This window comes from Nyctereutes procyonoides, unplaced genomic scaffold (genome assembly GCF_905146905.1).
Source record: "Nyctereutes procyonoides isolate TBG_1078 unplaced genomic scaffold, NYPRO_anot_genome, whole genome shotgun sequence".
Classification (NCBI taxonomy): domain Eukaryota; kingdom Metazoa; phylum Chordata; class Mammalia; order Carnivora; family Canidae; genus Nyctereutes; species Nyctereutes procyonoides.
Genome location: NW_026575048.1, coordinates 6,141,872 through 6,718,587, shown reverse-complemented (window position 1 = coordinate 6,718,587; position 576,716 = coordinate 6,141,872). Strand labels below are relative to the sequence as shown.

Below are 576,716 nucleotides of genomic sequence, written 5' to 3'. Positions count from 1 at the left end.
CAGAACCCTGAATCCAGAGGCAGAAGACTTCACATTTAACACTGGCCTCTGCTTACTGAAATCACCTGACCTCTTGGAGTTTCTGATTCCACTCGGGGTTGTAGTAAGGATTAACTCTGACTATGTGAATATGCTCTGTAACTGTAAAGTGTTGTACAAACGTAGGCCACATCTGATTCCCCTATGAGGCTGAGGCTCAGTCACCCCAGACTATCTACCAGCGGTGACACTCAACAAATGGATATTTTAAATTTATTTTATTTTATTTTTTAAAGATTTTAATTTATTTATTCATGAGAGACACAGAGAGAGGCAGAGACACAGGCAGAGGGAGAAGCAGACTCCATCCAAGGAGCCTGATGAGGGACTTGATTCCAGAACCCCAGGATCACCCTCTGAGCCAAAGGCAAACGCTCAACCACTGAGCCACCCAGGCATCCCAACAAATTGTTATTGATTTAAATCTTCCTGCAGGAAGACTTTTTTTTTTTTCAAAAAAATAGAGCAAAAATCTCTTTGTATCCTGAAATGTTAATAGTAGCCTGGGATTTGATAAAGGTCTGTGCTCCAGAGAGCCCATGATTTTTATCGAGATTTGATTTTCCTTTGCTGTTCCCAGGAATTGTGGCATTAATAAGCCACTTAGCACTGGGTCAGCAATCAGTGGGCTCTGGCACAGCCCTGCGGGGTGCTCTTCAGTGTTATTAGAGATAGAAAACTATAGGCTGGAGCAACACTTAGCCTGAAGATGGCTCTGCAGCCCTGGGCAAAAATCTATTCCTTGTCAATTTATCTAAAAAAGATGGCCTAGAACAGAATCAGCCTGTGGGTTGGCCCAGCCATGGCCTTTATCAACTGGACAGACTTCCAGAGAGACAGAGGGGTAACCACCTGAGTTGTCCAGTCCAGCCTCCCGTTCCTTGGAGGGTTCTTAAAGCCCCTAGAGAGGAGGTAGCTTGCCAAGAGCACATGCTAGTTAGTAATAACTAGTTAGGACTGGAACTAGAGCTTACATGTGTGTTATTTGGGTCAGCTGAGATTGCTCTAAGGAAGCGGAATTCCCACTCTACCCCATACCCTTCCATACCAAGCGGGGCCTGGCCATAGCTGGTCCTCTGTGAGTATTTGTGAACACAGCTGTGCATGACAGAGCGTGTCTCTTTCCTTGAGATGCAACTACTGCCTGCCCTCAGAAAAGATTCTTTCCAGACTAAGAAAGATTGAGCCACCTGTCCAAGACCAGAGCTCCCTATGCTTTGGAGTGATGTAAACATCAGTTACCATGGTTCTATTACAGGTAGAAGCAACCATGGAAATTACAATGATGAGGACCAAGCAAAGCAGACACACCACAGAAGGAAAACCTGCTAAACAGAGATAAGAAGGCTCCAGTTTTGCCAGAGCTTCCAGATTTCTTTGGAAAAACACAAATCAGAAATTCTCACTTTTAAAGAAGTCCCTGGATTTTAAAATGCTGGCTTAAGATGTTTTAAGACAATCTGAGGCCAAACAAAAGAAGTTTGCCTACGTGTGTCGCTACTTTCAGGATGGAAATTCGTCCTGCCAATGGCCAAGGAGTCTTGGCTCCCAAGCCCTCTGTGGTTGGAGGGAAGGATCCTTGGGAGTCAAACACTACTGGCTAAGTGTCTAATTCATCTGTGTAAGCCTTCAGGTCCTGATGATAGAAAAACCATGAATACCTACCTTGTGGAGTTGTTGAGAGAATTAAGTAAGATCATGCAGGAAAAAGTCCTTTGTAAACAATAAAGCAACATACCAAGAGTGAATACATGAATAATAGTAATATGTAATATAATCTCCTTAAGCACCAAGATTAGGTGGTTCTGAGTTTAAGACACATAATTGCAGTAATTACCTCTTTGACCTGCATTGAAGACCCTAACTGTGACTACTACCGAGAGGTAAGCATAGGTGTGCTCAGGATGAGTACATCCAGGTCATAATCTGCACCTATTAGTATATTCATCCCAATGGCAAGGTGTGGGAGGTGTAGAATTGCAAACCAGAATTCCACCCCAGTGTCGCGACCAGAGCCATGTGTCCCCTGGGTAAGTTCTTCCTTCACTCTGGGCCTCAGTTTCTTGATCAACAAGGTGAACATACTGGACCAGCCTCCTTCCAGCTCCAGAGCTCTTAGATTTTAACATTTCCATCAGTCATTTTTAAAAGTAAACAGGATTAAAAACTAATGATAGGGATCCCTGAGTGGCGCAGCGGTTTAGCGCCTGCCTTTGGCCCAGGGCGCGATCCTGGAGACCCGGGATCGAATCCCATATCGGGCTCCCGGTGCGTGGAGCCTGCTTCTCCCTCTGCCTGTGTCTCTGCCTCTCTCTCTCTCTCTCTGTGACTATCATAAAAATAAATAAATTTAAAAAAAAAACTAATGATAAAAACATAAAAGTAAACAGGACTGAGGGAATAGATGCCAATGAGCTCTTTTCATGTGCCATTCTGATATTTCTGAGAGGGAAGGGAAGAACCCTGACTCATGCCAGCTCAACCTTCTGGTGCTCCAATCCGTACCCTGCTGTGGGGGACCTGCCTCTGCTGACCTGCCTATATGACCTGGTGCTTATCATCTGCTGTCGCCAGATGTCAAGCAGGCCCTTGAGACTCACAAGGACAATATTCTAGACACTTCTAAAAGTCTCTAATTCACAAATACAACTTCTACTAACAATGAATGCCAAAAACACTAGAACTGAAAACATTCACAGGACCCGCTGGCCCCTTGGTGAGGACAGCTTTGCTGCAGAAGCTGAGGAGTCCCACAGCCATGCAGGGGTCATGACTGGTTTGGGCACCTGTCCCCAGCTCTGTGCCTGGCCACCCCATACTGTGTTGGGAACACAACACATCACCATGTATGGCAGCTTCCAGGAGAGCTCATGTGAAACAGAGACACTGAAAGCAAGACACCTCCAGGGACACTTTGGGTCCTTAAGAGCTAACATGCATATTCCCTGCAACCAGGAAGCCCTTTTCAAGATTTCTTTTTTTTAAAAAAAAACAAAGATTTATTTATTTATTTATTTATTTATTTATTTATTTATTTATGACAGAGAGGCAGAGACACAGGAGGAAGGAGAAGCAGGCTCCATGCAGGGAGCCCGACGTGGGACTCGATCCAGGGTCTCCAGGATCCCGCCCTGGACCAAAGGCATGCGCCAAACCGCTGAGCCACCCAGGGATCCCCTCCTTTTCAAGATTTCTCACAGTATTTCTGTCAATTTCCACATCTTTGTGTGTGTGTGTGTGTGTGTTTTTAAGATTTTGTTTATTTATTTGAGAGAGAAAGATAAAGCAGGTGAGTGGGAGGGAGAGCGAGAGAGAATCTGAAGCAGACTCCATGCTGAGCGCAGAGCCCTAACACGGGGCTCCATCTCATTACCTTGAGATCACGACCTGAGTGGAAACAAGAATGGGGTGGGCGCTTAACCAACTGAACCACCAGGCATCCCATATCAATTTCCACATCTTTGAACTCTTCCCTGGAAAATGCTGCACGACAAAACAACAAAACCAAAAAAACACAAAACCATTTTTGGGGTGTTTCACCACTGCCATGAAAATTGGGGGGCCCAAAAGTGAGTTCTTTTTCACCGTACTCAGAACTGAGAGAATGGAATAACATAGGAAAAGATGCAGTGTGCACGACACCCTGTCTTTTTTGGGGGGGCGTGTCTCCATCCTGGCAGAAGAGGGAGATGCTATGAGACAAAACCAAATGTGAGGTCTGGCTCTGTCACTACTCAGTTCCTTTCAGTCTGACAAATATTTATCAACAGCTTCTGTCTGCAGGACTCTGTGCAAAGTACCTGGGGGAGCCACCCCAGCGAACCTCTAGGAGGAAAAGCAGCTGGAATTACCGAGTACCTGCTGGGTTCCCAGTTACGCCAGATGATTTTCACAGCGATTGTTTTACTTCATCACTGCGCAACCTTATGAAGCTGCTTACAATCATTTATGCTTTTCAGAATGAGAAAACTAACACTGGACAAGAGGAAGCAGCTTGCCTCCAAATAACACCTATAATAAAATGGGTAATCCAGAATTTTAATGCATTCCTACGTGTCTCTAAAGCCTGAGAATGAGTGAAAAGGAAAGGGTCATTTTCTGTAAGCATAGCGAAAACACGAGAAGGAAACACTAAAATGGCAACGATGCTTCTTTCTGAGTGGTAGGGCCACAGGAATTTCTTGTGCATCCTTGTGCTATTCCATCTCCCATCCTTTCTCTTTTCTTGGACTTCAGGTGTAGAGGATGGTATTAATCCACTCCTCCGTCCGTGGTAGACAGTCATCATTGGTCTTTAAAAACCCCTCCATCCTAAATGGAGCCAGAGAGTATTACACTAAGCAAAATAAGTCAGTCAGAGGAAGACAAATACCATATGATTTTACTTATGTGGGATTTAAGGAACAAAATAAATGGGGAAAAAGTGAGAGAGAAAGAGTCAAATAAACAAACAGACTCTTAACTATAGAGAACAAAATGGTGGTCACCAGAGGGGATGGGGATGGGATAAACAGAAGATGGGGATGAAGGAGGGCACTTGTGATGAGCATCAGTTGTTGTATGGAAGTGCTGAATCACTAAATTGTGCACCAAAACTATTATTACACTGTATGTTAACTGAAATTTAAATAAAAACTCAAAAAAAAAGAGAAAAAACGCAATTCCCTTTATCTTCATTCCCTACTCTCACACATTAGATGCTATCACTTTGTGCTCTTGTAAAGTGTATGCTGTTCTGTGTATAGATACTTCACTTACCTAAATGGGATCAGCTAAAAATAAGTCTCATTTTGCTTATTATGTTTAAAAACATTCACCACAAGGGGTGCTTGGGTGGCTTAGTCGATTAATCATCTGACTCTTAGTTTTGGCTCAGGTCGTTGATCTCAGGGTTGTGAGATCGAGCCCTGAGTCAGCTTGCTCTCTCTCTCCCTTTCTTAAGAAAGAAAGAAAGAAAGAAAGAAAGAAAGAAAGAAAGAAAGAAAGAAAGAAAGAAAGAAATACTCTCACACAAAATTATTTTAACTACAGAAATTTTCAGCTGTTTAAGAGTAGAGAGAATAATATAGCCCCAGACATATCCATTACCCAGCATCAGAGATTGCTGGTCTGTGGCCAATCCTGTCTATATGTACCTCCTCCTCTTAACCCTCTGGTTTATTTTGAACCAAATCAAAGACCTACTCTTTCATCCCAGACATGCCCCAGACATAATATTTCATCCAGTAGTTCTTAAAAGTGACTTAAAAGTGATCCATTGTGATTATTTGCTATATTTTTTCAGTCTCTGCCAATCTGTTGACGTCTCCTCTATTTTATTTTCCTTATAATTTTTTTGTTGAAGAAACCAGATAGTCAAATTTCCCACACTCTGGATTCTGCTAATTGCATCCTGTGGTATTGGTTAACATGTCCCCTGATTCTTGTAGTTTCTGTAAATTACTGGTTAGATTTAAAAGTTTTTCAGGCTCGGGGTTGTTTTGCTTGGTTTCGCTGTTTTTGTTAGCTTGGAGAAGACCGCCACCTGAGTGGGACCATTAGGAGGTACCTATGTCTGGTTCTCTCTCTTTTGTGTTGTTATCAGCCATGATGATCATTGCCCAGATCCGTTCATTCATAAAGAGTTGTGAAATGCTGTGTGTATTCATTAGTCTTCTCGGGCTGCCATAATGGAATACCACAAATTGGTGGCGCCTGGGTGGCTCAGTTGGTTAAACGTCCCACTCTTAATTTCGGCTCAGGTCGTGATCTTAGGGTTGTGGGATGGAGTCCCACGTCAGGCTCCCGCTCAGCACAGAGTCTGCTTCTCCCTCTCCCTCTGCTCCTCCCCTGGCTCATGCTCATGTGCTTTTTCTCTTTCTTTCTCAAATAAATAAATAAAATCTTAAAAAAAAAAAAAAGAAAGAATATCACAAACTGGGTGGCTTAAACAACAAAGTGTATTTTCTCAGCCCTGGAAATCCAAGATCCATGTCCTGGCAAGGTTGATTTCCGGTGAGATGTCTCTCCCTGGTTTACAGATGGTGACTTCTCACCTCATGCTCATGCGGCTGACCTTCCCTCTGTGAGCATGATAGACCTCTGGTGTCTCTTCTTCTCCTCATAAGGATATTAGCCCTATTAGATTGGGGCCCCACCTTAATGCTCTCATCTAACCTTAATTACCTCCACAAGGGCCCTATCTCCACACGGGAGGGTTAGAGCTCCAATACGTGAATTTGGAGAGAAGGGGGGCAAAATCCAAGCCATAAGAGTGATATTTTAATTTCCTTCATTCTTTGTTAGTTTATTAGTTGGAATATGTAAATAAAGAGAAACATTTCTTTGTCACCAATTTGGTTTAACTCTGAGGTACAATTCAGATCAGAAAAGCAGAAAAAATACTTAATTTTTTCCCCTTATTTAGCCACTTTCAAAATAATGAAGCAGTTTCCTAGTGTTGTCTAAAGGGTAATCAATATGTTTTTGCTTGTTTGTTCTTTCGCTATCATTATAAACTCATGAACATAAGCACGTTTGATCGTCTTCATCCGTTTCAATGATCAACCCTATTAACGCTCAGATTGTCTTATCTTTGGGCCTGTAGGACTTTCTTCAGGTTTGATGCTGTCCTTTAACGACTGATCTCTTCAACTGCTTCCTTCTGAATCTGTTCTGACCTACCTCGACCTGGAATCAATCATGACCTTCCCCAGGGATGGGACCACAATGAAGGCCACAAAGAACACCCTTGTCCCGTAGAGGCGTGGCATCACAGGGTCCTCTACTGGATTAACCTTATTTAGAATTAGGTTAAGGAATTCGATTACAAATTTCCAGATCACTCCAGAGGATGGCTGCACAAATTCACAATCTCACCACCCAGTGTAAGAAGCATTTACCCACTTCCTGCCTCTCCCCAGTGCTTGGTTTATTCAGCCCTTTGGTGTGGGAAACTGTTTTGTTGTTCTGGTTTCCTTTTCTCTGATTACTGATGAATTTGGCAGAGCATGCTTGCTTGCCTTTCATGTTTCTTTCTTGTAATATGTCAGTGTATCTTTGGAATAGATTATATGATGTTAGGTAAGGAACTAGTTTTTTTTTTCTTTATATGTAGGGAACCAATTTTCCCAACAGCATTTACCTAGATGTGTGTGTATATATATATAATCTTTTCCCTATTGATAGTGATGCCAGACTCTTATACTAGGTTGCCAAATATTCTTGGGTCTGTCTGGTATCTCTTCCTCTCCTTATAAGGACACTAGTCCTATTAGATTAAGGCCCCCCATGGGTCTGAGTGCTCCATTCTCTTGCCTCGGTCTGTTGGTCTGTTTTAGTGCTATTTTCCTTAAAATGGCTTTGTAGTACATCTTAATTTCCGGCAAGGTCAATCCTCTTTCTACCCGGTTTTAAAACCTGACTTACCTATCCAAGGATCTTTTATACCTCTAACATAAATGTTAGGGTAAATTCACAAAGCTTCTGTAAAACATCTCATTCTTTTAATCTGGAAAAGTTTCACAGCCAGTCTCTCTTTGTCTTTTGTGACACCTACATATTTGAAGAATACAAACCTGTTATTTTGAGAAGGTCTCTCAATTTGCATTTGTTGGATTGTTTCCTCAAGATCTGACTCAGATTGTGTTATTTTGGCAGGAATGCTACCTGACTGACATCGTGTCCTTCTCCATCCATTACACCAGGAGGCATGTGACGTCAGACTATCCTGTTATGTTCATATTTACTCTGAGTACTTGGCGAAGGTGGTACCCTCCAGATTTCTCCATGGCAAAGATACTGTTCTTTTCTATTATTTATTTATTTAGGAGAGAGCACAGGCAGTGGTGGGGGAGCAGAGAGAGAGGGAGAAACAGACTCTACACGGAGCATGGAGCCTGATGCGGGACTCGATCCCATGACCTTGAGTTCATGACCTGAGTAGGAATCATGAGTCAGACACTTAACTGACCCACACAGGCGCCCCTTTTTCTCTTTATAATTACTAAGTGATCTCCAGGGAGATGATCTGAGGCTATAAATATCTAGTTACCCAACACACTCAATGGTTTTAGAATTCTCGTTTGAAGCAGGGATTCAACAAAGGTTGTGAAATGTTTTTCAAGCTCTCATTTTCTACATTGGTTGTCTTTCTGCTATAAAGAAAAGCTTTCCTGTCTCCCCCAATTTACTTGTATGTTTGTTTCATTGTTTCATTTTTAGAATCAGCACGGACTCCTGCATTCTTGTTGATCCAGTATTAGAGTTCATTGCTATCATCATCCTTCTCGATGCTTCTAGTATCAATGTATTTACCCATTTACTCAGTCTTACAATACACAGAAATTGTTTCAGAATTGTTCTATCTCTCCCAACCACAAAATTATTAAGTAAATTTATGATTTTCTTTTTTCCAGTTCTTTTTTTTTTTAAGATTTATTTATTTGAGAGAGAGAAAGAGAAGGCAGTGGGGAGGAGCAGAGAGAGTGAGAGAATCCCCAGCAGACTCCCCACTCAGTGCAGAGCCTGATGTGGGGCTCAATCTCACAACCCTGAGATCATGACCTGAGCCAAAATCAAGTCAACGCTCAACTGGCTGAGCCACCCAGGTGACCCTCCTGTTCTTTTTGTGTTTAGACTGAGGGTATAAAGTACTGTGTTCAAAGTTATTTGAATCAGTTCTTTTTCTTGTGTGGTTATGTTATCTATTTGTTATAGAGTTTTGTTGTTTTGGCTTTTTCAATTTTAGAGGTGACCTCCCCATTCATACTGATTTAATTTTATTTACTGAATGTGTTACACATTAGCAAGGATCCAAAGTTTGCCAAAACTACGCTAAAAAGACGCAGTCAGAGAAATATCATTCTCCTTTCCCCTCCACTCCATTCTGACCCACCCTGTTATTTGCTTAATTAGTTTCTAGTTTACCCTTCCCATGTTTCTTTTTTGCAAAAACATGCAGATTTATATGTATATGTTCTTATTTCTCTTTCTTACGGAAAAGATAGCATATCACACATACACTTTATTTTTTTCTACTTAATAGATCTTATAAATCGTTCCATGGCAGTTTTTAGAACTCTCTCTCTCTCTCTTTTTACAGCTGCCTAGTACTCCATTTTGTGGGCCTACCACATTTAATTCATGCTGTCTCAGATTATGGCATTGAGGCAGTTTCCAAGAATTTGCGGTTATATATAATGTTGCAATGAATATCCACGTGCCTATGTTTGTTCACGTTGTTGGAAACCTATCTTCAGGATAAATTCCTAGAAAGGGGTTGCTAGGGCATAAATACATATCTAGTTTTGTTCAGTATTGTCAAATCATTTCCAAAAGGCTTTACTATTTTGATTTCCACTAGCAATGTATGAGAATGCCAACTTTTCTATGGCCTCTCCAACACAGTGTGTTCACAGGCTTTTGAATTTTTGCCAATCTGATAGGTGAAGATGCCATTTTAGTGTAGTTACAATTTTTTAAAAGATTTTACTTATTTATTCATGAGAGACAGAGAGAGAGACAGAAACACAGGCAGAGGGAAAGCTCCTCTCAGGGAGTCGATGTGGGATTCAATCCCAGACCCCAGGATCATGCCCTGGGCCGAATGTAGACACTCAACCATTGAGCCACCCAGGCATCCCTAGGGTTTGTTATGATGTATGTTTCTCTAATGATGAGTGAAGTTGAACATCTTCTCATATGTTTCAGAGACATTTTATTTCATGTTCATGGTTTTTTTATGTAGTTCGCTATTGGAATTTGGGTCTTCCTTTCAAATTTTAAACTTTTTTTTCTTTTTTTTTTTTTAAGTAGGTTCCATGCTGGGTATGGAGCCCAATGCAGGGCTTGAACTCACAATGGTGAGATCAAGACATCAGCTGAGGATAGGAGTCAGATGCCTAACCAACTGAGCCACTCAGTTGCTCCTCTTTCAAATTTTGTGTTCTTTTTTTTTTTTTTTAAAGATTTTATTTACTTATTCCCGAGAGACACACAGAGAGAGGCAGAGACACAGGCAAGGGGGAAGCAGGCTCCCTGCGGGGAGCCCGATGTGGGACTCCATCCCAGGACCCCGGGGTCACGACCTGAGCCAAAGGCAGACGCTCAAGCGCTGGGCCACCCAGGTGCCCCTTACCCTGGTTCTTAAGGCCTGTCTCTCTGGGATCTCATCCGCAGACCTAGGAATATTCTCTGAGCAACACTGGGGCATGTGAAATGACAAGAACAAGGCATCACGACGGCTGGGGAACTGTGATTTAAAACTAAGACCTTTCTTCCAAATCCGGGCTGGGGCCCATCAGGGTCGGGAACTGTCCGCAAGACACGCTTTCTCCCCGCAGGCTCTCCCAGGGCTCCCTCGCTTTGAGGGCCCTTTCCCCGTCACTGGGCTCACTGAGCCCGGCACCCTGAAGGCCCCCGGGATGCCCCTCAGCGCCCCAGCCCCGCCCCCAGGCTCCTGGAGGACTGGGGGGGGGGGTGTCCCGACGGTCCTGCGGGAGGGGTGCGGGCGCCACCTCGTGGCAGCACGCCGTCATCTCACCAAAGGCCGACCCTTGATCTACGGATCTGAGGATCCCGAAGTTTGGGGACCCTGGACCCAAAAACTCACTCTGCCAGCCTGCCTGTCCTGACACCCCAGCCCTGCTGGGACAGGCCACCGGGGTGCGCAGGGCCTCCTTCCAGGGAAAAACGGCATTAGCCCTTGGCAGGGGAAGGTCTCATTGGTCCTGTTCCTACAGGTCCTGATGCCTCTCCCTCCTTGTCCCCTTCCCCCTCCTCCCCAGACCTGCGCAGGGTTTTACCAACTCTGAGACCACCAGGTAGGGTGCAGTGTGGGCGGGAGATGAGGGTGCGCTTGGGAGGCAGGGAGGCCTGGGGTGATCAGCTCTGCCATCTTTTGGGGTCTTGGGTTTTCATTAGAGCACCTGGGTGGCTCAGTGGTTGAGCGTCTGCCCTCGGCTCAGGTTGTGATCCGGCGGGGGTCCTGGGATCCAGTCCCGCATCCGGTTCCCTGCAGAGAGCCTGCTTCTCCCTCTGCCTGTGTCTCTGCTTCTCTGTGTTTCTCATGAATGAATAAATGGTCTTTTTTTAAAAAGAAGATAATTATTTATACCCTGAAGTTTCCCTAAGAATTGGAGTCAGGGATGTAAACTCTTGGCACCTAATAGGTGCTAAACATGGCAGCTGTTAACATTATGAACTTCACTGGCAGCCGTTGCTTCTTCTCCAGGAGCCCGGTCCCTGCTGTCTGGAGGCGTCTCCCTTCAGGGGCCCCGGGTGCCCTCGTTGGGACACACACCTGTGCTGTGCGGCTGCCCGCTTGTGGCCACCCCACCCGGCCTGGGAAGTGGTCAGTGGCAGGTACAGGATCATCTTCCACAGCACCAGGCACCTGTCTCGGGTCAGAGGCGAGCCCTGACACGGAAGCTGTTAGGCCAGCACATAATGGATGAGAACTTTGCCCGTAGGTCTCCTAAGACACGGTCAGTGAGTGAAGAAGTGGGGTGGCCTGTACTCCCCAAGTTTCTCTCAGGAGAACCTAAGTGTTGAGACTCTGACCAAGAGATCAGAGCATTGCACCAGGGGATACAAGCAGAGGTGCCCGCCCCCCCACTGGAAGACAGCTACAGAAAATGCACCTGCACCCCTGCTGCTCACCAGCCAGAGGCCATGAGGATTGGCCGGCAGTGCTCCTGGGTCTGGGTGGGATCCAGGAAAAACTGAACTGGATTATTTCCAGAGCTGTCTGGGAAAAAAAGGACTCCTACTCCCAGCCTCCTCTCCTCATCTTTCCAAACAGCCTTCCACCTCCATGTGGAAGAGAAGGCAATGTAGGGCCAGTGCTGGGGGCGCTGGTCTCAGAATGCCTTTGAGTCTCCATCAGGATGGGGTGGGAAAGGCCCTGGGCCCCGCAGTCTCTCGGTCCCGGGTTCCCAGGCACCGCTCTTGCTGATGCCTGGAGTGCTCCCACTCAGACCTCACTGGAGTCATTCCTAAAGGAGAAATCACCTTCCTGTCTCCTTCCACCTAGCTTGATTCACCTCCACAAATATTTTCCAATCACCTACTCCACGCTAGGCCTTGTGCTGAGTTACAGTGATGATGGAGAACACAGACAGGTAAACAGATCCTATCAATGAAGCCACCCCTCCTTAGCTTGGCTGGAACCCCACTTCCTGGAGAAAGCCTCCCCTGAGCACTCATGTGTAGTTGGTTGACTTGAGAACAGGCAGGCACTCAGCACCCAGTGGCACCTATGGCTGGTATGGACATCCTGCCGCCCCCATGGGCAGGGCACACAAGAAACTTCTCTGGGGTCTGGTCTGAAGGCCCCTCCACTCGTTTCAGTCCTGGTGGCTGAGGCAGACAGAGGGCCCTGGGAGTCTGGCCGGCACCTTCTCTGAGCTGTTGGGCCACAAGATCCTTGTGGCCTCACTGCCAGGCACCTGAGGGCAAAGCCTGAGCTGCCATCCTTCCTCCAGGACCTTAATCTGGAAGCATATGGGGCCTTGCCACCCTGAGGCCCAGCTCCCCTCAGGTGGTGGCCCAGGGCTGGATTCTGCTGATGGAATCTAACAGCGGGACAGGAACTGCAAACATTAACAGTGACACAAGAGAGCATCTGCCAGGAACAGGCCAGGCACAAATGAGATACAAATGGAGCTCTGAATAGCGAAGTAGCGAAATGACTTGTCCACGGTCACACAGCCTGTGCAGGCAGATGCCTGGTTTAGTAATAAGTCTCCTGCTCCCTCTGGCCAACCTCAGGGATTCCCACACATTCTTGAAGACAGGGGGTCTGTTCATTTCCTAGGGCTGCTGTAATAAGGTTCCACAGACCAGGAGGCTTAAAACAACAGAAATGTAGTCCCTCGCAGTTCTGGAGGCCAGAAGACACCACAATCAAGGTGTCGGGCCGCCACGCGTCCTCGGAGACTCTGGGCAGAATCCTTCCTGGCCTCTTGCCAGCTTCTGGCCCTCAATCCTTGTCATCCCGTGGCCTACAGCTGTCACTCTGGTCTCTGCCACATGGCTCTCTCCCTGTTTCTGACTTCACATGGAATGTGCTCTTACAAGGACACCAGTCATGCTGGATTTAGAGGCCACTTTCGCAGCCTTACCTTAAACCGGACTACATCTGCAAAAACCCTATTCCAAGTAAAGTCACACTCACAGGATATATCTTTGGGGAGCGGGGGCACAGTCCAACCCATACCAGGGAAGAATCTGAGCTGCGGTGAGATCAGACACGGAGGTTGGAGCTAGGAGCTCCTTATTTGAAGTTTCTTTGAAGCCTCAGTTTTTATCCTTAAAATTCCTATCTTTTTAATGCCATTCTCCATTATAAATTCATGTTGGTTTGAATATGAAATCGTATCTCCTCCGATCTTTGACGCTTTGGCAAAGCGACATGTTTATCCTATAGCTTCATGAGCCTTCAGTACGTTTCTGAACTTTTTCAAGTGAACTCATGGCCCAGTTGGAAAAGTATAAGCCAACATCAATTCACTTAGTTCCCATAAAAACCCAGAGAGGCGGGTCTATTTAACTCAAGAGGAAACTGTGGTTCACAGTGGTTAATGAGCTACTAAAGTCACATCCTACTAGATCAGGGGCCAGGACCAGAATTCAGAGCTCTGGCTGCCTCATCAGCTTGTCTGCTATTCACATATGACCAGGGGGAGATGAGGGAAGGGGGAAAAACCCCATACGTCCTCCCAACATTGCCACACCTGGGGAGAGGAGCTTTTGGTACTTGTTGAGAACATCAATGACGTGAATTCCGAAACAGAAACACTGTCCTAAATAAATAAATAAGTAGATAGATAAATAAATAGAAAGAAGAAAGAAAGAAAGAAAGAAAGACAGACAGACACAGTTCTCCGCATGGCAAAACCCATACCATTTTCATTAAGATAGAAACAACAGGGATCCCTGGGTGGCACAGCAGTTTAGCGCCTGCCTTTGGCCCAGGGCGCGATCCTGGAGACCCGGGATCGAATCCCACATCGGGCTCCCGGTGCATGGAGCCTGCTTCTCCCTCTGCCTATGTCTCTGCCTCTTTCTCTCTCTCTCTCTCTCTCTCTCTCTCTCTCTGTGACTATCATAAATAAATAAAAATTAAAAAAAAAGATAGAAACAACAACAACAACAAAACCAAAACCCCACTCACACCACATTCGAATATCATATTCCTAAATACTCATGTTAGAAATGCCCTTCAAAGTTTCTATGTGAAAAGGAGGGAGCGCACCGTTATTAGTCCGGCTCGTTATTTGGAGGTTGCTTCAAAGATCATTAAGTGCGCTCTTTTTTAGAGAAACGTTTCTGGTCACTACCGTGAGCGTCTCTAAGTGAGGTTCCTCGCTGGAGCGGCACCACCACTACCTGAACCCACCCCTCCGTCCACGCAGCAAGCCTCCCCAGGCACCTAGAGCTGCACCAGGAGGTTCACCCCTGAATGACATGTATCCCTGCCCGGGTAGGAAGCCCAGACACAGTGAAATAAGGGTCGGTGTACCCTAAAGAGTAGCAAACGTTGATCCACACGTGGGCAGAGGGGCGTTGTGTGCTGTGCTGTCAGCGTGTGGGCGAGGCTGGGTGTGCTTCCCCCCCCCATTAACCAGGAAACTGCCTGTCTACTCGGTTTCGCCTGTCACCCCAGGCCCCTCCTATAATCTACTAATTTAGGGCGGATGAAGCCAGGACACCTGCTGCAGACGTGAGCACCTGCCAGGTTGCCCTGTGCCTTTCCCAAGCCAACCCCCAGGGGAATCCAGGCTGGGACACCTGGACACCCCCTCCCTTCCCCCAGGGGTGTTGAGCAGCCTAGTCCCCCTCTTCCTCCGTGTTTCCAGGCTGGCCCCAGGCAACCTGTTGTCCCTTTGTGCTCCCAGGAGCCAGTGACCTTTCCTCTGGGGGGTTTGTAAGCCCCTGGTTTTCACTCACAGATCCCAAGGGTTCTCCAGGCAGGATTTGCTAGAGGAGGGAGGTCTTTAAGGCGGCACCCATTCTGGGTGGGTCAGGGTGAGCCTATGGCCTGTGTGGGAGGCTTTTGTCTCTTAGTTATACCATCTCATTGGGTGAGGGAACGTCAACCACTATTTCTGAGTATCTGTGCAAGGCCCGGTGCTCGCCCACTGCACTCTTGCTAATCCACTCGACAGGAATTACTTGTTTCTTTTTTTCAGAGAGGTTGACTAACTGGCTCATTGTCTCCCATCCAGGAAGTGGCGGAGCAGGGCTGCCTGCTCTATGCTGTGGCCTCTTGGCGATTTCAGCTCCTTGGTGCTGCCCTGGGAGAACAGCCACCAGCCGGTCACTAGCCAAGGGCAACCCTGGGGACTGAGCGAGCGCCCACCAAGTGGCTTCTGGAGCTCTTGGCCAAGCTGCAGGGTTGAGCCACGAGAAGCTTAAGCAGCAGATGCCCAGGAGGCGCACCCAGAAGGACTCCAAGGGCCCCAGGGCATCTGGGTGGAATGGGGGGAGTGTCCACTGCAGGCAGCAAAACTGAGGAAGGGGGCAAGGGCCAGCCAGGTTCTTCCTCGGACCTCTGCGGGCCCCCACTCTGACTTTATCCCCACTGCCCTCCCAGCCCATCTCGAAGCCTCGGCCTCTTGGGCTCAGTTTTCTCCAGAGGCTCTTTCGGGGGATTCCCATGGAAGGGAGTCTCCTGGCTACATGGTGGGGGAACACCTGGGGGTCATTTCCCTGAATGAAGACTTCCCCTCCATTCCCCTCTTTTCGATGCCAGGCTTCTTCTTTTTTTTTTTTAAGATTTATTTTTCATTTATTTATTCATGAGAGAGAGAGAGAGAGAGAGAGAGAGAGAGGCAGAGACACAGGCAGAGGGAGAAGCAGGCTCCATGCCGGGAGCTCGACGTGGGACTTGATCCTGGGACTCCAGGATCGCACCCTTGTCCAAAAGCAGGCGCTAAACCGCTGAGCCACCCAGGGATCCCCTCGATGCCAGGCTTCTGTGCTTCCATCCACCTCACATGCTGCAAGAGTCATCAATGGTTCTGCAGGGCACACTTGACCTTATCACTGCTGTCTTGCTCTGTGGGCCCTTGTGTGAAATTTTGGTGCTGCTCAATTGGTCACTTTGCCTCCCTTTGCTTCCAAACAGCCTGTGAACTCTCACTATTGTCTTTGTGCCCTCATCATCCTCTGGGGGCTGGGGGAACTGTGGGTGACACGCACAGGGCCCAATCTGTTGCTGTGCAGGGAATCGGGCCCTGACTGTTCTCCCATAGGCTGCACTGGGACCGGTGCCCATCCCGGGGTCAAAGGCAGAACCAGGCTTGGGGTTTGGAGCCAAGGTTCTGACTTGAGCAGAGACAGGATGTGAGCCAGAAGTTAGGGTGGAGGGCTGAGGCCCCACGTGACCGCCAGGCCAGCCCGAGGTGGGTGTGACAGGCTGGCCAGGAGAGGGCACACAAGCTGGGGCTTTGACTGGGGCAGGGTGACCGGGCGGGGCCACCCTCAGAGGCCAGGCCTCAGGTTGTAGGGTCAGGACACATCTCAGAGGAGTGGGCCTGAGGAAGCTGGTCAGAGGTGGTGGGTAGGGATCCCTGGGTGGCGCAGCGGTTTGGCGCCTGCCTTTGGCCCGGGCGCGATCCTGGAGACCCGGGATCGAATCCCACGTCGTCGGGCTCCCGGTGCATGGAGCCTGCTTCTCCCTCTGCCTGTGCTCTGCCTTTCTCTCTCTCTCTCTGTGACTATCATAAATAAATAAAAATTAAAAAAAAAAAGAGGTGGTGGGTAGTGGAGCTCCAAGCACCGCAGGAGCAGAACAACGGAGTTAGAGACAGGAGAGATGGAGGTGTGGGAGGGGCTGGATAGGCCTGGCAGGCCCTGTCCCTGCGCTGAGGCAGCAGAAGCAGTGCCTCCTGTGGTCGGGCCTGGAGGTCAGCTCTGGTTTGGAGCAGAAGCTGTTTGTCCACAGCCCTCCATGACGGCTCCTGGTCCAGGTGGGCCATTGGCACCACAGCTCGAGGGGAGGCTAAACAAAGGCGGTGGGTTGGGGAGAAGAGGCCAGTGGGCACAGGTCACATAACAGGAAAAAAATGAGATTGTGTAAGGGCTCGAGGGAGTGTCACTCTGGAGGAAGCCACCCAGTGGTAAGTGAGTAAAGAACATGGGAGACTTTCCTTGGGGAAGCCTAGAGACCAGGGGGCTCCACCCCTTGGGGGAGACTCTCAGAGGAGAGGTGATTTATTCAGAGTTCCACTAAGATTCATCTTTGGCTGCACCATGGTGGTGACAGGCAGCGTGTGTGGCACAGGCCACACCGGGACCTTCTACAAAGCCCGTCCTTAAGCTCTTCCTATGGTGTGAAGGAACGTAGAACTAACAGCCAGTGCAGGCAGGTCAGGGAGGGACAGTGTGCAGCGGAAACAGACGGGCTTGCTCTCTCCCAGAAAGGCTGCTGCAGGGCCTGGTCCTCCCAGCCTTAAAGGACTTACCCACCAGGCCTCTGGGTACCACCAGTCCTGCAGGCTCAGAACCAGATTTGTCAACTGGCCAAAATGGATCCTTCTCTCACAGAAGGAGTCGTACTGACCCAGTTCCTGTGACTCATGTATAAAAAGTCAACATATCCTTTTCTATTGAGAAATGAATGTCCTACAGACCAACTTTTTGCACAGACGTGATTAGTGCATTTTTGTTTCTAGGAAGCCAAAGTCCACTTGATGAAAATGGAGTTGGAATATGGGAGTTGGAGCACTTGGATACTTAATGGCCTTAGACTGTTCCAGCCGATGTAGTCAGCTCCTCTGTGGGGGTGGCTTCGCCAGCGGACCAGATAGTCCCAAGTTGTGTTAACTAAGCTCCTTGGACTGTTTGAGGGATGTTGCCAGCAGTTATCCCCGTTGTTTCTTTTCTCCTGTCTCCATGATTGAACAAGCTCTTAGCCTTAGCGATTAGCACTTTTTTAAGAAATAGCATTTAAAAAAAAAATTCAATCAAGGGGCGCCTGGGTGGCTCAGGTCATGATCTCTGGTTCCTGGGACCGAGTCCCACACCAGGCTCCCTGCTCAGCAAGGAGTCTGCTTCTCCCTCTCCCTCCGCCTGCTACTCCCCCTGCTCGTGCTCTCTCTCTGTCTCTGTCAAATAAATACAATCTTAAAAAAAAAAAAATCAGAAGAGAAAAACCTTTCATTCTGTCTTATCAGGGTTTTTTGACTGCAAGAGGTGAAACTTTGGTTAATGTAAGCAAATGTTAATTTATCAGAAGGATACGTGAGAGACTGTATCTGGGTTCTGCAGAGAAACAGACGAGGCTGGGAGAGAGGGAGAGAGAGAGAGAGAGAGAGAGGCAGAGACAGAGAGGTGTATTTGAAGCAATTGTGTCACATGGCTGTGGGGGTTGGCAAGTCCGCATTTTGCAGGCTGGCAGCCTGGAAACTCAGGCAGGATGTCCCTGGGGCGACCTTGAGGAGAATCCTTTCAGCCTACCTCGTTCTTCTCACATTTCAGTTCTGGAGGCCAGAAGCCCAGGGTCCAGGTGTCCGCAGCGCTGGTTCCTTCGGAGGGCTTTGGGGAAGAGTGTGCTCGGGGGCGCCCCTCCTTGGCTCATAGATGGGGTCTTCATGGTCACAGTGTGCGCTCCCAGTATGTGTCCAAATGTCCCTTTTTCTAAAGATACCAGTCACGTTGGATGAGGGTCCCACCCTGCTCTAGAACCTCATCTCAACTCAGTCTATCTGCCGCCACCCCATTTCCAAATAAGGTCCCATTCTGACGTCCTGGGGGTTAGGACTTCAATATTCTAATTTGGGCGAACACAATTCAACTGGTAACAGAGACAAATTCAGAGGAGAGGAGAGGACCAGGGCTTGGGCATGGCCAGTAGCCAAGGCGGTTCTAGAGGCTTCTGAGCAGGACACAGGACTGACGCGGAGTCTACACAGTCAGGCCGGCCGCTGCCTCTTCGCTTCCCAAGAGGACTGGCCCACGATGTCCACTAGCTCTGGGCCTCATTCAGAATTCAAACTCTAGGAGGGAGCAGGTGGCTGGCTCCTGTGGTGCCACCAGGACGTGTCCCATGTGCATGTGGGGGTCATTCTCGTCTTGCACAGGGGGAGCTGTTAAGAAGAGGGGATGGAGGCAGGTAGCAAATACGTCAGTCCTGGCTCCCTTAAGAGGCCGTCACCCTGTGTGTCCATGGCCTGGTTCTCAGAGGTTTCACATTTGTGGACTCTGAGGCTCGGAGGCCTTGGAGCGGCCTGTGGTTGGAGCGGCCAGAGGTCTGGCTGGGAGCCAGGAGGCCCGGGGTACCCATGTCCTCTGGTTAAGCCCTGGGCCGGTGCCAGGGGACTTTGCAGCAGAGGTTAGGCAGAGACGCCGCCACCCAGCCCTGGGCATGCCCTGCCCCTCCCCCAGCCCTGGGTATGCCCTGCCCCTCCCCCAGCCCTGGGCAAGCCCTGCCCCTCCCCCTAGCCCTGGGCATGCCCTGCCCCTCCCCCCAGCCCTGGGCAAGCCCTGCCCCTCCCCCTAGCCCTGGGCATGCCCTGCCCCTCCCCCCAGCCCTGGGCAAGCCCTGCCCCTCCCCCTAGCCCTGGGCATGCCCTGCCCCTCCCCCCAGCCCTGGGCAAGCCCTGCCCCTCCCCCTAGCCCTGGGCATGCCCTGCCCCTCCCCCCCAGCCCTGGGTATGGCCCTGCCCCTCCCCCCAGCCTTGGGCATGCCCTGTCCCTTCCCCCCAGCCCTGGGCATGCCCTGCCCCTCCCCCCCAGCCCTGGGCACACCCTGCCCCTCCTCCCAGCCCCCCTCATGGTCCTGCACCCCCCAGCCCTACAGCCAAGCCTTTGGTCAGAGGGGACCCTGCCTGTGGCCAGCCTGCCGGGCAGCCCCTGAAGCCCAGTGTCTGAGGGGCCACAGCGCCTGGGATGCGTCAGAGGAATCAAAGATGCCTGAGCTGCAAGGAGCCTTCGAGGCTCAGAGAACGGTGGGCACTTGGACAACTGGCGGCAAACCAGACGCAGGGCTAGTCCCCAGGCCCTGACTCCTCTCCCTGAATGTTTCTCAAGCGGGGTCTTCCCGGGTCCTTTTGGGAGCCCAGGAATTTTTTGCAAAGAATTTTATTTGGGTGTTTGTAATCCAAGAAAAATCTAAACAGTACCATCTGCACGTCCTGGCCCATCGGGCAAAGCTCTTATAAAGGGGATGGGGGGGCGGCTGCCATGGCCCGTCGGGCCCCCACCTGCTCGGGGGCACTAAGCCCGGCGGGCTGTTGGGACTCAGCAGAGCTGAGGAGAACTGGGAGAAGCCGGATGATGTCGCGGCCCGGAGGGAGGCCACGGGGAGGGCAGGGGCCGCGGCTCTGCGGCTGGAGGCCTGTGGCTCCGGACAGCCTCTGGCAGCTCCCGGGCATGCCGCCTCCCTGACACAGCCCTATGATTCGTGCCTCAACCTGGCTCAGCTACTGGGGCCCCGAGCCAGGGGCAGAGTTTTCTAGGCCGCGGCAACAAGATCAGCCATCCCGGGAGCATTGGCTGCGCCGAGGGGGGGGGATGCAGCAGCAACGGGGAGGCTCTGAGTCACCCCGGGGCAGCGGGAGGGCCGGGGGCCTCTCTCTCTGGGAGAGACACAAAGTAAAACAAGCCCCAGACACAAACTGCACCCTCTGCCCCAGGTTCTTAGATCTTCTGCGTCCCCAAATGCCTCTGTTGGCTGCTACCTACTCTCTATTCACGGAGAGGAGTGTTAGAAGGAGGAGCTCTTCCTTCATGCCTGAGGACAGCCCCAGGGAGTTGGGAGGCTGAGCCAGGCACACACCAGGAAGCCCATGGCAGCCATTTGTGCCCTGTGAGGGAGCCCCCTCCCTCCCCTCCCCCATCTCAGGGGACTCCCCTCCCTCCCCTCCCCCATCTCAGGGGACTCCCCTCCCTCCCCTCTCCCATCTCAGGGGACTCCCCTCCCTCCCCTCCCCCACCTCAGGGGACTCCCCATCCTCTCCTCCCCCACCTCAGGGGACTCCCTCTCCCCTCCCCCACCTCTCCTCCCCCAGCAGGTTGGGTCCCTGTGACGTTGGTCACGGATTCTGTTGGGGCCTCTGAGAAGTTTGCCCTGCCCCGGAGGTGTTGACAGATTGGCCTGGAAATCTGGGTCAGCAACGGGCAAGTCCCTGCAGGCGGCCCCAGTGCCCGGAGACCAAGACGGAGACAGGCCTGGCTCTAAGAGCGGTGAGCTCAGCCGCCGACCTAGAACCGGCTGCTATGACACATCTCATTTCCGTGCGCGCCCAGAAACCCTTTCTGCGGAGGCAGCACAGCATCAGGAGAGGACAGGAGCTTAGGAGTCACCCAGTCTCTGGATCCGGCTCAGAGGTTTGACTGTGGGTTGTCACATCATCCCCCGTTCCCTGGGGAGCATGCAGGGTCCCCTCTGGCCGACCCTTTGGCCAATGACTTCCTCTGAAGCTGGCCAGCTGGTCCTGCAGCAGAACAAGAAACCCTCACAGGTCTCAAAATCCTTCCCCCCAGTCTCCCCAGGACAGCGGCCACCACCAAGGACAAAGGTCCGCGAGGGACAAAGGCCCCAAGGAGACAAGGAGCCTCGAAGGGGGACAGGCCCTCGATTGACTTCAGTTGAAGCCGAGCTCGGAGGAGCCTAAGAAGGCCCTAGGGTTCTGCAGGCAGTGGGTACGGAAGTCCCTTTGATACAAATGCTCTGAACAATTCATGAATTTTTCTCACTGACACCTTTATCCATCCACTTGTTCCTCCGGCTCATCTGTTCGGGAACAGAGCAGACCGGTTGTGTCCTTGTGTCCTCGTGTCCTCGTGTCCTTGAGGCTGGAGGAGGAGTGGCCCTCCTGGTTCAGCAGGCCTGGAGACTTCTGGCACCAGGGGTGGGGCAGGAGGCGCCAAGGTGACAAGTCCCCAGCGGGCAGAAATGCACGTGATTTTCCCATTTCACAGATGAGAAAACTAAGAGAGGAAAGTGTCTGACCAAAGTCGCAGACTTTGGGAGGTGGAGATTGAGCCAGGAACCTGGGGAGGCAAGAGAGGAGGGGAAGGAGGGGAGGAAGGAGGGAGGAGGGAAGGGGGGAGGCCCCAGAGCTCATGCTGGAGTCAGCGGGGAAGTGCAGAGAGGCTCCCCGCCCCAGCCGGCCGGACCCTGGGGTCTGAGGCACCCCTCCCGCCCCACGGAGGCCCGGCTCCGCCAGCGCTCCAGCTGCTGTGTGCCCCTGCCCTCTGGTGGCAAGATCTGGAAACGTCACCGCTGCCCAGAAGCGCGTCTAATGGAAAGTGGATGCAGGTCGGTCCAGCGGCTTCTGTGTGCCAGGACCTGAGCTGGGGATCCAAGAAAGAGGAGAATGGCCTTGTGTCTGAGAATGCACCTTTTAGGGGAGAAGCTAGAGGAGGAACAGACCCTGACAATACCATGAGGGAGGGTCATGGCTGGGGGGAGCTTGGGGTGCCACAGAATAGGACTGTTTTAAAACAATGCAGCCCCAAATCTATCAGTAGGAGCCTTTCCCAGCTGAAGGCCCCACCAGACCCAGGAGAAGTTCGCCAGTCCCTGCTCTGGAGGCCCTAGGCTGCCCCTCAGGGTGGGGTTCCAGAGGGTGCATCTGAGAGAGGTTTTCAGCTGTGTCTGCAAAGGAGCCTCAGGGTTTGTGGGGTGAGTGGGATGGGCCCCATGCCTTTTCACTGGCCTACCAGTGGGGCACAGGGACGTGGAGCCTTCCTCCATCTCAGCACTCACTCGCCACTGCAGCAGTGACTGTAGGGAGGCCCATCTGACAGTAGAAGCCACCAGGCCCTGACCTTGGCCAACACCCCCTAGAATTTCCAGGTCCTGGAACCCGTGCTGCCCGGGGAAGACACGTGCATCACTCTGCAGTTCACCTGAGCCCAGGGGCTCGAGACACTCTCACTCCTCCATCTTCCACACTGGAGAGGCCAAGTTAACAAGTTGGTTAAGTGCTTGCTTGGGCCTTATGGCATCCTGTGACCTTTAGACATTCTCTTGGGACTTTAGTGTCCCCATCAGTGAGATGCTGATAAGAAGACTAGTGCCCACTCCGAGGGATGTGGATGGCGCCATAAGGATGAAAGGTATTGGCACACGTAGAACAAGCACGTAGAACAGTGTTTGGCAGCTGGTGAGTGCTGTTTACACCGGCCCTTCTTTCTTTTGTCAGTGTTTGCTCTGTCACTGTCACGGCAGATGGTACCTATGAGGACAGAGGCCCAGGAGAAGGAGGTGTCTCGCCTGAGGACACCATGCAAGCCAGGGCCATGCTGAGTGTGGAGCCTGAGAGTAGGGCTCCATCCTGTGTGCTCCTGAGACCATGCCACAGCCTGGAATTGGTACAGCCCCTCGTGTGAGAGTCCCTGAGCAGCTCTCTTCACTGAGGACTTAGCTCAGGAATCTCCTGTGGGACCTGCAGGGCAGCTGCCATCTGGTTTCAGAGCCACGTCACCCACAGTTTACACTGGCTAAGGGCAATATATCTCCCGAGCTTGTCTTTCTGGAAGCTGATGAGCTCTCAAGCCTCATTACTCGGAGTGTGATTCTTGAACTAGCGGCATTGATATCACCTGGGAGCTGGTGGGAAATGCAGAATGCCAGGCCCTGCCCCAGACCCACAGAGTCAGAATCTGCATTTTAACAAGAGCCTGAGTGATCGGTGTGCATGTTACGATTGGAGGAATGAATGTCTCAAGCACCTGGGCTCAGGTGGGCCATGAACTGCAGGGTGATACTTGTGCCTTCACCTGGGCAGCATCTATGCCAGGATCTGGAGATTCTAGGGGTGATGGCCAAGGTCAGGGCCTCATGGCTCCTCCTGACAGCCAGGCCTCCCCACAGTCACTGAAGTACTGCAGCACTGGCGAAGGAGTGCTGAGCTAGAGGAAGGTTCCAAGTCCCTGTGAGCCTCCATCTGCCCCGGGGGAGTCAGGAATCTGAGCTGGCACTTGAGGGGAAAATTGGAATTGGCCAGGCAGACCCATGGGGGAGGGTGCTTCAGCGAAGGAAGCTGCCTGTACCAATTCCCAAGCTGGTGTTTTCAGAGGATGGGGTTGGCAGACCTTACTCGAACACCGTCAGGGCCCAGGCCCATGCGTTCAATGTCTACACATTCAAAAGTTATAAATCAAGTTCATAAACAATTAAACTATGTTCCAGCCTCTTACCTTGACAAATAAGCTTCATAGGGACCTAGAAGTCCAGGATCAAATTTAGAATTTTTGGCTTTCTTGGACTTATATGCCCAAACAGGATGGTGTGGAGTGAGCCAGCCCCTGCCCACCCTCTTCCTGCTCTGCACCCCCACTGCACCCCACCTGGAGGACATGTGCAGGCAGGCACACAGCCTACCCATCACGCACCCCATCCTACACACAGATCTCTCCCCGGTGTATGCAAAGGGCTGGGTAGGCCCCAGGGTAATAGATGGGGTGGGGAACCCAAGGAGTCCCTGGAAATGAGGGGGGGTGGGGAGGGCCTGGGAAGACTCATCATAACCCCATGAGGAAGGCTCCAGCTGGAGAGGCCCTGTGACAATTAGACAGCAACACACCCTCACTTATAAGATACACGGATTTCAGGGATATTAAAATGTGGAAAAAAAACATGCATCTCCTATTCAACATCCAGTTGCCTTCTGATTCTCTGCCCATGACAGTTTGTTTAAACTGAACATTGCGTTGCATCTGTAGGTCAATTTGCCCAGCACCAACAATATTAACAATTTTAAATCTTAACAATATTAAGTCTTCCAATCCATGAAAATGGGCTGTCTTTTCATTTATTTAAGTCATTTAAAGATGTTTTGCAGTTTTCCAAGTAAAAGTCTTGCACTTTTTATTTATTTATTTTTTAGATTTCATTTATTTATTCATGAGAGACACAGAGAGAGGCAGAGACACAGGCAGAGGGAAAAGCAGGCTCCCTGCAGGGAGCCCCATACAGGACTCGATCCCAGGACTCCAGGATCATGACCTGAGCTGAAGGCAGATGCTCAACCACTGAACTACCCAGGTACCCCCTTACTCTTCTTTATAAAGTGTTCTTATATTCATTTCCTCTTCGGAGCCTTGCAAACCCTCTGTGAAGTAAGTAGCTTGGTGGTCATTATTAATCCATTTTGTAGATTAAAGAAGCCTCAACCAGTTAGTGGCAGAGCTGGGATTTGAACCTGTGTCCCCAGTCCTGCAGCAGAGCTAGGCCTTGGATTTGCTCTGGTGGTGGCAACTTATTCCAGCTCCTCCCTGCACAGGGGCAGGACATCTCTCCTCCATCCTCCGTGGGAGGAGCTGACTGGCCAGGTGGCAATCTCCTCTTCCCCACTGACTTGGAGGGAGGAACAGCAGGGCTGGAGCCAGATGCTTAGGGTCAGGGAAGGACGTCCAGAGGAAGGTTCTCCACACAGGCCACAGGCAGGGAGGGAACCTCCTTTGTTTAGTGTCCTCTGCCCTTGGCTGCAGTAAAAATCATGAGTGCTTTAAAAATTCCCAATGTCCAGGCTCCTCGTCAGACCATTTCAAGCTGAAGTCCAGGGAGCAGGGCCCAGAACTTGTGATTTTGAAGTGTTTAGGTGAGGTTGCCGCCAGGGTGGGAACCACTAGGTTAGATGTTGAAGTTAGAAGTCAGTCCTGAGCCATGGCTCTGCCAGGGCACACACGGAGTGAGACAGGTGGGTGGCAGGGCAGAGAGTGCAGACTTTAGATCCACGCAGACCAGGCTACCATCCCGGGCATGAAGCTTGGTTCTGTAACTCTGCACACTTCACCTCTCTGAGCCTCGATCTACTAATCCGTAGGAAGGAGACAAGTACACCTACCTTGACAGGTGTGGTCATTCTCTCCTCTCCTTGAGCCTGGCCTAGCCTGGGACTGCTTTGACCAGGAGGGTACAGCAGAAGGGACACTGCACCAGCTCTGAGCCTAAACTTCTCCCTCAGCCTCTTCCCTGACTTTTCTGGTAAGGAGAATAAGACTGGGAGGCAACTTGCCCAAGTGGAAGGAACAGCATGCAACCCTTCCTCTTGAGCAACAGACTTGGCCAGGCTTTCCAAGTGTGAGTCCTAGTTCGGCCTCTCCCCAGCTGTGTAACCTTGGGCTGGTTCATTAACCTCTCTGTGCAGATGCCTCCTCTTTTGTTAAGTGCTGATAAAATGGGCTGTTGTAGGGTTTAAGTGGGAATGGCACCAGCCCTGTACGCCCTGCCCTGTGTTAGCGGTTAGGCTCCCAGTGGCTCCTACAGGCACCAGGGGGCAGCGAGGTCTTCCCCGGGTGGGGGCCCCTTGGCTCTGTCCTGATGCAGTGGCTGCAGGTTATTTTTAACCAGGAAGCTCTGCCAGCCCTGGCGGAGAGGTTATTTGGGGCCCAGCCGCAGCTGTGCAGGTCTGTGGGCTTGTTTTTGAGGAGGAAGGGCAGAAGGGCCTGGGAAAACCCCCTGTTTCCCACTGGTCCCCTCTTTTCCCCTCTGGAAACAACAGACCATGCAGGGGGTGTCAGGGTGGGGCAGGATTTCCCCTCTTGGGGAGGCCCTCACTTCCCCCCAGAGCTCATATATCCGAAATCAGCTTAAAGCCTCCGACGGGCCTGTGGGGCCTCGGAGGTTCCATCCTCTTTGCCAAACCAAGGGCACCGGGACCCCACTTCCTGGAGGCCTGGGCACATCCTCCAGGTTCTCATGTGCTGCCCACGTCTGACCAATTCCCAAGAGCCTTGGGGCTCCTGCACCTCCAAGGAGTCTGTTCTCTGAGCTTCTCCCTGGTGAGAAGGCTTCTGAGAAGCTCAGACAGCTTCTTTTCTTTTTTAAGATTTTATTTATTTATGAGAGAGGCAGAGGGAGAAGCAGGCTCCACTCAGGGAGCCCGATGCGATGCGGGACTCGATCCCGGGTCTCCAGGATCACGCCCTGGGCTGAAGACAGCGCTAAACCGCTGAGCCACCTGGACAGCTTCTTTGAGGAGGCCTTTCTCTCATCATTAGAGCCCTTCCACCTTTGCAGCTTCTGTGTCTCCTTTGGTCACCCCTCCCCCACCTCAGTGGGCTCCCCCCTCCCCTCCCCCATCTCAGTGGGCTCCCCCTCCCCTCCCCACCTCAAAGGGCTCCCCCTCTCCCCTCCTCCACCTCAGGGAGCTCACTTCTCCCTTCTCCCCTTTGTAGAACTAAAATATCAAATCTCCCTTTTGTCCTACTTAGAACAACTTCCACCCTCCTGGAAGGCCCTGGGGGTCACTTAAGGTCCCCCCCCCCACCCAACAAAGACAGTCCTTCCCCTTCCACCAAGAGGCATTATGATACCAGTTGATAAACTTTCAGGGCACCTGGGTGGCTCAGAGGTTGAGCGTCTGCCTTCACCTCAGGGCGTGATCCCGGGGTTCTGGGATCCAGTCCCACATCTGGCTCTCTGTGGGGAGCCTGCTTCTCCCTCCGCCTGTGTCTCTGCCTCTCTCTCTGCGTCTCTCACGAATAAATGAAAAAATCTTTTTAAAAAATCCTTTTCACTTCATTATGTAATATTTGAGTTTAAGCTTTGTATGTATTTACTCCTTTGACTTGTATCCTATTTGGAAGACTAGAGACAACAAAAAACAGAAGGGCTACTCCTAGTTTTTAGCAAAAACATCCCGCTTCTCTCTCTCCCCGCCAATTTTTCCACCATGGGTTGCGGTGCTCACCAGGTGCCCAGGACTTTGGCAGGGCCTTCCTCACCACAGAATACCCACATCGCGAAGTGCTCAGCAGGAGGGGGCGCCTCCAGGAGGATGGAGAAGGAGCTCAGCAGAGCAGACAGGGCAGGGGGCATGACTCAGCCCACAGGGTGCTGAATCTGGTGCTGTAGGGGCCTGAGAGTTGATCTGACAGCAACTGACCGGATCTTTTTTTTTATGATTTTATTTATTTACGTATTTGACAGAGAGAGAGAGAGATTGAAAGAGAGCGAGCGAGCACACAGGCAGGCCGAATGGTGGACAGAGGCAGAGAGAGAAGCAGGCGCTGAGCAGGGAGCCTGACTTGGGACTCAATCCCAGGACCCCAGGGTCACAACCTGAGCTGAAGGCGGACGCTCAACCGCGGAACCACACAGGCGCCCCGATCAGATCTTTTATTGTGGTAAAATGTAAATTGGTTTTCCCATTGTAACCATCTTTAAGTGTACTGTTCAGTGGTGATTGGCTTTTCTAGCTAAGGTAACATTTGTTCAAATGAAATCTTAAGCAGAAGCCTGATATGAGACCGTTGGTGCACGGAAAGGAGGGCCAAGGCTGCCCCCCCATCAGACATCTGACCCCCTCATCCACTGCCCTCTGGGCCTGCTCCCATCCTCGAGCCCCATATCCACATGGGGATCCCTGGCCACAGGTAAAGGCAGTTTAGACAGTGGCTCATGGCGGGTTTGGGTGGTGGACAGGAAGGTGCTAGGCCTGAGCCTGCCAGAGAGGAAACAGGACCACGAGATGCTGCTGAAGCATCGAGAGCAGCCCAGTCAGTGAGAAAAGGGCCTGCTGCCTGGTGGAGCTGCCTCAGAGGTACACTGCTGAGACAACCAGGCGTCTGGGGGCTGGGCAGTGAGCTCAAGGTGCAGGCCCATGGGGGAAGGCACCTGGCCATGGGTCACCCCTGTCCCTGCTGGGGAGTCTCGTCCAGGAATGTTTGGCCTGAACAGGGCCAACTGGCTCCATTGAACATTTGTGAAATATTAAGACTTTGCCCACTTGGATGAATTTCTCCTGACTTCTGGGTGGAAAGCAGGTCGTGAGTGAATCCCATGGGTGAGGTCCTTCGGTCCTCTGCCCCTGCCCTGAGGAGGTAGCAGACATGAATGAGGGAAGGGCCTGCAGGGAGGGAGAAGGAAGCCCCATGACCTTGGCAGGCAGGCTGGGTGGGCTGCCAGCTGCAGAAGGAAGCTCGAAGTCAGGAGAAGGCGCCTCAGGAAGGGATGTGGTACATTTGTCATCTCTGCAGCGCACACATCACACACCCCAACGTGCTCTCCGGCAGCACAGGGGTCTCTGTGTGGCCTCGCTTTGGTCCCTAGGTTTCCTGGAGGGCCAGCTGGGGCCAGAGGTGGCTCAGCTGTAGCAGCCCTGTCCACCACCCTCATACACTAGACAGACACATAGTGCATGTTCTGTTTGGGCAGTGACCAGGGCAAGGACAGAGGGCCTTGTCTTGTAGTGCCTGGCCTCCCCTCCCCTAGCCCACCAGGGGTCTGTCCTGGTTTGGGGACACTTGTCTGGGTCAGAGTTCTGGAACATTCCTCAGGGTTCCTTGTGGTCAGTTGTGGCAGACAGGGACACAGCAAACATGGGCAGGGCTGCGGTGCTCTTTGGAGCCAAGGAGGGCCTGATGTCAGCCCCCCAAATCCCCTCCCACTGATCCTGGAGCTGCTGTGCTGTGCTCTCCTGGTTGTTCGAAAACTTGAGACAGAGCCCAAGACTCGGGGTTTTCCTGGGAGCTTCTGGTATGCGGCGCTGTGATTGATTTTATAGTAAAAGAGCCAACATACTTTAAGGAGGGAAAGGAGCCAGCCAAGAGGTCTTCTGACCGAGTTGAAAGCTGTGGTGAAGTCAAGGGGGATGCCGAGTCCCCAGCCTGCAGCAGGCCCCTGAAGCCACATACTGTGTGTTTGGCAGCACTTCACAAAGATGCCAACAGACCCACCTCTTCACTCGACGCAGGCAAACTTCTTGAAAAAGAACAGAAAAGTGAGCCCCTGAGCCTCTGTTCCAGGGACTGATGCCAGCTGCCTTCACACATGGATGATGCATTGAAATCCCTCCCACCCCAAGTGCCTGATGCCAGAAGCATCTGAAAAGCTTCTCAGAAGAATTTAGAACAACTTCAGGGGCAAATATTGGAGGTTTGGATGAAAACAGTCATTTTGAGGAAAGCCACAGGACGGCAGGAGAAGGTTCTGGAAGAGAAGGCAGAGAGCTGCAGGTGACATGGGGACATAGGATCTCTGAGGGGACGCAGGCTGAGGACACCTTTTCCACTCACTCTGTAGAACGTCGCACGGATGCCGTTAACCTGGAACCAGACAGAGTGAATTGGGAAAAGGAGACCAGAACTACCAGACCAGAACTCATGGATGCTGTCAGCTTGGCCGCTTCCTCCCAAAGGCTTGAAGGAGGAAAGTGAGGAGCGTAGGGAAAGGTCTCGGGACAGACTGCTGACAGCTCGGCAAAAAGCCTCCAAACTTTGAATGAGCGTGTTTGCAGTTGGAAATCCCACAGCCGAAATTTCTAAGCCTGACTGACCTTCGTGGGAGCGAATGTCAACAGCTCTCAGAAAGTGGGCCTCCGACAGGAAGAGGGCCTAGGACCCGGAGTGAGACCGGGAAAGAGCCACCTCCTTCTATTACAACCTGCTGTCGTCTCAAAGGAGGAGAAAGTTCCAGAAAGGTGGTGGGCCGCCCTTCCCAGCGCAACGGGTAAGAAAGGGAGCTGGTCACACAGACACAAGTTGGTGGAGGTAGATTTAGGATCAGCTTTCCCCTGGTGGCCTCTCACCCCGACTTAGCCCAGGATAGAGGCCGAGGTTGGGGTGGGCAAGGGTTCTGGGGGCGCCTCAGGCCCCCAGGGGAGGAGGCCGGGTGAGCCACCAGGGCTCAGGGACCCGGGCCACACGCAGGAGGCCCCGCACGTCCACACAGCAGAACGTTAGCCCCCTTTCTCTCTCAAAAGTAATTTTGCAAAAAAAAAAAAAGTAATTTTGCATCTGTATTTATAGTTTAGTTGCAGCTACTTGATGCTACACTTGCTTTTACTGAAATCCAATAGAATTATATTTCCTAAGATAGCGTTTTTCAAATATAGACAATTTTAATGTGATTATTATGAATGTGTTATTTGTACTTCGTCGGACCTTCTAGAATTAGATGGGATAAGGACTGTATTTTGATTGAAACCGCAGGTCTGGCAGACAGTCTCTCCTCTGCTGTCCTGCCCGCGGCTCCCTTGCGGTGTATTCAATAAACTTCTCTCTCCTTAAAAAAAAAAAAAAAAAACAGAAAGAAACAAAAGGCCCACTATTACTTAAACCATAATGGAACTTGGACGTGCCCAGATGGAGACGCATAAAACAACAAACACTGTTTCGATTTGCTATGAGCTGTTAGGAGAAATATGCAGGAGTCCCGCAACTGGCACCTCTGCGGATCCTGATTAGTTTTATTTTATTATTTTTTTTTCCTGACTAGTTTTAAAAGCAATGCAACTGCCCCCAAACCCAAACAACGACCCCCCCCCCGCCCCCCAGCTAAACCTGTCCTTGGTTTTCACGATTTAGCCGTAAATTCACAGACTAAGTGAAGGGAGTTAACATTCTACTATCATCAGGTTCTGGTGTTTGATTTTCTTTCAACCTTCCTTATTCTATTTAGGGTTTTCTTTGCTGCTTAAGTGCTTCTACGTTTTATGTAGTCAGAATGAAAGTTTGTTTTTTTCCCTTGGAGGGGGGAGATGGATGAAAGTCAGCCTCACGCCCACAGCACCTTCCAAGGGGCGCCCTGAAACCCTGAGGACTTAGGGATCCACCTGACCTCTCGCGTGGCAGGTGCGGAGCCCGAGGGGCGGCGATAGCAGAACCACATGTGTGGCCGCGCAGAGAGGAGCGGCAGGTGTGCTCGCTTCCAGCCAGCTTCCAGCGGAGGAGGAGAAGGCTTCTCGGCTCCCAGCCGTGATGCTAAGAAAATTTAATCAGGGGCGCCTGGGTGGCTCAGTGGGTTAAGCATCTGGCTTCAGCTCAGGTCACGATCTCAGGGTCCTGAGATCCAGCCCCACGTCAGGCTCCCCGTCGAGTGGGGAGTCTGCTTCTCCCCTTCCCTCTGCTGTTTCTCCCCCACTCATTCTCTCTCTAATAAATAAAATCTTGTGTGTGTGTGTGTGTGTGTGTGTGTGTGTGTGAGCAAAGTGATGGAAGTTTATTAAGCAGAGACATGGAGAAAGCTCTCAGAAGTGAGAGGGGTCCCGACAGGGTTGCCCTCTAATAAATAAAATCTTAAAAAAAAAATTAATTGGGATCCCTGGGTGGCGCAGCGGTTTAGCGCCTGCCTTTGGCCCAGGGCGCGATCCTGGAGACCCGGGATCGAGTCCCACGTCGGGCTCTCGGTGCATGGAGCCTGCATCTCCCTCTGCCTATGTCTCTGCTTCTCTCTCTCTCTCTCTCTCTCTCTCTCTCTCTCTGTGTGTGTGTGTGACTATCATAAATAAATAAAAATTAAAAAATAAGATAAAATAAAAAAAATCAATCAGCTTTCTGGTGATTTCCAAGGTAAGAAGAGCCAGCTGTTCCTACCTGTTTGTAGCCTGGCTGATGTTACCTTGGCGACAACTGTCAACAGGAACATTGTCTCCCCTGGGCCCGCGCATCCTTCCCACCAGAAGGGCTGAGCCTGCGTATCAGGCAAAGCGGTGTGGGCCTCCCAGCCCCGGTGTGCGGGCTCTCTTCCGCTGAGGTCTGCTTATTTATAACCCAAAGGAAATTTGCCCGAGAAACAGGATTTCCATGCTCGCCTGACTAATTTTCTTTTTATATTCTGTAAGGACTTAATGGGGAAATTTTCACCATTTGAAGAAATTGCTTATTTTTAACAGCAGTACTAGATGGAGGGCCCAAAAATGGGATGGTCACAGATCCAGAAGGAAAACCTGCTTCACCTCGGTGCACGGATGAGGACACTAAAGCCCAACAGGAGAGCTGATTTGCCCACAGTGCACATAAATTACTGGCAGCGTAGGACTCGAACTGGCTGCCTTTTATGGGGTTGCTATTCCTGCAGGTCTGGCTTGCTGACAGCACCGTGTGGGAACTGTCACCCCATCGATGGGCACAGGCTTGTTCATGGGCTTTATTAGCCGCGGAGATACGGTCTGGGGCTGCCTGAGACATCCTCCCTATTCTCCTGGCTCCCATCCTCCCCTTCCCGTGCCCGCTGACCGTCCACCAGCTGCTGGAAACCTGGAGTCTGCAGAGTTCGGTCAGAGGATAGAACTGAGGGAAATGTGCCGCATGGGGCTGGCCGGCTGGTTTCTCCGGCCTGCCCGTCCCTGCTTGGCCTGAACGAGATCTGAGCCTGGAGGACACGCGCTCTGTTCCCTCCTGGCTCAGTCCCTCCTGATCCTGAGGCCCCTCCTGGACTTTTGCAGGTGCCACACGCAGCCCCTGTGCCTGGGCTGTGCCCTTGCGGGGGCCAGATTTTCCCTCTCCCCTCTTAGGTTTTGACCAGGGCCTGAAAATTACATTGACCTAGAAGGATTAACAGAACAGCATACAGATCTTTGTGGGTACCTGGGAGCCCCATAGGAAAAGGAAGCCCCAGTGAGGTGGCCAAACGTACTTACCTGTTGAGCAAAAGCAAGGCAAGTATGGAAAAGGAGCCGGTGTGTATGCAGAGGCTGTAGGCAGGTGGCCGTCCTCCCAGGGTCTGCTGCACAGAGCTCTCTCTCGGCCTCGACTCCCTGTCTCTGACTCCCGGAACAGGGAGCTGTACCAAGTCCCCCACACCATCCCATTCTGATCTGCAGGCAGCAGGGACACCTCCGTGGGTGGGGGGCAGGCCACAGAAGGTACCCCCTCCTGGGAGACACATTGAAATCAGAGGTGAAGTAGATCTCCCAACTGTCCTCTCCACAGGAAAGCTGTGGCCCCTGCCGTGGCCCAGGGGTGGGAGCTGCTGCTGGTCACCCCATCTGCCGCCAAGGCCCCTTGAACTGGCTCCCTCACCGCCAACCCCCACCCTATGGCCACCAGATGCCTGGGGGACTCTTTCGTACCTTTAAAGATGAAATTCAGGGCAGCCTGGGTGGCTCAGCAGTTTAGTGCCTGCCTTCAGCCCAGGACCTGATCCTGGAAACCCAGGATCGAGTCCCACGTTGGGCTCCCTGCATGGAGCCTGCTGCTCCCTCTGCCTGTGTCTGTGCCTCTCTCTCTCTCTCTGTCTGTCATGAATAAATAAATAAAATCTTTAAAAAAATAAAGATGTAGTTCAGACATGGTGTCCCCTGTGGGTGGCCCTGCTCTGAGTTAAGAGGTGAGCTTCCAGAGGCTGGGGTGGGCCCTTCAGAGCCACAGTTCAGATCCCAACTAGCCCCCTCCCTTGGACCATCCAGAGGGGCTCACTCCTACCACTTAACAAGGACTGTCAGAGTACCTTTCCCCCTACTTTTCCTGGAAAGATTCTACGCATTCTTCCTGAACTGAGGAGGCATTTCTCCAAAAAATGTTCCACCAAATCGAGTCAGGGTCCAGCATGAGACAGATGCCTTTCCATCACCCCTCCTCATGCACAGCAGCAGTCCCCAGCACCTGCCTGCCCCCCACTAGGGGTGCAGGAAGGTAGAAGTCGCCGTCTCCTGTGTCTAGCTGCTGGGGGCCCTGCAGTGTGGCCCAGACTCCACTGCAGCCATCCGTGGTGGTGGTGACCATGCTGGGACCCGGGAGAGGAGACCAGCCTGTGACAGCAGCAGGGCCCGGCCCAGCTGCGGCTGCCTCTGGCTCACGTCCCTGGGACTCCCCATTTCTGCCTCTGTCTGTGAGCTTCCTGTCTATTCTGTGAGTCCTCTGCAGTCCTGAGTGGCAGGAGCAACAACAATAAAGCCAAAAACCAAAACAAAATTCCTCATTTGCTGCACACAGCTGGAATTGGCTCCTGGTGTTGCAGCCAAGAGCCCTGAAGGATGGAGAATCCTGCCTGAGCTCTGGAGAGTCTGTACTCAGGCCTCCTCTGATGTGGTCCAGACGCTGTGATGCTTCTCCCAGAAACAATGGCCGTGACCCCTGGAGCTGAGAACTGGGACCTTGACAGATGTTCTCACATCCATCCCCCAGGGTCTAAGATCTAGAGTGAAGTCCATGGGCTTGGAAGGAGCAAGTGAAAATGCAACAGAATCCCTGGAGGACTCTTCAACACAATAGCATGTAGTGAAGTGCCGCCGACCTGCCCAGACCCTCCGAGCCTGCCTCCCAGGGTAGACGTACAGCGGCCACAGCCGCCGAGAGGTCAAGTCCTGCTCCCGGGGCAGCCCGCATCTGTGGTGCATTAGTGACAGACACACATTCTTTGACATTCTTTCCATTGAGGAGTGAGGCCTGTGTCCCCTGCCCTGGAGCCTGGGCATGCTCCAGGACTGCTTTGCCAATGGAACACGGCAGAAGGAAAGCAGGTCCGGGGTCTGGCGTGGCCTGGAAAGGCCAGCAGTTTCCATTTCCTCCCTCCTGGTCACTCTCCCCGGGAGCCCTGAGCCGCCCCACGAGAAAATGCCGTGGGTGTAGTCTACACCAAACAGTAAGTACCTACCAGGCTGTGTGCTCAGTGTTCGTTTCTGATCCCCAAAGTGTGTCTGGGGACGTAGGAGCCACAGGACAGGGCAAGCTGGAGGTCACGAGGGCCTCAGCAGCTGAGCTCAGGCTTGTGGACTTATCCTCTTGACAAGAATGGGTCTGCCAAGGTTTCGGAGCAGGAGGGGCAGTCCCTGGGGCTGTGAGTGGGAAGGCCACCGGATGGCAGGCGGCATGGACCAGACGGTGCATGAGGCTGACAGCCCAGAAGCCAGGACACTACCACGGACTTCCAGGCATCAGAGCGCTGGCTGGGGAGACATCTGTGGGGAGGAGGCAGGGACAGATGCACCTCTTCCCTGAGCCCGGACGTGCACAGATATTCTCTTACCCCAAACATCTTTGTCCAAGGGATCCCTGAAACCTCGGATTCGGTGATTCCAAGGATTCACGATGCTGGGATCCGGTGACGTGAAATGCCCGTGTCTCTAGAGCTCTGTGATTTGGAGGACCTCTCAGTGATGCCCACACTCTCTGATTCACGCTGTGCTGGATCAGCCCATTGGGTTCCTGCCAACCCCTGGCCTGTGACTTCTCCTAGGAATCGAGGGAAGGCCTGGTTTGTGGTTTTCCTGTCTATTCAGTCTAACGGATGTCACCTCCCTGCAAGGCTGCTGAGATGGGACCAGCGCGCGTAGGGAAGGTCCAGGAGTCAGGCGGAAGAATGAGGAGCCTGCGCCCCAGAGCCCAGGCAAGAGCAGGGCCCCACCTTGGGGCAGCACTTGCTGCCTGACCCCCGGGACTTCATCCACTCCATCCACACCTACGGCCTGCGTGGGTGCTCCTGCTAGAGAATAGCATGTGGGGTGGGGGCTGGGTTGTGCCTCATCTCAAGTCACAAGCAGGAGTCACTCATTGACGTCTGTTATCACCACGGTTGGCAACAGGCCTTAGGACACAGGACACACGCGGGGAGGCCTGTGATTTAGATAAGAGAAGATGTAGGGAAATGAGCCCGTTGCCCTCCCGACTCCCTGTACCACTTCAGGCCAGTCGTCTCCCTCGCTAGGCCTCCATTTCTCCGTGTAGGGACAAGAAGCAGGGATCAGAGGACTCTGAAAGGCCCTGCTGGCTCCAATGGCCCAGGAGCCCATGCATTGGTCTTTGTTCCTCTCCCCTCAGCCCACCTCTCAGCATCACGTTCTGGGGATGAGGCCCCCCCTGACAGGTTGTCCTGAGGCCCGGTCAGGGAAGCAGGAAAAGCCGCACAATGACTGGCACTCTTGCTATCTGCTGCTAGTGGCTCTTTCCAGGGCTGTGTGTTGCCCTTTCTGCCCTACCAGGTGGCCCTGGCTCTCCGTAGGTACAAGAGTCTTCATGCAGGTGGGGCTGCTCTGAGATGGTAATGAGAGAAGGAGGCAGTGTGGAAGGACAGCAAAGCCCACCTCTACTCCAGGGGTCCCTCCTGGCCTCTCCTGAGCCAGTGTCAGGGCTTCAAAAGGAGAAGGAGATGAAATGAGATACAACTAAGGTCACTGTTGGTTATGAAATGTGGGGGTAACATGATCTAACATCCATTTATCCATCCATTCATCCGTTTATCCATCTACCCATCATCCTTCCATCCATCATCCATGCATTCATCATCCATTTATCTATCTACCCATCATCCATCCATCACTCGTTCATCCTTCCTTTCTTCCATCCTTCCTTCCATCTGTCCATGCTTCCATCCATCCTTCCATCTACTCATACTTCCATCCATCCCTCCAACCATCCATCCATCCATCCATCCATCCATCCATCCACTTATCATCCAGTCAGCCAGCATTTTATTAAGTCCCCACTGTGTCTAAAAGAGTGCACACTACCCCCATGAACAACATTCTATGCTCCTACCCTGCTCTCTTATTATTTATGCCTTTGTCCATTTGTTCACTTTCTCCCCCAGTAGAATGTTAATTCCAGGAAGACTTTGTCTTATTCACCACTGCATCTTAAATGTCTAAAATCAAGCCTGGCACTTAATAGGTGCTCCAAAGCATTTCAGCATATCAACTTAGTCCCCCCCTCCCCCAACAACCAGTAGAATAAGTATCATTATCCTTAATCTATAGATAAGGAAACAGTCCCAGGGAGACCAAGTGACTTGCTCACAGTTTCACTGTTAGTCTTACTTGATGACATGAGAAGTGAAGTCAGGTTTCCACAGCTGGGTCTCACTCTTCCTACAGCTCTGGGCTTCATCCAGGAAGAGGGAGGCACAACTACTTCCACCTGGACAGTCAAGGCAGGCTTCCTGGAGCAGGGGGCCATGGGCAGGCTGGAAGGTAGGGTAGGACTTCCCCAGGCAGCGGAGTAGGTAAGGAGAACCAGTTGAGGGGACGTCTTTGGCCAAGGCCTGGGGGACAGGATGGTGTGGCTGGCCTCTAGGGTAAGGAAGGAGGACTCCTGTAAGATCCACCCAAAACCCTGCTTGACTTCTTGGGGAGGTAGAAGCAATCCTCAATCCCCAGTGGCGTGTCTCATTAGGAACTTGGTGTCGCATCATCTGGCCTGTCTTTGTCAAAGCAACTGTCAGCAAGATATGTCTCCAAACATGTTGAAAGTACTTTTCTCCCTGGATGTGAACTCAAGGGCATGTCTGCTGCCCAAAGCAGGCTCCCCCAGCCCAGAGGAAGGGTCATTTAGCCAGGCCTGGGTGGACGGGTGGTCTGGGAGCCCCTGCTGTGCTCCCTCTATATGCTGGCCAAGCTCTCTGGACCTCAGAGTCCTCATTTCTAATCAAAATGGTTTCTGCAGCCCTTTGTCCTCATGCTACACTGGGGGCCTCACCCAAAGCTGACACTTGTGTGCATTGCGCTAGAGTAAAGGCACCTTTTCACATCAGACACCATTGATTACCCCCAGTAACCCCAGGAAAGAGGCTGCCTGGGCAGGATTAGTTACCTCCATTTGCCCAGATTAGGGAACCAAGATTGGAGAAAGTTGTTGCCCAGAGTCAGTAAGTTTGGAATCCGAGCTCTCCCTCTGCCCACCTGAGGGCTGGTACTACAGGCAGAATGTGACTGAATTTGCTCAGGGTGTCCATCTCTGAGCTCTCCTGTCATGCCACCGCACTCCCCAGGGCAAAAGCAAAGGGGCACCCTCTAAATGCGTTAGAAAAGACTTCCTTCTTCCTCTTATCTAAACCCCACGTTTCCATTTGGGGCAGTATGCAATGTGTCTATATGGAAGCACCCTGTTGGTGACCAGCCGTGGGGTCCCACACTGCCATCTGTCCCAGGGAGGAAAACTCAGGCTAACTGATGATCTGACCTCATTTTCAAGGGAGATTTTTTTTAACCCAGAGTAGCTAAATATAGCATGGAGGCATTTTTATTTGGGGAAGCCAGTTATTGAGGCCAGGTTGATGGCCTCAGCAGTGGCTTTTCAAGGTAGAGATAGGGGTGACCGCACCCTGCCCCCCTCACTGGCAAATGACCACTAAGTTCTCATGGAGGCCAAAGCATTTGCTCCAGAAACCTAGGCACACACTTCCCTTTGCTAGGCTTCTTTATTTAGAAAGTGGGGTAACAACCCTCCCCAGGGCTGTTCAGGTCCAAGTGAACATGAATAAAGGAGGCCCAGAGAGCGCGGGAAGGGTAAGGAGTTCAGGTGGGCACATTGGCCTCCATTTCTGCCCTGGGTCTGCCACTTACTAGCTCACTGTCCTCATCCAAGTTACCTAAAGATACTGTTTACTTCTGAGGGTTATTTGGGGGTGTGGGTGTGGGTTAATTTGATAGAAAATGATTTAAGACTGGGATCCCTGGGTGCCTCAGCGGTTGAGTGCCTGCCTTCAGCTCAGGGCGTGATCCTGGGGTCCCGGATCGAGTCCTGCGTTGGGCTCCCTGCATGGAGCCTGCTTCTCCCTCTGCCTGTGTCTCTGCCTCTCTCTCTCTGTCTCTCATGAATAAATACATAAAATCTTAAAAAAAAAAAAAAGAAAGAAAGAAAGAAAGTGATTTAAGACTGCAGAGCTCCCCCTGGGGTTTGCTGCGTTTGGGGTTACTGTTACCCACAGACCCTAGCAGCCAAATCTGCGAACAAGTAGAGGAAGGAAAGCCAAAGGCTTCGGGCTTGAGGACATTCTGCAGGAGAGATGCGGGTGCTAAGCACAGGCTCTGGGGTGGACGTGGTGCGTGTGGGTGTGACCTGGCTTGGGGCCATCACCTTGAGCTGTGGGTGCCCTCTGGTCAGCTCCAGGGAGGGGTCCAGGACATGGAAGTTCCCATGAGCACGCAGGGAAAGTGCACGGCAGGAGCTGGGAGCCTCAGGGAGGTGGTTCGGAGGCCTCTCCTTGGCTGACTTCCCCCCGAAAAGACACTGGTCCCTTCCCAATCTCAGGCTTTGTAAGATGGTGAAGGAGCCGCTGGGGGCTGAGGTTGGGGGAGAGGAGGGCCCCTGCCCAGGGGAGATTTAGGGAGCTGGTCCAGATGGGAAGCCACGGGATCACCCCCCAGCGGAGGATGCCAGGCTGTCCCTCAAGCAGTGCTGTTTCCCTCTTGTGCTTCTGGGCCCTTTTGCTTCCCTGACTTTTCCCTAAGGCCTGTCGCCAAGGACAAACATTCCTGTAGGCCTCGAGCCTTCTGCGTGTCAGGTGTGGGCAGAGACAGGACCACTGCGGACACAGACCTGAAGAACTCTCTCGGTAACTCTGGGAGGAGGGTGTCATGACCCCCAGGGTGCCCACAGGGAAGGGGGGCTGGTGGCCGTGGAGGGACAGCAGGTACTGATCGTCACCTCTGCGCTGTGCCCGGGGCCTTGGGCCTCTTGCCCGGCTCTCCTGAGGCTTCTATCCTCTCACAAAGCCATTCCTGGGACAGGGGGACCCACCAAAGCCAAGGGAGGGAGGACGCTCGATGTGACGGCCACTCGCCACTTCTCCAGCCAGAGGCCTGGGGCTCAGGGACTGTCCAGGGGGTGGGGGTGGCGCTGCTGCCACAAAACCTTTCAAAGATCTCTTGCTCCAGCTCCTGCTCCCACAGGCTACTTTAAAAAGAAAACTGGAATCAAAAAAGAAGAAAGTTTCTATTTTTGGTGAGGCACCAATGAAATGGGGGCTTTTAAATTATTAAAATCCAGAAATAAATTATTTATTCAGGTCAGATATAAAGCCTCCTTTTATTTCCTGAACATCAACCCCGCCAGCTCATGGCCATTAATATGCTGTGCGCTCTGGCAGGTCTGGGCCTCAGTGTTCTCATCTGTAGGATGGGTGGGACCAGGCAGGGGGCTGGGCTGGATGGTCTCCAGGGCTCCCAGGCACTGGCGAGCTTCCTGGGGCCCCTCAGTCTCCGTTCTCTCCACCCTATCTCTCTTCAACCTGCACGCTTTGCCCTCAGGATCAGATTTTCCCTCCTGCTCACACCTCCCCTGAGCAGCTCAGGTGGCAGGAAGGAGACAAGTGGTTATTTATAAGAACATCACATAGGTGCCAGGCCCTGCGCAGGGGTTGACGCAGTCCGACTTACCCTCCCACAATCCCGAACGGTGGGTAATGCTATGATCTCCCTTTTACACGCGGGGAAATTGGGTGCCCAGTAGCCAAGCAGCCTTGCCCAAGGTCACCCAGGGTGGGAGTGACACAGCTGGAGTTCAAGTCCGGGCAGCCTGGCCTCCAAGCCGACCTGTGCACCACAGGGGCCTCAGACCCGTCTGCCTCCGGAGGCGACTTCCTGAAGCTGTCCTGCCCCTTCTCCTCTCTGCCTCCACACTTGCTGTTCCCTCTGCCTGCAGGGCTCTCCCCGGCCAGACCAGCAAAATGGTCACCTCCTCCAGGAAGTCTTCCTACTCTCTGCCTGTGCTGACACACCATTGTCCCACTTCCCTGTGAAAGTCTTGACTCTCTGAATCCTCATCATTTACACACCTGTCTTTTCACCAGACTGTGACCTTGGTGAATTCCCACAGCCCCAGGACCTATCCTAGTGCCTGGTGTAGCCCAATGAGGGGTTGTTGAGCGAAGGAGCGTTTGAAGGGATGCAGAGGGCAGGTTTATTGGTTGCTCTGGGGCCTGTGCCCGGGAAGCCCCCTAAAGGTACCCACTGCTGGCGTCTCTGAGATTATTCTCTCCCCAGGGACTTAGCTTGGCAAAGAAGACATCTGGTTGCCATGGCAACAGATTTTTTTCTGTCGGAGCAAACACTGGCTCGGAAACCCTGCTGGGTGACTGCCAGCCGGTGCCCCCTCCTCCCCCAGCGCGCCCACCTTCCCCCTTGCCTCGGAGCGCAGAGCCAGCCCTTCCCTGGCTTCCCCAAAGCCACCCTATTCAAAGCTGAGTCAAGCCAGCTTCACCTCACACTCTCCCTGCACCCCAGCGCCAGGCTCTCAGCACTGGGGAGCCAAGCCCCCAGCCCTCAGACAGGAAAGGTTGGCCCAGAGAGGGGAAGCAGCAGGGCTCCCAATTCCCCACCCCCTACCCCCCACCTCACCCCCTTCTCGTCCAGGCTGGCTTCACTCGACCACCTGCCAGTCCCACCTCACCTCAGACACGGGAGCCTGTGCTTCCCCTTCCTTTTCCCTCATCCCCCAGGACCCACACAGGCCCCAGTCAACAGAAGCTAGGGAGGAGCACCTGACAAAGGGCAAGGTCTCAGGCCAGGGAGGGGCAGGGGGGAAAAGGCATCTGCCGGTAGGAGCTCAGAGAGGGCCAGGGCTTTCCTAAGGACACACAGCTAAGGAGTGGCAGAGGCAGGATCTGAACCCTGGTCCCTCTGGTGACAAGGCCCAGCCTCTATGCACTTGCCTGGCAGGCTGGACATCATCCCCTGCACAGAGACGAGAGGCAGGTGGCCCCCTCAGGAAGTGCACAGAGCTCCTGATTGTGCAAGTGGGACGCTAATGGTCAAGGGTGCAGCCCATGGTGCCCTGCACTTCCCACACGTGGATGAAGGACTTGTCGACCCTCTTGACTATCAGACCATCAAAGAGGTGAAGCGACTTTGCCCAAGCTCACAAGTGGTGGCCCAGGAAGCAGGTATTGGATCTGCCAGGCTCCGTGAGCACTTGCCATCTGTCCACATCCCTGGACTCAAGGCGCCCACGTCCTTGAGGAGGAGGGAATGGGGCAGGTGGAGGTGGGTGGATGGTCGGGGCAAGCGCCCAGGCCAGGCCAGGCCAGGAGAGCCCCTCACGCAGGCCGAGGCCCCAGATGGCTAGGCAGGCTCCCTCCTGGAGGTGCCGGGACCGTGGGGACAGGAGAAGAAGAGGTTGAGCAAAGATGGGCCTGCCAGAGGGGAGTCAAATCCCAGCCACTCCCTCACCAGGGGTGGGTTCGAGTTTGAGATGGTCATTCACTTGGGACAGCTACTTCTTGCCTGTGAACCTCAGTTGTTCTCACCTGTAAAATGGGGTTGATGCTAACTAACAGCCGCTCGGCTTGTTATAACAAGTCAGGATGTATTCGAGGGATGCTCAGCAGACTATCATTGTTTTTCTCTGTGTCTTGTGTCACACGGAGCACCAGCTTCTGCTGCTGCACCTGCCTGTTTGTGTCTCCTACATGTGGCACTTAGTAGGTGCTCGTGTGAGCTGCTTACCTAGGCTGAGATCGGAGTTCATTTAAGCCGCCTCCTGTTTCTTCCGTGCTGTTCTCTCACCTACTCTTCTCTGCTTCCTCCGTGGAGCCCTCCACCATGCTGGCACATGGTCGGTATTCAGTGCCTGCCTGGTTGAATGTATTGAGGACCGACCACAGGCTCTGCTCAGAGCCACTTGATGGTCCCTGCAACTCGAGTTAGGGAGCTCAGGTTCTTCATCTCATCTTACAGCTGTGAAGACTAAGGCTCAGAAGCGCTGGGTAGGTTGTTTACTCTCAGAGTTGGTTGGCAGCAACTGTATCCTGATTTATTATCTGACTCCTGATCCTGTGTGATTTCTATTCCACCGGCCTGCAGGAGGGAAGGCGAGAGAGAGGCCGGGGAGCCAGCCAGACCCTCACCACGTTGCTGTTTTCCCAAAGCTGGTTACTACCTCGTCTTTCCAAGCCCCCACTCTGCCCTCGCTGAGGGCTTCACCCTGGCGCTGGGCTCAGCCATGAGGGAATAGGGTCAGGGGTGTCCTGGCACTGGTGGGTACAGACAGAGGCCCCATCACTGGTGGGTATAGACAGAGGCCCCAGACTGTGGCTTTGTGCAGCCAGCCAGAGACCAGCTAACAAGCTCATTGCCTCATGCCCAGCCTGCAAGTCAGGCAGCTGGTCCTGCCATCCTGGAGCACCTCAGCCCCCGCCAACCTGACCCCACAACCCCACCTCCCCGCCCAGAACCTCCGATGCTCGCCCTCCCTCCCCATGATCTGTGGATCCGTGGTGTTCGGCCGCCCACACAGAGCCTGCCTCCCAGGCTGCATCTCTGGCTCTCATCTCCATGGCAACACTCCCCGCCCCCGCGCAGGACAGCTGTGCTCAGCTAACCTGAGGCCTGTGCCCTCCTCTCTGGCTGCCCATTTGGGTTGAGGGGACACCCACGCACCTGCTCAGGGCAAGGCTCAGTGCTCACTTGTGCACCTGCTCCGTCCCCCTCAGGCCAGAGTGATTGTGTGTGTGTGTGTGTGTGTGTGTGTGTGTGTGTGTCTGGGCAGGGCTGTGCACAGGTGTACATGCATTTCAGGTGCACGTGTTAAAAGCACCTACATGTCATCCAACTCTGGTCTGTGGGGCCTGGGAGCCCCCCCGGATGCCTAATTGTGTGTGTGTCCTCTGTGTGGGTTTGTATCTGTCAATGAGCCCACACCCTGGGGTTTGGGTGTTGTCTGTGTGTCCGTGTCTCTGGCAGAGGTTGGTGAGGGTCGGGTCTGGCTACCTCTATGTGCCAGAGGCTCAGGGATCACAGCTCCTCTCACTGCACTTCCCCACCAGCAGGAGAAGGACCCCAGCGCCAGCCCACCCTGTTAGGGGGCTCGGGGCCCAGCAGCGGCCAGCAGGGGCACCCACTGGCCAGCTTGCTGCACTCTCCACCAGGGTCAGCAGTTAGCCCACGGACACAGCATGCTGGTCTTTGACCCTTAGAATCCACATCATCTTCTCCTGAGCCACCCCCCAATTCCATTTCCTCGTGCAAAGAATAGAAGCCGTGGAAAGGGCCATGGTTGTGCGTCAGGAGAGAAGGGACGTGCAGTCTTGGTTCTGTTCACAACTGGCCATGTGACCTTGCACAGGACACAGTGTCTCTGGGCCTCCGTCTCCCCGTCTGTTAACGATTTCTATGGACCATCTAGTTCTGACTACCCAGAATTCCATCAAATGACAATTGCTTAAATGCTCAGTTCTCTTGACATGAGTGTTTCTTCTCCTCCCCTGGCCAGTGGATAAGGAAGAAATGGGAGCACAAAGGAATGAAGTCACCCGGGTGGCTTCGGAGGCCAGGGGTCAGCCTCATCAGCCTGACCCCACGCCTTTGCGCTTTCTCCCACCTGCTCCCGGCAGCGCTCTGCCCACAGGCTCCAGGGCCAGAAGGGCCACCCATTCGGCAGATGCTAGGGCGGGAGTGACAAAGGGCACCAGCCAGCTCTGCTGGGAGGCCCCTGCTCACCCGTGCTGCCGACAGAGCCATAAATCAAAGAGAGAGATGTCAGAAGGAAAGGAAAAGAGGCAGAGCGGTCATGCTCCCCCAGGCTGGTGAGTAATAACGCATGGAGTTGCCAGATCAAGGACTTCACTGGGGGGACAGGCAAGGCTCAGACCCAGGGCAGTGTGGGAAGCAGATGCCTCGGAGCTGGATCAGGAGGTGGGATGGGGTAGGGGCGAGGCCTGGGGCTGCCGGGTGCTGGGTCAGGTCAGGGGAACAAGGAGCCTGGGCTCTGAGCAGGGTGGTCGGGCGGCGCTGCTCAGACTTCCCCGCACACCCCGGTCACGGGCTCTTGTTTAAATGCACATCCTGGGACACCTGGGTGGCTCAGTGGTTGAGCGTCTGCCTTCAACCCAGGGCATGATCCTGGGGTCCCAGGATCAAGTCCCACATCGGGCTCCTTCCGTGGAGCCTGCTTCTCCCTCTGCCTATGTCTCTCTCTGTGTGTCTCTCATGAATAAATAAAATCTTTAAAAAAAATAAAATAAAATGCTGGACTGAACATGTGCTTTTTGCTGAGGATAATGGGTTGCTGTTGAGTTTTGAGCGGGGAGTGACCTGCCCAAAGTCTTGTTTAAAAGACTTTCTCTGGGTAGTGTTGGGAAACGAGTGGGAGGCAGAGGGCAAGCCCAGGACAGAGCTGAGTCAGGCCTGTTACGTGAGGGCTGGGGGGGTGGGGGGGGGTGAGAGAGGAAGCAGTGAGCCTGGAGGAGCCGCAGGATGCAAGGAGACGGGGCGGGAAGGACATTTCTGAGCAGATCTCACTAGAGTTGGCCCAAAGTCCTGGAGTCATTGCAGCTGCGCCCCAGATGAGGAAGCTTCTGGGCCCAGCTGGGGGCTCCCACCCTGCTGGGCTGTCATGATGAGCTCCAACCCCAGACACCCCAGCTCACCACTCGCCCTCCTCAGCCACAGATTCTCAGGCCCACCTGCAGGGTGGATTTGGATCAGCCCACCTGCAGGGACTCCTGCTCCGCTTCCCTGGAGGGGCGTGGGTCAGAGGGTTTGTACGCCCGTGAGGGTGTGCGTGGAACCCATGGGGGGTGGTACCCATATGAGTGCGCCCGCCTGGGTGCCTGTGGTTTGGAAGAGGAGGAAAGGAGACAAGGCCGCTGCATTGCTCCGGTGAAGAATGGAAGGAAAGAATTAGGAACACCAATTCTGTCTGTAAGCGGATTTAATGAATGAGCTTATTCTTTAAAAATTTCCCACGTGCTTACTATGTGCTTCGTTCACGTGCCAATGAAGCTTTGACCTTGCCCTCCCAGGTCCCACAGAAGAATGAGGAGGAGACTGCGCACACGCGTGTGCACACACACGCACACATAACAAAGTGCCACAGAACATGGATCCTCAGACCTCTCTGGACCTACGAATCCCCTGGGATCTTGTTACAATGCAGATTCTGGTTCAGCTGAGAGTCTGCATTTCAAATGGGCTCCAGGAAGATGCCCCTGCTATTGAGGGTTCAGGGGAGGCTTAATTTCTAGAAGATTCCTTCTCCTTCCACCCATGTGGACTCTGAGCCAAGGGAACCCAGTTCATGAAGCAAGCTCATATGGAAAACAGCACGCCATCCTTATTTGGAGGGGGGCATTCGTACTCACCCTGAGAGGACCTGGTCATATGTCCACCTCCCTCAGGTCCCCACCAAGGAGGGGACAGTCACAGAGACCTGTGCACTCTGCTCCCACCTGTGGGAGAGGAGAGCCACCAGGCACGTGGCTTCAGAAGATGCCTCCTTTGCTGCTTCAGTTGGGGTGAGGGACCCCACTCCCTCAGATCTCCCCAGTTTCTGAAATAACTTTGTAAATGAGGGATGGTTTGCAAAGGAAGAGCCCAAGACAAACATTTTATTCCAGAGATTTCTTTCTTTTCTTTTCTTTTTTTTTTTTAAGTAGTTTCCACACCTGGTGAGGAACCCAACACAGGGCTTGAACTCACAACCCTGAGTTGGAGATCTGAACTGAAATCAAGAGTCAGTCAGTTAACTGACTGACCCCCCAGGCACTTCCCCAGGGATTTCTTGCCCATCTGTTAGCAGGTCACTTCTGGGTCTAGAAACTGTGGGGAAGACCCTACAGTCTCTCACCAACCCCAGAATCGTGGGGCTGGCAGGACATGTCCAACTACCCCTGTTCAGCATGCCCCCGCTCAGCGCGTCCCTCATCGCTGGCATTTCTCTGCTAAGTAAACCATTTGATAATTATTAATCATACTACAGAGCACTGCTCAGTGGGATATTATACAGTTACGCTGTACAAATGACAGGTGTGGAAATCATGTGGCATTATGGAAAATGCTTAGCATATGTCAGGCGAGAAGAGCGATATGCAAAATGAAGTCATTGTGTAAACACGCATATGGAGAAAACAAGAGGAGAGTTAAAGGGTAGCGTTGGCTCTATTTGGGTGGCACGGCAGGCAGGACTCTGGAAGAGGGCCACCCATCGTTGCTTTCAGCCGGTCTGGACACCATGACCTTGATTCCAGCAAGCAGGAAAACCAGCCCTTGAAGAGATCTTTCTGGAACAATCCCTTGCAGGGGCTTCACAGGGAATAACTGAACCCCAGACTCCAGGAGATGTAAGTGGAGTTTACACACCAGTTAACTTGGGTAACTGGATATATATGAATATTTGAATACATACAACACAACAAGAATTTATAAGACAGCTAATTTTGTTATTAATTCCTGCTTTTCCCTTTGGGACAATCAATGACAACCGTGGCCAGCGTGGTGAAGCAGGTAACCTCTGTTCTATCTGCAGTCTGTTCATCCCCGTTTTCCTGGTCATTTCTGTGGGTTTCATTTCCCTTATGTCACGGCCCCAGGTAGCCCATAGGATCCTTTTGTGTGAATGAGGGAGGGACGGCCCCATGGGGTGTAGTGTGGTGAGTGGGAGGCAGGCTGGATTCTAGCTCCCCCCTTGCCAACACCTTGCAAGCCAGCGTGGGGCCTGGGACTGTTGCGGGGGGTGGGGTGGGGACACTTTATCCTTTTCTCCACACTTTCTGTAATGCTGTCCTGCTCTTATAACATGAATTCGTATTGACTAGATCAAACCAAGTAATAAAGAAACACCTCTTTGGGGTAGGCTTGTTCAACCAGAAAGAAATCTACCGAACTATACTGATGTGCAGGGCCAGACTCCCTAAAGAGCAAATCCCAGCTCTGCCCACTTATTAGCAGTAATCTCGGCGGGGGTGGGGGGGATGTTATTTAACCTCCGGTGCTTCAGATCCCTCATCAGGATGATAACAGTAACTACTTCAGAGGGCTGTTGTAAGGACTAAAGGAATTAATATACGCAAAGCTCTTGAAAGAGCTCCCAGAACATGGCAAATGCTATGGACACATTGGCTCTTGCTACTGTTGACCAGACCAAGAGAAACTTGGTCAAATGCCCTGTTTGCATCCAGATTTCCTCCTCCCTTCAGTCTTCCCTAGTTTCTGTACTCAGAAGCAATTCCTGTGTCTTAGGGATTTCTCATTTTTCTCATTTTTTCTGGTGTCTGTCTCACAACTCCTGGGACAGTGTGCCTCCCTCTGTGGCTCCGTCTGTGAGGCCTGTCTATCTGCCCCAGTAGGAGAACACCTGAGGGGCAGGAGCCACATCATCCATCTTTGTACCAGCGCGATAGCTGGGACGTAGCCGTGCTCGGTCCAGGACTGCTGTTGTCAGTGATGGCACGACCAACTGCATTCCTTTCCTGTCCCCACTACCCCTCCACTCCCACCTGGCACCAGTAGTCCTTCAACATTTTTATTTGAATTGGACTGGATATATTCTGGAAGTTCATGGCTGGACATCCTTGCTGATTTTGCGTTGTGAGACCCCTGACAGCTATGGGCTTTTTCCCCAATGGGTGCAGTAAATTCCTGAAGGAATTGATCCTGCCCTCCCAGATCCTCTGAATGCCTGGAGCATCCAGGGGTGCTCCACCCAGCCCGAGATGGTCCCAAGTAGCTGGCAGAGATGTTTCATGTTCGGATTACAATGCTGCCGAGATGCCTGCTGCCACCTTTCTGGAAACATCTCGAGTTTCTCTCTGATGCATTGTTCTCCTGCATGATAATTGTTGAAACTGGTTCTTTCATCTTTGCCAATAATGACCCAATTCCCAGGACTCCAGATGGAAAATAACAGCTTTAATTTCCAGACCACTGGGGTGGGGGGAAGCCAGACAGCATCATCCCAGCTGTGGAGGTTCTGCGTATGCCAGACCGAATACATCAAGCCCCAGTGACTACGTGGGGCTTTATTAGAATTCAGGTTGCCCCATCATCACCACAGCCTCTGAGCTGGGAGGCCGTGAAACAATGAGGCAGATTGTGCCTTGTTTGCAGGAGCTGGACCTGGAAGCTGCCGAGCTTAATTACAGCGGCGAGTCCGACGCCTGGGAGCCCCCAGGAAGCGCTGTCTGGGGGGAAGCACAAACCCGGCTCCCCAAAAGGAACTAAAGATGCGCTCCATTCCACCGTGCAAACACAATGAATGCAGCTTACCAAAGGTCTTTCTGGGCAAGATAAAGTTGGATTTCTATTAGCCACCGAGGGCCACTTGCCTGGATGCAAATGGCCTGACCGAGCCGGACGATTTTAGTGCAACATCTGTCTGGAGGTTTGGGGGAGCAGATGGCGCAGGGCGGTATATATAATAAGCATTAGGTCTTTCTCCGGTGGCTCTGAGGCTCAGCTCATTATCCAAGGAACAAATGGAACACGAAGTCTGCATCAGTGCTGCCAGAGCCCATTAAGAAATGTATCATGAAACAAAGTCGGGGCCTCGTTCCGACGGGCAGAGAAGCCTGGCCGCCTTTCCATCCCCGGCACCTGCTCCAGGGCTCGCCCTGCCACTTCCTGGCCGCCCACACTCACGCCTCTTCCCATCACCCGGGGCTCAGCCTGAAAACAGAGCACCTCGCGCACAGAATTTCCAGAGGGCTCCCCCTGAGCTCCGTGGCTCAGAATCACTCCCACCGAGAAGCAAGAGATTCATGGCCTTTTCTCTAACTCCTGAGCAAAGCAAGCGTTTTCCCCACCTCGACTCCTGAGACAGCGAACAGGAGCCAGCTGACATCTTCCTTTCTTAATTCACATGCCTCAGGCTCCATCAGTACTTCTCTTATGACCTCCTTGTCTGTGCCGACTCTGCCGAACCTTCTCTCCCTCCTGTGTTCTCCATCCTGGCTGCACACAAGGGTCCCCGGGGGCCTTTTGAGAATCACCCCTGCCTCCTGCAGCACCCCAGACCAACTAACGCAGGAGGCCTGGGCCTCGGAACCCCTTAGAGGGATCGTCTCCTTCTCCTCACTCACCCTCCCCGGAGCCAGACTGTGTAGATCTCACCTGCTCGGCTTTTCTCGGCTCTATGTCCCTCCCTTTCCCACCCCTGCCACCTCCTTCAGACCACTTGCACTTGTCACCCTAACCAGGCCCAGCCCAGCCCGACCCTCTGCTGGCTTCCCTCCATTTGCGGCCAGGATGAGTTCTCTCAAAGGGCTTGCAGGTCTCATCACTGCCTTTCTTTCCCTCCCTCCCTTCCTCTCCCTGGTTCTTAAACATCCACGATGACCAGGCACTGTTCTAGGGCTGGAGATTTGTAGGTCTAGAGCGTTACTCTCGGCCCTCATGGAGATTATATCCATATTTGTGCGGAGGAGATATTAGCTATCAAACTATGCCAGTGATTGTTTAATAACAATATTTACCTGGAGGAAGTAAAAGGTAACATGAGAATGTTTCCCTGCTGAAAAAAATCCCAGTGGTTCGAGGAGTCCCAGGATTCCTGGCTGGGGGTTAAAGTTCAATTGTCCCCACGGTCACTGTTCTCCTTCAGAGCCATCTCACCAAATAAGTCCTTTGAGTACACAGTGCTCTCAAGCCTCCAGCCTCACTCTGCTGCCTGGACTTTTCCCCTTTCCTTCACCTACCTCTCTCAGACGTCATCCCCTCCAGGAAGCCCTCCCTGATATGCCCAAACCTGGATTAGGTGTCTCTATTCTGTGCTCCCAGACTTTCCATTATCAGCACACTTTTGCTATCAGAGTGTAGATGGCCATTGACCACCACCACCCCTACCCCCCACTGGACTAGGAGTGCCCCAGACCAGGACAGTCTTTTTATTGTAAATGAATGAATGCAAAATAAAGCTAACAGAATCTGGTTAGCTGGAATACTGAGGAAATTCTGGGAAAAGGAAAAAAAAACTTATTTATCTTTGAGACTTTACTATAAAGTTCTAGAGATTGACAGAATGAGTCTCCTGGCTCTTGCCTCCAACTGGAAAGCTGTATAGAGTTGAACCCTGACAAGCTCCTCGCCAGGATATGCAGGAGTTAACGCAGCAGAAGGGAGTAAAATTTATCATCTAATATTTGTGACTGATCTCATATTCCTACAAGTTGTATGTATGAAAAATAAATAGGGTTATTAAAAAATCACATCCAATCCAGACATACTGGAGGTCTTGCTCCCTGGTTTTAGAGACTTGTAGGTGTAAAGAAAGCCCTAGAACAAGAGTCGGGCGGTCCTTCTAGACTCACAGCCCTAACACGGAGGTGACTACTGTCATTGCGGAAGCACTTTGTAAACTGTCGGTGCTAAACAAATGCTTCATGTCATTTATGGAATTCCACCCTACAGCCAATAAGGGAGCACACTTCTTTGCAAAGTACTGGTGTTTAAGCAGAGGCGTTGCTCACAGCCAGGACCACCAGCTGCCGTAACCGCCGGCGGCTTAGTCACCCAACCCCTGGCTTTGGGGCTTGCAGCACATCTGAGATGCTCTGGGCAAAATGAGTCTTTCCTAAGAACCGCGGGTGGAGGTCTGTCCTGCCAAAGGAGCTGAAGGCAGCTGGGAGCTCAACGGTGGATAGTCCGGTCCATCTCGGTGACCAGGGAGGCTGGAGGGAGGGGACTACAGTGGCCAGAGACTTAGCAGCCAGCCCACCCCTCTGCTCCCACGGGAATCCCAGACCCCCCCGGGACCTGCCGCACCAGGCAGCTCCACCCAGACTCCATGAGCACCGGGTATCAGAGGACAATTTCTGCGCGTTGATGAGACAATGGATAACCCGGCGTATTTTAAACCTAGGATGTTGTGGGTTTTTAAATTTTATTCATTCGTTTTAGATAGAGAGAGTGTACAGGGTAGAGGGACAGAGGGAGACGGAGAGGGAAGATCTCAAGGAGACTCTGTGCTGGGCAGGGAGCCCGACTCGGGGCTCGATCTCATGACTCTGAGATCATGACCTGAGCCGAAATAGACGCTTAACTGACTGAGCCACCCCGACGTCCCAAACCTAGGCTGTTGCCTGTAGCTGTGAGTCGGCTTCTGGTGCTCACCCTGCTTTACGCTGCCAGGAGCAGAGAGGAGAAAGCCAGCCAGAAGGCTTCAAGTCCCTGCCTCGTGTGTACCCGTCTGGGCTCCTGTACAAATCCTGTCCCTCCCACCCCACAGCCCCTTCCTCTGCAGTCCAGGGGGCCTCACGCCAGCCCTGACATCAAAGAGCTCCAGGGAGGGCCTAAAGACACAACGTTGGCAGGTGGTAAACCAAAGATTATTTAAGCAAATTAGCATCTATCTACAGGTCAAAAGGGATGGGAGCCAAGTGCCCACCTGAGATCACAGAGGCTGCGGGAAGGGACACAGGATATCCACACAGCCATGGTGTGCAGGACCGTAGGCCTCGGCCTGGTCTGGCTGAAGAAGGGAAAATGGGGTCACAGCAGAAGAGGCACAGTTGGGGGAGCAGGCAAAGTGAGCGTGAGCCCTGGCTCCAACCCTCTGCAAGGACCTGTTCTGTGGCCCTGGGCATACAGCCTGGGCCTCAGTTTCTTCATCTGTGATATGGGGAGAAACAACATTGCCTACTTCCTGGGGCCACTTCCAAGTGACGGGACGGGATGGGTGTGGAATGCCTGCCTCGTGGGGAGCACGCACATCACCCCATCTTTCTGTCCCGGAGCCAGTGGGCAGCCTGAGGCTGAGGTGGGTGGTTGAATCACAAAATTCATAGTTATCACAATCTTGGAGCTCAGGCTGCCCTCCTGGGTCGCCTCCCCTAATCCGGGCCTCGGGTCTTGGAAGGATGGGCTTTAGGAATGGCTCTTTACACCGTGTCCCGGGGGGGACACAGGATGAGGGGAGGCAGGGCTGGGACCTGGGGAAGCATACCGAGAGGGTGGGGGGCTGGAAGAACTCTGGGACCCCAGGGAACACCTCTCATGCCCCCCCCACCCCCCGTCCCGTCTCCCTTCTCCTTCCAGCAGGGCCAGATATCGAAACCCTCCCCGGTGCACACAGACCTCAATAAATTAGTGGCAGACCACGAAGCGGGGAGGGAGGGAAGCAATGAGAGTGCAAATTGGGTGGCCAGGCCACGTGGGAGGCGGAGGCGCAGCAGCTGAGCGATGGCCAAGGCCAGGGGAAGCCCCATGGAGGACCATGTCCAGTCCCTGAAGTGGCCCCTGGGGGGGGGGGGCTGCCTTTCTTCCTCACCTACTGACTGCTTGATGTGTGTTATCTCCTTCAACCTGAGGCCTTACTAAAACCCGCTTCGCAGATGGGAAAACTGAAACCCAGACAGAGAAGCAACTTTCTCAAGGTCACCCAGCTAGGACAGAGGAGAGGTGAAGACAGGAGTGAAAACCGCTTCTGTTTGAGGCTATCAAGGAGAGCTTCCTGGAGGAAGAGGTGCATGGGGCAGTCCTTGAAGTCTGTGTGGGATTTCAGCCGCTCGAGATATAGATTCCAAGAGTGGACAAATGTGTGTAGCTGAGAAAGGCGCAGAGCGGAGCAGTGAACACACTCATTTTACAGGAATGACATGAGGGAACAGTGGACACTGGGCTGGGAAGGGGGTGGGAGAGCCTGGGGAGGGCTGGGGAGGCGCCGACGGAGCAGGCCTGCGGTTGCTCTTCATCTGAGCACTCCTGCCTGAGAGTTGGCATGTCTAGGACCAGGGGCAGCTCTCAGATTTCCCTACCGAAGGTTGTGCCTATATCCACGCCACCCTTCGGCACCGTCACTGTCCTGGGAAGTGTTCTGGGCCCAGACCCACCAACAGAGCCAGAGCGGGTCTTAAACCAGATGAGCTCCCCAGAACTTTGGGGGCTCTGAGCAGAGGCCAGGTGCCTGTTGCCATGGGAACCCTCAAGGCAGAGGTCAGTACCCACCACACATGAGCTAGGGGAGGGCAGTGACCTTGGCCTGAGGGTCCCCACCCACAGGAGACCCTTGCACCCTTGAAGATATTAATTCATAAATCCCACCAGGGCCCAGGCAAGTGCCACGTCCCCTCATTTTTCTCTCAGCCCCCCTTGCTTCCATCTTTTCCTTTTCCTCCCTCCTTCCCCTTTGCCTGTGTTGTGGCAGATGCTCAGAGTTAACCCCCTTCACAGGTCACGGCCCCGGGGGCATCTCAGAGGTTCCTGGGACCCGTGAGGCAGCAGGGTCACAGAGGCGCTGGGCTCCCCTTGAGCTGGGGTCCCCTCAGCTGAACCCCCTCCCCACTCCAGGAGCGAGGACATGTGGGAGCGCACGTGTGGTGGAGGAGGACAGGTCACTGGCTATTTGGCCTGAGGAGCCTGCCTCCACGGTAGGGAGCAGGCTTGGGCCTGGTGGGAGGGGTGGGCTTGACCTTGACCGGGATGGAGGAGGGCTGGGGAAGAGGAGCAGGCACTGGTGAGGAGGGATCACAGAGCTGAGTACAGACTGGGTGCCCTCCCCTTTCTCCCAGGACAGGGATTCCTGAAGGGGCCACAGCGTGAGGGAGCCTGGGACCGTGGCGTCATGGATGTGAGCTCCGGGGTGGGAGTCTGGGTTCAGAGTATGGAGACTGCATGAGCCCCAGGCTGACAGCCCATATCCGGATCCCCCCCGCAGGGGGTGAGCCTGGGGTGAGAAGGGCTGGTGTGGGAAGCGCTGGCATACCACCGGGGCCCTAGCAGGGCATGGAGAGCAGCCCACAAGGCCACAGGGAGGCATTCTCAGACCCAGACTGCCCTGCAGGTGCTGGCACCCAACAGCCAAGGTGCTCAAACACACACCCGGGTACCCACCCAGGAGGGAGGGGTACCCAGGGTACCCTGGGCTGGGGCCCCAAGTACTCAAAGCGTGGTGCCCGGGCCAGCAGCATAGGCATGGACATCCCTTGGTTGCCTCGTGGCGTCTGGGCCCCACGCAGGCCTTCTGCATCACCATCTTGGCGTCAGCAAGACCCCAGGTGATCTGCAGGCCCACTGAAGGTCAAGGAGCCTTGGCTCAGATCGCTCTGAGGCGCTTGTGTCCCTCCAGGGGATGCCTCTGCTCCTGGCTCTGCCTGCAGGGGGCAGGCCTGGCAGAGATGGTGCTTCCCAGCCACTGGTCCCAGGAGCAGGGAGGCTCACCCCATCCGGGCTCTTCTCCCACAGCTTCCCGGAGGCCTGCGCTCTGTCCTCTCCTCCACCCTCTCTCCCAGTTGGGAGCTGGGTGTGAACAGGTGTATAGTTGGACAGGTGACAGCGAAGGTACAGAATGGAAGGCAGCTGTGGATGGCCAAGCTGCAAACTAACAGGAAGCTTCAAAGCTTTGGCATCTGGGGCTTCGGGGGAACTGCTGAGGGCTGGATGAGGCCTGGGTCGGGGTTTCCTGCAGGTGGAGTTTCAGGGAGGCAGCATGGTCTGGGGCAGGTAACTCAGCAGGGAGCGACAAGGCTCCCTGAGCCTGGGCAGCATGAGAGAGGCAGTGGTTAAGAGCAGGGAGTGATGCGGAGGAGGGCCCGGGAGCTCATCTCCAAGACTTCGGCCCGGGCACCAGAACTTTGAGCTACCATAGGCAGAAACCCCGTCACTTCCGTGAGCTGGTAACAGAGCAGTACTTCATCCCCGTAGTGGGTGGGTCTCCCCACTGTAACAGGGTGCACCCCACTGGGCGTGCGGCCTCCAACCACAGAAGCCCGTGGTCTCAGGCTGATGTCCACAGAATGCCGTCCTCACTTCCACGCAGCGCTCTCCCGGAGCGCACGTCTCTGTCCAAACATCCTGTTCTCACAAGGACGCCAGTCAGATTGGAAGAGGGCCCAGCCTAATGACCTCATCTTGACGAATTATAGCGATAAGGACCCTGTCTCCAAATAAGGCTGCACCGTGAGGAGCTGGTGGTTAGGACTTGGAATCACTTTGCCTGGGCTCATAACCAAATTCCATGGGCGGGGCCCTGCCTAAATGACACTTGTGTCCTCTCACAGTTCTGAGGACTGGCATTCCCAGATCAAGGTGTTGGCAGGTTTGGTTTCTCCTGAGGCCTCTCCCCCGCGTTGGGCACGTGGCCGTCTTCTCCGGTGTCTTCCCGTGGTCTCTCCTTGGTACACACCTCCCCGATGAGTCCCTGTGTGTGTCCTGATCGCCTCTTCTTAGAAGGGCACTAGTCAGGGCACCTGAGTGGTTCAGTGGTTGAGCATCTGCCTTGGGCTCAGGGTATGATCCCGGGGTCCTGGAATCAAGTCCCACTTTGGGCTCCCTGCAGGGAGCCTGCTTCTCCCTCTGCCTGTGTCTCTGCCTCTCTCTCTCTCTCTCTCTGTCATGAATAAATAAATAAAATCTTAAAAAAAAAAAAAAAAGAAAGGATACTGGTTACTTTGGGTGAGGACCCACCCTAAAGGCTTTACTCTAACCTAATCACCACGTCAAAGACTCCATCTCCAAACAGTCACCTGCGATCCTGGGCATTAAGGCTTCAACATGTACATTTGGGGACACAATTCAACTCATAACAGACTTGAGCATATCTTTTGGGGGTGAGGGAGGACACAGTTCAACCCATAACACATACCGGATAGTGTAGTTTATTTTTTCCTTCAGGCCTCAACATTTTCTCAGCTCCCACTCTGTGCCAGGTGCCACGCCAGATGCTGAGCATGCAGAGAAGTCAACGACCAAAGCACTGTCCTTGCGGGAGCCCCCGGGCTACAAGGGAGGCAGATAGGCCCTGATAACTATCAAACTAAAGGCCCAAGTATAAGGGGATTCAAGAGCTAAGAAGGGGCCAAACTAGCTCTGCCTGGGGAGGGGAGAAGGCTGGAGTGGGGTGTGTTTCAGACCGGGGCTGTACCTATAGATGCTCACAAGCACCAGGGAGCCTGGGACATTCTGGAACCCACAGGCGGTGAGGCCACTAGAGTGCAGGAGTGTGGGAAGGTGTGTTCTAGGCAGGGTCCAGTTGTTGGGGTTTAAAAGGTAAATGTGGGGAGTTGGTAGGACGGTGGACATGGGAGTGAGTGGGTCAGATGTGATAGGTGATTGATGAGTGCAGGAAGGAAGGAAGGAAGGAAGGAAGGAAGGAAGGAAGGAAGGAAGAAGCAGATCCATTACTCAGCCTCGAGTGCTGTGCTAGATATTATAGATCATTCAGAACAAGTAAAAAGCAGCATCCAGTCCCCCAGAGGCCAGAAAGGTGAAACACTGGTCAAAAGCCACCCTGCTAGGAAGTGGCAGGACCAAACTATGAAACCAGATCTCTGGGACCCTAGAGCCAGGACTCTACACGATGCCCCCTATGCCGCCTTGTTTTCCACCCTGATTCATTCAAGAAGGGCAGTTCCAGAGATGAAGGCTTTGTCCTGGAATCCCAACGGCTTCCCCGTGCACACAGGTAGGGGCGGCGGTGGGGGGAGCCGGGAAGGGAGTGCGAGGCTCCCCTCCCGAAGCAGCCCCACCCTGTGCATTTCCTGTGTCAAAGGCCTTTCTCTGCCTTTCCAGGCTCTTGCTGCATCATCCATCATCAGCGTCCCCGCCTCCCTGCAGCCCTCCTTGGCTGGCTGCCCCTCCCGCCATCCTCAGGGATGCCCAGCAGAGGGGCCTGGCTGAGTGACAGCTGCTGCTTCCCGGGGTGGGGGGCTCCCTCGGCCCCCACCGTGTCTCTGATGGGTTCTTCCCCACAAAGGCATCTCTTCTGGCTCAGAGGCTTGCTTCTTTCCCTTCAGGACCCGGTCCTCATCTCCTGTCCCCATGACTGTCTTTCGCTGAGCAGAGTGCATGGCATGACCAAACACCCCCCACCTGCTCCCGGCCCCCGGCCCCCCCCTGCGCTGGCCGTGCTTCCTTCTTCCCCTGACTGGTTCTTCCATCCTGCGCCCCAGAGCCTCCTCTCTGCCCGCCCCTTCTTCTTTCATCCTCCGGGTGTAGCTGGCATCTGGCAAAGGAAGGGGGTGAGTATTTGTGATAATCATCTGCACACTGAGCTGTGCCCTAGAGCTTCTCACATGGCAGTCCTTTCAGATTCGGGGGGGCAACATACTTTCTGGGCGTGTGTGCCTGTGTGTGTGCCCTCGAGGGGTGAAGAGTTGATGTTTATCGAGCACCTACTGTGTGGCCCTTGGCCCCATGCATGTGTGTATGTGGCAGTACTTGCTTTGGCCAAAAGGGTTACACCTGCTATGCTCAGAGCAAGCCTCAGGGACTTAGAGGGGTGGCTCCAACAAGCAGCCCTCTTACAGAGGGATTGAGGAGGCCCCTGGATCCTGAGGGAAAGTGCAACCAGGCGGGCAGGCATGGCCTGAAACAGTACAGCCGTTCAGCATGTCCTCCATGCTGGGCTTTGTGGGCTCAGGTCTGAATCCCCAGGAGCTAGTGACCATGAGGAAGACCCAAATGTGCCATGGTCACTAACAGCCGTGTGGGGCCCAAGCCAAGATTGCTTGGGTCCCCAGTAGAACACCAGAAGAGCAGCAGGCACAGAGGCCACAGCACATCTCCCACTTGCCCTAGACAGTGTCGGCGGGGGGATGGGGCCTAGCAGGGGAGGGTCCGAATCTGAGCCTCAGGGACAGGGACCAGGCCCCCCCCACACACACCTTGGACACAAAGGAAGGCCTCCTGGCAGCAGACATCACCGTGCACAGCCCAAGTGAGGGCAGCAGGGCTCCTTGGAGAGGCCTGGAAGACAAGGGTGAGGGCCCTCTTAGGAGAGTCAGACAGGTGTGGGTTAGTCAGAGGAGCAGCTGGCCCAGCTGCCTGTGGGTTCATTTCCACAGTGGACCCAGGAAATAGGCACTTCCCCTTTTGCCAAGGCCAGGAGAGGTCAGGTCCCCTGTGTGGGATCCCTGGCCTGGTAGGTGGCCACACTGGGATTTGAACAATCTGGGGGCCATATAGAGGGCAGGGAGGAGAGAGGCCCACCTCCCGGGGTCTGGAGTATGAACCAGGATGCCCTTAAAAAACAATGTCCCCCTCCTTCCTCAAGTGTGGCCTACAGAGTGACTTCCTTCGACAGGCACAGTATGGACAGAGAAGGGGGTCAGTCTGTACCTGGATTCACTCAGCGGGAGATTAGGCAGTGTGCCCCATGCCTACACGGCCAAGTCCCAACCCCCAGCACCTGTGAGGGAACCTTATTTGGAAACGGTCTTCGCTGATATAACTAAGGATCTCGAGATGAAGTCATCCTGGATTTAGGGTGACTAGGGTCCCTCTAAGAGAAAGAAAATGAAAAAATAAATAAATAAATTAATTAATTAATTAAAAAAAAAGAGATAGAGAAGGAAGATGCAGAGACAAAGAGGACAAAGGCCACGGGATGACGGGGCCGAGATTGGAGTGACGCCGCCATGAGCCCTGGAGCCCCAGAGCCACCCGGAGCTGGAAGAGATGGAAGGATCCTCCCCCAGAGGTTTGGGAGGGAGCTCAGTCCTGGATTCCAGACTCCTGGCCGTCGAAGCAGTAGAAGAACATAATTTCTGTTGTTTCGAGCAACCGGGTCTGTGGTATTTTTGTTACCACAGCCACAGGAAACTCAAACTACACAAGACATGGGTCCTTGCCCTAAGCCTGCCTTGTTTCCTGGGGGCCTCCTCTGCTCCCCGGGACCTCAGGAGCAGCCCCCTGGAGCTGAGAGGTCCTCTGGGGGCTCCAGCCCTGCCGAGTGGAGGTTAGGGCCTCCCAGGCCTCCCATCCGTGCCAAGCAGCGGCCGGGAGCGGGGGCCACCGTGGCCAGCAGACCACACCCCAGATTCCACATCACTGTCACTCCGTGTGGCTGGGCCTAGACCAACCAGGACATCTAAGGGGGGGTCCGCTGAGGCGCGGCTCTTAGCCCCATCCACGGGGACAGATGTGATTTTGCTTTGTCTCTTTTCGCCCTTTCCCCCTTGTTCCCGCTCCATGAACCGCTCATCCTCCAAGGGAACCTCAAAACCATTTCCTTTGTGAAACCTTATCTGACATCCTTCCCCTGGCCCAGGCAGAGTGAGCCCCCACTTTCCACCTGCTTCCTCGGCACCGCCCGGTGTCTGCTCCACGTGCAACCTCCTGTGTCGCTGGCACAGGTGCCGCAGTTCTGGGATGGTGCACGGGCCCCCAGCCCGGGGGGCGGTGCTCCCGAAGGCAGATCAGATCTCGTGCCTCCGGGGCACAGCCCCTCTCTCTACTGCATTTGCTCAACAGAAGGAGAAATGCATGAACAGACACAGTGAAAAGCCAGTTCTGGGTTCAGATGTGCAGGAATTGTGTCCACTAATCAGCATGGACTAAACAACTACGTACCAGATGCTACCCCCTTTTTGTGTGGGTTTGTTTTTTTCGCTGTAATGTCTGCTCTTCATTGCCTCCGAAAAGCTTTCTCACACTCTGTATTAAGGTATAACTGACGTTCAATAAACTGCACATGTGCATGTGCCCATGGGTCCATCACCACTGTCAGCAGTTAGTCGGACGGTCAGGGAGTCAGGGCCAGGGTCCCCAGCAAGAAAATACGGAGTCAGGACAGCTAAAATAAAACAGCGCTAACATCCCCGTCTTCAGCTTAGATGGGACCGCACTGACATTCTGCTTTGCAGCCCTTGCAGAAATGACTTCTGCAAAACGTCCTAAAATAAGACAAATGACCACAACACGCTTATCAATATCACGGGCAAGGGGCAGTGAAGACCTAAGCCCCCAGATGTCAGCAAAAAAAAAAACAAAAACAAAAAAAAAAAAACCAACAAAAAAAACCAAACCACATTGTCACAGAGACATTAACCTAATAGACAGACACATGACCAAAGCCCTGCTTGGCACCACTCAGCACACCCCGGTTGCTTAAGAGAGTTCCACAAAAGAGCTCATAAAAACCATTGAACTGGGGATCCCTGGGTGGCTCAGCGGTTGAGTGCCTGCCTTCAGCCCAGGGCCTGATCCTGGAGACCCAGGATCGAGTCCCACGTCGGGCTCCCTGCATGGAGCCTGCTTCTCCCTCTGCCGGGTCTCTGCCTCTCTCGTTCTGTGTGTGTGTGTGTGTGTGTGTGTGTGTGTGTGTGTGTGTCTCATGAATAAATAAATAAAATATTAAAAAAAAACACTGAACTCAAAATTCCGAGGGTAACCCTCTCAGGCCACCCCCCTCTCTCTGGGAGCTTTATATGATGGCTCAATAAACTTTGCTTTGCTGCCCCCCACTCTTCGTCTGGTCTACCTCTTTTTCATTCTTCGAAGCTGCATGACCAAGAACCGGGGCACCAAGGGGACACAAATCCTGTAGTACCACCCACATTTCCTTGTGACTCCCGGCCCCCACACCCCTGCAGGCCCCTCCAACTTTCTGTCACTATAAATGAGTTTACATTTTCTAGAATTTTGCATAAGTGGAATCATGCAGCTTGTCCTCTTCCTTTGGGGATGTTTAGGCAATGTTTCGCTTTTTAAGAAACCGCCAAACTGTTTTCCACGGTGGTGGCACCATCTTCCATTCCTGCCAGCGGAGAGTGAGGTTTCAGGTGGCTCCACGTCCTCGTCAGCATTTGATGTGGTCAGTCTTTTTAAGCTTCAGCCAGCCCAGTATCTCATCGTACGTGATTTGCGTTTCCCTGGTGACTCAGGAGTGTTGAGTGAAGGCTTCACTTTTATTGTCTGGTCTGGTTCCCACAGCTTCCCTGTGAGGTAGGTGGGTTAGTCCCGTTTCGCAAAGAGGAACTTGGATCAGAGCCCTTGAGTAGCTTGCCTGAGGTCACCCAGCTGGTGAGTAGCAGAACCAGAGCTGTCTCTCTTGCTCAAGCTCTTGTTTCCTGAGCTGGCAAATCCTCTGGGACCCCGGTAACTCTGAGCCCCTGCTGGGCCTCCATGGGGCGAGAGCACATGAGCTTCTGGAAAGGGATGTGTGTCTGAGGTGGTGGAAAGTCAGCCAGGGCCTTCCACAGCTCCATCCCAGGCACCGTCTTCAGGGCAGCGCGCACACACACGCACACGTCAGCACTCAGCATGGCACCTGGCCGCTCTCCTTCCGTCGGACCCACCTCGGGCCACTCCCTGTGGGAGCTGCCTCCACCTGGGGTTTTCCCTCGTCTCTGCAGAGGAAATGCTCCCCCGGTGCTCCCGGGTTCCTCAGAATCGCCCTCCCCACCCCTGAGGCAGGTTTCCTGGAGCTCGGGCTGCTGGCTGCTTCTAGCTGTGGAGACTCTCCCGAGGCTGTGGGCAAAGGGCCTGTCAACCCCTCAGGGTCTCCTGAGGTGGGGGTGGACGGCCCAGGTCCAGCTTTGTCCACCTCAGACACACCTTGGGTTCAGCTGGTGGACAAATCTCCTCTGAGTCGAGGGGAGGCTGTCTGTGGAGTGGTGAAAGAAGAGAGCAGCCCCCGTGGTCGCTTGGACACCCCCCTCCTCAGCACTTGGGTGCGGGCACGTACACACACACACACACACACACACACACACACGAGTAGTCTTCTCAGAGCACAGTTTTCTCTGGGCTAAGCTGTCCCCCCAAGAGTCATGGGGCTCAAAACCTAATGTAAGGAGTTCCTCTTCCTCCCTGCCTGTCCTTGACTCACCCCACCCTGCCCCACCCTGGCCCAGGGCCAAGACGACCTGAGAATAGGTCTCCTCCCCTCCCTGGCAGGAGAGCCCTGGAGTGTGTGCCCTTAGGGCCTAGAACACAGCTGGCGCTCAGTAAATGCTGACGAGGGTGGGGTCCTGGAGCTTTGGCCTTATGCTTAGAGTTTCCTTTCCGGTTAAGAGCTCCATAAGGGTACAGTGGCCATTTTGCACCTTTGGCTCATCCAGGTCCAAGGACCAGGCCTGAGAGGAGCTCTCAGGAACCCCTCCCATCCCCTTGCCTCCTTGCCCGAGTGATCTCTTCTCACATCTCTCCAGGTCTTAGCTCTCGTCTCACTGGGTTGAGGAGGGAGGAGCTTGGGAGTCAGCTGGGCCTGGGTTCTGGGTTTGAACCCTGTTCCCCTGCGTAATCCTGGCCAGTTACCTAAATCTATGACTCAGTTTGTCTGGATAACAGGCTTAGCAAAGCCTGCCTGAAAATCTGGCTTGATGAATAAATCACAAGAGCAATGGTCTATTACGAGCCTATCCTGAGCCCACAGGAAGAAGTTATCTACAGATTTTGTCTCCCTTCCTTATGTCCCGCCCTTGCCCCATGGAGTTATGGAAAAGTCCTTCCCAGCAGAGGCAGTGCCCTGAGCTAACGAGGGGGCTGAAGGCAGGGATCAAGGAAGGTGTGCCTGGGTTGAGCTCCAAATAGTGGGGGTGGGGGCTCCAATGCCGTGCCAGGGGTCCGAACCTCGGCTGCCAAAGCTAGAATAAACGGGCAGAGAAGAGTCCCAAGGGTTCTGGGTCCCATCCCTCCTCTACTCCAGTCTGAAGGGTTGGGGGGTGGAGCCAACTGCCGCTTGACAGTCATAAATCAGAGAAGGATTCAGGCAAGTTTCCAGATGTTGAAACAGCTGACCTGCTCTAGGAATTTTGTAGTTGCTTTGACCAGAAGCAGGGTCAGATCACGGTCCCCACCGCACCCCAGAGCAAGGCATTGAGCCCACGTCCAGTGACAATATCAGGAACCCAAGCTCGCCCTCAACCACACAGCCCTACCACCCTGCCCTGCCCTGCTCAGTTCTTTGAAGGGCAGGGGGCAGGATGTGGTCAGAACCTCGAGTGATAGGGAGGGGCTGGGGTTGGGGAGGGCACACCAAGCAGAATGGATCGCAAGGGACCAAGAGCATAGACCCTGCACATGCTAGGACAGAGATACAGCTTGTGACAGAGAGCGAGACAGACAGGCAGACAGACAGAATGCACACAGATGGGGAGGTCAGCTAACGAGAGTCCAGCCCTCCAGCAGCAAAGCCTCAGGAAGAACAAAAGCCAGGCCAGTGGGTGTCAGAGGAGGAGTGGTGAGCTGGGCCCAAGACCCCCCGCAAGTCTGCATAAGGAGCAAGCAGAGACAGGTGGGCAAAGGAGGGAGAGGATGCCCTCTGCCTCCTACCAGCTCAGGGGCTCAAGACAGGCACAAGTGGTCCCTCATTGTAAATCAAATTTGGGACTGGACACTTTAAAATCCTGGATGGGGAGAGTTTTACGAATGAAGCACAACCAGAAAGCTTATAGGGCTGCCTGAGACCTCAGTGGGTACCCTGCTGGCTAAATCCAGAAAGATGGAGGGAGAAGCTTTCCTGTGACTTCATCCCCCACTCCCGCTTCTCAGTATGTTGGTCACCCCGGGTCTGAATGCACAACACCAAGGCTGGAGAGCCCTGGACAGATGGGCCTGTGCTCACCCTGGGAGACCAGCCCCGCTGGTATGCAGTAGGCAGGGCCTGGACAGGTGGGCCTGGGATCACACCTGGGAGACCAGCCCCACTGGTATGCAGTAGGCGGGGCCTAGACAGGTGGGCCTGGGCTCACACCTGGGAGGCCAGCCCCGCTGGTGGTATGCAGTAGGCAGGACCTGACCCAGATCTGCGGGACTCAACGCTCCTGCTGTGTGCTGCCTCAGAGGGAAGTTCTCTGTCCAGGCAGAGGCGAAAGACACCCATGCTGCCATGGGAAAAATAAAGCAGAATCCAGTAAGCGCCACAGCAAATGCCGAAGCTGGATACCACCCAAGGATGGAGGAGGAAGCCACGGCTGAGGGGGTGGAGAAGGATGGAAACCAGGAGGTTCCCCTGAGGAGGTGGCATTTACAATGGGCCTTGAAGGGAGAATTTCAATAAGCAAAGCAAGGGAAGAATTTTTCATGAGTTTTTAATGTACTCCTGCCAGTAACACCCTCCCTGCCCTCCCTGAACACTCAAGTGGACTCTATGAGGAAGTAACCAGAACAAAACCATCCTGTTTCTTATCTAGATGTTTCCATTTCACATACAAAACAAAACAAAACACCTCTGATTTTCCTCCTTGGAACTTTCTTTCTCTTCCTTCTAAAACACTCATCCACCCAACATCTATTTATCAAGCACCAGCTACGTACAGGCGTCAGTGGCATGCGTAGCCCATTTCACTCACTGAGTCTCCAGGGTTCTTGCTGGGGAGCAGCGTTCTCTCCCACTCTACAGACAGTAGTTGGGTAAGTTGCCCGGGGTCTCCTGGAAGCTGGGCCTTTACCTTCCATTACCCTTTCTTTTCTAGAACGTTCAGTGCGATTGGCCATTTGGGAAGGAGGAAGTAAACGTGCCCACTGCTAGTTTTATTGTCTGCTATAAACGGGTGCAATACTTCCCCACGTCTGAGCCAGGCCATCCTGTGCAACCACAATTGGCCTCGTGGCTCCAGCTGGTGGCCAGAGCCTCTGCTCCCACGGCTTATGGGCTCAACGGTCGGAGAAGAAATAACACCATACAGGAGGCACGTGGCAGGTCTCCTTGGCACCGGGGCCAGGCTGCTAATGTGGGCTCCAGGGAGGCCTCTGCCGCAGGCTGCCTGGCCCCCACGGAGGGACCTGTGGGACTTGAGGGTCAAATGAATGGAGACACCCCCTGGCCACCCTATCAGTCACAGGCTGGTCATCCCAGTTTCCTGTGGTTTCTCCCTCAACCCATGCCTCACCGGGTCCCCCCGGACCCCAAGTACAGACCTCCAGTATCTGCGCCCCTGCACGCTGGCTGGCCTTCTGTCCCCACCTCATTGCCTACTGCCAGTCCTCAGCCTTTTTCATTTGAGCAGTGGCAGTCACCTCCTCGCCAGCTTTCCTGTCCCCAGTCCTGCTACCACATAAATCCTCCACCACTTCCCAATCCATTTCTTCAAGTGAAACTCCTATTGTAGCGCTTCCCCTCCTCTAGAACCTTTCGTGGCTCCCCACTAACCTACTGGGACAAGTGTAAACCATGCGGCCTGGCCATGGGGCTTGTACCCTTCCATCCTGGGCCACCAGCCTTCTTTCTCTGGCCCCCTTCACCTCCCTGACCCATCCAGCCAGGCCTCCTCACTGCCTCCAGTCCCGAAGCTCAGCACCCCAACTTCCTTTCTATCCCCAAGTATGAATCTGTCGCCACCCGGCTCCAGACTTCTCGGACTACCCTAGAGGACAGTCACTTGCTTTGAATTTCTGAGGCTCCTTTTGTCGATGACAATAATAACTGCCTTGTCGGATGCCCAAACAGCCGTGAGTCACATCCAAGGTCACCCTGGTAGTGAAAACACCCAAGGTCACCTGGCACAAGGTCAGTGAGAACAGTATTGCTTTGGGGTCAAGCCCTATCTCCGTTGTTTGCAAACAGGATTATCTGGAGTCAGTCTCTTAATGGCCCTAAGCCTCAGTTTCCTCAGATGTTAAATGGGGATAAAGCCCACCTTCCAGACTTGCTAGGAGGATTAAATGGGGAGGTGCATGTAAACGCTCAGCAAAGGTCCCCTCCTTCCCTTAGTGCCCAGGTGTCAGCTCGCTGACCTGCCTGAAGTTGAGCCAAAGCAGCCCTAGGACAAAGCCGGAGGAGACGGCCAGAGGAGATGAGTTCTCCCACTGTGCTTTCACTTTTACATAAAGCATCTCATAGGGGTTTTTTCCCAGTAAAATTAGATCCTACCACACATTCCGGGAACTCTCTCCAGCTATGTCTCCAAGAACAGAGAGTTAAGGGGGGACCCACCTCCAGCCCATCAAGCCCCTGACGCTGAGTCACCAGCCTGGCCCAGCAAACAACAACAACTCCATTTGGTAAATTAGTGGGGCTGAGAGCACAAGCCCAAGCCTGTCCATGTTGGCGGTGGAGGTGTAAGGTCCGCGTTTGCCCGTGGAGCCGTGACACGGAGGGGATGGTGCACACACGTCTCAGCACCCTCGGCCTTTCTGTGCCACACACCCCTCACGTAGTCTGGTGACTGCCAATGATAGTTTTGAATGAATAAAATACAGTGAGTGCATAGGCTTCCCCAGGAAACCAGTGACACTGAGGGACAGCTGGCAGACCATAAAAATGTGCGTATAGTAGTACAGGAGCGTCTCTGTGGATGTGTCAGATCCCAGACCGGAAGCAACCCTGATATTGGCATTTGTTGGATTATGTAAACAACGAACTGCATGAGATTTTGAGATGTGATGGGACTGTCAAGTGATTTGATCCTATCTGTGACCCACATGGGTGATAAAGACACTAGTCACACACCATGAGCTCCTTTGGTTTGTCGCCTACGTTTATAATAGAAAGAGATGCCATATTTCGGTTTGAGGTTAGAGAAGACACAGTCATTTCTTCTCATCCAGGGCCCAGGCCGCTGATGGGCTTTCATCTCTCACTTCTCAGATGGGAGAGCTTCCTTTTGGGGCAGGGGTCATGGCTCTCTGCTCCCCTGCTGAGCCCCCAGCACCAAACACAGCACTTGGCACAGGAAAGTGCTTCACAGATGTTTGTTGGGTGAATGCGAAGGCCATACACTTGGCACCTGAATGAGGACTGCAACTCGGGTGTCCTGGCTCCCTGTCACCTCTAATTTTTATGGAAAATCTTATATGAGGAGGAGGACTTTCATATTCCACACAAGCTGATTTTACCCTAATTTAACCACATCTAAAGGACTCCAGGAAGAAGGGCCCCTGCAGCTTATTTGGGGACACACACACACACACACACACACACACACAAACCCAAAGAGCCTATTGGAAAAGAACGCACTTAAAGGAAGAGAGAAATGAAATTAGGTAGGAAGTCAGATTGTCCTTAAGCCTGATGCTGGTATTTATGTCTGAAATGGGGATTTTTGTCTGAGTCATAGAACGAGAGGCTGTATTTAAAGCTAAACAGGAATTAACAAGTGGTGGGGCTCCTGGGTGGCTCAATCGGCCCAGCATCCAACTCTTGGTTTTGACTCCAGTCACGACTCAGGGTCCTCAGGGTCACGAGACCAAGCCCTGTGTCCAGCTCTGCCCTCAGCGAGGAGTGTGCTTGAGATTCTCTCCCTCTGCCCCACCTCCTGCTTGTGCTCATGTTCTCTTTCTCTTTCATTCTCTTTCTCTCTAAAATAGATAAATAGATCTTAAAAAAAAAAAGAATTGGGATCCCTGGGTGGCGCAGCGGTTTGGCGCCTGCCTTTGGCCCAGGGCGCGATCCTGGAGACCCGGGATCGAATCCCACGTCGGGCTCCCAGTGCATGGAGCCTGCTTCTCCCTCTGCCTGTGTCTCTGCCTCTCTCTCTCTCTCTCTCTCTCGCTCTCTGTGTGACTATCATAAATAAATAAAAATTAAAAAAAAATTAAAAAAAAAAAAGAATTAACAAGTGATTTCATAAAAGTCTGAGACCCTAGGATGGGAGGTAGCCCAGCCCTATGGCCCACACAGCAGTGAGTGTACTGGGGAAGGTGGGGAGAGTGCCCCTGCAGATACTTTGACCCACTGGCAGCATCTTCACGATGGATGGGTGCATCAGCAGCCTTGGCTGATGACAGATGTCACAAGACATCACAAGACAAGCACTCAGACCATGAAACAGAGATGTGAATCTACTATAACACACTTCTACCAGTGACAGGCCTGCCCCATGGGTCCTGCACACTGTGGATAGTCGCGCTGAACCCCATGCTTCCAAGAGTCTTGCACTTGGGTTAAATTTTGCTGTTGCTACCTTGAAATTCTTAATAAACTTTTGAACAGGGGGCTCCAAATTTCATTTGGTGGGCCCTCAAATTATTTATCCTGGTCCTGATGGCATGACAGGAGTTTTGCCCCATGGGTCACACGAGGAATGCTCTGCCTTCTGGAATCCCTGGGCTGATGGGGGCAGGGGAGGTAAGCATGAGGATGGGTAACTAACTGGCCAAACCTCCCAGATTATGAGTGCACAAACGCACTGAAGGACAGCTGTCTGGATTTATTTGGCACTGCCCAAGGGAGAGGCTGGTCAGCTCGGGAGCAGATGGCTCCCCCACATCCTTGGATAGACAAGCGCCCAGAGTGTAGGATAATTTCCCCAGGCTGCCACAGACTGAGAGAAATGTCACTTAAGACTGTTCAGCCCCAACAGCCATGTGAAAAAATGCTCAACATCACTCAGTACCAGGGAAATACAAATCAAAACCACAATGAGATACCGGCTCACATCTGTCAGAATGGCTAAAATGAACAACTCAGAAAACAACTGATAATGGTGAGGATGTGGAGAAAAGGGAACCCTCTTACACTGTTGATGGGAATGCAAACTGGTATGGTCACTCTGGAAAACAGTATGGAAATTCTTTGAAAAGTTCAAAATAGAGCTACCCTATGGCCCAGCAATCACACTTCTAGGTATTTATCCAGAGATACAAACACAGTGATTCCAAAGGGCACATATGGGGATCCCTGGGTGGCGCAGCGGTTTAGCACCTGCCTTTGGCCCAGGGCGTGATCCTGGAGACCCGGGATCGAATCCCACATCAGGCTCCCGGTGCATGGAGCCTGCTTCTCCCTCTGCCTATGTCTCTGCCTCTCTCTCTCTCTCTCTCTCTGTGTGTGACTATCATAAATAAATAAAAATTAAAAAAAAAACAAAAGGGCACATATACCCCAAAGTTTATAGTAGCAACATCCACTGTAGCTAAAATATGGAAAGAGCCCATATGTCCATCAACTGATGAATAGATAAGGAAAATGTATATATACAATGGAATATGACTCAGCCATCAAAAAGAATGAAATCTTGCCATTTGTAACAGTGTGGTTGGAACTAGAGGGTATTATGCAAAGTGAAATAAGTCAATCAGAGAAAGACAATTATAATATGATCTCACTCATATGTGGAATTTAAGAAACAAAACATGAACACGGGGAAGGGGAGGAAAAATGAAAGAAGATAAAAACAGAAACAAAATGAGGGTCGCTGGAGGGGAGATGGATGGGGGGATGGGGTTACTGGGTAATGGGCATGAAGGGAGGCACATGATGTGATGAGCACTGGGTGTTGTTATATGCAACTGAAAACCACTACATTCTACCCCTGAAACCAGTAATGCACTAAATGTTAACTGACTAGAATTTATTTTATTTTAAAGATTTTATTTATTTATTCATGAGAGAGAGAGACAGAGATACAGGCAGAGGGAGAAACAGGCTCCCTGCGGGGAACCCGATACAGGACTCATTCCCAAGACCCCGGGATCACGACCTGAGCCAAAGGCAGATGCTCAACCACTGAGCCACACAGGTGCCCCAACAAACTTGAATTTAAATAAAATCTTAAAAAAGAAAGAATGCCCAGCTCCTCAGCTTGGATTCTATGCTTCTAACCAGTGTGCAGCAGGGCCAGGGGTACAGGGATACCTTGCACCCCTAAATAGACCAGGTTTGGCTACTCACTGCTGACAAAACCCAAAGGCAGAGAAATAAGAGATGTTAAAGCAAGAGAGGAATTGGCTTCACTGAGGCCAACACTGGGAAGACAGCAGACTAACGTCTCAAAGATGGTCTCCAAAATGCCAAAAACACTTCCAGGTTTAGAAAAGAAAATGTGGGGCAAATGGGGGGGGGGGTACGTGCAGGTAGCAGTGAAGGTTAAATCCATCATTGTCTTGGAGTCCATCACGGTTGGGGTCATGCTGGCTCAGGGCAGTCCTTGCTGCTTGAGGGGGTAGTTTTGGTTCCCATCAGGGGAGGCTTTGCCTTCAGAGTCTTCCACCTGAGCCAGGAGCTGAGCTGGAAAGAAGAACCCAGCTAGAAAGTGTGAGGTCAAGATGGTGGCAGACGAAGTCCTCTTCATGTTCAACAGCCATGGGAGCCCGCATCCGGGATGGCACCCAATGGTTGTGCCTCCTAAAGTAACTCTCCTCTCCTTGAGGGTGGACTGGATGTAGTGAAGCCAGCAGAAGGGATGATCTATCACTTCCGAGGTTAGGTCATAACATTATAAAAGACACTGCAGCTTCCATTTTGGTCGTGCTCCCTCTCTCCCTCTCACTGTCTCCCTCTGTCTCTCAGATGACTCGTTCTGAGGGAGCCTGTTGCCCCACAGAGACCCAGGCAGAGAGTCTGGAGGTGTCCAGGGAGTAATCTGGAGGCCCTTAGCCAACAGCCAGTGAAGAACCGGGGACTCCAACCACTAGCCATGAGGGTGAGCTCTCTTGGAAGCAAGTCCTCCGGCCCTTTCAAGGTTTCCATGATGCACATGTGGCCAACAGCTGGCCCGTAACCTCAGGAGAGGCTCTGAGCCAGAGCTGCCCAGCTACGCCACTCTCAGACTCCTGACCCTCAGAAACTGTGGGAGAGAAGAAATGTTTATTGTTTCAAGCTCCTAGTTTGGGGGGTACTTGGTAGAGATCAATAGATAATACACCAGCTTCCAATTTCTCACTGCCCACCCACCCAGCAGCCTGGAGCAGCCAGGAGGGCCCAGGCCTCCCCTGTCTGCGCCCCAGCACATCCAGGCACACCAGACATCTGTAAGGACTTCTGGAAGTCGTTGAGGACAGGTGTCCTTGAAGGACGCCAGGGCCCCCAGATGAATACAATTTGCTCCAGTAATGCTGACTGTGATCATCTTCTCCTTCAGGTGCTCTGGCCAGGGAAAATACGAATTTCACATCTGCTAAGTGCACTTCTCAGTGTCAATCCTCCCCGTGGTAAATATTATAAACTTTTAACATGATCCAGGCTTATCTAATATTTACGAAGCACTTACTAAGTACCACGTACCTAATCCTGATAAAAGCCCAGTGAGCTGGATGTATTAATCTCATTTTCAGATGAAACGGTGTGAGACGTAAAGAAATTTGCCCAAAGTCTCAAAGCCAGTGACAGGCAGAAAAGGAAATGAAGCCCAATGTCTTGTGATTCTAGGTTCTTTTTTAATATATATATATTACAAAATTCCATAGTTTGTACTATGTTCACAGTCATGCGACCATCACAATATATTAGAAAATTTTCATCATTCCAAAAAGATAATCTAGAATTACAAGCCTGAAGTTCTTTATCATAAGTTAAAAATTTGAATACAATAATACAAAAACGAGCTACTATTTGCTAAATACTTACTCTAACCTAGATATTAGATATATTTCTAACCTATTGTCTTTACTTTTTTGTGTGATTCTAAGTTCTTTTTTTTTATATAAGATTTTATTTATTTACTCATGAGAGACACACAGAGAGAGGCAGAGACACAGGCAGAGGGAGAAGCAGGCTCCCCTGTGGGGGAGCCCGATGTGGCCTCTATCCCGGGACCCCAGGGTCACGACCTGAGCCAAAGGCAGACGCTCAACCACAGAGCCACCCAGGTGTCCCATGTGTGATTCTAAGTTCTAGTGTCTTTTCCACTGTGCCCTGCTGCTTCCCCCAGGGTAGGAGGGGACAGAAAGAGGGTAGGGAGGCAGGAGGGGGAGGTTTTCTGGAATCATGAAGATATCTGTTAGCTTTATCTTGATTGAGTCTTTTCTTCTCCCTGGTCCCTGGGGGGGGGGGGGTGCTAAGGGAGTAACCCTGAGGATCACAGCAGAGAGAAGGATGGAACCCAGGAGGGAGGGTGGGGTCCTCAGGTATAGGGACAGGAGGCAGAGTCAGACTCCTCGTGACTTCAGGCTTTCCTGCAGCCGGAGCTGACAGCCAGCTGAGCGAGCAGATCCCTTGGAGGAGGGGGCTCCTGGGCTGTGTGGCCTCCCTTTACGGGGTCACGGAGGACATCACCCTCCAAAAAGACAGGCTCCTCACATTTTGAGTATACTCTCGCCACATTTTACACTGTTTTACAACAAAGCCCCACATGACAGCAGGTTTGCTTTAAGCATCCGTCAACTGAGAAAATTGTACAAGGATGACACGTCAATATAATTTAGTAATGCCTCTACAAGGACATAGCTTATTAAACACGACAGCTTCTACAGATGCGTTTAAATAATCATCAGTGCAGAGCAAGGCTCAGACCAGTGCCAGCCCCTTGGTGGGGCTGAGAGCCTGGTGGCAAACACCCGCCCCCGCCACCAGTGGCCATGGGACTAGAAGCCAACTGTGTCCCCGCCGAAGGCCTGCAGGGATCCTAGGTGGGTCCAGACAGGCTCTAGTTCCTCTCCTGGTTCTGGAGGGTCTCTCCACGAGGCAGTTAATCCCATAGAAGGTTTAAGGCTCCCATGCAGCCCCCAACTCACTCGGGCCCCTGTGAATACCCCCCACTCAGCCTGCCTGGCTGGGAAGAAGCCCACAGCCAGTGGGACCTGCCACCCCCGGCCCCGGCCCTGACTCCCTGAGCCCTGCTGGCCTCTTTAGATGCTCACTGGTGACTTCCCAGAGGCCCCGGACCACTAACCTCTCCTGAGGTCTGGAGCTCAGAAGCAAGTGAACAAGGCCCACGGGTAGAGGGATGACTTAACTGACCCTGGAAAGATTTAAGGAATGCTGGAAAGACAGAGCCTCTTCTTAAAAATAATGCCCCCCCCCCCCGCTTCACTGTGGCATGATGCCAGAGACCACTTGTGGAGGCCGAGAAAAATTAAGGCCATCCCACCTAAAGTTTAGCATTAGCACAAGTACAGCCATCTTAGGCCCCTGTGAATAAGAGCTGAAATTTATGGGAAAAACTGCAGAATGTCCTCAATGTCCTCGGCAGGTAATCCCATATCAGAAAGACAACAGAGCTCAGAATTGCCCTCAGCAGAGAATCCCATACCAGAAAGACAACAGAGCCCACGCCCATGGTAGAAAGTCTCATATTAGAACGAGAACAGAGCTCAATGCCCTTGAAAGCCCCACATCAGAATGTAAATAGAACTTGGAGAAATTCTTCCACCCCTTCTGAAAATCCCCTAGACCAGCCTATAAAAAACCCAGCTGTAACCCACTTCGAGGTCCAAGTCCCTGCTCCGCTGTGTCGGGCACACTTGGACCCAAGCTCGAGCTTGCTAATAAACCCTTGTGCTCTTGCATCGGGGTCGGCTCCTTGGTGGTTTCTCGGATTCGCAATCTTGGGCACAACACACTATTCCTTTGTCCACACATGTGTGTTCCTTCTGTGGAGACCCCAGCTCAAGCACAAACAGAAGCCCATGGGGGAGTTAGGACCTTAAACACCCATTGGTTTTGGAGGGTCTGGGGTGGGCGTGAACACACGTGAACTGTCACTGCATTCCCCTGCCCGCCCCACAGCAGGGCCTCCATTAGCTTTGCTGAATGGATGAAGGGATGGGTGGATGGGTGTCCAAGAGGGAAAAATACACAAGTAGAGGGAAGAGGAAAGTCGAGGTCTGTGTCCCTGCCCATTTCCAGGAAGGGGGCACTTTGCTCCTGACCCGCCACCACGTTTGTCCCTGGGCAGTGGGTCCTTTCTCAATGATGCCTGACCCCAGAGCTCGGACCAGAAGTCGGGAGGGAACATCCGGCTGCCTCAGCTTCCCAAACACACACCTCCCAGGTGCTCCCAGGTGGCACTCGCGTGGCCTACACAGGGCAGAGTTCACGACTCTGAGCACAGGGGAGGGAGAGGCAGTAGGAGGACAGACCTGGGGTGCCAGGTCACCACTTCCCTGGCCCTGGAGGGAGAGTGGGCCTCCGCTCTCAGGAGGACGGGCCATCCAGGTCAGTGAGGGGGCTGATTCCTTCTGGGGGCTCAGAAAATCAAAGGTGCTGGCATTCCTTTTTTTTTTTTAAATATTTAATTTATTTATTCATGAGAGACAGAGAGAGAGAGGCAGAGACACAGGCAGAGGGAGAAGCAGGCTCCCTGCGGGGAGCCCAATGTGGGACTTGATCCCAGGACCCTGGGATGGTGCCCTGGGCCCAAGGCAGATGCTCAACCACAGAACCACCAGGCGTCCCTGGTGCTGGCATTCCTAAGGAGAAACAGAGGCAGAGGAGGCCAGGTCCGTGGGACCCACCTCCCTGCGGGGACATTCTGGATTGGGCCCCAGTGCCCCAGTGCAGAATTAGTTCTGATCAACAGAAATGAGAGAAAACCCCGGTCCTGAGAAGCTGCCTTCCTGACCTCAGCCCCCCAGAGAGGGAGGCCAGAGAGCCGTCCTCCCCGCCGCTCCTCTGGGGGCCTCCCCCTGCCTCACAGGGAGAGGAAGCCCTGTGTGCAGGTGCCGTCACCCCAAAGGGACTGTGAGAGCCACCTGACAGGACTGTGAACCTTCCCAGCGCAATCAGCCCGAGATGGGCAGAGAGGCTTTAATTTCCAGACTTGCCAGGCTGCCCGAGGATGTGCTGAGGATGCAGACCTGTCAGTCACTAGCACCTGACCTTGGCCAAGCAACCGGCTCCCTTTGTCTTCATTTTCTTATTTATGGACCAGTATTAGCCTTCCTCTGCCCTGTAAGGTTCCGGTGAGAACCAGAAATCACGTGGGTGCAGCAGGCCCACAACCCTCTGGCTGCGCTTCCCTGCCGACAAACCAGAAGCTGGTTTTATTCGGGTTCTCAGGCAGCCCTATGCTTCAGGAGAAACAGGGACCCTTCCCAGGCCCCCCCCCCCCCCAGAGTGGGTCTTGATTGGTCTAAGCCAGTTATGGTGACCCCATTCTTCTCAGTTTACAAACAGGTGTGTTCGTAACTTCATTCTGGCTAAGGGGACATAAGGGGGAAGTCTTGGGGAGGGAAGGGGAATTGGGGGATTCCCTCATCTTAAAAAGAAGCATAAGGAAGGGACGTTCTTTTACTGGCCTTTGGGTATTGCTGGATGACAATGTGATACTTGGAGCTGCTGCAGCCGTGTTGTAACATCGAGGGATAATACTGAACACAAAAGCCCAGAGGCTAAGGACTGGCAGAGTGTAAAGATGAAAAGAGCCCCAATCCTTGGTGACGAAGTTGAGCTATTGAAGTAACTGCCCTTGACATGCCTCGCCTTGAGACATCTTGTTAAATGAGAGAATCCTAATCTCTGCTGAAATACATCGTCCAGTGGCAGTCCAGAGCAAAGACTGGAGCTGGGTTAGCCGATCCAGGTTCCATCACTTACGCCTTTTGGCATGTTCACTACACATCTCTCTTCTTAGTGTCCTCATCTCTAAAGTGGGCATGGAGATAACACAGATGTCTACTTTATGAGGTCTTTGCTGGGGTTAAAAGTGTTGATGAGAGACAAGTATTCCAAAGAGCCTCTGGCACACATTGGAGTGGTAGCTGTTATTACACTATTTTGAGCCCTTTCTGGTTTTCAGAGCTGAAAGCACCCTGATTACAGCAGGCTCTGAGCGTGTAGCAGGTGCTCATCCAGCAGCAGCCATGTCCACTGCTTATCAGACTGAAGGAGTGTGTGCGTGTGTGCTTGTGAGTGTGTGTGTGGGGGGGTAGAAGTGGCATAAATGATCACATGAGCTCCTCAAGGGGACAGTGGCCTGACACCTGAAAATCTTTTTTTTTTTAACCTGAAAATCTTTAATAAAAAAAATAGTAAAGCTATGATTAACCCTGAAAAGAGAACCTAAAATTTCTCTAAATCCTTTCTTTCTGGCATTAGAAAGACTCAAACCAAGATTCAAACCCAGACTTGAAACCAAGTGCAGTGAGTTTAGGAAACACTCTAACTTCATTGGGAAGACCATCCTGATGGAAGCGAATGCCCAGCAACGCCTCTTATAGGCTGAAAATCACCCAATGACAGTCAGAAAATTTCAGAGATCCTAGAATTTTAGGACCACACTGTTCCCCTGAGTCATTTATTTGAATACCTTCGCCTGCCATGTGGGCCAAGGGAGAAGGGAAGTTTCTCCGTGAACCCGAGTCATTCAGGGGCATCTAGCCCCACCCTCTCATTTTACAGCCAAGGAAACTGAGGCTCAGTAAATTAAAAGATTGGCCTCCAGCTGCTAGGCAGCCTGCATGAGTATGACCCAGTCTCCAAAGCTCATTCCCTTTCTTTTTCTTTTGTGTACAACCCCAAAATAACCCACCTTCCCCTATCTTTGGACAGCCAACCCACAAATGCCTGTGTCGCCTTCTCCATCATATCCAGACGGTATTCCAGACTGTCACAACCTAGCATAACAACCCCCTTGGTTCCCAGAGTGAACTTTTCCATGTTTTCAAAACTCCTATTGATGTGATGGTTTCACAACATCAGAATTATATGTTTTCAAGAGCAGCTCTTGTAAAACATGCAATTTTGAAAAGAACATTGGTCATGAGCTTTAACAATTATTCCCCATCCAATTAGGAAAGCAGAGTTTGGCTCCAAAGTCAAGATTTTTAAACCTTCGTGACAGATCTGCATAAACACTCTCATTTAAAAATGAAAAAGAAAGCTCAGGCTTCAGACAATATAGGCTGTTTTAACACAAACTTCACTGAGTTTCAGCTCTAATTTTAATTGTTTTCTCTTTCAAAACACAGGTTTTTGAGGTCCTTCGGGCTGTACCTACTTCTTGTAGAGATAAGGAGGCAGATTTTTTTGAGAGGTGGCTCATGACCAGCCACAAATCTTGGATTCAGTCTTAGACTTGCACCAGCCCTCCTGTGGGCGCCTGGAGCCAACCGGGTCAGTGGATTCCGGGCAAGGGAGGACGAGCCCACAGAGGACTTACCCAGAGCTGCCCGGGGTGAGATGGGGGACATGGTGACCAAGCATGAAGTGACTGATGGTTTGAGCTTATCCAGGAATGAGCTGAACCGAGTTGACAAAAGATAAGAGACAACACACTCTTTGTGTTTATGCAGATCTAGGCTCAAATGACTGGCCCATGACCCTGGACAAGTCACTTATCCTCCCTGAGACCTCATATAGCTTCATCTGCTCAATGGTATCCACAGTGTACACTATAGGCATGTTATAATAAAGAAGTTATAGACACTTTGGCACTGAGGGGAGGGGACAGCATGATTGGGGCAAAGTGGAGTGGCTAAAACTCTTAAAGACAGGAAATCAGTGACTTCTGCAGTGGTGACACCAGAATGCTAAACCTGCTCATTACTTGACCTGAATTCTGCTCTAAATGTATCTGAGCATGATGTATTCCCTGCTGGGCTTGGCATCGCTTTGCTGTGGACCAGATAGAAGGCTCTTTTCAAAGGGCCTGGGGATGGGGCAGGGTATAGGATTAGGAAGAGCTCTGAATGTGGCTGTGAGATCCACTCTGGTCTTTATAACTGTGTCACGACAGCTCAGACATTTCCCATCTCTGGGGCTCATTCCCATCACTCTGGCTAGAATCGTGGTTCTCAACCCTGGCTGCATTTTAGAGTCACCTGGGGACCTTTAAAAGACTATTGGTGCCCAGGTCTTCCCCAGAAATTCTGATTGATCCGGTCTGGGGTGGAGCCCACACATGGGTATCCCTCTGTGTGATTCTCACGGGCAGCAAGCTAGAGAACCAAAGACTGAACGGCCTTCAAGGGCTATCCCTTCCATGAGTCACCTTCTCTGATGCACAGGAAAGGTATGACACAGAGCACAGGGGAGCAGACCCACCTGGGAGTCAGGAGGCTTCAATTCCCTTGTCTTGCTGTGTGGCCTTGGAGAAAACATCCTCCCTTTCTGAGCACCAGCAGCAAAGGGACAAAGGGGGAAGACTGGGTGGGTGCTGATAGCAAATTTTATGAGTCTATAGGACCCAGCCACCCTCTGCTAAGCAGATCCACCAGAAAAAAACTGACCTCACAAGTTTCCAGCTGAATTTTCCTGGAAACCCAGGCAAAAATCGTTAGACCATAACAATTGTTCTGGGGCTTGCAGAGTGGGCTTGAGTAAGAATTCCTGTTGTTTTTCCTCTTGAGTCCGAGAGGACACTACCTGGGTCTCCCATGCTGGGATCTTGCATAAGTAATTTAAGCCATACACTTCCCTGTATTTGCCTGCATTTTTAAAAAGATTTTATTTATTTATTTATTTATTTATTTATTTATTTATTTATTTATTTATTTATTTATTTAGAGAGTGAGAGCAAAGGGAGGAACAGAGGGAGAGAGAGAATCTCAAGCAGACTCCCCACTGAGCACAGAGCCTGAGGTAGGGCTTGATCTCCTGCCCCAAGATCATGACTCTGAGCCAAAACCAAGAGTCAGACACTTAACCCACCGAGCGCCCCTAGCCCCGGCTCCCCTAATGTGCTCACGTGTGATAGGATGGGAAGCTGGCTCATTTCCCCACCCGGGGGCAGCACACCTTACTGCCATCTGGATAACAATCCTTTTCTTTCCTTGGTTCCTCCAACCACCACCCTTTCCGTTCTGTTCTTCTAACCCTTCTGACACCTTTGTATCCAATTCCATATATTGAACCCCCTCTGAAGTGCGCACAGTGGTTGCTGTTTCCTGGACACTGGTCTGGACACTGACCCTCTTAGCTCAGCTGCTGTAACAAACCCCACAGACTGGGGGCTCAAGCAACAGACATTCACTTCTCATGGTACTGCAGTCTGCACGTCTGAGCTCGGTTTGCCAGCCTGGTCGGGTCCTGTTGAGGCCCCCTCCCTGGCGTGCAGATGGCCACCTCCTCACCGTGCCCTCCCTTGGCAAAGAGCTAGTGAGCTCTAGTCTCTGTCTCCTCTTGTCAGGCACTAATCCCATCCTGAGGGCTCCACCCTCACGACCTCATCTAAACCCTATTACCTCTCAAAGACCTCACCTCCAAACTCCATTGCCTTACAGATGAAGGTTCAACATGTGAAGTGTAGAGGGACACAGCATTCAGTCCACAGCACTGACCGAATCACTTATCACGACCTAAAGGTTCGTCATGTCTTCCCCCCAACTTCACCTACTGCCTCTCTCCTTCTCACGCGTTAACTCCAGTCATACGGGTCTCCTTTTCCTTCCTTGAAAATGCACATTTTTTCCTGCTTTAGTGCCTTTGCACATGCAATTCCTGCTTCTAGGGTGTGCTCGCCCCTGTTCTTTGCACAGATGACTCATCGTAAGCCTCCAGGACCTTTGGCTTAAACGTCACGTCCTTTGAGAGAGGCCTGCCCTCACCATACTATCTAGGTAGGTGGATCCCACAGACACACTAAGCTCTTACTCAACACCCTGTGTGTTTCCTTCACTACACTGGTCACAATTTGTAATTTTTTTATTTCCTCGGCTACCCATGATGCTGTGCTGAACTAGAAGGTCCTTTTTTCTTTAAGGATTTTATTTATTTATTCAGTTTATTATTCACACAGAGAGAGGCACAGACACAGGCAGAGGGAGAAACAGCCTCCCTGCAGGGGCCGTGGGATCATGACCTGAGCCAAAGGTAGACTGTGCCATCCAGGTGCCTGAACTAGAAAGTACTTGAAGAAGATGTCTGCCTGCCTCATCACTGAAAGCCTAGGGCCTAGAAAGTTCCTGACACAGAGCAGGTGCTAGGCCATCAGGGATGGCTAGAGGAAATGCTAGAGAGGGTGAGTATATGCTGAGATCATGGGGGTGTAGTCCTCTCTGAACACCACAGATGATTTTGATGTTGCTTTTATTGTGATTATTGTTGGCCTTGGATTATTTCTTTCAACTCTTGCTGTGGTGTCCTGGGCCACCAATGACTGCTCTAAAGATTGGTGAAATTGGTTGTCCCCCCCAGGGACTTAATTTTCAAACAAGCACAGCCCTCAGCCCTGAGCTGGAGCAGGAGGTGGCTGCACAGGGGTTGCCATGGTGACAGCTTGATGGTGGGGCGGGTAATTTTACACACACACACACACAGTGGCCAGGGTGACCAACCTCAGGTCTGTGACAGTGGGAAGGGCAGCTCTGGGCTAATGGGGCCTTGTTCATGGACTTCGGGGTGGGATGGCAAGGGGGCTACGAGCTCCCCAGGGGAGGGAGACCCAGGCCTGTGGTCTCCACAGCTGTGTGTGCTGGTTTCTGAGAAACAAGAACAAAACACCTGTGCTTGGCAATCAGTGAGTGATGAGCAAACAGAAGCTGGAGACCTAGGATCAATCACTTGAGGGGCACCCAGGTACCACCAGAAAGGTGAGAGTCTGCAAACTCCCCCGGACAAAACTCTCCCCGGCCTGTTTCTTTTGTTAAAGATTTTTATTTATTTATTCATCAGAGACACAGAGAAAGAGGTAGAGACTTAGGCAGAGAGAGAAGCAGGCTCCCTGCAGGGAGCCCAATGTGGGACTTGATCCCAGGACCCCCGGGTCATGCCCTGAGCCGAAGGCAGGTGCTCAACCTCTGAGCCACCCAGGGCCCCTGCCTTCTACCTTTTTTAATTAGAGGAATAATTACACTTTCACCCTCATCCTCCCTCCCAGGTGTCTTAATCTGTTCTGGTTGCTACACCAAAATGCCAGAGACTGGGCAACTTATAAACAACAGAAATGTATGCCTCATGGTTCTGGAGGCTGGGGGTCCAAGATCAGGTCACCAGCAGATCTGATGTCTGGTGAGAACCCATGTCTTGGTTCATATACTGTTGGTCTCTTGTAGAAGAGCACTCATCTCATTCATGAGGGATCTGCCTTCATGACTTGTCCCAAGGGCCCCACCTTCTGATCCCATCACCTTGAAGCGTAGGATTTCAGCAGGGGGAGAACCAAGCATTCAATTGATGGTGCCGGAGCTAGCAAACATTGCACGGGACATACTTGTACCGAAAAACTACTTGTTGCTGAGGCACCTGGGTGGCTCAGTCGGTTAAGTGTCTGACTTTGGCTCAGGTCATGATCTCAGGCTCCTGGGATCGAGCATCAGGCTCCCTTCTGGGATCTCCGCATCAGGCTCCCTTCTCAGTGGGGAGTCTGCTTCTTCCTCTCCCTCTGCCCCCTCCCACTGTTCACACACACTCTTTCTCTCTCATGCACTTTCTCAAATAAATGGATGGAATCTTAAAACAAGAACAAACATGTTATTTGTCTGAAACTCAAATTTTACTAAATGTCCTACATTTTATCTGGCCACCCTATTAATAATAAATGCTCCAGTTCACACAACCAATGACTAGAAAGGCCATCTTTTCACCCAGAGCTTAAAACCCTTGCTTAAAAATATCATCGTGAGCACGAGCAGGCTGTGGAAAAGCCCCTGGCTTAGAAAGCAGGACTAGAACTCCAGTCCACTACCAGCAAGCTGTGACTAAGGGCGGGTCATCTGCCACCAAAGAGAGCATTCACAAACTTTTATATGTTTTATGTATTTTACATTTTCATGCAGATAAAGTCCAAAAATAAAGATAAGGAAAAAAGAAATGTAAAAATCATCCATAATCTCACCACCTAGAGATGAACCATGTAAAACACTTGTGCCCACCCCACTGGAATTGGGGGGGGGTGTTCTCTTCCAGTCACCAGATCAGATTAAATAGATTTTTATTTTATTTTATTTTATTTTATTATTTATTTATTTAGATTAAACAGATTTTATTTTTTTATTTTTTATAAATTAATTTTTATTGGTGTTCAATTTACCAACATACAGAATAACACCCAGTGCTCATCCCGTCAAGTGTCCCCCTCCGTGCCCGTCACCCATTCACCCCCACCCCCCGCCCTCCTCCCCTTCCACCCGCCCTCCTCCCCTTCCACCACCCCTAGTTCATTTCCCAGAGTTAGGAGTCTTTATGTTCTGTGTCCCTTTCTGATATCTCCCACACATTTCTTCTCCCTTCCCTTATATTCCCCTTCACTATTATTCATATTCCCCAAATGAATGAGAACATACACTGTTTGTCCTTCTCCGATTGACTTACTTCACTCAGCATAATACCCTCCAGTTCCATCCACGTTGAAGCAAATGGTGGGTATTTGTCGTTTCTAATGGCTGAGTAATATTCCATTGTATACATAAACCACATCTTCTTTATCCATTCATCTTTCGATGGGCACCGAGGCTCCTTCCACAGTTTGGCTATTGTGGACATGGCTGCTAGAAACATCGGGGTGCAGGTGTCCCGGCGTAGATTAAACAGATTTTAAAAGGCAAATACAAAATGGGACAAAACTCACTCTACCACACATGCTGGTTATTAGCTTTTTTTTTTTTATTATTAGCTTTAATCATACAGTGGTGTTTGTCTTTCCCGTAAGTTTTCCCCCAACTGTTTTTTCTTTTTAAATCATAACCTTACTGGTTTGCACACTTGAAGTTTCCTGGTCTTTCATCTAATTTGCAGCCCACAGATAAAAATATGAAATAAAATCTGCATATGAAGAAAGTCTTAATGACTTATGAAAGCTTTTCATATATATTTTTTCTTTTTCCAAGATAGAAAGAGAGAGAGCGAGCAGAGGATGGGCAGAGGGAGAGGGAGGATTTCAAGCAGACTCCCCGCTGAGCATGGAGCCTGATGCAGGGCTCAATCCCAGGACCCTGAGATCATGAGCTGAGCTGAAATTAAGAGTTGGACACTCAATTGACTGAACCACCCAGGAACCCCCAAATATATTCTTTCTTGATACAACATGCTAGTGAAGTAACCTGGAAGGAGACTATTTATCCCCATTTTATGTGACTACCGAGGCTCCGGGGAGAGAAATGTCACACAAAGTTCCCAAAGGGATGGAAACCACACTTAAACCCAGATATTCAGGCTCCCAAGTCCAGAATATTCTTCAAGCCCACAATGGCTCATGGCCCGTGTACGGAGCAGGAAGTCAGACACTCTGCCTTTAGAACCCGGGTGGGTTAGTTCTTCAGCCCTGGAGTCTCAGTTTCATCTGCATATCACTGCAGCATTAGCAGTAAAAGGACCATGTGGGTATCAGGGATTGATGACATGTGTCACTGCATTGGGCACGGTGTGCTCCTGGCAGCGCTGGCATTGGCAGGGCGGAGAATTGCTGTCCTTGAACTGCTGTGGCTACATCCCTGGCAATCGGCTTCCCAGAGCTCCCCCATTGATGCTCGTGCCCACGGCCCTCTCCACAGGGACAGTACTGGCCTCTTCACCAGGTCCCTGCACTTTCAATCACCGTGGGTCTGTTGGCAAGTGGCTGAGCCTTTGTTCATCCATCAGAACATTACTGAACTTTCCCTGTGCCAAGTATTGTGCAGGCTGCTGGACACAAAGACCAGGACAATGGTGAGATTCCTGCTCTTTGGAAGCCTTCTGCCCCGCGAAAGACACTCGTGAGCAGGATCCCAGGAGACGTCCTGAGAGAAGCACAGAGAAGGCGGCAGTGGGGGAGGCTCAGCTCCACGGAGGTGACATTGGGCCCGGGCATTGCAGTGCCAGTAGGAGGTGGCCAGAGAGAGGTGGGGGAAAGGCTGGAAAGAACAGCACAGCCACAGGGACGGGGTTCAGGATGATGGCGAGAAGTCCATCAGCCTGTGTATGAGAGTGGGGTGCCCAGGTCGTGAAGAGCTTTGGGAGTGGGCTGGGAAGCTGGTTTTACCCTGTCCTCCTGGTCACGCGAGCAGGGTTGGCAGGTCACACGTGCCGAAGCCCCTAACTCTGGGCACACCCAACAGAAAGGAGAGGAGGAGCCGACTCCCAGAATCCTTGCATGGGACCAGCATTCATGAAGAGTCCTCCCTCAGTGCTTGGGGGGCTCCGCAGGCATGGCCATGCCCAGCCCAAGCCACCCAACTAGGTGGCTGACTTCTGTTTCTCTGGGCCTTCAAGGTCATGGGCAGAAGATGCTCACTGCACAAGCTGGAGGGCTTCCCCTGTGGGTTGGGAAAGCATCTCCTCTGCGTTGGGGTTGTACTTTTCTTGCTATCTTGTCATTTTATTACAAGTCATATAAAGCACTTTTCTGCCCTTGTTCAGGCTCTCACCTGGCTTTCAGACCACAGCAGGCAGTGTTCCGCATTCATGCTCATCCTGTTGTGCCCCTGCTGAATGACCTCAACAACAATGACAGTAACAGTAATAGTAACAGCTATACTGTACCAAGGGTGGCCGATATGCCCAACACCCCACATTGGGTGAAGGCCCATTCACCTTGGCTCTTGCCTGTTAAGCTCCCCGCTTGTCCATTCCCTTCTCCCATGGCCTCCCTCCATGCTGGGATGGCTTCACAATGATGTGGCTTGTGAGGCCCTTTAAAATCAGAGTCGGGGGACACCTGGGTGGCTCAGTGGTTGAGTGTCTGCCTTTGGCTCCAGTCGTGATCCCAGGGTCCTGGGATTGAGTCCCACATCGGGGTCCCCGCGGGAGCCTGCTTCTCCCTGTGCCTGTGTCTCTGCCTCTCTCTGTGTGTCTCTCATGAATAAATAAATAAAATCTTTAAAAAAAAGAAAAAAAGCAAAATGTTGCCAACTAAGCCTAAATTCAAGTCTGAATTGGCTGGGCGATTGGGGTTGGTTTTGCAAGTGCAGTGGCGCTCAAAGTAGCAGTGATTTAAACAGGAAGTAAGTCTTTCCCTCCCAGGCGGCAGTCCCAGCAGGCCTGCGGCTCTGCTCCGCTCTGCGAAGCCGTCGGGGGTCCAGGCCTCTGTTCTACTGCTCTGCTCTCCCTAAGGTGTCACTTGCTTCACAGGATCTGTGACAGACTTCCCATTAAGGACACAGTGTAGACGTCCCTCAGACCACCTGCATTCAGATCCTAGAGGCCGGATCCTGGCATGAGGCTAGCATGCCAGCTAGTTAGTGTGGAAAGCTCGAACTGATGCTGGGGTTCAACCAGCAGGCATATTTTTTAGCTGTGTGCATTCATTCCAGTCCTCCGAACAGCAGACGCCATGCAAGATTAGGCACGAAGCCCCCTACGTTGGATATCTGAGGCGCACGTGCGTGGCCCCTACACTGCCTAACTTTGGGCAAGCTGCTTACTCCTTAAATCCCTGTATCCCCAACTATAAAATCCCAGAGTTCAGGGATCCTAACTCTAACTGGGATGGGCGTGAGGACCAGAAGTCATGTGTGTAAGAGGCTCATCCCTGTGCCCAGCACATGGGAGGCTCCCAAGGGCTGGCCGCTTTTGTTGTTGTCCGTGATGATGTCCTTGTAATGATTTATCACAGGCTTCCAGGCAGCAGGCGGACGTCGTTAGACAGTTTCAGGCAACACCGAACGTTGCTGCACATGGTCCCTGCAGGCCACTGGGAATGTCGGGAGGTGCTTTTAAAAACACATCCCTGTCCTCTTTCTGAAAGGATCGATTGGGATGACAGGACATATAGGGCCCATGCGGCAAGATGCTCAGAACAGACCTGGATGGAAACCGGAGCCATGGGGCAGGGAAGAGGCGCAGAGGAAGCTGGGAGCAGGGGCTCTAGGCAGTCAGGTGGCCACGTCCCCATGACTCCAGGGATCCATGTGCTCTGTGTGGTCTGTGGCCCTGTGGCCCCCTGGCTCCATGATCCTGAGCAGCAGCCTGGCCTCCCACGGGCTGCCCCCTGACCCTCGGGAGGGTCACATGTTTCTGCAGGACTGTTTCTCTTTCCAAAGCTGCTGACTAACAAGAAGCCTATTTCTCAAATATTCAACTACACGTATGAAGCATTTGCAATTGTCCCTGGACTTTGCCCCGGGGAATCAGGGTGAGCAAAATAGAGCCCTGCCCTGGAGGGGCCCCCAGGCACAATAAGGGGCAGTGACGAACACCCAGCAGCAGTGCCTGATGATGAGTCTGAGGGGCAGGGACTACAGGGGTGGGTGAGTCCCATGCCGGGGGTCCCAGAGCTGGTGGGCGGTACCGACAAAGCCAACAGGGCCCTGCCGGAGGGTGTGGGGCCAAGAGGAGGCTGAGGGAGGGGGTGCTCCGGAGAGCACCAGGCCCTGAGGTCAGCAGGGACCAAGGCCCTGAGGTCAGCAAGGGGTTCACAGCGAGGCACAAAGGGGCTACTCAGAATACAAAGCAGGGTGATGGGGTCAGATGTGCATTCCAGAACTATTGTACCAGGAGCAGGGTGGCCTGGGCGGGAGGCACTTTCCTCATCTCACTCCCCTACCGAACCTCAAGCCCTAAAGGCAAGACATGCCTTTCCTGGTTCCCCACTGCTGGGTGATGCCCAAGCGGGGAGCAGGTGATGGAGAAGTGTTAGCTGAACGCATGCGTGCCTAGATGTGTGACGTACACGCTTAGACACGCATTTTCAAAAATATATTCCCAAGCCAAAATATTATCAGGTGATCAATTTCTCAAAGGAGAGACAAGAATGCCGGTTATTTACTTGCTACTGCTCTGGGGCCAGGTCCTCACGTACGTGATCTTGTCCATTCAACACTTACCACAACGCTCCCCTTCCCACTAGATCAACCCCAAAACTGCGGCTCTCAGTTGACTGTCTCGTACGCTTGTACTGGCAGAGACATAACCCGAAATTAGATATTTTTGTATTAAGTCTAATGTTCTTTCCACCATTGGGCATGCACCTGCGGGTAAATGAGCACATATTCAGGCTTTCAAGAAGAGCCTATTCTGCATCTTCAGTGTGTGTGTGTGTGTGTGTGTGTGTGTGTGTGTGTGTGTGTGCGCGCACACGCCAGCCATCTCCTGAGATTTTCCCCTGAACCCTTGTGGAAATGGAGTCAGCTGCTCAGGAGCAGCCCTGCTAGGCTCATGGGAAACCGCGTGAGGTGCCAGCAGAGCTTTCTGGGGACTCCCCGGCCGTCTGGGCAGCTGGGGGGGGGGCTGCGCGGCGGGGAGAATGGATGCCCCGACGGTTGTTTACAACTGCTTTTCGGCTCGAGTGTTTATATATGAAACGATTTGCCTTCTAAACCCGCGTCTCTCCAGTTAATCTCCCTTCCCAGCAGAACGAGTCATCTCCAGGGGATGATGACAAATCACAGCGAAATCCAAGGGGAAGGGGTGCTCTGGGCCCTCCAGGCCACTCTGGCGCTGTCATGTCAGGGGGGCAGGAGGCCCGGGCTCTGGTGAGGCCCCTGGTTCGGGTCAGGGCTGCGGTGACAGGATGAGGGCCCGAGCGGCCTCTGCGACAGGGAAGGAGCCTTTCTCTCGGAGGGAGACGAAGCTCCTGGGGAGCCTGGGACAGGTTTGCAGCCTTGCTTGCCATCTGCCCCCGGTTCTCAGAGCACTTGCCAAAGAGCACCCCCGCCCCGTAGTGATGCTGTCGGGGCCCGGCTAGCCCCAGAGCAGCCTCCGGCGCCCCATATTCTTGCCCCGAAATGGCTACTGCCGTTCCCTTCACACAGGAGGAAACTGTAACGCAGCACGATTTGATTTTTTGCCCAGCGTCCTGCGAGCACAAAGCGGCAGAGCCAAGATTTGAACCAGGTTTATCTGGACCCAAAACCATGGCTTCTGGAAGCTGAATTAGAGGGTTAGGTCTGTGAGATCCAGTGCTGAGTTGATCTGCAGGATAATCACACTTTGTGGACGTGTGTGGTGTGTGTGTGTACGTGGTATGTGGTTTATGTGCGGCGCGTGTGGTTTGAGGTATGGATGTGTTATGTGGAGTGTGCGAAGGTATGTGTGGTGCATAGCGTGGTATGTGTGTGGTAGATGGCGTGTAATGCAGTGCGTCGAGTGCTGTGGTATATGTGTCATATGTGGTGTGAAGTGTGTGTGTGAGGCATAGCGTGGGAGGTGTGTGCTGCATGGTGTGCACTGGAGGGTGTCCTATGTGGTGTGTGTGCGAGTGGTGTGGCGCGTGTGGTGGGTGGTGCGTGTGGCGCGTGTGGTGTGGCGCGTGTGGTGGGTGCGTGTGGCGCGTGTGGTGTGGCGCGTGTGGTGTGGCGCGTGTGGTGCGTGTGGTGTGGAGTGTGTGGTGGGTGCGTGTGGCGCGTGTGGTGTGGAGTGTGTGGTGGGTGCGTGTGGCGCGTGTGGTGTGGCGCGTGTGGTGTGGCGCGTGTGGTGGGTGCGTGTGGCGCGTGTGGTGTGGCGCGTGTGGTGCGTGTGGTGTGGAGTGTGTGGTGGGTGCGTGTGGCGCGTGTGGTGTGGCGCGTGTGGTGGGTGCGTGTGGCGCGTGTGGTGTGGCGCGTGTGGTGGGTGCGTGTGGCGCGTGTGGTGGTGTGGCGCGTGTGGTGTGGCGCGTGTGGTGGGTGCGTGTGGCGCGTGTGGTGGTGTGGCGCGTGTGGTGGGCGCGGTGGCGCATGCGTCCTAGGGACAGTCTTCAACCTCCTACCCGCCTGGAAAGCCCAAGCCGCAGGGGCTTCTGGGAAGCGCTTGGCTTCGAACCGGGCAAAGGTCGTGGAGCCGCCCTGCCGCGGCCCAGCGCTGCCACGGCCGTGACAGGTAAGCGACCTGCTGGGAGTCTGCGCCTCCTGCGTCAAACAGGGTGAAGGAAGGTCCGCTGAGCGCCTGGCGGTCGCCGGCCCGTGTCCCTGCCGTCGGCTCCCCGGGGGCCGCACCGCCGCCGCCTCGGCTCACCCGGACTACACGCCCTACCTGGCCTCGGGGCTGCCCAGCGCGTGGGCCGGAGCGAGCCGCAGCCGACGCGGCAGGTGCCCCCCGCCAGCCCCTGCACCGGGACTCCAGAGGCGCTGCGTCGCCGGCCCCGCCGCATCCCCTGCCTTGTCCTCGGGGACAGTCGCTGCCGACCTCCGCCTGCCCCTCGGCCGGAGCACTCGGTTCCCTTCAGCCTTTGGTCTTCGAGCAGATGCCGTTTTCTCCGTGACGGCTTCTGGAACACGCCTCGTGGATTGAGGCCGTGGCCGCAGGCTCTCCTCACCCCCGGTTCCTCACCAGGACCCCCCCCCCATGGCCGCCTGACGTTCGGGCGCCCTGCTCACCCCCGGGCTCTCCGTGGAGTACTAGGCCCGCAGAGCCACGACCCCCCTTTGGCCCCCTGCTGTACCTCGAGAACCTAGAAACCTGCCGGCACCTGGCAGGCGCGCGAGGCGAGCCGCAATTGCTGAATGACGGCGGGTCTCGTCATTAGGTGAAGCGTGTGGGAGGAGTCCAGGTGGAAGGCGCTTGGTTTTCCGAAATCCCGGAGGAGCAGGCTGGCCCTAGAAGGGAACGTGAGGGGCACCCGCCTGGGTCTCCGCTGACCACGTGATCACTGGCACTCGGATCCACGGCCTCCAAGCGGAGGCCACCAGACAGCCAGCGTCCTCAGCCCTGCACACTCTTCCTGTCCTCCTCCCCTGAGCACGTCCCCGGCCTCCCACCGCCCCAAATCCTACCAGCTTCTCATCACTCCCCACCCCACCCCCAGTTCCCCGTCTCCTATGCCTGAAGGAAGCTCCCACTTCGGAGCCCCTCCCCCACCCCCAGCACAGGCAAGCAAGGTGTTCCCAGGGTCAAGGGTGCTAGTAAAATCCGCAAAAGCAAGCTGTTTTGGCCTCAGTGGGCCAAGGCCACTGCCTCTTTCCACTCTGGCTTGCCCTGGGTAGGGGCAGAAGAGCGTCTGTGTTAGTCAAGGTGGATAGGATATCTGTGGAAATACTAGAAGAGGAGCTTCAGTATAGGGATCTGCTCGTGCAGTCATGGAGGCTCAGAAGTCTCACGATCTGTCATCTGTGGGCTGGAAACCCCCAGAAAGCTGGTGGTGTCATTCAATCGTGGCCAAGGCCTGAGAGCAGGGGAGTTGGTACCCCAAGTCCTGTTCAGAGACTGAAACCAGAGAACTGGGAGCCCCGCTATCAAAGGGCAGGAGAAGAGAGTGAATTCACTCTTCCTCTGCCTTTTTGTTCTTTTTTTTTTTTTAAGATTTTATTTATTCATGAGAGAGAGAGAGAGAGAGGCAGAGACACAGGCAGAGGGAGAAGCAGGCTCCATGCAGGGAGCCCGATGTGGGTGGGACTCGATCCGGGGTCTCCAGGATCACGCCCTGAGCCAAAGACAGGCGCTAAACCACTGAACCCCCCCCCCCCCCCGGGCGTCGCTGCCTTTTTGTTCTATTCAAACCCTCAGTGGATTGGATGATGTCCGCTCACATTGGAGAGAGCATCTTCTTTGCGCAGTCTATTTGATTCAAATGCGCATCTCTTCCAGAAACACGCTCATAGACATACCCAGAAATAATATTTTATGAGACAGCTGGGCATCCCTTAGCTCTGTGAAGTTGACACATAAAATTAAGCATCCCAGTGTCCCCTTCTCCCTCCAAATTTCCTGTTCTTCCTAGAACTTCAGAATATGACCTTATTTGGAAATAGAGTCTTTGCAGACGTAACTAGCTAAGGTAAGGTAAGGTCATACAGGAGTAGGCGGACCCTTAATTCAGTATGACTGGTGTCCTCATAAGAAGAGGAGAGCAGACACAGAGGCACAGGAGAGATTACTACGACAGAAGCAGAGATGGCAGGGATGGGTGTACAAGCCCAGCAACACAGGGATTGCCAGCAACACCGGGGGTTAGGAGAAGCAAAGTGGGATCCTCCCCTAGAGCGTTCAGGAAGCAAGCATGGCCCTGCCAACGCGCGGATTCCAGACTTTTAGCCTCCAGGCCCGTGAGAAAATAAGTGTTTGCTGTTGGAAGCCCCCTAGCTCGCGGTAACCTGTTACAGCAGCCCCAACATCGGTCGCATTAGAATGGCCACATGGGAACCAGCAAAGAGGAAGTGGAGTGGGGGACACTTTTAGGTTAGATTCAGTGGGACACCTTGACGTGATTCATAGTTGCTTCCTATAAAGTTTGGTCACCGCAGACCACAAGGGCTGGGAATAACAACCCATTGTACAAACTCACCCGGCTTGCACCATGGAAGTGCGGGACAAGAGGTCGTATCCTAGTGTTAGCAAGATTGCTGGATACTGGAAGCCAGTGGTGGTGGAAGTAAAACAATACTGGAAATAGGGCAGGAAGAGAAGCCGTCCGATGATCCAACATGTAAATTGCCTAAATAGGAAGCTCTGTGCTCATGAACACCTAGTCGAAACAGAAATTCTCCGCCATCCACAACACAGTCAGGAATGCACCATTCACAAGTATATAAACACGCCATAATTTTTTCTCTCTTTTGGTGGGAACTGTACAAAATAACATTTATCCAAATTTCTGCCTTTGTAGAGCACAGATCTGTAGTGGTTCTAAAAATAGTGGGTATAGCTTTGTGTGAGGTCACATGATTAATGCAAACCACTTATGGATCATCGTCTCTACAGAAAATAATACAAAATCACTGTCCTGTGCAGAGGCATTCAAAGAGCACACGGCTTAAAGGTGTTGGGGAAAAAGTATTATGGAAATGTGTTGGGCAAGGGATTAATAGAAATACGTTATTTTTTAGATCTCTGTGTTATTTGTGATATTTATCAGCTTTTAAAAATTTGTGACTTTATTACTTTCATGCTCAATTTTGTTTTCATGTTTTGTTCTTGTCTTCATAAAGGGTTTCCAAATTGTACATGCTTCGGGCGTCACAAGCCTGGACCCACCACGGCCTGTCTACCTCCTTTCGGAAACACAATCTCTGAATTCAGCACCAACACTGAACACCAGGTGAGTTTGGACACTGTGTCCATCTGTATCTGAGCGGCTGTGAAATCACTTAATGGCAATGAATTGAGTCAAAAGATCCCTATTATTGTTACAGCTCCCCCTCTGTGTGACAAGTCAGTTAACTTCACTGAGCCTCAATCTCTGCCCCTGAAAATGGGAATATTGGTGCAAATCCTGCTCTACTTCTTCAAACCAGAGATTTGAAACTAAATGAATCGTATATACGTCACAGTGGGGAGAGTGCTTAGAAAACTGGGCAAAGTTGGGGGGATGTTTTCTTGTTTAGCCTAGAAAAATGGAGGAAAGGTGGAGGGAAAACCCATCCATAATTCTAACACCTAATGAAACCAATATTAACATGTTAATATATTCCCCTTGAGTTTTTTCTATGTTATCTTTCTTTATACGGATCACACTGGTTACACAATTTCACATCCCACTTTTACCTCTGAACACGGCATCGTAATCATCTTCCCATTCCACTGGAAATGCTTTGGAACCCATAAGTATCGCTGTGACAATTAATTTCTGGATGCCTTAGTTCCTCCATCTAAATGGACACCATGTGCAGCTAAGCCAAGTGAGTGCGGTGCCCTGTCCTGTCTTCAGTCCTTGGGTGGAAGGCCTTATGGGGGTTCAGAGTAACCTCGGCACTGGGGAAGTCATTGAGGTCTCAATTTCATGGACAGTAATGCTGGAATGGGAGAGGAGGACCCAAGGGTCTTGTTCTGGGTGTTTCTGGCAGGTGATGGACGGAGAGGCCACACCCATTTAACCCAGCTCCTTGAAGGCAGAGATTGGGCCCATTCTTCTTTGTAGACCCACAGCAGGGCCCAGTGATGGAAGGACCAACAGACAGAGGGATGGCCAACCCCTGATGGCAGACTTGATGGGAGTTGGCAGGGCAAGCCACCCAAGCAAGGCTCTCCTGTGGGCCGAAGGCAAGGCTCTAATCTCCCATGAAAGCCCTGCAAAGTGGGACTGGCTCTGGGCCGAGAAAGGCTTCCCCCCAAGACACCACTGGCTCTGCATGGGGCTCAAAACAAGGGGCTGGAGACAAAGGAGACCCTCAGGAGAAAAAAAGACCCCCGCCCCCAAGTCTGATGGAAGACTCAGGGGACCCACCAGCCTGAGGAAGGGGGGATCCCATGATGGACAGAGGAGCCCTCACGCCTTCCTGACAAGAAAGAAGGGCACCGCTGTGATCCTGCAGCCCTCCTCCACCATCCTCTCTGAAGGCGACGTGTCCTCACAGGCTACAGCCCACCAGCTGAAGGTCAGCCAGGGCCAAGGCCACCGCGGGGGGTTCTGGGAACAGCACAGCCAGCTCCCCGCTCGCCTGCTACCCCAGGCAGTGTGAGACTCACTGTCCTCCCACACAGCAGCCATGAGGGCCAGATACTACAGGGTGCCCAAACTTCAAGAAGAGTTTGCTTCTGCTCAGGCAGGAAGACAGGAAAAGTGGGGAGACACTACCAGTCGGTGGGTGCCAAGGGATCACAGCCCGAGTGTGTGTGAGCCTCCTTAGTCCTCAGGGGTTTTATTGCCCATTTCACAGATGAGGAGACTCTGGGGAGGGGAGCTTAGGGACCTGGCACTTGCCCCATGGGCGGAGGAGACAGAGTCCAGGCCAGGGCCGAGGTGGTGACAGCCAGAGGGCGTCCCTCCAGGTGTGCGGGTTAACCCTGCCTTTATGTGGGGGGGTGTGCTCAGCACCCCCCTAAACCCGGAGCTCAGCAAGGGGAGAGTCACGTCTCATCCGGGCGCCTTGTAAATGTTCCACGAGTGAATGAGGACTCAGTTGTGGAGGCAGGAAAGGTTTGACGTAGCCAGATCTACAAGTGGGTCAGGGAAATGCATGGAAATGTCTCCACAGAGACAGACCCTGAGGACTGGGTAGCTGTCGGGAGTGGGGCCGAGAGCCCCCACCGAGGCACGACCCCCAGAGCCTTGCCTGGCTTCTGCCCCTGGCATCAGTGCCTCCACCCTCCACTGTGAAATGGGGATAATTAAGGAATTCCACGGCCATTCTGTGTGGATGAAGTGAATTAACGCCCATGAGGCTCTGAGAGGAAGGCCTGACCCAGAGCAAGCGTGCTGTATGGGTTTGCTGCTCTCGTTTGTGTACCCGCCAGCCAGGCGTTGGGTCCGGCTTTGGGGAGACGGTGAGAAATCAAACAGAACTCACACAGTCGGTGGGAGGAGATACACCATCCAACCTGGAATCACAGACCGCAGGCCTTCATCCTGGGCTCCTGAGGCCAGGGCTCCTCAGTGACTGCCTGTGGGCCTGGGTGACAGCGCCCAGCTCGGCATTCAAGGCTTCTGCCCACCGCTCTGCTGCCCTCCCTGTGCACCCCTGCACTGGAGGCTGGGGCGCTCACTCACCTGCCTTCCCAACATCCGCTCTTGCTTTTCTGGCTTCGATCACTCTGTTCCCTCCTTTGCTTCTTATCCACCTGGTGAGCTCCTACTCGTCACTCTGGACCCAGTTCAAGTGTCTGCTCACTGCCACTCTTTCTGTCCTGTGGTCAGCCCATGGCTGCATGTCCATCTGCTCCAGTCCATGTCCCACAGTGCGGTGACTGGCTGTTTCCTCCTGGGTCCCCGACACAGCCTCCTTCGTCCCCTGGCCACTGAGCACAGGCTCAGCCAGCCTCCACTGAACAACTGGGAAGAAAGGTGACATGGACTTGGGATTGGGACTGGGAAAGGGGAGACCAGTGGAGGATTTGTTCCGAAGACTGGGAGTCCCTCTCCTTCCCGTCATGGAAGGGAACGAACCCCCTAAGGCTCCTCCCTCATCAGGCTCCTCCTGGGGCCTGTGTCCTCTCCTGCCGCACACCTTCTCTCTCCTCTCCCTCCTCCAGCCTCTGGACCCTTCTGTCCTATAACCAACCCGGGGCTGTGGAGGTGGCCTGAGGACCCATATTTTCATCCTAACCACCACTTACCAACAGGGTAAGTGCGTAACATCCTGGTCCCTGCACATGCTCAGTAATGGTCAGTTCATTCCTCATCTCCTCCCTCCTCACCCCTCTTTGCCTCCCCAGGAGCAGAGCACGCCCCCAGGAGAAGGACGTGGTAGCTGCACCCCCTTAAAGCCCTTCCTCTGCCTGCCTTTGCCCACCTCACTCCTACAGCTAGAGAAGCAGGAAGGCAGCCAGTCTGGTTGGAGCTGGGGCCGTGAAGGGCAGGGGCAAAGGCACCTTGACACCCTCTTGGTCCCCCATCCCTCCAACATATATCCACATTCTCTCATATCCACGTGCACACACACGCACACACACACACACACACACACACATACCTACGCACACTGCTCCTCAGTGAGCACCCGAGGACTGACCCAGCCCCCTTCCAGACCGGGAGCTCCTCAAGGGCAGGGACACATCTCATTTCCCATTTTCTCCCTGTCCAGCCTCCAACGGGCACCAACAAATGACGAATAAATGACTAAGTGCAAGGGACACAGATCTTGCCGGATGTGGTTGTATTTGACATGTTCTGTGAGATCAAGGTACATTACAACTTTCGGGAAAGCTCTGAAACATGGAAAGGTAGGTCTCTACATCCCATGGCCTTTGGGGTGTCATCATAGGATGAGGCTTTAGGTTTCCAGAGATGGAAATAAGACTTTGTCTCCCTGCATCACTGCCTTCATGCACCTCCCACTCAGAAGAGCCAGGTGGCAGGAGCCAGGTTTCACGGAGCCAGACTTCGGAGGGCTGCGTCCCAGGCCCCAGAAGACTGTCCTCCAGCCCTTCGTTTCCCCAGGAGCCTGCACTCCTGAGTCAGCTGGGGGAGGGGCAGGGAAGGGTCGAGGGCCAGCAGGGTATCACAGGACAGTGGGGTCTGGACCCTGCTTGAAGACAATCGCCCTTAGGAAGGCACATCTGGGGGGGGCTGGGCTCAGGGTCCAGGGCCTCTGATTACCCGGGACCCCCAGCCCCAGGAGCGGGGCCTCAGGCTGGGCTGTGCCGCTGGAACCAGTGTAGACACACACAAGCAGGGGTAGAGGTGAGGACCTATGAATAACTGCCAGCACATTTTCCCCAGCGTGGCGGGCCAGGGGTTCATTAGGTTTAGGAACACACAAGGCCATCCACGCACAGGAGCCATGCACAAGTCACACACACGAAACATATTGGAGCCCAGGGTGAGGCAGGGGGCCTGGCCCTGACAACAGCTAGCGGGGAGCAAGGCTGTGTCTCTCCTTCCCACTTTCCAGCCACTGTCTTCCCTGGCAGCAGGGCAGCTCACAGGCCCCGGTGTGATTCTGCCCAAACTTCAGAAGGTTCCCTAGAAATGTCACCAAACTCCCTATTGAAACCACTGGTCTCCCGGGCCCCCCGCTCCCATCTCCACGAGCCCAGGGGATTCCAGGAGGATGTTGCCAATCTTCACTTGCTCCTGGAGCCCAGGAGGCAGCAGGTGGCAGGAGATTACACTCAGAAGAGCCTCTCCACTTGCCCAAGGCCACAGAGGCAGCTGGCAGTGGGTCAAGACTCAGACCCAGGTCTCTGGGCTGCCAGGCCTGGCCCCTTCTGCAGCTCCGGCCTTGACTGTGGGCAGCTGTGGTTGCCCCAGGAAGTCCAGTGAGCTGGACCCAGTGTGGGTGGGGAGACTGGGGGGCACCAGCTCTGGGTATGAACTGCTATTTATACCTCCTGCCTGGTCTTCCCATTCAGGCAGGCAGCCTGTGGTCTATGTCCCCAGTGGGAGACAGCTCCAGATGACACAGGGGGCAGGAAGGGGAGTTTGGAGACCCTGATGCATGAGCTGCCTGTGGCTCAATGCCAAGAGACATGGGCAGGGAGCCCCTAGGAACCAGAGGTACTGCCCTCTGGCCACACAGCACCCCCACTCAGGATACAAAAACTAGCATGCATGTGACTCTGGCAGAAAGGGCCGCCGAAAGCCTCTGAGCCGGGCGTGGTGGGTGTTGGCAGCCGAGCGGTGGGAGTGGTGGTGACGGGATGCCTCGTTTCCCTGGCAACATAGTGGCAACTGTTCCACAAATACCAACCAGTGGGTGCCAAGGCGGGACAGCCAGGAGTACTGAGGTCTGGGTCTGCCCAGCGACTACTGCCAGAAGCTATGTCCTCAGAGCGCCCCCGGCCTGGCCCCTTCCTCGGGGGATGCCCTGGCAGCTTGCTTCTGAGCGGATGTAGCCTTTCATCCAGCAAATCCCTTGCATCCCTGCACACACCCCTGCATTTCTCTGTACTCTCTCCGCCAGGAGTGTCCTTTCTCCTCTGGCCAGTGAGCTCCCCCAACCTTCATGTCTGCTCCAGACAGCCCCTTGCGTGGTCGCATGACTGCCCTGAAATCAACTCAGAGCAATCGGTGGAAAAGATAAGCTTTATCCAAAAGGCTTTGAGGAGGGCCATCTGGGTGGTTCAGTGGTTAAGTGTCTGCCTTTGGCTCAGGTCATGATCCTGAGGTCTTGGGATCAAGCTCCTTGGGCTCCCCATAAGGAACCTTCTTCTCCCTCTGCCTATGTCTCTGCCTGTCCCTTGTGAATTAAAAAAAAAAAAAAAAAGGCTTTGAGAAACCCTAGACAAGCAAATCAAGACAGAGGGAGTGGGTTAGGTCAAGGATGGAACTTCCAGGGTGAATAAACCATCATTTTCCAACAGCCATTGTTAGAAGCATCACAGAAAGAGCAATGTCTTTCACTGACTGGCCTGGAACAAGCTCATTTACCTCTTTGAGCCCCAGCATCCCCTTCCTTAAAATGGGGACATTGAAGGAGATGTTTTGTAAGGCCCTCCCAGTCTGAAAACTTCATAACTGTGATTCTGGGGTCCCCTCTTGCCCCTCTTTGAGGGTTGTCTATTTTCCCAGGGAGCTTACAACCTACGTGTCCAAGTCCTGCCTGGCCTTGTCCCATTGGACTCAGCCTAAGGCAGAGCGTACTCTACTTGGTTTTCTAGCATGGGCTCCCCAGGCTGGGGGCTCCCTGGAGAATCCCACAAGTGTCCCCAATCCATCTGGGGCTCTCTGCCACTCCCATATGCACCCTGCCAAGATTTTCTCAAGGACCTACAACAGCACTTCACTTGTTTTCTTCTCAGATTCTCTCCAAACACTTCCCCCCAGCCTGAAAAAGTTCTCACCACCTCTGTGGTAGGAAAAACACTTTATGTTGATGATGTGAAGTCCATGCTCAGAGGCCTCTGGACTTTGCTCATAACATTTAAACCAGGCTTCCGGGGAATATGGCAGATTGAACATCTAATTTCAATCCCTTGCAAAACCCTACTAGAACTATAGTAAAGAGGTTCATATATGTGCATATGTACACACACACACCCCAAAATAGACCATAATGATGTTTTTAGAAGCTGGAAAGCAGATGGAAGAGGAGTAACTGACTTAGCAGACCCAAGAAAGGAAGATCTCAATCCCACAATGAAGGAAAGTGAGAACTAACTAGATGTACACCTCGGAATTCTCAAGGAACCAGGAGTGTCAGGAACTTCTGGAACTCAAGATAAAGGGGTGGCTGAAATAAGGAGGATTCATTTAAAGTAGTCAAAGAAGAAGTTGGGTCTCTTGGTCCCTTCTACTTTCCCCTAATGGGCATCTGTCCTTTCCCATCCCAGGAAAAGACTGGAGATTTATATCCTGGAAAAGGTAAAGAGTGGCTCTTTGGGTTGCAGGATGCCAAGCACAGCTGAGGTCATACATTCTCACCACAAACAGCAGGACTAAGTGCATGTGTGACTTCTGAATGCCAAGACAGCTGCCCCCACACCTGCGTGAAACCTAAAAGCTAAGTCTTTGCTTGCCCCTCTGGAGGAGACCTCTAGAGAAATGAGACCTAGTGTGTGTCTGTATTCATCCCATACATTCATGTGCAGGCTCATCACTGTGGTATTTCAGAATACCGTGGACCAAGAGGAGATCCTATAAGCTTCCAGAGACAGGAGACAAGTCACATTCAAAGAGCTAGGCATGGAGGCACCTGGGTGGCTCAGTCAGTTAATCATCTGACTCTTGATCTCAGCTGAGGTCTTGATTTCAGAGTTGTGAGTTCAAGACCCATGTTGGGCTCCATACTGGGTGCAGAGCCTACTTATATATAATATATATATAAGTTATATATATATATATATATATATATATATATATATATATATATTCTGCGACCCAACACAGAAGAGCAGCAGAAGGTCCCCAAATGAGGCTAGCACAGATGCCGGGTGACAACTGAGCCCCAGACCCAGAGTGGTAGGTTCAGAAGGTAAGAAGGAGCCAGAGAATGGACTTCAGGAAGATAAAACCAAAAGATCCCCTGATGCTTCTGCATCTCTTCAGAAAACATTTAGACAAGTGAAAGCCCAGAGTGGGAATTGGTGATAAATACACAGAAAAATCAGACTATGAAACGAGACGATGATTAACTTCAGGAATAACAAAAATCGGGGATCCCTGGGTGGCTCAGCGGTTTGGCGCCTGCCTTTGGCCCAGGGCACGATCCTGGAGCCCCGGGATCGAGTCCTGCATTGGGCTCCCGGCATGGAGCCTGCTTCTCCCTCCCTCTGCCTCTCTCTCTCTCTCTCTCTCTATGTCTATAATAAATAAATAAATCTTTAAAAAAAAAAGGAATAACAAAAATCTGTAGAGCAGGAAAAGGATTCATAATTCACCACATTCTTTTAACTATAGAACGTGTTTCCATGGCTTCATATCATAGATTTACTTGATCTAGCCAAAGTCGCCTCCTAATTCAATAGGGAGGGAAGATGGTCCTCGTGTCTGGGAAGAGCAGGGGTAGAAAATGTGCTCGATTTCCATCTTCATACTGGAAAGTCAATAGATAGCGTCTACACCCAAAAACTAGAAAGTGATCATGCAAGCATGTTACCTAGAGATGTAGAGGCCAGCCCAGATCATCGGGGAGAAGGGGGGGGCTGAGTGAGAGTGACTACTTCAGGGAAGGAAACATGGGTAGGAGGGGCAGGGGAGTCCCGTTGTGTTTTCCCACAGACCTTCTGGAACTCTTTGATTCCTTAATAGATCCTAGTCCATAAAACTAAAAGCAAAGGAGAAAAAGAAGTGGCATGGCTTACTCCTATCTTTGTTCTAGCAAGTAGTGGCGTTCCCATGGGTAAAAGTGGGACACCATTGAGGGACACGGGTAGGTTGACCAGAGTCTTTTCTGTTTTTTTAATTTAAATTTTAGGTAGTTAACATACAGTGTGATATTGGTTTCTGGAGTAGTGTTCAGTGATTCATCACTTACATACGACACCCAGTGCTCATCACAAGTGCCCTCCTCAATCCCCATCCCCGTCTAGCCCATCTCTCCCCCACCTCCCTCCAGCAAATCTGTTTGTTCTCTGTCATTAAGAGTCTCTAATGGCTTGTTTTCCTCTCTCTTTTATTTCTTTACCCCCTTGCGATAGGTTCTGTTTTCTTTCTTAAATTCCACATTTGAGTGAGATCATATGGTATTTGTCTTTCTCTAATTGACTTACTTCACTTAGCATAATATACCCTAGCTCCATCCATGTTGTTGCAAATAGCAAGATTTCATTCTTTTTATGGCTGAGTAATATTCCATTTTGTGTGTGGGTATGTGGGTGTCACATCTTCTTTATTCATTCATCAATTGATGGACATTTGGAGTCTCCCATAGTTTCACTATTGTAGATAATGCTGCTATAAACATTAGGGTGCATGTGTCCCTTTGAATCACTTTTTTTATATCCTTTGGGTAAATACCTAGTAGTGCAATTGCTGGATTGTAGGGTACTGTTAACATTTTTTAAAAAGATTGATTGATTGATTTGAGAGTTAAAGAGAGAGAAAGCACAAGCAGGAGGGGCAGAGGGAGAAAGAAAGAATCTTAAGGAGACTCTGCACTGAACATGGAGCCTGGGCTCGATCTCACCACCCTGACTGAGCCAAAACCAAGAGTCAGATGCTTAACTGACTGAGCCACTCAGGTGTCCCTATTTTTAACCGTTTGAGGACCTTCCATACTGTTCTCCAGAGTAGCTGCACCAGTTTGCATTCCTACCAAGAGTGTAAGAGTGTTCCCCTTTCTCTGCATCCTTGTCAACACTTGTTGTTTCTTGTGTTGTTAATTTTAGCCATTCTGACAGGTATGAGGTATGAGGTGATATCTCATTGTGGTTTTGATTTGTATTTCCCTGATGACGAAGTGATGTTGAGCATCTTCTCATGGGTCTGTTAGCCATCTAGAGGTCTTTTTTGGAAAAATGTCTATTCACGTCTTCTGTCCATTTCTTAACTGGGTTGTTTGTGGGGTGTTGAGTTTGCTAAGTTCTTTGTAGATTTTGGATATTAGCCCTTTATCTGATATGTCATTTGCAAATGTCTTCTCCCATTCCATAGGCCACCTTTTAGTTTTGTTGATTATTTCCTTCGCTGTGAGGAAGATTTTATCTTGATGACAATACTTCATTTTTGCCTTCGTTTCCCTTGCCTTTAGAGAGATGTCTAGCAAGAAGTTGCTGCGGCTGAGGTCACAGACGTTGTTGCCTGTGTTCTCCTCTATGATTTTGATGGAGTCCTGTCTCTCATTGAGGTCTTTCATCCATTTTGAATTTATTTTTGTGTATGGTGTTAAGAAATGGTCCACTTTCATTCTTCTGCATGTGGCTGTCCAATTTTCCCAGCACCATTTGTTAAAAAGACTGTCTTTTTTCCATTGGATAGTCTTTCCTGGTTTGTTGAAGATGAGTTGACCATATAGTTGTGGGCCCATTTCTGGGGTCTCTATTGTGTTCATTGATCTATGTGTCTGTTTTTGTGCCAGTACCATAGTACCTGGATGACCACTGCCTTGAATATAGCTTGAAATCCGGAATTGTGATGCCTCTAGTTTTGCTTTTCCTTTTTGGAATTGCTTTGGCTATTCAGGGTCTTTTGGGGTTCCATACAAATTTTAGGATTGTTGTTCTAGCTCTGTGAAAAAAAGCTGGTGGCATTTTGGTGGGGATTGCATTATATGTGTCAATTGCTTTGGGTAGTACAGAGTCTACTTTTGGAACCCGAGCTTCCCAGAGACAGCCAACTGCACAGAGGCCCAGAGCCAGTGAGAAGCCATAAGCCTCTTGAGTCAGCCCTGGAACATCCAGCCCTTGACCGTGATGAACATGTAAGGTGAACATTCTGCCTCAGTGCTGAGCAATGGCAGAAGGCGGTCACCACACCGTCTGACGCAGCTCTGCCTTCCACCCCTTTCAAAGCCTGACACCCAGTGGGTGCTTGGACGCTTGTGGAATTCTTGTCATGGACAAAACGAGCTAAATTTGAACTCCAGTCTGGTGCGGGTGTGCGCTCAAGTCTTTTTAAGACTGTCTTCGGGCTATAAAAAACAAAATAAATGCATACATATATATATATATTATATATATATATTATATATATATATATATATTATGCTCTCACAGACTTACCTCTTCTGATTCTCACATCCTCCAGGGATGAATAAGGGAGGCATTTTGATTTTTCTCTTTGTGCAAAAGACAAAATGGAGAGTCTGGGAGGTCAAACCAGGTGCCCAAGGTTGAGGGGTTCCTTGAGTTGATTGCTGACTCTCCCCTGTGGATGGAGCATCCCATTACCTTTTATTCTACCTTTTATCTTCTGCTTCCAGCCAGCCTCACAGAATGCATCAGCAAAGAGGGGAGCAGAAGGTAGGAGGCCTGGAGCTCGTCACTCCATGGCCCTGACAGGAGTCTGGGATGAGATGTTCAGACAGACCCCAGTGGAGCCCATTTGCCAGCCGGCCCATGAGCACCTCCTTCCCCTCATGGTCTATTAATGACTATCTCAGGAAGCAATTTAGGGAAGAGCTTTCTTTATACAGCCTGGGTCAGATTTAGAGGGGGAGCTGGAGCAGCAGGGCACAGGGTCTGAGCCACCATGGGCCAGAGCCTTCCCTGGGATACCAAGCAGAGAAGAGGGGTCAGGGGAGGTAGGAACAGACACAGTCTGGGTTAGGCAATCTCCTTGAACTCTCACAATAACATTGTACCTGAGAATAATTATCCTCAATTTCCAGATGAGGAGACTGAGGCTCAGAGGCTCCTGACGTGCCAAATTCACCGGCTGGGAAAAGTGACAGTGGGGGTGGGCTCCTCCCTGCTGACCACACTGACGAAGCAGGTGGGGTTGCTGGGAATGCACGTTGCCAAGTGTGGCTCGTCCCAGGCCCTCATGTGTGGCACACCTAAAACTGAAAAATGAATTGATTCAAGGCAGGGCGTTAGCCGGGTGTCGGGCCTGCGGGAGCTCGGTATTTTTAGTCATTGTGTCATTCAGACCAGGATGGAAAGATGAGAAACCACAGGGGCTGGCAGAGGCCTCAGGATGAACTCATGAGCCCTACATAGGTGGAGCCAGGCCCTGAGATGCCTGTCAAGGGACCTCAGAGCTGACAAGCCACAGCAACGCTGGCTTATTTCTCGCTTTCCTCTGCAGCCCCAGATCTTGTTCAGAGGGTATTAAGTCAAAGGATGTCTGAGCTAGCAGGAACCTTAAAGATTAAAGGGTCTAATCTCTCTCCGTGTTAGTGGGGGTACTGAGGCCCAGAGTAAGTGGTGTGTGAGTGAGTGGCAGGGCCGTGACCCAGCCAGGTCCCTTGGCCATATCCTTTCCCCCACGCCCAGCTGCCTTGCCCGCCAGCCTCCTGGTCTGGTTGCCATCCTGTCTCAGGGTGCGGGATGAGGTGGGGCCAGGGGACCAGAGCCCCACATGGGGAGCTAGAAAGCACTGTGCTCTGATTCAGCCCATCACTTACAAGCTTGGTGACCACAGAGCTGCTGCTTTACTTTTTTTTCGGGTGTCCATTTCTCAAATCAGGATGTTACGGCTTCTATTTATTTTATTTTACTTTATTTATTTATTTGAGAGAGAGAGAGCATGAGCAGGGGGAGGGGCAGAGGGAGTGGGGGAAGCAGGCTCCCTGCTGAGTGGGGACCCTGACCTAGGGCTGGATCCCAGGACCCTGGGATCATGACCTGAGCCGAAGGCAGACCCTTCACCGACTGAACCACCCAGGTGCCCCAGGATGTTACAGCTTTTTGCAAGAATCCAAGGAGACAACTTAGAGATGTGATTTCCTGCTCCACCAACTTAAGGGAATTTCTGAGAGGAAGGAGGTGCATGGCTGGTGCAGGAGACCCTGTTGGCAGCTTCCTGGCAGCCAGTCCCTCCTTCCTCCCTCCTAGCAGAGGCACACTGGGTCTGGTACCCACTCTCTGGCCAAGTGTCTCAGGGATGGGGACAGCCCCCAGGTCCAGGGCACCAGGATGATTGTAGTAGCCTCGTTCTCCTGGCTACTAACTGTTCAGCGCAGGCTTGTGACACAGGTCTGGACAATAAAAGATGAAATGAAGTCTGCTGGGGGCTTCCAGGGAATATTTCTCCCTGATTAAAAGGGAGGGGAAAAAGTACACATGAAGGAATAGTCCCTGGACTCTGTCATGAAAATGTAACAAGTGGATCTGTTAGAGCTTTACCATGAAGAGGGCTTTACCTGAGGGCAAAGGACAGCAGAGCAGGACAAAAAGACCTGGGTCCTCGATGAGGGGCCTGCCCTCTGACTGCTTGCTCCATGAGCTCACAGATTCGTTTCCCCTGGAGGCTCTTCATATTTGAAGCCCAGATCATTCCAGCTGCCATGGATGAGTCCCATCAGAAGTACATGGTAATTTCACTTTTAATGCCAAGGCTGACTCAGGACTTGACTCTCCTTGAGGCCCTTTCAAAAGGCGTGCAATCTCATTAATTCAATAAATTCTCCCTCTTTTATGTGAACTTCCTGACACAGCCTTTTAGCTCCTCACCTGCTCCCAGGGCCTGTGTGTCCTGTTCAAGGTGGCTCACACTGAGATCATGAGGCCAGGGGTCACCACGATGCCAGAAGGCACAGTGAATGCTTGTGTGACTGGCTGCTAACCCGGCACGGCTGTTAATCCTCGATGGTGCCTGGCACCAGACATCCCAGGGCGACTCACAAGGTGGGGGAGATGTCTTCTGGGTTCCTGCCTGTGCAGTCCCCTCCCCTGACAGCTCCCCTTCTACCCTGTGGGTCCAACATCCTCCCCATCCTCTCTCCATTCCTCACCTAGAACCTGCCCTCAGACAGTGAGCAGTGTCAAACTATGGGTGGGCATTGCCAGAAATTTCCTCGGGGAAGGCCAAGTCTCCAACGTGATCCTGTTTCCTCCCCTAAACAAAGGTTCAGTTATCTCAAGTCCTGCTTCAACCAGAACAGCTCTGCTGCTGTCTAGCTGTGCCTCCTAGTTAGATCTTGTTTCTGCTCAAAAAGTTTCAAATCCACTGGCCAAAATCACCTTCAAAGGTCCTTCCAGATCTAATGTCCTTTCCTACCCCTGTGAACCCACTGGGAACTAGTCACTCGGGCATGATTTGCAAAACACAAAGATCTAGGAGCAGGACAGGTGATGGGAACAAGGGAAGGGACCCAGTGGAGGCAGTAGGGACTGGTGTGGACTATGGCCAAGAGGGATGTGCCCATACCTTCAAAAGGACCTGCTGTGTTTTAGTTATTGCTTCAAAGGAATTCCTTTCTCAGGGCTCTCGGAGTTTCTGATTTTTTAAGAGAAGTCAGAAGTCTGTTAATCTATTGGAAATATTTGGATACAAGCCAAACAAAGCAAATCCGGTTTGTGGGCCGTCAATCTGCAATCCCCCTTCTGAGTGACTCCCGTACAGAAGGAGGGGCTGGGGAGGGAAGCGGGAGGAATGAATCAAAGTATAACTGGAGTGACTAGTCAGCGTCTCATAAGCACCGGGCCCTGTACCATGAGCTTCACGGCTCCATCCCAATTATTCCCACCACGTCCCTGGGACCTTTGGAGGACATTGCCAATCTGCATCCTAGCCTCCCCCCCCTTCCCCGCGCCCATCCCGCCCTCCCTCAAGGACCTGCAGTCTGTCAGTCCCTCCCCCAGAGCTGGCCAGCCCTGTGCTTGCCCCTCAAACCGCCTCCCCTGCCCTCTGCCCTTGCAAACTGAACCAGGAAGCCTAAGTTGGGAGATTGCAGGAGGGAGGCCCATGGAGAGGGTGTGTGGCCAAGGGGTGTGAGGCCGTGCTGGCAGGGAGGGAGAGAGCGGCAACAAGACTGTCAACTCCTGCTAGCCTGGACTCGGTCCTCTGCCCTGAAGGCCCAGGTGAGTAGTGTAGTTTGAAGACACGAAACCAGGAAGGGAACAACCACCATGTCTTGGGCCCTGTCTTTCATGCGTGTTATTTCACTTAGTCCTCCTGACTGAATGAGGCTGATGCCCCCATTCTACAGACTGAGCCCAGAAGGTGGAAAGCATGACCCCTAGGCCAGAAGTCTGATCCGTTTAGCTCCAAAGCCTGTACTTGTGACAGCATCCGTGCCTCTTCGATATCACCTCAAGGACGGGCAGCACACTTAGCGGGGCTGCCTAACAACAGCTCCTGCGTGAGCCAGGTCGGACTGCACTTGGCTTTTCAGAAAAAATAAATGTGCTTCTTCCATATGTCTGCCCCCGAGGAATAGCGAGGCTGCCGGCTCCAGCCAAGAGCCCCTGCTTTTCTGGACATGCTGGGAAAGTGGGTTTCCTTCCCCCGCTCCTGGCTGGCAGTGGCCCCCGCCCGAGCCCGCATGCCCATTCCTGGCTGGTCCCCCACCATCAAGCCAGCAACACAGGTGGCAAGAGCAGCAGCCTATGTGCTCACGTGGACATAGGCAACCCTGGACGTGTGTCTGTCTGTCTGCCTGTAGGTAAGACCCGACTGGGTGGGAGGTGAAACTAAATCCTAAGTGTGTGTGTATTTATGTGGTTAAGCCTGGAGCGGGAGTGTGCGTGTGCGTGCACCTGTCTGTGTGCGGGTTTGAAACCCGTTTCTTTGTGTCCGTGTTTCTGTCTGTGTGTGGGATCGAGGCGAGGCTCCAGCCAGGCCCCCGGAGTGGGAGCAGCCGGCTCCTTCGAGCCGATACCGAGAAGCTGGCAGCCCCACCGGATTCCGGGTAGGAAAGTGCCAGGATTGGCTGCGAAGCTACACCGCTTTCCTCCCAGATGGGTCTGGACAGGTCTGGATGAATCACAAATTCTGAATCCCCCGTGGGCCGCCTTTCCTTCTTAAAATTCCTTCCCGTCTGCTGGAACGAGCTGAGTGAAATCAGATGGAGGCTGTGTTGGTAGGAGCCTCCTGAAATGAAGTGACCTGAGGTCACCTCGGAGCCTGGGGTGCTCCCAGGGCATCAGGGCCTCCGGGACTCACCCACGCTCTTCCTGCAAAGTGGCCTGATCCCCGCGTCCTCACACTCCTCTCTCCTGGGGCCCCCGCTGGAAAGTCACCTCCAAACAAGTGCTCTAAAGGCACCGAGGGGCACCCACAGCCACTCTACTCTGTCTTCCTATTCTCTCTCCCAGTTGTCTTTGCTAGGGGACTCTGGAGCTGGGGCCTCCCCTCCTCTTGCCTTCCCTCTTATTTTTATTTATTTTGCCTTTCCTTTTAAAGATCCCCCCCCAAGCTCTCTCTACCTGTCACTGGCCCCCCTCCTCAGTAGATTTCCAGCCCACCCTCTCCGCCCCCTCACCAGGAACCCCCACACCTCTCCTCAGGCCTGGTAAAGCACCCTGGCGTGGAGAGGGGGTACTCCCTTGATGTTGGGCCCCTGACCTGGAGTCCGGCCTCAGCCCCTCACCAGCCAGTCCTGAGCCAGCCAATCAGCTTCAGGAGCCTTCATTCTTCATTTGGAAGCCCAGTGAAGGGTCCCTCCTGTCTCAGTTGAGATCAGCTATGGGAACCGAGCTCCCGGGGCGTGTCAGCTATCCGTGTAAGAACTTTAACCCAGACAAACTCTCTCTGTCGGGAATGTGGAACATCTTTTTCTTCTTTTGTCTGTGCAAATTTTCTCTGGGTTAATATTCACAAAATATATATTTTCCCATTATTTACTTTCCACATTCCTAAATCTTTATGTTTTAGATATAAATAGCATAAAGTGAGATTTTTGTTTCTTATTCGGTCTTACAATTTTTATCTTTAACAAGATTATTTAGGGGTAAAAAAAAAAAAAAAGACTATTTAGGGCTGCCCGGGTAGCTCAGTCAGTTGAGTGTCTGCCTTCGGCTCAGATCATGATCTCAGGGTCCTGGAATTGAGCCCCATGTTGGGCTCCCTGCTCAGTGGGGAGTCTGCTTCTCCCTCTCCCTCTGCCCCTTCCCACCCCTGTTCGTGCTCTTGCTCTCTCTCGCTCACTCTCTCGCTCTATTGTGCACACTCTCTCCCAAATAAATAAATAAAAACTTAAAAAAAAAACTAATCCATTTATGTGTAACATAATTTCTAATATAAGAATGGAATTGTGGGATCCCTGGGTGGCGCAGCGGTTTGGCGCCTGCCTTTGGCTCAGGGCGCGATCCTGGAGACCCGGGATCGAATCCCACATCGGGCTCCCGGTGCATGGAGCCTGCTTCTCCCTCTGCCTATGTCTCTGCCTCTCTCTCTCTCTCTGTGTGACTATCATAAATAAATAAATTTAAAAAAAATTAAAAAAAAGAATGGAATTGTGCTGCTATATTTTTTATGTCCTTATCTGATAAAGACACATACTAAGATATGTATGAATAAAATGAGGTGATGTCAGGATGCCTGAGCGGCTCAGTTGGTTAAGTGTCTGCCTTCCACTCAGGTCATGATCCCAGAGTCCCCAGTTGAGTCCCACTTCCGGCTCCCTGCTCAGCGGGTAGTCTGCTTTCCCCTCAGCCCCTCCTCCAGCTCATGCACGCTCTCTCTCTCTCAAAAAATGGATAAAAACTTTTAAAAATAATGATGTGATGTTTAAGATTTGTTTTAAATTACTCTAGGGGGCACCTGGGTGGCTCAGTGATTGAGTGTCTGCCTTCAGCTCAGGTCGTGATCCTGGGGTCCTGGGATCAAGTACTGCATCGGGCTCCCCATGGGGAGCCTGCTTCTCCTTCTGCCTGTGTCTCTGCCTCTCTCTGTGTCTCTCATGAATAAATAAATAAAATCTTTAAAAAAATTTACTCTAGGAAGAAAAAATGAGAGAGGGAAATGTTGTTCCAGTATTAAGTGTTAGGATGATGGGGGTGTGAGGTCTATTTTACCATTCTGTTCAATTTTGTACATTATTTAAATTTTCTATAATAAAAAAGTTACAAAAATCTGCCATCTTATTTTCTACTTTCTAATTGTCCTGCCCATTTTGGTTTTTTTCTCTCATATCTTGTCTTCCTTTAACTGATTATTTTTTACCATTCTACTTTTCCCCCCTCTCTTCATTTGAGAGAATGTATTCTCTCAATACAGTTTGAATGTATTCAGAGTTTACCTTTAAATTACAACATGCATTTTTAGCTTAACCAAGTCTAACATCAACAAATATTATCTCTTTTAACCTATTGACTCCATTTTCACCTATTTTACTTTATTTTATAAAGTTGATTCATTTTTTTTTTAGTAATCTCTACACCCCACATGGGGCTTGAACTCAGGACCCTGAGATCAAGAGCCTCCTGTTCTTCCCACAAAGGCAGCCAGGCACTTCAACTGTCATCTGTTTTAATTCTATTTCTCAAATCCTATGGGACATTATTAACATTGCCTAATATAGCCCATGTTCATTTAAATGTATCCATACATTTCCCAGTTTATTTGTTCCTCATTTCTTCTTGTACCTCAGTCTTTCTAACTGGGGTTCTTTCTTCTACATGAAGTACCTCCTTTAGACTTTCCTTTAGTAGAAGGCTTTGTGTGACAGATTCTCTTAACTATGTGAAACTGTCTTTATCTTGACTTTGTTCTTGGAAGATGTTTGAGTGTAGGACTCAAAGTTGCAATTATTTTCAGTATATGGAATTCTATTGTCTACTGGGTTCTATCGCTGTTTTGAGAAGTCAGCTCATATTGTTGCTCATAAGATTTTTTCCTCTGGCTGCTTTTAGGATGATCACTTTTGGTGGGTTTTGTGAAGCTTCCTAGCAATATATCTCAGGGTAGATCTAGCATGGGATTTACTGTGATACTAAAATTTGTGGCACGGTATCTTTTATTTGTTCCAGAAAATTCTCGACCCTTATCTCTTCAAATATCACCTCTCCTACATTATCTTACTCTTCTCTCTCCAGGATTCAAATTATATCTATTATATAGATCTATACGCACACTAGACTTTTTTTACTCTTCGCCTCTTATCCTTCCAACCTGAATTTTCCATTTTTGTCCTTCCATATTGTGTTCTGGAAGATTTCTTCTAATTTATCTTACAACTCACAAATACTCTCTTCAGCTATATGCCGTCTGTGGAACCCCTACTTTTAGTTTTTTTTTTTTTCCTTTTTTTAATTCCAGTATAGTTAACGTACATGTTACATTAGCTTCAGGTGTGCAATATAGTGATTCAAGGATTGTAAAAATCACTCAGTGCTCCTCACGATAAGTGTGCTTTCAATTCTCTTCATCTATTTTACCCAACCCCCCACCTCCCCACCAGTGACCACCAGTTTTTTCTCTATAGTTAAGAGTCTGTTTTTTGTTTCTTTTTTCTTTGTTTGTTTGTTTTGTTTCTTCAATTCCACATATGAGTGAAATCATATGGCATTTGTCTTTCTCTGGCTGACATTTCATTTAACACTGTACCCTCCAGATGCATCCATGTTGCTGCAAATGGCAAGATTTCATTCTTTTTATGGCTGAGTAATATTCCATTGTGTACATATAGCACATCTTCTTTACCCATTCATCTATCAATGCACATTTGGGATGCTTCCCAGGTTGATTATTGTAAATAATGCTACAATAAACATAAGGGTACCTATATCTTTTAAATTCATGTTTTTGTATTCTTTGGATATCCTTTTAGTTTTTATTTCAATTATTGAATATTTTTATTTCTACAAGCTCATTGAGGTTCTTTTAAAAATTGGCTGTAAGACTCTTGATAGATTTCTATTCTCTGAGGATATTTTCAAGCCTGTCTTTATTTTGTTAAACACAGCATAGTTCTCTTATAGTCTGGTTCTTGTTCATGGATCCCAGTTTCCTTGAGAGTCTATCTACAACTGTTCTGATCATTGTATTTTAAAAACCACTTCTGGGATTAATTTGCTACCCATGTTAAAGATACCTTCCTCAGAGAGGATTTCCATTTGTTTTTCCAGACACCTGGGAACATTACCAAGTTCAAAGCTTGAGAGTTTCTGACTCAGGGGATTTTCCACTTCCTGGTTTTAATTCTGTATCTCTCACCCTGAGAATCTGTCAAAATGTGGGTTCTAATTTTCTGGGTTTAGCAAATACTTCGGAGCAAAAATTTCTTCTCTTCAGGCTTACCTCTCTGAATGAGTGTGCCCTTCAGTTTGGGTGTGGTAGTTTCTTGCTGTCTTGAAATCTTTTTAATGCTTTAATGAAGATACATCTTACCCATACTTTAGTTTCTCCCAGTAGTAGAATTAGTCCAAATAATTTACCAACCATACTGGAAATTCTATTTTGTCTAATTGAATTTTAGACTCTAAATTCTAAAATGCTTATCCTAGAGCAAGGCTTCACCAACTTTAATGTGCATGCAAATTACTGGGGAATCTTCTTAAAATGTGTATTTTAACTTTGTAGCCTAGGTGGGGATCATGAATTTGCATCTTTAACAAACCACAGAAGATGCTGAAGCTGCTCTACTGAGCCATGGACGACTGCTCTGAGTAGCAAGGCTATAGAAAACATTTTCCCAGAAAACACTGGTAATCTATCCATTCCTAAATCAGGGCTTCTGAGTTTACTAAATGGGTGTTGTAAAATCGAGGGACAAAAATGAGAAGACAAAAAAAAAAAAAAGTCTTTACTCTCTTTTCCTTTCATTCAGAGTCTGTTGACTCAAACTTATACTTAAATTTAACAAACCTATTAATCTGGTTTCCCAGGACAGGAAAAATCAGAAGTGTGTTTATGTGTGTTGGATGTTGAGGAGGGTCTGCCCGACATGGCACATAGATCATTTGCACAATGGATCTTTAATTCTTGAATGAGCTTGAGCTGCCTGTTTTGGCCAAAATAGGGTCAAGTATGACAACTAGCCTTCAGGTCTAAGACCTCATTATTTATAGCAGTGATCTTCAAATGTTTTAGTCTCAGGACATCTTAACATTTTTAAAAATTATCAAAGAACCCAGGTTGCCTGGGTGGCTCATTCAGTTGAGCATCTAACTCTTGGTTTCAGCTCAGTTAGTGATTTCAGGGTTGTGAACTTGAGCACCGTGTCAGGCTCTGTGCTGAGGCAAAGTCTGCTAAAATTCTCTGTCCCTCTGCCCCTCCCTGCCTCACTCTCTCTCAAATAAATATATAAATCTTTAAAAAAAATTATCAGGGACACCTGGGTGGCTCAGTGGTCGAGCATCTGCCTTCAGCTCAGGGCGTGATCCCAGGGTCCTGGGATCAAGCTCCACCCACATCAGGCTTCCCAAGGGAGCCTGCTTCTCCCTCTGCCTGTATCTCTGCCTCTCTGTGTGTCTCTCATGAATAAATGAATAAAATCGTTTAAAAAAAAGTTATCAAAGAACCCAAAAAGCTTAAAACTTTGTGGATATATTTATCAATATGTACTATACTGGAAATTAAAACTGATTAAGTTTTAAAATATTTATTAATGAATTTAAAATAATTACCCGGGCAGCCCGGGTGGCTCAATGGCTTAGCGCTGCCTTCAGTCCAGGTCATGATCCTGGAGACCTGGGATGGAGTCCCATGTCAGGCTCCCTGCATGGAGCCTGCTTCTCCCTCTGCCTGTGTCTCTGTCTCTCTCTCTCCCTCTCTCTGTCTCTCATGAATAAACAAATAAAGTCTTTAAAAATAAATAAATAAATAAATAAATAAATAAATAAATAAATAAATAAATAAAAATAATTACCCATTACATGTAAAAATAAATAATATATGTCTGTGAAAAAATAATTGTATTTTTTAAACACATAAAAAAGACTTAGAGAGTGACACTGTTCCACATTCAAGATGGATTTCTACACCACATGCTTTCAATCCATTGCAATATATTGGTTCAAAGAACCAATGAATTCAAAGAATTGATGAATTCAAAGAATAGCTGGACTTACAAGTAGTTTAATAGCCTTTTTCAGATCATTGTAAATATTCTTCTTCAACATTACTTAAATCCTCAGTAGTTTCTTAAAGATAGTTGCAATGTGGAATCTGAATCCGTATCAATACACTTTTTATACTGTGGTACATTCAAATCCATTGTTCTATCTTGTACTTTGAATGGATCTTTTATCCATGCATGATTTTGTAACATAATGCATTTGTTGTTTGGAAAATATTGGTTCACTGAGTTATACAGAGCTTCCAAATGTTGACACATTTCATCATACAATATTAAAGAGACCACACTCATTAATCTTTAACCACATCTTGTCAGTCTTTAAGTTCTGGGAGGCTATCAAGCATAAGGTGGCAGACAGTTTTCCAAATTCCAACTTTTCACTTGAAAACTTAAATCTCCTCATTGGCAACAAACACTGTCAATTGTTTTCCTTGAAGAGACAGTTCACTTTGTTCATTTTGTGGAAATGTTTGCCAAACATCAAGTCAGAATAACCATCCTCTGCCTGTGAGTTGTTCTTTTCAACTAAAAACAATATTATATGAAAAATGCAGCTAGTTCTGCTTGCAAGCCGAGCTCACAGTGTTTTTCTTTACCTACCATATTTCGGTATGTATAAAAGCACTTTATGATTATTTCTCCATTCCTGATGCAGAATGTTGAAAAGCCATGTATTTAAAGTATGAGATTTAATTTTTTTTTTTTTATGATAGTTACAGAGAGAGAGAGGGAGAGAGAGAGAGGCAGAGACACAGGCAGAGGGAGAAGCAGGCTCCATGCACCGGGAGCCCGACGTGGGATTCGATCCGGGGTCTCCAGGATCGTGCCCTGGGCCAAAGGCAGGCGCCAAACCGCTGCGCCACCCAGGGATCCCTAAAGTATGAGATTTAATAAAATTAGTAATTTCTATTGCTTCATCAAAGACATTCCCAAGTGAAACTGGATTTTTTTTTCCCATTGTGGAGTGTGGGACGGTGAAGAAAGTGGTGACCACTAGAGCAGTGTGGGGGTCTCTGCCCTGCTTCCTGCTGAGGTGCCAACACTTGACCCACCGTTGTTCTTGAACCACCAGGAGGACTGTCAGCACAGCGGAAAAAGCAGATCTTTTTTTTTTTTTTTTTTTTTTGAAAAAGCAGATCTTAGCATTGGTACGAAAATAGTTTTCATTTCAAGGACTCCCTGGAGGATTTTGGGTTTCCTGAGGGGTTTGAGGACTGAGGACCATGGTAATTTGAGAAGGCTTCATTTAACATTTTTTTAAGTCATGGTTAATCCTACTATCAAGGGGCCCCTGGGTGATGGAGTTGACTATGCATCCGGCTCTTGGTTTCTGCTCAGGTCCTGATTTCAGGGTTGTGATCTCAGGATCATGGGACTGAGCCCCTAGTCGGGCTCCCCGCTCAGCGGGCAGTCTGCTTCTCCCTCTCCTCTGCACCCCCGCCCCCCGCTCATGTTCTCTCTCTCTCTCTCTGAAATAAATAAATCTTTAAAAAAAATCCTACCATCAACTATGCCGTAACCATGAGAAACAATGAAATACAACCCTAGATTTTCATATGGATTTTTTTTTTAAATTCTTATTTATTTATGATAGTTGCAGAGAGAGAGAGAGAGGCAGAGACGCAGGCAGAGGGAGAAGCAGGCTCCATGCACCGGGAGCCCGACGTGGGATTCGATCCCGGGTCTCCAGGATCGTGCCCCGGGCCAAAGGCAGGCGCCAAAACGCTGCGCCACCCAGGGATCCCTGGAATTTTTTTTTCTGAATCCGATTAAATGTGCAAAAATTTTTAAAAAGCCATGGAGCAGTAGCATTTTGTTTTGTGTACTATGCCATCATCACATTTATGTTCATACATGTATGTGGATGATATGTATGTGATATATATTGTACTGTTAATGATCTCTTCTGAAGAGCTTCAGGTTTTATTACAATGTTTGTATTTGAATCTATTATAATAATATTCTCGGGCAGCCCAGGTGGCTCAGGGGTTTAGTGCCACCTTCGGCCCGTGGCGTGATCCTGGAGACCTAGGATCGAGTCCTGCGTCCGGCTCCCTGCATGGGGCCTGCTCCTCCCTCTGCCTGTGTCTCTGCCTCTTTCTCTCTCTCCTCTCTGTGTTGCTCATGAATAAATAGAATCTTTAAAAAATTATTTTTAAAAAATAATATTCTCATATGTTGTTTCATTCCATGACTAAACAATTTTTAAAGATGTCATAAGAGGAGAAGAAAAAGCCCATTATCTCAACTTAATGCCTCCCTTCCTGGGTCCTTGAGTCCCTGGCGGGCTGTATGGGGAACGTTAACCAGATTCCTTCCCAGGAAATGTGACTGCATGTGTTCCTTGGGGAGGAACAAGGAGGCCTGGGGTAGGACAAGGGGTACAGAGCTGGTCTCCTGGTAGTGCCATGTGGAAAGGAGGATCTTTAATTGGCCAGGGGGACACAGTACATCCTGCTTTCAAGGATTACGACTAGCCTGGCTTTTCTCATTGGGGGGGGGGGGAGGGGAGAACTGGATGCTTTCCCCCTTGTTGTTTAGAACATTTGTAAGACCTGTGGGGATAGAGGCAAAAAAAAGAAAAGAAAAGAAAAAGAAAAGAAAGGAAAGGAAAGGAAAGGAAAGGAAAGGAAAGGAAAGGAAAGGAAAGGAAGAAGGAAAGAGAAAAAAGAAAAGGAAGAAAAGAAAAGAAAAAAGAAAAGAAAAGAAAAGAGAAAAAAGAAAGAAAAGAAAAGAAAAGAAAAGAAAAGAAAAGAAAAGAAAAAAAAGAAAAGAAAAGAGAACCCCCTTGTGTATCAGGATGGCTGTGGGTGGCTCTGGCTGAGCTGGGAAAGGCCATACTGACTCCCTGCTTCTCTCTGGGGGCTACGCCCCCGGGGGTCAGGCCCACAGCAGGCCCTGGGAGGGAAATTGCATTCAGCAGGTGGAGTGTGACGCCTGAGGGGCCTCAAGGACTCCAGGTGCAGAGGCAGACGGTTGGAGTCCTGACCTCACTCCTCCAGGATTGCGAAATTTCAGACACCTGACGTAACCTCCCTGACTTTCCACTTCCTGCTTTGTAACCCCTCTCAGAACTCTGCTGGTGAATAATAAAGGAGATAATATGTGTAGAGCACCAAGCAGAGTCTAGCACATGGCAAACACTCATTAAATAGTAGTTTAATCGTACAAAGAAAAAAAATAAAAATAATTTTAAAGTTCAAAGAATAAAAATCGTACAAATAATATGCACTAGCCAGGTAAAATGTGGGAGGGGTGTCCCACTAGTCCCTCGTCCCTTCAGGGAAAATCTGGGCCGCAGGCTGGCAGGCAGGATCAGGGAGGGCGATGCTGGCTGGTGCCAGGGGCTCCAGGCAAAAGTCCAGCCCAGAACCACGGCAGCTGTGGGCATGAAGAGGAGGGTCTGAGCGAGCCAGAGCAGGAGGCAGGTGGTGAGGAAAGAGCCCAGGCCCAGGAGACAAGGAGAACTCAGCGGGCGCCTTGGCCGGACCCACGTAAGCACCCACGGCCTGTACCCCCACCATGGCATTGCCACTGTTGAGCTGAAGGCCGGAATGTAGCAAGCGGCTCTCAGCCCAGGGCCCACAAGGAATTCGAGAAGGAGGTGTGAGCGAAGGACCACCTCATGCCCGCCCCGCCCCAGCCCCACCCCAGGCTGAGGCCCGGGCTCTGGGTGCAGCTCCTCCGATTCTCCCCGCCTCGGGCCCAGAGAGGCCCTCCCGGGCTGGCCTTCTCCCTCCTGCTCAGCTCCTCCCTGTGTGTGCAGGAAGGAGCCCGAGCTGGTGCCCCCCAGGGCTCGGCATTCAGGGCGCTGAGGCGAGAGGGCCGGGCCTCGCCGAGCGAGCAGTGTCTGAGCAAAACGTAAGCACTTGGCATCAGTGCACTGGGTGCTGTGGGGCGACAGAGAAGTATCAATTCCAGGTCTAGCTTTCAATGCAGGTGAGGAGGTAGTGTGACACATGAACAAAAAAAAAATAATATGAGCATATAAATTCTAAATGTGGTACAGGAAGTGCTCTGGGCGTTTGTTTATTCTTTCATTTACTTACTTCTGTGTAATAAGCACACATTCCCAGAAGCCCCGAGAACATCGATAACGTTAACTACTGATATAAGACTCTCGTGAGACAAAAAAAAAAAAAAAAAAAAAAAACAAGAACGGAAGAAAGAGGAAAGAAAGAAAAGTAAACAACAGACTGAAGAAGAATTCTATGTATATACATGAAAACAGATCAATGTCCTTAAAATATAAAGGACTTCTACTAATCAATATGAAAGTGAGAAAAAAACAAATATGACGATGAACAAAGAACATCGTAATGACACAGTTCATCAAAGAGAAGCAGAAATGGTTAAAGTACCCCAAAACGCAACGTCCCTCATCAATAAAACAGTGCAGGTCAGAACAGTGAATTACATTTTTCAGACTGGTAAAAATTACAGTTTAATCAGACATCACGATGGTTAGGATTTTGAGAAAAAGCCAATCATGCTCCCCGTACGTGGGAATTTAATTAGCTGCCATATTTCTGGAGAGCATTTGAGAGATTCCAAAGGCCTTTTTTAATGTCTTCGCAGTTTGTTCTCTAGAAATTTATCCTATTGCTATCCCTGAGCAAGAGCAGAAAAATACATATAAGAAAGGGAGAGCATCCTCACGGTATTGTTTTATACGTGAAGGGAAAAAAAGCAACTTACATATTCGTGGATACAAGATCACGCAAATACATTTTTCCACTCTTACATTCAGGTATAGGATGCTGTCTACAGAGAGAACGAGGTTGATCTACGCATACTGACACGGGAAGTTATCTAAGATGCACTGATAAAGAGCAAAAAGTGAAATATGGAACCGCGTGTGTCTCATGACCTGCGGTGTGCATATTTGCTCACGTGCTGTGCTTATTCACATAGCAAACATCCAGAAATGCCTCTGGGGAGTGGGGCTGAGACAGGACAGGAACATGGGTTATTTTATTATTTATTACTTATATCTAGACCCTTCTGCAATATTGGAATTTCTTTTTAAACCAGTTTGAGGGATCTCTGGGTGGCGCAGCGGTTTGGCGCCTGCCTTTGGCCCAGGGCGTGATCCTGGAGACCCGAGGTCAAATCCCACATCGGGCTCCCAGTGCATGGAGCCTGCTTCTCCCTCTGCCTATGTCTCTGCCTCTCTCTCTCTATCTCTGTGACTATCATAAAAAAAAAAAAAAAAAAAAGTTAAAAAAAACGAAAAACAAACAAAAAAAAAAACAGTTTGAAATAGATGCTGAGCTCCGTTCTCTACCTAGCATGTTGTCGGGCCCTGTGAGAACAGAGAGAGGTCATACATGCTGACCTTGAGCATGACCCCACAGTTAAGACAGGAATATAAACACACAGGTTGGGTACAACATTTTGAGAGTGACAGAGTGGACATGGCTTTTAGGGAGGAAGGGGAGGGGTAGGAGGAGGAGAGGCCTATCTTTTGGAGAAGTCCACGTGTGAGTGAGATCTGAAGTCTTGGTGAAGGCAGGTGATGGATCCTAGGCTAGAAAGAAGGACATTCACCAGGGCAGAGAGGGTGCAAACAGGGTGCTTGGAGGGTATGGCAGCTTGCGATGGCAGGTCGCCACAAGCACGTGGGGGGGAGGCACGGCTATAGAAGGGGGCCAGAGCACGTGGGCCTGGGACCTCCTGCAGAGGGTGGGCATCTGCTCACTCCCTTCACTGGGTGCTCTGAGTAAAGCATCATCTGGGACAGCAGCAAAAGTGAAGGCCTCTTGGAGGAAGAAACTTCTGGCAGCTTCTAGGATTGAATGAGATCCTAAACACCATCCCCTTCGTGGTTGGTTTTTCAAAATCTGTGATGGGGAGTGTGTGAAAGGCTGAGGTGAGGTGAGCCAGAAGCTGGGATAAGGTCATCTGAATGACTCCTTTGTAGAGGATGTGTTTCCCCAGCGGACTCTATGCTGCTGGAAGTGAAAATTGCAGGGAGAGTTTGCTCATAGGTGTGCGAGTAACAGCTCCCCCAGGGTCCTGGCTGTGAAGGCTGATGAGGTCCTTCTTCACAGCTGTCCAGGAAGTCCAGGGCTGTGTGGCTTCCTGAGGCCAGCCCTGTGACCTCTCAGCCACGGAGGAAGGATGACAGAAGAAGAGCAGGTGACGAGTTTGCAAATGTGTAATTCCTTTTTGCTCATCTCTCTGCCTGGGTTTATACTCAGGCTCTCTCAGGGAATAAATCGTGGATGACGTCAGCAAGCCCGGGGAGTCTGACTCCTGAGTCATCCTCCAGGGAATGGGGTATCTGGTTAATTGAATTCTGTGGCTCCAATTGAGTTATCAGAGTGACAAAGGACGATGGATGTGCCAGGGCTGAGAGCATGAGGACATTAAATGAGTGAATTCAACACTCGTGCTCCACAATGGGGACTCGGTCTTTCCGTGGGAGTTCAAGCAACCCCAGCAGCTGTCAAGGCCTGCCTCGTTGTAGTGGCCATCGGTTTTCATTGCCCAGGACTCTAGACCTAAGGGGTTCCGGAGTTTGGATTGAATCAACAGTTTCGTGCATGTTTTGGCTCAAAACCCTTCACTGGATCCCCAGTTAGGATTGCCAGATTTAGCAGACAAAAACGCAGAATGCCTGGTTAAATTTGAATTTCAGATACTGAACGAATAATTTTTTAGTGAGATTATGTCCGTGCAAATATTAGTTGCTGTTTATCTGAAACTCGAATTTAACCAGGCATCCTGTATTTTATCTGGAAACCCGATATCCTCAATGGCTATACACTGAAGCCCAAATTCTGGAATCCAATTCTCCAGGATTTAGCCCCTTCCTAACTTTGCAACCTCATTTCCCACACACTGTTCCCTTTCTGGCCTCCAGTCTAGTTTCTAGACAAAGTTAACTATCTCCTATGTGTTGCTCTGGCTTTCACTTTCCTGCCCCTCTGCCTTTGCCAACACTTCTCCCTTTCTTTTCCATCTTTGAGGCCATGTCTAGTATGCCATCCCTAATCCTCAGTGGGGCAGAACCTCTCTCCTCTTTAAACATCCTTGGTGTCTTTAAATATATATATTTATTTATTTATTTATTTAAGAGCGAGGGGGGAGGGGCAGACGGAGCAGGGGTGGGGGAGGGGCAGAGGGAGAGACAGAAGCAGGCTCCCTCCTGAGCAGGAAGCCTGCTCCATCCCAGGACCCAGGGATCATGACCTGAGCTGAAGGCAGACACTTAACCGAGTGAGCCACCCAAGTGCCCCACCTTAGTGTCTTTTTGAAGGAGCATCTATAATTGTATAGAACACTTACTGCTTTGTTTGCCTGGTACCTCTTCCTTCTTCTGGAGAAACACTCTGCTTTTGAACTGTTCCTCTCTGACCCCAACCACTGATTCTGGCAGGAGCTTCCATATACCCTCATTGACTCTGCCCTCTGGTCACACATGATTGGCCCAAAAGTGGAAACCTGATCCAAGACAGGCCAATGAGATCCTTCCCTAGGTGTTTTTTTTTTTTTTTTTTTATAACTCATCTTGTCTGGCATTCAGCCCAGGTCACACTCCAACATCTGTCCTGAGTCATGAGCCAAGATCATCATTGACATCAAGGACGTAATCAACTTACCTATAGCCATCTATAGTCCTTACTGCCCTGTCACCTAAAGACACTTCCCCCATGTGATCCTGGCAGCAGAAGAGGCCATGGTATAATGGAATAGGCACTGCTCTGGGAGTCCAGAGAGAGACCTGGACTTGAGTCAGACCATGGCTACTAACTCCCTGCAAGACCCATCATTACAACAGATGGTACACTCTTTGAGGGCAAGAAAGACCTCATCTTATTCTTCATTATAGCATCAGATACATATGCTTGGTAGATGTTAGCTAAATGGTAGATGATGGTGGTGATAATTGTGATGGCGCATGACATAGCAAGCCCCAGACTCTCTTTGGGGGTCAGCTTTCTTTACTATAAAATTGGGGGATTAGATCTAATGATCTTTAAGAGCACCTCCAGTTCAAATAGTCTATTACCAACAATGACAATCCTAGAAGATTCTGATGACTGCCTCACAACACTAACAGAACATCAAGCCACAATTGTCATTGCTGTGAAAGACAGAGCCATTTTATCTGTTAGGGTCCACATCAACTGAAATAAATAATCCGCTGGTGGGGGATGTTGATAATGAGGGAGTCTATGCATGGGGGCAGGGATATATGGAAAGTCTCTCTACTTTCCTCTCAATTTTGCTGTGCAACAAATACTGTTCTAAAAAATAAAGTATACACACACACGCATATACAAATACACATACATACACATATAAAAAAATTACTAAATGTGGGATATGATATGGGGTGAAGCTACAACACTCTTGAATTAACAAAAGTGAAGTCCAAGAGAAAAACTCTGGGTAGTAGCATTTTGCACCTTCCTCTTTACTAAATCTGTACCATGTCAAACTTCCAATAATGCAACGGTCACACTGTTTATTCAACTGAAGTGGGCATAATGATTTTAGGTGGTACACGGGTGAAACATTTTTTATTCTCATATTTTCACGTTTATCAGAATAAATTTAGGTTGCATGTATAGGGTTTTTAAAGAAGAATTTTATGTATTTATTTATTCGAGAGAGAGTGCGAGGAGGAGCAGGGGAGAGGGACAAGCAGTCTCTGCACTGAGCACGACCCTGAGATCATGACCTGAGCTGAAATCTAGAGTCAGATGTTCCACCAACTGTGCCCTCCCCCGCAGGCACCCTGCTTTGCATGCATAGTATTGATAGAAAGTTTCCTTTTGAAATAAAGGATTTGGCAAATGAAAAACAGGACCAGTGACACTGAGATAGCCTGACACACAAATATGTCCTCCTCCTCAAAATAAAGGCCCAGCCAGGAGGTCTTAAGGCCCAATAATCAGGTCTTAAGAAAAAGAATGACTTCTGTGAACCTGCTGTGTCATCCTCACCTGGTTATAGAGCAGGGCCTTTGGGATCAGCCCCAAGCCTCTCTCACCTGTCCTCCACGAAGGCCTTCTTGTGCTTAGCAGGCCGACATGCACCATGCAGGCGTCCCTCACTGTATAAAATCAGCACATTTCAGCAAAGTTGCACTTCAATTGAACTTTTGCTAAGCAAAAATGTGTAGTAATGTTTATTTATTCACCGGACTGCAGTAATGGCATATAGTCCTTTAAAAAAAAAATGACAGGGCCTGTGAGAAATCCATCAGCCACTTTGTGTCATAGTCAGAGAATAACTAATGGCTTCGTCCCTGTGGCTATGGCTGCCCAGAAGGGTATTACGAGGGATTAAAGGGTATCAAGGGAGTAATTCTAATTTGAGACTTCCAGGGCCTTAAATCTGTCATGATGAGAAAATGAAAGAGCTTATTCGTCTGTGTGCTGACAAGAGGGCTTTGAGAGACATTCTCAGGAAGAGTCAGAAATTCAAAGTCAGGGACCCGAAGCTGAGGGAGCCAGGGTGAGGCTGGGGGGCTGCCTGTAGGAAAGGGTGCTACCCACAGCAGGTGGGGCAGAGACCCAGAAGTCCAGGCAGCTTGGGCAGAGGAGGCTCCGAAGCATAAGCAGGGGCTCCAAATGTCTTTCTTTCATTCACTCATTTATTCATTCATTTACTTGTTCATCTGTTCATGAGCCTCATGGTTCGTTCTATAAAATAAGAGTATTCAACTGGAGAGTCTTCCAGACCATTCCAAGAGTCTGAAGTGTTCTGTTGGTAGTCAGATGCCTAAAAGTGTTTACTTTTTAAGTAGAGTAATTATCTACTTTTTACTCATGAGTAAACAAAAGCTTAGAGAGAGAGAGGTGGAGGCAGCAGGGTGCCATGAGTATAAACTTGCTGGCTATGGCATCAAATCTACACATCCTAAGTGGAGAGCCATCTCCAGGTGGCCATCTCATCCTCAGGCTCAAGGCATCAGGACCCAGAGACAGTCCAGCCAGGTGCTGCCTCAGCATCTCCATCCAAGCCCCAGGTCCTGCAAACAGCCCCCAAGAAGGACCTGCCAGTCAGCCAACCAAATGCTCCAACAGGGCCTGGCCCCAGCCCAAGGAAAGCAAATGCATGCCAGGCATGAGCAAGCGCAAGACATCGCCCATTCCAACAGATTTCACCCTTCCCAGGCTCCCCTCTAGAAAGGGAAGCAGCAGCCACAACATGTTTCCACTCAAACACTTCCTACAGAGGTTCTCGTACTTTGTACTTTGAGATCTGAAAGGTTAGCTGCAGAAAGTCGCACCCATGCTACTGAACGAACTGTGCAGGTGCATCTCTTTACACATGTGTGTCTCTGATCACTCAGACTCAGGAACATCCACAGAAAATTGAAAGGTCATGCCTTTGCCTCATTGCATCCGAGACAACAAGATGGGTCACCAGAGGCTTTACCGGAGCCTGTGTTTAATCCGTTCAGCCCCACAAGACCATGATGATGGTACAGTATCTGTTGGTGTCAATGTATTCTGCAGAGAGGTCTCCATTCTTTCTGTCTGCCAAGTTTTGTCTCAACGGCACAAGCTTTTTCCGCTGTCCTCCTGCCTGGATCTTTCCATTTGTATCTGCAGGATCTGTGGGAAGCTGAAATGGGGATGGATGCTCTCTCCAGGCACTTTCTTCCAGTGAGAACAATTCTGAAAATCTCCCTCTAGGAACGTCTGTCACAGCTACAAGGGGTGGGGGCTGTTTCATAGACCTCCTCGTCTTTAAGCAAGAAGACACATTCTAGAGCTGAATGGAAGACTTCCCTCACCCATGACTCCTTCTCATGTTCCTTTGCTACTTGGTCCTTTAGAGGGAACCCTCACCATTCTAGTCCCTCCTTCCCAGGGCTTTGCAGTGCAGCTGATTCACACCTGGATCATCTGGGGTATCCTCCTGGTGCTGGCCCACTGTAGTCCCTATAAAACTGAAGATCCCGAGTTAAATTTCCCTGTGGAAGTCTCTTCCAGACCCCAAAACCTACCATGGCCTATTTGGAATCCCTTAGAGAGAGAAAGAGAGACGGAGAGAAGGTAGGAAGGGGCAGAGGAAGAGGGACAGAGAGAATCTTAAGCAGGCTCCATGCCCAGTGCAGAACTCAATGCAGTTCATAATCTCTGTGACCCTGAGATTATGACCTGAGCCAAAATCAAGAGTTGGACACTTAACTAGCTGAGCCACCCAAAGGAGTCCATTCTTTTTCACTCAGATGAACCATTTCTACCAAAGAAAATAGTTCCTAAGAAGTTATACATAAGTAAAATTTGTATAATTTGAAATTTTAACAGCAACCCTGCAAATAATTTATTATCTTGGATTTAGTGTACTTTGTTGTATAATTTCTTTATCCCTCTGTATTTCAGGTTTTGTGAATTATGTCTTTCCAAGAGTGTATGGTTTTAAAGAAGAAACTGTCTCTGGAGACAAGGTCTCATTAAACAGTAATCAAGATAGAAAGGGCTGGGGTACCTGGGTGGCTCAGTTGGCCTGTCCATGGCCTGAGGGGCCCAATCCTCAGCCTGGGGCCTGTCCTGTACCCCAGGAATGTACCCTGGCCAAATTTCCTTGGATGGTTCTTTGGTCTTGAATTAACATATTTTCTTATGTCATCCATGAATTCCATTGATTGGGTTATGATCAAGTCATGAAATCATACTCCCCCTTGGTCCTTTCCTGAGAGCTGTTCTGTCTTTTGACGTGATTTTATCTTTCACACACTGCTTTAACTAGCTTGACTTTTGGGTTCTGACAAGCTTCCCTGTCACAAATAGGCCACCTCCACTGTACAGACTCCATTGTGCCAACTCAACGAAGCAGGCTTGGCTAACTGTCCAGTGAGAGGGCCATGGGAGGACAGAAGGAGGAGGATCACCGAGATGCTCCAAAGAACGTCATGGAAGGGATGGGATTGACAGAGGGCTTGGGGAAATGTTGGAATTTTAATAAGCAGAAAGAAGAGGGGATATGTTAGGTGAGCAGAGACTTGGAAAAAAGCAAGCAAAAACACTCAGTGGTATTGCTAAGGAGACAGTTATAAAGGAGAATCTGAGGAGATGCAGGTACATGAGGGTAAAGCCCGAGGAGTCCATTCTAAGCCAAGAAGAAGTCATTGAAGATTTTTATGCAGGACTGTGACACGATCCAAGTTGAACTTTAAGGAAACTAAGACAGCAGTGGGAGAGGAAGAGCCTGATTGAGGGCCAAGTAAAGGATTCCTGAAATAGAATTATAGACTTTTCACAAGTACAAAGACTTTTGCCCTGAGGGAGGTTAGAGTTTGTTACAAACGGAATCAAAAAAATGGGTAATAGAGTAATATTGAACTTCTATATCCAAAAATAGCCTTTGGCAGCAGAAAATTGTTTTGCAAGTCAGACTGTTATCTAAAGAAGAGATTTTCCAAATTCCTTTATTCCTTTGGCGTATCAGCTTGGAGGGCTCCCAGGTGGTATATAGCGTTCCCATGAGGTTTGTAGGAGAGATCCAGTTCATTGTTAAAGCTTAGCTAGAGGGTCGATGGAGAAAGACACGATGCAGGGTAAGCCCACCCTTTCCCTGGCTTCATGGATGGAAGACAGAAAGGGAAGAGAATTAGAAGAAAAAGCAGAAGTCATGGGACTCCCAACATCCACTGTTCAAGCTCAGACATGGACAGGGAAACAGAGCACCCAATCAGTTCAAGGTGATAGCAAGGGCAGATGGCCGTATCTAAGGAGCTTGTCATGACAGGAGGAGGAGAACCACGGCACAACTTGGGGACGACAGCTGAGCAGGAGGGCAGGATGCAGGACAGGGCAGACACATGGGGATCGGCAGCCAGGGTGCCCTGCTGAATCCGCACCACGTAGGCAGAAGCCAGGTAACAAGTTCCATCGGCCTCCGACTTCAGCAAACAGGAAGAATCCAGGTGAACCAAACCCATAAGTCAGGGGACAGTGGGGAGAGGACACCATCACTGGGCACCCCAAGTCTCCATTATTGCTGTAAACAAAGTATGCTCTTCTCCATAAACCCAGACACCTCTCAGAGTCAGAGATGGAAAGGGAGAAGGGCCTGAGAGATTGAGCAACTTTATCCAAACAAAACTTTCCTAACGGAGCCAGTTAAATGAACAGATCAGACAGCGTTTAAACAGGATTAGATAGTGAATTAATTGCTACCATTAATCCATGAGTGGAGGGTGGAGGATAGAGGACCCCAGGAGGAAAACCATATTCACTATGGACAAACTAAAAATTGCACTCACTTTTTTCTGTCCACCCACATGAGTGATAGTGAGTTATATCCCGTGCTGCCAAATTACAGACAAAACAGAAGAAGTGGCCACTGTGGGGTTGAACGGGGTCTTTGAGACAGAGGCAGAGAGTTTACATACAGCCCCTAGAATACGGAAGGCCACACCTTGGAAATGCCCTCAGATTGTATCTAGCAAACCCTATCCTCTTGCAGAGCTTGGTGATCTTGTACATATATTTGTTTCTCCTAAAGCCACTGTCAATTGAAACATCTGCTGTCCATCTTATATGAAGTGGGGATCCATGTAGCAAATACATAACAGTGACTAGCACTTGGCAATCATCAGATCACTGCCACGAGGGCTCGCGCTACATACGTGTTGTGCGCCTACACTGTCAAAGAACCACCCAATAGGCCGGAGGCAGGTCAGCCCTTCACAACCTATATTATTGTGAAGTTCTTGTATCAAAAGGGCACATCCATTTGTCCCCTGTCAAAGTCAAGTGCGTTGGCTGGTAGGATAAGAGGCAGGAAGGGTGGCAAGTCATGATCTCAGGAGAAACAGGAGCGGGCAGCTGGAAACAAGCTTATCTGCAGCTGGGAGTACGGCTTTCTCCTCCGAACCTGAGGCCTGTTCATGTGAATGTGGTCAGGGGTCCGGCACCGGACAAGGAAACTCATGCTATGAAAACGGGCAGAACAAGGGAGAAGGAGTCCTTCTGGCAGCAAAGAAATATTACTCTGGGTTTACGGACAGGCCAATTGCTAGTGTCTTGGGAATCCACTTTTCTGGAAGGAAAACTTTTCTGGAAGAATCAGCATTTGCTCCTCCCACTTTGCAACCTGATCGTTCATTCTGAGCATACCACAGGATGCTCTTCAAGTTTCGGCTACTGTTAACATCATCCTCCCAAAGAGTTCCTATTTTGCCTTTAAATATGTATCTTAGAATCCTTGCTGCATTTCTTCAAAGCAAAAGTGTTTATAAATAAAAATCATCTCTCTGTGTCTCTCATGAATACATTAATAAATAAAATTTTAAAAAAAAAATAAAAATCACCCATAATCCTAATCCCAAATAGCTCTTTTCTACTTTGCACGGCAGCATCCATGCACGTACCTGTCTTATGTGCTTATGATCGAGCATATCTACAGCTTAGCATTCTCCTTTACTTTTCATTAACGTGTATCAAAAGCATTTTCCCGCATTTTCGGAAAAACTGTTAGGAATAGCTACAAACTATTTCATCATGGGGCAAATCATCATTTACATGATTTCTGTTTTAGGGAAGGAATTATCTAGGTCTTACCTGTCATCTGCTGACATGACACTCAGCCACAGTAGTTCTTCAACAAATATTCATCAGGAAGTCTCGGTCGACAATCAATAGTATAACAATATCAATCTTAATTTTGGCCTTCATCAGCCTCCCACCCCATCCCACTGCTGCTCCTGCTTGTTGATCTCCTCCCTCAGTGTTTCCCATCATGGGTGTGGAAGATCCCAGTGGCCCACAGACCCGGCTTCCCACAGGCAGGCACAGACGGTGACTGGGCCCCTCAGAGGCCCACCTAGACGCTGGCAAAAAGCACAAGCTACAAAGGAGCAGAGCCCACCGAGAACCATCTGGTATCAGGAGGTGCCAGCTGCTCCAGGGCCACAGACTGTTCATTCCAGAGCAAGCTGTGTTGTCCTGTGCTCACCAGTGGCCATGCCAGTGTCCCAGGCACATAGCATGGTCTTGGCCATGACTGTGGTCATTGCCCAGAGCTCCTCCCTCCCGATCACCAAACACACCTGGCTCACATCCTCCTGGCAGGTCTGAAAGCTACTCGATATACTGTCGACAAGCATCTTATCTGCTTCTTTTAGCCTGAGTCTGTTTCTGTTGTTTGTAACTAAGCACCCTGTCTGGTTCCATCCCCATTTTTTATTCCTATCAAAACTTGTCCAAGAAAAAATTGAAAATCTATTTCCACTAAGACATAAAAATATCCCTTTTCATTCAGATAAGGCTATTGACAATATTCTTTTTTCATGATGCACTCTCATTTGATTTGTTAAGTCAAAGCATTCTAACATATAGTTTTATTATGTCCAACTTAAAGCCAAGAAAAATCAAGCCCATAGTGGTTCGGTGACTGCCCCAGGGTCGCACAGTGAGTCATCAGATCCTCTAACTCAAAATTCCACTAGTGAGCTACCTTCCACCTTAACATGTTCCATTTCAGGTATTTTGGATGGCAGGGGGTCGGGGGTGGATAATTGGGGATAATGAGCAGAATAAGAAGGGGGAAGGCTTTTCAGAAGGAGAAACTATACCGAGTAGGCAGTGATCTGTGCCACCTAAGAGGAAAGAGGCCTTGTGTGCAGATGCACGCACGCATGCACACACACACACACACACACATATACACACATGCACTTGCCCAGTCAACGTCCTCCCCCTCTGCTTTTCCATTACAGGGTGCTAAGCCTCGCATGAATTGGTTAGCAGCCATCCAGCTGAGCAAAGCACACCTTTGATGAGCTTCTATTTTTGTGATACCAAGTGTTCTATCCATGAGGACTTCACAACACACATACTCCTGGCAGAAATGACTCACACATGGAGGCTCTGGTGAGGTGAGAGGAACCAAATGCGGCTCCTTTGAGAGCTACCTGCAAGGGGAGCCAGACACGTCTCCTCCCGTTAAACGAATAGCATGCTACCTGCAGACAGAGGGTGTCTATCAGCTGTGGAAGAGCTTAGCTATAGGTGCAGGGGGAGTGACTCCAGAATGGTTACAAGGAAAGATTAGAGGAAGGCTCTTGAGGCTTCCAGGTAGATCCCTGATATTCCAAGGTGCACATACGAGCAGGTCCCCCTCCTACATGCCGCCAGAGACAGGGTGGTGCAACAGAAAGCACACAGCACCATCTAAGAAGCCAAACTGTCAAAAAGAAAAAGAAAAGGAGTCTAAATCTGGCCAAACCCCCAGAACCACAGAGGAAGGGCTTGAGACAAGGATTTGGGTGCAGATAGTTTCTTTGGGAGGTGGTCTCAGGAAGAAATGAGGGAATAAGGAAAGGAAAACAGACAATGAAGCGAGTAGTCATCCTTTATTACTAAATTAATAACAAGGCTAGTGTTGGTTACCCCGGATGACCAGACTCGGTCCTGCTGGGGACCCCTCTGCAGAACCATCTAGAGAGATGCCCACGAAGCTGGGAGAAGCTGGGGGACTTATCTGTCATTTTTAAACATTCCTAGGAGTTAGTCCTCCCTGTTCCAATGTGGGACCACAATTTTTTTCATTTAAGCTACTCTGAAACTAGGCAGGCCTTTGCCACAAAGCACAGTCCAGGGCAAACATCTGCCGTCTTGGGATGGAGGATGTGCCAGATGTCACCATGCAGGTGCAATTGGCCAAATCCAAACCATAGGAAATATCTGCAAGACCAATGGCCTGGCTCCTTCTAAAAAAAAAAAAAAATAGCATTTAAAAAAAAAGAGATGAAAACAGGTATAGAGACATACCAATCTAATACCACATGTACCCTTTTAAGGGTCCTAATCTGCACAAAATAACTGTAAAAAGAACTGTAAAAAATAATATTTTCAGACAGTTGAGGAAAACTGAGTCTGGCCCAAGTATTAAGATGATGTTAAGAAATTATTGTTAAGTATGATTATTGTTAGGTATGAAGATGGCTTATAATTGAGTTTTTTTTTTTAAAGTCCTGTCCTTGGGGCAACCTGGGTGGCTCAGCAGTTTAGCACTGCAGATCAAGCCCGGGCGTGATCCTGGAGACCCGGGATTGAGTCCCACATCGGGCTCCCTGCATGGAGCCTCCTTCTCCCTCTGCCTGTGTCTCTGCCTCTCTCTTTCTCTCTCTGTGTGTCTCTCATGAGTAAATAAATAAAATCTTAAAAAAAAAAAAGAGTCTTGTCCTACAGATGCCTGGGTGGCTCAGTGGGTTAGGCATTTACCTTCAGCTCAGGTCCTGATCCTGGGGTTCCCTGCTCAGTGGGGAGTCTGCTTCTCCCTCCCCTCTGACCCTTCCCCTGCTCGTGTTCTCTTTTGTGCTCTCTCTCTCAGATTAATAAATAAATAAATAAATAAATAAATAAATAAATAAATAAATAAAATCTTTTTTTAAAAAAAGCCCTATTAGAAATGTATACTGAAGGCTTTATGGTTGAAATTACATGATGAATGAGATTTGCTTTAAACTACCCCAGAAAAAATTTTTTTTTGGCAGGAGTGTAGATGAAACAAGAATAGCACAATGATCATTGTTGAGATGGTATGACAGATCTATGGTGGTCCATATGCAATTCTCTCTGCTTCTATGTAGAAAAAATGTTTATAAACAAAAGTAAAGTAAATTTGGAAAGAAAGCCAGAACGCCATAATAGGCTCGGGGAAGCACTGATCCCTCCACGCTGCTCATTTACTGCGCGGCTCTTCTGTCCAAAAATAACTGAAATAATCTCTTCCCTGTGTGAGTTTAAGAAAGCAAAGTACTCAAGAGTCGCCTGGGTGGCTCAGTTTGTTAAGCATCCAACTCTGAGTTTCCGCTTAGGTCATGATCTCAGCCCACATCGGGCTCCACGCTCAGTGGGGAGTCTGCTTGAGATCCTGTCTCTCCCTCTGCCCTTCCACCCACTCATGCTCACTCTCTCTCTCTCTAAAATAAAAATAAATACATCTTTAAAAACAAAATAAGTAATCAAAATATTCTAACATTGCATGGGCATTTAGTAATTAAGTGACAATACCAGACAATGATATGAAGTCACTTCACATTTGTGATTCATTAACTTCTCTATGAATAACTGTGAAACTAATAAATATTGGCCTCTGTCCCCAGTCCCTGACACAAAGCTCCCAAATCCCTTGGAATTTTTTGCACAATGGGAGCATCTTTATTCTAATGAGATGACTCTTGGTAGGCTGCTGGATTACTTCAGGAGGGTCTGGTCACCAGAAAGAGCCATGCCATGATGAGAAGCATGAAACTTTTTGCCCCATCCCCACCCCCATTTCTTCAGGGAGGGGTAGGGGACTAGGGCTGAGTTAATAATGGATCATTCCTACATGATGAAGCATCCATAAAAATCTCTAAATTAGGGGCTCCTGAGTGGCTCAGTGATTCAGCGTTCTCCTTCATCTCAGGTCATGATCTTAGGGTCCTGGGATCCAGTCCCGCATTGGGCTCCCCTCTCAGTGGAGAGCCTACTTCTCCCCCTGCCTATGTCTCTGCCTCTCTCTGTGTGTCTCTCATAAGTAAATAAAATCTTTTTTAAAAATCCCTAAATTAGGGACACCTGGGTGGCTCAGTAGTTGAGCACCTGCCGTCGGCCCAGAGTGTGATCCTGGTCTGGGGATCAAGTCCTGCATCCCCTGCAGGGAGCCTGTTTCTCCCTCTGCCTATGTCTCTGCCTCTCTCTGTATGTCTCTTATGAATGATTGAATGAATGAAGTTTTTTTTAAATCCCCATATTATGCAGGTCAGAGAGCTTCTAGTTTGGTACACACAACCATGTGCTAGGAGGATGGAACACACCAACTCCATAGGGACAGAAGCTCCTGTACTTGGAACCCTTCCGGACCTTGCCCTATGTACCTCTTCCCATAACAAACTGGCAAATGTGTAAGTAAGATAACCCTGAGTTCTGTGAGCCATTAGAATGAACGATCAAACCTGAGGAAGGGCATGGGAACCCTCACTTTGTGGCAATATTAGACAAAAGGGTAGAGTAACCTAGGGACCCACTCCTTGCTGTGTTGGCATCTGAAGTGGGGGTAGTCTTGTGGTATTGAGCCCTTAACCTATGAGGTCTGCACTAACTGCAGGGAGTCACTGTCTAAACTGAATTAATTGTAGGACACCCAGCTGATGTCCAGAGAGTTGGAGAATTAGTTGGTATATGGAGAAAATCCACACCTTTTGTGTCAGAAGTGTGGGTGTGGTTGTGAGTGTCAATAAAGGAAACAAGGGTTTTCTTTTCTATTTTTTTTAAGATTTTTTACTTGTTTATTTATGAGAGACACACAGAGAGAGGCAGAGACACAGGCAGAAGGAGAAGCAGGCTCCATGCAGGGAGCCTAACGTGGGACTCGATCCCAGGACTCCAGGATCACACTCTGGGCTGAAGGTGGGTGCTAAACCACTGAGCCACCCAGGGATCCCCAAACAAGGGTTTTCTTGTAGTAGTGCCGATAGTGTTTGAGCCAGGTCGGATGGATCTTGAGCCAGAAAAAGAGAGAAAAACTGAGGGACTTCACTTTTGCCTTCCCCCAGTCAGGACATGTGACTTAATTGCCCATATTAGAAGCTTCCTTCTAATGCACGTTTGAAAAAAATCCAAATGATTTCTGATTTTTAAGAGACCTGTACATTGTGTTAACTGATATACTCAAGTGGTATGAGTATTTTAATGTTTTTAAACTTCTTGGGAAAAGCAGCACTGGTTGGTTAGGCGTTGAGAAGAGAGGTGGGAGATAAAGCAGATAGGATGTGAAGGCACTGGAAGTGGGAATCTTAGAATTCCACACGGCTCAGGATTGGGCGACACCTACTAGGAAGGAGAGACCAGTCTTGCAAGTTGGGATGGGAATCCTGTTAGTCTGTGCCCAGCTTTGGGTGGAGTCACATGGAGCTCCAAGCCCAGGACCCAGGATACTGAGAGGGCCCCTGGCGAGCACTGTTCCAGCCAAGGCGACTGGGAACGGTGATGACACAGAGCTTCTCCCACCAAAGACATCCAGGTGCCTCTCTCTCTGTAGCATCCAGACTGCAAAGGGAAGTCAACAGCATAACAGTATTCAACATTTTCGAGCCCTGCTGTGTGTTGGGCCACATACCATCTCTGGGGACACAAAGATGAAGAGGGTACCATCTTGGATTGGGCTTTTTGATTGTAAGCGACCAAAGGGTGCCTCTAGCTGTGGGGTTCCTCACGACGCTGACAGAAAGGCTGAAGATCCAGGCTTCTGAGGGGAGGGACCCTGAGGAGCCAAAGGACAGGTTCTTCCCAACCTGGCTCCAGACATTTCTGTCTTTTCGTCACCCACTCGAGTCCAAGTACCAAGGAGGGTCAAGGCCCTTTGATCACAGCTCCAGCAAACAAAACCCAGAGGCCATCCCAGAAGAGGGAACGAAGGCAGAACCAGCAGACAGCAATGTCTGTCTTACAGCCTCAAATATGGGGCCTGCCTTCAAGGACCCTGACCCAGTGGGGGAGCTGGACCTCGCTAGTGTGTGAAGAGTGACAGCAAGGAGCCCATGGTCTAGCACAAAGGAAAGGTGGTCAGCAGGGTGCTGGGTGGCAGATGTGTTTACACCCCAATAAAGTGTTTGGGAAAGGGAAACGTGCTGAGGACCCCTTGGCTGCATCTCTGGGTTCTGGCTGAGGAGGGGGAGGCACTGAGCATGGGCTGAGGGAGGGAGAGGGTCGGGGAGAGAGGCAGAGGCCATGCAGGGGTGAGCCCTGCTTTGCCTCGCTCATCTCATCCCTGAAGGAGGCTGTGGTTACTGTTTACAGTCAACTGTAGGTGAACTAGGGTCGGCCTGTGGTTCTCACTTCAAAGTCTGAGATAATCTGTAAATGGTTTTCTCCCTGGTTTCCTTTCCCAGCAGAAGTAGTTCACCAAAAAAAGTTTGTTTTTGCAAGAAAAGTGGCTCAGAACTTGATCATTGATTTTGCTTCTTCTTGAAGGTTTCTGAAGGATTTCTAGAATCATGCAGCAGATCCCACACCACCGGGAGGGTTGCAGCCCGTGGAAGCGGGGAGGCAGGAAGCACTGGGGAATCCCGGAGGGAAGTGGGCAGAGGAGGGAGGAGGGGAGAAAAAATAGATCTGCCCTACGATCCAGCAGTTGCACTGCTGGGGATTTACTCCAAAGATACAGATGCAGTGAAACGCCGGGACACCTGCACCCCGATGTTCACACCAGCAATGTCCACAAGAGCCAAACTGTGGAAGGAGCCTCGGTGTCCATCGAAAGATGAATGGATAAAGAAGATGTGGTTTATGTATACAATGGAATATTCCTCAGCCATTAGAAATTACAAATACCCACCATTTGCTTCAATGTGGATGGAACTGGAGGGTATTATGCTGAGTGAAGTAAGTCAATCGGAGAAGGACAAACATTTTATGGTCTCATTCATTTGGGGAATATAAAAAATAGTGAAAGGGATTAAAGGGGAAAGGAGAAAAAATGAGTGGGAAATATCAGGGAGGGAGACAGAACATGGGACCCCTAACTCTGGGAAACGAACTAGGGGTAGTGGAAGGGGAGGTGGGCAGGGGGTGGGGGTGACTGGGTGACAGGCACTGAGGGGGCACTTGATGGGATGAGCACTGGGTGTTATTCTATATGTTGGCAAATTGAACACCTATAAAAAATAAATTTATAAAAAAAAAAGAAAGAAAGAAAGTAAAGAGGAGAGAAATTGACCAAGGCTTCAGGTTGGGTGGCTTCAGCTCTAGCTGCAGCAGCCCTGCCTGCCTCCCTAAGCTCACCCCTCCGCTGGGCTGGGTTGTCCTGGGCCCATCCCCAGGTCCCCACTGCGCACCCACTTGCTGCTATTTTAGAAGGCTGGCTCTTGATGAAATCCTCAGCTTCTAGCTGAAGCTGCCCGGGAATCGGCCCCGGGAAGAGGGCAGCCAGCAGAGATGACTAGGGGAGATTGAAGCTCTGCACAGCATCTCCTACTTGGAGCTGGTGCCCCAGGACTCTCTGCAAGCTGCTGGCCCAATGCAGTCGTTGGCCGCTATGGCTCCAGCAGGAGGACCCGCTTCAGAACTCAGCCCCAGACTTCCACACCTCATCCTGGGGCCAAGGGAGAACAGAGACAAGAAGATGAATGGAGCAAGGACCAGACACATTTTAATTAACAAAGCACTTTTGTATTCATCCTTTGGTCAGCTCGTTGGGACTTCTATATTCCCCATTTCACATATGACAACCGGAGGCTCAGAGAGATTTGCTCAGGGTCCATCCACAGGGAGCATCATAGACCACATGCTCTACGGGCCAAAGCCCAGGCCATATCTCCCATAATTCCTCTCCCCAGCCCAGTGAGACAGACGCTACTGTCCTTACTTCAGCAGAGAATGAGGTTGAGTGACCCAGGGTCTCACAACTAGTGAGTGACCGACTGAGGACTCACCACCAACTCTGTGTCCACTTGATCTATGTGGGAGGTTTCCTCCCATCCAGATAGAACACCCTACTTATATCACAATACAAATAATCTGCATGAAAAGTCTGTTCTGTTCTGCTCTTGTGCTAACTCCCTAGTTTGTAGAAGTCCGGAAAACAAAGCATTTCACAGATACTCAATACAAGCAATGAAAACATCCCCATTGTCTTTTCAGTGATGTGCTCCTAAGAGGAAAACTGATGTGCCAACAAAGACTGGCCCCAAGCACAAGAATCTATATGAAAGAACAAATGCTTTAAAAAAAAAAAAAAAAAAAAAAAAAGCTTTGTAAGCAGAATGCAAAATGGTATGCTCGCTGTGTGATTACCACTGAGTACAAAAAGTGCACGCATACGGACAAAGGCTGGAAAGGAAATGCACAAAATTGAATCTGCTCTATGGCAAAGAGATGGTTTGTTTTTCTTTCTTTCAAAAATATAAAGTTTTCAGCCTATTCGTGTAAGAGCAAAAAGACTCTGATATCGTGCGTAGTGGAGCTTCATAATGTGAAATACAAAAGATCTTCATGCCGCGCTCTAAATCCACGATGCAGCCGATGATGCAGCCACTGGAGTCCCCGGGAGGATTGCTGCTAGGTTGACCACGTTTGACCTTGACCAGTCCTGGTGATGGTCACCATAGCGATAGACAGGAAGGGAGAGGGGAGGGAGCTGCCTTCCCACCCAGCAGTTTTGCTGGTTGCTTGTTAGTTGTACCATTTTGAATGCAGACTGTTCCCCGTATATGCATTTTTGTGGAGCCTCATGGTCAGGCCGGAATCAATGAAATGTTCTCAAGTTCACTGGGCACCTACTCCTCTCTGTGCTGAGCTCCAGGACCTCTGCCTTCTGAGAGTTCACACCCAGTTCAATTCTTGGCGGGTTTTGGAGCCTGTGGAGGGTGAAGCCATATGGTCTTCGTATACCCCTTCTTCCCACAGCCTGTCTCTCCCTTGCCCCCAAGCAGAAGTCCCCCAGAGTTAGAGGCTCTCTCTCTGCATCTCATCCATTGTGTCTAACACTCAAGCGATGTGAAGCACATGGTACGTATATATTTATCAAACAAATCTCACCGCTACCTCGCAGCTGATACCTGCTCACTGGATGCATGACCTAGGCAAATCTCCTGAACTCCCTGTTGTGCATCATTCTCAGTACAGTTAAGTTATGAAGCCACCAGGGTTGGCTAGTGTCTTATCCATGCACAGCCAAGCCTGGCATGGTAGATTGCTATTTGGGGGGCTCAGCCAAGGCCTACTGAGTTGACTCAACTTGACTCAACCTGGGCTTGAGTGAACTTCAAGTGGGCTTCTGTGAACCTGTGCCACCTCCTCAGCCCCTTACGGATTACCCAGGAACTGCCAAAGAAGCCACTGCAAGGGCTTCACCATGAATCTAAAATGCTTCTGGCTTGCCTCCCTTTCCCTGATCCAATGTTTGATCTCAGATCTTGCCTCCCTCTTGGGTGGACCAGAGAATGAGGAGAGGTCTGGCTCAGGGGCCCAAGGAAGAGCCATCCTCCCAGGACGTAGTAGGTGGCAACTGGCCACCAGGAAGCCTCTTTCAGAAGGAGACATTGATTATTTAATCTGGTCTCTCTCTTTCTGTCTCTTAGAAGACAAACAGAATATTTTAGAGCCAAACTACTTCAAAATTTAAAAATAACAGAGCCCAGAATGTACCTCCTAATTCGTCTCCAAATTGTGCTGAGTAATTCTCCAGGTTTTTCTTTTGTTTTGCCACTAGATGCAGAGAATTATCAGAAAATGGAGTGTGTATATTTTAGTCGTATGCATGGACTGTAACACCAGCTTCTGGAGAATAAGGACTGTGTATTATTTGCTGCATTCTTATCATAAGACTTAGAGCCAGCCATAGACAGCACCATAGTAGGTGCTTAGTGTCTGCTAAGGTACTGAGCATCCACAATGAACTCTGCACTGTGTAGAGAGGAAGAGTACATGGGTGGGTGGGTGGGTGGGTGGATGGATGGTAGGTGAACAGGTGCATGGATGGATGAATAGATGGATGGATGATGAGCGGATGGGTGGCTGGGTGGATGGAATTGTGGGTGGATGGATGGGTGGATGGGTTGGTAGGTGGATGGATGGTGGGTGGACGGGTACATGGATGGATAAATGGATGGATGATGGGAGGGTGGATGGTGGATAGGTGAATGGCTAGTAAGGAACTGTGTCAAGAAACATGCACAAATTGGGAAACTAGAGGAGAATTTAATCAAGAGCTATTTACAAAGAAGTAGACAAGGGTTTAAGGAAATCAACAAGATATGGATACAGTTTCAGGGCAAAGGGAAAGAGTAATTACCAGAACCCTGAAAGGGTAGCCGACAGGAGAGGAAGCTGTGGCTTCCAGTAGAGGAAAGCAGTGAAACTAGAGAGCAGGCAAGAGACCTTGATTTCAGCTCCTCCTGGGGTATCACAAGTTGAATTATTCCCCTAAAGGATATGTTGAAATCCCAACTCCAGTACCTCAGAACATGACCTTCTTTGGAAATAGAGTCATTGCAGATATAATTAATTCAAGTGGGGTCATCCTGGAGTAAGACAGACCCTTAATCCAATGTGACTGCAGTCCCCATGAGAAAGGAGAAAGCCATGTGAAGACAAAGGCACCCAGGGAGAAGACGGCCATGTCATGACAGAGGCAGAGATTGAAATGACACATTTGCAAGCCAACGAGCATCTAGTGGCAAAACAAAACAAAACAAATACCACCTAAAGAATTACTCAGCACCAGAGGCCTGGCCATTTTAGAGACAAAGTTTAGGTTTGGAAAGGGCAGCTGTTTCAAGTCACCCAGGAAGTAGGTGGCAGAGCCAAAGCTAGAAGATCTACAGTCTACACCCCATTGCTCCCCTAGCATGGGACCCAGGGGCCCAGGCCAGGTGTGGGATGGTAGCATGCTCTCTCTGAGGCATGCCACAGAAGCCAGGTGTGGGGTGAGGCCATGTGCAGCACCTGCCTGGACTGCTATATGTCAGGTGTCCCCATGAGTGTAATGGGTTGGAAGGAGGGCCTTTCACAAAGGCCTCCCTGGTCCGGTTCCCTACATCCTGGGCCTTATCCCGTAGTGTCCCCAGTTGGAGCTGGCAGGGGAGGAAACCTCATGTGTATTTTACACTTACAGCAAGCACACCTCAGGGCTAGCCACATCTCAAGTGTTGAGTGTCCACATGTGGTTAGTGGTTACCATATCAGACAGGCTGGTCTACACCTGTTTCAAAAATAAAGGCCCAAAAAAGGCAGGTAACCTTTCAAAGTCACACAGGTAGTAGAGTTGAGATATGCATTTTGTCTGCCTGACACCAAACCAGGGCATTGCCCGCTACCCCACACAACCAGGACATTAGGGTTCACACCCACCACTGGTCCGAAGCATCCCACATCGGCTGGGCAGAGGTGCTCCCCACTGCCTGCCAGCTCAGGAGATGGCCCCTGAGATGGGGTGGGGGTACAGAGGAGTGAATCAGGGGCAGAAGTTGCAGTCACAATCCTGGGCCGGAGGGAGGACTTGTATTGAAGCATCCCAGGAGAATCTAACAAATGAAGCTGTTGGCTGGAGGCCACTCACCCAGGCAAGGTCTCCACATGTCCTCTGCCCAAGCACCAGCCACTGTCTGTCCCTCACTTCTATCTCTACAAACCCCACTTAGTTGCAGGGCCCAGTACCTTCCAGAGAAGCCAGGAGCACACGGCTTCTAATCTCCCAGTATTTGCTGTCTCTGCAAACCAACAAGCCTGCTGCCAACAAAGAATGTTGATGGGAAGCCTGGCATCTGAGGGTGATGTTGGGAAAGAACTGGCATGGGCCTGAAAGCACGCTAGCTGGTCATGAAGACATTGGGAGACCTGGGGGAGGATTAACACCCTGTGGGTGGATCTCACGCAAAGCGGCAGCACTTGAGCCACCAACAGGCCAACCTCCAAAGTGGGCTTCTAAGGAGTCTGGAAGGAGGCCTCAGTGCTTACAAGCACGTGGTTTTTCAAATTCACATTGATGCTTATGGAATGGACGTCTGCTCAACAAGTCATGGGTTTCAGGGATTTTCTCAACTTCAGAATGTCTGAACTTCTTTGCCCTGCATATCATTTCATAGCCCATTTCAATCCTAAATAAATAAGAAGCAGTTTCAGCTCTGAGGGGCTTGCTTTGCACACCAACTACAAGGCACTGGGACCCCACGCTGGGATGTTTGAGGATCTGGAGACTAGTCTTGGTTCTGCCACTAAGCAACTGGGAGCTCTCAGATGTCACATTAACTAGTTGGAGTTCAATTTCCATCTGTAAAATGGGTCTAGACTCTGTGGTGTCTCAGGTGTCCCCAGGAGTTAGCAACAGGCGAAAATGAGGACTGATGAGAAGGTCCGAAGACAAACAACTTGCATACAGAAAGAGCTCAATAAGTGATAATGAATGGAATGAATGTAGCATGTAACTGAAGATCTCTCTGCAAATCTCTTTACAACCTGTCTGGCTCTCACCCCTGCCTGTCTTCAGCCCTACCCCTCATCTCCCTGCCCTGCACTTGAAGTTCCCAACATGACCGTTCGCACTTTCCCAAGCACTCTTTGTTTCCCACATTCGATTCTGTGACTTTGCATATTCTGTTCCCCCTGCCTGGAATTGTCTTCCACCCGCACTGGCCCGGCTGACACTTATTCATTCTTTAAAACCCGAGTTAGATGTCATTTCCCCTGGGAAGTCCTCTTTATCCCCTCCCTCCACATCACATGGGAGTTTCCTTTCCCCTGTGGGCATTCATCTCTTCCTCTTTCTCGGGGCTACTGGGCATCTGGGGCAAATTCTTTCCTACTGTACATCCTGTATTGGACTGTCTTGGGGTTTACCCTGTCCCCACAGACCCGGGAGCTCCTCAAAGGCAGGGCGTCCTTGTTCCTCTCTGTGGCCCAGCCTGGGACAGAGCTCAGGAAAGTGGGTGCAGTTCTGACAGGCCCTCCAGTGCCTATTTCTCTGGGGAGGCCTGATGATGCACCAGACACCCTTTCTGGGGGGGTCCTTTCCTTGTCCCTTAAACTCTGAGGCGTCAGGGTGCCTGGATGGCTCGGCGGTTGAACGTCTGCCTTCAGCTCAGGTCGAGATCCCAGGGTACCAGGATCGAGTCCCATGTTGGGGTCCCCACAGGGAGCCCGCTTCTCCCTATGCCTATGTCTCTGCCTCTTCCTGTGTGTCTCTCATGAATATACAAATAAAATCTTAAAAAAACACAGACACAGCCTCCGAGACAGGTCCCCTGAAGGATCTGTGCTTTCCTGTGTCCAGGAGACCCCTGTGCCCAAACACACCCCCTGAGAAGTGGGCCTGTTGTGTACTCCCTGCCCCCAGACACTGCCGAGGCTGTGGGGCTGGGCAGATGGAAGCCAGGTGAGGAGCCCTCCAGGCAGCCAGGAGGCCCCCGAGCCTACCCTCCAGTCTCCCGCTGTGCCTACCCACCTCTCTTCTTCCTCCGTGGCTGCCACTGGCCGTCAGAGGAGCACAGCGCCCAGGGCACCAGGAGACTCGGGTTATAGACAGGGCCCCTCCATCCACCCCTTTCTCTGTCCCTGTACTTCTCTTTCTCTTGGAAGCAAACATTTGTGAACAAATTGCCATGTGGTCTGGTCACTCAGCCAGGCACTTGGGGACATGATAGGCCCTGTCTTTGGAAAGTTCACCAGGAGGAAACCATGATGGCAACAGGGGATGAGAAATGCAGTGCCAAGGGCTGCCAGGGCCCAGGGGTGCAGTCAGGGGTGATCCACAGGGCAGCTGTCCTGCCAGGTCGAGGCTGGGGAGGTGGGGGCACCCACAGACCACCTGCATGATGGGTGGGGGGCTGGCTGCCTCGGCAGAGCCTCTTCACGGGGAGCAGGAGGACGCCATGTGAGGGCCAAGGGGGTCGTGATGGGGGGTAAGAACCCCAGGAGTGGGGGCTTGGAGCCACACCTGGAGGTTTGGATGTATCCTGTGTGTGATGGAGAGCCATCAGAGAGGTTCACACCAGGAGTGGCATCATCCTGTCCTCTCTCGGGTCCCTCTCTCTCTAATCATTTCTGCCTCACCTGGTCAGCTACCTGCAGGTAGTGCCATCACTTCCCATGGACACCACTCAAGCGCCAGCATGTGAGTCTTCAACCTTCTGCTACCATGTCATGAAGGGCTAGTCCCCTGCAGCACCTGACTTCCCTCTTCCAAAGTGCTCCTCGGTGGGACTCCCTGGTGCATCGGCTGCAAGCCCACTGCCCAGCAGTGACAGCCAAAATATCTAACCCCCCAACATGGCTGCACAGCTGGACTCCCTACCTCACCCCCAGGGCTGCAGCAGCCACTGAGCCTTTTGTTGCTAGAAAGGAGTGTGGAGAGTCTAAGGGGTCTCAGAAAGGAGCAGGAGCAATGGGGTGGCATTCGTGAGACTCGGAAGCAGCCACCGCTTACTCACAAGAGCAGACCATTCCAATATGTTAATATTGGTGCATATCATTGTCCTGGGGTGCATACAAGTCCGGCAGGGGCCCCCAAGGGCTTGTGACCTCACAGTTCCACGGAATAGAAGCTCACTAAAATTTCTTCCCACAACAAATAGTACAGACCCTGGTGTAAGGGAAGCATAGTTCAAGTTAGACTCAACAAGGACAAAACCGGAAGGAACATTTGTCTGTCAGAAATATTCTTCTTGGCTAACCAATACAACAGCTCTTTGTCCTCAAAATTCTGGGTAATGATGAAATTCCATGTAAAAGAATTCTAGGGGGTGTAGTGCTTTTCCTGCCTGCATTTCTTTTTTTTTTTTAACATGTATTTATTCTGTTAGTGTCTTTTTATTAAGTTCATTTATTCATTTTAGTAATCTCTACACCCAACGTGGGGCTTGGACTCACAACCCCAAGATCAAGAGTCGCAGGCTCTTCAAACTGAGCCAGCCAGGAGCCCCTGAACTTCTCCATAGAAGCTGTCAGGGGACTAGAATCTTACCCCAGGAAATATAGATAAACACTTGCTATCATCAGAAACCAGGAAAATGGTCACAAAGTGAGAAGTGTGTGTGAAAAGAGACACATCATGTTTCTGGGAAAGTGTTCCTGCTGAACACACAATCTCAACCACCAGCTGGCTGCAGGGTAACCAAAAAGGACACCAGTGGGTGTGCTTATTCTCAGGCAGCCTTGAACTGGGTCTCACCTGCCTGAATCAAGGAATCAGATGTGCCCATAACTAAGAAGTTTCTGAGTTCAATTGTCTGGAAATGAATCATTTTTGCTGTAAAAGATTCCTGACGTTAATATTAATCGAGTAGCTGCTATGTGCTGGGGCGGGGGCGGGGGGGCGGACACAGTCCCTGCCCTCAGGTTGGGGAAATACCTCGGCACATAGTAAACAGTAAATCGCTCATCAAAGACACTGAAAAATGTTTGACATGAAGAGTAAACTGCGTGGAGTGATAGAGACCCTCAAGCCGCACACTCAAAGTACCTTCAGCATCTATGATGTTTGACTTCAATGAGCAATTCTGTAAAAGAAACTTAAAGCTTTTTTCATCAACAAATATTGGATTCTCTAACCTGGCAATGAGATACCTGCCCAGTCCTGTGGATTTTGTCTACGAAGCCTGCGATTTAAAACTATATGCCACGAAGAAGCAGAATGCATGCGTTCTCCCCCAGGCGGACAGAGCCTAGTCCTGTGGGAACAGACAAGGCTTGCAGCATTTCCTATTGGCATGAGTTTCTGAGATGCCTCCAACCCTGTCCCATCCCCAGCACCTGCCAGTCTCTTCTTAATCAGCAGAGTTCACAATGACCCACAACTTGCGGTGCCCCCCCTGCATCTACTCACACACCACCAGCCCACTTGGAGCTCAGGGTGTCAATGCATGGAAAGCCCCATTATTTTAGTTTTTAGGTGAAATCCTGTGCTCCGAACACACCTTTCAGAAGGGCACCGGCAGGGGAGCTCCAAGTGGTGGGGAAGGTAGAGAGAGAGGCAGGTGGAGCCTCTATTGGATGGGGAGCCGGCTGTGAGGAGGGGCTCATCCTCCACCTCTTGGGCTCCCAGACCCAGCAGGAGAGGCGGGCATCGTGGAAGCAGGAAAAGACAGGTCTCAGCTGCTAAGGGACACAGGGTGGTTTGGGACCAGAGCAAGTTGGGAGAAGAAATGGAGGGGGGGGGAGAAACGAGGCAGGCAGAAGTGTCATGTGCAACACTTTTTTTCTTAGAAAGCTAAGGCCGAGTCTTCAGGGAGAGGATGACTCCTTTCTTTTTCAGAACAACAAGGAATGGGTGAGTCCATCTCCCTCTCAGGAAAGATGCACAGCTCAGGGCTTCAGCACTGAAGGAGCCCTTCGGGGTGTTGGTGGTGACCATCATCATCATCATCATCATGACCGCATAGCAAGACAGCCCAAATTGTGCCCTTACTGCGGGTCAGACACTCTTCTCGTGCTTTTTCCAAATCAGCTCATTTATACAACAACAATTTTACTGAAGGAGATTCAGAAATGCAGAGAGGGTAAGTAACTTGTCCAGGGCCACACAGCTGAGAAGTGGACAGAACTGGGCTGGAACCCAGGTTTTCTGAGACCCTACCATCAGCTGGCTTTTGAACATAAGCCTCAGCTAATTTTCCTAGCAGGGAAAATGTTCTGAGTTGCCATCACACATTTAATGGCCACAAACTACTCTTGTGAATTATTTCTCTTTTGTAAAATTGGCCAAAGTGTGCAATGATCCCATCTGTCCCAAAGTCATCTTGTACACCCTACAGTAATGATGTGGGGATGAACTTCATTCATCCACATAGGCTGTAATTTTGAAATATTTATGACCCAATACAGCCTGAGGATTATTTAAAAATCAATTTTATAGCATCATCAATCTCCTTTCCTCACACAAGAAGGCATGCGGGGGTCAACAGAGAGAAAATAAAGTAGAAGAAGATACCTTGGAGTAGTCTTGGATGGCTCTCCACTCCTACATCTAATCACTATCCCTGAAAGATCTCTTGCCCCTTCCACTCCCATCCGCCACCCTGCACATTGCCATGATTCCTCTTCCTTAGCTTTTCCAGAGTTCTCTGCAATGGCTTCCTGCCTCAAGGCTGCTAACTCATCCTTTTCATCATAGCCAGAGGAATCCTTCTAGAAAATCCCATCAGGTCATTCTCTTGCTTAAAAGGATCTGATGACAGAGACAGAAAGCAGGTGGTGGTTGCCAGAGCTGGGTGGAAAGGCAAGGGAGGCAGAGTTGTTTCATGGGCACAGAGTTCCAGTTTGGGAAGGCGAAACATTTCTGGAGCCGGATGGTGGCAATCGGTGTGCCATGATGTGAACGTACTTACTGTCACCAAAAGATACACCTAAAGATGGTTAAAATGGTCAATCTTACTTTATATATATTTTACCACAATAAAAAAAAATAAAAATAGGAACGCCTGGCTGGCTCAGTTGGTAGAGCACATTACTCTTGATCTTAGGGTCATGAGTTTAAGTCCCATGTTGGGCATAGAGCTAAATGAATGAATGAATTAATTAATTAATTAATTAATTAAAGTGTATCTGGTGATTCCTAGTGGTCTCAGGATACAACACCCATTCCTCAGAAAGACAAACAAGGCTCCTCAGAATGTGGTCCCAGTCTTCATTAGCAACCCTATGTCCCACTTCCTTGCAGGGGCCACATGCTCACAGCATGTCCCACTCATTCTGCTGCCCAGACACAGCATGCCTTCTCACGATACCTTGTCTCTGTCTATACTGTTCCTTCTCTCTAGAATGTACTTTTCCCCCTGCCCCCTCAATGGCCAAGAACAGCTTAATCTGTAAGACTCATTTAAACCAGGTCACCTCCTCTGGGAAGCCTTCCCACCTCGACACACCTGGCACAGATATACCCTCTTTCTCTAAGGCACAGGCCCTGCCTTTGTCCCCATCAGGCTCCCCAAGGCCTAGCAGACACTCAATAAATGTTTGTTAACTGTTTAATGAATAAGATTTTTGTCTCCATCCTGGGGGAGATTTTGAGACATACATAAATGAAGTGATTCATTTCTTAAAAGTATGATGCAATCTAGAGGTGGAATAGCATCTTCTGAGAGAGAGAGAGAGGGAGGAGAGAGAGAGTGATCTTTGTGGATCTGGGAGGAGGTCAAGTTTGAGTGAGGACAAGCCTTCTGGACAGAGGTGTCAATGACAGCAAAACCCCCCTGTCTTTCTTCCAGGAAGAGAAAGATGAGATCCAGGCTAAGGCTTTTTCCAGATTCCAACTTTCATGCCCCCCACCCCCACCCCAGACTTTTGTGTTTCTCCATACAGATCAGAAGCCCAAGTGTAACTAAGGGATGTGGGCTGTTTTCAGGCTGTCCGGCATCTGAAACCCCTTCTGTTGTTTGAGGAATTCCTCACTTTATGAGTTTTAGTGGAGGCAGAGCCTGCTTTCCTCCCTGGAAGGTATATGTTCCTGATACCTGCTTCCCCGGCCTGTCTTACAGTGAGGTGTGGTGCGAGTGACTCAGGCTTGGCCAGACGCCCCACCCAGGATTTTGATTCTAGAAAGAATGACCCAAAGAAAAGGGATGGTAGAGAGTCCCTTCTAGGGGCAGCAGCTAGGCTGCCTTGGGTTTCAATGAGGATGGAGCCAATGCAGGATCGAGGGCCAGTGTCTTGCACCCACATGAAGTGCAGAGGGGACTGGTGTCAGGGCTCCAGAGGCTGAAACAACAGGGATCTTTCTGAGCAAGGTGATTTTGTCTGCAATGTGATTTTGGCTGTGGTTCTGGCTAGATGCCCGCCCTAGTCCCCACCCATTTAAAGGCCCGATTTGCCAGCCTCCCTCATGATCAGTAAGAAGTAATGGTCTCATATTTAAGTCCACTGGAGTTGTTTCTGCTACTTGCAGCTAAGGGCTCTAGTGCAATAATTAACCTTGTCCAAGCTGGGTCCCGGGGCTCCAGGAAGGGGAAGGGAAACCTGCATTTTCTGAGCACCTAAGAGGTAACACAGCAAAACATGCTTTTCTCATTGAGGCTCTGAGAGTCCCGAGGGCCCCGTGAGGCTCTCCTCTAGGCCGGCCAGATGCCTGTGGATGCATGTCCAGCCTGAGCTTCAGCAGCCAGCCTCCCCATCCCCAGGCCTTCAGGGGCTGCCTGTGTGGCCACAACCTGTCAAAGCCCCAAGACTGCCTGCTGCCCGCTGCTGAGCAAATTCTCATTTCACCAACTTCCTGGAGGTTGTGGGTTTTTTAAATCTCTCTTACTGGGTCTCGTGTTCTATATCCATTGGTTCAAGAAACAAGTTGCTGCCTTTTCCCCTTTATTTCCGGAAGCTGTGGGACAGCTGTAGCAGGGCTGCTGGGTTCCGTTTGAACACACTGGGGCTGGCTGGCAGCTGTCCGAGTTGCAGAGCCAGGAGCAGGGCCAGGGATCCTCCATCCATTAGCGTTGATTAGAACAATCTCCGTCTCCAGGCACCTCAAGGTACATTAATAGCAGAGCAGGGTGGCATCAGCTCCCCTCTTCCAGGGGCTGCTTTTGATAGAACAAGCTCTTAAGGGTTTTGCTTAGATGTGTGACACCCCCAAATTTCTCACCTGGGCTTATCCTGGCTTACAGGAAATCCAGAAAAGAAATTGTCCAAATTAGGGAGTTTTTGTATTCAAAAGCGTTCCTTCCTCTGCAATAGGTTGCTTCCCTGGATTCTCTTCGTTACTGGGACTGATGCAGTTGGGAGTTTGTTTACAGAGCCTGAGAGGACTGAGAGGAAGGAGGGCCACAGGGGGCTGCCTGGAGCTTCTAGCCCCTCCCAGCTAGAGTCGTGGGTGCCTCCAGCTGGGGGCTGGACCCAGGCCAGCCCCAAGCCTTCCTGTCCTGCGGCCACTGTGCGCCTGCCCGTGACACCTCCCTCTGTCCATCTTTTTGTTCATTTGTCCATTGGTCATCCATTTCTTGGCACCCAGTGTATCCCCCAGGCACCTTGCTAGGCACTGGGGCTCCCCAGGCAAATCCCGGAGGCATAATCCTGCCTTCCTGGTGCCTCAGCCTGTTGGGGAATCAAACCCAGGAGAAGTGATGTCATGTGCTTCATGTCAGGGAGCTCGCCCAGCTGGGAGAGGAGAGGAGTGTCATTTCTGCTGAGATTCTGGAAATGAGAAGATAAAGATGTAAGGAAAGAGTGAAAGAGCAGGAGCAAAGCTCAGAAGGGGCTGAGGCCCAAGAGAAAGAGGAGAAGCCAAGGCATAAGGAGAAAGACTCCAGTGGAGATCACTGGGGGCTCGTGAGTCCCCTGAAGGATTCTGAGTTGATTCTGTTTATCTCATGAGCACGTACATAGCACTGTTCAAAGCGCTTTATCCATCTTAACTCATCAAATCCTCATAATGACCCTCTGAAGAGGTATTATTATCATTATCCCCATGTCACAAATGGGGAAACCGAGGCACGGACTAGTTAGGTAACCTGCCCAAGATCACATATCTAGTGAGGAGTAGAGCCAGGATTCAAACTCAGGCCATCTGGCTTCTTCTGAGTCCAACCAGGAGCTGCAGCTAAGCGCTGCTGAGGATTTTTAAGCAGGAAAGTAATGTAAGGGTCAGACTTGCATGTTTTACAAGATCCTCCCCAAGAAGGGGACAGGAGGTTAGCGTAACCAGTCTCCCCAGCGTGGCCTGCACTTGTTAAGCTGCCTATGTGGCTGAGCTGGTTACGGCAGAAGGAGGTGAAGAGGCAGAAAAGATTGCTCCTCTGGACACCAAGCTCTCCCTGGGTGGGCTGCATTCCAACATGCTGTCCAGAGCTCTTTTCTTGGGGTCGGGCCCATCCAAGGCTGACTCCCACACAAGGAGAAGCAAGTGTAGCCCTTCTGTCCTCCCAGAGGCATCCCCTGGGGCAGCGGACCAGCGGAGGGAAATGCAGACCTTCCTCCTCCTCTCAGTGGCTCTTCTCTTTTCCTCTGGTGACTCCTTTTCTCCCGAAGCTTTCTGGTGCCCGACATCTGCTGCAATCTCTCCAGCCCACACTCGTGTCTCCCTTCTCTCGACGTGCATAGCACTTACTGTGAGAGCCACACAATCGATTCCTGTGTGCATTGTTCTCTAACTGTTCTGTGTTCATTCACGTTCAACTGTCCTGAATTGTCTGGAGATGAGTCATAATTTGGGAGATGTTGAAGATTTGTTGCTTTTATGTACCCGAACTTAAATATATATATATAAGTATATCACTGACTTCTTCAACAACAACAGAGTGAGAACATCATGAACATTTTTTTTGTGATGATTAAGGCTCATTGCTGTATGCCTCTGCCTTGTCTGGGAGAGATTTGTTGGGAGCCCTTCCCCTGATTGGCGCCAACCTCTAGAACTTTTTCATGTGCTTTTTATGGGTTTGATGTCTCTGCCCTGACAACTGATTGCCTTGCATAGAGGGGATCCCGACACAGCCCCTGGGGACAGGCCTTCTAAAGCCTCGGCTCTTATTCTGCCCTGAATCATCAGATGAGAAAGGTAGAGTGTATTCGGAAGGACTCCCAGGTGTAATTCTACTCCTGCCTTCTATGCAACCACCTCTAGACCCACCACAGGCTTGGAAACCAGGTAGGTGAGCACCCAAGAACCAAAAAGAGAAGGACACCCTCCCAGCTCCTCGTGAGCTCGGGGTTTGGCACCCCACCTCTGGGATCTCTGCCAACGTCCTTAAAGGTACAGGCTGTGTCGTAATCATTTTTGGAATCCCAGCCTCTAGGATAGTGTCTGAACATGGTAGACCTTCAATACTTTGTGACCTGGCAAGAAATGGATTGAGCGTGAGTTAGGGCTTGGGAGTGCTCCTCTGAGCGTGGTGTGTGTGTGCACTCATGCGGGAAGTTGAGGAAGGACTTCTCAGGGGACCTGCCACACTAACTTCAAGGCTCTTCGTGTGCTCTTCATAGCAGATGCAATCCCGTGTTTATGGCATTTGTGAATTTACTACCGTTCTAGTGATTTCATATATGGTTGGGTGCATGGTAAGCATTCAGTGCAAAGAGTTGCTATGAGTGGGGCAGCCTGGGTGGCTTAGCGGTTTAGTGCCTGCCTTTGGCCCAGGGCGTGATCCTGGAGACCCAGGATCGAGTCCCATGTCAGGCTCCCTGCATTGGAGCCTGCTTCTCCCTCTGCCTGTGTCTCTGCCTCTCTCTCTCTCTCTCTCTCTCTCTCTCTCTGTTTCTCTCTTTCTCTGTCTCTCTCTCTCTGTCTCTCATGAATAAATAAATAAAATCTTAAAAAAAAGAAGAAGTAGAGTTGCTATGAGTGGAAATGCCCCCCTTGATCACCTGGATTCACTCACAAAACAAAACTTTGCTAAATGCCTTCTATGGGTCAGTCAGAGACACCAGGGATGCAGAAGGCAGATGAAGGTCTGCCTACTGGAAGGTCTCAGGTTAACTGGAGAAATGGGCATGTAATTAATTAAAGGGAACAGACAACGAATGAGAAGGTGCCCTCTCCCTGCAGATGTGTTGAGTGTAAAAACAGAGATTTCCATATGAAAATAAAATCAGCCACCGACTCACTGGCAGATGTATACTCAGCCACCCACCAGCCTCAAATAACTAAACATTATTCCTGGGCTGGCAAACATGGGAGTTTCTGTCTTCCATCTCGGGTAGCACAGTCTTATTTATTGTAGTAGAAGAAGATTGAACTCAGACAGGCTTGTTTTTTAATCTTAACTCTATCATTTACCAATTTGGACATGTAATGTAGCCTCCCTGAGAGTCAGTTTATTCAACCACACAGTGGGATTATAATACCTGTCTTTTGTTGAAAGGGTACTAGCGATACAGGATCAGTAAAGAAAACTCTTGGGGTGCCGAGCTGGCTCAACTGGTAGAGCATATGGCTCTTGATCTCAGGGTCCTGAGTTGGGGCAGGGCACCTGGGTGGTTCAGTTGGTTGAGCAGCCGACTCTGGACTTTACCTCAGGTCATGATCTCAGGGTCCTGGAACTGAGCCATGCTTTGGGCTCTGCTTTCATCAGGGAGTCTGCTTCATGATTCTCTCTCTCCCTCTCCCTCTGCCCTTCCCTTGTTTGTGCTGTCTCTCGAATAAAGAAGTAAATCTTTAAAAAAGAAAGAAAGAAAGAAAATAAAGGAAGAGAAAAGAAAGAAAAGAAAAGAAAAGAAAAAAAGAAAAGAAAAGAAAAGAAAAGAAAAGAAAAAGAAAAGAAAAGAAAAGAAAAAAGAAAAAAAATTCTTACCACCAGGAAGCTCACAGTCTGGCTGAGAGAGATTGATATATCATAGACATATGCTTAAAGCTACTTAAAAATATCATGTCATTTGTTGAGTGAAAAAAGAAAGTTACTATTGTATTAGTTGAGATTCTCCAGGGAAAGAAAGCCAATAGGATGTGTGTACATACAGAAAGATTTTTATTACAAATAATTAGCAAATCCAAAATCTGCAGGGTGGACCTATAGGCTAGGGACCCAGGAAAACCAATGTTTCTGTTTGAGCCTGAAGGCTCCCTGACTAAAGAAGAGCTGATGTTTCAGTTGAAGTCCAAAGGCTATCTGCTGGAGAAGTCTCTCTTGCTCAAGGGAAACTACTCTTTTGTTGTTTCCAGGTCTTCAACTGACTGGATGTGGCCCACCCACAGTATGGAGCACAATCTGCTTACTCAAAAAAAAAAAACAAAAACAAAAACTGCTTACTCAAGATCCACCAATTTAAATGTTAATCTCTCCACAAAACACACTCACAGAGTAATGTTTGATCAAATACCTGGGCACCCTTTGGCTCAGCCAAGTTGACACATTAAATTAACCATCATACGGAGCAGAGTGAAGAATGTAATCTCATAAATGTGAAACCACAATCATATGTCCAAACAAAAAGAGAGAGATCTAGAAGGCAATCACCAAAACGCTAACAGTGGTCACCTCTCAGAGTCAGGCTCTCAAGGTCTTTTTAATCTCCCTTGTACTTTTATGTATTGTTTCATTTTTTTTGTAGAATGAGTGCTATTATATTTTCGGTTAACATTATCATCATCACTATCATCATTACAGAAGCAATCAAGCATTTTAAAAAATACTCTATTGCCTGGCACACAGGAAATGCTGGGGAAATGGAAGGATGCTGGAACCCTTCACCAAGAGGCCGGTTGTCCAAAAGCCAGTTCAGAATGCCTGACATTCTACCAGTGAAGTTTTATTCTTCAAATGGAAGAGCTTTCTTTCCTCTTAAAATACAAGTTGTGAAAAAAAAATACAAGTTGTGGCTGAAGAAACACCACTTGAAGACTTATATGTTTGTTTGGAAGTAGGCTCTTTATTTATTCATGAGACACAGAGAGAAGGAGGCAGAGACACAGGTAGAGGGAGAAGCAGGCTCCATGCAGGGAGCCCAACATGGGACTTGATTCCGGGTCCCCAGGACCACACCCTGGGCTAAAGGCGGTGCTAAACCACTGAGCCACCCAGGCTGTCCAACCTACATGTTTTTTAATGAAGGGATGACTTGATTTTTTTTTTTTCCCTTAAAGCACATACACTGAGGGTTAGAAAACAGTTACACAGCCAAGGGGTGTCCAGGAGACTCCAGAAATGGGGCAACCATGGGCACATAGGGATGCCTGCACACGGCAAGAGTAAACTTCACCCACTGCAGGCCTGATGGAAAACTGAGTTCTACAGGCGTGACCCAGCCGTAAGCCAGGGAATGTCTGGAAGACTTCCCTGACCAAGCTCCCTTGATTTTCCCATCTGTCTGGGCTCTATGGGACTCTCATTTAGCACCTCCAGGTGGAGTGAACAGTGGGGTAACTCTTCAACTATCCACTAAAAAGAAATATCAACAAGGATCATCCAGGGATTTGAATGAAGAGTCCCACTCAAATGTTTTGCGTGTCAGTAAAATATCTGCCATATGGCAAGAGAGGAAGAAGTTCCTCTGAAATGACCCACTGCTCTGTGCAAATAAACCACCAAAATAATTTATGAGTAAACTCAACTGGGAAGACTCATTCATTCTGCAAAGTACACCGACTGTGGCTATTCCGCAGGCCATTAACTCCACTAATTACAGCAGTGATTCAAGAGAGAAGGCTCCTTGCTGTGGATGGGGACAGGCATCTCCCTCCCTCCTCTGTGCCCCATCCCCAAACACAGGGAAAGGAGGGGAAAAAAACAAACAAACCCTAGCATTCACCGAACATGTGCGATAAACCCAGTATCTATCTTCCTATGGGGTAGCTCTGCAACAACCCTTGAGGTAGGGATGATTTTCACAGGTTCGGGAGATGAAGTGGGGGGTGGTGGGCCGGGGTCATGGGTACCCAAGGTCAGGCTGGAATTTCGGATCTTCAGGCTTGGAATTCAGCGTGCTCCCTCTTGTTCCAGCAGCTTCTTCCCACCAAGTAATTTAGCAAAACTCACAAGATATGTAACAACTTCTCAGTACTTTCTTTGTGAGCGGTCTGCTCCCTCTGGTGCTTCCCAGCATGTTGGGCGTGGATGTTTAACGCATTTTATCTTCACAGGGTGAAACCCCTGGAGGAGAGAGGCTGGTCTGAGCTTTCCCAGGCGCCCGACAGCACCCAGCAGAGTTCTGGCACAGTGCAAGCAGAGATGCACCTGAGTGCCCAGACTGGTGCCCAGGTCCGCATCCAGGTTCTCCCGCTCACCAGCTAGGGGTTCTGGTGTAATTCTTAACTTCTCTGTGCTTTAGATTCCTGATCTCTGGGCCGCCTGGTGGCTCAGCGGTTGAGCGTCTGCCTTCGGCCCAGGTCGTGACCCCTGGGTCCTGGGATCGAGTCCCATGTCGGGCTCCCTGCATTGGGGCCTGCTTCTCCCTCTGCCTGTATCTCTGCCTCTCTCTGCGTCTCCCATGAATAACTAAATAAGGGGATCCCTGGGTGGCTCAGTGGTTTGGCGCCTGCCTTCGGCCCCAGGTGTGATCCTGGAGTTCCAGGATCGAGTCCCGGGATTGAGTCCCAGGATCGAGTCCCGGGATTGAGTCCAGGATCGAGTCCCGGGATTGAGTCCCTGCATGGAGCCTGCTTCTCCCTGTGCCTGCTTCTCCCTCTGCCTGTGTCTCTGCCTCTCTGTGTCTCTCATGAATAAATAAATAAAATCTTTAAAAAAAAAGAATAAATAAAATCTTAAAAAAAAAAAGAGATTCCTGACCTCTGAGACAGATGTGATGGTCATAGTAGTACCTACGTCACAATGGCAGTAAGCAGATTAAATGAGTGAATACGAAAGACTTAAAATAGCATCTGACACATGCATTTCACTCGATAAATGTTAGCTTTTTATGTGTCGGGGAACTGCAAGTTCCCAGGGCTTTAATTTTCTCTCCCAGAGTTCGGTCAAGTGCAGAGGTTCAGATACGCACTTGTCCCTCTAGACCCTTGTAAAATACTTTGTGATTTCATAGCGTGCCATTATTTCCAAGCAGTTTTTCACCCATGATTGCAGATGATCGTAATGATAGGAGTTGGTGCTCAATGAGTGTTTGATGATTGAATGAAAGCAGAAATGTTAGAGGCTAAGTTACAGAGTGCAGCAAAAACTTGCCCAAGGTCACCCAGGGAGATGGCAGGACAACCCAGACTTTCTGACAAAGAATTAGTGTGCTTGCCTGTTCCCTCCCTGCCTCCCACAGAGGTTCAGTCCCCTGACAGTCGCGTTCAAGGGTCTCTGTCCCACCCCCACTCCGGTCAACCTCCACCAGTATGTCCCCTTGCTTGGGCTGTCTCTAATTTCTAAGCTTGAAACTCACTGGTCATACAGAAAGCATTTTATCTGACCTTCCACATGCAAATTCTTTCCATTGGGATTTCTTGGTGTCCGGCTCCACCCCAGCCCACATGGCCATAAACACTTGTGTGTCTGCAGCTTGGCCCCAGGGATTCCAGAAATAACAGCAGGGCCCTACATTAGAACGCTAGGACATAGTAAGGCATTTTTGCATCCACACAGGCCCTTCCCAACCCAGGCCTCTCCTGTCCGTCAAAGCACAAAGCAACCTTTACAAGTCAGGACAGGGAGGGGCACGTAGGAGGGAGTTTAGGTTTCTGGAAAGTCTGTACCTTCTCCTGCCATCTGTGTGAACTCTCAGATCTTCCATTCTAGAGATTCTCCAGATCTGCTCCAGCCCCCATTTGGATTTAAAATTCCTTCTCAGCTGTGGCATTCTTTGGCTTTGAAACATCCACTCCCTTAGACGTGCTAGAACTGGAATCGTAGCAGTGTGAGTCCAGATGGCAATTTTCATCTTAGGATGGCACAGAGGCCTCTTCCCAGACACCCAGGACGGGCCACCTTATGTGCCAGGCACTGGCAAAGTGCCAGGAGAGAAGGGAGTGGCTGGAGGGGTGTGCCTAGTTTTAAAGAGAAAAGAAAGTGCTAGAGATGACCCTGAACACAAAGCATGTGGGGCAAACTTTCTCACTTCTCAAGAGTGTGAACAGCAGAAAGTCCAGGAGAAAGTCAAAAGTGAACATCGAGGGAGACAAGTTTAGGTTTTCACGGGTCCTCTGAAAAATAATACTAGAAAACAAAACCCATATACACATAAAACGAGATAGAAGAAACACGTATTTAGATGCATAACCTGCAAAGACGATAACAACAGCTGCTTTGGGCGGGGAGGGGTGTTGAAGGTGTGTTTTTCTCCAAAACATCCTGTCAGAATAAAATTAGAATATCTGGCCATTGCCCGAGAGACCTGCCTGGACTTTCTTGGGGGTTTTACAAGAGAATTTTAGGTTTTGGGTGCCCGTCTGAAAACTCGAGTTGATCACGAAGACACATTCTTAAGCGACTTTCTCCAGGAACAAATTCCTCTTTAACGGGGATGGGATTGTTTCTAATTCGCAGCTCCAATCGCAACGTCATTAAGGGCTGCGTCCGGCGTCTGGAGCTCCAAACCTTTGTCACGAATGGGAAGGTGGAGGAAAGAAAGGGGCTCGTGCAACCAAAGAGCCGCTTATGTCAGCCTCGCGGGGCCGAGTGGAGCCGCAGCTGCATTAGCCCGCTAGGTGCAACGCACTAGGTGCAATGCACGATCTGCAGCGCTGCTGCAGCAGGAGACGCTGCTACGGCGGCAGAGGTGGTGCGAACCTCCCGCTCCCGTGCCGCACCCACAAGCGCTGGGGGTGGCGGGGAGGCTGAGGGGAGTTGGTAACAGCATCGCCATGGCAACAGTGACGTCCTTTTACCCTGGATCTAATTGGAGGAAACCCCGTGGCCGAAGCCGCAGCCTGCCGGCCAACCGAACTTGCCCAAGCCGACCCACCCTCCTAGCCTCCGCTTCCCCTCCCGCCCCGCCCTCTTTGCCCCCTTCCGCGCGCTCAGTCTTCATTGGCCAGCCGCGGAGCCGGAGGCGGGACTCCCGGGAGCAGCTCGGCGCGTCATTGGGCGACAGGAGCGAGGGCAGCGGCGCGGCGGCCCGCCCCTCGGCTCCGGGGTAGGCTGAGACGGGAGGGTCCTCGGCTAAAGCCCAAAGCGGATCAAAGTGGTGGGACTCGCGCCGCGGCCGCGGAGACGTGAAGGTGAGCGCCGCGGTCGCCCCGGGTCGTCCCCGGTGGCCGGGCCCGAGGGCAGGGCGGGAGGCCGGCCCCGCCGAGAGTGGGCGGCCTGGACGCCGCGCTCCTCGGGGACGGCTCTGGCGGCAAGGTGTGGGCCAACGGCCGCTTCCATCTTGGGCGGGCGGGCGCGGGCGGGCGCGGCGCGGCGCGCCCTGCCTCCCCCCACCCCCGAGCCGCGCGGGCCGCCTCCGCGGGGGGCGCCCCTCGGCCTCCCGGGCGCCGGCGGGGAGCGTGGGCGGGGGAGGGAAGTTCAACTGGGCGGCGCGTGCGGGGACGGACAAAAGGGGCGGCGGGGCGGGCGGCGCGGGGCGGGCGGGCGGGGCGGGGCGGCGGGCGCATTGTCTGAGGGCGCCGCCCCCGCCTCTCCGCCCGCAGGCCGTCCGCACGCCTCCTCGCGATCCGGGTCGGTGCTCGCCCTCGCTCTCCTCTCCGCGTCCCCATGGAGAAGACGGAGCTGATCCAGAAGGCGAAGCTGGCCGAGCAGGCCGAGCGCTACGACGACATGGCCACCTGCATGAAGGCCGTGACGGAGCAGGGCGCCGAGCTGTCCAACGAGGAGCGCAACCTGCTCTCGGTGGCCTACAAGAACGTGGTCGGGGGCCGCAGGTCCGCCTGGCGGGTCATCTCGAGCATCGAGCAGAAAACCGACACCTCGGACAAGAAGTTGCAGCTGATTAAGGACTATCGGGAGAAAGTGGAGTCCGAGCTGAGGTCCATCTGCACCACGGTGCTGGTGAGTCCGCGCTCGTGCGCGCTCGTCGGAGCTGCGCAGGGGGGAAGGGGTGGCGGGAGCCGGTCCTTTTGTGTGTGTGAAAGCCTTTCGTTGAGAATTTCACGGGGACGGGGAAAGAAACGTGGGCCGGGGCTTGCCTGATTGTCTGCGGACGCGTGGACGGTTGGAGATGTGGTTGTTTGGCTTCGTGAGACTCAAAGAGCTGCTTTTCCAGGGTGGGTGGTGGTGGCGGTGGCGGTGGCGGCGGCGGCGGCGGCGGCGGTGGCGGTGGCGGTGGGGAAGCCGATCTCTGCCCAGGTGCGGGGCTGCTCTCGACCCGTGCAACTTTGAAACATCCAAGTAGGTCTGTGCGAGACTGAACATCGTTTTCGTCCGCGGGCTGAGATCTGGGAAGCCTTGAAATGTGCGGCATCAGCTCGCAGGCTCCAGCCTTTTCGAACGAACGTGCAGGCACCTTTTCGATAGAGACACTTCTGCGTGGAGTAGGTTTTCCTCGCAAAGCTTGTAACGGGAATTTGTACTTCAGAAATCTGAACAGATAGCTCATCTTTCAAGCAAGAGTATCCGTTGAGCTTTTCCGTGCTAAAAAAAAAAAAAAAAAAAAAAAAAAAGCAGCGGAGGGGGTGGCGAGAGTTCTAGTTCTGTAGCTGAAAAAGGTACAGATAAATCTAAAGGACAGAGTGTCCTGATAAATTTCAGTATCTGGTAACATTTTCTTGCTATTACTTAGTTACACTTAAACGCTAATGTATCAAATCAAATTCGTTTCTGGAGCAGGCAAGAAAGCTTTCCAGGTTTCAAACTGTCCAGTCTTAGCAAGGGTGGCTATTGGGTGGAGTAGGTAACTGCTCTGATTCACTCTTATTAGTGAGAACATTTTTAGCTTTGTCATGGCATTGGATCTTTTGATCGGTAACAAGTTTTTAAATTTTAAATGCCATCATCCTCCCGGAGTGTTATTCTTAAGTACCACTTTTACAAAAGGCCTACTGAATTTTGATGTTTAGGAGGGCTTGAAAGGCAAGCATGCTAGATTGGTGATTATTCAGGAAGGAATAGAAGAGAAAATTCCTCTTTCCTTCCCGACTTTCCTTTCCCTGCCCCATCAGATAGGTGCGGCAGGAAATTTTTTTCTTTTTTTTAGTTCTTGAAGGTAGTTTTGTAATACAAAGAATGAGTGATCTGGTTTGAATCATGGCTAACGGAGATAGGAGGTAAAGCGGCAATGCGGAGAGTGTACTTCATGTTGTATTTATAGGTTTCTTTAGCTTCCACTCCCTGCCTGGCATTGAGGAGGCACTTTGAAAGCTTTTTGAACTGAATTGCTGCCACTTGGCTTCAAGAAATTTCCCAACTTGAAAGTGATGGCAGACTTAAATAGCATATGGTAATGGTTATTGACAACATAGACTTTATTACCAAGGGAAGACTCGTACAAATTCCATATGTTAAGGAGAAGTTTTTTTGTGTGTATATGTAGTAGTTTGGTGGCTCTCACGGCATGTTTCATCCTCTTTCTGTTCAGTTATTACTTTGCATTTTGTTACTTACCTTGTAGCAATTCAGAATTACCACAGAGCTTTTCCTGTTTTCTAAAAGCAAGCGAACTCTGGGTCAAAGGAATATTTGTTTTATTTTATGGTTCTTAGAAATTTAGTTTTTATGATGGCATGAGGAGAAAAGTTTTGCTTTGTTGACAAGTGACTTGAAAGAGACTAAGTATTCTAGACTTTCATACAGATCATTTCAATAGGAGAGAACCCCTGAAATGAGGACAATTTTTTTTTTATATACCAAGTGAAATAAAGTTTAGTTTGATTAGTTGGAGACACCAGGGTGTAAGTAAAGTTTTTTTTTTTTTTTTAAACAAAATTGCTTAAGTAACTAATTTAGATTTGATGGCCAGGCTATAAAGAAATCCTAGGAAAGCCCATCTTCAAGTTGGCAACTGTATTTGAGAGCTTTGGTATGTGCATGGCACTTTGCTAAGCAGTATGGGGAGGAACAAGACTAAGAACCATAGATTTTCTTCCTCTAATCATTTGTAATAAGGAGTGCATGTGAGAAATACCCAAATGTATAATTTCCGTAAGTTGGTTATGAACAAAATGCTGCGTGGTTCAAAGGAAACTGAAACCTCAGGAAAGGCTTTACAAAAGCGTGGTTTTTGGAATGAGCTCTGATGGAGGAGAATCAAGAAAGCGAGGTAGAAACCATTTAAGAGAATGTCAGAGTGAAATTTCTTCATTTGGTTGACCAGGGAGGCATCAAAGGTTTTTGAATGGTGTACATGTGGCAGCATCTAGAATTCATGATTTGAGTGCTAATTACCAGCTTGTAATCTGAACTGACAGATGAGGAGGAAGTGATAAACTAGTGAGCAAGAGTCTGATGATTGATAAGTTAGTAATTTAATGCAGAGTCTACCAAAATAATGAGGAAAAAAGAGTGAAACATGAGATTTCTGAACGTGGGTGCTAAAATGAAATTTCCTCTTTTTTCCTTTGGTGAACAAGAAGGTGAATTTGGTGTGGAGAAATTAAGTGAAACTGACTTGTTATAGAAGGACTAGTAAAAGAGTAACCTGAAGGGTAGACAAAACTTTAGTTCTAAATAGAGATTCTTAAGCTCTTGGCTCCTTTATAGAGTAGCAGGTTGGGGTGAAACTATTTGGACTATTTACTCAAAATGACCATGATGGACAGCGCTTAACTCTTGATAATCACTCTATTGAGAGAGGACACTGAACTGGGGAGGCAGGAAAAAAAATTTAAATCCAAATGAGTAATTGTAAGAGCAAAGGAGAGTAAGAGGGCCCAAATGGCCAAGACCAAACTCTTCATAGTATCTTAAAGAGGTTAGAGATTTCACCTGTTACTGGTGTCTCAGTGTTATTTGTGAAACCAGAGGGTTGGGCTACGTTTTTGAGTCTCTTTTCGTTCTCATTTTTGGGGACCAGAAAGTTCTCCTAGCCATTCAACCTCTGTTCTGACATTCTCCCAACTCTAAAGTCCAGGTTGAAGAACGTGTCATTGACAGTGTATGAAACGTTGGAAAACTAACAGCAGTACAGAGATGATGCATGAGTTGTTGGTTTATTGGGAGTAGCAAAGTTTAATCAAGAAAGATTAGTAAGTTACATGACAACCAGGCAATGTAAATAGCATATTTAGGGTATATGGGAGTCATTAAAAACTTAGATGTGAGGTAAGGCAAATCAAAGAAACCAAAAGGTTCACTAGAGCCTTCTGAGACTTGGGAACAAAATCTGTCATTTGCGAAGTCAGTGACCTTGGAGTAAGAACAAGACACTTAGAGAATGTATACATGATAACTTCTGTCACAGGCAACCCCATGTTATCCTTCGGTGTTGATGGTCTTTTAGTAGACTAATCTTAATAATCTGCTTCGGTATAAAATATAAATGTCTAAAACTAAGGTGTATATAAATAAGAATCACTTGAAACGGGATATAGAAACAAAGTTGTCTGTGTCCATGTGCAAAAGCAAGTGACTTTAATTCAGTAATATTGTTGAATTTAGTTAAAGAGTTCTAAATTAATCTTTTACTGAAAATGTGTCTTGTGTTATTATTTTGAAGTAAGACTGATATGTTACTCTTGATACTTAATGTAGTTTTATTTACATAATGGAAAAATTATGGACTCTGGAATCATAGGTACTGTTTTTTGAATAATTGCACCATAGCATTACAGTTTTGTGACCATGGACAAGTTTCTTAAATCTCTTGACCTGTTTCTTCATCTATAAATTGGTGATGATGGTGCCTGCCTTAATAGGCTTGTAGTTAAAATAATATCAAATAACTGATATTTATTGGGCATTTACTATACACTAAGCACTGTTTTAAGCATTTTATACTCCCTTTGTTCCTGTAAAGTTAAGTTGATCGTATTATTTCTGTTTTAAAGTTGAGAGCACTGAGGCATAAGGAAGTTAAAGAACTTGGTCAGTATCACAAAAGTAGTAAATGGTAGAGCAGGGACTTGAACCCAAGTGGTAGGACTCCAGATGAGATTAAATAAAACCTGTTTAGTGCTAAATACAGGGTAGCTGATTGAAGATTACAGTGTGAATCTCTGTTTTGAGGGATTTGTACAGTTTAGTATAAGCCACTATGTCTGTACGTTGTGAAGGAAGAAAGATAGGTCTGTAGTGGACAAAACTCCAGTCTATAATTTTGAAGCCCTCCTCTTACACAGGATATTGCAATAAAATTCTAAAACTTCTTGACCCTTGCCTTTAAATTGTTAACTCCTTGAAGCCAAGAGTTGTTTTTGAAGAGTGAGATGGATTAGAATGTTGTGTATTCAGACATACAAGTGTAAAGTTAAATCAGTGGTTCTCAACCAGGGTGAATTTACACACACACACACACCCCTTCTCAGGGACATTTAGCAAATTCTGGAGACAGTTTTTGCTTGTCAAGAATGGGAAGGGAGGGGTGCTACTAACATACGGTGAGTTAGAGGCCTGAATGCTGCTAAGCATCATATCATGCACAGGAAGATCCACAACAACAAAGAAATTCCCAGCCCAAAGTGTCAGTAATGCCAGCGTTGAGAAACTGGGCTGGAACATGAATAAAGTGAACAATATTAAGTTGTACTGGATTGTATAAAGCCTCTCTTTGGGTTTTTATTAACATTGGCATCTTGTCAGAACCCTTTGTCTAGACTTCAGTCCATTTTTTTTTCCCTTGTTACTATCATGTGTGTACTATTTTGACTCTATAGTTCACTTTTCTGGAACTTAATCATTGAGTCCTGTATTTTCAAGGATGCACATCATGGTTGCCTCCAAAGCTCTAAGCTTTGCTCTTTGAAAAACTTGGCATAGAGAAAAAAGATGCAACTGAAATTATAGTGAAATTTATTAGGAATAGGTGATTAAAATTGATGAACAGCAAATATTCCTCTCTCATTCATAACTGCCATATATGCTAGTGTATATGTATATATACAGTTATGCATATGTGCATATGCATATGTGGTTCCAGGCTTTTAAATCCTTGGTGTGTGTTTATTTGAATGCTGCATAATTATACTAATGCCCTATTGAACATTTAGGTTGTAAACAGTTTTTCTCTATTACAGGCAACACTGGGAAGGACATCTTTGCTGGATGCTAAATGCTAGGATTTATTTAGGTTAAGTTCTTGGAAGTGAAATTTCCAAATCAAAAGATGGGCTTATCTTTTTTCCACATAGCCCTCAGAAAAGATTGTATGCATTTACGCTGTCACCAGCAATTGTTGAGAATGGCCATTTCCCCTTATACTCTCCAAGACAGATAGGTTTTTGAGGATAACCAAAATCTAGTGACTGGAAGAGTTCAAATTTTACCTCCTTGTTCAGTTTTGAAGGTAATGAGGACTGCCTTTGTTCTCAGAAAGGGCTAGTTACCAGACTGTTTTTTTTTTAAGTCTCATGTACAGTTTCACTTCTAAAATGGTACCATAGCATGGGATTAGTTAATTTAGGATGCTTAACAGCTGGGTGATCGGCTTGATCATATTGATGTTCTTAGGTGATATTTCTCAATACCAGGTTTTGTGTTTAAGTTCTTTCAGAGGAAGAACAGAATATATCTTTGTCCTGTTGACTCTAGGTAATAAGGAGGGGTGGTAGAGAAGACATCATTTAAAAGATAGGAAGAGGGCAGCCTCGGTGGCACAGCGGTTTAGCACCGCCTGCAGCTCAGGGTGTGATCCTGGAGACCCTGGATGAGTCCCACGTCAGGCTCTCTGCATGGAGCCTGCTTCTCCCTCTGCCTGTGTCTCTGCCCCCCCCTCCCTCCCCTCTGTCTCTATGAATAAATAAATAAAATCTTTAAAAAATAAATAAAAATAAAAGATAGGAAGAGAAGAAAAATTAAAGTTCATCCATTGCTACTTAAACTCTTAATCCATAGGTAAAGCAATGATGAAGGTTCTTAAATCCTTCATGATAAATAATATGACCAAATTTGAAAACATTTTTTACATATTGAAGTATTTCAAAACAAAATGATGGTGATGGTATCTAGGACTTCAAAATGAGTGAAGACATAAATGAAACAGGAGAGTTCATGAATCAATATAGGTGCAGCTGGCTTTAATGGGAATCCATTATACTATTTTCTCTGTTGTGTATGTTTGAAATTTTCCGTAATTAAAAAGGGTTTTTTCCTCCTAGAAATTCCACTCCTAGGTATTTACACAAGAAGAATGAAAATGTAAGTCCAGAAAAAGACCTAAAAAAGAATGTTTATATAACAGCTCTAAGAGCAAAAAACTGGCAAGAGTCCATTAATGGTAAAGTGGGTAAACTGTGGTGTACTCATAGGAATACTACGTAGCATTAAAAATGAATGGACTGTTGCTATACACTACAAGATAATTTCAAAAAACATGCTAAGTTGGGATCCCTGGGTGGCGCGTGCCTGCCTTTGGCCCAGGGTGTGATCCTGGAGACCCGGGATCGAGTCCCACGTCGGGCTCCCGGTGCAGGGAGCCTGCTTCTCCCTCTGCCTATGTCTCTGCCCCCCTCTCTGTGTGCGTGACTATCATAAAAAAAAAAAACAAACAAAAAAACATGCTTAAGTAAAGGAAGATTCACCAAAAAGTACATCATGTAATCCCATTTATATGAAATTCTAGAACAAGCAGTAGTAGTCTGTGGGTGAAAAGTCAGAATAGTGGCCTCTGTGGGGATGGAGGCAGAGATGGACTTGACTGGAGGGAACTTTCTGTGGTGATTGTAACGTTCTTTATGTCGGTATGGGTTTGAGTTCCACAGGTATATGCATTTGTGAAAACTCACCAAATGTACACCTAACATTTATGCATTTCATCGTACGTAAATTTTGTTTCAAAAGTAAAGAAAACGAGTGATGCACATACTGGTGTCTTCAGTTTACGTAGAAACTGTCCATTAATAGAAATGGATGGGTATGTGATAAAGCAAATATGGCAAAAGGTTAATGGTAAAATCTGGGTAGTGGGTATAGGGATGTTCACTGTAGTTGGTAGTTGTTGTGAACTAGGGGTATGATATTTTACACTGCTGTGGTTGAATGGGACACCTGGGTGGCTCAGTGGTTGAGTGTCTGTCTTCAGCTCACAGCATGATCCCAGCATCCTGGGATCAAGTCCCACATCAGGCTTGCTGCAGGGAGCCTGCTCCTTCCTCTGCCTATTATCTCTGCCTCTCTCTGTGTGTCTCTCATGAATAAATAAATACAATTTAAAAAAAATAAAAATAAAACCTATGGCAAGAAAAACTGTAACCTAGGTCTTACTGCTGTCAAGGTATGAGCATGTATGGAAAGGTATCAGTATCCACCTCATAAAGGACTGATAGACTTGGCATCAGGTGAGCTTTTGTTTTTATTTGGTGATGAATATTAATTAGATTGATAAGAGTTATGATGTACAGTGGAAGACTTACATAATTGACCAGTACTCTAGGGCAGTGTTTTTTTTTTGTTTGTTTGTTTGTTTTGTCTTTTGTCTTTGTTTTTAGTAAACTCTTTGTCCAATATGGAGCTCAAACTCACTACCCCAAGATGAAGTGTCTCATGCTCTACCAACTGAGCCAGCCAACCGTACCGCTAGGGCAGTAGTTTTCAAACTTCTTGGACTCTGGACATCTTTGCAAACCTAAACATATTGTGGAACCCAAAAGCTTTTGTTCGTGTATATTATACCCGTAGGTGTTTACATTATTAGAAATTAAAAGTGAGAATTTTGTAATCCATTTAGAATGCACTTGGAATAATAAATTCATTAGAAATAGTGTGTGGTTTTAAAAATTGTGATGTGTGCCTGGGTGGCTCAATGGTTGAGCATCTGCCTTCCACTCAGGGTGTGATCCCAGAGTCCAGGGGAGCCTGCTTCTCTAACTTTGCTTATATCTCTGCTTCTCTCTCTGTGTCTGTCATGAATAAATAAATAAAATCTTTAAAAATAATTAAAATAAAATAAATAAAAATTGTGGTGGAATATATCTAACATAAAATTTACTATTTTAAGTGTACAGTTCCGGGGACCCCTGGGTGGCTCAGTGGTTTAGCGCCTGCCTTTGGCCCCAGGGCATGATCCTGGAAACCGGGATCGAGTCCCATGTCCTTGGGCTCCCTGGATGGAGCCTGCTTCTCCCTCTGCCTGTGTCTCTGTCTCTGTCTCTCATTAATAAATAAATAAAATCCTAAAAAAAAAAAAAGATATTTAAGTGTACAGTTCTAGGGCATGAAGTATGTTTACTTTGTGCAACCATCACCATCATCCATCTCCAGAACTTTTTCATCTTCTCCAGCTGAACTCCTTTATTCTTCTCTTCTGGGTACCACCATTCTACTTTCCGTCTCTAAATTTGACTACTCTAGAGACCTCCCTCATATAAGTGGAATCACAAATAGTGGCATCACTTTGTTATGTCTATTGTATCACATCTCTTAGAGCTGCTGGAAAACCCTACTCATCTTTTTTTTTTTTTTTTTAACCCTACTCATCTTAAGAGTGACCATGAAAAAGCAAAATAGCATCTTAGTATTGTAAAAATGGTTTGACTTTGTGCTCCTTCCCCAAAGAGTGGAAGGGGGACTCCTAAAGGCCCCCAGACTGCACTTTGAAAATTACTAATACCCTGGGGAGATTCTGCTTTGAAACTTGATAATCATCACTATGATCATCACTGGGTGATGGAGCAGTTTTCTGAGTAGTTGTCATTCATATATGGTGATAATGAAATTTGTAAAACCTTCCCCTCCCTTCTCATTGTCTCATCCTTTCATCCCTTAAATTATTTTAGGAATATAGGTTTTAGGAATTATTTCAGGAAGGGTCTCAGACTTGGTAACCAAGAAAAAGGAAAAGTCGGTTTTAGATAATTGAGTAATAAAGAGCCCTTATTCCTGAAAAAAAAAAAAAAAAAAAGAATGGTGTGTTGGAATGACTTCTGCTTACTTATATTGAGAATGGTAATGTAAGGCTAAGATGATATCTCTTTTCACTCATGAATTCCCAACCCAAAAGCAGAATTAGTATGAATGAAATATGTAGGTTTAGTTAACTGCAAACTTGTGCGGTTAGGTTTGAAAGTAACACAGCTTTTGGAGATAGGCTAGATGTTAGCCAGCATGGTTGAAGTACCACAGTGAAACTTGTCTTTCACACAGATCTTCAGTATCCATTTCACAGTTCTTCTATTCACATGACCTGTATTTTGTGATCTTTCTGTGCTCTGGACCTTTTACTCCAGTTGGATTTAGTACTAAACTTGTATGTTATCCTTAGTTTACTGACTTTCAACTTTGACTGTGAATGTTCTCCTGTATCTTTGCATAGACTTTACTTGGAGAAATGGGGAAATAGTGGTACAAGTAGTAAGAACATAACTATAAGGATTTCTATAAATTTAATGTAAATGCTTTTTCTTAAAGGACAATCTTAGATTGCTGTTTTTAAATGTCCGGGTAACTATGGGAAATAAGGACATGAAAATGCTTAAATTAATGTTACTGATGTTCAGATTAGACTTTTTACTGGCCAAGTTACTCTTGCTGGTGTTTCTCATCTAGTATTAGTCTAGTATTAGTACTCCCACTTTCCTCCTTATTTTGCTTATTCCACCAAACAGATGAGAAAAATTTTGCTCTTTTAAGAACTACAGTGTTAGATACCTGCTGTTAGCTTGCGCTGTTCTGATATTTCAGCTTGGTACTGTTTCCAAGTGTTTAACAATATTGTATTTATTTATTTAAGGATTTTTTTTAAAGTACTCTCTACACCCAATGTGGGGCTCAAACCCACAACCCTGAGATCAAGTGTCGTACACTCTACCATCTGAGCCAGCCAGGCACCCCAGGAATATATTTTTTAAATCTCCCATGCATGTGTTGTCCTCTCATAATTCTGATGGACTATTGAAGAGGTTAGAAAGGTTACGGTAAGTGTTTACACATCCTTTAATCAGAAAATGCTTTAGATTATTTGGAGGCTGATGACAGAGACCAGATAATTTGTTTCTTGGTGATGTCAAAAACTTAAGAGTTTGGCAGGATTGATTATCCAGTTAATATAATCATGCTATATGAATGTTATTTTTAATGTAAATTAGGTTTTACCGCATTTAATTTTTTTAATACATTTAAACATCCAGGGACTGCCATTTAAAATGGGAAATGGTGCACTATGTTTTAGTGACTTCAAATTGAGATGGGAGCCTTTATAAAACTACTGGTGGTTCCCAGGAAATTTTTTTTCCTCCTCCTTCCTCATACCTGCCAAGAGATTTGAAGTAGAAGAAAAATTGTTGACCATTTAATTAGAGAAATTATTAGGAGAATAACAACTTCAGTAGATGGGGGAAGGAGGTAGAGGTAGTGTGTGTTGGCTGGGCTCGATGGCTAAGTTTAAGAGTAAAAATATTTAAATGGCAGTATTTATTTGTTTGGCAAATTTCTTTTGTTTATCCAAGTTTGCATTTCATTTATTTTACACAGAGATAAGGGTATGTCAAGAAAATGACATTTATTTTTATATTATTTTTATTATGATTTATCTTTAATTTATTGCTCTGTTTAAATAGTGCAGAAAAAGGCACCTGGCTGGCTCAGTTGGGAGGAGTATACAACCCTCAATCTGGGGGATTGAGTTCGAGCCTCAACTGGATGTAGAGATTACGTAAAATCTTTTGTTTTGTTTTTAAGATTTTATTTATCTGAGCGAGGGAGAGGGAGAAGGAGGCCCTCCGCTGAGCAGGGAGCCTGACTCTATCCTGGGACTCCAGGATCATGCCCAAGCTGAAGGCAGACAGTTAACTGGCTGAGCCACTCAGGTGCCCCCAAATAAAATCTTTTTTAAAATAAATTAATATATAGTCCAGAGTAACCTGGTGCAGTTTGAATAACCCAGCAGGTAGAAGTGAGGGCTATACTTCTGTGTTACTCATAACCAGCTGTACATTTTTAGGAAGAAAAAGACTGGTGATCCTCTTTCTGCGGATGTTAAAAAAAAAAAAAAAAACCACTTAAGTGATCCATTTTTGAGACAGACTTCTGAGAATTTCTAGTTTTTTTTTTTTTAATTTTTATTTATTTATGATAGTCACACACAGAGAGAGAGAGAGAGGCAGAGACACAGGCAGAGGGAGAAGCAGGCTCCATGCACCGGGAGCCCGACGTGGGATTCGATCCGGGGTCTCCAGAATCACGCCCTGGGCCAAAGGCAGGCGCCAAACCGCTGCGCCACCCAGGGATCCCTGAGAATTTCTAGTTTTAATCTAAATGGCCTGGCAGATGTTTATAAAGCTTATTTCAGCTATTGATAGAACTAGTTTCCTATCAGTTTTCTTTCAAGATTTCAAAGCAGAATATCTAGCCCCCAAATCTGTTGAGTCTTTGGGGGACCTGCTAAGAATTGTTAGTATAGGTTCTCAAATATTTTTCCATAGGAGGTACCTGGCTGGCTCCATTGGTAGAACATGCAACTTTTGCTTGGGTCATGAGATCATGCCCCACGTTGGGCGTAGAACTTATTTAAAAACAATAAAATAAAACAAATATTTATCCATAGGATATAGTTCTATCTTTCCTGCGGTAGAATTTATAATTAGAGAGTTTATGGGGAAAATAGGATTAAAGGGGTGGATGGAATTTAAAAATTAATCTTTCAAACTCTGAATGTTTTTCATTTAACAAGTGGTCTCTGATCATCTGATCTTGTGTGCTGTTATTCTGTTTTTAAATATTTTCTAAAATAGAAAGTCAAGGCACTCAATTTTAGTGATATTTTACATATATTTTAAAGTCCTAGTATTGAGTGCTATACAGATAATTTCCTTTTTTTCTCTTTTTCCTGTAAAGAAACTTAATCTTCCTTTGGTTTCAAAGAAATGCTTGCAAAGTAATTTGTTTTAGTTACAGATACTATCTATATTAGAGAAGCTTTCTATCTTTTTTCACTGTCTTTATTTAATGACTTGGAATATCAGTCATATTTATCTTTTTTTTTTTTTTAATTAAATTCCATGCCCAGCATAGGGCTCGAACTCACAACCTAGAGATCCAGAGTCTCATACACTACTGACTGAGCCAGCCAGGTGTCCCCATATGTATCTTTTAATTACATATAACTCAAGTTGTTTTTAGTATATTCACAAAATTGTGCAGCACACTACAATCTAATTCCAGAATGTTTTCATCACCACAGAAAGAAATCCCATGCATATTAGCAGTTCTCCCTCAGTCCCACTTCCCCCATCCCCAACAACTGCTGATTGACTGTCTCTGTAGATGTGTCTCTTGTGGACATTTCATCATACACATGGAGTCCTACAGTCTATGACCGTTTGCATCTGGCTTCTTTGACTTAGCGTAATGTCTTAAAGGTTCATCCATTACTTCTTAATGGTTGAATAATATTCCATTGTATGGATGTACCACATTTTTTATCCAGTTCTCTGTTTATGGACATTTGGGTTACTTCCATCTTTCGACTATTTCAAATAATGCTACTGTGAGCATTCATGTATGCTTTTTTTGAGTTTTTTCTTAAAAATGTTATTTGTTTATTTTAGAGAGAAAGTGAGTATATGAGTGGGGGGGAAGGGCAGAGAGAATCTCCAGCAGACTCCCTCCTGAGCATGGAGTCCGATGTGGGGGTCCATCCCACGACTCATGAGATCATGACCTGAGCCAAAACCAAGGCTTAACTGACTGAGCCACCCAGATGCCCCTGAGGTATTATTTTTAAGTAATCTTTATACCCCATGTGAGACTCAAACTCACAACCTCTACATGAAGAGTCACATGCTATATACCAACTGAGCCAGCCAGGGGCTCCCCATGTACACGTTTTTGTGTGGACAAATGTTTTTGTTTCTCTTGGTTATATCCCTGGGTTGTATGATAAAGGTAACACTGTTTAACCATTTGAGAAACTGCTCTAGTGCCACAGTGGCTGCACCATTTTAAATTTCCACTAGACTTTCAAGTATATACATCCTCGCCAACAGTCCTAGTACGTATGAAGTACTATCCCGTTGTGTTTTTGATTTGCATTTTCTAGATGATTAATGGGTGTTGTGTATATTTTCATGTGCTCACTGCCCATTTATCTGTCTTTGGGAGAATTGTCAATTCAAATCCTTGCTCATTTTTATTTTTATTTTTTATTTATTTATGATAGTCACACACACAGAGAAAGAGAGATAGAGAGGCAGAGACATAGGCAGAGGGAGAAGCAGGCTCCATGCACCAGGAACCCGACGTGGGACTCGATCCCGGGTCTCCAGGATCACGCCCTGGGCCAAAGGCAGGTGCTAAATCGCTGCGCCACCCAGGGATCCCCTCCTTGCTCATTTTTTAACTGGATTGTCGTTGTTGAGTTGTAATAGTATTTTATATATTCTGAATACTGTACCTTTATCAGTTATATAATTTACTTATATATTCTCCCATTCTGTAGGTGGTCTTTCATGTGCTTGATAGTGTCCTTTGAAACACAAAAGTTGTTAATTTTGATAAATATTTGAAACACAAATAATTTTGTTTTCTTAGGTTGCTTGTGCTCTTGGTGTAATATGTAAGGAACCATTGCCTAATTCAAAGTCACGAAGATTTGCATTTCTGTTTTCATCGAGAGCTACAACATCTTGGTCTTATGATTAGGTTTTTGGTCCATTTTGAGTCAATTTTTATATATGGTAGGAGGAAGGGGTCCAACCTTTATTCTTTTCATGTGGCTGTTCAGTTGCCTAGAACCATTTGTTGAAATAATCCGAAATGGTTTGGCATAAAAATTCACTTAAGACTTGTGACTTTTCCATCCTTTTGCTCCAGCCAAATTGATTGACCAAAGCACTCTATAGTTTGTTTCCATCCCTCTACTTACTGCTTTTCTCACTTGTAAAGCCTTCCCTCTACCATTTCTGTGTGTTGAAGTCACACCTATCCTGCAAGATAATTATGTACCCCGGCACCCATTCCATAGTCAGTTACAAATTATAGCTTATTAATACTTTAACATCTATTTCCTTGCACTATTCTATGTGCAGTTATGAATAAATGAGATGTGTTTACTTGTATGAACACTGAAGCGTATTGATTTATGTAACTTACATAGCCAATTGGCAGTGAACTCAAATTCAGCTTTTCTAGAAAAGTGTTCTTTCCGTTTCCATTGCCTTTCCTTTATAAAGCCTTCCTTTACAGACCCCCAACTCTTCTAAGTTCCTCTCTTCTTTCTCTGGATTCTCTTCTGTGTGAAAATAGGGGAGAATTGGGACCTTCTACAACCATGCTCTTCAACTGGAGCAGCTCCCTTTTACCTTTTTAGATATATACTTAATATTGCTTTAAAAGACTTGGGGGAGGAAATAATTACTAATTGTTAAAATTTTGCAACTATTACCATATTAGAAGGAGTCCAGATTCCTGAATAGGACTTAGGAAACCTACTAGCCTCCTTCCCCCCACACACCCCCACCCAGCCATTCTCTTCAGCCTCCTTTCTCATTCTCTTTCCCTCTGTGCTTCAGCCACACTGAACTACTTCAGTTCTGTTGTGAACTTTACCTTTGCTCCAGTTCTTCCCCCTGTGTAAGAATGTGTTATATTTTTAATACAGCATTTTCTTTCTCACCCAGCCTAATAATGAGGCCCAATTCCATACTGTCTGGAGTTTACCTGTGTCCTGAGTTCCTCAACTAACTGCCCCTAAAATAAATTGTAACCAATTCAGATCGGTACTGGTAAACTTTAAGGATATGTAAGAATAAGGACACTATCTTTCTTTTGTCCTCTCTATACTTTAAGCACTACTATATTTTTCAAAGTTATTTTTTGTACTGTGTCCAGTTCAGTTGAATATAATCAGTAAGCCATATAAATAAACCATTTAGTTCCAAATGCAGAATAATCTTCTTACCACAGTCTCTTAAATTCCTATTGACTCTGTTCTTCCCTTTGTGCCCGTAACAGACCTCATAGACTAGAGCACTGTATATATATAGCCGCAGAGATAAACGTAGATGGCATGGGTTAGCCATAGAGGGAAAAATTAGTCTGCAAATAATTTATAGTTTCTGTGATGTAGAAATGGCTTAATCCAATCTGTTATAGACTTACAGAAGACAAAGTTCATATGAAAGTATACTGGTGTCTTTGCTAGTGTATGCTATTATCTTTTTTTAGTAGTTTTCCTAGGATATCTCAAAACTTGACCCATATACTAAGTTAGCAAGGAAGTTTTGACGTGTTTTTAATCACTAGAACATACTTTCTATTAGGTATCAGGATGTCTGTCAGTACCAAACTTAAAAATTGACTTCCTGTTTTGTTTGGGTTTTTTTTCCTTTTAAGGAAAACTCTGTTTTCTCACTACCATTTTTCTTTTACTTTGCAAATCAGTGGCTAGAGTTTTTTCTGGATACTGGTAAATTTTAATTTCTCTGAGGGGAAGGAAATAGACACTGGTATTAGCCTTGGTTCTTTTGGTAGCACTGATCTGTAAATGTTGGCATATTGTGGTTGTGTGTGTGTAATTGTTTTTTATGCAGATTGACAAATTTGGAAAGTAGTGTTAGTCAGTTGGATGTATTAAACTGTCATTCCAAACCTGTATATCTTGGCCAGAGAGTTTGAGAATCTTTGAACAGAAGGTATAACATTCCTGTCTTTGCTGTTATGGCCACTCAGTATCCCGCAGCTAAAATATGAAGATACATAACAGAGAGGTCAGAGATAAAGGACTGGGCATTACATTTGTCTCCAGTAATACCTGGAATTGGTTCAGCTGCTTTGTGTGAATTGAGGGTACAGAGACCATGATTTTCTTTGATACTGGCTCATGGCCATTCATAGACACCCTGATATTTGTTAGAGGCTAAAACTTTCTGTTATGTGTCTTTACCACTGTAGTCATAACAGCTCTGTAGCTGAGTTGGAAGATAGGGTGAACATTCTTACATGCGAGCATTTTATTGGTTTTGGGTTTTCTAAAGTACTAATTATTTAGGGGAACAGAGGGGGTGAACTGTGTTCACCAAAAAGCCATCTTGACCCCTTAAAAAGCACCATTGTCCTATAGCAAGTGTTGATAACAATACTACTGTCATTGGTAATCATTTTTCCCCACTAATGGGTTGGTGGTGGCTACAGATCTTATGGACCAAGAGAAGGAATTTAGAAATATTTGGGGCAGAGAGATAGATTAAACTTATTCTCTTTTTAGTGAGAGCCCTGGATTTTTTTTTTCCTGCCCTTCCCCTCTAATTTATCCTTTTTAGCTCTTTATTTTCTTTTGCACACAAAAATAACCGCTTGATTGTATGGACTTATTTGACTTAACTTTTTACTTTTATTGTAACTACAGTGGCACATATGCCTTTGGGTCTAAAGAATCCATATTAATTCTCTAACCATGATGATAATTCATTATAACAAACTAATCATATTGATATTGATTTGTCAATTTGACAAATATCCCAACCAGTGTTGGGTTTTAAGTCTTTGTTACTTTTAGAATTATGTTTCAAAAGTTTGAATATATGGTGGTTTTTAGCCTAACACTAATATCAGTTCTTTCTCCCAAGAATGCATATGCACATTCATGAGTGCCCTGGAGTTGTATGAATTTTAATAAATAGTGACTATTGTGGGGCACCTGGGTGGCTCCGAGGCCAAGCATCTGCCTTCGGCTCAGGTTGTAACCCTGGGATCCTGGGTGGAGTCCTGCATCAAGCTCCCCGCAAGGAGGCTGCTTCTCCATCCACCTATGTCTCGCCTCTCTCTGTGTCTCTCATGAATAAATACATAAAATCTTAAAACACATACACACACAACTATTGTTATCATGGTCTAATAATACTTTATCAGGGATTTCCCCACTACCACCAAAATCAGGATAAGGAAGAATTTGTTGGTTTGTTTGGCAAAGGTGCCAGAACACTAAAACAATAGTGTACAATGGGGATCCCTGGGTGGCGCAGCGGTTTAGTGCCTGCCTTTGGCCCAGGGCGCGATCCTGGAGACCCGGGATCGAATCCCACATTGGGCTCCCGGTGCATGGAGCCTGCTTCTCCCTCTGCCTGTGTCTCTGCCTCTCTCTCTCTCTCTCTCTCTCTCTCTCTCTCTGTGACTATCATAAATCAAAATTAAAAAACAAAACAAAAAAAACAATAACGTACATTTACAGTCCAGGGTTTGTCCCATTGGTGTTTTGGGCTCCATTTCTAATTTGCTGGCACATTGAGAGTGGAACTGCAAGATTATAAACTGATCAGAGAATAATGGTCTTGTGTTTGTTGCCTATGGACAGATTTACAGGGAGAACCGATTTTAGCATTTGGAAATTGTTTGGTGAGCAGAGAAATCCAACATAAGGCAATAGTTGGATGATCTTAATGACTAGTTTGACACCTGCTGCATCCAGCCTTTGTATAGGTGCTTTGCTGTTGAAAGACTGTGTTCATGGACCCAACCAAGTACCCTCTCCTCTTAATAGTGTTAGAGATTACTCAGTGTTTCTGCTTTTTCACCTTCTCCCCAGTACCTGCTGTATTGCCAGCTTCTAACATAATGATTGCCAGTATGTTTTGCTTTAGGTATTTGGGAGACACCTCATTTTTGCTCCATGCTCTTCCTGCTATTGAAGGAATGGTGATGATGGAAATAAGATTGGACATCAGTCATTCAGAACAGTGCTTCCCTATTGTTTTTGTGTTATGGCACACAACTATGTTTATATGATATACTGGGGAAAGTGGATTTTTTCCCCCAGCTTCATCCTCTTGCTGTGATGGCAGAGGGGATCAATATCTTGTTACCATTTATATTAGTTAGAAGCTATAGGTTAGAGTCTGATTCTGGAGGATGGTGAATGCTAGGCTTATAAATTTATTCTTTCTTTAACAGGCCATTGGGATTTTTTTTTTTTTTTTAATTTATGATAGGCACAGAGAGAGAGAGAGAGAGAGAGAGAGGCAGAGACACAGGCAGAGGGAGAAGCAGGCTCCATGCACCGGGAGCCTGACGTGGGATTTGATCCCGGGTCTCCAGGATCGCGCCCTGGGCCAAAGGCAGGCGCCAAACCGCTGTGCCACCCAGCGATCCCGGCCATTGGGATTTTTGAGCAGGAGATTATTAATACCCAGAATGGAATTTAAGGTTAATCTGGCAGCAGGGTATAAAATGGATTAGAAAAAGAAGAACCCTAAAGCCTGGTAGATCAGTTAGGTGATTGGATTAGTTAAGGTGAAATGATATGGTTAACTCGGGTAATAGGAGTAGGAATGAGACTGAGAAGATGGATCTGCATACTATTATACAGGCAGAATAAGTTGAGCTTGTCATCTGGTGATTGTAGGATGGGAAAAGGAGAGTAAAAGTCAAAGGCAATGCTGATGGCTTTGGGTAGCTAGGAGAGGGAAGAGGATGGTGTAATAATTAGTAGAAATATGGAATATAAGTATAGAAACAGCTTTGGAAATAAATTCATTTCTGTTGAAGGCACTTGAGATTTGGTAGAAACTCATTTACAAATGTATGAGGATACGCAACCATACAACACTACAGAGAGGTTGAGAGTGTGAATGGGCTGCTGGAAGGGCTGTATTACTACCTGCATGAGTTTATTCCACTTTATTTTTTTTCTAAATGATTATATTTATTTGAGAGAGAGAGCATGAACAGGGGGGAGAGGGAGAAGCAGGCAACATGGGGCTCAATCCCAAGACCTTGGGATCATGACCTGGCCCAAAATGGACTGAGCCACCCAGGCGTCCAGTCGAGTGCACTATAAGAGTATGGCCTTTAGCCTTGTGAACTCAGACACACTGAGGGGGAGCCCCTTTTCAGGGATAGATCCCGGCAATCAAGTTCATGTGACTGGGGATACCTGGGTGGCTTAGTGGTTGAATGTCTGCCTTTGGCTCAGGTCGTGATCCTGGCGTCCTGGGATCAAATCTCACATTGAGCCTGCTTTACCCTCTGCTTATGTCTCTGCCTCTCTGTGTGTCTCTCAGGAATTTTTAAAAAAAATTTTTAAAAGTTCATGTGACTGGTGTATAAAACCAAGAACATTATTCATTTATAGTGAGGAATAACTAGCACAGATTGCAGTACTGGCGTTGGCATGACCAGTATGTTCTCTTTCAGTAGGCAGAGAGACTCACGTAGAAATGAAATCATCAAGAAATTGTTTAGTAAATGTGGCCTTATAATGAGGAATTCTGTTGCTGTTCAATGGTATAATGGCCATCTCCACAGCAGGGCATGGATTTGTCAGTGGGTTGATTGTCTATGATTTATACTCCTTAGGCTATATATTGGATTGTTTTCTTCATTCTTTTCTCTTTCCACATCTCTGTTCTTTTGACTGACTCATCCTTATTTTTAAAGTTTATCTTCCATTATGTCAGATTATAGTCTTGCATTTTTATTAATTTGCTATACAAAGCATTATATATCAAATCTAGACAAACCCTTTTCCTTCAGTGGTTTATAGTTAAGGAGAGAGGAGATCTATGTTCCCAAAGTATACCATGCTTATTTATTTGTCTGAGGTTTCCAAATGAAATCTTGACTTGGATAAAACTACATTCACGGGTTTGGGTGACTAAATATCAGAGGGCTAGGGGAGTAAGGCCAAGGGAAACATCAGGTTGACACCCTGGTTTCTAACTAGGACATTTGCTTTTCCTAAGAAAATGGAGTAGGGCTGGGGGGAGAATCGACAGATTGTGTTTACAAGGCAAATTTAATTTTTTCTTACGGGGTTTAAAGTCCCAATGGCCCATCCAGGGGTTTCTGTGTGTGTGCACATGTGTGTGCATGTAGAACACTAAGTCTGATATGTAAGAGAAAGATATATGTGGTGGTGTATGGTTGTTGACGTTTATGTACCAAGCAGTATTCTGAGCAATTTGAATTAACTTACTTGATCTTCATGACAACCCAGTGAAGAAACAGAGATTGGCATCAACTGTTTGGTAGATGAGTAAACTGAGGTACAGAGCTGTAAAAGTAAATTACCCAAATAAGCAAGGGGCAAATTTGTGAGTCATTAGCTTGTAGATCTTGGTTAAAGTCATGCCAATAAATATCTCAAATGAACCCACACCTTCTCAGTTACCTTAAAATGAACTATTGAATGTTTGAGATCTAGATGATTCTAATGAAACATTTTTTCCTGGTAGCAAATTTCATAGTTAGTCATCAGATTTTAGAAAGTATAGTCATAAAGGCAGACACTTGTTGAAAAAAATACTTAACTATACTTAAAAATGTAGAAAATTTTCTAAAAAAGAGTTGGGAGACCCATTGTCCTTTTTATGGCCTCAGTTCTTTGCACATACTAAGTATGAAAGAACTCTGTGTTGCTAAGTAATCTGAAATATTATCCTTTGCAAACCTGATGTATCACACCTGTGCTGTTATTTAGCATCTTATACTAATTCTGGTTATAGTTTTAGGAGAGTGGAAACTTCACAGATTAAGACCAGGAATTTTTCAATTACTTGAAATTTCAGTTACTGTAATTACTCTAATGGATGGCTTCTCTTTTATTCCATTACTTTTCTTTCCCACTCTTAAAAGGGTTATTTCAGTAAAGGTCTGAGTGGGAACTTTATCTTTGGATAGATTATTTATTTTGCATATGCTTTTATATGGTACTTCTGTTGGTTTAAGTAATTGCAGTCAACAGGTGTTTTTCTCAGCACCTCAAAGAGACTTGTTTTCTGATGAAAAATCATCTGTCGGGATCCCTGGGTGGCTCAGCCGTTTAGCGCCTGCCTTTGGCCCAGGGTGTGATCCTGGAGTCTCAGGATCGATTCCCGCATCAGGCTCCCTGCCTTGAGCCTGCTTCTCCTCCCTCTGCCTGTGTCTCTGCCTTTCTCTCTCTCTCTCATGAATGAATAAATAAAATCCTTAAAAAAAAATAAAAATAATAAAATCTTTAAAAAAAAAAAAAAAAGAGGGATCCCTGGGTGGCGCAGCGGTTTGGTGCCTGCCTTTGGCTCAGGGCGCGATCCTGGAGACCTGGGATCGAATCCCATATCGGGCTCCCGGTGCATGGAGCCTGCTTCCCCCTCTGTCTGTGTCTCTGCCTCTCTCTCTCTCTCTCTCTGTGACTATCATAAATAAATTTTAAAAAATTAAAAAAAAATCATCTGTCGGGCATACTTACTGTCTCTTCCTTTATAGGTAACGTCATTTCTCTGGTTGCCCCTTTTTTTTCCTCCTATTGTTGCTTTTAAGAATTTTCTTGTCTTTGGCATTCTTCGTTTTTACCATGATGGTCTAGGTATGAATTTATTTTTACTTTCTTTTGCTTAGGATTCAGTGTGCTTTTCTCGTCTGAAGATGATTATTGTCTTTTATACTAATATTGGGATAGTCTCAGCCTTATTCCTGAATATCCTGAATAGCATCTCTTCCTCATTCTTTTTTTTTTTTTTTTTTTTTAAGAGCAAGGGGAAGAGGGAGAGAGCGAATCTTTAAGCAGACTCCATGCCCAGCTTGGAGCCTGATGAAGAGGTTGATCTCATGACCCCAAGATTGTGACTGAGCCACCCAGGCACCCCTAAACATATTTTAGGCCTCTTTATTTGCATCCTTAGGTTTACACATAATTTTTTCATCTTGGTATTTGTTTTGCATTCTGATTAGTTTCTTAAAATCCATTTTACTGATTTTCTCTTTTTTAATTGTAAAAACTTTTCCCTTTCTCCCAATTCAGGCTGCCTTTTCTTAATTTATTGTATCCTGTACTTCCCCCTAATTTCTGTTTCCTCCCCCCTCCAACCTTTTTGGTTATTTTAATCAAGTAAAAGTTTAAAACTTCTACAAAAATAGAGAATGTTCTAAATAACTCATTACCCAACTTCAGCAATTATGAATTCTGTTTTGTTTATATACTTGTTTATATACCCACCAGAAATAGTCCTCCCTCCCCCCCGCCCCTTTTTAAAGATTTTATTTATTTATGAGAGACAGAGAGAGAGAGAGAGGCAGAGACATAGGCAGAGGGAGAAGCAGGCTCCATGCAGGGATCCCAATGTGGGACTCGATCCCAGGACTCCAGTATCACACCCTGGGCCAAAGGCAGGCGCCAAACCGCTGAGCCACCCAGGTATCCGCCCTTCCACCCCTTTTGAAGCTAATCCTGGGCAGCATCATTTATTTTATCCATAACTATTAAGATGTATATCTTTAATCATTTTTAACAAACTTATTTTATGTTTTATTACACACTTTTTTTTTTTAAGTTCTTGGGTACTAACCGTCCCTTGTTTGTGTGCTGATCTTTCATAATGGTGGATTTGTTCCTTGAGTAGTTTTGTCATTTTTAATATGAATGTAGCTTTTTCTATGGAACTTATGTATGCCTTGGATTGGAAGTGTCTTTATAGTGGTTTTGGTGATTTGTTTCTGCTGGGCACACTGAACTTTGACCCATTTTTACATACATTTTCAGCTTGTGGATTCATACATTGTGTATGAAATAAAAATCTAAATAGCACTTGCACAGAACATGGATTCGGATTTTAGTTTTTTATGGGAGACTGTACCCACCCACCACACAAGCCCAGGAAATTGCTTTCTTGCTACTTCTCAGCAACAGCAGGCAGTTTTTCTAGGGCCCCTACTACCTGCCCACACCACTGTCACTGTGTTATAAACTTGTACTTTTCGTTTCATCTTCCTATCCAGCACAAGAAACCCCTTTTTTCTTTTGGAGTTCTGTTGTAGTTTTTCTATTTTATTTGCTTCTATTTAGCATTTTGATTATTTTTAGAAGGGAAAGTCTGCCCAGTCTTACTGTATTTCCAGAATCAGAAAGTCTTGTTTTTGTCCGTCTAATTTAAGGTAGTGAGTCATAAATTTCTTAAGTACTTCATACTAAGAGTGTATGTTTCTGTATGTGCATTTTAATTTGATGTACTGCTGTTCAGGTAACATTTAAGATGTATTACCATTTGATATGGTTAGGTAGACGGTACATTAAACACATTCAGACTTGTATTTTAACTAGAAGTCTTCTGTTTGTGTATTTTATTTGTGCTGAAGTTGAATAGTCACATTAACTTGTACTTCTCATATTGGTCAGAAATGTTGGTAGTATTACATGATTTAATATAATAAAGAATATTAACAAATGCCATTTAATTGCCAGTCTTTAAATACATGAAATTTATATAAGATACATCTGGGAAATGAACTCATATCATTAACTTATAAAGAGTTCCTACAAATCAATTTAGGAAAATGGCAAAGGTTATAAATACAGTATAGAAAAAATCTCTGACTTCATTGATAATAAAAGCTACAAACAAAAAACTCTGATATTTTTCCCTGGCTAGACTGGAAAAGAGAAAAAATGTTTGATAATACTCTTGAATTCAGAGGATGTTGAGAAATATGAACATTCATAACATTGCTAGTGGGATTATAAATTGAAAGTGGCCTCCAGGAAGGACAGTTTAACATTCTATCCTAAGGATAAAATGCACATTTGGTACATTGTTGGAAATATCAAAAGATTTGAAGCAACTTAAATGTTTATCAGCGGAGACTATTTAAACAATTATAGTATGCCCATTTGGTGGACTATGCAGTGTTCCATATACAAAGAGGCAGTTATAAATAAATGGATATGGAATGATCTCAGAGGGGTTATTATATGGAAAAGGCAAGGTATAGAACAATGTATAGTGTGGTGACATGAGGGGGGGGACATGGATTTTAAGTGTATAAAATATCTGGAAAAATGTACAAGAAACTAGTAATGATGGTTGCCTTGAAGGAGAGGAAGAACTGGATGGCTAAGAACCTGAGGAAAGGAGAGAGACTTTATCGCTTTTGAAATTTCTGTGATGGACTTGTATTATTTTAATGGAAACCAGAGTCTTACTTTGTGTCAAGAGAAGATAGAGATGAAGGAAGAATCCTTCCCCTAAGTCTAAAGATTTTATTTGCGAGAGTGTGTGTGTGTGCGTGCACACAGATGTGTGCTGCGTGGTGGGGGCGTGGGGGCGGAGGGAGAGGGATAAGCAGACTGCCCTGAGCACAAAGCCCAATGCAGGGCTCCCCTATTCAATTATTCTTTCAGATAACCCCATCTATGACTAGTATTTTATGTGTCCTTAACTAAATGAAAATGAATTAGTAGGTATTTTAAATATGTTAATGTGATATACATTAAGACTTAAGGAGAAATAAAAGTAATTTGTAGTAAAATAGTATGTATTTCCATATATAAATGTTCACATGTCTAAAGTATAAAGCATAATGTAGCCAAATGTTTGCCCCTAAGAATCACCATGAATGCAAGAACCTTCAAATACAGACTTCCACAGTCTGTACAAGATTAATAAGATTCTCTTCCTGTTTCTCCTCTCTTTCCCTCTTACACGTATGCACGTGCTCTCATGCTCTCTCTCATGCAAAATAAATAAAAATAAATAAATAGATCTTTAAAAAAATAATAAAATAGAAGCTGTTCAGGGTAGCTCAGTTAAGTGTCTGATTCTTGATTTCTGCTCAAGTTATGATCTCAGGGTTGTGAGATCGAGGCCCAGGTCAGGCTCTGCACTCCGCAGGCAGTCTGCTTTATCTCCCTATGTGCCCCCCCCCCCCCGCCCCCGCCTCCCCCAGCAATAAGTAAGTCTTTTTAAAGAAGCAGTAATAAGGGCAGCCCCGGTGGCTCAGCGGTTTAGCACCACCTTCCATCCAGGGCATGATCCTAGAGACCTGGGATCGAGTTCCATGTCAGGCTCCCTGCATGGAACCTGTCTGTCTGTCTGTCTGTCTGTCTGTCTCTCTCTCTCTCTCTCTCATGAATAGATGAATAAAATCTTTAAATAAAAAAAAAAAAGCAGGGCAGCCCGGGTGGCTCAGCAGTTTAGCGCTGCCTTCAGCCCAGGGCCTGATCCTGGAGACCCCGGATTGAGTCCCATGTCGGGCTCCCTGCATGGAGCCTGCTGCTTCTCCCTCTGCCTGTGTCTCTGCCTCTCTCTCTCTGTCTCTCATGAATAAATAAATAAAATATTAAAAAAAAAAGCAATAATAAAAATATAAAGATGTTCAGGGAAAGAACTGCTGTTAGGGGACGCCTGGGTGGCCCAGGGTTTGGGCACCTGCCTTGGGCTCAGGGCATGATCCTGGTTCCGGGATCGAGTTCCACACTGGGCTTCCTGCATGGAGCCTGCTTCTCCCTCTGCTTGTGCCTCTATGTGTTTCTCATAAATAAATAAAAAAATTTTTTTTAAAAAAAGAACTGTTAGTAACATGACCTCACTCATTTCTCAGTACATGCCTAAAAATTTTAGCGCCTTTTATGCAAATGTTAAATGGTACAGCAAGAAGTTTAATTCCTTATCTTTCAGTATTGAAATAATGCTCTGAATTATGACTCATGCCTTATCTTCAGGATGATTATATATCTTCCGAATTGGGATACTTACTAAGAATGAGAGAGAGCATAGAGTCACTCTACTTCTCTGGTATAATTTATTGTTAAAATGTGTGTTTGCTTGTAGAGGTTTGGGATTTGATACAGGCTTAAGTAAAGGAAGTAAGGAACCTGAATAGGCTCTGCAACTTGAGTTTGAGCTCTAACTGATCTCATCTGTCATGTTTTGTCAGCTAAATCACACAGCCTATGGGATCCCTTATGCTGGTCATTGGCCTCTATCTATGAAAATTTTTACTTCGTTCCTTCATTTTTTAGTTGGGCACCAGAGCTGGAGTTTCAAGACTTAGATTCTAAGTCTCTTAGTTCTAAATCAGTAAACATTTTAAAATAGTGCAAGGGCAATTCATTGTTCAAGGCACTCATTTTATTAAGAGTAGAAAATACTTCCATTGATTGATGATGTAATATATGATCAACACTTGGATCGTGTTACAGGTAATGTTATTGACTCCTTGATTAAGGCAACAAATCCTTTATGAGATTCAACCCTAGCTGCTTTAATTGTAATAGAATGGTAATTTCTAAGAATAGAAGTCTTTGAATTTTTTTTTTTTTAAGATTTTATTTATTTATTCATGAGAGACACAGAAGGCAGAGACATAGGCAGAGGGAGAAGCAGGCTCCCTCCAGGGAGCCCAATGTGGGATTCCGTACTGGAACTCTGGGATCACACCTTGAGCCCAAGGCAGACGCTCAACCACTGAGCCACCCAGGCATCCCAAATAAAATCTTTAAAAAGAAAGAGCTTTAAGAAGCTGTGATTTGCCACAAGATCACAGAGCTAATAACAAAAGTCACTTTCACAAATAATAATCTAATTTCTGAAAAAAAAAGTTTGTTTTTTTTTTAATTTTACATTCTAAAATAACCCAAAGTTACTCTTGACCTTCATCTTCCTTACTCTTGGACCCAGCCATAATTCTGGCCTACCACATGCAGCCTCTGAAGGGTTCCCTCAGGCCTTTCACCTCAAAGGTGGGTGGTTGTGTAATTTCTTTCTGGATGACATAGGACTTCCTTCTTGAGTTTTACTTTGATTTCAATGTCTTGAATTAATCTAATTAAGAGACAGTTCTGTCTAGAGACTATTTTTCATACATACTGCATCAGTGGTTCTTTGTACTATATAAAATATTTAAAGTTGGAATGTTAGAAAAAGTTCTTACCATTCAGTAAATGTTCCAGTTGTTAAATAATTATATTGCCCTGTATACCATATTAATTCTTTAGTTTTACTAATTATAATTATATATCTAACATAAGGCCAAATGCTCGTAGATATTTTTGGCTGTATTAACATTTATTTTATCAGGTAGTGATTAAAAATGCTCTAGTTTCAGATTCTGGCTCCATTTAATTAGCTGTATGACTTTGGACACATTTCTGGACTCCAGTGTGATTTTTTTTATTGTCAGTGGTTTGTTTATATGTAAATGGTACATAAAGTGGTTAGAATGGGACTTGGCACATGTAGAACACTTGAATATTTACTGAATTGAATGAATATAGTGTCGTTTTGATGGTAATATGTGCTGATTTAAACTGATAAAAATATGCAGATAATGGTGAGTATATATGCCCTAAAGTCAGAGATTGAATGTTTAATAGTTTTTTATTAATGAATTTCAATAAGCTACTAATAGGGAAGTGAAAATCCTTAGAACATTTTTTTTGTTTCCTTTTCCTTTTGATTATTTCGTTTGTTTTTTAAAGCTCTTCACCAGTTATCAGTTACCTACTCTTTTCATTAAATCAGTTTCTTATATAAAGAGTAACCTATGTAATGAGGGACAGAAGCAGTTTATATTTTGTCTATAAAACAGAAACCACTTAAATGAATTTAAGGTAAAAATAATTGTTATAGTTTGTTGAATGCCACAGAATATTTCCATTGAAGCCAGGTGAATTGTTAAGGAAAAAACTGTTGATGTGATGGTGGAATTATTATATACCAAAATAATTGACTCCTAGAGAGAGAATTCGTATTGAAGTTTTGTTTTTTTCCTAGCCTTTTCTTGAAGACATGGGATTGAAGAGGAATGGTTATGGTACTGAATTTACATCAATTTCATTGCCATCCTATTTGTATGAGATTAAGCTTACTCTAAGGTCCTTTAGCATCTCTTAAAGTGACCTGTATGGTAATTGATATTTTTTCCTCTGGTTCTGCTCAGATTTGAGTTTCTTTGGTCTAGATCTCAATTACAGTCCATCTTGTAATTTTGGGGAATGAGTACATCAACTTCTTTACAAATCTCTCAGAATTTTGGGGCACTTGGGTGCCCCATTTGGTTTTGTCTGACTCATGATTTCGGCTCCGGTCATGATCTTGGCGTTGTGGGATTGAGCAGGCTCTGCACTCAGCTTGAGATTCTGTCTCCTTCTGCCCCCCACCCCCAATTCTCGAGTGCTCTCTCTCTCAAATCTTAAAAAGAATCTTACATTTTCTTTTTTTCTTTTTTTTTAAATTTATATATTTATGATAGTCACAGAGAGAGAGAGAGAGAGGCAGAGACACAGGCAGAGGGAGAAGCAGGCTCCATGCACCGGGAGCCCAATATGGGATTCGATCCCGGGTCTCCAGGATCGCGCCCTGAGCCAAAGGCAGGCGCCAAACCGCTGCGCCACCCAGGGATCCCAAAAATAATCTTACATTTTCAAAAAGGAATGCATCACTTGCCTTCTACACAAGTCAGATAACATTGTCAGTGCTGGAGAGAACTTCAATCTTAGCTCTTCAAGTCTTCCAGGATCATAAAATCTGTGGGCTCTTCAAGTCTTCCAGGATCATAAAATCTGTGGGCTGAAGATTTATAAAGGGGATCTCATGCTTAATCAGCAAGAATAATGCACAAGAGAAATTTAAGGGGAGCTTTTTAAACTAACTACACATAGTTAACTGATTCCCTTTCTGTCTTCTGACTTCTTACCAATGACCTTATGTGGAAAGATTTTCTTACTCAGGGAGCCACTTGTCATTTCTGATCCATATTGAGTTTTCTTAATAATTTTTTTTACAAAAACTGTACACTTAGACTATATTTCTTAAGTATTCATTACCTTTATTCTATCTGGTATTAATAATACTGGTATTGATACTATTTGATAACAGCCATGATCATTTGGTAAGACATGAAGCAGAATCCACTGTCTTTTTGGGTTAATATACCATCTCTACTACTGATAGCATGTGGAAAGACAGAACTATTCTGTACCTCTTGTTTCCTTCACAGAGAGCTAGCTAGTGGCATCTGAAAAAGAACCGTGCTACCTGGCTGAAACTCCAGGTTGAAAGTGATGTACAAGTACCTCTATAAAAGCCAGTGTTGTCAATTGTATGTAATGGCTGGGTGCAAACTAGTAATCCAGATTGGAGAAAGGAAGAGTTTAGCTCATAAGTGGCTGTGTAGTTACTAGTGCAGTAGCTGTTGAGCCACTTGCCAAAGTCTTTGGGAAGGCTAGTAAGCCATCCTCAGGAGCATGCCCACGTCTGGCTGTGGGAGTGAGGACAGATCGGTGCTAGAACCACATTTCCCTTCTTACCGCAAGTCCTCACTCAGGCTTTTCTCAGCCACTGTTACCACACTTCTACCACATTTAATCACAAAGTACCTAGCACTTTGGTACTAAAGGTACCAAGTAGCTTTTTTTGTGACTAAATATCTTCACCAGAGTTGGCACCTTTCTGGAGATCCTCTGAGATCTTATCTTAACTGACTGACTCACTTGGAAGAAAAAGAAAAGTGAGAGGCACTTTGTTTTACATTATAGTTCCTCAGTTTGGGTACAAGCAGAGGTGGTGATTCCCACAGAATAAATACTGTCTTTGCGTTATTTAATACAACTTCTCAGAATCCACTCTTGTTTGAGTTTTCTTTTAAGATAGGGATTGTTTGAGTTTTCTTTTAAGATAGGGATGACTATGAGTCAGTTTGAGATTTCAAAATAAGTAAAAAAACTTTTTGTAGCAGTCACACTGTTGCCTTTCTCCCTGCAAAGATCCTAAATTCAGGTGTTCCCCAAAGTAGTTTTTAAGTTGAAAGTCATCCAAGATAGATAAAAATGGTATTAGAGTAAAAAGTTAAAGTAGTACGAATTTAAGATTCTGGGAAAATTTCTTAGGTTCATTTTAGTAACTATTAAAATTGAATTGGTGGGATGCCTGGGTGGCTCAACCGTTGAGCGTCTGCCTTTGGCTCAGGGCCTGATCCTGGGATCCTGGGATCAAGTTCCGCATCAGGCTTCCTGCATGGAACCTGCTTCTCCCCTCTGCCTGTGTCTCTGCCTCTCCCTGTGTGTCTCATGAATAAATAAAATTGAATTGGTGATGTTGAGCAGAAGAAATTCTTACAAGCTGATCCTTCGAATCTTGTCTTAGTTAAGAGGATGGTGGTATGGAAGCCTTCATTTTCACCGTTGCCCTCTCATGTTTGGGTGTGGCCCTTAATGCTGTGTTGCTGGCCTGGCAACTTTCCAGATTGAAGCCACAATTTTGATAGAGTTTGCCAGTTTTATAATATATATAGACTTCTGGGGCTTTGTTGGGCAATTTTAAAATTTTTGAAGTAATTTTGCCTGGCACACCTGGGGGGTGGCTCAGCGATTGAGTTACCTGCCTTTCTCCGGCTAAGGGTGTGATCCTGCAGTCCCAGGATCAAGTCCCACATCAGGCTCCCTGCATGGAGCCTGATTTTCATAATTATGAAAATTAATTAATTAATTTTTCCTGCGGCTTATGTAAACTTTAAAAAATTAGGGGTGTAAAATATAATGTTTTTCTGTTTTTTTTTCCTTTAAAATAACACATGGATGTAACCACTGCATTTTGTTTAGACTGTTTTTTTCTTTTTTCTTTTTTTAGATTTATGTATTTGTTCATTCATTCATTCATGAGAAACACACACAGAGAGGCAGAGACACAGGCAGAGGGAAGGAGAAGCAGGCTCCATGCAAGAAGCCCGATGTGGGACTCGATCCGGGGTCTCCAGGATCACACCCTGGGCTGCAGGCGGCGCTAAACCGCTGCACCACCGGGGCTGCCCTAGACCTTTTTTTTCTTAAAGATTTTATTTATTAAAGAGAGACACACAGAGAGGCAGAGACACACAGGCAGAGAGATAAGCAGGCTCCATGCAGGGAGCCAGGATCCCGCCCTGAGCTAAAGGGAGGTGCTCAACCACTGAGCCACCCAAGTATTCCTGTTTAGGCCACTTTTAGTCAGATACATGAAAGTTCTTGAGTTGTTAGAACTGCGTTTTCTAAACTTTTTCTTAGCCTTTTTTGTTTTTAATCTGTAAAAGTCTGCTTTTACTTTTTCAGTAATATACTTATGTGAATTTGAAACAATTTTAACTGAGTTCTTTTCCAAACTTCTAATTTTGTATTGTAGTTGATATTTTCATATAATGTTAATTGATAATATTGGTGGCAATTTTTCCAGAATGCAAACATGATTGTGTCTGTTCCTTGCTTAAACTTTTTCACTAGTTTTATATCACTTAGATCAATGCTTCTCAAACTATGCACCTAGATAGAAGAGTGGGAACACCTGGCTAGCTAATCACTAACATTAGCACTTAACATGCTGACATCATACCATACTTTCACATCTATTTATTGGTTTTATTCTCCAAACAAACCTATGAGGTACAGGCATTAGTGTCTTAAAATTTCTATGAGAGTTATATTCTACTCCATAACATTTTAAAGATTGTATTTATTTATTGATGAGAGAGACACAGAGAGAGGCAGAGACACAGGCAGAGGGAGATGCAGGCTCCCTGCAGGGAGCCCGATATGGGACTCGATCCCAGGACCCCAGGATCACGACATGAGCCAAAGGCAGAAGCTCAGCCACTGAGCCACCTATAATACTTTTTTATTACAAAAAGATTTTTACGTACCATCAAGTAAAATTGATAGTTCAAGAAGATCTCTATTCTATTTATCTTCTGTGACTTTTTTTTTTTTTTTAAGATTTTCTTTTTAAGTAATATCTACACCCAGTGCAGGGGCTGGAACTCAAAACCCTGAGTTCAAGAGTTGCATGCCCCACTGAGCCAGCCAGACACCCCCTCTTCTGTGACTTTTTATTCTAGTGGCACATCTTGTATAAATCCCTCAGTTTGAGAAGCACTACTAGCTCATTGGATCCAAGGGTACATTTCTTTGAATAAAATAGGGAATGAAGTCGTACTTAGTTACTAACCCAATATTTTTTCAAATAATTCTATTCAGTAGACATGACTGTCATTGTTGTATGTGTTTCTAAGTACTTTCTCTTGATCCTGTATTTTTTTTTTAATTTTTTTTTTTATTTATTTATGATAGTCACAGAGAGAGGCAGAGACACAGGCAGAGGGAGAAGCAGGCTCCATGCACCGGAAGCCCGACGTGGGATTCGATCCCGGGTCTCCAGGATCGCGCCCTGGGCCAAAGGCAGGCGCCAAACCACTGTGCCACCCAGGGATCCCTTGATCCCTGTATTTATCCTTATTTTGGATGAGCAGTAGTCTGTAAGAGACACTGAACAGCCAGCCCTGCTCTGAGCCATGCTGACTTACTTGTTCTGTGATTATATTCTTCATACTTGATGTCTTAAACATTTTGTTTCCCTTCTTTAAAATGATTGTACAGAGGCACCTGGCTGGCTCGGTCAGTAGAGCACGTGACTCTTGATTTGGGGGTTATGAGTTTGAGGCCCACTTTGAGTGCGGAGATAACTTATACACACACACACAAACACACAAACATATGTAAAACTAAAAAAAAGCTGATTGCACATGCACATTTCTGAACTGATACATTCCTACTGCTCCTTCTTAACAAGTCAGAAATATCCCTTCAGAAATCCTGTTTAGCTAGTGGCCACCTCTAGCAAAGCCAGATGCTCTCTCTGTGGTGCCACTATCCTAGATAAAGTATAAACAAGATAATGCTTATGTATCTTATTTAATAAGAGCTCCTTGAGGGCAAGAACTTTGTGTTTTCTTTATATCCCCTCTGGCCAAATATAGTGCCTGGCACCCAGCCAGTACCAAGAAATGCTTACTTGAATGAATGGATGAGTGAATAGACAAGCTCTTTATATTTAGTGTTTGATATAACCTAGCTTTATTAGAAACTATGACTTGCTATAGGCCAAAGCATTAAACTGATGACAACTACATGACCCCTGCTCTCAGTCCATGCTTCAAGTCCAAGGTGGAATGGCTGTAGTTACTGTGGTAGTCCTTCATTGTGCTTACCTGTAATAAAATAGCTTTTTATTGGTACCTAATACTTTATCTTCCTTCTTTTCAGGAATTGTTGGATAAGTATTTAATAGCCAACGCAACTAATCCAGAGAGTAAGGTCTTCTATCTGAAAATGAAGGGAGATTATTTTCGGTACCTTGCTGAAGTTGCGTGTGGTGATGATCGAAAACGTAAGTATGTTTGGTTTATAGGTAAAGTTAAAAAAGGAAGGGAGGATAAGTGGGACACTGTGACAGTAGTCTCTGTAATCTCCAGGTCCTCTGTAACTTTTTAAAAAATCTTGGAATCTGGGCAGCCCCAGTGGCGCAGCGGTTTAGCGCCGCCTGCAGCCCAGGGTGTGATTCTGGAGACCCAGGATCGAGTCCCGCATTGGGCTCCCTGCATGGGGTCTGCTTCTCCCTCTGCCTGTGTCTCTGCCTACCTCTCTCTCTCTCTCTGAATGAATAAATAAATAAAAATCTTTTAAAAAAAATCTTGGAATCTACATATGATAAAATTAATGTAATGTGACCTTAATGTTCTAAAATTGAAAATAGCCATGAATTTACATTATGTACTGTTTTTGAAAAATTAAATTCTGGTGATAATCTGCTAAGATATTATTTAAAAGAGGCTTAATCTTGGGCACCTGGGTGGCTCAGTCGTTCAGCTTCCTACTCTTGATCTTAGCTCAGATCTGGATCTTTAGGGATCCCTGGGTGGCGCAGCGGTTTGGCGCCTGCCTTTGGCCCAGGGCGCGATCCTGGAGACCCGGGATCAAATCCCACATCGGGCTCCCGGTGCATGGAGCCTGTTTCTCCCTCTGCCTGTGTCTCTGCCTCTCTCTCTCTCTCTCTCTCTCTCTCTCTCTGTGTGTGACTATCATAAATAAATAAAAATTTAAAAAAAAATCTGGATCTTTACATTTGTGAGTTCAGGTCCTATGCTGGGCTCCACACTCAGTGTGAAAAATAATAATAATAATAATAAAAAATAAGAGAGGCTTGGGATCCCTGGGTGGCGCAGCGGTTTGGCGCCTGCCTTTGGCCCAGGGCGCGATCCTGGAGACCCGGGATCGAATCCCACATCGGGCTCCCGGTGCATGGAGCCTGCTTCTCCCTCTGCCTGTGTCTCTGCCTCTCTCTCTCTGTGTGTGACTATCATAAATAAAATAAAAATTAAAAAAAAAATAAGAGAGGCTTATTACTCTTTTATACTTTAGAGTTTGGTGAAGCATATTTTTTAGCCCCCTAGTTATTTGCATATGCTTTGAGAGTTTGTGCTGTTACATGGCCTTTTGTGTCATCGTACCTTGAAACTTACTGGAAATTACAAAGAGAATATAGAAACAGCATGTTATGCTTTTTCTGTTTGACAATTTATTAACTACCTATTTTGAAGGATCATTACATTGACTACCAATACTTACAAGACCAAATTTCTGAGGAAGAGAGGTGAGTGAGAGTTTTGCTGGTATATAGTTTGTCATAGAAAATATAGATCTGGGAAAGAGAATAAATGAATTGCTAGAGTTGATTGTAAAAAGAAAATCAAAGCAATATATTAACAGTGGACTTAGCCTCCTGGAGTATTAGTAGCTGAGTACAAGTCAGGTCCTATTAAATTTTGTGTATGTGCCTGCTATCATATTTATCAAGTTCTAGTTAGAAGTTTCACCCAATTCCTTATTTCTGGTAGGTTTATTAATTTGTTTTTAATTTTGCCCCATCCAAAAAGAGTGTACTTTTTCAAGTAGTTACTGTGGCTTCCTACCCTCAAAGAGGTACTAACTGAAAGTGGAACAGTTTTACCACCCCAAATATCAGTGTAATTGAAGATACAAAGAGAAAACTATTGCATCCTACTGTAACAATTTGTATACTAAACTTATTGATGTATAATTTCTGTTGCCATAAAGATAAGCAAAGCTGAAAGTAACAGATATTTGCAAGTCACAAGGATATCTTTGGGAGATTGGGACATAGCCCCAGCATTAATCTTATTTAACCCTTTCTAGCTTCCTGGCATTTCTATCCCTATCCATAGAATACTCCGGTAGACTGGGACTCATAGTCTGTATTTACAGCTTAGGAGCTGAGACCCCTTACTGCTACTCATTACAGTACTTCCTTAAATGCCAAACAGCAAGAACTCCTTACTATGTGAGGGCTCTACCAGCTATATTTAGATTAATAAGTGTGCCATTTCTGAAGAAGGAAAAATCCTTATATTCAGGCCATAAAAAGGTTAACTTTACATTTCTGTTAGATGAGTATTTCTAAAGCTGTAATGGGCCGGTGGTCTCATTGAGAAAACCTACCTACTCTTTTGAAAGCATGGCTATAGTCAGATTAGAATTGGTAACAATCACTGAACAGCTTTTTTCAGGAAAGCTTTTTATTAGGCCAGTAATCAATCTCTTGTCAGAGCAGATTTTATTTTGTATTTTGACACTGTTATATTGCCTTTCACATAATACATCTTGATACCAAGGATTAGTATTGTTTTTACAAATAAGTCACAAAAAAAGAGATTTTGGTGGTATGATCTTTGTAAAGTGTTTTCATTATTTTGAGAAGAGATAGCCAATTTTTTTTCTAGCTTTATTGAAGTATTATTGACGTGTATCGGTGAAATTAATTTTAATTGCTGCATTTCCAATTAGTAAAATTAAAAGATATGGAAAAAGAAAATTGTTTGAGTCACAGATCTGGAAAAATCCAATTGCACTATCTCATATTGGGTTTTTTAAAGCTGACTATAAGCAAGCAACATGGGATGCCTGGGTAGCTCAGCAGTTGAGCATCTGCCTTCAGCTCAGGGTGTGATCCTGGGTCCAGGGATCAAGTCCCACTTTGGGCTCCCTCCAGGGAGCCTGCTTCTCCTTCTTCCTGTGTGTCTGCCTCTTTCTCTGTCTCTCATGAATAAATAAATAAAATCTTTAAAAAAAATAAAAAAAGCAACATTATAAACTAGTTTCTCTGTAAGCCGGTATGAGGTAATGTTTTCAGTTTGCTACTATGGTTTTAAAGGAAGGCCACAGAGAAAAATCCAGCTCTACATGAGGTAGTAGCATAAGTTAAAGGTTAATATGCTGTATACTTGATGGATATTTTCAGTATTGTGCTTCTTTTGTCTTTCCCCCCCCCCTCACAGAAACGATAGATAATTCCCAAGGAGCTTACCAAGAGGCTTTTGATATAAGCAAGAAAGAGATGCAACCTACACACCCCATTCGCCTGGGGCTGGCTCTTAACTTTTCTGTATTTTACTACGAGATCCTTAATAACCCAGAGCTTGCCTGCACTCTGGCTAAAACAGTAAGTTTCGGGTCATTCTTATAAGTTCTTACTCATATTGATAGGGTCATTGTCATAAACTGGGAATCTGAAAAATGATTCCATTGAGTTTTATTTTAATTGATAGTAGAACATAAAGTGGATGTTCACCTATTTTATAAAAATAGTTTATAGTTGTAGAGTAATGCAGTTTGTTTTGATGCAGATATCTAACATGGATATTAATATTTACCAGGCTTTTGATGAGGCCATTGCAGAACTTGATACACTGAATGAAGATTCATACAAAGACAGCACCCTCATCATGCAGTTGCTTAGAGACAACCTAACAGTGAGTTGTTCGTTCTTTTAATTTTATTTTTAAGAATAAAAGTACTTATATTTTAGTTAAGTCTTCCTATCATTTGGGGTGGTTATGTAAGAGCTACACTTTCTCTTAGAAAACGAGTATAAAGATACATAAGTAAAAGTATTAAGTGCTTGTTAGTGTTTTGTATTGGCCATCTGTTCTTTTGTGGGCAGATATTTAAGTTGAGTAGGCGTTTTATCAGACCTAGACCTTTCCTGAGAAGGTAGTAAGATTGTAGGAACTGTTAATATTAATGTCATTGGCTATTTATTTCATTGAAATGAAGATGTTGATAAATTATGTTAATATAGAAAGTTTTTGTGGTTGCAGTATTTTCTTCCTTTGGGTAAATTAGCTACAGCAGGTTAGGGACTATGTAGGTATCTAAGCTTTCCTAAAATCCTGTTGAAGTGCCTTGTAATGAAAATTCACTTTGTGAGCTCTGCATGATATCTTACAGGCATTTGATGGGGGAATAAACCTTAACCTCAGTTTACTCCACCTATGCCTATGTAGGCCAAAACCTGTTTCACTTAATTATCTTTTGTTTTTCTCTCTGCTTTGTGGATAGGCAGATAATGAAGGGAAAAGTAATGGAGAAAAAAAATATAAGTTGAACTTAGCTTTTATAGGTTCAAGTAGATGGATATGTCAAAAATTTTAGGCTAAATGTGGCAGAAGTAATTCTCTAGGCCTTCACTTTGGAGCTTTGTCTTTTGCAAGGAGGGATTTTTTTTTTTTTTTTTTTAAGTACTGTTATCTGTTCAACTTTGCTGTTGAACAAGGAAGTTGTGATGCTTCATTCCCAGCCATTAGAATTCCCTGCACTTGTGGGGTAACACTGGAAGGATGGGCATAAAGCACTTCCATAGAAGAAGAGCAGATGGAGCCAGTACACCTCTTCTCAAGAATACTATGGAGCTAGAAATGCCAGCAATCCCCTTGGTGTTGAATAGCGATTCATTTTTATGAACTGTTGATTGTAAAAAGTATTGATAGTGCCTTCTTCACTTCATTGTTCTATCCTAAAATTGGAGATTCCTTGGAGATCAGTTCTGTCTTGACATCCTAATTCAGGAATGCTCTCTGCACCCTTCTGCCCATTGCTACTCCTTCTACCCATCAGGCAAGCATAGTAGGTTTGCCTCCTTTTTCCATAGGATAGCCTTTCAAATGTTTGGAAACCGTTATAATGACTATGGTTCACCTTCTCCCTATAAAATTTTTTTTGCCTTACTCATCTCATAAATGATATTTCAGTAGTGCTTTCAGGAAGAGCATTGGGGCTGCTGTGAACAGAGAGAAAGTTAAAATCTAAGGATATTGCCTTTTTTTTTTAATTATGCTATTTAAAAAGAGAGAAAGCTTTAAAAATATACTCATGGTGTATGTTTGTGTGTCATTTGTAAATGCATAGTGAAAGGTTTACAAAGATACACTTTGGGGAGGGAGTTGGTGGTGGTTAGGATTTTGAGAAACCTAACTTCCATTCTAAGTCATGGTCTATTGTCTGGGTAACTTAATTTGTTTTTTTTTGTTTTTTTTTTTTTCTCCTAGTTATGGACATCAGACAGTGCAGGAGAAGAATGTGATGCAGCAGAAGGGGCAGAAAACTAAATGCATACAGGGTGGTCATCCTTCTTCCCCTCGAGAAACCTTTTTACTCATCTCCATTCCTTATTCCATTTGGATTTCCTATAGCAAAGAAACCCATTCATGTGTATGGAATCAACTGTTCATAGTCTTTTCACACCACAGCTTTGGGAAAACTCCATTCCTTGATTTGTGTTTGTCTTGGCCTTCCTGGTGTGCAGTTACTGCTGTAGAAAAGTATTAATAGCTTCATTTCATATAAACATAAGTAACTTCCAAACACTTATGTAGAGGACTAAAAATGTATCTGGTATTTAAGTAATCTGAACCAGTTCTGCAAGTGACTGTGTTTTGTATTACTGTGAAGATATGAAATGTAGTCATTACAATTTAAAAGTGTTCCACATAACTTCTTAATTTCTACATTCCCTTCCCTACTCTTCTTCAGGGGTTTCCTTTCAGTAAGCAACTTTTCATGCTCTTAATGTATTCCTTTTTGGTAGGAATCCAGAAGTATTAGATTGAGTGGAAAGCATTTGGCATTTCTGCGCTGGGGGTCACAAATTGAAATGCCTCCCGTATCATATATGATGGAGGTCTTGTGTATCTGTGACAACAGGAAGTTTCCTTACTCATTCTTCATTTGCTGCTGTTTAAGTTGACAACTTCCCTTCCCAATAAAAATTCACTTACACCTCCTGCCTTTGTAGTTCTGGTATTCACTTTACTATGTAATAGAAGTAGCATGTTGCTGCCAGAATACAAGCATTGCTTTTGGCAAATTAAAGTGCATGTCATTTCTTACTACACTAGAAAGGGGAAATAAAGTACACAAGTCCAAGTCTAAAATGTTAGTACTTTTCCATGCAGATGTGTACACATGTGAGAGGGTGTCCAGTTTGTCTAGTGATTGTCATGTAGAGAGTTGGACCACTATTGTGTGTTGCTAATCATTGACTGTAGTCCCAAAAAAGCCTTGTGAAAATGTTATGCCCTATGTAACAGCAGAGTAACATAAAATAAAACTACATTTTATAAACCATTTACTATGGCTTTGTAACAATGGCACACTCGTTTGAGGGACAGATGAATTTACTACTTTCTGAAGTTTACTGATACTTCCCCTTTTGTCTTATGTAAATTGTAGTGATACCTGTACCTGCATTGTGATTGACTTGTCTAGGGATGCCTGGAAATGTATAAAATTGGACTACATGTCTTAGAGTTAGTATTTTACCATAGATCAGTTATGTGGGCCATCTCTTCTTCAGATGTAAATGATACCTAGTTAAGTGTTATATGGAATAAAGTGGACATTTTGAAATTAGAAGAGTTAATTATGTGAGTATGAGTGCTTTGGCTGGTGTTAGAAGTATGCTTCAGTGGATATTGAAGCAGAATGTCAAAGTTTGAGAGTATATTACTTGTTTAGTTTTCAGTTTTTGTAAACATTGTTGTGCCATTAGTATGTTTCAAATAATTTTGATTTTATAATATCACATTGGCTGTTACACTAACCTGTCTTAGATATTGACCTGAGGATTTATTTTAAAGTCAGAAGATAATCTGAAAAATTCAGCTGTGTAGGATTAACCTTTATCTCCTAAAATGTGACCATGAAAAGAATTGAATGGGACTTGGGGAGACACCCATTTAAATATAGAACTTTGGTCCCCCAAATCTAAGTCAGTAAGACACTACTTTTTTTTTTTTTTTTTTAAGATTTTATTTATTCATGAGAGACACAGAGGCAGAGACATAGGCAGAGGGAGAAGCAGGCTCCATCCCGGGTCTCCAGGACCAGACCACACCCTGGGCTGAAGGTGGCGCTAAACTGCTGGGCCACCCAGGGTGCCCAAGACACTACTTTTTAAATAAAAAGTTTATTGAACATAGGAAGAGCATTGTGAATTAGAAAGAATTACCACATTTTAACAAGTACTGGTAAGTATTATGTAATCACTGAGTAATTACAAAATAGCCTGCCTGATTGCTTGCTGGCTCTTTTCCTTTTCCTTTTCCTTTTTCTTTATCCCTTTTCTTCTCCTCTCCTCTCCTCTCCTCTCCTCTCCTCTCCTCTCCTCTCCTCTCCTCTCCTCTCCTCTCCTCTCCTCTCCTCTCCTCTCCTCTCCTCTCCTCTCCTCTCCTCTCCTCTCCTCTCCTCTCCTCTCCTCTCCTCCCCTCCCCTCCCCTCCCCTCCCCTCCCCTCCCCTCCCCTCCCCTCCCCTCCCTTCCCTTTCCTTCCCTTCCCTTTTATTTTCTTTCTTTCTTCTTTCTCTTAGATTTTATTTGAGAAAGAGAGCAAGCCTGAGCAGAGGAATTTGGGGGTACAGAGGAAAAGGGAGAAGCAGACTCCCTGTTGAGCAGGGTGCCGACTTGGGACTCCCTTCCTGTATTCTGAGATCGTGACCTGAACCAAAGGCAGATGCTTAACCAACTGAGCCACCCAGGTGCCCCAAAGTGGCCTTCCCCCTTAAAGAGCAGATTATTCTCAGCATTTAGTCTCAAATATCAGCCTCTCCTTGCTTTAGGAGAAAGTGGCCTCTAAAAAGGAACGGAGCCTTGTGGTATCTCTTGACCCTCTGATTCTGGGGCTTCTTTACTGCTAGATGTAGAGTTTATTTGTAGAACACTGCTGAGAACTCAGTAGGAGAGAAAACACCTCAGAGGAAAGGAGTACGTGAATGAAGTTTCTGGTGGAGGAAAGGTTCAAAGGTGTATTTGTATTCCAACTTTTCAAATTACTTTCAGACCTCAAATGTTAAATCTTAACAACTATTTTATAATTCGAACTTATTAATTGGGAGGGTGGTTTGTTTGGGTTTTTTAAATGTCATTTTGGATTTAATAAAATAATTTGGGAGGATTACATTCTAACATGGACTATCCAAAATAGAAGCATTGGGGATTCCTGTTCCCCAGTGAACAGTACAGTGAACTATGATTTGTTTTGAGATAAGAAAAACTACTTTTTGGTTGGGGGCGGGATTGGTAGAACAACATTCAGGTATATAATTTAAAGTATTTATCAGTAGAGACTTTACTGTGTTTTCTTTTAAAATCAAAAACACTAGAAAGGAGGTGTATAAAAATTCTATTAGAGTAAAATAATTTAAGAAAATCAGAATTATAATCACTTATTTTTTAAATGCACTGATTTTTAAGGAGTTGAGCCAAATATTCAAAAACATTCGAGGCCTATTACAGGTATGGACATGTGACTGCTTCTCTCTAATTGTGAGCCTGATTTTATTTGGACTGATTATAGGTGAGTGCCATCTGAATATATTAAAACGAACATTTAACCTCATCCTTCTTTATATGGTTTAGGAAGATTTTCACTTTAAACTGGTGAAGGCAGTTACACTATATTTTCTTCTGACCTACATCTGTTGTCTTTCCTTCTCTAATTTGTATTTGATGAGCTTTGCAAGAGGACAGTTACCATGTTATGTATACCATGTGTAGTAACTACTGAATTTTGAGGACATTGCAATTAAGTTCCAATATAAACCACAACGAACTTTTTTGGATCCATTCAGCAGGAGCTTAGACAACCAATGGTACCTGAAGATACGAAGATCATCATTATGAAATCAAGTTTGCAGCAGTCTTGCCATTTACTGCTTATCCACACTTTGTCAATGGGTATATGCCTTCAGAACTAATGTTTTAAAGGGAATAATAATAATAAATGTCCAGAGAATAAAGCTGGAGACTTATCTCATTTTCAGTTTAAAATGATAACCCCTTGAGCATCTCCATGGATGTTCCAGCCCTTTTGCTTTACTTACAGGGAACCCATATTAATTAAATAGATTCTGGTGCCTGGTCACAGGCCATGCACATTCATATTTAATTGAATGGATTCCCCTCTCAACTTCCCTGTCAAGTTGAGAGGATTCCCCTCTCAACTTGACAGGACATCTAATCAGGAAAAGAATGAAATTATTTGCCCAAAATTATGTGTCTTATTAAAGTGACAGACCTAGAGTTTGAATTCAAATGGCATACCAAATTCGTTTCTATGCCACTGTTCCCTGTTATAGATGGATCGGTTTTCTTATTATAGTGAGTGAATAAAATTAGTATTTTTCTATCATATTTGGACGTTTAGGGATTTTTTGTTTTTGTTTTACCTCTTACTCAAATCCTTCAAATCTCCTTAATCTGTCAGTTTTGCCCTTTGAGTAAAACCTCAAGAGCAGCTTGAGAAATTCTAGGATATGCTAGACTTATGGTATGGAAACTAGTCTGAAAAGACCAACTGACTTACCTGAGGGCTCAGCAACTAGCTGTTTGGCCTGAAACTAGACAAAAGAACCAGATGCAAATAATCAAATTCTCAGTAATTTTGTACTAGCTAAATTGAAAAGGATTTTCGATGAAAATTACTCTATTCTCATCAACCAGATTTTAAAAATGAAGGCTTTACTTTATGCTTCTCAGATTTTTTTTAAGGGGTGAACCCTTTGAAAATCTTAAGAGAAAGTAAGGAAATCACATTCATTGCCAAGCAGTTTGTCAAATTTATGGCTCAGATATGTTCATTGTGTATGCTTCCTGCTGAAGGCCATTGAATTTTAATCCTGCTCAGTGCTGTATTAGAGTGGGAGAGCTATCAGGCTATTCCAGCCCAGGTTTCCACTCCCGTTGCTCCATGTGGTCTTGGGCCAGCATATTGAGGCCCGGCTCTCCCATCGCAACAGGTCCTGTTTCTTAAGTATCTTCACAAATATAAGTCCATTTCATGAGGTTTGGGGGTTAGACTTCTCTCCTGATTTTGGAGGAAAAAATTGAAGCACAGAAGCTAGCACAGGTAGTGGGATGACGATTTGAACTTGAGTGGCCTACTTTCAAGTTGGTACTCAGCTCCTGCACTGTGTTGCCCTTTTTTTGGAGAGTAAAGCAATAATTACTACTTTCTTATATTTTAGGTTGTAACCAGGTAGTGGATTGTGTCACTGCCAGTTTTATTTTGTTAATAAGATGGGAAGTAGGGTCCCTGGCTATCTCAGTAGGCAGATTGTGTGACTTGATCTCAGGGCTGTAAGTTTGAGCCCAACCTTGGGTGTAGAGATTAATTTTTTTTTTTTTTTTTTAATTTTTGGGGACGCCTGGGTGGCTCAGCGGTTGAGTGTCTGCCTTTGGCTCAGGGCATGATCCCAGAGTCCCGGGATCGAGTCCCACATCAGGCTTCCTGCGTGGAGCCTGCTTCTCCCTCTGCCTGTGTCTCTGTGCCTCTCTCTCTACCCCCCCTCCCCCTGTGTGTCTCATGAATAAATAAATAAAATCTTAAAAATCTTTGGGATGCCTCGCTGGTTCAGTTGATACAGCATGTGACTCTTGATCTCAGGTTCATGAGTTCAAGCTTCCATGTTGGATGTAGAGCTTACACTAAAATAATAGGATGGGAAATATATGACATGTTAATAAGGGTAATAGTAAAGCCAGTTTATGTAAATATTGGATTATGTAAAGTTTATTTCAGGTGAGCTTGGAAACCATTTCTCCTAGGTGATCTTACAGGTTTCTTTGCGATCTATGTCCTAGGACTATAAATTCATAATTTTACTGTAGTGAATAATCCCAGTGTTTAATGGCTGGGCCCCTTCCACTTACAGCATTGTGATCACGGGAACACTTTCTACTTTAGAATGTGCTGAGCAGTGAGTCCCTTGGTGCCCTCTAGAAAAAGGAGAGACTCCCCTCCCTCTTTTGAAAGTGATGCTTTTATTTCACATTGCTTGAAGGATTATGTAAAGATTAATTATTTTATCTTCCCTTTGTCCTCAAACACTATTTCTGCAACACATCACAGCCTTGGCCTAAGACTACGGAGGAAGTACTTAAACCCTGGACACAGGGCCTAGTTAGGATTTACTCAAGTAGCAGAGAGGCTTATTGAGGGCTTTCACGTGATACGAATTACTAAGGGCAATTCATTCGAAATGTTGAGCCCTGAGTTAAAAGAAGTACAAAAAAAAAAAAAATACAATAGGTCTTACAACTCTAAACCCTTACATTCTTTTGTGTGAGCTGGAATACAGCTGTTTCGGGGATATCTGGGGTTCTTACTCAAATGCTTATCAAAAGGGTTAAGTACTATAATTTGAACTGAAGATTTAGTAATTTCCTTGCTAATTCAGACATAAAATTACATGTTGTAGGCTCATTTGTTTGGGAGGCAGGCTTCCTTCTCTACTTCTCTGGGGCATTTGCTTTGCTCTTGTGATAATGTGCCGCTGAGGGAAGATAGCCATCACTGTCACCTAGGCTACTTAGAAACGCCCTGTTGTGGTTATTCATAGATACTTGCATATATATACAAAAATCATTTTTCTTTCTGACAGCCTACTGTTGTTTCCTAGATGTCATTGGTGAAAAATAGAAGAGGTTTGTTTAAAGCCAACTAAAATTTAACTTAGGGCAGTCTGTTTTCCTTTCCACTACAGAGATGTAGAGGAGTTAAGCCCACTGAATGCGGCTCGGGTTAACCTCATTTCTGCATATGCGTGGATGTGTATACTGGAAGTTGGCATTTAGTGTAAAAATACCTGCCATTCATTCCATACCATCTGACTTGAATAACTCAGGCCCCTGGCAGAGACCAAACCTCTTGTTTCTTGTTTTCAGCTGATATCACCAGTTCACCCATCTGGACTTAGTGCTGTTTCTTCATCCTAGACCTGAGGGTCTTGAGAGAAGGCCCTGTGTTCCAGCCATTGTCCTTGACGCACGGTGTTCTTTCAGCTATCCTGGAACGTGGTAAGAACCTTGGAGGATTCACCGCAAAGATCTCTGAAGACTTGTGTTCTCTGATTGCTGGCAACACGACTACTTGAGAGCTAGGACAACAAATGGGACCAGATTGTTAACTCTTCCAAACTAGGCTGGTCTGTTCCCACGATTGCATAACATGAGAGACAGTGAGACCTAAGTGGAGAGAGTAGCAGCCTGGAAGTCAAAAGGTCTAACTTAGACATTCATTCGTTTGTTCATTCATTCGCTATCGAGTGCCTGCTGTGAGCCCAGGATACTAGAACTTGCAGCTCTGCCACGTTCCAGGTGTAGGCTTAATCTCTCTTGGCTTCAGTTTTCTTACCTATGAAAGGTAGACGCCTGTTCTGCCTGTGAGCCTATGTGTTTATTTCCAAGGGTAAAAGATTGTGGAAAATATGTATGTGGAACACTTACGTGGGAAAGAAGCCTAATTTCAGAATTGGAGAGCTCTAATAAAGTGAAAACAGTTTTGTGGATAAAATCAACCACACTTTGAACAGACCTATTGCCCTAGATTTTCAAGGACATAGACACAAAAAGAAAATGACAGTGTAACTTGGGAATGCGAAGTTTAAAAAAAAAAATTAAGCAATAGTTTTGCTTCTAATTAGCATTCTCTGATGGAATAAAATGGGGGAAGGTCATTGTGTTAAAATAAGAAAAATCAAGACCCAGAGAGTAAGTGCTGAGAATTGCCTTCGTTTCTCAAGAGTTAACTAGTAAGTGATTGATGGTGTCTCCAGGCCATAATTACCAACTTTAGCAGGCTTCAGGAGTACGGAGAAGGCCTGTTGAAACAGTGTTTGGTTCTGTAGGTGTGGAGTAGTGCCCAAAAATAATGTGCATTTGTAACACATTCCAAAGTGGTGTGGGTGCTGGTCAGGACTTGGTAATTCTGAACCACTGCTTTAAGGAAGCATGAATAATTAATGCTAAAGTAAAGAACAGGTGAGTTTCATGGCAGGGGAATAGAAAAAGAATTCTGGGAGGAGCAGGACACTTGAGATTTGTACTCCCTTGAAGCTCATCAGTGTGACGGTTTTCCTTTCAGCAACTGAAATTGGGTTGTATATGCAGAAGAGCACCAAAGACTCTAGATAACTGCCTAGGCCCTCAGTCAGCATTCTGTGTCAACAGTTTTGTATTAACAGTAAAAATACAGCTTTACTCTTGTCCTGACCAAGCAGATTTCATGATTTGACAAGATGGAATAAGTTAGTAGACTTGATCCTTAAGGCCTTAGGTAAGAAAGCCGAGGATCTGGCTGCTGGGTATGTGGCCAGAGATCTGCATTCGGTGTTAGTGGGAGATCTGTGTTGATGGGAGATTAGTGCCAAGCTGAGGCAGGAAGCCAAGGAGGTGTCTCAGCAGTTGGCAGGAAGCCAGAAACCTGTGAGGGCATCATGTGAGCTGACCTGGTTCTTCGGGTCTCCAGGACCAAACTGAGGGTCCAGTACTCCTGTTAGGTGGTAGAGCACTTTGATCTCTCCTGCTTCTCCTATTTTTATTTTTTAAGATTTTACTTGTTCATGAGAGACCCAGAGAGAGGGACAGAGACCTAGAGGGAGAAGCAGACTCCATGCAGGGATCTAATAGAACTAATACATAGGTGTTTACTGTGTTTACGTATTTCATTTGCTTTTATTTTTATTTTTATTTTATTTTTTTATTTTTTATTTTTTATTTTTTTATTTCATTTGCTTTTAAGGTGCGGGGCTATAGTGAAAGGATCAGAAAGCAACTTCAGGCTGGATCACAAGTGCTTCCTGTAGGGGGACAGATAACCTGAAGTGAGCTCTGCAAGTTTTGCTTAAGTCTCTAATAGATCAAAATAATGAGGGTAGTGTTTCCAGTCCTGTGTTTGGCAATAGGAATTGACGATCTGGGACACCTGGGTGGCTCAGTGGTTGAGCATTTGCCTTTGGCTTGGGGGGGGGGGCGGGGGCGGGTTGATCAAGTCCCACATCGGGCTCCCTGCATGGAGCCTGCTTCTCCCTCTGCCTATGTCTTTGCCTTTCTGTGTGTGTGTACATGAATAATTTTTTTTTTTTTTTAAGGATTTGACTATCTAAAATGGCTGGCTTCACCTCTCAGGTGTATGGTCTGAGGGGACGTGTTTAGTGAACACCTGGGACACCAAACACCAAAACACAATGCCTGTTGCATGTTGTGGCTCAATAGATCTCATCTGTGAGTGGAATGTGTGCAGTACACTGGCAGAAATGTCTTGAGTTTGGGCATGGGACATGAGTGCAGCCTGCAGGAGTGTGGAAAAGTAGGCTGATCTCAATATTACAGGATGCTGGCTAGAATTTGTTTTGCCACTTGCCCAGTAGAGTTCCTGAACTTACGCCAAATTCTACAGGTGTTTGTTATAAAGGTGAAGTCAGATGGCTCTGGATTTGAATCTTGTGACCTTGGACAAGTCACCTCATATGTAAAACAGGGATAATGCTTCAAAGGATTGTTAGAGGATTAGATGAAATAATTTATGTATCTTGCATGCCTGGTATGCCAGGCATTTTGCCAGATGAACAAACCAACAAGGGCCTGGTTCAGGCAATAGTAGGAATCTGATAGTTGTCTCCATAACGTACTGTGTTTCATGCTACTATATCATTTTATTTTAATTCTTTGTTACAAAATGTTATTTGCTGAAGTATTAAAGCAAACAGCTGGCATTCTGTATTTTTTTTTACTACTACATGATTCAGGGTATATCTCTTAAGAAATACGGCATATTCTTTCATTATCACATCCATTTTCACACCTAACAAAAATCACATTCATTCTTTGGCATCATCTATTTAGTTCATGGTAGCCGTGCTTCCCCAGTTGTCTCTTCCCCCCACCCCCCTAGTTGTCTCAAAAGCATATTTTTAGTGGGTTTGTTGGAATCTGGATTCAGAAAAGGACTACATACTACATTTGTTTGCGGTGCTTCACATCTCTTACTCTAGAGCATGTCTCTTTTTTGGATGAGGGTGTTGGCTTGCTGCAGAAGCAGGATAGGTTCCTTTAGAATGTCTCTCATTTTATTTTTTAAAAGATTTTATTTACTTCGAGATCCACTGAGCAGGGAGCCTGACATGGGGCTCAGTCCCAGGACCCCAGGATCATGACCTGAGCCGAAGGCAGTTAACCTACTGAGCCACCCAGATGCCCCAGAATATCTCCCATTTTAGATTTGTCTCTTGCTTCCTTGTGATTTTACTTAGCTAGTTTCTTTATCCCCCACCCATATCTCCTATAAGTGGAAATTAGCTCAAGAGGCTTTCTTGGGTTCAAGTTCAGCTTTTCTGGCAAGAAATCGATAGCTGTACTGTGTGCTTTGCTGTAGCACATCAAGATGGTGCCACTTGCTTATGGATCTTTATCCATGCTGTTCCCTATGTCTAGAATGTCCTTCCTTTCCCTTTCTGCCTAGCAAATTCCTAGTCCTCCTGTAAAACCTTGTTTCAGGGTTGAGTGCCTGCCTTTGGCTCAGGTCGTGATCCTGGGGTCCTGGGATGGAGTCCCACATCGGGTTCCCCGCAGGGAGCTGGCTTCACCCTCTATTTGTGTCTCTGCCTCTCTCTCTCTCTCTCTCTCTCTCATAAAATATTTAAAAACAAAACCTTGCTTCATTGAAGTAAAGCTAATGAAAACCTATTGCTAGCTTATTAAAAGTGAAGAAGGCTCCTGATGGTTCCAGGAAGATGTTACTTAGGTAGAAATAGGATACTGATCACTTTCTCCTCAATTCTTCATAGGTTAAACCAGAGTAAGAGAGATTACAAACACAAATTTGGCTGCCCTCCCTGTCTTTCTCTTTTTAAGAAGAATCTGAAGGGTGAATATCCACGTCTCCAGTTGGAGCTGAGAGCTCCTAACTGTGTAAAGAGAATATTGTACCCTCTCAAGTCTCCCAAAACTTATTTGAAGTTTGCATTAAGCACTCAACTTTGACCTGTTACTAAGGCATCAGATGTGACAACTGGTGAATAATTGGCCTTCCAGCTGCTCTTTTTGCGTATACTGTACTGTGTGGACATTCCTGTTACTACCAACTGTTGGACCGCACACCTTATCCATCAGTTGGCAATCCGGAACTAGCCTGTCCTCAGCTGGGGCCCAGTTTTAGGAGTTGTGTGAAGAGTAAACCACTGTTCAGGCAACAGAACCCTGGACTGTAGATCAGAGGCCTGGGCTATCATTCCTGTTATTAACTTGCTGGGGGCTTTAAGATCACTGAACCTCCTTCTGGAAACTTCAGGAAGGCTTACAGATTCAATGAAGATGTTTCACAAGTATTTTAAACCCGAAGGCTCAGCTTTGATGTATATAAAATAGATTGCTGCATTGTTTCTGCAAAAGATTCCTTTGATGGATAGAGTGCTATAGCTAAAAGTAAAAGCTATCCTTAAGAGGGGGCCGGGGCTTGAAAACATCACTGGACTAGATGACAACCACATTCCCTTTACTATTTAAAAATCACGTCTATGTCACTAACTGGAGATTTGTGTTTTGTTTTGTTTTTAAAAGTAATCCCACACAGCATGAGGCTGGAACAACCTCGAGATCAAGAAATTAAAGAGTTGCATGCTCTACCAACTGAGCCAGCCAGATGCCCCACTACCTAGAGTGGGGTTTTTTTGGTTTTTGTTTTGTTTTAAATAGAGGGAAAGATAGAATCTTTTTTTTTTTTTTTGTAAGATTTATTTGTTTTAAGGGGGAAGGGCAGAGGGGGAGAGAATCCTGAAGCAGACTCCACTGAGCGTGGAGCCCAACCCGGGACTCCATCCCAAGACCCTAAGACCATGACCTGAGTCAAAATCAAGAGTTGGATGGATGCTCAACTGACTAAGCCACCCAAGAACCCCTACCTAGAATTTTTAATGGATGTCTGCTTTGAAATTATTTCTAGAACAAGGCAGGGTGTAAATAATACATAGCTAGATGGTCATACTGATGAAGTATCGAGGGCTGTATAGGATCCAGTGTTGTAATGCAGCATCAATTTATGTATCTGGTCTACACGGCTTCAGATCAGCCAATAGAGAAATGGTGATGTTCCCCACCCCATCCCCACAACTCTGTTATGTTCTGGCTTTTCCGTGTGACCTGTCCCTCAGAAGCAAAGCACAGGACTGCACGGTGACCATGTAGATCAGAATCCAGGAATTCCCACACTGGAGAGAGGCACCACTAGACCAACAGTTCTCACTGGTGGTCGTGTAATCCGAACAGCATGGAAGCAAGAGTGCTTCTTTCTGTTGTCTAGATTCTAATGTTTTTATAAGCAGATCTCATTGATCAAGATCCTAGACTCTGGCCTCTTGGTTCCCTACAGCAATGCCATGGTCAGCTGTGTGCACTGCCTACTGCCCACTGCCCACTGCCCAACTCAGTAGGGCCATTCACATGGGCTGCAACATTGAGTGATACCGCCTAAGAGCAAGGAGTCTGCAGCACAGATACTCCAGCTCTGTGACTTCTTTCTCCTAAACCAAATTATGGGTAAAAGATCTGTTTTTGTATAAAAAGGAGAGACTTGGGTGCCTAGGTGGCTCAGTTATTTAAGCATCTGATTTCGGCTTAGGTCATGATTTCAGGGTCCTGGCATCAAGCTCCGCATCAGGCTCCCCACCAAGTGGAGAGTCTGCCTCTCCTCTCTCTGCTCCTCCTCCTGCTCTTGCATACTTGCTCTCTTAAATGAATGAATAAAGAATCTTAAAAAAAAAAAAAAAAAAGAATAGACTCATTCCTAATCAGCCAGGACTTTCCAAGCCTAAATTTGTTTCTTAATAAACTTTTATTGAGAACCAGCTGTGGATGGGCGCCACTCCTCCGACCCTGAGCCAACACGTTCATGGAAAATCACTGAGCTATTTTAAAGGTGTAAAAAGCACTCCCCTAAGATCCTGACACTATTCTTTCAGGGCCTACTTACCTCCAGCTTTGCTGCTTTTCTCTCAGTCTCCTGGTTATTTTATGACTCGTGAGACACTGCCAGCAGGCAGGCCATGGGGAGAGAAGGGGCCGGAGGCCAGGCACACGAGTACCTCTTAGCTTTGGAAAGTGGGTGAGGAGGTTAAATTACCAGGTTAGGTAAAAAACATGGGAGTTTCTTGTGGATTTTATTGTTCACCCTCAAGCAAGAATAAACTGGAACTTGCCCAAAAGCAAAGAACAGATCATTCAAGACTATTAGCCAGTTATTTTATTTTCTGGGAACAGATTCATGAACTAAGATTCCTTACATGGAACCTGATAAACACATTTTCTCGGAACAGCATGTGGGGCCCAGGACAAGGACAGCTTTCCCCCAACTGGGAATAGAAGCAAGGGCTTGGGTCCATATCTACCATGTGACCTGGCTTCAGGGCTTCTTAGAATGGGATCAATTGAACAATAATGATTAAATCACAAGAGCTTTCATATTAAAATTTTGAAGACCCGGAAGAGTAGAAAACAATGCAGATTTATTCTCTTCTCTGCAGGCTACCTGACAGCATCATCCTCTGTCAAAAGGGCTTTGAAAGACCAAATGTTTGCATAGTGTATGGTTTTTTTTTTTTTTTAATGTATAGCTTTTTTTGTTTTTCCTTGGATCATGCTATTGCTCCAACAAATTGCTTTCAAATGCTACAGTTATTTTCCCATCTCTCTACTGGACAACACCAGCCTCTCTAAACCCTATAAGGCTGGTTCTCTTTACTTCCTGTTTGTTTGTTTTAAGATTTTTATTTATTTGAGAGAAAGAGAGTGAGAGAGAGAACGCATGCAGGAGAGGGAGAAGAAGAATAATCCCTAATGAGCAGAGAGCTCGATGTCTGGCTCCATCTCAGGACCCCAGGATCATGACCTGAGCTCAAGGCAGACACTTAACTGACTGAGCCACCCAGGCACCCCTTACCTCCCTGTTTTAAACACGAGGTGACTTGTCAAAAGTAATTGCCGAGTGTCCAAGCCCAGACTGTGTGGCTGCAAAGTCCATACCCTCCTTTCTGAGCCATAATGTAATCTTCAAAGAACAGAACAGAAACTTGGAGGTAAAGCATCAATTATGGAAAACAAAGGGTGAGACATAGCTTCTGGACCAGACAACGTTGGCCCTTCTGCCTCCTTTGCTAGGAGGGCTGCCGTGATTGGAAATGGCATAGTAGTTAAAAGAACCTGGGGAGAATATTGAATAATGTTGGAACTTATGAACTGCATGAAAACTTCACTTAGTTGGGTTTGGATTAGGGAGCTAATTCTCATGGCTTGGTAGATGCTTTGTGTCCACTAAAAAACAGTCTCCTAAATAAACTCTCCTGATTAACTGCTCTCTGCCTACACTTTTTCAGTTACCGTGGAATCTTCGAAAGGTGGAAAGTACTGAAAAATGGTCAAGGAGACCTGGAATTGACACAGTATCTTAAGTTGGCCCCTGAAAGGTAGTCAGGTTTTTGATAGCTAGAAATATGTTCTGAGCAAGAGGAATTTCAGAAGAAAAGGCAAAAGGGGAGGACACACACACACAAACACACACCCCCCACCCCACCCCACCCCCACCCCCCACCCCCGTGTGCCCTGAACCAGGATTATCCCTGAGGTCTGCGTAACAAACGATCACACACTGGGTGGCTCAAAGCAACAGAAATTTATTCTCTTAGGGTCCTGCAGGCCAGAAGTCCAAAATGAAGGTGTTGGCAGAGCCATTTTCCCTTTGAAGGCTCTGGAAGAGAATCCTTCCCTGTCTCTTCCTGGCTTCTGGTAAGTCAGGGGCAACCCTTGGTTCTTGGCTTCTGGCTGCATTACTTTTTTTTTTTTTTTTTTAAGTAAGCTCTGTGCCCAACATGGGGTTCAAACTCATGACCCCAAGATCAAGAGCCACATGCTCCACTGTCTGAGCCAGCCAGTTGCCGCTACTCCATTTGCCTCTCTGTCATTACATGGTGTGTGCATGTATGTGCATGTGCGTGAGGGGCTTCTCTTTCACATGAACACTAGTCATTGGATTTAGGAATGCATGACCTCATCTCAGCTTGATTACATCGGCAAAGATGTTATTTTCAGATAAGGCTAGATCTGTAAATACTAGAGGTTAGGACTTGAACCTCTCTTTTTGGGAGGAGATAGTTCCACCCACTACAAGCATTAAAATGTCTAATTTGATGAAAATGGGGAAATTGTGAGATATCTGGCTGTATGTCAGATAGCTTATATTTATTTAATCAATACTGTTGACTTATGCACAGCATTATAACTTGCTCTGGAAGGGAGCAGCATACCCCTGCCTTAGGAGCTTTTGCTCTGGTGGAGAAAAGTAAGATACCAAGTAGACAACAAGGCAAGGTAAAACAATTAGATGATATGGGCACCTGGGTGGGTCAGTTAAGTAACTAACTCTTGATCTCAGCTCAGGTCTTGATCTCAGGGTCATGAGCTCAAGTTCTATGTTGGGCTCCATGCTGGACATGGATCCTACAAAAAAAAAAAAAAGGAAAGAAAGAAAGAAAGAAAAGAAAGAAAGAAAGAAAGAAAGAAGAAAGAAAGGGAAAAAGAAAGAAAAAAAGAAAAGAAAAAGAAAGAAAGAAAGAAAAGAAAGAAAGAAAGAAAGAGAAAGAAAGAAAGAAAGGAGAAATAACACATGGATGATGAGAGAAGCAAGAAACATGCCACGAGAAGAAGACATTTAGCTCGCCCTACCCAGACAAGAAGAGGTGTTGGTGGAGAGCAAGCAGACACAAGAAAGTCACTTCAGAAGCAGAAGAGGGGGAGGTAGTGAGGGATCATGCTGGACGATTCCCTTAAATACCAAGTAAGCAAATTAACTAGTGCTTCTCTACAGAATGAAATACTTAGAAATAGTTTATGAAACCTAAAGAGTTAAAAAGTTAACGTAACTGGGGCACCTGTCTGGCTCAGTTGGAAAAGCATAGGACTCTTGATCTCAGGGTCGTTAGTTTGAGAGTTTGAGATTACTTAAAAAAAAAAAAATTAATGTAACTAGATATAGGGTGGTATCCTGACTTGGACTGGGGAACAGAAAAGGAATATTAGTGGCCAAACTATGTGATCCAATTAGTACTTACTAGGGGCTGGGAAGGGGTAACAGAGTGACTGTGGGTGTGGAATTACTCTCTGAGGTGATTAAAATGTTCTGGAACCAGAGAGTGGTGATGGTTGTACAAACACCGTGAATGTACTGAATGTCACCAATGGTAACTTTTATGTTATGTTTGTTTTATCACTATTTTGAAGGGCCATAAAAGACACATTACCTTAAAAATCGTAAAAGCTGATGTTCACTTTTATGCAAGATGTGGACATTAGGGGAAGCCAGATGATGAGTATGTGGGAACTGTGTTTGAACTTTGGAACTTCTCTATAAATCTAAAATAATTCCAAAATGAAAACTCTATTTTAAAAAATATGAAAAAAAATCCATGTGTCCAGTTTTGTTTTTTCAGGCCAATATCACATTGTGTGTGTTTTTGTTTCTATGTACCTTCCATGTTTTGATATAGAAGTCCTTTGAGGGAAAATGTATGATGTGGGTCTCTTTGGTATCATTCCCCCCCCCCCAGCTTTACTGAGGTATAATTGACAAATAAAAATTGTATTTAAGATGTACAACATGGGATCCCTGGGTGGCGCCGCGGTTTAGCGCCTGCCTTTGGCCCAGGGCGCGATCCTGGAGACCGAGGATCAAATCCCACATCGGGCTCCGGGTGCATGGAGCCTGCTTCTCCCTCTGCCTGTGTCTCTGCCTCTCTCTCTCTCTGTGACTATCATACATTAAAAAAAAAAAAATGTACAACATGATGATTTGATATACCTACCTATACATTGTGAGATGATTTCTGCAATCAAGCTACATAACACATCTACTACTCACATGGTTACCATTTTTGTGTGTGTGTAGTGAGAAGATTTACTCTTAGCAAATTTTAAGATACAACACAGTATTGTTAACTATAGTCATTATACTCTATGTTAGATCCCTAGAACTTACTCATTTTCAAAGTGTAAGTTTGGGGGAACCTGGGTGGCTCAGTCGGTTGAGTGTCTGGCTCTTGATTTGGCTTAGGTCATAATCTCAGGGTCCTGAGAGAAGCCCCTGTCAGGCTCCATGCTCAGAAGGGAGTCTGCTTGAGTCTCGCTCTCCTTCTCTGTCCCTCCTCCTGCTCATATGTTCTCTCTCTCTCTCAATAAATCTTAAAAAACAAAACCAAACCTGAAAGTGTGTGCCTTTGATCAGCATATCCCATTCCCACCCGTCCTCTCCCAGCCCCTGGCAATCACCTGAATTTGCCTTTTTAAAAATTACACATCTGAGTGACTTTATACATGTACAGTATTTGTCTTTCTGTGTCTGATTTATTTCACTTATAATAATGTCCTCCAGTTTCATTCATGTTGGAAATAGCAGGAATTCCATTTTTAGGGCTGAATAATATTCCATTGTATGTCTATACTACATTTTCTTTAATCATCCATCTCTCTGAATACTTGGCCTTGTTTCCCTATCTGGGCTATTGCACATAATGCTGCAATGAACATGACAGTGTGATAGGTCTTCAAAATACTGATTTCATTGCCTTTGGGGATATTATTCTTAAAATACTAGTAGAATTGCCAGATCTTAAACATTCAACAAATGAGTCTGTTTTTCTGAAAGGTGCTAAATAGAACAGGTTTTCAATTAAGGTCACTGGCCACTGTAGAACCAGAGGGTAATTGGTGATGGCCTCCTCTCTGGGGCCTGTCAACCCAAGAGTGATGACTTATGGCCCCTTTAGACCTGAAGTATTTTCAAACCAGCACGAGTTTCCATTTTTTCTCTTTATCCAATCTACTCTCTATATTCAGTTATTCATGTGGTTCAATTACTCTGAGATCTCAAGGGAGAGAGAAAGGATCAAAGAACAGAAAGAACTAACACAGCTCCATATTTTCTATGGCATATAATATAAGGAGGGTATGATTCCTCTGCTCACGATGTCCAGTAAGTTGCTGCAAATAATCCTCTGATAAAGATGCCTGATAAGAAAAAGGCATAAAAAAGTGTGTGTGTGTATGTGTGTGTGTGTGTGGTGGTGAGAGAGAGAGAAATGGTTACTAAAAATTTTTAGAAATGAATCTCCTTGAAATAATATTTTCAATGAAATGGCTTGTTTCCAAAAAAAAAAAAAAATTAAATGGCTTGTATCCTTCTCTTTTTGAACTTGGGAGGAAATGTTATTCCAGTTCCAATTAGGCCTGGTTATTGTCTTGCCCATTAAAATAATTTACAAAAGAATCATTTGTTTATTGTTCAGGATCCTCAAATATTATGCTTTGCTCTATGCATGATATATTTTTCAATTTTCTTTCTAAAAGAATCTGAAATAAGTTACAATTTCTGAACTAAAATCTTGGATGTAATCATCTACCAAGAACTCTAGTTTCCAAGAGAGGAAAAAATAAAACAAGAGTTAAAAAATAAAACGAGGAAATCAGAGAGGGAGAAAACCATAAAAGGCTCTTAATCATAGGAAACAAACTGAAGTTCATTGGTGGGGAAAGCAGATGCTTAACTGACTGAGCAACCCAGGTGGCCTCAGATTTAAACTTTTTAATTCATGTAAGAGTACTATAGCTGGGACATCTTGTAACTTCTTGTATTTTTCAAAAGACTTATCATTACCTGAACTACATTTTACCTTATTTTAAGATGCTAAGTTCAGGGGCACCTGGGTGGCTCTGTTGGTGAAGCGTTGCCTTTGGCTCAGGTCAAGATCCCAGGAGTCTGGGATCAAGTCCCACATCTGAGACTGAGCAGGGAGCCTGCTTCTCCCTCTGCCCCTCCTTGCCCTTTCCTGCCTCTTGCATTCTGTCTCTCAAATAAATAAAATCTTCTTAAAAATTAAAAAAAAAAAGCTAACTTCAAAGCACTATTAACTGGGACCTCTTCTTTGATGTGACTATTACCTGACTAGTTTCTCTATATAAAAAACTATAAACGTGGATAAATTATAACTAATGATAATTTATGAATAACTAATGAATAAATTGAAACTAATAAAATTGATCCACAAGCAGCACAAGATGTTGTTCCCTAATAAAAACAAAACAAGGCGGGGCAGCCCCGGTGGCTCAGCGGTTTAGCACCGCCTTCAGCCCAGGGCCTGATCCTAGAGACCTGGGATCGAGTCCCATGTTGGGCTCCCTGCGTGGAGCCTGCTTCTCCCTCTGCCTGTGTCTCTACCTCTCTAATAAATAAATAAAAAACAAAAACAAAAAAATAAGGCAAGAAAAAGAGGAAATTGGATCCAGTCAACTTGCTTAAGGTTTTTTTTGTTTGTTTGTTTGTTTTTTTAAGTAGGTGCTATGCCCAACTTGGGACTTGAACTCAGGATGCTGAGATCAAGAGTTGCATACTCTATGGACTGAGCCAACCAGGTGCCCAGGCTGTATTTTTTAAAGCAGATGATAGTGGCTGTGTAACAAATTCCTCCTAACTTAGGAACTTAAAACATTTATTCTCTCCCACAGTTTCTAAGGGTCAGGAATGAGGGAATGGCTTAGTTGGGTGGTCCTGGCTCAGGGTCTCCGGAATTTGCTGTCCAGCTGCTGGGCTGGGGGACTGCAGTCACTTCAAAGCTCACCTAGGGCTGGAGAGTTCATTTCCAAGCTCACTCTTACAGTCTGCAGTAAGTCTCAGTTACTTGCTGGCTGTGGGCCTCTGTAGGCTTCCTTTATGTTCCACTGAGTGACCTAAGAGAGAGCAATTAAGAAAGAGAGCACCGCAGATGGAAGATAGTCTCTTACAATTCTGGAAGTGAAATACCGTCACTTCTGCTGTATGCTGTTGACCATATGGACCAACCCTTTGTCCAATGTGTTATTGGGGGACTGACTATACAAAAGTGTATCAAGAAGCAGGGACCGCTGAGGGCTCCTTGGGGGCTGGTGACCACTGTGGCTATCAAATCTCTCAGATATTTAGGGGCACCTGAGTGGCTCAGTTGATTAAGCATCTGCCTTTAGCTCAAGTCATGATCCCAGGTCGTGGGAAGCAGGCTCCCGGCTGAGCAGGGAGCCAGAAGTGGGTTGTAGCCCCACCCATGGGATGTAGCTCAGCGGGGAGCCTGCTTCTCCCTCTCCCTCTGCAGCTCCCCTGACTGTGCTCCCTCCCTCTCTCTGTATCAAATAAATAGAATCTTAAAAAAAAAAAACCAAACCTCTCAGATATTTATATCCCATTAGGTAAATTTAAAAGAATGACCCTAACAATTTCAACTTTAAATGTATTTACATTATGATGCAAAGTTCATTCTGATCAATTCTTTTGGGGATAAGAGAATAAAAGTTTGAAGATCACTGGCTCAGACTACTAGTTCTTCTAACCTGTCCCTGGTATCACGTTCCTCTTGCTCTTTATCTCCCCCACGTGGTGTTAATTTATCTTAAAGATATAGACAACTGATAAATGAAAGGCAAACCTCAAATTGGAAATCCTAATTTGGGTACTGATTTGTAAATCGGATTGCTTCATATCTGGACTGTCCCTGAAAATCTAGGACTTCTGGATATGAGTAAGAAAATGGATCAAGAGCTTTACATTTTAATAAACGGCATTTATTGGGGCACCTGGCTGGCTTCGTTGTTAGAGCACATAACTTGGTCTCGGGGTCGTGAGTTCAAGCCCCATGTTGGCATGGAGCCTACTTAAAAAAAAAATTAAATGGCATTTATTAAATAGATAGCTAAGTGCCTTCTGTGAGCAAGACACTATAGAGCTGTGAAAGACACCAAAAAATATAATCTAGGACCTACTAAAGTTCTAAGCTGGAGAGTATGGTGCCTAGCTGTTCAGGAAATGATACTCTAATTGTATTTAAAAAATTGTGGGGGTCCCTGGGTGGCTCAGCAGTTTAGCACCTGCTTTCAGCCCAGGGCATGATTCTGGAGTCCCTGGATCGAGTCCCACATTGGGGTCCCTGCATGGAGACTGTTTCTCCCTCTGCCTGTGTCTCTGCCTCTTTCTCTGTGTCTCTCATGAATAAATAAACAAAATCTTAAAAAAAAATTGTATACAGGGGCAATTGGGTGGCTCAATTAGTTAAGCGTCTGCCTTTGGCTCCAGTGGTGATCTGGGGTCCTGGGGTAAAAGCCAAGCTTTTTAATGGCTTTCCCCTACTCCATGGGGAGCCTGCCTCTGCCTCCTCTCACTCATCCTTTCTATCTCTCATGAATAAATAAATAAAATATTTAAAAAATTATATACAATGGTCGCATTTTTAAATCATATATATATATATATATATATATAATTTTTTTTTTTTTAAGTAGGCTTCACACCCAGCCTGGAGCCCAAGGCAGAGCTTGAACTCACAACTCTAAGATCAAGAAAATAAAACACGACAAAATCAGAGAGGGAAACAAACCAAAAAAGACTCTTAACCATAATAAACAAACTGAGGGTTGCTGGAGGGGGTCAGCGGGAGGATGGTAACTGGGTGACTGGCATGAAGGAGGGCACATGATGTAATGAGCACTGGGTGTTACATGCAACTGATGAATAACTGAGCTCTACCTATAAAACTAAAGATACACTATATGTGAATTAGTTGAATTCAAATTAAAAAAAAAAAAAAGACCTGAGCTAAGATCAAGAGCCAGAGGCTTAACCAACTGAGCCACCCAGGCATCCCAAGGGATACAGTTTTGTTTTTTTTTTTTGGGATACAGTTTTTTTAAAGCGTGCAATTTACAGAGATAAAATTTTGCTTACTTTTTGATTAGGTATGCCATCAATGTTTATATTTAATAAGAAGGCATACCTCAGATGAACAGACCAGGTTCAGCGGAGCCCAAAGTGCAAAGCCAGTGAGTAACCGTGGATAACAACTGTTGGAAAAGATGCTGAGATCGTCCTGAGGCGTACCACAATGAACCTGTTTAAACCACAGTTTGTGGGGATCCCTGGGTGGCGCAGCGGTTTGGCGCCTGTCTTTGGCCCAGGGCGCGATCCTGGAGACCCGGGATCGAATCCCACGTCGGGCTCCCGGTGTATGGAGTCTACTTCTCCTTCTGCCTGTGTCTCTGCCTCTCTCTCTCTCATTCTGTGTGACTATCATAAATAAATAAAAATTAAAAAAAAAATATTTAAAAAAAACCACAGTTTGTGTATTTTACTAGGAACTAGCCTTGAAACGAGGTCACCGAAGGAGTCTATATCCTATTCCTAACGATTTGCCGCTTGATAATGGAGAAAGAGGCTGTTCCACTCACTCTCAAGTGGAAAATGTGTTATGTCCCCACTTGTATAAATTTTAGTTGAACCCAAGGAGCCCTACGCATCCGGGGCTATGGGAATGTTTTCTTCCGAACTATAAACACTCAACTACACAGAGCTAAAATTATGCAAAGGATTGCAAAACAAAACAGAACTGCTTTGGGACGTCTCCAAACCAAGCTACACGAGCCAGGCGGAATTGACTTTTTATTTTTATTTTATTTATTTATTCACGAGAGACACAGAGAAAGAGAGAGGCAGGGACACAGGCAGAGGGAGAAGCAGGCTCCGTGCGGGGAGCCCGATGCGGGACTCGATCCCGGGACCCCAGGTTCGTACCCCAGGCTGGAGGCGGCGCTAAACCGCCGGGCCACCGGGGCTGCCCCAGGAATTGACATTTTTAAAAGCTGGCTGCTAGACCCTAGCTCCTGCACTCACACAGGCGAGGAATGGGGCTGGGACGCCAGACTCTCCGGGTCTGCAGACCCCGGGCCTGCCCGCCGAGCCCCGCTCGGGGCCGCGGGCGCCTGCAGCCTGCGGGGCCCGGGGCTGCTCCGGGGTTAGGCGCAGGGCCCCCGCCGTCCTGCGGCCCAGGCGCTCCTTGGTGGTCGGTGCCCCCGAGCACGCACCGGGCCCGGCGCCCCTCCGCCCCCGCCCCCGCCCCCGCCCGGGGGCTCAGCGCGGCTTCTACAGCAACGGGGACCCTAACCAGATCGGGGGCGCCCAGGGCACGGACGCCTCCGAGGGCCTGCTCGCGCGCTCCCGCCTCCCTGGCGGCGGTCACCCGGGGACACGGGCGAGGCCAGGGTGGGGCGAGTCAGGACGTCCGGGTCGGAGAAGCAGCGGGCGGCGCCGGCCCGGGAGGGAAGGACGGGGGGCGGGGCGGCGGGCGGGGCGCGGTGGGCGGGGCGAGCGAGGGCCTCCCGGCAGGCCGCGCGGCGCCGGGCTTCCGGCTGGGGGCGGTGCGGGGGTCGGCGGCAACCGGAAGCGGGCTGAGCCGCCGTCTCGGAGCGCTGCCCGCACTTCCGGGGGCCTCGAGCCGGGCTCTCTGGAGTGTTCCGGTAGGCGGCGCGGGAGGAAAAGGAGGCGAGAGGGGCCGGGCCGGGCCGGGCGGATCCCCTTCGCTCCCAATGTGAGCAGTGTCCCGAGCCCCCGTCAGGCGAAGGCTGCCCAGAGAGGTGGAGCCGGTGGCCGGGCCGGGAACATGAGGCGGTGTGTCCTCTTCTGGACCAGCGTGGTTCCCTTGGTGCTGGCGCCGCGACCTCCGGAGCAGCCCCCGCAGCGACTGGGTAAGGGCCGGGGCGGGCCGGGGCGGGCTAGCTGGGGGCCGGCGCCCGGAGCCGGAGCCGGAGCCCGGAGCCGGAGCCCGAGCCCGGCGCGAGCCGCTTTCGGGGCAGAGCTGGATCTCTCAGGTGTTTAGGGGCGGGGTGTTGGACGGCCGTGGCGCGTCCCGAGGTTTTGGGTGCTGGAAGGGGGTGTGGCTCTTGGAGTGCAGGGAAGGGAGGGAGCCGGGCTGGCCTCTATGAATGGGAGAGGGATACTGGAAGGGGCCCTCGGGGGGGGGGGGGGCGACGGCCTGGGGGGTCCGCCTCCGGAGCGCGTGTTTGGGAAGGCGGTAAGGGGTGTGTGTGTGGGGGGGGTCCAGGTCCTGAGGCGCCCCCGGCCTTGAGGGGTGCGGGTGCGAAGGGCCGGCATCCCCGCGGCGACTCCTGGCTCTGCAAGGAGCGAACTCGAAGTCCCGCTGGTGGAGCTTCTTCTGTGCAGTCGTCTGGTTGGAAGGCGGTGACTGGAGAGCGCATCCCGGACTTGGCGCTTTGCGAACGTCGTAAGCTTTTGCCCTGAAATTGTGGCTCATTGGAGGGGCTGCGAGGGGGGCGCCTGAACCTACCGGGCCAGCTCTTTGATACCGCTTGAACGCCTTCCTGGCCGTTTTAAACGAAGAAATTATCAGGGATGACCAGTTGCATCAGTTTCGAGCCAAGGAGGTGGAGTGTTCTTATTTAGATTTTTCTTTTCTTTTTTTCTTTAGTTAAAAGGACGTCTTTTCTGTATTTAAATTCAGTTTAGCTAACAAATACCGTATTATTAGTGTTAGGGGTAGAATTTAGAGATTCATCAGTTGCATGTAACACCCACTGCTTAGTATCAAGTTTCTCTTTCTTTCTTTCTTTCTTTCTTTCTTTCTTTCTTTCTTTCTTTCTTTCTTTCTTTCTTTCGTTTTCTTTTTCTCTTTCTTTCTTTCTTTCTTTCTTTCTTTCTTTCTTTCTTTCTTTCTTTCTTTCTTCTTTCTCTTTCTTCTTTTTTTTTTCTTTAAAGATTTTATTTATTTGTTCATGAGAGACACACACAGAGAGAGAGGCAGAGACACAGGCAGAAGGAGAAGCAGGCTTCATGCAGGGAGCCCGATGTGGGAGGAAGGCAGACAGATGCTCAACCAACCACTGAGCCACCCAGGCGGCCCTCAAGTGCCCTCCTTAATGCGGGTCACCCAGTTATCCCTTCTCCCCACCCAATCTTATTTAGCTTTTCTAAAGAGATTGAACTTTAGGTTGGACGTTCATTAAGGGATGTGAAATTTGTGTAAACTTACAAAGTCTTAGGGTTCTTTGCCTTCTAAAAGTTGGCATGTAAGACAGTTTAGTTTGTCATTATGAAACGTAGTATATTTTCCCAGTGGGCAAAGTTGATTTTTCATGGTTGTTGTTTTTTTTTTAATTTTACTTATTTATTTATGAGACACAGAAAGAGAGGGCAGAGACACAGGCAGAGGGAGAAGCAGGCTCCATCCAGGGAGCCCAATGAGGGACTTGATCCTGACACTCCAGAATCACGCCCTGAGCTGAAGGCATATGTTCAACCACTGAGCCACCCAGGTGTCCCAAAAACCTTAGTTTCTAGATGAATCTTCCATGACATTCACAGATCATAGAGATTCTTTTTTTATTTTTGTGCTTTTTATTTTCAAAGTGTAGACCACCATTGCCAGAAAAATGGGTACACTTATTTATTCACCAAAGGTTAGAAGAACATGTGCTGTATGGAAGTATTATGTGTGACATTGGAAATAGAAAGATCACACAGTATCTATCTTCAAAAAGTTTTGCATAGTTGTACAGAGATATCTAAACAGACAGTTCGGAAACAACTTGGAGGAGAGAGAGATACACTACATTATGGCAAGTATTGTTACCGTGAAAAGATGCGGAACAGAGCCTGGGAAAGTTATAGAAGGCTCCCTGAAGGAGGTGATACTCGAGCCCGGTCTTTAAATTTAGGTAGGTTAAGAGGGAAAAATTAGTGGGGGTACTTAGAGACTGTAGAGTTGAAAGGAACCTCATAGAACATGTTTTAATTTTCAAAATAAAAGGACAAATGAGTCTCAGAGACAGAGTGAGTTGTCATGTTCTCACAGTGATAAATCTATGCCTTGTGGGTATTCTTTCTTTTTTTTTTTAAATTTTATTTGTTTATTCATGAGAGAGACACAGAGAGAGAGAGAGAGGGGCAGAGACACAGGCAGAGGGAGAAGCAGGCTCCATGCGGGGACCCCGATGTGGGACTCGATCCCTGGTCTCCAGGATCACGCCCTGGGCTGAAGGCGGCGCTAAACTGCTGTGCCACCTGGGCTGCCTGGTATTTTTTCTTTTGAAGAATAACGGTGTATGTGTGTTTGATGGCTCCAGATGTGATTAGTTCCTTAACTTAATCTTACCATTATTTAGATTGAAATGGTCAAGATCAAAGAATAGTTTTATAGTTAAGGAGCATGGTTTATTGTAGCCTACTTGTCTTATAAATGTTATGTAACATCAGTATTAAATTTTTAAGCTGGCATGCCTGGGTGGCTCAGTGGTTGAGCGTCTACCTTCGGCTCAGGGCATGATCCCAGGGTCCTGGGATCGAGTCCCACATTAGGCTACTTGCAGGGAGCCTGCTTCTCCCTCTGCCTGTGTCTCTGCCTCTCTCTCTCTCTGTCTCATCAATAAATAAATTTAAAAAATCTTAAAAAAAAGTTTTTTTTTTAAGCAAACTACTTGCCATATGGGTTCAAGCTCACAACCCCGAGGTCGAGTTGCATGCTCTACCAACTGAGCCAGCCAGGTGCCCCTCAGTACTAAATATTGATTAGGGATTTGATAATATATTTCTAAAAGATTTTATTTTATATTTTATAAAAACATCTTATCCCTATTGAGCAGGGAGCCTGACATGGGGCTGGATCCCAGGACCCTGAGATCATGACCTGAGCTGAAGGCAAATGCTTAATCGACTGAGCCACCCAGGCTCCCTGGGATTTGACGACATTTTTTCTGAAGGATAGAAATATATACTAGAATCCTGGCTTTTGGAGTACTCTACAGGACACCCAAGATGATTTCAATTGAACTGTTATGAATTGCATAATTCAGGAAAGTTGTGAGTCATGTGAACTTAGTCATGATGATATCTTGAAGTTGCAGCTGGGGTGTATAAGTCTCACTCTGATTTCAAAAGTGTTTTCCCTTTGTGTTACTTTTAATAAAAGAGGATGTAGTGGGTGGAGGGAAAAAATATAGGTCACAGATGAGGGATAAAAGTTTGTATCTGAAACATATTTTGAAATTTACCTTGAGGTTATTGGTGTGGGGATTCTCCACATTGCAGTGCTTGTTTTTCATTATTGACAGCACCATTTTGCTCAGTATTTGACATCTGGCTTCCTCTTTTGATGTTAACTTTGCTTACAGGGTCCATTCCTTTGAAACCGAAATACTTAACCACCCTAACTGTTCCAAAGGAGATTTAATGCCAGTCTGCTTTGAACTAGTCAAAGAGATAAACTGTATTTCAAGAATAGAATGAAGAATAAGCAGAGAGCCATGGTGGAGACTTTGGGAGAAATCCTTTTAGCTTTTATGGAGTTTCCAGAACATTAAGTATAGGTGTCCTTTGAGGCCACGTGTGGTTGATTTTCTTATATCCCTTAATTTAGCCCTAAAATCAACCAAGGGAATTGGTATCTCCCTCCCCACACTGCTTATTTCTCTCTCTCTCTCTCTTTCTCTCTTTTTTTTCTTTTAACATGAGTTGTAGGCTTTGACAAATCTCATCTGCTGCCTTGGTTTCCCTTACATTTGATTGTATTTTGATAACTACGTATCCCTGACCTAGACTTATTCTCTGAGGCTCCATACTCAGGTATCCAACTGCCCACTTGATATTTCTGTCTCTGTATTCACAGGCACTTCCAATATAACATGTGCAAAATTACTTAGGTATGTTTATTTGATGAGAAGAAAGTATAGGATACAATGTTTACTCTAAAGAGATGGGTGCTGGAAATTGTGGAAGTAGTCTCATTGCCTGACCTGGCTTTGGGTCCCTTTCAGCTACGGAGCTGTATGGACCAATCCCGGTTTCCTTAGAGGATCCTTTGGGTTATGCTGACTTTTATTTAGGCTCAGAGTTTCCATGTGACTGGTCTTGCTGGAGAATCTTGGCTCTGGTGAAGAGTTCTTGATAGGGAATGATTGAGGCAGCTCATCCTCTATCTGCCCTAATTGCTGTAAACCTAGAAAACTAAGTTTCTAATTCCCAGGCCCCGGGGTCTACTGCCCAGCAGAGAGCACTTGCTCTGTTCTCGTTTTTCTCATCCTTTAGTCCAGGGAGGGATTCATCCACATGTAGGGCCTACCTACTTCACAGTAACCTGTCTAGGTCCCTACCTTTTCCTGCAGAATTTGAGGAGTCCTCAAGAGCATTCAGGTCTCATGTGTCTTCTGTACAAGCAGAATAAAGAGTTCACAGCAGTCCTGGCTTTTTTCTTTTCCACTTCTGACACCAGACGTAGGAGCCTGATACTGATAGTGTCATCTTGGGAAATTCTTTGTACTCCACAGGGCAGAGGAGTTGAGAGTGAGCAGTGGGCTACAGGGGTTCTGCATTATACTTGCAAGTTATATTCCAAGAATATGTGATTTATTGAAAAAAGAAAAGAGAAATTAAGTAAAAAAGTCCATAAACATTCCTGGACTACTTTTGATACAACAGTTGATTGTTTAAAAATTGGTTTTAATTATGTATTTATTTTTAAAGATCTATTTGTTCATGAGAGACACAGAGAAGCAGAGACAGGCAGATGGAGAAAGCAGGCTCCCTGCGGGGAGGCGATGCAGGACTCAATCCCAGGACTCTGGGATCATACCCTGAGCCAAAGGCAGACACTCAACTGCTGAGCACCCAGGCGTCCCTAAAAATTGGTTTTATATTAAAAGTGTTGTCTCTGGTCTTGATGAAAGTATAGTTTGTCGTTTTATCAATCAGTAAGTGACCATAAAAGCATACCCCGGAGATGAAACAATTTGGGTGTAAAAGAAGGATGGAGTGGAAGATTTATCAAATCTATAGGCCACTTTACCCCTACATTAAGAAAGACGATTTATTGCAGGCCTGAAACTCCAGCTTTCTCCTGGTTCTTGGAGAACATATACAAGGAATGAAGTATCAGCTGCCTTTTACTGCTCATGTCAGTATTGAAAATCATACAAAACAGATTTGATTTCTTCCTGCCTAAAATCACTATGTGACTTATCAGTAAGGTAATTGTAAATATATGATGACGTAATGCCGAAAAGTCCTATGTAAATGAACAATGTAATGTAATTGCAAACTACATAAAGAACAAGATGTAGTGTGGAACTCCAGAATCTTTCAGCATCCAGCTGTCCTCTTCTATCAACTCCTCCCCCAAACCCGCTCCTACTCATGCTCCTTTTTTTTTTTTTTTTTTTTAATCTCAGTGAATATGGTGCCACTATCTACCCACATACCCATGCCAGAAACCAGGGACTCTTTTCTTGATCTCCGCCTAGATTGCTTGGCTGCTTACTAGCCAATTTTCCAGACTCCAGTCTTGTTCCCCTCTAGCCCACGCTCCACACTGCAGTCACAGTGATATTTCTTAGAGCTGTTGCCTGTCTGCAGTCCAAAGTTCTTAATTTAGTTCCATGGCCCTTCATAACCAAATTCTGCCCGCCTGCAGTCTCACACCTCTTCCCATCTGTGTGCTGTTGCGTCCTCTAGCTTCAGGGAGTTGCTTTCATTTCTTTGAGTGTTATGCTCCGAGTTTCTTGGGGACGGGGACGAGTTTCTTGGGGACGGGGACGAGTTTCTTGGGGACGGGGACGTCAGGGTTTGTGTTATGCTCTCTACTTAGAATCCTATCCTTTCTTTCTCTTGGTGATCTCCTCTTCCTTTTGATCTTAACTTCAATACTGTTTCCCTGGGAAAACATCCTTGGCTCCCCAGGCAGGGGTTCCCCCTGCTCTGCCCTTCCATAACTTCTTGCCACTTCCTCTCCCTTGGTACTTGACATACTTTATAATTTTTTTGTATGGTGGTCTTTCCTTCAGCGTCATACTATCAGTAATATATTTCTCTTTCTTTTATTATATCCCTAGTGCCTGGAAGGTGGAACATTTTCAATAAATGTTGAATAAATGAATAGGTGGAGCCTGGTGGAAGGGAGGAAAATGAAGTGCAGAATGTCCGTGCAGGAAAGGAATGGTGAGGGTGGAAAAGACAGAAAAGCAAAGCAATATCTTTTCCACCCTCACCAGGGAGGGTAGGGTCTCAGACTAGAGACTAAGCTGACAAGAGGCCAAGTGAGGGAAACCATAGCATGTGACAGAGAAGAGTGAGGAGGGATGAGTAGGGGATACCGAAATAAAGTACTCTGATCTGACCTTTGGAATTGTGCTTGTTGTTTTCTAATTTTGTGTTCGTAGCCAGTCCAAATGAGAAAAGCTCAGTTGTTTACGGGACTGCCTGAACAACTCGTAGAAAGCAAGGAAGGGGTTCTCATCCTGAAGCCATTGTGGAGTGCTAAGAAAGATAATTACGTGGCTTATACTTAAGCTTATTGGGAGATTTGGATATAGATAAAAGATAAAATCTTGGGAAATGTTTGAGATTCTGTTGAAAAAGCTATAAAAAATTGAGATTGCTAGTGGTTGGAATTTTGGAAGTGAAGTACAGTGAAATGCCAAGTATCTGAGAGACTCCTTGCTAGTGAGAGCAGGATGTCTGTTGGTTGGGTGAGGGGATGCTTTTACCATGTTGTCTGGAATGGCCCCAAGGCATCCAGTGTGAGATATCTAGTTATTATAAAGGGACAAATTACAGTTGAAACACATTACTTAGGTATTTTAAAGTGCTTTAGCAAGCTACATTTTAAAAGTGCTTATTATGAAAAATATACCTAAAGATAACCAGTGATATTACTATCGTGTTCTTTCTTTTCTGTAGGCCTATTTTTATACATAGTTAAGATCATGCAGTGTGCATAGTTTTTTTTTTAACCTATGCTTGTTTATTTAATGTTATAGCGTATTTTCCCATGTTCTTAAAAATCTGTTACCAGCCTTTTTAATGATTATAGATTTTTTTATTTGAAAGTGCTATAATTTATGTTTCTCAGTTATTAATTTACCTTATTTCTGATTTTTGTTTTTAAAAATAATGCAAGGCTGAACAAGGACTGTCTTTGTGCCTAAAGCTTTTATCTTCACTTTGTGCTGCTTCCTTGAGCCTAGTTCTAGTTCAGTGGTTCTCAAAATGGAGTGTATCAGCATCACTTGGAATGCATGTAACACAGATTGCTGGTCCTCAACCTAAGGATTTCTGACTGGAGACCTGAAAGCTGGCCTTTCTAACAAGTTTCCAGGTGATGCTACTCATATGGGGACCCCACTTTGAGAACAACTGGCCTGTGTTATTGACAATGACAGTACAGTATTGAGGTTAAGTTTCTCAGTCAGTAGGAGTGATTATGATCTTGAATGAAACTGAATTCATGTATCAACCTGTATCAGGGAAGTAGAAGAGCTATAAAAGATTGTATCAGCATCTCAGCATTGAGAATTTGTGCAATTTGTACACACAGCAGTGCAATTTTTGTAAGGTTCTGTGCTGGGTATTGTGAAGTAAGGGTACTGTGAATAATAAAACCCAGCTCCCATGGGATGCCTGGGTGGCTCAGCGGTTGAGTGGCTGCCTTCGGCTCAGGGCGTCATCCCGGAGTTCCAGGATCAAGTCCTGCATCGGGCTCCCTGTGAGGAGCCTGCTTCTCCCTCTGCCTATGTCTCTCCCTTCTCTCTGTCTCTCTCATGAATAAATAAATAAAATTAAAACAAAACAAAACCCAGTTCCCTTTTGTCTGTTTTACAATCTACTTGTGAGATAAGACAAATATAACCCAAAAGTGCCAGAAAAAAGGAATTTAACAAAACAAAGGGCTACAGAATTCAGAGGGAGGCGAGATCATATTTGGTTGACACATTAAAAAAGGAGGAGGCCAAGAAGTAGAAGGTCCAAGAAAAAGCTAGGATTTTTTTTTAAACTTTTCTTTTAAAAATTAATTTATTTAAAGTAGGCTCCATTACCAATGTGGGGCTTGAACTCAAGACCCTGAGGGGATCCCTGGGTGGCTCAGTGGTTTAGCACCTGCTAAACCAGGGCGCGATCCTGGAGTCCCGGGATCAAGTCCCACATCGGGCTCCCGGCATGGAGCCTGCTTCTCCCTCCTCCTGTGTCTCTGCCTCTCGCTCGCTCGCTCGCTCGCTATCATAAATAAATAAATCTTAAAAAAAAAAAAAAAAAGACCCTGAGATCAGGGGTGCCTGAGTGGCTCAGCGGTTGTGTCTGCCCTTGGCTCACGTCATGATAGTGGGGTCCTGGGATTGAGTCCCACATCAGGCTCCTTGCAGGAAGCCTGCTTCTCCCTCTGCCTATGTCTCTGCCTCTCTCTTTGTGTCTCTCATGAATAAATAAAGTCTTAAAAAAAAAAAAAAGACCCTGAGGTCAACAGTCACCTGCTCTACTGACCCAGCCAGCCAGGTGCCCCAGAGCTAGGATATTTTTAAGGAGTTTCACAAGTATGGCATCAGTGAAGCTTGGTTTTTGGCCAGAGAAGCCCAAGTTCAAATCTTGTTTCTGTGCTAAATTAGCTTTGTGATATAATTCTCCCTGAGCTTGTTTCTTCATCTGTAAAAAGAAGATACTATTTCAGGTATGTTTGTGCAGATTACATAATAAAACACCCAACAAAATATCTTGTAGGAAACACACACTCAAAAATTGTTGAATAGGCTGGCTCAGTCAGTAGAGCATGTGATTTTTGATCTCAGGCCACGAGTTTGAGTGGAGCCTACATTAAAGAAAGAAGTGGAAAAAAAAGATTGAATAAATGTAAGCTTCTTGAAGGGTTTTTCATTGATGCTTCTATGCGTTGTAATCAACAAGGCCAAATCACCAAGGACCATCTATTGGCATAAAAGTGATTGATGCCTTTTCAAACAGCTTTTCTTTGGATTAGATTTTAAAGGAAATTTTGTTGGTGGAAAATGAGTGGTACCCAACAAATGTAAACTTTGCTGCCACTTTATTTAGTATTATCTTGAATTAGACCCTGGATAGACTTTTTTTTTAAAAAAAGATTTCATTTGTTTATTTTAGAATGAGCATGGGCATGCTGGGGGAGGAGTGGAGGGAGAGAAGCAGACTCCCCCTGAGCACAGAGCCTGACACCAGGCTCAGTCCCCATGACCCGGAGATCACGACCTGAGCTGAAATCAAGAGTCGCTTATCCGACTGAGCCACCCAGGCACCCTGACTTGGATTGGTTTTGATGAAATTTAGCATGCTTACCTCGTTTTCTTCAGGTTTTTCCTGAATAGTATAATAGTGAAGCATCTTCCTTTAGAGCACTCTATAAATTGGCCCTGCCTCCCTGTCTTTGCTGTTCTGCTCTAATGTCCATAGCACTGACATATATTGTACATTGTATGTCTCTCCCACACTGAAATGAGTGCTGCAGTAGGCAGGAACTTGGCTCTATTTAATACTGTATTAGTACTGCAACCAGTGCGTGGCACATAACCATGAATTAGTGAATTGGTAAATGAACCAGTTGAAGATTTCAGGAGAAGAGGGAAAAGAAGAGTATTGTGTCAGTTCTTTTAAAAGTGATTTTGTGGGCATATTTATTTTATTTTTTATATTTATTTATTTATTTATTTATTTATTTATTTATTTATTTATTTTTAATTTTATGATAGGCACACAGTGAGAGAGAGAGAGAGGCAGAGACATAGGCAGAGGGAGAAGCAGACTCCATGCACCGGGAGCCCGATGTGGGATTCGATCCCAGGTCTCCAGGATCGCGCCCTGGGCCAAAGGCAGGCGCTAAACCGCTGTGCCACCCAGGGATCCCCTATTTTATTTTTTAAAAAGATTTTATTCATGAAAGACAGAGAGAGAGAGAGAGAGAGAAGCAGAGACACAGGCAGAGGGAGAAGCAGGCTCCTTGCAGGGAGCCCGATGTGGGACTCGATCCCTTGACTCCAGGATCATGGGCAGGTGCTAAACCACTGAGCCACCCAGGTATCCCCTTGTGGGCATATTTAACCTCAGTAACAATATACTTGTATTTTAAGCTCCTGGTGCTGTATTTTAAGGACATTTTAAGTCCAATGGAATGATTTTGAATATCATTGCTTTTGTAGTGATATTTGTTGAAAGAAAGCTTCAGCTTATTTTTAGACAGTTTCTACAGAGACTTTAGTCACCTAAGTTGTCTTCCAAAAATCCTCTTGATTTTGGAAGAGACAGCAGAGTTGCTGATAAAAAGTGACTTTACATGGGTATCATATACGTTAGAGTATACTTTGGCTCTATACCAAATAAAAACATTTTTGTGCATGTTTTATCTCTGGGGCAGCACATCTTTGCTTTTCTTGGGTTCCAAGTCAGTTTAGTAAAAGAATTAATGTTGTTCTCCCCCCCCCCCCCCGGGATTAGTTTGGTCATATCACTGCTGCTTCCTGAAGTTCAGTGGATTGTTGATTCTGCTGTGTCTGTTGAGGGCAGGAGTGATTGGGATATTACCCCTTTTTTGCTTTTTAATTTGGAATATGTAATTTTTCTGTAAAGATTTACTTTTGGTTTGTTCAGGCCATTGATATGTGTGTTGCTCTTTTATACTACGTGTCAGCTGATAAGGAATTGATGTAGCCTGGGTTAGCAGTGGTCAGGTGGAGTTGGTCACCTTCATCTTAGAAATTCTAAGTAGACAAGCCAGAAATGCCTTTAATTTAGAATTTAGTTGATTCTGTAGTATGATACTTTTTTGAGGTATCAAAATTATTGGTGTCTGGTATGGATATGAACTCATATTCAGATTCCCTAATTGTCACAAGTACCTTTCCACATTTATTTGTTTGACCTAGGATCCAAAATGGTTTACACATTAGCTTGCTTGCTGTATTCTTGTCTATAGAAGTCCCCACTTATCTGTGGGGGATACATTGCAAGACTCCCAGTGGATGCCTGAAACTGGGTATGATATGGTAAAGTTTCATTTATAAATTCAGCATAGTAAGAAATTAACAGTAATAATAAAATAGAACAATTATAATAATAGACTGGAATGAAAGGTGAATATGGTCTCTCCCAAAATCTTTCTCTCTCTCTCTTTTAAAAATATTTATTTATTCATGAGAGACAGAGAGAGAGGCAGAGACACAGAGGGAGAAGCAGGCTCCATGCAGGGAGCCCAACACAGGACTCCATCCTGGGTCTCCAGGATCATCACACCCTGGGCTGAAGGTGGCGCTAAACCGCTAAGCCACCCGGGCTGCCCCCCCCCCCTTTTTTAAGTGAACTCTATGTTCAATGTGGGACTTGAACTCACAACTCCAGGATGAAGAGTTGCATGCTCTACAGACTGAGCCAGCCAGGCATCCCCCTTAAAATCTTATTTTACTATACTTAACCCTTCTTGTGATGATGTGAGATGATAAGTTGCATATACGTTCAGATGAAGTGAGGTGAATAATGTGGGCATTTTGACCTACTGTTAGGCTACTGTGTACTGACCTTCTGACAGACCACAGCTGACCTCAGGTAGTTGAAACCTTAGATAAAGGAGGACCACTATATTATGTCTCCACCTGTCCCTTCTTTCCCATGCCATTTATCTTCTAAAGAACTTGGAAATATTTTATTCCAACAAAAAATATTTTATTTTGTAGGAATTCTGATATTCTAGATGTGGCTGATTGCTTCCTAAGGTTGTTAATTTGGTAACCTAATCTCTTTATGTCTTAAAAACTAAAAGTTAGGTCTTGATTAAATTCAGGTTGTGTTTTTTTTTCTTCTTATATATCTATTTTGGCAAGAATTTTTCATAGGTTGTGCTTAGCACTTCAAGATGCGTTATATCAGGAAAAGTTTGTTGTCAGACTGTCATTTTAGTGATATTGTAATTGATTAGTAAGTTAGGTGTTAATAATCATCTTACCTTTATTTCAGAAAACCTTGATTCTTTACTCTCAGACTACGATATCCTCTCTCTATCCAATATCCAGCAGCACTCAGTAAGAAAAAGGGATCTACAGGCCTCAACACATATAGAAACACTACTGACTTTTTCAGCCTTGAAAAGGTAATTTGAACTATTTATAGAAAAATATTGGGGCAACTGGGGACTTAGTTTGGCAAAAGTAGAAAAATAAGGGTGTTTATTAGAGTCTTAGGAAGTTATGTTTTAAAGATTTGTAACTGATATAATTACAGTCAGTCATAATTCTTATATCACTTCTTACTCTAAAATTCATAGTGATGATTATTAAAAACAAGCAAATGAGTATTCCAAAGGTATTAATGATAGTAATAATGTTTATGGGATTCTAACAAAGGATTTTAATTAATTGAATGATTTGTAGTACTTTAAAATATTTTGTGCTACTTTACAACCATGAACTACGCACTAAATATTATCTTTCTTTTATATATGAACACACTGAGTTTTAGAGATCAAGGGTTTTTGCAGGACCCCACAGCCTTGTGGTAAGTTGAATAGAGAATTCAGAGCTGTGTGTATATTGAAGTCCCCTTACATCGTAGCATAAATTGATGTGATCTGTTTAGGCAATAATTTTGCTTTCTCTTACATTTTACAGATGTAAATCTGTTAGATAATTACAGGCCTTTTTCTAAAGTCTTTTTAGGGATCTTTACTAATATCAAAACAAACACTGAGAGAATGTTAATGGACTGAAGCAGAGAGAGAAACACACTTCCTGCTGAGCAGGTGCCTAAAGAGGGGCTCTATCCCAGAATCCCAGGATCATGACCTGAGCTGAAGGCACTTAACGGACTGAGCCACCCAGGCACCCCAACAAATATTTTTCAAAAAAGAAAGTAATACATGTACTTGATTTAAAAAGCAAACTGGGTGGGGGGGGAGTATAAGAAATTTTCACTTCTTCAAACTTCCCAGACATAGAGAGCTTTCCTGAATAAACCTCTAAAAGATTTTATTTTTTATTATTTTAAAGATTTTATTTATTTACTCATGAGAGACACACAGAGAGAGAGGCAGAGACACAGGCAGAAAGAGAAACAGGCTCCACACAAGGAGCCCGACGTGGGACTCGATTCTGGGACTCCAGGATCACGCCCTGGGCTGAAGGCAGGCGCTAAACCACTGAGTCACTCAGGGATCCCCTCTAAAAGATTTTAATGCATATTTTTTGCATATAGATCTGTGTATATGTAGGTGATATATATAAGTAGATTTACCTCATTTTTATAGCTGCATAAATATTTATTTATTTATTTATTTGTTTGTTTGTTTGTTTGTTTATTTATGATAGTCACACAGTGAGAGAGAGAGGCAGAGACATAGGCAGAGGGAGAAGCAGGCTCCATGCACTGGGAGCCTGACGTGGGATTCGATCCCGGGTCTCCAGGATCGCGACCTGGGCCAAAGGCAGGCGCCAAACCGCTGCGCCACCCAGGGATCCTCTTTTTTTTTTTTATATTTATTTTTTAAAAAATATTTTATTTATTCATGAGAGAGACAGAGAGAGAGGCAGAGATCTAGGCAGAGGGAGAAGCAGGCTCCATGCAGGGAGCCTGATGTGGGACTTGATCCTGGTACTGCAGGATCACACCCTGAGCCGAAGGCAGGTGCTTAACCACTGAACCACTCAGGCGTCCCTGCATAAATATTTCTTTTGCATAGAATTGTAACGGTTTGTTGGCTAGTAACTTACAGCTACATATTATTTAACCAAAGTGATTATTATTTCTTATAGCAAACCTCCAATAAATATCTTTGTGAATATACCTTATCTAGGTTATTTTTTTTTATAGGATACATTCCTGAAAGAATGAGTCAAGGATATACATATTACAAATGTTTACTGCTGAACCATATTTCTTCCTAAAGACAGTAGCCCAATTTATTCTTCTGGTAGCAGTTTGTGAGCTTACCTGTTTCCTGTTACCCTTAGCAATACAAGGTTTTATCAGCCCTTAATTTTTGTCCCTGTGAAAGGGGATGTATCTCATTGTGTTGATTTTTATCTTTTTTTTTAAGTGTTGTGGCTCCTTTTTTTTTTTTTTTAAAGATTTTATTTATTTATTCATGAGAGAGAGAGAGGTAGAGACACAGGCAGAGGGAGAAGCAGGCTCCATGCAGTGAGCCCGACGTGGGACCGGATCCCGGGTCTCCAGGATCATGCCCTGGGCTGAAGGCAGGCACCCAACCACTGAGCCACCCAGGAATCCCTGTGTTGATTTTTATCTTGAGTGAAATTGAGCATCTTTTCATGTGTGTAAATCATTTATTTTTCTGTGTCTACCTTTTTGTATCCTTTTACCATTTTTCTGATAGGTTTATTCGATTCCTGAATCATAGTCATGCTTAGTATATTTATCATATGTGTAACTGATATTTTATGCAGATATATTTTATAATGTCTTTTTTGTTTTTTTTTCTAGTTATTGCCATCATCCTTAGATTATTTTTGAATAATTTCTGTTAGAGTTCATGTCAAAATATTGTTCACTATAGCAAATTTGAGCAGTGATGATGATGATAATCTACCTAGTGCTTAATTTCATGTAATTTATTTGAGGCACTTTGCACACGCTCTCTCTAATTCTCACCATGCTCCACAAAGAAGTTTTTGTTACTCTCTTTTTGGGGGAAAAAGAATTGAGACTCAGGTTGGGTAACTTGCTCAAGGTCACTTAGCTAGTAAGTGGAAGATAAAGGATTTGAATACAAGCCTGTGCTATTTCTGCTGTGCTGATAGGATTTTGGTGAAGAAGTGGATATAGTTTGTAAGAGATAAATAGGAGCAAAGGATAAGGGGGAAACTGCAAAATAAGAACTAAAAATTTGGCTTTCTAGGTTTTTTTTTTTTTTTTAAACTTTTATTTTTTTTTTAATTTTTTTTTTTTTATTTATTTATGATAGTCACAGAGAGAGAAAGAGAGAGAGGCAGAGACATAGGCAGAGGGAGAAGCAGGCTCCATGCACTGGGAGCCCGATGTGGGATTCGATCCCGGGTTTCCAGGATCGCGCCCTGGGCCAAAGGCAGGCGCCAAACCGCTGCGCCACCTAGGGATCCCCTCTAGGTTTTTTTTTAAAGTTAGGTTTGGGATGACTCATAGAGTCTTTTCTGTGGGGGAAAGTGTTGCCATACCCCATGCATTCCTCTCTTTCAGGTCTCATAGACGACATTGATTCTTAAGAAAATGTTCAGTATTATCTATGTATACTCTTTGTGTAAGGAAACAGGGAGGTTTGTAATTTATTTTACAGGCTTTCCATCTGAAGTGTTTAAATGGAAATGGATCTAACCATGTAGCAGAACTTTGGACCAAGTACTTTAAAATAGTTTATATCATTTAACCCTGAAAACCATTCAGTTAGTAGGTATTATTTTCATTTGTAGATGAAGATACTTATTTCAGAGGTTAAGGCCAAGATTAAGCATCGAGTAAGTGGTGGAGACAAGATTTGAGCTAGGTTTGTCAGACTCCAAAGCTCTTTCTTTTATGCTGCATCGTTAAAAGAAAAAGAAGGTGGGATATTTGAGATGATCAGTTTATATAGGGCTGAACTTACCAATGTGAAGCTGCTCATTACCAATGTGAAGGTACTTATAAATGATTAGATTTTCTGGTTTTAGACAGTGGTCTAAAAGGCTAATTTAAATCAAGGTGATTAGATATGTGTATGACTATTATAGCAGTTGAAAAGCATGGAAATGCTGAGAAATTGTATGAGGAGTTAAATAGTAACTTTATGAAGAAAAAACCCTGCAATTTGCCTAGAAGTTACATTTCCTCTGTTTTATAAATTAAGAAATGCTATTCTAAAGTTAAAAATATTGTTTTAATACTTTTTTAAAAAATATTTTATTTATTTATTCATGAGAGACACAGGCAGAAGGAGAAGCAGGCTCCATTCAGGAAGCCTAACATGGGACTTGATCCCAGATCTCCAAGATCATGCTCTGGACTGAAGGTGGTGCTAAACCTCTGAGCCACCTGGGCTGCTCTGTTTTAATACTTTGTGATAATGTTGCACTTTTAAAAAAAATCAGATATTTTTTATATCCTCTTAAAAGTGAAATAGCTTAATTTATTTGAAGAGGGCTAGAACTGATAAAGAAATGGAAATAATACATATCCAGCTAAATGGACTATTAAAAATAGATATGAGGTACAAACTTCCAGTCATAAAACAAGTCATAAGGATGTATAGCATGGTGACTGTAGTTAATACTGAATTGCATACATGAAAGTTGCTAAGAGAGTAGATCTTAAAAGTTCTCTTAAAATAAATTGGTTGCTCTGTGGTAACAATTTTAATTAGATATTATGTAATATTTACAGAAAAGGAGGAAAATATTGTTAATTCAGGTGGATTAACACTAGTTTGTAGTTACTGTAAATCCTTAAGCCAAAAGTCAGAAAGATAAAGGAAAATGCTAAAGGAAATCTATTAGTACATGACTTCACATAATTTTGAGAGGATAAAGTAAAATACAAATTCTGACTGAAATAACCTTTAGAAGTTTTACAACTCAAAGATGAAGATTGGAAAGTCAGAAAACAGGAGTTTTACCATTCCTTGGTCCTTATCTTTATAGAAGAGCAGATTTTTAGTGTAGAAAACAATGCAATTTCAGTGATTTTTCTGGAAAGAATGTTAAGTAAGAGTAACATTGAGACTCATAGAGGGCTTCGAAGCTGAATAATGAGGCATTTAGAATAGGGATGCTTTTCCTTACAAAGTTATCAGCATAACTGATGGAAAAAAAAATCATAGCTGTGAATGTGTGGGAAGATATGTTTTAGGAGAACAGGAGAAGATGTTCCAAGGATTTCTGAAATAATGTTCTATTGTCTATTGTCTCTTACCCTTTGACCATTAAAAAAACCCACAAGTGAACTAAAATTACTTTGTTATGCTCAAAAAGTTAAAAATATTTGTTGCCGTGGAGGCCGCCCCTGTCTAGATTCTCTCTGGCAGTTTAGACTTAGGCAAACCCATGGGGAAGTAACACTTCATAGTTTCAACCCCACAGCTGACAAAATTTGTTCCTGTGGTTATGATAAAAAACATACCTTTATCTTTAGTGTTCATGGGCACATTGAAAGGGTAAATAATAATTGAAAAATTCTTGCTCACCACACCCAGATTTTATGTCAGGGCTGAAACTGAGAGAAAACAAAAGAATATTAAGCTGACTAAACTGGAGTATGTGCTTTAATGTCTCTGTTGGATCCTTATATTTATCTTCCTCACAGGAATTGAGGATTAATTTTTTTCAAGATACATTCTCTTTAGAAGGAGAAAAAAAGCATGAGTGCTTTTAAATATACAAAGTAGCAATCACTAATTTTGCCCAGCAGTAAGAACAGCTTGATTTTTAGAGGCAGCACAGTACAGGCTTTTTTTTTTTTTTTTCCAAAGATTTTATTTATTCATGAGAGAGAGGCAGAGACACAGGCAGAGGGAGAAGCAGGCTCCACACAGGGAGCCCAATGTGGGACTCAATCCTGGGACTCCAGGATCACGCTCCGAGCCAAAGGCAGATGCTCAATCACTGAGCCACCCAGGCGTCCCAACAGTACAGGCTTTTGAAATACACCTAGTTCGGTGTCTAGTTTCATCACTTACTGGCTGTGTAACCTTGAGTATGTTGATAGACCTCCAACCCTCAGTGTTTACTGTGTGAAGTGGAAATAATGTAAGCAGAGCATGTAATGCTGAGTAGTATTCAGTAGTGGTATCTAGTAATACCAGTCTTTGATAAATTTTTCAGACAAGCAGGATTCCAACTTAAACTATCCACATGTGTGTTTCCTTATTCAGTCTCGAAAAGATGAATGCATAAGCTCTTTGAATCTTTTTTCCTCCAATTTTAGTCTTTTTTTTGGTTTGCTAAATTCTTATAGCTAAAGAAATTTGTCTGTCTTTATATGTGATATAATGCTAAGTACCTAGTAAAACAGTAGTTATAACTGGAATAGTGTTTTATTAATGTCCACTCTCTGTCAGCTTATTTTTTAAGTTGAATTTTATGGGTTAAAGTAAAATTTTATGTGTTTAGAGTAAAATATGGCTGCATTCTTTCTTTAGGCATTTTAAATTGTATCTGACATCAAGTACTGAACGCTTTTCCCAAAATTTCAAAGTCGTGGTGGTAGATGGTAAAGATGAAAGTGAGTACACCGTCAAATGGCAGGACTTCTTCAGTGGACACGTGGTTGGTTAGTATGAAGCTTGTTTGTTTGCCCTTGTGTCTGTTAAGGTGTCCAGATCTAGTTTGCATATTCTTTTTTATTGGGAAGAAGAAGGGGTGTCAGAGAAGTGCTATTCTTTGTTTCATATGAGTTTTATAAGTTTGGAAGGAGGAACATGTAGATGGGGGGAAATGGGGATTATCTAAGCATGTATATATATACTGTCTATTTTGATGATTAAAATTAATTTCCTCCCAGTTGATAAGAATTTAATCTCCTCTTGTCTCCAGGGAAGGATGTAGGCTTCCCTTATGAGATTTTAAACAAGGAAGCTAGGAGATAAAATAATTGACTTTATGATTCTGTTAAGTATTTAAGACATTATGTCAAACAAGCAATTGTGGTTTACTTCTGGAACTTTCTCTGCAGAAAAAAGAAATGACATTAAAATCTGCAAATCATGCAGTTCAAACTGTAGATTCCAGATCATGCTTTCTGCCTCCTTCCCTTCCTCATTCTTCCTTCTCTCCTTTCCCTCTTCCCCCCCTTCTTCCCCTTCCTCCCTACCCGCTTTCTCTTTCCCTTTCTTTCAGAGAGGGAGAGGGGGTAGGGAATGGGATGGGGACAGAGGCAGAGGGAGAGAGAGAATCCCGTGCAGGCTCCACACCCAGCATGGAGCCCAATGTGGGGCTTGATCTCAGACCCTGAGATCATGACCTGGACTGAAATCAAGAGTCGAGGCTTAACCAACTGACCCACCCAGTCACCCTCCTCTTAGTTCTTTCTTAACCAGAACTCAGTGAAGTTACTCCTGGAAGAACATCTATACATTTGTTTTTGGTTTTGTTCTTTTTTTTTTTAAGATTTATTTATTTATTTGTTTATGATAGACATAGAGAGAGAGAGGCAGAGACACAGGAGGAGGGAGAAGCGGGCTCCATGCTGGGAGCCCGATGTGGGACTCAATCCCGGGACTCCAGGATTGCGCCCTGGGTCAAAGGCAGGTGCTAAACCACTGAGCCACCCAGGGATCCCTTGGTTTTGTTCTATAACATACTCTAGATAAATTTTAGAAGAGAATTGAGGGAAAGAGAAAGGTTTCAAGTGAGTTGAGGCTACTCCTTAGGAGTGTGAATATTTTGCTGCTTGCTGGGCCCTGTGTTTCTTTGTTGTAGATTTCTATAGTACCTAGGCAGATTCCACTCTGATGAAGGACTTGATCGATTTTTATTGACGGTAGTGCATAGTTTATTTTTTGATAGAAGTATTTGTAAATGATGGAATTTTTTTTTCTCTTAAGGTGAGCCTGACTCTAGAGTTCTAGCCCACATAGGAGATGATGATATGACGATAAGAATCAACACAGATGGAGCAGAATATAATATAGAGGTAAATCTGTATGTAAATTTTTTGGGGGGTGGGAGCTGTTAAAACTGTTTCCCAGTTGTTTTAAGAAGACAAAAGTCTTTAATTGTACTTTTTTCCTTGTGTTTAAAGTTTTTAACCAATGAAGTAGATGGTTCTTTATTAAAAGAAAAAGAAGATAATATTTTTTACACGTCTGAGAGACTGCCCTAAGATGCACTCTATTTCTAAGTGCCATAATTGAGAGAAAGTCATATAGGGGGTGGATAATGGGAAGAGAAAACTTCCTTTCTCTCCTGATTCATTTTTTTATTCTTTCTCTAATAATCCTACTATAAGTGTAAATGTTTGCAAAGACAAAAGTCAAGTCTTCTGTTACCCCCTAGACTCTCAGGAAATGCAAAGTTAATAAAAGGTGATAGTTTGAGAAGTTAAAACAGGGAAACCCAGGCCCTGGTTACTCCTCCACTGAAGTACTAACAGCAGAAACAAAGACCAAACTAGCAGCCTTCCTTTTTTTTTTTTTTTGTTTAAGAGATTTTATTTCTGGTTAGCCAGTAGGCTATTAGTATTTGTTTTGGGGGCATTGAAGTTACATGTGATAGATTTTCAACTGCATGGGGGGGAGTCATTGCCCCTAATCCCTGCATTGTGGGAGAGTCAACTATATTTAACAGCTTTATTGAGGTAAAATTCACATACTATACAGTTCACTCATTTATATCCATTATGAAGGATATAATTCATTGGCTTTTACTGTATCCTAGTTATGGAAGTCATCACCACCATCAATTTTAGAACATTTTCACCACCTGCAAAAGAAATACTGTACCCTCTAGCAGCCTACCACCCTTTGCTTCCAAATCCCCTGGCCCTAGGAAACCACTGATCCATGATCTCTTTAGATTTGCTTGGTCGTACATATAAATGGAATCACAATATGTGATCTTTTATGACTGGCTTCTTTCTCTTAGTATATTTTTAAGTTTCATCCATGCTTTAGCCTGTGTCAGTACTTCATTTCTTTTTTTTGCCAAATATTCTATTGTATGGATATGCCACATTGTGCTTATTTTATGGACATTTGGATTGTTTTCACTTCTTTGGCTATTACAAATAATGCTTCTGTGAACATTTGTGAGCAAGTTTCTGTGTGAGCATTTATTTTCAATTCTCTGGGGTTTATATCAGGAGTGGAATTTCTGGGTCATAGGGTAACTCTATTTTTAACCTTTTGGGGAACTACCAGACTGTTTTCCAGACTGTGGCTGCATTCCACATTTTCACCATTTTACATTCCACAGTATATGAGACTTCTGACTTCTCCACATCTTCACCAATACTTCTTATGACCTGTTTTTGATTCCAGCCATCTTGGCAGATGTGAAGTCATGTCCTTGTGGTTTAGATTTTCATTTTCATGATGGATATGGAAGGAGATTTTATATATCCATATATATATATATATATATAAAATATGAGAGTGTGTGTGTGTGTGTACACACAGTATCTTTTTGTACTTTGCTCATAAGCTGCCTAGTTTGGATGAGACCAGCATTCTTATTGGAACTTTGTTTTTGATTTGACTGACTTTTCAAATGTGTTAGTTCTGATTTACTGTGACCTTGCAATAGGGAAAGTGAAGATTTTTAAAAAACTGCTCTTCCTGAAAGGTATAATAAGTTTTAGGCACATTACTGCAAATTTTCTGTCTTCTCTCCTGTGTATAAAACCTTCATGGTAAAAAGATACTAAGGACACTGGAATAAGAACGGTGCAGGGACCAAAGGCTCATCTCCTGTTTGTTGCTATAGGTCATTACCTGGAGTGGGGTTGGCATGCTATAGGTGTTACAGAAATGTTTTTGAATGAATGAAAAAGGTTCTGCGTTTCCTTTTCTGGATCTTCTAAAAGGTTTCATAACTTGTACAAAATAATGCTTTCTTCAAATACAGATAAAAATCAAAGGGTGAATAATCCATGTATTTATTTGCCAGCATAGAAGCTCTGAGAAAAGTTGAAATGATTTGTTTTTGTTAAAATGACTAGTCAGTTTACTTAAGCTGGAAATGAATGTTATCTAAAAACAAAGGATGTTGTAAAAATTGATTGTTTGGGAATTCTTATATTTTGCGTCTCAATTATATGATTTCTGTTTTAGCCACTTTGGAGACTAATTAATGATACTAAAGACAAAAGAATGTTAGTTTATAAATCTGAAGATATCAAGAATGTTTCACGCCTACAGTCTCCAAAAGTATGTGGTTATATAAAGGCGGATAATGAAGAGTTGATTCCAAAAGGGCTGGTAGACAGAGAGCCACCTAATGGTAAGACTTAAAAATATATTTCAAATAAGAAATTATTTCAAACATGCATTATGGCTGTCTTCAGTAGAGATGGTTAATTGATTAGTAAATGTAGTATTTGACTTGAAAATAGAGTTTTATTCAGAATTGTCTTTAATTCTTTTGCCTGTGAGAATTGAAAACAAATAATGATAACAATAAAGTTCGGAAAAAGTCTACAGAAAGGGGAAATTGAATAATCTGAGGGAATTTTTTTTTTTTTTTTTGTAAATAGTAAAGAAGGGTTGACAATACATATAGTGTTTAAGTGAGTATGGAGAGGAGGGAAAGCGTTTTTATTTGGGGTATTTAGAAATAACAAAATTCTGTTGAAAAATAATATCTTTAGATAAGCTTACGAGAAATTAGTTGGTACCAAGAGAGGTCTGTACTGTTTAGAAAGTGGTTATCAGTCTTGGGACAGCTCACTTTATTTTTATTTATTTATTAAATATTTTGTTAAAAGATTTTATATATATATTGGAGAGAGAGCACGAGTGTGGAGGAAGGGCAGAGAGGGACAAGCAGACACCTTGAAATATGGGGGTCCATCTCAGGACTCTGAGATCACGACCTGAGCCAAAGTCAGGCACTTAACTGACTAAGCCACCCAAGTTCCCCAAAGATTTTATTTTTTAAGTGATCTCCACACCCAACATCAGGCTTGAATTCACCCGGAGATCAAGAGTCGCACACTCTACTGACTGAGCCAGGCAGGTTCCCCGTGACAGATCAGTTTAGGGTCATGGAAAAACCTAGCCATCATGGAGAAGTACTCGACTGTCCTCGTTTTTGAAAACTTACAAAATATGGCTAACATTTTAGTATATAAATAATCAGTTGGATATTTTTTTTTTTAAAGATAGCCAAGATTTTTTTTTTTATTTATTTATGATAGTCACACACACAGAGAGAGAGAGGCAGAGACACAGGCAGAGGGAGAAGCAGGCTCCATGCACCGGGAGCCCGATGTGGGATTCGATCCCGGGTCCCCAGGATCGCGCCCCGGGCCAAAGGCAGGCGCCAAACCGCTGCGCCACCCAGGGATCCCCTCAGTTGGATATTTGATAGAGAGAAGGACCTATTACCATAAACTAATTTTTAGTGTCTGATTATCTTGGTGGTTTTACTCTTACTTTGGTTAATTGGTAAACTTCTAGTATATGTGCTGCCGAAGCGAGCACAATTTGTAAACTTCTAGAAGAAAATGACCAACAATAAGCTAGATGGTTGTCTTACCTTAAGTACTTTTTAAAAGTTTTGTTATTTTAAAAACCTTCTGAAGGAGGCCTTTTTCCTTGGTTTTGAATTCTATTTTAAAACCTCATTACTTTTTACTTTTCGGTCTCCAAATTGTTTTTTGTGAAGATATCTTTAAGGGATACTAAGCTCAAATAATGTTTGTTTCAAAAATATGGTAGATTGAAAGTGTTACTATAAAAAAAACTCCTTGTTTTGATGAATTTTGATTTAATAGTGCATACAAATTCATATTAGAGTTTGTTCATCGGGTGAAGAGAAGAGCTGATCCTAACCCATTGAAGAACACCTGTAAATTGTTGGTGGTAGCGGATCATCGCTTTTACAGATACATGGGCAGAGGGGAAGAGAGTACAACTACAAATTACTTAGTAAGTATCTGATATTGGATCAGGTCACTAGACATAAAAATCGAGGTAGGTAGGGAAATTCCAATTAAGAGAAGACTGCTATGATGTGAAATGTAATGAAATGAGATGTTTCAGATGCCTTGTTATTTCCTAAAATAATGGGGAGCTCTCTTAGGTTCTTATATTACTCTGTAGAGATTCTAATTTCAAATTTTTTAAAACCCATTTTACCTTTGAACTAATGTTTTGCACATTAAAATTTTTATGCATATTAGGTTTAGGGAGAATTCATAGCATAGGCCTCCCTTCTCTATTCAGTTGAACTCTGAAAACATCACTGCTATAATGGCTGTGACTCGTGAATATATGCTTCAGAGTGGGGAAAAAAAAGTATTTATATGAACCTCTGTGTGTTCTTTGCTTATATGTATATTTCAGAGAAGATGATCCTTTTGGCTTATGTTGTATAAAATAGCTAATTGTTGGACTATAACTATGTGAAGTAGGTGGAACTTTCATGGTCATAACTAACTGTAGAGCAAAGATTCAAAAAGAAAGATTACAGAAGTACTGACACTGAGTTTTTGAGCCTTTACTATTATAATTTGAAAAGCCAAGGGAATCCTTTTTCATTGACATTTTTTGTGAGTATGATCTCATTCGTTGTTATAAATTGGCACTGACGAAATGTTTTTGTTGAAGGAATAAAAGAGAATGCAACTATTCATGAACCCAGAGTGTAGGCCCCAAAAGATGCCTTTCTCCTTGCCTTGCATTTTCCGTTCTCTGTGTTTTATTTGTCCCCCCCTCCCCCTATTTCCCTCCCCTTCCAATGTCAAGTGAAAGAATTTATTATGAGGGTAGTAGGAGTAGTGTGTGAAGTCACTGCAATTCTTGTTCCTAAGTAAAAGATTCTTTCTTGAAAAAGTTACTTCTTAATGTGAGTTTTGTATTAAGGGGGTCTTAATATACTTTTTTGTTTATTATACCACAAATATGAATATGATGATAGGTCTAGTCTTAAAAACTGCATTTCTTAGTTTTACACTTACTATAAGCAAACAACAGTTTTTAGATCTCTAATATGCTTCACAGTTGCTAGAACAAACCTCATCTAGCCAGTTGGTGAACAATAGAACAGTCTGTTGGAGGTAAAGGTGGGCAATGAGCATTTGTTCTTCTGTAGTTGGAATCAACCCTTGTCCCTTCTCCCCCAGTATTCTCTGTCTGCCTTACCTCCCTTCCCAAATCATAGGACAGAAGAGAGGGGAATGGTGGGAGTTTGCTCTTCTGTCCCTCTCTGCCCAGTCCTTGGGGCTGGACTTTGCCCAGTGAGGTTTGGGGATAGCTTGAGCAGCATCCATCATTGCCCCTCACCTCTTTCTGGGGAAGACATTTCAGATTCTTGCCAAGAAATGGAGTGGAGATGGACTACTACTTTCTTAGAAGGGCATATTTTAGGTACATTGGTTGACCTTTAACTTTCATTTTTGTAGTTGAACTATTTTAGACCTTTAACTTTCATTTTTATAGTTGAACTATTTTAGAAGTTACTTATAGTTTGGTTCATATGCAATTGATAATCTAAAATTTGAGATGAACTGTACCACTTCTTGATTCTGATAACACTCTAAGCTTGAGGCTAGGAATATTTGTTTTGTTAGTGTCACCAATGTTACGGGATAACATCTTAGTGCTAGTTTTGTAATTGATGGAAACTCTTACAGTGGTATTTTCTCTAAACTGACCATTTTAATCCCTGAAAAATTTATGTTATGTTGCAGAGTGATAATTATACACATGTCTTCCTCACACTCTTTCCTTTGTAAACACAGATAGAGCTTATTGACCGGGTGGATGACATCTATCGGAACACTTCATGGGACAATGCTGGTTTCAAAGGTTATGGAATACAGATAGAGCAGGTATTTACCACTGGTTGTGGATGTGGCTTTTGTTACTCTGCAGAGTGATGTGATGCAAGTATTTGTAACTCATCTTCGACTCTAATCTTAAAATGTGGACATGCCAGTGAATTGTATAGCATTTTTGAATTATTTACAGATGTGAAGTTTTTTGTTCTTAGGCTTGTTGTAGGCAGAAGGCCGCCTTTTGCTGTGATCTTTCTCTGAATTTATGTTGGTTTTATCCTCTTCATTGTTTTACTTTTTTTTTGATTATGCTTTGTCTTTAGTTACAGTGTTGGCACATATTGTTGAATCCTTAGAAAATTTACTCAAATATGGTGAACATTGGCAGGGCATCTGTACATCTAGAACCAGTAGATCCCCCCCCCCCCCAATTTTCTGGTTTCTTATAATCTGTTCATAGAGCACATTCAACAATGGATTATTGATGTCATCTTAATTATATCTCATAGTAAACACTGTTTGAAATTGATAAGACTAATTAAAAAGACTTCTAAAGTTGGGTATTGCTTTGGACAGATGTTTAATATGTAAATTATTTTCTGTTGTTGTTTCCAGGCTCTTTCTATTAATTAACCATATTCTTATAGGTACTGAGGTATAGGATTTAGAGATTAAGAAACAAAACTTTTGAAATTTTACATCATACTATACTTTATAAATGTTAAACTTTTATAGTACTTGTATAAAACTAAGAGAATTATTTTTCCCTTTTCTATTCTTTTACTATTTTGCATTTTCTTTTAAGTTGTTATTTGAATAGGTAATATATACACAAGGTACAAAAGCCAGTGAAAAGTAAGTCTCTTCAACCTCTGCCTATTGTCACACCAGCCCCTTTCCCCATGAGATGCCTCCGTGTCGCAAGTCTCATAAGTGCTGTCCCAGAGAGATTCTGTGCATGTATAGCATGTGTCTGTATATGTGTGTATTTGACACATGGTGGTATGCTCTACTCTTTTGCACCTTGCTTTTTCATTTGGCGAGTATGTTGGTGATTGTTCCATTATGGTACATAGAAAGCTGCCTCACTTGTCTAAAATAGCTGCATCATGTTCAAATTTTAGGGAACTAATAGATAAAACTCCCTTTGCCTTAAGAACTTGGGACCACTTGGAAAAATAGGTGCAGTAAAGGAGATTAAATATCAGCTTTATAATAATGATGATGGATGGATTGGAGGGTGTGGTTTACATGTGCAGTCATAGTGGGCTTCCCACCTATTTCATCCTGGAATTGATCTTGACCACCCACCACCAAAGCTGCTGAGCCCTCCCCTGTGAGCTTCCCATGTGGTGGCAGAGCAGAGCAGAACAGACCAGAATACACCCTCTCCAGGCAGGCACATCCAGAAGAGAGGCCAGAAATGGCTGAGCTGAGATGGCTTTGTTTTTTTCCCTAAACTCGCTCACTGGTCAATAACGTTTCGTCTCCTTGGAGTAAAGCCTTTATTCCTTTTTTATTAAAGCGGGATTAACGTGAATTTTTACTATATGTACAAGGAAGAGCTCCTGTTCTTTGTAATCTTTTTGTGGAGTGCAGTGACAGACATCTAATTCTTCTGGGTCTCTGAATCATTGACTGTAGTTGGAGTAAATATTTTAAGCTTGTGGAACCCAAGTTCTCATTTTGTCAAACTAAATGTAGAGGAAATAAGAGTTGAGGATTACATTTATAAATTGATAAATAATTCATTGACATACATGTTTTCCATACCATGTGCTTCTCAGTTTGTTTTTAAATGGATATTAGAGCTGAAGAATTTTATGGAATTTTGGTTTTAAAACATTTTTTTCCAGAATGGTAGATCTTATTTTGAATAGCTAGAAGTGTGGTATTACTTTAGTCTTATGCCTTTTTTCTTAAGTGTTCTAAGTATATTGTCTTTTTAAGTATAGATCCGCATTCTCAAGTCTCCACAAGAGGTGAAACCTGGTGAAAGGCACTATAACATGGCAAAAAGTTACCCAAATGAAGAAAAGGATGCTTGGGATGTGAAGATGTTGCTGGAGGTAGGTGGCAGAGTCCTGGATATGATGCTGTTAGCACCCTTTGTGGTTTCTAGTACATGGGGCATGTCTGCATCTCAATGAAGGGGTATGATGACAAAGGTAATTAAGAACCAGGAGCAGCCCACCCCAGCTAATCCAGCAATGACCTTACCCCTGTAGCAGGGCAGACAGCAAGATAGGCCAAAAAGTTCTGAAAACGAAAGATGCTACAAAGCAGTACTTCTTGACCTTAATATCTTTGAGAATCTAGTTGTTGAAGTATTGAGACTTCAGAAAACATATACCCAATATAGACACTTTTTGCACACCATTTTGTTCAGGTTTCTTTGAAATTTATCAGTAGATCTCCCAGGTCAGTAATTGTCAAACAGTATGAAAGTTATTAGTAGAAACATAACTTGGAGATCTGAAAGTTTTCTATAGAATTTAAAAACCTCTGTGACTGTATTCTAGTAATAAATCTAAAGACAGCCTAAACATTCTGTGCCATATAATTCTTGCCTCAACAGGGTAGGATTGATCCTTTTTGCTACAGATTTCAGTGTCTTGGGTTTGTGTATGTGATTGCTTTGTTGTAAAATGACCTTCTGTGAGGTGATAGTGATCTTTTTATTTTTAAAATTTATTTATTTATGATAGTCACAGAGAGAGAGAGAGGCAGAGACACAGGCAGAGGGAGAAGCAGGCTCCATGCACCGGGAGCCCGATATGGGATTCGATCCCGGGTCTCCAGGATCATGCCCTGAGCCAAAGGCAGGCGCCAAACCGCTGCGCCGCCCAGGGATCCCTGATAGTGATCTTTTAATAAGTTAGTAAATGTATTGATTTCCTATGGCTGCTCCAACAAGTTACCACAAATTCAGCAGCTTATAACAATACTTATTTATCTAATAATTTCCATGGGTTAGTCCATGCACAGTGTGGCTCATCAGTCTCACAAGGCAAAAATTAAGTTTTCAAAGCTTGAATGGAGTTAAAGGATATTACCAATTCTTTATCCAGGTTGAAATCCAAAGAATGCTGAATGTGTAGAGTACTCTGTGTGGCTTAATCTGCTGTGATCCACTGCCACATCCAGAGGTTCAGACAGCACCGTTCACTTCTAAAGAGGCTTGGCTGGGGTACTAATCATTTAGGGCTGCCAGTAACAGAGCACCACAGACCCGGCAGCTTAAACAGCAGAAATTTATGTTTTATGGTTCCAGAGGCTGGAAAACCAAGGCAAACTTAAAAAAACAAAAAGACCCTGAGCACCTGGCTGGCTCAGTTGGAAGAGCATGAGACTCTTGATTTTAGGGTTGCAAGTTCAAGCCCCATGTTGGGTGTAGAGATTACTAAAAATAAATGAACTTAGAAAAAAACAACCCAAACATATACAAAGCCCATAAAATCCTCGAAATACTTTTGAGGGAATCTGTTTGGGTAGTAGGTGCTGACATCCATTGGAAGGAGTATCCAAGCACGGAGACTTACAGATTTGGAATATCCCCAGGGCTGAGCTGCACAGCTCCACACCAGCCCTCTTGGGTTTGAACTGCTATAAAAAGCTCCCAAGTTCTTCCCTATCCTACCGCCTCCCTGACTTGACAGCACTCCACTTCCTACCTATATAGGTGGGTGAAAATGTAGGTGAGGAGGTTTGGTGCCGCACAGTTTGGTGGTTGCTGATGCAGAACTGCAGTCAGTCATAGGGTGTTTTTCTCCAGTGTCTGGTTGAAACTTCTGGTCTGATGTAATTGTTAATCTAATTAAGTATCCTTTTTTTTTTTCTTAAAGCAATTTAGCTTTGATATAGCTGAAGAAGCATCTAAAGTCTGCCTAGCACATCTTTTTACGTATCAAGATTTTGATATGGGAACTCTTGGGTTAGCGTATGTTGGTTCTCCCAGAGCAAACAGTCATGGAGGTGTTTGCCCAAAGGGTGAGTTTTCCATTTGTTGTGTGGTTATGTGGGGATGGCAGGTTGATTAGATTATATGGTAATCCTGTATTAAATAAGTGATTTGTCACTGTTTCCTTTGTCCTCTAGCTTATTATAGTCCAATTGGAAAGAAGAATATCTATTTGAATAGTGGTTTGACCAGCACAAAAAATTATGGTAAAACCATCCTTACAAAGGTATGTTCTCATGTTTTTTAAAAGGATAGATTTTGATTTTATTGTAGTAGAACCCCAGCTGTATATATTTATGTAGGAATCTTTTTAAAAAGTAATACAAAAAAAATAAAAAAAGTAATACATATTTTGTTTGTTTCTGCCTAAAAAAATACATGTGTTTGGTGGGAAATGGGAAAATAAAAAATATAAAGAAAAAGATAAAAGCTACCTGTGAGATTTCTTTTGTTGTTTTTCCTGAAGACACCACTTCTGGAGCCTTTCACCCTGTGGTTTTCTCTGCAGGCTATGTGGCTCCCAATCCTGTAGTGTAGCTGTCATTTGAAGACCTCCCCAAACTCACATTTCCTGGACCTCTTGTTCTTCCTCTTTCTTGATTTAGACCATCATTTTGGTGTAGTGTATCTTCTAGGAGCTTCCTAAGAAAAGGGTACATGAGAGGAAAATTGAGATTTTTACATATTTGAATATGTCTTTTGTGTTAATGTTAGAATCAATATGGAGTCATTCTGATTTTTTTTTAAAGATTTTATTTATTAGTTAATGAGAGGCAGAGAGAGACAGAGACATAGGCAGAAGGAGAAGCAGGCTTCCTGCAGGGAGCCCGATGCGAGACTTGATCCCAGGACCCCGGATCATGACCTGAGCTGAAGGCAGATGCTCAACCACTGAGCCACCCAGGCGTCCCAGTCCCTCTGATTTCTTTTTTTAAGATTTTATTTATTTATTCATGAGAGACACACAGAAAGAGGCAGAGACATAGGCAGAGAGAGAGAGAGAAGCAGGCTTCCCGCAGTGAGCCTGATATTGGACCCTGAGATCATACCCTGAGCCAAAGGCAGATGCTCAACCATTGAGCCACCCAGGCATTCCAGTCTTTCTGATTTCTTATCCTTTGTATGTGACCTGTTTTTTTCTTTTAGAAGATTTTAGGATCTTGTTTTTGCCCAGGTATCCATTAGGAATGTGTTAGGCACATTCCAGCAAATCCATACAACTAAAAATCCAAATCTTATTCATAAATAAGAGGTGTATTAGCCTCAGTCAGCAAGGTCATGGATAGCATCCTGTGGGTAGCTATGGCAACATAGTGATGCTCTCAGGGAGCCAGGATCTTAAGAGTTTTCATTCAGCCCCTCTGAGCACAAGCCTTTGTCCTCATGCTTCTCATCTGCTCACAAGATGGTTCTCCTCTATGTTGCAGAAAGAGGGACAGAGCCCTGTCTGTCCCTTCTAAAAAACTCAAAGTCCCACTCACTGGCTTCTGTTTATGTCTTGCTGGACAGACTCAGTCATGTGACTGACCTGCCCTCAAGGAAATATGGGAAAATGGCTATTTTAGTAGAGTACATTGCCAACGTGAGCAGGATTAGGATTTTTTAAGGAAGAAGGGAGAATGGATATTGATAGGAAATACTGGCCTCTGCTACACTGGTAGTTTGGCTATGATGTTATAAGTGGTGTAGTTTTTTTTTATCCCACTGTGCTGGGCCCTTCAGTCTAGACACTCCCAACTCCCGTAGTCCAACCACTATCCTCTTGTTGATCCCATTTATCAGGATCCCATTTAAGAAAAGCAGGGTGTGGCTGGCCAAAGCAGCTGATTGTTGGATATTAAGAAATAATGTTTTCTTTGCGTGATCCTTAAGGAAGCTGACCTGGTTACAACTCATGAATTGGGACACAACTTTGGAGCAGAACATGATCCGGATGGCCTAGCGGAATGTGCTCCAAATGAGGACCAGGGCGGAAAATATGTTATGTATCCCATAGCTGTGAGTGGAGATCACGAGAACAATAAGGTATGTATCTTTTGGAGCTTTTTTAGGTTAGGAAAGAAAGAGGCTATGTTTAATTATAACGAGAGCACAGAAAAGCATTCCATTCCAGGGATGGAACTGCAAATTACAGAGTACTGTCGAACTTGGTTTTTTTGTTTTAGAGTGAAATGTGGTCCATCAATCTGGTTAAGGCTATCATTTGTACTGTTATTAAAGTCAATTGTGTTGATTTGAGCTATATGGAAAATTAGTGATAGCAATGGCTCGTGTTAGAGTTCTAGATGGCAGGGTCTGTGCAAGTTAAAAATTTCATGTCGTTCCTTATACAAGCTGTTATTCATTTTAACTCTACTTAATTTGCATGTTTCATAAACTTTAGCAACAAAATACATAATTTGCCAGATTATAAACTTCCCATGGGAAAGGCCCTCACTTATCTTGTTCACAGCTGTCTCCAGTGCCTAGCAGGGGTACCTAGCACATAGTCATTTGCTGAGTAAATAAATGAACAGTTTGCTAGTGGGGGTTTCTGAGAGTACGCTAGTCCCGTGGGATATCGTAGACTCCTGCAGAAACTTCAAGAGTAGCTATGATGGATTCATAGAGTCTGAGCTGAAACTGTTCACAGGCATCTGGTTTGTGCATTTCACTTGAGGTTAAGCAGCACAAAGCCTCATGAGGAGAACATAGGTGTTGCCGAGTTAGAGAGGGCTGACCCTAACCAGGAAAGACTGTGAAGTATTTCTCCTGATTTCCTTTTTCAGGCGGGGGCATGGCTCTCTAAAGGCTGGCAAGGAGCTAGAGGAAAGGATTACTCTTGTGTTTCTCTGGCTTTGCTTTAGGAGGTTTCTCTCTCGTGTTTTTTGTCATATTTTTCCTTGGCTATTATGTATAAACAGTCTCTTCCCCTCTTGCTTTGTACCTTAAGTTTTATTTTTCCTTTGCTTGATGACTTGCACCTCAGGCGCTTTGCCTGCCTCACTTCTGTGTACTCTTCCAACTTGTCACATACCCGGTTGAATTTTCCTCTTCATTTCAGAGTTGTCTCTGCATTTCTTTTCTTTTCTTCTTTTTCTTTTTTTAATGATTAATTTATTTTTAGAGAGAGTGTGTGTATGAGACCTGGGGTGAGGGGGCAGAGGAGGAGAGAGAATCTCAAGCAGACACCTACGGAATGCAGAGCCTGACACTGGGCTTGATCTCATGACCCCAAGATCACGACTTGAGCCAAAACCAAGAGTCAGACAATTAACCGACTTGAGCCACTGAGGCGCCCCTGTCTCTGCATTTCTAAGCACATACATTGTAGCTCAGTGCTATTCAGTAGAAGGTTTTGGGATGACGGAAACATTCTGTGTTAATACAGCAGCCACTAGTCCCAGGTGGCCATTGAGCACTCCAGATGTGGCCGGGGAGACCAAGTAACTGGATTTTAAGTTGTTTATTTTATTATTTTAAAACTCTATTTATTTTTTTCCCATCATTCAGATTTATTTATTTATTTATTTATTTATTTATTTATTTATTTATTATTTTTTTATTGGTGTTCAATTTACCAACATACAGAATAACCCCCAGTGCTCATCCCGTCAAGTGTCCCCCTCAGTGCCCGTCACCCATTCACCCCCACCCCCTGCCCTCCTCCCCTTCCACCACCTCTAGTTCGTTTCTGAGTTAGGAGTCTTTATGTTCTGTCTCCCTTTGTGATATTTCCCACACATTTCTTCTCCCTTCCCTTATATTCCCTTTCACTATTAATTATATTCCCCAAATGAATGAGAACATACACTGTTTGTCCTTCTCCGATTGACTTACTTCACTCAACATAATACCCTCCAGTTCCATCCACGTTGAAGCAAATGGTGGGTATTTGTCATTTCTAATGGCTGAGGAATATTCCATTGTATGCATAAACCACATCTTCTTTATCCATTCATCTTTCGATGGACACCGAGGCTCCTTCCACAGTTTGGCCACTGTGGACATTGCTGCTAGAAACATCGGGGTGCAGGTGTCCCGGTGTAAAACTCTGTTTAAATTCAATAGTGGTTGCCTGGGGCTGGAGCTGGGAATGGGAGTTAACTGTAAAAGAACATGAGGGACCTTATTGGGACAAGAACATGTCCATAGGCTGATTTACAGTCATTGGAAATCACTGACTTGTACACTTGAAATGGGTGAATTTTGTGGTATGTAAAATATGCCTTAATAAAGCTAGTAAATAAATAACAGCCACCACTAGCCAGTGTGGGAGCCAAGAGGAAGCAGTGAGCATGCAGAGGAGTTATGAAGCCGTGAGTTGATCATTGTTGAAGCTGGTGAGGGGCATGTGGGTATTCACAATACATTCTGTCCATTTTGCAGATGTGTGAACATTTCTATAGTAGTATGAAATATGTGGTGAGAGAAAAGAAACTAAAATAGTCACATTTGGCTCGTGGCTATAGGATTAGTGCACTCTATAGTCATTTGCTTCTTTGTTAGGATGGTGTGAGTACTTTGGGGGAAACTGTCTTACTTTGCAGACTCTTCCTCTAAAACTTCTTTTTTTTTCCTCTAAAACTTCTTTTTTTAAATTTTTATTTATTTATGATAGTCACACACACACACACAGAGAGAGAGAGAGAGAGAGAGAAAGAGAGAGAGAGAGAGAGGCAGAGACACAGGCAGAGGGAGAAGCAGGCTCCATGCACCGGGAGCCCGACATGGGATTCAATCCCGGGTCTCCAGGATCGCGCCCTGGGCCAAAGGCAGGCGCTAAACCACTGCGCCACCCAGGGATCCCTCCTCTAAAACTTCTAAGTGAGATTTCCCTGGGAGCTCTTCCATGGCCTGGTAATGACACCCTAAGGAGAACAGTGCCTGGCCAGAGCCCTTTTTTTTTTTTTTCTTTTAAATTCAGGAAGTGCCAGTCTATCCACATTGGGCGTAGAGCTTACTTAAAAAAAAAAAAAAAAAACAAACCACAACTCTTGGGGCACTTGGCTAGTTCTGTCAGTAGAGCATGTGAGTCTTGATCTCAGGGTCATGAGTCCAAGCCCCATGTTGAGCGTGAAGCTTATTTAAATAAAAATGGAGAGACAAGGAAAGGAAGTGCTAGTTTATCAAAAAAGAAAAATTTATCCATTTATTTATTTTGTCCCAAGCACATCATATTTAGTGTATTTTCTATTAGTTTGGTTTACCCAAATATCAATCTTCTTATAAAAACACACTGAGCATCTTCTAATTGACATTTTTTTAAAAAAGATTTATTTATTTATTCATTCAGAGAAAGGGGCAGAGACAGAGGCAGAGGGTGAAGCAGGCTCCATGCAAGGAGCCCGACATGGGACTCGATCCTGGGTCTCAGGATCACACCCTTGGCTGCAGGCGGTGCTAAACCACTGCGCCACCAGGGCTGCCCCTAATCTCCATTTTAAATGAATTCTTTAATTAAAATGTTTGTGAGTAGATTTTAAAGCACCTTGGTTTCCTTGACCTTGAAAGATAGGGCCTGGCACCTCCCACAGATAACGCTGCTGAGAAGTGACTTGCCTTGGGCCTTGCTGTCATCAGATGGCACAAGGTGGGTGAGTTCGTAGGAGGGTTTGTTAGCAGAAGAGGAGAGAGTGTGGGAAGGGTGCAAAGAGAAGACCCGACTGAGGTTTTCAGGGAACATGGAGACCACAGTCCCGTTAGCCCTGCCCAGGAGCCCTGCTCAGGGTATGGCTCTGGTAAGTTAGTGAGGAGGATTCTTACTGCTTCCGTGTGAATTCTGATTCCTTAGTGTCTGATCTCCCATGAGTTAACTGCTAAAATTGAGTTTATGAATCTGCAGTGCTCGTGAATAAACCCAGCAGATTCTAATTGCCGGAGGCCTAGACTGAAATAACTAGACCCCTTAAATCTCTTTACTATAGGGCAGCCCCGGTGGCACAGTGGTTTAGTGCCGCCTGCAGCCTGGGGTGTGATCCTGGGGACCCGGGATCGAGTCCTGAATCAGGCTTCCTGTATGGAGCCTGGTTCTCCCTCTGCCTGTGTCTCTGCCCCCCCCCCCCCCCTCTCTCTCTCTCTCTCTCTCTCTCTCTGTGTGTGTGTGTGTCTATGAATAATAAATAAATAAATAAATCTCTTTATATAGAATTAATGGAAGGTGCTTTAAAAAAAAAAAAAGCCCAGTTAGTATGTCTGTTTAGGGTGTCTGGATATCTTTCCAAAAATAATCCTTTCGGTATCTGATTCACAGACCTATAGAGGGTCTTATGCCTCTGCTCCTCAGAGGCTCTTTTCTGGGGCAAAAGTGAAGCCATTTTAGCAAATGTGCAGCATTTGTGGACACCCTGCCTCAGGAACTAACTACGCAAGGGACCCCTGGGTGGTTCAGTGTTTGAGAGTCTGCCTTAGGCTCAGGTCATGATCCCGGGGTGCTGGGATCGAGTCCCGCATTGGGCTCCTCCGCAGGGAGCTGCCTACCCCCTCTGCCTGTGTCTCTGCCTCTCTCTCTCTCTCTCTGTGTGTGTCTCTCATGAATAAATAAATAAAATCTTAAAAAAAAAAAAAGCTAGATAAGTTTTTCAAGTTTCTTACTCCCTTTCTGGCTAATTTCAGATGGTTTGGAAAATGGACTCCATTTCAGAGCTCCTGGTAAAAATCCCCAAATTTAGAAGACCATTTCCTTGATTCTATATTGCAGGTGGGGGAGCAAGGGTAGAGGCTTCTTTTGGGACATTGATCAACTGTAGAAATCTCAAAGAAACTTAAAATCTTGGAGACCCATGTGAATGTTTAGGTAACAATTCGTATTTTTATCTAATAGGCTGTATGTAATATACGTCTTACTGTGTCCATCTATTTAGAAGCATTTATTTATTTATTTATTTATTTATTTATTTATTTATTTATTTATTATTTTATATTTTCTTTTATATTTTATTTTATTTTATTATTTTATTTTATTTTTTATTTTATTTTATTTTATTTTATTTTATTTTATTTTATTTATTTATTTTTTTTTTATTTAGAAGCTTTATACATGGGTCATTCGTACACATAGCCAGGGAAAAGAAGAGGTAAATCAGAGATAGACTGTGTTTTGCATCCCTGAGTCATTATGTCCAGGAAGATGATGCTTGATCAAGTGGTATGCTTGATTCTTACTGTCACTGCATTGGTGCAGGGTGTCATGCCTGGGGACAGGACAGCATGGAGTCTGGGGGAGCCAGACTGGGTCCTCTTGATGGGACGGACTGGGATGTATGGCCTCAGTGTTTGTATAGCTTGCCTGTGGAGAATTTTAGGCTCTTAACCAAATTCACACCAGTTTTTGAGTACCCTCCTGACAGAGATAACTTGATTCTGTTTAGTTGGCATTTTGAGGTGACAGTGATGGAATTTGACATTCCTCCACGGTAGCTCAGATTGTGGCTGTTACAGTAAGAGTTTGTCTCTAGGCAAGAAACATAAACACTCCATGGGAATGAATTCTTATTGTTATTTGGTTCCTTTGTGGCCTTTTTTTCTTTTAAGATGTTTTCAAACTGCAGTAAACAGTCCATCTATAAGACCATCGAAAGTAAGTCCCAGGAGTGTTTTCAAGAGCGAAGCAACAAAGTGTGTGGGAACTCCAGGGTGGATGAAGGAGAGGAGTGCGATCCTGGCATCATGTACCTGAACAATGACACGTGCTGTAGCAGCGACTGTATGCTGAGGGCAGGTGTGCAGTGCAGGTGAGTGCCTGAGCATCAGGTGAAGGGTGTGTGCACGTGGGCGAGTGCATGTTTATCTCTTTTTGTCCTTTACAGCAAGAAAAATGCTTTCTGGAACACAGTGTGACTTTATGTTACAAAGTCTTTCATCTTACATACTTTTTTTTTAAAAGATTTATTTATTTATTTATGATAGTAGAGAGAAGAGAGAGAGAGAGGCAGAAGCAGGCTCCATGCCGAGAGCCCGACGCGGGACTCGATCCCGGGACTCCAGGATCGCGCCCTGGGCCAAAAGCAGGCGCTAAACCGCTGAGCCACCCAGGGATCCCCTCATCTTACATACTTTTTGATTCAGGATCCCACAGCTCAGAGAGTCTTTTCTAAGGAAACACAGAGGTGATTTAATGAGGATTTTGCTGGCTGCATTCTTTTGTAGTAACAAGATATTAGACACACTCAGATGACAGTCCTGAGATCTAAATTATTGTGTTTCTGTGCAAAAAAATAGTGTTGGAGAATACTATTTAGTGGCATAACTAAATGCAGACGAAGTAGTACAAATTAGGAGGTGCCTGTGTTTCCATTTTTCTGACCAGTGCCTGGCTCAGCATAGAAGGGAAAAGTTGGGTTTATGATGGGTAGCAGGTCTGACCATGTAGCGTGCTCACTTGTCATAAATATGATGGGGACCAGGACTCTGGCTGCCTGTAAATCAGGCAGGCTCACTGTTGATGGCCTTGCAGCCCTTGTCTTCTACCCCCCATCCCTTAAAAAAAAATTACTGTATTAAGTTAATGAAAACCAAGGACATGAAGATGTTTTAAGGATGAGTCCCTCCCTTGGATCTCTGTGTACTTACTCTCTGCATCACGGCTGCTGTAGTAGGAAGGACAGAGCATCTGTAGATGGGCTGGCGCCCAGGAAGGCTGAGTGTGCGGGACAGTTGGCCAGGAGGCCTTCTCTGCCATCCTCAGGACCCTGTGATATGACTGTAGTGTTTGCTGTGGAGCTGACATTTAACTCAAACCATCTTTGTCTGCTTTACCTTTGCAGTGACAGGAACAGTCCTTGCTGTAAAAACTGTCAGTTCGAGACCGCCCAGAAGAAGTGCCAAGAGGCTATTAATGCTACTTGCAAAGGCGTGTCTTACTGCACAGGTGAGTGCCCCTGGTGCTGCTTCTCTTGGGCTACTTTGCTCAGGTGAGTATGTGTGTGTTGGAGACAACACTGTATTTTGTTCACATGAAAATCACCTTCATAATCAAACTCCTTAGATTGAGATACACTTACCATTGGTGCCAGGCCCATTCTACTTGCTTATTTCTTGCTTTTCGTCCACTTAGTTGTTCTTATAGGCAGCACTATAATGTGTTTAATATTTGCCTGGGAATGTGTATTTCCTTGAAAGATAATATAGTGTTATTTTATGTATGTATGTTTTTTTTATTTAATTTTTTTTTTTTAGATTTTATTTATTTATTAGAGACAGAGACAGACAGAGAGAGAGAGAGAGAGAGAGAGAGAGAGAGAGAGAAAGGGAGATACAGGCAGAGGGAGAAGCAGGCTCCATGCAGGGAGCCTGATGTGGGACTTGATCCTGGGTCTCCAGGATCATGCCCTAGGCTGAAGGTGGCGCTAAACCGCGGAGCCACCTGGGCTGCCCATATATATGTGTTTTTAACATGCTAGGATAATACTCTACTTTAGATCTCTTTTTAAACTCAATGCAGTATTTTTATGAATTCTCCCTATTGTGCCACCTTTGTCTGTATCCATGTCTGTACATAGTTCGTTGTTTGGGGTACCTGCTGAGTTTACTTGTGTTATTTACTGTCTTTTACTATCTGTTCACTGAGTGTTGACTTGGATTGCTTACATCTTCTGGCTACTGCAGGTAGGACTAGGACAGTCCATCTCCCATGCCTTTGTCAGGTGTTGTAAGAGTTTCCTGGGTGCACGTGGAGGAGTAGAATTGCTGGTCTTAATTGTTTTGCCAATCTGAAGAGTGTAAAGGTATCTCCTTTACAAATCTCCTTTTTGAACATCTCCTTATATATGTTAAGCATTTTGTTTGAGGCAGGGCAGATTCCTTAAATTCGGTGTCACTGCTCCACTGACTGAAGTCTGAGTTCTTTCGGACTCCGTGGACCGGTCCTATTTGTCAGGTGAAAGGTCAGACCTCCAGCTCTGGTCACCATCCGCTATTCTCATGCAATAGTTCTCTGTGATCATGTTTAACTGTGCATACTGCTCATGTTCCAGAATGAGCCCCTCATTCCATCCTCTCACTTCAAGTTAACATCCTTCCTTCTGTGGCTTTTGTTTTGGCTGGAAGAATCACTGATTCACTGAAATATTTGCAGCGTATTTATGGCGTGTGATAGGGATTGGATAAAAGTTGATTAATAGGTTTGATCTTTGCTCTTGTGGAGCTCACCAGTCTGTGACGGGGGAACCAAAAACACAGATGTTACTCAGATGTAAATGGAGGGGCGCCTGGGTGGCTCAGTCGGGTTGAGTGCCTGACTCTTGATCTCAGCTCAGGTCTTGATTGCAGGGTTATGAGTTTGAATCCAGCTCTGGGTTCCCCACTGCGCATGGAGCTTTCTTTAAAAAAAAAAAAAAAAAAAAGTGGGCAGCCCCGGTGGCTCAGCAGTTTGGCACCTCCTTCAGCCCAGGGTGTGATCCTGGAGACCTGGGATCGAGTCCCATGTCAGGCTCCCTGCATGGAGCCTGCTTCTCCCTCTGCCTGTGTCTCTGCCCCTCTCTCTTTGTCTCTCATGAATAAATAAATAAAATCGTAAAAAAAAAAAAAAAGATGTAAATTGCAAAATGTGTGCTTGAAGGAGAGAACTGTAGCTATAGCAGTGGAGCACAATGGGGTGAAAGGGCCTCTAGAGGCCTGGGTGGGGGCCTGAGGGGGTCTGGGGGAGACTATTGAGCCAGATTTAAAGGATGAGAAAAAGCCAGCCACCCTGCATGGTGGAAACGAGAGCGTTCCAGGTAGACCGAAGAGAGTATGTTATGGTTCTGAGGGCAGAGCTCTTAGGTGAAGAAATTGGAGGCCGGCTGAGGTGAGGGCTTGGAAGTGGCCACTGGGGAGGCCGCAGGGGCCCGGCTGGCTGCTGCCCTGAGCCTTCCTGCAGAGCTTGGATTTCAGTCCAAGTAATGGCTGTAATGTTTGTTGTGTAGCGTGTACGTATTACATATGTATATATTCTGTTATATCGAGTTATGTTTCACAATAAAAAGGTAGAAGCAAAATGTTAAATAGTCGCTGAGGGGTTGTTTGGGAGCACAGGGACCCCCACTGCCCCGAGCTGGGTACCTGGCCTGGCCCGTGCAGTGCCGACTCTGGGAATCAGAGGCCTGCCCTGTAGGACTGGTGGCCGTGTGACTCGTTGTGACCTGTGTGCTTCTTGTGTGCTTCCAGGTAACAGCAGTGAGTGCCCGCCTCCTGGAAATGCTGCAGATGACACCGTGTGCTTGGATCTCGGCAAGTGTAAAGATGGGAAGTGCGTTCCTTTCTGTGAGAGGGAGCAGCACCTGGAGTCCTGTGCATGTAATGGTGAGCACATGTCCGTGCTGTGTCCGTGCAGCAGGAGGGAAGATGATCTTTGTTCACAGTCTCCTCCCTTTGAGGGCCCAGCAGGGGCCCCTGCTGGCTGGACAGTGGCAAGAACCCGGGCAGGGGAAGCGTGGTCTGTGAGAACTCTGGATTCAGATCCTGGCTTGTCTGAAATGTCGTGGTGGTCTTCCTTCTTGCTGCATTTTCAGACCATGTGGCAGCATTAGGGGCAGGATAGGAGGGGATCTTGTTGCTGTGAGTGGGTCAATGGGGGTCTGTCCTCACCACCCCGCCTCCCCCCCCCCCCATGTCTTAGACACCATGAGTGCAGCAGGAGCCATCTGCAGCCTCCTGGCAGTGAGCTCTGACGCTCCCTCAGGACGTCATCCAGAGGGCAGATTCCAGGATCTGACCCTGTGTGTCAGAGTATCTGCTGTTGTCACCAGGGGTGAGCCTGCTGCCCTCTGCTTCCTGCCAGATGTCTGGGGCAGGGGCCTTGCTTAGTGATGTTGGTGACAACATGCTGGTCTCTCAGACACTTGTCCTTAGGTTTCCTCCTCCTGTTTTTGGAACTCCTGGGTCTGAGAAGGGGCCGCAGGGACTGACCGGGCTCCAGGCTTCCCACCCCACCTCACCTCAGGAGAGTTCTTTTGCTTTCAAAACAACCCAGAAGTCCAGAACCACTAGGTTGGGGACTCACCGTGTGTACCATGGGGTACACCGGGGGGAACAAGTGAACATGGAAGGAAACACACAGTAGGTTCCAAATAAGCAGTTTCCTGAGTGAGTGGCAGGAGGCTTGGGATGCCCTGGAGAGACATGTGCAAATGCTCAGGAAATACTGGATCAATGAGTGAATGATGAAAAGGTTTTTCTTTTCCCACAAAAATGGTTTTGCTTGTTTTGTGTTGTAGTTGATTTCAGTTTCTCCCAAGTAGGTGTAAATCTGGACTTCCTCTGGGTCGCGTGCTGTCCCGAGTTACTGTTTGGGCATTGCTGCTGGCGGTCCGTGTGCCTGAGGGTTATGTGGTGCCTGGTTGTGTCCATGACCCCGTGCGGTGGGCGGTTGGCCGTGTGGCTGCCGTGCTCACGTCACATGGTGGCGCCCTCAGATCTGCCCCTGGCTGTTCTGTCGCAGGCCGCGTTGGCTCTCCTTGGAGCCTTGCTTCCCCAAGGGTGTGTTTGAAATAGAAGCCAGGGGTTGAAATCAGTGTAAGAAGAAAGGATGAAGGGAAACATTTAGTATCATAAGTAGAATAATTTGGCTCTTAATCTGTTAAAGGAAACTCTTTGGTGTAAATTGGTTTTACCTTGTGGCCTGAGGACCCAGGAGCATGAACTCAGAAGTTAGTCTTGGGGTGAATGAGGAATAGTTTGCTATTGAAATGAAAAACAAACGCGCATTTACGCATTTCCTTCCTCGTTGGGAGCTTGGGAGCTTGGGAGCCGGGTGGGAGGAGAGAGGGAAGGAGGAGCTCCATGTGTGGAGCAGAACCCCAGCCTTCCACGCCGTTGCTGGTTCTGTTTCAGAGACGGACAACTCCTGCAAGGTGTGCTGCCGGGACCCCTCGGGCCGGTGTGTGCCCTACGTGGACGCTGAACAAAAGAACTTATTCCTGAGGAAAGGAAAGCCCTGTACGGTGGGCTTTTGTGACATGAATGTGAGTATCTACTTAGGTACAGCTCTTTCCGTAACAGCCAGACGGGCAGCTTTTGTATCGTAAAGACTTGATTTTGCTGATGGCAGGCGTGTTGCCAGGCCTCCTTAACCCACTGTTTGCTTGCGTGTGCCCGGCTGTCTGGGTGAGCGTGTGGGTGTGACCCCGGAGGGCTGGGACACTGGAGCACTCCCTCCAGAGCACGGGACCCTAAGTCCCAGGACTTGGTGGGACCATGGGGGCCCTTTGAGATAAAGGTGCATTTTAGGCAGTCAGCATTAATTACTTGGTTTCCTAGACTAATTGTAAAATTGATTAAGATGGCAAAATTGCAGGTTTCGATTTTGAAATCAGAGCTGATATAACAAAGACCTAGAGGTGGCTCGACACACCTTCGTCAGACCCTCTTGTTCTCTACTGAAACACATTTTGTTCCTGCAGAATCATGGAGGAGGTTTTAAAGGGGTTCGGCGGGCTTGTCTGGCTGTAGTTAGGCGGCTCCTGTTCCCGTTGTGTGTGTGCTCAGTAGAGCCCTTGCTAGAGTGCCCCGTCTTAAACAAAATTGGTTTTCTCAAGTTTCATTTCCTGGTGATTCTAAATTTACTTATAAAAATGGACTAATTGTGTAGGTGGCAATGACAAGTGTATCCTGCTTTCTTAGGTCCTGCGTCAAAAAATGGGTCCCCTGCATGTTTGGTTTATTGTAGCTTTTCTCGTGTCCATTATTTTTATGCAGCCGTGTTGCTTCTAAATGCAGCGCTTGTAGGGGCAATACTGTATGTTTTCTGTTCATAGGGCAAATGTGAGAAACGAGTACAGGATGTCATCGAGCGATTCTGGGATTTCATTGACCAGCTGAGCATCAATACTTTTGGTAGGTGATTTCCCCGGATGGCTGATTGCTTAGACCTGAGCCGATTTCAGTGATGACATGAGAAAAGTGCTTTCAGATTAATATGCTCTAATACTGCAACAGCAGATGGAAATATTCACAGCTTTTGTGGAAACAACTTTGTCAGCAAAGATAAAATGGATTCCCAGCTCTCCCCCTGTGTGGTGTGGATGCACAGATTTTCAGACAAGGAAAGTCAATCCTTTGTCAAAATATTGGCTTCTTTCTTTAAAAAATGAACACCCGACACCATAAGCATGGCTCAGTCCCATAAGTTGTAAATCTGACTCCTGTATGATGTAAGCATCATTTATTTAAAAGTGGGCCTCAGATTTTGCAGAAACAACGAGGTCTTTCTGTCTTGCAGGGTTTATAAAGTCCCAAAAATAATGCCCCAATAGCAACAACTTTGTCGTGTTTTGAGTAGTAGCTTCCTGTGTGGCTGGTCCCTGACCCCACCCCTCCAGGGACTGTGTTGAGCATTGTGACGTGATGTGTTCTTGTCAATAAGTAGGTCAGGGCTCTGTGTGGAATGGCACCCGTGGGCTGGGGTGTGGGCTGAGGGGCGGTGGTCCAATGTGGCGTGGGTGACACGGTGCTAGGTGCTGCGTCAGTAGCGTCGCCTGGCCAGCAGTGTGGCATCTGACACCACGATAGTATACCAAGAGCATTTAATTTTGAATCTCTAAAGTACTTGATCAAAATATTTGCTGTTTGGAATTGTTCACAGGGAAGTTTTTAGCAGACAACATCGTAGGTTCTGTCCTGGTTTTCTCCTTGATATTCTGGATCCCCTTCAGCATTCTTGTCCATTGCGTGGTAAGTCACCAACTTGTAGGTAGTGAGACATTTTATTAGCATTTTGGCAAATCTGGGTGCCTGGGTGGTTCAGTCTGTTAAGCATTTGCCTTCGGCTCAGGTCATGATTCATGATCTCAGGGTCCTGGGTTTGGGTCTTGCATAGGGCTCCCTGCTCTGCAGGAAGCATGCTTTTCCCCCTGAACACCCCCCTCCCCCCATGAATAAATACGTAAAGTCTTAAAAAGTTTTCCCAACCTTACTACTTTTGAAAAAGATAAAATTTGTTCTTAGCAAGACCTGACCTGATGTTTCCAATGACATTTTGTGGGGGTTATTCCCTAGGAAAGCTTATTTTGTGAATAGTTTTTTTTTTTTTTTTTTTGCTAATTGTTTTTTAAAAGAAATTATGCTTTTTGTATGTGGATATTTGTTCTCATATATAATTTGAGGATTGTTCTACTTCTGAGACTGCTTCACTGGATGTCTAGGACCTCTGTCTGAATGAAGCTTTGAAATGACCATTTTAGGCTTTGTTATGATGGAACAAATAATCAAAGCTCAGCATATAGATTCCTGACCTTGTCATATGAGGTGCTCAGATCCTCCTGTCTGATAAGAGGGAGCAATCTTTATCATTCTCCTTCAAGATAAATAACAGCCAACAGGGTGAATAGGGCTTTCCCTAACGAACTGCACGTGATAGATAAACTTGGGGACTTTAAAAAAACTCTTCTTATGACTCCATTCACCTTGGTTCTGTGGGAAAATGGGGATTTGTCTGCTGTAGGGATGAGAAATGGGACCCAGGCTTCCAGACTTGTGCTTAGGCAATGTCCCCTCAGGGGCGCACTTGGAAGATTCCAGCACAGCTATCTCTGGAGTCAGTCTTGCCCGGGCCCTCTCACCGAGCAGCTGTTCCTCAGGGTGGTGAGCGCGGTGGGTGCGAGGAGGGCAATCTGGGGGGCAGCCCTGCCAAGGCAAAGCTGTGTTAGGGTGACATGGTCGAAGCTCTGACAGGTGGCCGACTGTGCCACCTGTTACTGTTTTTACCTGTGAGGCTGACCTACTTTGTTTGCATTGAAAGTTACCATCGTGGACTGAGGCCTGACCCTTGGTTTTGGAGCAGAGCCGCTAGAGAGGAGGGAGGGTGGCGCCTCGTTGCTGACCACAGACTGTTATGGCATCTGGACTGGAAGCCAGGCCTAGGTTCTCAGACTCCACCTGCTGCCTTGTCCATTGTCGTGTTCTCCTCGGGCAGGGGCCGGGGCAGCGGGTGGAGCCACGTGTCCAGCCTTCTGCGGAAGTATGGTGTAGGGCCTTCAGGCTCAGTTCCTCTGGGAATTTGGGCCACAGGAACTCTGGAAACAGCTGAGTGTAGCGGCCATGGCGGGCTGGGGCATTTTGAGGCCAGGACTGGGTGAGACTGCACGCAGCGTCCCTATTCCCGGCAGCTGCCCTCGTGGTCTGACCCCTGAGCACACAGGGAGATGCCTTTGGGGAAGTCTCTCAGAAGAACTGCACTTCAGCATTTCTTGACTAGTTCCTTGTTGACTCCAAAACACTTGTGCGCTGGTGGGAGGACTCTGAAAGTCTGTGCAGGAAATTGTCCCCTACTGGAGCTGCTAACACGTGCCACACTCCTGTTCTGAGGTGGTTCCTCACGCAGGAGGAGCCTCTGAATTGTCAGAATGACCTTTTCCTGCTCCTTTTCCTTCTAGGATAAGAAGCTGGATAAGCAGTATGAGTCTCTGTCTCTCTTCCACCCCAGCGTAAGTACTTGGGAAACGGTCACTGCCAGGCAGTCACTCAGAGCCCCTGCTAGAGCCGGGGCCACCCCAGCAAGGGCCCACCCTGGCAGTAGGTACCCCCTGCCCCCAGCAAGGGCCACCCCAGCAGGGGGCTGGTGGCCTCTGTGGCTGCAGGGCTGCACCCTCTCTGCGGTAGTAGGTCCTTCCTGGCAGGAAGGATCTACGTGGGAACTCTGACGAGTTGTGTGGATGGATTTAAACTCAAGGGTGGGTCGGCCCGCCCGCCCACCCCCAGCCCCAAGTTAGCTGGTCTACACTGACCTACGTTAATGTTCTGAGAACTTTTCCTGTCTTCTGGGATCCTTACTTGATAGGATTGGGTCTTCAGGTGGCAAATTGTCAGGACCTGTGGGGTGTATGGGGGCCTCACCCTCATGCTTTCCTTAGTGTGGGGCGGTCATGGGGCCCGGAGCGGACCGCCTTTTGGTGGGGAGGGTTGGAGCTGCAAGACCTGGACCGCCTTTGGCTCCGTGTCTTTGCAGAACGTGGAGATGCTGAGCAGCATGGACTCGGCCTCGGTCCGCATCATCAAGCCCTTTCCCGCGCCCCAGACACCCGGCCGCCCACAGCCCCTGCAGGCCGCCCCGGTCCCGCCGTCGATGCCTGCGGCACCCAAACTGGAGCACCAGCGCATGGACACGATCCAGGAGGACCCCAGCACAGACTCGCACGTGGACGAGGACGGCTTTGAGAAGGACCCCTTCCCCAACAGCAGCACAGCCGCCAAGTCCTTTGAGGACCTCACGGGCCGTCCGGTCACAAGAAGCGAGAAGGCCGCGTCCTTCAAGCTGCAGCGTCAGAACCGTGTGGGCAGCAAGGAGACGGAGTGCTAGGCTGCAGCCCCCGAGCTCGGGCTTCGGTGCGCAGGGTTTTTGAACCGTGGACTCGAAACCCCTGCGTCTATTTTGTGAAGATTTGGGAGAAATAAGGGACTTCCCAGCAGATGCTGGTCATGTGTTTGGACTCCTTTACACACACAAATTACTCCTTGTCCTTTGGAAGAGGTAAGGTGAATCTAGCTTATTTTGAGGCTTTCAGGTTTCATTTTTTTGTTTTGTTTCTAAAATATCCTTCAACCTGTGGTGCAAAAGCAGAAAATACAGCTGGATTAGGTCTTGAATATTTACATTTTTGTAAATTAACCTTTTTATCGAGAACAGCACTGATTAAGGAGATGATCAGTTTTTTTTTTTTATACACTGTAATGATCCGCTGACTATTGGGAGGCATTAGGCAGTTACTTGTGAGGACAACTGGAACACAGATTTTATTTTTTGCCTTCAGGTAAAGACAAAGGACATAAACAGAGTTAATATGTTCTAGAATGTGGGTTCTGTTTTTAGGCATTACCCAGAGCTTTCAGTAGCAGGGAGAATAACCCAGATTATTCCTAAATTTAAATGTGTTCATTTTTTTTTTTCAAATTCTAAGGTTAGCACTTCTAGGATTAAAACACAATCTAGCTTACAGATAGCCAAATTGAATTTACAGGATCTTGCCAAGTGTTCAGGGCTCCAGTCTGCTGGGCAGTTTGTTTCTTTCTGTCTGGTACTCGCCGTGCTCTTGAAATGCGCCCTGTTCACAAAGCCTAAGCTGCTTCAGCGTGAGAGCATGGTTGCCTCCTTGCAGACACTAGTGGCTAAGAGGGTACGTGAGCGAGTTCTCCTCAAAGCACAGCTGGTTTTGAAAGGCCGACGCGCTGTGCTGCGCAGGGAGGAAACGCAGCCTCTCCCTACACGGCTGGTTCCGAAAATCCCTTTGTAGTGACCCACAGGTGGACAGGTGTGTCGCTTCTTGCTTTAGGGCTTCAGGACTGTGTGCGTTTACTTTGTGAAGGATAAAAATTTATAGTTAAAAGCTCCCCCCACCCCAAGTAGTGAAATGTGCTCACAGCCAAAACATTGAGATAATTTGTAAACTTTGAGGGCAATTAACTGAACCTGTGACAAATCAATTCTTTTTTCTAAGGACGTTTATTATGCAGATGCCTGTTACACTAATACTTGAACTTATTAATGCCTTGTGGTGTTTGCGGTCTTTAACTTGTCAATGATAAACACTTCTGGAATCTGATAGGTGAGTGGGTGTATGTGAGAGTGAACGGTTCCCAGCTCCATGTAAGAAAATCAGTTTTTTTTTTTTTTTTATAAAATTATGACTTTTTAAACAAATACGTCTTTACCTTATTTCCATTTATAGAGTTAAGCCGCCCAGGGTTTGCACTGATGACACCTGCACCTAGTCAGATATCACCAGAACACAACAATCTGAGAGCGTCCCTAAAAATTCTAATGCTTTTATTAATCTTGGTGGGGGAGGTTCAGCGTTTTTTATTCCAAGGTCATGAGCAAAGAAAGGTCTGATCACTTATCTTTGTCACTTCCGGCAAGTTAATGGCCAGATTTGGTTTTCTATGGTTAATGGTCCCCGTCTCCCAGAAGACTTAGTTCTGGTTTGGCTTCTGCTACGTCTCGCCAGTAAGGGAGCAGCAAAGGCAAGGAGGAGACTTTCTTCTCTATCAGAGGCCACAGGTGGGAGAACAAGAACTCATTTCCCTTTGGTGACAAGTGCAGTCCATCTGACAGATAGGACGAGAAGTCCTGCAAGGGAGGAGAGAAGTTAGTGCGCGCTACTGGCCGCGCAGCTCCCCCTGCTGCCCGGACGGACTGAGCCACCTTCCAGCTCATCAGATGGAAGAGGAGGCTGAAAGAGTGAACACGGTGCACTGATGTCAACAAAAGCCCTGTCTGCTGGACACCGCCCGTCTGGGTATGAGGCAGACGGAGCTTGTCCTGTCCGGTCCTGAGCTGTAGCTGCCGGGTGCCCCGCGTCTACCCTTAAGAGCTGTGGGGAGCAGCCAGCGGGCCAGCTCGTTCACAACTCTCCCAGACCAGGGGTTCCCAGGCCTCGGGGCTCTTCTCTGCCCCACTCCCTGCGCTAGAACCTTCAAGGGTTCTTTGTAAGAGCCCCTCACACAGTAGCGTTCAGTTCTCAAACCTCTCAGATGGACGCCAACCCAGATGAAGCCAGGACACTGGGTGCTGTCCGCTGCTGCTCCTGGCCTGGGAAACCACAGGAGGGCCAGGCCCGGGCAAGGGCTGGGAGGGAGGCTGAAGTGCAGGTGTTGGTTTTGTGGGGGGAATTGCCCAGCGCGGGGGCCGCGGGAGCTGCTGGGGCCTGCGGAGGCGGAACTGCACGGGAAAGCCTCAGCCCTCCGGACTCAGCTGTGCCTCGTGGTGGGGGCTGGCGGGTGCCTACCATGAGGTCCTGCTTAAATCCGTCATTTTGCTTTTTAATGAGTTTTAAACCAACCCTCCCCCATATTATAAAAGAACTTGGCCTGAATGTCCTTAATAGGAACCATTTTTTGGCTCCTTTTGCTCTGTGCGGACTCCTGACCGTTTGAGGGGTCCCGGGGAAGGATGCCAGCTGCTGGGTGCAGCAGAGGAACCCGGCCGAGCAAGGGTGGGGGCTGCACGCTGTCCTGGAGCCTCTGGGGCTCCCCGGTTTAACTGGTGAAAGGGATAATGGTCTCACCTACTCAGAGCCACACACAGCGGGGTCACGTCTGTGTGATCCCACTCCCCCCGAGGACCGAGCCAGCCCCGGTACCTGTGTGTCCTTCTGCATCAGGGTCCACAGGTCAAGGACATCGATCCCACAGTCGTGGGCCACCTGGAGGCAGGCGCCTGCGTATTCACCAACAACCGAGTTCAGACGATTTAATTTGCAGCCTGTTGAGAGAGTGCAGGCAGGTGACAGCGGGCCCTTGTGCAGGCCCGGTGACCCGGAGGCTTCTCCATCCACAGGCACGTAGCTCATCTACGTAAGTGAAACGAGTTTCACGGAACAGTGCCTACTGTGTCCCAGACACTGTTTTTTTCTATTCCATTAAAGAAACGTAACTCGCTCGGTGCTATGACCTACAATCTGGGAAGCACCAAGGAGCTCTAACTGGCACACCTCCGCTCACCTGGGCTGAGCACGAATGTTCCGGGAGGACAGACCTGCCACCCCACAAGCCATCATGAGGGTCCCCCACTAAGCTCTGAGCCAGCGACAGGGCAACTCATCCACTTCCTGTGACGGTGGGCAGAGCCCCTTCCTCCCTGTCCGTCCTCTTGAGGGTAAACCTGCCTACTTACCTCCGTGGGGGAACTGTATTTACAGGACGGCCGCCCTCCCTAGCCCGGCAGGCAGGAACCGGGGCCAGGTCCTGGCTTAGCACCCAAGGTGCCTCCTGGTGTGGCCGGGCGGAGACCTGGTGTTGGCCAGCAGCCCACTGCTGCAGAGCGGTGGCACAGGCAAGGCTGCGTGTGGACAGAGAAAGGGCACAGCAGCGGCCGAGGCACTTCCCCCTGCTGCGAAGTTGGGAGGACAGCCTGGTGCGTACCCAGGCGGGCTGCGGAGATGCTCGCTCAGCATCCACACGGCTCCTTCCAGGCCGGGGCCGCCTCAGCCACAGTGAGGATCCCTCACCTGGGCCACACCTGCAGGGGTCCACGTAACCCAAGCTCTGCCTTCTGGGCTTCATCTCCGTTAACACAAAACAGCCCGATAAGGACATGCAGGCCTCAGACCCTAGGCGCACAGACGGGAGTCTCTCCGACGCTGGTGCTCCGGCTGCTGGGCACGCTGCCGACATGCTTACCTTGCAGGAGGCACTCCTGCTCCCACGCAGCCTCCCAGAGTGGGGGCGGCGTGATGAGGACGATCCTGTCCTCAGGGACGTCCACGGACTTCAGGTACTGCACCATGCTCTTTAGATTCGCCACGTACTCGTTCAGGGGGATGTGCTGCTTGGGATTCTCATCTGTCGGGGAGGAACACGGATACCCCAGGTGCACACTTGTTACAGGTGACAACAGGAAGGTCAGTACGCACTCCAGGTCTGAGGCTCTAGAGGGCGCCTGGCAGCGGCGGCTTAGCACCCAGGACCTCAGCGCTCGGCTGGCGCAGAGGGAAGCTGCCAGGTTCCGGCCTAGCCTCGCCCTGGGGGACATGCTCGGCCTTCCCGTGCTGTGACTTCCTCACCGGGGAGGACGAGAGCTGGGTCTGCCTGACGGGGTCGTGAAGATCCATCGGCACAGCGTGGGAAGCAGCCGGCCAACACAGGTCAGCCGTGGCCCCACGCCCATCATGATGGCGGAGGCTTATTTCTAAATGGGCTCATGTGCAAGTGTACAAGAGCCGCTGCAGGCGTGTGGCAAACCACACGTGAATACAATCCCAGGAGGAGACTAAAACCACTCTGATCTCACCACCCAGAAAACCGCTGGCAGCATGTGGACGTACTTCTAGTCTTTTCCATATGATACGTATACTTTAAAAAACAAACTGGAATCATGCTGAAGATACATAACCACACTGGACTTTTTCATGTGACATTATTATATAGACTACAGGCGTTTCTGTGTCCACAGGTCCCCAAAACATGGCTAGTTGTCAGGGGACCAGCCTGACCACGCGGCGCCCTACCGTTTGCCGTGACAGACGTCCTCACAGAAGCGTCTGCACCGCTGCGTGGCTGCTTTACTGAGTGTCGGGCTGCTTCCAGGCGAGGCAAGCCCTCCGCTGCAGCCCTCAACTATCCTTCCAGACGGCAGCTTTCCCCAGCGGCTGGGAGAGCGTGCCCATCTCACTTCACACTCGTAGCTCTGAGCACAAGAGCTTAAGAAATAAGTTCCAATTTGAGTCTTTATGGTTTGACATATTCCATAAGCCTTATTTTTTCCTTTATGATTTCCTCCATTGCTTTTATGCTTGGAACCTGTTTCTCCTTGTCTTAATTCTGATAAAAATTCACCTTTGTGAGTTTCCTTACAGCCTTTGGTGTATGACATAAAGGGTCTCTGCTAACAGTCGCAGTTCCTAGAATAGCTTTCTCAGCGACGGCGAGCACCCCTGGCTCTCCCTGCAGCCTCACCCGTGCCATCCCCACCTGTGCCCAGGGCTTGCCAACTCTCCCTGTTATGCTGCGCCCGGGGCCCCCCTCGCAGGAGCAGGAGGGAGGGCAGGGCCCACGCTGGCCAGCCCTCCATCCTCAGGGGTAGCGCTTTCCAAAGACAGGGACACAGCCCCACTTCATGCCCGTTTCCCAGCACCCGGAGGAAGTCCGTGCCCGGGCTGGGGTGGCATCCTGAGTTGCTCCCCCACGGGTGGTTCACCCCCTGCAAGGTGGGCGCCCTGCTGCCAGCTACCCCAACTAATGAGAAAAACATTCAAAACTCAGCACAACACTAATGGACCCCAGAAAACATTTTAAAGTGTTTGAGATCTTAGATTGGCCAATAACTCGGGTACAAAATAAGTCGGGAATAAAACCTGCTGACATTAAAGCCAGAAGAAATACAAATAAACTCTGGGAACTCTAAGACTATTGGGCAAGAAGTACACAGCTGAAGAAAGTTTCTAAGTTTGCTCTGACACAAAAACGGGTGCTTGGGGGCTCAGTCTAACCTAACCCGTGGTTTCTGCCCAGGTTGTGACCTCAGGGTCATGAAATCGAGCCCCAGGTTGGGCTCCACGCTGGCTATGGAGTCTGCTCGCGATTCGCCCCCCCCCCCCCCCCCCCGCACAGGTGCACTCGCTCACTCTCAAAACAAAGAATGAAGTAGAAAAACCCAAGAATGCCTTTACCTTTCAGTGCACTGTCATTGGCACCGAAGAAAATTGTCACTGCTACTGGGCGGTCCAGACTGTCCCCTTTCCTGATTAATCTTGGAAGGATGATTTTGGCCCATCTGGTATTGTAACCTGAAAATCCACGATTCAGAACATCACATTTTCTGAAATGGAGAATTTTTTAAAAAAGATGAATTGTGGTCAAAGAATGGTTTCTAGTCCTCCCTGCAGTGAACCCATGGTGTGTGCCCTCCAGGCCGTGGCACCTGCTGAGGTCAGGTGGCTCTGATGTGCTTTCACCTTTTTACAGTTTAAGTCACCTCTGCCCTCAACGTGAGGCTCGAACCCAGTCCCGAGATCGTGTCACAGGCTTTTTGGACTGAGCCAACCAGGTGCCCAAGGAGTTTCATTTGAGAAGAGCAGGCACAGAGTTGAACGTGCCGGCCTTAAATCTGTCCAAGACACAGGTCAAGCCCTTCCTTGACAGGAGTTCTGAGTAACTGAGCAAACGGGCTGTCATTTTGTCTGCAGACTCACGCATGGGCGGCGAGGTCCCGTGACGTGGAGTTTGCAGCAGACGGGTGCTATGTGAGCAAGCATTGTGGGCAGAAGTCACCAGCAGCTGGAGCTCGGGGGTAACAATGGTTTGGGTCTGTACATGGAGTTTTTTTTGAGGCGTTTTTACAGACTTGTTTTTAAGAAGCATCTTAGGGTGTGCAGCAAACCCAAAAGGAGGAAATAGTTCCCACACTCCTGCCCCCAAGAGCGGCACATTTGTTGTGATAAACCTACAGTGATGTCATTATCAGTATTAGCCCATGGTTTTCAGTCCTTTTAGTTTTTTAAAAGATTTTATTTGAGAGAACACTAGATGGGAGAGGGGTCGGAGGGCAGTGAGAAGCTGACTCCCTGCTGAGCAGGGAGCCCCACGCGGGGCTCAAGCCTGGGACTCCAGGATGAGGACCTGAGCTGAAGGCAGACGCTTCACCGACTGAGCCACCAGGCATGCCTGATTCAACAATTTCAGGAAATATATTGTTTTTCCTTCTTAAAAATATGTGGTTTGGGGACACCCTTCCTCTCTCCCCCCTGCTTGTGCCCACGCACACTCTTAAATAAAATCTTAAAAAAAAAAACTCCGTGGTTTGATTCCCAGTACCGTATGGTACAATGAACATGGATCTTGACTGGTTGCCTGGGTTTGTGTCCCTGCTCCTTTACTTAGTGGTCAGGCCCCCTGCTTTTTGTAGATGCTTAAAGTTGTCCATAATAAAATTAAGAAAACACCTCAGTACAATTTATGGTTAGCAAATTGACATGGTTCACTTTGGTATATAGTTCAAATTCCTACGTGAGCAGAGAACCCAGGGCACCAACCGACAACTGCAGGCTACCAGGCCAGTCAACAGATGCGGAGACAAGAGGAAGGGACTTGGTTTGACGTTACTCGAAAAGCTCTCAAAATTTATAAATCTTGGGGACAAAATTTAGTCATTTTTTAAAAAAGATTTTATTTATTCAAGACAAACACATGAGAGAGAGAGAGAGAGAGAGAGAGAGAGAGAGAGAGAGAGAGAGAGAGAGGCGCGCAGAGACACAGGCAGAGGGAGAAGCAGGCTGCATGCAGGGAGCCCGACATGGGACTCAATCCTGGGTCTCTAGGATCATACCCCGCACTGAAGGCGGCGCCAAACTGCTGGCCATCGGGGCTGCCCATCCACATTTATTTCTAAGTGTGATGCTTGGGGTTTTTAATGCATAATGATTACAAAAAGCTGGCTAGCCACTTTAAAGACTACCTTAATTTAAGGAATACTGTGGGGTGCCTGGAGGGCTCTGTTGGTTAAGCATCTCTTGACCTCAGCTCAGGTCTTGATCTCAGGGTCGTGGGTTCAAGCCCTCTTTGGGCTCCACACCCAGTGTAGAGCCTACTTAAAAAATTTTTTTTTTGACAAGAGGAGTTTGTTTCCTGTCCCTCCAGCGGTTTACTCAGTGCAATGTTTTAAAAACCAGGTGAGGTGGCTTCCTCCCTAAGGCCTTCATGATGTGGGAGGAGAGGGGAAAGGTCTGGAATCAGAGTGACCAGGGCCTGGATTTTGTTACCCTTGACTAACAGATCAGGTTTTGGCCCTTAATTTCTCTGAGTTTCAGGCTCCCCAGCTATGAAAGCTGAACCTTATCTGCTGGGCAGTGTGAAGATGAAAAGCAGCCATTACAGACTGAAAAAGAATATTATAAGGCTATGAACCAGGAAAAAAGCGGGAGTGAGAGAGGCCCAGGGTTCAAACTGCTGAGGTTCCCTTCTGAAAGGGGAGGCGATCGGAGTTGCTCCAGATTGAACAGTATCATCAATATGCCCACCTTACTCCACAGCCTACAGAAACTGGCAAATGAAGACTGGCTTTTACTTAAATTCATGAATAACAAGTATTTAAGTTCAGATGAAAAGGGAACAGATAAGAACAGAAAGATTCTTTGCCAAATGTCCAGCTCTCGGAGATTGCCTTCCAGAAACAATATAGATTATGCGGTTTTATAAACCGGGCAGAGGCTGATCTTTTTTTTTTTTTCCAGAGGCTGATCTTTAAAAGCAAACAGCAGCTTTTAAAAACTGAAAAGGGTGAATTTATTCTAACTTCTTCAAACCAAGTATTTTTGGTCAAAGAAATACTGAGATAAGGCTAAAAAAAGAAAATAAGTCAGTGAATTTTAAAAGGCTTTATATAGATTTAAGAATTATTAAAATGGTTTTCTCATGCTAAAACTTAAAAGATGTCACTATAGGACAGTGTATTTTAGATTTATTCCTATGCACATATGCAGTGTACAGAAGGGCAGTTACATGAAGCCCTCCTAACTTTAAAATGTGGAAATTGGGTTACATTTGACACTGAGTTAGTCCACCTGAAACTAACACTGCATGTTAATTACACTTAGAAAAGAAAAGAAAAGAAAAGAAAAGAAAAGAAAAGAAAAGAAAAGAAAAGAACCCACCCCAAACCACTGTGAATCAGTTCAGGGCTGTGCCTACAGCTGAGGCTGACATAAAAAATCCACCCCCGGGGGCGCCTGGGTGGCTCAGTGGGTTGAGCTTCCTTCCAACTCTGGGTTTCCACTAGGGTCCTGATCTAGGATTGTGAGATGGGCCCCAACCCCTCTCCACTCAGGGTGCCTGCCTGGTCCTCTCCCCCCCTCCCCCCCACTCGTACATTCTCTGAAATGAAGCTTTTAAAAGAAAATTCACCCCAAGTGTTCACACAGCTAAAGATGAAAACATCCACCAAAGGGGAAGAACCCAGGTCTGGCACTAAAAAAAGGAGGGTGGAGTGGAATCCTCTGGAGTCTCCACCTCCCCTGCCAGTCGCGCCAACCGCAGCTGGGTCTGCCCAGTGGAAGAACAGAGAAGAGAGGCTGTGGGGCTCCCTCTGCCAGGGGTCTGCTGCCCCAGCAAGGGATTTTAGTTCCTAATCCTCGGGCGAGTGTGCCCAGGAGAGGCAGGCACTCTGGGCCGGAGCCCTAAGGGGTAAGAGGTCACTGAGGTGAAGCCTCTGTGGAGTGGGCCAGCAGCCACTCCGCTGCACGTTGGGTCTCAAAAGGATGCCTGTCGGGAGTAGGGATGGAACCGCACAGACCACACGCTGTCTCCAACTCTGTCTTGTAACTTTTCTCAATTCTGAAAAATAAACTAGCTTCTAATTAAGCGGTCTTCTAGCAAGCATATTTGGAAACTGTCAATTCTCACCAGATTTTAGTACTAAAATGATTATTAAACATTTGGTAAAAATTATGTGTGGGTAAATATCTGAAATGCCTGGTTTTCTGGGCCACTAGAATTATTTAGCTTTTCAGAAAAAGTAAACAGGCCAATTAAACAGTGGATTACTAAACATTAAAGCTACTATTCAAGGTACACTTGCAGGCGCCTTAGCAAGTTCACATTACACTTCCAGCCTCCCCAAGAGGAGAGCAGGTGCCCTAATCACCTCCAGAGGCTCAGGACCACCGGCTCCAAAGCCGGGCCACCTGCCACTTCCTAGGTGTGTGACCTCCATCTTCTCAGCTCTAAACTGGGTCAGAGACTAACCCGCTCTGTATTACAGGATAGTTGTGAAGACTAAATGAGCCAATACACATGAAGCATTTCAGTTTCTGGCACCTGGTAAGCATTCAGTAGAACTTAGCCATTATAATCCTCCCATTTTACAGAGGGAAAACTGAATGATAGTTTCATGTCCTAGATTAAGTCCACCTAAATAGGGAAAAACATTTGGGAACAGAAAAAGCTGGAAGGTCAAGTTTTTCATTTCTAGGTTAGGGGATAAACATGGAGAAAGTGAAGATATTTTAAAACACATTTGGAGATAACTGAAAATACATTTTCTTGGTGTATTAATTATACTGGTGAAGAAATTACCAAGTACTAATAAGATGGTAACACATCCAGCTTATTCCTTATAAAGGAGAAGACAAAACTCTTGATCAGTTTACTGGTATTCCAAATACTTGTGTTTACTGTTTTTAATGTGGAAAACATTTCTAAATATTCTGTAACCTTTTGAATTGGGGCAGTTTCCTAAAATGATGCTAGTTTTGGGTTATGAATATACATGGCTTTCTTTCGATTGAACTCCTTAGGACTTGTTTAAATCATATCCACTGTTGGGGTGACTGGGTGGCTTGGTGGCTCTGTGGTTGAGCGTCTGCCTTCAGCCCAGGGCGTGATCTTGGGGTTCCAGGGGCGAGTCCCATATTGGGCTCCCTGTGTGGAGCCTGTTTCTCCCTTGAATAAATAAAATCTTAAAAAAAAAAAAAATCATATGCACTGTAATAACTGGAAAAGAACTGGTCTTCAGATGAATACCTGTATCTGTTTGGCTCCAAACCCGGTATCCTTCCTACAACTTTTAGGGTTTGATTTCACATCCTGCAGAACTTCTGCTGAACCCTGAATGCCTGTCCTTCCTTCTGGCCCCCAACCCTGGAGACACACTAACGAGCTCAGGCCGGCAAAGAAAGGAGGAATATACTGTTTGGAAGCGCATCGGGCGCTCTTCCTCCTCTGAGAGGCAGTTACGGTTTCCATCAGCAAAGTCTCGGGCGTCCATCCAGAAACTATTCTCACCTGACCAGCTTGTCAGCCAGGGACGCTCCCCATCCACCCTGCTGGAAAGAAAACTGAGAAAGGAAAAAAAAAAAAAAAAAAAAGTCCGTTACTACTCGTCCGTGTAATCCGCGCATTTTAGAAGCGGGGCGTTTCGGTCGGCGGCGCCGGGTTTCCCTCGCGCTCCCGGACTTCCTGGCCCCCCTCGTGCTGCCCTCACACGTCATTTCAGGAATTAACTGCAGCGCCCCCGCAGCAGCGCCCGGGAAATCGGGGGTGGGGGTGGGGGGGCGTCTTCTTTCCTACCAGCTGGGCCCGTCACCCGCATCTTACTGAGAACTAACAGTCATTTCTACTTAGAAAAGCCACTGAAATTCATACACACGAGACAACAACCAACTGTACGAGCAGTCGGGAAGTGAGGCCCGGGCTGTACATTTCCAGGATTCTCAAGGGATAAGGAAGAGAATCACAGGACTCAGGGGGTGACGTTTTGAGACTATATATTCCTATAGATTTGGAAAGCCCTTCCTTACTGCCCAGACACAGAAAATTGAGGAAATCATGTTTGAAAAGACAAAAAAAAAAAAAAAAAATCCACCACGGGAACAGCTCTGAGAGGTACTTGGTCGCCCCGAGGTCGAACGAGTTCTCCCCTCACGCGGGCGGGCGGGCGGGCGGGCGGCAGCGGTCCCGGGGATTCGGCCGGCCACGTCCCCGCCCGCCCGTCGCCCGCCCACCCGGCGCCGCGCCCGCGCCGCGCCCCGCGGGGCCCCAGCAACAGGGACGCCCTCCCCGCCCGCGGCTCCGAAGCGGCCCGGACGTCGCGGTGCAGAGAGGCCGCAGCCAGCGAGCCGCCAGGCCCGCGGCCCTCGGGGGGCGCCGCCCAGAGGGGGACCCGGACGTGTGCGGACCGAGCGGCGGTACCTGGGTGATGGAGTCTCCGAAGAGCAACACCCGCGGCCAGAGCAGGGACGACCCGCCGCGCGCCGCCTCACACAGCGCCATGTTGCTTACCAGCGAGCGGCGGGGCCGGGCCGGATATCCGGGCGGGGCGGGGGGCGGGGCGCGCGGCCGGGGGGCGGGGCGGCGTCCGAACGGACCGTCGCACTCCTGTCGCCCGTGGGGTGCCTGCCCGCCGCACCCCCGGGGCTCCTCGAGCTCGACTCTTTGGCGACCAACGGGTCACTTTTAACACCTGCCGTTGCCCCTTGGAAAGCTCCCTTTTGTCCGTTTACAAAACGCACCCTGGTTGGCTCATCCCGGCTGTCGGGGGCGGGGCGCCCGCAGCCCCTCCCGGGGAGTCGGCCCGGCGGGGTCGCCCGGCAGTCCCCGGACCCGAAGGGAGCGCACCCCCCACGCGGGGTCAGATGCTCCGCAAATGGCAAGAGTGTGGAGATCGGTGGGGGGTAGGTGCTTCCGAGGGACTCGTTCATCACACAACCCTCCTTAAACGGACTCCACCATCTGTTTCGACCTCAGAGAAAACCTTAGGACGTTTGCTAAAGACAGGAAGGCAATGGCTTCTCGGCCTTTTGGCTAAGATCAAGTGGAGACGGGGTTTTGCAGTAGCGGAGAGAAATGAGCCAAGGAGCAGGGTGAGGGTATTAGGATGTACAACTGCCAGAAGGTAGAGCGATTACTTGCTCAACCATCTCCACAGGCTTCTTGCTGAAGGCAGGCGGGGTTGGGAGGCTGAGGAACTGAAGCGGATCCCCAGCAGGATTCCAGAGGGGCCAGGACAGAGCCAAGGTGGGGGCCCATTAGAAGACACAGGAGCTCCAGGACTCAGGAGCTTGACTCAAGTTTGGCCAGAGCCGGGGACACCTCAGCCACGCAGTGGAGTTGGATGGCTGTGATAGAAAATGAGCCAGAAGAATATTTCGAGACAAGTGAACTGAAGGAGAAAACCAGAAGAGCAGGGTGGGGGACAGCACGCACAGCAAAGCCAACATACCTCGCTGGGGCTAGGATGGAAGGTGTCAGGTGGGAGACTGGCTGGAGCCTGAGAGGCAGGGAGGGCGATGCAGAGCATAACCAAGCCCTCAGGCCAGTTCCCTGGCTTCGCCTAGAATCACCTGGGGGAGCTTTAAAACTGCTGATGAAGGAGCCTCACTCCAGACCAACTCACTTTACTTCTGATGGTGAGACGTGGGCGTCCGTGTCTTACTGCTCCCCACGTGATTCCAGCGTGCAGCCCAAGCCCCTGGCTTTGGTCAGGTGTTTGGACTTGACCCTAATTATAAGGAAGCCCGACAGGGCTTTCAGCAGGGAAAGCCTGAGAGCAGGTGTGTGCATCTCAGGACTGGACCACAGGGAGACAGGGAGGCTGTGGCAGGACCCAGAGGGGACTGGTGTCAGGGACTCAGAGCCCCAGTGTAGAGACAGGGACAGACTCAAGAGCAACTGGGAATCCTTGACTCAGACTGGTTACCTTGGAGAAAACTCCCTTTTACTCTATATATTGCTTTTTTTTTTTAAGATTTTATTTATTCATTCATTCATGAGAGACACAGAGAGGCAGAAACACAGGAGAAGCAGGCTCCATGCAGGGAGCCCGATTTGGGACTCGATCCTGGGACCTCAGGATTACGCCCTGGGCCAAAGGCAGGCGCCAAACCGCTGAGCCACCCAGGGATCCTCTATACATTGCTTTCTAAGATAATCTATAACAAACTTTTATGTGACACAAAAGGTGACCCTTAGAGCTTTGGTTTGGGTCAGAGACAAAATGGTGTATCTTACAGAAATACTTCATTTCAAGTAAAAGTTCAGATCTGTGCACTCGGGTCTCTCACTAGGAGGCAGGGAAGGAGTGCTCGGTGGCTCTAAGTCACCAAGAGGTGAGGCGAGAAGAGCACGAACAGGGCTGGTGGAAGTTAGGGGCTGTGGTTGGCGGACACTTTAGCTTGCCGGCCAGTGTGAGCCACTCTCGAGTTGGGCTGTGAAGGGGAGAGCGGGCTTCTGCACGTGCCTGGCCCTCCCACCCCCCACAGAGGCGTCAGGCAGACCCCCAACACTACCCTGCTCACCTGGACTGCACCCCACACTCCTGTGTCCAGTTAAACTGGCAGGTCTGAACTACACGTGCTTCAGGAAACTGGCCTAATGACCACACACAGCAATGCAACCACTCACAGCTGAATACCCTTGAACTTAGCTGTAAAAAATTAGTCTGAATCTCTGAACTGAATATGCAGATATTAAGAAAATATCACTGAATCCCGAAAGTTGTAATTTTACAAATGCACAAATTATGGAATCTGCCAAGAGGATCGGGAGGGAAGGAAGAGAAAAGGCGCATTAGGTGATCATCTCTATTAATTCACATTCAGAATATGGGTAAGAAAATACAAACCATCATGCATTTTCTTCCCTTAGAAAGGACACTGCGACATTCTGGTTCAGTTGCTAGGAGCCGATCTTTAAGGTTTCCAGGGCAGCTGTGCACGTGCCTGGAAGCAGAATCAATGCATTTTGAAATAACAGGCATTTTATTTAGGAGTTCAGGAATCCTGGGCAAATTAGTTGTTAATTTAGGAGTACTTAAGCTGTTGGAATAAAGGCCATTTAACATCATGAGTAAATAGGCTACGCCAGAGAAACTAACGTATTTTATTTAAGTAACAGAAGCAGAGTTGAGCATTAAAAAAAGCTTTAACACATACAGAGACCTCAAGGTGTCAGTGGACAGGTGTGAGGGCCTCGTACAGTCTCTGCGCAGCCAGCTCCACCATCTCTCGGAGGGACTCATCGTCCTCGCTTCCTTCTTCGCACTCTACAGCCTGAAAGTGAAAGCAGACAGGCCTTTCACCCGAAGTGTCTAGAGTGTTCTATGGAGGATAAAGTCAGAATCATCATTTCCGGGAGGGGAGAGAGCCTGGCCTCTCCAGAGCAGAGCTGCTGCCCTGCAGGCTGCAGGCCCAGAGGCCCGGGGCACACAGACTCGACAGCATGATCACCGGGTTTAATTAGAGGTTAATTTTGGAAAAATGGAATACATGGAAAAAGCTAGTGAACTATATTTACTCCAAAGCCCATATACTGACCCAGTAAGTGACAACTTGAATTCAGTCTTTGTAACACAAATTACTTAGCAAGCGACAGGTGTGCTCATCTACTCAACATTTGGTATTACATTTGCTTTAGATTAATAATCTAGTTATTTCTCAGTGACACTGTGTAAAATTTTTTTATCATACTGTAAATATTGCTCATATTAAAACTTAGTAAAGAAAAAATGACACCCTTAAGTCTATATAACCTAATGATGTCCAGATCACCATCTCCTGGATGGGTACATGGACAGTACTCCACGTCTCCGTGTACACCATACATATTTATTCAGTGACTTTATTTACTGTCTCCTACTCTTGTATATTTCAGTCTCTTGCAGTTTTGTTTATATGATAATTAATGTTAAGATAGAAATCCTTGTATATATATTTTTGCTTGAATTATCATTAACTTGTCTAATTATTTTCTTTGATTAAATCCAGTAAGTGGAACTGTGGATAAAGGTATTTACTTTTCTGAGCCCTTCTAGGCATTTCACCAAACTATCCTGCGGAAAGAATGTGCCACCTCATTTACAATCTCCTCCCCACCCCAAATCGCCCCTGAGAATAAATGGGCGCCTGTTTTCCTGTGGGGTCACAGCACTCTTGTTCATCTGTGCCCACATGAAAAGCAAACAGGGATATATGGAACTTTCGATCTGTATTTCCTCTAATTATTAGTGGATTGGATCTGAACGGTTTTTATTTTAAGATTTTATTTATTTATTCATGAGAGATACAGAGAGAGAGAGAGGCAGAGACACAGGCAGAGGGAGAAGCAGGCTCCATGCAGGGAGCCCAACGTGGGACTCGATCCAGGGACTCCAGGATCACACCCTGGGCTGAAGGCGGCGCTAAACCGCTGAACCACCTGGGCTGTCCTGAACAGTTGTTTCACGTGCTTGCTGCCTATCCTTATTTCTTCTCTAGTTAATCGCTTGGCTATGTTCTTAGCTTTTGTTTCTAGTGGGATAAGATAATCTAGTGTCTTCTCAGAGCATCTATATAGTCAAAGATGTAAAAGAAATTTAAAACCTATGTTATTCATTTGGGAGAACTGTTCTAATCTTCAAAAACAAGCCTGCAAGATATACTTATTCATTTATGCTCTAGAAATAGTTATGTAGGATCTCTATTGTGAGATCAGAGCAGGCCCCCCGATCTCAAATCCCATTTGAGAAATTCTGGAAAAACCACTTGGATCCTGCTGGTAAAAATAGGAGAGCAGCTTCTCTGAACAAATCTAGAGTCAGCCGGATGCCAAACAAGAGAAATGCTGGGGTGGACTCCAGCCTCTCATGGAGAAGGAAAATCATGGGAAATACATGGGAAACGTGTGGTGTGCAGCGAGGCGCAACAATACTTAGGACAGAACAGGAAAAAAGCAAGAACACAGGGCACCTGGCCAGCTCAGTCAGAAGAGCATCCAACTCTTGATCTTGGGGTCGTTTGAGCCCCACAGTGGGTATAGAGATTACTAAAAAAAAATAAGCTTAAAAAAAAAGATAAAGCAGGAATGTGTAACTTTATAGATAATAACATAAAAAGCCCAGAAAAAGCAAATCTGGAAGGAGAAGCCGAAATGGGAAAGTGAGCTGTTGGTGTAAGACCAGAGATTACTTTTGTTTCCACTTTTTTCCCCAAATGTCCTGAGATGTGGGAAGGTGCAGCTACATACCCGGGTCTCCAAGTTTATATTAGCAGTTTTCCCGTCCACTGTGACGCTGAGAACAGAACCATCTTTTACGCTTACACAGTCTTCTCCAAATATGTCCCTTAAGATAAATGAAGATGCCATATTAGTGAAAAATGCATTTACGAGTAAGTCAAGTACATTCTGATATATTTGGGGAAAAAATAATATTGAAAATTGCCCCTAGTTCCAAAGTAGAATACTTCTATCTATATACTTCTATCGGTTCCTGAGATGCACTTAATTTAGTTTCACATATTTTTTTTTTTTTTTAAATTTTTTTTTTTTTATTTTTTTATTTATTTATGATAGTCACACACAGAGAGAGAGAGAGGCAGAGACACAGGCAGAGGGAGAAGCAGGCTCCATGCACCGGGAGCCCGACGTGGGATTCGATCCCGGGTCTCCAGGATCGCGCCCTGGGCCAAAGGCAGGCGCCAAACCGCTGCGCCACCCAGGGATCCCTAGTTTCACATATTTTATTAATTTTATAAAATGGGTAAAACACGGGATGCCTAGGTGGCTCAGTGGTTGAGCATCTGCCTTTAGCTCAGGGCATGACCCCGGGGTCCTGGGATCGAGTCCCGCATTGGCCTCCCTGCAGCAAGCCTGTTTCTCCCTCTGCTTGTGTCTCTGCTTCTTTCTCTGTGTTTCTCATGAATACAATCTTTAAAAAAAAGAAATGGGTAAAACACATAGCTATCATTTATTAAGACTGTGTTCTTCACGGGCGCCTGGCTGGCTCGGGCTGTGAGTTGTATTTCCCTCCTGCGTGAAGTTCCTCAGTCTCAACCGACTGTCCAAGGTATCAGGGATCTAAAATGATGAAGACCCTCAGGCTTGCAGGCTAGCAGGTCCGGCTTTTGGGAATTGCAGAGCACAGCCCTCTGCAAGGAGGAGCATGACTGGGGGCTACTAGGACCGTCAGGGTGGGAGCCAGCAAACGCTGATCTGTTGCCTTTCCAATGGCCCTGAGGGTCCCTGTGGGTCCCTGCCCCACACTCTGAGCTGCTTTTAAGTTTGTGCAACAGGGGTGCTTTTTAGAATCAAAATGGCAGCACCAAGACCAATTTTCTGAAGATACGTGGTAGCTTCTTATGGCAAGGTCACCATTTAAAGCTCATGCATTTTTTGGGATCCCTGGGTGGCTCAGCAGTTTAGTGCCTGCCTTCGGCCCAGGGTGTGGTCCTGGAGACCTGGGACCGAGTCCCGCGTCGGGCTGCCTGCATGGAGCCTGCTTCTCCCTCTGCCTGTGTCTCTGTCTCTCTTTGTGCCTCTCATGAATAAATAAAATCTTAAAAAAAAAAAAAAAAGCTCATGCATTTATTAAAAGCTACTAGATGGCTGCCTTAAAGGATTATCAGTGAGGAATTTGAGGGGAAAGGAAGGAACAGAAATGTTAACATAAAACCTCCAAACACGCAGAGCCCTTCTTTTGTTAAGATATGTCTAGTCAAGTTATTTTTTAAAAAAGATTTTATTTATTTATTTGAGAGAAAGCGACAGAGAACACAAGCAGGGGTGAGAAGCAGAAGCAGACTCTCCACTGAGCAGGGAGCCCAATGCGGGGCTCCATCTCAGGACCCCAGGATCATGACCTGAGCTGCAGGCAGATGCTTAACTGACTGAGCCCCCCCAGGTGCCCCTAGTCAAGTAACTTTCAATTTAAAAATAGAAGCAGTTAATAAAAACGGAAAAATAAGTAGAAGCAGTCACTTAACAAGAATTTGAGAGATACTATGTGCAAGGCACTGTGGTAGATGTGGAAATTATAAAACTAAATTCAAATCTTTTTAATTTTCTTTTTCTTGATATAATATATAGCTTAAATGGTAGCTATCCACTATGATGCAAATGATTATTTTGTTTGGAAAAAAAAATTTCAAAATCAGGTTTTTAAAAATTTTTATTTTAAGTAGGTTCCATATCCATTGTAGGGCATCAACGCATGACTTTAGCGATCAAGAGTCACATGCTCTACCAACTGAGCCAGCCAGGATCCCCCCAAAATCAGTCTTAAAGAATATCTGAGGGGCACCTGGGGAGCTCAGTCAGTTAAGTGTCTGCCTTTAGCTCAGGTCATGATCCTGGGGTACTGGGATTGAGGCCTGCATCAAGCTCCCTGCTCAGTGGGGAGTCTGCTTCTCCCTCTCCTTGTCCTACTCATGCTCTCTCTCTCTCACTTTCTCTCTCAAATAAGTAAGTCTAAAAAAAAAAAAAAAGAATACTTGAGAAAAGGGGAAAAATCTAGTATCTGGTTTAGAAAAATACTGAGTTTTAAAGGTAATTCATAGTTTATAGACTTACTATCTGAGAAGAGTCCAGAAAACATTTTTTTTTTTTTTTTTTTTTTTATTTATGATAGTCACACACAGAGAGAGAGAGAGAGAGGCAGAGACACAGGCAGAGGGAGAAGCAGGCTCCATACACTGGGAGCCCGACGTGGGATCCGATCCCGGGTCTCCAGGATCGCGCCCTGGGCCAAAGGCGGGCGCTAAACCACTGCGCCACCCAGGGTTCCCCCCAGAAAACATTCTTAACACAGAATTCACATTTAAGGAGAATATATATCATAGTTCTTAAAGGCACAGTAACACCAAGTGAAGAGTTTAGTACTTGTCCTTAATAACGATGTAAGAATCTTTGTCAACTGTGCCAGAAATGGCAAACCAAGAAGGTCACAGGTATTTGGAACTGGCTAGAGTGTTTGGCTGGAAGGATGCGGTTCAAACCACCTTACAGATACACAGACATCCAGAGTGGTGAAGTGACCTGTCTGAGCCTCACGACCATCAGTGAGCCAGAACTAAATCCCGGCCTCCTCCTCTCTGCCCTGCCTCGCCACCCCTTGTGGGGCAATAATAAGGACAATACTTACTGGAGCATGATCTCCAGCCTCTTGCTATAGACGTGCATTTCCAATTTTTTAGAAACCTTCTGTACTGCACCTGGGGGAAAAAAAGCAACATAGTTCCATTTCCAAATTCTTATTTAGAATAATTCCTGAGTCAATAATGAGAATACAGCTGCTGATAAGGTAAGATGATCACCTATGGAATCTTTCAAGTGACAAACCATTTACCTGCTGAGGCAAACCGATATTTTCGTCACTTTTGTTCTTATTAAATACAGAACACAGAGTGACATTTAAGATTACTTTAAATTTTATTTGTAAAATTTATTTGTAATGTTTCTCAAACTTTTCTGCAATTTATTTATGAGCGGAAGTGAACCTAGAACTCCAGGAGTTCTAGGGGCATGTCCAGGCTCAGAGATCTCTGGAGTTTTTGTTTACCTAAAACGTTATATAACTTTTGCATTCTACTATATATAATGCACATAGGATGATTTTAATAAAATTACTATTTAAAATCATTTGCCTGTCATATTACTTAGCTCCCCCTTCCCAAAACAAAGTGATCTAACGGTTAAGGAAGATGACCTGGAGTTTCAAATGTGCCCCTAGATCACTAAGTATCTCCCAGACCATCACCAGCAGCAGAACAGCGAGGAACTATCTGGCAGTTCCTCAGAAAGTGAAACCTTCAGTTAGTCTACGACCCAGTAACTCTACTCCTAGGTGTAGACACAAGAGAAGTGGAAACATATGTCTACACAAAAACTTGTACATGAATGTTGAGAGCAAGATTATCTATAGTAGCCAAATAGTAGAAACAACCCAAATGTCTATCAGCTGATGAACAGAGAGACAAAATGCGGTACATATACACAATGGAACATTATTTTGCCATGAAAAGGAAGAAGTACTGATTTATGCTACAACATGGATGAAACTTGAAGCACTGTGCTCAGGGAAAGAAACCAGTCACAAAAAAACCATGTATTATTATTCCATTTATATAATGTCCAGGACAGGCAAGTCCATAGACACAGAGAGTAGGAAAAGAAAGTAGATTAGTGGTTGTCTTGACTGGGGGCTTATCACTAAAGAATATGATTTTTTTTGGTGGGGTGATGTAAAGGTTTTCAAGCTGACTGTGGTGAATCTACTTTGTGCAAAAGAACCAAACTGTCGTTTCTCTTAAATTATTCTATAGGTTAGACTATAGTTACTCTGTTTTCAATTCATGAAGCTTTTTCTTTTCAAAAAAATACAGATCTTGTTGGCATATAGCACTATATTACAGATTAATATCTGTACACATAGCGAAATGATCATAAGAAACGTAGTTAAGCATCTATCACAACAGTCACAGAAGTATTTTTCCTTGTGATGAAGTAGTTTCATGAGTTTTTTTTTTTAATTTTTTTAAAAAATTTATTTATTTATGATAGTCACAGAGAGAGAGGAGAGAGAGGAGAGGCAGAGACATAGGCAGAGGGAGAAGCAGGCTCCATGCACCGGGAGCCCGATATGGGATTCGATCCCGGGTCTCCAGGATCGCGCCCTGAGCCAAAGGCAGGCGCCAAACCGCTGCGCCACCCAGGGATCCCTCATGAGTTTTTTTTTTAAAGTTAGTTAGTTAGCTGGTTAGTTAGTTAGTTAGTTAGTTTGTGTATGTATGTATGTATGATTTATTTATTTTTAAACTTTTTTATTTATTTATTTATTTATTTATTTATGATAGTCACACACACACACACAGAGAGAGAGAGAGAGAGAGAGAGAGAGAGAGGCAGAGACATAGGCAGAGGGAGAAGCAGGCTCCACGCACTGGGAGCCCGATGTGGGATTCGATCCGGGGTCTCCAGGATCGCGCCCTGGGCCAAAGGCAGGCGCTAAACCGCTGCACCACCCAGGGATCCCTATTTATTTATTTATGATAGACAGAGAGAGAGAGAGGCAGAGACACAGGCAGAGGAACAAGCAGGCTCCATGCCGGGAGTCCGACGTGGGACCCGATCCCGGGACTCCAGGATCGTGTCCTGGGCCAAAGGCAGGCACCAAACCACTGAGCCACCCAGGGATCCCCAGTTTCATGAGTTTTTAACTGAATATACAACGAACCAGATGTCAGCCAAGAAACCTATATAATAAAACTTTATACTTTAATTATAGTCATTAGTCCTATTAAGTATTAAATAAGCATTTACCAGATGTGTAAAATCTCATAAAATACATTAAAAAAATCTAAGCTATGAAGCTATTAGAAGAAACTTTCCAAAATGTGAGTGCACATGTATGCATATTTGCCTATTTATCATAATATTTATGAGAAACTCTTCCGATACATGAGACTATATGTGTACAATGTGAGATCAGTTATACGTGTGTATACCTGCCCCTAATAGGTGTGTGTGTCAAAACAGGACACAGACATACTGAAAACCAGTGCAGTGTAAAACAGAGGAATGTTAATGGAATAGAAGAACATAAAGGAATACATTTTGAAAATGCTTAAGCTTTGCTGTGTGTCCTCGGTGAGAACAGGAGACACAGAAACTGAAATTGGGGTAAAACACACACAGATACAAACCCAAGTTGTGTTTCTAGAATCTGGACCCAAGGGCCAGCAGGCTAAGAAATGAAAAGGGAGTGAAACACTAGCAAAGAGGAATCAGACTGTTCACAGAAGTTGCCTCTAGAAGAGACCTGGCAACCTTCTGTGGATGGCCACACTGTATTTCAGGCTTCGTGAGCCACGTGGTCTCCACTGTAACCAACCAACTCTGCTGTGGGAGCTCGGAGGGCAGCATTGGACAATATGTGAACGAATGGGCACTGCTGTGTTTCAATAAAACTTTACAAATACAGGTGGGGGGCGGGACTTGGCCTGTGGGCCCCAGTTGTTAACTCTGCTAGAAAATGTTACAATACCAAGTTTGGATAGGAGAAAGTCAATTTCTTAAGCAGTAAGTGTACAGAATGAATGTCCTCCACTTCCCCACACGCAACAAAAGAGGGAGCGTGTGTTGGTCCTCATAATATTTTTCACCTCCCGCGGGAGCAAGTACTGCTTATTAGAAACCCTGTCACTTAGCCCCATGGGTGACAGCTTTCCACGCTAATGTATCACAGACACTCCTCACTGTCTTGTCTCTTGAAAATTCATCTTGTCTGTTTTCTCTCACCATCTGTATCTAACCCAGCAGGAAACACTGCTGGCTTTGCCTTCAAAGTGTCTCCAGAACCTGAGCACTTTCTGCCACCTTCACCACCTCTGCCTGAGGTCCTCCCCCCACCACCTGCAGGGCCACTGAGTTCCTGAAACACCTGCTTTCTTACTTGCCCCGCCAGTCCCCTCTTAACGAGCACCAGAGCAATCCTTGGAAACCTTACAATGTAACCCACTTCACTCAGACTACAAGTCCGAAGTCCTTAAAATGGCCCCTCAAACCCTATACATCTGCCCCCACTCCCTCCAAACCCTCTGAAGCTGCCCCGGTACTCACCAGAGTACCAGTTCCCAGAGGGTAACGATCTGCTGCGGTCACTGCTCTGCCCTAAGCACCTAGAATAATGCCTGCCCGACAGAAGGTGCTCGATAAATATCTGTCAAATGAATGTGAGCTATGCCGGCCACTCATTACTCCAGAAGAACAGAATAGCCTTTTCTTAATACAACACAAGCAGGGAAGAAGAGGGAGTACAGGGCAGCCAGCTAATTCGGCACAATTAACTCATGGAAGAACCCTATTCTGACCTGTCCGCTAATGAATCCCTGCTCCAGTGCCCAGGGGCTAACCTTAGGAAACAATGTTTACACATTATTATTGTTATTAAAAATGGAGCACTCTTAACAGTCATTTTTAAGTCAACTCCCACAGATCAGAGTGAGGGTACACTTTCACTCTGGACCAGAGAATACTGAGAGAGATGCAGCATCAAGTCAGACCAACCTATGAGAGCTCACACGTTCTCTCCTGTATGACACAGATGTGAAACGTTGGGGGATTATCTTTTCGTTTTTCAGCCGATCACATAGTGGCTTCACCCCAACTGTAGGTGGCATCTTGCCAACACAGTTGACAGTCTCAGGCCCAACACGCCCCGTGACCCCTGCCCCACCACACTGTGTGGAGCGGGGCTCAGGAGAGCTAGGACATGACACACCCTGGAAGACCCCCCAGCATCCTCATTGGCCTAGAAACACACCATTCTCGCACAGAATTTCCTTTTCCAGAAAAGTACATAAGTATCTGACAAAAATACTGATATCAGGGGATTGTATCGCAAAACAGACTGCATTCTACAAAAAGACTGTTGCATTATACAACAGGAAGGAGCCCTGGAGGTTAAAGCAATTAAATTCCGGGGTATGTGGTGTGAACTGAACGAGCCTAACAGGGTGAGGGCTCTGATCCTGAATGGTGGGCCCGCTCACGGCCCTGCATCTGAGCCTTCCACTCTTGCTCTCTGCATTCCGCTCCATCCCTCGCATCCCTGCCCCTCACTGCTGCACCCCAGGTCCCCCTCCCCACATACCCACACCTTGCACTTTGTCCTTTGTATCTCTATCACCTAAGATAAGAAAAATGTAAAATAGTAAGATAAGAAAAAACTGACTGCCTTTAAGGCTGTTCTACTGCGAGTGAGGTTCCGTGCTCGGAGGCAAAGTCTGTGACGCTGAATGAGCACCAGGGGCAAACCCAAGGTCCTCGGTGCCCCTGTGGCTGGTAGAAGCGCACAGGTCCCGCTCCTGTGTTGCACGCACACAGGGGCATCTGCTCCCCACCAGTTACTTAATCCAACTAAGACAAGTCAGGTCCTCAGTGGTGTCTAAAATTTTTACCATTTTTCACTATTACTCAAAACAAATGCAAATGCTTACCAGTACCTCAGATAAATAATTCAGATTTGTCCAGGTATTTATTCATTATATAGATGCGGTCAGTTATGAGAAGATGGATTATTAAGTATCCAGCTAAATATTTTTTCCTCTTGCAATCAGACTACCTACTTATTTTTTTTTAAATTTCAAGACAGAACCATTGTCAGAGAACAAGACCTGGTACCATGAGAAGGATAAAGGCTGGGAGGCTTCCCCAAATTCTTCAAGGGTGGGGCACCTGGGTGGCCCAGTGGTTGAACATCTGCCTTTGGGCATGACCTGGGGTCCTGGGATCAAATCCTGCATTGGTTTCCCTGCAGGGAGCCTGCTGCTTCCTCTCCTTCTCCCTCTGCCTACGTTTTTGCCTTTCTCTGTGTCTTTCATGAATAAATGAATAAAACCTTAAAAAAAAAAAAAAGTGATTCTTTAAGGGTGACTCCCTCCCCTGGTAGCAAAAAGGGTTACCTTACATGCCAGTGAGGCATTATACTGAATTATGTCTAACATAGACTACAAGAAATCCCACAAAGGTATCTTCAACTATTGTCTTCTTTGATTGAAAATGGCTATTTGGAAAAGAAAAAAAGTGACTACAAAAATTGCCCTATGGAGAGATTCCATTCTGCTCAACAGGTTTTACTAAACACCAATAGGGCAGCGTACTTTCTTATTAGACAAGCTGGATTGATTCAGCAAATATTTTGGAATTTCTGATTAAATTGTTTTTGAGAAGACTGTTACTAAGGAATTTTATCTTAGTGTTCATGGCAACCAGATTTTTGGCAAGAGCACAAATAAAGATCTAGGACAAAAAGTAAAATATTAGTAACATGCATTGTTATGCACATGCTGTATCTTAAAGGCTACAGGAATGGAACAAGCAGATTTTAAGTTCTAGGGTTCTGTTTTCTGCTTTTTAGTTCACAGACTATGGGAAAAGTGAAAGAATTATTTGATAAAAATGAAATCATTCCATACCTTTCCTGATTTTCGGGTTGGACTGAACTTCCAGTATCACGGTTGTTACTGTATCTGCGTACATATCGTTGGAAGGGTTTGCTAACCACTGCGAAGCAAAAGGCAGAATTAGGAAGGTGTGAATACAGCCAACTGCAAAAGCTGTGAACCCGACCATCCACGGACTGTACCTATGGGACTTCTGTGTCTAGCATTTTCATTGACATTAACTATTTCCTGAAATTACTAATGCTGGACTTCAGTACTGTGTTTCAGAAGCACACAGCATGGGAAGAGGGTAATATTTTTAAACATTTACTTTAATTACCCACACAAAGCCTAGGACCAGTTGCTCCTGCACATGCCCAGTGCTCTGAGATAGTTTTCCTTGTCTGCCAGGTTAGGGTGAGACCAGGTGAATTCTTTCAGGAACGAGAGCCTTCCCTAATGTGTAAGGAGCACCTGGGTGGCTCAGTCGGTTGAGTGTCCAACTCTTGATTTCAGTTCAGATTGTGGTCTTGGGGTCATGAGATTGCCCCAAGCATGGGCTCTGAGCTCAGTGGGGAGTCTGCTTAAGATCTTTCCCTCTGGGGCAGCCCCAGTGGCGCAGCGGTTTAGCGCCGCCTGCAGCCCGGGGCATGATCCTGGAGACCCTGGATCAAGTCCCATGTCAGGCTCTCTGCATGGAGCCTGCTTCTCCCTCTGCCTGTGTCTCTGCCTGTCTCCCTCTCTCTCCATTTCTATGAATAAATAAATAAAATCTTTAAAAAAAAAAAAGATCTTTCCCTCTGACCCCACCCTGCTTGCACACACACACTTTCTCTCTCTAGAAGAAATGGCTAAAATCTTAAAAAAAAAAAAAAATGTGTAAGAACAGACCAGTAGATGATCTGGATGGAGAATTTACATATGATTCTACCCTGAGGCAGAAAAATGGATGCGGTACCTCCCTGGATCACCTAGTTCCAGGATTCACTTTTGAAGTCCTTCTTTGGGGATGCCTGGGTGGCTTAGTGGTTGAACGTCTGCCTTTGGTTCAGGGTGTGATCCCAGGGTTCTGGGATCGAGTCCCACATTGGGATCCCCGCAGGGAGCCTGCTTCTCCCTCTGCCTGTGTCTGCCTCTCTGTCTCTCATGAATAAATAAAAAAAACTAAAAAAAGGGCCTTCTTTGAACTTAACAGAGGCCAAGCTATCAAAATCAACCATCAAATTAATTTGGTGTCTGGGTTCCAGATACTACCAGTAGGAATTTAAAATTCTAATAGTAGGAACCAATTCAATGGTTTCTAGCCTTTGTGTATTTGGGTCATTTTTAATATTGCTGATTCGAATTTTAAAAATTCCACTTTCTTTAAGAGTGCTGTGTGACAAGTCTGTTTGTTTCAATGTAACAGAATTTCATTTTTAGCTTGAGCATGTTGGATATTTTGATATAACTGAAGACATCCAGGGCTATCACAAAATTAGTTGAGCCTTTCTCATTTGAGACATATATTCACTACACATATTAAATATTAAGACTTAATTCGTTATTAGTTTCATTTTTCTTTTTAGCTAGGCTCCACGCCCAACATGGAGCCCAACACGGGGCTTGAGCTCACAACCCTGAAATCAAAACCTGAGCTGAGGTCAAGAGTTGGGATGCCTAACCGATTAAGCCACCCAGGTGTCCTTAATATTAGTTTCTATGTTACTGGAACTACATAGAAAATGCTCAGCTATGTCATATTTAAAGCTGATTTGGGAAAGATAAATATGCACATATATACATATTTTTTCCTGATTGAGAAGAAACAAGTTTTCTCTACAATTATACGTGAAGTCTTAAAACATTTTCCCCCTCCTTGTTAAGGTAAATGATCCTATCTTACTTCTAATACCACCATTCCTGGCTCCTGTATGACAGTAATATTTTTGAATACTTTCAGAGCAGGTTTTTCTTGAATTTCTAACTCTTCCACATCACCTGAAAAAAAAATATGAAGACATATAATTTTTTGATAATCTTCCATAAGTATCATTATTCCTTGTTTATAGAGAGACAGCTGAAATAAATGTGATACACAATGAAAAAGATTAATTTGCTCATTTATATAGTTAGATTTCAAATAAAGTTTTCTGTGAATTGCTTAGAGCAACTGAAAGATCTCAATGTCAATATGTATTAAAAAAAATTCATATAATGAGGCATGATTTACCTTGGACATTCAACATTTTATTAACCACAAACTCTGGTGACTGTCAAAAATCTGTGTTTGTATAAGAGATTTAGCCACCAGCATCTTAAAATTTAACATGAGACCAGTCAACTACTGCCACCTAGTCCCTTCTGCCTTCATCTACACAGGCTTTATCATTCTACAGGAAAATTCTGTTGTCTAAGAGGAGACCTTCCTGGTCTCCCAGCAACCTCTTAATTAAATATTAATCCAGACATATTTTATTAACTTTCTATGTGATGACCTATAATTCTAATATGAGGGTCTGAAGTAAAAAAAGGATTTTCTTTCTATTGGTTTATTCATGGTTGTATTTTGCTATTTGAATTATCAAGAGCATATTAATAAAAAGTGTAATTTGTAATTCAAAGTGTTCCTGCTTATTAGAGGGAATCCACACCTTTTAACTCAGGCATTGTTTCTCATTCTGTTCATAAATAGAAATCTCTAATTCAAAATGGTCTAATATGAAAACAGAATAGGTGGGACACTGGGGTGGCTCAATGGTTGAGCATCTGCCTTTGGCTCAGGGCGTGATCCCAGGTCTGGGGATCGAGTCCTGCATTCGGCTCCCTGCGAGAAGCCTGCTTCTCCCTCTATGTCTTTGTCTCTCTCTCTTTGTGTCTCTCATGATAAATAAAATTGTAAAAAAAAAAAAAAAAAAAGAAGAAGAAATAAAACAGAATACTGTTTTACTGGTCTGTGGCCAGTGGTCATGTGTTCTTATAAAACCTGCTGTATAGACTGGTACTGATGGAACAAGAAAACTTATTTTCTGAATAAGAGATAGATAAAAATTTAGCAATAGTATACTAAACCGGATTTTAAACACAGGAGCAAAGACTACTGATATTTCTAGAACTTTCAGTGGATCAGGGATAAGAAGTATAATTCAATTAAAAAAATTTATGAGTACATTTTCAAAAATTCACCTAAAGCTGGTAACATGTCCCAGTGAAGTGCAAATAAAATTTGTGCAAATCCTGAGACAATTACCCAAATTAAATAACATCCTGTCTCAGACATATAGTAATTCTTACTCAAAAGCGGAAAATAATTAAATGAATTTTTGTAAATATACACACCTGTCAATTTCTGTAGTTGATAATAGAGCAGATTAAAAGGGCCAGTATAGGGAATGGCTTGGGTCTGTTTTACAGTGCTCATGGCCAAGTCAGTATAATCTGAAGAGGAAATTAGGAAATTAGAATAAATACATTTTCAGTGATAATACTTGTCACAACAAAATACGATCTGCAAACACATATGGGAGTAGAGAGAAGTGAAAGTGAAGTAGACCAGAACGTGTTTTCAGAAAGCTTGTGAGGCACTCTTTCATTAGTTCTCACCCCACATTTCCCCCCTTAACTCCCTACCCCCACCCCCACTCCCAGACTAGTTAGCTTAGGCTTCAGCCCTAAGCCGGCAGCCTCACTGCCCTGAAAACATCGGGTCCCCGAAGGTCTCCAAGCCAGTAAGCCAGCTGTCCTCTGTTTTCCTCTGGGCATGGCTGCTCCCGATGGCCCTTCACCACCCAACATAAGTGCTACCTGGTCTGCAAAACCTTTCCTGACTCTTCTAGATCTTCTCTCCTTATATACTTATGCACTTCTCTGGGTCACTCATCAGTGCTGTGACTAGCTCTTGACAAGAGTGCTTCTCTCATTAGCTTTCCAGGGGCTGGGGCTGTGCTTTGCAGAGTATCTTTAGTCATCCAACACCTGGCCCAGAGTAAGACTGCACTCACCACTGAACAGAGGAGCAAGTTATGTTCACTGCATGAACATAACTTTCAGCCCATGCAGCCCACTGCATGGGCTGAAAGCGGACAGCGGGTCCAGATCACAGATGGCTATCTGGGCATTACTATTTCTTGTTCTTTCACATGACACTCATACTCGATTAGTGCTATATGCATAAAATTGAGCGTTGTTATTTAAGAAAATACCGTATTTACTGCAAAAGTAATGGTGGCCCAGCATTTACACAGGCACACAACATAAAGGCCCCACAAACAAGGAGACTCTAGGTCCTAAAGATCAAAATGTGTGTGTGGGGAGGCCAAGGTTACTACAGAAAATAAAAGCACCAGAACTCCAGTGTGAAAAGTGGAAACAGGCTTGTACAGGGTCAGCAGGAGTGGTCAACAGTCTAGAGGTGATCTCATGTTCCCAATTAAGAAAAAGTTATTTCACAAAGAATGCAAACATTTAAATAGTTCAAGAAAGAGTTTCCCCCCCATAAAGCTATGTGATATAAACTCATTAATTTATATTTTATTACTTGGCTATTCCTTAAAATTTGGCCATCAGCAAGAGAAGCATCCATAGATTTTCTTTCAATGTTAAAATCAATTTATATTTGACAATTAATAGTATACTTACTGGAGAGGTCACAAGGAGAAAGTATGTGATAATTAAAGTTTCTTTTAACAAGTATTCCCGAGACCCGCTGGCCTTGTTCTGGTTTTTTGTCTGCTAAAAAGCCCATGACCTATTAAGAAAAAAAAGAAGACAGAATCCTAGAAAATGCAATTATTCTGATACTCAGTCATAATGATGACCATCAGGCATTTGAAATCAAAAGTTGGGCGCTTAACTGACTATGCCACCCAGGCACCCCTGTAGTTAAAACATTTTTAAGTGCTGCATACTGTATTTCTTGAGGGTTTATAATGCACAAGGGCCTAATAAAAACTCTGAAAAGTCCTACTGTGAAGAAATCAGCTTAACCTTGTTCAACTCTACTTCTCCTAAATTGTCTTACTGTAAAACTGTCTCCCTCCCCAAAGCTCAACCAGCAGTTTGGGAAATTCAATTCTTAGATTCCTAACTGAATACATCTTCTATAGGTATAAGATCGCGTCCAGTAAACTGGCCACTGGAAAGTTTTGTGAACAGGGGTTAATTCAGGAGTAAATACAACCATCTGTCTGTCCTTCGGCAACAAAAAGCCTTACATCCTAACTTTTGCTTTTTTTCCTCTCAAACTTAACTGCAAGGAAGGATATTCATCAATTAGCCTTCTCATTTCTGGCTCATTATATAAAAGAATTGCTGTAAAGTTGCTCATTAATATATGTCTGATATTATAACTTCAGATAATCATTAAAAAGTTTCCCTTAGAAGTATCTTGAAAAAACTCCTAACAGGAGGCACAAATGCAGATACCTTACCACATCCCTCTAAAATCTCAGGAAGATTTTTAACTATTTATTTATTTAAAAAGATTTTATTTATTTATTCATGAGAGACAGAGAGAGAGACAGAGACGTAGGTAGAGGGAGAGCCCGATGAGGGACTCAATCCCAGGACTGCGGGATCATGTTCTAAGCCAAAGGTAGATGCTCAATCTCTGAGCCACCCAGGCGGCTCAACTATTTTATTTTTAAATTCTGAAAATACTATATTTCAATATCAAAAACAGACACTTTTTATAAGTTCCACCATATCACATTTGTTTATTTATTTTTTATACCACATATACATTTAAAAATATGAGCTTATCTTTAGATTCTTTAGGAGAAGGACCAGTGGACAGAATACTATATTAGATGTAGTAATAAAACAGTAATGGATATTTGTTTATTTTCAGAAACAGGGAGGAAAAGAAGTGGTGATGTGGATGACAAAACTATCAAATTCAACTGCACTACGGTCTAATGTACTTGAAAACTTTCTATGTGAAGAAATGAATTAGTAGGACCAGAAGAAGACCTAAAAAAGCAAACGAGTATAATTAATATACTAAGCAAACAGAAAATCATCATTAAGGACATTATCTTGCTTTGATTAAAAGAAGTCTGTATTTTGGGATCCCTGGGTGGCGCAGCGGTTTGGCGCCTGCCTTTGGCCCAGGGCGCGATCCTGGAGACCCGGGATCGAATCCCACATCGGGCTTCCGGTGCATGGAGCCTGCTTCTCCCTCTGCCTGTGTCTCTGCCTCTCTCTCTCTCTGTGACTATCATAAATAAAAAAAAAAAAAAATTCTTAAAAAAAAAGAAGTCTGTATTTTTAAGACATATACATTTCCCTTTAGAAAAGGCCTGCATAAAAAAAAAAAAAAGAAAGAAAGAAAGAAAGAAAGAAAGAAAAGGCCTGCATAAGATTAGAAACCACACTGGGACGCCTGGGTGGCTCAGTGGTTCAGCATGTGCCTTTGGCTCAGGGTGTGATCCTGGGTTCTGGGATCGAGTCCCGCACTGGGCTCCCTGCGAGGGGCTTGCCTCTCCCTGTGTCTCTGCCTTGTTCTGTGTCTGTCATGAATAAATAAATAAAATCTAAAAAAAAAAAAAGAAAGAAAGAAAGAAACTATAACTTTTTACCTTAGCTAACTTTTCTCCTCTGAAATTCAAGGTCACAGCTTCTGTATTCCGAGGATTATGAACCTCTATGTGAACTTCATCGTTATCCTCATATTCTCGAATCAGGGCTGCTTTCAATCTGGCCATTTCATTCTGTTCTCCATGGACTAAAATCTACATAGAATGAATTGGAAGAGAGCACAGAGAAACATCCTGAGTTTGGGTTAATGACGGTTCCTATCTGACTTAAATATATGACACCGACATATACTTGCAAGTCATTAACTTAACTACTGTGAAGGGCCTCCAATCAGACTTGTACAGGTATTCTCATTGTTTGCCTTTAAAAATCCTGAAGTGGAACTATTTTAAGAGAGAGTAAAGACTTCCACCTCAGGTTTTGCCACTAATGAGTTATGCAGCTTTATGGAAGCTGGCTTTTTTCTAGACTCCTCTGCTCAACTGCCAAGGGCTGCACCACATGACTTCTTTAGCCTCTACCAGCTTTAGATGCAGGATTCTTGTATGAAACTAGTGCTACTCTTAAATGCAGAAAATACCCAATTTTCTTTAGGTTTCTTAATACAAGACTTTCAAAAGAAGCTTTTTATGGGGGAAAAAATAGACTGGTGATATTTTCTTCCATTTATTATAGTAATACCAAATAAAATATTTCAGAACGAAATGAAATTCCATCTGAGAGATATTTACAGTTGTATTTGAAACCAGGTTCTTCCTATTTACTTTTGTAATCTATACCTTACAAGACCGAGTATTCTTAAACCTGCACACTACTGGTTGATGATTTCTTGCCTGGGCTTACAGAAGCCTACCCAGCATCACTACTAGGCAGAGATGTATGGCTAAGTAAAGAGCCCTGGCTTTGATGCCTGGCTGCTTAAACACTAGCTATGGCAACTAGGGCAAGTTACCTAACATCTCAGTTTTTGCATCTACAAACAGTTGTTGGTTGTAAGGAGTAAGCAAGTTGGTATCACGTGTAAACTATGAGTACGGGGTACCTGGCTGGCTCAGTTGGTAGGGCAGGTGACTCTTGAGCTTGGGGTTCTAAGTTTGAGCCCCATGTCAGGCATAGAGGTTACTTAAAACATGAGAACAGTACCTGGCACATGGTAAATAATAAATGCTAGCTGTTATTTATTATTACCACCAACACTATGGTTATTCTATCACGTAGATACACTTTTGCTGACCTGGTTATTGAAGGAAGGTAAGCATCGAGTTCAATCCAGGAATTTAAACTGTCGGCACAGAGAGAGCCTGAAGAGCAATGAAATGGGGCTGAGGAAGAGGTGGTGAAAGCCGAGAGGAAAAGGCAATACATCTCCTCCCTGGCTCTAACATGTGGGAGCGTTTCCATGAAACACACACACACACACACACACACACACACACACACACACGGGAACCCCTGGCAGGAGCTGCACTGTAACAAGATTCAACACCTCACGATGCTAAAAATTTTTCTCCACCCAAGATTCTGCCGATTAAGGGCTGCTGGCAAATCCCTGCAAGGACTCCCATGCCAGAAAGAACTCAGAATAACAGAAGATCACATGAAAGGGCGCTCGGCATCATCCATCATTAGGGAATGGACGATGGAAACCACAGTAGACATAGACACCACTGCATGCTTATGGGGAACGGCTAGAATTACAGGAAGGCAAATAGCACGTGCTGGCAAGGACATGGAGAAATTGGAACATCTGTGTACCACTGGGGGGGTCACCACAGCAAGTCATCACAGCAAGTTGGGTGACTCCTCCAGAAATGAACAGTAGAATTACCCTGTCACTCGGGGTGAGAACGGGCACTCAAACAGGTGCTCAGAGGCCAGTGTTCACCACCGCACGCATACACCACATGCATGAATGTGGTCTATACGGTGTTTACCTGCAAAGGGGAAGGGAGTTCTGATACGTACTACGGTGTAGAGGAACCCTGAATGCAGAAGGTAACATGCTATTGGATATTTTGCTTAATAGGTACAGTTTCTGCTTGGTGCGATAAAAAAAATCTGGGAATAGGTGGTGTGATGGTGCACAACACTTTGGATGTGATTCACGCCACAGAATTCTATGCTTCTTCCACAGAACTTATATATGGCAACTTATATATTATATATATTTTCCCACAATGAAAAAACCAGCAAAAGGCTATTTCCTCTAAACATCCTTTTTAATACATTCAGAAAGGGCACTCCATCTGTTTCCCCCCCTACACCCTTGTTCCCTGAGTGTTCTGTTGATTTAAAATACCTATTTTTTTTCTAGCTTTCTTCTCTTATCCCCTCTCCAACCTCACCAAAATGGAACTTATTTTCGTTATTACATAAAACTTAAAAAATATAAACAAAACACATCAGTAAGGAGCTATGTGATTTCAGATCTATTTGGATCTTTGATTTTTACTATTATGTGATTTGTCTTTCTCTTCTTTCCCTATTATTGAGCATTTACTCTATGCCAGGCACCATATTACATGCTTTAGATATATGTTCTCTCATCCCTTTCTCACAGCTGCCTTATGAGGCATTATTATCCCTTTTTACAAATGGGGCAGGGAGAAGTTAAGTAACTTGCCCAGCGTTACCCAGCAAGTGAGGGATGGAGCTGGGATTCAAAACAAGCAGTCACCAGCAAAGCCTGTGGTCTTAAGTTATTGGGGAGGCAGCAAAAAATGACAGAAAGAGCCCTGGAGTTGGGTTTGGGGGGCTGATGAGGGACCCCAGGTAAGTGGAGACAATCAGAGCGCACACCTTCCTAACTCAGCAGGGAGCTGCAAAGGTCAGGTCCAGGTGCAGGCAGAGGCCACCGGAGAAGGGCTACCCTAATGACAGGCAGCGTTTGATTTGAAAACCAAATCGGCTATAGTCTCTTGGGTATGTTTTCTTCCCCTTTAATGTCATAAATCAAATTCATAGACTAACCACATGAGGAGGTTTCAAAGCACGAATAAATTCACTGGTTTGCTGGTAATCTGTGTGAGCAGAGAAAGAAATGTAATCAACAGACATTTTCAGTGGTAGCTTCTGTCCAGACATGGTAGTGATCTCTTCTGGCTCAGACATGATATGCTGTTAAACAGAAACAAAAATAAAAGAAACAAAACAAATAAACTACCCAATTAGAAGAGAAAAGGCACATTTTCTATTTGTTACTGCAGCCAAAAACTTTTACGTTAAATTCGGGACTGTTAGCACACAAAGCATTTTAACAATTGACTCAGTAAATATCAAATACTTATGTTCTTGGTCAAGCAAATATTTTATCAGGAAGGTAAGCAGGTTAGCTAAAATTCAATGTATTTGGAGCATTGGAAGTGGCAACCGTAACTTATGACCAGAAAGGCAAACTTGTATTCCCAGCTATTCTCCTGTTCTAGAAAGTCACTTTTCAGACAGATGTGCTTCTATTCTGGAAATCTACTTTAAATCCACAACCAAGGTTGCCTGTGTGACTTAGAGAATACGCTAAAGTAGTAAAAATGGGGAATCATAACATATTTTAAAAAATAAGACAAGTTCTAGAAAGAAGAGATAAGAGGATGTGATGATTAGATGCTCAGAAACTGCTTCTGGGGCTCAGCACCTATTTCCTACAATTTGTAGGAAATGTCCTCAAGAGTTAACATCAACCGTTTTGTATCAACAAGAAGATAGGCAATCAACCTAGACACTTGTGACTTTTCAAGAGAACACATATTTGCAAACTTCTTCTGTGAATGAGGGTTGTCTTTTGTATTGGTGTTTTTGTATTGGTCTCAAACGGGTTCCTTTCCATAGTTTTTACTGCGACCAGATGGGTGATCCTTAGGCTTCACTGAGCCACCTTGGCAATTCTGATTAGGAATAACATGGTGGTCTAAGACCATGGCTGACCTTGGCAAGTGTCCCTTCCACACAGTACCCTGCTATAATGACGCCGTTCCTCTTATCCGTGCACCAGCTTTCAAAGAGCTCTCTGGATAAGCCACTCTGCATCATGCCCGGGGAGGCCATCACAACGCTGGGACCAATGTCATCAAAATGATCCATGCTCTAAAAGAGAAAAAGGAATGGAAGAGGAATGCTAAGTACCAGGTTGGCAAGGCATTCCTTGTTTTTAAAAAATAACAAAAAGCTAGGTGAAAAGGTTAATCACACTACTGAAAGGGCCTCAAGACTAGTGATAAACATTTTAAGTCTGATATCTAAGTTCCTAAACAATTTAGGCTAGGAATGAAAGGAGAGCAAAGTGATAGAAGGCAATTAGCTCACACTGACCTTTTAAACCTTCTACCAGAATTAATGGACTATTAGGACCATTTTTATTGCTAGGCAGGCAGGAAAAAGTAAGAGTCAAATGGCTTCCTATCTGTCCAAGATAGAACTCTAAAAGAATTCTCCTGCTCACAATGGCTTTGCATACTTCATGAATATTTTAAGCTACTTAAAAATCTAACCAAAAAAGTTTAACATTGTTTCTAGGGAAAATCTGGGTCTAATTCTTAAGCAACTAATTTAGAAAATAATAATGAACAAAGCCCATTTATAACTGGAAGAGGACTTATAGCTTGAATTATTTGGAGGCATTATTTATTAAGATTAAAGCATTAGTTTTAATAAAACAATACTTCTGTTAAAACTATTTTTTAACAAAAGGAAATCAGACTGTATTGAATGTTCTACAAAAGTAAACATGAAAATTTTCATACGTGGAATTTGCAAGGCAAATCAGAAAGATGATTAGGTCTGAGCAAGAATAGAAAAACTTAATATGTGATGTAAGATTTTTTTTCATCAAGACTTCCTGTTCCTATGGCAGAGAGACCCAACTAAATCAGCAAGCGTAAATACTGAGAATGTATGGAGAGTTGGAACAAGTGGCGAAATCTGTTTCAGCAGAAAAGAATGCCAGTTACCAGATTTTTGTTTTCAGGCAGAAAAATGGTGCCTGCTAGAGAAACAGTGAGACCTCAGCAAGAAGGACTGGCTCCAAATCAATGGCAGGCAGCTAAGAGCACTATGGACTCTGTGTTTACGGGTCTGTCAGCTTCCTTCCTCGGCACTCACCTTGAGGTTACTAATGTGCTTGAAAACAAAGGGATTATTGATGTTGATCTGTTTGCGGATTTTGTCATTCATGGCATTTACATATGTCTGGTACACCGCCATGCACTTCTTGGCCAAAGACGATGCGTAGTATATGGGGATATCATGGAGTTCTGGGTGGTTCTGCCAATATTCATCTAGAGAGATTTTATAAGAAACAAATTTCGTTTTGTGATGTGGGGTAAATAGTTCAAATAATAAATGATACATGTAACTGGTTTTAAGAAATTCAGACAACCAAGAAATAAAGCATGTGACTATGTACATATAAAACAGTACGTATATACACAGCCACATATATACATATTTCTCTATCTCACAATTTCTATAAATAACTAATTTAAGTGTTAATAGCAAAGATAAAAGGTTTGGAACCCCCTGGAGTGTGGGAAGTACAATTTGTAATTACAAGCACAGAACGATTGATTCAACCTGTCAGCCACGGCTGCAGTAGTCATTACACGGTTAAGGGTAAGCCACGTTTAATGACACTGCTGTGCACGGCGACGGGAAGCCGGGGGTGAGGGTGCTGGGCTTGGACCTTGGTTGCCTTCCTTGAGACCATCTCCTCTCTCAGGTCCCTTCTGGTGCTTTCTATAGTAGGCCATGTCTTCATGGCTCTGCACCTGGTTTCTCACAGGGCTGGGCCCTACCTGCAGATACCCATGTAACAATAAGCGGACCCTCCTTCCTGGGACTCATTCCTTGTGGATCTCGCCCCCAGGAGGGGTCCTGTTCCATCCTTGCTTCCCAATTTTCCTGGACAGTCTGGGAACACCAATACTTTTCAGTACAATCCGTCTTGCTTTGGTCAATGAGCCTGCCGGAAGGCTGCCTGTAGCGGAGGCTCTAGCTTCTGCTCCCTAGTTTCCCTAGAGGCCCTGCAGCTCTGTGGCAGGGATGGCCAACGGCACCAGAGGGGCTGACATTCCCCGGGTGTGCCGAGTAGGACTCACATAGGGTGTCTGCAACCACAGGGAGAGAGCAGAGTCTGCATCTTACAGAAGGAAAAGAGGTTCAGAAATACCAAACCCCTTGCCCAAGATGCAAGGTCACACATCAGAATGTGGGCAGCTAGGCTTTGATGCCAACAGATGGCCCAAGGCTCTGGGATGCAGCCTCTGGTTGGAAAGGGTGCTTCTTCATGTAACACACGTTGGTCAGGGATCTCTGGGTGGCTCAACGGTTTGGTGCCTGCCTTCAGCCCAGGGCCTGATCCTGGAGTCCTGGGATCAAGTCCCGCGTCAGGCTCCCTCCATGGAGCCTGCTTCTCCCTCTGCCTGTGTCTCTGCCTCTCTCTCTCATGAATAAATAAATAAAATCTTTATTAAAAAAAAAAAAAAAACAAAAAAACATGTTGGTCCTTCTTGTGCTCTGGCTCCAGTCCAAGGCGGAGGCTATAGCAGAGCAGCAGGAGAGACATTCAGGCTCCTAGGTGCCTGGCCCTGGCTAGGCTAACATTTTTTCCCCCAAAATTGAAGTATAATTGACATACAATATCCTATTAGTTTCACATGTACATCATAGTGATTCAATATTTTTAAACACAACAAAATGATCCCCATGGTAAGCCTAGCCACCATCAGTCACCAAAGTTATTACATTATCACATACTATTCCCTATGCTGTATATCAATTACATTTCCATAACTTCTTTATCTTATAACTGGACGTTTGTACCTCTTAATCCCCCTCGCCTATTTCGCTCGATCCCTAAGCCCTCTCACCTCTGGTAACCAATAATTTGTTTTCTGTATCTATGAGTCTGTCTCTATTTGGTTTTGTTTGTTCATTTGTTTTGTTTTTAGATTCCACATGTAAATGAAGTCACACAGTCTTTGTCTTTCTCTCTGACTTCTTTCACTGCATAATACCCTCTAGGTCCATACATGTTGCAAATAGCAAGATTTCATTCGTTTTTATGGTGAAGTGATATTCTCCACTGTCTATATACACTATACTTTCTTTATCCATTCATTCATTATTGAACACTTAGGTCATTTCCAGGTCTTAGCTATTGTAAACAATGCAACAAGAGGGGTGCATATATATTTTTAAATTGGTATTTTAATTTTTTTTTTGGATAAAAACCCAGAGGTAGGATTCCTGGATTGTATAGTATTTCTATTTTTTACTTTTTGAGGAGCCCCCGTACTGTTTTCCTCAGTGGCTGCACCAATTTACATCCCCACCAACAATACAAAATGGTTCCCTTTTCTCCACATCCTCATCAACATTTATCTTTTTTTTTTTTTTTTTTTTTTGTCTTTTTGGTAATAGCCAATCTGGCAGGTGTGAGGTGGTATCTTACTATGGTTCTGATTTGCATTTCCTTGATGATAAATAATATAAACATCTTTTTCATGTGCCTGTTGGCCACCTGGATGTCCTCTGTGAAAAAATGTTTCTTTCAGTCCTCTGATCATTTTTAAAATCCAGTTGTTTTTTGATTTTAAGTTGTGTAAGTTCTTTATAGATTTTGGCTATTAACCCTTTATCACATGTACGATTTGCAAATATCTTCTCCCATTCAGTAGACTGCCTTTTTGTTTTGCTTAATATATTTTAAAGAGTTCAAGAAAATTAGCCTGGTTCTAACTTAAACTTGCAAAATCAAAACTTTATTTTACATACTAGTGCATGACCTAAAAAGAATATTGTGATCACAATCCCAAGATGTAGAACCTTTTAAAAATGATTCAGTAGAAGTTTACAATGAATAACAGACCATAACTATTACCTTAAAGAGACATTAATTCTGGATAGTTTTAAATGAAAATGTACTCTCAATATTTCTTTCTTTTTTTTTTAAAGATTTATTTATGAGAGAGAGAGAGAGAGAGAGAGAGAGAGAGAGAGAGAGAGAGAGAGGCAGAGACACAGGCAGAGGGAGAAGTAGGCTCCACGCCGGGAGCCCGACGCGGAACTCGATCCCAGGACTCCAGGATCGCGCCCTGGGCCAAAGGCAGGCGCCAAACCACGGAGCCACCCAGGGATCCCCTGACATATTTGTTTAATAAAATGATGGGGCACCTGGGTGGCTCAGTTAATTGAGCCAACCTCTTGGTTTTGTCTCAGGTCATGATCTCATGGGTCATGGGATCAAGCTCCAAGTCAGGCCTGCGCTCAGTGGAGAGTCAGCTTGAAGATTCTCTCCTTCTGCTGACCCCCCAAAACAAATGTCTTTTAAAAAGATACCAAAATGATGAATACCCTTACTGATAAAATTCTCTTTGTATCATTTATTTCCCACAAATGGTACTGTTGGGTCAGAGGGTGACATATTTTTAGGACTCCCGAGGCTCACTGCAGGGTGTTCTGAAGCTGCTGGCAACCAGAAAGGACACCATTTATATTCCCAGTAGCAGTGCCCAAGGGTCACTGTTTCTTTGGGCACCACATGTTTTTAGATGCAGAAACCAAAGACCAGAAAGGCAGAATAACCGATCCAAAACCAAGCAACTACCTTGACAGAAAGACACTCCCAAGATTTTGAGAATCCCCCAATAAAAAGGAAAAGGCATACCTAAAATCAAGAGCAGCTCCTGAGCCCTTCCAAGGGCAAAGACAGGAATGAGGCCTCTGCCCCCTCTGTTTACAATGTCATGAACAGTGTTACAGAATCTTGCTTCTCGCTCTTCGCGCTTCTCATGGATATGGGTCCCATAAGTAGATTCCTAAATAACACATTAGAAGTATGAGACCAAGACTGATGATTCCCAAAGAAAACAAAAGTTAAACATCAATAAAATGCAGCAGCAAAGTGATTCATTTCCCCACTGACATGCCATTTACTTGAACACGTATTGTTATAATACTAATTGAAAGGAAGAGTAAATAAAAACGACAGAATTCAAATCTGGCTAAGCAGTTAAGACATTTTTAAAAAAGGAAACAGGAAAAAACTTAAAAATGTATCTTCCCTGCTCAAGAGAATTCTTTTTTATTTTTTAAACCATTTTGCTTTCCATGGATGGGCATTCCCGGGAGCTTGTTAGATGTGCTGAATCTTAGGCCCCAGCCTGGACCTGCTGAACCCAAATCTGTATTTTAACAATGACAGGATGATTCATACACAACATCAAAGTTTGAGAAGTACTGCACCAAAGAACCAGATATAATGAAAATAACTTTTTTTCTGAGGGTCAAAAAAACCCACAAACAAACCCCACAAAACTTCCCTTAAATTAAGATCAATTTATATGCAGGGTACCATTAGCTGAGTGAAAATGAATTCATTTATATTTTGCTTATGGACAGCAATATGCTGGGGTCTCTCATACTTGGGTAGTTGGGGATGTTATAGGTGATGGGAGAAACAGTTCTTCTGTCTTGAACTAAATATATTTAATATTCTTTTATGTATGATAAGTCCAAAAGATCTCTCTCCTAATCCCTGACCTCACTGTCCCAATACACATTTATTAATTTGTTCCTCATCAACCACCACCCTACCCCTCACCAAAAACTCTGTACAATTAATTTTTTATTCTCCTGTGACTTGCAAACTAGTAGGCAGCTACAACACACACACATATAAAGTTAGTGGGTGCTACAAGGTGAAACACAGTAACCATGGCAAAGGCAGTAAGGTCACATCATTCTATACAACTCTTAAGACGTTCTATTAGTTTGGGGTAATTCTCTTAGACGAAAATACTTAGGAGGTGTCGTATCATCTCTGATACAAGACTACAGTTAACATATTGAACAGCAAAAAGGTAGAGCTGTACTAAGAGAAACAAAAAGAAAAAAGAATTAAAAAACTAATACGTTTACATCTAATAACATATATTATGCAAATATGGTATTTTTTCCATTAGAAAAAACTCTGCTTACATTGCACTAATGAAAACACACAGCACTAATACTTACAATAATAAGAATATCAGGTTTAATATTAGGAATTTCAGCTGCCATTAAGTGTCTGTCTTCTTGTCTTGAGAAGTCGCCTGTGTACAAAAGCTGTGAAAAAAAATAAAGTGAGAAAGTTAGGATTTTGGAAGGTTTGTCTTCCTAGGAAAGTTTTCCTTTTGGAAGGTTTGTTTTCCTATATATCTAGCTCATAAAATCTGAAGGTGAAGTTTAGTAGAAAAAACAGCCTACAACGGATGAAATATAGATGCAATATTTGTATCTTTTTTTAAAATTTTTAAAGATTTTTTATTTATTTATTCATAGAGATGCAGAGAGAGAGAGAGAGAGGCAGAGACACAGGCAGAAGGAGAAGCAGACTCCATGCAGAGAGCCCGACATGGGACTCGATCCAGGGTCTCCAGGATCACGCCCTGGGCTGCAGGTGGCGCTAAACCGCTGCGCCACCGGGGCTGCCCCCAATATTTGTATCTAATTCAAAGTGTATATCTCAGTGCAGTTACACAAACCGCCCAGTGTTTCAATTATTCACTCTAACTTGGGGGAATGATACACTCCCAGGTGCACCCAGCATGCACAACCTGCATATTAATAATCCTGAGAAGTACTCTGAACACCTGAGACAAAAAGGGAATGATGGAAAGAAATCTAAGATATATGGAAAAACCATCTAGAGTGGAAGAGAAAAATTATGGGAGGGTATGCATCAAATTTCACATGGGAATTCAGATCTGCATTTGTGCTATTTTCTGTGCCTCTGAGCAAACAGAATAAATGATTTAGCAGCAACAGTCAGTACAACTCGTTGTGCAAACATTTCAAATGTATGAGTAATTGCTAACAGTTTGGGACAGTACTGCACTAGAGCATTGATTCTCAGTTCTGCCTACACATGGGAATCATCTAGAAAACTTAAAAAAACAAAAAAAAAAGGCCAGGGCCACACCATGAGTATAAACAGGCTAAGTGACTCTAACATGCACAAGGGGTAAGAGCTGGTGCTGTCATCGATCTATGCCTTAGGTGGCATAGGATGGTGGCAAAGATCTGTTCTGATTAACACCTGTGACTCATGCAGTTCCCCCCACCCATCTTCAGAGGCTTACATGTGTATCCCAGAACACCCAGACGACACAAATGCCTAATCACGGTTTAATGTGAAACAGGTACAGTCACAAAGACAGCTCTGCCCGCATCATTTTTCTAAAGGACCCTGGAAAGGAATCAATACTATGGTCCTGTGAAGAAACTTTAGGCTTTAGAGAAGCTGACTTTACTATTTCTAATCTTGAAACAGGAAATCTTACCTTGGGGTTATGACCTGTGATATTTAAAAGGAAAAAGTATCAATTTTTATCCCACATTTCAGTGTTTGGACACCTCACAAGTCTTAGGGAATCTCCTTGGGTGTCACTCGGGGGCAGAAAGCTCTGCAAGGATTTCTCTGGGGAAGGAAGCTGCCGGGGCAAGAGTACCTTCACGCCTGCGATCTCAATCATGAACATGGCAGCTCCCAGAACGTGGCCTGCGTGGTAACACCAAAACTTGATTCCTGCAACTTCTTTAACTTCATGGAAGTTGATAGTTTCAATTTTGTCCATGCTCTCTTCCAGATCCGTTTCTGTATACAGCATGTCGTCTGCCGATATGTTACTAAATATTTAATGAGGTCGACACAGAAGAAAATTACAGGTAAAAGAATTTTTTTAAAACTCTTTGAACTCAAAGAGACTATCTGTGAATAAAATAGCCACAAAGTTCTTTCACTGTATGGATTATGCTACTTACAATCTCTTGGACATTTTGTGTATTTTTTTACTAGGTAATTATAATCAAAGTTTGGTGTGTACAGCTATAAAGCATGATTTTAAGCAAAGTACACAATAACTTAAAGCAGCGGACTCTTATCATAGTATTTCTCAATATGATAGTTTTTCTTCCTGCCCCAATACTCGTTAGAGATCAACTTGCTCATATACTCAAGTACACTGAAATACAGCAGAGTTTCACATCAGGATGTGAAAAGATTTCTCTACGAGGTATAGTATAAGTTTTCTCCTGAAAATTATACTAATGTACTTCCAAAAAAGCAAAAGGGGGTTGTGGTTAAGGCCACAGACTCTTGTGCCAGATTGCTCGGGTCCAGATCCCAGCTTCATCTCTTACCATGACCACCACAGGCACATCACCTAACCTCTGTGTGGCTCAGTTCTACCACCTGTAAAATGGGCTTCATGACAGAATCTACATCATGAAGTCGAGACGAAGATGAAATGAGTTAATACATGTTGAGAAGTGAGGACTGCGTCTGCACATGCTAGCATTATTTAAGTGGTAGGCAGTATAATTACTAACAGTAACTCTTCCATTCTTGTCTATTTACATGTGAAGATAACAAATTGCCTCTTTGCTATTTTTGGAATGTACACATTAAATGGTAAACTCCTGAAGGCTAATAATTTATGCTGTAGGTATCACAAAAATGCTTCTAACTTTCCTGATTATCCTCTTACAACTAAAAAAAAAAACTTTCTTTAGGAAACTTTTTCACTTAAGATAGTAAATTGCTGTGATAAAATAATCTAAAATATGATTTCAGTATGTATCACTGTATCATGTACTTGATCTTAAATTTTAATAAAATCATAAAATTCTGTTTATAGAATATTGTTAGTGTATCTTATAATTCACCTAAATTACAAAGATTTAAGGATGTAAAAACTTCATAAGGACTTTACAGCCAAGAAGGTGCTGGCACATGATGGGTATTTGAGGAGTTGACATTGAATGACAAATAAGGGGCGCATGGGCGGCTCAGTCGGTTAAGTGTCTGCCTTCCACTCAGGTCTTGATCTCAAGGTCCTGGGACCAAGTCCCGCATCGAAGTCCCTGCTCATCGGGGAATCGGCTTCTCCCTTTCCCTCTGCCCCTCTCTCTCCCTAACTTGTGTGCTCGCTCACTCTGCTCTCTCAAATAATGATCCATATCTTAAATTGTATGTATTCTACAGAAGGAAATTCCTGTATAAACCTAATAGAGCAATTTACCTGACTTTGACATAATCTGAAAGAAGCCATCTATAAATAGCTTTTGTAGCATGAGTCATAAATGTTCTTCCTTTGAAACTTGTCTTCTGTAGAAACCAGGGCAAAGCTCCACAGTGATCCAAATGGAAACTTAAAAAGAAAGAAAATGATTCTGTTAGTTCTTAAAATACTATCCACCATATACTTTATGAAATGAAATCACTGTTCATTGTACAGAGTCCTATGTAATAGTTTCATATGGATACTTTCAGAACACCAAGGGTATCTTGTGGCAGAAGGAATAATGAATGCATCCAGTTCTAGTGTAAGAAGATATCAAAAGGATTTTTTAAACATCAAAATACTTGCCAGTGATAATTACAGAAGAAAGAACATACCCAAACCTCCTCTCAACAGCCAGAATTATAACAAGTGCTTTAGTGCCATGAAGCTGAAACATGTCACTTTTTACAAATGAAGTTCCCATAAAATGTGTCAAGGACAGTGATGTCAAGGAGATATTCCAGGAAAGGGCTTTCTTGGTTTCAAGTTTCACAGTGGTCCAAGGTGTACACTATCTCCTTCTCACTCTACAAGTAGGAGAGTATGTTTTTTATAGCAAGCGTTTCTAACCTGTGATGCCAATATGAAGTGCTATCTTAGATGTCTGCAACATGCTTCCAAATAGAAAATACTCTTTTATTTATTTCTTAAGATTTTATTTATTTAGGGGCACCTGGGTGGCTCAGTCGGTTAAGTATATGCCTTCCGCTCAAGTCATGAACCCGGGGTCCTAGGACTGAGTCCCATGTGGGATTCCCTGCTCAGTGGGAAGTCAGCTTTTCCCTCTCCTCCTTCTGCTCCCCCTACTGATGCTCTCTCAAATGAATGAATGAATGATCTTTAACATTTTTAAAAAATTTATTTTAGAGAGAGAGTGCATACCAGCAGAGGGAGGAGCCTCAGAGGAGGGTAAGGGAGAGAGAGATGAGGGAGATAAATCCCAGCAGACTCCCTACCAAGTGCAGAACTGGAGGAAGGGCAATCCCAAGGCGAGATCACCACCTGAGCTGAAACCAAGAGTCAGAAGCTCAAGCAACTGAGTCACGCAGGTGCCCCTTTATTATATTTTTCAAAAAATTCTGTTTATTGGGCAGCCCTGGTGGCTTAGCGGTTTAGCGCTGACTTTAGCCCAGGGCATGATCCTGGAGACCCAGGATCAAGTCCCACGTCGGGCTCCCTGCATGAAGCCTGCTTCCCCCTCTGCCTGTGTCTCTGCCTCTCTCTCTCTGTGTCTCTCCTGAGTAAATTAATAAAATCTTAAAAAAAAAAATCTTTTTATTAAGGGCACCCGCATTTTGGCTCAGGTCATAATCTTGGGGCCCTGGAATCAGCCCTGCATTGTCAGGCTCTGTGGGGAATCTGCTGGACATTCTCTCTCCCTCCCCCTCTGCTCCTCTCCCTCCAATTCTCATGCGCTCTCTGTAAATGAACAAATCTTTAAAGAAAAATTTATTTTATCTTTTTTAAAGATTTTATTTATTTTATTCATGAGAGACAAAGAGAAAGAGAGGCACAGACAGAAACAGAGGGAGAAGCAGGCTCCACGCAAGGAGCCTGATGTGGGACTTGATGCCGGGACTCCAGGATCAGGCCCTGAGCCAAAGGCAGGTGCCCAACCACTGAGCCACCCAGGTGTCCCAAGATAAATTTGTTTAAATTAACTCTACCACCCTCAATGTAGGACTCAAACTCATGACCTGGAGATCAAGAGTTGCATGCTCTGCTGACTGAGCCAGGCAGGTGCCCCAGAAAATACTCTTTTAAAACACCAGACTCTTAAAATCTGATTAACGACCTTTATAGTAAAAGTTCTTGAGAAACAGTGCTGTTAAGAAAGAAAATAACTTACTGACTAATTAACAGGAGATCAATCTCGGCTGGGTCAATTAAATCAATATATGGAAGAGCATCCATTCCTTCTAGGCCAGGGTGGATCCCGCAGTCTAGCTGCAGAGACAGAAGAAAGGATTACCATCTCCTACACGTTTTATTAACACTTATTTAAGAGACAATATTTAAAACAAATCCTTGACATACATAATTGAGATGGACTGTATACAGTAACACCTGCAATGCAATTCTTACTAAACATAGCAAATCTGGGGTACCCAGGTGGCTCAGTTGGTGAAGTGTCTGCCTTTGGCTCAGGTCATGATCTCAGGATCCTGGGATCGAGCCTCACATAGGGCTCCCAGCTCTCAGCGAGGAGTCTGCCTCTCCCTCTGCTCCTCCCCCAACCTGTGCACATTAGCTCGTGCTCTGTCTCATTCTAGTAAATAAATTCTTAAAAAAAAACAACAAAAACATTGCACATTAACAATTCTAACTCCCCAAATATAAAATATGGCTCACAGGATACCAGGCACCTTCTTTGCAGCTAGTTTTCGTAGTCACTCTAACAATGCATGAACTCTTTTCCAAAAACTTTGATATGAGAAGATGAAGTATCTAAGCTTCCAAAGAAGGGCTCTATCATCCCAGGCTACATGGGGCTGGCTGGAGCTCTGCGTGTTTGGGCATTCAGTTCTTTGGCTCTCTTTCACAGGGGTCAGGAGGGAAGTTAGGTTGGTGCGACCCCCCAGAAGTGAAAGAGGGACCTTGAAGAAGCAACAGTTCAGGAGACATAGTTGACAATCTTACAATTTTAGAATACATCTTCTCAGCTTACCTACTGTTTTGTCAAATTACTAAGCCCTAGTGTATATTATTTATTCACAATAATGTTTTACAGCCTAAGCTACATATACCAACTATGACACTTTTCTGGGCGCTAAGGAGAGAACCACAGTCCTGGAAAAGATCTAACCCCAAAAGATCTCTTCCCCTGGAAAGGATCTACTAGTACAACAGACAGAGCCATACTATTAACCTGACTGCAAAATAATTACCATTATTTTTCTTCCTTTGAACTCCAGGATAATACATGATCGTCCTACTTCTTGTCCAGCGCCACTGCAAACATAAGGAGAGAAGAAAAGAGGATTAAAAACAAAGTCAAGCCCAATAAATCCAAACCTTTTTACAATTTAAATTATGCCCCATTTGATGACAGCATTTATCTCACGCAGATAAGAATTCGAGAAACGACAAATATAGGGAAGAACAGTATCAATGTGGGAAAAGATGGAAAGTGATCCTTGGGAGTTTTCGGGACTTTGCAGCTGCTAAGATGGCGAGATGAGATGGTACAGATGCAAGAAGCCCACGATGAAATTCAATCTTCTAAACCTTAGGGTTAAATCATGAGGTAATGGAAATGAAATCTCAGTTATGCAGATTATGTGATCATACTTCTAGGATCAGCACTTAAGTTGTAAACCCATAAGCACTTCAAAACTCTTTCACGGTCTTTAAGAGCCTAAGACACACTCACTACATAGCTTCAATTTCAACAGATTTATTTTATTTGTAGCTGCGCCTCTCACTCCCTTTCCCCTCGAGCTTGTTATTTCAGGATCCTGGATGCCCGGGATTTCAACAATTGTCCTTTCTTCTTAAATGAATAAAACAGCCTTAATTTCCAATTATCACTAGATGCCCTTGCAGCTGAACCTCAGCTGTTGCTGCAGCCCCTCACCTTCTCTGAGGTCTTTTCCCACCTGCCCTAGGTAATGTTTCACTCACTCATTCAACACCAAGCACTGTACCCTCGGTGGCTCAGATGTGGAAACGCTAGTACCTGGAGCCTGATCTCAAGGAACTCAGCCCATTTATGCGGGGACACACACGAGATGGCTCCATCCCCAATTGGAGATCCTGCTGCAAAGCAGGATGCTGATAAAGAAAATCAAAGGACCCTGGCGCTGCCGTGACCTCTGGGTCCCCCACTTTCACTGGCCTGCAAGGCAACCTCTGAAGTGTCCCGGGCTCAGTTCTCTCTGCCACAGCAGGTGTTTCAAACTTTGTCCCCATTCCTACATTTCCCAACCTCCTATCTCCCTCTTCACTTGCGGAGGGGCCTCCTTAGCATCAAAACAGAGGGCATCTGTCATTTTCTCAACGTCAACCTGCCTCCATCCGTCAACCTGCCTCCATCCGGTCTCCCTCCAGTTCTCCTGTGGTGACACAATAGAGCTCTTTCTGTCCAAGGCTGATCCTGCCACCAGTGTTCTCCACCCTGCACACTCCGTGCTCCAAGGACCTGGCCGCAGCCAGGCGGACACTTCCCTTCCTGTCTACTTTAGCATCACAACTGAGGCGTGCTACAGGGTTCTCACCCCCAAATTAAAATCCCTGCATTCTAATTTCCTTTCCCCACCACCACCTCCCAGGAGAGCCATGCACACTCCCTGCGGCTGGGTTCCTCACCTCCTCTCCCTCAATTCACCGCAGGTCGGCTTCTGCCAACCACTCTTCTGGAACTGTGCTTGCAAGGTGGCTCGTTGTTGCTAAGTGCAAATCGCCTTTCCCATCCTTCTCTGGTTCTCGTGGCAGCTTGGCACCCCTAGACCCCAGTCACTCTCTGAGCACTTCCCCCTTGGCATTTCTGCCTCGTGCTCTCATCTGTCTCCCTGGTTCTCCCCTGGAGGTCCCTTTGCACTCAGCCTCTGGCCACATCCAATGTTGATACTGCAAAGTGCTCTCCCTGCCCACTTCTCAGGTTTCCTGATCTTCAGTCTCACGTTTTTGACACAATCATGATTACCAAGTCTGTATCCATAGCCCAGAGGCTTCTGAATGGCGTTTAGGTGTCTCTCCTGGGCTAGCACACAGACACCTTAAATTCAAATACGCCAAACTCGTTTTCACCTCAAACCCCTTGTACTTGCTTTTCTCCTGGATTATCCCTCAGATACTGACATGGTTGGCTTCTTTGTATCCTTTGGGTTTCAGTCCAAATGCCACCTGCGAAGGCCTCCTTCTGACCCCTCTTTTCATTTGCCCTTCACCAACTCTATCGTAACATAACTACATGAAGTTACTCTATTTATAGTTTCTCACCATGAAAATGAAGGCTCCATATGAGCACAGACATTGTCTATTTTGTTCATTATTTAGCTGCAGTACCTGAGATGCACTCAATCTCAACAAATACTTCCCAAGTGCCTAAAAACTCCTAAATTATAACCTTGGAAACATTATGCTAAGTAAAAGAAACTGAAGTTGGTTATAAAAGGTTGCATATTATATGACCTTATTTAAGTGAAATGTCCAGAATAGGCAAATCTGTAGAGAAGGAAAATTAGTAGTGGTGGCCAGGGTCTGGGGATGTTGGGGGAAATGGGAGTGACAGGCTTTCTTTCTGGAAGGACAAAAATGTTGTGGAATTAAACAGTAGTGATGGTTGTACAACTCTGTGAATATACTAGAAACCACTAAATTGTACACTTTCAATGGGTTGTATGGTATGTGAATTATATTTCAATAAAGCTGTTATAAAACAAGAGAACTCCCAAATTTATTCCAGATCTGCCCCAGCTCCCGTACTCCTTGAGTGAATTCCATGATCGTTTACCAGTTGCTCAATCTAGAAATCCAAGACATCCTTACACTCCTCTCCACAGCTGCCCCTTCCAGTACATCCGATGAGCTATGAAACTGTAAAGATTTCAATTCCTTACTCTCTGAAACCTACTTCTTTCCAACTCAACTTTCATTTCATTCATTCCAAGCTCTCACTGCTTTTTACTGGGATTATTTCAATTCCATCCTCCTGGATTCCCTCCACTGAACCCACTCTTATTCATCTGCTTACCCTGCTGATAGGCGTGATCTTCCTAAGCACAGCTCCCACTATATCTCATGGATGCTTAAACCGTTCATTGGCTCTCTAGAACCGGCGTGAAAAGTGCCCAAACTCCTTAGTAGGTATACAAGCCGGTCCCTGGGTCCCTTCCCACCTTATCTGCTAATCTTTCAGTCACAGCCATGAGGAAACTGGCCACAACTACGACCACTCTCTTCACATGGGCCACTACTGCTGCCTGGAACACCCTTGCCCTACACTATTTTTAGTTCCTATTTATCCTTTAGGGCTCAGCTCACGCATTCTATTTCCCAGGATGCAGCCGTTAGCCTTCTCTTCTTAATTTGCTAGAGTGTGTGCCTCTCTGTCCTCTTCTAACATTCCATTTACTGAGCACCTTCTATGATCCTCAAAGTAAGTGTGGCTATATTATTTTCACATGAAGAAATGGGTTCAGTGAAGTTGCTGCCAGGAAGTGACAGAGCAGGGACTGAATTCCACGTCTGACCCCCCAAGTAAGGGTCTCCTATTATCCTAAACTATCTCTCTGGAACTTCTCACTTTGCACTGCAATTCCTTCCAAAAGGGTGAATTCAGTTCACTCGGCGCTCTCTTAGGTGCATCTCCAGTGCCCAGTGCCACGCTTGACACTTGCTCAGTGTTTGCCGCCCACAGGAAGAGAGGGTGAGCCCGAGATGAGTAGTGGAAACTTGTGTTATGTCCCCAGCAGGTGCTCAACTAGGCCCTACTGATGGATGTGTAGATACTGCCCACCTTTTGGAAAAAAAAAAAAAAATGCGCAGGTTAACGTGATGCTGACTCCTATCTACATGTGTTTGTGAATTCAAATTGCTCGCCTACAGGAAAAGGGGGTGGGGGGATGGGAGTGACAGGCTTTCTTTCTGGAAAAAGAATTTTCTCCACAAGTCTGCTTTCCGGATCTGGAGAGCGTCTCTCCCGCAGACGGCCACCTCCACTCAAAGACGAGCCCTCCCACGGACAATCGCGGGCTGAATTTCTGTCAACCTCTCCGCTCTTTCTCCTCTCCGTCTACCTTCCTTACTCTGCTAGGGTCTGAAGTCTGAACCTCAAAACTCATACAGCTGATGGATTCCCTCTTTCCCGTCTTGGCAAATGTCAAGTCCTGGAGGAAACAATAAACAGCTTTGGTTCGGCTTCGCGCCGCCACAGCCTAATCCGGGTCCTCCGTCACCCCGCCGCCGCCAGCAGCACCGCTCCCCCCAGCGCTTCCACTCTAGCGCCGAGGAAAGCGCCCAGAGGCCCAAAGCCGTTCTTTCCCGCCGCCAACCCCAACATCCTCTGCCCTGAGATCGAAGAAAAGCCACGTCCCGCTCAACCCAGCAGACCCGTTCCGACCCACGTTTCCCCGAACCCCTTCAGCCTGAGAGGCCCGGCCCGCAGCGGCGGAGCAAGGGCCGGCTCCTGAGGCCCGCGGGCGAGGGGGCGACCGGAGGGGGCGACCGGGGGGGCGACCGCGAGGAGGGGGGGGGAGGCCGACCCTCCGGCCGCCGCGCCTGCCTCTCCCTGCTCCCAGCTTCACTCCCTCTCGCGCTGGGCCCTTACAGGGGTCGGATCAGCAGCTGGTCACTTTCCTCGGCGGGAATCGCAGACATCTCCGAAATCTGACGGCGAAGCGGGGTGAGGAGCAGGCGGCGCGAGTCTGCGTAAACTGAGAGCAGAGCCACGGGGAACCTGAGGTAGAAAAACCCCATCCACCAGGAGCACAACTTCCGGCACTCCGGCGCCCGCGACACCAGGCCCCTCCCCTCGACTTCCGGCCGCAGAACCCGGGTCGCGAGGCTCCTCCCCCAGCGGAGTCCGGAAGCCGGGGGCGGGGTCATGTGTGCGCCTGCGCGGTGTCTCGGAGGCGGGGCTCGGCGGGCGGGGCCGGGGGCGCCGGAAAAGCTGGCGCTGGATTAGAACTGGAGTGGCTGCCCGGCGTCGGCTCCCGGGGCGGTGGGGGTCTGACCCGGGTCGCAGGCGGCCCCAGGGGCGGGCCGGCGGCTTCGAGGTGAGAGCCGGGCCGTGGCCGAACCCGGGCTGAGCCTGGCCGGGAACGCGGGAGCTGGGGCGGCGTTGGCGGGAAGGCCCGCGGTGGGGCGGATGGGTGGGGCGGCGGGGGCCGCGGGGTCCCGTCCTCCCGGGGTCGGGGACCCGGGCCCCGAGGCGGCGCGGGGCGGGCGGCGGGGCCGAGGAGCGGGCCGGGGCCTGTGGGAGGATGCGGTGCCCCCCTCCCCGCCCCGGTGCCCGACCCCAGCTCGGGCTGGGACTGCAGCGCCCGTGACGACAGGTGTCGGGGTGGACCGGTCCCGTCTGCCGCGGGGCGGCTTCGCGAGTCGGGCTCTGCTGTCTGGGGCGGAGAGGAGCACCGCCCCTCCGCGCCGGCCCCCGCGGGGGTGTCCGCCCTGCCGCCCCTCCCCCACCGCGCCGGGCGGGGGGCGCCCGGGTCGGGTCCGCTGTCGCCGTGCGCACCTGCACCTGCACCTGGCAGGCGCCGCTCAGCCGCGCGACAGGCGCGGGAGGCCCGGTGCGGTCTGGGGAGAGCGAGGGCCCGGCTGTCTCGGGTTCCGACCTCGGCCCCACCCGTGATTAGCCCCGCGGCCTCAGCCGAGTCCCTTCGCGCTGTGGCTTCTTCCTTTGAAAGGGGCTGTAATACTGCAGCCTTGCTGGTCTCTAGCGCGGGTTGCAGGCACACACAGCACCCGGCACTGGACGGCGCACGGCGGGTGTTCAGGACAGGAGGGTTCTTGGATGTCATCTTCCCAGAAGGTTCTTTGGTTCATTAAGCATGCCCTCTGCCAGCCCGTGCCAGGCATTGGGTGCACCGCCGAGGTGCAGGACCTAGCCCTGTCTTTGAGCAGCTCGCGGGGAGGTGGTTCTAAGTAGGTGGATGCTGCGATCAAGGTGTATGCTCAGGCTGCGGAGCATGGGCCCTTAGCCCAACCTGGAGAGGTCCAGCCTAGGCTTTCTGGTAAAGAAGCAGCCTGGACTGAGTCTTGAGAGGTGAGTAAAGTTAGCTGAATGAATAAAAGGTGTAAGGGCATTCCACGCAGACAGCATGGCAGGAGCACAGTAGAGCGCATGCTGAGAACCTTGGAGAAGCCTCGTGTTCCTTACGGATTACTGTGTGAAGCTGGATGTGGAAGATGAGACTACAGAGGTAGATAGGAGCCCCCCGACATGCAGGACCTTGCATGCCCTGGCGGAGAGCTTTGACTTCAGTCTCTCACTTTGACGAGCCACTGAAAGGCTCGGTGGTCCATGGCAGCAAATGATCCCCAGTATAGCCTGCTAATTCGTCTCCCTCTTTTTACTTGTATCCTCTGCAGCTAGTTCTCTACCCGCAGCCAGTCATCTTTCTAAAACAAGTCTGATCCTATCACTTAACTACTTCTTAATGTCCCCTCAAGTCTTTTTGTTAAACCCAAAATAAACCGCAGCCTTTTGTTGTGGTTTGCAAGGCGTCCCATGGATCTTTCTCCTTGTCTGTCCCTGTCCCTCCTTCCTGCTTCCATGAACCCCTTGCTGTTCCTTGCAGCAGGCATGTGCCCTCAGGACCTTTGCACTTGCCCTAGTCTCTGCCAGAAAGCTTTGCCTCCGTATTTCCATGGCTGCCCGCTCTTCCTTCTTCAGGTCTCCTTATTGTTCACTTCCTCAGAGCATCTTTTTCTGTCTAAAATGCTCACCCTTCCTTCTATCAGTTGCAAATGTTGAACTTGCTTATTCTGAACTTGCTTTTGTTTCCCTCATATCAGTTGTTTCTAACAATGCTTTTGTATTTGGTTTTCTTGAGCCTCTGAATTTTGTATTTGGTTTTCACAGAGCCTCTGAAAACAGCTCTGTGAGGTCAGGTCAGGGGCTTTATCTGTCTCATTCACTGATGTATCTCCAGCACCTAGAAGGTGCTCACTGGGTACTCAAGAACAAATGAGTGAACAAATCAGATTTTCTTGCTCTTCCACAAATTAAGCAAAAACATAAAAATAGATTCTATGAAAAAGCTTGGGCTTGGGAGTTAGTCTTGGGCAAATGGCCTAAGGCCAGACCATGGTGAGTGGACTGAGAGTGGGGTCTCCAGTTAGAGTGGGAGAAACTTCTTATGAGAGCGGGACATTCAGTGACCACCCCATGATTTACCCATTCTTCTTCCTTCATCAGGTACCTTGTTTTTCTGAAAAGAACTGACCGTGTCAGAAAGAGAGGAAGCTCTCTGTGCACACTGCCATCTGTGGGGCCTTTGAAGACAATAAAGTAGTATTTGTTCTATGTAAGTACATTACCTTGCTCCCTCTGTAGGATCCAATCTTTGGTAAAAATTTGCTAGGCTATCTTATTCATAACGCCTCCTGAAAGACGGGTCACAGTCCCCTCATCTATAAATGCAGATTATAATCTCCCTTCTATAAGCCCCCAGCATAATATGCAGCACAGGCTAGAAACCCTTCTGGAGCAAATGAATGTGTCCCCAGGTTGTTGTGATGATAAAAGTGACACGATGTATTTGGAAGCATTTGAACTATGATATGTTCTGCAGGTTAGTCAATATTTCTTCAAGTATAATGGATGTGCTCCTATGAAACAGGCAAGGATAAATTTTGTTTCCAGGGCATCAATTATTAGTTAAAAAAAGATACATGTCAGACTGACTCTGGAGGTCACCTCCTTCCCTGGCTTTACGGGAGAGCTGGCACCTGGGCATGTTTTTAGGTCAACTTATACTTCAGGATAGCTCAAGATGTTGAGAAAAATCCACAGTTCTGAGAGGTATCTCTGTGTCTTCTGTTCCAAGCCCTCCCAGTCACAGAATGTCAACCTGAGATGGCAACAGAATCTCAGTATCTCAGTTGGTAAATTAACATGCCACCTGTTTTACTAATGTCTTGAATTGATTCAAGAGAAGCAAGGCACTTGAGTATTTTGAGAAGTAGATGACGTGTGTCTGTTACTCCCGAGAACCATGCCTTTCACACCCTTGGGTATGACAAGAAGGGTTCAGTCTTTTTGGATCATTGGGTTAGATTTTCCAGCTTTATTTTTTATTTTTATTTTTTAAAATATTTTTTTATTTCTTTATTCATGAGAGATGGAGAGAGAGAGAGGCAGAGACACAGGCAGAGGGAGAAGCAGGCTCCATGCAGGGAGCCTGATGCAGGACTCAATCCCAGGACTCCAGGACCATGCCCTGGGCCAAAGGCAGACGCTAAACCGCTGAGCCAACAGGCATCCCAGATTTTTCAGCTTTAAAGAGAAAGAAGGAATGAAACAATAGTATCCAAAGAAAAATATTTCTGCTTCCTGTAGGAGGAATACACCGTGGAGCGGGAAGGAATGGATGATTTTTATTCCTGTTATGCATAAAATGATTTAAAGTTGTTTTTCTTGCTGTAACTAACCACCATTTGTTCTTCTAGGGCAGCTCCTTTGGATCAAGCTATGGTGAAAAATGTTTCGGAAAGGCAAAAAACGGCACAGTAGTAGCAGTTCCCAAAGTAGTGAAATCAGTACTAAGAGCAAGGTAGGGGGATGGAAATAGGAGCAGAGCCATAAAGCAGCGAGCGTTTTGTTTCTCTTGACTGATTCTGCATAAAGGATACTAAGCATGGCAGCCCTGTTGATAATTCTTCAGACTAGGTGTGTGACCCTCATTTTTTACACTAGAGACACATTCTGTGCCTGATTTAATTTTATTTTGTTCTGGAAATTTTCTGAGATTCCTCATGAACCTTGATGGGCCAGGACATATGAATGGTCTCACTGAAACACTGATTTTTAAAATTTTTGACGTGATCAAAATTCCAGGCCATTCAGGGGCTGGAGCTCTTGAATTCTTGAATTGGGTTTGCGGTGTGTCCTCATGACTATAATTCTCTTAATAGTGAGTTGGGAGGCAGATACCATGTTTAGGACTCTAGAAAAATGGAGCACACGACTACAAAGGGTCAGCAGCATCCTACATCCTCATCCCTGGACCCAGTCGGTGGTTCTCACAGTTTTACTCCTACATTTTCCACCCTGTGAGCTCCCTGTTTTAAAAGACGAGTGTGTGCAATGCCAGGACGTGTTGAGGCAGGGGAGGAGCCAATGGCACAGCACAGAGGGGGTGCCCTCCTGCTGGGAGATGCACCCCCCTGGCCCGTGGCCACCAGACTGAGTCACACACATTGGTCAGTGAAGACACACATGACTGTCACGTTTCACTGAGCTGGGACGTTCCTCGCCAGAAATTTGACATTTTAGGAATCCTGCCTCAGAGTGGGGGAAACTGAGTTTTCCCTAAGGTTTTTGAGCTGAAGCCAGTCAGGAACCTCCCTGCTATTAGCTTTCGGGCCCTTGCATGAAGACCTCAGCCTGGGAAACTGGTCAGGCCCGCCTCTGGTCTTCTAGATCAGAGAATGGATAAAGGGAGACCTGAGGACTTCTGCTGGCGGAGTAGATTTTTGGAGTCCTAAGGCAACTTGCTGATGGCTTGAGATGCTAGCTCCAAGCCTTCGGTTCTCCGAGGTGGCAGGTGGGGCTGGAGTTGTGCAGAAGGGGCCACCTGTGAGTGAGGGCCTTACCCCGGGGGTGCTGTGACCGCCAAGTCATGACCGTTAGGTTTTAGGTTGACGTAAGCTTTGTTTGTTGTCTATTCTGAATGTGGGAAAAACAGACAGTGTCCCCTTCCTGTTCTCCTGGTTCAGAGAGAGGCTCAATGGGCACTGGTGGTGTCCAGCATGGGGAGTAGTATGGAGCACAGAAGAAGCTCAGTCTGTTATGCTCTTCGGGGCTTGTGCTCATCCCATATGTCAGTCTCAGTTTGTAACAACATCTCAATTCCAGCTCCCTTCCCCTCGCCCGTTGGATATGTATAGAATTTCCAGGGTTCGGTACCGCACAGAGCATCACGGGGGAACGTCTCTGTGCGTACAGCGCTCTTCTCATTTCGCATCATACTCTAAGAAGTAAAGGTTACAGAAAAAGAAAAAAACATATTTAAAACCTGTGCCATTTTTGCATTCCCCTTGATTCACTTCTTGAACATTGAAAAAATCTGAGTCCGTTGCACTTTTAAAGTCTGATTTTGATTTGAGGTGCAAAGACTAATGTTTTGAATTAGAGGCATTCACAGAAGGTCATTTCTGAATAAAGGAAGCATATCCGGAGAGTACAATTCTGGAGAACATACTACGCTAACGTGTATGGTTCTTCATGTTTTGCTTAACAATTTTGTTGGTTTTCCTTTGCAAGTCACACCGCTAACCGTACCCTGGTCTGCCAGTGGGCCTGAGTGTGACCGTGCGGGCCGGGTGCTGGTTGGCCTCCACAGAGGCGTGGGGAGGGGGGCCGGAGGCCTGGGGCAGAGGTCGGGGCCATTTCCTTGGTGTTCCCCTTGGGGAAACCACTTCATGCCGCTCGTTTTACTGTATAGAACCATACTCCCTGCCTGCTTTCTGCACAAGGTTCAGGGGGAGTCACGTGAAAGCGAGGTGCTGATTTTCACATACAACCGAAATACTGGGCGGCTTACAGGGAGGCAGGGGTAGTAGCCTTGGTTTACCCTGCGACCGTCCACACCGCATTTACCTGATGTCGTGTTCAGTGGAGGGCAGCTGGGATTTCCTCTTTTTTGGAGTTTGCCATAGAATTTGACTTTAGAAGATAATCTGTCCTGGCCTAGTATCTGCCAGAGCCATTTCTCTGCTCTTGTACGTGTTGACGCCGCTCTCATAAATAAGTGTTTTGAGTGTTTGCTAGAGAACTTGAGAGAAGACAGTGCTAATTCTGTTTACATTTTTGTTGGTTATTTCTCAGTCTGTAGATTCCAGCCTTGGGGGGCTTTCGCGATCCAGCACTGTGGCCAGCCTCGATACGGATTCTACCAAAAGCTCAGGTACAGAGAAGGGTTGGACTTTGGTTAAGGCTCTTAGCTAGTGTTCACATAGCTTGACCAGAGCAGCGCAATAAATTCTCGTGTACCGGGGGTCTTCTCCACTGTGTCGGGCAAGAGCTTCGGAAGGGCTCCGGGTCTGGTGGGATGTGGGTTGGTGTGAAGCGGTTGGCGAAAGCCGCCGCCTTGGTGGTTTGCTAGCGCCCGTGGGCAGCCTGCTCTGAACGGCTCTCGAGTGAGACTGCGTGGAAAACATCATGGTAACAATTGAGATGTTTCTGAACAGCTTCTTAGGATGTGCGGTGGCTGAGTGTGAAGTACGTTGGCACTACGTTGTTCGTGGAGTGTAGGAGGAGCCTCTTGCCGAGTGAAGGGGTGGAGCTGCGGGCCCAGAGATCCCCCAGCTAGCAGACCTCAGAAGCACCTGGTGATTGCGGGTAGCATCCATCACAGGCCCTCGGAAATGTTCACGAAGCCACCGGAAATACGTAGCTCCTCAGAAATCAAAAAGTGACTGCTGACCCAGGGCAATAAACAGCTGGTGTCTAACTAGAAATATAAAAACATATTCATTTTCCTGTGTGCAGTCTTTCCACTTGTCCCTTCGGGACCACAGACTAGTCAGTTTGTGAAAAGTGAGGATGAGGGAGGAGGGGGATGAAGAGAATCCCCACATGATGTACACGAGAATATAGTAGCTAAGGTCTATTATTTTTGCTTCCAGATGCCTTAAAAATATTAAAAATGTGGGCATCTTTCTTTACATAAGCATAACCCAAAAGTAACCACCCGCTACATTCCCTCAATGTGGCAGATACCTTAATGCGCTCTGGCAGCGGGGCCCTGGCCCAGTTCTCCAGCCCCTTGCCCTCCGCCATGTAACCCAACATCTGTTCATGTTAAAGGACTTCCTGTCAGGCATCATTCCATCTGCATGAAAAAAAAAAAAAAAAGATTTGCTTTTTTTTTTTGACTGGTAGACGTAGACCAGGTTTGCTGAGTCAGGAAAACAAGTGAAGAGTGAACATGGTGAAAGAGGGAGAAGAAACCAAAAAAAGCTTTAATATCTTAATATATTGTAAAGGTACCCGATCATTATCTAGTCAAAATTCTATTTTTTTTCCTGTGTCTTTATTCTTCTTGAGATTTTTATACATTTAGTATATTGCGAGTCACTGAGGAAGAGGTTAAATTCCAAGTTCTTTCCTGTTCCTTCAAGTAATCTTGCATTAAAATGTTTTTATTTTCATGAAAGTTAAGTTCTGTTGATACAGCCTGTTTTTTATTTGCAAAGGATTGAGGACATGTTGTAACGCAGATATTTCTTTTGAAGTCTTACCCTTACGACTTTTCTTTCACATTTAGGACAAAGCAACAACAATTCAGAGACCTGCGCGGAATTTCGAATAAAATATGTTGGTGCCATTGAGAAACTGAAATTCTCTGAAGGAAAAAGTCTTGAAGGGCCTCTAGACCTGATAAATTATATAGATGTTGCACAGGTAAAAAAAGAAAAATTAAAATGTTCTGGAGAATAAGTTCGTGGCTCTAGGGAAAGATGTTCCACTGTTAAAATATTGACTGAGCACTGTGATCATAGGTGGTTCGAGGTGCCTAGAGACTGAGTCCCAGAGAGAACAGAGTTCTTCTCTTCAAAAATAGCACTTTTCACTTTTTTTGGGAGCTAACTTTCTTGTTCAGATGAGGAGCTGAGTGCAGGGATGGGTTATACACCATAGGTTTTGTTTGTTTTTTTTTTTAATATATTGGGAGCCTTACTGAATTTCCATTGAACTAGTCACCACTCTTTAAAGAATCTGCCTCAGAGTGGTGTTGACCTGTCGATTCCCTCACACCCTGTTAGCAACAAGCATTAAGGTGAGGTGAGCTTCATAAACATATCCCAGTCAAGAAGATTAAAAAGAAAATAACCATGAAGGAAAACTAAGAATGAAAACAGAGACAAAGCAAAGATCTGTACCCTCGCCAGTGTGCAAGTGGATAAGCCATAAGATGGGAAATTGCTTCCTGAGTTCCAGAAAATGAGATTGCAGGTCTTTGTGTTCATTAGCAAAGGGATATTACCACCCTGGAAAGATTCCTTTATCAGTTCCTAGAGTGCTGGTTACTCTTCAGTCTGTTTGGTCTGGTAAATCATGGAGAACAGGATCACTAAATACAATGCTCCCTGCCCTCACAAAAGCAAAGGAAATCTGTCCTGAGGGGAATCAGCCAATCGCATGTGCGTTCCACAGAGACCACTTGGGAGTCTGGACTTAGTATCCCAGTTGGTTTGGCACCAATCATTCCAGACAGCGTGCAAGCAACACCTCACCTAAGTATTGCACTGAAAGATTGCTAATGTTTCCCCCCCCGAAGTGCACTAGGATTGTTTTCATCCCGTTCGGGACTGCTCAGTTTCTCAGGTCTTCATAGACTGTGGGCTTGTCAAAATTCCCTTCTTGCCAAGAGCGTTAGTATTACTGCATCTTTGGATTCTTGGAATGCTTGAACCGTACCTACTGTGAGAAATCCTGGTAGTCATTTGAGGACCCCCGAATCAAGGCATGCAGGCATAGCTTCTTTACCAGAATTTCTGTAACGTAGGCAGATGTTTCCAGGCTAACATTTACAGGATGGAACATCTAGTGATGGTCCTCTCTATCTTATGTACTGTGCATTAGACAAGGCAGGCCGTATTCTGACTTTGGGGAAAAAAATGGGCAATCTGCTAAGGAAACCTTCACATTCATTTGCTCACGGCCCCGGGATGTGGGGCAACCAGACATACCTGGCATCTGGGTAGGATGTAAAATGGCTGCAAACAGTATTCCCCGCTGCTCCGCTTCCTGATGGTTTCCTGTGCTGACATCAGCATAAGCTCTGAGCACTTTAAAACCTAAATACCTTTATTTTTCTTTTTTTTTTTTTTTAAGATTCATTCATTCATTCATTCATTCATAGAGACACAGAGAGAGAGAGAGGCAGAGACACAGGCAGAGGGAGAAGCAGGCTCCATGAAGGGAGCCCAATGTGGGACTTGATCCCGGGTCTCGGGGTGGGGAGGGGTTCTCCGGGATCATGCCCTAGACTGAAGGCGGTGCTAAACTGCTGAGCCACCTGGGCTGCCTTTTTTTTTTTTTTTTTTTTTATTAAAAGATTCCTTTATTTTTTTCTTATGTAGATATTTAAACCTCCCTGGGAATTGTGTGAGGCAGTTTGTAGTTAGGGTTAACATTGAGACAAATGGAAGTGAATTTTACTCAGGTCTGTGGACCTGAAAACAAAACAAAACCCTAGTGACAATTTCTCTTCTGCCCCTTTGAAGAACAGTTTTTGCCAGGCTGTCGAGTACCCCACATTCTTGAAAGGGTTTGGGTTTGGGATGGCCAGATACTAAACTGGACTGATCAGACTTAAGGAATGTGATGTAATTTTTAACGGAGCTCATGTAATTTATTTTTTTTTAATTTTTTTTTAAATTTTTGCTTTAAAGCAAGACGGAAAGCTGCCTTTCGTTCCCCTGGAGGAAGAATTTATTATGGGAGTTTCCAAGTATGGTATAAAAGTATCAACATCGGATCAGTATGTAAGTAATAGAATTTGTTAGGGAAAAAGTGGGTTTAAGGTACTTGGGAGTCAGCCTGCTGAGAGCCCACTTGTTCTGTTTGTTTGCAGAACTGTTGGTTGGTAAACATTCTTGGCAGCTGGTCTTAAAAAAATGACCGATTTCTTGAGGTGAATGAATAGAGGCCTCCGTTTGCTTCTGTATCGTGGGGCCCTGGCCAGCACCCCTGCTGCTGGCCCCTAGTGTGGTTTCAGTGTAGGACCCCATGCCAGTGCAGAGCAGCTGTCAGCTTGGAAACTGGGCAGAGAGAGCAGGATCGTGAACTTGGATCTTCCTCCTGTCTTTGTGGAATTTTAAGTGGGAAGGGCTAACCCTGAAGGATAACTGCCCCATAACTGAGCATTCTAGAATTTCCCTTTGGGGGAAAGACCTATCCAACTATTTTCAGTCAACTCCATAGATCGGCTCTGATGAAAGCCTCACATAGTAGATCCTGCACAGAAAATGTCAACATGTTAAAACAGTCACGGTCTTTCTTTCTCCCGACTTGGGCAGGATGTCTTACATCGGCATGCTCTGTATTTAATCATCCGGATGGTGTGTTACGACGATGGTCTGGGGGCAGGAAAGAGCTTGTTGGCGCTGAAGACCACAGACGCAAGCAACGAGGAATACAGCCTCTGGGTTTATCAGTGCAACAGCCTGGTGAGGTTTAAAGTTGTTTGGTTTTTAGTCTCACTCATCAGGCGAGGTGGTAAAAACAGAGGAGACTTCCGGTCTAGAAGAGGTGCTGTCCACTAGCATCTGATGCCTGGCAGAGTGTGGGTGACCGTCAGGCCCTGGGTCAGCCAGCGGTTCGGACCTGCCGCAGGCCATCACCTATTTGGCCAGGGTTGGGCCTCACCTGGGCCATGATCTCCAGGTCAGGGTAGACACAGAGCAGGTGAGGAGACGTGGTATAGCCCCTCCTGCTCTGTACGTGTTATCTCACTGACTTGTCACACTCCTTCCCAAGGGCCGAGTTCCTACAGGTTACCACGCACCTGCTTCTCCAAAGGTGCGCTGGAAGGGGCCCAAGGGAGGTGATGTGTCCTGGGCTTCCCAAAGCTGTTGGTGTGTAGGTTTTTAAATTTTTTATATTTTTTAATATTTTATTTACTTACTCATGGGAGACACAGAGAGAGGCAGAGACACAGAGGGAGAAGCAGGCTCCCTGTGGGGAACCTGAAACGGGATTTGATCCCAGGACTCTGGGATCACGACCTGAGCCCAAGGCAGACGCTCAATCACTGAGCTACACAGGTGCCCCAGATTTTATTTTTTTTGGGGGGGCGGCAAAGTGTATTGAGTGCTCATGAAGTTTGGGGAGTAATAGTACGAGCTCCGCAAGAGGCCTCAAGGAGACCAGAGAGGGTTGCCCGGGTGCAGGGTCAGGAGAGGTGTGAGGAGGGTCAGAGTCTTACCTATTTGGTCACATTAATTCAGGAAGAGAGCGATGAAGTCTCTTACTGTGTTTTTTACTTCACATAGGAACAAGCACAAGCCATCTGCAAAGTTTTATCCACCGCTTTTGACTCTGTATTAACATCCGAGAAGCCCTGAATCCTGCCCTCCAGTGAAAGCTGGCTCCATGTGGACGTGCAGTGGCTTCCGGTCTGGAGTGCTGAACTGTTGTGGAAATAGAAAGTGATCCCTTGCTCTAGGTTTTCTGAAGAGATGCAATGTAGAAAGTATTGATCATTTGCTTTTCTATTAAAATGTGTCTTATTACAGTTAACTCTCAATGAGGTTGTCTACTTTCTGGGACTAAAAAAAGAAACCTCATCTGTTACTTTTATTTATTATTCTTGTTTTTAAAGTTTTATTAGAGTGAGCGAGTGAGAAGGGGGTGGTGGAAGGGAGAGGGAGAAACAGACTCCCTGCTGTGCAGGGAGCCCCATGTGGGATTCCATCCTAGGACCCCGGGATCACAGCCTGAGCTGAAGGCAGATGCTTCACTGACTGAGCAACTCAGGTACCCATCTATCACTTTTTTTTTTTTAAGATTTTATTTGACAGAGAGCAAGTGAGTGAGCATGCAGATGCACACAAGCAGGGGGAGTGGCAGGCAGAGGGAGGAGAAGCAGGCCCCCCGCTGAGCAGAGAGCCTCATATAGGACTTGATCCCAGGACCATGACCTGAGCTGAATGCAAATGCCCAATTGACTGAGCCACCCAGACGCCCCTCATCTGTCACTTTTAAACACAACTGAGCTCAACACCTAAGTGTCACAGACGTGCACGCAGTGAGTGGGCAAACATAGAAGACTTTCTGAGGAGGTTGCACACCATCTATTGTGTGGCGCATGGCCCCACTGGCTGGGAGCTTGGGCTGCTGGTTTGGAACAGCAACGCTGCCAACTCAGGTCACAAAAAGCAAAACTTTGGGCAGCCCGGGTGGCTCAATGGTTTAGCGCTGCCTTCTGCCCAGGGCGTGATCCTGGAGACCCGGGATCGAGTCCCACATCAGGTTCCCTGCATGGGGCCTGCTTCTCCCTCTGCCTGTGTCTCTGCCTCTCTCTCTGTCTCTCATGAATAAATAAATAAAATCTTAAAAACAAAACAAAAAGCAAAACTTTAAAAGTGTATCGTCAGGGTGGCATGCTAGTAAGCCAAAGTATTTACCTGAGTTCAGGGAGGAAAGATCACCGTGTGTATGAATAGCATAGAAAGAATCTCCTGTACAGTAGGCCAGTGGGTTTCTCTAAAGGACCACTTTAATATGCAGTGCTTACGGATTAAAAACATTAGAAATAACACTATGTCCATTTAAAAGTATTTTATTTTTTTCCAGTCTCAAATGACTAGTTAACAGGAAGAATCAACTTATTGAACATGCTCTAGTTATAAATCACTGCATTAAAGACAACGAAAATAAGAATTGATTTAGGTTATACAATATATACAGTTGCGCTGCAACTAGATCGAAGTAATCAAGTGAATGAATCGAGTATCATACATCTCAGATAGCATTCCAAGCTGCATATTATTCTCTCCACCCCGTAGCAGATCACACAGGACCTAGGAGTCTGTGCACATGTTGGAGTCCTCATCCCTAGAAGTCAGATCTGATGGAAGATGGCATGCACAATGCCAGAATCCTGCAGCTAAGTTCATGAAAAGTAAACTTTAAATATAAATAGATATCTACAATGTTTTCCTTCCTCTCGGTTGGTTTTTAATTTGCAAAGAGCAAATTACTAGGAAAGGATGTTAGCAGGGAAGTTAATATAATTTCTCCTCTGGCAAGAGTAATATTATTTACTGCACAATAGCACCACCAAATTGTCAACTGGAAAAAATATTTCCTAGATATTTATGTACCAGTGAACCGGATAGATTAGTTTGGGACTGGTGTTTAAATGTTGGTGAGGATCAACTTTAATTCCTTAGATAGCTGGCACCAAGTAGTCAAAAGGCTGATTATAAGACACAGATGCAAGAGGACTGTGTTAAAATATACATAAGAAGTGCACTGTGCAAAATATATCTGTTTACCTTCTTAAATCTAGAGAGAATTAACTAAAAGAAGGGTTCAAACAACGGAAATGAACAATTAGTGAAAATAGATGTAGTGCTTTAAAAAAAAAAAAAACCCAAAAACTTTAATTACAGATCTAACACATTTTTACCCGGAACTTTGGAGGGCAAAAAGCCATTGCCACACAACATCGTAAAACATTCCAGTTTGTTCTGTTTTCCTTTATAATAGCAACACAAAGTACAATGCAATTAAAAAAAAAACTGCCTAATAAAGACGGGCTGCTCCAATCAAATGTACCATTGTCACCATGCGATGAAAGCATCGCTGCCTCGCTTTCCAAGCCCAGACCTAAGCTTATCTCTTCACTTCTGGTAAAAATCCGAGTGGGCCTTATAGGCCTATTTATTCTCAAAGAGTGCCAAAATGTCCAATATTCCTATTATGAATCTTATGCTCACAATTACTAAAGAGAGGTATGACAGTCAAGTTCATTAAACTAATGAATTCTGATTTATCACACACAACCTAACCCCCCACCCCCAGTAGCTTCAGTTTAAGAATAACATGATGGACTTTGGTCATGAAACTGGGATGTGTGTTCAGGAGTATCTTATTACCTGGGACCTACAGATTTCGGATATGCTCTTGATTACAAACAAACGGACAGATTCGATCTCAAGACAGTATAACTACCATTCCTGTTGGTATAGCATATAAATACAAGACACTTAATTGAGTACACATTCCCGGGAGCCGGGAAGGGAAGGCAGTGGTACACCCAATAGGAAACAGCAAGTGTGTGTGAACGTGCTAGCTGGGCGACGGAGGAGGGTTGAGAAGGCGAATTCCAAAACACCTAAAGCATACCAACTAGTTTAAAGAACTGTTTTGCAATCCATCATCCTTAGTTTTTAACCAAATTCAGGAAATGCAGGTTTCTAGAACGTGGAGCTGAATTAGCTATTACCATATGCCGTAATATAAACCATGGGTAGTTTTGCTAGGTAGGGTTGTTCACAACAGGCTACACGCACATGCAGGATACAATGAGAGTTGCAACCTCACAAATTAGGGCTGGAAGGTACAATGCTAAGGTGTAAATTTCCAAGTTGCTTTGACTAAACCTTGGGTGGATTCCAAAGGAAATCATTAAATGTATGTTTAAAAAAAAGTCTTTAAGGTGAACTGATAGCATTTTTTTCTAGAAAGTCTGGGGCTGGGTTATTTCTAAAGCAAGTTTACTGACTTCCTAAGACAATTGCGCTAGTGGTCACCGACTCTAGAATCGGGCCGAGGAAAGGCTGGAAGATGTCTTTCTAGTACTCACTTAGGTTTAGCTAAATCTGCAGAATGACGATCTTGATTAGTTAAAATAACTTTTCAGTTCACCTTTTAGGAAATTCAGTTTTTCCTAATAAAAAGTATGGCAGTTATTTCATGAAAACCACAAATTATAAAAACAATTCATTTACACATACAAGTTGCCTTTGAGCTTGTAAAAACAGAAGAGCGGCATTAGAGAAAGTGGGCTACCGCACGATACATTTCATGAAACTGGTCATCTGGCAAGAGTTTTGGTACCAATAACAAAACAGGAACATAACTGTTAAAAGAAGTATTTTTGTTCAGTAGCAATTCAGTCAGCAATAAAGTGCACAAATGATACGGGAAATGCTCCTTTGCGACTGGGATCTCCATCGATGTGGCCAATCTGAAAAGAATCAAAGTTTATAGGTGGTTATAGAAATTCCAAAAGCAACTTTGAAGGACATTATAGCATTTGGGAAAAAATTTTTTTTCAGAGGAATTTGAGAAAGAATTACTTGGGTAAGACATCTAAACTGTTTTCTTTCCCTTTTTTCCTTCATGCGCATTTCAAATACAGTTGACCCTTGAATGCATGAAGGTTAGAAGTGCCATCCCCGACCCCCTGCAGTTGAAAATCTGCCTACGCAGAGCTTCTGACTCCCCAAAATCTTAACCACAAATAGCACACTGTTGACCAGAAGCCCTACAGATAACATAAACAGTAAGTGAACACATATTTTGTATGCTACCTGTATTGTGTGTACTGTGTTCTTCCAGTAAAGTAAGAAAAAATGTGAAGAAAATTATAAGGAAGACAGGGATCCCTGGGTGGCTCAGTGGTTTAGTATCTGCCTTTGGCCCAGGGCGTGATCCTGGGGTCCTGGGATCAAGTCCCACATCGGGCTCCCTGTGTCTCTGCCTCTCTCTCTGATGAATAAATAAAATCTTAAAAAAATTAAAAAAAAAAGAATCATAAGGAAGAAAAAATACATTTAAGCACTATACTGCAAGTATCAAAAAATAGTTCTGTGTGAGTGGACCCACGTGGCTCACATCCACATCATTTAGGGGTCAGCTGTGATGCGTGTCAACTGTGAGGAAGCGCTAGGCTAGTGGGTCAGGCATCTGCCTGGACGTGCACGCATCAGGGTCCTGGCTTCCCAGGGTGTTGGGGGGGGTGGTCAGGACAGTCATCTGGTTACTGCCCCCCACTTGCCTTAGACACCGAGTGTCAGAAGTTGTTGCACAGTCACTGAAAGTGGCAAACATGTGAGTTGGCTCTACTTAAATGTAGTCAAGCATTTATGGAAGGTTTCAACAGATTCACTGATTTGGAGTCTGGGTAAATTACACACCGAGTATGATCTCAACCATATAAATTATGTAGGTAAGTGAAAGTTTAAAAGAAAAATCACTGTAACATAATTGCTAAGATTTAGGAGAACTGCTGAGATGTTGGGCAGCATTTACTTTCTTCGCTATACCTTTCTCGATTTCCACAGTTCTGGAAACAAACAGGTATTTTCCAGATGGCCAAGCCCACTGGCAGGCTGGAGCCCCACCCTAAGCCGGGTTGTACACAAGTGTGGAAGCCAGGCCTGCTTCAGCTCTTGGGGCCACTCAGGGAGGAAGTTCGGGTCCTCACACTGTGGACGTGAGCGCCTCATGCCAAGGCCCACCATCCTCATTTTTAGCAGTAGCCTCTCACTGGGGGCCTTCTGTACCATCTCCCCTGTGGGGCTGAGGGGACTAAGGCTTAGTGACATAAGCAACCTGCCCAACATCACCAAGTCTAAGAACTGAGTCTGGATTCTTAGGGTCATCAAGTGAAACACCACATTCATGCCATTCCAGCTCCCACCTGGATGTTTCAGGGACTTCACCCTCTGGGTCAGCTTTCTGTGTGCCTCCCTCCACCAACCGGCACGGCAGTGTTGGGAAGGACAGAACCACCTCTAAGCTCAAAAGCTCACTCCAGACCCTGAGTGCATTCTGAAAACTGCAGCCGTTGTCTGCCCACCCCCGTGTGGGAGAATCCCATTCTGCAGGGAGAAATCAAGCCCACACAAAAATGAGTATACATGGAAGGGATGGCTGAGGGGCAGCACGGCCAGCAGTCCTGAGGCTGCACGGGCAGAGGGCCTTACCTTGGAGCAGGGCTCTCAGGCCAGGTGGGCAAGGATTCACCTCCGCCCCTCCCAGGCACATCCCGGCCCAGCCCCCGACTCACCCACCACTCTTGGTCCTCCTCTCCATCCACGATAATCACATCCCCCTCAGAAAATGTCAGCTCGTCTGGGTTGTCAGCCACACAGTTATAGAGAGCTTTGACCCGCTTGGGCTTTAACTTGGTCTGTATTAGAGACGAAGAAGGGTCAGAGGTGAGCATTGCTGGGGTACATCAGCTCCTGGGGCAGAGAATGGGGCCACTTTGTTTCCAGCTGGTCCTGGGGTCCTGAACACAGGCCCCGGAGCCCACAGGCAGGTGTAAAGATGGGTAGATCAGTGTAGCTCAGGGGTTGGGGGACTTCTAGGAGGCTCAGAGAAAAGTGCAGAGAGCGAGGAGTAAGGCTGCCCAGTGCCTAGGGTGCATGTGCCGAGGGGCCGAGCCCACCAGCTGGAGAGCTCTGCGGCTATGTCCTGCCCAGATCCAGGAAGAAGCCTCCCTTCCGCCCGCCAGGGGAAGAGGGAAAGACCTGTTTCCTCGGGGAGTCTCCTGATCACTGCTGGCCAGAGCCAGGGGGCAGGAAAGGAGGGGCTCTTCCACTTACTGTCTGTGACTTCCTGGGCATGGGGGCTGGGGGCTGCAGGACTCCAGTGTTGGACAGAGGACCCAGAACTTCCGTTCCAGAGAGATCTGCTGCTTTAGGGTTAAAATGAATCAACTTCACAATATGCCCTCCATCATAAGCCATGAGTTACACATAATTAATATAAATGCCACAGCATCATGTCCGAAAGGCAGGTTTCTGGAGATTTTCTGATCTATTGAGGGGAAAGTCCCTCAAAGGCCCAAGAACCTGTGACTTCGTGCAGCCTCTGTAAAGTGTGCAAGGCATGTGAGTGTCATGGAGTGGGACAGATACTGCCAACCCCTCCACAGATTTCTAGGTCCCTGCCACGTCAGAGGGCGACAGGAATGCAGGACACATTACAGAGCAGGCCAGGAGCAGGAGCGGCAGAGGCTCTGGAAGGTGGGGTGGCAGCTGGGTCTGGTACAGGGCTGAACATGGCTGGAAACGGCTCCCACTTTGCCCCCGTGGAACAAGCAGCGGTAAACCCCAGGTCCAAAGGAAATAATTACCAGGTCCTCTCGGCTGGCCTTTGTTGATCAGCGGGGTTGACTTGTCAGCCCTACAAGAAGAGGAAAGTAGATTTACTGATGCCTGACGCCCCAAAGACACGTATCTACCTGCACCTCACTCCCCTTTACAAAGGAACCACCTGTGCTCAGACCAACGGTGAAGAAAACATAACACTGATCTTATGTATATTTTCCAGAAATTAAAATCACATGACAAGCAAAGGCCCCAGCACCCAATGGGTCCTGCCATTTGACTTCCATCAATGCCAAGACAGGAGTCATCACATTGACTCCCTCTGCCTTTAGTTGACAGGCCCACAGGAAAGGCCTGATCCTCCAAGATGCCAGGCAGCAAACCTTTCTTCTAAAGGGCCAGGCACTAAATATTTCAGGCTTTGTGGGTTATAAAATCTGTCGGGGTCACTCTACGCTGACATCATGGCACGAGAGCAGCCATAGATAAAGCATAAACAAGTGAGTGGGGGCTATGTTCCCAAATGCTCTATTTACAGGCACTGGAACCCAAATTTTACATAATTTTCATGTGTCATGACATAGACTTTTTTCCCCCAACTATTTAAAATGATGAAAACCATCTCAGCTTGTGGGCCACACAGAAACAGGCTGACAAGGCTGCAGGAGTAGTTGGTGGACTCCTGCTCTAGGAGGACACATTTTGTAAAAACCCTGATTTCTACCCAGGATGAGAGTAGGGTGGGGGCTTCCTTTGCAAGGAGGCCACACCAGGGTATTCTTTTGAAACACAACTCCACCAGGCGGTGAGGATGCACAGGAACTAGGAGAAGCGCAGGCTCTGGCCACTTAGGGCGGCGGAGAGAGCGTCCCCCTGCTGCTGAACTTGGGGCCAGTGAGACGGCGTGTGTACTGCATAGACCAGGAAGGCAAGGCCATATGTGTTCCATTTTAGGAAGAGCTCTTACAAAGCAGCATGAAAAACGTTCTGAGAGTCTTCTGGTTAAAGAGGGCAGACTGGAGCAGCCCAGGTGGCTCAAGATGTTTAGCGTCTCCTTCAGCCCAGGGTGTGATCCTGGAGACCTGGGATCGAGTCCCGTGTCAGGCTCCCTGCATGGAACCTGCTTCTCCCTCTGCCTGTGTCTCTGCCTCTCTCTCTCTGTGTCTCTCATGAATAAATAAATATTTTTTTTAAAAAAAAAGGCAGACTGAAATCCATTTAATTCCACTTTCTCCAAAGGAGAAAGATGGGGAAAAAAACTCAAAGAGAACCTGAAGAGGAAACGCGATGGAAGCGGCCACTGGAAGGACGAATCCTAACCATGCTGGCTCACTGGCGGAGGAGGATCCCTTGTGCAGTGAAGGCAGCCCTGAAGGACCCCCACCTGTGCTCTGAGCCCCTTGGAGTGGGGATAAGGCAGGGCAATAAACACAGAGATTGGCCCAAAATCTGCTCAAGGAGCTACTGAATCCCTGGATTCCCAGCCCAACCCTGAGAAGCTAGGCAACTACCCTCCCTCAACCCACTGAAGACTAGAAGTTTCTATTACTGGAGAGGATAGAATAAAGGGTGTCTGGACGGGGGGTGGGGCACACCACTGTGGTTTTGGGGAGCATCTTTTAAAAAGGGAGGGGGACTAAGAGCACCTGGGTGGCTCAGCTGGTGAAGCCTCCAACTCTTATTTTCAGCTCAAGTCATGATCTTAGGGTTGTGGGATTGAGCCCTGTGTTGGGCTCGGAACCTGCTTGAGATTCTCTCTCCCTCTGCCCCTCCTCTCCACCTCTCTAAAAATAAAGTGGGAGAACTAAATGAAGGCTTAACTTTATTTTTTAAAGATTTTATTTATTTATTAAAGAGAAAGCATGAGTGAGGAGGAGGGGCAGAAGGAGAGGCAGGGTCCTCTATGAGCAGGGAGCCTGATGTGGGGCTTGATCCCAGGACCCTGAGATCATGACCTGAGCCAAAGGTAGAAGCTTCACCAACAGCCACCCAGGCACCCCCTTAACTTTAATTTTTTTTTTATTTACTTAGGATAGTCACAGAGAGAGAGAGAGAGAGAGAGGCAGAGACACAGGCAGAGGGAGGAGCAGGCTCCATACACCAGGAGCCCGATGTGGGACTCGATCCCGGGTCTCCAGGATCGTGCCCTGGGCCAAAGGCAGGCGCCAAACCACTGTGCCACCCAGGGATCCCCCCCTTAACTTTATTTCTATATTCAACTCCTAAAAAACCTGCTCCCTTCAGGCAAGAGATGAAGACTGTTCTCTACAGAACCTGAGTTGCTCAAGAAAAAAGGCCCCAATTCAGGGTTCCCCAGTGAGACTCCCCAGGGAGATGCTCCATGGCCAAGCCCACACGGGCAGCTCTGCCAATGAGGGTACCATGTGTGATCAGTTTTAATGCCTCAGCTGAAGTGGCAGCTATTGGGCAGGGAGCACCAGATTTACAGGAAAAAGTCTCTAATGTAACAGAAGTGAATACAAAGATAATAGACACGGAAGAAACAAATTATTCTGAAAAGCAAAAGCTAACATAAAAACACCACCCCAAATCCATCACTCATAATCTGAGATGAGAGAAAATGATTCCATGAAACAAACAGGATACTGTTACCTTGAAAATTATGTGGTAACTGAAATGAAAAGCTCAGTAAAGGAACTGGAATATACAGTGAAGAAAATCTCCCAGAAGGCAGATTTGAAAAGCAAGTAAACAAGCAAGGAAGCAATGCAGAATGGAAGCTAGAAGGTGGCGGAGAGCCGCCTCTCGGCTGAGCAGAGCTGCACTTCCAGCCCCGGCCTCCAGATGGAGCCCAGGGACTGGCTCTGGTCAAGCCCCCCGCCCCCCCCCCCCCAGCTGCTCCCTCAGGAAGGAACCCTGGGTTTGGGGGGAACAGAGAAGGTGGTGTCAGAAGTAGAAGGAGGGTCCGGTCTCCCACTCGCCCCTAGGGGCTGCTGTACAAGCAAGAATGTGGGCACCCAACTTCGTGTAAGAAGTCAGCTGCCGTATGTTAAACCACAGAGATGGATTCAGGGGGAGGCTCTAGGGCTGTCCTCTTACTGGAATAAAAAGAGAGAAGACAAGACCTGTACGAGAAAGGCCAAGGGAGTCTTCATCTGAATAACACGAATTATATTAAAAGCAAGAACAGAAAAAACAGAAATTAAAAAAAAAATCAACAAAACTTCTCAGAATTGAAGGTGTAATTTATATCCTGAAAGGGTCCATCATCTATCTGGTGGCATGGATGAAAAAGGATCCGGCCCAGGGAGTCAGAGCCTCTGTGGGGACAGGAGGCCTGATGGGGTGTCCTGGGTGGGATAAGGCAGGCAGCAGGGGGAAGGGGGCCTCCCTGTGGGACCCCGGATCTCAGTGGGGGAGAGGAGGTGGCAGCAGAGATGGGGGATGAGAATGAACCTGTGGTGCTTTGCAAACACTGCCCCCAAATTCTTTCCCGAGATCGGGAGTTTGCAACCGCTCTGTGCTGTCGCACTGTCTCCACTTCAACCCTGACTCTGGGCTCTGCCACTGTTTGACCAGTGACACGCAGGAGTGATGACTTGCCATTCTCCAGGGCTAGACCTGTCTCTTGGGCATCGTTCCTGGGCTCAGCCACCGTGATTGCAGGAAGCCCTCACCACACAGAGAGGCCACGGACGTCTAAGCATTCCAGCCGACAGCCCCAGCTGACAGCCAGCATTGACCACCAGGTGCAAGGACTGGAGAGGGGATATGAGCCCTCAGCCAATGAGTCACTTTGAGTCCAACCATCCCCAACCTCCAGGGTCTTTTCAGGTAGGGCCCCAGATATTGTGGAGAAAAGACCATCTATCCTCACCACGCTGATGCAAATTCCTGACAAAGTCTGGGAGCATAATGAAACGGTTGTGTAGGCCAATAAGTCTTGGTGTGGTTTGTCACTACAACAACTGACATGGGGGACTGTGTGGACTAATGGACTCCAACACATAGATAGAAATATGGAGATAAATGTGTTTATAAATGTATGTATGCATGGATGTACATCTATGTATGTACCTGTGTGTGTATCCCGGGTCCTGACCACACAGAGGGCCTGCCTGGGAGCAGTGACACTCCAAGAGCAATGAGCATACAAAGCACTCAGATCTTGGCTTCTATGTATCACTGCCACTAAAGGAAACAAACCATTGTCCACTAGAAGGATCCAGTTTGAGATCATGAACTGGATCCCTCTCTGGTAAAGGATGTTATATGGACATCTATAAACCTTGAATGGGGTCCAAGCATTGAAACATTGTCTGTTAATTTTCTGACTGTGCTGTATTGTGTTTATGCAGGAGAACATCCTAGTTTGTAGGTATATGCCCCATGCTGCAGAGGATGCACAGAAGCCAGATAACCTCATGAGTGACCAACAAATTGAACCTAGAGGCTTCACACCTTGAGGACCTTAATCCCGAATCTAAATTCATTATGTGGATAGAAGATGTACATTTGTATGAAATCTTTACAGTTTAAATATTCTTGTGAAGTTATTTTTAAGACACTTGAACCTGGTGAATTAGTTAGGTGACACCTGAACTCAAATGTAGTAGAAGCACCAGACATTTCAAATGTTTGCACCAAAATTTCAGCAGATGGGGCCACTGCCCCTTGGAAGTTCCTTCAATTCAAGAAGCAAGGATGGCAAGCTGGCCAGGCCCTGAGGGGGGATGTGAAGACAGGTGGTTACCCGGGAGCAGGCCTCTTCTGGGGGAGGCGGCTGGGCGGCTGGGGCGGCAGGGGTGGGGGCGGGGCTTTGCTCAGTGAGATCCCAGGCTGGGCAGGCTTGCTCTGCTGGTTCAAGGCTTCTATCACACTGGGCGTTTTTGCTACTGGAGGGGGCGGTGTGGGAGCCAAGGGATCTGCAGAAAGAGAAAAGGAGAGGAATAGAGAGGGTCAGGCTTCATCACATCCCCAGCCTTCTCACCAGAGGCTCTTCTGGTAAGGGCTTCCTTTTCTTTTAAAATGGTGATTTCATTAGGGAAAAAAACCCTCCTTTCATGGCAGATTATTAGAAAACCGCATTGGCAGGGAGTCCTTCTAAGACTCAAGTTAGCATTAAAATGTTTCTATGAGCCTGTGAGTATCTGCCTCTGTGGGGAAGCCACTCCGAGACCCGGAGAGACAGAAGTAGGAGGCTGAGTCTGGGCCTGGGATCTTGCCCCAGTCCCACCCCTGGCAAGCAGGCCTTCCTGGGCTAATTCTCTCACTGCCTTAGCTGGCCCATGTGCCCTGCCCATTCCACCAGGCTTCCAGCAGGTCAATCTGAGAAAGAACTAACCCCGTAAAGGCTCCACAGTCTATGAGAGGCCACAAGGCGAAGAGGTTATTTATTCAGACTTGGAGGCCGAGAAGTGATGTGCTTGCCCCCAAAGTTAGAGAGTTGGTAAGACAGGGAGCTGGGCCTGGAGTCCTTGGGCTCCTTTCTCTGTGGCCCCCTCTCCAGAAAACATTAGTGCTACTCCCAAATATCCAGTGTCCTCACCCGCCATCCTTGCTGAGGAAGCAATCGTGCTGAGGATAAGACGGGGACACCCAAGGAGCCTTCCAGTGCCACCAGCTCTCGCACACATGGCACTTACTGCAGCTGGGGCTGGGCCTCTTCTCAGGTTAAAAACCTCAGGGAGCAACCTGGGTACACCCCAGTGCTCCTAAAGCCAGCCCCGAGATGCTGGAGGTCCTCCCTCCTCTAGCCTGCAGCTTGGCACCCCACGGGTCCAGCAAAGGCATTCCTCTTCCCCGGCCCCTCCCCTAGGCCCCAGGCCTTTCACCCACATGTTGACACGGAAGAAACACGTATTAGATCATATCCACATGACTGTGCCCAAATATTGGGAACCATAGAATGGCCAGAGGAAATGATGCCCTGGGCTCGTGCATGAAAGGAAGCAATGTTGCTCAAGTGCTCGGGAAGACAGAGGAGAGTATGTGAGCCCCCTGGGGCAGGGTGCGGGACAGACAGGAGCTGCAGCTGGGGAGGGTGGCTGAGGGGGGCTGGGGGGACACACAGTGCTGGGCTCCTGGCAGCGTCTGCCTGTGGGCAGGCGGCTTCGCAGCTCTCCCCGCGTGGCTGCCGAGAGCACCCCCCAGCCATCCAGATCCAAGAGCCCACTGGCAAGAAAGGAAAAAGGAGAAAACGTACTGGTAGATGTCACGCGGAGAGGGGGCAGCGGTGGATGGACAGCTGGCGGATCTGACGAAGATCGCTGCCTGCTTGCACCGTCCACACTTACAGAGTTTGTCTTCCACAGGGCGGTAGCGGAGGAGGCTGTCTGAACTGCACACGCACGCACATGCACACGTACGCACATGCACGCATGCACACGCACATGAATGCACGCACAAGCACAGAACAAAAACAGAAACAGAACACTGCATTATTGATCCTCTCTCTCAGAAAATGGTAAATATGACCCTTCTAGAACAGCATTAAGACCACAAAGAGAATCCTGATTTTTCTTTTTTTTAATTCTTGTCTCTGATAAGATAAAGATACCACACCAATTACCAGCTGGTTTTCACAATCTCACTGTTTTTCTTTCTCAGATATAATATTGTTTGAAAAGGTTAACGAATAACCACAGGGACAGGTCCTGAGCACTGCACTCAGGCTGTAGCAGGTCTGTTTGTCTCTACCCGTTCATCAAGTCCTCCCATGGGTGTGTGAGGGTCACTGCCTGGCACAGGGGAGCACCTGTCCTCAGAGCACAAGGAGACAAGGTGCGGATTGGAGACTCCCCACCTCCTGCAAACATTCCTGACTAAAAGTCAGCACATGTGACACCACGGAGGCTCAGTTGACGCACCAGGGAGGCAGCACTGCCTAGGTCACTGTCCCTCCTCTGCCCCCACAAAGCTCCGTGCATGGCGGGGCCAGGCCCAGGGAGGAGAGCAAGCACACCAGCATGGGGCATCGCTGATGCAGACGACATCTGCCCTGGTGCCAACTCCCCTCCTGTTTGCCTTGTGGGGATGCCCTGCATGGGGATGCCCTGCTGGGCCAAGTGTGGACTAGACCCCGAATGAGGAGGCCCTCTGGGGACTACAGGGATGAAGGACAATCTATACCATCAAAGGATGGCATGAAACTAACCACATGGATAGTTAAAAAAAAAAAAGAAAAAAAATCCCAAACCTTCTTATTCTAAGACTTTAGGAAAAAAAAAATTCTATTCCTTTCACATGACCAACAGAGCAAAACAAAATCTTTCCTCCCATGACACACAAGTCAGTAAAAGCCAAATCATTTTAGTTCTAGGCTTCCAAAATTAGTAGACGCACACAGGATATAGGAAGAGGCTGGGGAGACAAGAGGCCCCACCAGAACCAGACTGTGGCTGCTGCCCTCGGCTGCCCTGGGCCACTCCCTGCCAGTGCAAGGAGGTGACAGGGAGAAGGGCAGCCGTGGGACCTGGCCTGCAGCTTCCCTCCTGCTCAGGAGTCACCCCATCAGGCCAGGTGTGGCCCTGCCTGGGGCGGGGGCATGCAGGGGCTGTGGGCCCCATGGGGGAGGTGAGGAGACTGTTTCTGGGGCCCGCCTGGGCAGCACCCACTCGCCTCTTGGGAATTTACTCCTGGGGGTGTGACCTGAACAACAGACCTATCAGCCTTCTATGGGCCTCCCTGAGCAATCTCCCTAGTGCTGGGGGCAGGGCCACCGCCCTCGCCCACATCCCCTCCCAGAGAGCAGCTACTGCACCACGGCAATCTGGGACTTATTTCTGGACCACCAGCAGCCCACTGCAGCCACAGTGCCTAGACACCACACCCCACAAGGCTCTGTCCCTCCTTCTCACGGGAAGCCCCCGGGAGGCTGTGCCGGCCACGTGCTGGACCTGCCTTCAAGGAACAGACTGGCTAGCTGGCCTTCAGTCCTGGGAAAGTCATTTAACTTTTGGGGCCTCAGTTTCCATTTTCATAAAAATAAAAACCAGCATCTGTTGAGTCAAACTCATTCCGTTGTGACAGAGCAACTAAGGTAAGCTTAGCAAGCTCTGGCCCTAAAGGCCCTGGTTGGATGTAGGGATTATTTTGTATCTTTACAATGAGGTTGAGTATTGTTTACCAAATTAGCATCTTTTTACCCTTCATTTCATTGGAATCACAGAGATAAAAAAAAAAAAAACCATAGGCATCACAAGCTGGCTGAATGCAGGCTGGGTGAAAGGAAATAGCAAAGAATAAAGGCAGAGGGAGGGGCAGTGGCAGAAGCAGAGAGAAAAGGAAGGTCTGCAGGAAAATGTCTCACAGGACCAGTGTCATGAGCTGAGCCACCCACCTCAGACCTGCCCTGGTGGCATCCCTGCACTCCCTGAGTGACACAGATGCCACACCTCTGCCCAGAATAAGGATCAAGCCAGATGTTCCACTACCATTCAGCATCCTAAGAATGATGAGCTCCTTTAGGATGCCAACAGCATAACTATAAGACCAAAAAAGCCCCAAATGTCATCTAGCAGGGGGCAAAGCAACTATAAGCTTTCCAAAGCAAAAACCAAACCATACTGTTCATGCACTGGCAGGAGCTACAGCAGTTCAGTACCTTTGGCAACATTCCGTGGGGGCAGCGGGGGGGCGATGGCGGTGCTGGGGGCCGCAGGCTGGGTGGGTGGCGGGCTGCCACTGAGGATCGCTCCGTACGTCTCGTTCTGCAAGATGCTGGGCACAAAGCTCCTCTGCTTGTCCTTGGCCAGGCTGGCGGCATCTCTGGCCAAAGATGCGGCATTAGACTGCAGCTGGTTGGAGCCCAGCTGGTAGAAGCTGACGGGCCGGTCTTCTCGCCGACTGGGGCTGGGCTGCGGAGGGATGGCAGGCAGAGGTATGTGGCATGCACACACACACTGACCTCTTGGTCTCAGCGCCAGTCTACTGGTGACCACCTCACATTCACTGCGGCTACTTGGGCACGGTGCCTTTTTTGGCTCTCAACTGTTACATGAGAACCACAAGATTTCAAAGTTAATCTCAGCATGTCTCTTATTGGAGATACACATGACCCCCAAAACCATGATTTATAATTTACAATTCTCTATTCTGTGAAGGATTTACAGCATTGGCCATTTCATCTTTACTAGCCAGAGTGATTTTAACCTAGATCTGTGTTTTCACTGGATTTCCCATTAGTAACAAGCTCTCAATTGAACACCCAGCTACAATCAATCTCCAACATCTAGGCGGCAAATTCAGGGGACTGATGTTTTTCTTCCCTTATGAACCAAATTCTCGAGATTCCCCTAACTCAAGAGTCAGCAAACCATGGCTTGTGGGCCGCCATCTTTTTTTATAAAGTTTTATTAGAATACCATCATACCCAATCATTTACATATCATCTATGGCTGCTTTTAGGCCACCCTGGCACATCTGAGTTGTTGGAGTAGAGATGGTGATTTCTTAGGCCAAGAGGCCTGAAATATTTATTATTTGGCCCTTTTGGTTTGCTGACCCTTGCTCCCCTGAAGGTCATGTGCATGAAATCAGGACTCGGGTAAATCAGACCTAATTCATTTCAAATATCAGCTTCATTATAAGAGCTATGATCCTGAGCAAATATCTTAACCTTGCTGACCCTATTTCTCATCTGTCCAATGGGTAGAACTTTGCTTCTCTAGCACAGTGATTGGCAGATACAGTACTGGCTGTCACACCCCATGTCCCCTCACAGGACCACCCACCCAGTCAAGGCTCTGGCCAACCCAATGGCTCAAACTCAGATCAGGTATGCAGAACTTGATGGCTAGTTCTCTTTGCGCTTATTTTAGATTCAACAAAGCCCATGACTATATGAATGATACCCACCTCTGGTGGAAACAGGGAGTGGATGAGGGTTAGCACTTGCTGTCACACTTTTACTTGGACTGTGTGACCTGCTAGGTCATGCTACACTGATGTGTATACCTGCCTTGGGGTCAATGCTTACAATACATTTTTAGGGTAAGTATAACATGAGTCATGAGTCAGCTCTTCTCACTTGGACACCGTTTTATAGCTAACTCAAGAAGCTATAGCTGGAGAAGTTTCTTTTTTTTTTATTTATTTATTCATGATAGTCACACAGAGAGAGAGAGAGAGGCAGAGGCACAGGCAGAGAGAGAAGGAGATGCAGGCTCCATGCACCGGGAGCCCGACGTGGGATTCGATCCCGGGTCTCCAGGATTGTGCCCTGGGCCAAAGGAAGGCGCCAAACCGCTGCGCCACCCAGGGATCCCGAGAAGTTTCTTAGTCTAAGAAATTTTAAGTATGGATGTTGACTGCTCCACAAACAAGGAGAGTCAAGGAGGTACCGGAAATGCCACACACGTATATAATGAAACATCCTCAATGTGCATCAGGACACTCAAGTCCTACCGTAAAAACAAAACTTTACATGGCAGTCCCCACTGGTTTCATAGCAGCCAGGGGTGTGGGCTCTGGAGTCAATCTGCTAGAGTCTGACTAAGCTCTAAGACCTGCGTGAAGGTGGTCACCAAGACCAGAAGCAAGTGCCCTCAGTCTGGGCCTCAAGCTGGCCTCAGTCAACCTCTCTCGAAACTTCCCTGGGACATTTTCTTATCTGATAAAGGAAAAAGGTGGACCCAGAGCTCTAATGGTCATTTAATGATTCTAATTAAGGTTTTGAAGATCAACTAGGTGAACATGAACTATGATGCTGGGGACCCTCCAGCTCTTTATCACATCCACTGTGCGAGGGCTTCCCCTATATCTTTCTCTCAGATCAAAAGGTAGGCAGCTGACAATGATGATACAAGGGACATTCCTTTAAATCAACACGTGTAGGATCTGGGAGACCAGTGACAGTTGGGGGAAGGGCAAAGCCAAACACCTACTGAGATGGATGGAAGCAGAGTTAATTCTACTTCTTGAACAGAACAACTCTGTGCCCTGATTCTAATCCAGGATCCACACGGCTCTGAGCAAAGCTCATCTCAATACTCCTGGCACCCCGAGGAATGGCACTGACCTGCAATTTCTCGTCCACATCGTCATCGCTCTCATCCAGGTCTTCGTGGAGTAGTCGCCACTCGTACTCGACATGGACATGAGAGTTGAACCTCCCAGATAAGGCCTGCGTCAGCTGAGGGAACGAAGGGCTGTCAGTGATGCTGCCTGTGTGAGGTGGGCTACCGCGGGCGGTGGGGAGGGGCAGAGGCAGAGACCCTCCAGGGTGAGGCCCGCCCACAGAAATCCCTCTCCCAACTTCAGAGGACAATGCACAAGTCCACTAAATGCTGACCCAACCGTGCCTGGCCAGCATGATAGATCAAGCCCCACAGAAAAAGGATGTGAATTTTCGCAACTCTTTCAAGGAAGGTAGATACCAGCCTCCGTTTTATTTATTTTTTAAATTTATTTTTCTTTTTAAAGATTTTTATTTATTTATTCATGACAGAGCAAGAGAGAGAGGCAGAGACACAGGCAGAGGGAGAAGCAGGTTCCATGCAGGGAGCCCCATGCAGGACTCAATCCCGGGACTCCAGGATCACACCCTGGACCGAAGGCAGGCGCTAAACCACTGAGCCACCCAGGGATCCACCCAGCTCCATTTTAGATACACAGGAGAGAAGGGAATTAATGAGATTCCGTGGGTGTCTTAGTGAGTTAGCCCTTAATTTCCTCCACAGCCAGAGAGGAGCTGGGTGACCTTGGGCAAATGACTGAACTCTTCTGTGCCTGTTTCCTCATTGGTAAAACAGAAGAAACCATGTCATAAGGTGCCTCTCAAGTACCAGGAATAGAACCTCTTACTCTTCTCACCTTGGGTGGCATTTACTGTCTGTTCTGTTTATTGAGCACTTACTGATTTTCACAGAGTGCAATGCTGGCTCTCACAACAACCATATAAACTGGCAAAGCTGACTCCATCTTAACAACTAAGGAGACAGCTGAGAGCCGGCACTGGCCTGACTTTCCCATGTCATGGTGGGGGAGCCCTACACTGCCTGACCCTGTGGGCTCTGTCCACTGGCCGTACTGCCTCTTCTTCTAGAACAGGACAGGGAAAGGTGGTGCAGAACAATCCACAGGATTTGGGACTGGGAACAGAATAAGACACCAGCTTTGGATGCTGCTACAGGAGGAAGAGCTAGCGGCTTACAGACTCCAGAAAAGAGCCAAAGCTGTGGTGGCCTCCACCTGCCCCAAATAATGCCACAGCTACCATCCACCTGTCTAACCAGCAAGTACTGATGTGTGTTCAGGTGTCACTACGAAGGGGTGGTCATGTCCTCTCCAAAGACTCCCAGGACGCTTTCTCCTGGTTGTCCCTCTAAGGTCCGTATGTGGGAAGACCCTCTGCACAGAGGACAGGCCCCCCCCCCCCCCCGGTCCAGGAAGGGTGCCTTGACTCCATCTATGCTAGACAGAGACTCACCAGCTCCTCGCAGTGCTCATGCCTGAGGCGTTTGGCGATGTCCAGTGGTGTCTCTCCGGACTCATTAGCTAAAAGGCCGGGCAACAAAAGGAGGCATTATTGCAAAAACAAGCAAAGGTCTGGTTGGTGAGGCAATTAAAAGAAGATATAGTGAAGCAGCAGTAAGTGAAACAGCATAGGGGCTGAACTGGTCTTACAATTGCACAGAACTGCAGCAGTGTATGGCCGGTAAGACTTCAAAAGACAGGGTGAGCTAACCACGGATACAGATATTAACTCCTGTCAGCCTGTAAATCTGAAAATGTGTGTTTTCTTCTAAATAAGCCTCCATCAATAAGGTTTGGTTATTAATTAAAAAAAAAAAAAGCAAGAATCTTGGCTCAAGCAGCTGTGTGCCTTCTCTTCTCTGTTTCCTGTTCACGGTTCTTCACAAACCTTCCTCATGATGTGATCACAGCTGCCTGCCCTCCGGCTGGCTGCCAGCACATCAGGGTCCCCTGGCAGAGGGAGGGATGAAGGCCCAGCAGATCAGGGTCTCTCGTGGAGAAGACTTGGTGCCAGGATGGGCGGTGAACAGTGAGTCCCCACTGCCCCATAAACCTTCTACCCAGAGTCAGGAAGGAGTTAAACCTGGTCCTGGGTGGTGGAGATTCTGAACAAGAGGGCAAGATGTCCCAAATCTTGTTCAAATTCACCTCGGCACGAGTGACATCTGCAGGGTCTGCGCTCTGCCTCTTGTAACCTCTAGGATGCCTGCCAATGATGGAAAGTCTATGCAGCAGATGGAGGGAGACCACAGCAGCCTTACAGAGGATGCAGGGGAGGCCCCCGCCTTTGGAGGGCAGGACTGAGCTCTCCTGAGCCCAACACCTGGACCAGGAGCCAGGGGGGTGCCCACTCACCCGTCTCGATGGACGCCTTCCCCCGCAGGAGGAGCTTGAGGCACTCGGCGTTGTCCGTCAGGCAGCAGTAGTGCAGGGCGGTGCTGCCCTTCCCTGTCTGTTTATCCAGGTTCCCACTGGCCAAGAAGAGGGGCAGGGCAAGAGAAGGAACAGTGAGTCATGGGCCAGCAGAGCAGCACTGCCCAGCGGGGGCCTGGGCACGTGAGCAGGAGGCATCCGGCCATTGAGTCACCAAGGGGCACTCCTCCCAGTCCCCCTCCTCTGTGGTAGGACACGGTGCCAGCCCTTCCATGTGGATGAGGCAGCCTTGGTGTGAGGCCACCAGGGCACTAGCAACAGTGGTGGACAAGGCCAGGAGGAGGCACCCATGTGGCTGCCAAGCGGGGGGCAGAGGGGGTGTGCATCTTGCCTCCCCCGGGCCTGCGCCGGATCACGGCATCCCTCCCGCTTCCCCAGCAGTGCCCAGCTGCAGGGTCTGTCAGGGCCTCGGGACACCTGTGTGACTCGTCATCCTGTTCCCCAAAAGGACAGGGAGAGGTTTTTCTTATTATATCATTGGCACTCTTGCCAAGGAAGGGGAAGAGCCACCTCTCCCCAAGTCCAGAATGTGAAAACACCTCTGAGGCTGTTGGCCCTGCGTCCCGCTGAGAACAGCCAGAGGGGAAGCTGTGAGATTTCAGAAGTCATCTGATGTAAAACAAGACCAGGTTACCCCAAAAGACACTGGGCTCCTCAGACAAAGCCACTCAACCTGCTGCTAGAGGGAGCCCTGAGACGTGGCTGAGCAGGAGGGGCACTGGGGCCTTGTGGCTGCTGGAAGGACAGATGGAGGACAGCCACCAGGTGACACCTACTGCTCTCATCAGGACAGAACCTGTTACACTTCTGGGGTGAAAAGGAGCCTCATCTTCTGATCTCGGCCCTCTTCCTGCTGCCCTGCTTCCAATGCTGGAAGAAAAGGAAGCAGGATTTCCCTTCTCACACAAGAGTTTACGCGGAGGGAGGATGGCGTCACCGGGCTGTGTCGTCCACTGTTCACTGAGCCACTGTGATGCGCTGGGTGGGCGTTCAGCCTCCCACAGTGGGCGGCTTCCACGGAGTCCAGCAAACTGCCAACCTGCCTCAAGCTCCCCTACCGCCGGCCATTTCATCCTCCAGAAACAGCAGGGAAAAGCAGAAATGCAAAATATGACCTTGCTTTTGCACTGTGGACATTTCCACTCTGTCTGGAGCACTCTCGGTGGCTTCTGAGAAGCAGCCCCCCTCCACACACCCCAAACCACCATCAGGGAGTCCACATACACTGTGATGGATCTTTGTGTTTGGCCTGCTGCTGCCAGGCAGGTAATGCACTGAAGGAGGTGGGTAGAATGTGCCCAACAACAGGGCTAAGGAGCCAGGGTAAGCGGCGAGCACACACTCCTTAAAGGCAACTTCTAATTAAAAAATAGAAACAGCTTCTTGAACCAAACCAAATGCCCACAACCCAGTGTTGCAGTTTACAATCTCAGCATAGGCAGGTGGCTCATGTGTGGATTTGTGCGTCCCCTTCTCCTCTCCCCACTGCTCAGGGCACCCTGCCCGGCTCTTGTGAGACACTCGATGGACAAACACGGGGATGGCTCTGTCCACACGGGGTGGTCGTGGGGGCCAGACAGTCTGCCCTCCAGGGCCCAGAATTCAGCAGATGTTTCGTCCAGATATCCCCTGAGTCCCAGATACTAGAAGATTTCTTGCAGAAACCAAGAAGGGTCTCTGTCCTCACACTCTCAGGCTTTTTGGGGGCTCCCACCCGTGGCAGCTCTCTTCCTGCCCCCCAGTTCATGCTCAGGCCTGGGAAAATCCCAGCATGTTGGCCACGTAATGAGGCAGGAACCTGATCCTTCCTTGGAAATACCAAGAAACAGGGATCCCTGGGTGGCGCAGCGGTTTGGCGCCTGCCTTTGGCCCAGGGCGCGATCCTGGAGACCTGGGATCGAATCTCACGTCAGGCTCCCAGTGCATGGAGCCTGCTTCTCCCTCTGCCTGTGTCTCTGCCCCCTCCCCCTCTCTGTATGACTATCATTCATAAATAAATAAATAAATAAATAAATAAATAAATAAATAAATAAATAAATAGAAATACCAAGAAACAAAATCAAATGCCTCCCCTAATTTTAGAACACCCACCTGTTCTGGACTAAAAAGTCAACGATGTGGAGAGAAGTTCGGTCCACCGATCTGACCGCCAGATGGAGGGCAGTTTCATCTGGCTCCTGAAGACGAAACAGAAACATTCCAGAATTCCAAGGGGAGCATTCAGTTTTGTGTCCAGTGTGAGTGAAATCACGTCTGTCTCTTCCAAAGCCTTTTATTCTTTCTCTCAAACCCTTAATCTCTCAGACACTTGGCCCCTTTAATGTCCATGGCAAACTCTGCCCTGGGGAACCTGCTATGTCCAGACTGGTCCTCCTTCTGCCACAGGAAGTAATGAGAAATTCAGGGGTTTCATCTCAGAGTCCCCTCAATCTCCGTGTCCTACCCCTGAACCAATAGCACAGGTGTCACCTCTCTATTCAAAGAAACCAGGAAGATTCCCCAGGCCTCCTATACCCAGTCTCTTCTGCCTGTGTTCACGATTCTCACTCTACACTTACAGAGAGGGCTCAGGGGACTCCTGACCCCACTGCCTTTCCTGAAAGTGAGCTCTGGCAGGTGGGGGAGGATAGACCTGATGAGGGCTGTCTCATCAGGTAGGTGTGTGGGCAAGAGGCAAAGGAAATACTCATGTAACAGGGAACACGGAGCAAGGAGGAAGGTGCCCCCAATCCACCTGTCTGGCCTGCGCTGCCAGCTAGGGCCACTCCCCTGTCCCCTGCTGCAGCAAGGCTCCGAGCTGAGTGTGCTCTGCCCTGGACCACTGGGCCTGACATCTCTCTCTCTTAAACACTGAATATCAGGCTCCATATAACACATGGTAAGAGGTAACAGCCCAGCATCCTGCACCTTCCCTATGACAGTAAGGAGGTTTCCAGCCAATGAGTGTGTGTCTACAAGGTCACCCATGGAAGAGAACTAGGATACACACCAGCCTGTGACACTGGTAATCCATCCTAAAGGTAAGATCCCACCCCACCTCGAGGCCTCACTCTCTCAACAAGGTTTTCCTGGAAGACTGGGGGATGTCCCTCCTACTCCGATTACCCCAGGGAGGAGGGCGCAGGGAGGGAGCAGGCTGTGGAACTCTCCTTCCTAGGGCAGCCTCAGCAGCTGCTGCTGCTGCTGCGAGTCTGGCTGCCAGCTGCCCATGTGCCCAGGAGGCACCAACGCTCCCTGCTCATCAGGGACAGGACTGCTGCTAGGTTGCTCGGGTCCCTGAGAAGATGCCCCCTTCCCCTAGGGACTGGACTTTCCTCCCAGGGCTGACATTATATTTTTGTTTTTGTTTAAGAATAAACCACCAATTTCTAAAATTCAATGCTATCTTCTTTCAGAGACTTACACCTTTGTCAGCATTGCTGCCACTCCTCATCCTCCCCCGCCCTCTCCCCCATCTTTTTCTAAAAGTAGCAGGCCACACTCTTACATGTCCATTGGCCAGTGGGATTTTTTCTGTAAGATCCACACCGTCAGCATACGCCTGGAGTAAACCAAAAATATCTCTTGTTTTGACGGCCTCACAAAGGCTGTGAAGTTTTGCTGCATTGTCCGCGTGCCTCTTCCTCGCGTATTTCCTCTCGATGTACTTGGCAGTTATGTAGTCCTTTCTGGCATTCCTGAAATCAAGCATAATTGCCTTGTAAACGATTAAGGGCCTCTACTCAAACATATCTAACCTTCCATCATCTGTTAACAATTTAAAGAAACCCAGCATATGCCCTCCTTCCAGGAAGTGCTGGCGTATAGGAAGTGAGCCACCGTGTGACCACAGCAGTGCCTACATCCAGTGACACCTGGAGCCCCCCTTTTAAGAAGCGTTGACACTTTCCAGTTTCCATCACAAGAGGCCTCTTGGCCCTGGTGCAGGGTGCCTGGGTCTTACTCAGGAGCCAATGATAGGCAGCTAGGCTAGGCAGAGGGGGAGGCCCTCCTCAGAGGTGAAGACTGTAGCCTCTCAATCGTGGGCACCGTGCCTGGCAGGAAAGAAACACACCACATGTCTGATGCACCAGAGCAAACTATCCGCTCTGTGGTGTATAGTCTGGCCTCCCCACGGCACTGTGTTCAGACCCCACCTTCCCACCCAGCAGGGAATGGCTGTGCCTCCCGGAAGCCCAAAGAAGCAGGGGTTCAACTTCCACCGCCACCACACTGATAGTGTGTCCTGGGACAAGAATTTCATCTCTTGAGGCCTGAAGGTAGGTTTGTGCCGAGTGTGTACAATGTACCCTCATGGAACTGTGAGAAGTACGTGAACTGACATTTGCCGGGCCCTGGAACTAACTGATGAACTTAAAATGTAGAGAGCAAGAAAAATGGTTAGCGGCTGGTCAGAGGATTCTCAGCATCTTACTCCAGTGACCTTAACAAATAACAGCAGAGCAATAAAAGACGCAGACGGGATTTCCGAGAGGCACAGGGAATGCTAAGGTCCCTGTGGCTACCCGGTGAGAAGTGGCGGGGAGCAGCCCAGAAACCCATCAGCTGATGAATGGATAAACAAAATGCTCTCTCCACATAATGGAGAACTCGTCAGCCATAGAAGGAATGAAGTACCGACACAGGCTGCCACATGGACGAGCCCTGAAAATGTTACAGAAAGTCAAAGAAGCCACCCAGACATACAAGGCCACACAGTATGATCCCGCTTACATGGAATGCCTGGAAGGGTTAAATCTGTGGAGATAGAAGGTAGGTTAGCAGGGCTGGGAGGAGAAGGGGGTGCTGGTTAACAGGTGCGGGGTTTTGTTTCGGGGGGATGAACATGTTCTACAATTGCAGTGATGCGGCTCCTGGATAGCTCAGTCCGTGAAGCATCTGAGCTTGGGTCATGCTCAGAGGGTCCTGGGATGGAGCCCCACACTGGGCTCCCTGCTCAGCGGGGAATCTGCTTCTCCCCGTCTCTCCCCAGTGCTCATGCGCATGCGCGCTCTCTCTCTCCCTTTCTCAAATAAAATTTTTAAGTAAAATAAAATAAAATTGTGGTGATGGATGCACACTCTGTGAACATGAATACTGAATTTACATTTAAATGGGTGAACTGTATATGAATTATACTTCATTAAATCTGTTAAAAAAAAAAAGCATGTCAGAGAAAACTAAATTCCACCAATAACACAAAAACTTAACTTTAGCCAGTAGATGAACAGAGACATAAGGAGGGCACTAACAAGATTGATGCCCTTGGTTCTTTTCTGGAAACTATTTTCTGGAAAGTGTGAAGTACCTTGAAATTTCAAAAAGTTGGGGTTGGGGGTGCAGGGGGAAGGAAAAGCTAGGGCCTGGTGGTTGGCTCTGAGAGATGGCACGGCCCAGGGTCTCGGTCAGATGGCTGCTCACACTGGCTCCGCTGCTCCCTGTTGAGGGCACTGCAGACAAGCCCTTCCTGTGACAACACCTGCTCACTGGGCTGTTGCAGGTGACACGAGATAGCACACTTAGAGCATTCTAGAAACACCAGCGTGGAATGAAGGGGCTCATGGTACCAAGTGAAACCTGCTCTGCTCTTCTCAGCTCAGGCACTACTCCTTCCCATCCTGCCACCAGGGCTGTGCCAACCGCATCTGCTATCAGCACCAGTCACGAGTCCCTCAGGTCAACACCCCGGGGCCCGTGCTGCAGCACACCAGGGCTGGAGTGGGCAGGTCAACTCCAGACTCCGAGAAGGTGGCAGGGGCTTCACTCCCCACTGTTGATGACCTAAGACACTCACCACCTGGGTGTTTAGAAAATGCAGAAAGCATGAACTGTGCTAACCAACTTTACATGTGTCACCTCACAAAGGTGTGTTGCCCGTGGGCTTACAGGTCCAGCGAGACGTGCAGTCTCATTTGGTCCTGACAGCAAGGCTATGAGCTTTGTCTCCACCTTACAGAAAAATAAACTGAAGCTTATTAAGGGGACATAAAGGAAACCTGGTGACTCAGTCAATGAAGCATCTGCCTCCAGCTCCGGTCATGATCTCAGGGTCCTGGGATCGAGCCCCGCATCAGGCTCCATGCTCAGCAGGGAGTCTGCTTCTCCCTCTCCATTTGCTCTTGCCCCTGCTCCTTTTCTCTCTCTTCTCTCTCTCTCAAATAAATAAAACCTTAAAAAAAAAGGTATGGGGGACCTAACATTGTTTCCTCCCGCAGCTGGCAAGCTCCCTGAGGTCTCCTGGCACAGCCTGGCACACAGGGAACTACTCAGGGACTCTTTGGGCTTGATGACAGGCCAATCTGACAATGATTCAAATCCTACAGATCTCTTATTATGAGTGGTTGGACTAGATGGCTGTCAAGTTTTAGGGAGTTTCAATAATCCTTGTGGGACGGACAATCACCACTGTGATCTCCCCTGCCTCCTTTGGATGGAGCTGGAGAGATACTGGACCCTTCACTTATTTTTTAATGTATTATTCATCTGCCCAGGGCTCTGCATCCCCAGAAGGTCATTCCTACACAAGTACGGGAACTCACCTGCTTTATGCACCACCACGCTCTATGGTGCTGTGAAGGAAGTTCACCCTGCCAGCGCAATCCCCTCCACACCTTTTTTTTTTTTTTTTTTTTTGGAAAGGCTTAGACTTTTGGAGAAAAGCAGTGAACTTAAAATAACAACACACTTGGCATGTGTTCAAGAGAGGTTTCTTGTACTTGTGAAGGATGGGCCTGTGTAAAGGTTCCTCACAGAGGAGGAACGGTGCTGCCTCCACAAGCAGACATTCATCGGCGGGCTTCCTCTTTTCACCTATTTCTATCTCTCCATCGCGCCACCCAACCCAAATCCAAAATCTGGGGATTCACAGGCCACTAGAGGGGTCTTTGGCTTCCCTTTCAGCAGATTTATCTGCAGATGGTATGTTCTTGTGAGATGTAGCCAGAAACAGTACACTCCTTTTCATTTGCAAGTAAAATACTGGCTTATATAATAAGTAGCCACTGAGCTGAGACTTTATCTTCGACTCCTTGATTGATTAAATATGTATTGAACCACCACAAGTAACATGATGTGGCGGGAAATACAAAAATTAGAAAGATACAATTTATTAAAGAAATATGTGTCAATACTTTATAAAGTCGGATAAAAGGGTTTTTTTTTTTTAGATTTATTTGATGGGGGGTTATGGGGAGAGAGCATATGCAGGAGTGCAAGAGCTGGGCAGGGAGGGGCAGAGGGAAAGGAAGAGGGAGAAGCTGACTCCCCACTGAGCAGGGAGCCCCATGATGAAAGGTTTTAAAACTGAGCCCAATGCTACAGAAGCACAGAGCCCAGCAGTTAATTTCACCTGAGCAGGTATGAAAGTAGGTGGCATCTTGCTATCACACTGGCCCTCATTCTGGGGGGAAAGAGAGAGAGCGCTAAACTTCCTTTTGATTTGTGCCAAGGTTGGGGGGGGTGGTCTCAATGTAGACAGAACATTCATATTGAAGGATTCAAAGCAGACAGTGATCATTTTTTAAGAATCATCTGGCCCTAGAATAAACAAATTCCTTACTTTTATAAAGCACCCCTGGTATTGGATGAAATTATCATATGCTTTAATCAACATTGATCATTATTATAGCATTTCAGGACACTGGTACCTTCTTTTTAAGCATAGATATCAATTAGACTATAAATAAATATGCCACACTGGACTATGAAATTTCCTTTACTAAACAGGATCATCTAGCTATCCTAGGAAGAGCTGGCTCACCTCTGGGTAACTCTAATGAAAACCTAAATTGAGAGGACGCTAATTTTGAGGGGTATGTGGGATCGCTGTGTAGCACTTACGTTGCCTCTACTGCCCACACCCATGGTGAACAGAGCTGCCAACACCACCTAAGTATGTGTCACCTCACCATCCCACTGATAATCATTCCAATGGCGCTTTGAGCAGGGAAGTGTGATCTCCTGCTTATATCAGAGGAGAAGGCTCAGAGAAGCCAGCAAGCCTGCCCAGGTCCCACCACTGGGCTAGGGCTGGATTTCTACATCTCATACTGTCTCTCCAGGTCTGGGTAAGAATACAGATTTGGAACTCAAGTCTTTATCCAGAAAGGACAATAACTTAGGCTCACACCTGGTACCCAATCTCATGGAAATGCTACAGCACAAACATTCGCTCTAGGAGTCCAACATGAATCAGCTCTAATCCAACACCAACCAAAGGGTCATCTCAGATATCTGATACATGACAGGGTGTATAATGGCCACAGGCTGTGTTCATGCCCTTAGATGTCTAGGCTATCTTACTGCATTAAGTTACCCATCCCAATGCAGAAGAACACAGATACTATGATCCCAGCTTCCCAAAGGCACGTCCCAACACATTGGTTACAAACACTGAAGTCCTCAGCTTTTGCTATGAGCCTGTGTGCTGCCGATTTGGGAAAGCTCTCTCCAAGCACAGTGCACTGTTCCTCACCCAATGTCTTTTAGGAGGACCTGTGCCATCCATTCCCTCTCAAGCTACTCCAAGGGCAATGCTGTCTCTGTAAATGGATTTCTCTACTCTCTCTTCTCACATTTTCCTCATTTCTTCCTCTCCTGCTGGAAACACTTGGATCCAGACTCACCACTCCAACGCAGGTGCTGTGTCTCTACTGGCCTACAGACACCCCCCTTCCTTCCATGTGCTTCACTCTGCCTCAAAACATAGCAGTAACCACCCCCAACCGTTTGGAGCAGACAGGCCATCCACTGCCCTGACCTGCTATTCTCCCATCCATCTTTCACTCTCAGTGACCAGTGTGATCTCAGTGATTATGCTCTGTTTGAGAAGACTGGCAGGAAAATATCCTGTTATAAGGTCTGCTCATGGGGCCAGTGGGATGCATGATGAGGCACAAAACCTCCTCGGTCAGGTTTTGTGTCAACAGTAAAACAAAAACAAAAAATTTTTGTTGAAGAAACCATACTCCACATTTGAAAGTACCCTGAGAAAGAAAAGGATACATACTCATGTATCTATGACAACTGACCCTCCCAGTGGATGAGCAGTTATGCAGAGGAAATGGGCAGAGAGAACTCCCCTGAGGCAGAAGGTGAGGGGGCACCCACACACCGCCAGCAAAGGTGACAACTCGCCACTCCTCCTTTGTAGACACAGAGCATCAGCCAACACTGTCTTCCTGTGGTTTCTTTCTAAGAAGAAGCCACACCAAATTTTCATTTGGATATCCAAAAAGGTGACTTACCAAAAAAACCCAGGCTGATTTATTCCCTAAAGAAGCAACTACTGAGATACCCCAAGCTTGTTTTTCTCCTCTGTCTCGGGGCTTGGGTACAAGGCCAACCTTTGCTCAGAAAATGGAACAGCCAGTTCCATACTTACATGTCGCTGCCCGGGTTGGGTTTGACGGAGTCCTCAGCTGGAAGGCAATACTCCATAATCTCATTAAAGCCTGCATTCCCAATATTCTTGGCAAGCTGCAAAAACAGAAGTCTATTTCAGGGTACTCAATTATTAATCCATTCCACTGTTACACACTACTCAGGCACTGATGATTTATTTAATAGCCACTAAGAAATAGAGCAATAAAGTGGCTTGCCTTTAATAAAGATGGACAAACCCCAAAGGTACCCATAAACTTGAGGTAAGAAGCAGCACATCTATCACAGACAAATGTTCTCATAAAATGTCCCCTGGATAGAGCACCCAGATGGACAGGAAGAAGCAGTAACTTGGTCCAAGGAGAGTGTCCATCCTTACCCACCCCCAAAAAAACTCATGCTCCAGTTGAAATGGCCCAAACAAAATCGATTTACACCAGCGAGGAGGTGTCTCTGATAGAGTCAAGAGGGTACTGGGCCAGGAAGCTAAGACTTGGGTTCAAATTATGGTTTAACTCCCTGATTTTGTGACCACACACAAGTCAGTTTACCTGGGTTTCAATTTTTCATTGGTAAAATGGGGATGATACCTGACTTGTTAGGTTGTAATAATAATAATAATAATAATGATAATAATAATAATAATACATTTGGACAATTTAGGTGAACGCATTCTATACAATGAAACACTAAAAATGTATTTGTTCCAAATGTAAGTAAGGTCCTCCCTTCAATAATTCACTTTCTTATTTGTTAAAAATTAAATGAACACATCTTAGTTAACGCTGATTGGATACTAGGCAGTACACTCGGTGCAGCAGGCAGGAAGACAGACGTCAGTTTGTCTTAGTCTAGCTACCCTGACAATATGGCAACCGGCACTCTCTTGAACGGATCACAAACTCCTACTAGTGACCAGGAGCTCCTTGAAAGCAGGGGTTTAATAATCTTATTCCAGCTCCCAGTCCAGCACCTGACAGGGATTAGCTTCTTCAGTGTTTAATGAAATAAATCCGGTGGAGGGGGGCACCTCACACAGGGCTTTGGAGAGAAGAGACATTTTAACTTCATGTTGAAAATGGCAGAGTGGAGAGCAGGGGGCCTCTGCTGTTTCTACTCTCGATGAATGATGTGGACACAGGGCCACCAGGAGGAGGTCCTGGGAGATACGGTTGCTGCTTGTGCAGCCCCTTTTCTCCCCAGAGGGAGCTATCTGAAGAAACAGCCAAAGGGATCTGAGTTAAGGTAAGGTCGAACTTTCTGGTGGCAAGTAACATCAAACAGTGAAACAGGATTGTGAGGGATGCAGAAGGACAGGGGACACGTGTCAGCTTATTAACTGTATGATGAGGCTTCCTAATTTTGTTGTCCTTAGTTAAATGAACAGAGCATCTCAGATGGCCCAAAGCACCAAGCACTAACCAACCCCACTTGGGCCCCCATCCTGGCCTGATGGCCTCAGGCCACTGTCAGGTGACAAAACCCCAGGGCCTCACTGCGGTTTCCCCAAGAATAAGGCTGATGGTCAACCATGTCGGGTGACAGATCCAGAGCTGAACCTTGGTATCAGATCTGTTTAGAGCCAGGCATGCTCTAATGATGCCATCTTTCAATATAATGTGGACACCGTCCCCTAGCCAAGCACAGCCGTTTTCAGAGGGTAAGTAACAGAACAAACCACAGCACCCCTCTGTGAGTGAGGGGCCCACATGCCTCTGAGTCTGGTACGCAGATGGGAGGGGGGCGTGAGGAGGAGACTTCCCCAGGAATCGGAAAGCTGCTTCCCTTCTGCTTGGACTTGGCTGGTTTACCAGGGGACAGCTGGTCCAGGGAGCCACCACATCCGTGCGTCACACTTATCCAATGCAGAGAAATGTGCCGCCTGACAGTTTTGCCAAGTTCCAGTGAATGTTTCAGCCTGCAGAGAACTTCTTTAGAATCATCAACAAAAGCAAAGCATTTGCAGATGGAGGCTGCAGGGTCATGTTAAGAAAACGTGGGTCCCATGCAGGCCAAGTGGGCAGGAGCCAAGGAAGCAGGATGGCTGGTGTTAAGCAGGCCCCAACACACACATCCTCCATTCCCAGAGGACTTTGAGGGCTGTGCTGAAGCAGACACGGGGCCAGATCAGATCCAGGAGCGTCTGGGGCATTTTAAGTGCTATATCACTCAGCAAAGCCAATGCCAGCCCTGGGTCAGTGTGCAAATGCACAGTGAGTTCTCAGGAATGCTAGGCACTGAGCATGAGACAGGACCCTGCTTAGAGAGAGAGCTCAGTCTAACGAGATGGACATGAATAAAAAGAGATGCATGGTGATGAGGGCTGGGAAAGGAGCCTGTACTGGGTACTACGAGTATGGACACGGCAGGTGTACACCAGCAGGGCAGCTGCTTGGCCAAGATGCCCACTTTATCTCACCTGCCTTACATGGAAGCCTGTGTGTCTCTCTCTCTCACTGTATGGAAGCACCTGAGCACAAGAACCAGGAGTCCCACATTTCTGGAGATCTGTAGCACCTACCTGTGCAGGGTCCACAGAATCACAGAGAGGGCTTGAATTTTACTCAGAAATTGTTTTAGAGTCTGGGGTGAGGATGGGGAAATCTCCTGCCCGTCTTCATGTTTCCAGGTGGAGGCATATCTACTATTGCGACATTCTTCTCTGTTTCTGCACCACCCCCCAAGGGGAGGAGTGGGCAAATGAGAGAAAGAACTTCTCTGAGACAGGGTCTCAGCCCCACTGTACCTATAGGATGCCATCCTAGGGGCAATGGGCTCCTCCTGCCCAAGCCTGAGACTTTTTTTTTTAAGTATTTTCTTTATTATTATTATTTTTTTTATTTTTTTATTTATTTATGATAGTCACAGAGAGAGAGAGAGAGGCAGAGACACAGGCAGAGGGAGAAGCAGGCTCCATGCACCGGGAGCCCGATGTGGGATTCGATCCCGGGTCTCCAGGATCGCGCCCTGGGCCAAAGGCAGGCGCCAAACCGCTGCGCCACCCAGGGATCCCCCAAGCCTGAGACTTTACCAAACTTGTGAACCTTGTCAACTAATCTGGCTTTTCTCAGTAACAAAGCAGATTTTTGATCTCTCAACTGGTTCCATATCCATGCAGGGAAATGGAATGTTATTTACTGGGCCACTCACATCCCAGAAGGGTGGAAGGCTAGAGAGCATGACAATGTACAAATGGGTTAAGGCCCAGGGAAGGGAAGGCACTGGACCCCAGCAGGCCAAGCTAAGAATGCAGTGAGCTCTAAATTTTTTACCTCCAAAAGAGGGAGCACCAAAAAAAAAAAAAAAAAAAAAAGGATACTCTGGGGAACACGGAAATTGTATATTCATTAAAAAAAAAATTATATTTTCATCCAAGGCTTTAAACATTCTATTTTGACATATTTTACGAAGTATATATATTATATATATATATATATATATTATATATATACTTCTCAGTAATACTGCTGTAGTTAGAAATTGTTTTATATATATGTAAGTATGTTTTGGTGTTCAACTTTTTTTTGGTGTTTACTTTTTTTTTTAAGTAATCTTTACAACACCGGGCTCAAACTCAAGACCCCGAGATCAAGAGTGGTAAACTCTTCCAATGGAGTCAGCTAGCCGCCCCTCAATCTCTTTCTGATAGAGTTTGTGGCTGAGAAAAAGTTCAAGAGATATAATTTAAATAGAACAGAACACAGGCTCTGGGGTATGATGGTCCAGAGTGTAATACCTGGCTTCACCGCTCCAGCCCCTTTTTATAAGACAGTGTTCTTGCTTAGGTTAGACACAGAGCACCTAGGACAAGGCCTGAGTGTAACAGGTGCTCACTAAGCGGTGGCTGGTACCACGCCTCTTGCTGCCTTCAGCTTCCTAGGAGTGGCTTTAACTTAATCCCAGGTGAAACAGCGCTTCCAGCTGTAAGGAAGCTCTTGTCTCTGCAGGCCTCCATCACTGGGCTCTCCTTCAGACCTGGCCGTCAGCCGACCTGCTCTATGCTAGACAGCTTGTTAGCTTATTAACAATGTCTCTAGAGGAGAGGCAGGACAAAGTTAGGTAACACAGGCCAGAGCCAGCAGTATGTGCACCTAAGGTGCGTGACCCTGCACTTCAATTTGATGGAAAAGATTTTTAAATTACTGACTCAACATCAAGTTCATAATTCCAAATTTCCCTTTATTAATTTCATGCCAAATGGTGGTGTCAAATTGATCATAGGCTACAGGGACCCTAGTACCACTGGTGCTGTTTTACATGTGAACTAAAATCAATGCTGAAATGATGATCTATGTTAGGGAGGAAACTTATCTTTCTAAAATCTTTGTTCAGGACGATTTCTGAAAGCAGGTTTGCTTTAAAATCTAAAGATATCTAGCAGTACGTGCTAGAGTACCAGTTCAAAGGGCATGACTTCCCTTCATGTACCTGGTTTCTTTCTGCTGAATGAGATGATTTCTAAAAGCAGGTGGAGGGAAGAAAAGATGACTGCTACCCGGCCACCTTCATGAATGCCGCTGAAACCCATTCAGTTAATAAAAATATTAGAAATCAAACATGCTTTGAAACCAAAATAAGAAAGGAAATAGTGAAACTGCCACCACGGCATACCATCCAAGAGAACTGTGTGCAAACCTGAGACCAGAAAATAATTTACGAGCTTAAGCAAAAAGCTTTTTATCACGAAGAAGGAGGCCATATGGGAGGACAGGAGTGACATTCTATGTGACGAGCGTCTGTCTGTTTAGAAGCACCATGCCAGCCAAGAATGAAAATCCCTGCTTGTCACAGCATACCATCCTGAGATGTGATTTTCCTCAAGGACAGAGAATGTCTGAGCCCATAAAGTAATTTGGCCCAGGCTGCTCCCATGGAGACACTGGAAGGTTACTTTCCAGTTCACCCTCTTAACAGGGTGTGGAGAAGTTTCCTCAACATCTGCTGTGCAAGAGCACATACCATCGGGAACAACTCAACCAAACAGCCTGACGTCACTGCTCTGCGCATCCTACAGGTTCATTCGTGCAGCAGACGAGCACACTGGAATCTTCCTGCGGATTCTCTCTCTCTCTCTCTCTCTCTCTCTCTCTCTCTCTCTCTCTCTCACACACACACACACACACACACACACACACACACACACACACACTAGGACACGGGGATTATTCTTCCAAAAGGATTTAAAGTCATCTTGGAGTAGGGAATAAGGAGAGCTAATCCTTTACAGTTCTTACTATGTTCCAGACATAATTCTAGACACACACAGAGAGACATCTATGTGTCAAGGCTTCAGGAGAGCCTCTGTTCAAGCATCCAACTGTCTAAGCAGAACAAAAGAACTGGGATGCCTTAAAAAGGCTTGAACTTCTAGGGATGCCTGGGCGGCTCAGTCTTGGTTAAAAGTCTGATTCTTGATTTTGGCTCAGGCTATGATCTTGGGGTCATGAGACTGAGCCCTGCCTTTGGCTCTACATTCAGTGCAGAGTCTGGCCGTCTCTCTCCCTCTGTTCCTGCCCTCACTCATGTGTGTGTGCACACTCATTCTCTCTCAAATAAATAAATAAATAAAGGAGTGTCTGGGTGGTTCAGTCCATTGAGTGTCCAACTCTTGATTTTGGCTCAGGTTGTGATGTCAGGGTCCTGGGATCGTACCCATGTTGGGCTCCGGGCTGTGCATGGAGTCTGCGTGAGATTCTCTCTCTCTCCCTGCCCTCTTCCCCGCTTAAGCTCAAATAAACTTTAAAAAATACATAAATCTTTTTTAAAAAGGGTTGAACTCATGTTTTACAAATGAATCCTAACCCCTGACACACACTGTCCACACAGTGCTTGACCGAACAGCTGAGCAGTGAGGGTTCTGGACAGGATGTCAGGCCGTCATCCTGGCACCCAGTGGGTGGGGGTAGGGAGATGCCCACCGTCCATGAGCATGAACCACATGACCACACAGGCAGGGTTGAGGGGGAAGCAGGGGATGGGAGTGAACCTCACAAGATTTGGGGCCCTTTTTCCCTCTATTTTTCTGTAACCACTGAGGAAGAGACAGACAACGGAGAGTCTGGAACTCCAGCACAGGTCAGGTTCTGGAAATACCTGCAGGTATTAAATGAGCAGGCTCTGCCTGACAGCTCCATCAGGGCTGACAGCTGGCCAACTGTTAAACTACTGTGAGCATGCGTAGACAGAGGCTCTGGGAGATAGAGACCAAGATTCTAACTTAGCATCAGAATCCATCTCATCATTTCACTGAGATGTAGACATCTTCCCTCTACCTTCCTTGGCCTTTTCCTGTTTAGTAGGCAAGAGTCTCATAAAGACCATGTTTAGGTTTTGAGACCTATTTAAGCAGGTATAACAGATGTTCTGGGGTCAAGCTCCTACCGGCTCATGAGAGTCATTAGTAAAATTACATTATATGAACTCACAATTACACAAATTGTATTAAAAACGAATAGTCAAAACTCATCACTTCCTAATCATTTTACTACTCTGTTTCTGAAGTCACGGACAATCACCATTTGTGAGGTGAGCTCATTGTAGAACAGGGTGTGTTTACCCAGCACCTCTTTCTTACCACAGAGTTGGTAACTCACACTGGTTACTGATGATGGCAAAGATTTGACAAAAAGGCCACGGTGAGATCATGACATCATGCAGAAAAGCTGTTAAACATTTGATGGGGAAGGGTACAGGGATGGGGATGGCAGATGGGGGAAGAGGAGTGACAGCAGTGAATGCTCACATGCTCACTACACAGGCACACAAGCCACAACAAAGGCCAGTTATGGCCTGGGCTCCTCAGAGGTTAAGTGCAAGCTCCGGAATCAGATGAAAGGGTCCTGTCCCAGATCTGGCACTTTATAACTATATAGCCTTGGGCACATGAAAATATTCTAAGCCTCAGTTCCTCCTTTGTAAAGTGGGGATAAATACCAAGGTCATTGGGTTGTTGTGAAGGGGAAATGAGCCAATATATACCAAGTGCTCTGGGAAGTACCTCATACAAAATAAGCAATTATTATTTCACCAGAAGTCACTTAACATTGCCCACTGTTTTGAGAAAACCAGTAGGACAGTACAGTAACTGCCTTAGTTTACCAGTGCTTTCTGAGAATTTGTGTTTCTCTGAAAATATACTGTGGGAATCTCAAATTTATGCCATCACCAGCTTCCCAGGATTCCACTTGTACACAGATGGCTCTAAGACACAGGAGGAATGTACCACGACATTAACGATAACCACACTGACTATCCAAGAATACACTGCTTGAGTCTTGCCAAGTCCAGCTTAGTTTTAAACTTTAAGTCATCAAGAATATTACTAACCGGGAGACCAGAATTCACTCTAGTTTCTCCCAACTTTGTCTTTCAAGATCATAAAGGAATTCTTTGGAAAGACTGGAAGGATTTGACAAGATAGTTCAAAATGCATTGTGAGCTCAGACATGCTGGTTCTAGAGCAGTCATCAAGAAAATTTATGGCCCCTTGAGAGGTTATACTGACCACAATAATTGATTTTCTGTCAAGACTATTGCACTTTTCATTACAATCAACAGCAATCTGTAACCACTTAATGTTCACTGTCCAACGCCCAGCTACACCTAGAATTTCTAACACTGCTTCCTACCAGCAATTGCAAATTTTGAAAACAGTTCACAAAAGCTTCCTTTTAGGTGGCCCCAAAACACCTAGCCTTTCCCTCAGTGGGGCCGGTCTCAATACACTGGATGCTACTTCACAGAAAATGCTTCAACCTCTCAGTCTTAATGGACATCACACTGCACAGCTTCTGTGTTCTCACTGAACCAAGAATGAAAACCTTCCTTAGAAACAAAGGCAGTGAAAGCAAAGACCCCCAAAGGGTAATAGTAAGGGGGCAGGGAAAAGTACACTAGAGGCTTGAGCCAAATGGTGACCACAGACTTGGCAGGAATCTGCAGGTGACTTGGGGGGAATGAGTCCTTGATTATCTCTGGGCTTTGCGTTCCGTGTGCGGCAAAGGAATGAATGAAGTAAGCTCGACAGTGCCACCATCCTAGTCCACGGTCTCCCAATAGTCTCAGCCCTCCTTTTAATCACTTCACTTAATTCATTTAAGAATAAAGTTTTACAACAAAAAGTGCCCTCAACTACTAGTAGCTAAGAAGGAGGAATCATCACTGAGGTTCTAATTGGCCAAATCCATCTGGCAAAAATCAACAACCATCAGCTCAGTGGAATTTCAAGAAGACAAAATGGATTTGAATGCCAAAATAAAAACTTGGTTTTTAGCTTATTCATTTCCATTTCAAAATCAAGGACTTGAGAGTTACCAGCAGCTCAGATGTTCCTAAGACATCTAATGTGAGGGACTGCATCCGGGAATAGTGAACCCCGAGCTCCCGGTGGATTCCAGAACACTCAATGCAGGTCAGGATGCCCAAATTGGTGGAAAGCCATGTAGGATCTGCCAAAGAGAACAGGGAAAATTGGAGCTTACAGTAAGTAGAGGGCCGGGGTCACAACGTTTTTCCTGGAGTTACTGCATGTGGAGTTTTGAGCATGAGCATTTTCTCAATCCTTAACACAGCTGGAGCTCTCATTCATCATTCATTCGCAATAGCACCGGTTTACGCACAATACACACACATGCACGTGTCTGCTCCCCCTCCTCATTCCATCCCTCCATTTATTTACTCATTACCCACCCTTCCATTCATTAAGAACTCCCAAGTGACAGGTGCTGTGTCCAAGAATAAACAGGCCACAGAGCCCTCTAGTGAGCATAGGCTTTTGAGGGCTGTCCTGAACAGAGACCACACAGGTCGCCAACCTTGGTCAGACCAGCAAAGGGGCAAGAAAACCCCCCCAGTCTAGTGCTGTCTATATGGGGATGCCTGGGTGGCTCAGTGGTTGAGTGTCTGCCTTTGGCTCAGGGCATGATCCCAGAGTCCCGGGATCAAGTCCCAAGTCAGGCTCCCTGCAAGGATCCTGCTTCTCCCTCTGCCTATGTCTCTGCCTCTCTTTCTGTGTCTTTCATGAATAAATCAATAAATAAATCTTAAGGAAAAAAAAAAAACACGTCTCTATGTTCACCAAATGCTAATGGTAATGATGGAGAACACATACTATGTGCTGATGCCATACTCTGTGCTCAGCACTTTGGGAGCAGCAGTGATAGTTCTGTATCACAAGAGCCTCAGAAATTACAGATACTGATATATAATACTTCATTTTGCACAGACAAGGGTGCCAGCAGGTGAACAGGACAGGTGTCTTCACAGTGCAGAAAGGAGAAGGGCCTTGCTCAAGGGGGTGGAGAACCAGACCACAGCTCTGCCTGGGCCGAGGCCCAACATCATCTGGCACTGTGTCACCGTGCTTCTCAGAGCAGTTATCTACTCACTGAGGCATCCTACTATGTGTGGGCCACACAGCAGACACTCCAGAAGTGCCTGATGTATAGGTGCTAGATTGACTAAAAAGGAGGCATTCAAAATAAAATCTACTCGAGCACATAATCACAGCCCTTATTAGGTACCATTCTCTTTAGAACTGCCTGCTGCCTTTAGAAACTCACGGCAGGCAAATGTGTAACCTGGGTCCCTAGATGATTGTCAAGTTCTTTTTTTAAATGTTCAAGTTACAAAAAACGTTATCCATTCCGAAATACTTCTGGGCATCTGCATTTTCACATCTATCGTATTGGCTGATTCATGCTCTTGGCAGGTATGAGTGCGTTTTGACTACTTTATACCAAGTGTCACATCACCCATCTTGTCTCAGCATTTGCAAACAGAAATGTCCATAGCTTTGACTTCTTTCTGGAAGCATTTTAAAAGTCCAAGTGCTGCACCATCCTTCTCTTTTCTTAAGAAAAAGCATGATTCACTACTTATCACTCCCTCATCTCCTGCCAACAGGTCATTTTTAGTGGGTCTGAGACTCTGAGGCAGTTCCTCAAATTACCCCCAGATATACAGCCTTTGGGGCAACATGAAACACCCAGCAATTCTCAACTGCCCACGCTGTTTTTGTTGTTTGTTTCTTGTAAGAATGGTCAGAAAATTAGAAGAATGAAAACGGTAACTGACCATTCTACCATCTTTCTCATTTTGTAAATGCCCAGAAGCAGCTTTTCCAAAGCTCCCGACCTCCCAGCACCATTTCATCTTAATCAGAAGAAAGCCACTCTTAAGCTTTTAAAATACCAGCGATTAAAATCTACAATGTTACTCTATGTCGATTAAAAAATGAAGACCCTGAGAGGCTTCATGAAAAGGCAGAAATAAACCTCTCATTTCACAGAACGTGGCACCTGGGAGGGACCCGAAAACCCTCTGGGCCAGTTCCTTCATTTTCCATACAGGAAAACCCACACTTAAGAAAGACAATGGCTCTCCCAGCATCACAGGCTAGACAGTGGCTTAGAGTCTACAAAGTAGCACAAAGGGAGGATGGGGTAAATCCCGGGAAAAGCCACCCCTACAGCTGATACAATGAACACATGACCTTGGTTTCAGCCACCTTCTGTGCTTCCGTTTTCATTTCTCAAAAAGCTTTAAATCTTTTCAGCTCCATGGGCCTGTTCGAGGCCCAGAGGCAGGTGTCTTCCCACCCTCCTCCCACGCAGTCTGCACACAGCCCAGTATGCAGCTGCGACTGCAGGGCAGCCCTGGGTCTGCAGCACAAGGGAAAATTGGTGACTGGACTCTGAATTGGAATGAGATGTGACTGTCCAAGAGCAGTGGGGGCGGGGAGGGAGGGGGTGTCACCTGGCGCCCCACAGTCGCAACACACGTCATTGCCCGTCATCTTCTGCACTTCGGAGATGATCTCCTTTGTCAGTTCTTGGACTATGTTATTTTCCCCGGTATTGTCATCCCCCTTAAATGCATTGTTTAAAGCTTCTTCTTTGCTGTTCTGCAGCACAGACATCCAACTAGAAAAATCAGAGATGTTGTGTTAAATCCCCAAGGGCTGCAGGATCCCGGCCCCCAGGCCCACCTCCCAAGTAACTTACATTTGACATTCCTGCTCATCCTCCGCCTGGAAATGGTACGTCCTGTCATCTGCATGGCAAGAGGAGTTTTGTCACTTGTGAGGCCGTGCAGTAATCTGCACACAATTCCCGCAGAAAGTGGTTTATAATTAACCTCAGGGAATAATCTCAACTCTCTGCTGGAAATGAACGATCTGTGGATCACTGGGCCCTCTCTCATGTCCTTCCCGTACCTTGCTTGCCCTTGCTCAGAGACTGGCTTTGATATCCAAATTCACAAATCTGCCGTCTCCCATCCCAGTTTATAAAAGACACGAGGCTTCCCCAAACTGAAGCTATCCTGTGATGGAAACCATCATCATCTTTTCAAAAGCTTTGTTTTTTTAACTGGCTACAAAGTTGGGCCCCCAAAAGTAATTGCTACAGCCCTTTGAATAAAAAAAGCCTTTTCCAAATGAATATCTTAGAAGTTTTCTGGCCTTTTTAGAAAAAGATGAGACATTCTAACAGGCTGTGGAGGTGCTGTATTTATAGAACAAAGCAGAACAGCCAAGTGATGATGGGACACAAGCTGTATGCTCACACACAACCTGTGTGCAAACACAGCAACGACTACAAAGCCTGTGCCAGACTGCTGACCCCTGTGTGCAAAGCCAAGACGAGGGGCATGGGATGTGCTATTCTCACCAAAAACACAGAAGCTTGGTCCAATTGTGGGAAAACATCAGGGAAACCCAAGTTGAGAGGCACTGAACCAAAAAACTGATTAATCTTTTTCAAAACAAGTATCAAGGTCATGGAAGATGAGGTGAGGCTCTGGTATTGCTACAGCCTGTAGCATACAAAGATAAAGTAAAAACCAACCACAGGATCCTGCAGGGAGTCCCAGAGCGCCAGGGGAAACGCTGATATAATCTGAGTAAGAATCTTAGTGAACATCATCAATGTTAATTTCCAGGTTTTGAAAGCAGTACACATGGTTGGTACCATGTACTACTAGACAAGTCATGGTGGGGAGCAGATATTCAGAAATCCTGTCTATACTCAGTGTAAACTAAAGCCAAAAAGGAAATTAAATTTAAAACCAAACAGAATAAAGGGAGGACACCCAACTTCTCCAGACAGCAGAGCAGTGACTGTCCTTGGGGACACACAAAACCCTCCGTGCCTCTCTGAATAAGCTCACACATCATCTTCCAGCAGTGGTCTTTATGCCCCCGGAAGCACGCTGGTCCTGAGAGCGGTTCCTGGTGAGCTGGCTGGAGGGACACCTAGGTCCAGTCCAGGGAGGGTGGGTAAGTGACAAAGGTCAAACGCAGCCAGCAGCAGAGGAGTAAGGTTTCCGACTCATGGTCCCACATGCTTCTTCCCATCCTGACACTTGGGGGATTATAACTACACCCTTGCTACACTCCACCCTGTTACCGCAGAGAGGAATGGGACTTAAGAACAGTTTCAAGTTCAGAAAAATGAACCGAATTACACGATTCAGATGTTAGAGGCTGAGCCATGCTGAACTACCAGTGCTGAAAAAAGGGGAACACTGCCCTTTCCCAGCTCCCACCTTCTGCCCTGACTTTTAAGGCCTCACCCAGAGGCAGGACCCACAGGGGTAGAGCCATACCCCACACTGGGTGGGTCTCTGAGTTCTCAGGAAGCTGTGCTGTTGGTGGGTATGCTGGAGGCCGGGACTCTCACTGACCTGTCTCCTGGCCAGACCAGCCATGGCTCAAGGAAGAGAGTCAAGGTGGCGGAAGGGCAGCCCATTTCCTTTGGCCAATGCTATATTCTGAAATGTGAGGAGCAGGTGAAATGCTCTGTGAAAACTTCCAAATAAGAATTTATCTCCTACAGACGCTCCTGAGATGCTTTCAAACTCGAGAATAGTTTCTAGCAGCTTCAACTATGAGAGAGAAGAAAAAGCAAGAGAAGATGGTAGCTGGGGCCCGGGAAGGGCTGTCTCTCTGCCTTAGGCTTGGGCTCCAACTGGCCACAAAACCCAGTGTGTGGACTTGGAAAGAGACTGGCTCTCTGTGGGTCTGTCCTATTCAGGGCACTGACCCAGGTCACCTCCAAATTCTCCTGTACCTTCCATCCTGCCAAGAGTGCCTGTGTGATTGAGAACGATGGGGCAGGCCTTGAATTTGCAAAGGGTAGGGTTGATGTGAGGGCAGCAGAGCTGGACAAGCTCCTAAAGAGCCGGCTGTGCCATGAACAACACTCTCCTTGAGAAGCCCAGGCCCATGTGCAGCTTGTAGAGCGAGGAATCTCTGGTGGCAGAAAGAATTGTAAAGTAGGGCCCTGCAGGGAACCAAATGAAGCCTGCTGTCCGTCTCTTGCTCTTTCAGGCTCTTTGGGTCACTCTGGGGCAGCTTCACAGGGTGAGGGTGACTCTGGGGGCCTGACAGACCCACAGCTGAAGTATCTTCCTCACTGCACACCATGCAGCTTGACTTTTATTCCTCCAAGCACCCAAATGTTTAAAGAGCTCAAATGCATCTTTGTAATACATTTTCCACCAGCCCAGCCAGCAGGGGGTGGGGGGAAGAACGGAGAGGGTAACAGCCTCGTTTCCTGTGTCAGGCCCCACAAGACACGGACCCAAGCCTCGATCTTCTCGAGGAGCTCAACAAATCAGGGCTTCATCACTGGGCAGCGTTTCCCTAGATGATTCCTGGCCAGCTTTCTGGCTTCTCTGTGATGACCAAACCCACACAGCACGGTGACAAAGCATTATCTTCACAACTCCTCCCAGGAGAGTAGCACCTTTTGAAAACTAGGATGAAAAATTGGTAGGATTGGGATTCACTCTGCCCACTAAAGGACAGTGCGGGGAAGAAGAAACAAGAGCTTTTTACAAAGAATGACAATGGTTTCTGGCCAATTTACAAAAGCTCCTCAAACCGAATTCAGTAAGCCCATTTGGGGATCAGGGGTGGGAAGCCCTTGCCTGAAGTATTTATTATGCATTAGGTAGTAGAGCAAAGATACTGATGGAATCTTGGCAAATGCTGGCTTGCCAGAGCGTTCATACAAAACCAGATTTGCACAGGCCCACCTTCCCACATGTTCAAGGAATGCAATAATTCACGCTTGGTAGGTAGTGAGGCACACTTACCATCCATCCACTGACCCTCCTTAGTGCCTGACCCGTGGTTAAAAATGGGGAGTGCTTTCGAGTTGTTTACAAGTGTGTAATAAATGCTTCTGTGCTGCTCTCACGGAGGGGGGGGGCAGGGATGCTGGAGGGATTGGGGCAAGTGATGAGAAATGCTCACATCTGCCTTCCAGTGTGCGCACCACACGGGCAAGCTTTGTTAACTACTAAGGGCCCATCAGGTCTTGAAGGGTGACACCCTGCTTATCACGAGTTATCACTTCAGAAAAAGGGAACGGCCTAAAGCCTCCAAGTGGTCCCCAGCCTCTTGTTGATACCAGATTAGGACATCAAGTTCTCTGTTCACATAAAACCTCTGGAAGCAGGTAACCCCAGAAGCTATCGCATTTTATTTTATTTATTTTAAACATTTATTTATTTATTTTAGAGAGAGTCAGAGAAAGAGAGAACGAGAGAGAGCGAGCTCAGGGGGGTACAGGCAGAGGGAGAGAAAGAGAATCTCAAGCAGACTCTCCACTGAGTGCAGAGCCCTCAGGGGCTCCATCTCATGACCCCAAGATCATGACCTGAGCCAAAAATCAAGAGTTGGATGCTGAACCAACTAGCCCCCCAGGTGACCCTAGATCCCATTTTGAATATGGTCAGTTCTGCATGTTTACACTATCCTGTGTGAATGACGGATCTGAAAGCAGAAGAGGGGTAAACAAATTTGTGGCACTCCTGAGCCAAGTAGGGACACTGGGTTTGAAGGAGGACAAAGCCGATTTTTATTTTACAAATTAAGTCTAGAATTCAAAGGACAGAAGAATGCCCAAAGCCTATACATCACACTGCTCAAGGCTCTCCCCCACCTCGGTATGGGGCGCGTTACAATGGGGACAATAGGGTACGAGGGTGAACTGTGGGCCTCAAGGGTGAACTGCGGGCCTCTGTCTTCTCATCCAGAGAAGTGGAGGTGGCAATAATCACCTCCTAAGCTTGCTGTGAGCAATACATCACAGAGGAAATTAAGTTCCAATAATATGACCCAACAGACATCTTAAAAAGGCAGACACCTCATGCTCTGGATACTAAGGCACATAAGACAGTGCTCACCTTCCTAAAATGCATGGTCTAGACTTTTCCTCTACAAACTCAAATCCTGTGCCCAAATCCCTTATGACCCCCCCCCACACACACACACTCTGAAAGGGGATCTGGCTCCTTCTTTTCCCCAAACTGTAACCCTGCCACCCGAAAGTACCATGCACAAAAGGCCAATCTCATTTCCATTAAGACCCACTAGCCTTTTCCCTTCTTCGTATGGTTCTGCGGTGATTCTTTTGTGTATGCCACAAAAAGGAAAAGCATACAGATGCAGAAAGACAAATTCTGTGGTGGGGAAGACAAAACAATTTCAAAAACCAAAGTTTCCAGGGCCCTTCTGAAGACCTCACCATGTTAGTTGTGCAACACTTCTAACATCACCCAAACCATGGAAACTTTAACAACAGAATCGTCCTTTTTTTAGTTAAGTGAGGGGATTTTAGGCTTGAGGGCTGATCTACTATAATCTCGTTTACAGGGGCCTGTGAGGAGAGCAGGGCCGCCTTCAGCGTCAGGTCTGAAGCTGCAGAGACACTGGCAAGCAAGTCGTTATGAGTGGAAAGAGAGAGCATGTATGTCACAACAAATGAAGGCATTTCTCCCTGACAATCAATTCTGTGAAATGGGACTGATGCCCTACCTGAGAATTTAAAATCATTTCTCTGTGGCAGAGTACCTGAGAAATAAACTTACGTGAAATAAGGTCAAAACACTTTTTCTCCTCGGGGTTGGTCTTCACTTGGCAGGTTAATAGGTTGAGCTTCGCAGGAGGCCGGTTAGCCTGTTTAAAAACAGAGAAACAGGGAGATGTGTGGGAAGGAGGGGAAAATCATATGGTATTGTTTCTCTTTAAAATACAGCAAGAACGTCGGGTACCTGGGAGGCTCAATTGGTCAAGTGTCTGCCTTCAGCTCAGGTCATGATCTCAGGGTCCTGGGATCGAACTCTGTGTTGGGCTCTCTGCTCAAAAGGGAGTCTGCTTGTCCCTTTGCCCCCATCCCTGCTCCTGCTCTCTCTCAAATAAATAAAATCTTTTAAAAAATACAGCAAGAACAGGGTTTCTGCTAGTTTGCAAAGACAGCTCGCAGAAGGCAGATTTTATGTAGGAAGGCACAACACAGCATGTCCTTAAATCTCAGCTCCCATGGGGAGGGCAGCTGCCACTCCCTGAGAGGGACGCTTGGTGGCCCACACACCCACCCGGCCAGAGGGACAAGTGATGCTAGCTCTGAGGTCGATGGCAGTGGGCTCCCTGAGATCAAATGCTCCTTGGCTAACGCTCTGAGACATTCTGTCCCAATTCCTACTGATGACACAGATGGTTGGCTGGGTGACTTGGGCACCCAGCTCAATTTATGGTGATCTTAGAAGTGTTTTCCTCAGTGTAAACACTCATTTCCAAGGAGAGAATCTCACAGCACAATAATGACAAGAGAAAGAATTTTCCCTACTTTTTGAAGTCACAACAGATAATTGATAATTCTAAGTGCAAGTTTTAACAAAACTCATCTCATTTATGAAGTACCCTGAGTCCCCTGAGCACAGTGGCAACAAAAGATCACGACACATTTTTGTCAGAGAGGTGTCAAAATGGGTATTTTATTTATTTATTTTTTTAAAGATTTTATTTATTTATTCATGAGAGGCACACACAGAGAGAGAGGCAGAGATGCAGGCAGAGGGAGAAGCAGCTCCATGCTGAGAACCCGATGTGGGATTCGATCCCAGGTCTCCAGGATCACACCCTGGGCTGAAGGTAGCACTAAACCACTGAGCCACTCAGGCTGCCCAAAATGGGTATTTTATTACCATTTCAAAAACCACCACAATTAGTTGAAAAAAAAGCAAAGATCAAATGATAAGACAATTTAGAAGGAACCCCCCCCCCCAAAAAAAAACCTATTAATGGCAAAATGTCTCTCAGAAATCTTGGAGAAATCTCCAAATAAGAAAGGGCTTATTTTACTCACTTCCCAAGCTGCTGAGGGCAAGATCAAATAAAATGTCATACACTTCAACCTCTTACTCACCCTACCTTGGCTACCAGCCATGTTTTTAGGTTGTAAAAGCTTGGATTTGGGATTCATTGAGAAACACACACATGTCCACCCATACCTGGGCAGACCTGTGAGTCCTTCATTCATTTGTAGATCTCTTTTCACTAAACTCAGAAAGTCAGGGTAAGGGAGCATAGCCTCTGTTAAAACAGGATGGATCCTTGCCGTGTGAACAGTTTGGGTTTGATAAAGGTAGAATAAGCAGAAGTTTGGATCAATAGGGTGGACCAGACTAACCTGGTTTGTGGCCACATTGGGCTCATCTCTTATGTGAAAGTCACTGGATACTCTCCACAGTTATAGATGCCTAACAGAATCCTTGGATCATCAGAAATCAGTATTAAATAACTTCAAACTCTGTTCAATCTTGCAAACCTTGACAATTCTGAGTGAAAGTACCATCAATCCAATTTTGGATCTTTACCAATAGAAGTACCTGGCTCATCCAGGAACTAATACACCGAATGATATATTTCTATAGTGCCAAGGGGGAGACCACACCAAAATGTAATCACGGAATTTACTACATAAAGCAGGTGTCTATCTCATTAACTCCTGTGCATATGCATCTAGGGACTTTCCTGGCCTACTTCCAAACTGCTGGTGTCCATTGAGTCTTAGGCACAGAAGCAGTAAGAGGGATTGGTGTGTACAGAAATACTTTCATGTACAAGAAGGCAATTCTGAAAAATAAGAGTAGTTACATTTACTCATCTATTTGTAATAATGATGATTATGATGATCAGCCTATAGGAGGCAGGTACTGTTCTAAGCATTTTAAAAAAATAATTCACTTAATCCTTCTGACCTTTGAGATATGAACTGCTCCAGTGTTATAAAGGTACTGGCCCAGATAGACTAAATAACAAGATGGACCTTATAAAGCTTGGAAGCAGTGAAGCAACATTTGAGCCAAGCAGCCTGGCCTCAGAGCACAAGCTCTTAACTGTTGCTCCTGGCTTTCTGCAGAAGGCAGAGTCATGAACCTGGACATATCTGTGGGTATCTTTCAGTGCAATGAAGAAGGTCAATGAACTAATACCACCCCTTCTCTGTCCCCTATAACTTGTATTCTTTCATTTTCCCTGTGCCATGGGGAAAGTTGCTCATTCTTACCGAGACAGCTACCATCAAAGACAGACTGTGTCCTTCACAGTGTACAAACACCATAAAACATGGGAAAATATTCAGTGCCTATAGTGGGAAGTAGGAATAATTATAAAGGCACAAATGTGGCTACACATTAAAAGTAATAGCTGTAAGAGTAGGTCCACAAAACTCAGAAAAGCTGATGGCTTAAGATGGTCAGCTTGTAGGTTTTATATTCATAGCTGTTTGCTATCTGTCCATCCAGATTAAGGAGTAGTTGATACCAAAGCCTTAAGAAAAAAGTCTATGAAAAAAAAAGAAAGAAGAAAGAAAGAAAGAAAGAAAGAAAGAAGAAAGAAAGAAAGAAAGAAAGAAGAAAGGAAAGAAAGGAAGGAAGGAAGGAAGGAAGGAAGGAAGGAAGGAAGAAAGAAAGAAAGAAAGAAAGAAAGAAAGAAAGAAAGAAAGAAAGAAAGAAAGGAAGGAAGGAAAAGAAAAAAGTCTATGGGAGAAAAAAATTTTTAAAAAGATTTTATTTATTTATTCATGAGAGACACACTGAGTGAGAGAGAGAGAGAAAGAGAGAAAAAGAGGCAGAGACACAGGCAGAGGGAGAAGCAGGCTCCACGCAGGGAGCCCAATACGGGACTCGATCCCAGATCTCCAGGATCACACCCTGGGCTGAAGGTGGCACTAACCACTGACAACTCAGGCTGCCCTGGAGAAAATTTCTAAATAGAGAGCATTTTCTCCTTTAAATTCCCTCCCCTGCTGCAATTTGGGGGAAATGGTGTCATCACTGAATTCAGATATAGAACAGCTCTACTGAATTTATCAGATACCAGTGCTTGTTGAGAGCGTAATTTGAAAAGCTCTGGCTTAATAGAAAGGAAGAGGCAGGGTAAGAGATCTATTATAGATTTTGTGTTTGACTGAAGGCAGATTATTAGCGCTCCTCTCATTTTAATAATGCCCTTCTATTTTTTCCCAATTTGTCAGGCTTTTTTAAAATTTTTATTTATTTATGATAGTCACACACACACAGAGAGGGGGGGGGGCAGAGACACAGGCAGAGGGAGAAGCAGGCTCCATGCACCGGGAGCCCGACGTGGGATTCGATCCCGGGTCTCCAGGATCGCGCCCTGGGCCAAAGGCAGGCGCCAAACCGCTGCGCCACCCAGGGATCCCTGTCAGGCTTTTAATAGGAAGTCTGTACTCTTCATGATTGATGATCATTAAAAAAAAAAACAAAAAACTGAGACTACATAAGAACCAGTGGACAGTTCTTCCAGCTTAAAAAGTCCCCAGCCTTTGGCAGTGTGGCAGTGATGCACTTGACAAAGATGATACTCAATTAGTTACTTTGTTCCAAGGATCACTTCTGCCTAGTGCCAGAAAACACAATTAACCTTGGCTAATGGGGAATACCAACTACGGGTTTCACTGAATTCATCCGGATGTTATCACCGTCCCTATGCTAGAATACAGAACACAACAGTTTCCTTTCCCAAAGGCTGCCAGCCTCCTGAGAAGAAACCAGTTTTCCAAATGGAGCAAATACAGGCTGTGCTTCTACAATGTAAAGATCTGATTCTCCACCAAGTGCCAGACACTGCTCTTAGATCCCCATTTACTCAGTCTGGTCTCTGAACAATTGTCCTCCATTCCCCTGATGATAAATTACCTTCTCAGGGAGATGCTGGCTACAAATGTAAGCTATACAAGGAGCCAAATCCAAACAAAATGTTTAAAAAGGCACAAATCCCTTTCTGGGCAGAGGTTAATTCCCATGACCACATGTGAACACCGTGTAGGTGCAGTGGCACGTGTGTGTGTTGGGGGGTTGGGGGGTGGAGGGCTCTGCCTTCCAAGAGCATTCAGAATACACACAGAGGAAGGAGGAAAGGACTGCTCTGTGTTGTATGTATACATCGCTCTTGCTACAGTAACCCTCTTATTTCCCTGGCAAGGCAGAGGGTCAGAGCTCTCACCTGCAACTCCCCTGCGCTGGAGGCAATGGCTGCTCCAGCAGCTCCCAGCCCAGGTTGCAAAGGGCAGGGTGAATCATAGAGTGTGCAGAGATTCCCTAGAGAGGGATCCCCCAAACACAAAGCACTTATTAAATATGCAAGTTGTGTGACAAGGTGAGCTGTCAGCATTAAAGCTAGTTATAACGGTACTATTTGCCAAAAACTGGAGTGACCCACCAACACTGAAAGGAAACCGAGCTTCTGCGTCTTCTAGGGAGAAGCTCAAGCAACAGAAATGATGTGAGCCCAAGTTTACACTGTGAGCCGGTTTTCATTTCTGTCTCAGAGGGAGAACCACTCACTGGCTTAAGCTGAGGCCCTGGGACTAGCAACATACTTTCATGAGGAAAATATAACAAATTAACTTAAGAGCTGTAAACAGTCCCCAAATGAAACTCAGTTTACTCTGTGAAATTTTCTGCATTGAGGCAGTACACCTGAATTAAAACAAACAACTGAGTAGAAAACCATTTGAAAGCAGAGCACAGAATCACAGGTGTTTAGAGCAGGGAGGGAACCCGGTCATCATCCAGTCTGTGGTCTTAATTTTTTTTTTAAAGATTGTATTTATTTATTCATGAGAGACACACAGAGAGGCAGAGACACAGGCAGAGGGAGAAGTAGGCTCCGTGCAGGGAGCCCAATGCAGAACTTGATCCCAGGACCCCGGGATCAGGCCCTGAGCCAAAGGTAGACGCTCAACCATTGAGCCACCCAGGCATCCCTGTGGTCTTAATTTTAAAGAGGCATAGTGACTAAATAAATCTGCCTCCCAGAGTCTATATCAGTCCTCCCTGACACTCAGGCATGTTTATATGGAAAGATCACACCAGGATCCAAAATGCATGGCCCCAGGAGTGATGTCATGACCACAAAGGAGGCCAGTGAAGGCTGGATTTTGGAAAAGAGAAATGATCTCTATTTGCCCAGGCAAAAGACACATTCAATCCCGTGGGGCAAAGGTCCAAAGAGATCCCTGCAGACAACTGATGCGTGCTAGGGCCCTGTCTCTCTCTGTCTTCCCAAAGCAGAGTTGGGGAAAATGAAGGGGCCCCCTGGGGGACTCAATCCACATTATGGGTCCAGCCTTCTAGTAGGGTTGTCCACTGTTTCTTGATGCCTGAGTACTGAGAAAAGCTATTTCTCTGGAACCCACATTGAGCCACGACCTGTCGAGAGACATCTGTGCTCCTGCCCAGCTCTGTCTGTCACCAGGGGAACTGGGAGGAATGGGGGGAGGGAGGGGAAGGATGACAGACTCCAGGTCCCTCCACTCCCATCCACTCATGGGACTGAGGCTTGCTCGTATGCACTCGGTACAGGCCTCCTGCTTGGGGAACAAGAATGCTGACCATCACCAGTGTTCTCATTAGCACCAATAAAGCAACAATTAAGCCTTAGACATTTTCAGAAATGTCTACCTGCCTGTGTGGTATTTACCAGATTCTGCTGTACCAGGTAAGGTGACAATATGCCTAAGCCACTGTGGGAAAGAGCCCCATGGTATGAACAGCTGTTTGTAACCGTGCTTAAAATTCTTGGTCTCTGAAAGATAGATTAGTAAGTCATTCTATTCTGATTGTTTTTTTAAGAGGCTCCACATAGGGGCCTCAGTTTCTTGCAAGGACTCATACACAGGATGACAGGAAAAGGACTTGACTGAGGTTGGGCACAGTGTGTTAGATTTCTATTATAAAGTGACTGAGATCTCTCTTCTCTTGGATTTTAATTCCCAGAGTACTGACCACTTACATGATTCTCCTTTACTGGAAAAGTAGGGATCTTCCTGAGTGGGATGTTCAATTTCCCGACAGCTGGGAAGTGGTGTGCTGTTTGTTTCTGGAAGCTGCCAGGGTCTAAATAAAGACCATCTGGCTCATCAGGTCTTCCTGACCCTGTTGGGCAATGAATGATACAAGGCTCTCCCTGGCTAGAGAAGCATAAACAGGGGGCAGATGCACCACATCGAGAAGGACCCCAAAAGGGATCCTTCTAGTAGGGAGGACTTTAAAAGGCATCCATCCTCAGGACACCTGGGTGGGTCAATGGTTGAGCATCTGCCTTTGGCTCAGGTCATGATCCTGGGGTCCTGGGATCGAGTTCCACATTGAGCTCCCCACAAGGAGCCTGCTTCTTCCTCTGCTTATGTCTCTGCTTCTCTCTGTCTCTCATGAATAAGTAAATAAAAATCTTACAAAATAAAAAGGCATCCATCCTCAAGGCCATAACATACACAGTGGCCTGTGTCCCGCTGTCGCTTCACCATAGCAAACCATGAATTAAAAGAGAATACTTACGGTGCCGTGGGATATGGTCAGAAAACCATTTTTAACTGAACATTTCCTTTTCTGCCACACTTTTCGGATCCTTATAGATAAATGGGGGGAAAAAAGAGTTCAGCAATTTTGGACACAGAGGAGCTAAACCACCATTTAAACTCTAGTGACACAACCACTTACCCATCGCTCTTCTTATATAGGTTGCCATTCCGCTCAGTCCCGTGTTCTTTGTTTCCCTGAGGCTGATGTAAACTATAGGCTGTACTCTGGCGAATCTGTGAATCCTAAAAGTGGTCAAGAAGTTGTGTTTAATCCTGTCCAGATTCCAAGTTTTTAAAAAAGCCAATCTTATTTATTTTTTTAATTAGAGAAATGTTACCTATCGGCACACCAAAATACGGACATAAAATTCATACCCAGGAAATTCATAAATGCCACCTACCAGGCTGGAGAAGGAAATGTCAAACCAGCATCCCCCAACTGGCTGAAAGAATGAAACCATCTGGAAGTTACAGATTTTACTTAATTATAAGCCTTATGTCCTTGGTAATGGCAAGAAGCTCCTGGTGTGGCAAAAGCAGAGCTCACTAAGAAGGGTAACACGTGTTAGAAAAGGCAGCACTTTAAAAAGCAAGAAAAACCCCAAAACAATGTTTTACCTATTATTTTAAGCAATTTACCTAAGCTCCCTGCCTCCATTTCTTCCTTGGAAAACAGGAAAACAACACCCAGTAAAATGATAAGTATAATAAGGTCTGAGTCACAACAGGCGTGAAGACCTGGTCCACTCCAGGTGTTGAACTTCCTTTCCTGACCCATTAGCCCAGCAGAGGGGCCAAACCACTGAACCTTGACTGCTTAGCCTCAGGGTAGACCGTCTGCTTGGTCAGCTGAGAATATGGCTGAGTCTGCACAATTGGGAACTCCATTCTTCAGCTTCTTAAGGGCAAAGACCGTCAATGAAACCCCAGGCATCCAATGGATGATCAACTATTGAACAGATGATACTGGAAGCCCTGAGCCAAGCGTGAAAAGGAGCTGTCCATACTAGCGCTGGAAATTCTGGCAGATGTAAGCAAACAGAGGGGACGAAACATGAACAGAGTTCACAGGCCAATTATTTATTGAGAAGCCCCCAGCCAGTCCATTTCATAATAGAGGAAGTAGAAATATGATGAAAATAAGTGATTTAGTTTTAAGATGCAGAGCTTGTTAGGGAGAAAGGAAAGTAGAAGGGAATTCCATTTCCCCCATGGATGCTCCTTCCATGCGCCCTCCCCAGAGGGTGTTCAAGACATGAGGGCAGTCTCATCTCCACCATCCTTTGGGAAATGAGGCACTGCTGAACAATGAAAGAACTAATGCATGTCAATCAATATGACCTGAACCAAGAACACAGGTACTTAAGAAGCAAAGAACCAAGTGAAGGAAACCACAGGAGTCTGGATGGAGGGTTTTCAAGATGAAAGCAGGAATAGATGGAGAATAGGGGACGGCACACAGAGGCTTGGAGAGGAAAGTGGAGGCTGTGGTCATCCTCTACAGAGACAAGGACAGCTAGTGCAGCTAAGATGAAGTGGACCAAGTGGTAGAAGGGCCAGATAGACTCATGTCGGCATTCAGACTTTATCTGAAAGCAAAAGCAAGCCAGCTGGATTCTTGATAGTTTTAAACGTTTTTGAAACATAGCATTTTAAAATTTTGATGAAATTTATCTATTGTTTCTTTTGTCATTTGTACTTTAGATGTCATATCTAAGAAACCGTTGCTGGGATGCCTCAGTGGCTCAGTCGTTGAAGCATGTGACTTTAGTTCGGGTTCTGATCTCAGGGTCCTGGGATCGAGCCCATGTAGGGCTCCCTGCTCAGTAGGGAGCCTGCTTCTCTCTCTCTGCCTCCCCCTCCCTTTTCATGCTCTGTTTCTCTCTCTCAAATAAAAAAACAAAATCTTAAAAAAAAAAAAAAGAAGCAATTGCTTACTCCAAGGTCAGGAAGATTTATACCTATGTTTTCTTTCTTTCTTTTCTTTTTTAAGATTTTATTTATCTATTCATGAGAGACAGAGAGGCAGACACAGGCAGAAGAAACAGGTTCCCTGCAGGGAGCTCTATGCAGGACTCGATCCCAGGACCATGGGATCATGACTTGAGCCAAAGGCAGATGTTCAACCACTGAGCCACCCAGGTGTCCCTATAACTGTGTTTTCTTCTAAGAATTTGAGTTTTAGCTCTTACATGTAGGCCTCTGATTCACTTTAAGTTAGTTTTTGATTATGGTGTGAGGTAGGGGTCCAAATTCATTCTTTTGCTTGTGGCTATCATCCATTTGTTCCAGCATCATTTGTTGGAAAGACTATTCTTTCCTCACTGAATTGTTTTAGCACCCATGTTGAAAAATCAACTAGGCCTATGTGTAAGGGTTTATTTCTGGACTCTCAATTCTGTCTCATTGATCTGTAAGTCTATCCTTGTGTCAGTATCACACTGTCGTGATTATTATAGCTTTGTGGTGAGTTCGAAACCAGGAAGTATGAGTCCTCCAACTTTTGTTCTTTTTTAAGGCTGTTTTGGCTATTCTGGGTCCCCTGCGTTTCCTTATGAGTTTTAGAATCAGCTCGTCAATTTCTGCAAAAAGGAAGGGGGAGCATGTGATAGAGATGGCACTGAATCCGCACATCAGTCTGGGGCTGTGGCCATCTGAACAGTATTAAATCCTTGATTCCATGAACATGGTCTAACAGTTTTTTTTTTTCTAGCACTGACTTTTTAACTGAAGTATATATGGGATAACTCTGCAAAAAAGAAAATTAAAAGAAAAATCTTGATCTGAGAAGTTAATAATGTGCTCAGGCATCCCATTACAACAGAGCCTAAACAAACAGACCCTAAAAGAGGAGAAATGTCCTCATTCTTTGTAGAGTTCACATAGCACTCCTGCCTGCAGACAATGAGGGCACACAACTCATCCATCAGGTGAGGATGGTGCCAGTTTCCACATTCTCTCAAAGGTGCAGAGCATTAGCACTAGAAATCTAGAGCAAACCCAGCGTTAAGCATCGTGGGGAATAAACGTGTGGAAGAGAAACAGAGAGGTGCTTCTCACCTATGTGAATCTCTGTGAAAGACTAAAAATAAACCTGTCAAAAGACTAAATTGCACAACCAAGAAATACCACTATTGATTGGGGAGAAAAAAACCCTGCACAAATTAAGTAGTGGAATCATGTGACAACACTGCTGAAAGTGTTCATGCCAAGCATGTTAATCAGAACTCTCACAGCCCTTAGGAATACGATAAAGGGCATTCCTCTTTTCAACACAATCAGAACCGTGGCCAGACTTTAAGAAAGAAATTACGGTTTTATTCTTTAGACCAGGCATTTCTTGAATCAATTAAAAAGTGGAGGGAGGCAAATCTGAAGCTGTACAATTCAAAATGTATAAATAGCAGGAATATAATGTTTGACATAAAATTAAACCTTCTTTAGAACTAAATATTTCAGCATCTTCAAGGTGACTTCCAGGTGATCAAACAAAAATAGCCTTTCTTCACCTGTTCATACAGGTATTTTATACAATACCTGATCAAGTAAAAGGGTGACAAATGAAGTCTACCTTTTCACATAACCAAGACTGCAATTCAATGGAATATAATCCACGAGAAAAGAGCCTTTACTTCTGGGGAGAAGACGACACATAGAGAGGTGACTGGCTCAGGACCGGGGGATCCATGTTCCCCTGACTTTCGGAGACTCTGCATCATACTCTGCACTTCCTCAGAAAAGCCAAGGATGCCCTAGGGCTTGAGTGAACAAGCCTCACAAGGTGGACACTGTCTGTATGTACAAAGGTTTTCTATCAGTATGCACACATCCTCTTTCCTGTGACATCCAGACAAGTTCTCAGACTCCAGGCACCATCACAACCCTAAAGTTTACGAGGCCATATGAAATGTTAGGAATTGGGTCCTACCAAGATAGAGACTGCCCAGATGAGCAGCAGACTTAATGTTTGAAATTTTCAGGAACAGGGAAAAGAAAAAGAGTGATGATGTTGCATATATCATACATATGAAGGTTTACTCATACATCAGAAGTATCCCCAAGCTCCCTAAGACTCTAGAACATCATAAAAACTTATATACTTTAGGGGTACCTGGGTGGCTCAGTGGGTTAAGCATCTGCCTTAAGTTCAGGGCATGATCCTGGGATCGAGCCTAACATTGGGACCCCCATTCAGTGGGGAGTCTGCTTCTCCCTCCCACTCTCCTTCTCCCTCTGTCCTTCCTCATCCCACTTGTGCATGCACACATACGTTGTCTCTCAAATAAGCAAATAATATTAAAAAAAAAACACCAACAACAAACTTACAAACTTACTTTATCTGTCTACCTCTCAGAAAGTCTATATCCAGACAATTCTTGTGATAAATGGATTGCTAAGGAGTCTCCTCTGGATACCTGAAGTTTAACTACCAAGGGAGAGCTGTATATCCAAGTATGTCCCACACATTCCAGTACCTTCTCAGGGTACGACAGGTGTGTCCACCCACATGGACACAACCAGGAGCTGGAGGCTTTGATAAGCAAGCACTAAGCTGTGGTCTAAGAACACTGTCTTCAAATCTCATGACCACACATTCCCCGTTTTTGTGGATAATTTTTAAGATTTTGTCTGATACAAAGTATGATTACAATCTGGCTAAAGAGAACTGGCTTGCAGTAGAAAAGACCAGGGTTCAAAGCCTGGTTCTGATACTACTGAGTGGGCTCCAGCAAGTATACTTTTCCCCTCTCTCAGACTTACGTTATAAATGTGGACTAATACGACCTGCCCTGCAAGGTGGTTGTTGGGATTAGTGGTCACAGTTATAAAGTGCTTGGCAAAACCTAAGAAGTAAGGCAAGTAGGCCTGGCCAAACCACAAAGCAGACCCCTGATGCAGTGAGGGGACAGGCATCAGTGGGTGAAGGCAGGAAACTGGAGAAGTGGGGGAGCAGGGGTCAGGAGCGGGGGGGTGGGTGAGTCTAGGTTGGGGTGTGATGGCTCCCAAGTCAGAGAGGGGAGGAGGGCAAAAGTGGGGGTCAGCCATGAAGACAAGGTGCCAGATGACAAGCCAACAGGGAGCATCAAGTTGTCAACTTATCAGAGATACCACCACCAACATCCGTTCAACCACCAAGAGGTGGCAATTAGAGAATTTTTTTGTAGCTCACTATGGTTCTTCAGCATCCAGCAGCACAGTATGTGTTGAATGAACTAGTCCCTGTTTTTATCAAGATAATGTATAGAGTGCTTTATAGAGACTATCTCCTCTAGTTCTCATAACAACGCTCTGAGGTGGCAATATCATTCCTGTTTTACAGAAAAAGAGACCAAGGTGTGAAGAGGGCAGGTTACTAGCTCCACACTGTCCTAGTAGGAAGCAAAGACCTACGATAAATCCATGCTCTTCTGCTCTGCTAGACAGCTACTCAGGCGAATTTGCTGTCCTGGTCAGAAGCTGGCTCAAATGCCCCACCTGTTGGGACTTTATTAACTCTTAGTCATCCTCCAAACCCTCCTGACATACACCCACCTAACACATACACCTGTAGCCCACACTGGAGAGATACCTTTTTCTGGAGCTGACTTGCACTGGAGTTCTCATCACACTGTACCCCAATTACTTTTCTGACCCCACTCCCAGAGTCCTTTAAGAGGTGAGAATTAGGGGATCCCTGGGTGGGTCAGCGGTTTAGCGCCTGCCTTTGGCCCAGGGTGCGGTCCTGCAGTTCTGGGATCGAGTCCCGCGTTGGGCTCCCAGTGTGGAGCCTGCTTCTCCCTCCTCCTGTGTCTCTGCCTCTCTCTCTATGTCTATCATTCATAAATAAAATAAATAAAATAAATAAATAAATAAATATCTATCTTTAAAAAAAAAAGAGGTGAGAATTATATCTATCTTATTCTGTTTGTGCAGTGCTTGGCTTGCAGGATGAAATGAAACCCCAAGAAAATGGCGGTTGAGGGGTGCCTGCGGGGGGACGCAGTTGGTTAAGCATCCAACTCTTGGTTTTGGCACAGGTCAGGATCTCATGGTCTTGAGATCAAGCCTGCATCAGGCTCCATGTTTAGCAGGGAGTCTGCTTCAGATTCTCTCTCCCTTGCCACTCTGCTCCTCTTCTGCTCGCTCTAATAGATAATGTATGTACGTACGTACATTTGTATGTATGTATGTATGTATGTATGTATTTATTTATGAGAGACACAGAGAGAGGCAGAGACAAAGCAGAGGGAGAAGTAGGCTCCCCGTGAGGAGCCCGATGCAGGGTTCGATCCCAGGATCCCGGGATCATGCCCTGAGCCAAAGGGACATGCTCAACCACTGAGTCACCCAGGCGCCCCATAAATAAAATCTTTAAATAAAAAAAAAGAAAAGAGAAGAAAATGGGAGTTGAATGTGTGACTCAATAAACAAGTCTTCCAAGGAGGGCAAACTGAAGGCCAGTGTCAGGCCTCTGGGAGCTTTGCAGGAGAAGCAAGGAAGTGAACACCTGGCCAGAGGGTTGTGATTAAGGTCAGATTCAGGCACAGGAAGATATGCAAGCTGAGACCAGGAAAGCCAGAGTTGGAAGAGAATTACAGCTGCCATGGACCTCTGTTCTCTGGACAGCTCATACTATTGTAACACACTCCTACCAGATAGGGACATGTGAAAACTGGGGATCACTGGGGCCCCGGGTGGCTCAGTCAATTAAGCATCTGACTTCAGCTCAGGTCCTGATCTCAGGGTTCTCGGATGGAGTCCGGGATGGAGCCTCGCACTGCATGCCCCTGCTCAGCAGGGAGTCTGCCTATCTTCTCTGCCTTTCCCCTCCTCTCATGCTGTGTGTGTCTCAAATAAATAAATAATAAATAAATAAATAAAACCTAAAAAAAGAAAGAAAAGAAAAGAGGGGAGTATAAAGCTGATGTGAAGAGAGACCACACTTGAGATGCCCATAGTGGGAAAATCATTGTGGTTTCAGCGCTCAGGCCTACCAACTCCAGCTCCCAGACGCTGAGCCCTCCCCCTGGAGGCATGAGTCTGGGTTCTCAACAGCGAACGGCAGAGAACCCACATGCCAACAATGAGGTTTTGGCAGAGAATCTGCCAGCACTGCAATGGGATGAGATGGGATGTACACGGGGTGGGGAAGCAGAAGGCTCATACAAAATGAGCAGTACTAAAGGGCTTTAACTTTGTTGAAGGGATCTTTCCTAGATGTTAAAACTATGATGCATACAGAGGTGTTCCCTGCACTATTTTTTAATTCTTCTATGAGACTGCAAAGTTTCATAATAAAAGTAGAAAAATCAAACAGTAGAATCTTCTTCACAGACAGCAGAGATATCAAAGAATACAAAGGCCGGTGATTGGGAGGTGTGGGGGCACTGGGATCGTAGCAGCATAGTCTCCTTTCTAAAATGTGGCCATAGGGTGACAAAGAGAAGCAGCCCAAAGCCGCCATATGCGAGAGCCACATTCTTCACTTAGACCGATGGGCTAATGGGATTTACAGGAAAGAAATAGGAGAGTGGCTCCTACCAACCAGTAATACAGTTTCTCTGGGGCATGTTACCTAATTTTTATGAACTGAAATGATGTAGTAAGAATTTTTATAAACGTTAAATAGAAACTATTAGCACCTTTGGTTTTCTAAGTCATAGAGAGAATCCAAAAAAAGTGAATCAGAGCTAAACAATGAGAGTGCCCAATGTTCAATTCTCGCTGTAACTGAAAGAGATGGAACCCCAATCATAAAAATTATTTAATAATATGTAAAATTCCACTTATACACATTTGCTTCTTACTGGTAGCTGTGTTCACAGACCATCCAATCTATAAGTACCATCACCAAAAAGCAATGAAGAGTGTAATATAACATCCAGAACGACACAATCACATCAAGAGACTGAGGAGTTCGATCTTTGGGCAGAAATCCAAAGAGGAGCAGTAAAGAAGGTTCTTATGATCCCTTTGTGCAGTCGTGGGCAGTTGGGCTGGTCAACAGAAAAATACAAACACAACAAACCATAAAGACTGGTCTGTGCTGGTAGATTTGTCATACTTTTCTGCAAAACTATAAAGAACCAGCTGACAACAGCCAGTTTTTCCAAACCTCCTAATTCTGCATAGCCAAAGTAAACATGGCCTTTGCACTGAGCCCAGAGGACCACTCAGCTCCAGCATCTGCTCTCCTTTACTGTAAACCTGAGCTTTGCTTCATGGGTGTGACAGTCTTTTCCAGGCAAGAGTGGCTCTCAACTGCTCCCAGAGCCAGCTGCCTTGATGGCATCAGGGCTCCTACACCTAGAACCCTCTCTTCTAGTTATACTTGAGCCATTATTTCCTTCATACTCTAAGTTCTTTTTCTCCTTTTTACTTTTCTGCTTATAGTCCATGTTTGGGAACATCAAAGTGTCAGGATATATACTCTCTAGACCTCTAGACTGGGAGGAAGCCATCACCCCGTGGGTAATTTTGAACACTCCCATATAACTTCAACCTGCCAATCTCTCACTTAGCTGACCCACGTTTACCAAGAGCCTAGTAAATGAGCAATATGGGACTACAGTGTGATGGCTGACAAGGCACAGAACGCAGGAGAGCAGCCTCAAGCTGCTCAAGGTCTAGCTGGAGAAAAAACATCTGTGCACTTGAAGACACAGCCAATACCCGTCAGGAGTATGTCATGACTGAAATAGCAGGAACTGAAAACCCTGGGGCTGGAGTAAAGGTGGTCTCCAGAGGCAGGGCTCGCCATGGTCAAGAAGGACGTGGAGAATTCAGCTAGGTAGCAGAAGGGGAGGGAGGGGTAAGCCACTCTGCTTCCACAAAGGGACGACAGCAAGAGTATAAACTGTACACTTGGAAATGTGCCATTTCAGTGATACTTGTGAATTCAAATTCTTTACCCTTTAATAAAACCTAGAGAAAGGGTTAAAATTAAAAAAGCTACTTAGCCATTAACGTATGCATGGAAGGAACTAATTGAAGTTCATGAAGAAAGCATGCAGAACTCTCCAATTTATTAAAATACTGAACTACTTACTCTCCTAGACTTCGGTCACAAAGGTAAATGCATTTGGGAGAGAAACAACAATATTCAGTTATAGTACAAGAACTTAAAATAGAGCATACCAAACTGCGGACAGTGAACGCCATGCTCTGCTAAGTAGTTTAACAGTTACTTATCTAAAATCTACTAGTTACACATTTAGATACATTCCTTTATGCACAAGGAAGGGGATTAGGTTAAATTTCACATGTTAGTATCCACACTATAGTAAACAGGTCATAGAATTATTTAAAGTTTTACTTTTTAATATATTTTTAAGAAGACTCCAAGACATGAATTGTCACTCTATGTTAGCATGCAGCAAGGGGATTATAGGAAAGATGATGCCAGAGAAATGAAGGTTTCCTGCTCATCGAAATGCAGCTGTAAGAAAGCATAGCACGATGTCAGGGCTGGCGGGTGTGGGTGGCCACCCTGTACCTGCTGAAGCCTAAGTGGGCAGAGTCCTCGTATACTGGGCCATGGAAACCACAAAGTTCCAGGTAGAAAAATTAATGGCATAAATATCCAGTATCTACGTAATAGAGATATTAAGAGCTGCTCATCTACAACCACAGAGCAGAAAAAGGGTTTATAGACTGCCATGAAGGCTGGGGCTCCAGTAAATGCTTCCCCCCATGAAATAAACACATCTCAAAAGATGGTTTTACAAAACCAAACTGAAAGAGCAAACCAAATGGTTGGTGCTGGCTGATACAGTCCCAGAGTGAGTGAACTGTGGTACCTCGAAGACCTGCACGTCCCGTCCCATTCTTCTGTCCCAAAGCCTCGGAGACACAGGTATATAAAAAAGCAATCTATCAAAATTAAATCCTCTCACCTCTTTCTGTTCAACTTGCAATGCTGATTTCAAAATATCTCGAAGCTGTATCAACTGCCTTCTCTCTTCATCCTGGGCCTGCTTTATCTTTCAAAAAACAGAACAAAGCAGAGAGCAGCACAGCTGGGGTGCCAGCACGGCGAGGTGCCAGAGTGCACAGGGCATTGCTGTATAAACGTGCCAACTGCCTCCCCCAAGGGTCACCCCTCCCCTGGTCATGACAGAGGATGGGAACAGGAACTCCGTCCTTCACGAGGCTGTTGGCTTCTGGGGGGCACAGCATGCAAACACAGGATCATACATCATACATAAAGCAATGTTTAAATCAGAGTGTTTGTTGCATAAAAACCATTTCGACACTCATATGGAAGGGAAGCCGCTTACTGTGTGAAGGTCTGTTGAAAGCGTCTCAATGGAAGGCCTGAGGCTCTCAACTGCCTTCAGTCCATCCTGGAAAAAGCTAAGAGGAAAAAAAAGAGACAGAGACAGTGTTTTCATAAAAGAGGAAACGATTTTATTAGACGGAGAAGCTACTTCTTTAAAGGAAAGTGAGTGAAATCATTACATCATTCCCAGGGGAAAGGACTGGGTGAACCAAACTTTAAAATATCAGGCAAACAAAGAAATGAAATGACACTGAAAACCCGCCAAGAAGTGACAGAAAAGGAACTGCAATAAACCTAAGTATTTATAATATTGCTCTCAACCCATATGAAAGGAGCCCTAAATTTTCAGTGTGTAACGGGAAACAGGCCCCTGCTGACAGAGGGCAATGAAGGCTCTGTTTCAGGAACGAAAAAGCCTGAGGTCAGAAAGAATGGGGTGCAAATAAGAACAAGACACCAAAAAATCTGTCTGGATAGTCAATAGCTGGGTGGAAAAGAGAAGAAGAAAAAAAACGAAGCCAGTTTGATGCAGGTGAATGGTTGTGCCACATCTGCAGAACAGTGAAATGTGGCTGGAGAACTTGGGATCATATATCAAAAGGAAACTTTGTTTTTTGAAGGCCCAGAACTCAATGCTTGGGAAGGCGTTCGTGTGATGCAGGAAATAGAAGAGAAGCTAGACAAGTTTTTCTGCAGCACCAGTGGGCTGATGCTCAGCACTGCCTCTGAAGCATGCTGTATAACTCTTGAGAAGAAAGAAGAAAAACGCTTCCCCCATTCGCTCAGGGCAGAGTTCAAAATGTAACAAGGCCTGTAATGCCTGTGAGGATTTGGCTTCTGTCTCTGTTTCCAAGCTTTAAGTAGCACCGTTTACCCCTTTCATTCACTAGATTCCAGAGCTACCAGCCTTCTGTCAACAGCCATCAGATCCTTTCTGCCTCAGGTCCTTTGTACATAGGGCTTCTGCTTTCTAGAGTTCTCCCTGCAGATATCTTCTGTTTTGCCTGGATTATTCCCATCCACTCTTCAAGTTTTAAGTTAAATATCACTTTGTTAGAGAGGCTTCCAGGATCCCCTACTTTAAAAGAAGTCTTCTTGCTATATTCTCTCAGAGCACCCTGTCTCCTGTTTCAAAACTTTTAGCACAACTGCCATTATGTAGTCATTAGTGTGATTATTTAAACTATACCCACCCTCCCTTAGATCCAAAGTTATAAGAGGATAAGGACACGGTATCCACAAAGCCTGGCACATTTCAAGCACACAGTATTTGGTGAGTGAAAAAATAAATTAATGAAGGAAAGAGTCTCCAACTTAAGCCAGGTTCCTGGAAGGGGATGATCTTCAAAATGTGATCTGGGTCTCACATGTGCTCCTGTGAGGTGATGTTAATCAACTTTTAAACTCAGCAACGGTCCTGTGGGACTTTCCTACATGAAGTATGTAATGAACAGAAGGGCCTGTAAAAGCAATGCAGCATGATATTTAATACAGAAATTCCAAGGAGGAAGGAAGAAGGAAATACACACACAGGATGTGGGTTATGAACCATTACCAGCCAGGCAGCAGGAATCACAGAAGCTGCGCTATGAGAATGTTCTAACCTTAATTTTTAGATCCATGCATAATTCTTTATTTTATAGTCTCATTCCTACATTTTACCTAACACTTTTTCTGAACATGGAATAAATTTCTGACATGGCAACCGTGTCAGAGTGTTATAATGACTTCTCCAGGGGTCTGTGTCCACTGTCAGGGGAGAAAGGCCATATCTTATGCATCTCTGGGCTTTCCACTCTTCGCACAATGGCCAACACACAGCAGGTACTTTCAACTGAGAAGGATATTTGGAGGCGCACACACACAGGAATGAAAAACTGAGCTTCTCCCCTCTTGTCAGGAACTCATGTGGTTCTCATGATTTGCTTCAGTTACATTTTTTCTATATAGAACTATTTCCTTAATTACTTCAAAGTCTTGTGAAATAGGTAGGAAGGGGGGGGGACACCAGGGGAAGGAGTAGGAAAAATATTGCAGGAGACTGGTATGGAAATGGCTCCTACTCTTAGGTGCTCAGCTCTAAGAGCTTCTATGCCCAGCAAACGCCATGGTGAAGAGAGCCTGTAGCAGAGACAAGTTCTCAGAGAGTTCTCATTTGTGACGAGAAACACCTCCAGCATGACACTGGGCAGTGCGCTTGGAATAATGATACAGATTTATTTGGGTTTAAGATTTGGTTTTTATCTTTGTAATCACCTAGCTGATTCTGACCATCTACCTAAAACACCTCCTCCCTCTGATTGTCAAACTCCTTATCTTTCTGTACCATCCTTTTTTTTAGAGGTAGGGAGGGGCAGAAGGTGGGAACAGAGGGAGGGAGAGAGGGAGGGAGGGAGAGAGAGAGAGAAGCAGACTCCTCGTTGAACAAGAAGCCTGATGCAGGCCTGGATTCCTGACTGGGAGATCAAGACCTGAGCTGAAGGCAGACACTTAACCAACTGAGCCACCCACCCAGGTGCCCTCACTGTGACATTTCTAAATACAAACCCTGGCACATTTTTCTTAGGTTGAACAATTAACACTTTCCCAAACTTCAATCAAACAATGTTTACTGTCAATATTACTAAATATCAATTTTTTAATTAAATGTTTTCTACCCAGCCTGATTAAACTCTCGAGTCTTTAAAATGCACTCACTGAGATTCAGTCTTCAAGTTCCCACCCATGCAGCGTGGCCTCTCCCTCTAGTCACAGGCTTTATGAGAACACCCCATTCTCATGGCCCAAGACCACCTGCCCTCTGCACCCTGGCCCTGGTGTCTCACTCAACACTGTATCCCAAGTACATCAGGTAACAGGTGGTCATCGTGGTTCTCAGTAGGTACCAGCTCAAAGAACAAGTCAATTCAACATTCATCACCATCTTTTAGAACAGGGATGTTTTTGTTTGTTTCATTATTGTTTTAGACACTGGCCTAGTTGTAGACTCCATTAGAGAATAAGAGCCTCAACCTTCAGCAGCAAAGGCTAATAAGACAAATTTTTAGGATATTCCAGGAACTAAGCAGAGATGCAAATTCTTTCTTTAAATGAAATAAAAACAAAGAACATGAAATACTCTTCAAGGACATTGAAAGTGAAGAGCAAAAATGAATCAAAAGCAAAATAATACATATCTAAGTAGTTCTAAGAGTGAACACTCAAACATGGCTCCCAGAGTCTAGTCTACACCTGCAGAGAACAGCAGCATGTGGGGATATGTGCTGCCCGAGCTGGCTGCCTCTGCCCATCAGGGCACAGTGCTTTTCTGGGCTAAGGATGGGAGACTGGGAATGCTAACTGGGGAACATAAGGGCACTCCTAGAACAAACAACATATGGCCACGTGGTCCTCCGTCCAATGGCCGAGTCACTTCTGCTCTGCATTTTTATGCCCCAAAATATGAATTAAAAAAGTCAAAGCTGTGCAGATGGTTTGAAGAACATGCAGAGTGCGCGCGCGCGCGCAGACGCAGACACACACACACACACACACACACACAGAGGAAGTAATAGAAGATTCATCGTTTTTAAAGGTTACTGAGCTCATGCCCATAAAAGGCCAACTAGTTCACTTTTCCACAAGTGGTCTGTTGCTACCCAACGGATCAGTTTGGGCAAAATAAAGAGAAAAAAGGAAATCCCAGAATAGCTTCTTAAAAATAAAATATTAGCAAGGAAGCGACCCACTTCCTAATCTGCCTCACATAAGGTCATGAGGACAAATGGTGAAGAAGTAATTTGTATGTTAATCACAAAGTTAGGATTTTGAGTCTCTATAAAAGAATTCATCTTGGAGATTCTACACATTAGGGGTCTTTGTCCATCCTCCAAGACTCTTTTCCCAAGCTTGGAGCTCCTCTTTTAACCTAGGACGAATCGCACAGCATAGCTTCCTCTGCTGCTTGACCTGAGATGCTTCAGAGATGCACTGTCACCGATGCTGATTTAAGAGTTCCAAAGCTGGGCAAAGTTCAACAGTGCAATTCACCGCCGTAACTTTGTGCCAGGTTAAAGCACAATAGATTAAAAACACCATAGATTAAACAAATAAATGTCATGGCCCCTTTCTTTAAAGAATATACGGTTTGGTGAGAGACATGACACAGCATGAAAGATACCATCCTAGAGATAGAGAGTATAATGATACCCTCAGAAGGAAGAGAAGTGTAATTCTATCAGGGGAAGACCAGGCGACTTCAAAGTAGCAGTAGGTAGGTCTTAGGGATGACCATAAGCTAGGGGAAGGCAACAAGGGAGCAGTGGGACATTCTAGAAAAGGGAGCAGTACGTACAAAGGCACATCAGCATGGGGCATAGCCTGCTGGGCAAAAAGCAAGAGGCAGGTGTGGCAACTCAACCTCCAAAGAGTTCTCACATCATCACACCCTCTGCTGGCTTTGTCACCAGTCTAGGCCAAGACATCATCATCCATGGACTGTGCCGGGATGCCCATACCCATTCTTGCTTGTCCCTTGTTAACACAGGAATGGAACTGAGAAGCCTTCCCAGATGTTTCCCATCAACACTGCTCTCTCTCTTCCCTTCCCCTGTTCACAACCATGCCCACTCCCTAAAAACTGTTAGAGGTTTTCTTATGTGTTTACTATTTATCCACCCCATCAGAACTGAAGGTTCATGAGCAAATACTGAGATCCTACTATATAGACCAGGCACTATTTGCTGAGTGAATCCCCTCCTTAAAATTTCTGAGAGCTTCCTAATACACTTAGAATAAAATCTAGAATCTTTCCCAAGACTCCTAAGGCCGTCCATGTCTCTAGGTTTTTCCATCCTGTTTCATGTCACACTAACCTCCCCCTCACTCATTATGCTTATGTCACACTGGGCTTTTTCCTGCCTCAAGATCTTGACTTTGCCTGGAATGTTCTTCCCCTCCTCCTCATCTGCTAGATCCTCAGATCTCAGAATACAGGTCTCCTCAAAGAGGCATGCAGCTAGTTCAAGAAGTATTTGAATATGTACCATGTGTTGTGCTAGGTACCATGTCTGGTGGCTGGAGAATACAGCAAGGAACAGGAAAAAAAAAAAAAGAATCCTGTGTCTGCTCTCAATCTTAATCTAAATCGGGTCCTTCTAGTCTGTTCTTTGTTAGATGCCAACACCTCTGAACACGTGTCAGACATGCAATCAGAAACCCACTGCGTAAGCCCACTTGCCTACTTGATTCAAGCAGGAACTATGTCTGTGATGTACGTTCTTTTATCCCCAGCATCTAGGACAGTGCCAGACACACAGCACACGGCCAGCAAGTGAGGAACAAGCCAGGGGCCAGTGTATGTGAGGACTGCGTCGGGTCGGGCAGAAGTGGGGGGACGGCAGAAGCAAGAAAGCAAGTGTGGCATGACAAGGGCCAGGCTGTGAAGGGCTCGAGTGAAGGCCAAGCTGAGTATGAGGCAGCCCCAAACACAGAAGCTTTTCCTTCTCTACCAGATTCAGCCTTCTTAGCTCAGTGCTGTCAACTGCTTTCTAGGATAAATAATACATTAAGGCACCTGGGTGGCTCAGTCTGTTGGGCATCTACCTATGGCTCAGGTCATGATCCAAGCATCCTGGGATCAAGCCCCAAAGTTGGGCTCCCTACTCAGTGGAGAGCTTGCTTCTCCTTCTGCTACCCCCACTTGGGCTCTCTCACTCTCTCTTCTTTCTCTCAAATAAATAAAATCTTTAAGAATATAGGTATATGAAAGTATTTCCTTAATTTAATATACTGCACTAACCCCATCTAATTTCTTTTTTTTTTAAAGATTTTATTTATTTATTTATGACACAGAGAGACAGAGACAGAGAGACAGAGAGAGATAGAGACAGAGACAGGCAGAGGGAGAAGCAGGTTCCATGCAGGGAGCCCAATGTTGGGACTCGATCCTGGGTCTCCAGGTTCAGGCCCTGGGCTGAAGGGGCCCTAAACTGCTGAACCACCTGGGCTGCCCCCCCCCACTCCCCATCTAATTTCTTGCAAACAAAAAATATCTGTGAATCATGTATTAGAGCAAACTTGTTTGTCATTCTGCATAAAGGGTAAAATAAATACATCTGAGAATTACTCTAGATTTTTATATTGTTTATTTTTATTATTTATTGAAAAAGATTCTTAAACCACAAAATACGCCCTTATAATGTGTACAATTCAGGGGTTTTATTATATTCACAACATTGTGCAATCATAAGCACTGTCTTATTTTAGAACATTTTCATTACCCCAATTAGCAGTCACTCCCCAGTCCCCCTAAGCCCTGGCAATCACTAAACTGTAGATCTGCTTATTTCTGATCTTTCAAGTAAACAAAATCATACAGCATGTGGCCTTTTGTGTCTGGTTTCTTTCACTTAACGTATTTCTGAGGTTCACCCATGTCATTGTGTGTGTCTGTACCTCACGCCCTTTACATTTAAAGGAATGTTTATTTTCCTTGATACGATACTACGCATCTATCGGTAGTGGCCATAAAGAGAGAAACAGCTGAAATAACATCAGAGCAAAGAGAAAGAACTTACTTGCACTGGGCATGAAAGTATTTGATCAGATTCTGCAGCAAATCCACTCCCTTCTTAATTTTAATTTCATTGACCTTCAGCAGATACTGTTAAGAAAACACAAGAGGGTGTGTCATATGCAGAACAGGACAGACTGCCTTCTCCACTATGTAAGATAAATCTAACACTAACCATTAATTAAATATAAGGAAGAAACTAAAGAAACATCCTCTCTGGCTGCATAGACAGACTCACCTCTCACTGGTGCATTGCTAGAATAGTCTCTCCATTAGTGTTTCTCCACTTCTCTGGGGGTAGAGCTCCTGGCAGATGCCTAGTACTTTCTGAATGCCAGAACTAAACATTTCTCTCAGTCTGGTGCTACGTGAACTATCTGATGTCCAGGTAGTTAAATATTTAACTTGAAACACAACTCTTAGTAGTAAGACACTGTATCTTAACCTGCTAGAGGAAATCTTCTATGAGCTACACAAAGAATGTGGATGTTGAGAGGGAATGGGCTCTTTCTATCTGCAGCCTTCCGTCCTATGTCCCTTCTCGGGCAGCTCATTGTCTGCCACACTAACCACCAGTGTCTAGGAGTGGAGACTCTCATCACCACATCTCTAACCCCGGTACTGAAAAAAAAAATGTGATTGCTATCAAAACCAAATTTTTTTTTAACTTCTATTTTTGTGGACTCTTTTTTTTTTTTATTATTTATGATAGTCACAGAGAGAGAGAGAGAGAAGCAGAGACATAGACAGAGGGAGAAGCAGGCTCCATGCACCGGGAGCCCAATGTGGGATTCGATCCTAGGTCTCCAGGATCGCGCCCTGGGCCAAAGGCAGGCGCCAAACCTTTGCGCCACCTAGGGATCCCCTATCAAAACCAAATTTTGAGTTGAAATGAATGAAAGCCATTTTTAACTTGGAGAATTCAGGAATGGCCACTAAAATATCCCGAAGTCCCAGGGAATCCACAAAACCAACATCAGAAAATACATTTGTTCTTTGCTAAAGGTTTGCAGAACAAAGACTCCATAAATTCTCTATCCCTTCCACGGTCAGGATACAACAAAAAGAACTCTGACGTCCTCTCCGAGACTGGGTGCCTCCAAAAGAGCAGCGACCTCTGCTGACCACGCCCACTACTCAGCAATAACCTGGGAAGTAAGTTCATGTTCAAACCACAGTCCAGCCAGAGAGAGAGAGAGAGAGAGAGCTGCTCTGAGACAATCAAGTACAAAATCTCCTTTTCCTATACCAAGCGCCTTTATGTTTTCTTCTTTCAGTCTGATATTTATTTACTGTTAACTGAATAAGATGCTTGGCAGCGTGTCAAATGGTTAAGCTGTTAATAAGATGCTTCGCAATGTGTGGACCTTTTGACATAGAAATTCTACTTACAGGAACTTATTCTAAGAAGATAATCATAGACATTTACAAAGATGAATAGATAACAAGGTTCAGTGCAGACTTGTTTGTAAAAGTAACAAATGGCAACCCAAATGTAATGAATGGAAAATTAAAGTATGGTTCAGCCACACACAAAAAATTGCTATGTAGCCATGAAGCCAGTGAAGCAGAGACTTTCCAACATGGAAAGATGCCCATGACATACTCATGAGTCAAAATAATCAGGTTACAGAGCACCAATAGAGAATGATCCTGTTTATACAAATTATTTTTATGTACACAGATATATATATATGAAAGAGATATATATATATATGTATTTTTTCATATATATATGAAAGATGTCAAAGTGCTTATCTTCTGGTGAGTAAAATCTGGGGTGATTTTTTTTTAATTTTTTTTTAATTTTTATTTATTTATGATAGTCACAGAGAGAGAGAGAGAGAGAGAGAGAGAGAGAGGCAGAGACACAGGCAGAGGGAGAAGCAGGCTCCATGCACCAGGAGCCCGACGTGGGATTCGATCCCGGGTCTCCAGGATCGCGCCCTGGGCCAAAGGCAGGCGCCAAACCGCTGCGCCACCCAGGGATCCCTGGGGTGATTTTTAATTTCATATATATATAGACTAATTTTTTAAAGTGTGGATTTTTATAATCACAGAAAAACAAGAGAGGATCTCTTATACATTCTCCATACACAGATGTTCTATATTACCTACTTATTATGGCACACTGAATTTCTCTACAAAATTCATTTTGAAGAAAAAGTTCAGCAGCTTTAAAATAAACACCTGAGGGGATCCCTGGGTGGCTTCAGCGGTTTAGCACCTGCCTTCGGCCCAGGACATGATCCTGGGGTCCCGGGATCGAGTTCCGGATCGGGCTCCCTGCATGGAGCCTGCTTCTCCCTCTGCCTGTGTCTCTGCCTCTCTCTCTTCCTCTGTCTCTCATGAATGAATAAATAAAATCTTTAAAAATAAAATGAAATAAAATAAACACCTGAAAGCCACTCTTTTAGATTAAATCTTGGGCAACTAACATTTTAGATACCTAAACAATGGCAAGAGTTTATGATACTTGAGATGTTCGGCATGAGGAACTAGCTGAACAATTTTACCATGAATAACTCCAGCAATCTATTCACTTTGAGATTCTGGGGCCTGGGGTGGGAGGCTGCTTTTCAAATATATTCCTCCTTTGCCCACGGAAAGTCCTTTCCAGCCCACTTCTGTTTGGCCCACATGAGTATCCTTCATCAGGTATGTCCTCCTCTGGATGCTTCTGCACACAGATAAGGTGCCTGCATCCACTAACTGCCAGAACCCCAGCAAGTATGCAACTGAGAGGCATCATCTAGACAGGACATTTTCAATAAAATTTAACTACTTCACCAGTGCACGGATCTATTCACCCTGACTCAGAAGGGGAGATTTAACTAGTGTTGGGTGCAATGCACCTCACCTCAAAGATATACTAGTTAAGTTTCACAATTCACTAAACATTTTTAAACAAGCAGTCTTTTGCAGAGTTTAAGCTAATGTATTTCCTACTCACTAGCCAAAAAGGAAAAAAAAAAAGAAGAGCATAAACTGTACACAACATAAACACACACATCTGTTCCAAACCCATTCTTTGTAAAACACTGCTACTCATTTTTACCCCAATTAAACAGAAACAATACTTCATATTGGTGTAACAAACAGCAATTTCCTATCCCATCTCATAACCTCTGGGCTGATTCCCCTAACACACTGTGAAACCTATGAAATCGGCCAGGCAAGCATTGTTACATATGAGGTCTGTTTACAAAACAATACGTTTCTAAAAACATCCACTCTCCTCTTAAGACATAGAGCTTAGTTAACTTTCTAAATATCCACTTAATGAAAAAACAGCAAAGGAAGAACAAAGGAATAAAGAAGACATGAGATATAAAAAACAAAAAAAGACAGCAGACATAAATCCAACCACATCAATAGTAACATCAAACGTGAATGGATTAAACAATCCCATCAAAAGGTTGAGTTTGTCAGACTAGATTTTAAAAACACTGTCTGCCGGAAACACGCTTTAGAGTCATAGAAACACACAGGTTGAAAAAGAAATTCCATGCAAACAGAAACTTAAAGAGCTGGAGTGGCTGTACTGGTGTGAGACTAATATCCTCTCCTTGATCCTGGGACTGGTTCTGCGCCACTGACCACTGAAGAGATTGCTCGGGGAATAAAAACTCGTTTAAATATACTCCTCTAAGATGCACAATTCTAAAAGTTAAACTCCCGTTGCAATTAATAAACGTTCTGAAGTCAAAAGTGCCTTGTGGTTCAGCTTTGCTGTGGAGTGCTCCCAGGGTGCCGGAGAGCAGGCTCAGCCAGTTTTGGGGCCTGTCACAGACATCACCAAGCACTTGGCACATCTAAAACTGAAGTCTGAGCTGCCATGGCACAAATGCCAAGGAGCACGAAGGGCTCCATGGGCACTGCCAGGAGAGGGGACCCTCAGGCAGAGGTGAGAGTGGTTTCCACAGGGCTTTCTTCCCCTTCTTACCCACAAGCAAGGCATAAAAGGCCTTCATGATTGGTGTCTGGTATTTCCCGCCCCCCTCAGCCTCCAGCAAGGGACGTGTCCCAGGGCATCAGTGCTGCTACTTCCCTCCCCCCACAAAGGCAAGGGCTCAGGCTGCAGAGCAGAGCAGAGCAAAGCAACTCCCCAGGGCCGCCTGCCTTGATGAGTGAATCTGGGTGGAAGCACTTCAGAGGCAGGTGGCTTGGCTTTCCGTAGAATGTTCTCACTCACTCATTCACTCACTCACAGACACCCACAGGGGACCGGCTGCAGTTTTTTCCAGCTGACTTCTCCCTGGCCCTCCTCATGGATTCCACTGGTATAATGGGAACCCAGATACCTCATTAAAAAAACACTAACGGAGAGAGTATTCTAGCAATGCACCAGTGAGAGGTGAGTCTGTCTATGAGGCCAGAGAGGATGTTTTAGTTTCTTTCTTATTCTTAATTAATGGTTGATGTTAGATTTATCTTATCCCACCCTCCCAGAGACTCAGGCTCCACTTGTAAGAGAAATCAGACAAATGGAGTCCAATAATGCATTAGTGTGCTGTGTGAAGCCTCTGGGAAGTGTGCACTCCCCGGAGGAGTTCATGTGCTGGTGAAGGCAGCCCACCTGGAACCCAGCACCCTGCCAGAACCTGCATCCCACACCTTCCCAACCGTGGTGGCACCCTCCGCATTCACCCTGCACATCTGTAGCTGGAGCCTGCACCCCCTGGTGCTTACCTTGCACATCTGTAGCTAGCCTGCACCCCTCCGGTGCTCTGCTCCCACATCTGTAGCTAGAGCCTGTACCCCCTGGTACTCTGTTCCCACGTCTGTAGCTGGAGCCTGCGCTCCCTGGTGCTCACCTCCCACATCTGTAGCTGGAGCCTGCACCTTTTGGTGCTCTGCTCTCATGTCTGTAGCTGGAACCTGCATCCCCCGGTGCTCTGCTCCCACATCTGTAGCTGGAGCCTGCACCCCCAGGGCTCACTTCCCACATCTGTAGCTGGAGCCTGCACCCCATGTGCTTCCACATCTGTAGCTGGAGCCTGCAACCCTGGGGCTCACCTCGCACATCTGTAGCTGGAAAAGCCGCCGCTCCTTTTCCATCTCTTCAGCAATTTCAGCCCCACTGATTTCGGTGCGAATCATGCCATGCAGCTTGGCATGCTCCTTCTTCTCCTTTTCAATTTTGGTTCTACAGGTGAAAAAACAAGGATAATTTGAAATGCCTCTTAGCACAGCACTCTGCACTGGACAGGCTTGCCGGGATGCCATTACCCAGCCTGCAACACAAATGTGCACAAGTCTTTTAGAAACGAGACAGCCTCTTAACTTACTGGAAAGGAACATGCATTTGATCCTAAGAATGTCAAATCTGACCCTTTTTGTTGAGTACTCGCTCAAAACATACTTCCTAAGCACCTCCTTTGTGCCATATCTGGGTCAGAAGAGGCAGAAAGCCTGCGCATGCCTCAGGTCTCCTTTAGGGCAGCGCTCTGTCCGTCTGTCTGGGTATCTGTCGCTGTGCCTGCTGAGCAGCACATGGGGCTGTGTGGTGGGACTCCCTCCCTCCTCCCATTTCTCCCCACTCCTCTCCACCCACCTCCTGAGCGAGGCCTTGCCAGGGCTCTGTCTTGACTAGGATAGTGTTCATCACTGCAGAAATCAACCTCGCATGTAAACGATTAAAGAGTTACTTTTAAAACTTATCTGAGAATTATTTGAAGCTCTTGCACTGTCAAATTCTGGCATTTTGTGAGTAATTCTGTCCCTACTCTATGTATGTCCTGATTTTACAGAATTTGATCTCATTCCCCCTTTGAGCCTTTTCCTTTCAGAACCAGCAGAGTCTCTCAGGCAATCTTCCTCAACCCCCCTTGTGGCCCAGGTTCTGTTACACACAGAAGTATCCCCTCTGAGGCACTCGAGGGTGGTGGCAACTGCAGCTGGGTGGAAAGTCACCCACTGGCCCTGGCTCAGTGACCCTCTCGCTAGCTGACTGGCAGCAAACCACCAAGTCCTGGCCTCCTGTCTATAAAGCAGGAGTGGCGATCCTTTCCCCAACGAGTGTCCTGTACTGGTATGCAGAGGACGGTGCTAAGGGTCAGAAACTTCTCTGGCTTGAACAGACCTTCAAGGCCATCTACCTCAACACTGTGATTATAGGTGAATGTATGCCATTAGTGAAAAATCCAGAATTTGGGGATCCAAGCAACTTCAAGTATGAAAATGTAAGATTTCCAGGAAGGGGAGAAATAGCAAAGGTTTGGTATTCCTTGGTTTGAGCTTTGTGATCCTTCACCCAAGGCTGGTTTTAAAAACAAAACACATACAAACACAAAAACCCCAGGTCTACTTAAATACTTGTAGTTACATCTGGAACTACTTTCTTCTTAACACCTCTCTCTGTAACAGATGGCTTCATGTTAAAGTTTCTATTTCCACTCAGAAAACTCTACATTGTTACCCGATGCACAGTAATTGCAAAGCAAACATGAGACATTTAAAAATATTTTCTGTCTCTCAAGTATTTACAGTAATTGAAACCACTATCCCCACAATCGCCAGCCCAATTCCATCGAGCTGAACCTTCCCATGCTGGGAAGGAGAGACTGATCTGAAATGTGCCGATGGCACAAACAGATGGACAGAGTGGTCATGTCTTCGGTGGAAACGGTGCACATCCAAGAACCAACCAACCCTTTCTTCTTGTTCTTATGGCAGATGAAGCGATCAAATAAGGCTAGAGTAGGGTGTTGCAACTATCTCTCTTTTCTCCCTCTTTCTAAACTGAGGGACTGGTGTTGCAGGGAAATTGAGACACAAAACTAAAAGCAGACAGCTCTTGCAAATCACCAGGAAGCTGGTTGCCAAAAACTGCATTGCCATCGTAAATGGTGACAAAACGGGGAAAGCATTTTTTTTAAAAAAAGAAACACCTCTGACACAACCTGGACTTCACATTATTCAATTAGCTTTCCTGAAAATAACTTTCTGTAACCATTATGACATCACAGAAAAGGGACCAGGAGAAACTCGTTGAAGAGGTCCCCCTGGCTTCGCTGAATTTAGACACCGAGTGTGAAAGCATTTGGCATCATAACGGACCACAGCAATACAGGTTTAAGTGAAGTCTCCCCTAGGTTAAGGTTTATTTAAAAAATACCTTTGAGCCATAAAAGCTCAATTTAAAATTAAGATCTCAAATTTCATACATTTTTTAAAAAATGGAAACACTCACATTTTTGTTTCATAGTCCTTCCAAGCTTTATCAAAAGGCTTTTTCAGATCCTGTAAACAGAGAGGCATAAATTAAACGGAACTAATATTAACTTCTGGGCAAGACAACTTATTTATTCCTGGACTGGTCCTGAAAGGAGCATTAATTTCTGTAATAAATGATGTATGCAATCCCATGAAAAATAAAGAACCTAGGGTACAGGCTTTTAATTAGATGAATAGCTTTGCCACACACACACAGAGGAAGCAGGGAATCCCGGCACGCTCACACTCCCCAGCTAGAGTGAGTATGAACTCAGGGCCAGATGAGTGTGACCAGATACCCCACCCAGAGAACCATTTAATCTCCAAGTGTTTTAGTACCTCTCTCTACAAAAAAATAGGGACACTGACTTTTTCAATGAATAGGAGATGTAAACCTGATTTGCGCCCCCAGAGCAATGACAGAAAGGCTGTTCACCTTCTCCTGAGGTCTCCTGATTCCACTCTTCTGTCTGGAACTTCGGACCTCATGTGCTTTCATAAAAGCTGGCTCAAAAGTATACTGAGCCACTGGAAATTTTATCAAATGGTTCCCACCTATTTGTGTTTCCTTTAACAGGGTTATTTTGTAAGAACCTCCTTTTTTAGGGGTCAGGAGGCCTATTTTTTATTCTTTGGCTCTTCACTGGCCCTATGACAAGGCCAAAGCCCGTAGCCCAGCATTGGAGGCCTTCCACAAACTAGCCCTTCCCACCCTGGAAGCCTTATCTCCTACTCCTGCACCTCCCTGGACTCAGGGCTCAAGCCTCAGGAGCAGTACCCTGTCACGCTCCCACCTACCTGGATGTGTATCCCTTTACCTCGTGTGCCCTGCCCTCCCATTTTGCTGGCTAACTGGGCTGACATGTGTTCTAGGACCGAGGTCCAGGATGACGAGGAATGTTCCTCAGTCTTGTAATAGCTCGCCAGTCCTGGCAAGCTCTGGGAAGTAAATACTGAAAGGTCTCTGCAGAGGTCGCTGAGATTGGCCAGCCTAGGCTTCCAGATGAGCCAGACGTGCCTGAGAATCATGTGCAAATCCAATCAGAGAATGTGATTTAAGAACTGGGGCACAATCATCTGTCTTTCAGATCACACATCTGTTTGGGCCAATGACGTGCAAAAGCGACTACTGCTCAGCATCTGGTACAGACACCACTCGAGCCGACTTCCTCACTCACGTGTTCATGAAACAAATCACAGCCTAGGCGTTTATTCTGAACAATGAACGTCCTTTGGAGGATGGAAAAATAAAGTCGGCTCAAGCCTTACTGGTGCGGATTTTCCTGCCAGAAAGCTACATCCTTGCAAGGACCCTTACAGCAACAGTCAGTGAGAACCACACTGGCCTGAGAACCAGACTTCCCCACATGGGCTTCCCCACTCAACCGACAGAGCCTGAAAACTGTTCACAGAAAACAGTTTCTTTCCCTTTCTGCCCTCCTCTCCTTCCCACATTTATGGCACCAGCTAGATGACCGGAAAGGCCATGGGACACCACCGGTATGCCTGAAAGGTGATGCCAAGGTAGCAAATCGAGGGAAACTGAAGCAGCAAAAAACCATCTTATCCAGTAAGAAGCTGGGTGTGTGCTGTGGCCTTGACAGGCCAGCAGGACTGCAATTCTACGTCCCCCAACGGCCGTCCCTGGAGAGTTGGTTCTTTGAGGGCGTACCCCTTTCACTCCTTTCAGGTCTCCCTTCAGCAGACTGTCCAAGGGGAAGGAGATGATGTTGTTCATATTCTGAATCTAAAAAGCAAACAAACAAAATTCTCATTCGATTTCCTTTTTAATCTCCAGTAAGGACAGCAAGATGTTAGAGAACAACTGGTATCAATTAACCTTCCCTAAAAAACCTGGCCTGCATGAGCATGTCAGCCTTCTTCATTCCAAAGCTCTTCGTGGTGGCTTTATCTTGCAAACAGAAACATAACTCATAGAAGTCTGTAACTGTCTATTCTTCACAACTGTGAAGCTGGTTGAAAAGATCGTCATTGTGATGAAGACAAATTATTTCAAAATAATGAGAGAACCACTCTAAAGATACTGGACTAGAATTCACAAACACACACTTCCTGCTCTCACTCACGGCTCTGTCCAATGGCTTGGGCTATGCTTCATTGATGTCTCAGGGCCCACAGATCCCAGTCTCCCCCAGAACTGACCCCCACAGGGGAACACAGAACAAAGAAGAGAACGAAGGGGGTCACTGTTTTGTGGATGCATATGAGTCAATGTTCAGAGACAGGAAGAGAAAGAGGTGTGGTGTATTGCACGTTGTTGCATGTGTGAGGTGTGGGGTATATGTGAGATTTGTGGTGTGTGTTGCACGTATTGGGCACATGAAGAGTGGGGTACATGTGGTACATGTGAAGTGTATGTGGGACATGTGGGGTGTGTGTGTATGTATGTGTGTGCATGTTGTGTGTATGAGGTGTGGGGGCATATGGGGGATATAATATGTGTGTGTGTTGCTGGAAAAGGAGAAAAATGAAAAAAGGACGGGGGGGGGTCTTGGGTACTCTATTCTTCTCTCTGAAGCAAGAAGACAAGGGATGGAGGCTGAGCAAGTTGTCACCATGGATCAGACAGACCAGAATCAAACCCAAGGCTGTCCCCACTGGCTTCCAATGTGGGTAAGCTAGGATAAAGCTTCAGCTGGGACCCTTCAGGCACAGCCCCCCATGTTCTGAAGCCTGCAGAGTCCCTCCCTGGCAATAAGCTAAAGCTCTATTGTCTCCTCTTCCCAGGCTCAGCCCACTGCCTTAAATCAACACAATTGCCAGTTGGCATTGCCAGGGTCTGGTGGCATGTATGTCACTTTGGGATATACACACCTAGATTGTGGCCTATAAAAGAAGACAGACAAGTAAGGACTTTGAAACCATGTGCATTTATTCTTACCACTGAGCAGAGGAAAATTTTAATCTTAGTAGAATTACACTGAATAGAAAGATCAACACCAGGTATAATTTTTAGGGCAATAGGGGATCTGATTTTCAAATACTATTCAGCATATGAAACCTCAAAATGGGAGGAAAAAATTTATCTGAAAAATACTGCAAGTGTGTAATGATGCCTGTGCCAAAGCACCAATCCTGCCAAAGAAATGATGGATTGATGACGGTCATTTCAGAAATGGCTTTTTTTGGGGTAACATTTGTCTGAGGCTCACACACCTCAACATGTGTCATGCACCTGGCAGGCATCTGAGGCACAATGTAATCAGCTAGGACTTGTGAGGATTCACCTTAAGCATTGGATTTTTAGACACTGAGAAGTGGAGTTTAAGGCGAGGTCTCAGGGCTGCCTGGAAGGAACAGTGACAAAGGTGGTGCTGGTGAATAGTCTCTGATGGCAGGCACACCTGGTTTCCACGGTAAACCGTGGCAGGAGTAAACCTGAGTGCAGAGCACAGGGCTGCTGCATGCCTGGCTCCTCCCACACCTCCACCCACTGGTAAGGATGCCTGCTGGCGACTGTGTGGACCCAAGCCAGCTGCCACCCCACACCCGCCCTGCTGCCTCTGGCAGGTCCCTCACACCGGGCTCCTCTCGGCTCCGCCTTGCAGACCAGCTGCTCATCCACAAGCTCCCCGCTGGCCATTCTTGCTGCCGTGTTCCTGGGTGGGTGTCTCTGCCCCTTTTCTGGACTGAGGCTCCTATGCTCCTGGCCTCCGGCCCCTGCTCTCTGCCCGACCCACCCCCATCCTCGGCAGTTGTCAGATTCATCTGATGTGGTGTCCCTGCCCTAGGGACCCTCCACGGTCTACCTCCTTCACCACTTTCCATCTTCGTATCCAGCCAAGTGGAAGTCTTTGCTCTTGTCTGCTTGTGCTCAATCTGTTCCACCCCGCTGAGTGTCCTCCCACACCTCCTCGTCCAAAGCCTTCTCATCCACCAGGCTTTCCCCACATGCTACCTTCTCCATTAGCACCTCCCAGCTGCCAGCAGGAAGTGATTCCTCCCTCCCAAGTCCTCTAATATTCTCTTTTTAACAAATTTCTTCAGGCCCTTGACAGGTCCTACACTGCTTCATCTCATCAGTCTCGCACTGTACACCCTGAAGGACAGTTTTAAGTATACTTCATTTTATATGCCCCGTGGCACCTAGCACAGGGCTTGGCCCAGAGCAGATGCCTGAGAAACACTGAGTAAATCAATATACTGAAGTATTTTCCTGATCATCTAATGCATAAGAGACAGACCCTTGAGATACATTAATACCCTTAAACCGAACATCATATGGCAAATATGTATGTGAATTCGTTAATCCATTCATCATGTATTTATTGAGCATGTATTTTGTAGACACCAACTAGCTGGCTACAAAATAAAACACAGTGCTTGCCAGCCAGGCAGGCTACCCTGGGCTTGGAAAGGAGGGGACTGTCCCAGTTACTGAGCCTTGAGACATTGCTCATTCAGCCTCACGATCACAAAGAGCCATGGCTAAGACTCAGAGGCACTGATCAATTTGGTCCTAAACACTGCCGAAAGGGGAGCCAACACAGCACCATCTTGGATAAGGCAAGTACAAGAAAGAGGCAGCAAAAACGGTCTGAGGAGGAGCATTAAAACTGCCCAGGGTGGCAGGTTGAGCCGGCACCAGCACAACCCAATTATACAGTGGGCTGGAAGGGGAGAAAAAAGACCAAGGTGCTTACAGATTAAAAATCTTATTATTAGGGCAGCCCCAGTGGCGCAGCAGTTTAGCGCCGCCTGCAGCCTAGAGTGTGATCCTGGAGACCCTGGATGAGTCCCATGTCAGGCTCTTTGCATGGTGCCTGCTTCTCCCTCTGCCTGTGTCTCTGCCTCTCTCTCTTTTTCTGTGTGTCTCTATGAATAAAAATAAAAATCTTATTATTAGAAAGAAGTCTAGTGGGTTTGTTACAAGAGGCATGTGTAGGTATGAGTGCATGCACTGATGAATGAGGAGAACAGAATTCTTTACAGCACGGGGAAAGAACACAAAATTTGGCTGATAAATCTATTTTAAGACTATTTGTTATTTAATTCAAACAAGAGTGTAGGTACTGATAGACAGGTGTTAGGTCCAGAAGAGGTAAACTAAGCTTTGGTATCTAGAGTGAAACAGTAAAGTTGAGGAGTGAAAATCGATGGCTATACAACCAATTGGCTTTGCTTTCATTCTCTCTCTCTCTCTCTCTCTCTCTCTCTTTTTTAAAGATTTTTAATTTATTCATGAGAGACAGGCAGAGGGAGAAGCAGGTTCCTCACAGGGAGCCCAATGTGGGACTTGATCTTGGGACTCTGGGATCACGCCCTGAGCCAAAGGCAGACACCAAACTGCTAAGCCACCCAGGCGTCCCTGCTTTCATTCTCAATGCCATGGATGGGGCTCACAGCCTTGCAGTGACCAGGACGTCACACAGCCACTATAGCTGCCAAGGAGATGCACAGGGTCCTTAGGGAATGTCAGGAGATAAAGCTGAAGAGGCACAGAGGGTTACAAAGATGGATTAGATAGAACTGCGGTCCCCAGGAACTCACCATCTAATAGGAAAGATAAAGCCCATAATTAAGTAAGCAACCTGCCCTGTGAAAACTCTGAAGAGCCATAAATAAAGCACCATGGAACTTCTAAGAAAAGAAACTTACTTTTAGTCTGGACACCAGGGAAATCTTTGCTGACTGGGAGTTATGTGAGATAGACCTTTAAAAAAGAGGGAGAATTTTGTCTTGCAAGATGGGGTGGAGGGTCTCCCGGGCAAAAGGAGCAGGGTGAAGAAGCAGCCAAAGGTACATGTTAGCCATGTGAGCACAGGGGCAGGGAAGACAATGCTGAGAAGGAAGTCCAGATGCCAGATGGACCCAGGGGGTTCTGGCTTTCATTCCAGTGGATTTTTTTTTTCTGGAGTTATTCAAATGATCTAAAATAAGAAACCATTACTTCTCTAATCAGAAAATAATTAGCTGAATTATTACAAGAGAGACTAAGTGGTTGCCTGGAGCTGGGGGTTAACTGAAAGAGGACACGAGGGACCTTCCTGGGGGGAGAAATGGTCTCTAGGCTGATGTATGGTCATGGCTTCACCATGAGTTCCTAGAAATCACTGACTTGTATACTTGAATGGGTAAAATTTATGACATGTAAAATATACCTCAATAAGGCTGGTTTTTTAAAAAAAGAAATCTATAATTATAAACAGAATCCTCATCAATGAATTCATTAACCCAGCTTCGTACTACAGGACAGTAGCCTCTGGATTTATATGCTCCACGTATATAAACTGCACAGCCCAGAAGCATTCTGACTCAGGGTGAGCATCCCAGAAAATGTCTGCTTTCCTTTCCACCTGGCTGGGAGAACGCATACGCTGGAGCCCAGATGCTCTGTGTTGGCAAGAGTGCCCTGAAGCACAAAGGCTGGGCTCTGAATCTTTCTCTGACTCTGTGTGCTTGGGGCAGCCCCACAGCCTTGAATGCACCATCTTCTGTTCTGGCGGACAGCAGTGAAAACCACAGCCAAAGACTAGTGCACATCCTTGTGCTCAGCAGCCCCTGCCTCAATTCATGAGTAATGAAATCTTTATGACCTAAGGGAATAATTAAGTTATCCCTGGGTAATCCAGCCAGAATATTCCCTTAGTGCCAAGGAAGCACTGGGCTTTCTCCTATGTTCTTACTTTTAACACATATATTTATACAAAATGGCTTTCTGAATCACCAAGCATGATCCAAATATAAGTCATTAAGCTCAATCACTGCTATTAACTATGGATCTAATACCAATAGCAAATAGGTAAATCTTCTTTTTTCTTAATTACAGTTTTTATTTAAGTAATCTCTATGCCCAACTTGGGGCTCGAACTCATAACCCTGAGACCAAGAGTCACATGCTCTTCTGACTGAACCAGCCAGGTGACCCACAAATAAGCAATCTTTGAAGTAAAAATCCCCCATTCTCTCTTCCTGTCTTCACTTTTTCTGGATTCACTTGGATACGTGTGACAAGATGAGTCAGTAAGTAGTCAAAGGTCTGCAATCTCACAAGGAGAAATAAAATGATTCAATTGGTGGGGCAGAGAGGCTGGCAGAAATCAAGAAGAACCTCAGTATGCTACTGCCACTGTTCACCATTCGTGAACCAAAATGGGCAAGATTAGTGGGGGCTGGGGGAGACAGAGCCAGCCAACAGCCATCTTTCCATGCTATTCTTCCTAATTTTGGGGTGGGGGTATTAAAAATTCCTTGACTCTAGCTTTGTCACTTCCATACTCAGTAAAATCTTTCCACTTTCCCTCCTATGTTTCCTCAGCCCACAGGGGCACCATCTCGCCTGCTCCTTTAGCTCGCATCACTAGTGACCACCTGTTGCTAATCCAGCCAAAGCTCCACCTTGGTCCCATAAATAAAGCACCATGGAACTTCTAAGAAAAGAAACTTACTTTTAGTCTGGACACCAGGGAAATCTTTGCTGATTGGGGGTTATGTGAGATAGACCTTTAAGAAAGAGGGAGAATTTTGTATTGCAAGATGGGGTGGAGGGTCTCCCTGGCAAAAGGAGCAGGGTGGAGAAGTGTACAACATGTCCTGGGACCTCGGTGCTGCCTCCATAACTCAGGCAATGACCAAAATGGCTTTGCCAGGTGATCTTGCTAAAGGGTATCCATCTAGAAGCCTGAACCTAGACAGGAAACTCTTATCACAGCTATTTTTAAGAAGCAGCACGAAAAGAGAGAATCACAACAGAGGAAGTCACTGGGCAGACTTCCTACCTCCAGGCCTGTGAATCTAGTAAGCCCAGGTGTTCCCAGGGCTCCCCTCCAAAATCCCTAATAGAGTCAAACTCTCTTTGGGGATAATCAGGTTGTCTCTAAAAGGCCAATGTATTGCTATATAAAACATGGCTAAGGAATCTCACCTGAGACTGATCTGTGTCATGTAAGTTTATTTTCATCTGCTTTGTTCATGAGAAGCCTGAGAAGCAGACAACACTTTGAGATCTGTGGAGTGTTTCTTTTCTTTCTAACATGAGCAAATGCTGCCCAATCACAGAGTTACACAAGTAAAAGTGAGGCTTCAAAGAAAGGCAAACCACAAGGAGGCCCAGCTCCTCCTTGTCAGGGTGGAGGGATGCAAAAAGACTTCAGACCTCATTGCTTCAGTTAAGGGCATAATTCTCAGCGAGGTTTCAGTATTACTAAGGATAAGTATGTAAGAAACAGTCATCACCTGCTGGAAGCTTTAAGTTATTTCGAGGAGCCAGAGCCTAAGGCCCAGTAGGGCGTGTGGGTTGCTAAGTGTGTTATAGTAGCAGGTAAGGCTATACACCTGTGCTGTCCAATGTGCTAGGTTCTAGCTACACGTATATACTCATCACATTGAAATTAACTGAAATTAAATCAAGTTAAAGACCAAGTTCCTTAGTTGCACTAGCCCTATTTCAAGTGTCCAACAGCTACATGTGGCTGATGGCTTATTATACTGAAGCAGGTATCAACATTTCCATCAATGCAAAAGTTCTACTGAACATCAATGCTTTAAACCAATAGCTTAAAAAAAACTTAAGCACCTTTATTAAGGTATAATTGACATATAGTAAGCTACACACACTTTAAAGTGTACCTAACTCTGGGAAACGAACTAGGGGTGGTGGAAGGGGAGGTGGGCGGGGGGTGGGGGTGACTGGGTGACGGGCACTGAGGTGAGCACTTGACGGGATGAGCACTGGGTGTTATTCTATATGTTGGCAAATTGAACACCAATAAAAAATAAATTTATAAAAAAAATAAAGTGTACAATTTGGTAAGTTACGACACATATACACACACTCGTTAAACCAGTACCAAAATCCTGATAGTGAACATATATATATCCATCCCCCAAAAAATTTCTTTGTGCTCCTCTTACAATCCCCATCTCCCAGTTCCTCAGTCCCTGGGCAGCCACTGATTCTAATTTTGTCAGCAAAGAATAGTTTGCATTTCCCAGAACTGTATGTATATGGAATCATGGGGCATGCACTCCTTTCCGTGGCATCGTATCTGGTTTGAGAGTGAGCACTCCTTACTTGGAGAGGCGTCCATGCTGGTGCATCAACAGTCCACTCTTGTTTCTTGCTGAGCACTGTTCCACAGTCTGGCCAGACTACAATCAGCTTATCCTGACACCTGCTCACAGACTTCTGAGTTATTTCCAGTTTGGGGGCTACTATAAATCTTACAAAGAAAGGTGCTAGGATGATTCATGGCATGGGACTCTCAAATAGTGGTTGGAAGGCCTTTTCAAGAGGAGACATTTGAGCAGAGTAGAAGTGAGGCACAGAGCCACAGGAGAATCTGGCGGAAGAGTGTTCCCAGCAGAAGGAATTCCTAACATGAAGGCTCTGAGGCAGCAGTGTGCCTGGTGGATTCAAAGAAGTTTTCTATGTGCTTTCCAAAGACTGCTTATCTGAAAGAATGGGCACCCAGGCCAAAAGTTTTTTGGAGAAGCAGAAGGTATTAGATAAAATGGTCTAAATCCCAAAATGGCGGTGGGCTATTTGGTTTCATTCAACCCTAATAACTATTCTGAGAAGTAGGCAGTTATCCCCATTATACAGACATTCAAAGCAAGAGAGAGCTAAGTCACCCACTTGGCCACCAAATCCCATTAGAAGCAGCAGAGCCGAAGGGAGAGGCTGAAGCCAGGGCTTGTCCTATCATTTTGCTGCCAGAGACGGACTCTCACACACACCCCGAGACCAGGCAGGAGGAGCTGGGAGGCAGAACACAGGCTTCCCTCTGAGGGGCCACTGATGTCACAGTTCCCTTCTAGTCCCTTGTTGAGCAAGCAGTTGGTCAGGAGAGCCACCCAGGTCACTGAGGCTTTCAGGGTCTGTGAAGAGGCTCTGCTGGCTGGGGTTGACAGCCTGCACTGGCCCGCTGCACTCTCAGGCCAGCTTTGCTGGCAGCACAGCCACTCCGCTGGTTTGTTTAATTAAAAAAGGCGGGGGCGGGGGGTGGGGGGGAGAAGCCCATGCCGATCTTGAGTTAAGTTTAACACAAACTGAAAGATCCAAACCAGCCAACTGCCAAAAACACACTGGCAACTTTCACACCAGAAACACGATGGGATGTAGCTGGCCTGGTTTCTGCCTTACACACCGCGTCTCTGCCACTCATACTGCTTTGATCTGTCAGGTTCTAAGTGGAGAGGAAATAGTGACCCTTTGCCCCTCTTTTCCATCAGAGGCCAGGTGTTGAAATTACACACTACAGCCTCCCTGCAGCCATGCTGGAAACCCACAGACAGCCCCCTCTGAGGCCTAGGGGCAGCCACAGAAGAACCCAGGTTCCACAACTTCTCCGAAGCCCACATGATGTGAAAATTAAGCCACTAACCAAAAATGAAAGCACCTTTTCAAACTTCTTACTTCCTAGAATCCAAGGCTGGGAGATACTTGCTGGCCGCAGCATCACTGTCTTCATCTCTGGTGCAGTAAGCCTTGGAGGCACCTCACCAGCCTGTCCTCTACAGTAGCTGGCTCCTAACCAGTGAGGTCAGCATCATGAGGAAACTTCTTAGAGATGCACATGGTTAGACCCCTGCGAATGGGCCCAAATAAGTGTTCTAACAACATTCTACGCATAGTGTGGCACCAAAGTTTGAAAACCACCATTCAGCAGGTGCAGTGTGGGGTTGTGATTTTTATTCTGATGAGTTCCAGGTGATGCCAGTGCTGCTGCTGCTGTCCAGGGACTACACTGTGAGAACCTCTGCTTTAGATCAATGCTTCTCAAACCCTATGTGCCTACTCATCTCCTGGGGAATCTTATGAAAATGAAGATTCTGGTTCAGTAGGTATAGGGGAGAAGGGCCTGGGAGTCTGCATCTCTAAGATGCCCCACGTGATTCCACTTGAATGCAAGACTGGGGCTTCTAGGGGCATGGGTGAAACAACATATAAATGCTCTGTGAACTGAGTCTGGGATAGGCAAGCATTGACATGGTTTACCGAGTTTTAGATTTTAAGGAATGACTGAGTGAGCTGAAAATTCCCAAAGAAGGGGAGTATAGGTCACCTGGGTGGCTCAGTGGTTAAGTGTCTGCCTTTGGCTCAGGTCATGATCCTGGGGTACCTGGGACTGAATTCCACATCGGGCTTCCCACAGGGAACCATGCATCTCCCTCTGCCTATGTCTCTGCCTCTCTCTGTGTGTCACTCATGAATAAATAAACCAAATCTTTAAGAAAAAAGAAGAAAAGGGGAGTGCACATGAAGAAGCTAGGACCTTGAATTTATCAACTCACTGTCGCCTCCCCACAGAGGGGCAGGGGCCAGACTCCTGGTCAAGCACCTCACTAACAGGAGGAGACACCAGAAGCACTGCTGACAGTTTGCAGACCCCCTTCTGTAGCATCAACCTCTTCCAGCCACCAGCTCCATCCCTTTGTCACTTTCTCCTTTCCTTATCAACCTCCCCTAGAGCAGCAAACACCTGCTGTTTCCGCCTTGTGCTACTGCAACTTGTCCTCTGCTTTTACACACTCAGGAGAAAGGTTCCTGTGGCCTCTTGATCTCCGAGGCCACTCATCAGGGCTCCTCCTCCTGCTCGTTTGCTGCTAGGTCCAGCTGACTCCCTTCTGCCTTCACTCACATCTTCTACTCCTATCTGTCCACAGGTTATCTCACAGATTTCACAAAAGCTTTTTTTTTTTTTAAAGTTCAAAGTTCCCTATAACATGGTGGCTGTCCCTTAAATAGCCAACTACTTGAGGAAACGCAGGATGGTGGGAGAGAACAAAGAGAAACCTTGTTTTGAGTTCACTAATGCTCTCTAATGATTATTCTGTAACAGTGCATCCTCCATCTGACAAGTCATTACAGATATGTGCAAGGCATGTGTTCATAAACCTTGCCATCATGCTCATTTGCAGATGGCCCTGGGGACACCTTGTGAAGCCCCACAAGACTCCCTGGACCCACCTCCACCCCAGGGACCCAGGGACCCAAGGTGGGGTCATATCCCCAGGGCTTTGTGGCATTTGCACAGTGGCCATCGGAGCACACATTGCTTCTAACAAAAGCATCTGTGTGTCCCCGGCCAGATGGCAGTGCTCACTGCCTAGACAGCGCCAGAGCGCGCCCTCACCCAGCGGGCCATCATCACCCCCCCCCCCCAGTTAAGCTCTCCTCCCTCTCGAGGCCTTGTTCCCACCCTGAGCTTCTCCCACTTTCTCTCACTTCTACAGGTCATTGGTAGCACTGCCATTCCAAAAAAGAAAAGAAACAGAATCAAAGTACATTTACACATATCAGGTGTCTGTGCTACAAACAAGACAGAGACTCTGACATTTTTACTGCTTTTGTTCTTCTGGTCAAGCTAAGGATGTGCTTTCATTTGAGAGCATAGGGAGCAGCTTGCAAGTCTAAGAGAATTTCCAACTGCATATGAGGCCAGTTAAGAAGTCAGTGCAAAGGTTTCTAGGCATCCAAAGTAACAGTCAGTAGGCCTACCCACAGACTCCATCACCCTACAGCTCTAGCTCTCCAGCCCTTCACACTCAAAGCTTAGAGATTTTTACTGTGCATACAAGCCTAGGAGCCAAGTCATCCTGAGTGTCAGCTCCCAGCACTGTGGAACAAGAAACAGTGGGGGCAGATACCACAGCGGTCAGAAACCAGTGATCAGCAGGGCAAAGTGCGTCAGGATACTAAAGTGTCGGAAATGGAAAGTAGGTGGTCTGGCATCAATCTCAGGGCAGAAATCCCCATATACCAAAGAAGATATGATACAGTGGGGGAGGGGTTACTTCAAATTTCAGTGTAGTTCATTTACACCCAGAAAAACGGTAAGTCTTCCTCCCAAAAAGAGGAAATTATGGTCCCCCTGAATGTAAGACATTTTAATATATAAGACATTTTCAATAAGTGAAGTTGAACGAGAAGAAGTATGTGGGGCATGTGGGTGCCTACTTGTTAAGAGTCTGCTTTCAGCTCAGGTCATGATCTCAGGGTCCTGGGATAAAGCCCTGGTAGGGCTCCCTGCTTAGTGGGGAGTTTGTTTCTCCCTCTCCCCCTGTTCATGTTCTCTCTCACTCAAATGAATAAATTTAAAAATCTTAAAGAGAGAGAGAAAGAGTAAAGTTTGAGGGTGAAGACCCCTGGCAGGAAGCTCTCCATACTTTAAGCAATGAGATATTCTCTGTTTATCTACAAAATGAGCTCACAGTGACCAGAACATGGAGGATATGACAGGAGAACCTGGCTGGGCTACTACCCACACAGCAGGATGGGACACCTTTCCTCCAGGCTCTGCCCACCTCACATGAACGAGGCCACAGGCTACCACATACCCCCAACAGAACCTCACCAGTGCTTTACTCTGCTGCTAGAATACCTTGTAACGCCAATCATTTGTGTACAATAAATTCATGACTCAAGTGCATGATGGTCGGTAGAACTTTCAAATTCCTCTTTCGATGCAAGTGAAGTGAGATTTCCTCAGCTGCAGGGCCACCCCCAGATCTCACATCGGAACTCCATCCTTTCCTGGGCATCTGTTGGCCCTGCTTCCAATTGGGGCAGCCCTGCAGACAGGGAGCACAAATATCACCTCCAATTCTCTGGAACCAGAGACACAGGGCTGTTTATCTGGGAGTGACCTTTCGGCAGTATGTCCTCTAATGCAGCCATTTGTTAAAAAGCTACCTCTTAGCACAGAAGTGGTCCCTGGAAAATCTTTCCAGGATTCTCACATCCATCTGGTAAGAGGAAAAGAACTTAAGAAACTGGGCTGACTTTATAACCAGTTTAATTTCACACATGTTACATTTCTGGAGCTGTCTTGTTTTTCCCTTTATCCTGCATAACTGCAGAGAAAATTCATAGGCTCTCTGAAGGTGAGAATCTCACCCATTAGTAACAAAATCTCACTTTATATTAAGTTGGCCTTTCTCTGGAGAGGTTCCAAAGGCTTTCTAAACATCCTCTCACGCCACAAATCAGGTAGGTAGCAATTCTTCTTTCTGGACAAGGGGAGAATTGACAATCTTAGCCACCCAAAACAGAAATGTTTTTAAGTGCCTGAGAAAAAGTAAAAGCAAGGCTTTAAAAATAAGAGATAGGATAGATGTGACCAAAAATAGGACTAAGAATGGTATACAAAATACCAAAAAAGGAGAATTCTCCTGTAATCGGCTCACTCTCAGCAACAGCTCCTTAGAGGCGGTCACTCAGTGGTCTGGTGGCTGGGCAGCTGTGCCACCAACACTGGCCCAGAAAAGTAGGCCTGGTAAATCTAATTTTGGCACAAAAAAGAGATTTTCCCCCTCACTCTGATCTTTGCCAGAGGCAGGGTCAACAGCCCTAACTCCATAAAGCAAAAGCTGAAACCAAAGGAAGGTCCACAGACTCAAAGCTACTACTGCCAGGACTTCAGTCAATGTCTTGTCGTGACACCAGGATGTCACCCATGTGCTGGGTTGCAATTTTCAAAGAACCCTCCCCACTTGCTGCTTTCCTCTTGCTGAGCAGGCCTGGTTTTCCCACCATGAGGGAAACCGAGGCCCCGTTGCTGCCTCGTGGTCACTGCAGCTCAGCGTGGCCTGTGTTTCTTTTTACGCTTTCCCCACGTTGCCATCTCTCCTGTTCAGCCTTTCTCCTTCCAGAAGAGAAACCTTAATTTCTTTAAATGCCACAGTGGACACAGTATGGATCCAAAGTTCTGAGAGCTGGATTTGAATCACAACTCTGTTGCTCACTCAGTACGGACCTGGTGAGTCACTTATCAAGTATGTGCCCCCGTCATATGAAGGTAACTTGAGCTGTCCTGCACAGTGGTCAGGAGGACTGAACAAGTGTCCCCTCATGCCTCACCCGGGGCCTAGTGCACCATGGGTGCTCAGCAACGATGGCCACCGATGGTTCACTCACCGCGGCAAGGCAGGTAGCTACTGGGCCTTGGTGGGATTCCCGAAGTGCTCAAAGTGGCAATGCCATGGAGTGGTAGGCAAAGCAGCAGTCACAAGGTCCAGACCCACCCTGCCTTCAGTTGTGCATAAAATCAAGAAAAGAAGGGGGGGGTTCTGTTTAATTGTTTAGTTGCTCCTGCTGATAACCAGGTACAAGCTGGCTTACTGGGGATCCACTGTGTGGAGTACTAGAGGGGGCCTTTCTACACCTGCAGGCATATGGGCCCATGTCCCAAGGGCAAGCTCTTTAAAAACCCCAGAGCCTCCTCAATTATATAATCTACGAAGCAAGGAGAATGCAGACTCCCTCCGGGGGAGATTAAGTAAATTCAGATGTGTACAACAGTGGGCTCCAGTCTATACACACACCCAGGTGTGGCACTATTACCTCCATTTCAGAGCTGAGAAAAGCTAGATCTGGGGAGGAGTTGAAGATAAGAGTAGCTGCCTGTGGGTGGTGGGCGGCGGGGAGGCCCCTGCCTGGGGCCCTGCCTGCTATTCCCTTTGCCACCCTCCCGGGATCCCTCCTGCTACATCCTGTTTCAGGACTGACTCACGCATTCAGATGACTCACACGTCTTGCTTGTTCTTGGCTTCCCTCTTCATCTTGCTCAAGCACATCCTTTAGGAGTTTCAGAGAAATGATGCATGGGAGCTAAACTTTTTGAGCCTTGAATGTCTGAAAATCTCTCTAATTCTACTCTCAGGCTCGGCTGGTTAGAATTCCAGGTTGGAATTCTGTTCCTCAGGATTTCAGGGGCCTGGCTCCATGCCTTCAAGTTTCCAGGGTTACTGCTGAGATGTCCAGTACAGCCAATTCTCAGTCTGCCCTGTGCCTTCTGAAAGGGCAAAGACTGTTCGCGATTTCACATGGAGATGCCTGGGGGCCTCTCCTCTCCCTGCTCTGGGCTCCGACCAGCCTTCACTTGGGAGACACGAGTGGCTGGTGTCAGGGACGGTCCTGTGCTCACAACACCCTCCTGGCCTCTGCTCCCTCTGAAGCACCTGTCCACCGAATGATGGGCCTTGAGGATTAATCCTCATCCATTTTATCTATTTTCCACTCTTGTTTTGCTTTATTTTTGACCTATTTTCTGAGGAATTTCTATTCCAATCTCGTCACTGGATTTTGCTTTGATATTGTCTTATTACATTAATTGCCTCTCCTATTTCTTTAACCATAAACTGCATCCCTACTCCTTTCCTCTGATACAATGTCTACTCCGATCTCTCTGAAGAATTACATGTAGATTCCTTCAAGTTTTCTTCTGTGCCTCTGAGTCCTTCCCTCTGCTGATTTTGGTCTCTTTCACCCTGGAGGCTCATTCATACTTAGGAGACAAGAGCCCAAAGCCGGGAAGGGGCTGACCCCTGGAGGGCCTGGAAGAGTGGGCTGCACACTGACAAGGTCCCAAGAAGATCCCCACAGGTCTTCCCTGGGGTCATTCAGTTTTTCCAGTTCAAACAAAACATTCTAATCCGACTCAGTGGTGAGAACCTACTAAGTGTGTCTGCCAGGGTCCAGGGAGCAGGGTGACGGGGGGGGGGGGCGGCGGTTAGGGATCCCCAGTCACGGCACTCACTGCCAGCCTGTTTGGAGCAGGAAGAAATGGGTGACAAACTTTATAAAAGCCCCAAGAGACTGCAAATGAGCCTGAGTAAAAAACTTCAGCACAATAATAGCAACTGAAATCTTTTATGAGTGGAGACGGGGAGAGAGACCCAGAGCCTTAAGGATCTGGTTCTTTCCCTTCCCCGTTATTAACTTATACACAATGTTCCCTTCTTTCTGCCCCACCAAGGCCAGACATACAAACCCGCCATCACCACCATTTGAAGAACGATGAGCTACTTTTTCACTTGTTATTTGCTTGCTGACAGGAGAAATGAGAATGGCGCTGCTGTTTGCGACCTTAACCTGCTCTGGTCACCCATGACCTTTAGAAGCTGGGAGAGAAAAACAGGAAAGGGACGCTGGGGCCATCGCAGTGTACATGGCCCTTGTGGAAGAAGCCAGGCGCAGCAGGGTCATGAACACCCTCTCAGGCTGCCCACTTGTTCAGAATTCTGTTCCCACAACGAGGAAGGCACAGAGCTGCCAAGCTCAAGAAAGAAGCCCATTCACCCACATTACCCAGCACCTACCGCAGGCAAGAAGTACCAGCTCCGTGTTCCCACTTGCTTAAAAAGTGACTTTTTTTAGGCTCTGCCTTTGGGAGCATAAAAGGCCTTTAAATATTCATGGCAATTTCTGTGCTTTGATTATAGGTTACCTTGGTGTGTAAGACAGGCCTGGAACATATTTATTAAATATTGTAAGTTTAACTGCCTACCATAATTACCAGAAACATGATTCTACATAGTTTAGAAACTTACAAATTGAAGTCAGAGACCCTTAAGAAGATGAATGCATTTATTTGCTTTGTCTCACAGCTGTGCACATTTAAAATGTTGACTTGAATTTAAAAAGCCATGTTACCATAAAAAATTATAATTCTAAAATTTATTCCAAAGTGACCTAATGGTTATGGAAAATATAATTCCTTTAGGTACCGCATAAGCTTTGAAATTTATTCGCAGTTTATCAGACGCACCCTCTCTATCCTCTACTGAGCTACCTTTCTAGCTAAAGGAACTGCAAACACTTCACACGCAACCCAACAGCTGCATGTGCGCAATGACACTCACCAGGTTTTTGAAAAGTGCTGTCAGCTCCTTGGTAAACACTGAGAACTTCAGGAATGCACTTCCTAAATCTGGGTCATCTCTGCACACACAGTTGCCACCAAACTTCTCCAGAGCCTGGGTGTACTGCTCTTCATTTTCCACGTGAGCTGCAACAGCAATATGAGATGCACTGTTAATACAGCAACCTCTCCATCCCCCCCATCCTTACCCACTCCTGGTTGTGAGTAAAACCGAACACGTTACCAGAATAAAAATCTGAAAAAAGTCCAGTTGCACCAAGAACAGAAATCATTGTGCCATCCTGACAACGTCCCGTTGCGTTGGCGATGGACCCCAAAGAACAAGCATGACGACCGGGATGGAAAGAGCCTTGCACAAGCCCCATGGCTTCCAGTGCATCAGATGAGGCTCCACGGGTACCCCAATGCTTTCCACATCCACTAGGACTCCTCTGCAGCCTACGTGATGGCAGGAGTCACCAGTCCAGCCAACAGACAGCCTTCTCCTAGAAACTCAGCAAGAGGAGCCTGCTCCTCCCTAGTGAGGTTCACAGCCCTAACCCAGAGCCACATGTCACAGCTCTCCTTTCCACAAAGAGCTGTGGACCTCGGAGCACAGGCTAGGGCCACGAAGGTCACTTGAGTGGCTCTGAGCTGTGCTCAGACGCATCCTCTGCTCAGGTTCCCTGCCTTCCCGGACTCCTGTACATCCCACAGATGTTTCCTTCCTCCAGGAAGCCTTCCATGACTCTGCCCTATGCCCCTGGTTATCTGGCTTTGGCACTTTCCTGTCCTTGCTCTTAGCATGGACATTGAAATTGTCTGGTAATGTATTTCTCGATGTTAGAAGTGTTTAGAGGACAGGGACTAAGTTTTACTGGTCTTTGCACCTAAAATACAAGATACATGTTGTCTGAATAACAACAAAAAGTGAACCCTTGTCATCTCTCTGAGGGCATTTTACTATCACTATGCCTTAAAACAGCACCTTTAACGCATGAAAACCTGGATTCTGGGTCTCCAGCTTAGTGGTTCCCAACCCCTGATGGACATCAAATCATACATGGATCTCACCAGGCTGTGGAAGCCACCATCCTGCCTCAGATCTCTGATTCAGAAACCCGGGGTGGGGTGGGGGGAACACTGGTAATTCTAGTAAATTAATGTGGTTAACTATAATCCCCTCTCTTCTGGGTCAGACATTTTTAAATGAATCCAGCCAGTCTGTGATAAAACAACTCTAGTTTGCATCAGGCACCTGATTTCCACGTTTTCCTCATTTCAACTAGAAATGTAACACAACTACTTTGCAGGCACAACAGAGCACAGAGATGTGTTATGTCAACTTGCATGCAAACACCACCAAATTCCTACTTAGGTAAATAAAACCACTGTCAGCCAATCTAGTTCCTGGGCCCGATAACCCAGGCAAACAAGGGGAACATGTGTTTGTGATGGGCACCCCGTGACCCTGAGCCAGATCCCTCCGATCTGTGAATGGTGTGGCAGCCTGTCTCACCAGGGAGGTGCTCTGGCCTAGACCTCCGGGGGTGGCCTGAGGGGATGCCCACATGGGTCTGATAAACACAAGAGAAAATTAATTTCACTGTCCGAGCCCTTTTCCTTGTTTTTTTCTTTGACATTTCAGAAAAGGACCTGAGAGCTGTGGCTAAATTAAATGAATTTCCGAGACCCTGCTCTGCAAACAAGACAGATAGACACACAGGCCCTGAAGGATGCGTGCCAGAATGGGAAGAGCTCTAGTCTATGCTTTCCAGGAAGTATGTGACTTTGGTGAGTAAATGACCAAATGTCTGAGCCACATGGAAGTCAGAGACCCACCGTGAGCTACTCACAAGGTTATGGTAAGAATTAAACAACAGCACAGATGGGAGTTAGCAGCATGGATGTCATTTCTATGAAGCATGGACATAGGCTTTTTCTACACCTCACACCAACTTTACAAGATACACACATTATTTCTCATCGTGGTGAAAAGAAATCAGGGCTCAAAGAGACCAGAAAACTTGTCCTGGGACACAGGCCAGCATGTGCATCTCACCCCAAGGCCCACTGTTCTGCTCTGTACTGGTGTTTGTCCCACTAACAAAAACAGCTCACCTTGCCAAAACCAGGTGCACAAGTTTTAGATTTCTAAAACTCCATTTCAGAGCTGGGTCAGGTATGCCTCCTAGTTCACGCCAGCTAGAATTCTAGCACACAGGGTTAACAGTGAAGGGCAGTCCCTCTCCAACCACATGCTCTTTTATAACTATTTCAAAGCTGGTGGTCAAGACGTGGGTAATTCTGGTGTGGCTCTGGGAGTGACAGTCACAGCAGACATCTGGTGCTGAGGTCACACCACTGGGTGAGAGAAATAGGAATGCAGAGGCCTAAGTCGCCTTGGGAGTCACATGGTGCTCCTCCCTCCCCCCCAAAAGTGCATGTACCATCATCCGAAGGGCAGCAGGAGGGAATTCCCTTTCAGTTAATGCCTGTCAGGTGGCCTGTAAGCCTTTATTCAAACTTAACTTGGTAACATCATGAGGTCTTAATATTATCATCCCTATTGTCTTCTGAATAAATTCAGTGGAATTCAGAGTGGTTACAGGATTTGCTCGAGATCACACAGTTGGTAAGACATGGGGCAGGGGTCAAATCCACCCTCTGTTCACTCTGCAGGCTGCCTCCTAGCCAGTGGTCACCTTGGGAAAGAGGAACCTGTCTTGTCTTCAGTGGTAGTCAGCGAACCTGACACAGAGGAGAAACAGCAAGACTCCACACTCCAGCATCAAGAAGTAGGAACAAACTTCCCATCATCCCTCCTCCTGGGCTTTTCAACAGACTACCTGCTGCTATAGGTTATGGTTTTAAAAATTCTTTTCCATACAAATCATTGAAATAACGTGTTGATTCCTACACCCCAGTCATGATCGACAACATTTTGGGCTCATCATCAACCCCATGACCTCATATATTTATATTTAAAATGTCCTGGTCCACTGCAGTCTTTACTTTCTGATGCTCAGGCTGTTTCAACTTGGGTCAGTGGAAACCTCTTCACGCTGATCTAGTCAGGGTTTCTTCCTGCAAACAAATCTGTTAGCTTCTTGATAAAGACCACAGTGCTGTAACTCTCCGTATCTTCCTGAAACACCCAGCATGGTGTCCACTGTAAGAACAGTAAACCTTCCATAACTTATACATTCACTGATTGACCCACTGCTCCAGATTTCCCAAGGTTTGAGATTTTCCTACTAGAGAACAGAAAGTAATTGAGTGCCTTTATTTTTTTCTTTTGCCAGAAACAAACTTAAAATAGGAACCTGAAATAAATAGCTTGGGAATAAATCTTCTGGAAAGAACCCAAACTGGTCTATCAGCTTTTATTTACAAAATTGTTGAAAGCTGTTTTTCTAAAAAGAGCTCTCTTGCCTCCCCCGTTGTTCAAATATATCTTAAACTTGGGTTCTCATTAATGATTCAGATCCAAAAGTCTCTGATGTGGGAAGGATTTAGGAAGATGAGAATCCAAGTCCCTGAGACCACGGTAGGACAAGAAAGACCCTGTTTCTGCTCAGTTCTAACCCTGCAGACCTTCCACTTCCTACACGTCACCGCCCGAAGTCACACTTCCCACCAATCCAATCGGAGGAATTCAAAGAGAGATTCGCACTGACAAATCCATTAGGAAGCCAGAAAGCTGGCTAAATTCTGAATTTAGAAGAACTGGTTTTATCATGTACTCTTTAGTTTGCTTGATTCAGTTATTATTATTTTTTTAAAAAAACCTGCTATCAAGGAGAAGGCCCAGTGAGTATAGTTCAAGCAAACACAGTTGGACCCAGGTAGGACAAAGGACAGACCCTTTACTCCCACACAGGGAAGAAGCGAGCAATGGACGCAGCACCTGCCAAAAGTGGTCCCACAGCCAATTCATCTTCAAGCAAGCTTCACTTCCACCTCAGATATTTCATTCATCACCTCCAACTCTGCAAAGGGGAAGACCACATGCTGGGGTGGGACACAGACTAGCGTGATCATGGTCACTGACATCTAGGGAAAGACACACTAACCCACGCCAATGATGGCCTACAATGTGCCAGTTGCTGAGGATTCAGAGATGCCAAGAAGGGGACATGTGAAATGGGGCTCCAAGATCAGGTTGGAATTTCCAGAGAAGGAACAGGAAGCAGCGTGGAGCCCCATGTGGTCAGAGGCTGTGAATGCTTTTGTGGGTGAAAAGCCCCTGCCTGCATGCAGCTCTCTAAACCATCACAGGGCAGCACGGGCCCCATGGGCCATCCTCCTCACAGCCATCCATACCCACCACTGGGTCTTTTCAGTTGCAATGGGAAATGATCCAGATTCCTCTCTTTACAGACAGGAAACCAAAGCTCAGAGAGGGTGCCGACATGCTCAAGTTCATATGGCAGGTTTGCAGCAGAGCTGGAATGAGAACTCTGGTCTCCTGACACCCAGCCCTCCAACATTCTTCACACAGCCACTACTCTGCGCTCTGGGCTAACGTAATTATCCAGTCTCCCAGCCAAACATGTGCACTGGTGACCCACACACCACAGGCTACAACCGGAGAGATGGGAGTAGGTAAGTCACCTTGACTAGGACTGTCTAAGCACAGTCCTGGCTGGACCACCGGCCTCTCAGGGGTCTGGCTGAGGCAAAGCTCTGCTGACACCACACATACCAACCACCCACACAGACAGCTCTGCCAAGAGTGCGTTTAAGAAGAGACGTATGTTCTCTACAGTAGAGGCTTTACAAAGATACCCGAGATAGCATGGTGATTACTATTTGACTGTGTGCCACAATTCTAATGTCAGGATAACCTGCACAAGTGAACATCAAGGAGACCATCTCCACTCACACTGGCGGCCCTATACATCACCTGGTTTTGCATCTAAACTGGAGAGCAGGGGCTCCTGGGAGAACAATGCTTCAAGTCAAAGCTAATCCCTGTTTCCAATAGGATCCATGCCCTGTGATCTGTCCCGTGGGAGAAAACCATTTTTAAAGCTTTATTTCCAGAATCATCCCAGATGAAAACCTTTCAGTTCACCATCTGCTAATCTGTATCAAATGTCTAAAACATTTTTGCCATCCAATAATCCTACTTCTGGAAATGCATTCTAAGGATATAATCTCGGTGATCAGAGATGTGTGTGCAAAATAATTTGTGAAAAGTGAAAACTGAGTGTATCAAGTGTCAACAGTGTGGAAATGGGTGAATATCTATCTCTACAAAATGGAATATTCAGCAGACTTTTGAAATCATGGAGTAGGAATACGTTCAGGACAGAACTCAAGTTTCAGGGGGGAAAAGGCAGGATACAAAACCACATATTTAGTCTCAACTTTATAAGAAGTTAAAATGTAGAGAAGAGGCTGAGGAAAATCCATCAAAATGCTAAGTGGTGGTAAAAATAGCAAGCACTCCAACAGCGTAGCTGGTGTATGCCAGGTACCAGCCCGCGTCTATGCAGCCCTGTATCCTCTCCCAGTGGGCATCCTTCTGGTGCAGGAGCAGCCAGGCCGGGGGGCACAGCTCTGACTGGCCAGGCCTTGACCACTATCCCGCAGGGCTGCAGGCCAGGAACACACCTGTCCCACGGGGAGTGGGACCTGCCTGCAGCCATGACTTTGTGCTACTGCTTTTCTGAATTTTCTAAAATAAGCTCATATCATCTTTATAATCAGAAAACAACATAAAGGATAAATAAAATAAATTGAAGTGTCAGCTATCCTGGCTGGATAATTTTAGCTCTCTGTGCCTGCTGAGGATATTACAATCTGTCTTTCTCCACCGAAGCCGCTCCTGGGCAAGGTGACATGATAGAGACAGCCTTTGGAACCTGAGTACTTACCTGCATCATCTCTGAAAAGACACAGGCACCTACAAATCAAAATGGGTTTGATGAGAAACCTATTTTATAATCCCTGGGATCACACTCAGGACAAGAGGAAGCATGGTCTATCTCTTGGGAGTTTCTCCAACATACGGGGCTCTTTCCTATTTTCAAAAGTCAGTTCCTTTAACCCTTTCCTGGGGCATCCCCTTTGACCTCATGGAAACCACCAGGTTTTGTTTTTTTTTTTTTAAAGATTTTATTAATTTATTCATGAGAGACATACATTGAGAGGCAGAGACACAGGCAGAGGGAGAAGCAGGCTCCCTGCGGGGAGCCCAATGCGGGACTCAATCCCAGGACCCTGGGATCACTCCCTGAGCCAAAGGCAGATGCTCTACCACTGAGCCACCCTGGCGTCCAGGAAACCACCCATCCTTGTGGAGGTGCTCATGGATGTATCCCATCTGGTGATATCTAACACAGGAAGCTAGCAATGAAGTTATTAATTAAGGTCAAGGTGTGGGCTGGCTACTGAAACATGAACACTTTTGTCTGAGATCACCTCATTCTCTTTGATCCTGCCCTCTATTACTAACAACACAGTGACAGCTGGAAGTCTGTGTGATGAACTCCACACAGGCCCATTGCCTCCATATATGCCCCCACCCCACCCCTGGCTCACAAAAGTACGTTTGGGAGGAAAAGGAGGGGGTGAAGATCAGAGACTACTAGATGAGGTCTTTTTTTATGCTGTCCTTTTTGTCACTTTAGATTATAGGCTCAGAGTACAGAAAACCCATCAACATTCACTTGTGTGTACTCATTCTCTATTTCCCGAATACCCACTATCAGGTAAGAACATTATTCCTGGCTACCAAAGGGTAAAAATCTAACCACGTTGAGAGCCTTTTCCACAGCAAGCACTAATGAACACAAGAATTCATGAAGCAGAGCCCCCGCCTCAAGCAGCATAGCTTCTGTGTGAGAAAAAGTCATATGCCAGTCAATTCGGTGCAGAGATGACAGCTGCAAAGAAAATGACACTGGGGACTCAGGGGTGGGGAGGCAGGGGGAGACCAGGTGTGGCCAGAGCATGGGGAGCAGCCAGTGGGAGCCAGATGAAGGACTGCAATCCCAGGTGACAGAGGGCCCCTAAAAGGCCACAGAGTGACATGATAAGACTTCCATTTAAGGAAGCCAGATTTGGAGGGGACAAAGATGATAAAGCTTGGTACCTGTGAGTGCACAATTGAGCAAGAACAATAAATATGCATGAACAATGCTCCGCAATACACGTTACGGGAGGCAGAACTGAAGCTTGATAGGAGGAAGAGAGTACATTTTCTGGGGCTGGTGATGGAAAAGGCTTCTCGGAGGAGGTAAAGCTTATAGGACTTTCGTCCTTCAGAATCTGGTCCAAGAGATTCAAGCTGAGCAGCCAGCAGCTTGACTCAGCCCAGATTCTCCTTAACCAAAGAGCTACTTCCCATCCTAGGGCTGCTCTATGGCCAAATCGGAGAAGGAGGCAGAGGCTCCAGCTGAAGGGTTGGCAAGGCTCTCCTTTAGCCTGGAATCCCCAGGTTAAAAGCATGGAAAGTGGGGCGGTAAATCAACATGTGCTAACTGCAGACTATTGGCTCGTAGAAACTTAATGTCCAACTACACAGATGCCCTCTGGTGCCCGACCGCACCAGAGACTGCATTGTCACTGCCACTTGCCTTCAGTCTTTCTCCCCTTTATTTTTGCCTCCTCCTCCCTAAGGATACAATTCCCATTACTTACAGATGCTCACCAGACTTCCCCCTGCCCCACTTCTTTGAGAGCACAGCGGACCAAGAGAAAAGACCATGGGAGTCTTCATGCCCCGGGACAAGCAGCCTCAAAAAATCAATGGTCTCCAAGCCTCATGTAACAGCTGCTAGTCAGGCAGGAAAGATTTTAGAGACATACACATATACCACCATATGCATACACACATGTACACGCACACACAACCTTTCACCTCTACAACTCTGGGAAATTTTATAGATGAGGAAGGAGGTTCTGATACTCTTTGAATAATGTAGTCAATGTTTTACAGCAAATAAGGCAGAGTCAACTCTGATGGTATCACATCTGTAAAACATGGGGGGTTTAGCTAGATCACTGGTTCTTTAATTTTTTTTCTTTATCACAGACACCAATAAAAATCAGAAGAATGTTTCATTTCAGATTACCTCTCCAGGAAAAAGTACCTTTACATAATTTCCTATACAATTTTTGGGATGCACAGACCCCTTAAGCCTGTCTGCAGACTCTACATACCAGGTGAAAAAACCCTAGCCTAGATGAGCTTAAAAGTTCCCCACCCAATAAATACGACAACCCTAAGTACAATTCATGTTAATACCTGGGACTCTAAGTCACAAATTTGAGTGTTCCTTCCAATTAGCTACCTTTTCACAATTAATATGTTGATCACTGCTGACAGGATTCCACAAGTTACTCATCTAAATTCCAATCATTATTCTTAACCAGCAGAAAGGAGACCACAAGCATCTCAGAGGCTTGTAAGTGGAAGACATCTCAAGGTCTCAGAGTCCATGACCCCACCACACCCTACAACTTCTGTAGAGAAGGGGGCACCACACCTCTACTGAAACCCTTCCAAAGGCCAGCTCACTTCTCTCTCATGTTTGAGTCAAAGCCTGCTCCCATCAAACTACCCTCCAGAGAGGAACAGATGATATGCCTCACTTCCTCATCCTAGAGAATGCCTTTAGATATGCCCTCCCCAGCTAAGAAGTCCTGGGTCTTTCCAATGTCCTCCTACAATGAGGTTTTTAGCTCTAAGATTTTGAGGTCCCTCTTAAAATATTGCTCTTAGGGAGCATCTGGATGGCTCAATGGTTGAGCGTCTGCCTTCAGCTCAGGTCATGATCCCAGGGTCTTGGGATAGAGTCCCGCATCAGGCTCCCTGCAGGGAGCCTGCTTCTCTACAACTCTGCCTCTCTCTGTGTGTCTCACATGAATAAATAAAAAAAAAATTTTAAATATTGCTTACAATTAATTCAATAGTGGGGTAACCACCTTTTTTTTTTTCTTAAAAAAACATACTTCCCCTAAGTCACCTGATTCACCTTTAAGCTTCTCACATACTGGTTCATACTGAAGTTGTGATCAATCAAAACCACCTGGACTTTTTCCAAAAGGATCACCATGGCTCAGCTAGGTGATATCCAGGACAGCCCCACAGCCTTACTGCTTGGTCCTTCTTTGCTGTGTGGACCCTCATTCACACCCGGTGCCTTGTGCACTAGGAAGTGTGCTGCCATGGACAAAAGCAGAGACAGAAAGGCAAGTCTGGCTGTGAATCTCTAGTTCCTAGCTGGACAAACCTGGGCAATGACCTCTCCATGCCTCACTGACCTCATCTGTGAATGGAGGTGCTGATAGTACCTAACCCACAGTTATTGTGAGGATTATACTTATGTAACTAGTATCTAGCACAGTGCTTGCCCTACAAGAAGTACTTCATAGGTGTCAGATTTTTATTACTGTTATTATGCCTCCAGTCTCACATTATGAACATCAATACAGAAGCACTTTCTTTTATCATTTGTCATGATCTCCTACTTCTTTTGATCACAGACACGGTAACATATATTTTGTATCTTGAGTTTTATAGTCTGAAAATGTCATCATAAGCATTTTCTTTTCATGTTGCTACATAACCATAATTCCATCAGGTAGTATATCCTAATTTAGTTATAGGAGGCTTTCAAGTTTTCTCTGTGAGGAAGCACTGGGACAATGCAATGAGCATCTTTGTGCATCTTCCCACATAAAGAGTTTTATTTCTCTTGACATGAACCATCAAACCACTTTTTAAAAATTCCATGTCCTGGTTTTCAATGCACCAGCAAAGTAGTAGAATACCAGTTGCATCCTATTCATGCCAATCACAGGGGATTATTATGATTTAGTTCTTTTTCTCATGTAACAGATAGAAAATCAGGCCAGATATAGTACCTTCTTCATGCACAATGGAATGTCACTTCCTAAGCTAGTGCACAGATTTCTTTCAAACTGTTCTATCTTAATTATGTATCTATAATATAAAAAATTCTCTGTATTAATTTAATAGCTATATCTAATTAGCATTGCAAATAAAGGGAGAAAAACACACAAAATTACTAAATTCTCATTTTCTTCCGTAAGGGGAAGATGGTAAGGTAAGGGCTTACAGGAAAATTAGCATTTCTTTCTTTATACTTCTCATTTCAAGGATGTGACAATTACTCTAGGACATTCAGCTCCAGAGGAAAGAAGATATCCCTCTCTCAGTGAGAAGAGCTGCACCAAATCTTTAAGATACAGTAATTCTAGAGAAGTGAAAATGAAAGTCTTCCGTTACTTCCTTTTTGATAAAGATGAGTTTTTCCACCCACTGAAATGTCAAACAGCTAAAAAATGTCAGCTTCGACTTCCGGGAGGGCGGGGGCGCAGGGAGAGAGAGAGAATCTTTGGGCTGAGACAGAGCTTGGGATATTTTAGACTAATAAAAGTTTCAGAACAAATATAAACTGTATGTTTTTAAGACATCAGATAGCAGCTTATTATGGGCGAAAAAAAATTATTGTAGACACTGTCTCTCCACAAACCATTATAATGACGGCTTCTGCAAACTTGCATTAAGATGTATTAGAAAACACACCTAGATGGACTGTCATCTTCTTTGCACTTGATCTTAGCCAAAAGGCCGAGAAGCGATCTGTCATCTTCTTTGAAAAATGGGAGCAAATGTAATATACTTGCTATTGTGTAAGAAAACTATTGTTTTGTATCTGTGGGGACACACATGATACCCTTTTGGCTTCAGCCAATGTTTCAAGTTACACATGTGTGTGTACACATGTGCTGTGTGGAATAGTATTCTCACAGGCCAGCAGCAGCTGCAGTGTCACCTGGGAATTTCCTGAACCTACTGAACCAGAAACTCTATAAAGATGGAGGTGCTCAGCACCCTGTGTTTTAATAAGACCTCCAGGGGATTCTGGGCACTCTGACATTTTAGAACCACTACCCTCATGCAGAGGTTGGCAAACTTTTTCCTAAAAAGCCAGAGAATAATCTAATTTTTTAAGATGTTATTTATTTATTTAAATTCTATTTATTCATTCATGAGAAACCCAGACAGAGAGGCAGACACACAGGCAGAGGGAGAAGCAGGCTCGCTGTGGGGAGCCTGATGTGGGACTCGATCCCAGGACCCCAGGATCATGCCCTGAGCCGAAGGCAGGCACTCAACCGCTGAGCCACCCAGGGATCCCAGAGGTTAAAGGCTCTGCAGGCCAAGAGGCAGTATTGAGGTTACTGTGTAGGTACCTGGTAATATGGTAAAAACCAGCCGTAGCTCACAGGCTGTAAAAACACAGCTGGTAGCTCTAAGACACCGCAAATCCCCCTTCTACATAAATCTCTATAAATCCTCACATAGCAGCAGAGAGGAGTCAGCCACAAGTGCACTAATTACACCTAAAGTTTTATGTTTCTCTCTTCAACACGAAGAGGACAGTCTAAGAACTTGCAGCAGAAACACAGGAATGACAATTCTGGGGCACCGACTATGGATCTGCTAGCCTCTGCACTAGCCACTGCAAGGAACGCACAGCAAGCATACATGCCGCTGCCATGCTCACTTGAGCCCTGAACCCCATCTGCCACTTCTGTCCTGTACTATCTCAGTTAATCTTCACTAACAACAGTTTAAAATATTAATATTCCCATCTCACGTGTGAAGAAACTGAAGCTCAGAAAGATTAAATTATTTTCCCGTGACAGGCTTTTTGAGTGGCACACCAACTTCTATTCCAGGCTTCTTGCATTCTACTACCTAAGTGCTCTTTACCCTGAACTACACTGCCTCCAAGAATTAGTCCCTGACCTCAAGGGCTTGCCATCTAGTTAAGGAGCAAAGATCAACAGACATACACCTGCTAGAGAATAATAAAGAGCAATATTTAAAGAGTAAGTAAGACCTGTGTATTAGGTACTCACTTTTTCATTCCTGGCTGAGTAGAAGAGTCAAAATGGATTCAACTGCAAAACTCAGAACTTAGAGGTAAGGTGTGGAAGGCAGAATAATGTCCCCTCCCACCCCAAAGATATGCACATCCTGATGTGTGGGCCCTGTAAAGATGTTCTGCTACCTGACAAATGGGAAATGAGGTTGCATATGAAATTCAAGTTATTCATCAGCTGAATCGGAGATGGGGAGATTATCCTGGATCACCGGGGTCAGGCCCAGTGTGATCGCAGGGTTCTTACCTGTGCAAGAGGGAGGAAGGAGAGTCAGTGTCCCCTATGGACAAAACTGTGTCGTGCTCCTCCTCCCCCATCACCATCCTCCAGTGTGGTGAAGGGAGGTCTTCTAAGAGATACTTAGGTTTGGATGACATCATGAGGGTGGGGCTCTTCAGCATGGACTAAATGCTCTTACAAGAAAAGACGGCCAAGAGCCCACTCTCTCCACCATGTGAGGACACGATGAGAAGGCGGCTGTCTGCAAGCTAGGGAGAGAGCCTTCATCACAACCAGCCATGCTGACACTCTGACCTTGGGCTTCCAGCCTCCAGAACTATGAGACACAAATGTCTGCATTAAGCCACCTGGTCTGGGTATTTTGTTACAGCAGCCTGTGCAGAACAAGACAGAGTCACAGTAACAGAGTGTGAGAAAGACTCTACTGGCCATTACTGGCTTCAAAGATGGAAGGCCATAAACTGAGGAACGCAGTTGGCCTCTAACAGCTGGAAAAGGCAAGGAAGTGCTCTCCCCTGGACCTCTGGGAAGGAGCTCTGCCAACACCATCACTTTAGCCCACGAGACCCATCTTGGACTTGGGGTCTCCAGAGCCATGAGATAAATTTTTCTGCTTCTTTTTCATTGTAACAGTTTTTATTGGAAATTGTATATAAGACTACTTTATTCCTGTATCTTCTCAATGGTGTCCTCCTTATATTTGCTCTTTCCCTTTCCTACTTGGCGAGATTCGGCTTTACATCCCAGGATCTTTTTGGGGTCCTTGTCCAGTTTTGGGCTAGGGATCACCACCTTATTAGGGTGAACGCCCACATGGACAGTTGCTCCATTTGACCTCACACCATACGTACCCGCTCAGTGCACATGACATATGTCTTCCTGTAAACCTGGACTACTCTGCCAATCTGCTGACCTTTGGAGCGTCCTCACACAACTTCTACTTTATCATTCTTTCAGATGGGCATGGCTCGAACACTATACTTCTGGCTCAGCATTTTGGAAAGAGGGGAAGACATAATCTTCCTGCAAATGTGGGAAAATGCACTGAAATACCCTTTATGGTTCCTGCTCCCATCAGATGTCACAATGGGGTTAAATTTCATTTTGGCCACTGGGGCTTCAGTGATGGCCACAAAGGAAAGAAATAAATTTGTCATTTTAAGGCACTCAGTTTGTGGTAAATTGTCAGAGTAGCCATAGAAAATATAAGAGAGTAAAGAAGGTTAATGCCATGTCAAGTGTCGGGTTAATGGATGTGGGTGAGGAAGGGGCAGGTCTTCAACAGGGGCCTGGGACAGGAGGGCATGTGGGGACAGACCAGGAGTGGGGCTGGATGGCAGACAGTGTACAAAGACAGATACTGTCGTGACATGCTCATGAAGCAGGGGGAGGTCAGTCAGCCTGGAGCAGAGAGACACTGGAGACAGCCAGAGATCAGTCAGAGGTCAGATGGGGCCAATCCATGACAAATCAGGAAAGCGGGCAGAAAAATCCCAATCTCAGAGAAACAAAGGAACACAAGACAGGAAAGGTATGTGGCAATACAAGGCATAAATGCTAAATCCTTTCTGTTCTTTTAATCATATGTGAAATGAGTGCTTTTCCTATGCAAGTAGTTGCCTTAGCACATTAAACACTCTCACGATCAAACCACATGTGCGTCCTCTTGGAACTAACCTCCTCAGAGACAGAATGAGTGTACACCCACAATGCTCCGGACCAACTGTGGTCACCCACAGCTAATCCCTTCCTGAATATGCCCCACTGATTTCTGATGTCTAGTTCTGAAAAAATTTCATCTATCTTCACACTCCTCTACCAACAATATTCAAAAGAATGTGCTTACTAAAAGCAGTTCTAGAGAAGAGTTACAAAAATGTTGTGAATGGCGTCAGCGACATCACAGGAAAAGGTATGGGGTTTCCTCTAGAAGTCACCAGAGAAGGTGACTTCTTTGAAGCAGGCACCGTTGCTCTGAAATAAAGGCTTCAGGATCAGTATTCCAACTTTAAAATAATTCAGACTCAGGGCCTCATGATAACTCAAACTTGGCAACATCTATCAGATGGGTAAAAAAAAAAAATGACAGAAAAGGAGACCCCCACCCCCAAAGGCAGGCTAAAAGTCAGCCTGCTGTGCGGCGCCTCAGGAAGTCACAGGCTGGGCGCCCCAAGTGCGATGTTAAAAATTCCAGAACCGGCCTTTCAACTTCCTTAAGCCTCCATTTCCTCCAATAAAGTGGCAAAATGCCCTTGCAGGCAGACAGAAGAGCAAGTGCAGACAGAAGAGCACAGAATGACATGTACTGGGGGAACTGCAAATTATTTCCAAGAAGGGCACAGATTTGGAAGAGCCCCCTGGACAGGGAGACTGGGGCCAAGGGGCTCAGCTGCCTCTGGAGTTTTGCCATGTTTCCTGAGCCAACCAAGGCTTATGTTGAATTGATGAAGGAAGGTGATGGCACTCTTGTAAGCAAATCAATCTGGAAAAGGCTAAGACAGAGCTCCTTTCATAATCCCCAGGGGCAGGTTGAAGTCTCCGACCAGTCCTGCAGGAATAGACACCGGGTCACCTGTGCTTGACCCCAATTTCCCTATAATTCTCCAGCCCACGCAGGCCCTCCCCATCTCTCCCAGGCTCTGGAACTCACCTTTGAACACCAAAGTGAATAATGAGAAAACACTGTGAAGTTTTGAGCAGAAGAGTGACATCACTAGGCTGTATTTTAGGAAACGACTCTGGGGCAGGTAAAGGAAGAAGGTTTGTGGCACACGCTCAACCATATAGGTCAGAGAGGCAGATTAGACCGAAATGTTACTAAATTTGTACAGGCTAGCTTCCTGACACCAGTGTGTTTACACCTCCTCCCTCTATGCTTGCTTGTTTAAAGCCACGTGGCAGGGTACTGGGCTAGCCTACAAGGACACACATGTCCTTCTCAGGACTGGCAGTGGTCACATGGCCAATGCCTGCATGAGAAGCACCATCCTTCCTTTTCATTTCTGATCAGAACAGCCTTCTTGACATACAACTTCAAAGTCACTCTTGAACCTCATCAGAATATAAAATTTAAACTAGTTTTAAATTCTAAACTCAAAAAGCCAAGTGAACACGGTTAAAAAAAGAAAAAAAAAACCTTTTAGATACTTTTTGAAATCTATTGCGTGTCAAAAGAATTAAGCATCCATCTTTGAGTGATTTCTGGAAATCTCGAAGGTAATCAGTCAGTCAGACACACTGAAGACATGTTGTGGCCTTGAAACAGAGCGGGCCCCTGAACACGGCCCCTAGGGCCAGCAGGAAGCCAAGATCCACAGAGCATCCTGGGAACATGGTAAGCCCTCTGATCTCAGATGGCTCATTTGTAAAATGAGGACAGTTGGCTGTAAAGATTAGCAGAAGGTACAGAAAGCACAAGGTTTGTGTAAGTGTTCAGAAACATACAAACAATCATTACACCTCCCTGCACCACCCGACCCTGACTTAATCCCGAAAAGAGCTGGAGGCAGGTGACCACTTTTTTGGATATTCAAATAGTTGCTTCAGCAAAGTTCAGTGCTGAGTTAAGTGAAGAGTTTTATACTCTTTGAAATTTCCTTCTAAATAAATAATAATTTCTTACATATGCTTACATCTAGTTATGTGTTACTCAATGAAAACTAATTGTACTTCCTTCTTTCATAAAATCAGTAATTGTAAGGTAGCCAATCAATGTTTATGCACTTGCAAGATAAGCATGGTGGTGGTTTCTGGGTTTGTTTTGTTTTTTAAAAACTGCAGAGGACTTTGGGGGTGCTTGGGTGGCTCGGTTGGTTGGGCATCCAACTTTTGGTTTCAGCTCAGGTCATGATCTTGGGATCATGGGATTGATTCCTGCACTGGGCTTGGTGCTCAGCAGGGAGCCTGCTAGATAATCTCTTTCTCCCTCTCCCTCACCCCCTGCTCTCTCTAAAATAAATAAATACAATCTTTAAAACAAAACAAAACAAAAAACTGTAGAGGACTTTGAAGAGCATCTAGTTGAAGGCTTTAACCTTGGCACTACTGTCATTTTGGCTCAACTAATTCTTTGTTGGAACTCTGTGCATTGTAGGAGCTCTAGCAGTATCCCTGGCCTCTACCACCAAGGTGCCAATAGTATGTGCACACGCCCACACACGCGTGCACACATACCTCTCAAGTGTTAGTAACCAAACTGGGGGTACAAAATCATCCTGGTTGAGAACCACTGATCTGCATTCTAACCTGACTGGATTATTTCAGACACAAGGAACCCAGGGCTAACACATGCTAAGCGATTTGCTCCAGAGTACAACAGCACCACAAACTCCAGATCCAAAAAGTTTTCAAATTTGGTTCAGACAAGCTTGGTCACGAACAACTTGAGTCTTTCCCACCTCTTTCCTTTCCTGAACTTCTTTCACATTCATTTGGAACTTAACCATAAACAACTTAATACCTGTATAATCAATTTAACATCAATACATTACAACATACAAAATATGGAAACTGGAGAGAAAAAAATATCTATAAAGTCAAAAATGCTAAAACAATCATTTCCTACATATGTGTTTTTCCCCCTTCTGAGAAATTTTTAATTTTCTCTTTATCCCTGAGGTCAAGATAGTAGGATATGTTCTGAATCATGTACACATATCCACCCACACATAAATACACACACGCCACACACACTTTGCATATGTACGTGTACGTGTGTACAATGTTTTCCTTAGAATGCAGTATACTCTCTCAACCTGAGATAGTATTTTATTTCTTTTAGAGAGAGAGCGCAAGTGAGAGCACACACACATACAAGAGGTGGGGGAGGGGCAGAGAGAGAATCTCAAGCAGGCTCCATGCTCAGGGCAGAGCCCAACATGGGGCTCAACCTACAACCTTGAGATCATGACATGAGCCAAAATGAAGAGTTAGATGCTCAACAGACTGAGCCACCCAGGTGCTCCTCAACCTGAGATCTTAAACTTTTTTCTTCTTTTTTTTTAAAAAATATTTTATTTATTTATTCATATGAGAGAGAGAGAGAGAGGCAGAGACATAGGTAGAGGGAAAAGCAGGCTCCCCACGGGGAGCCCGATGCAGGACCCGATCCCAGGATCTGGGGACCATACCCTGAGCTGAAGGCAGATGCTCAACCACTGAGCCACCCAGGTGCCCCTTAAACCTTTCTTTAGTTCTGAGAATTTGGCAGCTATTATCTTTTAAAAACTTTCTCCTTTTCCACTTTCTTTTCCCTCTTCTACAAGTCTTTTTGGATGGATGCTAATACTCACCTCTCTGAATCTATTTTCTGTGGTTCTGGATTTTTATTTTACGCTGTCCATTCCTTTAACTCATGTTCCGGCAACACAGGGCCTCACTAATCCCCTCTTCCTATGTGTGCAGCCTGCCATTCAGCAAGTTTTAATTTCAACAATTATGTATTTTTCTACTTCCCCACCTTTTACTGGTTCTTTTTCACTAGTATCTTTTCCAGTTCCAGTAATTAAATGTCTCCCTTGCTTTTTTTAAGGATGTTAATCACATGCTATTATTTTAAAGACCTGTTCTGATTGCCCTATTAATTTCGTTTCTTCAAGTGTAAGCTCTTCACTGTCTTGATTGGGGGGGGGGCATCAAATGTTAGGCTATTCTTTTTTTTTTTTTTAAAGATTCCTTTTTCTTTTTTTTTTAATTTTATTTTTATTTTATGATAGTCACAGAGAGAGAGAGAGAGAGAGGCAGAGACACAGGCAGAGGGAGACGCAGGCTCCATGTACCGGGAGCCCAATATGGGATTCGATCCCGGGTCTCCAGGATCGCGCCCTGGGCCAAAGGCAGGCGCCAAACCGCTGCGCCACCCAGGGATCCCTGTTAGGCTATTCTTAACAGCATTTTTGAGTGCAAAGAAGTGTCTCATTTTGATGAAGTCTGATTTGTCAATTTTTTTCTTTTATGCTATTGCCTCTGTGTCCTTTCTAAGGAGCCTTGGCTGCCCCCATGTTGTAAAGATGTTCTTCTATGTGTTCTTCAAGAAGCTTTATAAGTTTTAGTTTTTACTCTTGAATCTATGACCCATTTCAAAGTATTGTTTGTGTGGGGTGAGAGAGAGGGCTGTTCTGATGGAAAGATCCAGTTCTTCCAGTACCATGTGCTAGAAACACCCTCGTCTCCCCACAGGACTGCCTTGGCAACTGTGCACAGTCAGACACATCTCAGTGAGGGTCTATATCTAGACTCTGTCTTTTGTTCCACTGATCTCCTGCTGGCCCCCTGCTGGCAGCACAGTCTAGACCACTCCTGTCTCACAAGACTTGAAGGCAGATGGTTTAAGTTCTCCAATCTGTTTCTGTCCCAAGATTGCTTGGGATATTCCAGGTCCTGTGTGTTTCCATATACATTTTGGAATCAGCCTGTCAATTTCTCCTGGAGGACTTTTGATTAGGATTGTGGTGCATCTTGAGATCAATTTGGGGAGAACAAACACTGTGATTATATCAAGTCTTCCAACCCACATATATCATATATGCCTCGTTTATCTTTAATTCTGACAGTGGCGTTTGGTAGTTTTCAATATAGAGTTTTTGCACATCTTTTGTTAATCTGTTCCTAAATATATTTGCCATTCCTGATGTAATACCAAATTGGTACCTGAGATTTCCTACTGGCCTCGTCACTTGGCACTACTGTCATTTTGGCCATCTTGGTTTGCAGAGCCCTCCCTGGGGGAGGCAAATGCAGTTATTGGAGCTGGTGCTCACAACAGCAGAACTGGGGCGGGGGCAGGGTTGGGCACAACAGGCACTTCCAGACCGTTCCGCACCCCTCCCTCCTTGTGACCACCTATGGCATTCTCTGTCCTTCTACTCCAGTTGCCACTGTCATGAAAGGGAACACCTGAGGATGATCCAGTGGCCTAACTGCTTCTGTAGGCACAGAGCCCTCCTCTTGGGGCCCCTCCTCCTCCTAGCCAGCAGCTGAGGGCAAAGGGAGTGTTTCTGTCACACTCGACAGGTGGTGTGCTCTCCCAGGAGCCAGCCTTACTCTCTGCAGTCCATCAGCTGGTTCCAAGGTCTCTGGGAGCTCTTACAACCTTTAGCCCTCCAAGGCTGCTACTAGCTTGTTTCTGAGAAAAACTACATAGTCATTTCATGACTTTAAAAAATTATTTGCTATCACTTGTAAGGTTCTGAGCAGGGGGCAGACCTGTCACATATGCACAGCCTGAAATCTTTAAGTCAGAGAAAAGTTTATTAGTCTAGATCAGATATTACTTTGAATAGCTGACTGTGCTTTTATGTTGTTATTCCAAGTAAGAAAGGCAAGCATTGGATGAGAGAAACGGAAGGGCCATTCTAACATGATTAACACACAAACCAAACAACAGAGGCAGGAATGAGGCTGGTGTCCTTGCCGACCAGTTAGACAAAGCTGGTTCATGCAGGGCTGTGGTGGGAAACTCAGCTACACTTCAGAGAACAGGAAGCAGTGCATGGGATAGTAGGAGGGTGGGGAAGGGGGGTGGCAGATGAACTGCCATTCCAGAATTAGACAATGAACAAAACAAAACACACTTCTAAAAACTAAACATCCAACTCAACTTTATAATTTGCAAGCCTAGAAAAAAAGGTTTAACTGGTTATTCATTAATGGTGATCTCTATTATGGCATCAGTATTGCTAATGCAAGGATGTACACAAAGAAATCTCTAAGAAAGAATGCATACTCACCCAGCCCAGAGATATTTATTGCTTTCACGGATTTCTTCATTTTGTAAAGAACCATCCGGTCCACGTCCAAAGCCTAAAACATAGAGAAGTGGTATTAATTACAAGGTATTTACAAGGTGTTTGAGCTTAGATCATGACTACCAGGTGATGGCCTTGTGACAGCCACTCTGGAGGCCCCTGTGGAGCTGTTTCTTTGGGACAAATACTCAGTATGGCATGAAGATGGAGTCATCCCCAAACCATGGGTGCTGCATCCACTTGAAGCATGTGAGCCACCTCTGCCCACACTACCCATTGGACGTCCACCTTCTACAGTGAAAAGGGTTTTAACTTAGACCGACTCTACTTCCACCAGGTCTCAGTTCTCCCTGCAAACAAGGAAGGCTCAGACATGTGCCCACCTGCCAGGTGCCCCTTCCCAAGAGAGGCAAAGAACAGGGAGCAGGGAGAGGAGCGACAAGGGTGTGGTGAGGCAGATCTACCATGAGTGTGTCCCCACCCTGGCAAGACCTCCCTGCCCAGAAGCAGCAGCACCCGGTGGAAGGCAAACTCACTGGATTTGCAAACACCCAGACACGAATCTGTTCAGGTTAGAAGGCATGTTCTTCTTAAATCCTCTCCTAGCCTAGGTTTCTCTTCCAGAACCAGGGTGTGACAATACCTACTCTGCAAGGCTGAATGATTAATTAGACTCACTTAAGTATTTAATATTCCTTTATTATACTTCACTTAGTGTTACACTTTAATAGACCAATCATTACACAGCAGCAGCATATGGCACTTATAATGCCTAGCACATAGTAAGTGCTCAAGTAATATTTGCTCAATGACTAATCAAATTAGGAGTTTTAAGTATAGCTCAGCTTTCACAAAAGTTATAGGGGCAAAATTTCCTTTTAAGCCAATTAAACACTACAGAAGAGCAATGTGTCACTTTCAGTTGTGACAGGAAGAACAGGGCATTTGTAGACTGGGACAGTGAGATCACCCATGACAGGGTCACTGCAAAGAACTGAAGAACCATAGAGGAAACAGCCAGCCCAATATCTGGTATACAGTGACACTCAATAGTATCATTATTACTTATCAGGAGTTGTAATCATAAAAAATTGCAAACGACTGTCATCACAGATAGAACAGACTACCTCAGATCAACAGCAGAGTCCTTCATGTCCAGCCTTCCTGAATCACTTTTTTTTTTTTTGAGATATAAGAGCAGGCGAATGGGGAGCAGGGGGAAAGGTCAAAGGGAGAGGGAGAGAGAAAACCTTAATCAGGCTCTATGCCCAGAGTGGAGATTAACCCAGGTGACCCCTGAATCACCTCTTGAATCCAATTTCAATGTAAGTCCCATTCTAAAGCAACAATGACTATTTTTAAAAAGATTTTTTATCTATTTATTATTTGAGAGAGAGAGAGAGAAAGGAAGAGAGAGAGAGATTGAGCAGGGGGAGGGGCAGAGAAGAGGGAGAGACAAATCTCAAGCAGGACTCCCTGAGCACAGAGCCCAGTGCAGGGCTTGATCTCATAACCCTGAGATCATAACCTGCACCGATATCAAGAATTGTGGATGCTCAACTGACTGAGCCACCCAGGTGCCTGGAGAAGTGATATTTTAAGGTTTCATTTACTTATTTTAGGGAGAGAGCAAGCATGAGCGGGGGGGGGGGGTAGAGGGAAAGGGAAAGAGAAAATCTCAAGCAGACTCTGGGCAGAGCATGGAGCTCAACATGGGGCTCTACTCCTTCCCCAAGATCATGACCTGAGCTGAAACCAAGTGTCAGATGCTTAACTGAGCCACCAGGCAATCCAGGACAAGTTATATTTTAAAAAGCATTATTGGGGCACCTGGTAGACTCAGATGCAGAGCTTGTAACTCTGAATCTCAGAGTTCTGAGTTCAAGCCCTAATGCTGGGCATGGAGCTTACTTAAAAAAAAAAAAGGGCATTATTTTCTGACATACTGTAGGAAGGGGTAGGTAAGAACTGGCACAAGAAAGTCAAAATTTCTTGTAGAAAACTAGCTTTTCTTTTCCTAGGTCATCTCTGGTCTGTTCTTGACCTTCCCTTGGGATAGGAAAAGGGATGTGGAAACAGAACATAACCCAAGAAACTCACTGTTGAACTCCTTCTCTGGAAGTCTCACCAACTTTTACTCCTCAGTCTGCCACCCAGCAAACAGTACCCTGAAGGGCATGTGATGACTTGCAGGGTTCTGCCAGTGACAACAAGAAGACAGGATTTGTTCAGGGCTATGTCAGAAACACCGGCTCCTGAGGCTTTATCGACAGTGTGTCGGAGAGTACAACTCTCACAAAGACACAAGTTCAATGACTTATCAAAGCTCTGGAAGGTCCCAATCCCCAGGTGAAGGGCCATTACTGAAAAACATATATGATCTAATCAGCATCTACTCCAGTGCTTGGAGAGTTTGGTCCGGAATTGCTAGAACAATCTCTGACCTGCCTTCAAGTAATTACACCCGCTCCTCCTTCTAAAGCTTCCCACAGACAGCAGAAGATGCCAACACTGGCCCAGCCTACCTGGAAACACAAGTCAGCCAAGATTCTCACGAAGCCCTTTCCATGGGCTACGAGGTATGAAGAGAGAAAACATCACCCCCAGGAGAAAGATGCAGGACACAAGTTCAAGGGGCCCCGCCTAGGAAGCCGATGCTGTTTCTGCACATCCTCAGAATGAGGCATCAACTCTGTGCAACTCGAAAACCTCTTTGTGACCTGGCCCCCACTGCTCTTCCAGCCCCATCTCTTGACCCCTTCTCCAACCGTGCCCTACGATTCCCTCACAAGAACTCCTGCAGCTCCCCTCAACCTTCTTCCTCCTCTTTACTTCTGAGCACTGTGCACTCTCTTCTCTCATTCATAAGCTCTCCTGCCTCCTCTTGACACGTTAGTTCAACTCTGACTCCAACTCCAATGCTGCAAGTTGATTTAGAGACATGTCCTCCTCCTGAAAGCCTTCTCAGATGGGTTAGGTACTCACCTAGGCTTTTCCTGTAGCACCCCATACTTACTTGGTAGTTGGTCTGGTAAAATTTTCTGTAGCACCCCATAATTACTTGGTAGTTGGTCTGGTAAAATTTATTGAGCACCTACTTGCTTAGTACTTAGCGAGCTATTAGAGACACAAGTGGGTGAGCAAAACAGGGCCAATGCCCATGCCTGTATGGAATTCATAATCTAGCAAGATAATCCCTTAAATAAACACAAAGCCAGAAGTCCAGGCCTATCATGTACATCACCTGCTTTTCTTTTCTTTTTTTAAGATTTTATTTATTTGAGAGAGAGAGCCCAAGCCAGGGAGAGGTAAGGGAAGCAGCAGACTCTCCACTGAGCAAGAGCCTGATGCAGGGCCCCAGGATTATACCTGAGCAGAAGGTGGACGCCTCACAGACTGAGCCCCCCCCCCAGGTACCCCCATGACCTGCTTTTCTATTTATCCTGCTCCGCTCAAGACCCGTGGTGCTTGATGTGGTATCTACAAGATACACATGTTTATTGAGCATGGAAATATGGCCAGTGTCACACATCAAACATTAATATTTTGGACATAATAGGTTAAGTGTTAATAAAATTAACCTTATGTCTCTTTTTACCTTTCTCAGAAAGCTGACATACAACAGGACTCAACAGGCAGTTCTAAGTGAGCCTGAGACCAGAAAGGCAGGCAGGGACTCAAGAGGCTGCCACGGGTTTTCGGCTTAGCCCAGAGACGGAGACGGTGGGAAGCTACCGAAGGCTTCCCAGCAAGAAGGGAGAGTGCACTTGAGGTCACTCAGGCCACAGCAGGAACAATGCATCTGAGCAGGCAGGAAGTAGACTTAGGGAAAGGATATCTAAAGGTGAAGGACGCAGCTGGGACCCATGATTGGGAAGACACATGGGATGGGTACAGGGCAGCACACCTCACAGAGAAGTCTGTGAGCAGAGAGATTTGAGCTCTCCAGCCTCTGGCACTCTAAAAGAGAAGAGAGTAATCTGTCTACAACCCTGCTCAATCGTGCTGAGACAAATGGCAACTGGAGTAGTCATATATCTCAGTGTGGAAGGCCAACCACAGACGAAATATACTTCGTAACACTGAACTCTGACAAATTTCCTCCCACATTATACTGTGTGTCACACCCCTCCCTGATCTTTTCCTGCATAAAAGTCTTGTAAAAATAGGCCACCATATGGAATATTCTACCTGTTATTAAAGGGGATGTGCTGTTTCCTGAACTCAGCAAAGAGTGGATAAACGATAACTGTTGCTTTTCTACAGTCTGTTAAGAAGAGCCTGGAAATAAAGGTGAGATCAGCATAGAGGTAATTTTAAATTAAAACTGCAAGAGGGAAAAGCAATTACCTCCCCACTCAAAAACAAACCCTTCATTATGATTCATACTTACAGATAATTAAGATTAAACTTGGTCAGGAGAAGTCAGATTGATGAAGAATGAATGCTACAAAAGTCTTCCGTCAATTACATATAAAAACAGCACTGGAATCCTAAAATAATTATAAATAGCACAACTCGAGAGCCTCAAGAAACCAAAGGTGTCCACCAATCAGGCTGAGATTTCAAACAGACTGGGCACTCGCCCATATCCTCCTCTCCCAAAATCTACCCACGCTTAGAAGGGAAAAGGGCTGTAGCCTTGGCCAGAACGTGTGTCTAAAAACTATAAACACAGGCAAAGACTGAATAGCCAATGCGGGCCTACGCGGGAACAGCACAACAGCTCTAGTCTGGCCAAATCCCATTAGTTCTGAGGACCTACACTGCAGTTGACCTTTAGTTTATAAAACAAGTTTCACAGAGTAAATTTATCACATAAACAAGACAGTAGAGATGTGTCTCAGATATTTCAGAAGAAAATAAACAATCGTTTTTGACCACTCCAAAGGCATCTCTTTTGATCCCTGAACCATTACACGAACGGCTCGGGTTTTGATTTATTCCTGCAAGCAGCTCCTCGCAGTCTCCACGGTTCAGTCATGGTCATGGTCACAGGTGGTGACTCCCAAGAGGGCTGCAGTGTGAGAAAGGGAAGCCCTCCCATGAGGGGACACAAAGCCCTTTGCTCTTTCCCTCTTCAGGAAAAGGAACCAATACGGTAACCACTAGCCATGAATGAACATGGAGAATACAATTAATTAACATTTTGTAAAAACAAAATCCAGTTCCTCATGTCTCGCCACCTTTCTCAGGAGTTGCTCAGAAACATACAATCTGTTTCTAAACATGCCACCCACTTTATGCTCTTCCTCTGTACCTACAGATCCCTTGTGTGCCATCCCCTAGGGCAGTCCCATAAGCCACTGGCATCCTCTGCAGGGAGGGAGTCCTCTCCTCTCCCCCACCCCACCCCGGGCTCAGCACAGAGGTGACCGTGTGACCTATTGCCCTTCGGAGGCTGAAGTTCATCTTTGTTTCCAGAGCCTATGGGGCTGTCCATTCTGGCATGGAGGCACGTGCCTCCCGATGCTGGATGGTGAGGCCAAATCCACAGTCTGAGGAGCTGAGCCTGGAGCAGGTGGGTACCTGATGGCAGGCCAGTTTTTGTGTGGCCGCAAGCTAAGATCTGCACAGATGAAGATTACAAACTGATTTAACAATGAGGCAAAGGGGAATACTAGCTTTGAACCACAATGCAGAAATCTTCCAAGAACTCCGATTCTGATTAGTAGACTGACATTAGCAAAAAAATTGTCCTCCAGTATTATATTCTGAACTTTGTTTAAAAAATATTATGGAAATTTATTTTCTCTCTTATTAGTACCGATATAGTATCTTCAATTTTGCCCCTAGGCCTACAAAGCCTTAAATATTCACTGTTTGGCCCTTCACAAAGTCTGCTGACCCCTGGCCCTAAGGATCCACACAGAGGTTTCTCTAACACTATCAGCTGGCCCAGTTTCCTCTTGGCACAGCACCAGTTTGGTCCCCAGCAATTCAAGCCAATCCAAGGGTGGGAAGGGGCTGGCTTCATTCTGGGAATCCAAAGATGCTGCTGGAGGAAGAGAGAATGGCCCCCGATTTGGCCTCCTGGGAGGCCTGCTCCACTCTCCTGTTCCACCTCCTCTCTCTCACTCCTTTAATGAAAAGCTAACCTAAGAGGAAATAACATTTTTGAAAGACACAGACCAAATAACAAAACAAAGCAACACCCAACCCAGATCTGTTGGATTTTCCCAAGGATGGCTTTGCCATGAAAGAACCATACAAATATTTAGATGGCAGCTTTGCCTCGTCACACATTTGACTTTACTTTTAAAGTAACACAGAACATTAATGACAGTGTCAAATATTTCCAGAAGCCTTCTGGGAAGCACAGAAATGCACTGTGGCCTGCAGGCTCAGTTGAAAACCAGAGCAATAATGGATCTACCTCCTCCTGGGAATAAAGCAGAGGCCTGGAGAATAGCAGGTGTCACAAAGAATTATGATCAAATAAATATCCAAGCTAAAACAAGCTGTGTAAAACACGTATGCATAAGGACACACTAAAAGGGCACATTTGGCATTCTCTAATAAAACTAAAGTTACTCATAGTATGTAGACATCTGTACCAGAAGACAAGGGTGTTTGTGGCACTCTTCCAAATAGCTGAAAATGGGACAAACCCAAATCCCTGTTGACAGTAAAATGGATGAACTGTTACACGGACACAGGCAAATTTTATCCACTCAGAACCTAAAGGAATTTCACAAAAATGTTAAGCAAAAAGCAGCAAGTTGTAGAAGTATACATGCAGTATATGACCATAAAAGTTTAAAGAAATGGGAAAAACTAAAACTTATATTGTTTATGTTTAGGGATGTATATATTGCCAGTAAGACTACAAATAGAAGTGAGGAGTTTGCAGTCGGCCTGGCGGCTACTCTGAGGTGTTGACAGAAAGGCAGGCAAGTGCTCTTAGAATGCTGACTGTTGGGACACCTGGGTGGCTCAGTGGTTGAGCATCTGCCTTTGGCTCAGGCTGTGATCCCGGAGTTCTAGGACTGAGTCCCACATCGGGCTCCCTGCATAGAGCCTACTTCTCCCTCTGCCTGTGTCTCTGCCTCTCTGTGTGTGTCTCTCATGAATGAATAAATAAAATCTTAAAAAAAAATGCTGACTGTGACCACGAAAGATAGGTGATGAGTGTTTGTTCATAATCATTCTTTAAATTACAGTATATTTCCTAATGAGTGTGTGTTTGTGTGTGTGATATACTAATTTGAATAAAAATAAATTTAAACCCTTCTTTATGCTCACAGGGGTAATATATTAGCTTAGCATTTCGGTCACATACAATGAGTGTAAGGAAATTAGAGATCCCCTAGTCCCACTTCCAAGGCATCCGAGAGCAGATGACCTAAGTCAGTAGGCTGGAGAGAGAGGTGAAGACCATGTCCTCAATCACAGGTAGTCTGCAACAGATGCATCCAAAGAGATGCTGTGGGGGGGTCCAACCTCAGAGAGAGGGGCACCAGCATACCCAGCCTGAGTGCATGAGGTTGATCCTGACCACATGAGTATAGAGGACTTGGGAGACATGGAGAGCAGAAAACAATAAGGCAGCTTCCAAAGATCAAAATGCAACATACTTTTCTCAAAATATCATCTTGGGAAGTAGGACAGTACAAGATGACTTACTGAACCAACTGAACACGCATACACAAAATTGTAACCAAGAAATAAACTGTTATAAACTAGAGGAAAGTAAGTGTTGTACTACACACACCAGCTGACTGTGTATATATAAAGAGAGGAAACAAATCATCTTCATTGTCTCAGGGAAAGTTGGAGGGCTTTTTGAATTTTTCTACTTTTAAACTATTGTCAACATGAGTACATTATACTTGAAATTTTTTAAATTAACAAAAAAAGTATCCTGTGCTATTACCTTCTACAGTTACTTTCAGATCGAACAGGATATTGAGGATTTAACTTTGAGCACAAAAGTGTACAAAAGAAACTGACTAAACAATAAAGAAAAATACTCAAAATGGCATCTTTCCATACATAAATATACACATAGAAAAAAAAGTTCCGAAGACACATGAATCCAGCACCGGGGCTCCATAAGGAGATGGAAAAGACCATGAAGGAAGACTCATTTTTTGGTACTGTTCGAAATATTTACTACAAGATATACCTATGTGTGATTTGTGGGTTAACAATAAGCAATGGAAGATAAACAACTCTCTGGAATGAAAAGGAGTATCACTAACCCAACCTTACTGGCTGAGAACATCAGAAGTTGGACCCTAGGAAGCTAAGAACTCATAAAACATGAAAATCACTGAAGGTTCTGGGGCAGAGAAAAGAAATACAAATCAAAAGAACAAGGCACTAGGTGGTAGAGAGGGCTGATGGTGTGAAATACAAAACAGGGGCACTTGGCTGGCCCAGTCAGTGGACCTTATGACTCTTGATCTCCAGGTTGTGAGTTCAAGCCCCACGGTGGGTGTAAACATTATTAAAAAAAAATAAACTTAAAAAAAAAAAAGAAAGACAAAACAAAACTGGTGTCACCATGCTGTACCCTGAGTTGGCAGCTGAAGGCACTGCTTCCTGCTAGGGTCTTCTGGAAAGTAAGCTTGCCAGAGGGAGCAAAGGGCTTTACCAAAGCCATTACTACTCTTCTGTCCCAATCCAACTGTAGAAGTACATCCCCAGGTCCTCCCTCCTTCCCACACAAGTTATTTCTATAAAAATGTTCTCAGCAGGACTTTGAGAAGAGAAAAAAAAAATAGGCAACACCCCAAATACCCAACCAAGGAAAATAACCAAACTACAGGACCCTGACACAAATTCTGGAGAGTTGTTACCATGACTGAAGTGGACTGCATCATACTACATGAAAACATTTGGGCAGGGGGGAGAACACGGACTATGTGAAAATGCCATGTTAATAAAGGAGAGCCTCGAGGGTCGTCAAGCTTGAAGACCCAACTAACCACAGGCACTCTTGTGAACCCTACCAACTGGAGAAATCAGCCAGGAACTCAGGCATTTCTAGATCACTCTCTCAGAGAAACAGAGGACAATGAATTCTAGCTTTACAAAAATGCTCACATCCTGATTTCTGCTTTGGGGGAAAGAGCCTCTGGGAGATCTAGGGGGAGTTGAAAAGAGAAAGTTGAATTTTGGCAAGGCAGCTACAATACCCCAGTAGCAAAGAAAGGCATTCCTAGTCTTTATGGCCCTGGTGCCCCATTCCCAGAGAAGGGCCTGGCCTGAAGTCCCCCTGACACCATCAACACTGCACCACTCAGCTCTGCTCCCTTGGATTGACTACAGAGCCCAGATGCAAGCAGGAAGGGGGCCATCTCAGGGGAACAATCACAGGCGGAATGAGGAACATCATACCAGAAGGTGCGAGCACAGCACTGAGGGTGGGGCGGGGGGGTGGGGTGGGGAGTAAGGCCACGCACAAGGCCAGGCGCTGGGGGCCCGGTGACACAGAAGCAGCAGGAGAGGCTGGGAAGGTGACCTTCAGTTGGGAATGAGGTCAGCCTTCCACATCTGTCCCTGTTCGAGAAGACAATGTAATCACAAGCCAGGCTGATTTCCCCAGGAAACAAGGATCCAGCCACACGAACTCCACTGCAGTAACATAAACAGGAGAAAGGAGATGTGAGAGAGCGGTTTTCTCTGAGCCCCACATGTAGACAAGGAGTACAAGGGAGGACTTTGCTTCCAGAGGCTCTGGAGGTCTGCCCAGAAACCATGGTTCACACTCAGTCTGTGGGCTCTGTCCCCAGCCTCATGCCTTCTAGCACACTGGCACTACCATGCCAACTGAGCCGTCGACGGCGGCTTCTCTGCCGACAATGGGCTGCCACCCTCGTGCGGCACTCTTTCAGAAAGTACATCTCATGATTGCAACTAGACTTTGGGTGATACACACATCAGAAAGGGAAAAGCCATCATTCCCTTCAAGGTGCCTCATTCCCTTTTACCCCCCATACCCCTAGCTCCACGATGTCACCTCCAGGGAGACACTGAAAAGAAAACCCAGTAGAATGTGTGATCTTACTTCTAGTCCCTCCATGCTGGATCCTGTAGAATCATGCAGTGGCTAAAAGTCACTGGTTTTTTAAACCAGATAGGGTTCTAAACCAGAATCCCCATATCAGCGCCATGACCTCAGAAAAATCACTTCCCCTCCCTGAGCTTGGTTTGGTCATCTGTAACTGGGGAATAACAATACTTGCTCCATAGGATAAGATTATCAATGTGCACAGTATCTGGCACACTGGAGATACTCCATAATTAATAGCTTTTAGGAGGTGCCTTCTGGGTCTCCAGGGGCTAGGTCTACACTATGCTGAGTAAGGGGGCTGGCCAGGAACATCATCCCAGCACTGTTGCAATTGGTAGGATAAATATTTTCTGGACTGATAGTGGTTATGGTAACAAGGAAAAAACTAAGAAAAAAATACCTTTGTAGCTCATGCCAGCCTTTCACTTGCATTAAAATAAGTTTTTTTCCCCCATCAACATTTAAATTCTTCAAAGCATTCCCTGATGTGTTTCTAACTCCCCAAGGGGAGACATCGGCAAAGGCAGGGCCACATGACAAGTGACAGAGTAGGGTGCTGTGGGCCAACTTAGTGGAGGGGGTCACTTGTCCCCTTTGGGGGACACACAAAGTCAAACGGGACACAGTGGGTGAAAAGCAAGCAGATGGGAACCTGGTGTCAGCCTGTCCCCTGCTCCCGATTCTGCAGACTCTCTGGGAACCCCACTCACAAAGCCAGACCTCCAAGCAGGCTGGCCCCTCTCACGCTTATGTGACCCACCTGTGTCAATCCAGCAAAGCCCACATTCTGTGCCCACCCCCCACCTCAAGCCACACTGAGGGGAGGGGATCACATTGGACAGTCTCTGGGTTCTAGGATTGTTCCCAGAAACAAAGTTACTTGGGTAAAGTCATTGGCATTTAAGAGAAATGCCTTTCAGTTCCAAAGACAGCAGCAGGTGAGTGGTCTAAATAGGCACCTACAGTTCCAAGAATCGCAGAGCACTTTGCATTCCACAGAGCACTTTAAGCATCTACCACCTTGCACAATATTTACAACATCTTGTGAAACCACCACCAATTTCCCCAATTTAAAGTAAAAGCAACTGACTCAAAGAGCTGGACTTGCCCAAAGTTGTTTATTTGGCTCTGAACTAAAGAAAGGCTAGCGGAGTTCCAGCAAGCTGAGAAGCAAGCTTCCAGAATCATGTGGTCCCCATCTCATCCTCCCACTACAGTTCATAACCATCTGGCTACCAGAGCCAGGATGAGCTCAGGGAGCGTTGGGGACTTCTGCTGTGACTTTTCCTGATGTTGGGGGGGACACAATCCCCTCCCCCTGTGGTCCCCCAGGCTTCCTTTAAGCCCCCTCCCTAGTCCAGGGATAAAACCACGTGGAGCTGCTCCTCCCATGCCAGAGATGCCCACTTCCGTTCACTGCGTAGGACTGCCCTGGCCCGTGGGACTGCTGCGCTCCCGCCACCCCAATGCACTGTACCTGACGTTCACCTGGACCGCAGGCAACCCACCTAGACCACCTGTGAGCACTTCTGTGGTTTTAGCACCTTCCCATGGGCCAGAGCACCAGAGGAGTGGACAGAAGGCAGGTGGTAGAGCTGGGCAGTCAGCCACCATTCATCTGTGTCCAGGATACGCCCTCTCTCCTTGGGCTTTAAGGGGAAGACTAAACGACCATGTCCGTAGTCTCCCCATGTCTTGATCTTACACTTCTCAGTTCCTGTTTCCCATCCCAGAGACCTGGCCCCACTGCCCCTCGACTGAATGGGAAGTAGGGAGGAGGAGGGAGACCCAGAATGAGGAAGGGAGAAGGAAGGAAGGAAGCACCAGGCTCGTTGAGGCCCCAAGTGGCCTGTCACACACTAAGCCAGCCTCTAAATGCAGCAGACACAGTTTCTGGAAAAGGGGAGGGAGAGCACGCAAGTGAGGCTGATGTGCTCACTGGATCTCTTGTGCCCCTTGCCCTACTTAGGCACACAGACTTTGTGGTGCCTTCCCTCCATCCATGGCTCCCTGGCTGCAAGTCTGTCAACTCCAGGAGCTAACCTTTTGTTTCTGTAATCCGAGAACCACGCTGATGGGGATGAGGAAAGCTGAGCGGGAATGGCCAGGCATTTTTCCTGTCTGCAGACAACACACTCTGCACCCCATTTCATCCTTGTCACCCAGGTTTATCATGAAAGCCATCAGTGCAGTAAAGAGACCATGGGCTCAAGACACACAGACAGTGGACTTCAGTTCCCACATCTCCACACCCGGATTCCTGATCTCCTGGGCCTCAAGGTCCATATCCCTAAAATGGGGAAATAACATCCATTTGATATGGATGTTGTGAAGATCACATGCTATGTATGAGCACAGCCCTGGCCACTGGAAAGCATCTGGGTTAATGTGAGGACACTTCCCTCTTGTCACCCTAACAGACAGCACAGCAGAGCAATCAGGTCATCTGGTTAGTGCCTGGCTCTAGGACAGGACAGGTCCACTGTAGATCTGGGTCTTGCTCTAGCTCTCCTCCAGTTATACCCCTTTCCACATATAGTAAGGGCCAAAGGTCAAGGGGACCATCCTACAGGGAGCCCACAGCTCCCCCTCCTAGACTGCACTGTGGATACCTAGCTCCCCACCCCCCCACCCCGGACCAGCAGCCTGAGTCTGTGTGGGCTTCCTCCCTGAACTTTTCCCAAATGTGTTTAACCCTAGGCCCAAAGGGTAGCGAGACGGTGGACAGAGCTTGGACAGGAGGTGGCCCCACTGGTATGAAAAGGTAAAGCCTATCCAGAGGCCTTGCTTTATAAGTGGGGTTGCCTACAGGGTGGGGGAGCAGAGGACAGGTTGACACCAGGTGCCTCTGTTCCCCTTGCACCTGGAACCGGGGACCCCTTCTCTGCTCTCCTTGACCCCAGGACTATGCAGGATCCTTTGGGGCCCAGGTGTGAGAGCTGAGAAGGTGCGCGAAGTTCAGTATCTTCTCCCAGCCTTGAACACAGCAGGGCTACCGGCTAGTGTACATGGCAGGTATCAGAAGAGTTCATTTGAAGAAAATATACCTCTGCTAAAAACACAGATGCAGTCTGGATCCTGCTGCCTAGAAGGACAGGAGTTCACAAAACGGTGCTGCATGGTGACCAGCGGGCCAGCCTCAGAGAGGGGTGGTCTGCAGGCCCCTGGGGACAATGTGGGAGCAGCAGAAGGGCCCATGAGATGCACACATCCTCGTTCCTCCTCTCTCCCTCTGAGTAACCGTCCTCAAACAGCACCCACTCACCTAGGAAGCAGGAGTAAAGGATGTGACAGAAATTCAGGAAAGGCCAGCTTAGGAGGAGCCCAGAGAGCATGACCAGCTGGCAGGAAGGGCAGGTCACGGGGCCAGACGAGGCGGTGGGGGCAAGATGGGAAGTAGGGGGAAGAGGTGACAAAGGCAGGGCAGGGTCCCTGGCCCCAAGGGGTGGGGGAGAGGACAGGACTTGCAGCACAAGGCAGGAATGGCTCTTGGCTATGACAGCTCAGAACCTTCTAGAGCTTCTGCAGGTCATTAAGGACTGTTTCAGTATTTGGGGATGTGAGCATTTCTCCTCAAGGATGGGCTTCAGACCATTAGTTTTACTTTCTTTGTCTGGTCTCCATCCAAAGAAAAGAACATCGGAAACCCCGGCTAATAAAACAAGAGGGAGAGAAAGGGAAGGGCGCTGAGGGGAAGAGGTGGCCCTCCCCCGACAAGCCAGAAGCAGGAGAACCAGGCCCTGGGGCCGCGGTTGTCAGCTTCCCCACCACAGAGACACAAGGCCCAGCTGCACTCCGCGTTCCCAGGGGAACCCCAAGGTGCTGAGTCCTAAACACAGACACTGCACATCATGCTGCTGTTGGTGTGGGGGAAGGAGACGAGAGAGGGACAAAGACAGAAGGTGTACAAGTCAAGATTGCTCAGGTTTCTCGGCCAGAGAGTGCTCTCTGCCTTGAAGCTAATGTGCAAGGTTATTTATTTATTCACTGCCCCTCGAAAAGGCAAATATACAGATGACCCTCTCTCTTTCTCCTGAAAGCTGGGGACACTGCAGGAGCCTAGAGAAGAGAGGGCAACATGTCTGGTTCTGCTGCTACAAGCCGTAAGGCCCAGGGATGCACCAGGCTTCCATTTATCAGCAACAGGGAACGCTGGATTGTGCAGGATGAGGGCAGGTGTGTAGTGGGGGGAGAAGGCCAGGAGCGCTGGATGCCACCCAAGCTCTGACAGCCCCTCATATCTGGCCCTAGATCAGTGACTTCTCCTCCAAGGTTTGAGATGTAAAATCCTATGGAACTACTGTCCTCACGGCAGCTGCACTCCAGCTGCCGAGAGCGATCACAATTATGTTCAACTATATGGGATGTAAGGGTCAACTTTCCAGATGAAATGAAGAATCCTACTTGGAAGTGTCAATAAATCCAAGTAATGACTAGCTATTAATACTATGAATAATCCTGTCCGAAATGTAAAAACAAATATTTGATAATGACAAGAGGTAATTTTCAACAATTTTTTAAAAAATTCCACTGCATTTCTCTGGCATGGGTTTCTCAAATAGACTGGAAGAAATGTCAAGCGTCAGTGAGGGCAGCTCACTAGAAGGTCAGGTACGGACAGGACAATATTAGCAGGGGTCATGGGGGTGGCAGCAGTAAATCTCTTTCGTCCACATGGCACTTGAAACAAGAGGCGCTTGTACGTATATTACAGCTGGTGATTCTTAGACTCCAGGTAAGGCAGGTAATATTATAACAAAGAGGAAAGTTGGGCTTGGGAAGGAAGCTAGGTCATTTTTTTCAAGGCCATAGGGTAAGGATAAATACCAACATGCTATCGTTGTGATTTCCTTTTCAGTTCAAAACTGCAGGCCCCTCTGCCCCCATTCCCTTAGCCTGTTGTTCTTTCTGAAATCATGTCTTGCTTCATCTATTCAAAGCAAACTGTTAAAAAGCCAAGAAACAAGGAACAACAAACGGAGAAAATAAAGCTATTTTCATTCTATGGAATAAACTGTAAAACCTCCAGTCATTCCATAATGCTTATTAGGCAGCTATTGTGTTCATGTAGCCGTGTGAGATTCTGTTCACAACCACTGCTTGTGACACAGCAATTGACACTTCTCAGAAACTGAGCCCCACGGAATAAAGACAACCAGCTCCTCGGGGACAGGGACCCACAACTTCTGTCTCTGAATCCCCAGAACCTAGTTCAGCTCCTGACACCTATAAATGCCCCATGGACCTGTATGACACCACATGCATCTGGTCTTCACGGCACACCAATCAACACTGACACGGCTCTGTTGGGGAAAGGGTTCCTGCTGCAGGTAAGCAGAGCCGCATGCTGAACGCAAGGAACCGCTTGCTGGCAGGGAGCTGAGTCAAGATCAATAGAGAAGTAGGGCTCTCCCCAGCACCCCACTGGTGGGGAGTGGGGGATACAACCAGAAGAGAGACCAAGAACATGAATGGGCCAAATGGCAAAGGCAGAGTTGTGACGGATTTCATTCACTTGGTGGCAGTTTTTTTAAAACACAATTCCTCTGTATGCAGTGGATTAGAAAGCTTATCTTACTAGTATACAAATTGTTTAGATATAGAACATCACGTCCTATAAAGCGACTCAGTGAAAACAATGACGCTGTTTTCATTCATTTAGAATTGGCAGCCTGGATGCCGATGGCCTATACTTTCACTTCAGAGCTCTTACACAAGATGGGGAAAATTCTGATTTGTACATATAAATAAAAACAGATGGTCACATTCTTTTAAAAAACAAAACAAAACAAAACAAAATAGCCCAACATTATTCATTTAAACTAATTTAAAAGCTTTGAAATAGTAAGACATTTATTTCAACTCCCTACCACCCACGCCATCTAATACCCTCTGGAAGTCCTTATCTCAAATATGTTCGACAACTAAGCCCTTAAAACTTACAGTAACTGCTAAGCCTGTGTAAATATTATCATGGCATTGATTTGTGAAACATTAATTCCTTCTTGTACACTGACTGCTTTGCCTGACTTTTAACTGAGGATGGCACATGTACACACACACACACAACACTGATTTTTTTTTTAATGTTGCGCTATACCTAGCACAGAGTCCAACACAGAGCTTGAACTCACAACCCTGAGATTAAGACTTAAGCTGAGCTTAAGAGTCACTTGACCTGAGCTGAGATCAAATGATGCTTAACCAACTGAGCCACCTAGACGTCCCAAAATACCAACCATAACATCCTGGCACCCACATATCAATGTATTTTTTTTCTGTCTTGGTCACCCCAGGGTCCTGCTTGACACATAGCTGACATTCAATAAATATCACTAATGAATGAATGGTGCCACCAGGATAATCTGCTTTGCAGAGACCCTAGAACAGCTTTTCTCCTGCGATCTCTGTGAACGTGTCTGAAGCTATAATTGTGTCACTGATTAGGAAGGCTGTCAATCAGGCTATCGATCAGCATTGGTCTTTCTATGAGTTGAGATCTACATATGTTCCTTTATCAAAATAGGGCATTAAAAATCATCTGACTTAAGGGCTGTAGCACTAGAACAACTCCAGTTAATAAGTGTTCTCCAATACCAAATGAGCCACCAACAGGCACACAAATATGGACAGTGAATTTGCACCCCACTTATCATGAATGGGTTAAGTCCATTCTTATCAAGAGTTCAAAAAGTTGGGATGCCTGGGTGGCTCAGTGGTTGAGTGTCTGCCTTTGGCTCAGGGCATGATCCTAAGATCCAGGATCAAGTACCGCATCAGGCTCCTTGCGAGGAGCCTGCTTCTCCCTCTGACTATGTCTCTGCCTCTCTCTGTGTCTCTCATGAATAAATATATAAATCTTAAAAAATTTTCAAAATGTTTTGGGATATCACCTCACTGCTAGGGAGTGGAAACATGACAATATAAATCTTGCTTCTGACAAGTTTTTAATTTTTTTCTTCTTTTTAAGGTGTACAATATAATGATTCAACAGTTCCTACTTGGTGCTCATTAAGGTAAGTGTACTCTTAATCGCCTCCACCCACTTCACCCATCCCTCCACCCACCTCCCCTCGGGCAACCACCAGTTGGTTCTCTATAGTTAAGAGTCTGGTTTTTGGTTTGTCTTTTTTCCCCTTTGTTTGCTATTTTGTTTTTTAAAATTCCACATGAGTAAAATCATCTGGTATTGGTCTTTCTCTGACTGACTTATTTTACTTAGCATTATACTCTCTAGCTCGATCTATGTCATTGCAAATGGCAAGATTTCATTCTTTTCATGGCTGAGTAATATTCCATTGTATGTGTATACACACACACATATATGTATATACACACAAACACATCTTCTTCAACTATTCATCAATCAATGGACATTTGGGCTGCTTCCATATCTTGGCTATTGTAAATAATGCTGCAATAAACATAAGGGCATATATATCCCTTCAAATTAGCGTTTCCCTTTTCTTTGAGTAAATACCTAGTAATGCAATCACTGGATCATAGTGTAGCTCTATTTTTAACTTTTTGAGAAGCCTCCATACAGTTTTCCACAGTGGCTGCTCCAGTTTGCATTCCCACCAGCAGTGCCAAGAAGGTTCCTTTTTCCTCTACATCCTTGCCAACGCTTGTTTCTGGAGTTTTTGATTTTAGCCATTCTGACAGGTATGAGGTGCTATCTCACTGTCGTTTCGATTTGCATTTCCCTGATGATCAGGGATGTTGAACATCTCTTCATGTGTCTGTTGGCCATCTGTATATCTGTTCATATCTTCTGCCCATGTTTAACTGGACTGTTCAGCTTTCTGGTATTGAGTTATGTAAGTGCTTTATATAGTTTAGATACTAACCCTTCATTAGATACGTCATTTGCAAATATCTTCTCTCATTCCATACATTGTTGTTTAATTTTGTTGACTATTCCCTTCACTGTGCAGAAGCTTTTTGTTTTGATGTAGTCCCAGTAGTTTATCTTTGTGTTTCTTTCCCCTGTCTCAGGAGACATCTCCAGAAAAATGTTGCTATGTCCAATGGGTTTCTGACAACTTTTAAAAAGTTGTTGGCAATACTAAAGATAAAAGCAGTATAGAGAAACCCTTAAGAACCTCTGGGGAACATTAGGGTCTCTGCATCAGTTCTGCCCCTAAATCCCTTCGTCATCTTGGACAAGTAGCTTCACCTCTGACAACGGGGAGGGTGTGAACTCCATAACCTGTAAGGGCACCACCTAGAACTATCCATGGTTGTTAACACACAGAACCAGCATATCACCGCTCCAGTGTTCACCTACATCAAATCATTCCACAATAGCAAGATGGTGTGAGACCATCTCTTCATAACTCCACAGAAGAACTTTTTCAAATAAACTGGTAAACTGCAGGCTATGGATTCTTTAAATTTTTTTCTGTAAGAATTTATCCTAGCTCCACAGAATATCTGCAATATTATTCTGCTGAGTATATCTTTCAGAATCTTATGACAAATGATTGTTATTTAAATGTTCCGTTTCTCCTGAATGGCCCCTTTCAGTGAGCCAGTCAATACTCATTAGAATCTCTGCTCTCACAAGCATTTTAACCTATAAAAAGTAAGTTACATGGTGTAAGTAAACACATGTAGATCAAGAGAGTTACACAATGGCCAAGAAGAACATGAAAAGATGCCGAACATCATTAGTTATCAGGGAAATGTAAAATGAAACCACAATGAGATTCCTCTAACACACTTACTAAAATGGCTGATAATGCCAAGGGTATGAAGGGGCAGGAACTCTCACACACTGCCAGTGGAAATGAAAAATGGCACAACCACTTCAGAAACCAGTATGGCTGTATCTTAAAAACACATACTCAGCATATTACCCAATAATCCCATCCCTAGGTATTCACCTAAATCAAGAAATAAAACATCATGTCCACACAAAGACTTCCACTCAAGGGTTCATGGCAACTTTATTCATAATAGTCAAAACCCAGAAAGAACCCAGATGCCCATCAACTGGTCCTGATAAACAAATTATGGTACAGTCACACAACAGAATATACCCAGGCATCTGTCTGTATCTCCAAGTACCTTCAAAGGCCTTTAGAATAAATTTCTCTGGATTCACTGGTTCCTCAATCATTTAAAGTCTAATGCAGTTCCAATAGCTGTCGGTTCCATCATCATCAGCTGTCCATCTGCCCTGCCTGGACCCAATGCCCGCACCCCACAGCAGCACTTGTCAGCGCCTCTGCAGTGTGGGTTAATGGCTGTCTTGACACTGGAGATGCGTCTATTCCCAGCATCTCCCAGAGGGAAAATGTTCTTCAGGATACCACTCTAACCTCTACTTGTCAGTATCCCAATGACATAAAAGACTGATGAAAGAAACTTGATGCATTCCCATGATAATTTTGGGGGAAAAATATAAGGAAAGGAAAAATGAGATATGCTGGCACATACTTCCTTCCTTCAAGTCTCGTCTCAGTTCACCTGGGGCCTGCCCCTGGTCCCATTTACGCACATAACCCCCTCCCCTTCCTGCCAATTCCCTTGCTAGATGGGCAACTATTAATGTCTCAGCTAAGGTGATCTCCCCTTTCTATCATTCCTAAAGGCATCCCATTTTCCACACTAATTTCCACCCAAGCACTCTGCTCTCCAACACAAACCCAAGGTCTCTAGGAAAGATGCCTGCCCTCTGAACTCAGCAAGGTTACTTTCCTCTCTGTTCCTCCCAAGGATGCACTGTGTCCCAGCACTTGCCAGCTAGGATGGAGGAAAGGAAAAATCAGATGAGGGGATACTTGGGTGGCTCAGCGTTTGAGCGTCTGCTTTCAGTTCAGGTTGTGATCTCAGGATCCTGGGATTGAATCCTGCATCAGGCTCCCCATAGGGAGCCTGCTTCTCCCTCTGCCTGTCTCTGCCTCCCTCTGTGTCTCTATGAATGAATGAATGAATGAATGAATGAATGAATGAATAAATAAATAAATAAAATCTGAAAAGAAAAATCAGATGAGGTGATGAGCATTTTTAGTAGAGTAAAAATGCACATTTTTCTCTTTAGTTATTTAACATACAAAGAACATTTGGGGATTAGCCATTCTGCATCGAGCTTTCAATTTCTTCACATCCTGTGTGCCCAGAGCCGTGCAGCAAGCCAAATTCAGCCAGGTCCCATAGCTTTCAGCACCTGCTAGGAGGACAGAGACCACAGAGACTGCCCCACAGAAGGCACTGTGCCAAATGGTGCACTGAGGGTGGAGGTTATGTTCCCAGGACCTCAGTTCCTTTCTCTATAAAGTGACAGACCTGGTGAAAAACCAATGGGCCCATGTTGCTGACAGAATAAAACCCCTTATCCTGACAACTGAAGCTCCTAATACTCTAACTCCCTTCTTTCCAATGTCTACCTTCACAATCCCTTTGCCAACCCTCCATACTCCATTCCTATCAGACAGCTCACTCTCGAAGCCATGGGCTTCACACGTGTGTGAGCTCATGCCATTCCCTTGAGCAGAATGCCTGTTCCACTTTCACCCTTTCTCCAATGAAAACCCTTCAGCCTTTAAGACCCACCCAGTGCCAGTTCCTCTGAAGCCTCCCCATCCCCTTGGGCTTCCCAAGGCCCTCCGATGCTACTTCTTTAAGAAAACCTAATTTCACCTTGCCTTGTTTTGTAGTTTATTGCTGAAAAATTGTCTGCCCCACCAGATCTGAATTTGCTCAAAGGTATGGCCTGTGTCTCCTCTATTTCTGCTGCCCTACAATGCTGGCCTCAGTGCATTTCTCACAAATGGTCTATAATGGTTGCATTTAGTTTAATCTCTGTGACTCTTTTTACCTCCAGCAGCTACTGTTTGATTCTATGAGGCACATTACCAGGAGGAGTTCAACATCGCAGAGGCCAAAACACTGCGCCCTCCAGTCAGGCTCTGATTATAGCTCCTGAGCACCGCAGCCCATGACCTGTCCCTCTCTTGGGCACATACTGCTCTCCACTGTGTTGGATGGCTATTTGTGGACTCAGCTTCAGCAAAACACCACCATGCTGTACTCTCTTTAGGGACCAGGCAATGTGCTCTACATCTTACATCCACTGTAGAACAGAAAACCACTATGTGTTCAAAGGCTTGGTAGGTGATTAAGGATCCAAGGCTCCAATCATTGCACGAGGCATGGGTCTGACAACTTCAAAGTCACTCCTGGCACCTGGAGTGCTATGCAAACTCTGGAGTTCTAGAAACAACGGTGTAATTTAATGATTCGGCTTTACATTTCTTATTCTTTCTCCTGTGCTTAGCATGAAGTCTGTGGTCAAATACCATCAGCTGAATTGTTAAAAATTACCATGTGTGTAACACAGCTTACAGATCACAGAATTTTACTCAACAAATTTCGAATGCCCGCTTTGTGTCAGGTAACATGTTAAATGTTAAAAGTGATGAAGATGGGAGTTTCTGCTGAAAGAAGATCCTGTGTATTATTTCAGCTTCACAACAATCCTATGAGGCAGTGGGGTAGGTATTAATTTCCTCATTTTATAATGAAACTGAGGCTAAAGAGATGAAGTAAATTTTCTAAATAAGAAAATGGTCCAGGAGCTCAAGTGGTTGAGCATCTGCCTTTGGCCCAGGGCATGATCCGGGGATCCTGGGATCGAGTCCCACATAGGGCTCCCTGCTTGGGAGCCTGCTTCTCCCTCTGCCTATGTCTCTGCCTCTCTCTCTGTGTCTCTCATGAAGGATAAGAAGGAGGAAGAAGAAGGAAGAAAGAAGAAGAAGAAAATGGTCCAGAGGGGAAGAGATATAAACTCAGACTTATTGCTGTTCCTGCCCTCCTCCCACCCTGAGTAGGACTAGCCCCAAGCAAAAGTCTGGGAACTTGGCATTCTTGTTTTCTTGGTCATTCCTCTCTGACCAAGCCTCTGGGGCATCCTCTGCAGTGTCCCCAAGGAGGTCCTGACTTCCTCTGGAGCCACCAGTGCACCTAATTCAACTCAGCCCGAAAAGGTTACTCTGCTCGAGTGCCAGGACACGAGCAGATGTTGTGCAAGCTCTAGCTCTTGCAGAGGTAACAGGCTCCCAGGCCACAGCTCCAGCCGCACACAGGCTGTCCACAATCTGTCCTCCATACTAGCACCATGTTGCTCTATCTGCTAAGGCCCCATATGCCCATTTGTGTGACAAGTCCACCCCCATTTCCTTCCCAGAAATCATCCATATGATCTCAGCAAGGTCCTTCCTGCAGGACAATCCTAGCAGGCTCCCAGGCAGACAAGACCTTCTGATATCCCCTCAAGTCGATCCCCACTTGAGAATAAGGCAAATCCAAACATGTGGCTCAAGGTCCTAAGTATGAAACCCTTCAGACACCACAATCATCACAGAAATGAAAATTACTACAAGACAGCCCTTGCCATGCCCCTGGGAGGCATGAGGACAGGCAAAGGCAGATGGAGGGAGATGAGGGACAGGGCTAAGCCGCAGACCCCAGTGCACACACCAAGTTCACGCTGAGAGTTCACTCCACATTTAAGGTCCTCTCAGGGCAAAATTTTGAGGCTAAAGTTTTATAGCAGACAAACAAGACAGTAAGCTCCATCAGCGTTGTAAAGAGGGAAAAAACCTGGTCTATACAGATACCTAAAGACCAGGCTGGCTCCACCACTAACTAGCTGTGTGGCCTTGGCCAAGGGACAACCTCTCAGCCCCTGTCTGGGCTGGCCTATCTCACAACAAGCAGTTTGGCCACAGGAATGCTAAAATAAAGTCTCGCTTAGACCTAAAACACTAGGAGTCTAAGATTCTATGTACGTGGGGGCAGGATGATCATAAAAGTTGAAGGATAGAATTGCTCAACACAAACTTCATCCTCTGGATTTGAGGATGGGTAGAATTTTTGGTGACAGATGAACACAAAGGCAAGCCTCACTCACCACCAACACTGGGCACTCGGCAGGCCACAACAGTGACAGTGACCACTGGGGACAAACACCATGATCAAGAGCAAGGTCCTTCACTATAAAGGATTTGCTGAAATATATAACTGCCATGGCATACGGTGGAAGAGAATTTACATGAGGGAGTTATTGCTGTACGCAGAGTAAAGAGCAGGAAAGAGGAGTTAATTCCCACACCTACCCAGCACCTATATCTGGCGCCTTCATGTCAGGGTCTCACAAATTCGGGTGACCCTGTGAGCTAGGTGCTTTTATCCTTGTTTTGTAGATGAAGAAATGGGATGTTCAAATAATTAACTGTTGTTGGATCACCTAGCAAGTAGGTGGCAGAAATCAATAAAATACTCTAACATTTCCCTCATCCTTAAAAAATGAAGAGTTCCACACAAATTAATTACCCAGGAAAAAATGACAACAAAATACAAAGATTTGTAAAAAAATTTATCTTGGTTGCAATCCCAGAAAAGCATATTTTGTATTTTCCTCTTTTTTTTTTTAATATATATGTATTTTTAGTTTAAGTAAGCTCCACGTTTATTAGCATGGAGCCCAACACAGGGCTTGAACTCATGACCATGAAATCAAGACCTGAGCTGAAATAAAGAGTCGGATGCTCAACCAACTGAGCCACCCAGGCACCCCTTCCCTGTTTCTTAAATATAGAATGCTCACTATAATTCTGCCTTGATACTATTGGCAGAACCAAAGACTGTCTTACAATACTGGATGGTCTGCACAAGATACAGAACTGCTGGCCACCACGCTGAAAGGCCCCACTCTGTTGGGCTTTTCTCTCTGTTGCCAGCTGTTCCGCCTTCCATTAGCTGCCTTCTCCTCCACCTACCCTCTGACTTAGACACGAGGGCCGCTGAGCTGAGAGGCCTTTTCTGTGGACTTCCGGTGCCTGGATATGTTCCAGATGGCAGAGGTTGCTAAAAGTCTGACCTCTAGATAAGTGGAGCATAATTATGCCTAAGAGCCGGGGGATGCATCATAAGTTAACAGAGTGTGTGTGTGTGTGTGTGTGTGTGTGTGTATTCTGTGTGTGTGTCTGTGTGTGTGCACGTGCGTGCGTGGAGGGGAATGAGGAATAGGGCCAAAGACTGACGGTTTCCTGGATCAGCCAAACTTAGCACCAGATTTTAAGCCTGAGAACATGAAGTATAGAGTAAGGAGGAGAAAGACTATATAAGGGTAGAACTGTTAGCATGTGCAAAAAATAACAGTAATAGCTCCCATTCACTGAACACCTACTCTGTGTCTGGCACCAGCCTGTGTGCTCTCTGAACACGGTCTCAGTTAATCAATGACTTAGTATTATTCTTAAATTTCCAAAAGATGAGGACCTAACTGAGCTTTTAAGACCAAAGACATGAAACATGAAACATAGGAAGCAGCACAGGTGGGATCTGAACCCTGGAAAGCCAATACCATCCAAGTTCCTTCCTCCATATCACACTACCTTAAACAACCTTATACAGAAGCAGCCAGAAAAATTTCTAGAATAGCTGAAATCAAAAAGTTGAACTATGAACAGAAGGAAGCACATGAGCTAATGAGTTCTGTGAGAGCACCATTCTATTAGACATGCAAACTGTTAAAATGATCACCTGGTACAGATGAAGGCCGTGGATGGTCTCAGGCTACCCAGGCATCTGGTGATTTGGAACCATTCCAAGATGGCGCCTCTCTGGCAAAGGGCAAGTCAGTCTCCTTAACTGAGAGAGAGTTCATCTTTATCAAGATTCCCAGTTGCTGCCCTTCAATATCAGATCCATGCATGGCGTGTTATCAAAACTCATAAATAGACAAACTGCTGTCAGCCAGAAGATCATTCTCAATTTAAAACATTGCTGGATGATTCTCCAGCATACAGGCTTGCATGGAAGCCATTAACTTCCCAGAGACAAGCCTTTCCTACACTGCAGACTCATCAGGGCTAAATGATTTGGATGTGCAGCTAAGGATCAAAAGCATTAAAGACAGTAGGGGTGCCTGGGTGGCTCAGTGGTTGAGTGTCTGCCTTTGGCTCAGGTCGTGATCCTGGAGTCCTGGGATCGAATCCTGCTCACCGCAGGGAGCCTGCTTCTCCCTCTGCCTGTGTCTCTGCCCCTCTCTGGGTCTCTCATGAATAAATAAAGTTGTTTTTTTTTTAAAAAAAAAAAGCATTAAGGGCAGAAAAGCAAGAAAGGCATATTGTACTAAAGATTACTAAAGACATTTTATAGGTTTTAAAAATTCTGGACCCAGGATGAAACCTCACACACAGCTGAATGATTAAACATTTCACACAGTTCACCTGCTCTGTAGTAGATGGGTTACTAAAAAGTTACATGCAAATCAAAAGTTGCTTAGGTATGTCTATTTTTTTATCTTTATTTTTTTAATTCATTCATGAGAGATACAGAGAGAGAGAGAGAGAGAGAGAGAGAGAGAGAGGCAGAGACACAGGCAGAGGAGAAGCAGGCTCCATTCAGGGAGCCGGATGTGGGACTTGATCCTGGGACTCCAGGACCATGCCCTGGGCCGAAGGCAGGAGCCAAACTGCTGAGCCACCCAGGGATCCCCAGATATGCCTATTTTAAAGTCTAGTGAGTTTGGGCTTTGAAAAGACTTTACGAGAATCCCACCCAAATTTTTATACAAATGTAAAGAGCTGTTCAAAGTCACACAACTTATCAGGGTCAGAGCCGAGGCCCCTAAATCAGGTCTGCTGGTGCCCAATCCAGCGCCCTTTCACTGCCCAAGGGCACACTACCCACCTGTCCTTCTAGTAAACTTATATAACCACCCATTCTATACACCAGTCGTTAAAGGTTTGATTACATGATATAATCAAAGGTGAGGCTCACCTTTCTTGCAACTGGGCCCTGACCACCAGCACAACAAACTCTTTACTGAGAACCAGTTCTGTTCCAGGCACTGTTCTGGCCACTGGGGAGCTGGTAGCAAACAAAACAAAAAGAAGCCTCTGCCGTCACTGACTGTCTAGTGTCATTCTGGTGGCGAGACACACAATAACCTAATAAATGTGTGGCATGTGCTGTCAGACAGGGACAACAGCTACAAAGAAGAGGAAGCTTACGTGAGGTGAGATGACGTCAACTCTGCAAGGCAGGGATGTCTGTCTCCTGTTCGCTAAGGCATCACCAGCATCCAGAAGCGCTCAGGAACTACTTTTTGATAAAGGAACACCAGAAGGCAAAGACTGGTGCCATTTTAGATAGGGAAGTTAGGAAGATGTGAGGTGATACTTGAGCAATATGTGCAAAAAAGACTTTAGAAACTAAAGTCTTCGGTGTTACAGTAGGAAACTGCCATCACTTGGAGAAATGACCAAAAATAAATGTATGACTCATCTTGTAAGGTTTGTTTTTACAGAAAGCTCCACCCCTAGCATGGTGAATGGCCATGCAGGCCAGCAACATGTGAGGCAGCCCCCACTCCGGGTGTCTCTAGAGCCCCCCAAGAGCAGCAGCAACTTTGGCCTTCCATGCCACAAAGGATCCAGAAAACCATCCTCCCCAACACACACACTGCTCATCTTTCTCAGACCAGAAGCTCTTGCACAGGAGGATCCCAGCTCTTTGCACTCAAAATCCAGCACAGTTCCTGGAATCTCTATTAATTACAGTAGTATCATTACCACTTTGTACTGAACACTGACCGTGTGTGCCATACTGTAGGAAGCATAATGTAAGATTACGCTTGACCCTCCCAGACAATTCTGCACAGTGGGAAACACAAAGTCATTTGCCTGAGGCAACACTACCATTAAAAGGGAAAAGTCCACACCCAAACCCAGACCTATATGATTCATTGTCTTTACTGTCTACATTATAGAGGTGATCACTTAATGTTGGCTAGATGCGCACAAACTTGGGCACCATCATGTCACCGTGTACAAGCATTCATTTCAGCAGAAAGGCTAAATAACCAAACCTAAGCCATTCTTTTTTCTGATGCCTGAAAGAGGATGTAGTGAAATGCCTTTCCTTCACATCAAACATCCCAATTATACTGTAAATAAATATACATTAAATCCATCCCCTGCTTTTTCTAATGGGTGCTTGGTGAGGTATTCCGGGCACAGTCATTAAGCACTGTTTACACTGTGGCACCACCTGAAAGCCCCAGTTAGTGATTCTGTCCTCCACTCAAGCAAATATCAGAGCCACCGAGGCAGAACGGCTTAATATGAAACATGCCTCAACTACTGAGTGTGATATCAAATTCTGCCCCTGAGTGTTAACTGTGTCACATGCTCTGTGCTCTCACACAGGGTTCTCTGTTCTATTGGCATCATGAACCCTAGACCCTTACTCAAGAATTTTCAGAACCCTCTCTGACTCTGTAGATTAACCTTCACCCAGTATTCCAAAATCAAGCATTTGAATTTAATCCTCATTTAATGGCTTGTCAAGACACTCTATGTGTGAAGGCCTGAATGTATTCAAATTCCTTTAATGATAAGTTTATATGAAAGCAATTTTTCTACTAATTCCCAAAAGAAAATTTCACACATATTTCGTGTGTGTGTGTGTCACACACACACACTTCATAAAAACCAACACCACTACCACCTCTCATTTTAGAGAACAAAATTTGCTGGCTATTTTTACCATACCATTTCCTAATTACCTGTATCTGTCTCTTACAGCTAGCCTGTGAACCCCAGAAGGTCCGTATTTATGGAACTCTCGGCAGCCACAACAGTATACAATCCAACTGCTTGATGAGTAAATGAATGAATGAACGAATGAATGAATAAATGAACACAAACTCGGGAGACCTAGTTCTCTATTCACTATCTCAAATTAGCCTAGATAAAAACAAAACAAGCTTCAGCTTCTCTAAGTAGAAATGCTATCTCATTCTCTAACCCATACCCTCTTGCAAAATACAGTATGTCTTTGACTTTCCGTCGAACTAGATCTCAAAAGTATTTTAAGCGCATTAATCTGCATGACATACAGCAAGCAGATGCTTTTTAAAAATCATTATAATAGTTCCTTCTCTGACTTAGTCACATTTCCCATCTGACTTCCTATAACAACTGTGATTGTAATCTATGAACAAAAATGTGCTTTATGAAAATTTTTTCAAGGCTGGTTACAGCAAACCATTCTTGTTCTTAGAACCTGAAGTACAAACTTTTGTTAATCCATATGCCTTACCTCCATAAATAACTAAAGCCATTATTCAGATCAGGCCAAAATAAAGTACACAAGAGCGCTTATGCATCCTTTTGGAGAAAAAAAAAATTTTTTTTTAAGTTATTGGGCCTTAGTTACATCCAGGCAGGAGCTAATACTAATGGTCTCATACCTAATGGTCTGAACATATGAAAGAGTCTCACCTGACAGTCATCACACAATCATAAGCTGTTCCTCAGTATCATGCTACCCTAGAGTAGGCAATTTCCATCCATAAAGAAGGCAGGAAAAGAAAGAGAAGTTGGAGAAGAGGAAATAGCAAAAAAGTGATAAAATCGTGATCAGCTGGGTTTCCTCCCTTGTGTTACAAGGAGCCACAGGTATCTAGATCACTTCCTTCTCAGTGATCTGGCCACCAACTATTCTCCCCAAAGGCTTCAGCGAGAAGGCCCGGAGGACAGAAACAACACTCTGTTCTGACACAAGATATTCATTCCAGGCCAGGCTGGAGGCACATCAAGGACCCATCACGACAGGCTGGACAGCGCTGTTGCAGTGCTGGAATTATTCAAGGTCTATAGCGGCCAATTTCCCAGGGGCTGATCCTCCCAGTAGAAAATGCTCATAGAAGCAGAGAGCCAGAGGTCACTGTAAAACCTGAGTATACTGACTCAGCAAACATTTAACTGTACCAACCAATGTGTCAGCACTGGTCTAGGGGTCCCAAGAGCAAATGACAGTCTCAGTAAGGGCCTACACTTTCCGTGGTCCAGGCCAGATTAGATTCCACCGGCAGACCACCTAAGTATGTTCCTTAAGACCGTTGCCCACACAGAACACTTATCATTACTGTCTGACCAAAAAAATCAGGTTTCATTTCAGCACAGAGCACAGACCTCTCACCTCTTCTAAGACAAGAAGCACATACTGAATGCCTGTGAAATAAACATCGTACCTTCATCTTTTTTTGTCTCTGAGGAAACTAGAGCCAACTTGCCCAGAAGTACAGAGCTAAGAAACAGTAGAATCTGGTTTGAAACTCACATCTGTCCATCCAATAACAAAGTTCTTACTCTGTCAAATATGCTCCCCTAAAAAATGAACTTATTTGGACCCTAACTCATGCAATCAGAGGACGACTCTTTTTTGTCTGTTGAATTCATCCATTCAAAATGGATGTCATTCCTTTCTCTTCCCCTCCCTTTCCTTGACTTAGCACAGTGTCTGGCATAAAATGGTGCTCAGTGAATGTTGGCTGCATTGAAAATAAACACGTCCATTATAGGAAGATCACAGTACTTTTTTTTTTTTTTTGCTGCGGCATGAGCATATACTTAAATCAATCATTTTCATCTTCAAGGGTATATGTATATACACTCAACTCTGATTGTGTTAGGTACTCATAACCATAAATACAGTGGCAATATGGTGATGGCTTCTCAGAAAACTTTCAGCTGAAAACTGTCAGGAAGAGAAAGTGCCAATGCTTTACATGTCTATAAGGTCAACTAAAATTCTGCAAAATCATTGCTTAATATTGATAAAATATGTTCTTGAACATAAGGTGAAGTAAGAAGGAAGATAGTTGTTCTAACAGATAAATATATGAGCTAATAATATTTAGTTTTGAAATTTAATTTGTACTCATCCTGGTATTCATATAGATCTGTGAAGACCGACTGTGAAAGTCTTGGTTTAGGAGATGGTCTAGTTTTTCATCCAGACTGAAACTCTTTCCCATTAAACCATCCTCAGAGTAATAATAGGCAAAAGAAATCAACTTGGAAACAGAAGATCTGAATTCAAAATCTGGCCCTGCTTTCTCAACAGCTGTGTGGTCTTGGGAAAGTCACTTAAACTTCTCTATCAATATCTTCACCTACAGAAATGAGGATGCTGCCTACTGAAAAGCTTTTATATCAGTAGATGGATCGAAACTTTTGACCCATCAGTAGTGCTCAGTTAATGTCAGGTGAAGGGAAATTGACTTCTCTTACCGCCAAGAAACAGGACCTCAATCTCTTCATTTGTAAAATGAAGGAAATGGCACCTATGTCTTGGGGCCCTGTGGGAACTCAGAGGTCCTATTGTCTGGCATACAACAGAAGCCACAGAGGGTGTCTTCTCTCTCACAAACATGGCTTTACCCAAAATACAATGAAATTGTAAAAAAAAAAAGGTTAGCAGAGTTACATTTAAACAGATCAGACCCTATGGGAATGACTATGGAGAGTAATTGTTGTCAAGAACTCTGAATGTACTAGGAAATCATGAAGTGCAAAACAGCTAATCCTCAAATCCCAATATGATGACACAGAATCCATGCCTACCCTACACATAAGGCTTCCGTTCCGAAAGGTAGTCGCAGCATTAAAAATGTAATGTAATTCATCACATTAACAAGCTAAAAAAGGAAAACCATATGGTCATTTCAATCGATGCAGAAAAAGCATCTGACAAAATTAAACAGTCATTCACAAGGGAAATTCTCAGCAAACTAGAAATAGTGGAGAACCTGATAAAGGGCTTATACAAAACACCTGCAGCTACTGTCACAGTTAACCATGAAAGGCTGGATGCTTTCCCCTTTAGGATCAGGAACTGGACAAGGATGCCCATTCTCCTAGTGACACTGTACTACCAGAGGCCTAGACTGTGCAATAACACATGAGAAATAAATGAAGAAAAACAGATTGGAAAGGAAGAAGGTAGGGGCAGCCCAGGTGGCTCAGCGGTGTAGCGCCGCCTTCAGCCCAAGGCCTGATCCTGGAGATCCAGGATAGAGTCCCATGTCAGGCTCCCTGCATGGAGCCTGCTTCTCCCTCTGCCTGTGTCTCTGTGTCTCTGCGTCTCTGCCTCTCTCTCTCTCTCTCTCTGTGTTTCTCATGAATAAATAAATAAAATCTTAAAAAAAAAAAGGAAGAAGGTAAAACTTGGTATCCACAGGTGACATGATCATCTATGTAGAACATGCTAAGAAGTCTACAAAAAAAGCTCCTAGAATCACCAAAAAGTTAGCTCAAAGCAGGAGGGAACCTCTTAGAGTGATGGAAGTGTTTTATATCATAATTGCGGTAGGTGATCACATTACTGAACACTTACCAGAGTTCACCAAACTGTACCCTAAAACAGGTGTCTCAGTCGGTTGGGTGAATGACTCTTGGTTTCAGGTCATGATCTCAGGGTCTTGAGATGGAGCTTTCCCTCTTCTCTCTCTCTCTCCCCCTTTGCCCCTCACCACGTGCACTCTCTGTCTCATAAATAAATAAAATCTTTTTTTAAAAAGAAATCAGTGTTATTATATGTACATTACACCACAATGAAGGTGACCCAAACAGGAAACAATACTTGACCACTCCTCAGTTACAGGCTGCAGTCCTGCCACCCCACCTCCCCACACACATACAGCACTGTATCTAAAATACTTGAAGCTTTGTGATTTCCCATCTTGAGGAGGGAATTTCTGACTTGTAAATCAGAAAAGCCCTGGAGAAAGCAATAACTAATAATTTCTACAAGTAATACAGAAATGAAAACAGCTTTATGCATGAGGTTGGATGAGGTGATCAGGATTCACACAGTCTGGTAAGACAAAGCTTTGTGAAGTGGACGTGTCTGCAGACATGAGAGCTGGGCACAAAGACATCTGTTTACAAAGCCCTAGAATGTGAGAACTGAAACCAGGGCTCCTCTAGTCTCTGGTGTTAGAGATGAGAAAACCGAGCCTCCAGGAAGAAGCAGTGACTTGCCCAAGAACACAGAAGTTTCTACCAAAGACCAGAAGGATAACATTTAAGCTTTTCAGTTTAAGGCAGAACTTTGATTAAGAAATAAACTAGAGGGATCCCTGGGTGGCTCAGCGGTTTAGCGCCTGGCTTTGGCCCAGGGCATGATCCTGGAGACCCAGGATGGAATCCCACATCAGGCTCCTTGTATGGAGCCTGCTTCTCCCTCTTCCTGTGTCTCTGCCTCCCTCTCTCCCCCTCTGTGTCTCTCATGAGTAAATAAATAAAATCTTTAAAAATAAGCAAACAAACTAAAGGGGCACCTGGGGGGCTCAGTGGTTGAGTGTCTGCCTTGGGCTCAGGTCCTGGGGTCCTGGGATGGAGTCCCACATCAGGCTCCCCAAAGGGAGACTACTGCTCCCTCTGCCTATGTCTCTATTTCTCATGAATAAATTAAAAAAAATTTTAAAAAGAAAGAAACTAGAAGTTAACACTCAGAAGAAAATAAACACCTTTTATCTGATGCAGGAAAGGAGAACAAAAAAGAAAAGCAAGAAAGAAAAGAATTTTAACTGTGCTGGAAATAAATTATAGTTCAAATTACCAAGGCAGGGCATTGTTTTCTTTAAAAAAGTAAAATGTATCAAGTGTAGCTCACAGACACACACACAAACACACACCCTTACATATATGCACATGCAATAATGGGGTAATAGGTTGCTTTCTATTTTTTAAAATTCTCTCAATCTTTAAATTTCCTTTTAAGTCTCAAGTGGAAAGTTTTCCTACTTTTATAGATACCGAGTTAAGATTTTTTAATACGGATAATTATGAAAGCAAATTAAAGTCAAGCTCTTTATAGGAGTACTAAAACAGTTTTAATTTTATTAATCTTCATTTCACAAAAGTAAGGTATCAAAATATACCCCAAAAGGAGGTCATCTGGCATACTGCACAGCGCAAGGTTAAAGGGCATAAAAAAAAATAATACAGGAAGAGGAGTCTAAGAGGATCAGCATTTTAATGCAACTCTTTGAAGATCTCCATTGACTTAATATACCTGAGTGCCCTGAAATCACGATCTTTACTTCATGGCACTTGATTAAACTTCAGCTTATGAAAATTTCTAAATCATCTTCATCCTGTCCAACTTAAAGGAAACTCGGCCCCACCAAGGCCCTCCCTCCTTTCACCAGGAAACCAGGGCCCAAGAGCAGTGAGAGTGCAGAGGGCTGCCCCCTGGGCCCACCAAGCCCCCAGGAACTTGACAACCTTCCAACCCCAGGGGGGGCTCTCGGTACATCACTAGCATCACCTGGGCTGGTGCACTGCAGCATGTTGAGCAGGACCCCTGGCCTCTTACCCACCCCTTCTCCCAGGATCAAACATGCCCTGGACCTTGCCAAGAGTCCCTAGGAGGCCAAAGTGCCCAGGTTGAGTGACTCTGTTCAAGCCCATTCCTACTGCCCCAGCAGGGTTCGAGGGGCAGCATCACCAGCCTCACCCTCCAACAGAGCTCTCCAGGTACCACCACCATGGCCACCCTCGGGGTTCAGAATCTCTGGCAAGACAGCCACACCAGCTTTTTAAATGCTTCTTTAGCTCTGCCCTAGGGCAGCGGCCAGCCACACCGCAGCACGGTGAAGGCACGGCTGGGCCTCACTGTGCCTGTCCTTCCCACAGCTCCAGCTCTCCCTCTGATTTTTCTATTATTTCACTCCCTCATGTATCAAGCTTTCCAATCAGCCTGCCAAAAGGCCTCGGGCTATACAAAAGAGAGCCGCTGCGTGATGATTTAAAACATCCGGCCTCTGTTAGAATGAGCAAGGCCTGTGTTAAAAACTGAAATAACAGCAAGCTATGGTAAAATCAGACTGTCCAAAGGAAAGAGCCCTGTGTGCACTGCATGTGCTCTGTCTGCCCCGAGAGGCGAGGCCGTCCTCGCTACTCTGTGTAATAAGGCTCTGAAAACAACTCTGGCCAGGGGAACTGGCATATTCTGCATCACTGCCACCCTGGTGCACATGAAGACAGGCCATCTGCTTGGTTCAAAAGGTCATCTAACTCAGGTTCAAAACTCCAGGCCCCATCTCTAATTTGATTAACTCCATCATTAGTCACTCTGGAGCCAAACGCAGATCCCTGCCTACGACATAAGAGGAAGCTTCCAGTTGGCGTGTATCAGGTCAAGGCAGTGAAACGGTGCATCTGGAGAAACTCAACTTGTTGGGAGACCCGAGGCAGGTGGGGGCAGTGGGTGTTCCTGAGGGAAGCAGAAGAGCAGGGCCATCTCCCCCCTCCCCCCCAGCCCCATTCATCATCAGGAGTACATTTCACACCACTCTGAAATTCTTCTCTCAACACTTCCCCAAACAGGATGTGTCCAATCAGTGAGTCATGAAAAATCGGGTATTTCTAAAAATCTGCTGGAAGGAAGGTGTGGGAGAAAATTTCTAAAGGGAGAGAACAAAAAGACAATATGCAAAGCTAATTAACCATGCAAAAGGCCGGAAGTGGGGTAGCTGGGCCCTGTACGACCTGACCCCACGGTGGCTGCCAGGCCTTTCATTTCACTCCACCCCCTGGCTCACCTTGAGAGTACAACCCACTATGCCCCAGAACAAATCCATCTTTCTGCACCTTGTCATATACCTACCCATCTAGTCAAACTCTAGCTTTTTAACCCGTTAGAGCCCCAGCTCCTGGATCTATCCAATGGGGAGTCAGTCCCCTGATGCGCCTTGCCTGTCCTCCCCTCCACCTACATAAAGACATCCTAGTGCCCCCAGAAGTAATCTCTGTTATCAGTGTCCTGTAAGGACACTTAGCACATGTTACCTTGTATTAGCATAATTTGTGCACTATCTTATCTCCCTCCACTAGACCACAGTAGCAGTGCCAGTTGCCATGAGCCCTCTCCATGAGACAAGCTCTAGGCTAAATGTCCCACGTGAGTTTTCTCATTTAATTCCCACACCAATCCTCTGCCCAGGCAGTATGATTATCAGCTCTCCCATTTTATGGATTTAGGAGGCTCAAGGGAGAAAGCTGATAGGCAGATACATAGTATCATGATGAAAGCACTAACTCAAGAGCCTGAGTGCCCAGGGTTGAAATTCTGGCTTTACTCTACCCAGCTCAGCGATCCTGGGAAAGCTACTTTAATCGTGTCCCAGTTTCCTCTTCCTTGAATGTGGATGACACCAGTACCTTACCACGGAGTTGTCATTAAGGATTAAATACATCTAACTTGTGTTAAGCGCTTAGTGCCTGGCACATAGTAAGTGTTATGTAAGAGTTTGTTAAATAAAAGTCAACAGGCCTACCTGCCCAAGGTCATGCAAGTATTAACCGGCTGAAATCAGTGTTTGAGTCCTGATCCAACTGGCTTCAACGCAGATGCTCTAGTCACTGCACGGGCTGAGGAATAACAAATTCCTCCTGGAACCGGACAATTTCTCATTCATCCCTGCACTCCTGAAAAAGCATATTGGTCCCAGGTCACCACACAGCTTTTAGAGGTGTTACTAAAGAATGAAATCTGGAGAATTTATAAAAAGCTGTCTCCAAAAAGAGTTTAGAAACATTAAAGAACTACCAGGGCCTGCAAAAGAAAAACCTACAAAAAAAAAACATAGCAGCCTCTCATCAAGTAACCTTACAATCCGGACATCCATCCTGACTACGCTCTTTTGGAGACCCCAACATTAACAATATTCCAAACAGGAAAACAGGGTGACAGGGCAGGAGGTAACCATGGCTTCTCAACTCCCTTACTATCTGAGAGACTCTTCAGAGTCCCAACATAACACCCATCTCCCTTATAATTTTCACATGGACATTGATCATGATCACCAAAGCAACCCCTGGCGGTTAAACTCCCAGCCATCGTGAATAATAATTAGATGACTCACACAGTTTCAAAGACACAGCTCTGAATCCCTCTGCTATGGAACTACTTTGTTCCCACTGAGTAAAAAAATAAATAAATAAGCAGATTGGCAACATTGTCTATTCATAATAAATAGCAATCTAGAAATATACAGGTGATCCTCAGAGCTCTGCTGGAGCAGAACAAGACTGTGGCTAGTCCACATCTCACCCTGGAATTCCTTCCTTTAGAGCAGTAAGGCAATCTCAACCCCTTCTACACAGGTCACAAGTGCTGTTCCCAAGGGATGGAGCAATTCAACCCAACTCTTAACTTTTTAAGGGATCTACACTCACTAATTCAACTTTTCAATCACTACCCTCTAAGAACCAAATCTCTTCCCTTCCCTTTGACCAAAGAAACAAGATTTCTATTCGGCAATATCACTATTTCTGGAACACCATGGGCCACTCCCCACAATCTAAGCTGTACCTGCTGGCCACCTTTGTTCATTCAACAAACATGAATTATGCATCAGGCACAATTTTAGGTACTGATTAAAAATTCCTGCCCCCATGAAGCTTATGATCTAATGTGGGTAAGGGGGAGAGAGAAACTACAGCTGCAACAATTAAAGAATTTATTAGATTAAGAGGTGGGGAAGGGAGGGTCAGGGAACTGATGTAAACCATGATCAGTTGCAGGCCTCTTGAGAAGGTGATGTTTGAAAGAGGGAAAAGGAGTGAGCCACGTGGATTACCTGGCAGGAAAGCAGAGAGCTCTGGACAGAAGGAACAGCCAAGCACACAGTCGTGTGTGCAGAGCAGCCAGGATGTAGCATGGCTGCAGCAGAGGAAGGCAGGGGCATTTAGGTCAGAGAAGACCCTCTCAGGGACACAAGGGTGGTATTCACAGAGCACCAGCAACCTTAACTCTTTCAGTGATTCCTAAGTGCAGGTCTCTGTGCTCAGGAAGGCCACAGGCTGAGGGAGATGGGGTTGATGGGACAGTGCACGTGCTGATCACCATCCCTGAGAGAGGTGCCACGGAGGCTGTGCGAAGCCAGGAGGCGGCTAACACAGCCTCCAAAGATGCTCCAGCTGAACTTTATAGGACAGGCAGAGACAAGATGAAAAGGAAATGACTCGACCGGCAGAGGAGTAACATTCATAAAAAGACAGTGGTACGGGGCAGGGTGATTATGTTGAGTGTGGCTGGTGGGGAGAATGGGGATGGGTTGGAGAGGCAAGCAGGGGCCAGAGTCTGGTCATGAGCCAAACGTAAAGGGAGTCACAGTGAGTTTGAAGCTCTAAAGTTAAAGGCCACGTCTTTGTTTTAGGATGAGCTCTGTGACTGCAGCTGGCGTGGAGGCCATTGGATAACTGAGCTGAGAAATGACCGGTATCCACTGCCACTGTAGGAATGGAGAGGAGTCTGAGCAAGAGAGGTTGGAGGACTAGTTAACCAACTGGAGGCAAGCCATGTTGATTCACAGAGCACTTTCCAAAGGAGCACCAGTCCAGTTTAGACGGGGCTGCACACAGCCCCTCCAACTTTCCTGTGACGCAGGAAAAGGCAAGGCTGCTAGAAGACAAAAACCAACCCCTTCCCTGACCCACTCCCAATGATGGCTGAGATGGTAAGACCGGGCAAGAAGTTAACGTGCACGGGATCCCTGGGTGGCTCAGTGGTTTAGCGCCTGCCTTTGGCAGGGCGTGATCCTGGAGTCCCAGGATCAAGTCCCGCATCAGGTTCCCTACATGGAGCCTGCTTCTCCCTCTGCCTGTGTCTCTGCCTCTCTCTCTCTCTCTCTCTCTCTCTCTCTGTCTCTGTCTCTCATGAATAAATAAATAAAATCTTAAAAAAAAAAGATGTTAACGTGCAGAAAACCTCCAAAGAGCATCTGTAGCATGAGGCAGGAGGGGCCCATCAGCAGGAGTTGGGGATACAAGCAAGAGATGTCAGGGACAACCAAAGGCCAGCCAGAAAGGCAGGCCTCTTGCTTTAGGAGCATCTAAGAGCAAGAACATGGCCCTTAGACAGGTGGGGGGGAGGAACGGACAAAAGCAGGGCAGGGGTGGGGAGTGAGGGCAGGTGTCCTCGATATGAGTGGGGCAGGCAGCCAAGCGTCTGAACAGGAGTACTGGGCAGAGCCTGGGCCTCCCAATGGAGGCAGTCTTGTCATACAAAAGCCATTTCTTGGCATTCGCTAAGCAAGTGGCAGGCCTATTCCATGACATAATAAAGCCCAGGCTACCACTACCACACTAGACACCCGTTAAAACCGAGGCTCAAAACTAGATGTGACTTCATCAAAGTTCCCAAGCAAGTCCCTCCGGGCTGAGGTCAGAGCAAAGTTGAGGAAGGGCAAGTCAGAGCACAGGACAAGATGCAGAGCCTGAAAACCCTGGCAGTAGTCAAAAGGAGATGGTCAGCGGCTTCCAGGAGGGGACGAGTTCTGCCCAGAGAGCTGAGGGGCAGATTTGTGCCAGAACAGCCTTCTCACAGGCAGAAATGGCACCCATGGATCCTGCTAGCAGGAAGAGGAAACCCTCTTGCCCCTGCTGGCATACGAAGGAGAAGGAAGGAAGTGGCTCAGGGAAAGTGACCAACATATAACCACAGACCAACCCGAGCCTGGGCAGCAACCCCCCCTCTGTCAGAAGGCAAGAAGCCCCAGCACGTGGGACATGCCAAGGGCCTCCCTCACACACCACAACTCCCCAGTCCCACAAAACCCTGTGGCCCTGTGCTTGTGGCACCGACAACCAGGCTCTGCATGGGGCCACGGGGCCCTTGTCCCAGACACTGCTGCCGCCTTGGCATCTGTTCTCATCAGAACCCGCACAGATCCTGGCTGATCTCACTGAGAAGGCTGCTCCAGTGATCAGAAAATGCAGATGTTTCCCTGACGACCTTCCCTCTCCTTGCCCCAGACCCGCCTATGCTCCCAGCCCAGAAGGAAAACAAGGAACGTCCTCTTCACCAAGTACTCAGGAGATGCATCCTCTCTACCAAGGAGCTCAGGAGATGCAGGTGCTATATTTAGCAAGCTGGCTCTCAGCAGAAGCCAGGTCCACGTGCAGAGGCTGCCCTCCACCCCTCCCACCCCTGCTTCAGGAGGCTGCGTCTACCCAGGGAGAGCTGCTTGCAGTCTGATCACAGGACTGCGCTCTGGGGAACCAGTCACAGCACAGGTTTTTCTTGCTGGTTCCAGAAACTTCTGTAACACTCCTGCATGGTAAACCTGTTCACCAGGGTCGGGGCTGACCCAGGTACACAGCGGCACATCTGTACCATGTCAGCATCATTGGTCCATCAGGTTCTCCACAAGACCCTGGGCAAACAAGCCTGTTCACTGCCGCACGCTGTTATGAGCGACTTGACGTTGCCATAGCAACCACATCGGTCTCTTGCCGCATTTATCAAACCATACCCTAATTGTTTGTTTACGCATCTGTTTACACCGCAAAACTGTCAACTCCTAGAAATCCAGGACGCTCTCTTTATTCACATTAGTAAGCGCCCCAGTGCCTGCACAGGATACACAGCTCCAATGAATGATGTAAAAATAAGCAAACGCAATAATCTCTTCTTGGAAAATCATGAAGCTGTTCCCAACCAACGCCTTCCTTTCCTCTTAGAGCTTGGTGAGGATCTCTCCTCACTCCACACACTCAGATGAAAGGCCCCAACACCTCCCCTGCCCAGATAAAGAGGTGAACACAGTGCACACAGCACTCCCCACCAGGCCCTGCACTTGCTTACTTTCTTTCTTCTTAAGATTTTATTTATTTATTTGAGAGACAGCCAAGTGAGCACATGAGGGAAGGGGGGAGCAGACTCCCCACTGAGCAGGAAGTTTGCCATGGGGCTCAATCTCACGACCCTGAGACCATGACCTGAGCTGAAACCAAAAGTCAGAGGCTCAACCGAGTCACCCAGGTACCCTGGCCCTGCACTTTCTTACCTTTCTTCAGGCAACTCTCTTGCCCAGGCTCAGGTACCCTGACCCTTCCTACCAGGCTCTTTCCTCTCTCTCTTTGCAATCATTTGTTCATCACTTACTCAACAAATCTCCCTGACTGGTTTTTGGTGTGGCAGGCCTTGTTCCTGGCTACCCCTGCCTGCTAGTGCTTCCTGGTCCAGTAAAGGTTCAGGCTCTGGCAGGAAGCAATGCTAGCCACGCTGGTCCCACTCTCCTCTCCAGAAAGGAGCTGGGCCTCTCCCCCAGGCTAGCAGCACACCCAGGAGGGTGCTCACATCTCTGACCTCTTTTGCAGCTGCCCCAGTGCCCAGCTCAACACGGGCTAGAGACAGTATTCAGGTGGGTTATCAACAGATGGGGAGACTCCTCCATCAAGGCCCAAGGAAATTCAGAAGTGAAGACAACAAAGGTGCAGGTAACACCCCTGCAGTTGTGGCTAAGTCCAGTCCACTGCCAACGTACCCGGGGCAACGGCAAAGCCCAGCACACACAGGATCACCTCCAATGCACTCACCTTATGCACGCTGCCTACCCCTCAGCAAACTCTGCTGATGAAGCCCTTCCATCTCTCAACCTGCTTGGAGTCTTTTTCCCTGAATGTGAGATGTGATGACCCAGGGGGCAAAGAGGGACATAATCCTGAGAAGCCCAAGATAACTTTCCTTCCAAAGTACTCCCTTCCTGGTCTCAACGCCCTCAAATCCTTACTAAGACTTCTCTCCTTGCCAAGTCATCTTGACAGCCTGTCCTCAAATCAGGCATTCCCACACCAGGAACAGTCACGGCCATTAGCAGGGAGCTAGGCAGCACTCGCTCCAAAAGGTGCCAGAAATCTTCCACCTCTGGAGCTGTAGCCCCATGGGGGTATTTGGAGCTGCTGGGAATGTCACAGAAATTCATCAGGAAACGACTACTGATGCACTTCGTTATTGTGACACTAAAACGGAAATTTTAGTTACAGAGCACCACTATTTAGGTACCACTCATGGTGTCTTTGTCAACTGAGCAGCATAAATTTACATATATTAGGTACCAATAGACATAATTTGCATTTGGGTGTGCTAACTCACATACACATTCTGTTGTCCCTTGGGATTCTGAGAAATTCAATGTTGAAATGGCACCAGTGGTTTTTTTGCCCATGTGACAGCCAGCTGGAAAGATGGAAAGAGACCATTCAGTCGTCATTCACAGATGAACTCTGCTTAGAGGAAGAGCACCATCTACTTTGTCCAGCATAACAGAAATGCATCATCAGCCTCAAGATGGGCTCATTTCTCCTGCAGTCACCCAATCGCCTTTCCATAAAGAAAGAGATCTAAAATCAAACATCAAAACAAAGCAATCAAAAGGAATGAGAAAATCATAAAAACAGGGACACAGACTCAAAGACTGGGTGCCACTTAGCTACCACCTAGAATCCCCTTCTCTTCTTAAGGATAACCAAGTGAGTAGGAGGAATGTAAAAAAAGGAAATATGCTATGTAACCAGAATATTCACTATGACACATGACAGAAACACTTTTAACACTAAAGAAAGATGATTCTCTCAAAAGGGTATTTCATTCCAATGATAAATAATTCAAGATTGATGCCTTCTCATGGTTATATGGCCAGAGTACCTCTTGTCACAGACAGGACATAAATTATGCCTTACACTGAAATTTGGGAGCTTTTAAAACCTTTATTTAAAGATTCCCCCCCCACTTCCCTTAAATTATAATTACACCCACATTTATAATGCCATCTGAGCTTTCCTCTCCAATCTTGCTGCTATTATCTGGTTATTACAAATAAACAGTATCTTTTCCCGGAATAGCTAATACCACTAGTATTAATAGTAACCGTTATTATTAATTCTCTTCTGATGTAATGTGCAAATATTTCTAAAGTATCTGTCCTCTCCAGTCATTTCTAAAGACAGTAACATATAACTAACAGTGCATGTACAAAATTTTCAACCTCTTTTAAAATAAAAAGGGCAATGAGGTTCCTAAGCTTAGGGAATCTAAGCATATGCACATGCACTCCTCAATATTATACCCATACATTTTCTTTTTAACTCAAAAGAATGATTATTGAGCAGCTCTCAGCTGCTCAGATGGTTCTGGGTAACAGAAAGATCATTCACAAGGACTGTAAATCCTTGTTCAAGTCTCATGACCACCACCAAACTAAGTATCTTATTTTATGAAGCCATTAAACCTCTGGGAGGCTGTTTGCTCAGCTGCAAAATGGGCATAAGACTTGTCCCATCCAAACTATGGTTTGAAAAAAATTAAGTATAAATAAAAATAAGAGGATTTTTTTGTTTTTGTTTTTTTAAGAGCTCCTGTTCTCAGGAGTTTGCAGTTTGGATTCAGGAAATAGGAACACAAACACAGGAAACAGGTCCACAGTGTGAATGGTACACTTGTTTTATAAGAGATTAATCATCCAAAGACATTTAGAGAGGGTCTGGGTCCCTGGCACTGCAGGACACGGGAAAACACCAACACTGTCCTCACGGCGAGCACACACCCTTACAACAAAGGGCTAAAGGGTGCAGCCAAGGTGAGGTGCCCAACATTGTAAGAGGTGCAGCTGAAGGAGCCTATTGTGATGAATGGAAATTTCTTTAGCACAGCATGGCTGGAGAAAGACTTAGAAGATAGAGGAGTAGGATTACAGAACCACAGAGGGGAGGAAATCCTCTGCTATCTGACTGTCCCCAAGACACAGGACTCTCTGGAGCATCCTGCCTTGGTTTGCACATCAAATTCCTCTCCCTTCTCCCTTTGGGCTGGGCTCTGCTGACAATCACCCTGTCCCAGCCCATCCTCCATGCCTCCGTCAGGCCAAGGGGTGCTCAGCCTACAATCTCTCTCTAAACCAAGGCACTTCTCAACCCCAGGCTGAGAGCTGGCCAGGGAGCATCCAGATGGAGAGCATACCCAGGTAATGCCAGGTAAGGGAAGAGCCCGATATATGGATTGCTGACATGTGAGTGGGTGGGAAACAGATTTCTTTGGGTTTTTTCCAGGCTGCCTATAACCTATTCCTTGAGTCTGCCCTTCCACTCAGACATGCCCCACCCCCACCCCCGCCCGGTCTAACAGCCCAGTATGAGAAGACAGAGAAGTGAAGCAGGAAGACCCCTCCTGCAGTAGCAGGGAGAACCCAGCAGAGGCCAGAGTTCAGAACATCTTTAGCACAGCTTACTCCACCCATCTCCCTTTTACTATTGCCCTTCAACAGGCGGCAGGACACCAAGAAATGAGGCAAAAGGTATTTGGAGGAAAAAAAAGCTCAAGAGGGCAGGAGGCAGACCTAAGCATCCTGTATGGCTAAGGAAGGTGACCCTGCTCCCTTTGTACATACACTGGTGATTACTAGGCATATACGAATGTAGGTATATTATGCGCCTCAGATAAGTAAGTATTTAATGAGTAAGTTCATGGTTGAATAAATTCATGACTGGTCTGTTCTTTTTAAGTGGTCAGTTCCTTAAAGGTAGAGACAAGATTGTATCTCTAATATTTTTGGTTCACTTCTCACATACAGCATTATTACTCTAAATACGTGACCTGCTGCCAGAGATCAAATACTCAACCTCTGAGTCCCTATTGCGTGCAAGGCACTGGGGTAAGACATACATGCGCAAAACAAACTCCGCCTTCAAGGAGCTCATCTGCTGCCACCTCCTCCCCAGAGTTTCCCTCATCCCCTCCCTGGTACAATCCTTATTTCTCCTTCCCTCTAGCTCATGAATACCTTCAAGGCATGAACTCTGTGGAGCCCAGGGCCTGGTACAGAGCAGGTGATCTATGTATTTAATGAAGGAAAAACAAAGGCCTAAACTACCAATCAAACCAACCAACTCTGAGTGTTGGCCAAGTCCACAGACAGGTCTGACAAACAGGTGGCCGCTGTTTTACTCCCCTGCAGCTATGTCCCTTCCTTGGATTTCCCTCTGCACTATTTCAGATCCCAATGACCACCTTCTTGGGCAGTGGCCAGTGCTTCCCTATTGGGCCCCCTTGCCTTGGGTCCTCCTCACCCTCCCATCCCATGTCAGATTGGTCTTCCTGAAGCCCAGCTCTGTTCATCTCACTCCCTTACTCAAAAGCCTCCTCCCTATAACCCTGGATAGAAAAGGATGCTTCCACAGGTAGCACGGACCTCAACACTGCAGCAAGCAGAGATGTTCAAAATAGGGGCTCATGTAATATGTGGACCACTAGGCTAAATGGCTTTTTTTTTTTAAGATTTTATTTATTTATTCAAGAGAGACACACAGAGAGAGGCAGAGACTTAGGCAGAAGGAGAAGCAGGCTCCCCGTGGGGAACCCAAACCGGGACTTGATCCCAGGACTCCAAGAGACCATGACCAGAGCTAAAGGCATTCAACCACTAAGCCACCCAGGTATCCCTAGACTAAGCAACTTTTAAGCTCACTATATGCAACATTCTGTCCAGGTTAGGACAGATTCTATACTCATACCCAATGCTCTCACCAAGAGGTGGGAAAACTTTCTCTATAAACAGCCAGATAGTAAATAAATATTTTAGGCCTAACAAGGCACATATATAGTCTCTGTTGAATAGCCTTTAGATTTTTGGGTTTTTACAACACTTGCTAACTATGAAATCCATTTTTAGTTGTTTTGTTTTGGTTTTTTGCATACAAAAACAAGCTCTGTGCCCCTGAACCCAAATTGCTTTGTTCTAACTTCCACAATGCCTCAAGCTACACCCTCTTGTCCTGCTCCTTTGATTAGATTCTTGCTCTCAAAGCCTGTGAGCACTGAAGAGGGAAGCAAGGACCACCCTCAGCATACAGGAAGCGGCCACATGTGCTGAGCACCAGCACACTCTCTACTGCTGAAGAACACTTTATGTTTTGGCACGTGAGACATCCCAAGTCTGTCCCAGGGATGGACAGACAGATGGATTGATCGACTGATGGATCAAAAGATGGATCAAAGGATAAACAGATAGGTAAGTGGACAGTTGGATAAAAAAGAACCAACAAGTGAGTCAGAGAGTAACTGCTTTAAGAATTCAGAGAAGTGGGGCGCCTGGGTGGCTCAATTGGTTAAGCGTCTGCCTTCGGCTTAGGTCATGATCCGGGGGTCCTGGGATTCAGTCGTGCATGGGGCTCCCTGCTCAGCAGGGAGCCTGCTTCTCCCTCTCCCTCTGTCCCTTCCCCCCTGCTTGTGCTCACTCTGTCACTATCTCTGTCTCTCTCAAATACATACATACATAAAATTCAAAGAAGAAAGTGGTCCTGATGGACTGGGGATGAGGAGACGGTTTACAAAAGAAAAGACATGATTAATATACTTTTCAGGGTAGCCCCTGTGGCTTAGTGGTTTAGCCTTCAGCCTGGGGTGTGATCCTGGAGACCCAGGATTGAGTCCCACGTCGGGCTCCCTGCATGGAGCCTGCTTCTCCCTCTGCCTGTGTCTCTGCCTGCCTCTGTGTGTGTGTGTGCGTGTGTCTCTCTCATAAATAAATAAAATATTATATATATATATACTTTTCAACAAAGAAATTAGGTATTAAGTGGGATGCTTTATAGAGCAGAGATCTTGGTGACTCTTAAAAAGATCTTCCTGTTTCGAAGGGATGGCATGACAATCTTGATTTTGCAAATAAAAAGAAATTTATTTCTAAACACACAGAAAGCCCTTTGAAGGGCCAGATACAAAATCACAAAATCAAAAAAATTACCTCACATTCAACACTTTCTTCGAACTGCGTGCTGAGAACCATGTTGGCTGCTGAGGGTTCAAAGACCCACTCCTCATCCCAGGTACGGTCTGATATGAAGGTCCACCATGGAAACTAGTCACTGCAGGCAGGGGGAACTCCAGATTTGGAAGCTACTTCAACCCAAAAAGGAAGTGCCAAAATACTCTGAGGTCAGATAGGAAACCACACGGCTCATTCTCTCCCTTTTCACACTCTTTAATAGCAGACATCTGAGGGCCAAGGGCTGTCCTTACATATGTCCCAGAAACCGATTTCTCCATACATCTGCCACAGTCCAAACTCCATCGAGGAAGCTACACCAAAGGCCTCACTTGGGCCAACACCACGGAAAGGGGTTGTTCTACATGAATTAATTTCTCAGTAAACTAAAGCTCATCAAAATTACACCACAAAACCCAAAAGCTATTTTCATGCAAATTCTCCTCAGTGGAGGGCCTGCTTCCCTCCACCCACAGCAGGGGGCACACATCTGGACCCTTCTTAAACAGGCTCTGCCATAGTGTTATGGCTTCAGGGACAACCTTCTGCAAGAGTCTAATTCCCTTTTCCTCCCTTCCACTGGCCTCAGTGGTTGAGCACTGGTCTCTGCTATTTCTATTTTACTACATGATCTTTTCTAGAACCTTGAGGATGACATGACCCTGACCTACAGAGAAACAAAATGGGCTTCCTAGTAGCTACTTTACTATTAACTGGGGGTCTTTTTGTTTACTTCCTGGTTCTAATGCAAGCCCTATGGTCATCAGCTTTCATTATTCAACCTAATGGTACATTTTCCTTTGGAAAAAACAGTAACTCTCATTTGCTGATACTCTACTCCCTAATCCAAACCAAAATCTGGCAAAGTGTTAGAACCCTGTAACAGCTCACCTTGTATCAGGGGCAGAAACAAAGCCCAGAATGTGACGTTGCAGGCTCTCTGGCTTTGTGCACAGATGCTCGAGGGATGCAAGGCAGTTCATAAATCAAAAGAGCAAATAAAACAGGAGCCCTTAAGAGATTTCATATTAGCTATGACTAAATCAATTTTGTCATAAGATCAAGCCTCCTTTATTTTGCTCTGACCATGAAGAAAAAAACTGTGCATTTCAACAATTACACTCCTTTCACATTGCCACAGAAGATGATAAATCATTTTTTAAAAGATAGAATAAAGGCAGTTCTGGAAAATGGAGGCAGCATGGCAGGAAAGAAGGCCAACTTTAAACGTCATCACCAAAGCAGCCGCTTACCAGTGGGTCTGCAGAGATGTAGGAGGGCAGGCCTCGGCCGGAAATCCCAAATTAAAGCTTCCCTCTGGAGTCCCTTCTGGCTAGAATATCCTCTTTTAAAAAGAAAACACAAGGCCCTGAGGGTCTGGAAATATAAAGGAGTGAAGGTAAAAGAGAAAGCAAGGGAGAAGAAGAGGAGGAGAATGTTAAGCTTTGGACATCACCTAAATTGCAGCGTAAGAAACTTGGTCCCCAAGGAAAAGACAGAGACAGGAGTGTGGAGGAGGGAAGAGAGGAAGATGAAAGAGGTGAAGAGCCATTCTGCCTCCTTCACGATTTTCACTGTGGGTTGGCAAACAATCAAGCAGGACCTCTTCCAAATCAAAAGCCTGCAACCTGGCAAGCCACAACCAAGACAAAGAAAAGCTACAGGTTCTGACAGCCCAGCAGTTCCAGTAGTAAACACACCTAATTCCTATTTGCCAAAAAAGAGATTTACAAGGTGAGAAGAAAACCAGGAATCTCAACAATTACCTTTTGTCAAAAAATGAGTGGTCTCCATGGTGAACAAATCAAGATGATGCTTATAGAAAGGAGCAACCAAAAAGCCACATTAACCAGCAAAAACAATGGGTTGTTCAGAATCTGCTGCTGCAGAAACAGACAAGGTCAGTCCCCTGGGCTGTAAACCTCCCAGGTGACTACTAAACATCCAGGCTGAATGAGGCAGATATCTGAAACCCACTTACTAATCCAAGCGAGGTTTTTAACTTACTTTGCAACTAGAGACCAAGCAGGCAGATCTTCCAGTTTCCTTAGTATTTTCAGGGCCCAGATGAGAAGGAACAAAACAAACTAAATATAAGCAATTTTGGCCACAAATACAAACTGTTTTCTTAATCCTAAAGTCAGTCATCCCATAAAGTAATTAAGCCCCTACTCTGTATGACCCACTCGGCACTTAAAGATGATTAAGAATTGATCTAGCAACTAGGCAATACAAAGACATAAAAGACACCCAGATTGTTAAGGAAGAAATAAAACGATCTCTATTTGCAGATATTATCTTAATACAGACAATCCTAAGGAGCACAGACATGCACAACACACATCCATGAAAACTAATAAGTTCATCAAGATTGCAGGATCAATATACAAAAGTTAATTATATTTCTGTGCATTAGTAATCAATAATCCAGAAATGAAATTAAGAAAGCAATTCCATTTACAATAGCATCAAAAAGAACACTCAGTAATTAATCTAACAAAAGAAGTGTAAGATTTGTACAGTGAAAGCTGCAAAATATTGTTAAAAGAAATTAGAGGCTTAAATAAATGAAAAACATCCCAAGGTAAAGACGAAGATGTTAAAAGGAGTTGTTAAGATTTCTATACTTCCAAAATTGATCTGCAGATTGAATGCAACTCCCAACAAAATCCCAGCTGGCCTTTTGGCAAAAATGGACAAGTTGATCCTAAAATTCACATGGTAATGCAAGGGACCCTGAATAGCCAATTTTGGAAAAGAATAAAGTCAAAGGACTCAGGCTTCCTAATTTCAAAAATTACCATAAGCCTACAGTAATAAGACTGTGTATTATTACTACCGATCACTAGAATAGAACTCAAGGTCTAGTAATAAACCCATCAAAGAACAAATAATTTTTAAAAAGGGTGCTCAGAGAATTCAATGGAGAAAGAATCCTTTTAAATAAACAGTGTTGGGACAACTGGATATTCACATGCAAAAGAGAGAAGTCAAATCCCTACCTCACATCATATGCAAAAACTAACTCAAAATGTATCAAGGACTTCAATGTAAGGGCTAAAACTATAAAATCCTCTTAAGAAAATATATGTATAAATCTTTGTGACCTTAATTTAGGCAATAGTTTCTTAGATACGACACCAAAAGCATAAACAATCAAAGAAAAAAATAGGTATTCTGGACTTTAGTAAAATTGAAAACTCCTGTGCTTAAAATGATACCATCAAGTGGGTAAAAAGTTCACAAAATGGGAGAAAGCATGTGCAAATCACATATTTGTTAAGAGTCTAGTTTCTATAATATATGAAGTAGTCTTACAATTTGACAGTAAAGACAAATATCCCATTTTAAAACTGGGCAAAGGATCTCAAGAGGTATTTCTCTAAAGAAAATATACAAATGGCCATAGGCACATGAGACAATGCTCAGGACCATAAATTATCCATCAGGAAAATGCAAATGAAGCCCATGAGATACCAGTTCATTGCTCGAGGATAGTTATAATCCAAAAAACAACAACAACAAAAACAGACAATAAAAAGCGTTGACAAGGGTGTGGAGAAATGGGAACCCTGTACACTGCTGGTGAGAAATGTAAAGTAGTGCAGCCTCTATGAAGAGTAGTCTGGTGGTTCCTCAAAAAGTTCAACATAGGGTTGCCATGTGACCCAGAAATTCCACACCTAGGTATATACCTAAGAGAAAACATGTCTGCTCAAAAATTTGTACAATAGTATTCACAGCAATATTATTTACTATAGCCAAAAAGTAGAAACAACCCAAATGTTCATCAATCAATGAATGGATAAAGATGTCATAAATCTATACAATGAAGTATTAGTCAGAAAAAGGAATGAAGTATAGACTGAACCTCAAAAATATTATGCCATGTGAAGGAAGCCAAAAACAAAAGGCCATATACTGGATGAATCCCATTACATGAAATGTCTGCAATAAGCAAATCCACAGAGATAGAAAATAAATTAGTGGTTGTCTGATAAAAAGGGAAATCAAGAGTAGCTACTAATGGGTACACGGTTTTTCTTTGATGTGATGAAAATGTTCTGGAATTGGACAGTGGAGGCCACACAACTTTGTGAATAAAATTAAAAATCAGGGACGCTTGGGTGGCTCAGCAGTTGGGTGCCTGCCTTTGGCTCAGGGCATGATCCTGGAGTCCCAGGATGGAGTCCTACATCAGGTTCCCTGCATGGAGCCTGCTTCTCCCTCTGCCTATGTCTCCACCTCTCTCTCTGTCTCTCAAGAATAAATAAAATCTTTAAAATTTAAATTAAATTAAAAATCAATGAGTTAGTTTAAAAAGGTGAATTTTATGGTATGTGAATCACATCTCAATTTAAAACAACAACAAATAAGCACTCCAGGAAGCCACCGAAAGGTCTTTTTAAAAAAAAAAAAAAAAAAACTCAAGTTGGAAATATAATTCAGAAGCTACACTTTCTTTTCAGGACTACAAATTAGTAATTTCCTGGTGACTTTTATTCCCATCATTTATTCTAGAACCTTTTCAAACCCAATATATGTGATACAAAATCCATGGTATTTTCAGGCTGGAGAGAGAAGTCAGCGACCATCTAATGCAAACCCCTCATTTTAGACGTTCAGGGTAGTGACTGGCCCAAGGTTATATAGCAAAGTGGAGACCAAATTAGAGCTAGAAGACCTCTTCTAACTCTTTGGTGGGTGATCTTTCCACTCTACCATATTAACACAACCCAATCCACAGAGTTTCATAATCAAGGGCACAGCTTCCAATGAGGAAAATATTGGCTTTCCCCAAACCTAGGGAAAAGCTATGAGAACCTTGACATCAAAAGATCAGTATTTACTTCAAGTTCAGCAGTCCAGATTATTTAATGATCACAAAACCCTGTGATCATATTTTCAGTAACACAACCTGCTTTTCACCAGCAAAACCAAGCACCACAGAAATAGACTCAAGAGACTAAGACATGTAGCAAAGACCATAAGAACTGCTCCAAGGAGAGATGGATGGCAAACAACACTGCCCCACTTGTCCCAAACTTGAACTAGAACTGCACTCAATGACATTCCAGCTCAAGTACCAACAACCACTCTGCTGACTCCAGTGATCTTCTGGGGAAGGGACTCTTTAAAGGGGGAATGGAAGAGGTGAAGCTTATTTTCACTTATAACCTCTTGGAAAGTATGAGTATGAATAGCTAAGAGAAAGAGAGTAGAGGAAATGATCAGAAAAAAAGGCAGGTGATTTGTGTTGCAGACAGCTGTAGACATGGAATGTTAAGAGCTGGAGAAGCCCTGCAGTTCATCTCATCCTGCTCTTCATTCTACAAATGAGGCCACTGAGGCTGGACCAGAAAACACCAGCCCAAGATCTATGAGCTGGTTAGCAACAGGTCAGGGCTAACAGAGGAATAAATACAGCACAGGACTCAAGACTCCTTGTTCCTCTCAGAATCTCTCCCAAAAAGTCCCCTAACTGGCAACAGGGAACGGACTCCTGGAGTCTGCCTGGACATGCCACATTTGTGATTCACCCTCCAGTGGCTTTCTCTCAAAACACAGATTTGCTAGGCAGCCCAGGTGGCTCAGTGGTTTAGCACCGCTTTCAGCCCAGGGTGTGATCCTGGAGACCTGGGATCAAGTCCCATGTCAGGCTCCCTGCATGGAGCCTGCTTGTCCTCTGCCTGTGTCTGTGCCTCTCTGTCTCTCATGAATAAGTAAATAAAATTTTTTAAAAAATCAACTTTCTAAAAACAAACAAACAAAAACCACACAGATTTGCTGACAAAGAAATCTGTATGGGTCTGATCACTGCTGAACTGGCCGTGGAATCCCTTACACACAGCTGTGACAGTATTCTCAGTCCCTTGGCTCCAAGGAAACCAGATCTCTCCTTTTAACTCACTTCAAGGCAGTCAAGGTCACTTAATAAACACCTCTCATGCTAAGCACCTCCCCGAGGGGTTAGTGTCTGATGGCCCTATCTGGGCAATCACACATTCTCTAAGTCAGCAACAATGGGAACTGGCCTAGAGAATGTCTACAATTATCCACGTGTGCTAAAGAGACCCACAGAGATACCTACAGAGGAACAGAGATGCCAGCAGGAGACATCAGGCGGTTCAAGGACCAAGACAAATAAGGGCCAGGATAGCAGGGCTGATGTCAGCATGGCTGAGAGGACTGGTTCTGTCAACTGCTGGTGTGGGATGGCAGAGCCACAGTCATGTAACTTAACTTGTCTGCATCCTGACTTCCTCAACTGTAAGACAGAACAGGATCTACCTCAAAGGATCACTGAAAGGACTCAATCATCAATTTAAAACATTGTGTATGTCCTTAATACACAATTAAGACTCAACTCAAAGAAATGTCAGCTATTGTTGCAGTTAGTTTAAAAAAAATACTAAAATGGGCAGCTGGGGTGGCTCAGTGGTTTAGCGCCGCCTTGAACCCAGGGTGTGATCCTGGAGGCCCAGGATCGAGTTCCACGTCGGGCTCCCTGCATGGAGCCTGCTTCTCCCTCTGCCTCTCTCTCTCTCTCTCTCTCTCTCTCTCTCTCTCTGTCTCTTATGAATAAATAAATAAAATCTTTAAAAAAAATACTAAAATAAGAATGTGATTTCTTCTGGGAAGCTAAAGAAAGAGGCCTCCAAATCCTGATCACCTGGACAGAATCCTAAAAGACACAGAAATTCATCATTAGAGGGAGCAATCTTCATCAGCCACCTGATTTTACTGACAGCATCTGTGTATAAAATCAAATTGACAAAGCCATCTCCAGGATCAAGTGGAAAGATGACATCATTAGTAACACCGTTAGTAGGACAGGCCTCCTGCCAGGGTGTGAGCAATGCCCTGGGCCACTCGGCTCTGCACGGCTGGGCATGTCAGCAGAGCAGCGAAGCCAAGGAAGAGAAACAATTTCTGCAGCACAAGGACAGAGAGGAAGCAGAACAGCAAGGGCTTCCCAGAAGCTACTCCCCAAAACTAAGGGGTCCTGCTGGCCACGCAGCCATCAACACTGAGGGCCTTCTCTGGCCCAGGTTATATACAGGCAATTGACTGCTAAAAGGGCAGACTCTTGTGTTGAAATGCCTGAGTTTGAATCCTGCTCCTAACGCTTCCTAGTTTTGTGATCCTGGCAAAGTGGCTGAGGTTCTCTGAACCGTGTAGGGTTTTCATAATAATGAAACAAGGTAATAGCATATGGAGAGAACTTAAAGCATATCAGGCACATGGTGAGCACCCCATAAAGGCTTGAAAGACAAGAGGGAAAAAGAAGTGACCAACAATAACACTCCAATAACACTCAATGTGTGTGGATATCCCAAACACATTCCTACAACAGCAGCATCATTTCAATGTAATCTTACCAAAAACAAGATTCTGGGAAGTTTCCCTTAAAATTAAAACTCTGGGCAGAAGGTCCCTGAAAACGTGCTTCAGCTTCACAAACAAGCCTGCCATACAGAGTCAAGGATAGTGTATAACATGCTAGCAAAACAGGAAGGGTAAAAACAGGAGGACTGGCTTGCAGAGAGGCAGCCCTGCTCAGGGTCCTAAGTACAGGATTCAGAGATGCATTCACAGTTCTGCTGAACTCCAAGGCATGGGTAAGTGCGTGAATGAACTGATGGGACTGTATGAGAGGCTGCCAAACCCTGACCCTGAAAAAATTCAGAGAGCACCATGGCTGCCAAACCACAACTGGCAGCTCTACCCACCACCCCAGTTCCTCCAAACATCTTTACTTGATCATTTTAACACCAGCTTTGGGTATAATACTTCTCAGCTAGACCCTAAGAACCAACTCATGACAATGACAGTATAATAACTGCAAAGCCTTTTTAAATAGCACTGTTACAGTCAATTGCTCACTCCAAAATCAATGAACTGAAAGAATCTTACCACCAAGCCTAGAATTCTTTGTCTGAATTCAAAGGGTCCATTAACCTGGATTGGAAGAAAGAATCACACCTGTATTTCATTAGTCCCCTACTGAAATTTAGTATTTTCTTCATTTATGAATGTAAGACACCACAGTAATATTAGCAGCATCTGTGACTCCAATAAAAGGTATGTTAATATAACTTCAGAGTTTGAAATATCTCGTGGTATTGCTTATACTCATTGGTACCTCAAAATTATTTATTATCAGACCCACTACCAACTCTTGATATTTAATGTCTTAGTAAAATAGCATATATTGGTATGACAGATTTTTCAAATATTTTGCTAACTGTATTTCAATATATTTGGTTACGGGATCCCTGGGTGGCGCAGCGGTTTGGGGCCTGCCTTTGGCCCAGGGCGCGATCCTGGAGACCCAGGATCGAATCCCACATCGGGCTCCCAGTGCATGGAGCCTGCTTCTCCCTCTGCCTGTGTCTCTGCCTCTCTCTCTCTCTCTCTCTCTCTCTCTCTCTATCATAAATAAATAAAATTTAAAAAAATCAATATATTTGGTTACCTTTCACTTCGTCTGTACTGTATCTGATGCACTAAAACATCTTTCTGAATAAGGTCCACCACCTTCCTCAGAACGTCAGAGGGGTCCATGGCACAAGTAAGGCTATAAAAATAAACTATAATTGCACAAAAAAGATGAGAGTATAAGTGGTTCCTAGGGAAGGAGCTAGCCCTGTCCACTTTTATAGCCCTGGCACCTGGCAGCGACAACATATTGGTAGGTGCCCATGACAGACATTTATAAACCAATAAACTCAACAAAACCAAATACAAATAAAAAATACAGCCCAAGTCTCCCAGTTCTAGTTAATGGCCCATTTATTCCAACATCATTCATATGATAAAATGATAATGGTACACAAGTGCCTGGAAGGGCCCTGGCAACTGCTTTAAGGCCATACAACATGTGAAAGCATAAGCAAAGGAGGCAGGATAGTGACGAGGCGAACTCAGCACCTCTCTTTAGTAGGGAAAGAGGAGTGTTTGGGGAGCTTAATCAGGGACAGGATCTCAGGCATCTGACCCAGCCATAAAAGTGTCACCAGCTAATCCCTGCCTAGAAACAGCAGAGGAGAGAAGCAAACATGTCCCTCCCACCCAGGTCTACATTGCTGGATCTCAGTCTGCCGTGAAACAAAATAAATATTCAGGATCGGTCCTAACAGAAGTTCTAGAACTAGTGAGGCTGTGCAGCACACAGTTGGCTTTGAGGTGATACAAAGCAGCAGCAGAGAGCTTCAGCTCCACTACACAGGCACCGGAGGTCTCTTCTCCCAGTCCCCTGGGTGAACCGGGCTTGACTGCTGCCTCGTGGGGCAGGGCCTCAGTTCTGCTCGTCTCTCCCCAGCACCCCAACACCATCTTCACCGGACGGCTCCTCTGCCCCCACTAAAGGTCAAGACCCTCTTGTCTGGATGGCCCCAAGTCTCCTGCTCTCCTCTCTTGCCTTGCTAGAACAATCTCCGTGACATCTGTAAAATGTAAATCAGATCATGTTCTTCCCTGCTCAAACCCACTGATAGCTTCCCAACTCAATCAGAGTTAGGTCCAATCCTCTCCCAAGACCACAGAGGCCCATGTGACCTGCCCGCCCCCATCCTGCCCACCTTGCCCACCTCCTTCTTCCTGTCCTTAAATACCCTAGCCCATTGCCATCTTCTGGCCTCTTCAACGCTGTTCTTCCATCCCAACTCTTCCCTGGCTTCTTCACTGCATTCTGGGTTCTGCTCTACTGTCACCTCTGCAGAGAGACCTTTCCTGATCTGTCTCCCAATCTAGTTCTAGGCAACTTTTCTTATCGCTTATCACTTACCAGTACCTGATGTTGCACTAGATGATTATCTCTTTACTGCAGGGATCACCAACCCCAACTGGGGAGAAGCTCTCAAAAATGCCAGCACTCCAGGCCTCACCCAAACCAGTAAATCAGAGTCCCAGGGAGTGGATCAGGCATTTGTGTTTCTACAAAATCCCCCAGCGCCAAGTGATTCTAATGTGCAGCCAGGATTCACACTCCTAGAACAGGGCTTCTCAAACTTTAATATGCATATAATGCATCTGGGGATGATATTAAACTGTTTTAATATGCATATAATGCACCTGCGGATGATATTAAACTGCAGACTCAGTTTCAGTAGGTCTAAGGTGGAATCTGAGATTCTGCGGTTCTGACAAGCTGCCAGGTGGTGCCAATGCTGCTGGTCAGTGGACCCCGCTTTGAGTTGCAAGGGTCTGAAACAGCACTGCCCGACAGAACTTTCCGCAGGGATAAAAATGTTCTACATCTATACCATCCAAAACGTACGTGGCTACTGAGCACTTGAATGTTAGCTAGTACAGTGGAGAAACTGAATTTTTACTCTTAGACTACCATGTGAGTACAGGACTAGAAGGTATATGCTCCATGAGGAAAGGCAGCAATGCCTAGAAACGTGGAGGGTAAGAGAAGAATTAAGATCCCTCCAAATTCTTGGCCTGAGCAGCCCTCTGTAGGTTGGACACTATGAAAATCTGATCAGAGGCCTAGTTGGCCACCACCTCAGGAGTGGATCAATATTTATCTAAAGCAGGGAGGCAGACACAGAAGACTTTTGAGACTTCAGTGGCTAACAAGCATGTGGAACCCACAAATAACTACCTTGCCCTCACGACGCAATCACACATCACTACACAAAGCCCTCCTAACCACAGCCCCAGGTACACCTGACCGATGCCATCCTTGGGCATCTGTGGTTCTGGATGATCTTAGAGCCGCAGCGCTCACACTGACTTGGTTTATTGCACGGATTTGTTTATAGGATGCCTATCTCTCCCACTCAAGCCGTAGGTTCTTTCAAAGACAGAACTTACTCCACTTGGTATTCTATTCCCGCCACTTAGCACACAACAGGACTCAATAAAAACTGCATGACCGAGCCTGGAATCTACCAGGAGTACCATTAGTGGTTTTACTGTTAATCACAAGAAAGAGGGAAACTGAATTGTGGGAAGGGGGGGGGGACTTACATAACAAGAGAAGATCATTTCCTCCTTAAATGACTCAAAAATTTCCAAGCACATCAGTCCAGATTTCAGAACACAGCATAAATAAGGTGGTCTTGTGTGACCACAGAACCTCATTTCCAAAAACACAAATGCGTGGCCAAAAAGATGATGTTGTTCTGACAACAAATCCAAGATCTGTTCGTCTGGGATTTGGAAGAGGCCCGTTCATAAAGAGCTAAGACTCCAAAACACACGCTTGCCTAAAAGGCACATGGGCCAGGTTCCCAACTGCTGGGAGGGACATCTGGCCCCAAGGACAGCAAGGCCCCTTGGGAATTGGTGTAGCCCAGATGCTCATTTTACCCCTGCAGTCAGAACCCTGTGCTTGTGACAGCAATGAGATTTCCAAGGTAACCAAGGACAACAGAGTAGAGAATTATGGCCCCGGAAGGAAGTAGATTAAATTTTAATACTTGCGAGTCAACATCAAATTTATTTTTAAAACTACGTATCTAACAAAGCCACCAGATAAGCAAGACAGAAAGGATGGTGCTCTATGGGAGGGTTTAACTATAAACATGAATATTCCAAGTATGTATACAATTTTTTTCCTATTTTGAGAATACTTCAAAGTTCCTAGAGACTCAAAGAAACGGAGACAGAAATAACACCCCCCCCCAAAAAAAGGGGGAGAGAAGCTCACTTTTCAGAGTTATGCCACAACTACTTATTTTTTCCCGTTATTTCCAAAAACACAGGGCAGATTCCATCTAGTGGTAGCAGCAGACTTTGCTAAAACTGTGCACAATAATTACTTTACCCAGAGAAAGTGATCACCAGGCAAATATTTTAAAACATAGCTATGTGCTGACCTGCTGCCAAGACAACAAACTGGTTAAAAAAGAAAATAAGCATGGGTTAACAGATACATAGTTTTTTATTCCCTTAACCCCTTCTACGATTCATCCATTTCTCCCACTCTTCCTACTCAACCCCCATGTAAATCCCATCTTGATGCCAAAGCCCTCACCAGTTTCCATGGATTAACTATAATATAATCTGTTAAGCAGTTAGCATTTACTCAACCAGTTGTCTGTCAGGTATCTCCCTGTGGATTATCTCAGTAAGCCCTCCCTATAACCCTCTGAAGTAGAAAAGTATTGTTATCCAGAATTTAGTGCTGAGTAAAGTGGGAAAACGGGTATCTCAGCCAAGTTCACACAACTGGCCACTGGTAGAGTCTGAACTTGAACCCAGATCTATCTCACAAATGAGGGATTCAGAGAAATCAGTATTTTTTTTTTTTGAGAATTCAGTATTAAAAGTAACAAAACAGGGTGCCTGGCTGACTCAGTGAAGCAGGTGTGACTCTTGATCTCAGGGTCGTAAGTTCAAGCCCCATGTTGGGTGTAGAAATGACTTAAAAATAATCTTTAAAAAAAGTCATGGAAAACAGCAACATTTCTGAAAATAGCACAGAGCCAAATTCAATTCCAGCTCTTCAACTTCCTAGGCTCTATAGCCTTGAACATTATCCTGAGACCCAATTTCCTCACATATAAAGCCAGGATGAGAAAGACATGTAAGAGATGTGATGTTCATAGTACAGGGCAGGGACCCATAGTATAGGATAGGATATTCATAGTTGGCAGGGACTACTCATAGCCTAGCTACAGGTGCGTGTTATCAAAAAAGTACAGTGCAGTTGCAAGACAATTTTTATCTAATTTGCTAATCCCATGACTCATTTATTTAAACACAGGGCCAAGAGCTTGCAAATTTTAAATTCATTTTATTTCTGTTAAATGAGTGACAAGTCACAACACCCACTGTTTCACTCCAGTACGAAAAGTAGATGATTGTTGAAAACCAAACTGTGGATGCATCAAGTTTTGGTAATGGGAATGAACATTTGAGTGAAGAAAAAGGCATTATTTAAAGGCATCCACAGTGATTTCTCAGAGAGTAAACACCTTCCAAATCCAGTTATCCCATAAATCCATACTCACAAACTTCATCATCATAGTATGGATAGTGGCTTTGCTTAAAATGAAGACAGCCCCATAACGATTTCAAGTTTTTCATTTTTGAGAGTTTAACCAATTTGTGTGCTTTGATGGCAACACAGAGCAAGTCTGCAGTTTAATAAAATGACCAAATCCAGGCTCTTTTTAATCTGCTCAGTAACTGAGCTCTTGGGTAATCCCCTGCACAGCATACCAAAAAAAAAAAAAAAAAAAAAGGCCTTGGAATAACACACTGCAAACTAAAATTAATCAGAGGAAGGGTATGCCAATTTTAACAGCAATTCCTATTTGCTAGCTTCCCAGCATCTGCCAGTGTTAATAATATTTAACTGACAAAGCGCGGTGGGTAAAAGAAACAGAACTTTACACGCAATCAAGCCTTCTTTAAGGCATAGGGTACAAACCTTCCTTCTCCAAAGAAATATTTGGCTACTTCTTTGGTTGCAGTCCTTCCATAGATGTTATTAATGGTGTATTCTCAAAACTTCATGAAAACGTTCCCCTTGCTTTTCAACCAGTACTTCTGGAAAAACTTCTTTGGGTCATCCCCATCTGCCTCCTTTGAAACCATCTTTTTAAAGCCTTGCTGACACAAGTAGAATTAAGTGATGTGGGATTACAGAACTCACTACAAAAGATTTACACGGAGCTCTTCTCCACCAAAAAAAAAAAAAAAAAAAAAAAAAAAAAAAAAAAAAGGAGAGAAGGAAGGAGGGAGGGTGGGAGGATGCCCTAGCTATACTTAAACATTTAGAACGCTGAGTCTATAACTTTTGAGTTAGCCTATTATTGACTGTTTATGCCTACAAAGAAAAAAAAATCCCGTTAAGGGAAACATTCTGGATTCCCCCCCCCCCAAACAGTTCCTAACAGCAGATGCTTTGTTCAAGTGGGCAAAAAAAAAAAAAAAAAAAAAAAAAAAAAAAAAAAAAAAAAAAAACCCTAATGGCATTACTTAATTAAAACCTCGGTGGTGACCTTCCCTCACTCACTCTAGCCCAATCATCTTCTAATACAATCCCTACAACACACCATTTTAAGGCTGGAACCTGACGTTCTGGCCAAGAGAAATGGAATCGCCGATTCTGCACCTGCACACGTGTGGCTCGTAAACCAGTTACCTATCGTGAGCCAGGCAGGGTGCTAAGCACCTTACGCACAGGGTCTCTAACCCTCGCAGTAACCCGGGAAAGGATGCATCCCTAGTCCCGTTTGCTAGGTAAGGAAAATGAGGGGCAGAGAGGTGAGGAGCTGCCCCCACCCCACACAGCCAAGCGGGGCCCTGGACTCCCAAACTCGGCCCTTCGCCGCGGGCTGCTCGGACCGTCCACCGAGGCTCGTCCATTCCGAGGCGTTCTCCCCTCAGGAGGTGGAGGGGCTCACCCGTTAGCACGAGGCGCGATGACTTTGCACCTTGGAAGCACTTGACTAAAATCAGGCCCTTCTGCAGGAGGATGGGGAGGGCGGCGATGAGGGTGGGGTCCCGGCAGGTGAGGCACACACGCGGGCGGGGGCGGGGGCGGGGGCGGGGGTGGGGGGGGCGCTCCAAGGGCTTCGGGTCCGAAGCGCCGGCTCAGCGCCCAGCTCCCCGCACCGGGCTCCCGGGCGCGGCTGCGGGACGCGCTGAGGCCTCCCCGGCGGAGGCGTGCACCCCGCTCCCGGGCCGCCGGGTCCCGACTCCCCCCAGGGCCCGGCCGAGGCGGCGCGCGCGGCAGCGGGGCTCGGAGCTCCGGGCTGCGCCCCCGCGGGGCAGGCTGCGGGCAGGGGCTCCTCCCCCACAACCCGCGGGAGGTGGGCGCCAGGGGAAGGCGGGCCCCGGGTCCCCGCGAAGTCGGCCGCGCCGCGGGGGAAGTGAGCGCGGAGGGGGGCTCGGAGAGGCGCGAGGGGGCCGTCGGCCGTCTGCTCGCAGCCACCTCCACGGAACAAAGGGCTTCTGTGTCGGGCCCGGCCGCGGCGGATTGCGAGGGAAGAAACTTTTCCCGGGCGGCGGGCGGCGGCGGCGGCGGCGGCGGCGGCGGCGGGCGGGGCGCGGGGCCACCTGAGGCCGGAGCCGCCGCCCCCGCCGCCCCCGCCCGCCCGGCGCCGCTCACCTCCTCGATGGCCGCCACGGTGTTCCGGCACTGCGCCGTGCGCGTGGTGAAGCTCGAGGCCGTGGGCGCCTTGTAGTCCTCATGGGTCTCCGCCACGAATTCCGACACGGAGATCTGGTCCGGCATCGCCTCGGCGCGCGGGCGCGGGGAGCCGCCGCCTCAGCCGCCGCGCGGGCTCCGACCGGCCGCTCGGACGCCGCCGCCGCCGCCGCCGCCGCCGCCGCGCCCGCAGCTCGCCCGGCCCGCGGACAAAGGGAAGCGCCGGGGCGCGGGAGCCGCCTCAGCCGCCTCAGCCGCCTCAGCCGCCGCCTCAGCCGCCGCCTCAGCCGCCGCCGCCTCAGCCGCCTCAGCCGCCGCACGGCGCGGGTCGGCCGCCCGCGGGGCCCGGCGGCGGGAGCAGGGGCGGCGCGTGCAGCCCCGCGCAGCTCGGGCCCGGCCGCTCCGCCCGCCGCGCCGAGGGCTCCGCCGCCTGCCCTCCCCGAGCCTCGGACCCGAGGCGGACGCGCAGAGCCGGCGGGAACTGCGGCCACCCAGCCGCGGGCCCCGAGCGCCTCCCGCGGAGAGAGGGGCGGGTCCGGGCCGGGGGCGGCGGCCGGCGAGCGCGGGGCGGGGCGGGGCGGGGCGGCGCGGCGCGGCGCGGAGGGCCGGGCCACCAATGGGCGCGCTCGCCGCCGCCGCCGCCGCCGCCGCCGCCGGGAAGCCGAGCCCGCAGGAAGGAAGGCGGCGCGCGCCCCGGCCCGCCGAGCCGCCCGCCCGCCCGCCGCCGCCGCCGCCGCCGCATTGTCTCGGCGTTCGAGGCCCCGCGCCGAGGTTCGAGGGCGCGCCCCGCGGGCCCAGAGGGGACGGCGGGGGCCGCGTCGCGGCCTCCCCCCGCCCGGACCCGACCCCGTCCTCGGGGGGCGCTCACCCCGGGCCGCCGGGAACGCGGGTGCGGGCGGCGGGGAAAGGACGAGGAGCCCGCCCCCTGCCGGACGCCGCGCCCCGCGGGGGCTGCCCCGAGCTCTACGTGCAGCCCCCAGGGCCCCAGCCTCGCGGGGCGCGCCAAGCGACGGGGGCACGGGGCGAAGGGCACCCCCACCCCCACCCCCACCCCGGGGCGGCCTCGGGGTCCAGACTTGGGTCCTGCCCACCCCCAAGCGCTCCCGGGCCCCGCGCGGGTGTCCCCGTCGCGTCTCCCGCGCTCGCAGGAGCAGGGATCGCTCCGCCCACGGTTGGGAGTAGTTGTAGGGTCCAAGCCCAGGACCCGCCCCGGGAGGGTAACCGGGGGCCCCGAGGCGCGGGGAGCCCCCGGAAAGAGCTCTTTTCCTTACGGTGGCAGAGGGCACGTGCGACAATGGCAGGCAAACCTCGTTCCGAACTGGACCAGTGCAGAATCTGAGTTAGGGACGCCTGCGTGGCTCCAAGGTTGAGCGTCCGCCTGTGGCTCGGGGTCCCGGGATCGAGTCCCGCATCGGGCTCCCTGCGTGGAGCCTGCTTCTCCCTCTGCCTGGGTCTCTGCCCCTCTCTCTCTCTCTCTCTCTCTCTTTCTCTCTCTCTCTCTCTCTCTCTCTCTCTCTCTCTGTCTCTCATGAATAAATAAATCTTAAAAAAAAAAAAAAGGAGTAGGGCAACCTGGGTGGCTCATCGATTTAGTGCCGCCTTCAGCCCAGGGCCTGATCCTAGAGACCTGGGATAGAGTCCCACGTCGGGCTCCCTGCATGGAGCCTGCTTCTCCCTCTCTCTGTCTCTGCCTCTCTCTGTGTGTGTCCCTCATGAATAAATAAATAAAATCTTTTTTTTTAATTTGAATTAGTACAGATTTTCATGTGACAGCTCTTAAGGAAACTTTTAATAGTTTTTTTTTTAAAAAAACCTAGAAGCTCTGAAGACACTCCTCAAACACAATCACACCCTATATGACTCTACACCAGGCCTGTGGCATGGTTTCTGTAGCTGCCAGCCATAAAACCAAGAGAAACTTTACAAAAACCTTTTGTGCATCTTGAAAAGGAGGAAGTGTGAGAGACGCTGGAAATTCAATATGTCAGACAAAGCAGACTCCTGACAAAGCTGCAGGACAGTGGACCAGTCAAACAATCTTTTTAAAGCTCCCGTGTAAGAATTTGCTATATGACATGGCAGCTTGGGTCAGACGTTATGTATGGCCTTTGGTATTTTAGTAGCCTCGCCTGTGAAATGTAGCTCTCCGAAATAGCTGTATTAAGTGGATGGCTTTTATTACTGCACTAAGCAATGGGAACAATTTTCAAAACCGTAGCATCTCTGCTTCTGTCTTTTATGTGCTTTCACTCTTTTGGCGTCTTTCGTGGGTTTCCTCTATATGCAGCTTTGTACCACCCGAGTCCTGTACGTGTTTTTATCAATACATCCTCCCCTGCGCCACGGCAACGCTGTATTCCTCCCAGCTAGTTTTCCAGCTACAGCTTTTGCTGTGGACGCCAGAGAATATTCTGGATAACTTTTCAAGTCTTGACTTTGAGAGGACTAGTATCTACCAGGCTGTGAGAGTTTAAGAGGAGGAAGTAGTATTTTTCCTTGGCATCTAGTACGGCGTTAACCAGACCGATCAAGACTTCCTTTACCGGGACAAAGTTGAGCGTGGCATTCTTCTCTGCTCTCTTTTTATAGGCAGCTTCTGTTCTTGTGTCCTGTGGTTTAATATAGCTCTTCGGGTATCTTTACAGGAACCTTTAGTAGCCACAGAAATAAAATTGCAAAGCAGCAGTGCATCATGCAGGTGTATGGGAGGCCTGGTGGGAGGCAAGTAATTACCAAGTCCACGGGTGGTGCAAAGAGGTCATCTTGAACGTAGCTCAAGAAAATATGACACATGACACACACACACACACACACACACCATTTTTTAGTACACGAAGGGAAGAACTTGCTGATAATATCATTAAAGACCTGCATTCCTGGGCACCTGGGTGGCTCAATGGTTGAGCATCTGCCTTCGGCTCAGGTTGTGATCCCGGGGTCCTGGGATCGAGTCCCACATCGGGCTCCCCATGGGGAGCCTGCTTCTCCCTCTGCCTGTGTCTCTGCCTCTCTCTCTGTGTGTCTCATGAATAAATAAATAAAATATTTAAAAATAAAAAAGTCCTGCATTCCCTTAACAAGAACTTTAACATCTAAATAGCCCTGAAAACATAAAGTTTCAAAAATAAGTCTCAGTCATAAAACTGACCTGAAATGAACTGACATGAAGCTATTTTATAGTCTTGTTTATCCCACTTCATATGAATATTTATGCTTTGCTGCAAAATATAATTGTGCATAATTATGGACTATTGCCCCAGACCCTACTGGGGGTGACTCAGAATATCCAGTGTGTGTGCTGTATTACCATTCTAAAACTGAAAAACTCTGAATTCCACACACATCTGGCCCCAAGGATTTCAGATAAGAGGTTGTAGGCTTGTATTACTTAAAAAGAAAAAAGGGGGATGCCTGGGTGGCTCCGTGGTTGAGCTTCTGCCTTTGGCTCAGGTCGTGATCCCGGGGTCATGAGATCTAGTACAGCATTGGGTTCCCTGCAGGGAGCCTGCTCCTCCCTCTGCCTATGCCTCTGCCTCTCCCTGGGTCTCTCATGAATAAATAAATAAAATCTTATAAAAAGAAAAAAAGGGAAAAAAAGAAAAATGAAAAAGATGGTGTTACACACTTCTCATTTCCAGGGAAGAGGAAAGAAACTCTCAAAAATGACATTTTCAGCAGCCCACTGGGACTGGCCAACAGCCCATTTTCCAAAGGGATTTTCTGCTCCACGAGTTCTCAAGAACCTGGGATTTTTCACTCTCAGGTCAAGGTGTAAAATAAGTTCTTAACTCTGAAATGTATTTGAGGGTTGGCTGGTTTAATACAAGACTTATCCAGTTCGCTTGCTATTAATTTGTGAACAATTACTCTTAGAATGAATAGATCTTGGCTTTAAAAGAATTATGGTAAACGGTGTAATGAAAAAGGGGGCAGGGGAAACCTACAACAACCCCAGTGATAGAACATGTAAATATAACCAAAAGTTTCTTTTCTACAGCTTAACAACATTCTCCACCCCCCGCCCCCTCCAGTGTTAGCAAAGGGGCACATTTATCCCAAAGTGAGACAGGTTTGAATACATTTACCACAATGATCTTGCCCTTGAGAGGGAAAAAAATAGCATACAGAAACTCTTTTACAAGTGAGAACTTAGGCTTTGGTATCAGCTTTGCTCTTCTGTGATTTGGTTAAGTAAATCAACCTCTTTGGACTCAGTTCATTTGTAAAATGAAAACAGCTGGACGAGCTAATTCCAAAGGTTCTTCCTGCATTGGTACCGATTCCATGATCCATGTTTTATGTTAGTTTGGGCCCAAGAGGGAATACAAGCCCTTGCTACAAGGGCTGTATTATTACTGAGAATCTAATCATTGGTCCTAGACATTTGAGAATGAGCATGTTTTAGAGGATGTTTCAAACTAATTTTTGAGAATGTTGTCATTTTGTTACGTTGGTAAGTTGAGATGACAAACTGATTTATTAATAGCTCACTTTGCATTAAGATACTTGAGGTGTGTTCATATATTTTTTTTAACAAAGTTTCTCTAGGGGACACTCTGCTGAACTACAAGAGACAGTTCTAGAAAAATGAGGCATAATCTGCACTATGCCGCAGTCAGCTAGAGCTGATTCCAGAGAATTGACAGATTGTCAGAAATTTTGCGAACTGTCGATTACCCCCATATGGTGGAAAGACTATTCCAACAGTGTGCTACTGTACATCTCTTCCCAGTTCCATGCCCTGGTGGCTTGAAACCGTCCGTTGGTGGGAGTATTTACGAATGCTAAAAAACAAGGTTTTATTGTTGTGTTGATCGTCTAAACTTAATAAAGCGGTAGAGAAACATTAATAACACAGATTATAAGTGTGTCATGTCTGTAACCTTTCTGTTGTGAATCGTGAAAATATTTGAGGTGATGTTCTTCTAGGATTTGCAGACTGTCATACGATTCAGCCAAGAGGTTGCTCACATGTCACTGAAAGATGAGTGAAGCTACAGCATACATCTTTATGGCTTCACTTCTGTCTCTTTTATTAACACGGACAAAAATATCAACCAACATTCATGTCGGAACTACACTCATTTGTCAATGACATGAGCAACTTCTTCACTGAACTGGATAATAAGCATTTATTCATGGTCATAATGTCAAATCATGGGTGAGTTGCAAATGCTGAGTGGCCATGAATACAAGAGTTCAACAAAAAGAAATGAAAGCATTCTGGGAGAATCAATTAGCTGTATGGAACTTATAAGAAAGAATATTGTATAATTTGGTGTTATTTATAAATTAGGTGCTACATATCCTTTATATCAGTGAAATTTAAAATAAATGTATGTATACACACATTTTTTTCCCCCTGAGAGCAGGTTGTTAAACATTTACCAGCTGCTGGGTATAATTGTATCTTCCGTGCCAGGAGGCAGAGCATTAGACCTTCCCACCCTGAGTCATGCTTATGGGATAAAGCCCGTGTGGGACAAAACCTCGATTAATTGGACTTCACAGGCAAAGGCAACTTGTGTTAATAAAAATTATCTTAGGGTAATTAAGAAAATGCCATTTGTTGTTTTCAAGTACTTAGAACAACACAATTAAGTGCCAACAGAGGGTGTGGTCTGTTTTAATGAAAAAGCGAAGAAAGTTTAATTAGCACTCTGTATGTAAATAGATTTTGCCAAAGCATTTAAAGAGTGCTTGTATTAATTTATTTTCTTGCAGCAAATCAGTGGCTTCCCCCTCAACTTAGCTCCATTCTCAGGCCTCCTAGGATGCCCTCCTAGGTGGCACAGATTCTCATTTGTGCCTCATCTGAACACCCTAGCCCTTCACTGAACAGCTCTATCGGTTCACTTTTGGCCACAGAATAAAGGTGAAACTCCTTACTCACACACAGTCTGTGCCAGGCTTTTTCCCAGCCTCCTGCACCATTATCTTCTCTCAGCCTTGCTCTTACTCGGGGTCCCCAAACTATGGCCCCGGGGCCAGAGATGATCCGCAGTCTGCTTTTCTACTGTCCTCGAGCTTACAATGGTTTTGACATTTTCCAGTAGGAGAAAAAATCAAAAGAAGAATAGTTTGTGACACAAGAAAATGATATGCATCTCAAATGTGAGCGCTGATAAAGTTTTATTGGCACACAACCACACCCATTCACTTACAGATTCTCTGTGGTGTGTGGTGTGTGGTGGTGGAGTTGAGTAGTTGCAACAGACCCCGGAAGGCCCACATACCTAAAATGTTTAGGTATAATATGGCCCTTTACAGAAGGAGTTTGCTCACCCCATCTTAACTGCACTAAATTTCTCATTTTTCCCAACTCAGAGAGACCTTTTGAGATAAGTGGAGTGAACACGACTGCCTTTAATCTCATTTTCCCAGAGGGCAAGTCCTAGCTTCCCTGCTGCTCCGGCCTCATCCTCAGCCTTACCCACTTTCCCCTCCTAAACCCTGTAACCCACAACGGGGCCACACCTCTCTCTCATTGTTCGCTGAGTTCATTAAGTATTTCCTCACCACAAGACCTGAGCCTGGAGACTCTTCCTCTTGTCCATCTGCCAAACTCCTGACCATCCTTCAGGATCAAACCCAACCCTTCTTTTTTTTTTTAATTTATTTTTTATTGGTGTTCAATTTGCCAACATATAGAATAACATCCAGTGCTCATCCCATCAAGTGCCCCCCTCAGTGACCGTCACCCAGTCACCCCCACCCCCCGCCCACCTCCCTTTCCACTACCCCTTGTTCATTTTCCAGAGTTAGGTGTCTTTCATGTTCTGTCTCCCTTTCTGATATGTCCCACTCATTTTTTTCTCCTTTCCCCTTTATTCCCTTTCACTATTTTTTATATTCCCCAAATGAATGAGACCATATAATGCTTGTCCTTCTCCGATTGACTTATTTCACTGCTGGGGACTTACCCCAAAGATACAGATACAATGAAACTCCGGGACACCTGCACCCCGATGTTTATAGCAGCAATGTCCACAATAACCAAACTGTGGAAGGAGCCTCAGTATCCATCGAAAGATGAATGGATAAAGAAGATGTGGTTTATGTATACAATGGAATATTACTCATCCATTAGAAATGACAAATACCCACCATTTGCTTCAACGTGGATGGAACTGGAGGGTATTATGCTGAATGAACCCAACCCTCTTTCCACGAAGCCTCTTCTAAACATTTGAGACTGAGGAGTGCCTGGCTGGCTGAGTCAGTAAAGCATGCGATGGAATCCTGAGTTCAAGTCCCAGTGGGGCATGAAGCCTACTTTAAAAATGACCAAACAAATATTCTAGGCCAATTCAACTATCTCCTCCTCTGCTTCCATGGTGCTTTAGACCTGTTCTCTGGTGCTTTTGTTAAGGAAATGGAATGGCACGCCAGGCTCTGCACCTTAGAACACTGTAAAAGGCCTCTTGTGTCCCTCCTCCCTCCTGTGCTCACCCCCCCTCCCATTCTCTTTGGTGTGTGAAGCAATTCAGTTGGCCAAATAATGAGTCAGACAAGATGGGCACACTCATTTCAACCGAACTGATAAGTCTCTACTTTACTCTAGAAAAAAAAAAAACGCTTTGGCTCTCCCAAAGCTCTGGACGCTTCCATTAGAGAAACGTTCACATTGTATCATGACTAGCACGTTATTTTTCTCATCTCACTGTGGTCACCAGACTAAACTCCTGGAGGAGATGGGGATGTCTTTGTGCCTCTAGTTCCAAAACATCAGGCAGGCACACAGTAGGTGCTCAGTAAGTGTTAACAGAACTGAAACGCATGCAAGTGCTTCTCTTTCAGCATACAGAATGAGAGAAGATAGAGCAGTTCAACATCCAGAAAATCCACAGATTTGAGAGGTAGGAAGGCAAATGAGCTTTTCCTATGATGGGGCCTTCGCAATGGCTCAGGTGTTCCGGTAAAGATAAAAGGGAAATCTGGCATTGGATGGTGGAGAAGAGAGGATTGCCGGATGACCCGCCCCTTCAGAGACCTAAATGTACAGTTTTCTTCTCTTGATATGGGAAGACTTACCATGCTGAGGATGGTTTCAAGATGACAGTGGTATGACATCATCACACGTGGCATCCCCTCAATCCTTGCTGCTCCGTCTGCGGTCCCCAGATCAGCATCATCAGCATCTTTTGGACACCTGGGGGAAGTGCAGAACCCAGACCTAGTGAATCAGAGTGTCTGCATGTTAACAAAACACCCAGGTAATTTTGCATTTTAAAATTTGAGAAGGAATTTTCTAGCATACATAAAAGGTACACACTACCTGGCTTTCCCATCCTGCCAGAGACCCAATATTCCAATTATGTAAACTATACTGTACTAAAGGGACTTGATAAAACCCAAAGAATTAAGGTTCTTTCCAATCCTGAGATTTATTTATTATTTATTTATTTATTCATGAGAGATGCAAAGAGAGAGGCAGAGACATAAGCAGAGGGAGAAGCAGGCTCCATCAAGATGCGGGACTTGATCCCAGGACCCTGGGATCATGACCTGAGCCAAAGGCAGCCTCTTAAACACTGAGCCACCCATGTGCCCTCCAACCTGAGATTTATGAAGGTTTCTTTCGGTTCTGAGGCGCCATGCTATAATGCACTGTCTAGGAGCTGCTCTACTACATTGCCCAGTAATTTCACTAATATTTACCAATAGCCTACTATATGCCTGACACTGTCCCCAAAACTAAGATGTAGCAGTGAACAAGCCAGAGAAGGTCACCTGTTATGAAACTTAGACTCTAGCAGAGACAGACAGATAATAAATACATAAACAGTTTCATGTGAGTCCCCCTTGAAAGAAATGCAACAGGGTGATGTAATAAAGGGGATCTAGGATGGATGAGAAGTTACTACTTTAGAGAGGGCAATCAGGAAAGACTTCAGGCAGGAAGCAGCTTTTGAACTGGGTTTGGAAGGAAGAGAAGGGGCAGCTGAATGTAAATTACAGAGGAGCAAACAACAAAGGAACAGCAAGAGCAAAGTCCCTAAAGCATGAACTAGGTAGATATTTAGACAAAGGTCAAAGCAGCTGGGATGTTGTGAGCAAGAAAGATAACGTAAGACGATGCCGGAGAGGTGGACGGAGCCAGATCACACAGACTAATCTGTGACTTTCCTACATGCAGGAGCCTGGCAGAGTTTGCTTTATACTTTTAAAAAGATCACTTTGGCTGCTCCTGGAAAACTGACTGCAGAGGGTCAAGTGGAGAGGCAACACAGGTGGATGAAACACTAATTAGCAACATAGACATTGGACTTCATCAAAATTAAAGACTTTTGTGCTTCAAAGGATGCATCAAGAAAGTAAAGAAAACCCCCAGACGGTGGGAAAATATTTTCAAATATCTGATAAAGGGACTTGTACCTAGAATATAGAAAGAACTCTTATAACTCAATAATAGGAGACAAACCAATGGAAGAATGGAGAGAGAATATCAATAGGCATTTCTTCAGAGGAGATCTACAAATGGCCATAAAGCACATGAAAAGATGCTCAATAGAATTAGTCATCAGGGAAATGCAAATCAAACCACAAATGCAAATGCAAATCAAACTCGCTAGTATGGCTGTGATAAAAAAGACAATAACAATGTTGGTAAAGAGGTGGAGAAACCAGACCCTCGTATACCGGGGGCAAGAATGGGGAATGGCGTAGCTGCGAGGGAAAGCAGTCTACTAGCTCCTCAAAGGTTTGAACACCGAGTTACTATATGACAAGCAATTCCGCAACTAGGTATGTATCCACCCAAAGGAGAAGAGAGCACATGTCCACATAAAAACTTGTTCACAGAGGTGGACTGTGGCATTACTCGTAATAGCCCAAAAGTAGAAACAACTCAAATGTCCAACAATGTAACTTAGTGTGAACTCAGAAAAATGTGGTAAATTGATGTACTGTGTATTAGTTTGCTAGGGCTGCCATGACAAACTGTGTGGCTTATTGTCTCACACTTCTGGAGGCTACAAATCTTGGAATCAAGGTGTTGTTGGCAAGGTCAGCACCTTTGAGGACCTAAAGGGAGAATCTGTTCCATGCCTCTCTCTGAGTTTCTGGTGGTTGGTAGCAACCTTTGGCATTCCTGGGCAAATGGCTGTCATCTCTGTTGTGTCCATGTGGTGTTCATCCTGTGTGCACATCTCTGCGGCCAAATCTCCCCTTTGTATAAGGGCGTCGATCACCCTGGAGTCAGGACCCACCTACTCGATATGGCTATATGATGTATAGGACCTCCAGTCTGATTGCTTATATGTACAGTGTTCCTATTTCCAAATAAAGTCACATTCTGATCTGCTAGGGGTTAGGATTTCAAGAGATGGATTTTGGAGGGACCCAATTCAATCCATACAACAGTAGAATATCATTCACCTATAAAAAGGGATGAAATACCGATGTAGGCTATGACAGGGATGGACCTTGAAAACATGAACTAGGGACACCTGCATGACTGAGTGGTTGAGCATCTGCCTTTGGCTCAGGGCGTGATCCCAGGGTCCTGGGATCGAGTCCCACATCAGGCTCCCCACAGGAAGTCTGCTTCTCCTTCTGCCTATGTCTCTGCCTCTCTCTGTGTGTCTTTAATGAATAAATAAATAAAATCTTAAAAAAAAATAAAGATATTGTTAGTTGTACCCTTGAAAGCCGAGTGTGAGTCCATCACAGATCAATCTTTCTTTGGGTTACTTATTTTTTTAACTGGTCAGAGAAGGGCTATTTCATGCCTCTCAGGAATCAAACTCCCAAAATGGAGCCTAAACTTAGAAGAAAAACCTATCCTCTCATATTATTCATGCCACCAGAGGACCCAACTCTACGCTGCTTTTTCTGCCTCTGACATCTCTTCCTGACTTTTGTTTTTATTCCTGGAGCTGATAATTGAAGCTGTCAGAGATGGCTCTTGAGGCTCCTTATTTCATTGACGGATTCCAGCTGGGACCTCTAGAGCATGTTGCTGAGTAGGAGAAAGAGAGAGGAGGCCTCTCAGGAAGGAGCCCACACTCAAGGCAGTGGGGGTTTGAGCGTCTGGCTGGTTATTCAATCTGTGCCAGGAGGGTTTCTCAGCACATGCATCCAAAGGGACAGGCCTGAGTCAGCAGGAGTCTGAAGAGCACAGTGAATCCAGCAAGACACCTGGAGACTTAAGTCGCTGAAATGAAATTAGAGTAGACAGTGATTCCTGCCACAGGCCTAAGCATTTCCTGATGCTTTCAAGGGAAGATGAGAATCAGATATCGCTCTGGTCGTGAGTCCGACATCTCCATCAAATGCTGGGAGCCCCCAAGGTAAAATAATATTGAGAGGCTCTGAATATAGAGCAGTGCAGTGGTGTCCACGGATGGCATCCTGTGTGCTAGGCACTGCGTTGGACTCTAGAGACATGGGGACACCTGGGTTCGCACGCAGGAACCAACAAGGCCCTTCAGAGAGGCGCTCCTCAGGAGCTCAAGGTCGCAGAGAAACATGGCCCGAGCCGCGCCAGAGCACCAATGACTTGGCAGCATGTGATCGGAGTATGAAGTGCTGATAAAACCTGCCCCCAAATTACATTTTCTTCTAACTCTCTAGACGGTCTACTTTATTGCATCCTGCCACTGTGCCCCAAACAGGTCCTGCCCAAATAAGTCCTATGGTTATGAGTCATAATCCGAGCAGCAGCAGCCTCATTATAGAACAGCTTATTCAGGAATGATCTCCTCCTGAACTTTGAGGAGATGAAGATGGTTGGTTGGTAAACCCCCTCACCTCTGAACCCCGTTCTGAGGATTTCTTTTCTTCTTCTAGGGCTCTTTCCCCTGCTGCCCCTATGACCAGCACAGGCCTCTCCTAGTACCAGACTCCTGTGGTGGCCCAGGCCCCCATGATCTCCTCTCCATTGTGGTCACTGTTCACCTGTTGGGGGTGTGGTGGGAATGACCACGAGAGCGGGCCCACCCCCTCCACCTGCAACCCCTGGCTTGAAACATTGCCATTCTTCACTTGTATAACTGAGAATTTCCAGGCACCCTTGTTAAAATCCAGGTTCCAGACGGCTGTACCATAAACCTACCAGGTCAGTCTTCAGGGGAGGGACCTAGACATCTGGATTTTTAATATATGTCTCAGGAGATTTTGGATAAAGCCAGTTTGGGGGAGCAAAACTAAGATTTTTGGGCTTCTTGACAAGCATATGCCTGTGTTGGGGCAAATCCTAGAGGCAGATGAGTGAGTCCCCTTCCATTACAGCATTAATTCCTCAGCTCCCTGGGGAACCATTTACAAAATTATGATCTGAGAGCAAAATGTTCCCTAGGGATCCGAAAGTGCCTAATACTCATTCTGAAAGTGCTGCCCTAACTGCCCTCCAGGGAATGGTTAGTTTGCCTGCAGGATTTGGAGCTGTGGACATTTCCTGCCTCGATGCAGACATAATAACCCCTCCTTGTCATAAGAGACCTAGTCATGGCTTTAAACAGAAACTTCGGTTTCTCAGTTCGGTGGCATTCCCTAAGTCTTTGTGACTGAATGTGTGATTCTCTTTGGAAAGGGTTTGTGAGCTATTTTCTCAGGCCTTTGAACTTGACCGGGGAGCAGCATTCGGTGAGCTGCTCTGAGCAGCCTCAGGGGGCATGTATCAGAGGGACAGGGGCAGACTGCCTCTGGATTTAGAGTGGCCCCCTTTTCCTCTAAGAGTTCCTTTCCCAGTCGTTTCTAACAAGAGCTACACCCTGGTTGCATGTGCCCCTGTGTCCCCTTCCTTCCTCTCCTTGACTCTCCCCGCCGGTTTGAGGTTCTCAGCCAAAGTTGACCTCACTTGCTGACTCCACATCGCATTTTGGTGAGTCCCAGTTACAGATGCCAAGAAGTGAGCCGTGATGTTTGCTCAGGCCCTGTTCAAATTTTCCATAAGGCTCTGAGCATAATAACTCAGCCCGGACTCCCTGCCTCCACTGGGGTCCTGTCCTGAACCTTCCCTGGGTGCTGCCCTGAATGTGGCAAGAAGTGCCCCCCCCACACACACACACAGGGGGTTGGGCCTGTGCAAATGGCCGGTGGGCACACTGGGTCAGGCAGCCGTTGTGCTGGAGACAGGACACAGCAGAGGAATGACCTAGGAATTTGATGGCAGTGCACCAGCTGATCAATGCCTCCTTTGTGCCTTGCTCTGTAATATGACACAGCAGCGCAGCCTCGAGCTTGTAGAAGCAAAGAACACATCTTATGGACTTTGAATCAGATGGAAAGGTGCTGATATTATAACCAAATAGGACTGACTCACTCACTGGGGTTACAGATTGAACAAAGGTTCTCACACTCCTTGAATCTAAGAGTCCCTGGCATAGCAAAAGACAGATAACTGTTGCTTCCTTGCTCAGAAAGGCTGACCAGAAGCAGTAGGAAAGATGGTTTTCCTTGGTGGAGGCCCCAGGGATTGACGACCCAAAGTAAATAGATAATTTGCTTCATGGTCCTACTGATTTAATTTGTTCTTTTTCCTCAGCCCGCTGTCCAAACAGAAATGGTGGCACCATCCTAAATCCTTCTCCATATCCCACAAAACCAGTCACCAGATTCTGATATTTCAACTTATAAAAAGTCACATAGATGCCCCCCGCCCCAATTCCCCTCCACATCCCTTATCGATCCAGGTTCTCACCCTTTGAGCATTAAGAATGCAGCTTCATTAATGAGTCCTTGTATCTCCAGCCCAGACAACCTTCCAATCTGTCCTATTTCCACCAATGCCAGAGTTATCTTTCCGAAAGTGATCCTTTAAAAATGCAAATCCAGTTACGGTGCTCGCTTAAAAGTCTCCCAAAGGCTCCCCAGAGTCTGTGGACAAAATCCAAATGCCTTAGTGAGCTACATAGGGTCCTTCACAGGGTACACTGCCTAACTGTTCAGTCTTGTTTCTCTTCGAGCCTCACTTGGCCCTTGCATTCATTTGCTGTGTTCCTGTTACATGTCAGATCCTGAGAGAGGCTCTGAGGATCCGGTGGTGAGCAAGATAGTCAAAGTTTCCCTGGAGCTGGAAAGGGGAGGACAAACTTCAAACAAGAAGGTATAATCAACTTTGGAGGGCACTAAGCTAGGGCAGGTGCCAAGGGACATCACCTAGCCTTGGGTACATCCCCTGAGCCAAAGGAATTAGGGAGCAGTGGTGAACATGAATTGGAAATTGGAGGTGAGAGACAGTACGTAGAGGTTCAAAGATGAGAGAGCTTCGTGTTTTCAAGCAAGTGAAGGAAATGTGGCCTTCAAGCTATGAGCGAGAGAGAGCTGTGAAGTGAACAGGAGCCTGGTCCTGTAGGAGAGCTTAGAAGATTGCATATTAAGGACTTTGTGACTTTACCTGGGGTTAACAGAGAGCCACAGACCCATATTTTTAGCAGATCTGCATTTTTTAAAAAAGATTTTATTTATTTATTCATGAGAGAGAGAGAGGCAGAGACACAGGCAGAGGGAGAAGCAGGCTCCCTGTCTGGGAGCCCGACGTGGGACTCGATCCCAGGATCCTGGGACCACACCCTGAGCCAAAGGCAGACACCCAACCACTGAGTCACTCAGTCATCCCTAACAGATTTGCATTTTTGACAGATCCCCAGCTGCAGTCTGGGGGGAATGGGTTGGACCACTTATAGATCCCCAAATTGCTGTGCGTTTCTGCATAGCTGTGCCTTTGCACAAACATTTTCGTCCAGCTAGGAGGCCCTTCTGATTTCATCTACTTAGTGAGTTCCTCCCATGTTTCAAAACTCAGCTTGGTATCCTTAAAATTCCCAGCCCTGGTCCCGCTGGACCCACCTCCACCTTTGCTCCCACGATATATTGTTCATCATTCTATTAGAGTCTTGTTCACATCATATGCCAGTCCCCATTACTGGGCTATGAGTTGATAAAGGAATCCAGTCTGTGTTCTACTGTTTCATACCCCTAAGGGCTAGCATTTAGTTGTTGCTTTAAACACATTCGGTTTAAGCCTCCGACTCCTGACTCCGGCTTGGGTCATGATCTTGGGGTTGTGAGATTGAGCCCCATGTCAGTCTCCGAGCTGAGTACAGAGCCTGCTTAAGCTTCTATCTGCCCCTCCCTCTCTCCCTCCCTCTCCAATAAATAAGTAAATAAATAAATAATAAAATAATAAAATAAAAGTAAAAATATTTTTAAAATGTTCCTTGAATGGATGATTTTTTTAAAAGAATTTAGTTATTCATGAGAAGCACAGAGAGGCAGAGACATAGAGGGAGGGAGAAACAGGCTCCCCACAAGGAGCCCCATGTGGGACTTGATCCCCTGACCCAGGATCATGCTCTGAACCGAAGGCAGACACCACCCAGGTGTCCCGATGGATGAATTTATGCCAGGGACAAGAGAATACTGAAAAGCTGAGATTCAAGACTTCTGTGACTCCCTCCATAGTCTGTCTCTCGGCTGGAGGGGCCCCATTCCCCCTAGACCCAGAAGCCACACAAGGGTTTACCATCCCTGAAGGCTTTTCTCTTTCACACAAAGTACATTTCAGCAAGCGGGCTCCTGAAGGAATGGGGAACTCTAGTGTCGCCTTCCAATCTTTTATGATGGTGGAAACCCTTAACTTTGTACCCAAGTTGCTTAAACTTAAAAGCCTGGTCAGGAAGTCTGAATTTTATTTTCATTAAAGTGGCCCAGGGCAGGTAAATAACTCAGGTGTCACATCAAGCTGCATGTTTATTAAGCTTTTGGGGGGGAGCAGATGGCGATAGTGTCTTGAGGAAGGGGCTCCCTTTCTAACCACACAAATGGCTCTATATGGGCTTGAGAAACTAGGAGTGTGTCTTTAGTGAAGATGTTAGAAACTTGGTTTAGTTGATTGTTATTTATATGTGGCTTCTATCAGTGTTTAGATGGGATTAGTTGATGTAAAGAAGAATGGGCTTGCCTTTTTGGAAAGGGTCTTCACATCAGCGGAGCAGACACATTTCGTTTACATCATCTGCCCTTCAGCGGGGACTAGGGCTCTGGAATCTCTCAGATTCTTTGTTGAAGTTATAAGCTGTTCATTCATTAATTTAATCCTTTTTTCATTCATCCAACATATTAATGGAGCCTCTTTTGGGGCCAAATTTGCCATTTGCATTATGTTCTTGCCAAGTCCTTATTACACAGGTATGTCATTCCCATTGCACCGCTTATGGACTAAATAGGAAAGGTGAAGTCCTGTGTGAAGAGCCGCATGTTTAGGACATGCTAGAGCTGGGCTCTCTCTCTCCAGGGACTTAGACTCTTCCAGGGTTGACAAATCATGTAGAGAAATACCCATGATCTGCAATAGGAAGTGACAAGTGACCTCCATAGTGGTGCTCACAATGTTTCTGGGAGTATGACAAAAGACCATTTCTGATTGCCAAGATGTGAGAGGGCTTCCTGGAGGAGGTGGCACTGGAATTGGACTTGATAGGATTTGGATATGTAGAAAGAGGATAAGCCCTTCCTCTCTCTACAGTCCTGCAACGGTGGTTCTTCTTCTTCTTCTTCTTCTTCTTCTTCTTCTTCTTCTTCTTCTTCTTCTTCTTCTTCTTTTTAATTTTACTTATTTATCAGAGACACACACACACACAGAGGCAGAGATACTGGCAGAGGGAGATGCAGGATCCCTCTGGGGAGCCTGATGCGGGACTTGATCCCAGGACCCTGGGATCAGGCCCTGAGCCAAAGGCAGCTGCTTGACCATTGAGCCACCCAGGTGTCCCTGCAATGATGGTTCTAAAAGCTAGAGCTTTAATAAGTCTTAGAAGGATAGAAGGATGCAAATGTTAGGGAATTGTTAAAAACGAAAGGCAGAGAAGCCAGATCTAATTATTCGAGAATCTCTCTTGGCACAGGTCTGGGAGGAAGCATATAAAAAGCCTTGGCCCCTGCCCCAGTGGCCAGCAATTTAAGAGGCAGACAAGTGGCCACACACTCTCCAAGCACGCATGAGGTAGGAGGGCATCGAATTAGCAGAGCAGCATCCAGGAGCCAAGGCAATGTTTGATTTTATCTTCATAGGCAATAAAATGTGAAGCATACTCTCCGGCAGCAATCAGAAAGGCAGATTGCTGGCTTTTCATGATTCTCTGGAGTCTTAGAGCGTGTCAGTTAGCACAGCAGTTCTCGCAACAGAGAGATACCTTGTGTCGGGCCCACTGAGTGTGCAAGATGAGTGTGGCGGGAGGCTGGGGCTTGTGACACAGCGCTCGGCCTTCAAGCTGTCCTGCCTCTTCTGAAATACATTCAATTAGAGAGCTCATCTGCTGTGCTTTCCAGAGCTCTCGTGGGAAACGACTGCTCGATCTCGCTGTCGTTAGGTGCGTGTTTTACATGACACCAATTATGATAATGTTTCTAACGTGGAGACAACATTGTGACGAGTGCCGTTTTAGCGCCTGGTGTATCTAGACCGTGGGGCGAGTTCCCTGCAAGTCAAACAAGTCAAATGTGTTGTGTTTTCAAGAACACTGCTCACACAGGATCACTTTTAAGTTTTATTTCATCGCCGTCTGTTGAATCAGGTTTGACATGTGAATTAAATAATCATCACCGTAGATCCTGATGGCTGTCTCTTCATCTCAAATAACCTCTTGCCATCGAGAGTTCTTATGAAACGAAATGACGTCACTCTCATCAGATGCTGGATGTGTGTTCTTTCTCATTTAGGGATTCTGCAGTCCGTAAGGATGTGGGCTCCTGTATTGCATATGGGGAAATTGGCCTCGGGAAGTGGATTCCAGGGGTGCCCAAGTCGGGAGGGGGGCTCAGTGCACTTGGGTCACCTGGCTCCGACACCCATGCTCTCCCATGTTCCCAGGGCCTTTGCGTGAACGATCATCTCTAAGTCAGACCCAGCGATCTGGTGCAGAGGTGACCTCCCCCCTTCCATCCAGGCGGTAAGACAGGAGCACCAGTGATAAGGCAATTGTCCCTTTAAGCCTCTAGAATTATGTGGCAAGTCATTAAAACTAAACCAACGCAAAATCACACCTTCCCTGCCACAAAAGGAAAAAAAAAAAAACCCAAAAACCAAAAACCTCATGAGTCAGAAGGGAGAGCAGCCACCTGTCTTCTATTTATCTGCAGAAGGAACATGACACAATATGTTCGGGTACATACCCTTGAGGAAGGCACTTCTGAGTCTCCTTCACCAAACCATCCACCGCGTCCCCTGCCCGGAATGGGGATCGGGCCCCTGGAGCTGTTACTTCTCTCAGAAAAGAAGCTCGGAGGGACACCTGGGTGGCTCAGTGGTTGAGCATCTGCCTTTGGCTCAGGTCGTGATCCCTGCTCGTGGGATCGAGTCCCTCATCGGGTTCCCCACAGGGAGCCTGCTTCTCCCTCTGCCCATGACTGCTTCTCTCTCTGTGTCTCTCATGAATAAAGAAATAATCTGAAAGAAAGAAAGAAAGAAAGAAAGAAAGAAAGAAAGAAAGAAAGAAAGAAAGAAAGAAAGAAAGAAAAGGAGCTAGGAGAGGGGAAGGCACTCTGCAGCCCAGCCCCTCAGCCTCACTTCCCATTCTCTCATTTCTGGTCCCACCATGTCAAGGAGAGACTATCTTGGTGGAACACTAAAGATGAGTCAAAAGAATCTGAATATCACACAGCTGCTTCTCTGAACTGGCTACGGAGGTGCACAACCCACCCTGGGCCCATTCCAGCCCTTGGATATCACATCTGTTCTGAGATCCTAGGTAGGCAGGGAACCAGACGAGAAACGTGCTCTTAGCTGGTGTAGGGGACAGATATTTGGTCCCTTTTTTGCTTCCCCAGCTGTTCAAAGTTCTAGGTTTTAACTGCCCAGAACCCAGATCACTTAGCAAGTCACAAACTAGAGGAAATAGGCCTGTAGGGGCACGAGGGCAGCTTGGGGGCTTGTGGCAGAGCCATCTGGGGCTCTCGTGACCTTGGGATGCTCCCATGGCAGGGGGAAGGCTGGTCCTGGCCCGTGGCCCCCGACAGGGTCAGGCTCTTGCTGCAGGACAGCCTGGCTCAGAGGCGGCATCGGAGCCTGCCAACGTCTCTGCCAAGGACCTGCTAATAGCTCCCGTCTATCATCTGGGAAAGCGATTTCTGGGGCTAGATAATCGACTTCTGTTCGTTGTGACGGATGAGGTTTTGACACGCCTGGGCCCGCGCCTGTCTCTTTCATTAGTGACAGGCTCTGCCTTGGGAGGGCAGGTCGGTGGGAGACGGGGAATGTGTGTTCTCGCTTTCACCCCGGCGCAGGGGTCAAGCTGAGATCTGGTGTCATTATTTCTGTCCCTTTAGGTCCCAAGTCCCTGTTGTCTTTGCCTTTATAGTCATGTAAGAAATACTGAGGTTCTGATCGAAAGAGTTAATAACTGCTTACATTCATACAGTTTGTACTACTCTTCCACAGTTTCTCTGGTTTATTTATTATATATATAATATATATATACACATATATTTTAATATATGTATAATATACATATATTTTAAAGATTTTATTTATTTATTTGAGAGAGAGAGAGAGAGCACACGAGAGGGAGCACAAGCAGGAGGAGGGGCAGAGGGAGAAGGAGAAGTAGATGCCCGCTCTGAGCGGGGAGCCCAGTGTGGGACTCAATCCCAGGACCCCAGGATCATGACCTGAGCCAAAGGCAGATGCTCGACCACCTGAGCCACCCGGGTGCCCCTCTATGTTTCCATAATAGCACTAATAGCACTAACACCCTCTCATATGTGGCACGGTCCAGTGACATTTCCCTCGTCTCCCTGTGAGGCAGGCAAAGTAAGGAGGGTGCTCTTCTCCCCCCCTGAGACTCAGAGACGTTAAGTGGCTGGCTCAGGGTCACAGAGCAGAGATGGGGCAGGGCCAGGACTCCAGTTCCTGCCCTCTGGTTGTGAAGTGCCATCCCGCCCTGGTCGGCTGGTTTCAAGGCAGCCCCTTCTTGTCCCTGCTCTGGTGGGGGTCCCCCCACCTCACAGCTGGGGCTCTGGCAGCCGCTGAAGGGCACCCCCACGTCATCTGCTCCATCTAGGACACCGCACATGGGTTCAAACCAGTTGGGCCTCCCTGCAGCACCACCTTGCTATCCTGAACATGTGCTTGGGTGAACAAGCACCCAGCACAGTGTTTCACCCATAACCTGCCATCGGCATTATTGGCTGAATGAAAGCACCGGTGTGCTCCTCAGGGAGGGGGGCATGCTGTGTTTACCGGGGACCCCATGAGCCAGCACAGGGTACAGGGTGGCCGCCCAGCCGTGTTTGTGCCACACGATAAGCAAGAGGTGGCTTGTCCACTCACTTTCAAAGGCTCCCTCTCCCTATCAAGTTAGTGTTCAAATGGCTTTGCCTGGCATTCATTATACATCTTTCTTTATTTCTTTTTAAATTTTTTCCTATTTATTCATGAGAAGCACAGACATAGGCAGAGGGAGATGCAGGCTCCCGGCAAAGAGCCTGATGAGGGACTCGATCCAGGACCCCAGGATCGCGCCCTGAGCCGAAGGCAGACGCTCGACCACCTGAGCCACCCAGGAGCCCCTCAATATACTTTTATAAAATATTTCTGTATTAGAGATTACAAATGCACTTGCAAAGAATTTAAGCATAAAAAAGGGAATTTATTGGCTTGTATGACCAGAGGTCTATCAAGAACAGGATCAGGCCACCTAAGGCAAGATCTGGAAGGCCGGCAAGGAAGCTGAGGTGCAGAGATGATGGGGGACGGGATGGGGGTTGGGGTAACCTTCGTCGTAGGTGCTTGCAGCAAACTTTGGAGTCTGGGTCTTCACGCAGTCCCTGGACATCGTCTGCACACGCAGGACCATTCAAAGCAGCTTCGCTGGTAACGTCCTGTGGGGTGTAAGGACTAAAGGCCCCTCAAGCCGGGGGTGGGAGTGGAGGCAGGTGCTTGGAAATGACATACCGGAGGTAGAATTAAGAGCTTCTATCCAGTAAGATGGTCATTTTTAGGTAATAGCCTCACCTGAGTGAAAATTAAAATTGCTTTCTTCCCATCGAGAACATCAGGGTTCTTGCTGTGGGCCTCAGTTCTTCCTCTGGATCTCTGTGAGAATGAGAGGAGTCACTGCACGCAGACCCTGGTTGGCACACAGTAAGCGCTATCTAAATGTGCTCTTATCTTTGGACGATTATTACATCATGCTGCTGAAAATGATTTGTACCCAGAAAAACAACATTCTAGAAAAACAGGAAGTCTCTTTTCAAATGGAACCCCAGGAAGACTAACAGCCCTGGGAAAGCTGGTGTTGCCTTTCCCGCCTCGGTCAGTATGTCCCTCACCAGTGGGTCCAGGCCCAGGACAAGGCCCTAGCAGGGAAGGTCACCCGAGAGCTTCGCCGGGTCTGTCCTTCGTGGCCTAAATTAGATGGTCTGATGGCTGTTTGGAAAAATGCACCACATTCTTTATGAATTTTCCCCATCAAAACACGTCTGTTTCGTTCTCTTTTAAAGGGCATTCATGAGTCATGCGGCAGGAACAAAGAAACTTCAGTCTGAAACTTCCATGGGGGAAGCAGTTTAAACAGTGTGGGCTCACAAGGTTTTCTGAAATCTGAAAACATGCCTTGGAGGTGCCCTCAAGCACCTGATAGCAGCTGTTCTCTCTTGACAGCTGGATTCCAAATGTAAACATTATTTGTCTGAACGCGTTGGAGTCATTTGCATGCAGATGTCGACAGCTATATGACAGGGCGGACCGGGAAGCAGCTAGAAAACACTTTCTGCTCCCTGTCGGCTAGAGCCCGGGGTGCGTTCCTACAGGCGCTCATCGCCTCACTGAGGTGAGGACCTCAAGAGCCAGGCCAGCATCCTTTCTCTTTGTGGGGACAGCTCCCCAACTCTCCAACCCAATCCTCGGGCCATCAGCGTGACGTGAAGATGCAGAAGGCCAAGGGCGCGGGGTGGGGGGGAGCAGGAGTGAAATCCTGCCACCTGGAGCCCAGGCCCAGACATCCAGACACCCAGCACCCGCACCCCAGCCTGTGTGTGCAAACACCCCTCTCTCAGCTCCCTGCACACCTGAGCCCACCTGCCCTCACCCAGGTGCACGTTGGTGGTGGAGTGATGTGGTCTGTGATTCAGGTACAGGCCACTCCTTATTCAGTGACTTGCACCCCGAGTTTTATCAGCTTCTTACAGGGGATAATAACGCAACAACTTCCCCTCATAGGGGCGGGGTGAGGACTCAATGGTGTCATGCACGCGAAGTGCTATCCCAGCGTCTGGCACAGGTAAGCCCCGGGCACGTGTTGCAGGTTGTTCAGTCAGCAAGTCCCCCATAGCCTTCCCTGGTTATTACGCTGGATTCCAATGGGCCTCCTGTTCCCGCTGTGGCCCCAGCCCCATCCGCCCCCACTCAGTCCTGAGTTAGCGCCTCCACTCACGTATGGGTCTCTAGTCTCCTTCCTAAACCCTCGGTGGGATCCTACTGCTTCAGGACACACACAGGAGCTTCTAAGCCTGGTTCCCAATGCCCGGGATGGCCTATCTTCTCCCTCCCACCCACCTTCTTTCCCTCCCTCATTCACTCATTCACTCACTCACCCATTCACTCACTCATTCACTCACAGTCATTCACTTATTCAATCTCTCATTCACTTATTTACTCACTCATTCACTCACCTACTCATTCATATTCTCACTCAATCGTTCCACCACCCATCCATTCACCCATTCACTCACTCATTCACTCAATCACTTGCTCACTCATTCACTCGCTCGCACTCTCATTCACTAATTCACTCTCTCATTCACTTATTTACTCATTCACTCATTCACTCACTCATTCATACTCTCACTCATTCAGTCATTCCCCCACTCATCCATTCCCTCATTTATTTACTCACTCACACTCTCACTCATTCATCCACTCACACTCTCACTCAGTCACTCACCACGTAAATACTGCAAGCTTAGTGTGTTCCAGGCTCAGTGCTGGCCCCAGGCAAAGTCCCAGTTTCTGCCCCCATGGAGCAGGGGACACAGAGAGATGGGAGGAAAGACCCTGAGGAAGTGATTTCTGAGCCTAAATCAGAAGGAAGAAGCAGACTTAATCTGGCATGGGGAAGAGGGAGGGGGCCCGGAGCATGGCAGACAGTGGTTAAGCAGGAAGGCCAAGCCCTTTCAGACCCTCCTGGGAGGGTCCTGCCGTTCTGGAGACCCCGATACCCTCCTTCTCTTTCCGTCCCTCACTGAGTGGCCCCGGAATGGACATCATAAGGCCTATTCTGTGCCCAGAGAGCACTGGCTGAAGAAATGAATGGCCTGGGTGGACCATGCTTGCTTGACATGAGTTTTCCAAAAACACTCTCCAAGGGCAATTGAGTCATCCTTAGATGACTTTAATTCATCTCTCTGGAGCCCACTTGCGCAGTGCGGCTTGTTGGTGCCTGGTGTTCGGATTGGCCAGAGGCAATATCCAAAAAATATTTCACAACTGGTGAGGAAGAGGTGCTGACCCATCTGGACTGCTGGCAAGACCGGGTCGGGCAGAGGCGCTGCTCGTGATTGCCCAGCGGTGTGTGCCCACGATTTGTTGTTTGCGGAAGAGTATGTCCCATAACTACGGGCTTCTCTTCATTCTCCCACATATTCTGTTCACTTCAGCCGCCAGCAATTATAAGACAGAGCAATAAGAGTCCCCTCACATTGACTGGACACTAAATCAACCTGTGGGATGAGCCTCCTTTCTTTCCTTCCGTAAGCGGACATACGGTGCAGAGGAGAGAGCAAAGTTCTGGAGCTAGGTGGATGAACATTGAAGTCCTCGCCCCACTACCATGTGTGATTTGGGGTAAAACACTTAAGATCCTTGAACCTTCAGTTTCTTTTGTGTAAAATGGAAATAATTCATTGCATCTACGTTAGCAGCTGTGAAGCTTAAATGAGAAAATGTATGTGTGGTGCTTGGTATATAGCGGGCGTACAGTGATAGGAGTTCCCTCTTTCTCTGGTGGTCGGTGGAACTTGCTGACCTGATAGTTTAACTGACACCCCCCTTTCACTGTAAACACCCGACTTGCTCCACGATCACAGGCTGAAAGTTCATGGTCACCAGGCCACTCCCCAGAATGCTCTTCTTATACTTCTGCTTCTGTCATCGGCAGAGCTGCATGCTTTCCGAGGGGCGGCTTTGGTTCCCAAGCCCATTTATGCCAGCAGTGCCTACAATTTTCATTATATAGTTTAATTACATGCAATGCAACCAATAAAATATGAGGCTGTAAATAGAGTTATCTAGAAAAAACAACTTTATTTTAGATAAAAGACTTAATAAGGGGGAATTACTACCTGTGGAATTCTAATAAGACATGCAGAACTCCAATTAGGTACAATCACTCAAAATAAGAATGAATAAATGTACACTTTAAGTTAAAATATGATGTTTAAGAATAAATAAAACATTTTCCTTCACCCTGTTTTATCCTATCCTTGTGGTGGAGAGACCAGCCGTGGCTACTGGTCCCATTACAAATGCACTCGGTATCTCATTAGAAGATTGACATGTATGTCTCATTATCCTCACCACGAGGTAAGCATATGTGTATGACCAACAAACTTAACATAAGGTCAATTTAACAAAGATAACATTTATTTTTCACATAAAGGAAGTCTAGAGGTGAGGAAGTCTCCGGTGTTGTCAGGGAGCCAGGCTGCTGTCTTCTTGTTCCTTTTGCTTTCTCAGCCATGGCTTCCAGTCTCAAGATTTCTTCCTGAGTCCAAGAAGAGTGGCTTTGTGAGAGCTCCAGGTGTCACATCTTTAGGTCCAGGGACCCCATCTTTGTTTCAAGCAACAGGAAGAAGGAAGGGGTGGTAGTTGGGGAGGCTATTTCTCTATCTTTGTAAAGCTGAGAACCATAGTCTTTTCTTCCTGGGAGCAATATGACCAGCTAATAATCGAGGTCTTGTGAGCAGGGAAAAAGGCAAAAGTGGTTATTAGGGTTGGCAATTAGCAGTCTCTGCCACATATTTTTATTTTATTTTAATTCAATTAATTAACATATAGTATATCATTAGCTTAGGTCAGTGATTCATCTGTGTATATAACACCCAGTGCTCATGACATCATGTGCCCTCCTTCATGCCCATCACCCAGTGACCTCACCCATCACCCACCTCCTTTCCAGCCACCCTCAGTTTGTTTCCTAGGATTAAGAATCTCTTAAGGTTTTCTCCCTCTCTAATTTCGTCTTGTTTTAGTTTTCCCTCCCTTCCCCTCTGATCCTCTGTTTTGTTTCTTAAATTCCACACGAGTGAGATCATATGATAATTGTCTTTCTCTGATTGACTTATGTCACTTAGCATAATACACCCTGTAGTTCCAACCACATTGTTGCAAATGGCAAGCTTTCATTTGTTTTTTGTTTTTTTTTTTGCTGGCTGAGTAATATTCCATTATATATAATGGGATATTATATACCACATCTTATATGTTTCTTAAGATTTTATTTATTTATTTATTTGACAGAGAGAAAGAGAGAGCAGAAGTAGGCAGAGGAGCAAGCAGAGAGCGAGGGAGAAGCAGAGTCTCTGTTGAGCAGGGAGTCCGATGTGGGGCTCCCACCCAGAACCCTGGGATCATGACCTGAGCCACCCAGGCGCCCCTACCTCATCTTCTTTTTCCATTCATCTGTTGATGGACACCTGGGCTCTTTCCATAGTTTAGCTATCGTTTTTGCCACGAGCATTTCGCAGGGAGAAATCGGAGGCTCAGAGAGGGAAGACCACGTAGCTAGTGAGCAGCAGAGCCGAGGCTCAGACACAGGTGAGCAGAAAGGCCTGACAAGGTACAAACATCCTCCTGGCGTTGAGTGTTTACTAAGGCAGCACTTGTTCTGAGTCACCTGTCTCTTAGGAACGCCTGTGCGACTGACACCCTGACCTCTGCCCACACCAGCACTCAGCTGCCAGCTCAGAGCTGACTCCCAGCTGTATTTGTCCATGGCAGGTTTTTAATTGGTTTCCATTTTTTGCAAAGTAGTCATAGCAGCTTTGGTCATGACCATGATGTGGTTCTTCATAGCAGTTTCTCATTACAGGAGGATAGGATTGTCAGAGGAAGGAGTCGCGAAGATTCAGTTAGAATGTATGGATGGACGGGATTGCCTTGTGGGGCTTAGATCAGTGCTTCTCAACTAGGGGCAATTTGACAATGTCTGGAGATGTTTTCAGATGTCATACTGGAGAGAGGGGGCTACTGGTGTCTAGTGGGGAGAGGCCAGGGATGCTGTGATGCATCCTACAATGCACAGGACAGGCTCTTATGACAACAAGAAAAAGATCCAGATGCCAAGGTGGGGGAACCCAGGTCTTGACCATTTGAACTAATGGAGCCGATGTAATATGGCACCTGCTGTTTTACAGGGATGTCCTAGTAAGAACCTGGGGACTGAGTCTTCACCTTTCTCTTTCTGTTTCTGCTCGTGGCTACAGGAAAAAAAAAGATCCTAGAGAAGCCTACTCAGTGGATGTTTGGTTGATATTCATTATTGATAATAGTACTCACAATCATATCTTTTAAAATCAATTGCTAAGTATTCATTGAGTTGCCTCAATCCCTAGAACAGGAATTTAGGGATCATCCAATGCAGAGATGGCAAGTCCATGGCATCTGTACCTTGCCCTGCCTGCTTTTGCCCACACCTCTAGAAAACTGTCTTTCAGAGCATTTTTTTTGTGGAGCCCAGATGCAGCCTGAGTCCTTCTCAACACAGCAAGCCAGGGACAACTACTAATGAATATATATGGCATGGAATGTAAAACCTATTTGCCTTTCCTCTCCTAGATAAACCCCTATTCCTTGCTTGCTAAAACTAGAATCTAGGTTTTGTAGCTTCCTGTCTGCTGTTCATTTTGCTGCCCTGTCCTAGAGCCTGCGACTTCATTTACGATCCACTGTGGTTTGAACTGTGTCCCCACAAGAAGCTCTGCTGGAGTTCTAAGCCCCAGTACCTCAGAAAGTGACCTTATTTAGAGAGAGTGATTACACAGGTAATCAAATTAAAACAAGGTCACGGAGACAGACATGCACCGAGGGAGGACAGTGTGGAGACACAGGGAGAAGACAACCACCTGCAGCTGGAAGACACCAACTTGAGGAGCTGGGAGAGGGGCCTGGGACAGTCTCCCCACCTGTTCCCAGGAGGCACCAACCCTGCTGACACCTGGATCTTGGACTCCTGGCCTCCAGAGCTCTCGGTGGATAAAGCTACCCACTCTGTGATAATTTCTTACTGTAGCCCTAGCAAACTCCTACAACACCCAGTGCTGGAGCAGTCTTCCATAGCACAAACTACTGTTATTCCAGATTTGTTGGTTTTTATTGTCATGAACTTCTCTGATGTTTGCATGTTTTCATTCCTCCTGTGTTTTGATAGCGATTTTCCTCATTATACCTGTGCTGAGGAGTACTCTGCTGAGTACCGAAGGGACCGTCCACAGATCTGCAGAGTTCTCCTATCTGGTCCTCTTCCTGTAGCTAGAGCCGCCTGGCTCCCTGGACTTGCATGTCCTCAAGTCACAGAGGTGGCAGTGCCCTGCCTGGGTCCTTCTCCTGCTGCCACAGCCTAGGAAGAGTCTCTCCTAAGTCAGCTGGAGCAATGGCAGGTCTGCCTCACCTGTTGCCAGGCTCTCGGGCACCACTGTCCCTTATCACCCACTATCCCATGTCTTGCGTGCCATTGTTTTATTACCCTGTCTTGTTGTTGAGTTGTTTCAGGTGGAAGGGCGAAGCTAATTCCATCTCGATTGGGAGTGGAAGGCTCCATAGGCATCGCTCAGGTTCTGTGAGGCCGGGAGAAAGTGATGAGGGAATTCAGGTGGGAGGAAGCCAGGAAGGGGAGAAGCTGTGCCAGGTGGGGTGAAGGCCCTCTATAAGCTCCTCCTGAAGGTTCTGCTAAAGTCACCTGGACCTGAAAATGGCCATATGGGGCTGGGGGTATCACAAAACAAGGCTGAGACTTTGTCGGAAGGACACAGGTGCCCTGGACTTCAGTGCAGTCTTTGGGAGGGTCTGAACCTCCACCAGCAATGGATCCATCCCATCTGGGTCTCAAGAGGCTCTCGCCCAGATTCCCACACTCCAGACAGAGGCGTGCACTCCCCGGCTGCTGGGGGTGTTGGTGACAGACCACTCTCAGTGGGTCCTTCAGGTGTCACACTCAGTCAAAGAAAATCTTCTCACCAAGGATATGCCCTCCCCTCAGGGGCCGCCCACACGCAGTGATTGGTTAATGAAGGGGGTACTCATGCTTGGTCCCCTCTTTGTCAAGGGAGACAACTCTGGAGGGCCAACTAATTCTAGGCTCACCACGGGGCCATGGAATTGGCTGAGGTCTCTGCTGTGACTACATCTCACATTGCTCTGGGCTCTTCCCTCTGCCTTATTCTGCACTTCACTTCCTTCGAAGTGTGGATTCTCCAGTAAACCTCCTCCACGAGAATCTCCGTGTGTCTGAGTGCGTTACATACAGGGGATGCCACACACCTGCATGCACATGTGTGTGTATTACATGCAATGGATGCCCTATGTGTGTGCCCATACAATGCACACACACATCAGTGTTAACATACAGTGAAATTTTAAAAGCATTGTTTATTTTAGAGAGGGAGAGAGAGAGCATGAGGGGGAGGTGCAGAGGGAGAGGGAGAGAGAATCTCAAGCAGACTCCCCGCTGAGCACAGGGCCTGACTCAGGGCTTGATTCCAGGATCCTGAGATCATGACCTGAGCTGGAATCAAGAGTCTGATGCTTAACCAACTGTTCCACCCTGGCGTCCCAACGTACAATGGATTTCTTAAGGCAATTAGAGTTCAATTTATTGGGATCCCAGTTGAGAAGGGCTCTCTGGGATGTGCACACCCACCTTTCTGGGCTGGAAAGTCTGTCCTGGGAACACATGCCCAGCTCCTCTGACTTGGATCCACTCCTCTGTGGCTCACACTGCGGTGTCCAGCAGCTTCTGTGTCCTAGGAATGTCCTGGCTTCACTCTGCACCCTCTCTTCGGCTCCTAGGGCTCCTTCCCAGCCTCCTTTCCAGCTGCTGCCTTGCACATCTGGGCTACCTCACCGTGGTTGCCCTTATAGGTTTTCTTAGCCACGTGCTCTGTGGTTCCTTCTCACTGACTGCAGGAGGGGCTACTTATTTAGCCCTTAGGAAACCCTGGTGAATTGTCAGAAAAGCATTGTCTTCTGAATAGTGGCAGGAAGAGAATATCCCCCTGGAAACAAAACAAACCTATTTCTAAGGCATGTTGTTCCTTCCATTCTCTCTCTCTTTTTTTTAAGCGTGACTTCTTCTTCTTCTTCTTCTTCTTCTTCTTCTTCTTTCTTCTTCTTCTTCTTCTTCTTCTTTCTTCTTTTTTTGAGAGAGAGAGAGAGAGAGTGCATGAGCAGATGCACAAGACAGGAGGGAGGGGGGCGGTATCAGGGAGAAAGGGAAAAAGGGAATCTTAAGCAGGCTCCATGCCCAGCACAGAGCCAGACATGGAGCTCAATCCCACAGCCCCTGAGATCATGACCTGAGCCAAAATCAAGAGTCAGATGCTGAACCAAGGGAGCCACCCAGACACCCCTGTTCCTTCTATTCTAAAGAGGCAGGGCTAAACCCTATCCAGACCAGAAGAATGCATTCTTTACGCTTCTGCTTTTAACCATTTGATGCCCACCACAAGTGAGTTACACCATCACATAAAGAGAAGATTTAAAAATATTTTGCAACAATTAAAAGACCTAGATATAAATAATTTGCTTGCTGATTTCTGGTGCCTTGGCCTGGGGAGAGGCTACACAATGCATTTGAACTTGGCTATTTGGATGACTAACATTTAGCTACTAGTGGCCAAGGTGCTGATAACAGCATGCATATTCAAAACACTTTGTATGCACGAACGAACGGATCACTTATTTTTCATGATCCATGCACTGAATCTCAGCTTTACAATGGGATGTGTGACTCAAAGACAAACTGGGGCAGAATAAAAACTCAACACCTGATTTCTATTCAGACATTTAGATTGTGTCTTGGGAGGTAAAGTACCTTGACATTCCTAGACAAAAATCAACTCAAGAAAAATGCCTTACTATAAAGAAAATGCCCAGAATTTCTATTTCTCTGCCTATCTCATGGGAAAGTAAATAGCCTTAGATGATATATGTAAACCATATTTCTTTTTTTTTTAATTTATTTATTTATGATAGTCACAGAGAGAGAGGCAGAGACACAGGCAGAGGGAGAAGCAGGCTCCATGCACCGGGAGCCCGACGTGGGATTCGATCCCGGGTCTCCAGGATCGCGCCCTGGGCCAAAGGCAGGCGCCAAACTGCTGCGCCACCCAGGGATCCCCTGTAAACCATATTTCATGCAGTGTCATAAGAGTTCATCAGAGAGATCTCTTTAGATTTTGCAAGCGTTGATCAGCTCACAGGGAGCTATTCGAAGTGTCACATGTCCTTGTACCTCTGAAGTCAAAGTCGACAGCACAGCCAGCACAGGGCATTGCTTCCAATGGCTTCCCAGCTAATGACGTGTTTGGGGACTCAGACTGGAAGGCGCTGCCTTGTTTAGCAGGGCTGAATATTGACAGAGGGGTCAAGCGGCCAGAGCCAAATACAAAATCCTGAGATGAAAGGAGTCTGTCCTGCAAACAGACATTGTTCATGAAACGACACAGGCTGAACAGCAAGTCACTGACAGATTTCATGACATCCGAGAGCCAGGAGTGACCTCCGAGATCAGCGAGTGCTGAGGATGCGGGGTTGGGTCTGGAGAGCCGCAGAGCCTGGGGAGAGCTGCACCCCCTGCCCTGCGGCGCCCCCTGGGCTCTGGCTGTTGCTGGGAGCCTGCTTCCTCCCGCCATCCGGTCCCGGGCCCCCCCCCCCCCCCCCCCCCCGACAGTCTCGCCCCCTCCCATCAAACGGGCTGCGGAGGAAGCCCGGTGGAGGCTTGCCCTTTTCCTGGCTCTCTCACTTCCTTTATTCAGGGCTCCTGGGAAGTGAGTCACCCAGAGGGAGAGATGCTCCCGCAGATGTCAGGATGAGTGGCACCACCGCTAGGTCCTGCTGGGCTTGGGGCAGGCCGCATCCCCGCTCTGGGATCCCTTATCTGCAAACGAGGAGACGGGCTGCAAGAACCTGGCTCTGGCCCTCCAAACTGCACTTTCTAGAATTTCACTTTTCCATTTTCAATCAGGTTGGCTTTCCTCCACCAGCAAGCGAAGAAACAATGCTTGGCCACCAGCCGAGTCCCCGCCCGGCTTCGGGAAGCCTCAGGTTTCACCGGTTCTCCTAGATGGTGCGGGGGATGCTCGGGGCCAAAGGCGTTTCAGGCTCTTTCACCTTCCTGCTGGAGCTCCCTGGATGGACAGCGGGCGCACCCGCCCCCCCCCCCGGTCCCTCCAGGGGGGCAGGCCTGCCATGACCCCAGCCTGGGCTGCTGGGCCCTGGCCCGGGCGCCGCTACCGTCACCGCCTCTCCCCCTCTAACCCAGGGAGAGGGCCTTCCACTGTCGTCTGTCCCCGGACTGCCACACCCTCTGCCCACTCTCAGCTCCTCAGCCATCAATGTAACCAATTCTGTGCATTAAATTCCCTGCTTTAAATAATCAGAGTTGTTTGCCTTCCTGGTGGAGCCTGACTGATAACACCCGATGACCATGGGGGTCCCCCACCCGGATCCAATGCTCTGTCTTCCAGACTCCTCTGTTCTCACGCCGGCCCCCCCCATAAATTGACTGGTCTTGGGCAAATCGCTTCTCCCTCTAGAATGAATGCTTTGGCCTCCGTGGGCTTTAATTCCTTCCTGGCATAAGAGCTCTGCGCCCATAACTAAGCCTTGAAGTTCACCTGGGGGTTTACATTCACCCCCCCAGCCCCGCGGCGCCTCTCGAACTGAGGCAGGCACCAGCAGGTACCAGCAGGCACCAGCATGGCCAGGAGAGGTCATTCGAAAGGCAGGAAATTAAGGAGGGCTCCTGATGAGATGAGCACTGGGTGTTGTAGTAAAAGTCGGCAAATTGAATTTAAATAAAATGTTTAAAAAGGCAGGAAATAGGGGAGCCTGGGGGGGCTCAGTTCGTTGAGCATCCGGCTGGCGGGTTTGGCTCAGGTCCTGATCTTAGGGTGGTGAGATTGAGCCCAGTGTCCGGGTCCATGCTCATCGGGGAGTCTGCTTGAAGACTTTCTCCCTCCACCCTTCCCCTCCTCCTTGACTCAAATAAATAAATAAATCCTAAAAAAAAAAAAAAAGGCAGGAAATACAGGCTTTAAACCTGAAGGCTGTGATGCAGTTGTCCTGGGGCAAGGCCCAAGAATGTGACATTTTATCAAGCATCCCAGGAGACTCTGCGGCAGGCAGTCTGCTGCCCTTTCTAAAGATCTAGTGACTCCGGTTTTTATGACAAACCACCAAGGCTGTGAGATGGTTTAGAGAGAGCCCGTGGCTCTGCTCGTTCATGCTCGCTCTTTGCTGGTGGCGCTGTGATGCATCAGCTCCATTTTTTCTTACTCTTCTTCTGACTCTAGCATCCATCAGGGTCTTAGTTTCAAGTAAACAGAATCCAACTGGCTAATCCAAGCAGAACAGGACTTTATTTGTAAGCCCCTGATAACCCACAGAATCTCCAGAAGGGCTGGTGGACCAGGCTCAGACGTCGTGCAGCCAGAACCACATCCTCTCTGCAAAGCAGCGCTTGTCCTCCCAGGAGGCTGCCCATCCATCCTCGGCCCTGGACACTGGCCGCATGGTGGTGCCGCCACGAGGGCGGGAATTGTACCTCACCGCTAGCTGCTGGCGCTGCTAGAGAGGATCTGCTCTGCTCTTTTTCATTATGAATGAACCACATGAGTCCTCCTTCTCCTTCCCGCCCACCCCCTCCTCCACCTTCCACCTTTGAGGCTTCCGTGGCTCTAAGAGGGTGATAACAGAATCCAAGAGCAAAGGTCTCTAGTTCTTGATTTTAAAGCTGCGATGTTCAGCCCTAGACTCACATCAGAATCACCTGGGAGATTTAGAAGCTCTCCTCGTTTGGATCATAGCAAACTGATTGGATCAGAATCCCCAGAGGTGGGGCCTGGACGCTAGTGTTTTTAAAAGTCTCCCCAAGTGATTTTAACATGCATCAGGGCTGAGAATCCCTGTTTTGGTTTCAGAAGCTATGATCGAGGTATAATATGGGCAGAAGGGTTTGGAATAGTATGGGATTCGGCAGAGATGGTTCTTCCCCTGCCCTTGGTGGACTAGAGAGGGGTCCTGAGCTGGTAGGAGGGAGAGTCAGGAAGAGGGGACACACTGCTGTCCCCAGGCTGAGCCCCAGGCTGGAGTAGGGCATGGGGAAAACTGCAGATGTGGTTTTGCCCTGAAGGCAGAGCAAACTTAGCTACAGATATGGGCTGCTCAGCGCTTCTGAAAGATGAGCTGAAGGCAGCCTTACTGTCGTGACCATGCCATTGAGGTATGGAGAGCAGCCAAGGATTTTTCTTCATGTGACTAAGACAGGATCAGGATGAATGGTAATGACAGCAGCCCTGGAAGATCCTTCTGGGCAGAAGAACGGATGTGGCAGGGACTTCAGAGTTGATGGCCACTTGGAAGGACAGCAGAATGTGGCAGCTAAGAGCTCAGATTCTGCAGAATGCATGAGCTTGAATCCCAAATCCACGGCTTTTAGGTCTGTGACCTTGGGTAAGGTACATAACCTCTCAGTGCCTCAGTCTCCTCATCCGTAAAATTGAACTAATATGGTGACCACCTGACAGGATTGTTCTGAAGAATCTGCCTATTGCTTTGGGTAAAGTACTAAGAACTGTGTCCAGCAGGCAACCAGTTAGCACCATATGGGAGCATCTTACATAAATGCAGAGACAGGCATGAGGACATCTCCACGGATGCTAGCTCAGAAGCATTGGATGACCAAGAACCAGATACCTACTCTCACGTCCTAATGCTAAAAATCCCCCAGGGAGCTTGGCTGCAACTCTGGGGAGACAGTGGAGAGCAGAGAACCGTGAAATGTGTAATTTTGTCATGAGAGGAGAGTTTAACGTAGACGCTGTTCACAAAGGACACGAGGGACATCGTAGAGCCCAGGGCTGGTGCCAGCAGGCCTAACGCCAGGGGTTAGCAGGACGAGGGAAGCCAGAGTTCACGGAGAGGGCCACCTGGAAAGGAGACACAGCCTGCTCGTGTGACACACAGGGAATAAAGCCCCTGACCTCCCTCCCTCCTTTCAATCTCTACCTGGGCTCCACATTGGCTAAGCCCAAACAGAAGCTAGAGGACCAGGGAGACCAGGCCCATCTCTGTGGGCAGACAGTGAGGTAGAGGGGATGTGGAGAAGGGGCTGGAGCAGAGCACCTGGCTGTGTGGGAAGAACTCTGGGATGAGGCCCCACTTGGAAGTGAGTTAACTCTGTGAACTTAGGTACTTACCTACCTCTTTACAGGCCTCCGTTTCCCCAGATGTAACAAGAAGAGGTTGGACAGGATACTTTCTCAGAGCCTTTTTGTGTTTAACACGCAATGATCATCCCAGCGCCTCCTTAATGTGGTATGGCTACTCTCAGCTTCTTGAGATTGAACTTGGCTGTAATTAAGAGATAACATGGATAATAGTAGCTTAAAGAAGATAGGGATGTATGTTCCTCTTTTTGCAAGAGAAGTCCAGTGGAGGGTGGTCTCAGACTGACATGGCAGCTGCTTAGAGACCCAAGGTCCCCCTATTCCTTCTTATAGTTCTCTCTGGTTGATATTTGTTACCCTGTGTTCACAGAATAGCTGCTGGAGCTCCAGCCATCATGTCCCTGTTCCAGGAAGACAGCGGGGAAGGTTAAAAGGCAGAAGAGGTTTTCCTAGAAGACTGGCTCAATATCTTCTACTCAATCTCCTTTGACAACCATGTCACATGTCATTGCAGAGTGACTAGGAAATTTAACATTTTAGTAGGACACACTGCTTCCTTGAATTGAACCTGGATTTAATTAATCAGGAAGAAAGAATGGCTTTTGGGTTGGACTCTCTCCATCCCTGTTATAAGATACTGGCTCATAAGAGAAGGCAATGGTCAACAATAGCCCGGGAAGGGGGAAGGACCCGATGCCCAGGAGTTGGTTAACCTGCCAGCAGGTACCAGTGTGCCTGGTGACCACTCTACTGGGCTGAGCATCTGGGAGAGGCTCCCGGCTCCTCCTGAGCTCCTGGGATCTGGCTGCACTCTGCAGGCTGACTTGCTTCCATCCCGCTGTTGCTGTTGTGGTTGGAGCTCCATACATCCCCGCCCCAAGCCTACAAGGCATTGCACAGTTGGATGCCATTGGAGATAAATTGTTTCATTTTTAAATGTTAGAGTGTTTAAGAAAAACAACTTATAAGAGGAGCAGGATTTAATGAAATAAAAGGTATCTCTTCTTCCTAGTCTTAAGCGGCTTCATTTTGCTCTGGCCACAGGTGCAACAGAGCCAGCGCATGGAGGCTGATGACGGTGAAGGGAACAGCTGGCACTCTTTCCGGAAAGAGGTTGGAGCCAAACCTCACGGGAAAATCGATCAGATGCAATTTTTAACTAATTGATGAATTGCTGTCTGAAGTCCATTCATTAAAACACAGTCTTATCGATGATGGAGTCATAAAATTGCAAAAGCCCCAGCAGGAGCGGATGGAGCCACTGTCCCCGGAGGCCACGAGTGGCTCTTAGGGACCCTGCCTGCCAAGCCGGGACCTGGGCAGCCTTCCTGAAGACTCCATACAGGGGAAAGAGCCGGGGCTTCAGGGGCAGAAAGAGCCTCAGTCTGAAGCTCGGGTGCACTTAGGTGAGGGTATCCAGCATCTCAGAGGCTCCTGTCCTGAAAGTGGATGAAATGCAGGGTTAAATCTGTAGGGTATATACATGCTCCCGCAGAGCAGCATGGGTAGGGACGCAGTAAAGGTCTGCTTATAATCGTTGAGCCTTGGGGCTGGAGTTGAAAAGGGAAAAGCAAGGGCCAGGCCATCTGCGAGAGGTCCTCCCTCCCGGTTGTCATTCGCTCCCCTCCTCTTGGAAAGGAGAAGCCAAATTCACAGTGTTTGGGGTTCAGCTCATGCCGGGAAGAAAGACACCCTACACGGGCCAGTGAAACTTGGCTGAAGGAATGTCCGATTTGACTAAAGTGAGTTAAAGCAGTGAGCTATTTTCGACCTTAGGCATGCTTCTATGCTCTGATGCAGCCTTCAGGACAATGGCATGGGTGCAGAGGCTGTGGGGGCCGGGCCTCGGGAGTAGGGGGCACATGTGGGCTCCCCTGTGCCTGGTCACCACACTCATATTCAGCTCATGAATAGCAGATGAAATGCACCCCAACGTTAGCCAGTTATGATAGAATTTTCTCAGATAATAGGGAACAAACAAAAGGAACAATCATTTCTGAATATTATGCCCTCAAACCCACTGTGAAGTCAAACTGTATCTCTGCAGCTTGCCACCTGTTGGGTTTTGTATCTTTTTTCTGGACAATGTTGGGGCAGAGGTGGTCCACACGAGCTGCCAGCTTTTCCTCCTTTTCTGGATCCTCCTGCAACCCTCCCTCCTCTCAGCCTGGGGACCTGAAGGGACATCCATGCCTCGCTGGCTCCTCTCTGGATCTGGGCGACTTGGGCCTCCCCATGGTCCCTTCCCGGGCTGCTGGGGCCACAGGCAAGGCCAGCTGGTGTGGGACAGAAAACACGAGGCCTCAGAGGCCACTGGAGCCTCTCTCTTCACAGCACAGGTCAGCACAGCTAGAGGCGGTGGGGAGTCATGGACTGAGTTCCATCTGTCCAGTTGAGCTTGGGATGGACCCTCCTGACTCTGTCCGTAGCTGGCTGTGTGGTCCTGGGCAAGTTCAACCTCTCTGAGCCACCACTTCTCTGGGGTAAGACAGGTTTCAGAGAGACACAGCTCAGAGGACTGCCGAGATGGAAGTGGGGGTGTGATAGTGGGGGTGTGGTATTGGGGGGAATGAGCCCAGCCCAACCCCCTCTTCACAGAGCCCGAGTGGGGTTCTCACCAGGGTTGGGCTCCTGTCCTTCAGAGCACACGACACTTACTGTTTTATGTTCATTAGACTGAGTCCCCTCTCCACAAACGGAGTCCCCACATTGGAATGTGAGCTCCACAAGAGCAGGGCCCTTTTTGGCACCACCCTGAACACTGCCTGACCTGGGGCGCTGGACACGGATCTGCTGCATGGACCCCGGTGAGTCTCCGTCCTCTGACCGGCTTGGCCGGGTTCCGTGCCTGCACCCCCGGAGGGGCGGTTAGTGTGATCACAGTGTGCACTGCCCGCACTGCGGGCTTCCCAGGCGCCAGCCGGTGTTCCAGGCCTTTAGGCGTGTGGGCCCCTTCAGTCCCCATGGCAGCCACCAGGAGTGGCTGTTACTGGCCCATTTCACAGAGGGGCGAAGCAGAGCACAGACACTTGAATTGCATTTCCTAAATCACACAGTCTGTAAGGAAAGCAGGATCAGAATGACCGCTGGCCATTGGCTCCTTACCTCCTCGGCTTGGGACACAGAGAGGTCAAGCTTATGACCCCCCAAATCCTGAGTTAACCCAAACTGGATCCTCCTCCCCCACCCCCTCCCGCCTTGGGTTCCGTACTGGTGGGGTTGTGCTAGAAGGTGGGTGGTGGAGGGCCAGGGGGCGGGAGGCCCTGTCTAGCCCCTCACAGGGCCAAGAGCTGCTAAGCCATCACCGGAGTCCCCACAAGGCCCGGGGGTCTCCCCTAGGGACAAGCAAGAGACCTCAGATGCTGTGCCTCATTGGCATCCCCTGCTCCTCACAGGCAGATGCTACCATGGGATGTAGTTCCTGAGGAGGGGCTTAGCCCCCGGGTTTCTCAGACGGTAACAGGGAGCCCACCCCCCCATCTCCCAGCTCAGCCATCAGCAGAGCCACAGAACAGTGAGTGAGGAGGCAGGGTCCCTGGGGCTCCCCGTCTCTTGCTGCTCTCGGAGAAGGAGTGTGGGGTGGCCTCGCCCAGCAGGTGCAGGGCCTTTGAGGCCCACCTCCTCCCAAGCCAGCCAGGTGGGATGTGTGCAGCAGAGGCACCGGAGGTCCTGGGTACCAACTCTGCTCCCTGGGCCTGGAGCTCCCGTTAATTGTGGGCATCAGCATGCATGGAGAATAGTCCCTAAGTTTACACTCGTTTCGCGCCAAGGAAGACAGCTCCGGGCGCCGCTCCGCTCCGCACGAGCACAGCGCTGCACGAGTGTCTGCTTCGCTTTCCTCCCTGACCTCTGTGCGCCCGCTGTGTGGTCTCGAGCACCTCCTCTGATTTCAGGTCTCAGGTGTCTTCACCTGCTCAAGAGGCTATTAAAGTACCAACCACGGAGGGCATCAACTTGCAATGATGGCTGTGAAGTGCTCAGCGCAGGGCAGCGCATGAGGGGCTTTGGAAATTTTTACTATCATTGTACGCTTGGGCTTCCATGTGCCGGGGCCCAGTGGGTGTGGGAGAAGCAGAAGTGAGAGAGACGGGAGCCATGTGTTTCATGTCCGGAGTGACCTAGAGATCACGGAGACTGGCTGGAGCCTACCCGATGCAGCAGAGCGAGGAATCGAGGAATCAGGGCAGGGAGCAATCAGAGGCCTGGAAAGGTCGGAAGGTCCCTGGAGGAGGGAGACCCGTGGGTGAACAAGAAACTGCCCTCCTGGTAGACCGGATGGAAAGGGACCTGGAGACTGGAACGCCCAAGCCTGACCCCCGCACCCACCCCACCCCACCCCACCCGGCATCCATCCCCTCCCTGCCTCCACTCCACTCTGCACCCACTCCCACCCTGCTCCTGGCTCAGGCAGGAGGAGAGGTGCTGGTGGTGTGGGGTGAGGGTGTGGAGCTGGGAAGGACCACAGACCAACCCTGGGGGCCACCAACCTTTGAGAGGCCTATGGGAGAGAAGACCACAAAGGAGGCCAAGAAAACACCAAGTGTGGGGCGAGAATCCTGTCCCAGAGCCCAGGAGGAGAGAGTGTTCAGAAGGAGGACTGGGGGACCAAATCCTACCAGGATGCAGGCAGGGGGAATGGACACAGTCTTCCCATTTTAGGATCTCTAGTGAGGAGTGGGGGAGGACCAGATTGCTGGGGCCTGAAGAAGGCTCTGGAGTTCCGAGGAGTAGAGCCAGTGAGCACAGGAGGGGATGCAGGGGAGGGGGGACCCAGGGGAGAGCAAGGGAGTGGACAGGAGGGGGAGGGGAGGGGGGACAGGATGGGGAGGTGGGGTCTGAGGCAGAGGGGAGGTGGGACCAGAGGGGGAGGGGAGGTGGGGCACAGGGGAGCCATAGGGCAAGGAGTCCCAGCAGGGCCCTGGGTGGGGGAAAGACTGGAACGTTTGTCTTGTTGGGTCACAAGCCCAAGGCTTCCTCCCAACTTCCGGATGTGGGGCTCCCAGCTCCTGGGGTGAAGTCTGGAGATCATTTCTGCCTCCGCCCATTCCTTCCCTTTCTGCTAGGGGGGAAGGTACAGAGGAGAAAGATCACTGATAGAAGGTTCAGGAAGACTCTGGACTCGCCTGCAGCCCTGGAGGTGTTGTCAGCCTGTGCACTTCCTCTCTCACCTGGCGTGGCTGGTGGAGCCCACCCCTCACCCCCGCCCCCCAGGGCACCTGCAGCCCTGCTCCCCCCCATGGCCCCCACGGGCTCTGTGCCAGGCCCTGCCCCGGGCTGGCCACGCCTTGGCCTTCTGCAGCCGCTCCCATCCGGTCTCCTCTCTACTTTCCAGACCCTTCCTGAAGTGACCATGACGATGCTTGTGTTACTGTCCAAACCTTTCCACAGAGCTCCACGTGCGCCCGAGCTATGCGAAGCCCTCTGCAGCGATGAGCCCCGTCTGCAGCTGCTGCGCATAGCAATCGTACCTATATTACGGATGAGAAAACCAAGGCACGTGGGGCCGTATGACTGTCCCCAGGGCCACGCAGGTATTGGCAGAGCCACGCAGGTTCACAGCCAGGAACCTCGGAGCTCATGCCCTAACCGAAGACATTTCTTCTGCTCCACCCAGATGGCTCTTCCCACTTTCTCACCAAAAGCCTCGTGAGTGTGGTCAGACTCCTTCATGGGGAAGAGAGGGAGGCGGGAAGGGGTCGCACACGACTTGTCACAGGCCGCGTGGATCCTAGAGCTGGTGCAGCTGGGCCTCGACCTCTGACCCATGGGGCAAGCTCTGAGAAACTCAAGATAAATTCCAGATGGCAAAGAAGAGAGCCAGGTGGGGGAGGACCCCGCTGCTGGGAGCACCCAGCACAGGACGGAGGGAGGCTCGGTCCGGGGCCCAGGAGGGAGACTCGCATGGTCCCCATTTCACAGAAGAAAAAGCCGAGTCAGAGTGATGAGGTGACTTGTTCCAGGCCTCGTAGCTGGTGGACCCGCAAGCTTTCTCTGAGCTCCAGGGTTCTGGAAACTGGAAGTTCAGGTTCTGCTACTTGGTTTGACTGATTAGACTTTCCTACCACAGCCTGCCTGTGTTTCTGAAGTCAAGTGTCCCTCCCACTAGCCCTTTGCTCCTCAAGCCTCATTCGATGAAAGCAGTGAATTTTACTTGGTCTCCTGCCGGGGAGCCAGAGCCGGACAGTAGCTAGAGCACAAAACCGATTTCCACCAGGAGTTCTATGGTGGGAGGGAAAAGGAGAGCTGGGGTCAGAGGTGGGTTCAGTTCTGGAAGCAGCGTGGACAAGCAGGTGTTTGTATCCAGAGGTGGGGCGGGGGCCGGTGGTGGAGGGCTGCTAGGAGACCAGGTGTGGGGGGACGGGTAAGTGGGATTCAGGTTAACCTGCCCAAGCAGGATTCCTGCTGGAGGCGGGGGTGAGGGGTGTCAGACATCACCTGGGGCAGGGAGGGTGAGGGAGGAGGAACCTGCTCAGATATTGAGGGTGATCGGAGGGGTGGGGGTTTATAAACTGACCTTACAGGATTCCTGCTACCGATGGGCGATGCAGGCCCAGCAGGGGTGGAGGCCTGGCCTGGCGGCTCGGGGAGCCTGACTAGGGTCGGTCAAGGAGACAGTTTTGTCACTTCCTATGTTAATTTTCGATGTCTACCATGTGATCAGACTTTAATGCCGGACCTGAGCACGTACAGCACCTGGAAGCCCAAATGACAAGATGGCTTTTGTGTTTAGAGAGGGTCACCAGGGCTGTGGGGCAGAGATGTGCCTAGAGCCTGGACACCTGGAGAAAGAGGAGGTGAGGACCGCTTCACCACCTCAGGGACATCCCAGGGCAGCGACTGACCGGTGGGACAGGGTGATGGGGTCCCTCGGCCATGCTAGTTGGAGGAAGCTGGGGGTGGGGGGGTGGGATCTGGAATAGGGGAAGCTCGTTGGACACACAAGCCTGGGCACAGGACAGAAGAGTGGGCTGGACATGGAGACACAGGCTTGCAGACATCTTTTTTTTTTTTAATTAAAAAAATTTAAAGTAATTGCAGATTCACAGGGCAAAAAATGTGCAATTAGGTCCTATGTACCCTTCATCCAGTTTCACTCAATGGTAATAGAGTCTGGGAGAACTACTGCACAATATCAAAGCCAGGAAGGTACAACCTACTGTGTTTATTCAGATTTCACCAGTTAATATCTATAAAGTGTGTATGTGTGTAGTTCTGTGCAATTTTAGGACACATAATGATGTGTGTAATCACAACACCATTCACATAATTATTTTACGTGTGGACATTCAATTGTGGTGTCCTGGAGGCATCTCAGATACCAAAGGCCACAGCCTAGGGTAGGATTTCCGAGGGCAGGGCAGAGAGGGAGAGGAGGCGGCGGTTTGGGATGGACGGAGGAGGAGAGCTCTGCTGGGGTAGAAATGACCCTGAGCTCCCCTGAGGGGACACCACGGTGCTGGGGGCCCCCACCCCACCCTGTCTCAGCTCTTGGACCTGCACTTTCCAGCCCTGCTCACCCATGTCCAAGTCACCAGCCGAAAAACGCCAACAGAGGGGTCTCTGGGCTACACTTTCCAGACAGCGGTTTGCATCTGGAAAATGCTTTGTGGGGCCACCTGTACTAGATTCAGGCTTGGAGAAATGTAAATATATCCGTAAACGTGTCAACGACACTTAATGCCGTTACTAAGGGTGGTTCTGAGGGGACCCTGCCCTGAAGCTGGACACTGGGGTCTCATTTACCTTGGCACAGGGCCTAGTGCAGAGGGGGTGTCTGTGTGCAGCTCTCACATGCCACACTTTTGTACCTTTTTTCCCCCCAAAAAGAGCACAGCCGAGTGGTTTCCCTAGAGCTTCATCAAGTCAACTCCTCCTTGAGCAGGGGCGAGGTGGGGGGGATCTTTTTTCCCCCAAAAAGAAGGGAAGTGCCTCAGTATGTTTCACGCCGTCTATATTTTTATTCCATCACCTGCACATTAATTCTTTCATCCATGAACTCAGAATTTTACAGATTCTGGGGATCACAGCTTCAGACACTTGTCCCGTGGAACACCCCAAGGGCGCCTTGGAGGCCGGGGGCGCCCGGATGGCGCGGTGGTGCCATCTGCCGGCGGATGCGAGCGCGGCACCCGGCTTTCCCAGGCTCTGCCCTCCAGCCTCCCCGCAGCCCAGAGAAAGCCTGCTGTGGACCTGGGAGACAGGGACCCCGTTCCTGGGTCCCTGCCGTTTGTGTATCAGGGGTTACGGTGGCTGCCGAGGACCAGAGATGAAGGGACAGGGTCCCTGACGCCCCAGAGCCCACCCCCTGCGGGGGTCAGAGCCAAGCTAGAGACTTGGAGTTCGAGTCCTGGCTCTTTCTTGCCACCTGGGGAGCGGGGAGGGAGCTACTTAAGCGCTCTGAAAAGGCACTAAGCTTTTTCATCGGTAAACAGGAAAATGGGGCTAATAATTAGTCACTGGTGTGGCTGGTTTTAAATGACATCCTCTCTGTGAAATGTGGAGTACGTGATAGAGATTCACTAAAGGGCAAGTAAGTGCGCTTTTTCATTGATGTAGTAACAACTGGTCAGATGAAGGAGGGAGTACTGGGGCGTGGGGGTGAGGAGAGGCTTGACAGATGAGGGTGCAGTCGGCTGGGCTTTGAAGGATGAGTAGGAGTTTTCCAACCAGGCAAAGGAAATAGGCGTTCGGGATGGGTGAACCGTGTGTACAAAGCGTGATAGTTGGTGCTGTGCTGCCTTAGGGAAACTGTAAGTAGTCTGGTCTGTTCTGTGGGAGAAGTGAAGCAGGTGGAACTGGAACTGGACAGGGGAGCTGGATCAGAATCGCTAGGAGCCGGCTGTGGAAATCCGTATTTGAAAAAGATTCCCGGGGGATTCTGAGGCAGGCCGCCAAAGGTCCCAGCAGGCATTCGGCACGGCTCTCTCTGATCTGCACCCCGACCTGGCTAGGGAGACATCATGGTCCTGGTTTTACACAACGGAAAACTGAAGCTCAGAGAGGTTGGGTGACTTGTCCAAGGTCACACAGCCAATGTGTGCCAAGATTCAGTGTCTGGTCAACTTGACTCCAAGCCCCATACACCCAGTGAGTGCTCAGTAAAAGCAGCTATTACCCTAAATGCCAATGCTCTTCAGGCCTGGGCTGCTAGATGTGTCCGTCTCCCGTCCTCCCAAAGTCTTTCCTGTCAGTATTTGCAGGAAGACGTGGACGGGGCCAGAGAAGCCCACTCTGTGGGCCAGATTTTTTTCTAAAGATTTTATTTATTTATTCATGAGAGACACAGAAAGAGAGGCAGAGACACAGGCAGAGGGAGAAGCAGGCTCCCTGTGGGGAGCCTGATGTGGGACTCGATCTCAGGACTCCGGGATCACGCCCTGAGCCGAAGGCAGATGCTCAACTGCTGAGCCCCCCGGGCGTCCCCACGGGCCAGATTCTTGTGCTGGGCACATGCAATTAAAGAGTTTTTCCTCGTTAGAATTCCTCATTGGAAGGAAGAGAGCCCTCCTCTCCTCTTCTCAGGAATTGTTCAGAGTTTCATAGGTGTGTATGTATTTTTTTTTAATTAAAGAAACTCAAATTTGTAGAAAAGCCTTATCACAAATTACATATTTTAATCTGGAGCCATTTGAGGGTAAGTTGTCAACCTGGTGCTCCGTCGTCCCTGACTCCTCCACCGTATTTCCTACAAGTAAGGACTCTCTCCTATTGGGTCAGAGCAACGGCCACCAGTCCCAACCGGGTGGGCACGAGGCCGTCCCGGGGTTCCTTTAGAGTCAACGGATCCAGCTCAGGTTTGCAGGTGGCCTCCGGTGGTCGGGTGTCCTCAGTCTCCCTCAGCCTGGAGCAGTTCCTCAGTCTTGCCTTTCGCGACCTTGACACTTTTGAAGATCCAGGGGAGACCATCCCCCCTTGTTTGGGTGTGTTTGCTGTTCCCTCGTGATGAGTTTGAGATTAAACATCTTTGGCCGGAGCCTCCCAAAAGGGCTATTCAAGTGGCACAGGATTTCCAGGAGTCCCCGGAATACATACGACGCTCACTTTGATCCTTTGGTTGAATGGTTTCTGCTAGGCTGCTTCTCTGCAGTTATTCTTTCACCCTTTGCAATTACTAACTTGGGGGGCGGCGGGTGGCAACTGTGTGACCCCATTCCTCATCAGACTTGCAATGCTTCATCCATGTTAGCATGGCCTCGGGGTTTCCCGTGTACTCAGAGGGTTATCATCGATCTGGGGCTCCAGTGGTCTCAGGTTGGCCAGTGGAGCCCCTTGGAGGCTCCTGAGTCCTTCTGGCGAGTCCCCTGGTTCTCTGGGCACCGCCCCCCCCCTTTCTGGTGCAGTAGGACACCAAAGCTCAGTTTGTACTTTCTCTGTCCCTTCCCTGGAATCAGCCCATCCTCCAAGGGCCCCAGTTCTCTTTAGCGGAGGAGAGAACTTAAAGTCACGATCTGGGTGATGTGTTCGCACAGTGCTATTGAGGGGTCGCCGCTCCCAGACCCTCTCAGCAAAATATATGCATGTGTACGTGAGTTCACACATGTGTGTATACTTCTGCATTTGCTCTATCCCCATCTATATACTGATGTGTTTAGATCACGTGTTTACTTATTTATCAACCTTTGGTTGGCAGTCTCTTAGCTGGATGGCTTTTGAGATTCAGAGAACAGTGGAAGGTTAAAGCTTTTTTTTTTTTTTAAGATTTTATTTATTTGAGAGAGAGAATGCGAGCGAGCGAGAGCAAGCTCACAAGCAGGGGAAGGGCAAAGGGAGAAGCAGACAAGGGAGTCAATTCCAGGACCCCAGGATCCTGACAGAGTGGAAGGCAAATGCTTAACTGAGCCACCCAGGCCTTTTTGAAACCATCCCCTCTAATGTCTTTATTTTGCAGATGGGGGTTGAGACCCAGCACAGGGGAGCGGGAAGTTCTGGGGCTCCCCGCAGCCTGGCTGAGGACAGAAGAGTGCCAGGCTCACTCCCCTCCAGGCACGTGCAGGTTTTAATCAAACAGGTGGAGCTTGTCTTCTGGGAGAGGATTGGGTTTACCTGGGGGAGGAGTGGGCTTACTGGGAGAGGAGTGGGCTTACCTGGGGAGGAGTGGCCTTACTGGAGAGGAGTGGGCTTACCTGGGAGGATGGGAGGACCTCAACCACAGAACAGGACCCTGGGAAAGCAGATGTCCCCTTGCAGTGAGGAAGGAGTGTTCACAGTCAGCTGGTCTTGCTGGGAAGAGTGGCCGGTGGTGGGGAGCTCACTCACCAACCCTGTGTGTGCTGCCCTGGGGCTCATGTGTCCAGAGTGGGTGGGGCTTGGGGCACCTGGACTCCTGTCAGCTCACCCATCAAGCCTCAGAAGTGCCCTGGGTGGCTCAGCGGTTTGGCACCTGCCTTTGGCCCAGGGCATGATCCTGGAGTCCTGGGATCGAGTCCCACGTCGGGCTCCCTGCATGGAGCCTGCTTCTCCCTCTGCCTGTGTCTCTGCTTCTCTCTGTGTGTTTCTCATGAATAAATAAAATATTAAAAAGAAAAAAAAAGTGCAAGGCCTGGACCAGCAAGTTCTCATCCCGCCTTCTGCTGTGCAGATTTTTCCGCTCTTCCCAGGTCACCTGGACTCTGGGGGTTCAGCCTTCCCCACACTCTTGGATTCACTGACTTTTCAGTTCTGACCCTTTTGAGTCCGTCTTAGAGCTGCAGATGGACTTCTGGGGTCATCAGAACCCTATGAGCCTGACATCCCCCTGGTGTCTCCCCTTGGGTTCTTCTTCCCCTCAGAGTGCGGGTGGCCTTTTGGGTCTGGCACTCATTACGAGGTGGCCAGGAGGTGGTGCTGCTGGGTCCGGGCCCTGCACCCCTACATGCTAATGAAGTTCAGAGAAGGGACTGTGTGTAGGGCAAACGGGAGGGGTGGAGACTGGGAACGAGAGGCTGTAGGGTACACCCGAAGCATTCTGTGTGTGCGTGCATGTGTGTGCCAGTTAGTACAATAAGTATGTGCCAGTAAGTACATGTGCCACACGTGTAAGTACATAAAGTACATGCCAGTAAGTACACGCACACGTACATCATAATACACGTAAATATATATTCACACATACATATACATACCAGGACAAATACATGCATACAGGGGTGGTGGCTGGGTGGCTCAGTCTGTTGGGTGTCTGCCTTTGGCTCTGGTCGTAATCTCGGCGTCATGGGATCAAGCCCTGTGTCGGGCTCCCTGCTCAGCAGGGAGTCTGCTTCTTCTCTCTCTGCTGCTCCCCCTGCTTGTGCTCTCTCCCTCTGTCAAATAAATACATCTTAAAAAAAAAAACCCAATACGTGCATATACCAATATGTATATATACACCAGAGGAACACGTATACATCCCCAGACATATATGCATACTGTCCACACGGGCACATATACCTGCATACGGAGAGACAACTAATGACCAATATGCATTTCTAAAATATATCATATGTACATACATACACTCACCCATGCGTATATGTGTGTGTATACTGGTGTACACGCATGCGAATACTCACCGACATGCATGTGTCCGTATATATCTGCGCACACTGGTATGTGTATCTGTGTGTGCACCTGCATACGTATATGGCAGCAAATAGGCCCTGCCAGTCTGTGGTTCTGACGTCGGGCCTGGGAGGCTCCAGGAAGGCGGCAGCTTCTCCCGGGATCATGCGGCCCAGTCCGGATCTCCTTTCTCATCACGGATTTGTTGGCCACCTGAGGGCAACAGGTGCCCTCTTAGCACACCTTCAGAGAATGTTAGCACACCTTCAGAGAATGTTGCCCCAGGTTGCCAGGGTCTAGAAATCTCCCCAAATGAAGAAAGAAGTGGCTTTGACTTGAGTGAGGATATTCTTTTTGGGGTTCGGGTGGGAATGTGATCGAGGTCAGCGTAACAGACGTGGGGCATTGGAAGGGCCTTCCAGAGAGTGCCAGTCCGGGTCCCTATTGTGTTCCAGACAAGGATATATTGGTTTGCTCGGCGTCTGTAATGAAGTACACAGACTGGGGGGCTGGAAACACCTGAAATGCATTCTCTCGTGGTTCCAGAGGCTAAAGCAAAGCGTGGGCAGGGTGGGTTCCTTCCCAGGGCTGTGAGGGAAGGCTGTGTTCCGTGGTTCCCTCCAGGCGGCTGATGGTTTTCTGGCAAATCCCGGCATTCCTTGGCTTGTAGATGCATTGCTCCCATCTCTGCCTGGGTCGCCACAAGGCCTTGTCCGTGTGTGTATGTGTGTGTGTGTGTGTGTGTGTGTGTTTCTTCTCTTCCATGTAGAGGGACAACAGTCCGACTGGATTAAGGGCTGCTGTGCTTCAGTGTGACCTTATCTAGGTGCCATCTGCAACAACCCTATTTCCAGAGAAGACCATTCTGAGACTCTGGGGGTCAGGACTTGAACCTGTCTTTATTAGGGGACGCAGTTCAAACGGTAGCAGAGGGACAGAGCTCAAGGCTCACGGCTAGTTCATTGATTAGTCCGCTTTTCTCTGCGTCTGATGCCTAATTAATACAAAGTGAACCTCCGATTCCTGGAGTTCTCGTAGCTTCTGGCTTGTCCGCTGTTCCTGTGGCCTGTTATTCAGACAAAACAAGACTTGCTTGACGGATAAAAAGAGAGATTAGCTAGTTGTCTGCAGTGTCTCGCTTTCTGCAAGACAGCTACCAGCACTACATTCTGGGGGAGAAAACAGTTGCATAAGGTGAAGGAAGCTCTGACACCCCTGCCAAAAGCACTTGAGCTCTGAGTAGATACTTCCCCTGTCAGGCCCGGGGGGAGTGCTAATGGATCTGTGCATCACTCTCTGAACCTTGGCAAGGGAGACTGGGTTTCTCATGTAAGGAAGGCGGCCTGGTGCCAGCCAAGAGATTGCAAATCTGCAAAGTCGGAAATGCTGGAGGACGTGGGGTCAGCTGGCCCGAGAGATACATGGCCATAGGGCAGGTGGCTGGTTGTTGGGGTCAGAGCAAGCCCTGCGGACCTTCCTTCTTGTTGGAGCCGGAGAGCACAGCTGCACAGAGATACGTCTGCCCTGTATATCTGGGCATTGGTGGGACAGGGATTAGGGTGACTGGCTTCAGGGGTGTGTGACCGGGGCAGTCACACAGGGACCTGCGCTTAGAAGAGCCTTGAGCTTGGTTTTAGGCATTGACAGTAGTCACCATCTTAAAATTCTTTTCTTTAAAGATTTTTTTTTATTTATTTGAGAGAGAGAGAGAGAGCACAAGGGGGGGGGTGGTGGGCAGAGGGAGAAGCAAACTCCCCGCTAAGCAGGGAGCCTGAGGTGGGGCTTGATCCCAGGACCCCAAGATCATGACCTGAACTGAAGGCAGATGCTTAACTGATTGAGCCACGCAGGCGTCCTGCCATCTTGAAATACTTAATGATAGTTTGACAACCAACCACTCTTGCATTTTTTTCCTTTTTTTTTTAAGGATTTTATTTATTCATCACACACACACACACACACACACACACACACACAGAGGCAGAGACACAGGCCGAGGGAGAAGCAGGCTCCATGCAGGGAGCCCGATGCAAGACCCGATCCCAGGACCCTGGGATCACGCCCTGGGCCAAAGGCAGGCGCTCAACCGCTGAGCCACCTGGGTGTCCCAAGACTCTTGCATTTTTGTGTGCACTGGTCCCTGCAAATTATGTGGCAGGTCCTGATGGATGAGTGTCTTCAGTGCGTGGTTATTTGCGAGGCAAGTGGTGCCACTGACAGTCTACAATCTATGCTCTGGTGTCAAATAGAGAAGCCAGAGCCCCCGGAAGAAGACCAGAGGCTGGCCTCGAAGACCCTTAGGCTCTAGTCTCGACACTGCTGGGACCTGGACTAGCTATGTGCCTTTGGGCAGGTCATTGAGCCTCCCTTGACCTCAATTGCTTTATCTGTGACACGGTCACACAAGAGCCCTGCATACCTCACACAGAATTGCTCTGAGCTCCTCGAGCATAGGGACTCAACTTCTCCCTTTGTACCTTGGGTGGAATCCAGCCCAGCACTTTGCATGTGGTACAGTTTCAGTGCATCCTTGATGATTAAAAACGAGGTAATGGGGGATCCCTGAGTGGCTCAGTGGTTTGGCACCTGCCTTCAGCCCAGGGTGTGATTCTGGAGTCATGGGATTGAGACCCACATGGGGCTCCCTGCAGGGAGCCTGCTTCTCCCTCTGCCTGTGTCTCTGCCTCTCTCTCTCTGTGTGTGTCTCTCATGAATAAATAAATAAATAAATCTTTAAAAAAAACAAAAGACTGAGGTAATGCAAGGAAAAGTGTTAGGCGAGGCCACACGAGTGAAAGGTGTGAGGTGTCATCATGACACACTGATGCCTTGTGTGGTTCTCCCAGCTGGGCTCTGAAGCTCTGAGGTTTCATACATGAGGGTCATGGACCCTGTTCACCTTGGGGACCAGCCCTGGAACATCTCCGCCATGGATACTTGGAATACTGAGATGATCGACCTCAAAGAGTACACGAATGTTTGGGGTGCCTGGGCAGCTCTGTCTGCTGAGCATCTGACTCTTGGTTTCAGCTCAGGTCATGATCTCAGGGTCGTGAGATCGAGCTCTGACTCAGGCTCTGCACTCACTATGGAGTCTGCTTGGGACTCTCTTTCCCTCACCCTCTGCCCCTCCCCACCCTCCCCACCCCTCACCCCCCTCAAATAAATAAATCTTTTAAAAAAAAAAAAGGAATACATGAATGCTTCCTTCTTGTCATCCAAGTTTTGATGATTCAGTTCAGGTCTTCCCTTCGGATGGCACCATAATGATCGTAGTAGCCCCTCTGGATGCGCACTGTGCACGCAGGTGATTTCATTCGTGTCGTGACCCTGTTACAGTCTCTCTCCATTTAACAGACGAAGCTCTGGCTTGAGGGACCTGCCTGCATTTCATGACTGGGAGGGACAGGTCTGTCTGGTATCCCCATCTTGGATCCTGTCACCTGTGCCGGGCACTCCTGCACACCTGTGTTCACTGTGTCTCCTGAGGAGGGTCTTCTGGGGGCTTTTGTGATGGGTCACTCCGCAACATTGTCTAAAGAGAGCCTGTTTTCATGCATTTTAGCCTCCCCTGTTTCCCAAGGCTTCTGAGAGAGAAAAGTGCTACAGGGGCTGCAGGTACCTGTCCGGGCTCCTTCGAAGTCTTAGGAGACTTTAACATTTGTTTATTAATTTCCTTAAGAACTTGACTATGGTATATTTACATACTATACAATTAACCCATTTAAAACAATTCAGTGGCTTTTGCTATATCCAAATAACGGCACAACCATCACCACAGTTAATTTTAGAACATGTTCATCATCCCTAGAAGAAATGCCACACCCTCCCCTGCTAGGCAGCCGCTGGTCTTCGTTCCGCCTCTGTGGACTTGCCCATTCTGGACATTTCATATAAGTGGGTTCATGCCGGATGTGGCGGTTGGGTCCGGCGTCTCTCACTGAGGACCATGTTTTCAAGGTTCATCCACGTTGTAGTGTGTGTCAGTACTTCATTCCTTTTTATGGCCGAGTAACATTCCACTGCAGGGACATGCCACATGTGTTTATCCAGTCATCAACTGGTGGACGCTTGGGTTATTTCCACTGTTTTCCAGTCATCAACTGGTGGATGCTTGGGTTGTTTCCGCTATTTGGGCCATTGTGAATAATCCCGTCTGGACATTTGTGCATAGATCTTTGTGTGGGCACATGCTCTCTTTTATCCTTTATTTACATCGTTCTTTTCTAGGACCCAAATGTGGTCTCTGGTGGTCCCTCCTGGATGATACTGAGTAAACCCTAAGTCTTCTTGGGCTTAGGTATCTTGTGGCTGTGTGTGTGCACGTGTGTGTGTCTTTCTGCGTCGGGCTGTGGTGAGGCTGGAGAGAGGGGTCTGATCAGGAAGCAGGTGACCAGGTGAGCTGGAGAGGCACTCCCCCCAGAAGGACATCACCAGAGAATGATAGATTGGCAGCCTCTTCTCTCTGGGTTCCCCTCTCCTGTGCTGGCCAGAGGTACAGGTGAGAAGAGTGTAAGGCACTTTGGGATCAGGCCTCCGACTGGCACAGTTTGACTTGGAAAGTGGACGTGGAATTGTGCCATCTGCGAGTCATCCTGCAGGGACCACCTTACCGTTGCCCTGTGGCCCTGGTCCGGCAGGATCTTCTCCCAGAGACCTTCCCCGCAGAGCAGAGAAGATGCACACTGTTCCATCTTCCACTGACAGGTGTCTCTGGCTCCCTTAGGCGTGATCCTAGTTTGGCCCAAGTCATTCAGATTCTTCAAACGCAGCTGGGCAGAGTGGAAAGAGGAAGCACCGGGATTTGGACAGCCTTGATGCAAACCCTTATTAGGCACATGGCCTTTAGCAGGCCACTCGCCGCCCCCCCCCCCCCCGCCCCGTGAGCCTCATTCTCTGTGTCTGTAGATGAGGCTGACGGTTCGCACATTGGGATTGTCGGGAGCATCAGATGATGAACACCAAGTGCCTGGCGATAGTAGACAGCCACGAACGCTGGCTGTTGTTGTAGGATAACGCTGAGTGATCTATTGAAAACACACCCAACTACTTGGCCGCTCGTCCGACCTGTGGGCAGAAGGCAGAGAACAAGGAGGCTTCTGCTTTTCAATTGGGTGCATCTTTCCACAAATGTTCTTTCTACTACATATGCATCAGCTCATAGATTTCCAAGGGACTCTGAATTTTAATTTGATGAATTTTACTAAGTTGTATTGCATATGTGAATCACCTTCAATTATTTTACAAATATTCATCCATTGGACCAGCCCGTATGAGTTTATTTTCCAGGCCCACCTCTCTGATGGGTGGAGAGAAGGGAAAGTGTAAGACAGGCACCTGGTGGCTGTCAGGTAAGTGTTCGACTCTTGGTTTTGGCTCAGGTCGTGACCTCAGGGTCCTGGGATCGGGCCCTGCTTTGGGCTTCTCACTCAGCTCGGAGTCCACTTGAGATTATTTCTCCCTCTCCCTGCTCTCTCTCTCTCTCTCTCTCTCTCTCAATCAATAAAATTTTTGAAACTTGGATTTGTGGATTCCTTCCAGAACAGACTGGAATTAAGTGGGGTTTGAGACCCTTCGCCAGCCCTGACACTCCAGAAGGATGTTTGCAGATAACTTTGGGCAGTTTATCCTCCTCTGCAGGAGAACACGTCTGCCCTCATTCCTCAGCCTGGGACACACAGCCTGGAAAATGGGGCGCATTGTGTAGCCTGGCTCTTCTGCTTTTAGGTCTTATCACCACACATCTGCATCTTCCTTATGGATGGATCCATCTTACTGATGGATTTCTGTCAGAACCAGAAAGGTGGCATGTGGCACACCTGGACCTGGGCTGAGGGTGGACAGCCTCCAAGGTACTGAGCAGAATACAGATGGCTTTGTTACGTCACCTGTTTTTAATTTTTATTAAGGAAACTTCAAGCACAAAGGTAGATAGAACACTGTAATGGATATCTCCGAACTCACACCCAACTTAAATGGTCACTGGCCTTCTTCCATCTTGTTTCATTTATCCTTCTTCTCCAACACATTTTTCAAAATTTTATTTGACTGTAAGGTAAATCTCAGACATCTTATAAGTTCACCTGTGAGTGATATGAGATTTATTTCCGACATATGTAGCTGCACCTTACATACCTCCAATGCCATTATCACACCCAACACATTTAACACTATCCTCTACTGGCCAACTCATATTCCAGTTTTGTGCATTTTAGTTATTTTTTATTTTTTTAAAAGATTTTATTTATTTATTTGAGAGAGAGACAGAGAGAGCATGAGCAGGAGAGAGGGGTCAGAAGCAGCGGGAGAAGCAGACTCCCCACTGAGCAGGGAGCCCGATGCGGGGCTCAATCCCAGGACCCTGAGATCATGACCTGAGCTGCAGGTATACACTTAACCGACTGAGCCACCCAGGCGCCCCAAGTTTCAAACATCTTAAAGACTGTCCAAATTATGAAGGATATATTGGCCTATCCAAGTGTCCATCTATTCATCCATCCATCCATTCATTCATTCAACTGAATGGCGTGACATCTTTACTGTGGCCAGTAGTTGGTGGGGCTCACTGTCTCATCGGGAACAGGCCTTCGGCAAGCAGGTGATGGAGGAAGGTCGGAGCAGGAGAGAGAAGGTGTGGGAAACAAGTGGTGCTCGGAAAGCAACAAGTATGTGTAGCAGGTACTCTTCGGGACCTGTGAACGAAACAAAAATCGCTAACCCGGTGCAGCTGACACTACTCGTCGGGAAGACTCACAATAATGTAATAAATAAATGTCTACGACATGTTAAAAATAGGACTGTGGAAAAGAAAAACAGAACAAAAACGAGGTAAAGAGGATTAGGTGTGCCAGGATTGGACCGGTGGCCATCAGGATGGGGGTGGGAGAAACTGGCCAGCTGCTCACCCCTCTTTTCCTCCTGTGCACACAAAAACTGGGTTTCTCAGCCTTTTTTTGGAGTTAGATTGGGGCAACTGATTGCGTCTGGTGGATAAGAGACAGCTGGAAGTGACGCATGCCCCTTCCAGACCTGGCCATAACCCTGAGTGACCTTCCATGTTCTTCCTTCTTCCTCTTCCATGACTTGTTGGAGGTCGCGCACTGGGGATGAGACAGCAGAGCCCAGGTCCCTAAGTCACAAGTTTGGAACTGTATTTAAAAATCCTGGGGGTTGGGGCAGCCCGGGTGGCTCAGCGGTTTAGCGCCACCTTCGGCCCAGGGCCTGATCCTGGAGACCCGGGATCGAGTCCCATGTCGGGCTCCCTGCATGGAGCCTGCTTCTCCCTCTGCCTGTATCTCTCTTTCTCTCTCTCATGAATAAATAAATGAAATCTTAAAAACAACATCCTGGGGGCACCTGGGTGGCTCGGTTGTTTAAATGTCCGACTCTTGGTTTCAGCTCAGGTCATGATCTCCTGGAGTCAAGAGATCGAGTCCAGTGTCGGGCTCCGTGCTGAGCATGGAGCCTGTTTGGGATTCTCCCCCTTTCCCTCTGCCCCTCCCCCTCTTAAATAAATGAATAAATAAATAAATATCCTGAACTCAACATTAACGTTCACAGTGCAGTTGTGTCTAGTGCCCTAGGGTAGCGTGGCCCACTCTGGTCCTCTGTTTTTTTTTTTAAAGATTTTATTTATTTATTCATGAGAGACACAGAGAGGCAGAGATACAGGCAGAGGGAGAAGCAGACTCCCCATAGGGAGCCTGATGTGGGACTTGATCTGGGGACTCCATGATCAGGCCCTGGGCCAAAGGCAGACTGTCAACCACTGAGCCACCCAGGCGCCCCTCCCTCTGGTCCTCTTACCCTCTTTTCTTCCTCTGTGTTCTGTGTCATCTTCCCAGGGGCAGGACAGCAGCTGCGCAGGGCGAGGAGGACAGGCTGAGGAAGGACGGGCTTTGGGCTCGCACCCATGCCCGCTCAGAGGTGCCAAGCAGAGCATCCCAGATTGCCCACCTTCACAACACCTATCCTTCTGAGCCTGGTCTTTGTGTCACTCAGCAATTCTGATGAACAAGCTTGGCTATGGATGGCCTACAAATGTTACTTCTTTTTTGTCCTAATATTTTAATGTGAAAAATTGCAAACATGCAAAACTTTGAAATAATTTTACAGTGAACCCTCGCCATCCAGATTCTCCCCTTAATATTCCACTATGATTGCTTCATCACACATCTACTGACCAGCCCTCCAAGAATTCTTCTTACCTTTTCTGTACTTCAAAGTAAATTGCAGACACCAGGACACTCCCCTCAAATACTTTAGTCTGCTTGTGTATCATTAAACCAGAGTTTGGGGCGCCTGAGTGTCTGCCTCCGACTCAGGGCATGATCCTAGGGTTCTGGGATCGAGTCCCACATTAGGCTTCCCACAGGGAGCCTGCTTCTCCCTCTGCCTGTGTCTCTGTGTCTCTCATGAATAGATAAATAAAATATTTTAAAAGAACGAAAACCAGAGTTTGATATTTGTTTATAGTTTTCTCTAATGAGGTAAATCTTACATAAAATGAAATGCCCAGATCCTAAGTGTGCCTTTGCTGAGTTTGGACAAAACACACGTAAACCCTCTCACCATATAGAACATTCCCAACACTTCTGAAAATTACCTCTTGTCCCATCCCTGTCACTCCCTGACTCCAGCCTCCAAAAGCAATCCCTGTTTTGATTTGTTCCACTGAAGATTAGTTTTTTCTAGAGTTCCAGAATCTCATATAAATGGCATCATACATTATGAAATCATTTGCACGAGGCTTCTTTCACCCAGCGTTATGATTTTGTGATTCACCCATGTTCTTGCATTTATTAGTGAATCATTCTTTTTATTGCTGAGAAATATTCCTTTCATGAATATACCACAATGTGTTTATCCACTGACAGACACCTGGGCTCTTTCCAGGATTTGGAAATTATGGATAAAGCTGCTATGAATATTCTTGTGCAAGCCTTTCTGTGAATTTGGGTGTCTTTTTGCTACTGCAGTTTATAAGCCATGCTACCTTTAAATTGTCGTGATTTCCATATCTTTTATTGCCGGTAATGCTGCGCGTTTTTACCCTCTGATAATAATGATAATTCCATTTCTTGAATGCTTACTATAGTGACAGGCCCTCTAATTTATCCTCATAAGAATCCTGCAAAGTAGGTATAATTACATCCATTTTACATACGAAGGGACAGATGTGGGCTCATTAAGAGAGTTGAATGTGTGGACTGTGAGTCATCCCTCATCAGAGGCTCTCTCCAGGCCACTCTGGGCTCCCTGAGGATGTGACACTGGCTCCTGGGTAAACCACCTGGACATTTTTTTTCACTTCTTGGAGGGGCATCTGGATTTGAACATTATGCAGTCCTACCAATTTTAATAATTTTATTCATAAGCTCCTTGCTGTTGTATCAGTGACACATTTTCTGCGTTCTGTGGTTTTCTTTTTAGTACATATTTTGTAGAATTTTGTTGCACAAAGATGTATTTATTCAAACCCATCTATCTTGCCTGTTGACAGGCTCGATTTTTCAAGAGCCAGAAACTTATCTTTGCTCCACTGCTAGAATAAATTATGCGGTTCTGTTTTCTTCTTTTTTTAAATGTTTTTTGTGTTTTGCTTTCTGACATATTGGAAACGTGTTGCCATACATGGCACGAGATATGGAACCACATAAGGATGAGAAATGTCTGCTCAATAAATAAATCTAAAATGGAAATGCTGCTTCAATTTAATCCATGAGAAATAGAAGCCAAAATTATTAAAGCATGTTTCCTAAAGTTGGGCAGTCTGCTGGTGGTGGAGGGGGAGCACCCAGGAGCCCAGGGCTGGGGAGGCCACGAGTGGGTGGGTGGAGAGCTCTGCTCTGGAGGAGGGTAGGCAGGAGGAAGGGAGCCTAAAGAGGTCTGGGGAAGACCCCTCCACCCTGGGGACCTCACCACCTGGTGCAGAAGCTTTTCCTCTAGCAGGGCTGGGGCAGGAGAGTGCTGTGGCCAGAGCCTGGGCATACAAAAAGCACTCAGGCTCCAGGGAGGACCAAACCGGGGAGGTACCAAGATAAGGAGGCCACTTTGCAGAATAGTTGGGGATGCTAAAACATTTCTTGTCCTTATGTGTGTTGGGAGGGATGGAGAGAAGAGATACTTAGGAAGTAAAATCAGTAGGACTTGGTGCCTGACTCAGTGCGGGGGAGGGAAGCAGGAGGGAGGATGGATGGGATGGTGTGGTGCCCATGGAAGGAGACACAGAAGAGGAAACTCAGTTTTCGGGGAGTACGATGCATTCCATTCTTGACATGTGAGCTTAAGGGGATGCAGGTCATCCAGAAGGCTCTGAGCTGGGGGGAGGGGTGGAGGCGTCACACCTGTAGGCACTGGACTGAGACTCAGCAGCAAATGGTGTTGAATCGACTAACAGCTGAATCAGCCGAGGAGAATGAGTAGATGGGAAGCAGAGGGAGCCAAACAAGGATAGGCCCCTCGACATTTAGGGGCAAATGAAGGAAGGCGGCCAAGAAGAAACAGTCCAAGGGGGAAGCGGGGAGGTGGGTGGGGCAGTGAGTTTGGGGAGAGGGCTGCGGGAGGGCACATGGGTGAGATGAGGACTGAAGGTCTTTGGCCACAAAAGGGCTTTGCAAACTGAGAACCCTTTCAGTGAATTGGGAGTGGGTGGGTGGCGTAAAATTCAGATGCAAGTGATTGAGTAACCGGAGAAAGGCAAACCCAAGTGGAGACTGGGAGTGGGTTTTCCTTTGAAGAGGTTTGGAAAGAAAGGGGAGAAAACTGGATGATCCTTACGAAGCGTTAAGGGAAGTTTTCCTCGTCAGGTTGGTCAAGACCTGAGCGTGTGTAAAGGCTGAGTGTGGGGAAGGAGTCTTCCAAGAGAGAGAAGATTCAGGCCTAAAGACGGAGGGAAAGGCTGGTGGGCAGAGGCCCCGGGAGACGGTGTGGTCAAGGGCATGTGGGTGGGTGGGGGTGGCTGTGTTGCCTGGAGCTGAGCAGAGACCCACCGTGACGGCAAGGAGGGTAGGTGGGGAGGCTCGGTGGGGGTGTTCGTATGTTTGTAGGGGCAGGAGGGGTGTGGAGCATCCTGTGCTTCTTGCACACTCTGAGGCAGTTGCTTGAGGAAGACAGCTCAAGCTGCAGAAATTGCCGGAAGCCTGGGGGGCCAGAGGTCTAGGGCGTTAGAGGTGAGAGCTGGGCATACCACAGGGCCCCCGAGATGACCTGAGCTGGGAGACCAGGCCATGATCTCTGCAGAGTGGGCCCTATGGGCCATGGGGGTTGGGGGGCACCTTCACACCAGGTCAATGTTCTAGAAGCTGGGTGGGGTCTGCTCCAGTCCTTGAATGTGTACCCTGTTCTAGTGAAAGGTATGTCAGTGCAGAGGTACCAAGTAGGGATGGGCAGATTGGCGCAACAGGAGGCAATGCCCCTTCTTCGGGCTCTGTGTGATGAGTGCTGGCCTGTAGCCACCACCACCTCCTGCTCACACCCAGCCTTTGTTCTTCTCTGGGAGATGAAACTGTGGAACGCAGCGATTCTGGAAGGCGAGGGCAAGATCTGGGCCATCAGTGCTCTGGGAGTGGCTCAGTGGTTCCAAGCGCCTACACCTGACCTGACCATTTTAAAGGAATGAAATAAACACCCGTGAAAGCACCGCCCCACCTGAAATCTAGGGCCTTCTCAGTGGCTTACACCCAGCTGTGTGATCCACCCCATTACATCCGCCTCCTTCTCTTCTCCAGAGTAACCACCATCCTGAGTCCTGTGTGCATTATTTTCCTTTTCCTATCATTTCACATTATCTACATGTGTTCCTCTCCTCTATACGTACTCCTGAGTCTACCTCTTAAGTTTTAATTGTCTTTACCTTCTTTAGAAAGGTGTCAGTCTGTCTGTAATCTTTTAGGACTTTGTTTTCTCTCAGTATTATGTTGATAAGCAGCATCCACGTTGCTCTGTGTTGCTGTAGTTCGTGTATTTTGACTGCTGCGTGATATGCTGTGGTGTGGACATGCCGTGAGCTTTTGAACAGTTCCAGTATGAGCATTTTTATACATGCGTAGAGGTTTTACTTAAATATCTACTTAGAAGTGGAATTGTTGGGTCATAGAATAATATATGACCATCCCTCTGGGGGCTGCTCAACTGTTTTCCCAAGTGGCTGATAGACTCCTACCGCCAGATGCAGAGAACCTAAGGGTCACAACTTCTCCAGCACTTGGCAGTGTCATACTTCTCAATTTGTGTCAGCTGAATAGGAGTGTCTTGGTCAGGATTTTCCAGAGAAACAACTAACTGATAGATGATAGATATAGATATATAGAGAGAATATTTATACTACGATTTGGCTCTCGTGATTATGAAGGCTGAGAAGTCCTGACATTTAAGCTGAAGAACCAGGAAACCTGGTGATGTAACTCGGTCCAAGTCCAGAGGCCTGAGAACAGGGGAGCTGATAGTGAAGTGTGAGTCCAAACCCATGAACCTGGGCCTTCCAATGGTTTAAGTCCCAGCCCCAGTCTGAAGGCCCAAGGGCGCCAATGTCTGAGGGCAGAGGGTGGATGTCCCAGCTCAAGCAAAGAATAAATTTTCCCTTGCTTCACCTTCTTGTTCTATCCAGGCTCTCAATGGATTGGGTGATGCCCACTGACACTGGAGACGGGAATCCTTCCTGAGTCTACTGATTCAAATACAATCCCTTCCAGAAAACACCCTCACAGACTCACCCAGAAATGATGCTTTACCACCAGCTATGTGGACATCCCTTAACCAAATCAAATTGGCACATAAAATTAACCATCATGGCGGGTAAAAAGGCGCCTCACTGTGTCCGGTTCTGCCCAGTTCATGAATGGATTCAGCTGGGAAGACCTCTTTGACCAGCATGTGTATCCAAGCTCACTGTTTTGGGTGCCACTCAACTGCCTTCTCCCACTTCCCCACTGTGTCCTTACCTCTTTGACATTAATTGTGCTGTTGGAATAAAACAGAATCCTTGTTTGTGCAGATGGAGGAAGTCAAACGCCATTTATGCGGGAGGTGGTGAAGCCCGGGAAGTGCTGGGCTAGGAAGGCAGCTGTGAGCTCCTGATTGCAGGTGGCGGTTGGCCAGGTGAGACCCTAATTAGCCTCTCTCGGAGGGGCCCGCAGTGATTGTTGGGAGCGGTGTGACTTCTCCCAGCAGGCCGGGGCCAAGGCCTCTGAGGGTTGAGCCTTGTCACGGGGCAGGAGCTGGTGTTTTGCTCAGAGGCAGACTTTGCCTTCCGTCTGGAGGAGAGGAAATCAATAGCTCATTATCAGGCCTGCTGCGGTCGTGGAACCGTCCTTGGCAGCAATGAGGAGTGCCAGCCTCAGCCCCGGCCTGTCGGGAGCTCTCAGCCAGGGGCGTGAGGGAAGCTTCCGATTCATTCCAGGCAACAGTTCAGGCGGGTGGCCTGTCCCACCCCGGGGCCCAGGCTGGGCTGAGGTGGGCCCCGCGCAGAGGGCTTGGGCAGGCGTGAGGCCTACCTGGTGGGGGCTTGCAGGGAGCGGGGAGTAGGCCTGGAGGCCAGAACCCCCACACCCGCCCATCTGTGGGTGACTGGAGGGTTTTCTTTTCAATGCGTCTACGTTCCTCTGGGGCCTGCTTCCCTGTGGGCCTCAAAATCTGAGGCTGTGCAAGGAAAGTTGCGGGTGGGGCCGCTGTTGTGGGTTTTATTCTTCTAAACCCACAGCCGTACGTGCGTATCATCAAGCGGGCTTCGGTCCTGGCCTCTGTTTTTACAGCCTTCTCACTACAGGCCGGGGAGCCCCAAACAAGCCCCCGCTAACGTCGTCTGTGGTTCTATCGGGCCGATAAGCAACGGTCACACATATGAAGAGCAGTCCCTTTCTCTCTCGCAGGCTCTAGCACTTTCAGAGCCTGTTGCTGTCCATCCTCCCATTTCATCTTTCCCATCTTTTTTTTTTTTTTAACCACAAGTTTCCCTACAGGCCCCAGTTTGTGCCATTTCTGTCTGAGGCGATGTCCGTTGCTTCCATCCCTCCTCCCGCCATGAAAGTGGGTGCGGAAAATTCAAACAACTTCCTCTGTGATGTGAGGGAACCTCGTGTCCCAACCCCCAAGTCACCAGGCACATGCCGGAAACCTGTTACACGGTTACCTTGACTCAGCTCACTCAATCCATTCTAGGCTCTTTTTTTTTTTTTTTAAGATATTTATTTCATGAGAGTGAGAGTGAGCGAGCACGCCCACAAGCAGGGGAAGGGGAGGGAGACAGAGAATCCCAAGCAGGCTCCACGCTCAGCATGGACACCCCTCGGGGCTTGATCTCCCAACCCTGAGATCATGACCTGAGCCGAAAGTAAGAGTCAAACGGACGCTTATTCTAGGCTCTTATTAAGTCTTCTGTCATCTAGCAAACATTTCTGGGCAGCTATGCAGCAAGGGACGTGAGGGACTCCGAGGATCCAGAGGTGCAATGCATGATCACGACCTCCATCTGCCCGCAAGTCCTGGAGGCAAGACTGGAGCCCTGGTGGTGAGGCTGCGAAGGGCTTGAGTTAAAATGCCTCTGAGCAAAAGGCCTGCCCTTTGCTGGGAGACAGACCTGGCTCTGCTGTCGGCCAGCAACATGTCCTTGGTGGGTTCCTCCCCTCCTTGCTCCTCGCAATCCTCGTCTGCAAAATGTGACCCCGGAGCCACGGTTTATCACGTGCCAGCGGTGCACCTGTCAGGTGCGTCCCCGTCTTGAGTGCACGGGTTTCCCCCAACGCCCCGGAGGCCGCCTCGCTCGCTTCCACGAGGCAGACATGTGCACTCTGCAAGGGAGGCGACCAGCCTGCCCTGTCCACACAGCACGCGTCCGGGTAGGGAATAAAATCCATTAATGTTTGGCTTCTAAACCCAACTTCTTCCCATTCCCGGATGCGGCCTCCGGAGCTGTGGAGAGGATTAAATGTGATTTTTTTTTTTCATGCAAAAGGCCCAGCCCGGAGCCTGGATCCCCGCAGGTTGCTGGGAAGGAGCTCTGATGGTTCCATCAGCAACGTGTCCCCTCTCTCCACGTCCCCTCCACTACGTCATCCTCCCAGATGGAGCACCAGGGCACATTTCCCCCTTGTAATAATTAATACATGTGCCAACATGTTTATGGAAAATCGCTCACACTGTGCCCTTCATCTCTAAGGACCCAATACTGCTTGGCGAGCAGGCTCCCAGATGCGAGGCTGGGCCTCTCAGTCAAACAAAGGGGAGGAGATTATCTAGGAAATTCTGACAAAGAAAGCAATTACTCTGGCCTGATGAGTGTGGGCTGCTCATGCCAAAACTGGGGCTTTGTGCTTGAATTACCTGAGTGATGTGTCTGCGGAGCCCCAGACACATTAGGTTAATTTTCTTAATGCTTCTTTTGCCCACTGAGTGCCCCCCCCAGGCTTCACATCCATGGATCGCAGGAGAGCAGGCTGGCAGTGCAGAGCCCTCGGGGTGTCCTCCGTTGTCAGGGATCTGGGGAAAGATCTCAAGCCCCTCATCACCCTAAGACTTGAGTGGCGGTGCCCTGCAGTAGGGGTCCTGTCCTTTGCCTCTTCTGTGGTCTCCTGGTTCTTCTGATCTGCCCACCCCGGGGGTGGCTCCCCGGGCCTGGGGAGCCACCAACTAATCCCTACTGGGGATTAGCCAGCCCCCTGCAACTGGCGACTAGCGACTAGCATTTTAGTAATAATAATGCTTCTTTTGGTTCTGCAGTGCTGGCTTTCATATCCATTATCTCCCCTGATCCGTACAGGGCCCTGCGAGACAGGCATTAGTGGCGCCATTTAAATGAAAAAAAAGAATCTGAGAAAGGAAGAGTGGGTTTATCCCAGGTCACCAGGCTAGAAAGAGCAGAGCCAGCACCCAGCCGAGGGGAGGGAGGCCAGAAGCAGGTGCTCTGAGTTGTGGCTGTGTTCTCTGCACTTGTAGAAAAACACATCTAAGACCCAAAGGAGTGGATTTTTAAATGGACGGCTTTCCAGCTCCCGTGAGAAGTGATGGGGGAGTTGTCCTCGGCTCTGGGAGGAGGGCTTTCAGGGCCTGATCACACGACACCCCACAGGCAGCTGCCTCCTCCTGGGCGGAGGGGCAGGGGTGGGGTGCAGGGCTAGTATCACTGACTCCCCAGTCGAGATACCATCTCCCTGCAGAAAGTTTGGAATCTGGGCAGTGAATTGGGAACGCAGATAAACAATCACATCAGCCAGGTGCTCAGTGGTGACTGCCGACCCTGAGCCCGAAAGGGACAAAGCAGTAATCTCTACCGCAGAGATGAGAGACAGAGACAGAGAAGAGAGAGGGAGAGGAGGGACAGCTGACAGCTGACGCCCTGGATAATTAGAGCTGGTGTAGCACCTTTTGATAAGGATCAGAAAGGTCTTTGCAGACACTAGTGAGTTCTCCCCACCCGGTGAAGAGACCAGTTTCTAAATGCATCAGTGCAGGCCTAGGTGACGAGGCAGCAGCCTCACACATTCCCCAGAAAGTCAGCTCACGGAGGGGACCCGACCACCGACACTTGGCCCGGCGCCACGTCCTCTGCACCCCGGAGATGGCCGTGTGCCCACTTGCCCCCTCCTCTCTGAGGTCCCCGGACACAGACGTGCAGCACCGAGCCTCTCCCCCCACTTCCCTCTTGGTTTTCCTTTCTGTCGCCGTTGGTAGAGACTTCACAGCATCCACCGACCCGGGTGGGCAACCTCACGGGTTTGGTGAGGTCATGGACGCGTGTCACTCTGTGGTTCCACTTGCAGGCACGTTTCTCACCGTCTTTCTGCATGTTGGCAACACTGACTTCCTCCTCCTCCTCCTCTTCCTCCTTTTAAAAAATATTTGTTCATTTGAAAGAGAATGAAAGAGCATGAGCAAGGGGAGGGACAGAGGGAGAAGCAGGCTCCCTGCGGGGAGCCCAATGCAGGACTCGATCCCAGGACCCTGGGATCACGCCCTGAGCCAAAGGCAGACCCTCCACCACTGAGTCACCCGGGCGCCCCTGGAAACTTCCTTCTGCACACCCTTCACCTCCATCTCCCCTCCCCCCCGCAAAGCCGACGACACGGGCACAGCCACAAGAGCGCTTTGCCAACTGGCAAGTGTCCTCCAGATCCTGGCTCCTGGTATTGTCACTGTCCTGTTTCTCCATCTTTGTGCTGCACGTCCGTGCATTGGCACGACGCTTTAAGATGCCACAAAACTGTCACCCAGAGTGAAAAGGAAGAGAAACAAAGAAAGCATGCTGCTCTCTTGAAAATGCTTTGGAAAATTGCTGTCCATGCCGCGCTAAGTAACTAGCTGCCCAGGGGACGTCCTGTGACGTTCGGGAGCCTGGGCGTCCGTGACCAGCCGTGGGCTCATTCAGGAATCGGGGGTTTGTTCAGTGCTCCGAGGGGCTGTGGGCCCTGTGCTGCTGGAGGGTGGGAGGATGCGTGTGACCACAGGGACAGACCAGCCCTGGGCGTCTGCGGTCCTCTCTTCTGAACTAGCGGATCCGCCTCAGGTAACACCTCCTTGCTCTAGTGAGTTCGGATTTGAGGAGATCTGTCCGGCTCCTTGTGGCCCTGGTCCAGGTGATTCTCAGCCATAAGCTAAGGCTCCTTCAGATTTCAATTTCTTAGGAAAAAAAAAAAGCCCCAAAAAACAATTCTTAAAACCTCAGGCCCATCCTCCTATTGCTGGGCAACTCTCCTCCCAAACCTCCGCTCTAAGAGCTCAGGTGGATTCCAGGTCCCCCAGCCTGGCCCCTCCAGGCCCCGGGCCCCTCCGATGCCCATGTCGTGCGGGTCCCTCCATTTCTGCCTGGCTCACCCCAACCTCTCCCTGAGGCTCCCCTGTCTGGCCTGTCCCATGGGCAGCTCCCCAGCCGCACACCTGGCACAGCCCCGGGGGGTCCCCGCGCAGCCGAGCAGCCCATCCCGTCCTGTGTTGCCTGCCTCCCTGCCTGGCAGGCCCTGCGACAAGTGACCTGCCACCCCCCCGCCCCCCCGTGCTCTGCTTGCCTCTGGCTTCCTGGGACCACGTCACCTTCCTTCCCGAGTGTTAGATTCCGGTTCAGTTCTCTCTCTGAAAAGAACGTGGCGTGGGCTGGACCCGGGTCCACCTGGCCACGCCAGGTCCCTCCCTGAAGCCTCCCCAAATTACTGTCGCATCAGACAGACATGACCCAGTCCTGCTGTCTTTCTGCAGCGCCAATGACACGGTGAAGCATCCGCGTCTGAGTGGTGTCACAGCCCCCTCTCCCTAATTGCGCTCCCTGGGCGCCAGGACAGGGGCGGTATTTACCATCACTCCCCGGGGGGGGGGGGGCTGTGGCCTTGGCCCCCCCTTCAGGAGCTGGGTTCTGTCCGCCTTAAGGCTCCCCCAAAGGGCTGTGCGTCCTCAGTCCCCTTGCCCTGATTCCTCCCCGGCTGGTCCGCCTGCCCAAGCCCCCAGCTGCCGTCACCTGCCCTGTTTCTGTTTGGGCAAATTCCCAGGCTCTTGGTCTTGTCCTAGCTAATAAGCCTCCTGTCCTGTCCCCTATGGGACAAGCCCAGATCCCCAGGGATCCCCTGCCCTGGGCTTGACTTCCAGCCTCCCCCACCCCGAGAGCCTTATCCCTGCTCCTGGAGCTTGCCAGCCTGGCCCTTCGTGGGTTGGAGCAAATCTGCACATTTGCGTGTTTATTATTCATGTCTGTCTTTCCGGCTAAATTGTCAGTTTTCTGAGAACAGGTGCTACGCCAACTCCTCTTCCTCATCGCGGATTTCTCGGTGCCCAGAGCAAGGAGTGTTTGTTGAGCGAATGAATGAATAAAAGTAAATAAATGAATGTATACACACCACTTTATTCTAAAAAAGGAACATTAGGCAGCTTCTTTTCACATCTATTATTTTCCTTGATTTTTGAACAATGCTAAAGGGTTAGAGCCTCCTCTAAAGATGAGAGGAGGAAAAAAAAAAAAAGATGAGAGGAGAGAGGTCCAGGGAGAGTTAATGAGTCCACTGGTCTGAGGCCACACAGTGAGGCTGGACAGAGCTGGATGGAGCCCAGGTCCTGGCACTGGTCATTTGAGGCCCTGTTTGAAAATCTTGGGGCTGGACACACACACACACACACACACACACACACACTCACACTCATTCACACTCACTCCCATGCCTATGTGCAGGATAATGTTCTATAAATAGTAACAGTCGTGACACTTCTCTTTTAAGGCCTCCCCCCTGCCTGCACCTCCAGGGAAGATGCCCTTGGAAGAGGAAGCAGTGAGTTTGACATTCCTGACATCCCAGTGTCCACCAACCATGGTGACCACAGTCCTGGGGCCGCCAAGCGGCTGACGTCCTGTTGCAGGAGGTGCCTGAGGGCTGAAGAGGGGTCCCTGGAGCCCCCGGAGCCTCCCTGGGGGCCTGGGTCCCCCTCTCGGGGCCCCCACGTCCCCAACACCCGCCGCTCCAGTGGGCCTTCTCCTTCCTGCTCACTGGGAGCCCGTGGCCTCCACGTGGGCATGTTCTGGGCCTACCTCAAAGGGCTGCAGAGGTGGAATTTAAGAAAGGACTCCCTCTCCGGAATAATGAAAATAGGTGTGTCTCAAGTTGCTGTCACTGTCCCTCCTGCCCTAAATGCAGAGGGTGTGTGGTGTACAGCTCTGGCTTTCCACCACCGCGTCCTCCCACACCCGGTCCTGGCCAACCGCCAACAGCAGCGCCTCCAGCCTTCGCCCCAACCTGCTGCCCAGACGCGGGCTCCTTACCTGCTTCCCACCCCTCTGCTTTGGTGTCTTCCCAGCTTTCAGAGGCTCATCCCTGCAGCCCCTTGGGTGCTGCCCACCCCCCCCACCCCTGCCCTGGACATGAAGAGCCCCCACCCAGCGGTGAGGCCACATGCTTGTGCTCGCCTATGCTTGCCATTTGCCCATTCTGGCACTTTCTGTGCAGGCCAGAGCCACCTGGCACGCTCGGTCCCCCGGGCCTGGGTCAGGGTCTTCTGCAGTCTCTAGCTTCCTCTGAAGGCCCTGTGGTGTTTTGTGGCACCTCTAATGACATCTGATGGCACTCTCTGTTGACGGAGCAGACACTGTGAGGAGCCAGTGGCCGGGGGAACGGGTCGGGCCTCCTGGCCGGGTCCTCACCCTTCTCTGAGGTCTGGGGCCCTGCTGGGTGGCCGTGCCAGGCCCCTTGGGACTGGGCTTTGGGCAGAACCCTGTGGGAAGGAAGCCCGGGAGGCAAGGGCGGCTCTGACCCCTTCAGCGGAGGAGCCTGGGGGGGCCGGGGTGCGTTCTCCTCTGCCACGAGGGGAGCCTTCTCCCTCACTGGGCCCCAGGTCATGCATCGGTGTCGTGGGACCACGGACTGTGTGCCTCTCTGATCTCTTTCACTTTCTGAGTTTTATGTGATTTCAGTTGTTTCTGCGACTCTGGACTCCCAGGCAGCCTGGCACAGCGCCACAGCCCCTGCACTGCCCCTTCCCTCACCCGACGTCCCCAGATGCCCCTCGGGATCGGCCCCCGGGACGGAGCAAGGTCGTCGGGCCTCATCACAGAGCTGTGCGAGCGGGCAGTGGACCGTGCTTAACCCGGGGCGGGGGGCGCTGGGGCCCCCCAGGGGGGCAGCCGACTCCTCCCCCCTCCCCCTCGCTGGCCTACTTTCAGAGGGACTCCCGGGCCAGGGACTTCTCCGCGGGCTGGAGGCGGCAACGGGCCACTGCACCACCGGGCTTCCTTCCAGTGCGGCTTTCGGGAGACTGTTTGTCACTTCGCTTCCTGGCCCGGCCCTCCTGCCAAGTGCCCTCAGCCTCTGGAGCAGCCCAGCAGGTGCAGCTAAGGATTCTGACCGCTGCCGCCTTCGTCCCCAGAATATCAAGTAGGCCTGGGCGGCCTTGGTCAGCGCTTCCTGTTCCCCTCGCTGTCACCTCTGCCGGGGGTGGCGTGGGGGCTGGGGGGACGCATGCGTCCACTCTTCCCAAACCCAAACCATTTGGGGACAGCATCCAGGCCTCGGGAGTGAATTTGGGTTTTCTCACTCGCATGGATTCAGCCTGTAAAGCTCAGGACGGCACGAGGGACGAGAATCACAATGACAGACATAGTCACTCAAGGGAAACGGCTGGTCACATCTGTGTGTCCCTCGCCTCCTGTGAAGAACGTGTTTCCCTGGCAGAGCTCTGCACCTCAGAGCACGTCATCTTTGTGAGCAATGTCAGCCAAACCCTTTCTCTTGAGCTTCCCTGACTGCAGAGAAGAGCAAATGCTTGTTCCAGAAGCGCATCCGAGCTACCAAAGCGATTCTGTGAAGTTTCCTCTCTTTGTTTCAGAATCTACGCAAAGTTGACATACTATGGCCCGAACTATCTATGTTTGTTTGTTTGTTTATAAAAGTGACATTTTGGGGCACCTGGGTGGCTCAGTGGGTTAAGCATCCGATTCTTGATCTCGGCTCAGGTTGTGACCTTGGGGTCGTGAGATCGAGCCCCACATTAGGCTCTGCACTCAGTGTGGAGTCTGCTTGGGATTCTCTCTCCCTCCCCCCCATCTCTAAAAATAAATGAAGAAATAGAAATGTGCTGGGACACATGGGTGGTTCAAGTGGTTATTAGGCGTCTGACTCTCGGTTTCAGCCTAGGTCATGACCTCAGGGTCGTGAGATCGAGCCCCGTGTGGGGCTCCTCGCCCAGCGGGGAGTCTGCTTCTCTCTCTCTCTCTCTCTCTCTCTCTTTCTCTGCCTCTGCTCCTGCTCGTGCACACACTTTCTTTCTGCTTCTCAAAAATAATAAATAAATAAATCTTTTTAAAGAGGTGATATTTTATTTTATTTTATTTATTTATTTTTTTTAATAAATTTTTTTTTTCTATTTATGATAGTCACACAGTGAGAGAGAGAGAGGCAGAGACATAGGCAGAGGGAGAAGCAGGCTCCATGCACCGGGAGCCCGACGTGGGATTCGATCCCGGGTCTCCAGGATCGCGCCCTGGGCCAAAGGCAAGCGCCAAACCGCTGCGCCACCCAGGGATCCCAGAGGTGATATTTTAAATCACCGAATGACCACTCCGTTTACCGATGCCGCTCCAAATGTTTGAGTAACTGGGACAGGCACATCAGGAAGACTCACCACGTCCCCTCTCTGGCCTGGCTTCACAAACGCACAGGCAGCACAAATACCAGTTTGAGAAACAAGGGAAGAAGGTACTGTTTTCCCTCGAAGGCTCAATAATCCCCTTCTTCTGCCCACCGCTCTAGGCGTTAGTAAGCATGCCCACTCACGGTGATGTTGTGCATGTGACGGAGACTCAAGAGCCCCTCCACCCCGTGTGCTGCTGGGGGCCACTCTTCCGTTGGCTTTCACATGTCAACCTGAAGGCTTGAGCTCAGCAAGAGTGTAGGTTCTCCCCAAGGGGCTCCCCTTTCAGAACTACCGGCTCGAGATGGGCCGGAGCGGGAATGAGAGCATTTAAGGAGATGGTTTAAGGGTCTGAGCTGCGATCACAGAATAATTAACCAAAAGGGCTGGCAGGACTCAGGCCCTGACCAGCTGGGCAGCATGTGCTGGCTCTGGAGCTCCTCACCAGCAGACCAGAGCTCCACACACAGTGGGAACTGGGCAGAGCTTTGGTGGCTTGAGCTCTTCTATTTTTGAGGACTCTGCTTTGCTACTTCGGATGTAGACCAGTTGGTATGGTGGATGAAGAGCCGTAGGGTAGTAAACCCAGATCTGAATCCGGTAGCTGAGCAGTCCTCCTCAGCAGCAGGGTGGGAGGAAGGACGGTTTTAATTAAATGGCTATCCTGGTTGTGGTTGCCGGAAAGTCCTGCGGTGGAGAGGGGGTGGCGGCCACATCATGGGGTGCATGACTCAGGTGGCTGCGTGCAGAAGGCAGGATGGTGCAGGGGAGACGGGAGGAGTGGGCAGGGTCAGGTGGGGAAGGCTTGGATCTCATCCTGCAGTAGCTGCAGGGCAAGCCCTTCATCCCCCCAGCCAAGATCTGCCTCACCTTGTTCAGGGGGCCAGCCGTGCCGTACCACATTCTGCCCCAAGAGCTCAGGAGACCCTCACGATTCTGCTCAAAGGGGACACTGGCCAAACACTCCTCAAAGCAGAAGTAATAGGGGGTGGAGGCTCCAAAGTGGGTAAGCACTGGACACACTGCACAGAGCCCAAAGGACACTAGGATATGTTAACTCCCTGAGGACAGGGACCGTCCCTATGGTCAGAGATTTAGCTGCATTACCCAACATGATGCTTGGGCAAAATAACTGCCCACAAATATGTGTCTGGTGTGTGAATGCATAACGTGTTTTATATCTTGGAAATCAATCAACCTGGGGCACCTCGGTGGTCAGGGCATGATCCTGGGGTCCTGGGATCGAGTCCTGCATCAGGCTCCCTGTGGAGAGCCTGCTTCTCCCTCCGCTTGTGTCTTTGCCTCTCTCTCTCTCTCTGTCTCTCTCTCTCTGTCTCTCATGAATAAATATATAAAATCTTAAAATAAAGTCAATCAACCTAATTCATCATATCCTCAGACAAAAGAAGAGAAACTCCATCTCAATAAATTTGGGAAAATACATGGCAAAATTCAGCATTCATTTATGACAAAAATTCTCAGCAAACCAAAGGGAACTTCCTCAGTCTGATGAAGGGAATTTATGCAAAGACCTGCAGCCAACATCACACTTAACTCAATGTGTTCCCCTTAGAATCTAGAAAAATGAAGGATGTCTGCTTTCACCACTTCAGTTCAATATCAGGTTAGAGGTCCCAGCCAGAGCAATAAGGCACAGATAAGAAATAAACAACATGCAGTTTGGAAAAGAAGAAAAAGAACTTTTCCCATTGGCGATAACAAGATTGTAGAAATTCCCAAAGAATCCATAAGCTTTTAGAACAAATGAGTTTTTCAAGGCCACAGGACATGAGATCATACACAAAATCCAATCAGGATGTGAGAATTAAAAATGTTTCATTCATTGACCAGCCCATAGTAGATGCCTCATGAATATGCAATATTATCTGGTGCTCAGGTCACTTCGATAGTGGTGGAACTGAGATTACGATCGGTCCAAACAAGGTACTTTTCAATCATGTATCCTCTATTACGTGGCTGCTTGTTAGGTGGACTTTAAGGGAATACTTTATTTAAATGGTATTTATTATGAGTTATGATAGATAGCCTTCGCTCCTAACTTTATGTTTTCGAGAGATCAAGCATCATAACTCCTCCCCAGGCCACAACCTGTGAGTATACACTGGAACCTCAAGTATTTTAGTGTACCTAACCCTGCACCCTCCTAAAAACAAAGGTAAACCACAGATATTCCCATCACCAAGTTAGAAAACTGTTCAGAATTGTTGGCTCCATCCATCCGACACACAAAAAGGAGAAGGGCATGCTGCTGAACTGGCACCTGTGGGGTGGTTACATGGCCCCTGATCGCCTATCAAGTGGCTGGATGGACGTGTGTTAAATAGGACAGCAGCGTTGAGCACGACTCCCGTGAATCATGTAGTAACCAAGATTTCATTAAGTGGCATAAACGAAAAAAAAATTAAAAGATGTAATAGCTTCTTAAGGGAATGTTCAGAGATGTACTCAAAGACGACAAAGTCACTAAAAGAAGAGCCATCTGTCCCATTAGTTAGCACACCTCCTGACTTCCGTCCGGTAGATTTTATTATGGTGAATGCACTTTGGACATAATCAGTGGTTCCTGGGTCTTAATTAAATCAACCAGCAAGAGATAATTACCTGTGGTTTCTGCGCTACCGCAAAGACAGACCCAGACCGTGTCAAGAGAGCGGGGTCCCTCTCTCCCTGTCTCCCGCCCGCTGTCTGAGACAGATACAGGGAAGGCCTCCCGTCTGACTAAGCTCATCATTGGGAAATACGGTAGTGCTACCAAGAATCCATACACAATTTTGCAAAGAGGGTTGAGGTATGTTTTAATTGGCATTAGAACCACCCGGAGGGGGTAAATTTTGTGATTGGCACATTGGAGAAAGTGTGAACTGTGGAGGGGTACGTCTCATTTCAAACCTGGCTTAGCCAAATCCCTACCTGTATGACCCTGAGAAAGTAATTTGCCCTCTTAGCTTCAATTTCCTTTTTGGTGGGATTACTACAAAAGCACAGAGGAGCTGGACTATATTTATGGGGCCTGTTTTTATTCTACTTTACAAATTACACCCAAAAAAGTTAACAGTAAGAGTGATATGGCTCCTCTCCTCCAGCAGAGATGAGGAGAAAACCCATAATGACATAGAGATTTCTAATTGCTGGGTAAATAATGGTGCTGACAAGTGGAGGAGAAAAATTAAGGCTCCTTTTGGTCAGAAGGGAGAAGCCACATGGTTAGTTTACTAAAATTACTCAATTTATTTGTTTCCATTCTATTTTTAGCACTCTAGTAATAGTAAAACAAATGTGTCCAAAAATGTTCCATCTCTCTATCAACTGAAGGAGTGCAAATTAAAGTAAACTCAAAGAAACTTTTTACAACAAATTATTAAAACATAAAAAGTGATAGTGCTCCGTGCTGGTAGAGATGTGATGAAACTGACACTTTTAGCTCATACTGTTGTGTAACCTAATTAGAAAGAAAAAAAAATATATTTTTTAAAGATTTTATTTATTTACCCGTGATAGTCACACACACAGAGAGAGAGGGAGAGGCAGAGACACAGGCAGAGGGAGAAGCAGGCCCCATGCAGGGGGCCTGACGCGGGACTCAATCCCAGGTCTCCAGGATCGCGTCCTGGGCCAAAGGCAGGTGCCAAACCGCTGCGCCACCCAGGGATCCCTAGAAAGAAAAATATTGATGTTTGTTCACTGCCATGTTCTCTAGTAAAGCAAAAGCTATGCACAACTAAAATATCCATGAGCAAGAGAATGAAAAATTAAAGTTCATCAACAGGCAGCTTTTTTTTAAATTTTTTTAAATTTTTATTTATTTATGATAGAGAGAGAGAGAGAGGCAGAGAAATAGGCAGAGGGAGAAGCAGGCTCCATGCACTGGGAGCCTGACGTGGGACTCGATCCCGGGTCTCCAGGATCGCGTCCTGGGCCAAAGGCAGGCGCTAAACCGCTGCGCCACCCAGGGATCCTCAACAGGCAGCTTTTAAAAAAATGATCATTTTAAGAGTATGTATAAACATCAGCATATTTTATGATATAAAATACCCTATAAACGTATGTGTCTGATATGATTGCAAAAACATGGCAATGTCCACATGTGGCCAAAGAATGGAAGGCATGTGTAAAAGTGAAAATAATTTGTGTATTAGGATGGTGAGATTAGGGTTATTTTTTCAGGAATTTAATGTTATTATTTTGGTTTTACGAGAAAACAGCCTTGGGAGATACGATTTCCTGTTCATCTCTCTTTGATGTGTATCTAGGTGTCTTACAGCTCAATAATATTAGTAAAAGTCAGTGAAGAAGCACTCTCCCACTCTGTATGACGAGCTTATTAGCTAATGCAGCTAACATTTGTGCCGACGTGGCTAACATCTAAGGTCAGTGAGTTGAAAACAAAACCTTTTGAATGAATGGGTCATGTTTTAATTTACATTTATTTGTACTCCACCTAGATCCTAGGAGGAGTTAAAGGCTGTGGAATGTTCCAGCTCGAGCGTTAAGTCTCTTGGTGCTAAAGCTGACTGCAGGCTCCTAGCTGTGCGTCTGTCTGCGGTTGTGAAGTTGGCTTTATTTAATCTTGGAATGTCACTTTTATCTAAAGGACCTGAGGTCTTTAACATGGATAAACCGTAACATAGCTAGAAATAGAAGTAAAAGTAGATTCCCTTGCTAGACAACCCAACTGCTAGGAAAGGAAAGGAAAGGAAGAGAAAAGGCGTGTACCACGTTCCACAAGCATCTTTATCCACAGGAAGGAGATTTTCATGCCACCTGACATCCCAAGGGTCAAGACTCTTGAACACTATGACATCATATTGAGATTAATTTTGTCTTCTCATATCCTGGTTTGATCTACTTTCAGTTTTTACCCTCAACGCGTTTAATGAAATATGTGAAGTCGTGTTCCTGTTGTTAGCTCTCACGTCTGAGAAGTACCTGCACTCCCTTCACAGACAA

At 46.7% G+C, this 576,716-nt stretch overlaps 6 protein-coding genes, 2 long non-coding RNA genes and 1 pseudogene across 22 annotated transcripts; 5 read left to right on the top strand and 4 right to left on the bottom strand.

Annotated features, from left to right (window-relative positions):
* The first annotated feature begins 21,178 nt into the window (after positions 1–21,178).
* On the top strand, positions 21,179–25,133 carry LOC129510775 (uncharacterized). The gene is made up of 3 exons (XR_008664699.1): positions 21,179–21,354; positions 21,511–21,669; positions 24,864–25,133. It is a non-coding gene; the product is annotated as an uncharacterized LOC129510775 (long non-coding RNA).
* Positions 25,134–92,082: 66,949 nt separating this feature from the next.
* LOC129510776 (uncharacterized) lies at positions 92,083–95,414 on the top strand. Of its 2 annotated transcripts, none has more exons than XR_008664702.1 (3): positions 92,083–92,185; positions 95,056–95,146; positions 95,239–95,414. It is a non-coding gene; the product is annotated as an uncharacterized LOC129510776 (long non-coding RNA). The 2 variants fall into 2 exon arrangements; XR_008664700.1 differs by lacking the exon at positions 92,083–92,185 and adding an exon at positions 92,945–93,461.
* Positions 95,415–156,151: 60,737 nt separating this feature from the next.
* On the top strand, positions 156,152–196,051 carry YWHAQ (tyrosine 3-monooxygenase/tryptophan 5-monooxygenase activation protein theta). Its single transcript, XM_055326997.1, has 6 exons — positions 156,152–156,281; positions 156,693–157,050; positions 189,836–189,959; positions 192,925–193,088; positions 193,303–193,398; positions 194,974–196,051. The coding sequence occupies exons 2-6, from the start codon at positions 156,757–156,759 to the stop codon at positions 195,031–195,033; spliced, it is 738 nt and encodes a 245-aa protein (XP_055182972.1). The 5' UTR covers positions 156,152–156,281; positions 156,693–156,756; the 3' UTR covers positions 195,034–196,051.
* A 21,970-nt stretch (positions 196,052–218,021) lies between these two features.
* Positions 218,022–266,022, top strand: ADAM17 (ADAM metallopeptidase domain 17). 3 transcript variants are annotated; one of them, XM_055327129.1, is made up of 19 exons: positions 218,022–218,334; positions 230,396–230,528; positions 236,535–236,665; positions 237,939–238,027; positions 240,165–240,333; positions 241,849–241,982; positions 243,797–243,886; positions 245,788–245,901; positions 247,678–247,822; positions 247,931–248,019; positions 249,666–249,818; positions 255,306–255,505; positions 256,538–256,641; positions 258,918–259,052; positions 260,583–260,713; positions 261,506–261,584; positions 262,333–262,421; positions 264,122–264,172; positions 264,694–266,022. In XM_055327129.1, exons 1-19 carry the CDS (start codon positions 218,250–218,252, stop codon positions 265,042–265,044), a joined length of 2,472 nt encoding a protein of 823 aa, XP_055183104.1. In that variant the 5' UTR covers positions 218,022–218,249; the 3' UTR covers positions 265,045–266,022. The 3 variants fall into 3 exon arrangements, with proteins under 3 accessions (XP_055183104.1, XP_055183105.1, XP_055183106.1); XM_055327130.1 differs by lacking the exon at positions 230,396–230,528 and having other exon boundaries at positions 218,268–218,334; XM_055327131.1 differs by lacking the exons at positions 218,022–218,334; positions 230,396–230,528; positions 236,535–236,665; positions 237,939–238,027 and having other exon boundaries at positions 240,197–240,333; positions 241,829–241,982.
* Positions 266,023–266,491: 469 nt separating this feature from the next.
* IAH1 (isoamyl acetate hydrolyzing esterase 1 (putative)) lies at positions 266,492–276,970 on the bottom strand. Of its 3 annotated transcripts, none has more exons than XM_055327132.1 (6): positions 276,864–276,970; positions 275,958–276,010; positions 270,851–270,999; positions 268,863–269,024; positions 267,824–267,945; positions 266,492–266,811 (listed from the first exon to the last, which is right to left on the bottom strand). In XM_055327132.1, the coding sequence occupies exons 1-6, from the start codon at positions 276,942–276,944 to the stop codon at positions 266,629–266,631; spliced, it is 750 nt and encodes a 249-aa protein (XP_055183107.1). In that variant the 5' UTR covers positions 276,945–276,970; the 3' UTR covers positions 266,492–266,628. The 3 variants fall into 3 exon arrangements, with proteins under 3 accessions (XP_055183107.1, XP_055183108.1, XP_055183110.1); XM_055327133.1 differs by having other exon boundaries at positions 275,697–276,010; positions 276,864–276,958; XM_055327135.1 differs by lacking the exon at positions 276,864–276,970 and having other exon boundaries at positions 270,851–270,967; positions 275,697–276,007.
* A 1,983-nt stretch (positions 276,971–278,953) lies between these two features.
* On the bottom strand, positions 278,954–317,431 carry CPSF3 (cleavage and polyadenylation specific factor 3). Of its 3 annotated transcripts, XM_055327626.1 has the most exons (19): positions 317,249–317,431; positions 312,867–312,930; positions 311,828–311,925; positions 309,937–310,065; positions 308,365–308,542; positions 306,890–306,979; positions 305,541–305,691; positions 301,976–302,151; positions 300,803–300,961; positions 299,852–299,998; positions 296,923–297,075; positions 294,983–295,091; positions 293,684–293,782; positions 292,251–292,345; positions 290,399–290,486; positions 284,566–284,635; positions 281,673–281,769; positions 279,605–279,721; positions 278,954–279,391 (listed from the first exon to the last, which is right to left on the bottom strand). In XM_055327626.1, exons 1-18 carry the CDS (start codon positions 317,395–317,397, stop codon positions 279,620–279,622), a joined length of 2,154 nt encoding a protein of 717 aa, XP_055183601.1. In that variant the 5' UTR covers positions 317,398–317,431; the 3' UTR covers positions 278,954–279,391; positions 279,605–279,619. The 3 variants fall into 3 exon arrangements, with proteins under 3 accessions (XP_055183601.1, XP_055183600.1, XP_055183602.1); XM_055327625.1 differs by lacking the exon at positions 278,954–279,391 and having other exon boundaries at positions 279,520–279,721; XM_055327627.1 differs by lacking the exons at positions 278,954–279,391; positions 311,828–311,925; positions 312,867–312,930; positions 317,249–317,431 and having other exon boundaries at positions 279,520–279,721; positions 308,365–308,414; positions 309,937–309,988.
* Positions 317,432–317,567: 136 nt separating this feature from the next.
* Positions 317,568–328,897, top strand: ITGB1BP1 (integrin subunit beta 1 binding protein 1). Of its 3 annotated transcripts, none has more exons than XM_055327662.1 (8): positions 317,568–317,696; positions 319,844–319,952; positions 321,097–321,200; positions 323,477–323,555; positions 324,918–325,054; positions 327,049–327,141; positions 327,676–327,825; positions 328,651–328,897. In XM_055327662.1, exons 3-8 carry the CDS (start codon positions 321,129–321,131, stop codon positions 328,720–328,722), a joined length of 603 nt encoding a protein of 200 aa, XP_055183637.1. In that variant the 5' UTR covers positions 317,568–317,696; positions 319,844–319,952; positions 321,097–321,128; the 3' UTR covers positions 328,723–328,897. The 3 variants fall into 3 exon arrangements, with proteins under 3 accessions (XP_055183637.1, XP_055183638.1, XP_055183636.1); XM_055327663.1 differs by lacking the exon at positions 317,568–317,696 and adding an exon at positions 318,561–318,688 and having other exon boundaries at positions 321,102–321,200; XM_055327661.1 differs by lacking the exon at positions 317,568–317,696 and adding an exon at positions 318,561–318,688.
* A 1,026-nt stretch (positions 328,898–329,923) lies between these two features.
* ASAP2 (ArfGAP with SH3 domain, ankyrin repeat and PH domain 2) lies at positions 329,924–502,948 on the bottom strand. Of its 6 annotated transcripts, XM_055327002.1 has the most exons (29): positions 502,716–502,786; positions 477,368–477,518; positions 442,179–442,251; positions 422,279–422,424; positions 406,344–406,418; positions 404,649–404,698; positions 402,473–402,602; positions 397,458–397,543; positions 390,899–390,974; positions 390,515–390,601; positions 380,779–380,882; positions 380,617–380,686; positions 373,840–373,927; positions 368,964–369,012; positions 368,716–368,882; positions 366,274–366,407; positions 357,962–358,056; positions 352,088–352,277; positions 350,692–350,777; positions 348,523–348,638; positions 347,621–347,688; positions 346,211–346,324; positions 343,796–344,048; positions 341,396–341,530; positions 339,944–340,115; positions 335,256–335,305; positions 334,723–334,814; positions 334,182–334,304; positions 329,924–332,354 (listed from the first exon to the last, which is right to left on the bottom strand). In XM_055327002.1, exons 3-29 carry the CDS (start codon positions 442,231–442,233, stop codon positions 332,280–332,282), a joined length of 2,886 nt encoding a protein of 961 aa, XP_055182977.1. In that variant the 5' UTR covers positions 442,234–442,251; positions 477,368–477,518; positions 502,716–502,786; the 3' UTR covers positions 329,924–332,279. The 6 variants fall into 6 exon arrangements, with proteins under 6 accessions (XP_055182977.1, XP_055182973.1, XP_055182974.1 ...); XM_055326998.1 differs by lacking the exon at positions 477,368–477,518 and having other exon boundaries at positions 502,716–502,948; XM_055326999.1 differs by lacking the exon at positions 477,368–477,518 and having other exon boundaries at positions 334,723–334,811; positions 502,716–502,948.
* On the bottom strand, positions 435,115–435,554 carry LOC129510778 (60S ribosomal protein L26-like; annotated as a pseudogene).
* Positions 502,949–576,716: the final 73,768 nt, after the last annotated feature.

What these genes read in the sequence shown, in the direction of transcription:
- ADAM17 (XM_055327129.1), top strand. Translation starts at nt 218,250, where the DNA reads ATGAGGCGGTGTGTCCTCTTCTGGACCAGCGTGGTTCCCTTGGTGCTG. An exon ending in ACTTTTTCAGCCTTGAAAAG is followed by an intron (nt 230,529 to 236,534) that starts GTAATTTGAACT and finishes TTCTTTCTTTAG; the next exon opens with GCATTTTAAATTGTATCTGA. An exon ending in TGGAGGTGTTTGCCCAAAGG is followed by an intron (nt 247,823 to 247,930) that starts GTGAGTTTTCCA and finishes TTTGTCCTCTAG; the next exon opens with CTTATTATAGTCCAATTGGA.
- ASAP2 (XM_055326998.1), bottom strand. Translation starts at nt 502,841, where the DNA reads ATGCCGGACCAGATCTCCGTGTCGGAATTCGTGGCGGAGACCCATGAG. An exon ending in TAGGAACATCTGAGCTGCTG is followed by an intron (nt 358,057 to 366,273) that starts GTAACTCTCAAG and finishes CTGTTTTTGCAG; the next exon opens with CTTGCCAAGAATATTGGGAA. An exon ending in CCCAACCCGGGCAGCGACAT is followed by an intron (nt 352,278 to 357,961) that starts GTAAGTATGGAA and finishes GCTTGATTTCAG; the next exon opens with GAATGCCAGAAAGGACTACA.
- CPSF3 (XM_055327626.1), bottom strand. Translation starts at nt 317,397, where the DNA reads ATGGGGTTTTTCTACCTCAGGTTCCCCGTGGCTCTGCTCTCAGTTTAC. An exon ending in CTTTGAAACCTCCTCATGTG is followed by an intron (nt 297,076 to 299,851) that starts GTTAGTCTATGA and finishes CATTCTATGTAG; the next exon opens with ATTTTAGTCCATGGAGAACA. An exon ending in GAGGAGAAAAGTTAGCTAAG is followed by an intron (nt 295,092 to 296,922) that starts GTAAAAAGTTAT and finishes TTTTCTTAATAG; the next exon opens with GTCATGGGCTTTTTAGCAGA.
- YWHAQ (XM_055326997.1), top strand. Translation starts at nt 156,757, where the DNA reads ATGGAGAAGACGGAGCTGATCCAGAAGGCGAAGCTGGCCGAGCAGGCC. An exon ending in GTGTGGTGATGATCGAAAAC is followed by an intron (nt 189,960 to 192,924) that starts GTAAGTATGTTT and finishes CCCCCCTCACAG; the next exon opens with AAACGATAGATAATTCCCAA. An exon ending in CCTGCACTCTGGCTAAAACA is followed by an intron (nt 193,089 to 193,302) that starts GTAAGTTTCGGG and finishes AATATTTACCAG; the next exon opens with GCTTTTGATGAGGCCATTGC.
- IAH1 (XM_055327132.1), bottom strand. Translation starts at nt 276,944, where the DNA reads ATGGCGCTGTGTGAGGCGGCGCGCGGCGGGTCGTCCCTGCTCTGGCCG. An exon ending in TCGGAGACTCCATCACCCAG is followed by an intron (nt 276,011 to 276,863) that starts GTACCGCCGCTC and finishes TTCCTTTCTCAG; the next exon opens with TTTTCTTTCCAGCAGGGTGG. An exon ending in GCAGGAGTGCCTCCTGCAAG is followed by an intron (nt 267,946 to 268,862) that starts GTAAGCATGTCG and finishes CTCTCTCAACAG; the next exon opens with GCTGCAAATTAAATCGTCTG.
- ITGB1BP1 (XM_055327662.1), top strand. Translation starts at nt 321,129, where the DNA reads ATGTTTCGGAAAGGCAAAAAACGGCACAGTAGTAGCAGTTCCCAAAGT. An exon ending in AAATCAGTACTAAGAGCAAG is followed by an intron (nt 321,201 to 323,476) that starts GTAGGGGGATGG and finishes GTTATTTCTCAG; the next exon opens with TCTGTAGATTCCAGCCTTGG. An exon ending in GGATTCTACCAAAAGCTCAG is followed by an intron (nt 323,556 to 324,917) that starts GTACAGAGAAGG and finishes TTTCACATTTAG; the next exon opens with GACAAAGCAACAACAATTCA.